The 576,716-nt window shown below is 48.2% G+C and overlaps 1 protein-coding gene across 2 annotated transcripts; it reads left to right on the forward strand.

Annotated features, from left to right (window-relative positions):
- The first annotated feature begins 15,998 nt into the window (after positions 1–15,998).
- CREB3L3 (cAMP responsive element binding protein 3 like 3) lies at positions 15,999–399,130 on the forward strand. Of its 2 annotated transcripts, XM_075337865.1 has the most exons (10): positions 15,999–16,155; positions 140,244–140,372; positions 140,524–140,758; positions 151,732–151,847; positions 152,443–152,568; positions 190,825–190,931; positions 236,433–236,501; positions 309,102–309,186; positions 362,121–362,217; positions 394,859–399,130. In XM_075337865.1, exons 1-10 carry the CDS (start codon positions 16,138–16,140, stop codon positions 395,203–395,205), a joined length of 1,329 nt encoding a protein of 442 aa, XP_075193980.1. In that variant the 5' UTR covers positions 15,999–16,137; the 3' UTR covers positions 395,206–399,130. The 2 variants fall into 2 exon arrangements, with proteins under 2 accessions (XP_075193980.1, XP_075193981.1); XM_075337866.1 differs by lacking the exon at positions 236,433–236,501.
- The last annotated feature ends 177,586 nt before the right edge of the window (positions 399,131–576,716 follow it).

Raw genomic sequence — 576,716 nt, forward strand, 5'->3', positions numbered from 1 at the left:
AATCTGTAATGTGAACAGAGACCAATGCCGCCATAACAGTTGCCGAAGTTTGTGCAAAACTTCGTCTGACAATAACTTTATTGTGTGAAACCGTGTTGCCAGGCAGTAAGGAGGAAGACAGTCAAACAGCTGCAATAGTATCAGGAACGAAGGAGCAGCGGCTAAAGTAAAACTATGTGTTGCACCGGCATTTCTGCAGAGATGCCAGCTTACCACTCAGGCCAGGTTGTGCCCTCACAACGGCTCCGCCGGCCATTTACATGTGCTGCTACCTCCTTCCCCTCCTGGGCCCTGTACAAGCCGCACTTAGTTCCCAGGTATGCACCTAAGATGAGCGCGCACGCGCACTCTGGTCCTCCTAAAGGGCCGGCATGCTATTTCCAGGAAATGCCTTTCAGCCTATGGCTGAGTGGAACAGTGTATTTAAGGCATTCTCCCATTAGTTGAGGTACCCTCACAACACATTCAGTTAGTCAGTATACCAGTCTGCTAGCTAGTTGTCAGGTGTGGTTAACCCTGTGTCCGTCCCCTGTACCTGTCTTCCCATACATGTCCGTCCCTGCTGTGCCTATCTGTTAGGGCCAGGTGGACGGGCAGACCCAGGAGGTGGATCCACTGGGCTGAACACCTCACCGAGGGCAAGGTGCCCGGTAGCCGGAGCACTAGCAGGACAGTCCGTTCAGAGGAGTGGAGTGAAGAAGTCCCTGGGACCACGGGGTCTCTGATGGTAGTCCGGGTGACGGAGCTCAGGTTCGGAGGCCGAGATGACGTCAGGCAGAGTCCGGAACCAATGGAGCGAGAAGGCGGGTCACCACAGGGATCGGAGATGGTAGGAACTGACGGGATGGCAGGCCGTCACCGTTCGGGGTTCGGGTATCGTCAGGACCGGTTGGCGAGGCAGGAGCGGGTCTACGAGAGAGATAGGTGAGTATATCACAAGACACAAGGAGACCTGACTCCTAGCTTAGAAAACACGAAGAACAGGCCCCGCCCACTTGGAAAGGATCCCCCTATATACCCAGTACCTGATCCTTCAATATCCTGTTGGAGGACACTGGCCCTTTAAGAGAGGGTCAATGACCGCGCGCGCGCCCTAATGCGCATGCGCGAGGCCAGGGTGCCAGAAGCCAGGTCAGGGAGCGGTGAACAGGAGGCAGGAGAGTCGGGCTGGAGCAGAGCTGCCGACGGGCGCCGGGAGCGGGGACCGGGCCGCCTGGGGACCGCAGGTGATGGGGCCTGGAGGCTGTGGAGCGAGGGACGCCTGGCAGAGGAGCCGGGGAGCAAGGCAGGGAAGCCGGGGAGCGAGGCAGGGAAGCCGGGGAGCGTGGCAGGGAAGCCGGGGAGCGAGGCAGGAGAGCCGGAGAGCGTGGCAGGGGACCCGGGGAGCGTGACAATACCCCCTCCCCCACGCCCCCCTCCCCGCAACCGGGACAGGAAGGCACGTATCAGAGGAGTACCCACATTCTCCCGGGGTTCCCAGGACCTATCCTTAGGACCATACCCTGCCCAGTCCACCAGGAAGAACTGTCGGCCCCGTACGGTTTTCATGGCCACGATATCCCTTACCGCATAGATGTCATCATCAGCAATAGGAGGAGGAGCCGAACTGGCAGCAGCGGAGAAGGGACCAAGGACAACCGGCTTGAGCAGGGAGACGTGGAAGGAGTTGGGTATCCTCATCGTGGCCGGGAGCTGCAGCTTGTAGGAGACCTCATTTATTTTGCTGAGGACTTTAAACGGCCCGATGTAGCGAGGACCCAGCTTGTATGATGGTAGCTTCAATCGGACGTACTTGGAAGCAAGCCAGACCAGATCTCCTGGAGAGAAACACGGAGGATCCAGACGCCTTTTGTCTGCGTGTTTCTTCATCCGCAGGGAAGCACGTCCAAGGGACGTCTTGACAGAGTCCCAAATTGTTGTAAAGTCACGGACTACAGCATCAGCAGCAGGGACATCCGAGGAAGAGGATACAGGTAATGGGACGGAAGGCTGAAGTCCGTAAATGACATGGAAGGGAGAGCTGGAGGAGGACTCACTGACGTGGTGGTTATGGGAGAATTCAGCCCAAGGAAGAAGCGTGGACCAGTCGTCGTGATGGGCGTTAACGTAGTGACGTAAGAAGGAGGTCAAGATGTGATTGACTCGTTCCACTTGGCCATTTGACTGAGGATGGTAGGCTGAAGAAAAGTCCAGAGTCACTCCCAGATGTTTGCAGAGGGCCCTCCAGAAGCAGGAGGTAAACTGAGTTCCTCTGTCGGACACAATGTGAGATGAAAAGCCATGCAACCGGAAGATGTGCTGTATGTAAGCGTCAGCGAGTTCCTGGGCAGAGGGCAGTCCAGCCATAGGGACGAAATGAGCCATTTTGGAGAACCGATCCACCACGACCCATATGACTGTGTGTCCGGAGGACAGGGGCAAGTCCGTAATAAAGTCCATTGCAATGTGGAATAGGCAGAGGCAGAAGACGACCATATGGCAGGTGTTTGGGCGTCTTGTTCCTGGCACAAGAGGAGCAGGCTGAGACAAAAGAAGCGACGTCCGTGCGAAGGGATGGCCACCAGTAGTGACGTACAATTGTACTCCATGTTTTCTTGTGACCAGCATGGCCGGCTATTTTCGAGGCATGGCCCCAGTGCAACACTTTTTGCCTGTCAGTCTCAGAGACATAGGTCTTCCCGGGCGGTATCTGGGCCAGGGTGACAGGAGCCACCAGAATGATCTTACTAGGGCAGATGATGGGCTGGGATGTCTCCTCCTCCTGCTCCATGGGCATGAATGACCTGGACAAGGCATCTGCTCGTACATTCTTGTCCGTGGGTCGAAAATGGAGCTGAAAATCGAACCTGGCAAAGAACAAGGACCACCTGGCTTGCCGTGGGTTTAGTCGCTGGGCGGACCGCAGGTATTCCAGGTTCCTGTGGTTCGTGTAAATGATCACGGGGTACACTGCTCCCTCCAGAAGGTAGCGCCATTCCTCCAGAGCCAGTTTGACTGCCAATAGCTCTCGGTCACCGATGGTGTAGTTGCGTTCAGGCGCTGAGAAGCTCTTGGAGAAGAAACCGCAAGTAACCATCTTCCCGGAGGAGGACTTCTGCATGAGCACTGCTCCGGCTCCCGAGGAGGAGGCATCCACCTCCAAGGTGAACTGTCGGTTTAACTCAGGACAGTGGAGCACAGGAAAGGAAGCAAACGCCTGTTTCAGGGAGCGAAACGCGGCGTCGGCCGCAGGTGACCAGTCCTTTGGATTAGCCCCCTTCTTGGTCAAGGCGGAGAGAGGTGCAGTCAGAGCAGAGAAGTGAGGGATGAACTGACGGTAATAGTTTGCGAATCCCAGGAAGCGTTGGATTGCCTTCAATCCGGAAGGAGGGGGCCAGTTGAGAATGGAAGAGCCCTTCTCCGGGTCCATCTGCATACCGGTATCGGAGATTACGTAACCCAGGAAGGGAAGAGAAGACTGCTCGAAGACACACTTCTCGTACTTGGCGTACAGCCGATTCTCTCTCAGTCTTTGTAGTACCAGCTGCACGTTCTCTCTGTGGGTCTGGAGGTCCGGAGAGAAGACCAGGATATCATCCAGATACACCACCACACAAACGTAGAGAAGGTCCCGGAATACGTCGTTCACCAATTCCTGAAACACTGCTGGTGCGTTACAGAGGCCGAAGGGCATCACACAGTATTCATAGTGCCCATCGCGAGTATTGGATGCGGTCTTCCATTCGTCCCCAGAGCGGATGCGGACCAGGTTATAGGCACCCCGAAGATCCAACTTGGTAAACACACGAGCTCCTCTAAGCCGATCAAACAATTCGGGGATGAGCGGCAGGGGGTATTTATTTTTCACGGTGATCTGGTTCAATCCCCGGTAGTCAATGCATGGGCGTAGGTCGCCCTCTTTCTTCTTAACGAAGAAGAAGCCTGCTCCAGCAGGAGAGGAGGATCTCCGAATGAATCCCCTTGCCAGGTTCTCCATGATGAAGGCAGACATGGCCCTTGTTTCAGCAGGAGACAGCGGATATATCCGTCCTCGAGGTGGTGTTGTTCCCGGGAGTAGGTCGATGGCACAGTCATAAGGACGATGTGGCGGAAGTACCTCTGACTCCTTTTTATCAAAGACGTCCACGAAGGACCAATAGGCCGAGGGCAGTCCCGGTAGGGACTCCAGAACCGGAGGTCGTCGGATGGGCTGTATAGTCTTCAGACAGTTCTCCTGGCAAGAGGAGCCCCATCGGGTGATTTCACCAGTACACCAGCTGACTGACGGTTCGTGTGTCCGTAACCAGGGGAGTCCCAGCAGGATTTGATGGGACATGTGTAGGAGGACGTAGAGAGCGATGTTCTCGGTGTGCAGGGCACCGATACGTAGTTCCACCGGCTTGGTGATCCACGAGATGGTGTCAGAGAGGGGTCTCCCATCTACAGAGGCAATCACGAGGGGTTTGTCGAGTGGAGTAACAGGCACCTGGTACTTGTCCACCGTGGCCTGCTGGATGAAATTGCCTGCTGCCCCGGAATCGAGGTACGCCTCGGCCGTGAACCGCGTCTCTCCCGTTGTCACTTGAACAGTCCACGTAACCGGGTCTGAGAGAGTCCCAGCACCTAGGGTGGCCTCTCCTACCAACCCTAGGCTTTGGAGTTTCCCGGCCTCTCTGTGTGCCCTCTCCGCAGTAGAAGCAGAGGCCCTTGGCGAGCCGTTCTGCTCGGCGTTGTTCGGACTGCCGCAAACGGTCAATCTGCATGGGCTCGTGGACAGAGACACCAGACGACACTGACTGAAGTACGGCGGGCTTCTGTGTAGGAGAGGAATGCCGTATCGGACGTCTCTCACGGGACACCTCTTTGGATCGTTCCTGGAATCTGAGGTCCACGCGGGTGGCTAGTGCGATCAGGGCATCCAGGGTGGAAGGAACATCGCGGCCTGCCAGCTCGTCCTTAATACGGCTGGAGAGTCCTTCCCAGAAGGCGGCGGTGAGGGCTTCATTGTTCCATCCCAATTCTGAGGCCAAAGTGCGGAAGCGGATGGCATACTGCCCTACCGTCATGGTCCCCTGACGTAGCCTGAGGAGTGATGAGGCGGATGCAGCGGCACGTCCGGGTTCGTCAAAGGTGTTTCTAAATGCCTGCAGGAAGTCCTGGATGTTAGTGGTCACAGGGTCCTCCTTTTCCCACAAGGGGTTCATCCAGGCCAGTGCCTCACCCTCTAGATGGGACATCACAAACGCCACCTTGGCTTGGTCGGAGGCAAACAAGTGCGGAAGCAGCTTGAAATGGAGGGAGCACTGGTTTAAGAATCCTCTGCAGGTTTTGGGATCTCCGGCATATCGGGGTGGAGAGGCCAAGCGGAGTTTAGAAGCTTCCAAGGTAGCCGCCACAGGAACCGTGGCCGTGGACTGTGCAGTAGCAACCTGAGACGCCATGGACGTGGCAGATGCTTGCAGCGTGTGCAGGCGGGTATCCACAGAGGACATGAAGGCCAGCATGCGGGACTGGGTCTCGCACTGTTGTACGAGTTCCTGCTGCAGGGTGCCCAGCTGGGCCGCTAGTGCTTCGGCGGGATCCATGGCCTGTTCTTACTGTTAGGGCCAGGTGGACGGGCAGACCCAGGAGGTGGATCCACTGGGCTGAACACCTCACCGAGGGCAAGGTGCCCGGTAGCCGGAGCACTAGCAGGACAGTCCGTTCAGAGGAGTGGAGTGAAGAAGTCCCTGGGACCACGGGGTCTCTGATGGTAGTCCGGGTGACGGAGCTCAGGTTCGGAGGCCGAGATGACGTCAGGCAGAGTCCGGAACCAATGGAGCGAGAAGGCGGGTCACCACAGGGATCGGAGATGGTAGGAACTGACGGGATGGCAGGCCGTCACCGTTCGGGGTTCGGGTATCGTCAGGACCGGTTGGCGAGGCAGGAGCGGGTCTACGAGAAAGATAGGTGAGTATATCACAAGACACAAGGAGACCTGACTCCTAGCTTAGAAAACACGAAGAACAGGCCCCGCCCACTTGGAAAGGATCCCCCTATATACCCAGTACCTGATCCTTCAATATCCTGTTGGAGGACACTGGCCCTTTAAGAGAGGGTCAATGACCGCGCGCGCGCCCTAATGCGCATGCGCGAGGCCTGGGTGCCAGAAGCCAGGGCAGGGAGCGGTGAACAGGAGGCAGGAGAGCCGGGCTGGAGCAGAGCTGCCGACGGGCGCCGGGAGCGGGGACCGGGCCGCCTGGGGACCGCAGGTGATGAGGCCTGGAGGCTGTGGAGCGAGGGACGCCTGGTAGAGGAGCCGGGGAGCGAGGCAGGGAAGCCGGGGAGCGAGGCAGGGAAGCCGGGGAGCGTGGCAGGGAAGCCGGGGAGCGAGGCAGGAGAGCCGGAGAGCGTGGCAGGGGACCCGGGGAGCGTGACACTATCATTCCTATCCGTACCCATCTGTCCAGCCTGCCTCATTCTCACTGCCTGTACCTGTCTACACCTGAGTCCGTTACCTGTCCTGGTGTCAGCTGCCACAGACCCGGTCACTGCCCTGGGAGTGGTACCTGGTGTCCACCTCGTAGTGGGCACTTAATTAAACCCCTCCCACTAGAGGGTAAGCCCGGGTCCCTGTGGTCCAGTGGGTCCAATAATCCCGCTTGCTGCCTCTACACCAGCCATGAGTGCTACACTGTTGAAGTCGATTGTTGATTGCCCCACATTGGCCTCCAAGCTAAATATGGCCCTCACATTGGCATCCAACTATATAATGACCCCCACATTAGCATCCAAGCTCCATAATGGCCCCTATATTAGCCCCCAAACTGTATAATGTCCGCTATATTATCCCACAAACTTTATAATTGCATCCACATTAGCCCCAAACTGTATAATAGCCATACATTAGCCCTTAACCTCTATAATGGCGCCTGTTGTGAATGTCAACCGAGTGGGTGCTGGTGTGGAGCTCCCTCTGGTGGCCAGAAATGGTAATGAAGCTAAGGCTAGTTTCACACTTGCGCTATTTTGACGCAAACGGAATCCGTCACTAATGTAGTACAGTTCATTTATTTACAGTGGAAGCGCGACATCATGTGGACACAAGCGGGTACTGCATGACACACACACGTGCCATAGTAACACGCTTCCACTGTAAAAAAATGAACTGTACTACATTAGTGATGGATTCCGTTTGCGTTAAAATAGCGCAAATGTGAAACTAGCCTCAGTCTGAATCTGTGACTCAAACAGGTGATAGAATTAATTAGGAATCCAGGAAGTCCTATTGCAGATCACCCTAGTGTATTTAGGAGAGCAGTTTCTGCCTGGCGCCTGCCGGGGATAAATGTTTCCTGCTGCTTCTGAAGATGGCTGGGAGTTTTCCATTCAGTTTCTCCCATTTATTCTTTGCCTGAATCTACTCCAGATAAGTTTATTAGTTTCTGTGCTTAATTGCTGGAATTGCACTTAAGGGTGTTTCTGCTTATTCTATTTTGTACTGTGTTTTGGTTTCTTGTTTGTGAGGATCAGTCTCTCTGCTTTTGTGAGCAGGGCAGTTCCTCCAGCAAAAAAGGGAACTTGCTCCCTGTTCATGTTTGAATTATTTGCACTTTAGAATGTTATTTGTTCTGTGATTTTGTTTCTTCCCATTATATTTGCAGTTCTGTTTAACCCCTTCATGGCCATGGACGAAAAGATCCGTCATGGTGCCCTGGGCCTTATAGACCAAGGACGGATCTTTCCGTCATGGCGGAATCGCGGCACCGGAGCCCCCGGTGACTACGATCAGTTAACACAAACCGCAGATTCGGGGAGGAGGGGACCTGTCCGATCTCTCCAATCACAGTGGACCTGTTGCCGGTGACCGCCCCCATCAGCTTCACTTGTCAGTCCTTGCAGCACGCCAGCACAGTGAGTGTATACAGTGCAATGGCAGGGCGACAAGCTCCGGTCCCATGCTGTTATGCGACCGGAGCATGTGACCCGGAAGTTGCCACGCTGCCATTGCACTGTATGAAACCGGCGAAAAGCCTCCCGATCCGCCACCGCCGCCCTCCATCTGCCATAGTGCCACCGCTCCCCCCGATCTGCTGCCCGGCCCCTTCCCCCTCATGATCGGCTGCCCGCCCCCTTACCTCCGTGATGTGCTGCCAGCCCCCTCCACTCGTGATTGGCTGCCCGCCCCCCTCCTCCCTTATGTGCTGCCCGGCCCCACCCCCTCTCCTCCGTTATGTGCTGCGCACCCTCTCTCCTCCGTTATGTGCTGCTCGCCCCCTCCGTTATGTGCTGCTCGCCCCCTCCCCTCCATTATGTGCTGCCCGCTACCCCCCACCTCTCACCCCCGTGATGTGCGCTCCCTCCCCTGTCACCCCCATGATGTGTGCTCCCTACCCTCTCCTCCATTATGTGCTGCCCGCCCCCTCCCCTTCGTTATGTGCTGCGCGCCCCCTCTCCTCCGTTATGTGCTGCTCACCCCCTCCCCTCCGTGATGTGCTGCCCGCTCCCCCCACCTCTCACCCCCGTGATCAGCTACCCGCCCCCTCCCCTGTCACCCCCGTGAAGTGCGCTCCCTCCCCTGTCACCCCCGTGATGTGCGCTCCCTCCCCTGTCACCCCCGTGATGTGCGCTCCCTCCCCTGTCACCCCCGTGATGTGCGCTCCCTCCCCTGTCACCCCCGTGATGTGCGCTCCCTCCCCTGTCACCCCCGTGACGTGCACTCCCTCCCCTATCACCCCCATGATGTGCGCTCCCTCCCCTGTCACCCCTGTGATCTGTGCTCCCTCACCTATCACCCCTGTGATCTGTGCTCCCTCACCTGTAACCCCTGTGATCTGTGCTCCCTCACGTGTAACCCCCGTGATCTGTGCTCCCTCACCTGTCACCCCCGTGATCTGTGCTCCCTCACCTGTAACCCCCGTGATCTGTGCTCCCCCACCTGTAACCCCCTTGATCTGCTGTCCGCTCTCCTTCACCTTTCACCCCCGTGATCTGTGCTCCCTCACCTGTCTCCTCCGTGATCTGCGCTGCGCTCCCTCTCCCACCTCTCACCCTCCCCGATCTGCTGCCTCCATCTCCTGTGATCCTGCTGCCTAGATCCATCTTGTAGGGTAACTATCCCCAATCTCACCTCCCATCCCCCATCCCCCTTTCCCCCCCATCCCCCATCCCCCCTTTCCCCCCATCCTCTGCCGCTCCTGCATCCACTGCGCAAACCCATCCGCCCCCACCTTATCCCAGCCGCTGCCGTCTCACATTCACAGATGCTCCCTTTATATGTCTCTGCCCCCCCATCTGCCGTGCCCCCCATCTTCCGCTGCCCCCCCCATCTGCCGCTGTTCTGATCCATCCTGTAAGTATTGTTCGTGGCTCTTTTCTAACTATCCCCAATCGCATCTCCCACTCCCTCTCCCCCCGTCCTCCCCCACTGCTTGCCGCCAAGTGCTGATCAGTTACGTGATTGGCTGATCAGATACGTAATTCTTGCTCTAGTTTTTGCTTTTTTTGTGCACCCCAAATTAAAAAAAAAACAAAAATAAAACTTGAACAAGTAGGTACCTGATCAGCAATCGTCCTGCAGTCGTACTTTGGACAGGACTTCTGTTTTTCCATCCCACCTAGTCCCCCCCTTTTTTGTAGAACATTCGTGCGTGCGCCCTGGTTTTTATTTTCTATGCCATGGGGGTCTAGTTTCCAAAATGGGGTCACATGTGGGGGAGCTCCACTGTTTCGGCACCTCAGGGGGTCTCCAAGCACAACATGGAATACGCTAATTATCCCAGACAATTTTGCGTTTGAAACATCAAATGACGCTCCTTGCATTCTGAGCCCTGCTGTGCACCCAAACATTTGATTTCCACCACATATGAGATGTCTGTGTACTCAGGAGAAATTGCACAATACATTTTATGGTGCAATTTTTCCTGATACCCTTGTGGAAAAAAAAGCTACCTGGTTGAAGTAACAATTTTGTGGTAAAAATTTTTTTTTTTATTTTGACGGCTCAACTCTATTAACTTTTGTGAAGCTCCCAGAGGTTCAAAGTGCTCAATAAACATCTAGATAAATTCCATGAGGGGTCTAGTTTCCAAAATGGGGTCACATGTGGGGGAGCTCTACTGTATCGGTACCTCAGGGGCACTCCAAACGCAACATGGTGCGGGTAACGATTCCAGCTAATTTTCTGTTCAAAAAGTCAAATGACACTACTTCCTTTCCGAGTCCTGCCGTGCGCCCAAACAGTGTTTTTTCACCACATATGAGGTATCTGCGTGCTCAGAAGAAATTGCTCAACACATTTTGGGGATTCATTTAATCCTGCTACCCTTGTGAATATGCAATATTTGAGGCTAAATTAACATTTTTGTTGCAAAAAGTAAAATGTTCATTTTTTCCTTCCACATTGCTTTAGTTACTGTGAAGCACCTGAAGGGTTAATAACCTTCTTGAATGTGGTTTTGAGAAGCCTGAGGGGTGCCGTTTTTGGAATGGTGTCACTTTTGGGTGTTTTGTGTCATGTAGACCTTTCAAAATCGCTTCAAATGTGATGTCCCTAAAAAAAGTGGCTTTGTAAATTTTGTTGTAAAAATGAGAAATTGCTCATAAACTTTGAACCCCTATAACGTCCTTAATTTTTTTTTTCCCCAAAATTGTTCTGATGTAAAGTAGACATGTGGGAAATGTTATTTATTAATTATTTTGTGTCATATGTTTCGTTGGTTTTAGAGCATAAAAATGAAAAGTTTGAAAATTACAAAATTTTCAAAATTTTCGCGAAATTTCCGTTTTTTTTTTTACAAAGAAAAGCAAAAAATATCGGCCTAAATTTACAACTAACATGAAGCTCAATATGTCACGAAAAAACAATCTCAGAATCACCAGGATCCGTTGAAGCGTTCCAGAGTTATAACCTAATAAAGTGACACTGGTCAAAATTGCAAAAAATGTCCAGGTCTTTAGGGTCAAAATAGGCTTGGGGCTGAAGGGGTTAAAGTGTTGTTTTGCTATATTTTTAGCACTAAGGTTTAGATACGGCTTTAAAGAAGGCAATTAAGTAATTTTATTATAAAGGTTAATATGAAATACAAACTTAAAGGAAAAGTATGATATTGCGTACACTTTTGTATATTCAACATACAAAGGTTAAGTACAGTTAAATACTTACATCACCAAGGAGTTTTTGAACATCATCTGTCTGGAACTACAGTCAGAGAAGCATGACATAGACAGAGAACTCCTGGACATCGCTGCCCGGACGTCTCACGGAGCAGGAAACACGAGCTTCTGTCTGTGCTATATTTCATCTGATCTTAAATAGAGGTTTTCACAAAAATGACAAACCTTAGCGTTAATGTGTTGTAGTCTTATTGATCCATGCCCTTTGATGGCCAATCTTTGGGCATAGATGAACCAGAGATACACCACACATAAGACAATGGGGTAATAAACCCACAGATATTCAAATCTCCCAAGAATACACATCAGGTATTTGAGCTAGGTAAATGGATATATTGTCTGTCTGTGTATATAGCAAACACATAAAACATCAGATATTTGAGGTAAGTAAATCATAAGGTTTCTGTTACAATGGTATGTTGTCTGCCCGTATATTCAAGACAAACACACAGAAGCCCTTAAGTATACACAAGATTGTGTAACCATGAACCATTGTCTGTCTGATTAAACAATATGTTATAGTTTAACATAATGTATAAACTCAAAAATAGCCATTTTTACATTTGCAATACAAGTGTCTAGCACAAGAGTACCTGATATAGTGGGGGAGACACCGTGTGGTCTTAGATCTTTTCTATCTGTAGTATGGTATTTTTTGCAGGGTTTTTTGCTGTCCGCAATCTTTCCTGTCCTGTTGAATCTGGTAAGTCAGGCCTCACCTTTGCTAATCTATATTTTCTATCTGTGTATTGTGTTTTCTTACAGCACCATCGTTTACATATTGGGGGCTTGCTATTTCTTTTGGGACTGCTCCGAGGCAAGTTAGGATTCCTCATTTCTATTTTTGAAGTGTAGCAAGTTTCTCCGGCAATGACGAGGTGTCTAGGTGTGTTAGGAACCTCCCACTACTTCGAGTGTTGTCCGATAGATTGGGGATTGCGGTCAGCTTAGTTTCCAACTACTCTTGGGGTTTTGTTTTTTCCTGATTAATGGGATTTTTTGTGATCATCCATGGTTACCAGTTCATAACACACGCCATATTAGCCCCTCCAAACTGTATAATTGCCCCCTCACTTTATGAGGGCCTCCAACAGTAGACCAAACAGAGTATAAGGGACTCCCACACACTTTTCAGGGCCCCCACAGTAACCCGCACAGTGCATGTTGAATCCCCATTGTTTTTATGCCCTCACAGTCTACCTCAAGTTTTAGTTAAAATAAAAAACATCATATAATAATAATAATATTTAATCAATTATATAGTGCTATTTATTCCACAGCGGTTTACATACATCAGCACAACTGGCCCCATTTAGGCATGCAATATAAATTCCCTATCAGTATGTCTTTGGAGTGTGGGAGGAAACCAGAGGAAATCCACGGAAACACAGGAAGAACATGCAAACTCCTTGCAGATGTTCTCCTTGGTGGGATTTAAACCCAGGACCCCAGCACTGCAAGACTGCAGTGCCAGGGGCGTAACTACCACGGTTGCAGCGGTCGCCATTGCGCCGGACCCGGGAGATCAGGGGCCGGGCGGCCGCCCAGCAGATCAGCAGCCAGCTCCTGTCAGTGAGAGAGGAGCTGCGCTGATCTGTCACAGACCACGCGGCTGCTATATGACCCACTGCCGCCCCCTCCCCCGTCACCACACACAGTAATATTGAAGCATAGAGCTGACGGTGGCACTCTATATATCATCATTCTCCCCCCCAACCTCTGTGCCTGCGTGGTGATGTCACTCCTGTGCGACTGCTGTTCTCAGAGTGCACAGAGCACAGGACAGGAGGACACCAACCACAGCACCGGGGGAACGAGGAGAGGGGAGAACGAGCAGCAGTGGAAAAGGAGAGCGGTGAGGACAGACCAGCAGCTGGAGAATGAGGAGAGCAGTGAGGACAGCAGCAATGGAATGAGGAGACGTGAAGACAGAGCAACAGTGGAAGTAAGAGAAAGGGTAAGTACTTGTTTTTTTTATATAACTTAGTGAGTACACGGTGGCCAGAGGCCTGGGGAGGCTGTATGATACATGGAGGCCTGGGGAGACTGGCTGCATTAGTATACATGGAGGCCTGGAGAGGCTGGCTGCATTAGTATACATGGAGGCCTGGAGAGGCTGGCTGCATTAGTATACATGGAGGCCTGGAGAGGCTGGTTGCATTAGTATACATGGAGGCCTGGAGAGGCTGGCTGCATTAGTATACATGGAGGCCTGGAGAGGCTGGCTGCATTAGTATACATGAAGGCCTGGAGAGGCTGGCTGCATTAGTACACATGAAGGCTTGGAGAGGATGGCTGCATTAGTATACATGGAGGCCTGAAGAGGCTGGCTGTATTAGTATACATGGAGGCCTGGAGAGACTGGCTGCAATAGTATACATGGAGGCCTGGAGAGGCTGGTTGCTATATTATACATGGAGGCCTGGAGAGGCTGCCTGCTATATTATACATGGAGGCCTGGAGAGGCTGCCTGCTATATTATACATGGAGGCCTGGAGAGGCTGGCTGCTATATTATACATGGAGGCCTGGAGAGGCAGGCTGCTATATTATACATTGATGCCTGGAGAGGCTGGCTGCTATATTATACATGGAGGCCTGGAGAGGATGGCTGCTATATTATATATGGAGGCCTGGAAAGCCTGACTGCTATATTATACATGGATGCCTGGAGAGGCTGACTGCTATATTATACATCCAGGCCTGGAGAGGCTGGCTGCTATATTATACATGGAGGCCTGGAGAGGCTGGCTGCATTATTATACATGGAGGACTATGGAGGCTGGCTGCATTATTATACATGGAGGACTGGGGAGGCTGGGTACATTATTATACATGGAGAACTGGGGAGGCTGGCTGCATTATTATACATGGAGGCCTGGAGAGGCTGGCCACTATATTATACATGGAGGCCTGGGGAGGCTGGCTGCTATATTATACATGGAGGCCTGGAGAGGCTGGCTGCATTATTATATATGGAGGCCTGGGGGGGATGAATAATAAACATGAAGGACACATTAGACATGGACTATAGGGGTGTATTATACATAGAGGTCTATAGGGCTGCATTATACTGGCGGTCTATAGGGCTGCATTATACATGGAGATCTATGGGGCTGCATAATACAAAATGAAGGACACCTTTTACATGGATTAAATGGGTGCATTATACATGGAGGATTATGGGGGTGCACTATAATATATGGAGGACTATGTGGTGCAGTATAATATATGGAGGACTATGGGAAATGCATTATAATACATGGAGTACTATGGAGCTGCATTCTAATATGAAGGGTTATGTGGGACCCTATGTGGGATACTTTTTGGAAGGCTATGTGGGGGCCATTATAGTATTTGGAGAACTATATACAAGGGGGGACAAAGATACAAGCAGGGGATAGGAACGTTTTGTGCTGAGGGAAAAAGGCTCTTTCCCTCAGCACCCAGCTTTCCCATGCTCTGATATACATCTTCTCTCAGCACCCAGCTTTCTCATGCTCTGATATGGGAAAGCTGTGTGCCGAGGACAAGATAAATATCAGAACATAGGAAAGCTTGGTGCTGATAGAGGAATTTCAGATCATGGGAAACCTGGGCGCTGTGGGTAAGAGCCAAGTGTCAGCGTCATTATCCTGTAGCCCGAGTGTCAGTGTCATTATCCCCTACCCCAAGTGTCGGTGTATGTGGAGGGGGGGCCCAGGTCTGAACTTTGCACCGGGGCCCATCTAACTTTAGTTACGCCACTGTGCAGTGCTAACCACTGAGCCACCATGCATGCTCACCTAATTCAGGATCCTGAAGATGATTGGCATGGCAACATGCTGTCATAGCACCAGTGCATGCTTGGGACATCAGAATCCTGGAGGTATGAGTTCACCATGCCGGGACTCTTACGTCCTATATGTGCACCGGTGTCTTGGCCACTGCATCGACTGTCATTCTCTAGACTGCAGTTTTAAAGTGCCCTACAGTCTATAGATCTGAGAGCAGTACTGCAGTGAGATCTTGTCCTCCTGCTCAAATGCACAGTTTAACTATAATGACGCACTATGCACACTGATATAATTAAAGGTTGCGTAACTTCGGGTGAGCCCCTGAGAGCGCAGGGCCATGGGCGACTGCACCCTCTGCCCCCCCCCCATAGCTTTGTTACTGATTATACCTGACAGGTCTCTGTGCTGCAATGCATTTTTTCTGAATGTGCACTCTTGGATACACATCCAGCTGAAGCATACAATGGGGTCAATGAGTCCCTGTACACCCTCCCAAGCCCAATTACGGTCACGACCTCTGCTACTGGCATCATTACACTCCTACCAATCACCTATGCTACACTGCAAAACATAGTGCTTACCAGCTCTTTTCTATTGAACTTGTAAGCACTGTTGTGAAGCTAGCCAGGATTGCTGGGGCATATTGTCACCTAATCCGGGCCAGCGTCAGCACAGTGTTTAGAAGCTAGATTGTCAGTCTCCAAAGCAAAAAGCAAGAAGCTGGAAAAAAAAGTATCACAAATAGCTGAAAAATTTAAAAAGCAGTAAAGAACAAAAGTGCGTGTTTTTACAAGCACCAGCCGACAATGAAAATGTATTAGAATGGGAAGAACCCTTTGGACTTTTAATTGAGAAACAAAAAAAACTGCTCTAAAGAGCATTACTTTCATGTATTATCATGTTCTATCTACATTCTACTATAACGTATGTCTGTCTTCAGTGCAGTACAGTAATATATGTTAAAGGTCAAAGTTAAATCATCTAAAGGGACTTTGATCCCATGTTTCGCAAACACTCTGTTTCTCTATTCCAGCCTGGGGAAACATACGTGGTAGAACAAAGAGAAGAAAAACAGAAGAAAGAAGTTATTTTGGAGAAAGCTACAACACAGGCACTGGGTGTACATGATCGGTTTAGACATACAGTAGAAACAAAAAAAACTCTGGGGAAATTCAAGAAATTGTTTGGAAGATAAACATAGGCTTCCAGTGAATGAATCTCTGAGAGCCATGGAGGTCAAGACGCAGGTATGTTTTTCATTACTTCTTGCTCAATTTTTGAAGTGTCGGTTAAGGCTAGAGTCTGTAAAAATGTTAAAGGGTACCTTTACTTTTCAAAACTGTAAAAACCTCGAAGTACCCCATATGTGGTTGTACACTTCTGTTTGAACACATGGTGGAGATCTGATAGGAAGAAGCACAATATGTCTTTTAGAACCTATATTCCTTTAAAGAGATGGGCTGTTATAGCCGAGCCCCTGAGGTGCCAAATCAGCAGAAACCCCACAAGTGACCCTATATTGGAAACTTCACATTTCATCTCACGGTGTAGTGAGTATTTTGAATCCAGAGGTGCCTCACAGAATTTTATAACATTGAGAGTTGGAAATACAACATTTCGGTGACAAAAATGATTTTTTTTAATAGCTGCAAATTTATCAGTTATACAAGTGTTAACAGGTGAAACTGGACCACACAATTTATTGTGCAATTTCTCCCAAACGCGGTGATGCCCTTTATGTCATCAGAAACTACTGTTATTACCACACGTTAGGGCTGAGCAATAAGGGGCACTAATTGGCTTTTAGAGCACATATTTTGCTACTATAGTTTGCGGACAACATTTGCGGATCTGCTAAGGTGCCAGTATAGCAGAAAAGCCAGAAATGTGACCCCATTTAAGAAATTGCACCTCTCAATAAATTTATCTACGGCTGTAGTGACTATTTTTTAATATCCATCCCACAACTTTTTTTCTGGAAAATTGCCAATATGCCAATTTAGTGTCCATACATTGTGCCGCGATATATTGTAGGCACCCATACATTGTGACCAGTTTGTGCTTCTAAAGACATGGACCCCTTAAGTTTTTAAGTGCATTCTCCCCACTATAATAATGACACATACATCGTCTCTTACTGTGGTTTAGGCACAGGGGGCTCAGAAGGAGGGGGCATTTAGATTTGGGAGTACAGATGTCACTGGATTTTCTTTGGGGTGTGGGAGCCATATTGCTTTTCTAGAGTCTTTGTTCTACCACTAATGTCGGACCTCCCGATATTTCCAGTGACAGATAATAGACCTGAGTGGGGGCTGGTTTTGTGGGGGAAGTTAGGGTTTTATTGGTAACATTTTGAGGTACAGAACATTTTTTGGTCACTTTCAGTATAAGGCTGAGATCACATTCTTGTTTCTTTGCACTTACTTCTGGGTTTCCATGTAAATCTCCCAAAAACGTGATTCAAACAAAACCCCTGGCAGAACCACTCACTATAATGAGGCAGAAGGAGATACTTTTGATTCCATTTGGCATCTGTTATGGTGGTGTCTATCTTTTAGGCATGCACTGAGCTGTGGTCATCCACACTTGTAAGCTAAAAAGACGCTTAAAATGATGGAACATTGCTGGGCCGGAACAGAGACCAGACGGAGTCCAAAAAGTCTCCATATGCCTCATTATAGTAAGTACTTGTGTCAGAGCTTTTGTCTAAATCACGGTGTTTGGGATTTACATGGAAACCCAGATGTAACCACTTACACTGAATTTACATTGTATCAAAGTGTCATATCTTCAATGTTGTCTCATGAAAAAGATGTAATAATATACTATATTTTTTTTGTTTTATATGATGCACTGAATTATAAGACTCACCGCAAATTCAGAGCAAAAAAAAGGTGAAAAAAAATGGGGTCCGTCTTATAATCTGGTAGTGTCTTACTGGAGGGGGCAGTAGCGGTGGTGGAGTAGAGTCACAGAAGGCAGGGGTGGTGGGTGTTCCAGAAACTGTAGGCTGTACTGGTGCAGCAGTGGAAGCTGAGGCTGTGGTGTAGGCTGGGGCTCAGGCTGCGGCGAAGGCTGGTGCTGCTGCGGCAGCGGCTGCAGGTGGTGAGGGCTTCAAAGAAATGGCACTTGGAGTCAGTGCAGATTGAGCTCTAGGCTCAATGGCAAGCCGAGAGCTCATCTGCGCAAGCGCCATTTTCCTTAAGTCCACTGGAGGGAGATCAAATGTGTCGACTCCAAGCGGCATTATTTGAAGTCCTCACTGCCCAACCCACAGCACCAGTCCAGGCACCGGAGACCCCACACCGCCGCTCCAGCAACGGCCGCCAGAGACTCCACGCAGAAATCGCACAGCCGCTGCAGACGTCGGAGACCCTGCACAGTTGCTGCAGACATCACACAGCCTCCCCAGCACCAGACACCGCACAGCTGCCCCAGCACCAGCCTCCACAGACTGCGTACCAACCGCCGCAGACCCTGCACCAGCCACTGCAGACCCCACACCAGTCGCCACAGATCCTGCACAGCCGCCACAGCACCAGCCCAGCCACCGCAGCCCCTGTACAGCCACCACAGCATTCCCCCAACCTCTTGCGACCCCTCTCCACCACCCCAGTAAGCTGCATTCAGATTTTAAGATGCACCCCTCACTTTCTTCCCAAATTTATGGTAGGAAAAGTACGTCTTATAATCCAAAAAATACGGTATTTACAAAAATGTGGGAGACGTACTTACTTTTGTGATTTACTGTAGATAGACTAGATACGGTAAGTATCTCCCAGATAAATAATGTCACAACCCCCTAAATATTATAAACTTGCAGCGTTTAGTGCCTTACATGTGGGATGGCATACATGTCTATCTATACAGTTAAATGAGGATCGGTCAGTGAGCTCATTCTGATGATCCAATGGAAATGTTTATAAATCTATTATCTTTTTTTCACTTCTCTCAGCTGACTAATCCCCACAAGTCACCTCAAAGTTTAATATACAGGGGAACAGAGAGCCTCTAAGCGCCAAATGGTGTATTTTGTTACTAAAACCCAATTGCAAAAATTGAGTTTTAGGTCTAAATAAACACATACTCAAAAGTTAGGAATATTTGGCATTAGACTTTTGGGTGAAATTTACGCTACAATGATATTTTATCATGAATGTAGGGCATTTTTGTTTTTTCCTCCCCTTCTTCTGAGAACTTTTCTATTTTGCCATCAGTATTGCCATATAAGGGCTTATTGTTTGTGGGACGAGTTGTACTTTTGAATAACACCATTAGTTTTACCATATAGTGCACTGGAAAATGAGGAAAAAAATTCCAAATGCGGAGAAATAGTGAAAAAAGTGAAATTCCACAATGGTTTGGGGTTTTTTTTTATTCACCATATTCACTATATGGTAAAACTGATGTCAGTACGATGCCTCACGTCGGTATGAGCTCGCAGATACCAAATATATATAGGTTTACTTTCAACTAAGTGGTTAAAAAAAAATCAGAAGTTTGTCCAAAAAAAGAATAGCGCTTTTGTCGCCATGCTATTGTATTTTAAGAAATGTTGTGACAACCAAAAACGTAATTTTGGCTTATGGAATTTCTTTCTCACTACACTGTGTACCAATAAGATTAATTGATTTTATATTTTGATAGATCAGGCGATAACAAATATGTTGAGTTTTTAATTTTTTTTCACAGTTTTATTTTCAAATGGCAAAATGCGGGTGGTTTCAACTTTTAGGCTTTTTAGTTTTTCATATTTTTAAAAACTTTTTTGTACTTTTTTTTACTTTTTTTTATTTATTTTACTAGTTCCCCCAGGGGACTTTAGCACTGCAAAGTCCGATCGCTTCTCATGATTCAGCATCACTCTGATCAGGAGAAATACTCAGCTGTGAGTGCCAGTGCACTGTCAGCACTCACAGGAAATGAGTCATAGTAGTATCAGCAGCCATCAGCTGATCTCGCGCTAACATGACAACACCATGACGCCGCATGATCGTGTCACGGGGCCACTGATGGTGGTGGGGAATGACGTGATCCACGCTGCGGGCCATTTAAATTGCGCTGTCTCCGATCCACCTTCACTTGTCAGCCACACATGTCTGCTGATCAGTCAGCAGACATGTGCGGGGATTACCGTGGGCTCACCACCGGAGCCCATGGAAACTGGAGGCAGGCGACCAAGGATGTACCAGCATGTTTTTTGGTCCTTAAGCGGTTAAGTAGAAGCATGCAATGTGATTTTCTAATCTCAAACAATTTATTGAAACCAAAGCCAACAACAGTGGTGGGCGTACCCCCCAAAATGTCAATGTCTCAATAACTTGTCATATGGCCTTGAGCATCTACAGGCTGACAACCATGTCTCATGCTGTTCATGAGTCAAGATATTGTTTGCTGAGGCATGCCATCCCACTCTTCTTGAAGGGTGGCCCTCAGGTCATTGAAGTTCAGGGGTACAGAGTTACGAGCTTCTACACCGATACTCATCCCATTTTTTTTATATGGGATTCAGATCTGGAGAAAATGCATGTCCCCATATGAGGCACCCCAGTCTCCAGCAGCTATTCCCTAATGATGCAACCTCGGTGAGCTGGAGCATCGTCGTTCATGAGGATGAAATTAGGCCTCTGTTGTTCATGCAATGGCACAATGACTGGATTAATGATGTTATTCAAGTAGTAGGGGCTTGTGCCTGTACCATTCATAAAGTGTAGGGCAGCTCTTTATGGACCAGACACACCTGCCCACACTGTACCACCACCACCAGCAAAGGCTCATCTGGTGAAAACAGTGGAGATTGCATAGCGCTCTCCTTGACGTCTCCAACATCGATGGCAGCTATGATTTCTGCTCAGTATGAATCAACTTTCATGAGTGAACAGCACTGAGGCCCACTGGTTCCTCATCCAGCATAGATGACGACTGTGCCTGGTGGTGTAGTCAGGTACCTTTAACGACTGCCTAGATCCACAGACTCAGACAGTTGTAATGGACAGGATAGAGGGAAGCCACTCACGAAGCAGGACCCCCAGAACCCTGAAACCCTTTAACCCCATTACAGGGATTTGAAATTACACAGGGCCCTGGAGATCACTACTGTAGAAGGCAGCAGTCCGAGAGAGTAGTAGTCAGGCAGGGTCAAACCAGGAATTGCAGAACAGGGACAGAATCGGTAGGCAAGGAAATAATCAGAAAACGTAGCAGAGGTCAAATCCGGATCGGGCAGCGAGGTACATAAACAGCAGGCAGGAGAGGTAGTCAGAACACAAGTAGAAGTCAGAACACCAGAATCACAAAACAGAACAGGGCAGAAGAAGAGCCAGAATATCAGAACTATCTCTGGCAGTGGTCAGCAGACAGGAGGGGAATTAAGAAGGGTGTGGTGTCTTCCCATTGGCTGTAGCTGAATGATGGTAACTTCAGCTGGAAGACACACGCCCCCTATAGTAAGCCAGTGGTACTGCAGATCCCAAGATAACCCAGCCCAGTGGATGAGCGGAGCCTGCATCCACCAGCGCCGCTGTCATCGACTCCTCTCCCCTCACCAGCACCATCCACGGCAGGAACACGGCGTCGCCTGGCGATTGGAGTAGAAGTCACTGGAGTGGACTCCGGTGGTGATGTAACAGTATCCTTGCAGGTCATCTAGCATATAGACCACACTGATGTAAATGGTTTTGAATGGTCCTACGTGAAATTTTAGTGCTTCTCCCAAGGGCATTGTTCGCAATGAAGCGGTCATCAGTGTGGACGTCCACTTCTGTGCCTTTCTGTGAATCTTCCAATCTCTCTGTATCTGTGTTGCAACCTTCAGATGACACTCTGACACTCTAAGCTTAGTGGCCACTTCCATCTGAGAACATCCGGCTTGAAGCCTCTCTTTGTTAATCAAATGTTAGGTGTTGTCTTAGTCTCACGATGACAAAATGTGAACAGCATGATGAGGAGGACTGTTTACATACCAATTGTAACTGAACCCTGTGATTCATGTATCAAACACGTGTTTGAATTTTGACATTAAGCTCCCTGTAACAGAACAGCAAGTTTTGCAAAAAGTACTGAAATATTGAACAGTTGGACATGTGCATTTAAAAGTTTAGAGAAGGTCACATTAAGTCACCTGAAAAGGTTAGAGTGCATTTTAGGATCATCCTGAAATTTCACTAGAAAGCGAAATATCTCAAACGTGAGTAGTGTATATTTAAATTAAAAAAAATATATCCACATAGGCAGATCCAACGTCTGCACCCAGGCAAGTGCCGGGGCCCTGGAAAGCCGGGGGGGCCCATTCGGCTTCATCAGTTCTGCAGCCCCGGGGCCGAGTTCCGGGGACCACAGTGCTCGGCAGGAAAGTGCAGCTTCCGTCCCTTTAATCCACACTGGCACGCAGTCCACAGCATTCGCTGCATGCTTCTGGTTTGAAGTTCATCTGTGGGTGGAGCTAACGCGCGGTGTGCTCCAGTCCCACAGATGAAGAGGAGCCGCAGCACCAGTCAGCGACCCCCAGCACAGCGCTACCCTCTGGCCCTGTATGGGCCCCCTCTCCACCGTGACCTGGGCAGTATGTTCCACACACATCCCCCTTTTCTGGTCTGTATGGCCTCTCCCTCCTGAGCTGTATATGTTTTTCCCCCCAAAATGTAATGGGCCCAGTGAGCTGTATGGTCTCCCTCCGAGCTGTACTGTATGTTCTGGCACCCCAGAGCTGTTTGTGTTGGCCCCCCACAGCCGTATGTACTGGTCCCCCCACCCAGAGCCATATGTGCTGTCCCTCAGAGTCATGTGTGCACATGTCTCAGCTTCTCCCACCATAAGCTACAACCCTTTTAATATGTCTCAGCTGTTCCCACCATAAGCTACAACCCTTGTATAAAAAGGAGATAACTAAAACAATATGTGTGCAGCAGAGATGTATGTATGTGTGCAGCAGAACTGTGTTTATGTATGCTGCAGAGCTGGGTGTATGTGTGCAGCAGAACTGTGTTTATGTGTGCAGCAGAGCTGTATGTATGTGTGCAGCAGAGATGTGTGTATATATGTATGTAGCAGAGCTGTGTGTATGAGTGCAGCAGAGCTGTGTGTATATATACTCTTTGGGCAGCAGAGATGTGTGTGTAGCAGAGATGTGTGAATACATACTCTTTGGGCAGCAGAGCTGTGTGAATATGTACTCTTTCGGCAGCAGAGATGTGTATATGTGTGCAGTAGACCTATGTATATATATATATATATATATATATATATATATATATATATACAGTGCCTACAAGTAGTATTCAACCCCCTGCAGATTTAGCAGGTTTGATAAGATGCAAATAAGTTAGAGCCTGTAAACTTCAAACAAGAGCAGGATTTATTAACAGATGCATAAATCATACAAACCAACAAGTTATGTTGCTCAGTTAAATTTTATTACATTTTCAACATAAAAGTGTGGGTCAATTATTATTCAACCCCTAGGTTTAATATTTTGTGGAATAACACTTGTTTGCAATTACAGCTAATCGTCTTTTATAAGACCTGATCAGGCTGGCACAGGTCTCTGGAGTTATCTTGGCCCACTCCTCCATGCAGATCTTCTCCAAGTTATCTAGGTTCTTTGGGTGTCTCATGTGGACTTTAATCTTGAGCTCCTTCCACAAGTTTTCAATGGGGTTAAGGTCAGGAGACTGACTAGGCCACTGCAACACCTTGATTTTTTCCCTCTTGAATCAGGCCTTGGTTTTCTTGGCTGTGTGCTTTGGGTCGTTGTCTTGTTGGAAGATGAAATGACGACCCATCTTAAGATCCTTGATGGAGGAGCGGAGGTTCTTGGCCAAAATCTCCAGGTATGTCGTGCTATCCATCTTCCCATGGATGCGGACCAGATGGCCAGGCCCCTTGGCTGAGAAACAACCCTACAGCATGATGCTGCCACCACCATGCTTGACTGTAGGGATGGTATTCTTGGGGTCGTATGCAGTGCCATCCAGTCTCCAAACGTTACGTGTGTGGTTGGCACCAAAGATCTCGATCTTGGTCTCATCAGACCAGAGAACCTTGAACCAGTCTGTCTCAGAGTCCTCCAAGTGATCATGAGCAAACTGTAGACGAGCCTTGGCATGACGCTTTGAAAGTAAAGGTACCTTACGGGCTTGTCTGGAACGGAGACCATTGCGGTGGAGTACGTTACTTATGGTATTGACTGAAACCAATGTCCCCACTGCCATGAGATCTTCCCGGAGCTCCTTCCTTGTTGTCCTTGGGTTAGCCTTGACTCTTCAGACAAGCCTGGCCTCGGCACAGGTGGAAACTTTCAAAGGCTGTCCAGGCCGTGGAAGGCTAACAGTAGTTCCATAAGCCTTCCACTTCCGGATGATGCTCCCAACAGTGGAGACAGGTAGGCCCAACTCCTTGGAAAGGGTTTTGTACCCCTTGCCAGCCTTGTGACCCTCCACGATCTTGTCTCTGATGGCCTTGGAATGCACCTTTGTCTTTCCCATGTTGACCAAGTATGAGTGCTGTTCACAAGTTTGGGGAGGGTCTTAATTAGTCAGAAAAGGCTGGAAAAAGAGATAATTAATCCAAACATGTGAAGCTCATTGTTCTTTGTGCCTGAAATACTTCTTAATACTTTAGGGGAACCAAACAGAATTCTTGTGGTTTGAGGGGTTGAATAATAAATGACCCTCTGAAACTTTTCACAATTTAAAAAAAAAAAATAAAAAAAGAAATAACATTCTTTTTTGCTGCAGTGCATTTCACACTTCCAGGCTGATCTACAGTCCAAATGTCACAATGCCAAGTTAATTCCGAATGTGTACTGCTAAATCTGCAGGGGGTTGAATACTACTTGTAGGCACTGTATATATATATATATATATATATATATATTGTTTGGGCAGCAGAGCTGTATGTATATATATTATTTGGGCAACAGAGATGTGTGTATGTGTGCAGTAGAGCTGTGTGTTTATATACTCTTTGGGCAGCAGAGCTGTGTGAATACGCACTCTTTGGGCAGCAGAGCTGTGTGTGCAGCAGAGCTATGTATATATACTCTTTGGGCAGCAGATTTGTGTGTATGTGTGCAGCAGAGCTGTGTGTATATATACTCTTTTGGCAGCAGAGCTGTGTGGGCAGCAGAGCTGTGTGAATACGTACTCTTTGGGCAGCAGAGCTGTGTGCAACAGTGCTATCAGGGTGTGTGTGTGTGTGTCTGTGTCTGTGTGTCTGTGTGTGTGCAGTAGAGCTGAGCATGCAGTCCCCCAGAGCTGTATGTGTGGCCCCCCAGAACTGTATGGGCCCTCCAGAGCACTATGCCACCCACCTCAGTAATGTGTATGTACCGCCCCGCTCGCAGCAGCCGAGCTACTCTGATCCGGACCTTCTCTGGGTGGCTCGAGGGTCTCGGGACCCGAGGGTCTCGCAGTGACTCCAATCAAAAAGGGGGGTTTATAGTGGTGGATGTAGGACGTATATGTACGGGCTGAGCCGTATTAAATTCGTGACGCCACCCACGGTATGTGGTGAGGTTGGACACCACCGCTGCAGTTATGGGGAACTCGGGGGAGATGTTATGCAGCAAGTTGTTAACCCCTCGTGGGCAGGGATGGTGGCCCCGGGACCTGTTTGGGTTTTGGTGCAGGGTGATGGGCGACCGCAGGGTGCTGGTGTACTCACTATTGAAGGAAACACATTAGTCTCTGGTAAACCAAGGTGAGGGTGGTCGGTGCCTGCAGCCGGCTGCGTTCTGGTCCCCCACCCAGCTGGTGGTCTCTGTCTTTCTCCTGCACCTTTGTAAGATGGTGGACTGCTTGTGCTTGCAACTTCAGGAGTCCGCTCCCGGCTGGATGTGGCCTAAGGAGCCCTTGCCTGCAGACGCTGGCCCATGGGATCTCTGAGCCCTGGCGGTGGCCTTCTATCCCCCTGGTTAGGCTGTTCTAATAGGGACTTTGGGTGGGACAGGACCTCTAGTCCTGGCCTCAATCGGTAAATTAACTGGTTCCAGTCGCTTCTGGTCCCAGCTTCAGGGTCCGAGTGCCCCCCAGTGTGCTCCAGTTTCCGAGTCGGTTCCCCGCGTCGGTACTGGCAGGCCACTACCCTGTCCCGATCCACCTCGATTCCACCGAGCCATCTTCCTGGCTCCTGCAGACGGAGACCGCCGTCTGCCTCGTAGCCACTGGCACCAGGGCTCCAACCCTGGCGCCGTTCAATTTGGGGTATTCGCCTCTGCTGGAGCTGCACCCAGCTCCAGCCCACACTCCTCTCCAACTTGAACTCTAACACTCTACTGAAGTGAACAGAACTTTCCCGCCCCCGGGCTGTCTAGATTCCTTGGTGGGCATCTTCAAACCGCCTGGTTCCGCCCACTGGTTTGTCCATCTAGCCCTGAGGGGGGTGACTAGGGTTTTAGAGGTTGGCTGATGTCACCTGTGAGGGAAAGGTGTAGTGCAGGGGCCTATTTGTGACTACCTGGCTCGGCCAGGGCATCACATGAATGCCCCAGAGCTGTTTGCCACTCCAGTAACATCTATGCCCTTCAGTAATGTGTATGCTCCACCAGTAATGTATATGCCCCATGTCCTTCCTGTGATGTATATATTGTAGCCTCCAGCCCTTCCTGTGATGTATGTACAGCAGTGCAGTGTCAGTGTGCACTGTGCGCGGCCATATCTGTTAGTGATGGCCATCATGCAGCACAGCCCCATGCCCGGGAGGAGCTGGACGGAGACAAGTGGGAGTGGTGAGTGAGGCTGCTGCCGGCTTCCCCAAATTAATACCTCCAATATGTCTGTGTCTGTATGTATGATGTGTATCTATGTATGTCAGTGTATATAACTGTATATAGATTTGTCTGTTTAAATGTATTTTTCTGAATTTCTCTTTAAATATGTATATGTATGTATGCCTGCATGTGTACACATCTGTGTATGTGCATGTCTGCATTTAGATGAGGCTCGCTGAGACTCTTTCACCCAGGGTCCACAAAAACCTGGAGCCAGCCCTGCCCATAGGTGGACAAAGCTTTAATTAAACACTTGCATTTTCATTCCTTCTCCTTTGGACCTTGTGTTAATCATCTGCATGATACACGCGTACACTATGGGAGTAAAGTCCAGAAACTGATATTATCCTGCGTGATAGGAAACTTTTATCAGAAAGGAAATTTTGAAAGATTGATACTTTAGAAATAACTGAGGAAAAAAACTTGAAATGTTAATTTGTAAACTCTTCTGTGTGCGAGAAACATATTGGACTCTACCTGGATATCATAAAATCTCAGTCTTTGACTTTAATTCATATTTCAGTTTATTCTGAAACTATACTATACATGTATACTTCAGTAGCCCTGTGATCTATTCTCTATGGTTCCTACTTGCATCAGTTTTAGAAGGAAGCATTTGTATACATACTAGCATCCATACTCTCCTGGACTATGCTGCAAGGTGTAGTTATAGGAGGTTGCTGTAGCATGTGACTTGGTTCCATGGTACCTGGGGTGGCCACCTCTGCTTTAGTTATTTTTATAGATGACCAAGCCACAGGCTCGAGGATCTGGGTTTGGCCTCCGAAAATGATGTAAAAATCCCCGTGGTGAGTATCTCACTATACTCGTGTCTGAGTGTTTACCTGCTTTGTGCGCGCTGCTGGAAGTGTTTGTTCGGCGCAAATTAGGCTTTCATTTAGCATTTAACAATTTAAAAAAAAAACCAAAAAAACACTGCTCACCCACCTCTGGGAATGTTTGGCTATGGGCCTAAAGCAAAACATTTCCGAAGGTGGGCGGTGTTTTTTTTTTTTTTTAAATTCTCCATGAACAAAACAGCTCAGTACGCTGAATGAAAGCCTAATTTGTGATGAACAAACACTTCCAGCAGCGTGCACAAAGCATACTGAGATACTCACCATGGGGATTTTTATATTATTTCCCGAGCCCGAGCCTCGAGCCTGAGGTTCGCTCATCTCTAGTTATTTTCAAGTCATGGCAAGGGAGGTGACCTGAATCTTTGCCCTGGAACACAGAAATCCTAACTATTAGTGAGTCACTAACCCTAAAACACAAGTCTATAAAGGTTCAAATAAGTTAACTATTGGATGCGAATGAAGGTACTACGCACTTAATTTTAATGGCTATTGGAGGGTTCTAAAAGGTGCTTTACACGCTGCGACATCGCTACCGATTTATTGTTGGGCTCATGTCGTTAGTGACACACATCTGGCGCCGGTAGCGACATCGCAGTGTGTGACACCAAGGAGCGACGATCAACTATTGCAAAATCGTCCAAAAACGGTGATCTTTGACACGTCGTTCCTTTCCTTAATATCGTTGCTGATGCAGGTACGATATTGCTTGTCATTCCTGCGGCAGCACAAATCGCTATGTGTGACGCCGCAGGAACGACAAACATCTCCTTACCTGCGTGCACCGGAAAAGAAGGAAAGAAGGAGATGGGGGGATGTTACGTCCCGCTCATCTCCGACCTTCTGCTTCTATTGGACAGCCGCTTAGTGACGTCGCGGTAACGTCGCTGTGACGCCGAACGCACCTCCACCTTGAAGGAGGGATTGTTTGGTGGTCACAGCGACGTCGCTGCACAGGTATGTGCGTGTGATGCTGCCGTAGCGATAATGTTTGCTACGGCAGCGATCACCAAATGTCGCACATACGACGGGGGCGGGTGCTATCGCGCTTGACATTGCTAGCAATCGCTAGTCTACCTCCCTGAGAGGGGCCCGGCCGCTTCTCCGCTGCTCGGGCCGAGCCGCTCGAGGTCCGGGCTCGGGTTGTCAGTGGCACGAGCGCCTCCGGACCGGGGGCCACGTCGCTCTGTTAAAGGGGAGGCAGTGGGGTGGTGGTGGTGTGGGACGAGGCGCGCAGCCGGGTGGGCCGCGTTGTCGTCCTACGGGTTGTGACGCCACCCACGGGTCGTGGTGACGGGATGCACCACCGCTGCGGCTGGAGTGAAGGTGGGCTCGTCCGGGATCGGTGCTGCGGCCGCAGCCTAGATGTTAGCCCCTCCGTGGGTAGGGGCGGTGTGTCCCGGGGCCCGGTGGGGAGAAGGGGTGATGGCGGAGGTGTTGTTGCCGGGGTGCAGGGTGCCGTGCTGCGGTGCAGTGTCGTGCCCAGATGGCACTGCTGTACTCACGATTAATTCACACTCAGAGTCACTGGTAAACCAAAGTTCGGGAATGGTCGGGTCCCACAGCCGGCTGCTTGTGTCCCCTGTGAGGTTGATGGTGGCCCCTTTACCTTGCACCTCTTGTTGTGGTTTTTCGGCTCCCCTGCCTGGACAGTGGTAGCCCGCTCCCCGGCATTGAGCGGCCGGAGGAGCCCTCGGTTGCCCGCAGGCGCTGGCCTGTCGGATATTTGGCCCTTGGTGGTGGCTTTCACCTGGTATCGGTGGGCTTTTTCCTTCTTTCGGGACTTTGGGTGTGGATGAACCCGTGAGGTCCACCCGGCAATCAGTCAATTTGCCTAAACTCAGTGGCTTCTAAGCTAGGACGGGGTCTGAGTACCCGATTTCTGGTGCTCCGGTACACGGTTGACTCCCCGGTTCGGGGCCGGCGGGCTCCAACCCTGGCCCGGTCCCTACGGTTCCGCCGGTTGCTGTACTGGTACTCCTGCAGATGGCCACCACCGTCTGCCTGTCTGATGTTTCAAGGGTCCCAATTTCCTACCCGGGTCCCTGACAGCTCTGCAACTCCACTTCTGTCACTGTCACTCTCAAAACTCAACTCTTTGTATTTCCTGCCTCAGGACAGTAGTCTCCTCGGTGGACATGCCTTTCCGCCTGACTCCGCCCACCTGGTGTGCCCTACTGGCCCTGAGGGAAGCATCAGGTCTCCCTTTCGGGTGACGGGTGTGTCCTCACAGGGGATGGGGGTGTGTGTGTAATGTGGTAGGTGTTGTTACCTGTGACCCCTGGGGTCCAGGGCGTCACACTAGCGATGTCGCAGCATGTAAAGAACCCTTAAGAGTGAAGATTTAAATTCCAATTTATACCAGTTTTTTCCCTGCAAAGCTATCAGTCAATTTGCCTTTTCAATGTGACAGGTTTGCTTTAAAGTTTATGTGTATTACAGGAGTTTTCAATGAGCTTTGAAAATTTTAAAGACTGCAAGAATCCTTATAAGAAAAATTATCTGTAACAACTTGATTTCCCTGCCCCTACACTGCTGCTTCTCTGATGGTTTCTGCTGGATCTGAAACTAAAGACATTTCCACCTCTGGTCACCTGATGATCACTGATTAGTTACGTCAGATGCCTAGTGGTTGGAACGTCATCCTTTTCGGTCCTGAAAAGGCCATCAGAACAACAGCAATGGAAGAGCAGCAGATTCCACTGGTTAGTAAACTGTACTTTCGTACAGTAAATTCTCTTTCCTTTAGTCCATAGCAACAGCATCAATGGGGGATTCTGTCCTCCTGAAATTAAAGGTAGGTGATAACAATTAATGAAGCAAATTGTCAGCCTATATAGCCCACTACTGCGCAGCCTCAATGTGTAATTATAACTAAGCAGAAATAGCACAAGATCTGTCAAGTTAAAGCCTGCTTTACACGTTGCAATTTCGCATACGATATCGTATGCGATTTGCAACGCCCCCATCGGATGTGTGGCAGTTCAATTTGTTAAACGTGCCGCATAAACGATTAATCCCCGTCACACATACTTACCCGTCCATACGACCACGCTGTGGGCGGCGAACGTCCACTTTCTGGAGTGGGAGGGACGTTCGGCGTCAGATCGACGTCACGCGGCAGCTGGCCAATAGAAACGGAGGGGCGGAGATGAGCGGAACATAAACATCCCGCCCACCTCTTTCCTTCCACATTGCCGGCTGGAGTCGCGAAAGGCAGGTAAGATCTGTTCAATGTTCCCTGGGTGTCACACACTGCGATGTGTGCTGCCTCAGGAACATTGAACAACCCGACGTGCAATTCGTCAGGATTCAACGACGTGTATGCGATGAACGTTTTAACGTTCAATCGCAATCACACGTACTTTTCACACACTGCAATGTACCTTACGATGCCGGATGTGCGTCACTTACGACATGACCCCGCCGACACATCGTAAGATATCTTGTAGCGTGTAAAGCGGGCTTTAGAAATAATCAGTTCCACTTCTATACATGCCTTCTCGATGACCATTTCCACTTCTACTAGAAGGGCTATGGATAGTGCCTCCCTGAATCAATATAGTTTATTAGGAGGGATAGCTGTGCTGCTGCTTAGGACTAAAGGAAAGAAAATGTATAATGAGAAATTACTAGTGATGAGCGAGCTTGCTTGTAACTACTCGGTACTCGCACGAGTATCGCTGTACTCGGGCTGCTCGGCGGGGACCGAGTAATCTCGCGATACTCGTGCTGTACTCGTGGTCTTCATTTCTGCATGTTGGCGCTCTTTTGAGAGCCAGCCCTCATGCAGGGATTGGCTGGCAGACCACTGCAATGCCACAGCCCTGTTAGTTGTGGAATTGCAGTGATTGGCCGGCCTGCACAGCGTGACCGAGCCTTTATACCGGCCGGCGCGCTGTGCTCTGCTCACAACTATCCAGACAGTCAGTGCAGGGAGAGTGTCGCTGATTCAGGGAAAGCTTTGCGGCCCTTTATAGTTAGTTCCGGAGCAGGGCTGCAAACAGTGTGACCAGAAGTCCTTCTCAGGACTATTCTAGTTGTATACAGGCAGGCAGGGTATAGCCAGGTCGGAGTACAGTAGCAGAGTCCTTCTCAGGACTATTGTTGCTATATACAGGCAGGGTATAGCCAGGTCGGAATACAGGCTAGTGACCAGAAGAGTCCTTGTCAGGACTATTGTAGCAGTATACAGGCAGGCAGGCAGGCAGGGTAGTGGTGACCGTATACCAGCCTTCATCATATCTGGGGCTGGTGTACACAGTGTAAAACAGTCCAGATAGTGTCAGACTTCTCAGTAATTGTCGCTCCTAAAAACCAGTTAGGTTCTTATTGCGTCCGTGCTTGCATTTAAAAACAGCACGTGTGTGGCAGTCGGTGGCAGCGTACAGGTGCACGTTTTGCACAAACTATTATATAACGCACAAGTCTAGTGTATAATACACGTCAGTCAGCAGTGGCTGATAGTGTCAGACTTCTCAGTAATTGTCGCTCCTAAAAACCAGTTAGGTTCTTATTGCGTCCGTGCTTGCATTTAAAAACAGCACGTGTGTGGCAGTCAGTGGCAGCGTACAGGTGCGCGTTTTGCACAAACTATTATATAACGCACAAGTCTAGTGTATAATACACGTCAGTCAGCAGTGTCTGATAGTGTCAGACTTCTCAGTAATTGTCGCTCCTAAAAACCAGTTAGGTTCTTATTGCGTCCGTGCTTGCATTTAAAAACAGCACGTGTGTGGCAGTCGGTGGCAGGGTACAGGTGCGCGTTTTGCACAAACTATTATATAACGCACAAGTCTAGTGTATAATAATACACGTCAGTCAGCAGTGTCTGATAGTGTCAGACTTCTCAGTAATTGTCGCTCCTAAAAACCAGTTAGGTTCTTATTGCGTCCGTGCTTGCATTTAAAAACAGCACGTGTGTGGCAGTCGGTGGCAGGGTACAGGTGCGCGTTTTGCACAAACTATTCTATAACGCACAAGTCTAGTGTATAATACACGTCAGTCAGCAGTGTCTGATAGTGTCAGACTTCTCAGTAATTGTCGCTCCTAAAAACCAGTTAGGTTCTTATTGCGTCCGTGCTTGCATTTAAAAACAGCACGTGTGTGGCAGTCGGTGGCAGGGTACAGGTGCGCGTTTTGCACAAACTATTATATAACGCACAAGTCTAGTGTATAATAATACACGTCAGTCAGCAGTGTCTGATAGTGTCAGACTTCTCAGTAATTGTCGCTCCTAAAAACCAGTTAGGTTCTTATTGCGTCCGTGCTTGCATTTAAAAACAGCACGTGTGTGGCAGTCGGTGGCAGGGTACAGGTGCGCGTTTTGCACAAACTATTATATAACGCACAAGTCTAGTGTATAATACACGTCAGTCAGCAGTGTCTGATAGTGTCAGACTTCTCAGTAATTGTCGCTCCTAAAAACCAGTTAGGTTCTTATTGCGTCCGTGCTTGCATTTAAAAACAGCACGTGTGTGGCAGTCGGTGGCAGGGTACAGGTGCGCGTTTTGCACAAACTATTATATAACGCACAAGTCTAGTGTATAATACACGTCAGTCAGCAGTGTCTGATAGTGTCAGACTTCTCAGTAATTGTCGCTCCTAAAAACCAGTTAGGTTCTTATTGCGTCCGTGCTTGCATTTAAAAACAGCACGTGTGTGGCAGTCGGTGGCAGGGTACAGGTGCGCGTTTTGCACAAACTATTATATAACGCACAAGTCTAGTGTATAATACACGTCAGTCAGCAGTGTCTGATAGTGTCAGACTTCTCAGTAATTGTCGCTCCTAAAAACCAGTTAGGTTCTTATTGCGTCCGTGCTTGCATTTAAAAACAGCATGTGTGTGGCAGTCGGTGGCAGCGTCAGGCTCCATATTGTCCCTGGATACAGACGTGCATGATGGCCTGTAAACATGAAGTGCCCATTGTAAGGAAGTGGGTCTATTGTAGTATAGCCCTTAGGCAGGGCAGCCAAAAATTGGGAGGCTCCACATTGTCCCTGGATAGAGATGTGCATGAGGGCCTCAAAACATTGTTCCCATTGCAAAGGAGCGGGTCTCCTGTCGTTGTAATGCCCATTCAGAAAGAATGGGCGAAAAAATTTACCACTGGGGGTATACCTGAAACAACGGCTTAACTATTGTAACGGTCACAATGATGGCGCATGAGGAGAAGGAGGAGCAGTCCAGCGAGTAGCCAAAGTCCAGAAGTGTGTTACCATGGGTGAGTGGAGGTACATGGCAAATTCCCGTTACAAACTTTAAATTCCGCTGTAATTTGCTGTTGGTGTGTGTGGTGAAGTCTGGCCAAATCCAACCCTTGTTCATCTTGATCAGAGTCAGCCTGTCAGCATTTACAGTTGACAGGCGGGTGCGTTTATCTGTAATGATTCCACCTGCGGCACTAAAAACACGCTCTGACAAAACGCTAGCGGCAGGGCAGGCCAGGACTTCCAAGGCGTAGAGAGCCAATTCATGCCACGTGTCCAGCTTGGATACACATTAATTGTAAGGCACAGAGGAATGTCAGAGTACAGTTGTTTGATCTGCAAGGTACTCCTTGAGCATCTGGGCAAACTTAGGATTTCTTGTGGCACTACCCCTCACCTCAGGGGCTGTGGTATGTGAGGGGCTGAGAAAACTGTCCCACATCTTAAAGACTGTTCCCCTACCTCTGGCGGATTGGACTTGTGCCCCTCTCGGCTGTACGCCTTGGTTGTCCACTGATTCCTGACCTATGCCGCTAGCGTTTTGTGAGGGGAATGCTTTGCCTACTTCCGTGACTATGGCCTTCTGGAACTGCTGCATTTTGCCTGACCTCTCCGCCTCGGGAATAAGAGACATAAAGTTCTCCTTTTAGCGTGGGTCTAACAGTGTTACCAACCAGTAATGATTGTCGGCCAAGATGTTCTTAACGCGAGGGTCACGAGACAGGCAGCTTACCATAAAGTCAGCCATGTGTGCCAGACTCTTAACAGCCATCACTTCAGTATCCTGACCAACACGATGACTGAACATGCTGTCCTCCTCCTCCTCCTCCTCATCATCTGCCCTGTCCTCTGGCCAGCCACGCTGAACCGAGGATATGACTGCATGTCATATCCTCAATTTGGCCAGAGAGTTGCTACATGTCTTCATCCTCCTCCTCGTCATAGTCCTCCACTGCACGTTGTGATGAGACGAGGCTGGGCTGTGTGTTATCATCACCCACACCCACTACTGTTTCTTGCTCAAACTCATCGCGCTCCGCCTGCAATGCATCATGGTTGTTTTTTGAGCAGAGACCATTTTAGAAGGCAGAGAAGCGGTATGGTGACGCTAATAATGTCGTCATCGCCGCTCACCATCTTGGTGGAGTCCTCAAAGTTTTGGCGGATGGTGCATAGGTCGGACATCCATCTCCACTCCTCAGGTGTTATGTGTGGAGTTTGACCCATTTCCCGACGGCTTAGGTGATGCAGGTACTCAACAACTGCCCTCTTCTGCTCACATATCCTGACCAACTTGTGCAGAGTTGAATTCCAACGCGTGGGGACATCACACACCAGTCTGTGTGCCGGAAGATGCAAACGGCGTCTTAAGCCGGCAAGGCCGGCTGAAGCAGTAGGTGACTTTCGAAAATGTGCAGACAGGCGGCGAACTTTTACCAGCAGATCAGACAGCTCTGAGTATGACTTTAGAAACCGCTGAACCACGAGGTTGAGCACATGGGCCACGCATGGAACATGTGTCAGCTGGCCTCGCCTCAAAGCCGCCACCAGGTTCCGGCCATTGTCACACACGACCTTTCCTGGCTTTAGGTTCAGAGTTGTGTGCCAGTGATCTGCCTGCTGTTTCAGAGCTGTCCACACCTCTTCTGCATTGTGGGGTTTGTCACCTATGCAGATTAGCTTCAGCACTGCCTGTTGCCGCTTCGCCGAGGCAGTGCTGCAGTGCTTCTGTGTCGCCCTGGACAAGCCAGGGGCCACAGAGCACAACACTTAAACACCCCACACTCCCTGCAGGCATATCATAGTCAAAACACAAAATCCTTGTTGCCTTCCCCAGGGGCTGTTGTCCACACCAGGGTGTGGAGCCAGGCGGTTGGTCTCCACCCACCGAGGAGGAGGGAAAACACAGGCAGTGAGAGTTAAGCTAAGGAAGTGGAAGGAGGAAAGTAGTAGAGAGGAGAAAAGTGACAGCAAAGAGCCTGAAGTTGGTCCGGGTGTGTGGCCCGGACAGGACAGCAAGGTTGGCAGGATGTGGTGACCGTCTGCAGTGGAGGCCGATTGGAGTCTGCCGTAAGGACCGTGGACGGGTGGTGACCCGGCCGTACCGGACCGGTATACAAAGAGAAGCCAGCACCATTGGCAGAGGACTTTCGGATCCCGGCAAGGCTTGGTGTCGCCGTGAATTTGACAAATCCGTTAGTGAAGGGAACCTCAGGGTTTCCAAACAGCCAAGTCCAGATAGAAGGCAACCGTACAACCGTGAAGGGGAGACACAGCCACCGCCAAGGGCAACCGTCTCCCAGGGCCAGCGCCTGTGGGCAAAAGGGGCTCCTCCGGCCCATATCCAGGTCGGGGAGCGGGTTACCGTTGGGAAACCATCACTACCAACACTTAACTTAGGTGCAGGGAGAGACAGTCATCACTAACCTGCAGGGAGGAACAACCGCAGCCGTCCGAGGGACCCGTCCATCCAGCCACTTGTTTTACCGTGAACTGTGTCATCATCATTGGGCTGAGTGAGTACCTCCGTGCCGTGCGGCACAGCGCTGCCCCTGCGACCCTGCACCTCATCAGGCCCCGCAACCCGCCTGTCATCCATGTCTACCCCATCACCAGGCCCCGGGACAACCAACCCCCCTACCCACGGAGGGGAGAAATAACAACAAAGCTGCTCCCTGTCACAGGCTCCCGGGATCCCCGTCCAGAGCAGCGGTGGTGTCCACACAATCACCACAACCGTGGGTGGCGTCACGGACAATATCCCCAAAACCCAAACCACCCCTTTTCACTCACGGGCGAGTAGCGCCGCTCGAGTCCCCGGGATCCGGCCATCGCTCGAGCCAACGAGCAGCAGCAGCCGTAGAGCAGCGTCAGCCGGACCCGAGCAGTGGGAGAGCGCACCGTCCCCTCCTCCGCCCGCGACACTTCCAGCTTGGGACTGGTGTGGAGGGTAAAGTGGATCAGGATGCGCAGGAGGAGGAGGAGGCTGAGGAGCATGACATTCCGGAGCTGTAGAGTGTGTGTGAAACCCTGACTGAGGTAGGGCCTGCAAAACTTGGTGTGTGAAGGACGTGTTCCGTCCCTCGCTCAGACTGGGTCCCAGCTTGCACAATATTAACCCAGTGTGACGTCAACGAAATGTAGCGGCCTTGCCCACATGCACTTGTCCACGTGTCTGTGGTTAGGTGGACTTTGGCTGAAACAGCGTTGTTCAGGGCACGTGTGATGTTTTGTGACACGTGGTTATGCAATGCGGGGACGGCACACCGGGAGAAATAGTGGCGGCTGTGGACCGAGTAACGTGGGACAGCTGCCACCATCAGGTCGCGGAATGCTTCTGTCTCAACCAGCCTAAAAGGCAACATTTCCAGCGCAAGCAGTCGCGAAATGTTAGCATTTAGAACTGTGGCATGTGGGGTGTTGGCAGTGTATTTGCGCCTGCGTTCAAAGGTTTGCTGAATGGATAACTGAACGTTGCGCTGGGACAAGGACGTGCTTGATGATGGTGTTCTTTCTGCGTAGGCAACTGCAGGTGCAGGAGTGGAGGAGGCTTGTTCGCAGGCAGCATGGACAGGGGATTGGCTCGCATGCACAACCAGCGAAGACGTAGCAGTGACATCAGCAAGCACTGCTCCTCGACTCTGTTGTACTTCCCACAAAGTCGGGTGCTTGGCTGACATGTGCCTGATCATGCTGGTGGTGGTCAGGCTGCTAGTTTTGGTACCCCTGCTGATGCTGGCATGGCAGGTGTTGCAAATGGCCTTTTTAGAATCATCTGGAGCCAACTTAAAAAACTGCCAGTGTCAGAGTTCCGGGTTTTCCAGTTTTCTTTTGAAAGAGCTTGCCCTTTGTTAACATGGAGTTTTCTGTTCTGTTGCCCTACTTCCTGTCCATCTGTTTAAAAGCCGCCCCTAAAGCTTAGTCCAGTGCCTGAGTATACTGCTTCCTGTGTGCTCCTGCCCTGCTGCTTTTGGTTCCTGATTGTTATTCGGATCCTCTTGGAAAACAACCGACACCGACTCTGGACTTCATCTGGTATCATCTAGCTGTGCCCGGACTCCGTTTGCCGTCTTTGGTCGGCACTTCTGCCCGGTTCCTTCCGTTTAATACCACTCTGGACTCACATCACGTACGGACATTTTTGGACTTACCTATTGCCCTTTTGTGTCCCGGCTGCTGCGCATTTAGGGCTTCTGGGGTGATTGCCAGACAGTCCCTGTATAGGGGTTCGCTCTTGGTGGTCTCCCTGGGGGAGTCCGGTGCGCGGTCCCGGGAATTCCCTTTCGCTCCGTCCCTGGAAGGTATTTCCTGTATTTATGTTCTACTGTGTTTTTGTTCCGTTTATGTACATATTTGCTGGTTGCATATTATAAACGTCTTGCACCAAGAACTCGTCTCTGGTTGTCATTGCCCTAACGCAATCGAAATCCTCAATACATACAATAGTATTACAGCCAGACTCGGGAAGACCTAACATTTGTACAGGCACCTTGTGTCGTGTTGTTCCGGGGAACAGTTGCCTGACGTCTGCCTGGGGCCACCACTCTGCTTCTTACTGCCTGTTGTGATGCTACGCCTCCCTCCCCCTGTGCACTGCTGTCCTCGCTCTGCATATCCTCCTGCCAGGTTGGGTCAGTTACTGGATCATCCACCACGTCGTCTTCCTCTTCCGCACCCTGCTCCTCCTCCTGACTTCCTGACAATTGTGTCTCATCATCGTCCACCCCTTGTTGAGACACGTTGCCAACTTCGTGAGAACGTGGCTGCTCAAATATTTGGGCATCTGTACATACAATCTCGTCATGCCCACTTCAACAGGAGCTGGCGAGAGGCCAGAATTTGTGAATGGAAACGTGAACGAACAGCTCTTCCGAGTGTCCAAGTGTGGGATCAGTAATGTCCGTGGACGTGTACTCGGCCTGGTGGTAGGAAGGAGGATCAGGTTCTGAAATGTGCGGTGCAGTATCACGGCTACTGACACTTGACCGTGTGGAAGACAGAGTGTTTGTGGTGGTGCCAATCTGACTGGAAGCATTATCCGCTATCCAACTAACAACCTGTTGACACTGGTCTTGGTTCAAGAGCGGTGTACTGCTGCGGTCCCCAAGAATTTGGGACAGGACGTGCGAGCGACTAGATGTGGCCCTTTGTTGTGGCGAAATTAGAGCTTGCACACAACCTCGGTCTCTGCCTGCACCACCATCACGTCCACTTCCTTGTTCGTTGACAAAGCCCTTGCGCATTTTGCAATGCTGTGCTGATGTGTATTCACTAGACTTGTGCGTTATATCCAAGTTTTTGCAAAACTCACACAAATGCAGCGGAAAGCTGCCACCAACAGGCACACACGTGCGGTTTTTAAATGCAAGCACGGAGGCACTAAGAATCTAACAGGTCTCTATCCAGGGACAACGTGGAGCCTCCCAATTTTTGGCTGCCCTGCCTAAGGGCTATACTATAATACACCCACTTCCTTACAATGGGCACTTCAGGTTTACAGGCCCTCATGCACGTCTCTATCCAGGGACAACGTGGAGCCTCCCAATTTTCGGCTGCCCTGCCTAAGGGCTATACTACAATAGACCCACTTCCTTACAATGGGCACTTCAGGTTTACAGGCCCTCATGCACGTCTCTATCCAGGGACAACGTGGAGCCTCCCAATTTTTGGCTGCCCTGCCTAAGGGCTATACTACAATAGACCCACTTCCTTACAATGGGCACTTCAGGTTTACAGGCCATCATGCACGTCTCTATCCAGGGACAATGTGGAGCCTCCCAATTTTTGGCTGCCCTGCCTAAGGGCTATACTATAATACACCCACTTCCTTACAATGGCCACTTCAGGTTTACAGGCCATCATGCACGTCTCTATCCAGGGACAATGTGGAGCCTCCCAATTTTTGGCTGCCCTGCCTAAGGGCTATACTATAATACACCCACTTCCTTACAATGGGCACTTCAGGTTTACAGGCCCTCATGCACGTCTCTATCCAGGGACAACGTGGAGCCTCCCAATTTTTGGCTGCCCTGCCTAAGGGCTATACTACAATAGACCCACTTCCTTACAATGGGCACTTCAGGTTTACAGGCCATCATGCACGTCTCTATCCAGGGACAATGTGGAGCCTCCCAATTTTTGGCTGCCCTGCCTAAGGGCTATACTATAATACACCCACTTCCTTACAATGGGCACTTCAGGTTTACAGGCCCTCATGCACGTCTCTATCCAGGGACAACGTGGAGCCTCCCAATTTTTGGCTGCCCTGCCTAAGGGCTATACTACAATAGACCCACTTCCTTACAATGGGCACTTCAGGTTTACAGGCCCTCATGCACTTCTCTATCCAGGGACAACGTGGAGCCTCCCAATTTTTGGCTGCCCTGCCTAAGGGCTATACTACAATAGACCCACTTCCTTCCAATGGGCACTTCAGGTTTACAGGCCATCATGCACGTCTCTATCCAGGGACAATGTGGAGCCTCCCAATTTTTGGCTGCCCTGCCTAAGGGCTATACTATAATACACCCACTTCCTGACAATGGACACTTAATGTTTTGAGGCCCTCATGCACGTCTGTATGCAGGGGCATTGGTGAACTTCACAATTTTGGACTGCCCTGGCAAAGGAAAATACTACAAAGACTCACTTCCTCAAAATGGGCACATTAGACTCAAGAGGCCTTCATGTACGTCTCTTCTCAGGGACATCGGAGTGCCACACAATGTTTTCACGTAAAATCTTTCATGTATTAATCTCAAAAGTAACATACACCAGCTCTATCTCACTATTGGGTATGTGCCCTTAACATTTCCGCCATGAAAAATCATTTTGGGGTCATTTTGGAAGGTTTTCTGGTGAGTCCGTAAAAATGGCGTAAAACGCGGACAAAATTGTTCACAGCTGTGACTTTTCAGTGATAAATGCTTCAAGGGGTCTTCCCCATGCTGTTGCCATGTCATTTGAGCACTCTTCTGAGACTTTTGTGACATTTTTAGGGTTTCTCCATGCTGCCGGGGGGTCATTTCACAAAAATACTCGGGTCTCCCATAGGATAACATTGGGCTCGTTGCTCGGGCCGAGTACACGAGTATCTTGGGAGGCTCGGCCCGAGCTTCGAGCACCCGAGCTTTTTAGTACTCGCTCATCACTAGAAATTACACTTTCCTTGTCCTTCTTTAGCAGCAACATGCATGGGGATTTAGCAATTAACCATTTTGAGTGCATTATTTTGAACCATTGATAAAGCTAATCTGCTATAGGCCAATTCTCCAGAGCTTTTGAAATTCAGCCAGTACTGTTTCACAAGGTGTGAGATGAGCTCCAAGAGGACATTTTACAGAACTACTTATATGCAGGCTTAAACTGAGGACACTGACAAGAGATGGAAGGCTCCTTCCTTTCCTACCTTAGCACAGCTACTTAGTGCTGTGCAGTGGTGTAACTAGAGTCCAATGGCCCCGGTGCAAAGTTTGAGTATGGGACCCCCACCCCCTCACATGTTGATCAGATGTATGGGCTGTTGTAGCATAATAAATTATTATTATTTATTAATAGAGCGCCATTTATTCCATGGCGCTTTACAAGTGAAAGAGGGTATACATACAACAATCATTAACAGTACAAAACAGACTGGTATAGGGGGAGAGAGGACCCTGCCGCGAGGGCTCACAGTCTACAGGGAATGGGTGATGGTACAATAGGTGAGGACAGAGCTGGTTGCGCAGTGGTCTACTGAGGGCTATTGTAGGTTGTAGGCTTGTTGGAAGAGGTGGGTCTTGAGGTTCCTCTTGAAGCTTTCCACGGTAGGTGAGAGTCTGATGTGCTAAGGTAGAGCATTCCAGAGTATGGGGGATGCACAGGAGAAATCTTGTACGCGATTGTGGGAAGAGGAGATAAGAGAGGAGCAGAGAATGAGATCTTGTGAGGATCTGAGGTTGCGTGCAGGTAGGTACCGGGAGACTAGGTCACAGATGTAGGGAGGAGACAGGTTGTGCATGGCTTTGTATGTCATGGTTAATGTTTTGAACTGGAGTCATTGGGTGATGGAAAGCCAGTGAAGGGATTGGCAGAGTGGCGAGGCTGGGGAGTAGTGAGGGGAGAGGTGGATTAGGCAGGCCGCAGAGTTTAGGATAGATTGGAGGGGTGCAAGAGTGTTGGAAGGGAGGCCAGAGAGCAGGAGGTTGCAGTAGTCAAGGAGGGAGATGACGAGGGCATGCACTAATGTGTTTGCTGATTCTTGGTTAAGGAAAGCACGGATCCGGGAGATATTTTTGAGTTGAAATCGGCATGAGTTGAAGAGGGCTTGAAGGATAGAGCAGAGTCGAGGGTTACTCCAAGGCAACGTGCTTGTGAGACTGGGGAGAGTGAGCAACCATGAAGTTTGATGGAAAGGCTTGTTGGAGGAGATGAGTGAGGAGGGGGAAAGACAATGATCTCTGTTTTGTCCATGTTAAGTTTTAGGAATCGCGCAGAGAAGAAGGATGAAATAACAGACAGACATTGTGGGATTTTGGTTAGTAGAGAAGTAATGTCAGGTCCAGTGAGGTAGATCTGTGTGTCATCGGCATAGAGATGATAGTGGAAGCCGTGGGACTCTATGAGCTGTCCCAGGCCGAAGGTCTAGATGGCGAATAGCAGGGGTCCAAGAACTGAGCCTTGGGGGACACTGACAGATAGGGGGCGAGATGAGGAAGTGGAGTGAGAGTGGGAGACGCTGAAAGTTCAGTCGGTTAGGTATGAAGAAATCCAAGATAGGGCCAAGTCTGTGATGTCCAGAGATGAAAGAATCTGTAGTAGGAGGGAATGGTCTACTGTGTCGAAGGCAGAGGACAGGTCCAGTAAGAGGAGGATAGAGTAGTGTTGCTTGGCTTTGGCAGTTAGTAGGTCATTAGTGACTTTAGTTAGGGCAGTTTCAGTGGAATGATGCGGTCAGAAGCCAGATTGTAGCTGGTCAAAGAGGGAGCAGGATGAGAGGTATGAGGACAGTTCAAGATGGACATGCTGTTCTAGTAGTTTTGAGGCATAGGGGAGAACGGATATGGGGCGATAGTTTGACACAGAGGATGGGTCAAGGGAGGGCTTTTTGAGGATGGGTGTAATAGAGGCATGTTTAAAGCATGAAGGGAATACACCAGTTGTTAGTGATAGGTTGAAGAGATGGGTTAGGGCTGGGATGAGGACTGCAGTGATGTTGGGGATGAGGTGGGATGGGAGCGGGTCCAGTGCACAGGTTGTTTGATGTGATCTTGAGAGTAGAGTGGAAAGATTGTTTTCTGTCATGGCGGAGAAGCTGGATTTGGAGGAAGAAGGCTGAGTAGTTGTGAGAAGTGGCTGTGGTGTTTGTGGGCCAAAGCTTGCTCTGATGTTGTCAATCTTCTGCTTTAAAGAAAGAGGCAAAGTCTTCAGCTGAGAGGAGAGGAAAGGGAGGTGGTGCTGGACGATGGAGGAGAGAATTGAAAGTGTTCAATAGCTGTTTAGGGTTGTGAGAGAGAGAGAGGATATGAGGGATGAGAAGTAGGTTTGTTTTGCAGCAGTGAGTGTGGACTTGAAAATGGTCAGGGACTCTTTATATGCAATGAAGTGCTCAGTGGAATGAGACCTTTTCCATCTGCGCTCAGCAATTCTGTAAACCCGTCTTAGTTCTTTAGTCTGCCTCGTGTGCCAGGGTTGCCTGTTGATTGTGCGGGTTTTGGTGTGTGTGAGTGGGGCAGCTCATTCGAGAGCTGCAGAGATTGTAGTGTTGTATAAAGTTGCAGCAGCATCTGCATCATGTAGAAATGCAATGTCTGTGAGAGGAAGAAGGGACTGAGAAAGGGCATGTAAATCAATGTGTTTGATATTTCTGCGAGGGTGTGAAAGTTTGTGGAGGGGGGGTTGCATACTTGGTGAAGAGAGGGAAGAGAATGTGAGTAGGTTGTGGTCAGACAGGGGGAGAGGCGAGTTAGAGAGGTTGGATAGGGAACAGAGGCGAGTGAAGATGAGGTCCAGCGTCTGGCCATCTTTGTGAGTAGCTGCAGAGGACCATTGGGTGAGGCCGAAGGAGGAAGCGAGTGTTAGAAGTTTGGAGACAGATGAGTGGGAAGTGTCAATGGGGATATTGAAAGCACCCATAATGATGGTGGGGATGTCAATGGAAAGGAAGTGTAGTAGCCAGGTGGTGAAATAAATCTTAAAAGACATACGAGTTGACCCCCTTAACCTTCATTGTGTGGTACTGACCCACATCCTGTGCTAATGTCCCCCATCCTGGGCCACTCCCTGATAAATATGTCCCCATCCTGGTGTATGACCTCATCATGGCTATATAATAAAATATATGGCCCTATCCTGGAATATATGTCTTCATCCTGGTATATATGACTCCATCATAACCCCATCCTGGTATATGTCCCCATCATGGCCATATCCTGGTGTATGATCCCATCATGGCTACATTCTGGTATATATGTCTCCATCATGACCCATCCTGGTATATGTCCCCATCCTGGTATATATAACCCCATAATGTCCCCATTCTGGTATAGATGTCCCTATAATGGTCCCATTTAGGTATTTATGTCTCCATCCTAGTATACATGTCCCCATAATAGCTTCATTGTAATGCCTGCCTGGATCAACAGACTCAGATGGGATGTAATGGACAGGCTAGAGGGAAGCCACTCACCAAGCAGGACCCCCAGAACCCTGAAACCCTTTAACCCCTATACAGGGATTTGGAATTACACAGGGCGCTGGAGATCACTACCTGTGGAAGGCTGCAGTCCGATGAGAGTAGTCGTCAGGCAGGGTCAAACAAGGAGTAGCAGAACAGGGACAGAATCGGCAGGCAAGGACGTAATCAGAAAACATAGCAGAGGTCAAATCCGGATCGGGCAGCGAGGTACAAAAACAGCAGGCAGAAGGGTAGTCAGAAAACACGCAGAAGTCAGCACACAGGAATCACAAAACAGAATAGGGCGGATCAGGAACCAGGAAATCAGAACTATGTCTGGCAGAGGTCAGCAGACAGGAGGGGAACTAAGAAGGTTGGGGTGTCTTCCCATTGGCTGTAGCTGAACGCTGGCAACTTCAGCTGGAAGACACACGCCACCCACAGTCAGCCAGTGGTACTGCAGATCCCAGATAACCCAGCCCAGTGGATGATCGGAGCCTGTGCCCACCGGTGCCGCTGGCATCGACTCCTGTCCCATCACCAGCACCATCCATGGCAGTAACACGGCATCGCCTGGCGATCGGAGCAGAAGTCGCTGGAGCAGACTCCGGTGGTGACGTAACAGTACCCCCCCTCCCCCCTCCACGAGGGGCCTCCGGACCCTCAAAACCCGGCTTGTCAGGAAACTGGAGGTGAAACCGCCGGACCAGACCTCTAGCATGAATATCGCTCGCAGGGACCCATGACCTCTGCTCAGGGCCATAACCCCTCCAATGCACCAAAACCTGTACCTCCCCTCTGACAATACGGGAATCAAGTATTCTCTGTACCTCATACTCCAAGTTACCTTCTACCAAAACAGGAGGAGGGGGGGCACTAACTGGGTGAATGAGAACACAATATAACTTGAGGAGGGACTTATGGAACACATTCAATATCTTAAAGGATGGGGGGAGTTGCAGGCGGAAAGTTGTGGGATTAATTACCTCGATTATCTCATAGGGTCCAATAAATCTCGGGCCCAGCTTAGCAGAAGGGACCTTGAGTTTAATATTCCGGGTTGATAACCATACCTTGTCCCCAACTCCAAGGCTAGGGCCCTTGGAACGTCTCTTATTAGCAGAGGAGGCTTGACCAAACTGTGCCTTCTTTATGTTCTCCTTCACCTCAGACCAGATAGCCTTCAGCTTGTCCACAGTTATTTCAGCCTCAGCCACCGCAGTGGAAGAAAAAGAACCAAAACGTGGATGCAGCCCTAAATTGCAGAAAAAGGGGGTAGTCTGGATGGATTCCTGATACTGATTATTGATGGCGAACTCAGCTAGCGGCAGATATTCCACCCAGTCAGACTGACGGTCAAACACATAACACCGGAGATATTGTTCAAGGGTTTGATTGGAACGTTCAGTCTGACCATTGGTCTCTGGGTGGTAGGCAGATGAAAAAGATAGGTATATATTGATCTTTTTACAAAACGCCCTCCAGAATTTCGAGACGAACTGTGTACCTCGGTCAGAAACAATATTTTCCGGAACCCCGTGTAACCGCACAATATGCCTAATAAACAACTTGCTAAGAGTTTCAGAATGGGTAATCCGGATAGAGGAACGAAATGACACTGTTTGCTGAATCTATCCACTACTACCCAGATACAACTCTTCCCTTCTGAGGGTGGAAGGTCAGTGATGAAGTCCATGGAGAGATGTGTCCAAGGGCTTACTGGAGTAGGTAGGGACTGGAGAAATTCGGCAGGGCGGGTACGGGGTGCCTTGGTTCGAGCACAAGTTTCACAAGCCAGTACATATTCCTTACAATCCTTCGCTACGGTTGGCCACCAAAAATTCCTGGTTACTAGTCGGAGTGTATTGCCTATACCAGGGTGGCCTGCAAGCACATAATTGTGGGATTCCTGGAGTACCCGTAGGCGAAGTGAGGGGGCGACAAACAGTTTATGGACAGGAGTGGTTTCAGGAGCTTGGTCTTGGATATTATGGACCTCTTCTTTCAAATCTAAGGAAACAGATGACATAATAATGCCTTTAGCTAAAATATGCACTGGTTCAGAGTTTTCAGACTGAAAGGGACAGAAGCTACGGGAAAGTGCATCAGCTTTTGTGTTCTTGGTACCGGGCCGGAATGTTACCACAAAATCAAATCTGGAGAAGAAAAATGCCCACCTAGCTCGCCTAGGATTGAGTCTAGTAGCAGATTCCAAATAAGTGAGGTTCTTATGGTCTGTGATGACTGTGACCTTATGTTTGGCGCCTTCGAGGAAGTGGCGCCATTCCTCGAAGGCCCATTTAATTGCCAACAGCTCATGATTACCAATGTCATGATTTCTCTCTGTGGGAGAAAACTTGCAGGAAAAGAAGGCACAAGGACGAAGCTGAGTGAGAGACGGAGTACTTTGTGATAGCACCGCTCCCACTCCAACCTCGGATGCATCGACTTCTACAATACACAGACGCATAAGGTCAGGCTGAACCAGAATCGGGTCTGAGGAGAAACATTCTTTTAATGTAGAGAAGGCATGGATCGCCTCTGGCCTCCAATTAACCACATCAGCCCCCTTTTTAGTCAAATCAGTGAGGGGTTTGGCAATTTTGGAAAAATCTCTAATAAATTTGCGATAATATTTAGCAAACCCAAGGAAACGCTGCAAGGCTTTCAGAGACTTGGGTTGCACCCACTCCTTAATCGGTTGAAGCTTAGAGGGATCCATGCGGAAGCTTTCTGCAGATAATATATAACCCAGGAAATTAACCTCTGCCTCAAAAAAACCCACATTTCTCATATTTAGCAAGTAGGGAGTTCTCCCTGAGTCTCTGGAGTACAGTGCATACATGTTGGACTTGTGACGTAGCATCAGGAGAATAAATCAGGATGTCATCCAGATAGACCACCACATACTGACTACAGATATCTCTGAAAATGTCATTAACAAAGTTCTGAAAGACAGCCGGTGCATTACTTAACTCAAAAGGCATTACAAAGTACTCATAGTGTCCCTCTGGAGTGTTAAATGCCTTTTTCCACTCATCTCCTTCTCTGATGCGGATTAGGTTATATGCTCCCTTGAGATCCAGCTTGGTGAACCATCGGGCTCCTATGAGCTGGTGAAACAGATCAGGGATGAGTGGCAGAGGGTACTGATTCTTTACAGTAATAGCATTCAGTTCACGGTAGTCAATACAAGGTCTGAGGCCACCATCTTTTTTATCAACGAAAAAGAATCCAGCGCCGACTTGTGACCTGGATGGTCTGAAAAACCCTCTCTGCAGACTGTCTGCTATATAGTCTTTCATTGCCTGATGCTACGGACCAGAAAGATTATACATTTTACCCTTGGGGAGTCGTGAATTGGGGACCAAATCTATGGGGCAGTCATAATCTCTGTGCGGAGGTAATTTTTCAGATTTAGATACAGAAAACACATCAGCAAATTCCCTGAATGCATAAGGTATTAAGATAGGTTCAGCTCTAGTCAGGTTCACAGATAAAGACATACATGTCTCCTGACACTCAGGGCTCCAGCGCACAATCTCACCCTGGTGCCAGTCTATGACCGGGTTATTTTTGCGCAGCCATGACATGCCCAATATAACTGCAGACATCAGATTCTCAAGAACAAAAAATGACACTGATTCTACATGCAGAGCCCCAACAAGCATGGAGATCTCTGGAGTTACAAAAGTAACCACACTCTGAGTGAGACGTGTACTATCAATTGCAGATATTCTAATGGGAGCATTCAATCTTAGCAAAGTCAAACCCAGCTCTTTTGCTACAATAGTGTCTATGAAATTAGCTGCAGAGCCACAATCAACAAAGGCCTGCAGCCGTAAAGATTTTCCCTGGTGAGACAATGAAACAGGTAACATTAACCTCATAGGGTCTGCAGGGAGTACTTGGGCACCTGAGTGAGAATCCTGGGGCTCACTGAGGCGCTGTTGCTGTCTTGAAAGCGATTGCCTCTGAGATCCAGGCACTCCATGTTTGGCTCCACAACATGACCTGCTCCCTTGCAGTCGACGGGACTCTGGACATGATGAGGTAGGTGCTGCAGGGGCTTGCACTTGAGCAGACCTGAGATCTGAAAGGGTGTGCACCTGGTTTAGCACAGCATGGAGAGAATCCATTTTTTTTTCTCTCCTTGTTAGATGGGCCAGAGATAATGTAACGCCTGCCTGGATCAACAGACTCAGGTGGGATGTAATGGACAGGCTAGAGGGAAGACACTCACCAAGCAGGACCCCCAGAACCCTGAAACCCTTTAACCCCTATACAGGGATTTGGAGTTACACAGGGCCCTGGAGATCACTACCTGTGGAAGGCTGCAGTCCGATGAGAGTAGTCGTCAGGCAAAGTCAAACCAGGAATAGCAGAACAGGGACAGAATCGGCAGGCAAGGACGTAATCAGAAACAAGCAGAGGTCAAATCCAGATCGGGCAGCGAGGTACAAAATCAGCAGGCAGAAGGGTAGTCAGAAAACACGCAGAAGTCAGCACAGAGTAATCACAAAACAGAATAGGGCAGATCAGGAGCCAGGAAATTAGAACTATCTCTGGCAGAGGTCAGCAGACAAGAGGGGAACTAAGAAGGGTGTGGTGTCTTCCCATTGGCTGTAGCTGAACGCTGGCAACTTCAGCTGGAAGACACACGCTGTTAAGGTTGCTGCGAGCACTGGAGACTATGTCCAGATTTCTTGCTACTGCACATGTGCGAGCGATGGAGACTAAGACCAGATTTCTTGCTACTGCACATGTTCGAGCACCGGAGACTAAGTCCTATCTTGGAGCCATTGCACATGTAGGGTGACATCATCGCTGACACGAGGTCACATGTCTCTGACACCTTCTATGCCGATTGGTCGCTGGTCATGTGCTTGTGACGCCTTGCTCGGTGATAGGCCAGCATGACGTCACTCCTGTCGTTCTGGCAGCGGATTGGCTCTGGTTTCCTCCATCTTGGATGAGGCACAGAGTCTATATAAGACCCTGACACACGCATGGGGCTCAGTCCTCTTGGTTCATGCATAAGAGTAGACGCTCTGTGCGCGTTCCTCTAGGCATTCCTCTGTCTATGCTAGGTGAGCGCTACCGGCAGGGTAGTGTTCTTATACTTTACAGCTTCGGCTGCTGTCCGTATCCTTACCTCTTAGGGGAGCGGACATAGGCAGGTGCCTGAGGCACATGGCCTGGCTGGGCCTTGTGATTCGACTCGTAGGTGGACGTTGCCGCTAGGGTAACGTTCCTTATACTGCGTCTGGCAGTTGTTCGTATCCTCGCACACTAGGGGAGCGAACAGAGGTAGGAGCTTTGTGCGGCTTACGCTACTGTTCGTCTCTTTTGCACCACTAGAAGAGCGGACCTAGGCAGGTGCCATATCTAGTGGTTCGTGTCCTCGCACACTAGTGAAGCGAACGCAGGTAGGAGCTTTGTGCGGCTTACGCTGCTGTTCGTCTCTTTTGCACCACTAGAAGAGCGGACCTAGGTAGGTGCCATTTCGCACACATTGCCTTTGTCTCTGTGATTATTAACAGAGATCATTCCACACACCCTCCAAGTAAGGGAGGAATTGCTTTACTTACTTATTATATCCTTCTGTGAGTTAACAGAGGTATTGCACTCTGCCATAGTCTGCAGCAGAGTCTTTGCACGGTGGACCCTGACTGTCTGATACTCCTTTAGGTTATTATCAGACAGCCCCCCGTAACATTAGGACTGAGCCAAGGGTCTGGCAGTTATGGCAGAATATCAGCAGTTACACCGTTACATACAAGTACTTGAGTCACGGCTCAAGAGTATAGAGGATAAACCTCAGACCATGGTGACATCTGCACATGATCCTCGACTTGCTCTGCCAAACAGATCTTCTGGCGATGCCAGATCATGTCGTGGTTTCATTAGTCAGTGTCAGATACACCTAGAGGTCAACTCTTCTCGCTTCTCTACGGAGAGGTTCAGAGTAGGCTTTTTCATCTCCTTACTTCAGGACAAAGCCTTAGAATGGGCGACTCCCCTATGGGAGCGCTTTGATGTGGTTACTCTGAGACATCAAGACTTTCTTGATGCTCTTAAGGTGGTATTCATGGGTCCGCAGGTTACCCATGATGCGGCCCTGAGACTGTTAGATCTATCTCAGGGTTCGTTATCCACTAGTTCTTATGCCATTGCTTTTAGAACTCTGCTGGCAGAACTAGATTGGCCAGAGAAGGTGTTGATTCCTATCTTCTGGAGAGGGTTGGCAGGCTATGTCAAGGATGCTCTTGCTACTCGTGAGGTCCCTGCTTCTCTGGAGGACTTGATCACAGTAGCAACGAGGATCAATGTACGCCATAAGGAACGTAGACTCGAGGTCTCTTCCTCACGCCCTAAGCATCGGGCTATTCCAGTTGTTGAGGGTCCACTACCATCTTCCTCAGCATCTGAAACATCTCCCACTCCTATGGAGTTAGGTCATACATCTTCCAGACTACGCAAGTCTGGTCCTCCTATATGTTACGTATGTCGTCAGGCTGGGCACTATGCCAACAAGTGTTCTAGTCGTCAGGGAAACTCCCTGGCCTAGTAACCATTAGAGGGGGGTTACTAGAGACGTCTTCTGCACCCTCTAAGTGTTGTATCCCAGGTCAGCTCTCGTTATCTGAAAATACATGGCCTATTATGGCTTTTGTGGATTCCGGCGCTGACGGGACTTTTGTGTCCTCAGGATTTGTAAAGGGACACAATATTCCCTCTATCATGTTAGAGGCGCCTATTCCTGTCCGTGTTGTTAATGGAACTATGTTGTCTGACTCCATTACATTGAGGACAGTTCCCTTGCGCCTTTCCCTGTCTCAGGGTCACATAGAGGAGATTTCTTTTCTTGTTTTGCCTGAGGGTATAGACGACGCCCTTCTGGGTCTCCCATGGCTTCGGACTCATGCTCCTTACATTGACTGGTAGTCTGACAGCATTATTAGTTGGGGTTCGAAATGTCAGTCCCGATGTCTTCTTTTACCACCTAAGGTCATTGCGGTTGCATCTACTGATCTCTCTCCCATACCTACACCCTATCTGGATTTCGCTGACGTGTTCTCCAAACAGGGTGCTGAGGTTCTTCCACCCCATAGGCCGTATGACTGTGCCATAGACCTTATCCCAGGTTCGGTTCCACCTAAAGGCAGGGTTTACCCCCTGTCGATACCTGAGTCGGAGGCCATGTCGACCTATATAAGAGAGAGTTTAGAGAAGGGGTTAATTCGTAAGTCTGTCTCTCCCGCGGGAGCTGGGTTTTTCTTTGTTCGGAAGAAAGAGGGTGATTTGCGTCCCTGCATAGATTACAGGGGTCTCAACGCAATCACAATAAAGAACAAATACCCATTACCTTTAATTTCGGAGCTCTTTGACAGACTGAGAGGAGCTCAAGTTTTTACGAAGTTGGATCTGCAGGGTGCGTATAACTTGGTACGAATTCGAAAGGGTGACGAATGGAAGACCGCTTTTAACACCCGAGACGGTCACTATGAATACCTCGTCATGCCTTTTGGGTTATGTAATGCACCCGCAGTATTTCAGGACTTCGTAAACGATGTGTTCAGGGATTTACTGTTATCCTCAGTAGTGGTGTATCTGGACGACATCCTGATTTTTTCTCCTGATCTGGAGACTCATCGTCAGGATGTCGTTCGTGTCCTTTCCCGTTTAAGGGAGCACTCATTGTTTGCTAAACTCGAAAAATGTGTATTCGAGCAGTCCTCATTGCCTTTTTTGGGTTACATTATCTCACAAGAGGGCCTAGCTATGGATCCTGCGAAGCTCTCTGCTGTCCTGCAATGGTCCGAACCTCATTCCTTGAAGGCGGTGCAACGCTTCTTAGGATTCATAAATTATTACAGGCAGTTCATACCCCATTTTTCTACTTTGGTGGCCTTGACTAAGAAAGGTGCTAATCCCAAAGCCTGGTCTACTGAGACATCTCAGGCTTTTGAGGCAGTAAAAAGACACTTTTCAACTGCTCCCGTTCTTCAAAGACCCAATGAGAGTAAGCCCTTCCTCTTAGAGGTTGATGCCTCTTCAGTGGGTGCTGGTGCGGTCTTGTATCAAAAGAACGGTGCAGGTAGAAAAAGGCCGTGTTTCTTCTTTGCTAAAACCTTTTCACCGGCAGAGAGAAACTATACCATTGGGGATAGGCAACTGCTCGCCTTGAGATTAGCCTTGGAGGAGTGGCGTCACTTGCTGGAAGGAGCGAAACATCCTTTCCAGGTCTATACAGACCATAAGAATCTGACGTACTTACAAACCGCTCAGCGTCTGAATCCTCGCCAAGCCCGCTGGTCCTTGTTTTTCTCCCGCTTTCACTTCTCCATCAACTATCTGTCTGGGAGTAAGAATAACAAGGTAGACGCCCTGTCTCGCTCTATGCTTTCTACCCGGGAAGAGATTGACGAACCTCGTCTTATCCTTCCCTCCAGGGTTTTTCATATGCTCTCCCCTATGACGTTAGACCAAATCCCACCGGGCAAGACCTTTGTTCCGCCTGATCGACAGAATGATATACTGTCATGGGCCCACACCTCAAAGGTGGGTGGGCATTTTGGTATTAGGCGGACACGAGAGTTACTGGAGAGGTGGTATTGGTGGCCACACTTAGCCAGCCACGTCAAGAGATATGTCGGTTCCTGCTACTCGTGTGCTCGCAACCGTCCATTACGGCAGAGACCGGCTGGACTCTTGCATCCTTTACCAGTGCCAGATAGATTATGGGAGGTGGTAGGCATGGACTTTGTGGGTGATCTTCCATGTTCACAGGGACATAGATTTGTGTGGGTCATTACGGACCATTTCTCCCGGATGGTTCATCTCGTACCGTTATCGAGAATCCCATCTTCCAGGGTACTAGCCAAACTATTCCTCAAGCATGTCTTTAGGCTTCACGGGATGCCAGATCGTATCATTTGTGATAGAGGCCTGCAATTTGCTTCCCGTTTCTGGCGAGATCTTTGTAGCCTTCTGCAAATTGAGTTGAATCTCTCTTCGGCATACCATCCGGAGACCAATGGTTTGGTTGAGCGTACCAATCAATCTATGATTATATACCTTCGACACTTTGTTGCTGAGAACCACGATAACTGGTCCTCCCTCCTACCCTGGGCAGAATTTGCCCTTAACAATTCGCTGGCTGAGGCCACTGGGCAGACACCGTTCGTACTCAATAATGGGCAACACCCTAGGGTACCGGTACCGTTTCCCGCTGCTGCATTTCCTCCTCTTGTGGCCGACTGGGCAACTAATGCCAGAGAGGTTTGGGATCGGACTCAGGAGTTGATCCAAGCAGCTAAGGACCATATGAAGACGGTGTCCGATCGGTTTCGTCGCCCGGCTCCTGTCTTTTCTCCAGGGGAATTTGTGTGGCTCTCTGCAAAACACGTGAGACTTAGAGTGAGCTCTGTCAAATTTGCTCCTCGCTTCCTGGGCCCTTATGAGGTTCTTCGACAGGTAAATCCTGTAGTCTACCAATTGAAGTTGCCCGTCCATCTTAGGATTCATGACAAATTCCATGTCTCACTGCTAAAGCCGGCTATTTTACCTCACGCTCATGAAGTGCACTCTCCTGTCTCTGATTCTTCTCGCTCTAGCTATGAGGTACGAGCCATAGTTGGTTCTAAGATGGTTAGAGGGCGCAGGTTCTTCTTGATAGATTGGGAGGGTTACGGCCCGGAACATCGCTCTTGGGAGCCTGAGGAGGCTGTCCATGCTCCCGACTTAGTTGCCGATTACCTGCGTCGCCGGGAGGGGGGCCCTTGAGGGGGAGGTACTGTTACGGTTGCTGCGAGCACTGGAGACTATGTCCAGATTTCTTGCTACTGCACATGTGCGAGCGATGGAGACTAAGTCCAGATTTCTTGCTACTGCACATGTGCGAGCGCCGGAGACTAAGTCCTATCTTGGAGCCATTGCACATGTGCGGGTGACATCATCGCTGACACGAGGTCACTTGTCTCTGACACCTTCTATGCCGATTGGTCGCTGGTCATGTGCTTGTGACGCCTTGCTCGGTGATAGGCCAGCATGACGTCACTCCTGTCGTTCTGGCAGCGGATTGGCTCTGGTGTCCTCCATCTTGGATGAGACACAGAGTCTATATAAGACCCTGACACACGCCGCATGGCGCTCAGTCCTCTTGGTTCATGCATAAGAGTAGACGCTCTGTGCGCGTTCCTCTAGGCATTCCTCTGTCTATGCTAGGTGAGCGCTACCGGCAGGGTAGCGTTCTTATACCTTACAGCTTCGGCTGCTGTCCGTATCCTTACCTCTTAGGGGAGCGGACATAGGCAGGTGCCGGAGGCACATGGTCTGGCTGGGCCTTGTGATTCGACTCGTAGGTGGACGTTGCCGCTAGGGTAGCATTCCTTATACTGCGTCTGGCAGTTGTTCGTATCCTCGCACACTAGGGGAGCGAACAGAGGTAGGAGCTTTGTGCGGCTTACGCTGCTGTTCGTCTCTTTTGCACCGCTAGAAGAGCGGACCTAGGTAGGTGCCATTTCGCACACATTGCCTTTGTCTCTGTGATTATTAACAGAGATCATTCCACACACCCTCCAAGTAAGGGAGGAATTGCTTTACTTACTTATTATATCCTTCTGTGAGTTAACAGAGGTATTGCACTCTGCCATAGTCTGCAGCAGAGTCTTTGCACGGTGGACCCTGACTGTCTGATACTTCTTTAGGTTATTATCAGACAGCCCCCCGTAACACACGCCATCCACAGTCAGCCAGTGGTACTGCAGATCCCAAGATAACCCAGCCCAGTGGATGATCGGAGCCTGTGCCCACCGGTGCCGCTGGCATCGACTCATACCCATCACCAGCACCATGGTGTCGCCTGGCAATCAGAGCAGAAGTCGCTGGAGCGGACTCCGGTGGTGACGTAACACTCATCCTGATATACATGTATCTATAATAACCCCATCCTGGAATACGTCCCATATTGGCCCCAGCCTTGTTTACTTCCTCATCCTGGTGACATCCTGGTACACATGATACCCCCAGGTGCCACATACTCTGGGGTATCATGTGAAAATAAATGAAAATAAACGATTATACTCATCTTCCCTCAGCTCCACCGATGTCCTCCTCTGATGATGGTGTAGCGCCCCTGAGACCATCAGGGTGTTACAAGGTTCTGCATCCCCACAAGGAAGCAGGGCCTACTCCCTTAGGGACCTCCAGTGCCGCTACCAACAAAGACCAAGGTAATCCCAGTTTTCCACAACATTCCCCCATACAATGGTACCCAGCTAGTGTGGGACCAATGGATGGCCGCCTAGAGGTGGAGCCACTCCAGTTCACTAGTTGACCAGGTGGGAGGGGCAGACTGTGGAGAGTAGTCGGGAAGACAGGAGAGAGAACGGGTGGGACTGTTGAAAGTATCAGACCGCAGGAGTGTGAAGGTGGAAGCAAAGTGATGTCCTGGCTCTGCATCTGCATCTGGCATTTGGAAATCCAGTCCATAGTTGTAGAGATGGTCTCCGGCACCTCAATATCCATGTCCAGGTCCATCGGCAATCTCCCAGGCCTCGCCCTCATAAGATAAGCAGGCGTACACTTAGTAGAACTGACAGGGATGTTGTTATACATATCCACTAGATCGGGCAGTCTCTCAGGCCACTGGTTCCGCTCTTCAAGGGGCAGAGTCTTAAGCAGGTTGATAAGCAAGTGGTTCATCTTCTCATACATCCCATTTTTTGGGCATGGTATGATGTGGTATGGATCTTCCTACATCTGTATAGACTACAGAACTCCTTGAAGATCTCCGCTTCAAAGGCAGGGCCTTGATCTGTAAGTACCCTCTCTGGGTAGCCATGGGGTCGGTAGAATTGCGCCTGGAAAACCTTCGCTGCAGTGCAGGCTGTTAGATCCTTGACGGGTACCACGACCATAAATCTTGTAGTGGTCCACTATTGTGAAGGCATACGTATACCCGCTTCTACTTGGTGTGAGCTTGACGTGGTCCAGAGCGACAAGTTCCAACGGCTGGTTAGTAATGATCGGCTGTAACGGGACCCTCTGACTGGTACCATCCTTTCTTCTTAGCACACAGGGACCACAATCCCGACACCATGCTTCGATGGATTCTCTCATTCCAGCCCAGTAGAAGGGTACCCGTAGAAGCATCTCCAATTTCTTCCAGGCGAAGTGTCCAGCCCCATCATGATAGGCCTCCAGGACCACCGGTACATATGCCTGAGGTACTACGATCTGGCAGATCCTCTCATGCGTCTTGGGATTAATCAGTCCTCTGCACAGATTGCCTCTCTGCAAGTATAACCGGCCCCTCTCTTTCCACAGCCTCTGTGCCTCTGCCGGTGCAGTAGGCTCCATCCTGGAATCAGCCTGGGAAATCAGCGTCTTGATCAGTCGGACTGCAGGATCTCTATCTTGGGCTTCTTGCCAACCATGATGGGGTAGCGGGTTGAATGCTGCCTCCTGCTGACTGCTGTAAGGTCTGGTGTCCTCCAAACTGGCAGGTTGATGGAACGCAGGCAGTTTAATTTCTTCCAACTCATTTTCATCCACCCTACCATCAGGCAGATGTGGCATTCTGGACAGCGCATCAGCATTGGTATTCTTCCGACCAGCTCTGTACTTTATAGTGAAGTCATAGTTCGCCAATCAGGCTACCCAGCTCTGTTCCAGGGCTCCAAGCTTTGCTGTGTCCAGATGGGTCAAAGGGTTGTTGTCCGTATATGTAGTGAACTTTGCAGAAGCCAAGTAGTGCTTAAATCTCTCCGTCACCGCCCAGACGAGTGCCAGGCACTCCAGCTTGAAAGAACTGTAATTTTCAGGGTTCCTTTCTGTTGGGCGGAGCTTCCTGCTCGCGTAAGCTATTACCTTTTCCTTGCCACTCTGCATCTGGGACAGGACAGCTCCCAACTAGATATGAGCCACCCCACTAGCGTTCGAGTTCGGTTCGTCGAACGGAGGCTCCATTCGACGAACGTTCGACGAACTCCTTCGAACCCCATTGAAAACAATGGCAGACAAACACAAACACATAAACACATAAAAACACATTATACATGTACACATACAGTTAATAAACATTGCCATTACACTTACAGGTCCCCGCGACGCGTCCTGCACTCGGTCTCCCGCCGCTTTTCCTTCCGATAATCGCTGCATCCTCCCGGTAACCAGCACTGATGATTGGATCTTCCGTGACGTCAAAATAGCATGTGACCAGTCACGTATCTATTATCTCATTGGCTACAGACTGGTCACAAGGCTAGACGTCATGCTAGGTCCTGTCAGTGCATCTCTCTGATATGCGGTGCTCGTTCCAGCATCTCCGTGTACCGGCGAGATGCTGTGGCACATGGTCGGCTTCCCCGTTCCTGCATGTGGGCGCTCTTTACAGAGTCAGCCCCCATTCAGGGACTGGCTGCCACAGCCGGTAAATAGCAGCACCGGGAATCACGGGATTGCCGTTGCTATAGTAACGGTGGCAGCGGTGACGTCACCGCTTACAGCCCACAGCCTCTGCTCACTCACTGAGTGATTAGACTGTACGGGAGCAGCAGTGTCTTCCTCCCAGGCAGTGCTGTCTGATGTAGCAGCGCTGCATGGGTTGAAGGAGAAAGAAGACAGAAAACCAGGATCGTGGAGGGTTGAGAGGAAGTAATACACATGAAGTCGCTAATGTGTCTGTGTATTTATTTCTATTAAAGTATTTTTTCTCTGTGTGGTGTCTTTTTTTTTTAACCCTTTATTGGAGATTCTTAATGGCCGGGTCAAACTTGCCTGACATTAAGAATCTCTGGCTTAGTACTAGCTAGTAAAACAAAGCTAGTATTAACCCATTATTATCCAGCAAGCCACCCGGCTTCAGGAAGAGTTGGATACAGCGCCAGATGATGGCGCTTCTATGAAAGCACCATTTTCTGGGGTGGCTGCGGACTGCAATTCACAGTAGAGGGGCCCAGAAAGCTCGGGCCAACCTGTGCTGCGGATTCCAATTCTAAGCTGCCTAGGTATACCTGGCTAGACACAAAAATTGGGCAAAGCCCACGTCATTTTTTTTTTAATTATTTCATGAAATTTATGAAATAATTAAAAAAAAGGGCTTCCCTATATTTTTGGTTCCCAGCCGGGTAAAAATAGGCAGCTGGGGGTTGGGGGCAGCCGTACCTGCCCGCTGTACCTGGCTAGCATACAAAAATATGGCGAAGCCCACGTCATTTTGGGGGGGGGGCAAAAAACTCCTGCATACAGTCCTGGATGGAGTATGCTGAGCCTTGTCGTTCTGCAGCTGCTGTCTGCTCTCCTGCATACACTAGTGAATGGAGCATGCTGAGCCTTCTAGTTCTGCAGCTGCTGTCTGCTTTCCTGCATACAGACTGCAGACAGCAGCTGCAGAACTACAAGGCTCAGCATACTCCATCCAGGACTGTGTGCAGGAGTTTTTTGCCCCCCCAAAAAATTAAGTGGGCTTCGCCATGTTTTTGTATGCTAGCCAGGTACAGCAGGCAGCTACGGGCTGCCCCCAACCCACAGCTGCCTATATGTACCCGGCTGGGAACCAAAACAATAGGGAAGCCATTTTTTTTTTTAATTATTTCATGAATTTAATTAAATAATTAAAAAAAAAAATGACATGGGCATCGCCCAATTTTTCTGTCCAGCCAGGTACAACTAGGCAGCTGGGGATTGGAATCCGCAGCGCAGGGTGCCCAAGCTTTCTGAACACCCCTGCTGCAAATTGCAGACCGCAGCCGCCCCAGAAAATGGCGCTTTCATAGAAGCGCCATCTTCTGGCGCTGTATCCAACTCTTCCAGCTGCCCTGGTGACGGGTGGCTCCCTGGGTAATAATGGGGTTAGGGCTAGCTGTATATTATCAACTGGCCCTAATCCCGAAATTCATGGTGTCACACCAATATTAGACATGGCTACCATGAATTTCTAGTACAGATAAAAAAAAACACAACACACAGAAAAATATTTTTATTAGAAATAATACACAACACAATTAGTGACTTTATCTTTATTGAAATAAAGAACCCCCCTCCGCAGTAATCATGGGTCAATGGTCCTGTGCCGTCTAATCCGGATCCAATATCATCTGATCGGTTTGCTGGAAGGCAAAGCGATCAGATGATGTGTCAGGTTCAAGAGCCTGAATCACATGACACAACAGCTGATTGTATAAAATTTTATACAATCAGCTGATACATCAGTGCAAAAAATACAAAAACAAACTACACACTTCTGTGAAGACTCCTGTCCGACAGCAGCAGCTGACAGTTTAGCCGGCCGGGCGGTAAAAAGCCGGCCTCACCGCTCGACTTATAGTGTCAGCTGATGCCGTCAGGTGACCGCATCAGCTGATCATCGCCAGGTCTGAGAGAGAGAGAAAAGAGAGAGAAGAGAGAGAGAAAAGATAGAGAAAAGAGAAGAGAGAGATGAGAGAGAGAGAAGAGGGAAAGAGATGAGAGAGAAGAGAGAGAGGAGAGAGAAGAGAGAGAGAAGAGGAGAGGAGAGAAGAGAGAGGGAGAAAGAGAGAAAAGGAGAGAGAGAAAGAGATAAAAAGAGAAAAAGAGATAGAGAGAGAGAGAGAAAAAGAGAGAGAAAAAGAGAGACAGAGAGAGAAGAGAGAGAGAGAGAGAAGAGAGAGGAGAGAGAGAAGATAGAGGAGAGAGCAATGCAGCCTCATTCTGTGAACTGCTCCGATTTTAGAGGTGTGGCCCGCGGCTCACAGCTGATGTCCGGCTCCTCCCCTCAGTGCATAATTAAAGTAAATTAAATTAAATTATAATTATAAATAAATGATAATTATAATTTAAAAATAAAAATAAATTAAATTCTTTACCGGGGTGGCCGGAACTTGAACTCGTGAACTAATACTTCCTAGGCAGTAGCTCTACCCATTGAGCCACTGCCTCTAATGAGAAACATAGGAAGATTTGGTTATCTTGACCTCTGCATTGCAGAGTGAAGTCTCCGGTGACAGCGCGGCTCACTTCAGGTGCTGCGTGGAGAGGACACAGAGTGCTCTCTGTCATCTTCATGTAGCAGAGCTGATAGAGTTGTGTGGATTACTTCGGACCTGGATTGTTGTTTGGGGATTAATAAAGAGGTAAATGAGGTGTTTTTTTGTCTTTTATTCCAAATAAAAGATTTTTCGCTGTGTGTGTTTCTTTACTTTCACTTACAGGTTAATCATTGAAGGTGTCTCGGGGAGACGCTTGTCATGATTAACCCCATTATTACCTCGATTGCCACCGCACCAGGGCAATTTGGGATGAGCTGGTTAGAGTCCAGGGACTGTTGCATCTAATGGATGCTGCAATTCCTGGCAGTTGCTTGGTGATATTGTTAGGGTGGTGGGCTCCCCATAATGTGGTGCTCCCCATCCTGACAATACCAGCCTCCAGCCGTGTGGCTTTATCCTGGCTGGTATCAAAATTGGGAAGAACCGCATATTTTTTTTTTTTTTTATTATTTATTTTTACTGCACGATATAGACCCGCCCGCCGGCGGCTTTGATTGGTTGCAGTGAGACAGCTGTCACTCATTGTGGGGGCGTGTCTGACTGCAACCAACCATGGGTGCCGGTGGGTGGGGAAGGCAGGGAATACGAGATTAAATAATGAAGCGGCAGCAATTTTCAAAAGAGGAAAAGCCGCCGAAGATTTGTGATAGCCGTGCAGCGAGGCGCCCGTGATCGGTGAGTAGGAAAGAGAGAGGGATTGTGCTCGGGATGCAGGACGCATGCAGATACGTAACGTGCGCACATAGCCTTACTGTGAAAAGCCACGCTTTTGGTGATCTTTAGCGTAACTCGAACTGCCGAACTTTAAGCAAATCGTTCGAGTTCGTCGAACGACTCGAACACCGCCCAAATCACACATGAAATTGGCGAACCATTCGACTCAAACATCGCTCAACTCTATTCCCAACCCCATGTTACTGGCATCCGTATATTGTATGAACGGGAGGCCGTAATCGGGGTACGTCAAGATGTGTTCTCCGGTCAGGGCTGACTTCATCTGCTGGAAGGAGTCATCCTGCTCCTTGCCCCAGGCGAATGAAGGACCGGGAACCTTACCGTGTTTGGTTTGTCCAACAAGGAGGTCTTGCATAGGGGCTGCCATCTGTCACGCTCCCCGGGTCCTCGGTTCCGCTCCCCGGGTCCTCACCCCCGCTCCCCGGCTCACCTGCCACGCTCCCCGCTCTCCAGCCTCCGGTGCCCGTCCTTCCCAGGCCCCCTGGTCCCCGATCCCGGCGCCCGACGGCTTCCCAGGCCCTGGCCGGCTCCCCTGCGTCCTCCTCGCAGCCTCCTTCCCTGGCTTCTGGCACCCGGGCGGCGCGCATGCGCATTAGGGCGCGCGCGCGGTCACTGACCCTTTCTTAAAGGGCCAGCGTCCATTAACAGGAAATGAGGCTAAACAGGTACAGGGTATAAAGGGGGTTATTGTCCAAGGGGGCGGGGCCTGATCTTCGTGTTTCCTAAGCTAGGAGTCAGGTCTCCTGGTGTTTCTGTGCATGTACTTACCTATCTCTCTCGTAGAGCCGTGCCTGCCTCGCCATCCAGTCCTGCCGTATCCCGAACCCCGAACGCTGTCCATCTGCCATCCTGACAGTCCGCACCATTCCGGATCCCTGCGGTGACTCATCACCTCGCTCCAAAGGTTCCGGACCCCGCCTGACATCATCTCGGCTTCCGAACCAGAGCTGCGTCACCCGGACTACCACCCGTGACTCCGTGGTCCCAGGGACTTCTCCGCTATACTCGTGTGCACGGACTGTTCTGCTGTTTATAGTGCTCCAGCTACCGGACTCTTTACTACCATCTAGGAGTTCGGCCCAGTGGATCCACCTCCTGGGTCTGCCCGTCCACCTGGCCGTGACAGTAAGATCAGGCCATGGATCCCGCTGCAGCACTAGCAGCCGTACAGGAGGAACTCCAATGCCAGCGTGAGACTCAGACCCGCATGCTGCAATTCATGTCTTCTGTGGACGCCCGCCTGAACACGCTACAAGCGGCAGTTACGACTTCAACATCCCGGGCTTCCACTAGTCAAGCCACGGCTCCAGCTCCTGTGGCGACTTCTTCAGATACCACCAGACTTCGGTTGGCTTCACCACCCCGGTACGCCGGAGACCCCAAGACCTGCAGGGGATTCTTAAACCAATGCTCCCTCCATTTCACGCAGCTGCCGCATTTGTTTGCCTCCGACCAAGCCAAGGTCGCCTTCATCATGTCCCATCTAGAGGGTGAGGCACTGGCGTGGATGAACCCCTTGTGGGAGAAGGGGGATCCTGTGACCACGAACATCCAGGACTTCCTGCAGGCATTCCGTGGCACCTTCGATGAGCCCGGACGCGCCTCCGCGTCTGCTTCGTCTCTTCTCCGCTTACGTCAGGGGACTCTGACGGTGGGTCAATTCGCGATCCGGTTTCGCACCCTGGCCTCAGAACTAGGGTGGAACAACGAGGCCCTAACCGCCGCCTTCTGGGAAGGACTCTCAGGGCGAATTAAAGACGAGCTGGCGGGTCGTGACGTACCGACCACCCTAGATGCCCTGATTGCCCTAGCGACTCGAGTGGACATTCGCTTTCAGGAGCGATCCAAGGAAGCGTCCCGTGAGAGACGTCCGGTACGGCATTCCCCTCCTCCGCAGAAACCCTCCGTACTTCAGTCATCGACAGCTGGGGCTCCCGTCCACGAGCCCATGCAGATCGACCGAGTGCGTCAGTCTGAACAACGTCGAGCAGAGCGGCTCGCCAAGGGTCTCTGCTTTTACTGCGGTGAGGGCACACACCTGCTACGCTCCTGTCCAGAGAGGCCGGGAAACTCCAAAGCCTAGGGTTGGTAGGAGAGGCCACCCTAGGTGCTGGGACTCTCTCTGACCCGGTTACATGGACAGTGCAAGTGACAACAGGAGAGACGCGGTTCACGGCTGATGCCTACCTCGATTCCGGGGCAGCAGGCAATTTCATCCAGCAGACCACGGTGGACAAGTACCGGGTGCCTGTTATTCCACTCGACAAGCCCCTAGTGATTGCCTCGGTGGATGGGAGACCCCTCTCTGACACCATCTCCTGGATCACCAGGCCGGTCGAACTGCGTATCGGTGCCCTTCACACCGAGAACATCGCTTTCTACGTCCTCCCACACATGTCCCACCAGATCCTGCTGGGACTTCCATGGTTGCGGACACACGAACCATCAGTCAGTTGGGGCACTGGCGAAATCACCCGATGGGGCTCTTCGTGTCATGAGAGGTGCCTAAAGTCCATACAACCCATCCGACGACCTCCGGTTCCAGAGAACCTACCGGGGCTGCCCTCGGCCTATTGGTCCTTTGCAGATGTTTTTGATAAAAAGGAATCCGAGGTACTGCCGCCACATCGTCCATACGATTGTGCCATCGACCTGCTCCCAGGAACAACACCACCACGAGGACGGATATATCCTTTATCTCCAGCCGAAACAAGGGCCATGTCTGCTTACATCTCAGAGAGCCTGGCAAGGGGGTTCATTCGGAGATCCTCCTCTCCTGCTGGAGCAGGTTTCTTCTTTGTCAAGAAGAAAGAGGGCGACTTACGCCCATGCATAGACTACCAGGGTTTGAATCAAATCACCGTAAAAAACAAGTACCCACTGCCGCTCATTCCCGAATTGTTTGACCGGCTTAGAGGAGCTTGTGTGTTCACCAAGCTGGATCTTCGGGGTGCTTACAATCTGGTCCGCATCCGCTCTGGTGACGAATGGAAAACCGCGTTCAATACGCGCGATGGACATTATGAATACTGCGTGATGCCCTTCGGCCTGTGTAACGCTCCTGCTGTCTTTCAAGAACTGGTGAACGACGTGTTCCGGGACCTTCTCTACATCTGTGTGGTAGTGTATCTAGATGACATCCTTGTCTTCTCTCCGGACCTCCAAACCCACAGAGAAAACGTACAGCTGGTTCTACAAAGACTGAGAGAGAATCGTCTGTACGCAAAGTATGAGAAGTGTGTCTTTGAGCAGTCTTCTCTCCCCTTCCTGGGGTACATCATCTCTGATACCGGACTGCAGATGGATCCCAAGAAGGTCTCCGCCATTCTCAACTGGCCTCCTCCTTCTGGACTGAAGGCAATCCAACGCTTCCTGGGATTCGCCAACTACTACCGCCAGTTTATACCTCACTTCTCTGCCTTGACTGCTCCTCTCTCCGCCCTGACTAAGAAGGAGGCTAATCCAAAGGACTGGTCACCTGCGGCTGACGCCGCGTTTAGCTCTCTGAAGCGGGCATTTGCCTCCTCTCCTGTACTTCACCGTCCGGAGTTAAACCGCCAGTTCACCTTGGAGGTGGATGCCTCCTCCTCAGGAGCCGGAGCAGTGCTCATGCAAAAGTCCTCCTCCGGGAAGATGGTGACTTGCGGATTCTTCTCCAAGGGCTTCTCAGCGCCTGAACGCAACTACACCATCGGTGACCGAGAGCTTTTGGCAGTCAAACTGGCTTTGGAGGAATGGCGCTACCTCCTGGAAGGGGCAGTGTACCCCGTGATTATTTACACGGACCACAAGAACTTGGAATACCTGCGGTCCGCTCAGCGACTGAACCCACGGCAAGCCAGGTGGTCCCTATTCTTTGCCAGGTTTGATTTCCAGCTTCACTTCCGACCCGCGGACAAGAATGTACGTGCTGATGCCTTGTCCAGGTCTTTCATGCCCATGGAGCAGGAGGAAGAGACTACCCAACCCATCATTTGTCCTAGTAAAATCATTCCGGTGGCCCCTGTCACCCTGGCCCAGATACCGCCTGGGAAGACCTATGTCTCCGAGGTAGACAGGGAAAAAGTGTTACACTGGGGACATGCCTCGAAAACAGCCGGTCATGCTGGTCAGAAAAAGACATGGGGTGCGATTGTACGTCATTACTGGTGGCCATCCCTTCGCACGGACGTCGCTGCTTTTGTATCCGCCTGTACCTCTTGTGCCAGGAACAAGACGCCCAAACACCTCCCATATGGCCGTCTTCTGCCTCTGCCGATACCGTCAGTTCCATGGCAACACATAGCAATGGACTTTATTACGGACTTGCCATTGTCCTACGGACACACAGTCATATGGGTCGTGGTGGACCGGTTCTCTAAAATGGCCCATTTCGTCCCTATGGCTGGACTGCCCTCTGCTCAGGAACTCGCGGACGCCTATATACAACACATCTTCCGCTTGCATGGCTTTCCATTACACATCGTATCCGACAGAGGAACTCAGTTCACCTCCCGCTTCTGGAGGGCTCTCTGTAAACATCTGGGAGTGACTCTGGACTTTTCATCTGCATACCATCCTCAGTCTAATGGCCAGGTAGAGAGGGTCAATCAAATCTTGACCTCTTTCTTACGTCACTATGTTAACGCCCATCACGACGACTGGTCCGCTCTTCTTCCCTGGGCTGAATTCTCCCACAACCACCACGTCAGTGAGTCCTCCTCCAGCTCTCCCTTCCATGTCGTTTACGGACTTCAGCCTTCCATCCCATTGCCTGTATCTCCTTCTTCGGATGTCCCTGCTGCAGATACAGTAGCCCGTGACTTTGCAACCATTTGGGACTCTGTCAAAGCGTCCCTTGGGCGTGCTTCCCTGCGGATGAAAAGACACGCTGACAAGAAACGTCTGGACCCTCCGTGTTTCTCTCCTGGAGATCTCGTCTGGCTTGCTTCCCAGTACGTCCGCCTGAAGATACCATCATACAAGCTGGGTCCTCGCTACATTGGGCCGTTTAAAGTCCTCAACAAGATCAATGAGGTCTCCTACAAGCTACAGCTCCCGGCCACGATGAGGATACCCAACTCATTCCACGTCTCCCTGCTCAAGCCGGTTGTCCTTGGTCCCTTCTCCGCTGCTGCCAGTCCGGCTCCTCCACCTATTGCCGATGACGACATCTATGCGGTAAGGGATATCGTGGCCATGAAGACCGTACGAGGTCGACAGTTCTTCCTGGTGGACTGGGAAGGGTATGGTCCTGAGGATAGGTCCTGGGAGCCCAGGGAGAACGTGGGCACTCCTCTGATCCGTGCCTTCATGTCCCGGTTGCGGGGAGGAGGGCGTGGGGGGGGGGTACTGTCACGCTCCCCGGGTCCTCGGTTCCGCTCCCCGGGTCCTCACCCCCGCTCCCCGGCTCACCTGCCACGCTCCCCGCTCTCCAGCCTCCGGTGCCCGTCCTTCCCAGGCCCCCTGGTCCCCGATCCCGGCGCCCGACGGCTTCCCAGGCCCTGGCCGGCTCCCCTGCGTCCTCCTCGCAGCCTCCTTCCCTGGCTTCTGGCACCCGGGCGGCGCGCATGCGCATTAGGGCGCGTGCGCGGTCACTGACCCTTTCTTAAAGGGCCAGCGTCCATTAACAGGAAATGAGGCTAAACAGGTACAGGGTATAAAGGGGGTTATTGTCCAAGGGGGCGGGGCCTGATCTTCGTGTTTCCTAAGCTAGGAGTCAGGTCTCCTGGTGTTTCTGTGCATGTACTTACCTATCTCTCTCGTAGAGCCGTGCCTGCCTCGCCATCCAGTCCTGCCGTATCCCGAACCCCGAACGCTGTCCATCTGCCATCCTGACAGTCCGCACTATCCCGGATCCCTGCGGTGACTCATCACCTCGCTCCAAAGGTTCCGGACCCCGCCTGACATCATCTCGGCTTCCGAACCAGAGCTGCGTCACCCGGACTACCACCCGTGACTCCGTGGTCCCAGGGACTTCTCCGCTATACTCGTGTGCATGGACTGTTCTGCTGTTTATAGTGCTCCAGCTACCGGACTCTTTACTACCATCTAGGAGTTCGGCCCAGTGGATCCACCTCCTGGGTCTGCCCGTCCACCTGGCCGTGACACCATCTTAGTGTAACCCTTGGCAAAGAGGCGGTAATAGCCCATCAGGCCCAGGAATTGCCGCACCTCCTTGATGGTCGTGGGGGTTGGCCAGTTCTGGATGGCGGATATCTTCTCCAGATCCAGAGCTACACCTTCTGCGCTCACTACATGGCCGATGTATTGGACCTTGGGCTTCAGCAAGTGTCACTTAGACGGTTTCAACTTCATCCCGTACTTGGAGAGGGCTTCAAAGACTTCTGCCAGATGTTCCAAGTGTTCTTCATATGTCTTCGAATAGACAATGACATCATCCAAATATAGCAGTACCGTTTCAAAGTTGCGATGTCCCAAGCAGCATTCCACTCATCTCCTTCTCTGATGCGGATTAGGTTATATGCTCCCCTGAGATCCAGCTTGGTGAACCATCGGCTCCTATGAGCTGGTTAAACAGATCAGGGATGAGTGGCAGAGGGTACTGATTCTTTACAGTAATAGCATTCAGTTCACGGTAGTCAATACAAGGTCTGAGGCCATCATCTTTTTTATCAACGAAAAAGAATCCAGCGCCGACTGGTTACCTGGATGGTCTGAAAAACCCTCTATGCAGACTGTCTGCTATATAGTCTTTCATTGCCTGATGCTACGGACCAGAAAGATTATACATTTTACCCTTGGGGAGTCGTGAATTGGGGACCAAATCTATGGGGCAGTCATAATCTCTGTACGGAGGTAATTTTTCAGATTTAGATACAGAAAACACATCAGCAAATTCCCTGAATGCATAAGGTATTAAGATAGGTTCAGCTCTAGTCAGGTTCCCAGATAAAGACATACACGTCTCCTGACACTCAGGGCTCCAGCGCACAATCTCACCCTGGTGCCAGTCTATGACCGGGTTATTTTTGCGCAGCCATGGCATGCCCAATATAACTGCAGACATCAGATTCTCAAGAACAAAAAATGACACTGATTCTACATGCAGAGCCCCAACAAGCATGGAGATCTCTGGAGTTACAAAAGTAACCACACTCTGAGTGAGACCTAACCTCATAGGGTCTGCAGGGAGTACTTGGGCACCTGAGTGAGAATCCTGGGGCTCACTGAGGCGCTGTTGCTGTCTTGGAAGCGATTGCCTCTGAGATCCAGGCACTTCATGTTTGGCTCCACAACATGACCTGCTCCCTTGCAGTCGACGGGACACTGGACACGATGAGTTAGGTGCTGCAGGGGCTTGCACTTGAGCAGACCTGAGATCTGAAAGGGTGTGCACCTGGTTTAGCACAGCATGGAGAGAATCCATTTTTTTTTCTCTCCTTGTTAGATGGGCCAGAGATAATGTAACGCCTGCCTGGATCAACAGACTCAGGTGGGATGTAATGGACAGACTAGAGGGAAGACACTCACCAAGCAGGACCCCCAGAACCCTGAAACCCTTTAACCCCTATACAGGGATTTGGAGTTACACAGGGCCCTGGAGATCACTACCTGTGGAAGGCTGCAGTCCGATGAGAGTAGTCGTCAGGCAAAGTCAAACCAGGAATAGCAGAACAGGGACAGAATCGGCAGGCAAGGACGTAATCAGAAAATGCAGCAGAGGTCAAATCCAGATCGGGCAGCGAGGTACAAAAACAGCAGGCAGAAGGGTAGTCAGAAAACACGCAGAAGTCAGCACAGAGTAATCACAAAACAGAATAGGGCAGATCAGGAGCCAGGAAATTAGAACTATCTCTGGCAGAGGTCAGCAGACAAGAGGGGAACTAAGAAGGGTGTGGTGTCTTCCCATTGGCTGTAGCTGAACGCTGGCAACTTCAGCTGGAAGACACACGCCACCCACAGTCAGCCAGTGGTATTGCAGATCCCAAGATAACCCAGCCCAGTGGATGATCGGAGCCTGCGCCCACTGGAGCCGCTGGCATCGACTCCTCTCCCATCACCAGCACCATCCACGGCAGGAACATGGTGTCGCCTGGCAATCAGAGCAGAAGTCACTGGAGCGGACTCCAGTGGTGACGTAACACTCATCCTGATATACATGTATCCATAATAACCCCATCCTGGAATACATGTCCCATAATGGCCCCAGCCTTGTTTACTTCCTCATCCTGGCGACATCCTGGTAAACATGATACCCCCAGATGCCACACACCCTGGGGTATCATGTGAAAATAAATGAAAATAAACGATTATACTCATCTTCCCTCAGCTCCACCGATGTCCTCCTCTGATGATGGTGTAGCGCCCCTGAGACCATCAGGGTGCTACAAGGTTCTGCATCTCCACAAGGATGCAGGGCCTACTCCCTTAGGGACCTAGAACCCCAGTGCCGCTACCAACAAAAACCCAGGTGATCCCAGTTTTCCCCAACATTCCCCCATACAATGGTACCCAGCTAGGGTGGGACCAATGGATGGCCGCCTAGAGGTGGAGCCACTCCAGTTCACTAGTTGACCAGGTGGGAGGGGCAGACTGTGGAGAGTAGTTGGGAAGACAGGAGAGAGAACAGGTGGGACTGTTGAAAGTATCAGACCGCAGGAGTGTGAAGGTGGAAGCAAAGTGATATCCTGGCTCTGCATCTGCATCTGGCATTTGGAATTCCAGTCCATAGTTGTAGAGATGGTCTCGGGCACTTCAATATCCATGTCCAGGTCCATCGGCAATCTCCCAGGCCTCGCCCTCATAAGATAAGCAGGCGTACACTTAGTAGAACTGACAGGGATGTTGTTATACATATCCACTAGATCGGGCAGTCTCTCAGGCCACTGGTTCCGCTCTTCAAGGGGCAGAGTCTTAAGCAGGTTGATAAGCAAGTGGTTCATCTTCTCATACATCCCATTGGTTTGGGCATGGTATGATGTGGTATGGATCTTCCTACATCTGTACAGACTACAGAACTCCTTGAAGATCTCCGCTTCAAAGGCAGGGCCTTGATCTGTAAGTACCTTCTCTGGGTAGCCATGTGGTCGGTAGAAATGCGCCTGGAAAACCTTCGCTGCAGTGCAGACTGTTAGATCCTTGACGGGTACCACGACCATAAATCTTGAGTAGTGGTCCACTATTGTGAGACCACCCGCTTCTACTTGGTGTGAGCTTGACGTGGTCCAGAGCGACAAGTTCCAACGGCTGGTTAGTAATGATCGGCTGTAACGGGACCCTCTGACTGGTACCATCCTTTCTTCTTAGCACACAGGGACCACAATCCCGACACCATGCTTCGATGGATTCTCTCATTCCAGCCCAGTAGAAGGGCACCCGTAGAAGCATCTCCAATTTCTTCCAGGCGAAGTGTCCAGCCCCATCATGATAGGCCTCCAGGACCACCGGTACGTATGCCTGAGGTACTACGATCTGGCAGATCCTCTCCTGCGTCTTGGGATTAATCAGTCCTCTGCACAGCTTGCCTCTCTGCAAGTATAACCGGCCCCTCTCTTTCCACAGCCTCTGTGCCTCTGCCGGTGCAGTAGGCTCCATCCTGGAATCAGCCTGGGAAATCAGCGTCTTGATCAGTCGGACTGCAGGATCTCTATCTTGGGCTTCTTGCCAACCATGATGGGGTAGCAGGTTGTATGCTGCCTCCTGCTGACTGCTGTAAGGTCTGGTGTCCTCCAAACCGGCAGGTTGATGGAACGCAGGCAGTTCAATTTCTTCCAACTCATTTTCATCCACCCCACCATCAGGCAGATGTGGCATTCTGGACAGCGCATCAGCATTGGTATTCTTCCGACCAGCTCTGTACTTTATAGTGAAGTCATAGTTCGCCAATCAGGCTACCCAGCTCTGTTCCAGGGCCCCAAGCTTTGCTGTGTCCAGATGGGTCAAAGGTTTGTTGTCCGTATATGTAGTGAACTTTGCAGAAGCCAGGTAGTGCTTAAATCTCTCCGTCACCGCCCAGACGAGTGCCAGGAACTCCAGCTTGAAAGAATTGTAATTTTCAGGATTCCTTTCTGTTGGGCGGAGCTTCCTGCTCGCGTAAGTTATTACCTTTTCCTTGCCCTTCTGCATCTGGGACAGGACAGCTCCCAACTAGAGATGAGCCACCCCACTAGCGTTCGAGTTCGGTTCGTCGAACGGAGGCTCCATTCGACGAACGTTCGACGAACTCCTTCGAACCCCATTGAAAACAATGGCAGGCAAACACAAACACGTAAAAACACATTATACATGTACACATACAGTTAATAAACATTGCCATTATACTTACAGGTCCCCGCGACGCGTCCTGCACTCGGTTTCCCGCCGCTTTTGCTTCCGATAATCGCTGCATCCTCCCGGTAACCAGCACTGATGATTGGATCTTCCGTGACGTCAAAATAGCATGTGACCAGTCACATATCTATTATCTCATTGGCTACAGACTGGTCACATGGCTAGACGTCATGCTAGGTCCTGTCAGTGCATCTCTCTGATACGCGGTGCTCGTTCCAGCATCTCCGTGTACCGGCGAGATGCTGTGGCACATGGTCGGCTTCCCCGTTCCTGCATTTGGGCGCTCTTTACAGAGTCAGCCCACATTCAGGGACTGGCTGCCACAGCCGGTAAATAGCAGCACCGGGAATCACGGGATCGGAGATTGCCGTTGCTATAGTAACGGTGGCAGCGGTGACGTCACCGCTTACAGCCCACAGCCTCTGCTCACTCACTGAGTGATTAGACTGTACGGGAGCAGCAGCGTCTTCTTCCCATGCAGTTCTGTATGATGTACTAGGTCATTATCCTGTACCCCGAGTGTTAGTGTCATTATCCTGTACCCGCAGTGTCATTATCCTGTACCCCCAGTGTCAGTGTCATTATCCTGTACCCACAGTGTCAGTGTCATTATCCTGTACGACCAGTGTCAGTGTCATTATCCTGTACTTCCAGTGTCAGTGTCATTATCCTGTACCCCCAGTGTCAGTGTCATTATCCTATACCCCCAGTGTCAGTGTCATTATCCTGTACCTCCAGTGTCAGTGTCATTATCTTGTACTCCCAGTGTCAGTGTTATTATCCTGTACCCCCAGTGTCAGTGTCATTATCCTGTACTCCCAGTGTCAGTGTCATTATCCTGTACTCCCAGTGTCAGTGTCATTATCCTGTACACCCAGTGTCAGTGTTATTATCCTGTACCCCCAGTGTCAGTGTCATTATCCTGTACCCCCAGTGTCAGTGTCATTATCCTGTACCCCCAGTGTCAGTGTCATTATCCTGTACCCCCAGTGTCAGTGTCATTATCCTGTACCCCCAGTGTCAGTGTCATTATCCTGTACCTCCAGTGTCAGTGTCATTATCCTGTACTCCCAGTGTCAGTGTCATTATCCTGTACCCCCAGTGTCAGTGTCATTATCCTGTACCTCCAATATCAGTGTCATTATCATTATCCTGTACCCCCAGTGTCAGTGTCATTATCCTGTACTCCCAGTGTCAGTGTCATTATCCTGTACCCCCAGTGTCAGTGTCATTATCCTGTACCCCCAGTGTCAGTGTCATTATCATTATCCTGTACCCCCAGTGTCATTATCCTGCACCCCCAGTGTCAGTGCTATTATCTTATGCTAATTACTTTTCAGGGGGCCTCTATATATGATGATAGTACAGGAGGAGCTTCACTATAAATACTGTATATGTAAAAAAAAAAAAAAAAAGCCTGATCTGTCTATAGAGCAGTATTGTTAGGATACACAGGACTAGAGAAGGGTTTATCCAACATGTAAGACTAGTTTGGAAACTATTGTGAAGCCCCTCAGGTGGTGTGTCGGTGTCGGTGCGTTACCTTCAGGGACTCCACGTTGCTGGATCTCCGTCACTGGTAGGAAATCTTCTGTTTTTTTGATCGTGACGACACTCTCAGTATTGCGGCCAGTAGGGACCGCCACTGCAGGTTGAGGGTCGCCTGGGGCTGATGGTGTGTGCAGTTAGATGTAGGAGCCTCCTGAGAGTGAGGCAAGCCCCAGGGCCCTGTGTAGGTTTGTAGTACCACAAGTCGCAGAATGACCACACAGGCAGGATGTCTTTCAGGGTTTTTACTCACATTAGATGGCAGGGTGAGTAACCCGGGCGTAGCTGAGATGAACCAGGTAGGAACCAGGTATCCTTCAGGCTGACTTTATGAGGGTGACTACTGACTCGCCTTCCTTAGCCCTCGGTGGTTTGGGGTGACCCCGACTTTGAGTCCCTATGGGGGCCACCCAGGGAAGATGCTGCAGCCTCTCTCCCCTTGTTGTTTGCCGTGTGCTTGTTCCCCGGACCAGGCCACTCCAGCCTCTTGCCTCCTATGACCTATGGGCCCTAACTTGTGGTTACGTGGCTGCGGCTTTTGTAGTGTTGTGGTGTGGGCTTTAAGAGCCCCACACCGGCAGGTTTAGCAGGGAAAGGTGAATCTATCCTCGCTTCGGGATCTGCCGCCCGGTTGGGCCTGGTGCTCTCTAGCAGTCTCCTTACTTCCCACTCCGTGCACTCTCTAGCTGAAGCTGGCTTTCAGGCAGCACTCCTAGTTGACCGTTCTCCCCCGTCTGTAGCCACTGCGCGGGCGCTGTTAGACAGCAACAGCCCCACAGGTCTGCTCCTCACTGAGCCCTATGGAGTTCTCACTCTAACCGACTCACTGCTCCTCCTCTCCTGTTCTTGCCTACGCCACCTAGCAACCAGATTCTCTTACCACACCCCTTGAGAGGAGATGGAGACTCTACCCCCTCCACTATTCCAGTGAAGGTGAAGGCTTGCCCCCTCCTGGGATCCCCAGGGGTCCTCTCATGGGTACATGTGTGAGACCTGATCACTATGCGCCTGTGTTCCACACCCCTGTCAGCCTTCTGGATTACCTGTATTGTGCTGTTCCCAGCATGGGTGCAGCACTCAGTGGTGCCTGACCAGGTCAGGGGCGCCACATTCCCCCTTAGTTATCACCAGCACGTCCTCGGGCTGCAAGACAACATTTTTAAATGCATAAAACATTAAAACATGGTAAAACATTTAAAAGCACCAGGTATCAGACATCACCACCCTCCACCCACAAGTCCGTTAACCCACCCAAAACCCTCTCAGGAGGCAGGTCACCGGTCCTGTTGGTAACCAGGTCTGGGCCATCCGTTTCTCCAGACCTTTCCTCCAATCTTCCTCTCCCGTTGGCCGCGACTTCAGCCACTTCTGGCAGGATGTAGAGGCGGCTTTCATGGGCTGGTGGTTTCAGGGTATACCTGGCCTGGTGGATCCGCGCCTTCAGCCTCTTCTGGCAGGATGCAGAGGCGGCCTCCACAGTTGGTGCTGGCCAGGTACCCTCTTTGTGGTGGTGAGCCAAGGCCCCATAAACAGGCGTGCTCTCTGGTCGCAGGTGAGCCAAGGCCCTTTTCTACGGACGGGCCCCCCTGGTTGCAGACGAGCCAAGCCCCTAAACAGGCTGGCCCTGGTGGTGGTGCCACTGGTGTAACTATTTACACTGCGAGAGTTTGTGGCTATAGCAAGTTCATAGCCTTAAAGTTTATTTCTCACAATAGTTTTTGTGGGCGCATTTCTTAAACGTTGCAAACAAAACTTGCCAAAACTGGTCAAAACTGTAACTTCTTACTTTACTTTACTTTACTCCTCTTTACCAGGGCTTGGGCCTGCTGGGCTGCGGCACCTGTTGCTTTCTGGCTCTTTGTCGTCGTCTGTGGTTGTTTCCTCTGTAGGTTCCTTGTATTTTCTCTCTTGATCTTCATCTGTGTCTCTATCTCTGTCTTTTCTTTCCTCTTTGGGACATGGTGCTACGTCTAAGGCATAGTAGCCCCTTTCTCCTTGATGCAAGGTGAACTGTACTGCGTCTCCAATTTTCAAATTTCTGCCTGAATGTCCTCTGGGCAGGTGGGCTTGAACATCTCTCCGATTCACAAATATGCCTTCTTTTATTCCTCTTGCTACAATAAAGCCGTATCCGCTTTTCAAATTGAAGTCCTCTACTACTCCTCTGTAAAGGGGTCCTCTGACCTGGGCTCTGGACCTTCTCAGTAACCTTTTCTCCTGTAGGTCTCTGGCTGTGACTTCTCTCTGCTCTGGAGACTGTGGTGCAGGGGACAGCGTTGTCCTGTTGCGACGCCCTGTCTTGCGGCCTGAACTCTGCGTGGTACAGCTTGCAAACTCCCAGGTGAGACTTTTAGGCAGATCTTCGTCAGCGGACGGTGTCAAGTCCTCCTCATCCCAACGGGAATAGGGCAACATCTCCGGTTCTGAGTATAGATCCACTGCTGGTGGCTCCGGAGTCAGCTCCTCAGCTTCCTGGCCTCCTCTCCCCCTTAGTTCTTCTTGGCACTCCTTTGGTGGCAGTGCTGGGGATGGGCTTTCTTCAGCTGGTCTGGGCGGTGGACTCTCTGGCGCGGCTGCAGGGGTTGCCTGAATCTCCTTGGGGGTATGCGGAGGGAGCAGATACCGATCCACCATCTCTTGTGGGAACTGGGCCTCTAGGTCAGCCTTCAGCTTCCAGTATTCGGGGTCCTCTCCTATCAGGGTCTTCCTAGCAGGGACCTCTTTGGACTGGGGAGCGGTGTCTGCTCTGGCCTTGCAGGCCGGGGTAAATGATGAGGTAATCTCTTCTTGGCGGGCCGCGCCTGGCATGGCGGCGGCCTGGTCTTGGCGGGCCGCGCCTGGCATGGCGGCGGCCTGGTCTTGGCGGGCCGCGCCTGGCATGGCGGCGGCCTGGTCTTGGCGGGCCGCGCCTGGCATGGCGGCGGCCTGGTCTTGGCGGGCCGCGCCTGGCATGGCGGCGGCCTGGTCTTGGCGGGCCGGGCCTGGCATGGCGGCGACCTGGATCAGTGTCGCTGTTGCAGGGGGCTCTGTGCAAGCTGGGCTGGACGTCGCTGCAGCAGTCTGGGCTTGGCGGGCCGCGCCTGGCGTAGCTGCGGCCTGGTTCAGCACCTCACTTGCGGCGCGGACGAGCGTTGCTGCGGCGGTGGGGTCTCGGCGGGCCGGGCCTAGCAGGGCGGCGGCCTGGGTCAGCGTTACGCCTGCGACGCGGATGAGGGTCGCGGTGGCAGCCGGTTCTTTGCGGGCCGGACTGGGCGTTGCTGCAGGGACCGGGTCTTGGTGGGCCGAGCAGGGCATCGCTGCGGCCGCTGGGGCTTGGAAGGCCGCACCTGGCGTGGCTGCGGCCTGCTTCAGCGTCGCCGCACCGGACGCCTCTTCGGGGACCGCGGGCGTGGCAGCAGGGGTCGGGGCACTTGCGCTGGCCGGGGCATCACTCGACTCACCCACCGGTGGCAGCATCGGGGTCTGCGTCATCGCCGTCCTGTCTGGCACTCGGCGCGCGGCTCTCCTTTCATAGGCCCGAACCGCGGCAGCCATCTCCAGCAGTTCCATTCGTTCTTCTCTAATCTGCTCCACGACCCGGTTCTCCAGTCGGTCGCAGAACTGGGCCAGCTCCCGATACCACCAGGCAGCGGAGCCCGGTTCTGGATTTCTGCGGTCAGACGCCATTTCTTCTGCGCCCTCTTCTGCACGACTCTCCAGCTGTGGACTCGCCGTTGCCTCTGATAGCAAGCTGTTCAGTTTCTGCTCTGCCTCTTTCAGCAGCTCCTCTCCCAGCAGCAGGCTTGTGGCTTCCTTTCCTTCCCGCCGTCTCTGGACGCTTCCACTCTCATAGCTGGCAAGGTCAGAACTCTGCAGGGGATCTCTGGGTAGCCACACCTCTTCGTGGGCGGTAACTTCTTCCAGCGCGGGCTGCTGTTGTTTTTCAGCGCGCTTTTCATGGTGGCAATATGGCGGCGCTTCCAATTTTTCAAGCGGACCGCCCAGGCACATGGTCACCTGTCTGGACAGGTCTAGTCCTTATCCTGTTCGTGACGCCAGATGTGAAGCCCCTCAGGTGGTGTGTCGGTGTCGGTGCGTTACCTTCAGGGACTCCACGTTGCTGGATCTCCGTCACTGGTAGGAAATCTTCTGTTTTTTTGATCGTGACGCCACTCTCAGTATTGCGGCCAGTAGGGACCGCCACTGCAGGTTGAGGGTCGCCTGGGGCTGATGGTGTGTGTAGTTAGATGTAGGAGCCTCCTGAGAGTGAGGCAAGCCCCAGGGCCCTGTGTAGGTTTGTAGTACCACAAGTCGCAGAATGACCACACAGGCAGGATGTCTTTCAGGGTTTTTACTCACATTAGATGGCAGGGTGAGTAACCCGGGCGTAGCTGAGATGAACCAGGTAGGAACCAGGTATCCTTCAGGCTGACTTTATGAGGGTGACTACTGACTCGCCTTCCTTAGCCCTCGGTGGTTTGGGGTGACCCCGACTTTGAGTCCCTATGGGGGCCACCCAGGGAAGATGCTGCAGCCTCTCTCCCCTTGTTGTTTGCCGTGTGCTTGTTCCCCGGACCAGGCCACTCCAGCCTCTTGCCTCCTATGACCTATGGGCCCTAACTTGTGGTTACGTGGCTGCGGCTTTTGTAGTGTTGTGGTGTGGGCTTTAAGAGCCCCACACCGGCAGGTTTAGCAGGGAAAGGTGAATCTATCCTCGCTTCGGGATCTGCCGCCCGGTTGGGCCTGGTGCTCTCTAGCAGTCTCCTTACTTCCCACTCCGTGCACTCTCTAGCTGAAGCTGGCTTTCAGGCAGCACTCCTAGTTGACCGTTCTCCCCCGTCTGTAGCCACTGCGCGGGCGCTGTTAGACAGCAACAGCCCCACAGGTCTGCTCCTCACTGAGCCCTATGGAGTTCTCACTCTAACCGACTCACTGCTCCTCCTCTCCTGTTCTTGCCTACGCCACCTAGCAACCAGATTCTCTTACCACACCCCTTGAGAGGAGATGGAGACTCTACCCCCTCCACTATTCCAGTGAAGGTGAAGGCTTGCCCCCTCCTGGGATCCCCAGGGGTCCTCTCATGGGTACATGTGTGAGACCTGATCACTATGCGCCTGTGTTCCACACCCCTGTCAGCCTTCTGGATTACCTGTATTGTGCTGTTCCCAGCATGGGTGCAGCACTCAGTGGTGCCTGACCAGGTCAGGGGCGCCACACTATAGTGAAGACAAATATTCACCAGAGTCTCCAAATGGAAAAGTGTATTGGGTGGTAATGCTTCACACCAACAAATACTGACTCTTAGGCTATGTGCGCACGATTAGGACTCACTGTGTTCTGCATGGAGCAGGTCCTGACCTGCGGGGCCGCGCGTCTCCTCTGTAGGAGACCGCAGCTGCTTGTACCCACGATCAGGCTTCAGTGCGCTGCGGTCTTTCACTTGTGTTCTCCATACGGAGGAGCATGCGATTACGCAGCAAACAATTGACATGCTTCGGTCTAGAAAGAAGATCCGCAGGTCAGTAATTGCTGCTGAAAAAAGAATCACATTGGGCATGGGATTTCTAGAAATCCCTCCACTGTGCTTGTACTTACAACGCAGCGTTTTGGATGCAGCTGAACCATGCTACAGCCAACATGCTGCAAACACTGATCGTGCACGGCTGGGCACGCACCCTTACAGGGGATTTCCCAGATAGATGGCGGCAGAGGGGGATTAATGTTAGTAAATGTTTCCATATGAAGATGCTTTTCTTTGATTATTGTTTGGCTGATGGATTCGGTGGTTTTCCTAGGACAAGGAATGTCCGTGTGTAAGAAAAACTGCGACTGACTGTAAATAACAGATTCTATTATTAACTACAATAAATAAGAGGCTACAAGAAATCCTGTGCTATCTGCAGGCACAGGACATGGCTCTTCTGCGCACTGTAGAGTTTGCTAATAGGCGCACCGTATACTGAGAGAAGCCGAAAATGTACAAGTAATAAAAACGTTTATGGTAGCTATAGTGCGGGCCCCTAGAGGCAATTTCCCTGGTAGGTCCCTCACACCCCAGTCCGACCCTGTATGTAGGTGAAGAATTTATATTTCTCTGGGAACGGTCAAGAGTTTGTTCGACCATGTACAACTTGCCAATATATCTTGTTTTCCGGATGTTTATGCCCTGTGTGCACTGGAAAAAGGAATTTTCTTAAGAAAATTCCGCAGGGTCTGAAAAATTACTGCACCCCGCAGAAAAAAAAACGTGGCAAACCGCACCCAAAAAGCACATGCAGTTTGCTGCGGTTTTACCGCGGTATTGTTAGCGGTATTGCCACGGTTTTGCCACGTGCGGGATGGTACATGTGTTTTATTGCATTCAATGCAATAAAGCACATTCGTAAAAAAAAAAAAAAATAATAATCATTTCCTTCTGAGATAGATAGATAGATAGAAGAATAGATAGAGGGATAGACAGATAGAGGACAGATCGCTGCATTTCTCCCGAGCGGTAATGTGTGTTCACATTACCGGCCGTTGGAAATGCCCTGTGGTTACCTCTGCTGTCTCGCTGCGAGGCTGCATTCATTCAGCACTGTGTCAGTCGCGGCTAGATGTAAATGTGGCGCCCTGGACTAGCCAGGTCGTCACAGGTAACACACACACACCCCCACCCCCATTAGACAGTAACATTAGCCAAACATAAAACCCTTGTTGCCTCCCTCCAGGGTCTGATGTCCACACCAGGTGGGGCGGAGCCAAGCGGTTGGCCCCACCCACTGAGGAGTTCACAGGCCTGGAGGCGGGAAAAGCAGGCAGTGAAGTTCAGGAGGTTGAAGTGAGAGGAGTGAAGTGAAGAGTGTCTGGGTTTGTGGCCCAGGCACTGACAACAAGGTTGGCAGACGGTGGTGGCCGACTGCAGGATTGGTGGATCGACGCGGAACCGTAGGACCGGGAACGGGTGACGGCCCGCCGGTACCGACCGGGGAGCGAAGTAAAGTCAGCAAACACAGGCAGGGCCATCGGACCCCGGATAGGCTGGGAGCCTTCGTCAACAGTCAAATCCGAGTGTGACAGGAACCCCAGGGGTTTCCTAACAGCCAAAGACCCGTTAGAAGGCAACCGCCCACACCATGAGGGTAAACAGCTACCGCCTAAGGCTAGAGACCCAAGGGCCAGTGCCTGCGGCCAAACGGGCTCCTCCGGCACCCATACACCGGGGAGCGGACTATCGTTGGGAACCCATCATAGTCAAGACAGTACACAAAGGTGCAGGGAAAGACAGCCGCCATCACCTGTCCGGGGAGAGACACAGCAGCCGGCTGTGGGACCTGTCCATCCAGCCGTTTGGTTTACCGAGGACTTTGTGCATCTCTTGCTGAGTGAGTATGCCCATGCCATCCGGAACCGCACCGCGCTGCCCCTGCAACCCTGCACCTCACCAACCCTGCCTCCCCGTCACACCATCGGGCCCCAGGACCACCGACCCCTACCCACGGAGGGGGAAAACAACATCCCAGCTGTTCCCTACCATCGCTCCCGGGATCCCCGTCACCAGCAGCGGTGGTACCCATCTTCACCACAACCCGTGGGTGGCGTCACGGACTAAATCCCCCAAACCAACCACCCTTTTCACTCACGGGCGAGGAGCGCCGCTCGAGTCCCCGGATCCGGCCCACCGCTCGAGCCACCGAGCAGCAGCCGCAGCAGCGCCGGACCCGAACGTTAGCGAGCGCATCTGGCGGCGTCCTCCCCGCCCGTGACAACTTGGCGTCATGAACAAGATTGAACCCATCTACTTACCAGTAGAAGTGCGCCATGTGATCTCTGTCGGCGGTGTGCGGACGAAAAGTTTGAAGCGCCGCCATCTTTGGCGCGAAAATCTCCCGCTCGAGCTTCTTCTCCGAGCAGGGAAGGCGCGAAAGTGAAGCCCCGCCCAAAACAAGCAGAAGTGCTGAAGAGAACCAAGGGGGGGCGGGTGTGAGTCTGCCTAATGTAGCCGAGGCTATAAAAGCGGGGACGCCAGGACTCTGCAAACATTTGGTTCCTGGAAGCCTGCCAGCAAGCATGTCCGTTCCGTCCGGTGATGCCGAGATTCCCGAGCCCATGCCAGGAACAGCGGCGTGGGTGGAAGCTCGGACCGCACAAATGTGCTGCCGCCTTCAAACCCAGGTCCGGTTTTTGATGGAGCGCTGGGTGGCCGAGATGGAGGAAGTGGCGGCGGCCGTGCGGAGACACGAGGTGGAGGCAGTGTTGGAGGAGCGGGTAAGCGACCCACGCCCCTGTGTCCGAGAAGGACCGGCCGCTGCGGCTGAGGGGCCCGGCCTGCACTCGCTCACCCTCCTGCATCCCCCGCCATCTGTACCGGTTGCTGTTGCCCCTCCGCTCGGATCGCTACCCCCACCACCGGTAGCGGAATCAAACCTGTCCGCCCTAGAGGACCGACCTGGGGGTGTTGTCTGTGAACGGCCCGTATCTCTCCCGCTGCCATGGAAGATACCGCGGGAGGCGTCTGTCCGCGACAAGAAGCCGTCGGCCCCGGAAGTGGCCACACCCGAGACCGTCTCGGCTCCGGCAGTCTGCCCGGCCGTGGAAGAATCGGCCGCTGTAGGCCCGAAGGCCCAACCGGTGAGGTCAGCTGTCCCCGAGTACCACACCTCGGCTGAGGCTGCGCCGGGCCGCCACTGCAAAGCCGCAGTACAGGCCACGTCACCGCAGTACCCCCACGAGAGAGTGCCGGTCGTGGCCGGTGTGGGTGCGGTCCAGCGGGGCCCGGCCCGAGCGCAGGGGTCTGCCAACGCCCCTTATTGGGACAGGAAACCAAGCCAGTTGGGCCGAGAGATTGCCGCCAGGGAGCAGCAGAGGGCCGAAGTGATGGCGCGAGTGATTAGAGAAAAGGACGCACTCCGCCATGCCACCTTTCGGGTGCGGGGCCCAGTGTACGAGGGCCAAGTCCGGCAGTTTGACACGTGACGGGGGTTCGGTTTCATCTACGAGCCGGGCCTGGAGGCCGAAGTGTTTGTGGCCCGCCGCAATGTAAACTCACACCTTCCCACGGGCAACCCAGGTCGCGATCAGTTGCCGGGTGACCTGGTAACCTACACCCGACACTGTGGGGAGAGGGGCTGGTTCGCCCTAAATGTTAAGCAAAGGAAGAGCCGTGGTGTGCAGATGCGGCCCCAGCCCCGTCCTCCACCGAGCCGTCCGGATGTTGAGCTGGAGGAGGTCCTGGATGAGTGTGACCTCAAGTAGTGGCAGCGGCCCTCCGTTGCAACCAAGTTGTCCCCGTTGGGACTAGAGATGAGCGAACCGGTCGCGGTTCGCCGAACGGAGGTCTCGTTCGAGTTCGGTTCGGCGAACCGGTTCGCGGAACCACTCGAACCGTATAGGAAACAATGGGAGGCAATCACAAACACATAAAAACACCTAGAAAACACCCCCAAAGGTGTCCAAAAGGTGACAAACAACTCACAACACAACACAAACTCATGGGAAAGTGACAAGGACATATACTCATGCGAAAACAAAAGAGCTGGACAAGGAAAAAGAGGAGGAGACACAGATATAGGCATGGCATGCCCTTCTAAAATCATGTAAAACACCGCAAGGTTACTCCAAGCGGAGTCTCCCTTTTTTCAAAAAATAGGGCCACACAGACACCACTTCAGTGGCAGCACTTGTGCCCCAGTTGTACACTTCACAGGTAAATTTGCATCAAGCACATTCAAAAATACGCCATCCTTAACCGTCCCCAGGATGACACCGGGGTAGGTAGCTAAGTCTTTCCTGATCCCAGCTCTGTTCATCTTGGATCCTTTTAAAATACACTGTAAGCAAGGGTTACTCCAAGCAGAGTTTCCCTTTTTTCCAAAAATTGGGCCACACACACACCCACCCCTTCAGTGGCAGCACTTGTGCCCCAGTTGAACACTTTACAGCTAGATTTGCATCAAGCACATTCAAAAATACGCCATACTTAACCGTCCCCAGGATGACCCCGGGGTAGGTAGCAAAGTCTTTGCTGAACCATGAATTGTTCATCTTGGCTCCTTTGAAAAAACACAGCAAGCAAGGGTTACTCCAAGCGGAGTCTCCCTTTTTCCCAAAAATTGGGCCACACACACACCCACCTCTTCAGTGGCAGCACTTGTGCCCCAGTTGTACACTTCACAGCTAGATTTGCATCAAGCACATTCAAAATTACGCCATCCTTAACCGTCCCCAGGATGACACCGGGGTAGGTAGCTAAGTCTTTCCTGATCCCAGCTCTGTTCATCTTGGATCCTTTTAAAAAAACACTGTAAGCAAGGGTTACTCCAAGCGGAGTCTCCCTTTTTTCCAAAAATTGAGCCACACAGACACTCACCCCTTCAGTGGCAGCACTTGTGCCCCAGTTGTACACTTCACAGCTAGATTTCCATCAAGCACATTCAAAAATATGCCATACTTAACCGTCCCCAGGATGACCCCGGGGTAGGTAGCAATGTCTTTGTTGAACCATGACTTGTTCATCTTCTCTCCTTTTAAAAAACACAGCAAGCAAGGGTTACTCCAAGGGGAGTCTCCCTTTTTTCCAAAAATTGGGCCATACAATCACCCACGCCTTCAGTGGCAGCACTTGTGCCCCAGTTGTACACTTCACAGCTAGATTTGCATCAAGCACATTCAAAAATACGCCATCCTTAACCGTCCCCAGGATGACACCGGGGTAGGTAGCTACGTCTTTCCTGATCCCAGCTCTGTTCATCTTGGATCCTTTTAAAAAACACTGTAAGCAAGGGTTACTCCAAGCGGAGTCTCCCTTTTTTCCAAAAATTGGGCCACACATACACTCACGCCTTCAGTGGCAGCACTTGTGCCCCAGTTGTACACTTCACAGGAGATTTGCATCAAGCACATTCAAAATCCACAAGCATTTACTCTCCCCAGGATGACACAGAGGTAGTAAATTCCTTGTGGATCCATGACTTTTGATGAACGTTAGTCTGTCCACATTGTCACTGGACAGACGCATGCGCTTATCTGTAAGCACACACCCAGCAGCACTGAAGACACGTTCAGAGACAATGCTGGCAGCTGGACATGACAAAATCTCCAAGGCGTAAGTGGAGAGCTCTGGCCATTTTTCAAGATTTGAAGCCCAAAATGAGCAAGGCTCCATTTGCAAAGTAATGGCATCGATGTTCATTTGGAGATACTCCTGTATCATCCTCTCCAGCCGTTGACTATGTGTCAGACTTGTTGTCTCTGGTGGCCTTGCAAAGGATGGTCTAAAAAAATTATGAAAAGATTCAATAAAATTGCTGTTACCAGCACCAGATACGGTGCTACTGGTACGGGTAGACTGTTGAAGATGACGAGACCGTCCCATGTTTGTCAAGTTTCAACTGGGAGATTCACTCCCTACACCACGGTTGTTTGGTGGAAAAGCCGAGCTAAGATCGAGTAACAGCTTCTGCTGATACTCATGCATACGTGCATCCCTTTCTATGGCTGGAATTATGTCACAAAATTTGGACTTGTACCGGGGATCTAATAGTGTGGCAAGCCAGTAGTCATCATCACTTCTAATTTTGACAATACGAGGGTCATGTTGGAGGTAGTGCAGCAAGAAGGCGCTCATGTGTCTTGCGCATCCATGCGGACCAAGTCCACGCTGTGTTTGTGGCATAGAAGTGCTAACCGTTCTTTCTTCATCTGACATCTCCCCCCAACCTCTTTCAACAGAAATTTGATCAAGGTCTCCCTCATCCGCTGAGTCTTCCATGTTCATGGACAGTTCGTCCTCCATTTCTTCATGTTCTCCTGCACCTTCCTCAACATTTCGCCTGCTACTATGCGCCCTTGTTGATCTCTGTCCCCCATGGTCCCATGCCTGCCGCTTTGGTGATGATGAACGTGTGGACCTTGGTGATGTTGTTGTCTCTTGCGCATATGAATCCTCCTGTAGTTCCTCCCCTTCCTGTTGTCCCACCCCCTAACTCCGAATACTGTTTAGCGTGTGCTCCAGCATGCAAATGACTGGAATTGTCATGCTGATAATGGCATTGTCAGCGCTAAACATATTCGTCGCCATGTCGAAACTGTGCAGAAGGGTGCATAGGTCCTTGATTTGAGACCCCTCCATCAGGGTGATCTTCCCCACCTCTGCATCTCGTTGGCCCAGGCTATACGTCATGACGTATTGCACCAGGGCTTGACGGTGCTGCCACAGTCGCTGTAACATGTGGAGAGTCGAATTCCAGCGTGTCGGCACATCGCATTTCAGGTGATGAACCGGCAGGCCGAAAGACTTCTGGAGCAATGCAAGTCGCTCAGCAGCGGCGGTTGAATGACGGAAGTGAGCAGACAGTTTTCGTGCCCTGTTCAGAAGGCCATCTAGGCCGGGATAGTGTGTTAAAAATTGCTGGACAACAAGGTTCAACACGTGAGCCATACAAGGCACGTGTGTCACCTTGCCCAGGCGAAGGGCCGCACCCAGGTTTGCAGCATTGTCGCACACGGCCTTACCAGGCTGCAGGTTGAGTGGAGACAACCATTTATTAAACTCAGTCTCCAGAGCTGCCCACAACTCAGCCGCTGTGTGACTCTTATTTCCAAGACATTTCAAGCTAAAGACCGCCTGATGCCGTTGCGATCTGCTGCCAGCATAGTAATGAGGGGTGCGTGATTCCTTCTGCGCAGTTAGAACGCTGGTGGCCTGACCAGGCAGGCTTGGGGCGGAGGTGGAGGACCCAGATGAGGTGGAGGAGGCAGAAGCAGTGGCGGAACTTGGACAGACAAAGGATTGACACACAAGTCGTGGGGATGGCAAGACTTGTGCAGCAGACCCTTCACCATCTATCACCATAGTTACCCAGTGCCCAGTCAGCGACATGTAACGTCCCTGTCCATGCTTACTGGTCCAAGTATCGGTGGTGAAATGCACCCGTTCACACACAGAGTTTCTCAAGGAAGCGGTGATGTTGTGTGCGACATGCTGGTGTAGCGCGGGCACACCTTTCTTAGAGAAGTAGTGGCGACTGGGCATCTGGTACTGGGGCACAGCGACAGACATAAGGTCTCTAAAATCCTGTGTGTCCACCAGGCGGAAAGGCAGCATTTCGGTAGCCAAGAGCTTACAGAGGGATAAAGTCAACCTCTTAGCTTTGTCATGGGTCGCAGGAAATGGCCTTTTATTTGTCCACATCTGAGGGACAGAGATCTGGCTGCTGTGTGTAGACGGTGTTGAGTAGGGTGTCCCTGGAAAAATGCAGCTTTGTGAGGAAAGTGCAGGCGGAGACATGATGTTGCCTTCATCCAACGTTGGTGCTATCGATGTCTGAGAGAGCTGTACACACTCACTTGTTTCCCTTTCCAAACCAACTGACGACCTACCAAGCAAACTGCCTGTTGCGGTTACAGTGGTGGAAGTTGTGCGTTGAAAACCAGGTGTGACAGCTGTCCCCACAGTCCTAGAAGATGAAGAGCGTGCGGATGCACTGGAAGGGTCAGGCGGTGGATGGTCCGCTCTGCTAGGCTGCATTGCAGCATGGTGAGCTTCCCACTGGGACATATGATATTTATTCATGTGACGATTCATGGAAGAAGTTGTCAAACTGCTGAGGTTTTGCCCTCTACTAACAGATTCACGACAAATTTTACATATCACATGATTTGGGCGATCTTTTGCTATGTCAAAAAAGGACCAGGCTAGGCAAGGCTTAGAGGGCATGCGACCTGCTGATCCACCCCGACTAGTCCTCAGAGGCAGAGTGGTGGCTGAGGATGCAGTTGTAGACGTGCTACCAGTACGTCTACCAGTACGTGCTACCACCACAAAAGATCGACTCCTCTGTCTAGGAAAGCGCAAGGTAACTTCGTCGTCAGTAGCATCCTCCTCCACCGCCTCTGTTGACCTCCTCGAGTGCCTGATTGTGGGTTGACAGTAGGTGGGATCTAGAACTTCCTCATCAAGCGTTGTGTTTGCACTTCCCTCACCCTCAGACCGAGCCTCTTCCTGACGTGAACCAATATTTAAGTTGTCATCCCAATCTCCTATCTGCGTCTCATCGTCATCAGTATGTTCCTCATTGTCTATTACAACAGGTGTTTCAGTTTGTGAATAAGGGTCAACATTATGCTCAGAAACTTGGTCATCACGGCCTGAATCTGAGTCACAAAGGTTCTGGGCATCACTGCAGACCATTTCCTAGTCTGTACTCACTGTAGTTTTGGAGCAGACCTCTGATTCCCAGGCTATAGTGTGACTGAACAGCTCTGCAGACTCAGCCATCTCAGTTCCACCATACTGTGCAGGGCGGATGGAGACTTTAGAGCTGGGAGAAAGCAAGTGTGATTGGGATGACAACTCCGAGGACTGGTGTTTTTTGGATGCGGTAGTTGAGGTGGCGGAGAGGGCACTTGTTGGACCACTTGAGATACATTCAAGCATTTTCTTTTTTTGGCCATCATCTACCTTTGTTCCAGTTGTTCGTGTCCGTAAAAAAGGGAGCACATCGGATTGTCCACGGTAAGTAGTAGACATCTTACTTTTGCTGGAAGATGGTCTATCTTCAGCAGATGTTAATGGAGCTTTGCCACCTTCCCCACGGACAAACCCTTTTTTTCCTTTTCCAACACGCCTCTTCCCCTTTCCACCCGCATCTGTCATTTTGCCACTCATTTTGATTGCGAAAAGATTGGGCACTTAAAATGTGGTAGTAAAAATGGAGAGGTGGTGTAGATTGCAGCGGTGGTCTATCTTTATTAACAGCAGGATAAACAACAATAACTATCCCTGACAATGCAACTACGGCCCTTAAACTGGCAGCATAGTTTGCTAGTATAATGGCTTAGTAACAATGAGTTTGAGTGTGCAATGCAGAGGTGCTGCAAATAGCTTTGCGCCAGTGGGACACTAATGGAAGTCCAACAGCCACTTTTAGGATGCCACTAAGTTTACTCAGTGTTTGCTAGTATAATGGCTTAGTAACAATGAGTTTGAGTGTGCAATGCAGAGGTGCTGCAAATAAATTTGCACTAGTGGGACAATAATGGAAGTCCAACAGCCACTTTTAGGATGCCACTAAGTTTACTCAGTGTTTGCTAATATAATGGCTTAGTAACAATGAGTTTGAGTGTGCAATGCAGAGGTGCTGCAAATAGATTTGAACCAGTGGGACACTAATGGAAGTCCAACAGCCACTTTTAGGATGCCACTAAGTTTTCTCAGTGTTTTCTAGTATAATGGCTTAGTAACAATGAGTTTCAGTGTGCAATGCAGAGGTGCTGCAAATAGATTTGCACTAGTGAGACACTAATGGATGTCCAACAGCCACTTTTAGGATGCCACTAAGTTTACTCAGTGTTTGCTAGTATAATGGATTAGTAACAATGAGCTTGAATGTGCAAAGGGCAGGAGCATACAGTGGCAGGGTTGTGGGTCAGTGTACAGGAAAGGAAGCCTCACTTTCTATCCCTCCTAATGGGGAAATGCAGCGAGGAAGTCCCTGACCTTAGCTACACGGACGCTGTTATCTTCTGTAGCTGTTAAAATCTGTTTCCACGGACCTGACTGTCACCTATGACTCTGAGCCTGCTATTATTAGCCCTTACAAGGGCTAATAGAAACTTCTATCCCTATTCTGTATAGCGCTGTGTGTAGAGTGTACACAGCAGTATCGGAGACAGGAGCTACGCCAGCGGTGACTGACACCCAGACGCAGAAGAGATAATGGCGTCCGGACGGGCAGATGCCCGTATTTATAATGCTGGGGCATGTGACATGGACATCCTATCACACATGTCGTTGCTTCTCTGGCTAAAAGTCCACTTAGCTGTGTGTGTGCCTGGGATTGGCTGACATGCTGGCCCGCCCCACTACACGCGCGCGCTTAGGGAAGGAAGACAAGGAAAAAAAAAAAAATGGCGATCGCCATTATCCCAGCAGCAGTGATCTGAATGCGCTGTTCCCGCACACTGTACGCTGAAATTTCATAATAGTGTGAGTCACAGAGTGACTTACACTATTACAGCGGAAACCCAGCTAGTAATTAGCTTGGCTTTTTGCTGCTAGAACCGTTCTCGAACGTAACTAGAACTATCGAGCTTTAGCAAAAAGCTCGAGTTCTAGTTCGATCTAGAACAGCCCCCAAAATCACTCGAACCGCGAACTGGAGAACCACGAACTACGAACCGCGCTCAACTCTAGTTGGGACCCTCAGCAGTTTGAATGAATCAAAATCAACCGAGTTTAACCTGATTGTCGTCAGTGATCATCCCGGCCGTTGCCGGCAAGTTGTCCCCGGAGGGACTCTGTGTGTTTTTACTACCCACATGAGAAACTGCTCATGAACACGGCCGAGAACTTGCAGGCCACCCACGAACTTGTGGGCTTGTAAATAGTTTTGTGGGATGGAAACCATTGCCGCCTCCGGAGAGGCAGATTGGAGGAAGGGCCCGCAGCAGAGCAGGCTGGGGCCCGGCCACCACCAGGACCGGTGGCCATCCTCCGGGGGTCAGGGGTCCCCCTTGGACGTGGGGTCCCCTGAAGTGACAGTCGGGTGCGAGTTACCGTACCCTTTCACACTCGGGCAGCCTGAACCTGGACTGGGGTCAAGGGGTGCTGCCCACTTCTTAGGGGCAGCATCAGGGCTAGGTTGCTTGGGTGGTAGAGCGGAAGACATCCGTCCGTCTGTCTGTATTAAAATCTTTTTATGTGCAACGTTTCAAGTGACCTAACAAAAATGCTTATGTTTGATGTGTTTACATGTTATTTATATTTTCCAGTTTTGAAAAATAAAACCGGTGATGGACGGGCAGCCCGCGGACAGTCTGCATTTCACCAAGGGGGAATGTGGCGCCCTGGACTAGCCAGGTCGTCACAGGAAACACACACACACCCCCACCCCCACTAGACAGTAACATTAGCCAAACATAAAACCCTTGTTGCCTCCCTTCAGGGTCTGATGTCCACACCAAGTGGGGCGGAGCCAAACGGTTGGCCCCACCCACTGAGGAGTTCACAGGCCTGGAGTCGGGAAAAGCAAGCAGTGAAGTTCAGGAGGTTGAAGTGAGAGGAGTGAAGTGAAGAGTGTCTGGGTTTGTGGCCCAGGCACTGACAACAAGGTTGGCAGACGGTGGTGGCCATCTGCAGGAGTGGTGGATCGACGTGGAACCGTAGGACCGGGGACGGGCGACGGCCCGCCAGTACCGACCGGGGAGCAAAGTGAAGCTAGCACACACAAGCAGGGCCATCGGATCCCGGCTAGGCTTGGAGCCGCCGTCAACAGTCAAATCCGAGTGTGACAGGAACCCCAGGGGTTTCCTAACAGCCAAAGACCCGTTAGAAGGCAACCGCCCACACCGTGAGGGTAAACAGCTACCGCCTAAGGCTAGAGACCCAAGGGCCAGCGCCTGTGGGCAAACAGGCTCCTCCAGCACCCATACACCGGGGAGCGGACTACCATTGGGAACCTATCGTAGTCAAGACAGTACACAAAGGTGCAGGGAAAGACAGCCGCCATCACCTGTCCGGGGAGAGACACAGCAGCCGGCTGCGGGACCCGTCCATCCAGCCATTTGGTTTACCGAGGACTTTGTGCATCTCTTGCTGAGTGAGTACGCCCGTGCCATCCGACACCGCGCTGCCCCTGCAACCCTGCACCTCACCAACCCTGCTTCCCCGTCACACCACTGGGCCCCGGGACCACCGACCCCTACCCACGGAGGGGGAAAACAACATCCCAGCTGCTCTCTACCATCGCTCCCAGGATCCCCGTCACCAGCAGCGGTGGTGCCCATCTTCACCAAAACCCGTGGGTGGCGTCACGGACTAAATCCCCCAAACCAACCACTTATTTCACTCACGGGCGAGGAGCGCCTCTCGAGTCCCCGGATCCGGCCCACCACTCGAGCCACCGAGCAGCAGCCGCAGCAGCGCCGGACCCGAGCGTTAGCGAGCGTATCCGGCGGCGTCCTCCCCCGCCCGCGACACAAGCATCACAGGACGTGGATTGCGCCGGGGCTGTGTGTTTCGGGTGGGTTAATAAAAGGGTGAACGAGGAGGCTTCTTTGTGTTTTATTTAAAATAAAGGATTTTTCGGTGTGTGGTTTTTTTCACTTTACTTACGGGTTGATCATGTCAGCTGTCTCATAGACGCTGCCATGATCAAGCCTGGACTTAGTGGCGGCAATCCACCGCCATTAACTCCTTATTACCCTGTCTGCCACCGCATCACAGCAACAGGAAGAGCCGGGGATACCCCGGTACTGTCGCATAATGGATGCGACAGTCCCGGGGCAGCGGCAAGCTGATATTCTCGGCTGCGGGAGGTGGGGGCATTAACCCTGCTCCTCGCCCTCCCCAGCCTGAGAATACCGGGCCGTCGCTGTGTGCTTACCTCGGCTGGAAGGTAAAAATATAGCGGAGCCAACATGTTTTTTTTTCTATATTTCCGTTTGATTTGTATGTGTATTCTATATGTCTGTGTGTGAGTGCGATGTGTGTGTGTTCTATGTCTGTGTCTGTGTGTGAGTGTGATATGTGTGTGTTCTATGTCTGTGTCTGTGATGTGTGTGTGTGTTTACTCTCTGCTCCGCTTCCTCTTCCTGTCATAATGACATCACTTCCCTGCAAACCGCAGGCAGCGATGTACATTACCGCAGGTAAATCGCGAAATACCGCAGGGAATAACGCAGGAAAACGCAATGAACCGCACAGAATTTGCTGCCTGCGTTATTCCCTGATTACATTGCAGTCAATGGAGTGAAATCCCGCAGCGACATGCGGAAAAGAAGTGACATGCAATTGTTTTTGCTGCGGGAATCCCGCAGCAAAACATGCAGCTGTCAAAATCCGCACAGTGCGCACAGCATTTTTTTTTCTCATAGGTTTTGCTGGTGATTCACTGCAGAGATGTTATGAACATTTTCTGCAGCGAAACATGCAGCAAATCCGCGGAAAATTTGCGGCAAAAAACGGAAAGTGCGCACAGTGCCTTAGTGAAAGTTCTGAGCTTTCCTAAGCCTTGGCCGGGAGGTCCAGAGTTCTTGAGAGATCTTTTGCAGGGTGAGCAAAAATGGCACAGTAATCTGCATATTGAAGGTCGTAGATTGTTGCCTTGGTTCCATTTGTATTGACCATAAGGTAATGTAGGATGAAGAACCCTCCATGAAATGTACAGTATGTCAAAGGGCTTGGTCAGGTAAAGGCTGCTAGCTGATTTTGATGCTGCTAATGACATTTCTCTTAGATTTACTGATGATAGTAGTTTATTACATTATATTTTTAGACTAAATTATTACATTGTTTACAATAAAATGCATAACTTTACTTTTAGTCACACTGGATCTCATTTCATTCATGGCCATTTTGTCAACTAATAAATTATAATGCATACCAGGAGTGTTGCTAGGGTCCTAAAAGATCAGGGGCCCAAGTCCCAAAGTCCATGTATACAACCTCCCCTCCACTTAAAGATCTATACATGCATAATTATAGCATACCATTGTTGCTAACACTAAAATACATTCTACAAGCCCAATATTACCAAAATTACTACAATACAAGGCCAAAATAATACCGCTACACAATGTATACTACCATTACCACTACATACTGAGTACATAATAGTATACTGTAATATGACTATTTCCTACACAAAATAACACACTTTATGTAAAGATCAATAATACCACCATACACTTACCACTACATAATGACTGAAATGCATTAAGCTTTTACTAAACTAAAAAAAGGAACTAAAAAAATGCTATTAAAAAGACTGATAGTACCACCATTTGGTGACAATATAGTGGTAGATACCAGTCCTACCAACCATATTACAGTACAGATATATGCAGCGCCCCACGGGGCAGGCGGTTAACCTACAGGTCAGCCATTTTCACGGGTGGCATTGCCAGGTTCCGTTGCCCCAAACCGTGCATCAAACGGTGGGGAAAGCGGGGTATTTTAGAAAAGTTTATCATGATGCCACCCATGCTATGCGGCCAGGCAGTAGCTGCCGCTGCACGGTTCCTCGCCGGGGCAGGTGTTATGGTAGACGGGATGGTATCGCTCCCCACGGGCAGAGCGGGCCCCAGGTGGATGACGGCAGGATGGCGGTCTCTTGGGAGCCCCGGAGCGCTTGACGACGGCGTCGCTAATCAGAGTCTGAGTCGACAACTGCAGTTCCAGGTTCTTTTACTCACTGGTACAAAGCTGCACCCAGGTGCTGGTCTCTGCCGTCGTGGGCTCTGGTCAATCCCAGGCGTTACAAGGGGTCACCACCGGTGTTTGAAGAGAGAGAGAAGGAGAATGTCCCTGGTCTAGGATGTTCCCCTCCGCTGTTAGGTACCCCTGACGAGCTCCCGCTCCAGGCCCCGGGCCTATTAAAAGTTCCAAGAATTCAGCAGTGTCTTGTCAGAACTATGTTCTCGACGAATCTCTCTGAAGAGAGTCTGTTGCGCTTATATCTACCCCAAGTGGACTCCGCCCCACAGGTGGCTGCCTTCAGTGACCGGGGAAGTCCCATGTATCATGATGGCCACCCCCCTGCCTACCCTGAGCCATCCCACCCTGTGGGAAGGCTCCTAAACTGCATGTAGTGTGTGAATGTGGAACACCGGGGTTTAACCACCCCCTTACCTGAGATGGATATCGCACCTTAATTTTGGTAAATACCGTATAAGGGTGATAGTGGGTATGGGCACCACAAACTCCCCACTTATAGCACAAACTCAATAGCATAATAAGGCAAGAGAATGAGAGTTTTTAAAGTGCAAAAAGTGACAGATTTTATTAGAGACATGAAGTGGACATCTTAAAAGCACTTAAAACATATCTGGACCGGACAATGGCAGTAACATATCCAAGAACCCAGTGTCAATGGGCTATTAAGTGCAAATCAATCTCAATCAAGTAATCACGTCATACTTAGATAGAAGCCCATGACACCAAGGATTAAGCATGATACATACAGTATAGAGTATTAGTGCACAGCAACCGTATGAAGAAAACAATATCCATAGCCGGTCACAGCAGGAAACCCCAGGAAAACGCGTTCTTTGTTACTTTTCTATTTTACAGTTGCTGAAAAAAATAAACGTCAGTGGCCGGACAGCCCGCGGACGGGCTGTATTCAGCCAAGGGGGAGTGTGACACCCTGGCAAAACCACGTAGTCACAAACAGTTCACATCCTCCTTGTCACCATCACAACCCACACTTAGGCATAACACACAGCCATTAAACCCTGGCCATCCCTCATGATAATAAGGACACACCAGTGGGCAGGATCAGCGGATGAGAACGCCCACCTAGGGGTCCTGAGGTGTCAGAGGCGGGAACACGTCAGTTTAAGTTTAAGTTTAGGTTTAAGTTGAAGTGGAAGTGGAGCACACACTGAGCAGTGTAGTCAGGGGGAGTGGCCCTTGGACTACTTGGCTAGGTGGCAGACGGTGAGCAGAGCCACAGGCGACGGAGATCCGGTCACGGGAGACCTAAAGTGGACCGGGGCAGGGTTGTAGCCCGCCGGTACCAACAGTGGGAATCCGGTCCGGAGGCCGTGCACAGTCGGGGTGCCTGGACCCTAGGGCAAGGAAGGTTGCAAGCCCCTCTCCAATTAACCAGCCAGGGAAAAGGTTCCACACATTGTCCCAATTTACTGCCCAGATAGAGCGAAACGGAAGCCAAACGCGGGGGATAGGATGTCCGCAAAGAACCCACTGAAATCCCAAGGGTCAGCTTTCGCGGGCCACAGCTCCCAACACAAATAGAACTGGGAGTGGATTTCTCTGTTCCTTGCGAAGTCATCCAAAAGAGAAGGAAACACAGAGTGCAGGAGGAAGGGATATCTGCTTATCAACCTGGGTGCGGGGCCCGAATGCACCCTCCAAAGGCAGCCGGCCACTGGCAACTTGGTTTACTACTGGACTTGTGTGAAATTATTGAACTGCGAGTACACCACTGTCCCCCGGTCCGGCGCGCCACCTCCAGCAGCCATCACTCCCGTGTTCGACCCTCTGGCCCCGGGACTACACCTCCCCTACCCGTGGAGGGGATTCCATCTTGCTGCCCCCCCTGCTCCATCAGCCCCGGGCGCCCCATCAACAGGCAGCGGCGGTGCCAACATCCTTCATCGTAACCCACGGGTGGCGTCACAGACAACCTCCCTTGTAAATATCCCCTTTCCGACGGTTGTGAGGATGGGTGGCCGTGCGAGCCCGGGTCCGGTCACCACTCGAGCCACAGCAGTATCCCGGATCCGAGCAGCCCCAGAAGCGGCAGCGGCCCCTGCCCGCAACACAGTACCCTGTGGCGATCAAAGCCTCAAGGGCACCACATATATACAGTATAGTGATTTACAGCTGATGTTGTTTCTCTTAGAGTCATTCACTTTTCCTATCTTTTACATGTGATCCAACTTAGCAGCCTCTTACAATGAGGACTTCAGCACATCCCCAAGCTACTCATCCTACTTGCTTTTCCAGAGTAGAACAGTATTTCTTTTGTTCACTTATGTTACTTCCAGAGAGTTTTACAAACATCATCATCCCCATGATGACTGTCCCTATTGCCATACCTCCCAACATTTAAAGATGGGAAAGAGGGACAAAGTATGTGGCGCGCGTAGCGCGCCATGGCAATTTTAAGCCACGCCCTCTAACCACACCCATTTTGCAATCTGTCACGCCCACATCCAATCCTTTTCAGCACTGCTGATCACATTGTTTATGGCTGCGTGCCCACGATCAGTATTTGCAGCATTTTGGATGTAGCGTGTTTTTGCTGTGTCTAAAACGCTGCATTGGAAAGTACAAGCACAGTGGAGGGTTTCTAGAAATCTCGTGCCCACTGTGCTTGTTTTTTCTGCAGCAAACACTGACCTGCGGAGCGTCTTTCCAGACTGCAGCATATCAATTGTTTGCTGCAGTTGCATGCGTCCTCCGTAGGGAGAACACAGCAGGAGACCGCAGCGCACTGAATCCTGATCGTGGGCACAGGCAGCTGCGTTCTTCTGCGGAGGAGACGTGCAGCCCCGCAGGTCAGGACCCGCTGCCTCCAGGACACAGCGAGTCCTGATTGTGGGCACAGGCAGCTATGGTCTCCTGCGGAGGAGACGTGCAGCCCCGCAGGTCAGGATCCGCTGCCTCCAGGACACAGCGAGTCCTGATTGTGGGCACAGGCAGCTGTGGTCTCCTGCGGAGGAGATGTGCAGCCCCGCAGGTCAGGACCCGCTGCCTCCAGGACACAGCGAGTCCTGATTGTGGGCACAGGCAGCTGTGGTCTCCTGCGGAGGAGATGTGCAGCCCCGCAGGTCAGGACCCGCTGCCTCCAGGACACAGCGAGTCCTGATTGTGGGCACAGGCAGCTGTGGTCTCCTGCGGAGGAGACATGCAGCCCCGCAGGTCAGGACCCGCTGCCTCCAGGACACAGTGAGTCCTGATCGTGGGCACAGGCATAGGCACATATACGGTACATACTTGAAGACAAATTCCATAAAATACATATAAACAGACAAATCTATACACAGTCATCTACACTGACATACATGGATATATACATCATACATATACACACATTGGAGGTAATAATATGGGGAAGCCAGCAGCAGCCGCACTCACCTACCCCGCTTGTCTCTGTCCAGCTCCTCCTCGCATGTGATCACTTGGCATCACTTTAACAGACCTAGCCACGCACAGTGTATGTATCACAAGGGAGGATGGGGGTTTATATACTAATATATAAAACCCCCATCCTCTCTTGTGATACATACATAGCATATATATATATATATATATATATATATATATACACTGTATATCTATACAGTATATACAGCACAGGAGGGGCTGGGGGCTACAGTATATACAGCACAGGAGGGGCTGGGGGCTACAGTATATACAGCACAGGAGGGGCTGGGGGCTACATTATATACAGCACAGGAGGGGCTGGGGGCTACATTATATACAGCACAGGAGGGGCTGGGGGCTACAGTATATACAGCACAGGAGGGGCTGGGGGCTACAGTATATTCAGCACAGGAGGGGCTGGGGGCATAGACAGTATGCGCATGCCCAGTGCCACTGCCGCGGGACTGAGCACTGTTCAAAGTGTGAACGCTTTTGAGGTGATTGTGCAGGCGCGAGATTATGGGCGGCGCAGTGATTGTCATCAGCAGCGTCATCCAAGTACCCCCCCATAATCTCATGCCCGCGCTTCTCACTCTGCCTCCACCATTATGCGCAAGCACTGGCCATATGAACCATGTTACCTATTACCGTGGGCACGAGATTATGGGTGGCGCTGTGATTGTCATCAGCAAAGTCATCCAAGTACCTGCCCATAATCTCGTGCAAGCGGTAATAGGTAACATGGTTCATATGGCCAGCGCTTGCGCATAACAGTGGAGTCAGAGGGAAAAGTGCGGGCACGAGATTATGGGCGGGTACTTGGATAACGCTGCTGATGACAATCACAGCGCCGCCCATAATCTCGCGCCTGCGCAATCACCTCAAAAGCGTTCACACTTTGCACAGTGCTCAGTCCCGCGAGAGTGCCACTGGGCATGCGCAAAACTTCGGGAGGACAGTTACATGAGGAAGGCGTCCTCATGTATGGAAATGAGCAATGGGGGACTGCGTAAAGCGGCAGGAGGGGGAATAACGGACGCCAGACAGCCCGCCCCCGTGACCATAAAAAAAATTTGCATACAAAAAGGTAAGACTTCATAAAGTATTTTTTAGGTCTCAAAGGGGGCACAATAGCAACAGGAACTTTTCTAGAATGCAGCCCAGGAGCTGCAGAGGGGAATCTTTTATTTTTTTTTCTAAATTTCTGCTGACAGGTTCCCTTTAACTGGTAGGGGAGCCAGGATAAAGCAGAGCTGAAGCTGTTGGACAGCTAGGACCCAGCAGCTCCACAGGCAGGAGACCACTGATCGGTAAGCTAATAGAAGTCTGCAGATGTAACTCTGCATAGGTTATTGCTATTGTCAGTGCTATCTGCAGGAGAGAGAAGTGTTGGTTGCACTTTCTCCTCAGTTTCCTGATTCCCCGTGTGTCTGCAGCAGTGAGAAGCCACACACGGGGAGTCAGAGAGAACAGCTGCAGGGAAGCGCAGGCTCCGGGGCTGGGGATGTCCGCTCTGGGGGAGGGGGGGGTCAGCTCTGGTGCAGGGAATCCGCTCCAGGGCTGGGGATGTCCGCTCTGGGGGAGGGGGGGTCGGCTCTGGTGCAGGGGATCTGCTCCGGGGCTGGGGATGTCCGCTCTGCTGTAGGGGGTGATTCATACCTCAGCAGCAGTCACAGAAGTTTCAAGGTGCGCGCTCGACTCTGTAATGAATAGAAGGGAGAAACAGCGAGGCGGGGCTACAGTGGGTGGGTGGAGCCATGGGATACTCAGGCCCACGGGCGGGACTCGGGATCAAAGGCTCAAAAGCGTGAGAGTCCCGCTGTATCCGGGACGGTTGGGAGGTATGGTATTGCAGCTCACAATCTAAAATCCCTATCAATGTGTCTTTGGAATGAGGGAGGAAATAAGAGAATACCCACACAAACACAGGGAGAACATACAAACTCCTTGGAGATGTTTCCTGGGTAGGAGTTGAACCTAGGACCCCAGCGCTGCAAGTCTGCAGTGCTAACCACTGAGCCACCGTGCTGCCTTAACCCAGATACTTAAAAAATTGTCATTACTATGATTATGTGACGCCCCTGGACTAATCAGGTCATCACAGGTTACTGCACGCTCTTTATCTCCCAGTGCAGGACTCAACCCCCCATGGTTCTGGGTTCGCAACTTGTAGTACTGCCTCCATCAGCATCCACAAATCCCAATCACACTTCGCACCACAACCTGTCAGGCACACAAGTGGGCTGCTAAGATGGAATAGGGCCGCCCACCTAGAAGTCAGGCAGGGAGGTGGGAGGTGACAAGTGAATTTAGAGTAGCCCTCGAGCAATGAGGAGCTCAAGGAAGCTGGGAGTTGGAGCTCCCAGGGGAGAAGCAGATTGGGTTGCAGACGGTTGTCTGGACCCGGATGAGTTGAAGACCCAGTCGCGGGATCTTGGGACTGGGTGCTTGGCTAGTCGAGTAGGACGGTCGGCAGCTGCAGTCCAATAGACGGTCTGGGGCCGAAAGCACGTCGGGGTACTGGACCCTAGGTCGGGGAGAGGCTTCAAGAAACCCGGCAATTAACCTGCGGAGGACAGGGCCTTTATGGACTGTTCCCACGAAGCTCATAAATCAGGGGCACTAGCGCAGCGAGGGGGATAGGACTTTCCAAACAAAGCAGCCCACCCATAGTAGGGAGCGGGGCCCGGACAGCTTCATGCTTATGGGCCACTTAGACACTTCTAAAATTCTGTGCACGGAGGCAGGCACCAGACCATCCGGCAGTGCTGCAGGGGACGGAACCCGGACGAGCTCCCCAAGAGGGCAGCGGCACCCAGAGACTTGGTTTACCACGTTGTCAGTGTCTGCTTTCCTTCTGAGTGAGTACATGATTAACCCCTGCTATCAGCGAGTCTGCGCTCCCCCTTCAATTCATCCCACCATTCAGGGTCCCGGGGCCTTTCCCTACCCGTGGAGGGTAATGTCATCTGGCTGCCCCACTCCATCACCCCGGGTACTCTATTACCAGACACTACAGGTGGCATCATGAACTACCTAACTCCCCTGTAAATAACACCCCATCACATTTCGGAGTGACCCTGAGCCCCCAGGTCCGGAGACCCTCGAGCCACGAGTAGCGACACCTGGATCCGAGTGGTTCGACCGCTGCTGGGGCGGTACACGTCCGAGACAACTTCCCCTTCACCAATTAATGCTCCAAAGACAGTGTGCCAGGTAGAGGGGGCCTCTAAAACTATTCATGTGTGGCGCCCCTGAGGGTCCAGTCACCACAGAGGTACTGCATCTCAGCCAGAGGTGTGGTATCTCATTCCTGGTAAGTAGGAGCACACAGACTACAGTACACACACACTTTTAGTATAGCTACACCACTTCAGGCCATGTTTAGGGCGAGATTGCTCCTTAGGGAGAGCACAGTCCCGCAGGCAGCCTGGAAGTGTGGTTAGTTAGTAGGTGGAAAGTAGAGAACACCTTAGAATGGAGTGGGAGAGTTGGAAAGAGGAAGCGGAGGAGAGAGGTCCTGAGGACTGAAGCCGGAGGAGCTCGTCCTAGGACAAGGAGGAAGAAGGGGTCATAGAGATACGGGAAGTGAGAAATCCACCTGTGGACTTGCATCCACATCTGACACACCGGTGTGGAGGGACTAGGCCCCAAAGGGGACTGGCCCCTAGACTAGTGGAGAATTACAAGGCTCAGCTAACAAAACCAGAGGCTGAAGTAACTTCATGTGCTGAAGGCACAACCACACGCAAATCCGCTGAAAAGGTAACCACAGAGGGCCAAGGGAACAAGGGCAGAAAAAGCCTCCCAGCCAGGACCCGCAGACACCGGCTCAGGGCACTGAGGACGCAGGGCAGGAGGGCGAAGCCAGCATAGGAAGATGACCAGAAAAGGGACACAGAAAGGTATACTGGTCTTGTGCCTCCGAATTACTTGGGGATCAACTGGATTCCATCACCGCAGAACTCAGCACTCCAAGGACACCATTTGTTCGGCCGTGATAATCTGGAACTGACAACAGTGCGTAAAGAACGAATGACTGCATCCCATTGTGTCCTGGAATCATTACCTGCGCCGCCAGCCCTGCGTTATTCAAAGCATTTCGCCCGCTAACAGCCTAAAACGGTTGCCCTGGAGCCTACCTCTACCTGTGGGGAGTTGTACCATCCTAGCATACCATATGCCCCAACAGTCCCATCCAGCAGCGTTGGCCATACCTGGCCGAGGACCACAGGTGGCGTTACGAATCAGCATTTATTTCTAATTCTTTACACCTTTTAATGACACCACCAGAGTCAAGAAGTCGGGCCTTGCCGACGTGACCTCCCGGACGAGAACCGGCCCGGTTCTGAGTGACCCCTTGGACGGCCATGGTGTGGTGTGTCACATGTCCCATAGAAATTTGTAAAGCCCCCATTGTGCTACCTAGCAAGTAATGATGTCTATTAATCTCCATTGAAAATTATAATATCCCAAGTGCCCCATTCAAGCAACAAATACCCTTTCATATCACTTTTAAGTTACAATGCTCCCCAAAAAGTAATAATTCTCCCTTCAGCCCAAATAAACTAATAACGCACCCATTTAACACAAATAATATCTTCAGTGCCCGCACAGGCCCTCTATATATACTGTATGACAGTCCCACAGCTTTTTGTACATTGTATGATGGTCCCTCCAGATACCAATACACTGTATTATGTTCCCTACAGCATTCTATATACTGTATGATGGTCATATAGCTTCCTATACACTGTATGATAGTCCCTACAGCTCCCTATACACTGTATGAAGGTCCCTAAAGCTCCATATATACTGTTTAATTGTCTCTACAGCTCTTTATACAATGTATGATGGTCCCTTCATCTCACTATACACTGTATGATGGTCTCTACAGCTGGCTTTACTCTGTATGATGGTCCCTACTGTTCCCTATATATAGTATGATGTTCCCTACAGCTCCCTATGCACTGTATGGAGGTCCACACAGCTTCCTACACACTGTATTATGTCCACAGAGACTCGTATATCCTGTATTCTGGCCCACAATTGTAACGCCTGCCTGGATCCACAGACTCAGACAGGCTGTAATGGACAAGCTAGAGGGAAGCCACTCACCAAGCAGGACCCCAGAACCCTGAAACCCTTTAACCCCTATACAGGGATTTGGAATTACACAGGGCCCTGGAAATCACTACCTGTGGAAGGCTGCGGTCCGAGAGAGTAGTCGTCAGGCAGGGTCAAACCAGGAATTGCCGAACAGGGACAGATTCGGCAGACAAGGACGTAATCAGAAAACAAGCAGTGGTCAAATCCGTATCGGGCAGTGAGGTACATAAACAGTAGGCAGGAGAGGTAGTCAGGAAGCAAGCAGAGATCAGCACACAGGAACCACTATACAAATAACACAGGAACCAGGAAAAGAACTATCTCTGGCAGTGGTCAGATTAAAGGAGGGGGAATAAGATAGGTGTGGTGTCTTTCCATTGGCTGCAGGTGAATTATGGCAACTTCAGCTGGAAGACACACACCACCTACAGTCAGCCAGTGCTACTGCAGGTTCCAGGGAAACCCAGCCTAGTAGATGAGCGGAGCCTGCGCTCAGCAGAGCCACGGGCACCGACTCCTCTCCTATCACCAGCACTATCCATTGCGGGAACACGGCGTCGCCTGGTGATCGGAACAGAAGTCGCAGGAGCGGACTCCACTGGGGACATGACGACAATCCTCCGAATATATAGTATGATAGCCCCAACAACCTCATATACTGTATTATGTCCCCACTTTTCTGTCACATGAAGGTTTCCACAAACTTTGCCAAGTGCCATAGTGGCATTGGGCTCTGTTCAAAATGCAGGTTCCGACATGCCACCCAATGGTTTCTCTGGTGTCTGGGATCAACACAGGCAGACTTCGTGTCAACCTGCTTTGTGCTGATTCATAGGCAGGCTAGTTAGAATTAATCACTGCTGGTCTGCTTGCTTCTTTTATCACATGTTGTGGAGAGGTCTATCACATCTGCTCCCCTCCTATTTATGCTGGTTGAATCCTTCCACCCATGTCAGCTATACAGGGTGGGCCATTTATATGGATACATCTAAATAAAATGGGAATGGTTGCTGATATCAACTTCATGTTTGTGGCTCATTAGTATATGGGAGGGGGAAACATTTCAAAATGGGTGGTGACCATGGCAGCCATTTTGAAGTTGCTCTTTTTGGATCCAACTTTATTTTTTCCAATGGAAAGAGAGTCATGTAAGACATCAAACTTATTGAGAATTTCACAAGAAAAACAATGGTGTGCTTGGTTTTAAAATAGCTTTGTTCATTCATTAGTTTCCCCTAGTCCTTGCTTCTGGAGCTTTAGAATAAGGCTATTAAGTTGTAGAGTATCAAATGCCTTTGCAAAGTCCAAATAAATCACATCAGCTGCAATATCCATATTTGCACTTACCTCCTCATAGAACCCCAATATGTTGGTTAGACACGACTTATCGTTCATGAATCCATACTGTCTGTCAGTTATTTTATTATGTTCTGCAATACAGTCCCTGACAGAAGTTCTGTTGCTTATCCATGTTATGTAAATAAAAGCTTATAACCTGACTTTAAATTCATCCATTGGTTTCATAAATTACTCCTTTGAAAGCTGAAACCCTCCCAAATTTGGTTTAGGTTATGAAAATAAAGTTGCTGCAAAGCTGAAATATTCATCATTTAATGAACACAGAAAGGTGAGATTTTGTCAAGACAAAAGTTTTGTCACCCACAGAAAGTAATGTGAAATTCAAACAAATAATTAACTTCTAATACACAGATATGTTGCCTAACATTGGTGAATGACGTTGTGGTGCTATTAGAGCTATATTTAATATTTTGTGTGACTTCCATGAGCTTGAAGGACTGCATCCATGCGGTTCAACAATGATTCATGCAATTTATTGATGAAGTCATCAGGAATAGCAAAGAATGCAGTCTGACATGCCGCCTCCCAGAGTTCATCTAGATTCTTTAGTTTTGTCTTCCAAGCTTCCTCTTTGATCCTACCCCAAATATTCTCAATGATGTTCTTGAGCTCCTTGATCTTCTTTGCTAGGAGGAACTTTTTTGTAGAGATGGATGTACGGGATGGAGCACGAATCTGCTGCAGAATTTGACCCCTTTTATGATTGGGAATGTAAGAGGTAGCTAATACTTCTTGATATTTTAGTCTATTGATATTGCCTTCCACCTTGCAAGTGTTTCGCACACCCCCATACTGAATGTAACCCCAAACCATGATCTTTCCACCAGCAAATGTATCTGTTTCCTGGATCCATATGGGCTCCAGTAGGTCTCCCGCAGTATTTTCAGTGGCTGTGGTGTAATTCAACTGAAGATTCATCAGAGAAATCCACCTTCTGACACTTTTCCAGCGTCCATCTGTTTAGCAGGCTGTGGAACATGGCAAATGCCACATGGTTTTTTAATTGCCTTTTGTTTATTGCTGGCTTCTGGGCACTGATTCGACCATAAAGGCCAGTTTGAGACAGAATCCTACACACTGTTCTAGTTGACACAGGGATTTGAGGTGACCAGGCCTTTTGGAGCTCTGCTGCAGTGGAAGAGGGGCTGGCTTTGGATTTTCTAACCAACAAACGTTCCTCCTGAGCAGTTCTCTTGTGGGGTTTGCCGGACCTGGGCTTGTCAAAAACATCTCCAGTCTCTTCAAATCTTTTTTTAAATTATTTGTACTTGACGCTGAGACATATTAAAGACTTCTGGACCTGTAGATCTGAAATTGTATCTGGTCTATTTGACAGGACCAGATCTAGTAAATTATCTCCCCTTGTCGGTTCATCTACCATTTGTGAAAGGTAATTGCCTTTAATAGTAGATAAGAATTATAGCTTTGAGCACAAGCATAAGATTGTATGTCCCACTGAATGTCTGGATAGTTGAAATCCCCCATAATAAGAACCCGATTATTATTATTATTATTATTATTATGTTTATTATTATTAGCTGCCTTTTACAACATAGACAATTGCCTTCAGATGACCCCAAAGATAAAAGTCTAAGGGGGTCAGATCGGGAGACTTTGGTGGTCATTCAACTGGCCCACGATGAGAAATCCACTTTTCCAGGACACTGTTCATGAAGGAATGCTCAGACCTGACACTTTATATTTGCCTATTAGACTGAGGGTAATACAGAAAAAAGCGAGAAATCTATCAACTGACCTTCTAAAAATCCAAAGTTTTTTTTTAAATATTAAAAATATTAGCAAAACGGTAGTACAAAAAACAGATTGCCACAGGAATCAAAAACAGATGCGTTTCGGATATTATTCCTTAGTCATTGTTTCTAACAGCAACTCATGCTACATGCCATTATACGTCATTTCCCATGAGTCATGTGTGAAAAATACACCAATGAAAATAATCCATGGAGCAATAATGAAACACATGGGCAGTACATTTACATAGAAGAAAACAAAAATAAACAAAAAACACAATAAAATTGTATAAACAATGATATGAAAAAAACGTAACAATAGAAAAAAATAGAAAAAATAAATTATTCGTTATAATGAATAAACAAGTCTTGTTTAATGTTCAGATCTTGTGGACATCTACTCTGTAATATGAACATCCACCAAGCCTCACAGTTCAAATGTTTCCTCTTATGGTCACCACCTTGCAAAGAAGGAAAAACGTTTTCTATGCTCATAACCGCAAAAGGGCTAACATCTCCCTGGTGAATGGTAGAAAAATGTTTAGAAACTGCAGAGCATTGAACAATCAGTCTATTGCAGGCATCTGAGAGGTGTCTCCGTATGCGGTTCTTAAGTGGACAGCTTGTACACCCAATATATTGGAGGTTACAACTTTTGCATGTGATAATATACAGTGTGTCCACCCATATTCTGTCCACCGCCATTAACTTGAGAACGGCGGGAGCTATAGGCATAGAAGTGATGTCTAGGTATAGTAAAGTATCCATGCGCTACGCAATGAAACCACCTATAGCGCCATCTGGTGGAAAACAACGGCGTTAGCATTTTTATCTCAACAACGGAACGAGATAGAGAAAAAACGTGAATTACAAAGTTGTAGGGCATCATCAATTCAATACGAATAGACACCTTGCATACATAAATGCTATGATTATAACGTGTAAAACTCACAAGGCTGCGGACGTGAAGCGATACCTCATGGAGACCTTCCTACAAGTCATTGGGTATAGTGGCTGCATGGAGGGACCTCCACGCTCACCTGACCTGACCCCATTGGACTTCTTTCTGTGAGGTCACATCAAACAGCAGGTGTATGTGACCCCTCCACCAACATTGCAGGACCTACGACGACGTATTACAGATGCTTGTGCAAACGTGTCACCTATCATATTGCACAACGTGCAGCAAGATACAGTATGCTGTCCAGATGTGCATTGCAGCTGACAGTGGCCACTTTGAGCATCAAAGTTAATTGAGCGCCATATGCGTGACCAGCATTCAATGTTTTGGGGGGGGTCATGGGTTTCATATCATAGCATTTCTGTATGCAAGGTGTCGATTCGTATTGAATTGATGATGCCTTACAACTTTGTAATTCACTTTTTTCTCTATATCGTTCCGTTTTCGAGATAAAAATGCTAATTCCGTTGTTTTCCACCTGGTGGCGCTATAGGTGGTTTCATTGCGTAGCGCATGACTACTTTACTATACCTAGACACCACTTTTATGCCTATAGCTGTTGCCGTTCTCAAGTTAATTGCGGTGGACAGGATACGGGTGGACACACTGCATACTACAAAGGTAGAATTACAATTAATATAGTTCTTTATTTGATAATATTTTTGGGTGACCGATGAGGAAAAGGTATACTAGGTGGTGCATAATTGCAACACATGCAAAACGTGTGACCTTATTTAAAAAAAAAAACAAAAAACGTCTGAATCTAGCCAAGTCCCAACATGAGGTGGATTGGTCCGAAAAAGGCTTGGGGAAAGAAAATCACCCAAAGTGGGGGACTTCTTAGCAACAAATCTAATATTTTGGGAGAGAATGGATTTTAGTTTCGGATCCTGATATAGAATAGGCAAGTTTTTTTAATAAGATTTTTTATTGATGTGAATTGAGCACTATACGCCGTAATGAAAGACAAACAACCATTGTTGGTATTCAGGTCAGCAAATTTCTCTGGCTTCTCTTTCAAAATATCAGCTCTAATCATTTTGTAACCATTTCTGTAGCTTTTCTAATCATCCAATTCGGATAATTCCTGTCTCAATCTTGATTGTAATAGATCTAATTCCTTTACAAATGTAGTAGGCAAGGAAGAATTTCTTTTCAGTTTAAAGGGAACCAAACATCAGGATTTTCATGTATAAGGTGCAGCCAGTGCAGTACTGGCACTATCAGGCACAGTGTGTACATACCATCAGGGGGCAGCTCGGGTGTTTAGGCAGTGAAATCCAACTTTATAAAGTTTGAAAAATCAAGCACTTTTTGATTGACGTGTGCACCACTCTCTTAATGTCCAGGCAGGTTATGCACACGTATCCCCACCAAACCCCCCCCCCCCCTCCCGCCGCCTGTTCCTCCCTCCCTCTGGCTGTATTAAAATTTCTCTCTTCAGAAACATGGCGCTGGAGTTGGCACCTGTGCATAACGCTTATCTCCGGTGCCATGTTTCTCTTATCCAGACGGGTTGGGCTGTTGCCTTCTGACGGGACTTGGGTGGGAATGAACCCCTGAGGTCCAGACTACAATCAGAGAATTTGACCTTTACGGCGGCTCGGAAGTCGGAGTCTGAGTACCCTGCCTTGGTGCTTAGCTTCAATCCGCTCCCCGGTTCGGTACCGCCGGGCCACCGCCCGACTCCTGTCCTACGGTTCCGCAGACGTCCACTAACTCCTGCAGATGGCCACCACTATCTGCCGACCTTGCTGATGGTGCCTTGGCTCCAACCCAGACACACACAGTCACTGCTTCACTCCTCAACTCCACTCCACTCTCAACTTGACAGACTAGCTTTTCCTGCCTCCAGGCCTGTGAACTCCTCAGTGGGTTGGGCCAACTGCCTGGCTCCGCCCCACCTGGTGTGGACATCAGACCCTGGAGGGAGCAACAAGGGTTTTTGTTTGATGGGTGTTCACTACCAGGAAAAGGGGTGTGTATGTGTGTGGTGTTATTCTGTGACCCCTGGGGTCCAGGGCATCACACTTGCATAAATGTTGATAATAATTTGTTCAGAGATCCTTCCTGGTATGGAAGTCAGGCTCACAGGCCTGCAGTTCCCTGGGTCCACCTTCTTCCTCTTTTTGAAGATAGGGACAACATTTGCTCTTCTCCAGTCTTCTGGAACTTCTCCTGTTCTCCAGAAATTTTCAAAAATTATGAAGAGTGGTTCTAATATTTCCTCTGCTATCTCCTTCAGTAATCTGGTGTGTAATTCATCTGAACCTGGGAACTTGAATTCATTAATGTTAGCTAAGTATTCCCTCACTATCTCTTTGTTTATTGATGGCCTGGATTCTTCTAATCCTACAATAGAACGGTGAAGATCAGTTGATTTTACATTTACTTTTTCAGAGAAAACAGATACAAAATGACAATTTAAAGGTTCGGCCTTCTCAACATCATTTTTTTACAACTTCACCATTTTCATACTGTAAAATTCCTATAACATCTTTGACTTTTTTTATTTTTGACATAATTCCAAAATCCTTTTTTATTGGTTTTCTTTCATCTCTTGCAAGCCTTATTTCATTATCAGCTTTGGCTAATCTGATGTGTGCCTAGCAGGTTTTGCAGACGGTGTTATATTCTTCTTTAGATATGCCTCCCTCTTTCCATTTAATAAACATTTCTTTCTTCCTTTTTAGCATGTGTTTAAGTTCTGTGTTCATCCATCCTGATTTCCTTAAATGTTTCTTATTCTTCCCTCTTTTAAGGATTGTTAATAATTGCCCTTTGAGAATCTCATTTTTCAAGATGTCCCATCCTTCCTGGACATTTCTGTCCTTAAGGACATAAGGCCATTTAATCCCTGCTATCCTCTTTCTGGGTCCCTTAAAATCTGCCTTTCTGAAATCCAGCCTTGAAGTTAGAGTTTTCACAGGTCTTCCTCCTTTAGTTATCCAAAACTCTATGATAGCATGGTCACTGCTTCCAAGGGTCCCAGCCAACCTTACCTCCTCAACCATTTCCTCCCTGTTTGTAAGGATTAGATCCAAGGTAGCAGATCCCCTTGTTTTCTCCTCTACCTTTTGGAAGATAAAGTTGTCAGCAACAGAGGATAGGAATTTGCTGGAACTGTTACTTTTGCCTGAGAGAGATTCCCAACAAATGTCTGGATAGTTGAAATCTCCCATGATCACAACATTATATTTTTTTGAGAAGTTGGTCATCTGATGCATAAAGTGTTTATCCATATCCTCCGCTTGTTGAGGCGGCCTGTAGTACACGCCTACAATGGTGTTCTTTCCCTTGTTTTCTCCTTCTATTCTTACCCAAACAACTTCCACAGAACTCCCAGTATCTGAAGCTTCAATCTCTGTGGAGATATATGATTTTCTAACACACAATGCGACACCTCCTCCTCGTTTATGATGTCTGTTTCTTTCAAATAAGTTGTATAATTCTAGCCTTGTATTCCAATCATGTGTATCGTTCCACCAAGTTTTAGTGATGCCAATGACATCATATTTCTTTTCCTGAGTTAGTAACTCCAATTCTCCTTGTTTGTTGCCCATGCTCTGTGCATTTGTATAAAAACATTTTAGTTTGTGATTGTTTTTACATTCCCCCATATTTTCATTAAGATTTTTTTTGTCTTAGTTCTTCCTTTCTATTTTTAACAGCAGAGTTTTCAATAGTATTTGTCACCTGTATGGCTTTCCCTGGATCTTTTCTTCTTTTCCCATGCTATTCTAGTTTAAAGCTCTCTTGATGAGCATAGCAAGGCGATTTCTGAATATGTGTTTTCCAGTCTTGGTAAGGTGCAAACCATCTTTAGCAAGTAGTCTATCATACAGGTAATTCACTCCGTGATCCAGAAATCCGAATCTTTGTTGACGGCACCATCAACGTAGCCAGTTGTTCACCTGTAGAATCTTGTTCCACCTCCTTGTTCCATGACCATCCACTGGGAGGATGGATGAGAAGACCATCTGTGATACCAGTTCTTTCACTTTCTTGCCTAAAGGCCCTGTCACACACAGAGATAAATCTGCGGCAGATCTGTGGTTGCAGTAAAATTGTGGACAATCAGTGCCAGGTTTGTGGCTGTGTACAAATGGAACAATATGTCCATGATTCACTGCAAGCACAGATCTGCCAAAGATTTATCTCTGTGTGTGACGGGCCTATAGTCTTCAAAATCACTGCAGATGGTTTCCAGCTCATTTCTTGCAGTGTCGTTTGTCCCCACATGTATTAGCAGGAATGAGTAGTTATCTGTTGGTCTGAAGAGTCCCGATATCCTGTCAGACACATCTCTGATTTTTGCACCTGGAAGACAGCACATGTCGCGGGCGGAGGAGGGGACGCTGCGCTCTCCCACTGCTCGGGTCCGGCCGCTGTGGCTGCCGCTGCTCGGTGGTGGCTCGAGCGGTGGGCCGGATCCCGGGGACTCGAGCGGCGTTCCTCGCCCGTGAGTGAAAAGGGGATTTTGATTGTGGGGATTTGATTATTGTCCGTGACGCCACCCACGGTTGTGGTGATATTGGTGACACCACCACTGCTCTAGACGGGGATCCCGGGAGCGGTGACAGGGAGCAGCTTTGTTGTTAGTTCTCCCCTCCGTGGGTAGGGGGTTGGTTGTCCCGGGGCCCGGTGATGGGGTAGGGATGGATGACAGGCGGGTTACAGGGCCTGGTGAGGTGCAGGGTCGCAGGGGCAGCACGGTGGTACTCACTCAGCCAATGATGAGGACACAGTTCTCGGTAAAACACACGGCTGGATGGACGGGTCCCACAGACGGCTGCGGTGTTGTTTCTCCCGGCAGGTTGATGGTGACTGCCTTTCCCTGCACCTATGTACGGTAGATGGTTCCAATGGTTTCCCACCGGTAACCCGCTCCCCAGCTTGGATATGGGCTGGAGGAGCCCCTTTTGCCCGCAGGCTCTGTTCCTGGGAAACTGTTGCCTTGGCGGTGGCGGTGTCTCCCTCTCTTGGTTGGACTGTTGCCTTCTGTCAGGACTTGGCTGTTGGGAAACCCAGGAGGTTCCCTTCACTAACGAATTCGGCAAATTCACGTCGACTCCTAGCCTTGCCGGGGTCCGTAAGCCCCTGCCAGATGGTGCTGGCTTCTCTTTGTGTACCGGTCCGGTACCGCCGGGCCACCGCCCGTCCACAGTCCTTACGGTAGACTCCGACAGGCCACTCCTGCAGACGGTCACCACCGTCTGCCAACCTTGCTGCTCCGTCCGGGCCACACACCCGGACCAACTTTTGTCTGCTCAGCTGCCACTTTCCTTCCTTCCACTTTCACTTCCCTAGCTGATCTCCTTACTTTTCCCACCTCCAGGACTGTGTACTCCTCAGTGGGCAGGGCCAATCGCCTGGCCCACCCCCTGGTGTGGACATCAGCCCCTGGAGGAAGGCAACAAGGGTTTTGTGTCTGACTTCTGTGTGCCTGACCGGGAGTGTGGGGTGTGTGGGTGTTGTTCTCTGTGGCCCCTGGCTTGTCCAGGGCGCCACACACATTTCTTTTGAGGTTATATCCAGTCTACAGATGCCTCTGTTCCTCTCAACAGTGAATCCCCCATGACCACCACTCTCCATTTCTTCTTCTCAACAACATTTTTCTTTTTCCATCCAAGAGGACACTTTCTTCTATTTCTGTATTCTGAAGAGATACTTCTGCTCTGTGTAAGAACTCTTCCCCTTCCTTAAAGGGGTTATCCGGCTTCTTTTGACTTTTTTTTTTATTACCCTATTGGGCTACATTGGGGCAGGTAAGTAGATAGTGAGCACTTACCTGCCCTGCTGTAAGCCCCTCTCCCCCGGCTCAGAGTGGTCATGTGACCGCTCCTGCCGCAATTTTGCTGCTTCCGGTCATTTCATGTCAACATGGGCAGGGCCATGTTGACATGCAAATCTGGAACAGCATGTCGCCTCCCTGCTGGGCGGCTACAGTGCGATGAGCCCCGCCCCTTTTTCTGCACCCTCCCACATATTCCCCCGCACCCCTTACTCTCCCCGCAACCTCCCCCTGCACTGCTGTGGGGTCTGTGACCTGGGGGAGGGGCCTGGCGGCGGCTTCCGTTGTGTCAGCGCCAGCACCGGGCCCCTGGTCAGGATCGCACATTCAAATGTACCGGCATCACAGATCACAGATGCCGGTATATTTGAAAGCGCTGATGAGAGGGAGCGCGGCGCTGCTTCTCATCACTGTCCGTGCAGTCTGTGTCTGACAGATCAGGACAGCGGTGACGTCACTACTGTGCTGATATGTCCAGACCAAACAGCGCGCGAACGTGCAGGAGCGGCGGGGACCGAGGACGGGTGAGTATGTATTCCCTACATGTGTTCCCTATGGGGGTAGGGGGTCGGTACAGAGCGCTGTGTGTGTGTGTGTGGTGCAAAGCCATATGTGCGCGTGTGCGGTGCAGAGCCATATGTGCGCATGTGCGGTGCAGAGCCTTATGTGTGCTTGTGTGGTGCAGAGCCATATGTGTGCGTGTGCGGTGCAGAGCCATATGTGTGCATGTGCGGTGCAGAGCCATATGTGTGCGTGTGCGGTGCAGAGTCCAATCTGCATGTGCTGTGCAGAGCCATATGTGCGCGTGTGCGGTGCAGATCCATATGTGCGCATGTGCGGTGCAGAGCCATATGTGCGCATGTGCGGTGCAGAGCCATATCTGTGCGTGTGCGGTGCAGAGCCATATGTGTACGTGTGCGGTGCAGAGCCATATGTGTGCGTGTGCGGTGCAGAGTCCAATATGCATGTGTGGTGCAGAGTCCGATGTGCGTGTGCGGTGCAGAGTCCGATGTGCATGTGCGGTGCAGAGTCCGATGTGCGTGTGCGGTGCAGAGTCCGATGTGCGTGTGCGGTGCAGAGTCTGATGTGTGTGTGCGGTGCAGAGTCTGATGTGCGTATGCGGTGCAGAGTCCGATGTGCGTGTGTGTGGTGCAGAACCATATGTGCGTGTGTGTGGTGCAGAGCCATATGTGCGTGTGTGTGGGGCAGAGCCATATGTGCGTGTGCGGTGCAGAGTCCGATGTGCATGTGCGGTGCAGAGCCATATGTGTGCGTGTGCGGTGCAGAGCCATATGTGCGTGTGCGGTGCAGAGTCCGATGTGGGGTGCAGAGCCCGATGTGGTGTGGGGTGCAGAGCCCGATGTGGTGTGGGGTGCAGAGCCCGATGTGGTGTAGGGTGCAGAGCCCGATGTGGTGTGGAGTGCAGAGTTCGATGTGGTGTGGGGTGCAGAGCCCGATGTGGTGTGGGGTGCAGAGCCCGATGTGGGGCTGTTATTTGCAATGCTGTAGTGATACCAGGTCAGGTGCTGGGGAAGAATACTGACAGGGATTGTGTGTGCAGGGGGCGAGGCTGGACACTGGGGTGGGGCAGGGGGCGGGGCTGGACACTGAGGCCGGGCGGTGCCAGCTCTGACTGAGGTTTTGCACAGGAAGTGGTCAGTTTGCTAGAGCTCAATGTAAACAGAGCGCTGCAGAGAATAAAGGGTGAATTCAAGAGGAACAAAAGTTAGAAAACAAAAAATAACAATGTAGGGGTGTTTTATATGACAATACAGCACAGATTTTTGAGTTTATGTCGGACAACTCCTTTAATTGTTTTCAATGTAGCTATTCTCTCTAGACTTTGTAGCTTCTCCTCCAACAGGGACAGGAGCTTGCATTTCTGGCAGGTGAAGTTTGGCTGCTCCACTGGTAAGTCTGTGAACATGTAGCATGAAATGCAGTACACCAATTGGCTCCTGGCCTCTTCCATGTTCTTAATCTGTAGATTGGAAAGCATTCAATGTCTGGGCCTGGCTGCGCGCGGGATTCAGAAGTCTTCCTTTCAGCTGGAACGGCCAAAACCCGATGCTCCTTGAGTTTGCGGAGATTCTTTGCTTATCCCAGAATGCACTGGGAATATGCAGATTTTCCTTGCAGGACTCCTCCCCTGGTTTTCAGAAGTCTTCCTTTCAGCTGGAACGGCCAAAACCCGATGCTCCTTGAGTTTGCGGAGATTCTGTGCTTATCCCAGAATGCACTGGGAATATGCAGATTTTCCTCGCAGGACTCCTCCCCTGGTTTTTAGAAGTCTTCCTTTCAGCTGCAACGGCCAAAACCCAATGCTCCTTGAGTTTGTGGAGATTCTTTGCTTATCCCAGAATGCACTGGGAATATACAGATTTTCCTCGCAGGACTCCTCCTCTGGTTTTCAGAAGTCTTCCTTTCCGCTGGAACGGCCAAAACCGTTGCTCCTTGAGTTCGTGGAGATTTTTTGCTTTTCCTAGAATGCACTGGGAATATGCAGATTTTCCTTGCAGGACTCCTCCCCTGGTGTTCAGTACAAGGAAACAAAAATCCAGCGCAGTTCCCGGAAATGTAAAAGTTCCAAATTGTATTTGAATTCATATAAAATCCATCAGATAAGCAGCATGAATTATGAAGGAATTATATTGATAGAACAACGCGTTTCAACGCCGTGTCTTAATCATGTTCCATGCAAGTTTTTCAGTACAACTCTGCTTGGCATCACAGTGTCCGTGCAATAGATCTTCTGCGGGTTAAGGTGAGCTGAAAATACCTCCTTTTTTCTTCATATATTAGACTTAAGGGTGCTTTAGACGTTGAGACATCGCTAGCGATAGCTAGCGATGTCGTGCGCGATACCACCCGCCCCCGTCGTTCGTGCGACATTTGGTGATCGCTGCTGTAGCGAACATTATCGCTATGGCAGCGTCACACGCACATACCTTTTCAGCTACGTCGCTATAACGGCCGAACAATCCCTCCTTCAAGGGGGATGTGCGTTCGGCGTCATAGCGACGTCACTGCAGCGTCACTAAGCGGCCGCCCAATAGCAGAGGAGGGGCGGAGATGAACGGTCGGAACATGCCGCCACCTCCTTCCTTCCTCATTGCCGGTGGACGCAGGTAAGGAGATGTTCGTCGTTCCTGCGGTGTCACACATAGCGATGTGTGATGCCGCAGGAACAACCAGCGGCATGCACCACCAACGATATTATGAAAAGGAGCAACATGTCAACAATCAATGATTATTGATGCTTTGGCGATCATTGATCGTCGCTCCTTGGTGTCACACGCTGCGATGTCGCTAACGGCTCCGGATGTTAGCGATGTCGCAGCGTGTAAAGCACCCTTTAGGGTGGAGCACCAAAGAATGAGGTAATTGAATCTCTAACTGAGAGCAAAACGCTCACCAAAACTTGTCAATGAACTGAGTTCCTCTATCCATGACAATATTAGAGGGAATTTTATGGAGTTTAACTACTTTCCGAACAAAAACCTGCGCTAAAGTCTTGCCATTAGGTAAGGATGGTAAGGAGATAAAAATGTGTAATTTTAGAAAATCAATTAACAATCACCAAAATAACCGTGTAACCAGCAGAAAAGTTTAAATCAGTTATAAAATCCATAAAAATGTCTGAAAGGTTGACTGGGAACAGTCAAAGGCTGCAAACATCCAGAAGGATGAGAGTGAGATGCCTTAGAGCATGCACAGGTAGCACAGGCAGATATTTAGTCTACCTCATCCCTACAAATTTTGGACCACCAAAAGCGACACAATTAGAGATCAAGAGTTCCTTTAATTTCAGTGTGACCAGCAAAAAACAGAATTGAGATGTTCCCCCAAGACCTTAAATCAAAGATTTTGAGGAACAATTGACTTGTTCACCAGAACCCCAGACAGTGCATCATATTAAACTTCTGCAATCTCAGATTAAGAATTAGTACTAAGAACCAAAACCTCCACTTCTTTCTGCGGAATAAGCACAAGGTAATCACAGAATTAATACCCCCCCCAAGAAAAAAGTTACAAAAAATGTAAAACTATTGAAAAACAATGACCATCAAGCTTGTCTCGGTGTAAGCCACTTTTAAAACACAAGGTAGAGAGTATTCTTATGGTCGGTACTTACTGCAACAGGATGAATGGCTCCCTCCAAAAGGTGTCGCCATTCCTCAAATGCTAATTTGGTCGCAAGTAATTCCCTGTCATTAATATTGTCATTACATTCTGACGACCATAGTTTCTTAGAAACAAAGGTGCATGGACGCAGCTCACCAAGAGATGGACCCTAAGACAACACAGTGTGCATAGGTGGCACAAGCACATAGGATACCACATCCCTCCCGATTCTGAGCCACCAAAAGTGACAGAATATGAGATCCGGAGTACATTTAACCCCAGGGTGACCAGCTAGGACAGAATGATGATGCTCTCCTAGAACCTTAACACTAGAGAGAGCAAACTTGTGTCATTGGCTGTAGGGATCGGCGAACCCGAACTGTAAAGTTCGGGGTCATACTGGACACATGGTGTTCATGCACACGACCCCGAACATGAGCTTTCTGGGATGTTCGTGTTACAGTTTGGGTTACAGTTCGGGTCCAGTGGCTGTTAAAAAAAGCACGTTATTCAAAAAACATTTTGATTATACTTACAGGACCAGCGACGCATCCTGCAGACTCTGTCTCTCAGCGCTTCTGCCTCCGCGTCTGTCCGATCATTGCTGTGCCCCCGGTAAGCACCTCTGGCTAAAAGGACCTGCCATGACCGTGCCGTCATACCCATGTGACCAGTCACGTGTGAATGTTGTATTACCTCATTGGCTACAGACTGGTCACGTGAGTATGACGTCATCAAAGGTCCTGGTGCGCCGTGATGCGAGTGTCATCGCATCACGGAGCACAATTTCCCGATGGCAGCGGTTCAGCTGCATGTATTTCCTGCAGCTGAGGCGCTCCTGTCCTGAGATTGAGGTGATGCAATGAGAGATGCAAGTGCAATCATCCCCTTGCTGTCAGCCTCTGCTTCATTGCTCTGTCCAGGGCAATGTAGCAGACCTGACATGGCTCTCTGTGCTTCTCACTATGTATAGACACTGTCTGTGCACAGTGATGAAGCAGAGTTGACATTGCGCTTTGCTTCTCACTGTGTATAGACTGTGTCTGTGCACAGTGATGAAGCAGAGTTGACATTGCTGTCCCAGTGGATTACGTCGCACTAAGGATTTTTTTATAATAAAGATGGAGTCTCTAAATGTTTTTTTTGTTTTATATCTAATAAAAAAAAATTTTTTGTGTTGTATTTTTTTTTACTGTTTCCTAGAAATTCATGGTGGCCATTTCTAATTTGGAGTGACACAATGAATTTCAGGCTTAGTACCATCTGAGAATACAAAGCTGGTATTAACCCCTTTATTAACGAGCGAGCCACTGCCATCATGGCCGCTGGATGAGCCGGGTATAGTGCCTGGAAATGGCGCTAAGAACCAATGTGTCATTTCCAGGGGCGGCTGTGGGCTGCCGAGAATCCCAGCCGCCAGCTGCCTAGCAATCAAAATATGGTGGGAGCCCACGCATTTTTTTTAATTATTTTTTTAATTAAAAAAAAATTAATGGGCTTCCCTGTATTTTGATTGCCAGCCAAGGTAAATCAGGCAGATGGGGGTGGCAGCCCCTAGCCATCTGCTTTATCTGCGCTGAGAATCAAAAATACTGCGGAGCACTACATCATTTTTTAATGATTTATTTATTTTTACAGTACTGTGATGTCATACAATCAAAATACAGGGAAGTCCATTTTTTTTTAGTTATTTAAATAAATAATTAAAAAAAATATGCATGGGCTTCCACTGCATTTTCTATTACTAGATAAGGGTAATCCAAGCAGCTACTGGCTGCTAACCCCCACTGCTTGTTGTTACCTTCACTGGCAATGGAAAATCCAGGGAAGCCCTTTTTTTTTTTTTAAGTTTTTTTTTAAGTTTTTTGCCAAAAAACTAAAAAAAAAATGACGTGGGCTTTGCTATATTTTTGTATGCTAGCCAGGTACAGCAGGTAGGTAAGGGCTGCCCCTAACCCCCAGTTACCTATTTTTACCCATTTGGGAACCAAAAATATAGGGAAGCCCTTTTTTTAATTATTTCATGAATTTCATGAAATAATTAAAAAAAAACGACAAGGGCTTTGGCCAATTTTTGTGTATAGCCAGGTACAACTAGGCAGCTGGGGATTGGAATCCTTAGCGCAGGTTGGCCAAAGCTTTCTGTGCCTCCCTGCTGCGAATTGCAGTCTGCAGCCGCCCCAGAAAAGGGCGCTTTCATAGAAGCGCCATCTTCTGGCGATGTATCCAACTCTTTCAGCGGCCCTGGTGCCGGGTGACACGCTGGGTAATAAGGGGTTAATGCCAGCTTTGTTTTACTAGCTAGTATTAAGATAGAGATTCTTAATGTCAGGCAGGTTTGACCCGGCCATTAAGAATAAAGGGTTAAAAAAAAGACACCACACAGAGAAAAAATACTTTATTAGAAATAAATACACAGACACATCTTTATTACTCCCTCTCACCCCTACACAATCCTGGTCTTCTGTCTTCTTTCTCCTTCAATCCATGCAGCTCTGCTATATCAGGCAGCACGGGATGGGAAGAAGAACGCTGCTGCTCCCCGTGCAGTCTAATCACTCAATGAGTGAGCAGAAGCAGCGGGTTGGTAAGCGGTGACGTCACTGCTGCCACCTTTGCCATAGTAACCTGACTGGCGGGTTACTATAGCAATGGTGATCTCCGATCACCTGATTCCCGGCGCCGCTATTCATCACCGGCTAATAGTATGTACTGGATGATGACTATCTGCTCGCAATATTGTATTGCCGCTTATTGGCTTTCTATAGTTCTGATAATTAACTTTCTTGTGTGCAGAATCACCTGACAGTTCCAAATTGCACAAAATTGGTGCATTAGTTCATCATCTGTCATGTTTTTAGAACCAGGGCAATAAGTAATGAAAAAAATGAAACCTATTGAAAACTAATCACCACCGAGCTTCTTTCGGACACTTAGCCGACTCAAGGTAAACAAGGTTTATATGGTCAGTAATTACTGTAACAGGATGAGTTGCTCCCTTCAGTAAGAGTTGCCATTCCTCAAATGCTAACTTGATTGGCAGCAATTCTATTACCAATACCGCAATTACGTTCAGCCAAAGATAATTTCTTAGAAAAGAAAGCACTTGAGACAATGCAGCTCCCTTCCCTACTTCTGATGCATCAACCTCCACTGCAAAAAGCTAAAGCCTGCTTTACACGTTGCAATTTCGCATACGATATGCAACGCCCCCATCGTATGTGTGGCATGTTCAATTTGTTGAACGTGCCGCACAAACGATTAACCCCCGTCACACGTACTTACCTTCCATAGGACCTCGATGTGGGCAGCAAACGTCCACTTCCTGGAGTGGGAGGGACGTTCGGCGTCACATCGACGTCACGCGGCAGCCGGCCAATAGAAGCGGAGGGGCGGAGCTGAGCGGGACGTAAACATCCCGCCCAGCTCCTTCCTTCCGCATTGTGGGCCGGGAGCCGCAGGACGCTGGTAAGATCTGTTCATCATTCCCGGGGTGTCACACACTGCAATGTGTGCTACCCCGGGTACGATGAACAACCTGACGTGCAATTCTAGAGAAAGGTACGATGTGTATGCGATGAACGTTTTACCGTTCAATCGCAATCGCACGTACCTGTCACACACTACAATGTACCTTACGATGCCGGATGTGCGTCACTTACGACGTGACCCCGCCGACACATTGTAAGATACATTGCATCGTGTAAAGCAGGCTTAAGATACATCAGGTTGTATTAATACAGGTGCAAAGGAGAAACATTTTTTAAGATGGTGAAACCTTTTTTAGTCATGTCAGTGAGCGGTCTTTCTATGGCAGAAAAGTTCTTAATAAATGTTCTGTAATAATTTGCTTTAAGGGTTTCCTCTGTAATTGCAAACAGAGGTTTTTGTGCCAAATATTAAAGAAACAATCACAGGATGTGTTGATAAAACAAATTATTTTACTATTGAGGCCTCTTTTTGACACGTCAATACAAAACACACGTTTTGCATGGTCCTTGTTGTAGGTGCGTATGTGTGTAGGTGGGTCCGTGTGTGTGTTCATCATGTGGTGTCAGTGTGCTATATATGGCTAAACATCTCTCATTTCTATTATTCATAGCAGTTATGCACATTCCATTTTCATGTTTTTCACTTTTTTCAGATAGTCCATTGTGTTTTTCAGTCTAGTATTCCCATAGCAGTTCTGCTTTTTATTATTCCCCTATACATTGTGACTGGTGTGCAACTCTTTATCCTATTATTTAGTTGTATATTTTTGAGTCTTGCACCTTGTTCACACCATGGTGTTCCAGACGTCCATTCTTTAATTAGTGTGCTATATATGTGACATCCGCATAGCACAATGACAGCATGAACTTCTATACTTACCTGTCCATGGTGCTGCTGTGTCCAGCGCCGCTGTTGCTTCCAGTCCGAGGTGCAGTGAATATGCAATAAGCATAATGAGCGTGAGTCGGAAGCAACTGACAGCAGTGTTGGAGGCATGAGCGGTGAGTGTACAAAAGCATTTTATTTCACGGACATGTGTTTAATCCGGTATGTGTCACACTGATGTCACACTAAGAACATCAGTGTGCGAGCTGTGTGACATCCATGCTACTGGAAAAAAACAGATATGTCAATGTGTGGAGCACATGGACACATGTATGCTCCACACGAACACACAGTCTGTGTGAAAGTATGAAGCACATGTGAGCAGACCCATTGATTTTAATGGGTTTACGTGTGTCCGTGTCTCAGGTACGTGTGAAAATAGATGTCATAGGTACCGAAAACATGAAGGTGTGAAGGAGGCCTAACACTGTATTAAATAAACAAAGAGCAAACAAAAAGCACATTTCAGATAAGATAATTGTAAATATGTGCCCAAGTACATGGATAAAGGCTAATACAGAAATCAAAGTGAAAGAACGAAAAAATTCTGTACAACAGCAAACAAGTCATTAAAAAAGTACAAATCTTTATTAGAACAATGTTAAAAATAACAATTACAAATATCGTGAACAGTGGTCAGCAGGGGGCACCAAAGAGCCATAACATGAGAACTTTAGTGTTCTGACAAAATAGAAAAATATGAACTAAAAGTGGTCTAAGAGTCAAAGCAGTACAGAGACTGCCGTCACTGTCAGAGTGGAGTAAGGAAGAAGGCGTATACCGATACGTGCATGTAGGGACCATGTCAGCGCTCTCACCTATACGAGGTATTCACTGATATTTACTTTGTGTTTATTTAAATATATATATTTTTTTTTGCTGGGATCCTCCTTACTCCGCTCTGACAGTGACAGCTTTGACTCTTAGACCACTTTTGGCTCTTATTTTTCTATTTTGTTCTTGTCAGGGGTTTTTGGATTGAGGAGAATCCCTACACTAATCATTATCCTATGTTGTAGTTCTCGTGTTATGGTTCTTTGGCACCCCCTGCTGACCACTGTTCACAATATTTGTAATTGTAATTTTTAACGTTCTAATAAAGATTTGTACTTTTTTAATTACTTGTTTGCTGTTGTACAGAATTTTTTCTGTTCTCTAACACTGTATTAGTACAGTACACTTGATAGAACAATGGGCTTGATGGTTGAATACACTTCAAGTGGCACAGATCAACTGGTTGTTTCCTAGTTAAACATTTAGGGTTCTGTAGACTTGCATGATGTAGAACACAATTTTTTTCCAATGTAATATTTTATTGATTTTAAGAAAGATATTAAACCAGCATGCCAGGGAACGAAGGAAAACAGAACCCCCACGTGATAGCCATGTAGCGGGCTCAACAACAGTACATATGTAAATGCAAAAATGCACGGTCAACAAAATAGACCAAGCATAACAAGACATATGCAAATAAACATTATAAGAGAAAGGGGTACAGGTAAAGGGAAAGGGAAGGATAAGGATCATGTGGGCCGGGTCTAGAGTGTCGTTTGTAAGACTATAGGCAAAAAGAAAAATGGATCATGTAAATAGCGTATGTCAAGGGAACAATCAGTTAGGGGATTAATGTTGTAGGAGAAACTTTGGTCCAGAAAGGAATGCTTCCCAGTAGAACCACTTGGTGACCGTAGCCGCAACCTTCCCTCGCGACTGAGCCAACACCATCTCCATGTGGTGTTTCACATTCACCTCCATTACCCACTCCTCCAAGGATGAGGGGGGTCAGATGTTTTCCAACGATGTGGGATCACTGTCTTGGCGGCCTGAAGAAGATCCTGTAAGAGGGTTTTCTTGTAAGTCCTCTCCAGCACATATAACAAGACTGCTTTGAGGCGCTTAGGGCCTGTAATCTCCGTAACCTCCTGTATACCCTCCAAGACCTTTTCCCAAAAGGCCGCTAAGCCCGGGCAATACCACCAAATATGAGAAATAGTGCCCTTTTGCGCTCCACAGCACCAGCAAATATCAGGTATGTCTGGACACCATGCATGGAGAGATATCAAAATCCGATACCATTGAGAGTATATTTTATAACTGGTCTCTTGCGACCTAGTGGCTACCGTAGACTTATGAGTCAGGCCGAAACCACATTCCAAATGATCTTCAGGAAACACCTGGTTGAGTTCTGCCTCCCAGGCTGAGCAAAAACGAGGGAGGGACCCCACCACCGTAGAAGTCAGCATTTTGTAAACCTGTGATATCGCATGGTGAGTGTAAGAGACAGTGGTATAAAGATTTTTAAAAGGAGTCTGAGGTGGAAGGTGGCCCACAGCATGTCCTTCTGAGACTAGAAAGTGCCGTAATTGGGCGTATTCAAAGTGGAACCGCATAGGGGATGGAGCAAGCGGTTATGTAATTTCAGGGCATGTATCGTTTTCAGTGTTTGCTTAGTGCTGTAGGACATTGTAATGTTATGTCGATTGAGAAGGGGCCATGTCCACTGCAGGGTTGGCACTGACAAGGGGCACAAGTCTTTAGCTAAGTGAACTCACTGCTTTGATTTGGAATTATGTAATAAGTCCATAATTCTAGTGTGAGCAGCCGCTAGGTAGAATCGCCGACAGTCTGGCAGCCTCACACCCCCTGCATTCTTAGATCTAGTCAGGATGCTACCCCTGAGTCGGGATTGTCCTTTTGACCATACAAACTGATTATATAGATGCTGTACCTTCACCCAGTAGTTCGTCGGTATGTAAACCTGGACCGTCTGCAGTAGGTACAGCAGTCTGGGAAGGGCTGTCATCTTGAGAGCGCTAATCCTACCAAACCAAGACAGATTACCCTGATAACAGGTAGAAAAATCTTTTTTGAGTTTGAATAAGAAAATTGAGATAGAAGAGCTTGGATAGGTTGGATTGGATGGCTATGCCCAAGTATCCAATGCAGTTGTGGGTTGGCCAATTAAATGGAAAATTTAGTTTTATGGTATTGACTATTGTCTGCGGTAGGGAAACATTTAAAGCTTCTGAATTATCAAGGTTCATTTTGAAATTGGACCAGTTGCTAAAGCATGTTATTTCTGACATTAGGGATGGGTGGGAAGTGAGGGGGGTTTGCATATAAATGAGGAGATCGTCAGTGAATGCAGGGCATTTATATTCCTGATTAGCCATCTTAATCCCTTGGACGTCAGGGGTTTGCTTGAATGGCCGTTAGTAGGTGCTCCATAGCTATAATCTACAGCAGTGGGTACAGGGGCAACCCTGTCGAGTCCCATTGTGAATGAGAAAGGGTTTCGACAGAATGCTGTTAATTTTAAGACACGCAGTCAGGGAACTATATAGGGCCAGTATTTTGTACGAAAAAATGGGGCCAAGACCTATGTGGGTTAGTCTCTGCGACAGTGAGTGCCAAGATATTCTATCAAAAGTCTTCTCGGCATCTACTGATAGTAACATCAGAGGGATCTTTTGGGAATGCGCATAGTGCATCAGGTACAGGGACTTTAAAGTATTGTCCCTTGCCTCTCTGCCAGGGACAAAGTCAATCTGGCCTGGGTGTACCAGGTCAGGAAGAAGGGAGGTGAGTCTATTCACAAGAAGCTTGGCATAGAACTTTAAATCAACGCTGAGCAGAGATATTGGTTGAAAACTGCTGCAGGTCTTGGGGGTCCTTCCTGGGCTTACAGATCAAGTCAACATTTGCGGCCGTGGAGTGTGGTGGAAATGGGGTAGCATCCGATATTGAATTTAAGGACATGAGTGTTATGCCCCTGAACTACCAGGTCGTCACAGGGTATTGTGCAATCTGCTCTCCTGTGCAATATCCACCTCCTTCTTGGTTATGGGTCCCCAACTACCTGGTGTTGCCTACATCAGCAAATTAAAATCCTAGGTACACTCTGCACCACACCCACCAGACACACCAGGCTATGAATTGTTTAAACACAATTTCATAGTTTGACACAAGAACATAGTTTGAAATTATCCTTATACGTTTCCCATTGTTTTGTTTTTTTCTTTGTTTTTCTACTTTACTGTTTATCCCCATTTAATAGGTGCTCCATGGACAATGCTACCAGGTGTGTATCTTGTCAGATGTATGCATGCCTGGAACAGCCGTTCGAGGGTGAATATGTCTGCACTCGATGCAAGCATGTTCCATATTTGGAAGCCAAGGTAACTGATCTAAATAAGCAGCTTGCAACACTCAGGGGCATTGCAAACCTGGAGAGGAGTTTAGAGCTCACTGAGCTTTCTCTGGCTGGGGCCAGTGATATGGAGGAGGGTGGAGGTGTGGAAGATCAGGACCCAGAGGTAGGTAGCTGGGTAACAGTTAGAAGAAGAGGTACTGGGAAAAGTGTCAGGGAGCCTAGTCCTGACCTGGCACAACCTAGTAAATATGCCTGTTTGGCTGATATTAGGAATGCAGGGCCAGGACTAGGGTCACTACAGCAGGACGTTGCTCCTAGCAACCAGGAAAACGACTGCTGTAGGAAGGAGGGAAATAGGAGTGCAGCAAAGGCCAGACAGATGTTGGTGGTAGGGGACTCTATAATTAGGCGGACAGAGAGTCATCTGTCGCCGAGACCGTGAATGCCGAACAGTGTGTTGTCTGCCGGGTGCTCGGGTTCGGCATATTGCGGATCGGATAGACAGATTGCTGGGTGGGGCTGGGGAAAACCCAGCGGTCATGGTGCACATTGGTACTAATGACAAAGTTAGAGGCAGGTGGAAGGTCCTTAAAAATGATTACAGGGAACTAGGAGAGAAGCTGAAGTCCAGGACCTCCAAGGTGGTGTTTTCAGAAATACTACCGATGCCACGAGCGTCACTAGAAAGACAGCGGGAGCTTAGGGAGATAAATACGTGGCTTAGAAATTGGTGCAGGAAGGAAGGGTTCGGGTTCATGGAGAACTGGGCCGACTTCTCAGTCGGCTACAGGCTCTACGGTAGGGACGGGCTGCAGCTCAATGGGGAAGGTCCAGCTGTGCTGGGGGAGAAAATGGTCAGACGGATGGAGGAGCTTTAAAACTAGGATCTGGGGGGAGGGAGGGTAGTGGAGCAAAAAAGGGGATAGATAGAGTAGATTCAGACAGTGAGACGCTAGGGGTAAATGAAGGATTAGGGGGGGATGGGACATGCAAGGAACGTAGGGAGGCTAGGAGTAATAAAGGTGTTAATAGTATTAAACGTCTACAGGCAAATGCAAGAAGTCTTGCAAACAAAATGAATGAATTGGAGACTCTTATGTCAACCATGGATTATGATGTGGTGGGCATTACGGAAACCTGGCTGGATGAAAGCCATGACTGGGTGACAAACATACAGGGTTATAGTACATTTAAGAGGGACAAGAAAGACAAAAAAGGTGGTGGGGTGTGAATATTTATCAGATCTAACCTAAAACCTGTGTTTGGGGGGAACTGCAACAATGTAGAGTCAGTATGGGTAAATGTACATGGGGAGGGGAAAAATGGAAAAATGCTAATTGGAGTTTGCTATAAGCCTTCTGACATACCTGAACAAATAGAGGGTGAAATGCTGGAACAAATTGAAAAGGCAGCTAATAATAATAATCGGGTTCTTATTATGGGGGATTTCAACTATCCAGACATACAGTGGGACAAAGAATCTTCTGGTTGTGCTAAAAGCTGTAAATTCTTATCTACTATTCAATACAATTTCCTCTCTCAGATGGTAGATGAACCGAGGAGGGGAGATAATTTGCTAGATATGGTACTGTCAAATAGACCAGATACAAATTTAGATCTACAGGTTCGGGAGCGCGCAAAAGAGAAGAAAAACTGTACACAGGGCTTGGAAAAAGAGTATAAGTTTATTTTATCCAAAAAGGGTACAGAGGTAATAAAAAGGTTAAAACAGGACTTTTAGTGGGAGGACCAGCAGGTGGCGTGCTCACACCATAACTCAGTGAGTGGAGTGGTTAATAGTGAAAAGATGGCTGCACAAAAGCACCATACAGAAATGCCCACCAAGCACTGCACATATATTTATATGTAAATGGCTGCCATAAGGCATGCTCTAAGGACCATATGTCCAAATAACGACCAGATATGCAGTGCTAGGGGACACAACAGTCGGCGCAATTGAAAGAGCTATAGCGCTTCTCAGCACAGTAATGAGAAAGATCATGTACCTGAGTTGTGGGATGAGGATCCAGGAGTGCCCCGACCTATAGGTTTCGATCTAATGCCTTCTTCCAGGGGTGGCCTCATGTTCAAAAAGAGAGCCCTTTTATATCAAAATGCACCAATAGAAAGACTGGAAGGAAAGGCCAATCAGCACAGTCCTTGCATCAACGAGTGTGTCAGATTATAACTCTGGTTCCTGATTGGCATTCAGAGAGGCGTGCATGTTCAAAGGGGTGTGCATAATAGATGACGTATAATGTAGCTATAGTAGCAGCCAAACATAGTTTCAGGCCACCCACACTCCTCCCTAGCTGCACAGAGTATAAGCAGAAAGGGGAGTGTAGCGTAAACCAGCCAATTGGAATGCCAGATAGAAGCCAGGCTGCCGTGATCAGCCCTCAAGACCGCTCACCATTGGTGTATAAAGGTGGGCGTATACATTGTGATGTCACCGCTTGAGGTCATAACCCGGAAACCAGGGAAACAACCACAGCGTCCCATTTAGGAAAGAAAATTCCAAGACAAAAGATCTGACGGTACATCACACCGCCGAACAGAGTCCCATGGCCTAAACGGCGCATGCACGGGTGTCCCGAGGCCCGGTACTCACTGCGGGCGCATCCGGCCGTCGCCATAGAGACAGCCACCCCCACAAGGGGAGTGGGCGTCACAAGGGCGGATGCACAATGGGCGCGCCCCAGGAGAGGCCGAGCCATCCGGTCAGGCACGCAGGCGCACAGGAACACGGAAGACTGTTAGGATGCACAGTGATTATATGTAGAGGATTACAGCCTGCATGGCATATCAAGCTAAAGATGTATAACAAGTATAGAAAAAGCGACACAATAAAAGGACAATTTTACATGAATAGGATCATATGTATAATAAACATATTATATACATCCAAGCCTGCGGCGTAGTCCAATGTACATTACGAGATGACATCTTAAAGGCGTAAGTGCTTCTGTGTAACCCGTCATAGATCCATTGCTATAGAAGATAAGTCCAGTCCAAGAATTGAAGCCACCATAATTGTAAAAGAACGAATTATTACCAAAGGGCGCATACTAGAATATAAAAAAAATTAAAAACAAATTAAAAAGAGACCAGTATAGCAGTGAACAAGGGAAATGAATTGAAAAATGCAAAGTCAAGCAATATATATATATGTATATTTACAGAAATGGAACAAAGCTCATGCATTCATTCAACCCGAACGGCTGAACAGTTTTAAGGGTCCAAATCCATTTCGTTTCACGTTGCGCGAGAAGGCGACTTACATTGCCCCCCCGAATATTCAATATTATTTGATCAATCCCACGTACCTTCAAAAGTTGAGGATTACATTGATGGAATAATTTGAAGTGTTTAGGTAAGGTTTTTAAACCTTCTTCGTATTCCTCATCTTTTGCGGCCAAAATGTCACGTACGTGTTCTCTGACACGGACCTTGAGGGCCCGTGTCGTAAGGCCAACATAAATGCGGGGACAGGGGCATGTCGCATAGTAAACCACTGCTTTTGATAAACAATTGATCTTCTTCTTAATTAAAAATACCTTACCGTCCGAGGAGGTGAAATCACTAGCTACCTCAATGTTGGGACACGCAACGCATGACCCACATGGTGAACAACCACCCCTATTGTTACGCAAACTAGGGGCAAGGGAGGAAAAAGGGGTAGCGGGTTTGTCACGTTTGTCATAATGACTCATAGTTAGTAGATCTTTAAGATTCCTTGCATGTCTAGCGACAATTGATGGTTTCTGTGGGAGATAGCGACACAGAATTGGGTCGATGGTCAGAATAGACCAATATTTAGACAGTACCTCCGTCATCCTGCCCCAGTGCGAATGATATGGAGTAATCATTCTTACAATATTGTCAGATGTTTGTATTTTCCCTCCAAACAATAGGCTGGCTCATGAGGCTTTTTTTGCCCTATTATAAGCTCTTTTAATAGAGCGATTGCTGTAGCCCCGAACTTGAAATCTTTTTTTAAATTCAAGAGCCCTCAGTTCAAATTCAGATTCCAACAAATGCGTCGAATGCGCAGGAATTGTCCTACTGGTATAGCACGCACAGTATGGGCAGGGTGAGCGGATGTAGCGTGGAGAACAGAATTAACTGAGGTAGAGTTTCGGTACAAATCCGTTTGTAGCCGTCCACTCTCATCACGTGTGACCAATACGTCGAGGAGTTCAAGGGACTTCTCATGGAACTTGTATGTAAGATGTAAGTTTATATTATTGTCATTCAAGCCCTGAAAAAATAATCCTAAATCAACGGGGTTCCCCTGCCAGATAAAGAAGATGTTGTCGATGTACCGCGTCTAAAAAGGGACGCGATCCATCGACGCCACTGAATCTGACAGGAGAAGGTCCCTCTCCCACAGCCCCAGGAACAGATTTGCATAAGAGGGCGCAAATGCCGCCCCCATTGCTGTCCCCTGGAGCTGTAGGTACAGGGACCCCCCAAAAAAGAAAAAATTATGGGTCAGGGCGAATTTCAAAAGGTCCATGACGAAGTCCCTTTCGTTCCCAGACATGTTAGACATAGACAAAAAAAATGAAATGATGAGGTTCGGGAGCACTTGGGCACCAGCGATCATAATATGGTAAGCTTCAAAGTAATATTCAATAGAACATTTCAAAGGGGAAATGCTAAAACCTGGAATTTTAGGAAAGCTGATTTCAACAAATTAAGGGAAGAGCTTAAATGTGTAGATTGGGACAAAGTCATGGTAACTGGGGATACTGAGCATAAATGGGGAAAGTTTAAGGATATACTGCTAGAGTCCTGTAAAAAACTTATACCCTTTGGTAATAAAATGTCCAGGAATAAAAAGAAACCACTATGGATAAATAAGACTGTACAAAGTATAATAAAACAAAAACAAAGGGCGTTTAAAATCTTAAAGGCTGAGAATACAGAAATAGCATTTCAGAAGTATAAAGATTAGTGATGAGCGAGCATGCTTGTAACTACTCGGTACTCGCACGAGTATCGCTGTACTCGGGCTGCTCGGCGGGGACCGAGTAATCTCGCGATACTCGTGCTGTACTCGTGGTCTTCATTTCTGCATGTTGGCGCTCTTTTGAGAGCCAGCCCTCATGCAGGGATTGGCTGGCAGACCACTGCAATGCCACAGCCCTGTTAGTTGTGGAATTGCAGTGATTGGCCGGCCTGCACAGCGTGACCGAGCCTTTATACCGGCCGGCGCGCTGTGCTCTGCTCACAGCTATCCAGACAGTCAGTGCAGGGAGAGTGTCGCTGATTCAGGGAAAGCTTTGCGGCCCTTTATAGCTTTTTCAGTTGCAGGGCTGCAAACAGTGTGACCAAAAGTCCTTCTCAGGACTATTCTAGTTGTATACAGGCAGGCAGGGTATAGCCAGGTCGGAGTACAGTAGCAGAGTCCTTCTCAGGACTATTGTTGCTATATACAGGCAGGGTATAGCCAGGTCTGAATACAGGCTAGTGACCAGAAGAGTCCTTGTCAGGACTATTGTACCAGTATACAGGCAGACAGGCAGGCAGGGTAGTGGTGACCGTATACCAGCCTTCATCATATCTGGGGCTGGTGTACACAGTGTAAAACAGTCCAGATAGTGTCTGACTTGTCTGTAATTGTCGCTCCCCAAAAAAACCTGTTAGGTTCTTATTGCGTCCGTGCTTGGTTTTTAAAACCGCACGTGTGTGCCTGTTGGTGGCAGCGTACAGGTGCACTTGTGTGCAATTTCCACAAACTTTGATATAACGCACAAGTAGTGAATATACACGTCAGCAGTGCACAGCATTGCAAAATGCGCAAGGGCATTGGCAAGGAACAAGGAAGTGGACGTGATGGTGGTGCAGGCAGAGGCCGAGGTCGTGGGCAAGCTCTAATTTCGCCACAACAAAGGGCCACATCTAGTCGCTCGCACGTTCTGTCCCAAATTCTTGGGGACCGCAGCAGTACACCGCTCTTGAACCAAGACCAGTGTCAACAGGTTGTTAGTTGGATAGCAGATAATGCTTCCAGTCAGATTGGCACCACCACAAACACTCTGTCTTCCACACGGTCAAGTGTCAGTAGCCGTGATACTGCACCGCACATTTCTGAACCTGATCCTCCTTCCTACCACCAGGCTGAGTACACGTCCTCCTCGGACATTAATGATCCCACACTTGGACACTCGGAAGAGCTGTTCACGTTTCCATTCACACATTCTGGCCTCTCGCCAGCTCATATTGAAGTGGGTCATGAGGAGATCGTCTGTACAGATGGCCAAATATTTGAGCAGCCACGTTCTCACGAAGTTGGCAACGTGTCTCAACAAGTGGTGGACGATGATGAGACACAATTGTCAGGAAGTCAGGAGGAGGAGCAGGGTGCGGAAGAGGAAGACGACGTGGTGGATGATCCAGTAACTGACCCAACCTGGCAGGAGGATATGCAGAGCGAGGACAGCAGTGCACAGGGGGAGGGAGGCGTAGCATCACAACAGGCAGTAAGAAGCAGGGTGGTGGCCCCAGGCAGAAGTCAGGCAACCGTTCCCCGGAACAACACGACGACACAAGGTGCCTGTACAAATGTTAGGTCTTCCCGAGTCTGGCAGTTTTTTAAGTTGGATCCAGATGATTCAAAAAAGGCCATTTGCAACACCTGCCGTGCCAGCATCAGCAGGGGTACCAAAACTAGCAGCCTGACCACCACCAGCATGATCAGGCACATGTCAGCCAAGCACCCGACTTTGTGGGAAGTACAACAGAGTCGAGGAGCAGTGCTTGCTGATGTCACTGCTACGTCTTCGCTGGTTGTGCATGCGAGCCAATCCCCTGTCCATGCTGCCTGCGAACAAGCCTCCTCCACTCCTGCACCTGCAGTTGCCTACGCAGAAAGAACACCATCATCAAGCACGTCCTTGTCCCAGCGCAGCGTTCAGTTATCCATTCAGCAAACCTTTGAACGCAGGCGCAAATACACTGCCAACACCCCACATGCCACAGTTCTAAATGCTAACATTTCGCGACTGCTTGCGCTGGAAATGTTGCCTTTTAGGCTGGTGGAGACAGAAGCATTCCGTGACCTGATGGCGGCAGCTGTCCCACGTTACTCGGTCCCCAGCCGCCACTATTTCTCCCGGTGTGCCGTCCCCGCGTTGCATAACCACGTGTCACAAAACATCACACGTGCCCTGAACAACGCTGTTTCACCCAAGGTCCACCTAACCACAGACACATGGACAAGTGCTTGTGGGCAAGGCCGCTACATCTCGTTGACGGCACACTGGGTTAATATTGTGGAAGCTGGGACCCAGTCTGAGCGAGGGACGGAACACGTCCTTCCCACACCAAGGTTTGCAGGCCCTACCTCAGTCAGTGTTTCACCCACACTCTACAGCTCCGGAATGTCATGCTCTTCAGCCTCCTCCTCCTCCTGCGCATCCTCATCCACTGTACCCTCCACACCAGTCACAAGCTGGAAGCACTGCAGCACTGCCTCGGCGAAGCGGCAACAGGCTGTGCTGAAGCTAATCTGCATAGGTGACAAACCCCACAATGCAGAAGAGCTGTGGACAGCTCTGAAACAGCAGGCAGATCACTGGCTTACACCTCTGAACCTAAAGCCAGGAAAGGTCGTGTGTGACAATGGCCGGAACCTGGTGGCTGCTTTGAGGCGAGGCCAGCTGACACATGTTCCATGCGTGGCCCATGTGCTCAACCTCGTGGTTCAGCGGTTTCTAAAGTCATACCCAGAGCTGTCTGATCTGCTGGTAAAAGTTCGCCGCCTGTCTGCACATTTTCGAAAGTCACCTACTGCTTCAGCCGGCCTTGCCGGCTTTCAGCGCAGTTTGCATCTTCCGGCTCACAGACTGGTGTGTGATGTCCCCACGCGTTGGAATTCAACTCTGCACATGTTGGTCAGGATATGTGAGCAGAAGAGGGCATCACCTAAGCCGTCGGGAAATGGGTCAAACTCCACACATAACACCTGAGGAGTGGAGATGGATGTCAGACCTATGTACCATCCTCCAAAACTTGGAGGACTCCACCAAGATGGTGAGTGGTGATGACGCCATTATTAGCGTCACCATACCGCTACTCTGCCTTCTAAAACGGTCTCTGCTGAAAAACAAACATGATGCATTGCAGGCGGAGCGCGATGAGTTGCAGCAAGAAACAGTAGTGGGTGTGGGTGATAACGCACAGCCCAGCCTCGTCTCATCACAACGTGCAGTGGAGGACTATGACGAGGAGGAGGATGAAGACATGGAGCAACTCTCCGGCCAAATTGAGGATATGACATGCACACCAGTCATATCCTCGGTTCAGCGTGGCTGGCCAGAGGACAGGGTAGATGAGGAGGAGGAGGAGGAGGAGGAGGAGGACAGCATGTTCAGTCATCTTGTTGGTCAGGCTACTGAAGTCCTGGCTGTTAAGAGTCTGGCGCACATGGCTGACTTTATGGTAAGCTGCCTGTCTCGTGACCCTCGCGTTAAGAACATCTTGGCCGACAATCATTACTGGTTGGTAACACTGTTAGACCCACGCTACAAGGAGAACTTTTTGTCTCTTATTCCCGTGGAGGAGAGGTCAACCAAAATGCAGCAGTTCCGGAAGGCCATAGTCACGGAAGTAGGCAAAGCATTCCCCTCACAAAACGCTAGCGGCATAGGTCAGGAATCAGTGGACAACCGAGGCGTACAGCCGAGAGAGGCACAAGTCCAATCCGCCAGAGGTAGGGGAACAGTCTTTAAGATGTGGGACAGTTTTCTCAGCCCCTCACGTACCACAGCCCCTGAGGTGCGGGGTAGTGCCACAAGAAATCCTAAGTTTGCCCAGATGCTGAAGGAGTACCTTGCAGATCGAACAACTGTACTCCGACATTCCTCTGTGCCTTACAATTATTGGGTATCCAAGCTGGACACGTGGCATGAATTGGCTCTCTACGCCTTGGAAGTCCTGGCCTGCCCTGCTGCTAGCGTTTTGTCAGAGCGTGTTTTTAGTGCCGCAGGTGGAATCATTACAGATAAACGCACCCGCCTGTCAACTGAAAATGCTGACAGGCTGACTCTGATCAAGATGAACAAGGGTTGGATTGGGCCAGACTTCACCACACCACCAGCAAATGAGAGCGGAATTTAAAGTTTGCCATGTACCTCCACTCACCCATGGGTACACACTTCTGGACTTTGGATAATCGCTGGACTGCTCCTCCTTCTCCTCATGCGCCACCATGATGATGACCGTTACAAATTGCAATACTTAGGCCTTTGTTTCAGGTATACCCCCAGTGGTAAATTTTTTCGCCCATTCTTTGCAGAATGGACATTACAACGACAGGAGACCCGCTCCTTTGCAATGGGAACAATGTTTTGAGGCCCTCATGCACGTCTCTACCCAGGGACAACGAGGAGCCTCCCAATTTTTGGCTGCCCTGCCTAAGGGCTATACTATAATACACCCACTTCCTGACAATGGACACTTAATGTTTTGAGGCCCTCATGCACGTCTCTACCCAGGGACAACGTGGAGCCTCCCAATTTTTGGCTGCCCTGCCTAAGGGCTATACTATAATACACCCACTTCCTGACAATGGACACTTAATGTTTTGAGGCCCTCATGCACGTCTCTACCCAGGGACAACGTGGAGCCTCCCAATTTTTGGCTGCCCTGCCTAAGGGCTATACTATAATACACCCACTTCCTGACAATGGACACTTAATGTTTTGAGGCCCTCATGCACGTCTCTACCCAGGGACAACGTGGAGCCTCCCAATTTTTGGCTGCCCTGCCTAAGGGCTATACTATAATACACCCACTTCCTGACAATGGACACTTAATGTTTTGAGGCCCTCATGCACGTCTCTACCCAGGGACAACGTGGAGCCTCCCAATTTTTGGCTGCCCTGCCTAAGGGCTATACTATAATACACCCACTTCCTGACAATGGACACTTAATGTTTTGAGGCCCTCATGCACGTCTCTACCCAGGGACAACGTGGAGCCTCCCAATTTTTGGCTGCCCTGCCTAAGGGCTATACTACAATAGACCCACTTCCTTCCAATGGGCACTTCAGGTTTACAGGCCCTCATGCACGTCTCTATCCAGGGACAACGTGGAGCCTCCCAATTTTTGGCTGCCCTGCCTAAGGGCTATACTACAATAGACCCACTTCCTTACAATGGGCACTTCAGGTTTACAGGCCATCATGCACGTCTCTATCCAGGGACAATGTGGAGCCTCCCAATTTTTGGCTGCCCTGCCTAAGGGCTATACTATAATACACCCACTTCCTGACAATGGACACTTAATGTTTTGAGGCCCTCATGCACGTCTCTACCCAGGGACAACGTGGAGCCTCCCAATTTTTGGCTGCCCTGCCTAAGGGCTATACTATAATACACCCACTTCCTGACAATGGACACTTAATGTTTTGAGGCCCTCATGCACGTCTCTACCCAGGGACAACGTGGAGCCTCCCAATTTTTGGCTGCCCTGCCTAAGGGCTATACTACAATAGACCCACTTCCTTCCAATGGGCACTTCAGGTTTACAGGCCCTCATGCACGTCTCTATCCAGGGACAACGTGGAGCCTCCCAATTTTTGGCTGCCCTGCCTAAGGGCTATACTACAATAGACCCACTTCCTTACAATGGGCACTTCAGGTTTACAGGCCATCATGCACGTCTCTATCCAGGGACAATGTGGAGCCTCCCAATTTTTGGCTGCCCTGCCTAAGGGCTATACTACAATAGACCCACTTCCTTACAATGGGCACTTCAGGTTTACAGGCCCTCATGCACGTCTGTATGCAGGGGCATTGGTGAACCTCACAATTTTGGACTGCCCTGGCAAAGGAAAATACTACAAAGACTCACTTTCTCAAAATGGGCACATTAGACTCAGAGGCCTTTATGTACGTCTCTTCTCAGGGACATCGGAGTGCCACACAATGTTTTCACGTAAAATCTTTCATGTATTAATCTCAAAAAGTAACATACACCAGCTCTATCTCACTATTGGGTATGTGCCCTTAACATTTCCGCCATGAAAAATCATTTTGGGGTCATTTTGGAAGGTTTTCTGGTGAGTCCGTAAAAATGGCGTAAAACGCGGACAAAATTGTTCACAGCTGTGACTTTTCAGTGATAAATGCTTCAAGGGGTCTTCCCCATGCTGTTGCCATGTCATTTGAGCACTCTTCTGAGACTTTTGTGACATTTTTAGGGTTTCTCCATGCTGCCGGGGGGTCATTTCACAAAAATACTCGGGTCTCCCATAGGATAACATTGGGCTCGTTGCTCGGGCCGAGTACACGAGTATCTTGGGAGGCTCGGCCCGAGCTTCGAGCACCCGAGCTTTTTAGTACTCGCTCATCACTAATAAAGATATCAATAGGAAAAAAGAAATCAAACAAGCAAAACTAGCTACTGAAACAAAAATCACCAATGACATTAAAATAAATCCCAAAATCTTTATAAATATTTATAAATACAAAGGATAGTATTGGCCCCTTAAAATATAATAACAAGTTAGTTATAGAGGACAAACATAAGACTGAGATATTAAATAGGCATTTCTCATCTGTGTTCACCAAGGAACTGACTGTACCAGGGATCATTCAACAAGTAAAAAATCAAAGTTCACCACCCGATATAATTAATTTAACACAAGAAGAAGTACGCCTACGTCTGAGTAAATTAAACATTGACAAATCCCCAGGGCCAGATGGCATTCATGCACGAATATTGAGGGAATTGAGCTCCGTAATCGACAGACCACTGTATCTCATCTTTTTACACTCGCTTGTAACAGGGTTGGTTCCTCAGGATTGGAGGATTGCTGATGTGGTACCGATATTTAAGAAAGGTAAGAGGGTAGATCCAGGCCACTACCGTCCAGTAAGCCTGACATCAGTAGTATGCAAAGTTTTTGAGGGCATTTTAAGGGATGACATGCAAAAATATATTGCAGAAAATAATATAATAACTGACAGACAGCATGGATTCATGACAGATAAGTCGTGTCTAACCAACCTGTTGGAGTTCTATGAGGGGGTAAGTGCAAACTTGGATATTGGTAATGCAGCTTATGTGATTTATTTGGACTTTGCAAAGGCATTTTATACTGTACCACATAATAGCCTTATACTAAAGCTCCAGAGGCAAGGACTAGGGGAAACTATATGCAATTGGGTGAAGCAATTGGCTAAAAGATAGGAAACAAAGAGTAGTCATAAATGGTACATTCTCTAAATGGGCTATAGTGAGCAGTGGGGTGCCGCAGGGATCTGTGCTAGGACCGATTCTCTTTAATCTCTTTATTAATGACCTTGTCGAGGGGATTGATAGTAAAGTGTTAGTCTCTGCTGATGACACCAAACTATGTAGGATATTAAAAACTGATTTTGATAGTACAATATTACAAAAAGATCTGGATAAGATGTCAGAATGGGCAGATACTTAGCAAATGAGATTTAATGTTGATAAATGTAAAGTAATGCACCTAGGACGGAGTAATCCTATAACTGAGTATACATTAAATGGAAGTAAACTCGGGACTACAGAACAGAAGAAGGACTTGGGTATTCTCATTACAAATAACCTGAGCAGCAGTACTCAATGTCAAGCAGCAGCTGCTAAAGCAAACAAGATTTTAGGGTATTTAAAAAAAGAGATTAGATCCCGTGATCCCAACGTATTGTTACCCCTCTATAAATCACTTGTAAGGCCACATCTGGAATATGGGATCCAGTTTTGGGCTCCACATTTTAAAAATAACATTCAGAAGTTAAAGTCAGTTCAAAGGCGGGCAACTAGACTACAACAAGTAATGGAAGGCCTCCCATATGATGACAGGTTGAAAAAGTTAGATATGTTTAGCTTAGAAAAAAAGACGTCTCAGAAGAGATCTCATTTATATGTATAAATACATGTGTGGTTAATATAAAGGACTGGCACATGACTTATTTCTTCCAAAGACAATACTAAGGACCAGGGGACACTCACTGCGAGTGGAAGAAAAGCGATTCCGGCAGCTAAATAGGAAAGGGTTCTTTACAGTTAGAGCAGTCAGACTGTCGAATGCCCTACCACAAGAGGTAGTAATGGCAGATACTATAACAGCTTTTAAAAAATGGCTGGATGATTTCCTCAGTACACAAAACATTGTTGGTTATAAACGACTTAGTGACCAAATGTAGAGCTGGTGGAGGAAGGTTGAACTAGATGGACCTAGGTCTTTTTTCAACCTAAGTAACTATGTGTATGCTGCAGTGTCCTAGAAGCTCCTTTTGCTCTGTTGCTCCTCTCTCTGGCTCAACTTACATGTACCCCTGGCTAACGTAGCTTTAGAGTCAGAGAGAGGAGCTTTGAAGACAGGCAGGTGCGTGGCAGCCATTGGTGGTTGTACTGCTCATGGATGGCTCAGCACAGTGTCTGCTCCTGGCAGAAACTCAGACAGGCGCATCGCACACAGTCACAAAACAGGCAAATAGCAATGCCTAGACTGGTCCTCAGCAGACAGAGGCGGACCAAGTAATAGTCCACTTTCTGGATTGGTAGATGTATAGCCTGGCTAGAATAAAGATTAATTTATAATGTGTATACAGTACAGACCAAACGTTTGGACACACCTTCTCATTCAAAGAGTTTTCTTTATTTTCATGACTCTGAAAATTGTAGATTCACATCGAAGGCATCAAAACTATGAATTAACACATGTGGAATGAAATACTTAACAAAAAAGTGTGAAACAACTGAAAATATGTCTTATATTCTAGGTTCTTCAAAGTAGCCACCTTTTGCTTTGATTACTGCTTTGCACACTCTTGGCATTCTCTTGATGAGCTTCAAGAAGTAGTCACTAGAAATGGTTTTGACTTGACAGGTGTGCACTGTCAGGTTTAATAAGTGGGATTTCTTGCCTTATAAATGGGGTTGGGACCATCAGTTGTGTTGTGCAGAAGTCTGGTGGATACACAGCTGATAGTCCTACTGAATAGATTGTTAGAATTTGTATTATGGCAAGAAAAAAGCAGCTAGGTAAAACGAGTGGCCATCATTACTTTAAGAAATGAAGGTCAGTCAGTCCGAAAAATTGGGAATACTTTGAAAGTGTCCCCAAGTGCAGTGCGAAAAACCATCAAACACTACAAAGAAACTGGCTCACATGAGGACCGCCCCAGGAAAGGAAGACCAAGAGTCACCTCTGCTGCGGAGGATAAGTTTATCCGAGTCATCAGCCACAAAAATCTCAGGTTAACAGCAGCTCAGATTAGAGACCAGGTCAATGCCACACAGAGTTCTAGCAGCAGACACATCTCTAGAACAACTGTTAAGAGGAGACTTTGTGCAGCAGGCCTTCATGATAAAATAGCTGCTAGGAAACCCATGCTAAGGACAGGCAACAAGCAGAAGAGACTTGTTTGGGCTAAAGAACACAAGGAATGGACATTAGACCACTTGAAATCTGTGCTTTGGTCTGATGAGTCCAAATTTGAGATCTTTGGATCCAACCACCGTGTCTTTGTGCGACGCAGAAAAGGTGAACGGAAGGACTCTACATGGCTGGATCCCACCATGAAGCATGGAGGAGGAGGTGTGATGGTGTGGGGGTGCTTTGCTGGTGACACTTTTGGGGATTTATTCAAAATTGAAGGCATACTGAACCAGCATGGCTACCACAGCATCTTGCAGCGGCATGCTATTCCATCCGGTTTGCATTTAGTTGGACCATCATTTATTTTTCAACAGTACAATGACCCCAAACACACCTCCAGGCTGTGTAAGGGCTATTTGACTAAGAAGGAGAGTGATGGGGTGCTACGCCAGATGACCTGGCCTCCACAGTCACCAGAGCTGAACCCAATCGAGATGGTTTGGGGTGAGCTGTACCGCAGAGTGAAGGCAAAAGTGCCAACAAGTGACAAGCATCTCTGGGAACTTCTTCAAGACTGTTGGAAGACCATTTCCGGTGACTACCTCTTGAAGCTCATCAAGAGAATGCCAACTGTGTGCAAAGCAGTAATCAAAGCAAAAGGTGGCTACTTTGAAGAACCTAAAATATAAGACATATTTTCAGTTGTTTCACACTTTTTTGTTAAGTATTTCATTCCACATGTGTTAATTTATAGTTTTGATGCCTTCAATGTGAATCTACAATTTTCAGAGTCATGAAAATAAAGAAAACTCTTTGAATGCGAAGGTGTGGCCAAACATTTGGTCTGTACTGCATATGCCCCCCAGTAACTTGTATGCCGGCTGCCAGTAACTTATATGTCACTCCCAATAACTTGTTTGTCCCTCCAGTAACATGTAGCCCCCTCCCCCCCCCAGTAACTTCTATGCTGCACCCAGTAATGTGTATGCTGTTTATGATAATATTTTATTGTATTTTCTATTTATCCGGTAGGGGGGGCCCATTCAGGCTTTTGCTATTGAGTCCCATGATTTCTATGTACGCTCCTGCCTTAGATCACATCAGTCCATAAGTTTCACAGGAGTAAAATTACTGTGACAGTCTACAATAGAGAACACAGAGCTATCAACCTTCCTTTTTACCAGTGATCACAGACCCAGCTACATCTCTCTCTAAGACCAAAGATTTCACATACCAGCTTTGTCTCCCAAGGTAGTTTTCTATATGAATATAGTTATTAATCAGCCCACACCATATCACTAGTCCTAACAGGACTACTTTAAAGTGGCAATAGTTTATAAATCCAAAACCTCCCAAATAGAGCAGGACAAATCCACCCAGATGTGCAACATAATATATGCACATTGTATTACTGTATATATAATGAATAACAATAACCAATGCAAATAAATGCACTCATAGTTCTTTATAAAGAGGAAAGATAATGTATATCCCACTACACATGGGCCATAAAACGGATGTGCAAGGGATCTTAGCTTTGTAAAAGTAGATGAACCAATTGTATTTGGAAAGATTATGCAACTTTTGTCAAATGATCCAACAATTAGATATGAAATCATTACAGTATATATATTTATTTTTTTGCATTTCAAGTCATTAATCCTGCTTATGTACTTTTATATACACAGGATTTCAAAGCATTCAAGCAAGATAGTATGGAGAGTTTGGAGCTTCTAGATTTACTGTTTGATTGCCAAGATGGCATTCTTCGCCATGAATGTTCAACTGCTGAGACCATGTGGACATCTGAGACAAATGTTAGTATATATATATATAGTAGATATATATATATATATATATATATATATATATATATATATATATATATATATCTTATTTAGCTACTTGTTTTTTGTTTCCTTATTTTTATCTGATATAATTTTATAATTTTTATATTTTCTGGAGCAGAACCCTACCAAGGATGATGAGGCATTTTTTACTTTCCTGCTGGCACCTAATGATTCCTCCTCAGACTCAAATCTCTGGTCACCTGCTGCCAGTGACAGTGGTCTTTCCGAAGACAACCAGTCAGACCAACAGGATAGTCCTGACCAGTACAACTATACAGACTCTTACCATATGATGCATCATCAAACAGATTTAGAAGGACCTAATGTGTCCATTGACCTGGGTGAACAATCAGGTAATTTATGTAGAATAAAAGAGGACATTTGTTTTAGGTTAATTAAGACATCAAAGAACTCAACATTGAAATTACAACATCAGGAAGGAAACATTGTAGAATTATGGAAATCACAAAATTGACATGTTAATAGTGTGGATGTAGTGAAAAAATGGAAATAAAATGTTCAAAACATCTTGATTTATTTAGTGTCTAGCATGAGCTCCACATGCAAAAATACATGAACCTACGTATTTTGGCATTTATTGGTTGTCTGAGGAATGTTCCACGATGATGAGCCCACATTAGCTAGGATATCATCAAATGAAGATCCACTGCTGGCAGCTCCCTTTGCAATTGTTGACCAATGACCTCTCAGCTAATGTGCTTCATGAGCAACAAATCCGGATGCGCTACTGGAATTTGTAGCACGTTTATTCGTCACAGGCTACTCACAGAAACAAGAGTTACAAGCAGCATCACATTATTATGTTGCATAACAGCTCAAGGGACACTTTGGAGAAATGGCGGTAACATTGGTTCCACAGCAAAATCAATGTAGTGCTGAGCTATTTGGGCACCTGGAGTGAAGGCTACAGGGATCTGGCTAATGTACATGATGCCACTTTACACCATACTCCCAGAAGTAGGACCATGTGATTTTCTGTTGTGAAGTCTTCTTCATGGCATAGCCTATGTGGTCTCCAGAAAAAATCTCTGACTATCATTGTTTCCAAGACAAAACTGGCACTCATCAGTGTAGAAGATAATAATAATAATATTTATATAGCACAATTAATTCCACAACGCTTTACATACATTGCCAGAGTATCCGGAATAAACCCATACAAACACAGGAAGAACATACAAACTCCTTGCAGATGTTGTCTTTGGTGGGATTTGAAACAAGTACCCCAGCGCTGCAATACTGCAGTGCTAACCACTGAGCACTGTTATAGACTCCATTTCCATATTGCTTGGCAAGCTGATACTTTTTGAGAGCGGTGGTATGAGGTCATTTAAACCCCTAAGCTGGACATCTGTAGCCCACTGTCGCACAAACACATAGCGATTTGCTAGAGAGATAAACCAAGGTCTCTCAGTTCAAGATTATTTATTCATAAATTGTAAAGCGAGACGATCGGTGGGGGTCCAACCTCTGGGACTAAACAGGGCAGGGTCCCATCATCATTTCTCTTCATCATCTTCTCAGTTTGCGACAAGTGCTGATAACTCGCATGTCAATAAACAAGAGGTATCTCACAATCATCCCACAAGAGTTGATCTAATTTTTGAGGTTCTATATGGCTAAACAATTCTTTCAATCTGGCTTAATGCAGCTCTCACAAGCAACATGTTGGAGCTAGGTGCTTGAAAATGTGATAATTTGCACAGATTTGGACACTTTTCACTCCCTTGATTCGAATAACCTTTACAGCTTGTCATTCTTAATGAGGCAATTTCAATGTTGAGCAGTGTAATAAAACTTTAGGTTTGCTGTATTGTATTTATGATGGAAGTATAGCATATTCCAATAATTTTAATTTGAATATATTGAAATATATTTAAGCAGGGCAGTGGCTGTGGGCGTCTCAGAGGGTCGGAGTACCACCAATCAGAAAGTGATGCCACATATTGCTTTTATGGGACAGTAAAATACTTTCATTATAGATTGAATATATACAGTTAGGTCCAGAAATATTTGGACAGTGACACAAGTTTTGTTATTTTAGCTGTTTACAAAAACATGTTCAGAAATACAATTATATATATAATATGGGCTGAAAGTGCACACTCCCAGCTGCAATATGAGAGTTTTCACATCCAAATCGGAGAAAGGGTTTAGGAATCATAGCTCTGTAATGCATAGCCTCCTCTTTTTCAAGGGACCAAAAGTAATTGGACAAGGGACTCTAAGGGCTGCAATTAACTCTGAAGGCATCTCCCTCGTTAACCTGTAATCAATGAAGTAGTTAAAAGGTCTGGGGTTGATTACAGGTGTGTGGTTTTGCATTTGGAAGCTGTTGCTGTGACCAGACAACATGCGGTCTAAGGAACTCTCAATTGAGGTGAAGCAGAACATCCTGAGGCTGAAAAAAAAGAAAAAATCCTTCAGAGAGATAGCAGACATGCTTGGAGTAGCAAAATCAACAGTCGGGTACATTCTGAGAAAAAAGGAATTGACTGGTGAGCTTGGGAACTCAAAAAGGCCTGGGCGTCCACGGATGACAACAGTGGTGGATGATTGCCGCATACTTTCTTTGGTGAAGAAGAACCCGTTCACAACATCAACTGAAGTCCAGAACACTCTCAGTGAAGTAGGTGTATCTGTCTCTAAGTCAACAGTAAAGAGAAGACTCCATGAAAGTAAATACAAAGGGTTCACATCTAGATGCAAACCATTCATCAATTCAAAAAATAGACAGGCCAGAGTTAAATTTGCTGAAAAACACCTCATGAAGCCAGCTCAGTTCTGGAAAAGTATTCTATGGACAGATGAGACAAAGATCAACCTGTACCAGAATGATGGGAAGAAAAAAGTTTGGAGAAGAAAGGGAACGGCACATGATCCAAGGCACACCACATCCTCTGTAAAACATGGTGGAGGCAACGTGATGGCATGGGCATGCATGGCTTTCAATGGCACTGGGTCACTTGTGTTTATTGATGACATAACAGCAGACAAGAGTAGCCGGATGAATTCTGAAGTGTACCGGGATATACTTTCAGCCCAGATTCAGCCAAATGCCGCAAAGTTGATCGGACGGCGCTTCATAGTACAGATGGACAATGACCCCAAACATACAGCCAAAGCTACCCAGGAGTTCATGAGTGCAAAAAAGTGGAACATTCTGCAATGGCCAAGTCAATCACCAGATCTTAACCCAATTGAGCATGCATTTCACTTGCTCAAATCCAGACTTAAGACGGAAAGACCCACAAACAAGCAAGACCTGAAGGCTGCGGCTCTAAAGGCCTGGCAAAGCATTAAGAAGGAGGAAACCCAGCGTTTGGTGATGTCCATGGGTTCCAGACTTAAGGCAGTGATTGCCTCCAAAGGATTCGCAACAAAATATTGAAAATAAAAATATTTTGTTTGGGTTTGGTTTATTTGTCCAATTACTTTTGACCTCCTAAAATGTGGAGTGTTTGTAAAGAAATGTGTACAATTCCTACAATTTCTATCAGATATTTTTGTTCAAACCTTCAAATTAAACGTTACAATCTGCACTTGAATTCTGTTGTAGAGGTTTCATTTCAAATCCAATGTGGTGGCATGCAGAGCCCAACTCGCGAAAATTGTGTCACTGTCCAAATATTTCTGGACCTAACTGTATATTATAGATTTCATTATAGATTGAATATACTACAAAGTGCTCTGATAACACATGCTGTACTTTGTCCATGTTAGCTATGAATAAGATGCAAAAAATGATCAAATTATTTATACACTTATCATAGAGTTGTAAACAACTTATGGGGATAAAAAAAACTGCTGTACTCTCAAAAATAGAAATGAGTACCTTAATGTGAATTTGTGAATCCAAAATAGTATATTGAAAACGTAAACACTATCAGAAATTCTTTGGTGCTGTTTTATATAAATTCTTCTTTAGTCAGTTTCAGGAGCTGCAGGAAGGAAACAATTTTACCAGCCAGTTTTAGGCCTCCGTCACACATCCGTGCCGCAGGTACGTGTTTGCCATTTTTTACACGTGCTGGCGGCACAGAGACACGTACACTAATGCTACCCTATGGTAGCAGGCACACACACGTAAAACAACACGGAACGTACATGTCCAAGTATTCTCCGGCAGCAAGGGTGTCACACGGCCCGCACCCGTACCACACGGATGTAGTGTGGATGCGGTTCCGTGTGACACACGTCGGAGAAAACACACGTGTCAGAGAAAAAAGTAAAATCTTAACTCACCATCTCCTGCCCTCCTGTCTCTTCCGCTTCTGTCACTTGCTGCCGACCGCTGCTCATTATGCTCATTTTTCACTGTGGCCGGCAGCAGCAGCAGCAGAGAGATGGCAGGGCTGGAGCTGAAGATCATTACCCTGGACAGCAGGAAGGACCACGTGAGTATGCAAATTACCGGTTCTCCGTGTGTTATCGCGGATAGCACACGGAGATACACGTGGCCCGCACGTACCAGAGACACGTACTTACCTACACGCAACACGCAGGGTAAATACGTGTCTCGCGGCATGTGCGTGATTTTCACGTGAGTGTGGCAGAGGCCTTAAGTTGTATCCATACATCATAATTAAAGGAATTTGACAGGTTTTTGCTCCCATTTGAGAGTACTATAATGTAGAGACAGAGACCTTGATTCCAATGATGTATCACTTAGTTTACTAGGTGCAGCAACTGTGACACAATCAGAGTTCTTAGATGTAGCAGTGCTGAGAAAGCTAACCCGTCCACATTATTGCTTATAAACAGTGCTAGGGGCGTGATTGGTCAAGGTCTCATGAGGGCACCTAGTCCCGGCAGTGATAATCTCCTACTGATAGACCACTCATTGTATTGAATCAACACCACAGAGCCTAACAAGTTACACATCCCTGAAATCAGTGTCTCATACCCTACCTCATGCTGACGTCAGATTACATAGTAAAAACATGCTGACAGATTGACAGATTGCTTTTATGGGAAATAAGGAGAAGGGAGAGGTAACCCATCTTACGGTAAAAGACAGTACAAGTTGTCAAAGTAATCCTGAGAACGGACACACAGTAATTGCAATTTCGTAATCATTAGTATAATTTTGGGCTGCAAAGGAAACCAGACTAAATATACAGTACAAACTATATGTAGGAGTCTCAAGTCAAAACTAAACCTATTACCCTAGTGTCGAAGTTAACAGTGCAAACCACTAAGCAGTTGTGCCATTCATAGTGTTAATTAGACGAAAGGGAACCTGTTACAAGGATTCTCCCTTGTAAGCTGCGGCCACCAGCAGTAAGCCATACACAGAGCGGTGACTGAACCATCGCCATCGCCACCCCAGTGACTGCAACCCAAATGCTGCTGGAAGAATTAGGGTATGTCCACACGCTGCATTCTTGATTTGCAAAAAGAAAGCACTCTCTAGAAGACTTGACATCTGTAAACACTGTGTTTGAAGAAAAAACCCCACGGTAAAAGCGCATGCATTTTCAATGCCTTCTGATGCGTTTTTGTAAGTGTGTGTTTTAAAGGAGAAATAAAATATAATAGGATAAGATAGGATAGGATAATTGATAGATACAGTTAGGTCCAGAAATATTTGGACAGTGACACAAGTTTTGTTATTTTAGCTGTTTACAAAAACATGTTCAGAAATACAATTATATATATAATATGGGCTGAAAGTGCACACTCCCAGCTGCAATATGAGAGTTTTCACATCCAAATCGGAGTAAGGGTTTAGGAATCATAGCTCTGTAATGCATAGCCTCCTCTTTTTAAAGGGACCAAAAGTAATTGGACAAGGGACTCTAAGGGCTGCAATTAACTCTGAAGGCGTCTCCCTCGTTAACCTGTAATCAATGAAGTAGTTAAAAGGTCTGGGGTTGATTACAGGTGTGTGGTTTTGCATTTGGAAGCTGTTGCTGTGACCAGACAACATGCGGTCTAAGGAACTCTCAATTGAGGTGAAGCAGAACATCCTGAGGCTGAAAAAAAAGAAAAAATCCATCAGAGAGATAGCAGACATGCTTGGAGTAGCAAAATCAACAGTTGGGTACATTCTGAGAAAAAAGGAATTGACTGGTGAGCTTGGGAACTCAAAAAGGCCTGGGCGTCCACGGATGACAACAGTGGTGGATGATCGCCGCATACTTTCTTTGGTGAAGAAGAACCCGTTCACAACATCAACTGAAGTCCAGAACACTCTCAGTGAAGTAGGTGTATCTGTCTCTAAGTCAACAGTAAAGAGAAGACTCCATGAAAGTAAATACAAAGGGTTCACATCTAGATGCAAACCATTCATCAATTCCAAAAATAGACAGGCCAGATTTAAATTTGCTGAAAAACACCTCATGAAGCCAGCTCAGTTCTGGAAAAGTATTCTATGGACAGATGAGACAAAGATCAACCTGTACCAGAATGATGGGAAGAAAAAAGTTTGGAGAAGAAAGGGAACGGCACATGATCCAAGGCACACCACATCCTCTGTAAAACATGTTGGAGGCATGGGCATGCATGGCTTTCAATGGCACTGGGTCACTTGTGTTTATTGATGACATAACAGCAGACAAGAGTAGCCGGATGAATTCTGAAGTGTACCGGGATATACTTTCAGCCCAGATTCAGCCAAATGCCGCAAAGTTGATCGGACGGCGCTTCATAGTACAGATGGACAATGACCCCAAGCATACAGCCAAAGCTACCCAGGAGTTCATGAGTGCAAAAAAGTGGAACATTCTGCAATGGCCAAGTCAATCACCAGATCTTAACCCAATTGAGCATGCATTTCACTTGCTCAAATCCAGACTTAAGACGGAAAGACCCACAAACAAGCAAGACCTGAAGGCTGCGGCTGTAAAGGCCTGGCAAAGCATTAAGAAGGAGGAAACCCAGCGTTTGGTGATGTCCATGGGTTCCAGACTTAAGGCAGTGATTGCCTCCAAAGGATTCGCAACAAAATATTGAAAATAAAAATATTTTGTTTGGGTTTGGTTTATTTGTCCAATTACTTTTGACCTCCTAAAATGTGGAGTGTTTGTAAAGAAATGTGTACAATTCCTACAATTTCTATCAGATATTTTTGTTCAAACCTTCAAATTAAACGTTACAATCTGCACTTGAATTCTGTTGTAGAGGTTTCATTTCAAATCCAATGTGGTGGCATGCAGAGTCCAACTCGTGAAAATTGTGTCAGTGTCCAAATATTTCTGGACCTAACTGTAGCTAGAACAGATCGCTAGAATAGATAGCTAGATAGATAGATATAAAGAATAGATAGAACATATAGAATAGATAAAAAGAACATATAGAATAGATACTAAGAAAGAACATATAGAAAGGATAGAAAGAAATAACAGAATAGCTTGATAGAGGGATTGCTAACTTGGACAGCTGTTTTTTAAAAATTTGTTTGGTAAAAAAAATGATGTGGGGTCCCCCCCCATTTTTCATATCCAGCACAGGAACAACTGCAGCTGCTGGCTGCAAACCTCAGCTGTCTGCTGTACCTTTGCTAGTTATAAAAAATAAAGGGGATCCCACACTTTTTTTTTTAATTATTTGATTTATTTTTTTTAAACAAAAAAGGACATGGGGTCCCCCCATTTTTCTAAAAATAAAAGCCAAGGTGCAGCAGACAACTGGGGGCTAATATCATTAGGGTAGGAAGCCCATTGTTATTTGGCCCTTTCCAGTCTAACATTAGCAGCCCACAGCCGCTCCAGAAGTGGCACATCCTTAAGTTGCACCAATTCTGGTGCTGGACACAGTTATTCCCGTTGCGGTTGCAATCGGAGTAATAAAGAGTTAATGGCAGCCCACAGCAGCCACTAAGTCCTAGATTAGTGAATGCAGTCGTCTATGAGAACCTGCCAACATCACTAATCTGTAAGTGAAAGTAACTACACATACACCCCCAAAATTCTTTATTTGGAATAAAATACAAAAACACACTCTTTCACCACTTTATTAACCCCCTAAACACGCCTGCAGGTCCAAAGTAATCCACACGAGTTCCAATGGTGATTCAGCTCTGCTACATCTATGTCCTGTCACAGCAGCACAATAGAGCATGACTGGCCGCTGACAGCAGACAAAGACAGTGCTGTGCGATGAGAACGAACTCAGGTGAACCTTTGACGTAAGTGCCATGACACAGGCAGTAGCAGCTCTGACTTCAGAGATTCACCCGAATTCATTGTCATCGCGCGGCTCTGTCTCTGTGTGCTGTCATGATCTCGTGTGAACCTCTGACGTCAGTGCTGCGACACAGGCAGTAATGCGGGACTCGCAGTTGTGATGTCAGAAGTTCAGCTGAGTTCATTCTCATCTCGCGGCTCTGTCTGTGTCGCGGCCTGATATGCGGTCACAGGTGAAGGACCTGAGTTATGGCACCGCAGATCGAGTAGCTCACTTGAGTCACTCGGGTGATTTGCTGTCACAGGTGGAGGACTCCAGCTGTGGCAGTGGCTAACCTGAGTGACGTCACCACTGATAGCGCGACTCACTTCAGTTGCTGCGTGGAGTTAACAGCGAGCTATCATGCTCTACAGCTTCTCGCTGTGAGTGTCAGTGCTGGAAGCGTCATGGGACCTTGTGTGGATTACGTAGGACCTAGAGGGTGTTTGGGGGTTAATAAATTGGTGAAAGAGGGTGTTTTTTTGTCTTTTATTTCAAATAAAGGATTTTTGAGTGTTTGTGTTTATTTACTTTCACAGATTAGTGATGGAGGGTGTCTCATAGACACCTGACAAGAAATCTAGGACTTAGTGGCAGCTATGGGCTGCCATTAAGTCCTTTTTACCATGATTTCCACTGCACCATGGCAATCGGGATGAGCCGGGTAAAGTCCCAGGACTGTCGCATCTAATGGATGCGGCAATTCTGAGCGGCTGCTGGCTGATATTTTTAGGCTGGGGGATCCCAATAACGTGGGTCTCCCAAGCCTGAGAATATCAGCCCACAGCTATGAGACTATATCTTGGGTAGCAAAATTGAGGGGGACCGCAAGTCGGTCTTTTTAATTATTTATTTATTGTACTGTACAATATAGACCTTTGACGCCCTGGACTAGTCAGGTCGTCCCAGGTAGTCCCACGCACACACACCCCCTCCCTAAGAAGGTGACAGCAGCCAAACTACAAAACCCTTGTCACCTCCCTCCAGGTTTGATGTCCACACCAGGGGGGTGGATCCAGGCAGTTGGCTCCGCCCACCAAGGAGTTCACAGGCCTGGAGGCGGGAAAAAAAACAGTAGTTCTAGGTAGATTAGCCTTGACAGTGGATGGGAGTAGTCAAGTTCAAGGGCAGACCTGTGACCAGGCCTGCCATAGTCTACCAGGTGTCTGGGTTGGAGCCCAGTCACCTCTGGCAAGGAGGCAGACGGTGGTGGCCGCCTGCAGGAGCTGGGATTACAGCCGGTGGAACCATAGGGACTGGGGTCGGGCGGTGGCCTGCCGGTACCGAACCGGGGAACCAATTGGAAACCAGAGCACCAGGAGGGGTACTCAGACCAAGTACGAGGCCCAGAAACAACTAGGCTAAGTCGAATCAACTGATTGAGGACTGGACTTTAGGACCTTTCCCACACAAGACCCGACTGAAGACAACAGCCCAACAATTAGAGTAAATCCACCACCAAGGCATAGAGACTCAAGGGGCCAGCATCTGCAGGTAAACAGGTCTCTCCCGACACCCAGCAAGCCAGGGAGCGGACTACCGTTGCTTAGGCATAGGAGTCATAACGTTCACATTAAAGAGCTGCAGGAGAAAGGCGGAAACCACCAACCTGTTAAGGGGAAGCTTCAGCCGGCTGTGGGCACCGTTCATCATCCTGTTTGGTTTACCAGAGACTTCAGTGTGTTCTATGTTAGTGAGTACACCAGTGCCTTCGGGCCGCGCACCGTGCTGCACCGCACCGACACGCCAGCACCATCCATTCCCTTGCCTCAGCGCCACCCTCGGGTCCCCGGGACCATCACTCCCCTACCCACGGAGGGGGTCAACACCAAGCTGCACAACACCGTCCCCGGGAGGCCTAGTCAACGGCAGCGGTGATGTCCATCCATTCACCACAACCCGTGGATGGCGTCACGAACTTAAACCACCCCCTACAAAACACTGTGGTACCGGCCGTGGAACTCCCCACCGAAGACCCTGCGTGTAGCGCCAACCACCCCTTTCGGAGCGACGTGACCCCCGGGTCCATGGAGAGCTCGAGCCACCCACCGACGAGCACGGATCCGAGCGGCTCGGCAGCCGGCCGAGCCCGCAGGGCGGTACAGATCCATCCACCGGCGGCTGTGATTGGTTGCAGTCAGACAGCTGTCACTCAGCGTGGGGGCGCGTCTGACTGCAAACAATCATAGGCGCTGGTGGGCAGTGTAAGCAGTGAATATGAGATGAGCCTAATGAGCGGCACTTTCAGAAGCAGGAGAGGCCGTGGGAGAAGTGTGACGGCCGTACCGGTCATCGGTGATCGGTGAGTATGAAGCAGAGAGAGAGAGAGAATGGAGAAAAGTTGGTGACCTGCATTTTTGTTGACGAAAACGGATCCAAAATGCAACCAAATGACAATGCAAGTATAAAACTAACATTTTGGTTGCGTTTTGACACACCTCATTCATTTCAATGGGTGGAAAATGTTCACAAAACGCAATGAAGAAATGACATGCTACTTTTTTTTATGCAACAATTTTGACAAATATTTGTCAAGCAAAATGCTTTAAAAAAAGCAACGTGCGGATGGAAATTCTGATTTCTCATAGACTTTGCTGAGGAAGCACAATGCATGCATTTTGTCAATAAAACAGTGGAGTTTAAAAAGCAACCAAAACGCAAGAAAAAATGCAACGTGCGCACATGGCCTTAAAGTTCTTTTCCTCGCAGCATTAGAATTCAATGTGCAGGCGCCGGTCAGATTTCAAACGCTTTTAACCTGCAGATTAACCCCATATCTGCAGGTTAATAAAGGTTTGAAAATTGAGATTCTGATCTGGCTTAAATCCTATACGATAAGGCTCAATAACGGGTCAATTTTGATGATTAGGATTACTACTTCGAATACATACCGTAGCACTAGAGTTCGTCTATTCCTGCTTGAAGAGACAATTCGCAGGTTCCCTTCAAGAACTTATTTATTATATTTGAACTATGTCATATATACTGTATATATATATATATATATATATATATATATATATATATATACATATATATATATAAAATCTTGCAGTGCTCTTAGAAATATAAAGACATAAAAGCATGGATGAGTGATTGGATAATTACACTGTTATCTCCATGTCTTCCTTTTTAGACTTGTGGACAGGACAACTTTGTGGTGAGGAGAATATAAAAATTCAGTCTCAGGGCAGAGACATACCATATTCCCTGACAGTAAAAGATCTTTTACTATCAAATAACTTCGAATTGGTAAGCTATATATTAATTTTAAGGGAACCTGTCATGTCAAAAAACGCTATTCACATGTAGATATGAGGTTAATTTGCAGGTTAATAGCGTTCTTAGGCTGCCCAGCTGCTGCACTTAAAGCCCAGCTATAGGGAGGAAATTAACTTTATTCCTCCCTAATTCCTCCGGCCTTCAGTAATGGAAGCAAAGCTAGTGTGGCCTTAGTCACCCCTCAGTACATGGGGACCATTGACTATGACCACGCCCCAGTACTAACAGCTGGCTCAGCACTGTATCACTAAAGAGGCAGCTGCCAATCAATGTGGTTACAGCCGCCGCTCACCATGTACTGTGACTGAAACTGCTTAGGTTGTGCTGATATGACTGAAAGCCTGAGGATGTGGAGGGAATAAAGTGAATTTCCTCCCAGCAGTGGCACTCTCAATGTGGGTGCCACAAAGGTTCAGAATGCTATTATCCTGCAGACTAACCCTATACTTACAGATTAATAGGTTCCATTTAAATGTAAACATGTGTTTAATCAGAATGACATATTATTTGCTCATTAATGCTCTACACCTATTTTTTTTATTTGCAATGATTTTTCAAAAAACAGCAGTCTAGCATCACATCAAGTGGTCGGAATTCAGGAACTTATGGTGAATTATTTCTGACTGAGGATGAAAAAAAACTTCTCTCAAAGGAAGGAGTGACCCTGCCTTCCCAATTGCCACTCACAAAGGTACTATGAAGGTCAAAGTATTGTGATAATGATGATTTTTCTCCTAACCATAGTAATGGAAATATATATATATTAATACATACCATATATGTGTCCAGGCTGTTTCATTGTACCTTACAGTACATTGTGATACGGTTATTTCTCATTATATCAAGACATTGAAACACATTAAAAATCCAATTTAGGTCATCACTATCACAATAAAGGCAGAGATGGAAGTACAAGAAGTGTAGAAGGTCAATCCAGCCATTCATCACTAATCTACAAATTAGGATTGCAACAATACAATGCCATAGTAGTTTCAGAGATGGAAGTTACACCTGGGCTCAAGTGCAATAGAGGACCCAAATGTTCAGGTTCGGACTGGCCTACCGGGGAATCGGTGAATTCTACGGTGGGCCCTGCTGCAGGCCAACACTGACAAGAGATTGAAGGCTCATCCCCTTCTCATCCTAGCACAGCTATGCACTGTTTGGCCAATCTGCATCCATAGTGGCACACTCATTCCTTCCCCTGCTGGGCTGGAGCTAGGGATTGGAATCAGACTGACATCTATTTAAGTGAATTACCGCTAAGGCCCCTTTCACACATCAGTGATTCTGGTACTTTTGTGCTTTTTTTAAACGTACAAGAATCACTGACATACGCAGACCCATTATAATCAATGGGTCTGCTCACACATCAGTGATTTTTCACTGCACGTGTCTCCGTGCAGCGTACCCGCGTGTGAGTGATTGCCGCACGGAGACATGTCCATTTCTTTCTGGCATCACTGATGTTCCACGGACCACGCAGTGGTGTGGTCCGTGAAACACGTGCCAGAAAAAAACGTGCTTTTAAAATAAAAATCATTTTTACTCACCCGGCGTCCAGCGATGTCCTCTGCAGCCCGTTCTCCCTGCTGTTTCTGAGCCGGCTCATTATTGTCGCACATATTCATTATGCGCGACACAGCCGACCCGGAAGCAGCTGCTGCGGGGGTCACTGCCGGCCGGATGCTGCACCGCGGGAGCAATCAGCACCATGGACAGCGGGAGCGCGCACAGGTGAGTTGTTTTCTAAGTGCAATCACAGGCCACGGAGAACGGAGTCCGGATTGTACTTAGACAACCCACGTGTGCCGTGATTCACGGCACACGCAGGGACATGTGCGTGTTTTACACGCCAGTGAAAAACGTCAGTGTTTTTCACTGATGTGTGAAACGGGCCTAACAGTGATGCCTCTCATAGACAGGTGTTTGTCTGACTCCAACACCTAGTGCCAGCACAGCAGGAGAAGGAATGAGTATGCTACTGTGGATGCAGATTACCTGAGCAGTGAATAGCTGTTCCAATTACATCTCACCTGCAGAAGTGTCAATTTGAGCAGCTTCATTGTCCCCAGCCCTCACCCCCCCAGCAGGGTCAGAATTCAGGGATCAGTGAGGTCAGTGAGGGTACCATAGCAGTCACATACTGGGGTAGTCTACATAGGACACTCTTGGTCCTCTCTCGTGCCTCAGAGTAGGGGTTTGGTGAGGCTGTGATGTGATTGGAGCTGGGTCATTGCAGCAGCTGCATGGACCTCCTCTCATCACTCTTCTGCTAATGTTATCACCAACAATACTGCTTCCTGGAGCTCAGAAGACTGTGAGGAAAAAAGTTTTCATTTTTAAACATTATTTTATGTGAAATGGATATGTGTTATAGAATAGTGGATCAATATACATTTTGGAAGAGGGGGCTTGGCAATGGAGTTGAAACCAGAAGTTTACATACTCTCTCTATATAGAGATACATCTGCAGGTTTTTCTCACTATCTGACATGAAATCAGAATACAAATCAAAAAAGGTCCGTGGAGCCTCTGTTAGGAGTTTCGACACAGAAAATAGCCAGATATGCCTCCGGGAAGGACCTAGCCAAGGAGTGGTTCTTTTTAGGAGACCACCATAACCACCATATTAAGTCCCAGGATTTCACTGTGTTGAGCGCCTTTGTTGGCTGCCGACAGAGTTTTTTCTGGCTGGTCTCCCCGAGATCAGTGATTGTTTTGTCTTGATGAAATCAGAATAAACATTTCCCGTTTTAGGTCCATTAGGAACCAAAATTATTTATATTTGCCAAATGCCAGAATAATGAGAGAGAATGTTTTAAAGTATTTTTATTAAGAGTAAAAGTATTTCTAATACGAGTACTATGCCTTTAAACAATATGGGACAGCCCATATGATGATGTCATGTCTTTGGAAGCGTTTGGTTTATTGGCAACATCTGAGTTAATTAGAGACACATATGGGGATGTATTTTAATGCACACCTGAAACATACTCCTTCTTTGTGTTGCATAATGGGAAAGTCAAAAGAAATCAGCCAAGATCTCAGCAAGAGAACTGTGGACTTGCACAAGTCTGGTTCATTCTTGGATGCAATTACCAGATACCTGAAGGTGCCTTGTTCATTTTACAAACAATTATACACAAGTACAAACAAGATGGGAATGTCCAGCCATCATACCGCTCAGAAAAGAGACGTGTTTTGTGTACCACAGATAAATGTACTTTGGTCAGACATGTGCATATAAACCGAGGACCAAAAGCAAAATATCCTCTGAAGATGCTGGTTGAAGTTGGTAAGATTGTGTCATTCTCCACAGTGAACCGAACACTGTATCAATATGGGCTGAAAGGCCATAAGGACTATCGTGACATTTGGAGGAAAAAGGGAGAAGTTTTGAAGCTTAAGAACACTATCCCAACTTTAAAAACATGGGGGGTGGCAGCAGCATCATATTGTGGGGTTGTTTTGCTGCGGGAAGGATTGGTGCACTTCACAAAATAGATGGCATCATGAGGAAAGTAGACTACAGTATGTGGCAATACTGAAACCACCTCTCAAGACATTAGCCAGGAACTTGAAAGCTTGCGCAGAAATGGGTCTTCCAAATTGACAAACACCCGAAGCACATTGCCAAAATGGTTACAAAGTGGCTTAAGGATAACAAAGTCAATATTTTGGAGTGGCCATCAGAAAACTCTGATCTCAATCCTTTTGGAAATGTATGGACAAAGCTGAAAAGGCAGATGCAAGCAAGACAATCTACAATCATGGCTCAGCTACACCAGTCCTGTCAGGAGGAATGGGCCCAAATTCCTTCCAACAATTGTGAGAAGCTTGTGGTTGGAAGCTCAAAACATTTGACCCAAGTCATACAGTTTAGGGGCAATGGTACCAAATACTAATGAGAGGTATATAAACTTTTAACTTTGCAGAAGGTAAAATAATTACCTTTAAACATTCTCTCTCTCTCTCTCTCTTTCATTATTCTGGCATTTGGCAGATATAAATAATTTTGATTCCTAATTGACCTAAAATGGGAAGGTTTATTCTGATTTCATATCAGATAGTGAGAAAAACATGCATATGTGTCTTTTAGTTAGTTTATGTAAACTTTTGGTTTCAACTGCATATAAATATATACAGTATATATATATATATATATATATATATATATATATATATATATATATAGATATTACATATGCGTGTATATATATATATATATATATATATATATATATATATATAGTGTATGTATGTATATATATATATATATATAGGGAAATGCATATATTATATAGAGTCATTACGCACAGAGTGATTTCACGTGTTTATTTCTGTTAATGTTGATGATTGTGGCTTACAGGTGATGAAAACCCAAAAATCATTATCTCAGAAAATTAGAATAATTACCACAAAACATCTGCAAAGGCTTCCTAAGTGTTTAAAATGGTCCCTTTGTCTGATTCAGTAGGCTACACAATCATGGGGAAGACTGCTGACTTGACAGATGTCAGAAAACCATAAGGAAAAAGCCTCTAAATAGCCTCTAAAAACATTAATGTTTAATTGTATGTATTAAAATCCCAAGCAAACATACCATACAAAAGAAAAAAAGTGGTGTGTAAGTGCTACACAAGGGTATGACATAATACTGACCTTAATGGGGACCTAGGTTACATGTCCGCACTATAGCCAAGTATAACTCTCGGATGTATTGGAGAATTAAATTCCCAATTCCGCCCAAACTTTATTCTGAAGACATAAAAATGTGCATTTTTAATATCTTCAGGATGACAGGGTCCTTTGTTGTGCCTCACAAGGCTTAGGCTAAGTTCACACATCCTGTGTTTTCAATCCATCAGGTCCGTCAGCAACGGATCAGTCATTTTCAAGATGTCAACTGATGCAACTGATGTGTTTTTCACAGGATTCCTTTCACAGGAATCCTGTGAAAAAACGGATCAGTTGCGTCCGTTACATCCGCTGTGCGTCCGTTTTTTGACGGATCAGTCATGATCCGTCTGTGTTTGGGACAGCCCAGTGGGCGTGCCAAGCATGCTGGGCATGCTCAGTAGAGCATGACGGAATCCTGCGCTGGATTCCGTTGTAAGACGGATTACGACGGAATCCAGCACCATAGACATGCATTACAAGCTTGACGGATGGCGACGGATTCCTGCGCGGCGCGTTAATTTTGACGGCCCGAAAAACGTTACATTCTGCGTTGCTCCCCGCTCGGCGGTCAGTCAAAAACGACGGACCGCGACGCAGCGGATGCAACGCAGGGTCATCAGTCGCAATCCGTCGCTAATAGAAGTCTATGGGGAAATACAGGATTCCTGCAAAATATTTTGCAGGATACCGTAATTCCCCAAGGCGACGGATTGTGACTGATGCAAAACACAGGATGTGTGAACTTAGCCTTAGACATATCAGTATCTTTGGGCATTATACCGTATTTTTTGGACTATAAGATACACCGGACCATAAGACGCATCCTGGTTTTAGAAGAGGAAAAGATGAAAATAAAATTTTAAGCAAAAAATGTGGTCATGACACACTGTTATTGGGCGAGGATCTGCTGCTAACATTGTTATGGGGGTAATGTCCCCAAATTTTCTACTAAGGTACCCCATCCTGGTAATGATCCTCCTGCCCTGTATATACAGTATATGTCCCTCATCCTGGTATAGCCCCCATCCTGCTATATACCGTCATCCTGGCATATGGCCACATCCTGCTATATACCCCATCCTGGCATATCGCCCCATCCTGCTATATAACCCATCCTAGCATATGGCCCCATCTTGCTATATACCTCCATCCTGCTCATATACCCCCATCCTGCTATATACCCCCATCCTGCTTATATACCCCCATCCTGCTCATAATATACCCCCATCCTGCTCATATACCCACATCCTGCTATATACCCCCATCCTGCTCAAATACCCCTATACTCCCATCCTGCTCATATACCCCCATCCTGCTCATATACCCCCATCCTGCTCATAATATACCCCCATCCTAGTATATGTCCTCATCCTGCTATACACCCCCATCTTGCTATATACCCCCATCCTGGTATTAGTTTACAAAAAAGAGAACAGAGTACTTTCGCATGATATAATTAGTAGACATATTTACTTTATTTGTGAGACAATACATAAAAATGATAGACAGACTACATTAACATTAAAAAATGCAGTGTTACAGTGTGCAGAAAGACACAATGATGCGGGGGCAGAGCGTGCTGATTGGGTAATCAGTATGACATTAATACATATTGCCGATGTTGGTACGGGGTGCAATTATAATAATCCAGCATTTCCTCCAAAAACACTTATATAATTATGACTGTGCCATTAAATCACATCATATCCATCAATTTAGTATAAATATACATATGTATTAATGTGAACAGAGTATCATATTAGACCCTGCATAGCAGGAGAGAAAATTGCGTAACCACAGTTTATATTAAGGTGCTTTGAAACGCTGAGACAATAGTGGTTGTGGCCAGCCTCTCTCAGAATGTTTAACTACAAGGTGTGTACTTGCTCAACCATTATATCCTTGTCATGTACAAAATTTAGCAAGCATGCAGACATGAGGGGACTAGCAAGCCACAAACCAGGGCTAAATAACCCGGTGACCCATACTACACATCAGCATGTAATGGGACGGTTCCTATTATTTACCCATGGTGACATCAGTGATTCAGCTGCGCTCCACCACCACCCCTATGTACATTTCGCCAAAACCACTTCCTCAGGGGGCTCCCCTCATGTCTGAATGCTTGCAGAGAGAGGCTGGCCACAACCACTATTGTCTCAGCGTTTCAAAGCACCTTAATATAAACTGTGGTTACGCAATTTTCTCTCCTGCTATGCAGGGTCTAATATGATACTCTGTTCACATTAATACATATGTATATTTATACTAAATTGATGGATATAATGTGATTTAATGTCACAGTCATAATTATATAAGTGTTTTTGGAGGAAATGCTGGATTATTATAATTGCACTCCGTACCAACATCGGCAATATGCATCAATGTCATACTGATTACCCAATCAGCACGCTCTGCCCCCGCATCATTGTGTCTTTCTGCACACTGTAACACTGCATTTTTTAATGTTAATGTAGTCTGTCTATCATTTTTATGTATTGTCTCACAAATAAAGTAAATATGTCTACTAATTATATCATGCGAAAGTACTCCGTTCTCTTTTTTGTAAACTAATGGCTATTTGGAGTTAGCATAAAATGGTTTTCACTATAAAAATCTAGTCTTATTGGTTACCCCATCCTGGTATACGGCTTGCATCCTGTGGCACAAAAAAAAAATAAACGTTCATACTCACCTTACCTCACTCCTTGCAGCATCGCTCCTCCTCTCGTCTGTGCCAGCAGCAGCGCCGCAGTGTGGAGCTGGCCGCGATCCCTGCAGCCCCGCGATGTCCTCCTGTCTGTGCCGGCTGCGTGTGGACATGTGCGCAGTACGCACAGCAATGACATCATCGCTGTGCGCACCGCTAGTCTCCACACAGCGCCGCCGGCACAGACAGGAGGACATCGCGGTGCTGCAGAGATCGTGGCCGGTGAGTGTACTGATTCACTGCACCCCACGCTGATGATGATGCGCGGGAGGCAGTGACTACAGCCGCACATGATCACTCCAGGCTGTAGTTGCCAGGGGTGATCATGTGGGCAGGCTGTTTAATATGCGCACATTCCCCGCCCATCACCCCGCCCACCTGCCAGCGCCGGCTTCAGCGCTGAGAGATGATGGGCGGGATGATGGGCGTGCATATTAAATGAGCAGGTCCACGTGGTCATGGCAGGACGCTACAGCCTGCTCGTGCCGCCGATGACCTGCTCCACCGCAGCACCCTCATTCACCGCAGCCCTACATTCAGACTATAAGACACCCCCCCACTTTCCCCCAACATTTGGGGGAAAAAAGTGCGTCTTATAGTCCGAAGAATACGGTATCTTTGGATTGGAGACTGCTTTACAGGTGGCCTTTATTGGGGGACGCTTGTAGTCCCCTGACACCTGATGAACCCCAGTCCTTGGGGGAAACGCGTCGGATCTGTGAGGAACACACATGGGGATCTAAGGCCTGGAACAGGCATCTTGAGAGCACACTTACTTGATGAGTATCCCGTTTCTGGGTCTATTTATATATTTATGTGCATATGTACATTAACATCTTCTGTGCATGAGTTTGGGTGGAATTGGCAATTTAATTTTCCAATACACCCGAGAGTTATAGTAAGCCATAGTGCTGACATGTAACTTAGGTCCCCATTAAGGTCATTATTTGCTACTCTTTCACCATTAATCAATTGCTTAGGGTCTGAATGACCTATTAAATGGTGATGTTTTACATTTCATGTATATACTAAATATATAATATGTACCGGAATGTATGTAAATGTATGTTGTCTTTTATCTGCACTTTTTGAGGTTGGTGGATGGTGATTTTTAGTGATAGTGCAGGGTACAAGAAGGATAGCCACCGTGGAACGGGGGCGCCAGAAAAATTAGGGCGAATTAACCTCCGTTGAAGGGCAGGTTGTGGCTAGGGTAAGGCCCACGCCACTTCTGTCTATATTGAGCAATACTCTCATTTTCAGTCACTCCCTGTTGCCCCAATTCCCTTTATGTCACAAATTACCCTTGTGTAGCACTTACACACCACTTTTTTTCTTTTATGGGGTATGTTTGCTTGGGATTTTAATACATACAATTAAACATTAATGTTTTTAGAGGGGTTTTTTTCCTTTTGGTTTTCTGATACTAGCACACCTCTGGTACTTTGAGTACAATTTGGTTTTTTACTTGATAGATGTCCAGAAGGCAGTCATTGACACACTCCACAAGAAGGGTAAGCTACAAAGCTGGTTGTTCACAGAGTCATGTATCCAAACATGTTAATGGAGAGTTGTGTGGAAAGAAAAAAGTGTGGTAGAAAAAGGTGCACAAACAACCTGGATAACCGCAGCATTGATAGGATTGTTAAGAAAAGGCCATTTTAACAATTTGGGGGAGATTCACAGGGAGTGGACTGCTGCTGGAGTCAGTGCTTCAAGAGCCACCACACACAGATGTATCCAGGACATGGGCTACAACTGTTGTATTCCTTTTGTCAAGTCACTCATGACCAATAGACAATGCCAAACGCGTCTTACCTGGGCCAAGGAAAAAAAAAAACTAGACTGTTGCTCAGTGGTCCAAAGTGTTGTTTTCAGATGAAAGTAACTTTAGCATTTCATTTAGAAATCAAGGTCCCAGAGTCTGGAGGAAGAGTGGAGAGGCCACAATCCAAGCTGCTTGAGGTCTAGTGTGAAGTTTCCACAATCAGTGATGGTTTGGGGAGCCATGTCATCTGCTGGTGTAGGTCCACTGTGTTTTATCAAGACCAAAGTCAGTGCAGCTGTCTAACAGGAAATTTTAGAGCACTTCATTTTTCCCTCTGGACTTGGCATCGGTCCACACTGCCAAAAGTACCAATACCTGGTTTAATAATCACAGTATCACTGTGCTTGATTGACCAGCAAACGCACCTGACCTAAACTTTAGAGACTCTATGGGGGTATTGTCAAGAGGAGGATGAGAGATACCAGACCCAACAATGCAGGCGAGATGAAGGCTGCTATCAAAGCAATCTGGGCTTCCATAACACCTCAGCAATGTAACAGGCTGATCGCCTCCATGACACGACACATTGATGCAGTAATTCATGCAAAAGGAGCCCACACCAAGTATTGAGTCTATTTACTAAATATACTATTCAGTAGGAAAACATTTCTGAGTTTGAAATCATTTTTTCAGTTGGTCTTATAAAATATACTAACTTTCTAAAATAATGATGTGCTGCCCCCGTGCCAGCAGCCGGGCTGCTCGAATCCGGATCCGCAGGGTGGCTCAAGGGATCTTCCGGACCCGGGGGTCGCGCGGACACTTCGAATAAAAGGCGACGTATTTGTACGGGATTTACCGTAATCACTTTGTGACGCCACCCACGGTGTGTGGTGAGATGTGGCACCACCACTGCTGTTATGGGGTACCTGAGGGGCGATGGGATGGCAGCTGGATATTAACCCCTCCGTGGGTAGGGATGGATGCCCCGGGGCGCAGTGTCTCTGTGCTGAGGATGGTGATTGCAGGGGCCGGCGCGCCCGGTCAGACCGGGGGATATTGGTGTACTCACAGTCAATGAATCACACAAGTCCAATCGGTAAACCAAGGTGTTGGTGGCCGGCCGCGGCCGGGTGTATTCTGGTCCCTCACCCGGGGTGATGGTGTGTGTCACTTTCCTCTGCACGGTTTTTGGTGTTTGTGGACTTCCCGGTGTGGAACACGGGAGTCCTCTCCCGGTACTTTTGTTGGGAGCCTTTTCCGCTGACGCTGGCCCTTGGGATCTACCGGGCCCTGGCGGATGCCCTATCCCCCGCGGTGGGCTGTTGTCTGCTTTTGGGACTTTGGTTGGGACAGGACCTAAAATCCTGCCCTCAATTGGTTAATTAGCTAGGCCTTTGGTTCCGGTCCTGGCTTCAGGGTCCAAGTACCCCCTCTGTGCACGGTTTCCGGGTTGGTTCTCCGGTGTCAGTACCGGCAGGCTCCAACCCTGCCCCGGTCCACCTCGGATCTCTGGCAGCCACCTTCCCGTCTCCTGACAGACACGGACCACCGTCTGCCACCCAAACTCCAACCCCGATGCCTTTCCTTTCTGACTTCCACTTCATTTTCTCCTCTCAACTACTCCACTCCTCTAGACTGACACCTTTCCACTTGAACTACTACTTTCAACTACTGCTTTTCCCACCCCGGGCTCTCCAGACCCCTAGGTGGGCGTTCTCCATCCACCTGGTCCCACCCACTGGTGTGCCTTTCCCTCCCTGGAGGGGGGTGACTGGGGTTTTTGTTGGCATGATGTAACCTGGTGAGTGATTGTGTTATGCGGGGGCCAACTCTGTGTGACCACCTGGCGGCGCCAGGGCGTTACAATGACTTTTGGATTTTCATTGGCTGTAAGAAATAATCATCAACATTAACAGAAATAAACACTTGAAATAGATCCCTCTTTGTGTAATGACTATATTATATATAATGAACACTTGAAATAGATCACTCTGTGTGTATGATTCTATATAATATAGGTGTTTCTCTTTTTGTATTGAATTACTGAAATATATTAACTTTTTGATGATATTCTAATATTTGTTTTGTCCCCGTTTTCTATTGAAATGGAGCCGGTCAAGGTTCAAGCCATTTATGACTGGGTTCAGCCTTCAGAAATCTTTGGGTTTTGCAAATTTCTACCGTAAATTTATAGGCAATTTCTCTAGTATTGTTAAGGATTTGACGGATTTGACCAAAAAGGGAGCTAATGTTGAGAATTGGACCCCAGAGGCCATTATGGCCTTTCAGGAGCTTAAAAAGAGGTTCACTTCTGCCCCAGTCCTGCAGCAACCTGATGTTTCTTTTCCGTTTCAATTGGAGATAGATGCCTCAGAGATTTCAGCAGGAGCTGTTTTGTCTCAAAGAGATCCTATAACTTCCAAACTGAAGCCTTGTGCCTTCTTTTCTCGAAAATTTTCTCCATCTGCACGAAACTATGATGTGGGTAATCAGGAATTAGTGGCTATGAAGTGGGATTTTGAAGAATGGAGACATTGGTTGGAGGGGGCTAGACATCAAATTATGGTGCTCACTGATCATAAGAATCTGACCTACCTTGAATCTGCCAAGAGACTGAATCCTAGGGAGGCCAGGTGGGCTCTATTTTTTACGCGTTTCAATTTTGTGGTCTCTTTTCTACCGGGCACCAAGAATATTAAAGCACATGCCCTCTCTAGAAGTTTCTTTTCTGATTCTCTTGATGTTGCTTAGCCATTTACCTTCCTGAATGAATGTGTGGTCCTCTCTGCCATTTCGCCCGATTTGAGGTTAGCACTTCAGAGATTTCAGGGGGACAAACTTGAGAGATGCCCTGTGGGGAAACTGTATGTTCCTGATCAATGGAGGAGTAGAGTTATGTCCGAGATTCATTGTTCCATTTTGGCTGGTAATCCTGGGATTTTTGGTACTAGGGATCTAGTGAGTAGGTCTTTTTGGTGGCCTTCTTTATCTCTGGATGTCAGGAGTTTTGTGCAATCTTGTGGGGTTTGTTCTAAATCCAAATCTTGTTGTTCACGTTCTAGTGGGTTGTTCTTGCCATTGCCTACACCTAAGTGACCTTGGACTTATATCGCTATGGATTTTATTTCTGATCTTCCTGTTTCTCAGAGGATTACGGTTATTTGTGATAGATTTTCTAAGATGGTCCATTTGGTACCATTGCCTAAGTTGCCGTCTTCATCAGAGTTGGTGCCCTTGTTTTTCAACAGGTGGTCCGTTTACATGGTATTCCTGAGAATATAATATCAGTCAGAGGAGTTCAGTTTGTGTCCAGATTTTGGAGAGCATTTTGTTCTATATTAGGAATTGGGCTGTCTTTTTCTTCTGCGTTTCATCCTCAGACCAATGGTCAGACTGAGAGAGCAAACCAGACCTTGGAAACTTATTTGAGTTGTTTTGTATCTGCGGATTAGGATGACTGGGTTTCGTATTTGCCATTGGCAGAGTTTGCTCTCAATAATAGCGCTAGCTCTGCTACTTTGACGTCACCTTTTTCTGCAATTTTGGGTTTCATGCCAGGTTTTCTTCAGGGCAGGTTGAGGCTTTGGCCTGTCCTGGAGTTGATTCTGTGGTGGAGAGAATGCAGCAGATTTGGGGTCAAGTAGTGGACAAATTGTTTCAGTCCCAGGAGAATGCCCAAAGGTTTGCCAACCGGTGTAAGATTGTTGGTCCCTGGTTTAAAGTGGGGGACATGGTTTGGTTGTCCTCCAAAAATATTCTTATGAGAGTTTCTTCTCCTAAATTTAAGCCAAGATTTATTGGGCCTTATAAGATTTCAGAGATTATTAATCCCGTATCTTTTCGTTTGGCTCTTCCTGAGTCTTTTAAAATTCACAATGTTTTCCATAAGTCTTTGTTAAAGGAACATGTGGAAACAGCAGTTCCCACGGCAGCGCCTCCTGATCCTGTGTTGGTAGATGGGGATCTAGAGTATGAAGTAGAGAAAATTTTGGATTCCCATCTTAATAGACGAAAGCTTCAGTACCTTGTTAAGTGGAAGGGTTATGGTCAGGAGGACAATTCCTGGGTTTTTGCTTCTGATATTTACGCTGACAGATTGGTTCGTGCCTTTCATCATGCCCATCCTGACAGACCCAGTGGCTCTGGTGAGGATTCGGTGAACCCTCTTCAAGGGGGGGTACTGTTGTGAATGTCATCAGAGTGGGTGCTGGTGTTGAGCTCCCTCTGGTGGCCAGGAATAGTAATGAAGCTGAGTCTGAATCTGTGACTCAAACAGGTGTTGGTATTAATTGGGAACCCAGGAAGTCCTATTGCTGACCAGCCTGGTGTATATGTTTAGCTGCTACCGGTGATAAATGTTTGCTTCTGCCTCTGAAGATGGCTTGGAGTTTGTCCTTCAGTTTCCTCTATTTATCCTGCACCAGGATCCACTCCAGATAAGTCTGCAGGTTTTCTTTTCCTAATTGCTGGTTTTGCACCTACGGGTGTTTGTGTTTATTTTCCATTTTGTTCTGTGTTTGTTTTCTTGTATGTGAGGATCTGGCTCTCTGCTATTTTTGAGAGGGCAATTCCTTCAGCAAGAAAGGAGTTTCTCCCTGTTCTGATTTTGATTATTTGCACTTGTGAATCTTATTTGTTCTGTGATTTTGTTTCTTCCCATTATATCTGCAGTTCTGTTTAAAGTGTCTGGCACAAGAGTACCTGATATAGTGGGGGAAAGACTGTGTGGTCTTAGGTATTTTTTCTATCAGGAGTTTGCTATTTTTTGCAGGGTTTTTTGCTGGTCGCAATCCGTTATCTTTCCTGTTTTGTTGTATTTAGTAAATCGGGCCACACCTTTGCTAATCTATATTTACTATCTGTGCATCGTGTTTTCTTACATTACCATCGTTACATGTTGGGGGCTTGCTATTCCTTTGAGGACTGCTCCGAGGCAAGTTAGGATTCCTCCTTTCTATCTTTGAGGCATAGCAAGTTTCTCCGGCAGTGACGAGGTGTTTAGGCGTGTTAGGGACATCCCACTGCTACTTCTAGTGTTGTCCAATAGTTAGGAAATCGTGGTCAGCTTAGTTTCCAACTACTCTTGTGGGATTTTTTGTTTTTTTCCTGATTAATGGGATTTTTTGTGATCATCCACGGTTACCAGTTTATAACAGACATTCATAGTGTAAGAAGCTTATGTGTGAGGTAATATGATGTTGTTGAGAGACGGACAGAGAGAGAGACAGGGAAAGAGACAGCTAGGGAAAGAGACAGAGAGGGACAGACAGGTAAAGAAACAGAAGTAGACAGACACAGACAGACAGGCACAGACAGATATAGGCACAGAAAGACAGAAAGAGACAGGAAGACAGAGACAGACAGAGACAGGTAGACAGGGAAAGAGACACACAGGGAAAGAGACAGACAGATGTGATGCCCTAAACACCAGGGGTCACAGGTTATTATGTGGCGCCCTGGACAAGCCAGGGGCCACAGAGAACAACACAACACACCCCACACTCCCGGTCAGGCACACCGAAGTCAAACACAAAACCCTTGTTGCCTTCCTCCAGGGGCTGATGTCCACACCAGGGGGGTGGGCCAGGCGGTTGGCCCCGCCCACCGAGGAGTTCACAGTCCTGGAGGCGGGAAAAGTAAACAGATCAGTTTTGGAGGTGAAAGTGGAAGGAAGTGAAGTGGTAGTGGAGCAACTAATTGACAGCGTCCGGGTGTGTGGCCCGGGCGGTACAGCAAGGTTGGCAGACGGTGGTGACCGTCTGCAGGAGTGACCGATTGGAGTCTACCGTAAAGACCGTGGACAGGCGTTGGCCCGGCGGTACCGGACCGGTACACAAAGAGAAGTCAGCACCATCTAGCAGGGGTTTACAGACCCTGACAAGGCTAGGAGTCGCCGTGAATTTGTCGAATCCGTCAGCGAAGGGAACCTCCTGGGTTCCCCAGCAGCCAAGTCCCGACAAAAGGCAACAGCCCAACCGTGAGAGGGAGACACCGCCATCGCCAAGGCAACCGTTTTCCAGGGCCAGAGCCTGCGGGCAAAAAGGGGCTCCTCCAGCCCATATCCAAGCTGGGGAGCGGGTTACCGGTGGGAACCCATCGTAACCATCTACCATACATAGGTGCAGGGAAAGGCAGTCACCATCAACCTGCCGGGAGCAGAAACCACCGCAGCCGTCAGTGGGACCCATCCATCCAGCCGTGTGTTTTACCGAGAACTGTGTCTTCATCATTGGCTGAGTGAGTACCACCGTGCTGTGCAGCACAGCGCTGCCCCTGCTTCCCTGCACCTCACCAGGCCCCGTAACCCGCCTGCCATCCATCCCTTCCCCCATCAACGGGCCCCGGGACAACCAACCCCCTACCCACGGAGGGGAGAACTAACAACAAAGCTGCTCCCTGTCACCGCTCCCGGTATCTCCGTCCAGAGCAGCGGGGGTGTCACCAATATCAGCAAACCATGGGTGGCGTCACGGACAATACTCAAATCCACCATCCAATCAATCCCTACCCCTTTTCACTCACGGGCGAGGAACGCCGCTCGAGTCCCCGGGATCCGGCCCACCGCTCGAGCCACCGCCGAGCAGCAGCAGCCGGACCCGAGCAGTGGGAGAGCGCAGCGTCCCCTCCTCCGCCCGCGACAACTTGGCGTCACGAACAGGATCTTACCGCTCTGCCGTCTGGTAGAGGTGCGCCTTGTTACCGCCGGAGGTGTCCGGCCGGAAAATTTGTGAAGCCGCCATCTTGGGCGCGAAGAATTCCCGCTCGAGCGTCTCCTCGAGTAGTGGAGGCGTGAAGGCCAAAACCCCGCCCCTGTAGAGGAGGAGCCAGAAAAAAAGACTAAGGGGGACTGATGGCGTCTGGCCGCATGTAGCCCGCGGCTATAAAAGCAGAGACGCCAGAACTCTGCAGCGATACTGGGTTCCTGGAAGACTTTATTGCCAAAATGCACAGTCCGACCACCAATGAGGACGCCCCCGCGCCCGGCACGGCGATTTGGCTGAGAGACCGGACCGCCCCGTTGAACAATCGTCTGGAAGCCCACATGCAGCTCCTCCTGGAGGAGTGGGTGACTGACATGGCGGACGTGGTAGCGGCTATGCGGAGACGTGAGGTGGAGGAGGATTTGGAAGGGAGGGTGAGTGACCCACGCCCCTGTGCCCCTAGCGGGTCGGTCATCGTGGCCGAGGGACCCGGTCCAACCCCGCTCGCCCTGCCTCCTCCCCCACTACCCGTGTTAGCTGCTGCCGCCCCGCCACTAGGCCCGCTACCTATTCAACCGGTAGCGATACCCTGCCAATCCGCCTTGGCGGACCGACTGGCTGCAGACACATGGAGCTGGCCTGAATCACCCCTGTGGAAACCGCCAGGATCGCAGCCCCTTATCGAAGACATATCGGAGGCCCTGGCCAGGATGGCACCAGGCGCTGTGCCTGAGCCCGGGACCGTGGAGTGGATGAAAGCCAGAATAATTGAGTTTAACCAATGCCAGCAGAACCAGATATGCCTTATGATGGAGCAGTGGGCCAATGAGGTGGAGATGCTGATTGCGACTGCCCCGATGTACGGGATGGGAATAGATGTGACGGAGCCAACAGGTGACCCACGTCCCTATGTCCTAACAGGACCGGCCACTGCGGCTGAGGGGCCTGGCCCAGTCTTGACTCACGCGTCGCCCTTACCATTACTTATGGGGCGCCTCAACGTGAACCCACCTGACCTACTGCCCCACACTACCGCAGAAGAGTCTGATGTGCTGGATACTGGGAGCCAGGAGGCTGCGGCAGCTGGCGGTAACCCGCCTGACACAGAGATGAGTGATATTGACTCCAGTGACTCCAGCTCTGGTGCTGAGCCCACCCCTGAAAGTGGGGAGGCAAGTGAGCGTCTCCGCTACGTGGGAGAACCGGTGGTTTATTACACTCCACGCAATGGTGGAAACGGGTACCAGGCACCCCTTTCACAGCAGGCCTGTCACTGCATGTTCGATATGCTGGTGGCGGAGGATGAGGCCGATACCGAAGAGTCGGAGTAAGGGCAGCGGAAAACCGTTGTCACTGTCCCCGTTGGGACCACAGCAACCGTTTGAAAGTTTAAAAAGTTTTGAAAAATGAAAAAAGAATGATAAGTAAATGATACCGCGAACGTTCACCTGATTTACAGCTTGATTGAGACCGGTCATTGCCGGCACCGTTGTCCCCGTGGGGACTGTCTACAAGAGTTGCATAAGGGACTCCTTATGGACAAGCCTGAGAACTAGCAGGTCAACCACAAATTTAGTGGCTTGTAAATAAAAATGTTGTTGTGGCTTCCACCGTTACCGCCTCCGGAGAGGCAGATTGGAGGAAGGGCCCGCAGTGGAGCAGGCTGGGGCCCAGCCACCACCGGAACCGGTGGCAATCCTCTGGGGGTTTCAGGGGTTCCCCATGGACGTGGGTCCCCTGAAAAGGACAGAACCCGCTCGGGCAGCTTGTGCTGGACTGGGGTCAAGGGGTGCTGCCTGTTGCTTAGGGGCAGCATCAGGGCCAGGTTGCTTGGGTGGGAGAGAGCGGAAGCCGTAACCGTAATGTTTAAGTAAGAGTACCTCCCTATGTGGGAAGATGTTAATATAATTGTAATGTGTTACCGTTTTACCTTTTCTATTTTTCAGTTGTGAAAATAAAACCGGTGATGGACGGGCAGCCCGCGGACGGTCTGCATTTAACTAAGGGGGAATGTGGCGCCCTGGACAAGCCAGGGGCCACAGAGAACAACACAACACACCCCACACTCCCGGTCAGGCACACCGAAGTCAAACACAAAACCCTTGTTGCCTTCCTCCAGGGGCTGATGTCCACACCAGGGGGGTGGGCCAGGCGGTTGGCCCCGCCCACCGAGGAGTTCACAGTCCTGGAGGCGGGAAAAGTAAACAGATCAGTTTTGGAGGTGAAAGTGGAAGGAAGTGAAGTGGTAGTGGAGCAACTAACTGACAGCGTCCGGGTGTGTGGCCCGGGCGGTACAGCAAGGTTGGCAGACGGTGGTGACCGTCTGCAGGAGTGACCGATTGGAGTCTACCGTAAGGACCGTGGACGGGCGGTGGCCCGGCGGTACCGGACCGGTACACAAAGAGAAGTCAGCACCATCTGGCAGGGGTTTACGGACCCTGATAAGGCTAGGAGTCACCATGAATTTGTCCAATCCCTCAGCGAAGAGAACCTCCTGGGTTCCCCAGCAGCCAAGTCCCGACAAAAGACAACAGCCCAACCGTGAGAGGGAGACATCGCCACCGCCAAGGCAACCGTTTTCCAGGGCCAGAGCCTGCGGGCAAAAAGGGGCTCCTCCAGCCCATATCCAAGTTGGGGAGCGGGTTACCGGTGGGAACCCATCGTAACCATCTACCGTACATAGGTGCAGGGAAAGGCAGTCACCATCAACCTGCCGGGAGCAGAAACCACCGCAGCCGTCAGTGGGACCCGTCCATCCAGCCGTGTGTTTTACCGAGAATTGTGTCTTCATCATTGGCTGAGTGAGTACCACCGTGCTGTGCAGCACAGCGCTGCCCCTGCGACCCTGCACCTCACCAGGCCCCGTAACCCACCTGCCATCCATCCCTTCCCCCATCACCGGGCCCCGGGACAACCAACCCCCTACCCACGGAGGGGAGAACTAACAACAAAGCTGCTCCTTGTCACCGCTCCTGGGATCCCCGTCCAGAGCAGCGGTGGTGTCACCAATATCACCACAACCGTGGGTGGCGTCACGGACAATACTCAAATCCACCATCCAATCAATCCCTACCCCTTTTCACTCACGTTCGAGGAATGCCGCTCGAGTCCCCAGGATCCGGCCCACCGCTCGAGCTACCGCCGAGCAGCAGCAGCCGGACCCGAGCAGTGGGAGAGCGCAGCATCCCCTCCTCCGCCCGCGACAACTACACTCACCTCACACCCCCACACTAGAAAGGTACCACCAGTCAACCACAAAGACCTGATTGCCTCCCTCAGAGTCAGACAGGCACATCAGGTGGGCGGAGTCAGGCGTAAAGACACGCCCCCGAGGAGTCTGCTGGCCTGAGGCAGGAACACAGTGCACAAGGAGTTCAGTTCAGTACAGTGGAGTGGAGAGCAGTGGAGTACGGTTCTGTGCAGGGCCTGGGTTGAAACCTAGGACCCCATATCAGTTAAGCAGGCAGACAGCAGTGGCCACCTGCAGGAGACCGGGAATACGACCAGTGGAACCGTGAGGGACCGGGACAGGGTAGTGGCCCGCCGGAACCGAACTGGGGAGCCAACAGGCATGGTACTCAGACCCCGAACTAGGCTATACGCCACCACCATTGTCGAATTAACTGATTGCAGTCTGGACCTCAGGGGTTCATTCCCACCAAAGTCCCGATTGAAGGCAACAGCCCAACCCGTCCAGATAGTAGCCACCGCCAGAGGCCAGAGATGCAAGGGCCAAGGCCTGCGGGCAAAAGGGGCTCCTACGACACATACACGCCGGGGAGCGGACTACCAGTGCCCAGGCACAACAGTGGTCACACTACAAACACAGGTGCAGGAGAAAGGCGGACATTGCCAACCCGACTAGGAAACTGCAGCCGGCTGCAGACCCCATCCAGCCCTCCGTTTGGTTTACCAGTGACTCTGTGTGGTTTAATCGTGAGTACACCAGTGCCATCCGGCACCACACCGCACCGCAACCCTGCGCCCTGCACCTTGACCCTCGCACAACCGGGCCCCAGGACCAACATCCCCCTACCCACGGAGGGGTCAACACCTAGCTCTGCCCCTACACCGCTCCCGGGAGTCCCCGTACCTTTACCGCAGCGGTGATGTCCACCATCACCACAACCCATGGGTGGCATCACGAACTTTACAATACAACCACCCCACCACCCCCTGCGTGCACCGCCACTACACCCTTCCAGAGCAACGTGACCCCCGAGTCCGGAGGCGCTCAAGCCACCGACACACGCGAGCCCGGACCCGAGCGGCTCGGCGGTCGCAGCCGAGGCCGCGGGGCGGTACACAGACAGGGAAAGAGACAGACAAACAGAGAAAGAGACAGACAGAGGCAGACAGACACAGACAGACAGGCACAGACAGATATAGGCATAGACAGACAGAGACAGGCAAACAGGGGAAGAGACAGACACAGAAAGGGAATGAGACAGACAGGGAAAGAAGCAGACAGACAGAGAGTCAGACAAAGGAATACAGGGAAAGAGACAAGACAGAGAGATGAGGAAAGAGACAGACAGGGAAAGAGACAGACAGGGATATAGACATAGATAGACGGACAGAGGCAGACGTTCAGAGGTAGACAGGGAAAGAGACAGACAGGGAAAGAGACAGACAGACAGAAGCAGACAGGGAAAGAGGCAGACAGACAGAGAAAGAGACAGACAGAGGAAGACAGACAAAGAGACAGACATACAAAGAGACAAACATAAGAAGACATTCAGAGCCAGACAGGGAAAGAGACAGACAGGGAAAGAGACAGACAGGCCAAGATGCAGACAGAGACAGACAGATAGATAGAGTCAGACACACAAAGAGATAGAGAGACAGACAGACACTGGGAGAGACAGAGAAACAGTTACTATCCCAGGCAACGCCAGGTACTACAGCTAGTCTAATATATAAAGCTGAGTGTATGTGTATGTCTATGTATGTATGTGTGTGTGTGTGTGTGTGTGTGTGTGTGTATGTCCGCTAAAGGAATCCACACTGTCGCATTTACAATCACAAAAGTTTGCACAGACGCCTCATGTGACTCAGGGAACGTCATAGACTATGTTTTCACAGGAAAATTTAACCCCGCGTTTTACAGTTACTCTCTAAAAAACCTGCCTCCATTAAAGTGAATGGAGCTGCGAGCTACAGGCTATTGATAGAAGCTGTGATCGGTTGCTATAGGAATGAAAGGAATTGTTAGTATAAGCAGCTTATGTGTGAGGTAATATGATGTCAGTTGGGAGACGGATAGAGATAGAGAGATAGATTGAGAGACAGACAGACAGGCACAGACAGACAGGGAAAGAAACAGAGACAAACAGACAGAGACAGGAAAAAAAAGGCCATATGGGAATGAGACAGACCTGGAATGAGACAGATCTGGAAGGAGACAGACGGGGAAACAGACAGACGGGGAAAGAGACAGACCTGGAATGAGACAGGAAGGGAAAGACACTGACAGACACAGAGATACAGAGAGACAGACAGACACAGAGAGAGACAGACAGACACAGAGATAGAGACAGAGAGACAGACAGAGAGATAGACAGACAGAGAAATCGACACAGACAGACAGACATGGATAGAGACAGAGACACACATAGATAGAGACAGACAGACAGGTAGAGACAGACAGAGACAGACAGAAAGACAGAGACAATCTCACAGAGACAAACAGACAGAGACAGACAGACAGAGACAAACAGAGACAGAGACTGGGAGAGAGACAGAGAGGCAGTTACTATCTCGGGCAACGCCCAGGTACTACAGCTAGTCTAATATATAAAGCTGAGTGTATGTGTGTATGTGTGTGTGTATGTGTGTATGTTCGCTAAAGGAATCCACACTGTAGCATTTACAATCGTGAAAGTTTGCACAGACGCCTCATGTGACTTTAGGAAACGTCATAGACTATGTTTTGACGGGAAAATTTAACCCCGTGCTTTACAGTTACTTTCCAATAAACCTGCCTCCATTAAAGTCAATGGAGCTGGGAGCTACAAGTCATTAATAAGAGCTGCGATTGGTTGTTATGGGAACAAAAGACATTCATAGTATAAGAAGCTTATGTGTGAGGTAATATGATTTCTGTTGAGACATGGACAGAGAGAGAGACAGATAAGGAAAGAGACAGAGTACAGACATGGAAAAAGACAGAGAGAGACAGACATGGAAAGAGACAAAGGTAGACAGACACAGACAGACATAAACGCAGACAGACAGACAGACACAGGTAAACAGGGAAAGAGATGGACAGGGAAAGAGACAGACAGACAGGGAAAGAGACAGACAGAGGCAGACAGACACAGACAGACAGGCATACAGGGAAAGAGACAGACAGGGAATGAGACAGTCATACACAGACAGGGAAAGAGACAGACAGGGAACGAGACAGACATACACAGGCAGGGAAAGAGACAGACAGATGCAGACAGACACATACAGATAGGCACAGACAGAGACAGGCAGACAGGGTAAGAGACAGACACAGACAGGGAAAGAGACAGACAGGGAAAGAATCAGACAGACAGAGTCAGACAAAGGCAGACAGGGAAAGAGACAGATAGGGAAAGAGACAGACAGGGAAAGAGACAGACAGGGAATAATCAGACATACAGAGAGTCAGACAAAGGCAGACAAAGAAAGAGACAGACAGAGAGACAGGGAAAGACACAGACAGTGAAAGAGACAGACAGACAGGGAAAGAGGCAGACAGACAGGGAAAGAGGCAGACAGAGGAAGACAGGGAAAGAGACATACAGATACACAGACAGACACACAGAGACAGACAGACACAGCGACAGACAGAAAAAGAGAGAGAGACAGACAGAGAGTAACTTTTTTATGTTTGGGGGTCGGGGGCTAAGTGATTTCTATTTTTTGCATCATAAGCTAAAATTGTTACAGACACTATTTTTGGCTAGTAATGTTGTGGTGGCCCAAAAAATTTATTTCTGGCATTTTTAATTTTCTCCATTACGCTCTTTAAGAATGGATTCATTTATTTAATATTTTCATAAATCAGCCATTTTTGAACACAGCAAATCCAAATATGTATATTTTTTTTAAATTGTTTTATTTTCAATGGGGTAAAAGGGGGGATGATTTGAACTTTTGTGGGGTTGTTTTCATATTTTTAAAAACTAGTTACTAGTCTCCTTTTGGGACTTGGAGCTGTAATTGTCCAATCACTTCTGCTTTACAGAGTCATGCATTAGCACTACTCTGTATAGCTGAAATCATGATCTCCTATGAACCGGGAAGATCGTCATGACAAACACAGGAGCCATCATCTGACCCATGGCTGATATGACAAACTATCGGCAGCCCGAGATCACCTCAGGGACTCGCTGATGGGAATGGGGAATGATGTCAGAGATTAACAGTGGGATTTAACTGGTTAACAGCCGCTTGCGGATCTCTGATCCACCTGCAATTGGTAAAGGCACATGACGGCTGATCAGATCAGCCATCATGTGCAGTGAAAGATGTGTGCTCAGCATGTGACCCCGAATCAAAAGCAAAAGTAGAGACAAAACCTTTGACATAAATGTAAGGGTGTGAAAGGGTTAAAATATATCAACCATTATTTAAAAGTAAAAAATAGTAAATAATAATAGGAATGATCATGTGAAAGTGATAATATGTAAAGAAAAACGGATTTTTAAAAATATAAATACCGGTATATGTCGATGTGCTCCAGAGAGAACAATTCAGGTGCCCACTGAGGACCTTACCTTTTGAGCAGAGAGTACAATAGAATCTTCAAAGGAAAAAAAATGTACTGAGAAAAACATAATTACAATTTTAAAAAAAACTGATACAAAGGTAAATTAACTGAAAGAACAAAACTAATTTTTGTTTACTCCTTGAGGCTTTTAAGTCACTCTATGTGACTGCAGACTTCTGAGTTCTTCCAATGACAATGCATGCTGTCAGGATTCTTTGGTGCTGGCGGTGAGAGTGGGAGATCACAAAACTGCAAGTATGCAATTTACATACATGTGATCATGTGGCGACTAGACATATGTGGCCTCGCATTATGAAAATGAATTGAGTGAGGATGGGCACATCTAGTTCGAACGTGGCCAAAAGTATACAAATCGCATACTTGACTGTCCACTCTCGCCACTAGCAGGGAAAAATAGAAAAGTGTGCAGTGCACACGTTGTGAGAATTCAGAAGTCTGCAATCACCTAGAATGACTGCAGACTTTCATCTCAAACCTGGAAAAGCCCTTTAATTCTAAAAGTAAACAGTGTAGCATGCCCAATCCCAACACCGTGTAATATACTAACTGTCAGAATTCATCTCTGCTTGCTGCAGTCTTCAAATGGCTACTCCGCTGAAATGCAATTATCAGACTTACAGTCATGTGACAACTGGCTTTTTTCCTAATTTTCTCTTTTTTTCACTGAATATTGAAAGAATTAGGAAGAGCAGCTTGTCGGCACATGACTGCAATTGTGCAAATCACTTATGCAGGGCTGCCACCATGAATTTAAGGGCCCCTTACTGCCAACATTTTTGGGCCCCTCGAGACTTCCGCGTCCACCCCTCGAACCTTCCACAGTCCTACCACCACTCTTGGAAAATCTCCAATTTTGCAAACAGTCCTCACCAATCAAACATTAACCGCTAGTTGTCATTATTTTGACAGCTTGAAAAAAGCTCTATGTAAGTTTTCCAGGATATCAAAATGACAAGCCTCAGACAGAATCGCATATGCATGTGTATACATATATCTATATATATATATATATATATATATATATATATATATATATATATATATATATATATATATATATTTATCCAGTCATATGAAAAAGTTTGGGCACCCCTATTAATGTCAACCTTTTTTCTTTATAACAAATTGGTTTTTGCAACAGCTATTTCAGTTTCATATATCTAATAACTGATGGACTGAGTAATATTTCTGGATTGAAATGAGGTTTATTGTACTAACAGAAAATGTGCAATCCGCATTTAAACAAAATTTGATCGGTGCAAAAGTATGGCCACCCTTATCAATTTCTTGAGTTGAACACTCCTAACTACTTTTTACTGACTTACTAAAGCACTAAATTGGTTTTGTAACCTCATTGAGCTTTGAACTTCATAGGCAGGTGTATCCAATCATGAGAAAGGTATTTAAGGTGGCTACTTGCAAGTTGTTCTCCTATTTGAATCTCCTATGAAGAGTGGCATCATGGGCTCCTCAAAACAACTCTCAAATGATCTGAAAACAAAGAATATTCAACATAGTTGTTCAGGGGAAGGATACAAAAAGTTGTCTCAGAGATTTAAACTGTCAGTTTCCACTGTGAGGAGCATAGTAAGGAAATTGAAGAACATAGGTACAGTACTTGTTAAGCCCAGAAGTGGCAGGCCAAGAAAAATATCAGAAAGGCAGAGAAGAAGAATGGTGAGAACAGTCAAGGACAATCCACAGACCACCTCCAAAGACCTGCTGCATCATCTTGCTGCAGATGGTGTCAATGTGCATCAGTCAACAATACAGCACATGTTGCACAAGGAGAAGCTGTATGGGAGAGTGATGCAAAAGAAGCCGTTTCTGCAAACACGCCACAAACAGAGTCGCCTGAGGTATGCAAAAGCACATTTGGACAAGCCAGTTACATTTTGGAAGAAGGCCCTGTGGACTGATGAAACAGATTGCGTTGTTTGGTCATACAAAAATCGTTATGCATGGAGGCAAAAAAACAAGGCATTCCAAGAAAAGCACTTGCTACCCACAGTAAAATTTGGTGGAGGTTCCATCATGCTTTGGGGCTGTGTGGCCAATGCCAGCACTGGGAATCTTGTTAAAGTTGAGGGTCGCATGGATTCAACTCAGTATCACCAGATTCTTGACAATAATGTGCAAGAATCAGTGACGAAGTTGAAGTTATGCAGGGGATGGATATTTCAGCAAGACAATGATTCAAAACACCGCTCCAAATCTACTCAGGCATTCATGCAGAGGAACAATTACAATGTTCTGGAATGGCCATCTCAGTCCCCAGTCCTGAACATCATTGAAAATCTGTGGGATGATTTGAAGCGTGCTGTCCATGCTCGGCGACCATCAAACTTAACTGAACTGGAATTGTTTTGTAAACAGGAATGGTCAAATATACCTTCATCTAGGATCCAGGAACTCATTAAAAGCTACAGGAAGCGACTAGAGGCTGTTATTTTTGCAAAAGGAGGATCTACAAAATATTAATGTCACTTTTATGTTGAGGTGCCCATACTTTTGCACTAATCAAATTTTGTTTAAATGCGGATTGCACATTTTCTGTTAGTACAATAAACCTCATTTCAATCCAGAAATATTACTTAGTCCATCAGTTATTAGATATATGAAACTGAAATAGCTGTTGTAAAAACCCAAATTGTTATAAAGAAAAAAGGTTAACATTAATAGGGGTGCCCAAACTTTTTCATATGACTTTATATATATATGTGCACACACACACACACACACACAGTACATATCAAAAGTTTGGACACACCTGCTCATTCAAAGAATTTTCTTTATTTTCATGACTCAGAAAATTGTAGATTTACATTGAAGGCATCAAAACTATGAATTAGCACATGTGTAATGAAATACTTAACAAAAAAGTGTGAAACAACTGAAAATATGTCTTATATTCTAGGTTCTTCAAAGTAGCCACCTTTTGCTTTGATTACTGCTTTGCACACTCTTGGCATTCTCTTGATGAGCTTCAAGAGGTAGTCATCGGAAATGGTTTTCACTTCACAGGTGTGCCCTGTCAGGTTTAATAAGTGGGATTTCGTGCCTTATAAATGGGGTTGGGACCATCAGTTGTGTTGTGCAGAAGTCTAGTGGATACACAGCTGATAGTCCTACTGAATAGATTGTTAGAATTTGTATTATGGCAAGAAAAAAGCAACTAAGTAAAGAAAAACGAGTGGCCATCATTACTTTAAGAAATAAAGGTCAGTCAGTCCGAAAAATTGGGAAAACTTTGAAAGTGTCTCAAATTGCAGTGGCAAAAAACATCAAACACTACAAAGAAACTGGCTCACATGAGGAAAGGAAAGGAAGACCAAGAGTCACCTCTGCTGCGGAGGATAAGTTTATCCGAGTCACCAGCCTCAGCAATCGCAGGTCAACAGCAGCTCAGATTAGAGACCAGGTCAATGCCACACAATGTTCTAGCAGCAGACACATCCCTAGAACAACTGTTAAGAGGAGATTTTGTGCAGCAGGCCTTCATGGTAAAATAGCTGCTAGGAAACCACTGTTAAGGACAGGCAAGAAGCAGAAGAGACTTGTTTGGGCTAAAGAACACAAGGAATGGACATTAGACCAGGGGAAATCTGCACTTTAGTCTGATGAGTCCAAATTTCAGATCTTTGGATCCAACCACCGTGTCTTTGTGCGACGCAGAAAAGGTGAACGGATGGGCTCTACATGCCTGGTTCCCACCGTGAAGCATGGAGGAGGAGGTGTGATGGTGTGGGGGTGCTTTGCTGGTGACACTGTTGGGGATTTATTCAAAATTGAAGGCATACTGAGCAAGCATGACTACCACAGCATCTTGCAGCGGCATGCTATTCCATCCGGTTTGCGTTTAGTTGGACCATCATTTATTGTTCAACAGTACAATGACCCCAAACACACCTCCAGGCTGTGTAAGGGCTATTTGACTAAGAAGGAAAGTGATGGGGTGCTACGCCAAATGACCTGGCCTCCACAGTCACCAGAGCTGAACCCACTCGAGATGGTTTGGGGTGAGCTGGACCTCAGAGTGAAGGCAAAAGGGCCAACAAGTGCTAAGCATCTCTGGGAACTCCTTCAGCACTGTTGGAAAACCATTTCCGGTGACTACCTCTTGAAGCTCATCAAGAGAATGCCAAGAGTGTGCAAAGCAGTAATCAAAGCAAAAGGTGGCTACTTTGAAGATCCTAGAATATAAGACATATTTTCAGTTGTTTCACGGTTTTGATGCCTTCAATGTGAATCCAAACTTTTTGTCTGTACTGTATATACATATATATACAATAGAGGATTCAGGCTACTAGTTATTAGAGTTGGGCGCGGTTCGTGGTTCTCCAGTGATTTTGGGGGGAGTTCTAAATCGAACTAGAACTCGAGCTTTTTGCTAAAAGTTTGTTTGCTCGAGTTACGTTCGAGAACGGTTCTATCAGCAAAAAGCCTAGCTAATTACTAGATCGCCATTTTTTTTTTCCTTCTTCCTTCCCTAAGCGCGCGTGTAGTGGGGCGGGCCATCATTTCAGCCAATCCCAGACACACACACGGCTAAGTGGACTTTTTGCCAGAGAAGCAAGGGCATGTGTCATAGGCTGTCCATGTCACATGTCCTTGCATTATAAAAACGGACATTTTCTTCCAGCACGCCATTGTCTGCCTTCTGCGTCTGGGTGTCAGTCACCTCTCACGCAGCTCCTGTCGCCGATCCTGCTGTGTACGCTATACACAAAGCGTTCTACAGATTAGGGACAGAATTTTATTTCAGCCCTTTTAAGGGCTAATTACAGCTGGCTCAGAGCCATAGGTGAAAGTCAGGTCCGTGGAAACTGTTTTTACAGCTACAGATAACAGCGTCTGTGTAGCTAAGCTTAGGGACTTCCTTACTGCATTTCACCATCAGGAAGGATAGAAAGTGAGGCTTCCTTTCCTCTACACTGACTCACAACCCGGCCACTGTACCCTCCTGCCATTTTTAGCAAAGGCATTTTAATTGAAGAGTGCTGCCAGTTAGTGACATCCAAAGAGTGGCTGCTGTCCTCCATTATTGTGCCACTTGTGCCAAGCAAGTCCCACCACCTCTGCATTCTCCCCTCCTGCCAATTTGTGCAAAGCCATTTTAATGTAAAAGAGTGCTGCCAGTTAGTCGCATCCTAAAAGTGGCTGTTGGACTCCATTAGTGTCCCACTGGTGCCAAGCAATTTCCAGCACCTCTGCATTGCACCCTCAAGCTCATTTTTACTAAGCTAGTATATTACCAAACACTGAGGAAACTTAGTGGCATCCAAAAAGTGTCTGTTGGACTCCATTAGTGTCCCACTGGTGCCAAGCAATTTCCAGCACTTCTGCATTGCACCCTCAAGCTCATTTTTACTAAGCTATTATAATAGCAAACACTGAGGAAACTTATTGACATCGTAAAAGTGGCTGTTGGACTCCATTAGTGTCCCACTAGTGCCAACAATTTCCAGCACCTTTGCTTTGCACCCTCAAACTCATTTTTACTTAGTTATTATAATAGCAAACACTGAGGAAACTTAGTGGCATCGTACAAGTGGCTGTTGGACTCCATTAGTGTCCCACTGGTGCCAAGCAAGTCCCACCACCTCTGCATTCTCCCCTCCAGCCAATTTTTGCAAAGCCATTTTAATGTAAAAGAGTGCTGCCAGTTAGTGGCATCCTAAAAGTGGCTGTTGGACTCCATTAGTGTCCCACTGGTGCCAAACAATTTCCAGCACCTCTGCATTGCACCCTCTAGCTCATTTTTACTAAGCTATTATATTAGCAAACACTGAGGAAACTTAGTGGCATCCAAAAAGTGTCTGTTGGACTCCATTAGTGTCCCACTGGTGCCAAGCAATTTCCAGCACCTCTGCATTGCACCCTCAAGCTCATTTTTACTAAGCCATTATAATAGCAAACACTGAGGAAACTTAGTGGCATCCTAAAAGTGGCTGTTGGACTCCATTAGTGTCCCACTGGTGCCAAGCAATTTCCAGCACCTTTGCATTGCACCCTCAAGCTCATTTTTACTTAGCTATTATAATAGCAAACACTGAGGAAACTTAGTGGCATCCAAAAAGTGGCTGTTGGACTCCATTAGTGTCCCACTGGTGCCAAGCAATTTCCAGCACCTCTGCATTGCACCCTCAAGCTCATTTTTACTAAGCTATTATAATAGCAAACACTGAGGAAACTTAGTGGCATCCTAAAAGTGGCTGTTGGACTCCATTAGTGTCCCACTGGTGCCAAGCAATTTCCAGCACCTCTACATTGCACCCTCAAGCTCATTTTTATTAAGCTATTATAATAGCAAACACTGAGGAAACTTAGTGGCATCCTAAAAGTGGCTGTTGGACTCCATTAGTGTCCCACTGGTGCCAAGCAATTTCCAGCACCTTTGCAGTGCACTCTCAAGCTCCTTTTTACTAAGCTATTATAATAGCAAACACTGAGGAAACTTAGTGGCATCCTACAAGTGGCTGTTGGACTCCATTAGTGTCCCACTGGTGCCAAGCAATTTCCAGCACCTCTGCATTGCACCCTCAAGCTCATTTTTACTAAGCTATTATAATAGCAAACACTGAGGAAACTTAGTGGCATTCTAAAAGTGTCTGTTGGACTCCATTGGTGTCCCACTGGTGCCAAGCAATTCCAGCACCTCTGCATTGCACCTTCAAGCTCATTTTTACTAAGCTATTTTATTAGCAAACACTGAGGAAACTTAGTGGCATCCTAAAATTGGCTGTTGGACTCCATTAGTGTCCCACTGGTGCCAAGCAATTTCCAGCACCTTTGCATTGCACCCTCAAGCTCATTTTTATTAAGCTATTATAATAGCAAACACTGCTGAAACTTTAAGGGCCATAGTTGCATTGTCAGGGATAGTCAGTGTTGTTTCTTCAGCTGTCAATAAAGCTAGACCACCTCTGCAATCTACACCACCTCTCAATTTTTACTACCACATTTTAAGTGGACAATCTTGTCGCTATCAAATGAGTGGCAAAATGACAGATGCTGGTGGAAAGGGGAACAGGCGTGTTGGAAAAGGAAAAAAAAATGTGTCCATGGGGAAGGTGGCAAAGCTACATAAACGTCGGGTGTAGATAGGCCATCTTCCAGCAAAAGTAATATGTCTACTACTTTCCGTAGACAATCTGATGTGCTCCCTTTTTTTACGGACCCGAACAACTGGAAAAAAGGTAGATGATGCCCAAAAAATGAACATGCTTGAATGGATCTCAAGTGCTCCAACAAGTGCCCTCTCCTCTACCTCAACTATTGCATCCAAAAAAAAACCAGTCCTCTGAGTTGTCATCCCAATCACACTTGCTTTCTCCCAGCTCTCAAGTCTCCATCCATCCTGCACAGTATGGTGGAACAGAGATGGCTGAGTCTGCAGAGCTGTTCAGTCACACTATAGCCTGGGAATCAGAGGTCTGTTCCCAAGCTACAGTAAGTACAGACCAGGAAATGGTCTGCAGTGATGCCCAGAACCTTTGTGACTCAGATTCAGGCCGTGATGACCAAGTTTCTGAGCATAATGTTGACCCTTATTCACAAACTGTAACACCTGTTGTTATAGACAATGAGGAACATACTGATGACGATCAGACGCAGATATCATATTGGAATGACAAAAATATTAAATATTCAGTCAGGGCAGGAAGAGGCTCGGTCTGAGGGTGAGGGGAGTGCAAACACAACGCTTGATGAGGAAGTTCTAGATCCCACCTACTGTCAATTCACAGTCAGGCACTCGAGGAGGTCAACAGAGGCGGTGGAGGAGGATGCAACTGATGACAAAGTTACCTTGCGCCTTCCTGAACAGAGTCGGAGTACTGATAGCACGTCTACAACTGCATCCTCAGCCACCACTCTGCCTCTGAGCACTAGTCAGGGTGGCTCAGCAGGTCGCATGTCCTCTAAGCCTTGCCTAGCCTGGTCCTTTTTTGACCTTGCAAAGGATCGCCCAAATTATGTGATCTGTAAAATTTGTCGGGATTCTGTTAGTAGAGGCAAAAACCTCAGCAGTTTGACAACTTCTTCCATGAATCGTCACAGTGGGAAGCTCACCGTGCTGCAATGCGGCCTAGCGGAGCGGACCATCCACCGCCTGCCCCTTCCAGTGCATCCGCGCGCTCTTCATCTTCTAGGACTGTGGGGACAGCTATCACACCTGGTTTTCCACGCACACCTTCCACCACTGTAATCGCAACTGGCAGTTTGCTTGGTAGGTCATCAGTTGGTTTGGAAGGGGAAACAAGTGCATGTGTACAGCTCTCTGACATCGATAGCACCAACGTTAGATGAAGGCAACATCATGTCTACGCCTGCACTTTCCTTACAAACCTGCATTTTTCCAGGGACACCCTACTCACCACCATCTATACACAGCAGCCAGATCTCTGTCCCTCAGATGTGGACAAATAAAAGGCCATTTCCTGCGACCCATGACAAAGCTAAGAGGTTGACTTTATCCCTCTGTAAGCTCTTGGCTAACGAAATGCTGCCTTTCCGCCTGGTGGACACACAGGATTTTCGAGACCTTATGTTGTCGCTGTGCCCCAGTACCAGATGCCCAGTCGACACTACTTCTCTAAGAAAGGTGTGCCTGCGCTACACCAGCATGTCGCACACAACATCACCGCTTCCTTGAGAAACTCTGTGTATCAACGGGTGCATTTCACCACCGATACTTGGACCAGTAAGCAAGGACAGGGACGTTACATGTCGCTGACTGGGCACTGGGTAACTATGTTGATAGATGGTGAAGGGTCTGCTGCACAAGTCTTGCCGTCCCCATGACTTGGGCGTCAATCCTCTGTCTGTCCAAGTTCCTCCACTGCTTCTGCCTCCTCAACCTCGTCTGGGTCCTCCACCTCCGCCCCAAGCCTGCCTGGTCAGGCCACCAGTGTTGTAACTGCGGAAAAGGAATCATGCACCCCTCATTACTATGCTGGCAGCAGAGCGCAACGGCATCAGGCGGTCTTTATCTTGAAATGTCTTGGAAATAAGAGTCACACAGCGGCTGAGTTGTGGGCAGCTCTGGAGACTGAGTTTGGTAAAGGGTTGTCTCCACTCAACCTGCAGCCTGGTAAGGCCGTGTGCGACAATGCTGCAAACCTGGGTGCAGCCCTTCGCCTGGGCAAGGGGACACACGTGCCTTGTATGTTGAACCTTGTTGTCCAGCAATTTTTAACACACTATCCCGGCCTAGATGGCCTTCTGAACAGGGCACAAAAACTGTCTGCTCACTTCCGCCGTTCAACCACCGCAGCTGATCGACTTGCATCGCTCCAGAAGTCTTTTTCGGCCTGCCGGTTCATCGCCTGAAATGCGATATGCCGACACGCTGGAATTCTACTCTCCACATGTTACAGTGACTGTGGCAGCACCGCCGAGCCCTGGTGCAATACGTCATGACGTATAGCCTGGGCCAACGAGATGCAGAGGTGGGGCAAATCACCCTGATGGAGTGGTCTCAGATCAAGGACCTATGCACCCTTCTGCACAGTTTTGACATGGCGACGAATATGTTTAGCGCTGACAATGCCATTATCAGCATGACAATTCCAGTCATTTACATGCTGGAGCACACGCTAAACACTATTCGGAGTCATGGGGTGGGACAACAGGAAGAGGAGGAAGTACAGGAGGATTCATATGCGCAAGGGACAACAACATCACCAAGGTCCAGACGTTCATCATCACCAAGGCGGCAGGCATGGGACCAGGGGACAGGGATCAACAAGGGCGCATGGTAGCAGGCAAAATGTTGAGGAAGGTGTAGGAGAACATGAAGAAATGGAGGACAAACTGTCCATGGACATGGAAGACTCAGCGGATGAGGGAGACCTTGGTCAAATTTCAGTTGAAAGAGGTTGGGGGGAGATGTCAGAGGAAGAACGAACGGTTAGCACCTATTTGCCACAAACACAGCGTGGACTTGGTCCGCATGGCTGCGCAAGACACATGAGCGCCTGCTTGCTGCACTACCTCCAACATAACCCTCATATTGTCAAAATTAGAAGTGATGAGGACTACTGGCTTGCCACACTATTAGATCCCCGGTGCAAGTCCAAATTTTGTGACATATATTTCCAGCCATAGAAAGGGAGACACGTATGCAGGAGTATCAGCAGAAGCTGTTACTCGATCTTAGCTCGGATTTTCCACCAAACAACCGTGGTGCACGGAGTGAATCTCCCAGTTGTAACTTGACAAACATGGGACGGTCTCGTCATCTTCAACAGTCTACCCATACCAGTAGCACCGTATCTTGTGCTGGTAACAGCAATTTTATTGAATCTTTTCATAATTTTTTTAGACCGTCCTTTGCAAGGCCACCAGAGACAACAAGTCTGACACATAGTCAATGGCTGGAGAGGATGATACAGGAGTATCTCCAAATGAACATCGATGCCATGACTTTGCAAATGGAGCATTGCTCATTTTGGGCTTCAAATCTTGAAAAATGGCCAGAGCTCTCCACTTACGCCTTGGAGATCTTGTTGTGTCCAGCTGCCAGCATTGTCTCTGAATGTGTCTTCAGTGCTGCTGGGTGTGTGCTGACAGATAAGCGCACGCGTCTGTCCAGTGACAATGTGGATAGACTAACGTTCATCAAAATGAACAAGTCATGGATCCACAAGGAATTTACTACCCCAGTGTCATCCTGGGGAGAGTAAATGCTTGTGGATTTGGAATGTGCTTGATGCAAATCTAAAAAAAAAAAAGTGTACAACTGGGGCACAAGTGCTGCCACTGAGGGGGTGTCTGTTTGGCCCAATTTTTGGAAAAAAGGGAGACTCCGCTTGGAGTAACCCTTGCTGTGTTTTTAAAAACGAGCCAAGATGAACAAGTCATGGTTTAGCAAAGACTTAGCTACCTACCCCGGTGTCATCCTGGGGACAGTTAAGGATGGCGTATTTTGGAATGTGCTTGATGCAAATCTACCTGTGAAGTGTACAACAGGGGCACAAGTGCTGCCACTGAAGGGGTGTCTGTGTGGCCCAATTTTTGGAAAAAAGGGAGACTCCGCTTGGAGTAACCCTTGCTTGCAGTGTTTCTAAAAATGATCCAAGATGAACAGATCTGGGATCAGCAAAGACTTTGCTACCTACCCCGGTGTCATCCTGGGGACGGTTAAGGATGGTGTATTTTTGAATGTGCTTGATGCAAATCTAACTGTGAAGTGTACAACTGGGCACAAGTGCTGCCACTGAAGGGGTGTCTGTGTGGCCCAATTTTTGGAAAAAGGGGAGACTCCGCTTGGAGTAACCCTTGCTTGCAGTGTTTCTAAAAATGATCCAAGATGAACAGATCTGGGATCAGCAAAGACTTTGCTACCTACCCCGGTGTCATCCTGGGGACAGTTAAGGATGGCGTATTTTTGAATGTGCTTGATGCAAATCTACCTGTGAAGTGTACAACTAGGGCACAAGTGCTGCCACTGAAGGGGTGTGTTACGGTTGCTGCGAGCACTGGAGACTATGTCCAGATTTCTTGCTACTGCACATGTGCGAGCGCTGGAGACTAAGTCCAGATTTCTTGCTACTGCACATGTGCGAGCGCTGGAGACTAAGTCCAGATTTCTTGCTACTGCACATGTGCGAGCACTGGAGACTAAGTCCTATCTTGGAGCCATTGCACATGTGCGGGTGACATCATCGCTGACACGAGGTCACATGTCTCTGACACCTTCTATGCCGATTGGTCGCTGGTCATGTACTTGTGACGCCTTGCTCGGTGATAGGCCAGCATGACGTCACTCTTGTCGTTCTGGCAGCGGATTGGCTCTGGTGTCCTCCATCTTGGATGAGGCACAGAGTCTATATAAGACCCTGACACACGCCGCATGGCGCTCAGTCCTCTTGGTTCATGCATAAGAGTAGACGCTCTGTGTGCGTTCCTCTAGGCATTCCTCTGTCTATGCTAGGTGAGCGCTACCGGCAGGGTAGCGTTCTTATACCTTACAGCTTCGGCTGCTGTCCGTATCCTTACCTCTTAGGGGAGCGGACATAGGCAGGTGCCTGAGGCACATGGTCTGGCTGGGCCTTGTGATTCGACTCGTAGGTGGACGTTGCAGCTAGGGTAACGTTCCTTATACTGCGTCTGGCAGTTGTTCGTATCCTCGCACACTAGGGGAGCGAACAGAGGTAGGAGCTTTGTGCGGCTTACGCTGCTGTTTGTCTCTTTTGCACCACTAGAAGAGCGGACCTAGGCAGGTGCCATATCTAGTGGTTCGTGTCCTCGCACACTAGTGGAGCGAACGCAGGTAGGAGCTTTGTGCGGCTTACGCTGCTGTTCGTCTCTTTTGCACCACTAGAAGAGCGGACCTAGGTAGGTGCCATTTCGCACACATTGCCTTTGTCTCTGTGATTATTAACAGAGATCATTCCACACACCCTCCAAGTAAGGGAGGAATTGCTTTACTTACTTATTATATCCTTCTGTGAGTTAACAGAGGTATTGCACTCTGCCATAGTCTGCAGCAGAGTCTTTGCACGGTGGACCCTGACTGTCTGATACTCCTTTAAGTTATTATCAGACAGCCCCCCGTAACAGGGTGTCTGTGTGGCCCAATTTTTGGAAAAAAGGGAGACTCCGCTTGGAGTCATCTTGCGATGTTTTACATGATTTTAGAAGGGCATGCCATGCCTATATCTGTGTCTCGTCCTCTTTTTCCTCGTAACGCTGTTTTGTTTTCGAATGAGAATTTGTTCTTGTCACTTTCTCATGTGTTTGTGTTGTGTTGTGAGTTGTTTGTCACCTTTTGGACATCTTTGAGGGTGTTTTCTAGGTGTTTTTATGGGTTTGTGATTGCCTCCCATTGTTTTCTATGGGATTCGAGTGGTTCGCCGAACCGAACTCGAACGCGACCTCCGTTCGGCAAACCAAGCTCGAGCCGAACCTCGACTGGTTCGCTCATCTCTACTACCGTAGTTATATAATAAAAAATAGAGGATGGTGGCTGTGTATATATAATATAGAGGATTCTAGTTGTGTATATATAATATGGAGGCTGGGGACTGCATATGGTGTATACACAGCACTATACTGTACAAACATCCACACTATATACATATAGTATACACAGACATAATGCAGACTATTGTGTGCACCTGTATATACAGTGTTTGAGCCGGAAACAGGAGCTGAAAGACAGACACAGATTATACTCATGAGCCGCTAGTGGCTGAAGACACACGGTTCAAATGGAGTCCTGGCACTCAGCAGTGATTGGAAGATCCTCTCTCCTTGCGGTGACATCCTTTGTCTTCCGGGACGGTCTTGTTCGTACTGCCTGCATATAGCAGCCTCTTTAGCGTATACACAGTAAAAACATCACAATAATGAATAGAGGAACAGAGGGCGGGCTGGCAGCGTCAGATGTCACTGATGATCTCACATACGGCCGGCTCCCTCTCCAGCAGCCATACTTTCAAGTAGCTGCGTCTATGACTGGGGCCCTGGGGTTTTATAAAGCTAAGTACCATTATTTGGACTATAAGACGCTCTTTACCATAAGATGCACCCCAGGTTTACACAGCAGAAAATAGAAAAAACATTTTTCCTATTAAAACTTCCCTGGTGGTGTAAAGGGGAGGAGTCATTATGACTAATTTTAAATGTACTAGGGTAGAATAGGGAGGTAATAAATTTATTGTTAGTGTCTTTCTGAAGTGTATATATTATACACACAGCTCTGCTATATGCCTATAGACATACACAGCTCTGATAAATGGCCATAAACATACACGGCTCTAATACATGCCCACAGACATACACGGCTTTGCTACATGCTCATAGACATACACGTCTTTGCTACATGCCTATAGACATATACGGCTCTGCTACATGCCCATAGACATATACAGCTCTAATAAATGTCCATAGATATACACGGCTCTGTTACATGCCCATAGACATACATGGCTCTGCTATACGCACCTATAGACACACACAGCTCTACTACATGCACATATACACATAGCTCTACTACATGCATATATACACACAGAGCTCTACCACATCCACATATACACAAACACAGCTCTACTACATGCACACTACATGCACTTATACACAAACACAGCTTTACTACTTGCACATATACACAGAGCTCTACCACATGGACATATACACAAACAGCACTACTACATGCACATATACACACAGCTCTACTACATGTACCTATAGACACAAACAGCTCTGCTACATGTACTATACATACACATATAGACAAACGCAGCTCTGCTACATGCACACTGCATGCACCAGTAGACAGACACAGCTCTACTACATGCTCTATAGACACACAGCTCTGATACATGCAGACTACATGCACAGATACACACAGATCCCTACAACAGGCAGTTATTTACACACACTATACATTACCTCATCTTGCAGTTCCTGATCAGTGCAGAGCAGGAGAGAAGCCAGGGTTGAGACTAGAATGTAGAGGCTCCTTCCAGGCAGCTACAGTACCTTCCAATTCACCTTTCTGGTCATGTGATCAGGCACATTATTAGTCAGATGACCTGAAAGGTCCAGAATTTACTTGGGAAGAAAGTCCTTCACCTTCTCATCTTCTCAGCTTCTGCAGCCTCCATTCTGGTCTGGTAAGTTTTTTGTCCTGCTTTGCATAGATCACACAAATCAGTGCAGAGCAGGAACAGAGAGGACAGCTCTCTACTGTATGAGCAGCCTGGCCCTCCTCACTGCCCTGAATTGTGGTGATGTGAACGGCCCTGCACCCTGAGGCCCGATGATCAGAGGAGTGAAAGGGTAGGGTCCGGGCTGTCAGTGGCCAGGCCCTCCTCCTGACCTGCTCACCGGGCCCCACACATGAGTCATGGTTGTAATGTCCTGATGGTGGCCCTGCGCATATGAATGATTGATCACATAACAACTACTCAAACTGCTTGGCAGGGCGCCAAACTGAATTCATGCTCTGGGTGCCAGAAAACCTAGATACACTTCTGAGAAAAGTTACGACATGCCATATGGTGAGCACAAGGATAACAGCCCCAATTTGATCCTGTTGTATGGAAAATTCCTGGTGGTTTATCCACATAATGACTTCTCACTAGCATGTCTTTAGTATTTTAGTCTATCACACAGTCGGTGATGGAATTTCAGAGGTATTTGATGCCAGTATAGGGTCAGTCTTCAAAACAGACCACTATGATAGAGTCATGGCAAGCATGAAAGCATTTTTTGTTTGGCCACCTTTCTCACTAATTATCAGAACAGTTGCAATCTCTTCCACCTGATTGAGCTGAATATGTTTTAATTCATTTAATCAACAGTATGAAGAACGTGTCCTTAAGAAAATTAGACGTAAAATCCGTAATAAACAGTCAGCACAAGAAAGTCGAAAAAAGAAGAAAGAGTATATGGAAGGACTGGAGACCAGGTATATATTTGTACAACCTTCTTACAAATTAATAGTAGAACATACATTCATTTGAAAAGCAAGGCACGCATTGAAGTATATTCATACTGACAGTGAACACAAGGTATGACCACTGTGTGTGATTCCAGCCTTGCAGTAAAATAACACGTTGAACTTGCCTAGGAAGATGAGCAACCAAAAGAGAGTAATTAAAAATAAAAAGTGTAATTAAAATGTGGATTCATGTTTATTAAAGGAATTTTTCACTACAAATCAGATTGGTTGGAGACCAACATCTTGCACATCTGTAACGAGGAATGTAACACATTGTTATTTATTTGGACTTTTCAAAGGCATTTGACACTGCGACATATAACAGTCTTATAATGAAGCTCTAGAAGCAAGGACTAGAGGAAACTATAAGCAGATGGGTAAGGAATTGGCTAAAAGATAGGAATCAAAGAGTAGTCATAAATGGTACATTCTCTAAATGGGCTATAGTCAGCAGTGGGCTGCCACAGGGATCTGTGCTAGGACCGATTCTTTTTAATCTCTATTAATGACCTTGTGGATTCCCATAAGCCTACAACCTACAATAGCCCTCAGTCCAGTAGACCACTGCGCAACCAGCTCTGTCCTCACCTATTGTACCATCACCCATTCCCTGTAGACTGTGCGCCCTCGCGGGCAGGGTCCTCTCTCCTCCTATACCAGTCTGTTTTGTACTATTAATGATTGTTGTACGTATAGCCTCTTTCACTTATAAAGCGCCATGGAATAAATGGCGCTATAATAATAATAAATAATAATAATAATAAATAGAGAGTAAAGTGTCAGTCTTTGCTGATGACACCAAACTATGTGGGATATTATAAACTGACCTTGATAGTACATTATTACAAAACGATCTGGATAAGATGTCGGAATGGGCAGATACTTGGCAAATGAGATATAACGTTGATAAACGTAAAGTAACGCACCTAGGATGGAATAATTCTATTGCTGCATATACATTAACTTGAAGTAAACTCAAGACTACAGAACAGGAGAAAGACTTGGGGATTCTGGTTACAAGTAAGCAGAGCAGCAGCACTCAATGTCAAGCATCAGCTGCAAAAGCAAACAAGATTTTAGGGTGTATAAAAAGAGAGATTAGATCCCATGATCCCAATGTATTGTTACCCCTCTATGAATCACTTGTAAGACCACATCTAGAATATGGGATCTAGTTTTGGGCTACACACTGTAACATGGTGGAGGGAATTAATCATGAAAGTGATGTAAGCCTGGATATCTGCCCTAGCAATTGTAGTGCCACAAATCTTATTAGGGCATTCCAGGGACAGGTTTTATGAGCAGCCGGAGAGATGGGTGGGTCTGATGGCTGCTCACATACCTCAGCCTATGGGTGTGTCTCAGGCCTTTAAAATGGTGTCAGTTGTTTGACACATTATCAGTAAGTGGAAGCTGCTATGCCTTTTGGAAGTAATCCCTGAGGGATTAAATTGTCCTCAACAGGAATTGAGGCCATACCGTATTTATGTTGTTTTGAAGCCACCAGAGGGCCCATATTATTTTGTTGGAGAGTCAGTTTATGCAGAGGATATAAACTTGATGGACTCATAAAGTGATGGTGTCCCTGATTTGCTACCTCGAGAAGCGAGCTCTGGTGAGTTCATCCCCCACAATTGGTGCTAGAGTGTGGGCATCGCTCCAGGAGACACATGGACGGGTTGCAGCAGCTGCTTGCAGTGGATCGGCGGGTCCACGAAGATTCTTGGAGTGGTGCAGAGCTGTGTGAGTTGAGCAGCAGCGGCAATAGCAGCAGACCCGACACCAACGCATGGATCGTCTGACGGAGGCAGCTCAGGTGGATGAGATTGAGGAGCTGGGAAGCAAGCTAGTGCAGGTCGGTGAACAAATAAAGGGGACTGGCAGGAGGAGGGCTGTGAAAAAACAGCGTTTGCAATGGGAGCTGCGTCAGCGAAGGGAGTTGCTGACAGACAGACTTGATAAGGCGGGGATGGACTGGTTTGTGCATCCCTTGTGGGGCCAGTACAGACCCGAGTTACCTAGGGAGATCCCAGGGGGTAGTTACCCATAAGGGGGTGGAGCCTCCTAAGTCCAAAGAGGTGGCTGCAGTGGTGGAAAGAAGATGGATGTCAGCTGCTGTCAAGGGAACGTTAATGAATATCCACTGTCATTGAGTGGCCATTGAGACGGACAAGGTGTTTGAGTCTGTTGGTGTAGTTTCGGACTTCCCATATCCAGTTATTATAGGCAAGGACTTTGGATCATTTTGGGACTTGTGGGAGCAGGGGGAAGTGTCCAGTTGATCAGATAAGAGCTGGAACGGCCCTAAGGTAGCTGCACCACAGCAGGGGGCTCAAGGGGTTCCTGGTTGTATGTCAGGGTGTAAAAAGGAGGAGATAGCGCCTCCTAGAGTTGACAGTCCTAATGTAGGGGTGACTAAAGAAAATGGTGGATGTGCCCCACTTAGCGACATGACTTTTAAAAAAATTGACAGTAGTGTGACTGTTGAAATCGGGGTTGCTCCAGAAAAGGGGGCTGACAACTTGTTAAATGAGGACTTGCTGTTACATGGCACCAGTGTGAGTGATGGTGACTCCAAGGTAGACTGTGACTATAGTAAAGTAGCAGGGGAGTACAGTAAAGAAGAGCCGGGGAAAGAAGACAAATCCTCCTCCCGTCACAAGCTGCACCCTATGAAAATATAACCAAGGAAGAGACAGTGTCGTGTGCTTCCATTCAAAATGTTGGTCCTCTTCAAGACTTTGAGTGGGTAAGGAAGGAGAATGAGGTCATGTTGTCAGTCACAACTACTGGATTAGATGCAGAAAACGATGTGCTGCAAGAGGAATCAGAGCTGGAACTGACACATTGTGACAATGGAAATCAGCAGAGTGAAATCATGGAAAAGGGGCCAACTGAGAAAGCAGTATTGGTGTCCTCTACGATTTCTAAACATAAAGCTGATGGTCTGTCGGGCGAAAGCGCTATAGGAGAAGAAATCCATGAGAGCGCTATAGGAGAAAAAAATCTGCTAGAGCACTGTAGGAGAGAAATTCATGGAAGCGCTATAGGTGAAGCAATCCATGAGGGCACTGTATTAGCGGAAATTCGTGAAAGCACTGTAGGAGATGAAATCTGTGAGAGCGCTGTTGGAGATGAACTGCGTGAGGAGCCGCAGGTGATGAAATCCTGGAAGGAGTTGGTGGAGGAAAAATCCTCAAACATCCAAAAGAGTACAGTGCTGAGGGGTGTGATATCCTGGCAGAAAAAGGTGAGATGAGGAATTTAAAAAAGAAAATGGTCAAGACTCCAGAGAACCTGAAGGTGAGGGGTCGGAGTGTGAAAAAACATCTAAAGTTCTGGAAAACTCTGAGGAAATTGAGGGTGATGTTGCACAGACCCAAAAGAAGGTAGAAAGTGATGCTGCAGAGACCCAACAGAAAGCTGAAGGTGACACTACAGAGACCCAAGAGGGAGTTGAAGGTAATGCAGTGGAGACTCAAGAGACAGCTGATGCTTTGGAAATGGAAAGAACCTCTGAGGAGGTGAAGTCTGGACCAGAGGTCTCATCAGGAGCTGGGAGCTTGACTGATCTGGCTGATAGGGCCAAAACTGAAGACATAAAGATTGACTCAGCTCAGAAGTGTAAGTAACAAGAGTTCCAGCTTGATGAGAAACCTAAACACACTGAAACCTGCGGACTGTGGAAGCCATGAAGAGAGCTCAGAACCTATTGGAACTTGTGGAAGATTTCATTCAGGTCCCCAGAAACCTGGTTGGGAAAATGGTTGGAAAGAATGGAAAAATTCCATGTGTCACACACCCTGCTGGCTGCTCCCCATACAACCTGCACCCCCATATCTCACACACCCTGCTCCCCATACAGCCTGCACCCCCAGATCACACACACACTACACCCCGATATGTCACACACCCTGCCCACATATCTCACCCTGCCTGTACCCCAACTTACCCCTCTCAAACACTCTGCACCCCTTCACATCCTTCTGTCAGTCTGCAGCCCTCATATGGCACTCACCCTGCAACTCCATCTTCCCTCATATGCCACTCACCCTGCAACTCCATCTTCCCTCATATGCCACTCACCCTGCAACTCCATCTTCCCTCATATGCCACTCACCTAGCAACTCCATCTTCCCTCATATGCCACTCACCTAGCAACTCCATCTTCCCTCATATGCCACTCACCCTGCAACTCCATCTTCCCTCATATGCCACTCACCCTGCAACTCCATCTTCCCTCATATGCCACTCACCCTGCAACTCCATCTTCCCTCATATGCCACTCACCCTGCAACTCCATCTTCCCTCATATGCCACTCACCATGCATCCCCTCTCATGTCCCTTCTTTTCTTATTACCAGTCATCATGTGTCCAAATGTCTTGCAGGATTCACTATCTCTTGCTTTCTGCCCGGCACCCTGCGTCTCCTCCCACACAGTCACATGGGCGTGACGTCATCGCAGGTCCTGCAGGATGGATTATTCCGTCTGCTGTGCAGGTCAGGAGCACTCCTGCTCTGCTGCAGCTCAGAAACGGCTGGTGGGGCTCTCCAGGTCAGGGGCCCCTCTACTGACACTGGGCTCCCCTGACTCACAGGCCGGCTCCCTGACGGTCGCATTGTCGGCCACTACACAGCAGCACTACACATAGGGGCCCGGCAGCCGGCTCTCCAGAGCGGCTGCCGGGCCCCTATAACCCTGCTGGCCCGGTCGCAGTGGCGACCTCTGCGACCGCGGTCGTTACGCCCCTGACCCCATGTACTACACCACTATATACTACACCACTATATACACAACACCATATACTACACCTGTAAAACTACACCACTACACCCCCAGTATTAGTCACCAGTCCCCCCCCTCCCCCATTGTCCCCTCCTCAGCTTATTAGTCACTACTTACCTCTCCCTTGTTTTTGTCCCCGTCCTCACGCACCTCCGTACAGGCCCCCCGCTGAGCTGTTCCTTCTGTTGTACAGACCCCCGCTGAGCTGCTCCTTCTCTTATACGGGCCCTGGCTGCGCTGATGCTGTTCTGCGAAAGGCCCCGCCACTGCTTCTCCCCGTGAAGGCCCCCACTGTGCTGCTCCTTCTCCTGCCGGTGGGAACTTTTGAAATGACACACGCAGCGCAGTACTGATAACATCAGAGCCCGCGCGTGTGTCACTGACAAAGTGCCGGCAGGGAACAGAGGAGAGACTCCTGCGTTCCGCTCCCTGCACTTACTGTGCGGACCTGCAGGATCTCTCCCTGCCCAGCACGCTGCAGCCCGGCTCCACTGCACCGGCTGAAGACAGGCGGGCCGGTCACAGAGAGTAGGCGGGCTGGATGTGGCCCGCGGGCCGCCCCTTGCCCAGGTCTGTTCTAGAATATCATATTGCATACCTTGCAGAGGTGAAGTGTGACGCCCTGGACTAGCCAGGTAGTCACAGGTAGGCCCTTACACAAACAACTTCCCCTAAAAAGGTACCAGTAGCCAACCTTAAAACACTGAGTCACCCCTCTCAGGTTCTGATGTCCACACCCGGGGGGCGGAGCCAGGCGGTTGGCCACACCCACCGAGGAGTTCGGATGGCCTGAGGCGGGAAAAACAGAGAGATTAGTGACAGGAGTGGAGGAGAGTGGTAGCAAAGAGAAGATGTCTGTCAGGGATCTGGGTCGGAGCCCGGATACCCTGTGGCCAGGAGGCAGACGGTGATGGCCGCCTGCAGGAGCTGGAATTACAGCCGGTGGAACCGTAAGGGACCGGAACCGAATAGTGGCCCGCTGGTACTGAAACGGAACCGATTGGAAACCGGAGCACTAGGAGGGGTACTTAGACCCAGTACGAGGCCTAGAAGCCACTGGACCAAGTCAAATTCACTGATTGGGGTCTGGACTTTAGGTCCTTTCCCACCCATGACCCGACTGAACACAACAGCCCAACCAAAGGGATAGAAAGCCACCGCCCGGGCATCGAGATCCCACGGGCCAGTGTCTGCGGGCAAACGGGCTCTACCGGCACACACAAAGCTGGGGAGCGGACTACCGTTGCTCAGGCATAGGAGTCACCATTCTACTAAAAGTGAGGTGCAGGAGAAAGGCGGAAACCACCAACCTGAAAAAGGGGAAAAGCGCAGCTGGCTGCGTGCACCGTCCACCATCTTGTTTGGTTTACCAGAGACTCCAGTGTGTCTGTAATAGTGAGTACAACAGTGCCCTCGGGCCACGCACTGCACCGCACCGACACGCCAGCACGCATCATCCATCCCCCCGCCTCAGCACCTCCTTCGGTCCCCCGGGACCATAACCCCCTACCCACGGAGGGGTCAACACCAAGCTGTGCAACACCGTCCCCGGGAACCTAGTCAACGGCAGCGGTGGTGTCCATCCATTCACCACAACCCGTGGGTGGCGTTACGACTTAACCTCCAAAAACAACCGTGGCCTCGGCCGTGGACCTCCCCACCGAACACCATCCCTCACAAAGCGCCAGCATTCCTTCAGAGCGACGTGACCCCCTGGGTCCGGGAGGAGCTCGAGCCACCCACCGACGAGCCCGGATCCGAGCGGTTCGGCAGCCGGCCGAGCCCCGGGGCGGTACAGAAACATTTAAAACTGGAAGGACAAAGTGAAATGAACAACTTCAAGTTTGTCTGAGATGGAGTCCGTTTTTGGGCCGGGGCCCAGTGAAAGAAAAGCATGATGCACCTGAGGGTTGTATTTTCTTGTATATCAGGGGAAGGAGCCAAGCTTATAGAGCACCCAATTACACATCAGCCTTTGGTACAAATGCTGAGCAATTCAAGCCCTCTGAAATTGAGTCCAAAGGAAAGGGTGAATTGAGTGACTGATCTGTAGCTGCTGAGAATAATGGAGCAATTCACTGACAGAAGACAGCCAAAGATGGCCAGAAAGAAAAGGCCATACTGGGTCTGCAAATGGAAAATGCAGAGGATCTAGAGGTGTCAAATCTTCTGCCAGATCATTACTGAAGGACCCAGACAGTGGCTCCTATAAGGTACTCGATAATCCAGAGACAGATCGGACAGTATCTAGGAGATGGTCACTGAGGAGGGGGTCTGACAAAGGTGCTTACCCAATGGGTGTGTAACAGAGCGTAGAGTATTTATCATGAAGTGATGTAAACCTGGATATCTGCTCTAGCACTTGTAGGCCTGAGACACACCCAGAGGCGGAGGTATGTGAGCAGCCATCAGATCTGTCGGAGAGATGGGCAGATCTGATGGCTGCTCACATACCTCCGCCTATGGGTGTGTCTCAGGCCTTTAAAATGGTGTCAGTTGTTTGGCACATGGTCAGTAAGTGGAGGCTGCTATGCCTTTTGGAAGTAGCCCCTAAGAGAGGGGGATTAAATTGTTCAGACTTGGAATGGATGCCATACCGTGTTCATGTTGTTTTGAAGCCACAAGAGGGCCCATAATATTTTGTTGGAGAGCCAGTTTATGCAGAAGAAATAAACTGGATGGACTCTTAAAGTGATGGTGTCTGTTTTGCTACCTCGAGAAGCGAGCTCTGGTGAGTGCACTCCCCCACAACACTTTGACTCTAACTTCTAAATATGTTTTTTTTAGTCAAAGGTGGGAAATTTGATTATTGCAAATAATGGAAGACCTCCTATATGATGAAAGGCTGAAAAAGTTGGATTTGTTTAGCTTAGAAAAAAGACATCTTAGAGGAGATCTCATTTATATATATATATATATATATATATATATATATATATATATATATATATATATATATATATATATATATATATATATATATATACTGTAAATACATGTGTGGTTAATACAGAGGAATGGCACATAACTTATTCTCTTCCAAAGACAATACTAAGGACCAGGGGGAACTCACTGTGAGTGGAAGAAAGGTGATTACAGACAGAATCGGACTGGCTACCGCAGGAACCGCCAGTAATACCAGGCCTGGCTGCGGTTACTTGGATTGAACTCCGGAGCTCTCACCTGAGCTCCGGAGTGCAGCCTGGACTGAACTCAGGGTTTGCAGGACTGAACCGCGAGCGCAGCGAATGATTCCACGGCGATTGTAGTTCAGTTCATGTCACAGCTGCGAACAGGCCGGGCTGACGTCCGGAGCTCAGGTGAGAGCTTTGGACTTCAGCCCTGCCTGTCCGCAGCTGTCATGAACTGAACCGCAAACGTCGGGGAATCAGTCGGCGCTCGCAGTTCAGTCCTGTAAACCGTGATTTCAGTCTAGGCTGCACTCCAGGTGAGAGCTCCGGAGTTCAATCCAGGTAACCGCAGCCAGGACTGGTATTACTTTGCGGTTCCTCCGGTAGCCAATCCGACACTGATTACAGCAACTAAATAGGAAAGGGTTCTTCACAGATAGAGCAGTCAGATTGTGGAATGCCCTACCACAAGAGGTAGTAATGGCAGATACTATAACAACTTTTAAAAAAGGGCTGGATGATTTCCTCAGTACACATAACATTGTTGGTAATAAATGATTAGTGACAAAATGTATGATTGGTAGAGGAAGGTTGAAGTAGATACACTTAGGTTTTTTTTCAACCTATATACCGGTAACTATCTAACTGTGTTACATGCATTAAGAATGACTCATTGGTGACTTCAGGGTTTTTTTTAGGTGGGAACATGGAGAAGAGGAATTGGCAGGGTAAACAATACACCAAGAAGTATCACAAGGCAAACAAAATTAAATGACAGATGGCATCTTTTACAGTTACACTCAACTGATGAAATATGGGCTGCTCGAGTGACGCTCGGGTCCGGGATCATGTCTGGGGGGCTCGGGTGGTGACCGGACCCGGAGCTTGTGCAACCGCCCGTCCACGCACACTGTGATAGAGGGGGGTATTTACAGGGGAGATTGTTTGTGACGCCACCCGTGGGTTGCAGTGATGGGATGGTGGCACCGCCACTGCCTCTCGGGGCCGGCGTCCGGGACCAATGACGTTGGGGCAGCAAGGTGGTATCCCCTCCACGGGTAGGGGAGAGGTGTAGTCTCGGGGCCCAGGTGCAGGTAAGGAGCAGGGCTGTGGCGCTGTCGGCAGATTGGACCGGATGACATCGGTGTACTCACAATTAAAAAGAAATCACACCAAGTCCGTATTGTAAACCAAGGCCGGATGCCGGTTTCCTCTGGAGGGGTGTGCTGGTCCCGCACACGGGTTGGCATTGTAGGGGCCCTTCCTCCTGCACTCGTGTTTTGTGGTGTATGGATTAACCCCGTGTGGAACGGGAGAAATCCGCTCCCCTGCAGTTTTGGACGCAGAGGGAGCCGTTGCCCGCAGATGCTGACCCGTGGGACTTCAATGGGTTTTTGGCGCACACCCTGTCCCCCGCGTTGGGCTGCCGGTCTCCTCTATCTGGGCTTCTCTCTTCGGGAACAAGGCCTGGTACCTTGTCCCGCTGGTCAATTAACAAGGGGCTTGAAGCTTGCCTCGTCCTAATGTCCAGGTACCCCGCCCGTGCACGGCCTCCGGACTGGATTCCTCAGTACCGGCGGGGTACAACCCTGCCCCGGTCCACTTCAGGTGTCCCGCGACCAGAGCTCCGTCGCCTGTGGCTCTACAAAGCTGTCTGCCACCTAGTCTGTCCTCCCGTGGTCCAAGGGCTCCAACCCTGACCACACTGCACTTCAGCTCCTGTCACCGACTACTCCTCCAACTCTCCTCCAGACTGAAACTCAACTTAACTCTAACTCCAACTCACTGGTTCCCGCCCCGTGTCACCTCAAGACCCCTAGGTGGGCGTTCCCATCTGCCTGGTCCCACCCACTGGTGTTACGAGGGGGACCCGGGGAAGCGTGCCAAGATGGTATATGGACAGCTTCCGCCGGTCAAGGTCCACTGTGCGGTGTAAGGGACCGCTGCTATGGTGGGAGAAGAGTGAGCGGGTTGCTGCTAGCGATCGTCTGGAATGTCACAGACGATCTGCGTACACCCGTCCGCCCTAACCCGTGAGGGTTGTATGGCACGGGGCTCACAACTCGGTGTACCTGTTGCACGGGGACGCACAGAGATGCCTACGCACGTGTGCCAGCGGGAGTCACAGAAATATGGCACAAGGGTAGCACAGAGGTGCCCACGCACGTGTGCTTCAGAAACCAGGTGAGTCCGACAGAGATTCAAGGAGCTCACCTGGGACAGGAACACAGCCTGTTAAACGGAATACTGCTGGAGCAGCAAGGCAGGGGCAAGACCTGCAAAATACAATGTCTGTACAGTGGCGTGGCAGCACGCTGCCAGACATCCAAACATAGAAGGACGGTCGCGCGCCGCCATGATGGCAGGAGGGGTTTTTAAGGAGATGTAGCTCCAGCCAAGGGCGGGCGCGAGACGGATGTGACCCAATCATGATCTGTGACGTCCTGGCCCGGCCAGTCAGGATTCAGCACATCACCAGCCTCGTTATCTGGCCGTGTGATACCAGTGAGCGAATCAGAAGACGTCACGTGGGGCACATGCTCAACCTCCTGCCTCTGGGTCATAAAGGCGGGATCTTCGGTTTCACAATGTGCAGAGCTAAGGGAAGTCTTGCTGCTTCCCTGAGCATCTATCCTTTGCACACTGTGCAACCACTCCGACCCTCTGCAATGCTGAGCAGGAGGACACGTGGCAGGCAAGGGATGGGAGACCACTCCATTCCTTACAAGGAGTAAACCACTAGGTGTCACCCTTCTGCTGCATCTAGGAAGAGGAAACTCCTGCAGTCTCCCAGGCCTTTGGCGCTGCTGTGCAGGAGGGCTCGCGGCAGACAAGGAATGGGGGACCACCTCATTCCTTGCAAGAGGAGAGCCACGAGATGTAACACACTGGTGTGTCCTGTGTGTCATAGGGGGGCGACTAGGATTTGTGGCTGGTGTTCCTGTGTGTGGGGTGTGTGGTGTTAATTTCCAAGGAGGAAGTGATTCCTGTACCCTTGGCGGGGGTACAGACATCTGTGAATACCTGGTTTTGCCAGGGCGTCACACTTCACTGGAAGAAATGTCCATTTCTCAGTCTCAGGCTCTTGATGTCTAATCTTTGGTGCTTGACCACATAGAATAATCCTTTTCTGATAACAGTGTTCGATGTTCAGTCTTTGGATTCCTCTGGAGATGGTATTCAGTCTTTGGTTTCATCTGTCAGTTGTATGCAGGCTTCGAGTTCCTCTGGGGTCAGTGCACGTCCCGATGATCCCCTTGCACACGACATGGGCCTGCTCCATTGTGCACAAGTCCATTCCCTTGATGTTCTTGGCACCAACTATATCTTCTCACTGGCCTTTTATATTTAGCAACTCTGCCATAGTAGTCACCTGACTCGGCATCTCCTTCTAACTCTTATCTCTAATAAACACTCTCCTGTCAGATCAGTTCCTGGTGACATTGGTCCTTTGGCAGATGGTATTGTTGGTGCCCAAAGACCGTGAGTCTGAGTATTTTCTTCTGGCTGTCCTCTTACACATCCACCAAATAGCTGTTCTCAGTTCCGGTGCCAGCAAGATGTAAACAGTTGGAAAGCTGAACTATAAATGATCTGTAGTACCAGACCAGCAGTGGCGTAACTAGAGTCCGATGGGCCCCGGTGCAAAATTTTAGTCTGAACTCCCTCCCCACATGGGGCTCAGATGTATGGGCAGTTGTAGCATTCTAAATTCTATAAACACATACAAGTTGCCTCCCCTCCCCTTCATTGTGTAGTACTGACCCCCATCCTGTACTAATGTCTCCCATCCTTGTCCACTTCCTGGTAAATTTGCCCCATCCTGGTGTAAGACCTCATCATGGCTATATCCTGGATATGGCCCCATCCTGTTATGTATGGCTCCATCCTGATATATATATATATATGTCCTCTTCATTGTCCATCCTGGTATATATGGCCTTGTCCTTAGATACATGTTTCTATCATGACCCCATCTTGGTTTATGTCCCTATCATGGCCACATCCTGCTGTATGACCCTATTATGGCTATACAGTTAGGTCCAGAAATATTTGGACAGTGACGCAATTTTCGCGAGTTGGGCTCTGCATGCCACCATATTGGATTTGAAATGAAACCTCTACAACAGAATTCAAGTGCAGATTGTAACGTTTAATTTGAAGGTTTGAACAAAAATATCTGATAGAAATTGTAGGAATTGTACACATTTCTTTACAAACACTCCACATTTTAGGAGGTCAAAAGTAATTGGACAAATAAACCAAACCCAAACAAAATATTTTTATTTTCAATATTTTGTTGCAAATCCTTTGGAGGCAATCACTGCCTTAAGTCTGGAACCCATGGACATCACCAAACGCTGGGTTTCCTCCTTCTTAATGCTTTGCCAGGCCTTTACAGCCGCAGCCTTCAGGTCTTGCTTGTTTGTGGGTCTTTCCGTCTTAAGTCTGGATTTGAGCAAGTGAAATGCATGCTCAATTGGGTTAAGATCTGGTGATTGACTTGGCCATTGCAGAATGTTCCACTTTTTTGCACTCATGAACTCCTGGGTAGCTTTGGCTGTATGCTTGGGGTCATTGTCCATCTGTACTATGAAGCGGCGTCCGATCAACTTTGCGGCATTTGGCTGAATCTGGGCTGAAAGTATATCCCGGTACACTTCAGAATTCATCCGGCTACTCTTGTCTGCTGTTATGTCATCAATAAACACAAGTGACCCAGTGCCATTGAAAGCCATGCATGCCCATGCCATCATGTTGCCTCCAGCATGTTTTACAGAGGATGTGGTGTGCCTTGGATCATGTGCCGTTCCCTTTCTTCTCCAAACTTTTTTCTTCCCATCATTCTGGTACAGGTTGATCTTTGTCTCATCTGTCCATAGAATACTTTTACAGAACTGAGCTGGCTTCATGAGGTGTTTTTCAGCAAATTTAACTCTGGCCTGTCTATTTTTGGAATTGATGAATGGTTTGCATCTAGATGTGAACCCTTTGTATTTACTTTCATGGAGTCTTCTCTTTACTGTTGACTTAGAGACAGATACACCTACTTCACTGAGAGTGTTCTGGACTTCAGTTGATGTTGTGAACGGGTTCTTCTTCACCAAAGAAAGTATGCGGTGATCATCCACCACTGTTGTCATCCATGGACGCCCCGGCCTTTTTGAGTTCCCAAGCTCACCAGTCAATTCCTTTTTTCTCAGAATGTACCCGACTGTTGATTTTGCTACTCCAAGCATGTCTGCTATCTCTCTGATGGATTTTTTTCTTTTTTTTCAGCCTCAGGATGTTCTGCTTCACCTCAATTGAGAGTTCCTTAGACCGCATGTTGTCTGGTCACAGCAACAGCTTCCAAATGCAAAACCACACACCTGTAATCAACCCCAGACCTTTTAACTACTTTATTGATTACAGGTTAACGAGGGAGATGCCTTCAGAGTTAATTGCAGCCCTTAGAGTCCCTTGTCCAATTACTTTTGGTCCCTTTAAAAAAAGGAGGCTATGCATTACAGAGCTATGATTCCTAAACCCTTTCTCCGATTTGGATGTGAAAACTCTCATATTGCAGCTGGGAGTGTGCACTTTCAGCCCATATTATATATATAATTGTATTTCTGAACATGTTTTTGTAAACAGCTAAAATAACAAAACTTGTGTCACTGTCCAAATATTTCTGGACTTAACTGTATAATACTAATAATAATGAGCTTTATTTCCATAGTGCCAACATATTCTGCTGTGCTTTGCTGCCAATGCCATCATGGCCCCATCCTGGTATATATGTCCCAGTAATGGCCCCATATAGGTATATATGCCCCTATAATGATCTCATGCTAGTATACATGTCCCCAAAATGGCCCTATCCTGGTATACATGTCCTCATGATGGCCACATCCTGGTATACAGTACAGACCAAATGTTTAGACACTCCTTCTCATTCAAAGAGTTTTCTTTAGTTTCATGACTCTGAAAATTGTAGATTCATATTGAAGGCACAAAACTATGAATTAACACATGTGGAATGAAATATTTAATAAAAAAGTGTGAACCAACTGAAAATATGTCTTATATTCTGGGTTCTTCAAAGTAGCCACCTTTTGCTTTGATTACTGCTTTGCACAATCTTGGCATTCTCTTGATGAGCTTCAAGAGGTAGTCATAAGGCCGCTTTACACACTGCAATATCGTTACCGATATCGCTAGCGTGCATACCCGCCCCCATCGTTTGTGCGACACGGGCAAATCGCTGCCCGTGGCGCACAAAATCGCTCAGACATGTCACACTACTTACCTGCCCTGCGATGTCACTGTGACCGGTGAATTGCCTCCTTTCTAAGGGGGCGGTTCGTGCAGCGTCACAGTGACGTCACTAAGCAGCCGCCCAATAGAAGCGGAGGGGCGGAGATGAGCGGGACGTAACATCCCGCCCACCTCCTTCCTTCCTCATTCCTGCGGTGTCACACATAGCGATGTGTGCTGCCGCAGGAACGACGAACAACATCGGAACTGCAGCAGCAATGATAATTGGGAATAGGGGGGCATGTCACCAATTAGCGATTTTGAACGTTTTTGCAACGATTCAAAATCGCTCATAGGTGTCACACGCAACGACATCGCTAACGCGGCCGGATGTGCGTCACAAATTCCATGACCTCAACCACATCGCTTTAGCGATGTCGTAGCATGTAAAGTGGCCTTTAAACATAAACTCGCAGGAGGGCTCTGATATCATTTATGTTGCTGAAAACCAGCAAAAAAGAAAAAGACAGGTTTGCTATGCACAACCTCCTAAGCTAATGAATAAAAATACTGCCAAGAAACAAACCTGCAAACCCGTCAGAAAAGAGTAAGACACTCTGACGGTAACATCTTCTAATCAGTTATCATGGCTTTCATACACGATGCCTCTGTAGAGTGCGCAAAATCTGGACTGGATATTTTTGACTTCTCTCCAATACAAACAAGAATAGAGAAATCACTTTTTGTAGAAATTCAAACTATTGCAGCTCTGTCAGACAATGCGCGCCTGGAACTTTTCATATTGGGAAGTGGTGAATATTATTATGATCTAAATAACTTGTTACTGTACATAAATTGCCTTTTTCGTCAAACAAGATAATACAGCTGTCGGTGATGGGGCCAGTGTAGCTCTTATAAACTACCCTCTGGCGACTCTTTTTAATCAGGTCGATATCACGTTATATCACAGTCGGATAACCTCTACAGCTTTAGAGCATACATTGAAACTTTTCTAAATTACAGTTCACAAACTAGAAATGCAATTTATCGCTGGATTGTTCTATAAAAATAGTGCAGGTCATCATAATGATCGGGTCTTGGATGGCACAAATGCTGGATTTGTCAAAAGAGCCCATATAACTTCCCACTCTAAACTTGTAGGTCTCTTGGGCTCAATTTTTGGAGATATATTTAATCAGCCGAAGGTCATACTGAATGGACTTGAACGTAAGATAAAGCTTTTGAGCAATAAGTATTCTTTCTGTTTGATGTCAGGTTATGCAGATCCTTATACAGATCTTACAAGCATCTCTCTCTCTCCAGCTGTCCAGATAGGTCAAAGTCAAACCCTACTATCCGCAAAAGCCAAATACGCTAGGGCCTGCATGAAAGTATACAGCATACTGGCTGGTACACAAATTACAAACCACGAGAACCACTTTTTAGGCCAAATTCCAGCAGGTGTTATATTAGGGTTTGTAGATAATGAAGCATTTAGTGATTCATATAATAAAAATCCTTTGTGCTTTAATCATTATAATGTGAACCACACTGCTCCTTACATGGATGGTAAGCATATACAAGCAAGGCCATACCAACCTAATTTCAATGTTGATTTAGCCGTCAGAGAGTATATGGCTCTTGCCCATATATTTAGGAAGCAAAAGTCTAATTGTGCTCTGGCAATAGACCGTGAAGAATTTATGGATGGATTCACATTATTAGCGTTTAATTTATCCCCCAATCAAGAGCTCGGAAGTCATTTCTTGCTGGTTAAAACAGGTAACCTACTGTCACGTCCCCACAGGAGTCCGCTCCTGTGACTTCTGCTTCAATCACCAGGCGACGTCTTGGATAGTGCTAGTGATGGGAGAGGCGTTAGTGCCAGTGACTCTGGTGGAAGCAGGCTCCGCTCATCCACTAAGCTGGGGTTCCATGGGTTTCTGCAGTACCACTGGCTGACTGTAGGTGGCTTGTGTCTTCCAGCTGAAATCACCATCATTCAGCCTCAGCCAATGGGAAGACACCACACCCTTTTTATTCCCCCTCCTGTCTGCTGGCTACTGCCAGAGATAGGTCTGTTTTCCTGTTACCTGTGTTGCAGACGGGGGCCAGACCCCTCTACAAGGGGGTGCTCGGATCCGGGTTCGTTACTGTGGCTCGAGTGGCAGCCGGACCCGGGATTGTGCGGCCGTCCGTCCTCACAACTGTAGAAAGGGTGTATTTACAGGGGAAAGGTTTGTCAGTGACGCCACCCGTGGGTTGCGGTAAGAGTTGGTAGCACCGCCACTGCCTGGATATGGGATGCCCATGGCTGATAGAGTGGGGAAGCAGGATGGTATCCCCTCCACAGGTAGAGGAGGTGTTGTTTCGGGACCCAGGTGTACGTGGAAATATGCTGCGGAGAGTGTCAAGCAGGGCTGGACTGGGCAAGAACGGTGTACTCACAGTTCCAAGAAAATTCACATAGAGTCCAGTAGTAAACCAAATTGCCAGTGACCGGTAACCTCCGGCGGTTGTATTCAGGTCCCACACCCTGGTACAGCAAACAGGGGTCCCTTCCTCCTGCACTCAGTGTTTGTGTCTTTAACAGGACAACTCCGCTTGAAACGGTAGAAGTCCCCTCCCGGCAATTTTGTATGTTGGGAGCTGCGGCCCACAAAATCTGACCCTTGGGATCTCTGTGGGTTCTGGTGGACACCCTATCCCCGCGTTGGGCTTCCGTTTCCCTCTCTGGGCTTGCTGGTGGGATAAGACATAGAATCTTGCCCCTGGCTGGCTAATTGACAAGGGGCTTGAAACCTTCCTTGCCCTAGGGTCCAGGCACCCCAATTGTGCACGGCCTCGGGACCGGATTCCCGCTGTCGGCATCAGCGGGCTACAACCCTGCCCCGGTTCACTTGAGGTCTCCTGCGACTGGATCTCCGTCGCCTGTGGTCCTGTTTGCCATCTGCCACCTAGTCAGTAGTCCGGTAGTCCAGGGGCCCCAACTCCTGAATCCGCTGTCACTCCACACTCCTCTCACTTCAACTGTCAGACTAAACTGTTCTGTTCCCTCCCCTAACACCTCAGGACCCCTAGGTGGGCGCTTCCATCCGCCTGGTTCCACCCACTGGTGTGTCCCTATTGTCATGGAGGGTGACTAGGCTTTGCTGGCTGGTGTTATGTACCTGGATGTGGGTTTGTGCTGGTCTGCCAAGGAGGATGGAGTCCTGCACCTGAAAGATCTGTGCAGTCTCTGTAACAACCTGGTTTTGCCAGGGTGTCACGCCTGTCTCTCTCTCTGTTTTGCTTAGTAACCCCTGTCTTTGGACTTCTGTTTGTTTTCTAACTATCCTTCTGCCTGCCGTTTCTGTACCTCGCCGCCAGTCCCGGATTTGATCTCTGCTTCATTTCCTGATTATGTCCTTGCCTGCTGATTCTGTCCCTGTTCTGCAATTCCTGGTTTGACACTGCTGACTACTACTCTCATCGGACTGCAGCCTACCACAGGTGGTGATCTCTAGGGACCTGTGTAATTCCAAATCCCTGTATAGGGGTTAAAGGGTTTCAGGATTCTAGGGGTCTTGCTTGGTGAGTGGCTTCCCTCTAGCCTATCCATTACAGCCAGTCTTAGTCTGTGGTTCCAGGCAGGCGTTACACCTACTGTACGTGCTGAAGCGTGGTTTGCGGTGGCTATGCCACACACTGTAAGTATTATTGTATATGCTCTCAGCTCAACTATAATTGAAATCAACAACAGAAGAAAAGTATTATTTGATTATATCTAATTATGGACACCCTGCAACTCACAAGCCTGCTGAACTCCTCTTATTATACAGAACGCATATTTGCTGATGTGTTTCTGTGTGATTTTCTATCATCATTTAGAGGGGCTCAGAGACCCGCTGCCTATATCGCGAACACAGACATTGCCACTTAAAGCAGACGCCATCGGATATTAATTGTACTCTGCAATCATAAGAAGGCAATATTTTTCAATAGTTATTAGTTCTCGCCTTGCAGCGTATGTTTTCCTGACGAGTTTCTAAGCGTCTTAAACAAAAACACTTTTTTAATATTTGGCCAATTACAGGACACATATAGTAATGTATGTGGGCAGTACTGCGTTTATGATTTGGTACCATTTACCGCTAGGGATGCCATTCAATAAAATATTACAATGCTTTACTACTAATTTAAACAGTAATGATATTAGAGTGGCTGATTTTGTAAAGTCTGTTTTATCTAAACATTCAAGCAGTTCAGGATGTCTTCATAAGCAATTCTGTATACCCCTCTGCAACCATTAATGTGTCCGCTCTATTAATTGCAAATTATCTCTCCATACGTCTGTATGATCGCTCCTTGTTAGTGGCCGGTATAAGCAAAATAAAGTTTACGAGACTCAAACATTATTGTATAGTCAGTAATATAGCTTTACAGACATGTTAATTGATCCTATAAACAGAAATGATGTGATGTGCGAGTTGTAATGCTCTATGATATTCTGTAAATGTATCAAATTGTTCTGCGAGTGAGCCATTCAAAAATGTAATTGATTTTTTTAACTAAAATGTAATTGATTTTTGGACTCAATGAAACTTTTAAAAGTTATAATGTGTCTGTCCTTCATTTTTTTACAAACAGTATAAAACACAGACTTTATTCTGGGGACTTATAAGTGCTGTTTATTAGCTGTGTGGTGGGTAATATAATTGGCCATATACATAATATGACAATTCAAAATCAATTATATGGTGTGAATAAAATGATATAATAATATTATATTCACTAATATTATACAGTAGAAGGTGGCCCGATTCTAACGTATCGGGTAGTCTACAATGTATATGTAGGTTAGCAGATTGAATAATAAGGTAATGAATGGACTGGATGGGTTAGGTTTAATTTAGTATTCTTATAATTGTTTATTGGTTTTAAAATGACAAACGACAGAAGGAACAGTTTTAATAGATGAGTCTAATGTTTAATGATGTCCATGGCTTGTAATGAAAGAAGGCCATGAACAGTGTTAAGGTAAGTATAAATATGCTGATGCTGTGATGTGGCCCAATGCTGGTATGTGCCCCCATCGTGGTGCAGCCACCATCCTGACATGTGCCCCCATTCCGCGGGATAATGCGTGCAGGGGGCGGAGTGCGGGGTGGGTGGAGCCGAGCGGGGCCATGGCGCTGAGGACGTCAGTGCCGGGGACTGCATGGCTGGGGACAGGTGACTATCCAGGTGTGTGTGTATGTGTGTGTGTGTGCGCGTGTTCGGGCGCTTTCACACTTGCGTTCAGCGCAGTCCGCCGCTATGGAGAATAGCGCAGTCCGTTAAGGCACTGGAGGAGGGAACGCTGCATGTAGCATTTTTTGGGTCGTTAAAATATCGCAGCTTGACGGATTCCGTTAGAATCCGCAAGGTGTCTAATGATTGTCTATGGGGTGGATTCCGCCGCAATGCACTAAGCGGCGGAATACGCCGACAGATCCCGTCACATTCTACTGTGCATGCTCAGCATGTCCAGCAGAACATCTAAATCGATTAAAATCACTCCTGGTCTCTCTCCCCTCATCTGCCACCCCCTGTCTCCCCTCCCCCCCTTTTCTCCCCCCCTCCCCCCCTCCCCCCTACCCCCTCTCAACCCATCTCTCATACTCACCGATCACCGTCGCGGCGGTGCACAGCTGTCACACTGCTCTGGCGGCTTCTCCTGCTTTTGAAAATGCCGGCCGCTCATTAATCAATCTCGCATTCCCTGCTTCCCCCACCCACCGGCGACTATGATTGGTTGCAGTCAGACACGCCCCCCACGCTGAGTGACAGCTGTCTCACTGCAACCAATCACAGCTGCCGTCGGTGGGTCTATATCATGCGGTACAATAAATAAATAAATAATTTAAAAAAAAAAAACCTGCGGTTTCCTCAAGTTTGATACCAGCCAAGATAAAGCCACATGGCTGAAGTCTCTGGTATTGTCAGGATGGGGAGCGCCACGTTATGAGGTGCCCACCACCCTAACAATATCAGCTAACAGCCGCCCCGGAATTGCTGCATCCTTTAGATGCAACAGTCCCGGGACTCTACCCAGCTCATCCCAAATTGCCCTGGTGCAGTGGCAATCAGGGTAATAAGGAGTTAAATGGCAGCTTATAGCTGCCACTAAGTCCTAGGTTAATCATGGCAGGCGTCTCCCCGAGATACCTTCCATGATTAATCGTTAGTGAAAGTAAATAAACACACACAACAAAAAATCCTTTATTTGGAATAAAAGACAAAAAAAACCCCTCATTTACCACTTTAATAATCTCCAAACACCCATCCAGGTCCGATGTAATCCACATGACGCTTTCAGCTATGCTACATGTAGCTGACAGGGAGTGCCGTAGAACACGACCGCTCTGTGTCAGCTCCACGCAGCAACTGAAGTGAGCCGCGCTGTCACCGGAGACTTCACTTAGTTAGTGCCGAGGTGTGTGCGGGGATGATGATGGGGGCAGTAGTGCTTGCGTGTGCGGTGATGATGATGAGTGCGGTAGTGCCGGGGTGTGTGCGGAGATGATGATGGGGGCGGTAGTGCCGGGGTGTGTGCGGGGATGAAGATGGTTGTGGTAGTGCTTGTGTGTGCGGTGATGATGATGGGGGTGGTACTGCCGGGTTGTGTGCGGGGATGATGATGAGTGCGGTAGTGCCTGTGTGTGTGCGGGGATGATGATGAGTGTGGTAGTACTTGTGTGTGCAGTGATGATGATGAGTGCGGTAGTGCCGGGATGTGTGCGGGGATGATGGGTGCGGTAGTGCCGGGGTGTGTGCGGGGATGATGATGCGAGCAGTAGTGCCTGCATGTGTGCAGGGATGATGATGGGAGCAGTAGTGGCTGCGTGTGTGCGGGGATGATGGGAGCGGTAGTGCCTGCGTGTGTGCGGGGATGATGGTTGCAGTAGTGCCGGGGTGTGTGTTCAGTGTATACATGCAGAGGATGGAGTGCGGGGGGGGTGGAGCCGAGCGGGACCATGGCGCTGAGGACGTCAGTGCCGGGCACTGCATGGCTGGGGACAGGTGACTATTCGTGTGTGTGTGTGTGTTCAGTGTATACATGCGGAGGGCAGAGTGCGGGGGGGTGGAGCCAAGTTACGCTGGTAACCATGGTACACAATCGGGTAACTATGCAAAGTGCTTTGCTTAGTTACCCGATGTGTACCATGGTTACCAGCATACGCCGGCTCCCAGCACGATTCCAGCAACACAAGGGTATATCTCGACTGGGTTCCCGGTGTGTGCTCCCGGGGGTGCAGCAGTCACCTGGGAGTCGGGGCTCCATGTGGGTGCGGGGAAAGGTGTCAGGCATCGTCCTGTCACACCATAGTTTGTGCTGTTCACTTAGCTGAGCCGTTGGTCACAGCCTCTTTAGCGCACGTGCTGTGGAGATGGTTGTCGCTGTAATGACGTCATTTTGGAGCAAGACAGACAGAATAAGGCAATTATATATATAGATGTTAATTACACTATCAGAATTAAATACAGTTATCAAAACCCAATAAAAATATCATGTTAATAGAAGAGAACACACTTTGATACACTTTGATAGGGTGCATGTTCTGTATTCCTCTTTGCATCCATTGCTGTTTCTGTCCCTGTTAATTGTGTGTTGTTGTGAAGTACAGTAGCAAATCAAATACACGGCGTGAATATTATTATTATTATTATTATATAATATTGTAGATTGTGAATCACACTAGCAGTATTTTGATATCAGAAGCCTGTTACTTGTGGGTTGTCACTTTGATACACTTTGATAGGGTGCATGTAATTCTGTATTCTTCTATGCAACCACGGCTGTTTCTGCCCCTGTTAATTGTGGAATGTAGTCCTACCACACGTCTGTATACCCAACATGTCTAGCTGATCAGTTTTTTGTTTGTTGCGGGTATGTACCGCCCTCGTAGCAGCAGCCAAGCCGCTCGGATCCGGAGCCGCGGTGGCTCGAGGGGTCTCTGGACCCAGGGGGTCCACACAGACACTCGAATCAAAAAGTAGTGGGGGAGTATATACACGGGATTAGGAAAGTTTGTGACGTCACCCATGGTGCGTGGTAAGTTAAGGTACCACCGCTGCTGTTGGGGATGCCCGGTGGCGATGGAATGGCATTAAGGGTTTTTTTTAACCCCTCCGTGGGTAGGGGTTTTTTGCCCCGGGAGCCCGGTGATAGTGATGTAGGGGTGCTGTTGGGTTTGGAAAAGGGTTTTTGGGTATTTTTTTTAGTGTACTCACTCAAAAATAATCACACCGACAGCTTTAAACCAGAGTTCTGAGCACCACTGCAGCTGGGAGGGAGCACAATTGGGTCCGTGCCCTTGGTGTTGCAGGTAGTCTGTGACCCTTTCCTTGGCACCTGTGTTTTCTTCTTTCAAGCCTGAAACTTTTCGGGTCCCGCTCACCCGTATGGCTAACAGTGAGCTTGCTCTCAAGGTTCACTCGTAGGATTTCTTTGGACTGTATTGGGAAAGTCCTATCCCATCGGTGCGCTAGTACCCCGATTTTGGAGCAGGTTGGGGATGACACTTGAAGTCTTCACCCCCGTCGGGAAAATTGCCAGGACGCGTGAAGCTACTTCCTGGCCTAGGGTCCATGTACCCCGTCGTGCCCTGGCCCCTGCCTGGTGATAGCTCAAGGCCACCGGCCACCCTCCTCAGCAGTCCGTGCCCCCTGACACTATCCAATGTGACCGGGGTTCCAGCTCCTACCAGGCCCAGACCAACGTCTGCTACCTAGTACTAAGGAGCCCTGCTCCGTGACCTCTCCTCCCGAGAGTCACTTCCTTCCACCTCCACTACCACTTCACTTCTCCCTCACTTTCTCACTCTCCCCTCCCAACCCCCCATATGGGCAGCCCTATTCCCTTCAAGCCCCCCAATGGTGTGTCTAGTGGGTACAGTGTTAAGTGTTCCTAGGGTTTTGATTGGCTCAGCTGTTAGCAACATCAAAGGACCAGGACCTGTAACCAAGAAGGGTGGATACTGTGCTGAAGGGCAGATTGCACAATACCCTGTGACGACCTTATAGGCCAGGGCATCACAGGTACACGCAGGATAAAGGGAGTTAATCAGACTCGCACAGCATTGTATCGTCATTACTATAGCTTTTACAGACAGAACATGTTGTTTGACCCTATAAGCACAAATGTTGAGAAGTGTTTTAGAAGCAATTCTGTATATCTCTCGGCAACCGTTGATGTGTCTGTCCTTTTATTTGTGAATTGTTGTGAATTTCAAAAGCAGGATTTTTATATCAACCTCCAATAAATATATCAGTCGTCAATAAAAGAGAACACTCTTTGATACACTTTGATAGATAAGGGGCGTGACACATGACCATTTCATACACTTTGATAGGGGGCGCGGCACCTGTCAAATTACTTTTGATGGATCTTATGTCACCCACACTACTCTCAGCATCTTCCCACTGTTACTAACTACTGTTAGCATTTTTACTAATTACTTTAGCGCCTGCTACACCTCATGGACATAACTACAATTAAACTTACAGATATGCACACATTATCTGCTTTCTGAAATTTGCCATAAATGTACAACATTGTTGAATTGTATGTTATATTGACACCATGCTATAAATTCTATACATACCAGCCATTTTTCTTTAACCCCTTCACCCCCGGCCACTAAAACACCCTAATGACCGGGCCATTTTTTGCAATTCTGACCAGTGTCACTTTGACAGGTTATAACTCTGGAACGCTTCAACGGATCCTGGCGATTCTGAGATTGTTTTTTCGTGACATATTGTGCTTCATGTCAGTGGTAAATTTAGGCCGATATTTTTTGCGTTTATTTGTGAAAATTTAGGAAATTTGGCGAAAATTTTGAAAATTTCGCAATTTTCAAACTTTGAAAATTTATGCCCATAAATCTGTGAGATATGTCACACAAAATAGTTACTAAATAACATTTCCCACTTGTGTACTTTACATCAGCGCAATTTTCGAAACAAATTTTTTTTCCGTTAGGAAGTTAGAAGGGGTCAAAGGTCATCAGCAAATTCTCATTTTTCCAACAAAATTTACAAAATAATTTTTTTAGGGACCACATCACATTTGAGGTGACTTTGAGAGGCCTAGGTGACAGAAAATACCCAAAAGTGACCCCATTCTAAAAACTTCACCCCTCACACTGCTCAAAACCACATCCAATAAGTTTATTAACCCTTTAGGTGCTTCACAGGAACCAAAGCAATGTGGAAGGAAAAAATGAAAATTTTACTTTTTAACACAAAAATGTTACTTTAGCCATAAAATTTTCATTTTTACAAGGGAGAAAAGAGAAAGTACACAATACAATTTATTGTGCATGTTCTCCTGAGTACGCTGATACCCCATATGTGGTAAAAATCAATTGTTTGGGCGCACGGCAGAGCTCGGAAGGCAAGGAGCGCCATTTGAATTTTTGAACGCAAAATTAGCTGCACTCATTAGCAGACGCCATGTCGGGTTTGAAGACCCCCTGAGGTGCCTAACCAATGGAGCTCCCCCACAAGTGACCCCATTTTGGAAACTAGAGCCCTCAAATAATTTTTCTAGATGTTTGGTGAGCACTTTGAACCCCTGGGGGCTTCACATAAGTTTATAGCGTTGAGCCGTGAAAATAAAAAAAATTTTTTTTACCACAAAACGGTTGCTTCAACTAGGTAGCTTTTTTTTTCACAAGGGTAACAGGAAAAAATGCACCATAAAATGTATTGTGCATTTTCTCCTGAGTACGCAGATACCTCATATGTGGTGGAAATCAAATGTTTGGACACACAGCAGTGCTCGGAAGGCAAGGAGCGCCATTTGAATTTTTGAGTGCAAAATTAGCTGCACCTGTTAGCGGACGCCATGTCGGGTTTGAAGACCCCCTGAGGTGCCTAAACAATGGAGCTCCCCCACAAGTGACCCCATTTTGGAAACTAGAGCCCTCAAATAATTGTTCTAGATGTTTGATGAGCACTTTGAACACCTGGGGGCTTCACAGAAGTTTATAGCGTTGAGCCGTGAAAAGAAAAAAAATTTTTTTTACAACAAAACGGTTGCTTCAACTAGGTAGCTTTTTTTTTCACAAGGGTAACAGGAAAAAATGCACCATAAAATGTATTGTGCATTTTCTCCTGAGTACGCAGATACCTCATATGTGGTGGAAAGTAATTGTTTGGGCGCATGGCGGGGCTCAGAAGAGAAGGAGCGCCATTTGACAGCAAAATTGGTTGGAATCATTAGCGGACGCCATGTCACGTTTGGAGACCCCCTATGGTGCCTAAACAGTGGAGCTCCCCCACAAGTGACACCATTTTGGAAACTAGAGCCCTCAAATAATTTTTCTAGATGTTTGATGTGCACTTTGAACACCTGGGGGCTTCACAGAAGTTTATAGCGTTGAGCCGTGAAAAGAAAATTTTTTTTTTTACCACAAAACAGTTGCTTCAACTAGGTAGCTTTTTTTTTCACAAGGGTAACAGGAAAAAATGCACCATAAAATGTATTGTGCAATTTCTCCTGAGTACGCAGATACCTCATATGTGGTGGAAAGTAATTGTTTGGGCGCATGGCGGGGCTCAGAAGAGAAGGAGCGCCATTTGACAGCAAAATTGGTTTGAATCATTAGCGGACGCCATGTCACGTTTGGAGACCCCCTATGGTGCCTAAACAGTGGAGCTCCCCCACAAGTGACACCATTTTGGAAACTAGAGCCCTCAAATAATTTTTCTAGATGTTTGATGTGCACTTTGAACACCTGGGGGCTTCACAGAAGTTTATAGCGTTGAGCCGTGAAAAGAAAATTTTTTTTTTTTACCACAAAACGGTTGCTTCAACTAGGTAGCTTTTTTTTTCACAAGGGTAACAGGAAAAAATGCACCATAAAATGTATTGTGCATTTTCTCCTGAGTACGCAGATACCTCATATGTGGTGGAAAGTAATTGTTTGAGCGCATGGCGGGGCTCAGAAGAGAAGGAGCGCCATTTGACTTTTCAAACGCACAGACGCAGTGCACTGATCGGCCGCTGCAGGACGCACGGTCGGATGCGATAAAAAAAAGCGTCGGGGATACGTAAAAAAAAAAAAAAGTCACGCCAAAAATTGACCATGGATGCAGATCCGTTATGTGCATCCCTGATCAGCGCTTGGCGGGACGCACGGATGGATGTGATACAAAAAGCGTCGGGGATACGGAAAAAAAAAAGTCACGCCAAAAATTGAGCAGGGATGCCGATCCGTTATCTGCATCCCTGATCAGCGCTTGGCGGGACGCACGGACGGATGCGATACAAAAAGCGTCGGGGATACGGAAAAAAAAGTCACGCCAAAAATTGAGCAGGGATGCCGATCCGTTATCTGCATCCCTGATCAGCGCTCGGCGGGACGCACAGACGGATGCGATACAAAAAGCGTCGGGGATACGGAAAAAAAAGTCACGCCAAAAATTGAGCAGGGATGCCGATCCGTTATCTGCATCCCTGTTCAGCGCTTGGCGGGACGCACGGACGGATGCGATACAAAAAGCGTCGGGGATACGGAAAAAAAAAAAAAAGTCACGCCAAAAATTGAGCAGGGATGCCGATCCGTTATCTGCATCCCTGATCAGCGCTTGGCGGGACGCACGGACAGATGAGGTGTAAAAATGGACAGGGGATACGGAAAAAAAAAAAAAAGTTATACTCACAGTACCCAGAGGACTAGCAGGAGGATCACTGACCAGAAGAGCTGCAGAGGAACAGATGGCAGAGAGATGGACAGCTTTACAGGAGCAGCAGGCAGATCAGCAGAATGCCCAGGAAGGACCCAGCGATGGACGCAGATGTGATCAGGCCGGTGAAGACAGGTAAGAGGACGTCGGGGGAGAGCAGAGGGGGAGGGGGGGGGGGAGAGCAGAGGGGGGGTTGAGAGCAGAAGGGGGGGGGAAAGCAGAGGGGTAGGGGGAGAGCAGAGGGGGAGGGGGTAGAGCAGAGGGGGAGACCGGAGAGGGAGCTGCAGAACAGAGATAATGGGGGAGGCAGTCAGATCGCGGGGGGAGCAGATCGGGATGTCGGGGGGGGGGGGGGGGGGTTGGGGGGAGCAGATCGCGGGGGGGCACGGCAGGGGCTACCATGGCAGCGCGCAGGGGCACCACGGGAGCGCGCAGGGGCACCACGGGAGCGCGCACGGGCTGGCTGCAAAGTGAGCACAGTACTCACGTGCAGCAGGAGCGGTGACAGCTAGGGCGGCGGCGGCGGCAGCAGCGGCGGTGGCGTGGTACCACAAGTACCAGCCACTGCACGCTGCAGCCATGTTGGGGGAGGGCTCGCAGGCCAGCACAGGCCTGGGGAGGGCGGCCACCGGCAGATCACACCGCCCCACTGCACACTGATTGGAGCGATTGCGCGTCATAGCACGATCGCTCCAATCAGTGCTGCAGGGGCTGGGGGCGGCATGTTTGAGGTCCACCTATGATATGCTGCAGCAGCTGCGGCATCTCATAGCTGGATCTCACAGGATCGCACTAATTCGGGCATTATTTTTGCCGAAATTAGTGCGATCGATGTGGTTGGCGGTTCAGATTTGAACAGCCAATCACATCGATCGTCGATAGGGGGTGGCGATGCCGCCCCCCCTAGGGTCAAGCAAAGGTCCCCTGCTGTAAGAAACAGCAGGGGACATCATTTGAAAGCCGTTGCTATGGCCACGGCAATCAAATGAAGTTTAGGCAGTAAAATTACGTCCCTGGTCGTTAAGTCACGTTAAAATAGGACGTAATTTTACTGCCCGCGGTCGTGAAGGGGTTAAGCTACATTCAAATTAGAATTAGGAGTTTGTTTTTTGTGTTCCATGATGGTAACAAAAAATTGAACTACTGCTAGGAGCATGTCACAGGCTTCGACTAAAAATGTAAAGGTAGCCTTAACCCCTTCACGACCGGCCGATTTTTCGCTTTCCATTTTTTTTTCGACATTCTTCGTAACTTTTTTATTTTTCAGTCAATATCATCATGTGAGGGCTCATTTTTTGCGGAACAAGCTGTACTTTTAAATGAAACTATAAGTTTTACCATATAGTGTACTGGAAAATGGCAAAAAAAGTGTGATGGCACTATGGTTTTTAAAATATTTTATTCACTGTGTTCACTATATGGTAAAACTGATGTGTGGGTGTGATGCCTCAGGTCAGTGCAAGTTCGTAGACACCAAACATGTATAGGTTTACTTTTAAATAAGGGGTTAAAAAAAAATTGAAAGTTTGTCCGAAAAATATGGCACACGTTTTACGCCATATTCCGTGACCCGTAGCGTTCTCATTTTTCGGGATCTACAGCTCAGTGACAGCTTATTTTTTGTGTCTCGAGCTGATGTTTTTAACGGTATCATTTTTGCGCAGATGCTACGTTTTGATCGCCTGTTACTGCATTTTGCGCAAAATTTGTGGCGACCAAAAAACGTAATTTTGGCGTTTGTAATTTTTTTGCCGCTACGCCGTTTAATGATCAGATTAATTGATTTTATATTTTGATAGATCGGGCGTTTCTGAACGCGGCGATACCAAATGTGTGTATATTTTTTATTTTTTTAACCCTTTAATTTTCAATGGGGCAAAAGGGGGGTGATTTGAACTTTTAGGTTTTTTATTTTTTAATTTTTTTTTAAAAATTTTTTTTTACTTTTTATTTTACTAGTCCCCTTAGGGGGCTATATGGATCAACAATTCGATCGCTCTACCATATCTGCTGATCACAGCTATACAGCTGTAAACAGCAGACATGCTCACTTTCTGCTTCATTTGGCTCCGGGCCGAGTGAAGCCGAAAGTAATTCATGTGCAGTACAGGAGTCATCACATGACCCTGTGCTACCATGACAACCACCGAAAGTCACGTGAGCACGTCACGTGACTTCCGGTATCGGACGGTAAGTAAATGTTTACCGCCGATGTCGTTTTAATGGCGCTGTCACATATTGACAGCGCCATTTAAGGGGTTAAACGGCACGAGCAGATAACGATTCTGCTCGTGCCTAGCAGGCACACATCTCAGCTGTGAAAATGAGCTGAGATGTGCGCCGATCGTGGCATGCTGCTGGCGGCAGACCGTGGGCAGTAACACTATGACCGCTAGGACGTAATATTACTGCACGTGGTCGATAAGGGGTTAAGGACACACGATAAGGGTATATGCGCATGTGACGCCCTGGCGCCACCAGGTGGTCACAGAAAAACATACACCCCACACAACACCATCCCACACCAGGTTCCATCAGCCACAAAACCCTAGCCACCCCCCTCAGGGTAGGAAGGACACACCAGTGGGCAGGACCAGGCGGATTGGGAGCGCCCACCTGGGGGTCTTGAGGATCCGGGGGAGAAAACTAGTCAGTTTTGAGTTGGAGTTAGAGTTCAGTGTCAGAAGGAGTCAAAGTAGAGTTCAAGTGGCAGTGCAAGTTTGAGCCTGAGCCTAGTGAAGGGTAGCCAGGGTAGTGGCCCTGGTCTACTGGCTAGGTGGCAAGCAGTGGACCATGTCCAAAGGCGACGGGAGTCCGGTCGTGGGAAATCCAGACTGAACCGGGACAGGGTTGGAGCCCGCCGGTACAGACAGCTGGGGATCCGTCTGGAAACCGTGCACAGGCGGGGTACCTGGACCCTAGTTAGAAGATGGTTGCAAGCCCATTCTCTAATTAACCAGGCCGGGAGCAAGGCTCCAGACGTTGTTCGAGTGTGTTAGCCCAGATAGAGCAAAACGGCAGCCCACCGCGGGGGATAGGGTATCCGCAACAACCCACTGAGATCCCAAGGGTCAGTTTTCGTGGGCACATCTCCCAACCAAAACCAAACCGAGAGTGGACTTCCCCGTTCCATACGTGGTCGTCTAAAATAGAAGGAAAATACAGACTGCTGGAGGAAGGGACATTGGTACACCAGACGGGTGTGGGAACCATATACACCCAGTTCAGTTAAGTTTGATGGTCACCGAGCATGGACAGCACGCTTCAAATCATCCCACAGATGTTCAATGATATTCAGGTCTGGGGACTGAGATTGCCATTCCAGAACATTGTAATTGTTCCTCTGCCTGAATGCCTGAGTAGATTTGGAGCAGTATTTTGGATCATTGTCTTGCTGAAATATCCATCCCCTGCGTAACTTCAACTTCATCACTGATTCTTGCACATTATTGTCAAGAATCTGCTGATACTGAGTTGAATCCATGCGACCTTCCACTTTATCAAGATTCCCGGTGCCGGCATTGGCCACACAGCCCCAAAGCATGATGGAACCAAATTTTACTGTGGGTAGCAAGTGCTTTTCTTGGAATGCAGTGTTTTTTTTGCCTCCATGCATAACGCCTTTTTGTATGACCAAACAACTCAATCTTTGTTTCATCAGTCCACAGGACCTTCTTGCAAAATGTTACTGGCTTGTCCAAATGTGCTTTTGCATACCTCAGACAACTCTGTTTGTGGCGTGCTTGCAGAAACGGCTTCTTTCACATTACTCTCCCATACAGCTTCTCCTTGTGCAAGGTGCGATGTATTGTTGACCGATGCACATTGACACCATCTGCAGCAAGATGATGCTGCAGGTCTTTGGAGGTGGTCTGTGGATTGTCCTTGACTGTTCTCACCATTCTTCTTCTCTGCCTTTCTGATATTTTTCTTGGCCTGCCACTTCTGGGCTTAACAAGAACTGTACCTGTGTTCTTCCATTTCCTTACTATGCTCCTCATAGTGGAAACTGACAGTTTAAATCTCAGAGACAACTTTTTGTATCCTTCCCCTAAAGAACCATGTTGAATGATCTTTGTTTTCAGATCATTTGAGAGTTGTTTTGAGGAGCCCATGATGCCACTCTTCATAGGAGATTCAAATAGAACAACTTGCAAGTGGCCACCTTAAATACCTTTTCTCATGATTGAATACACCTGCCTATGAAGTTCAAAGCTCAATGAGGTTACAAAACCAATTTAGTGCTTTAGTAAGTTAGTAAAAAGTAGTTAGGAGTGTTCAAATCAAGAAATTGATAAGGGTGCCCATACTTTTGCACCGGTCAAATTTTGTTTAAATGTGGATTGCACATTTTCTGTTAGTACAATAAACCTCATTTCAATCCAGAAATATTACTCAGTCCATCAGTTATTAGATATATGAAACTGAAATAGCTGTTGCAAAAACCCAAATTGTTATAAAGAAAAAAGGTTAACATTAATAGGGGTGCCCAAACTTTTTCATATGACTGTACCTGGTGGAAGTGTGCCTTGTTTTGGACTGTAAACGGTGCTCCGTTTAAAAATTTTTCCACAGCCGCCATTTTGCCGTCATTTTTGGGCGTGAAAAAACAACAAGCCCGGCGTCTTCTTCCCGGGAAAAGGGCGCGAAGTTGAAGCCCCGCCGCCTGGGAATGCGGACGGAAGTTGGTGACTCCCCAGACAGGAAGCGCAAAGGACAGTGGGTCCCGCGAGACTGCTGTCGAAAAACCAAGGGGGAGGACGGAAAAAGCGGCATGTGACACAAGAAGATAAAAGGCAGGGACACCAGGACTTTGCCAAATCCCGTTCCTGGACAAGCAAGCGGCAGGATGTCTTAGGGGTCCGGCAACCAGCAAGTGGAGAGGCCCGTTCCCGGGACCGCCGACTGGTTTGAAGCGCAGACAGAGAGGATGTGTCGGGGGATCCAGGCCCAGGCGCATTTCCTCATGATGCGGTGGACCACCGAAATGAAGGGCCTGGCTGCAGCTGTCCGGGTGCGCGAGATGGAGATGGCCTCGGAGGAGCGGGTAAGCGGTGGCCCACGCCCCTATGTTCACCAGGAACTGGCCGTACCGGCTGAGGGGCCCGGCCTGCACCCGTCCGCCACGTCGCCTCCATCGCCACCCATGTCCGCGGCCAGCACCCCGAATAATGGCAGCGGAACACGTCATGTCTAACAAGGAGGACCCAGCAATGGGGACCTCGGGCCCTACCTGCAACCCCACTCCGACACTCGTCCCATCCCCGCGCCAGACCGCAGTCCGGAAGACATCCCTTCCGGCCCCGAGCCAGGCCGCAACATCAGTGACGTCACCCCCAGCTCCGGCAGTCCGCCCGGCCGCAACTGTGATGACGTCGGCTCCGGCAGTCCGCCCGGCCGCAACTGTGATGACGTAGGCTCCGGCAGTCCGCCCGGCCGCAACTGTGATGACGATGGCTCCGGAAGTCTGGCAGAGAGAAAGGCTGGTCGTAGCCGGCACTGAGAGCATCCGTGTGGGCCAACTTCCCTAGCAGGAGGAGCACAGTACCCGTACCCCGTACTGGGAGCGACAGCAGCGGCAGCTGAAGCAGGAAATCGCTGCCCGGGAAAAGCACAAAGCCGAGGTGCTGGCACACACCTACCAAGACAAGGACCACCTACGGCAGGCTACCTTCCGGGTGTGGGGCCTGACCTACCGAGGGCAGGTCTGCCACTTTAACCCCCAAAAGGGATGGGGGTTCATCTATGAGCCGGGAATGGACTCCGAAATTTTCGTGTCCCGGAGGGATGTGGCCCCTCATTTGCCGACTGGCCATCCAGATAGGAATCTGGAACCCGGAGACATGGTCAGTTACACCCGACACTGTGGAGAGCGAGGGTGATTTACCCTTGATATAAAGAAGTGGATGGTAGTGAACAAAACCCCCTGCCTCGCCTCCCACCGCTTCTTGCATGAAGATAAAGAGTAGGTAGCGGTTCCCGACAACCCGTTAAGTTGTTAAAGTTTACCCCTGTTTCCAGTTTAGAATCATGGACCAAGACCTCAGGACTGGTGAGGTCACGCCAAAAACTCTCTTGGGTCCTGTAAATACCCCTACCTACCTTCTTGTTATTCCTCACCCTGCACAGCCTCTGGAGAGGTAGATTGGAGGAAAGGCCTGCGGTGGAGTGGGCTTAGGCCCAGTCACTAATGAAACCGGTGGCTAACCTCCAGGCCAAGGGTCCCCAGACTATGGACCCTTGAGATGGACTGCTGGGTAAGGAACTTTTTACCCGGACCGTGCAGCCGTTACCTGGAACAGCTTGGGACTGTGGAAAAGGGGTGCCCACCATGATTAGAGGTGGCACCAAGGTACCAGGTTGTTTGGGTGGCGAATGGAGGAGGGGAAGGTAATGTTTACCCTGTTTTTGCAGCGTTGAAGTAATGTACCTCCCATAAAGGGAAGAAATGTTCTTAACATGTTCTTTACCTTTTTCCGTTCATTTTCAGAAAAATAAACGTCAGTGGTCAGTCGGCTACCTGGACCCTAGTTAGAAGTCGGTTCAAGCCCCTTCTCTAATTAACCAGGCCGGGAGCAAGGTTCCAGATGTTGTTCCAGTGTGTTAGTCCAGATAGAGCGAAACGGAAGCCCACCGCGGGGGGTGGGGTATCCGCAACAACCCACTGAGATCCCAAGGGTCAGTTTTTGCAGGCACATCTCCCAACCAAAACCAAAATGGGAGTGGACTTCCCCTTTCCATATGTGGTCGTCTAAAATAGAAGGAAAATACCCATTGCCGGAGGAAGGGACATTGGTACACCAGCCGGATGTATACACCCTGAAGCGGCAGCCGGCCACTGACACCTTGGTTTACCAGCAGACTCGTGTGCATTTATTCAATCGTGAGTACACCAACACCCTCCGATCCGGCCCGGTGCATAATCACCAACAGCCATCACCTCCTGTGTTCTGGACACTGAGCCCTGGGGCATCCACCCCTAACCCAGGGGTTAACAGCCAGCTGCCATCCCATCGCCCCCGGCTGCTCCCTAACAGCAGCGGTGGTACTCCACTTTACCACACACTGTGGGTGGCGTCACGAACTATCTACAATAATCCCCGATACATGTTACAACCCCTTTTTATTTGAGTGTCCGCACGACCCCCGGGTCCGGAGACCCTTCGAGCCACTGCGGATCCGGATCCGAGCAGCCCGGCTGCTGACGTGGGGGCGGCACACGCACACTGCAGTTTTTTTGTTGCATTTTTTGGTGCAGTTTTGTTGTCTGAAAGTGCTCACTTTTTGACTTCCCAGCAAAGTCTATGAGAATTCAGATTTGCCGTGCGCACGTTGCACTTTTTTTTTTTTTTTTTTACATTTCTGGGACAAGTTGCAGTTTTGGTGCAGTTTTGTTGTGACAACAAAACTGCAGTTTGCGCATATAGCATTGCATAGAGTAGAAAGCAACCTCTGTCACCACATCAGGTGTGATAAAGGCATTGTTCACTACTGGATAACTCCTTCTTAACTGCTTCAATGAAGTTAACATAAACAATAACATTCACTTACAGTATTATGTCTTGGCCGAATGTGTTGGCACCCTTGAAATTGTTTATATTGTCATGGTGATCAGGGTAGAACAGGGACCGAGGCACCTAGACTGGCTCTCAGACTATGGGGGCCCTGGCTATCCCTTATCTCAGTTACCTCTGATGGTGAGCATGTTTGAGCTGCCAGCCTGACCCTGCTCCTGACCAGCCCTGACCAAATGCACCCTCTTTCCCTACCCCGGGAGGGGGGGGGACAGAACAGGAGCGTGTTAACACCAACAGTGATAGACAAAAAGGGGAAACCAAAACTCTATCAAACAGCACAACCACACAGAGTTATCAGACAGCAATTAATTATAAGGAAACCAAAGGGCAGGGAGGAAATAACTAGACAACAGGAGGAAATCCACAGCACATCAAGCAACACGCGGTATATCACCAGTTACTGGAACACAACAGCACAAGGACAGTTTTAGCAAAAAGCTATAGTCGGTATGAGAAAACAAATTCCTCCATCTTAAAAAGGCACACTAGGTACGGAAAGTATTCGGATCACTTAAAATTTTTCACTCTTTGTTTCATTGCAGCTGTTTGGTAAATTCAAAAAAGTTCATTTTTTTTCTCATTAATGTATACTCTGCACCCCATTGTGTCATAAAAAAAAATAAAAAATGAAATAAAAATCCGGATCTGCTCCGGATTCCGGTGCCCATATAAGTCTATGGGGACCAGAATCCGGAGATTAAAAATGGTGGTGTAAGGGTTAGGGGGGTAGGAGCGTGCGCGGTGTACTCACCCGAGTCTGTGTCATGGCGACACACTCCTTCTGGGTCACACTTTTACCTTCCGGAGCCGACAATTCAATATTCATTGTTTAGCCCGCCCACCAGCGCGTGTAATTGGTTGCAGTTAGATGCGCCCCCACCCTGAGTGGCAGCATGTCAGCTGACTTCAACCAATCACAGGCGGCAGGATGGCTGGGGGGCAGGGAAAGCAGTGCAAGTGTCTGCGGGTCAGTATGGTGAACATGCATGTGTTTCAGAAATACATGCACATTCCTGTCAGAAGTGTGCGGCTGTGCTGGTGATGCGCTGTCAGAGTCGTACAAGTCTGACATGACATCAGCCGGCACAGCCTGCGCTCTCTGAGCATGAGCATGCATGTACACAGAAACACATACACGCTCCTGTCACTAGTGTGCGCGGCTGTTCTGCGATGTCAGATTCGCGGGAGTCCCTCGCAAGTGTGACTCCAGCCTAAGAGAAACCGCATAAAGCTTTTTTTTATTATTATTATTATTATTATTATTTAAATAAATAAGGGAAAAAAAAAACGACATGTGGTCCCCCCAATTTTGATACCCAGCCATGATAAAGCCGGCTGGGGACTGTTATTCTCAGCCTGCAGCCGCCCAGTATTGCCGCATCTATTAGATGTGACAATCCCAATGCTTTACCAACTCTTCTCGATTGCCCTGGAGCAGTGCCAATCAGGGTAATAAGTGGTTAATAGCAGCGCAGAGCTGCTTCTAAACCCTAAGTTAGTGATGGCACAGGCGTCTATGAGATACCTGCATCACATTAACCGGTAAATAAAAAGTAAATAAACACAGAAACAAAGAAAAATCTTTTATTTGGAATAAAGTACAAAACACACACCCTTCTTCACCTCTTTATTAACCCCAAACACCCTGCAGGTCCAGCATAATCCACATGAGGTTCCACGCTGCTTCAGAACTGCTACATAACACAGCCAGCGGCCAGAGAGCACGACCGCTGGCTGTGCAGACTATGACTGAGCCGCGATGACTGCACGGCAGGCAGATACTGTCACAGGTTGGGGGCGCGTCTGCCTGCAACCAATCACAGACGAGAGGACGGCCGGTGGGCAGGGAAAGCACGGAAAGCTGTGTGTATATGATGCACAGTACAGGAAGTGAATGCGCGACCCGGAAGCAGTGTGCTGCCATGACACCGAGTTTCGGTAAGAATGAAACGCTGATTTATTTCTGTTTTTCTTTATTTTTCAATTGTTCTCCCCAGTGCCTGATCCAGATCGTGCACCCGGAATCCCGGATCCGGGTCCGGCATCCGGAAATCTTTGAAACCACGCGGATCTGGACTTTTACAGTTCGGACCCACTCAGCCTTAATCATAAGTATGAAGACTCTTTGCTCAGTAATGAGTAGAAGCTCCCGTTTAACCTTTTCCTATCCAATTAAACTTCCTATTCTGTCCATTACAATGTGCAATACAGGGTAATATTGTGGTGCCGTGTTAGCCAGAAAAATCAATTGAATTACTATGTTCCAAAAATGACAAAAGTATTTTAGGAGTGATACCTTTATAGGCTATTCTGTCCATTGAAATCCTATTATAATTTGGAAAAAATGTCAAAACAGAATTTTGCAATATGAATGAATTTGTAAAATAAATCAACAGGAAATCAATTTATTCACATGTGAATGATAAACAAGGCAGTGGCCCGACAAAGGAGCGTAACGGAATTTTTGGAATGCCCCCCCTGGGATAGGAAAAGGTTAAGCTAGTACAGCCATGAGTCTTCTTGGGAATGATGCAACAAGTTTTCCACACCTGGATTTGGGGATCCTCTGCCATTCTTCCTTGCAGATCCTCTCCAATTCCGTCAGGTTGGATCGTGAACGTTGGTAGACAGCCATTTTCAGGTCTCTCCAGAGATGCTCAATTGGGTTTAGGTCATGGCTCTGGCTCTACCAGTCAAGAATGGTCCGAGTTGTTCTGAAGGCACTTCTTTGTTATTTCAGCTGTGTGCTTAGGGTCATTGTCTTGTTGGAAAGTGAACCTTCAGCGAAGTCTGAGGTCCAGAGCACTCTGGAATAAGTTTTATTCCAGTATATCGATGTACTTGGCCACATTCATCTTTCCTTCAATTGCAACCAGTCTTCCTGTTCTTGCAGCTGAAAAACACCCACATAGCATGATGCTGCCACCACCATGTGTCACTGTTGGGATTGTATTGGGCAGGTGATGAGCAGTGCCTGGTTTTCTCCACACATACCGGTTAGAATTATTACCAAAAAGTTCTATTTTCGTCTCATCAGATCAGAGAATCTTATTTCTCATAGTCTGCGAGTCCTTCATGTGTTTTTTTGCAAACACTATGCGGGCTTTCATATGTCTTGCACTGAGGAGATACTTCTGTCAGGCCAATCTGCCATAAAGGCCCGACTGCTGGAGGGCTGCAGTGATAGTTGACTTTGAGGAACTTTCTCCCATCTCCCTACTACATCTCTGGAGCTCAGCCACAGTGATCTTGGGGTTCTTCTTTACCTCACTCACCAAGGCTCTTCTCCCATGATTGCTTAGTTTGGCTGGACAGCCACAGTCTTAGAAGAGTTCTGGTGGTCCCAAACTTCTTCCATTTAAGGATTATGGAGGCCACTGTGCTCTTAGGAACCTTGAGTACTGCAGAAATTCTTTTCTTTTCATATCTGTGCCTTGTCATAATTCTGTCTCTGAGCCCCTTGGGCAGTTCCTTTGACCTCATGATTCTCATTTGGTCTGACACGGACTGTGAGTTGTCAGGTCTTATATAGACAGGTGTGTGCCTTTCCAAATCAAGTCCTATCATTTTAATTAAACACAGCTGGACTCCAGTGAAGGAGTAGAACCATCTCAAAGAGGATCACAAGGAAATGGACAGCATGTGACTTAAATATGAGTGACTGAACAAAGGGTCTGAATACTTATGACCATGTGATATTTCAGTTGTTCTTGTTTAATAAATTTGCAAAAATTTCTACATTTCTTTTTTTCTGACAAGATGGGGTGCAGAGTGTACATTAGAAAAAAAATAACTTTTTTGAAATTACCAAATGGCTGCAATGAAACAAAGAGTGAAAAATTTAAAGGGGTCTGAATACTTTCCGTACCCACTATATCTGTGATAGGTCTCCCAGAACATGTAATCCAAAAGATAACCAGCAGGCTAGCAGAAATTAACTCCTGCTGGTCCGATCACTAATGAGCACACAGCTGGTCGACACCTAAGCCTCCTTGTGCAACTCAGAAATACCATAGAAAGCATAGTGAGGACTGTCAGAGTCTGTAGTCTGAACAGCATCTGATGCCACCATGACACTCAGTGACTTTAGAGCCAAACACCGTGTGGCACATATTTGAACGGTGCCTTCTCCCAACAGCAATTTTAAGATCTTTCCACAGTTGTTCAATGGGGTTTAGATCATACTCATTCCTGGCCACTTCAGAACTCTCCAGTGCTTTGTTTACATCCACTTCTTGAAGTATGTTTAGGGTTATTGTATTACTGGAACACCTATAACCTAGGATGCAAACCCAGCTTCTGGCACTGGGCACTACATTATGACCTAAAATCCTTTTGGTAATCTTCCAATTTCATGATGTCTTGCACACAATCAAGGCACCCAGTGCTGGAGAAAACAAAACAACTCTAAAACATCATTGAACCTGTACCATGTTTGACTGTAGGTACTGCGTTCTTTTTTTTGTAAGCTTCATTCTCTTTTTGGTAAAGAGTAGAATGTTGTGCTTTACGAAAACGTTTTCTCATGGTCTCGTCTGTCCACAAGACAGTTTCCCAGAAGGATTTTGGCTTGGTCACGTAGATTTTGGCAAACTGCAGTATAGTTTTTTTATGTCTCTGTGTCAGCAATGGGTCTCTCCATGGATCTCCTGCCATAGTGCTTAACCCCTTCACGACCATGCCTACATGTTCCGAGTGGAATCGCATTCCACCCGGAACATTAACCCCTTAGATCTCGCTGCCAAAGTCTGGCAGCGAGATCTATATGCGCGCGGCCATGTTTTTTACTTACCGCCACCCCCTCCGGACGTCACGTGAGTGATCATGTGACGTTCGGTGGTTGCCATCGTAGCACAGGGTCATGTGATGACGCCTGCTGCTACTAAGTTTCACTTTCCTTTTTCCTCGGCACGGAGCAAAGGAAAAAAGAAAGTGACTATTTCTGCTGTTTACAGCGGTATAGCTGTGATCAGCAGATAGCGATCAGCAATCGGATTGCTGATCGCTATAGCCCCCTAGGAAGACTAGTAAAATAAAATAAAAAAAGTAAAAAAAAGTTTTAAAAAATTTAAAAAAAAACAAAAAACCTAAAAGTTCAAATCACCCCCCTTTCCCCCCACTGAAAATTAAAGGGTTAAAAAAAAATAAATATACACATATTTGGTATCGCCGCGTTCAGAAATGCCCGATCTATCAAAATATAAAATCAATTAATCTGATTTGTAAACGGCGTAGTGGCAAAAAAATTCCAAACGCCAAAATTACGTTTTTTGGTCGCCGCAAGTTTTACGCAAAATGCAATAACAGGCGATCAAAATGTAGCATCTGCGCAAAAATGCTACCATTAGAAACATCAGCTCAAGACGCAAAAAATAAGCTGTCACTGAGCCATAGATCCCAAAAAATGAGAACTCTACGGGTTTCGGAAAATGGCGCAAAACATACGCCACTTTTATTGGACAAGCTTGTGAATTTTTTTAACCCCTTAGATACAAGTAAACCTATACATGTTTGCCGTCTACAAACTCGCACCGACCTCAGGCATCATACCCACACATCAGTTTTACCATATAGTGAACACTGTGAATAAAACATCCCAAAAACTATTGTGCCATCACACTTTTTTTGCAATTTTTCCACACTTGGAATTTTTTTGCTGCTTTCCAGTACACCATATGGTAAAACTTATGGTTTTATTTAAAAGTACAACTTGTCCCGCAAAAAACAAGCCCTCATATGGCAAGATTGACGGAAAAATAAAAAAGTTACGGCTCTCGGAAGAAGGGGAGCAAAAAACAAAAACGCAAAAACGGAAAGTGCCCCGGGGCTGAAGGGGTTAATTTCATTCAAATATCGACTGATAGATCCTGTTGACACTGATGCACCCTGAGCCTGCATAACAGCTGGATGTCTTTGGAACATGATTGGCACTGCTTAGCCACCATCCAGACTATCCTGCATTGCAACCTTATATCAATTTTTCTTGCCGTACACGTCTAGTCACATTAACTACAGTGCCATGAGTTGTAAACCTATTTATTATGTTGCGCCCCATGGACAAAGGAACATCAAAATCTCTGGAAATGGACTTGTAATCTTGAGCTTGTTGATATTTTTCAACAATTTTGGTTCTCAAGTCGTCAGACAGTTCTTTTGTACTCTTCCTGTTCTCCATGCTTGGTGTGGCGCATACACAGACACAGAATGCAAAGACTGAGTCAACTTCTCCTCTTATCTGGTTTCAGGTATGGTTTTCATATTGCCCATACTTGTTACTTCCCACAGACGAGTTTGAAAGAGAATCACATAGTTGAAACAAAGTGTTTTACCCACAATTTTGGAAAGGTGTCAAGAATTTTGTCTGGAAAATGTTGCAGTTTTATGCGAAATTATGCCCAATTTGCCTTTTTTCATTTTTTTTATGTGCTGTTCCTATACACAAATGAAATAAACATGTATACCAAAGACGTGTAATTGCAATAGTTTTTTGGGAGAAATACTATATTTTCTGGAATAATTTCAAGGGTGCCAACACTTTTGGCCTTAACTATATATCTGCTCCCTGTTTATGTTCAGGTAATGAGCCCACATCATACCTGACAAACTGAATGTGACATATATGTGACGTTTGTCTGTAAGTACAGCAGCATTTAAATAGAGCAAACATCAGTGTGAGTAGTCACTAGCTTCTACCAGTTCCCCTCAATGTGAGCATGTGGAACTGGAGGTCCCTGCCATCACTATATTGGTCCTCCTATGAAGCATTGCCCAGAGGTGTATCTAGGCTTTCTGGCACCCTGGGAAAGACTTCAGATTGGTGCCCCCCATGTGACTAATTATTAATATGTGATTTGCACACTCACAGTCACGTGATGACGAGCTGCTCTTAATAATTTAATTCTTTCAATGTTCAAAGAGAAACATAGAAAGAAAAGCCAGTTGTCACATGCAAGTATGAAAATCACATATGAGTGGCCATATGATGACTGCTGGAACCAGAAGCAGAGCTGAATCCTGACAGGGAGTATATTACATGGTGTTATGATTGAGCTACAGTGCTTAAGTTTATGAGTAAAGGGGTTGTCCAGGTTTGAGATGAAAATCTGCAGTCACTATGTGACTGCAGACTTCTGAATTCTCAGTGCGCACATTGCCCGCTGCCAGGATTCTCTGGTGGTGGCAGTGAGAGTGGGAGGTAATGAAACTGCAAGTATGTGATTTACATATATGTGGTCACGTGCCGACTAGACATGCGTGGCCTCTCTCAAAATGAATTGAGTGAGGCTGGACATGTCAAATCAGAATGTGGCCAGAAATAGAAAAATCTCATACTTGCGGTCACATGAGCGTCCACTATTGCCACTGGCACCGGGGAATCCCAAAAGTGTGCAGAGCATGCATTGTAAGAATTCAGAAGCCTTCAGTCACCTAGAGTCACTGCACAATTTCATCTCAAAATTGGACAAGCCCTTTACTTATACAATTAAGCAGTGTATCCCAATTGTAAGTAAAGGGGTTGTCCAATCTTACAATTTATGAATTGTTACTTGTGTACAGGATCAGAACTAATAACAGCATCAGAACCAGCATCGGTACAGAAATACATAATTATAACACCCAACAGTACAGAAACACAGCATTACAACAACCAGCAGTACAGAAATTCATCATCAGAACCACCAGCAGCACAGAAATACATCCAAATAACCCCATCAGTTCACAAATACAGCATCAAAAACCTCATTGGTAAAGAAATACATAATCAGTACCACAAGCAGTACATTGTACATCAATTGTAATGTCAAGTCAGACCCATACACATTTGTATTGCATGAACCTACAACTTCCAGTACATCCAGGGCTGGCTTCAGGTTTGTGTATGCCCTGGGCGAAAGAGTGGGTCTCATACACACATAGAAACGCACATATATATATTTAAAGACAAATTCACAAGAATACATCTAAATAGACAAATCTATACACAGTCATACACACTGACATACATAGATACAAATCATACATGCACACACAAACACATTGGAGGTATTAATATGGGGAAGCTGACAGCACCCACCGCTTGTCCCCCATCCATCTCCTTCTGGGCATGTGGCTGTGCCGCACTTATTGGTAGCCTTGGCTAACAGACATGGCCACACACAGTGCCCACTGACACTGCTATATACATCACAGGAGAGGCTGGAGACATAGAACAATGGGGGCACTTACAGCTCCAGAGGGGTGCATATAGCTCTGAAGTGGTATAAAGCACTGGGGTGGGGAGAGATACAGCTCTGGGGGGTATACCGCACTGGAGTGGGGGGACATACAGCTCTGGTGGGTATAGTGCACTGGAGTGGGGAGACAGACACTTCTGGGGGGTATACAGTACTGGGGTTGATGGACAGACAGTTCTGGTGGTATACATCACTGGGGTCAGGGGACAGACAGTTCTGGGGGTATACATCACTGGGGTCAAGTGGCAGAAAGTTCTGGAGGTATACAGCACTGGGGTCAGGGGACAGACAGCTCTGGGAGTATACAGGACTGGGGTGGAGGGACAGACAGTTCTGGGGTATACAACACTGGGGTGAAGGGACAGACAGTTCTGGAGGTATACAGCACTGGGGTCAGGGAACAAACAGTTCTGGGGCTATACATCACTGAGGTGGGGGGACAGACAGTTCTGGGGGTATACAGCATTGGGGTGGAGACAGACAGTTCTGAGGGTATACAGCACTGGGGTAGAGACAGACAGTTCTGAGGGTATACAGCACTGGGGTGGTGGGGACAAACAGTTTAGGGGGTATACAGCACTGGGGTGGATACAGACAGTTCTGGGGGATTACAGCACTGGGGTGGGGGGACAGAGTTCTGGGGGTTTACAGCACTAGGGTGGTGGGAACAGACAGTTCTCGGGCTGTACATCACTGAGGTGGGGGGACAGACCATTCTGGGGGTATACAGCACTGGGGTAGAGACAGACAGTTCTGAGGGTATACAGCACTGAGGTGGGGGGACAGACAGTTCTGGGGGTATACAGCACTTGGGTGGTGGGGACAAACCGTTCTGGGGGTATACAGCACTGGGGTGGATACAGACAGTTCTGGGGGTTTACAGCACTGGGGTGGGGGGGTAGAGTTCTGGGGGTATACAGCACTGGGGTGGTGGGGAAAAACAGTTCTGGGGTATACAGCACTGGGGTGGTGGGGACAAACAGTTCTGGGAGTATACTGCACTGGGGTGGGGGGGACAGACAGTACTGGGGATATACAGCACTGGGGTGGTGGGCAGTGGACAAACAGTTCGGGGGTATACAGCACTGGGGTGGTTGGGACAAACAGTTCTGGGATATACCACACTGGGGTGGGAGGGACAGACAGTACTGGGAGTATACAGCACTAGGATGGGGTATATAGAAAAAGTCAAGCTCACCCAATGGAGACGGCTAAATGTTTGATCGGTGCACGGAAAAGAAAGCAGGATCCCTCTGCAGCAGGACGTAGTGTAGAAAATTATTCAGCATCCAAATCAGTAGATTGGTTAAAAATCAATTTTCCTCTATTCCAAACTTCATAAAAGCATAAAATTCTCCATCATGATGAAGAACGCATCACAAGGCATGTAAGCTGGACGCGTTTCGGACAAAAAACTAGTCCTTAATCTGAGACCAAATTAGTCTCAGATTAAGCACTAGTTTTTTGTCCGAAACGCGTCCACCTTACACGCCTTGTGATGCGTTCTTCATCATGATGGAGAATTTTATGCTTTTATGAAGTTTGGAATAAAGGAAAATTGGTTAAAAATCAATCTACTGATCTGGATGCTGGATAATTTTCTACACTGAGCACTAGGATGAGGGTATACAGCACTGAGGTGGTGGGGACAAACAGTTGTTGGGGTATACAGCACTGGGATTGGGGGACGACATACAGCTCGGTGGGATGTTGATGCTTTGGCTCCTCACTTTCTTCATCTGTTGGTTGAGCCAAGAATGTATGGGCTCCTTCCAGGTTAGTGGGCGTGACCACCTTTATGACTAATTAAGTCATACCTGGAAGGAGCCCGTACATTCTAGCATCTACCCTTATCTGTGGGACGGGAGCGCAGTGCACAGTGAGTGCATGTTAGTTCCGCCCACAGATAAACTTAGACCCTGCACGCAGCAGTGAAAGCTGTGTGCAGGTGTGGATTTAAGAGCCAGCAAATTAGGAAAGTGCGGCTGCCGGCATGAGCGCTGCGGTCCCCAGAACTCGGCCGGCCCTGCATACAACGCTGGCCCTGACCACCAAGGAGACTCAGCGCCCCCCTGACACTGCGCACGGGGCACATGCCCCCGCCAGCTCCCCCCTAGATACGCCTCTGCATTGCCTGTCATTGGATTTCATGGAAGAACGTATTTTTAGCTAAATACGGCAATACTGCAGATTACCATCATGGCAGGCACAGGTGTTTTCAGCAGACCATGTGCTGCCATAGTCATCCATTGGCATCCCGCATTCACTTGGAACAGCGTGCCCCCAGCCTGCATGCTATAAATGCTGCTGTCAGAGAATGATAGCAGTATTTAACTTTTTAACAACTGCATGCGCAGCTCATCTTTATTTGCTGTTGTTAGAGACATATGATGCCAGAAAGACACCCATCATCTGATTTAAACACAATATTACGTCATATGTTGGGAAGGGGTTAGATAGTACAGTTGCTCAAACACACCAATTTTGGTATAACCAGGAGGTCAATCCTTTTCTTCGCAGGGGAGAGGGCTCATAGTAAGAGCTGTCTGGCTGCAGCTCTGCTCTCACATTAGAGTTAGTTTTCGGTTATTTTGTTACCGGAATGATGGAACATGCTTCTGAAATAAAATCTCAAAAATCTTAATAATGTGGAGTGAAAAATATTGTTTTGATGAATGCAAAGTATGACATAATCTGTTAGTTTATTATTTTTGTAAAATGTGTAATACAGTATATTACATAAATCTCTGAAGCATCTCTTATGTCTACATCTCTTAGGATGTCCGCTTGTACAGCTCAGAATCAGGAACTACACCGCAAAGTTCTAATGCTGGAGAAACACAACTTGTGAGTGGTTTATCTTTTATTAACATTATTGTTGTCCTAGTCACTACTCACGGGCTAGCCATGAGGATTAAGAGGGCGAGGGTCATATACCAGGAGGGCTTGTAATACCGAAAGGGGTAAGACAAATGCGTAGTCAGGTCACGGTCCAAGGTCCGAATTCCTGGCTGTGCTGGGCTGAGGTTGGTCGTGCAGGTGTTACGCTGACCAAATGAGGAGGAGGTAGACGAAGCAGAGAAGTAGCAGAAGGAAGCATGGGCAGAGAAATGTACACCAATCCTCATTGGTGTTAAGACATGCGCTAAAACGCAGCCCACATTACATTCCACCTGCCTACCCTGTTTTCATGTTTAACAATCACAGCCAAGATTGGAAGGTTACCATCACAAAACAACATTTTTTAAAGAAGGCCCTGAAAGAGCCTGTTTTCCGAGTTCCCACTACAAAGCCTAATTTTCAGCTCCTGTTGCGTATAGTATAGCTTTTGCAGCTAAAAAGCTTGTTGTTGGATTTGTGATTAACCTGGCAGTCCACCAACTAGACTTGCTACTGCCAGTCCTAGCCATTTAGAGTTGAAGCAGCTCACCCATGCTGCTCAGTGTCTATCCTGGTAATTCAAAGCATGTATTTTTAAAATTTTATTGTTCAAAGCATGCATACATAAAACATTGGCATAGTTTACAGAGCAACAAGTTAACAAATAATGTCCCCTATGTAGCCTGTATAGAAAGAGAAAAGACATAGAAGGAGCATACCACCAACAATCACATTTCATTTTTAAATTTTATTGATACAAAACACACGAGTTAAAAACATATAAAAACACTAAATGTCAAAGATGTTAAACATGAGCCAACAGCAAATAACAAGTAACCTCATCAGTAGTGCAATGCTATAAGGGATACCATATTTCAACCTCCAATATTGTAAAAAAATAGAATAAATGTTGGACACTATGAAGCCGCATTTGTAGCGGCGATACACGTCAGGGGGCTTCAGCAGCCCCATCTAATCTAGCTACTTGGGTCCCAAGAATTGCTGATATCTAGGCCACTTTTTGGATCCCCCATATCTAGGTGGATCCTTGGGCACAAGTGGGCTTCACCCCTCTATCAACACTGGATTCATTTTCCCTCCTTTACAGGGTAAAAGCAGCAAGTTTGAATTTAATTTAATGGTCTGCTTATTTAGTCAGGCTTTTGGAGGGTCTGTCTGTTTATATATCCAGTGTATTATAGTACTATTTATGGAGTATATATTCCTTCCATGGTATCCAATAGAGTTGAGCGCGGTTCGAGGTTCGAGGTTCTCCAGTTCTAGGCTCGAGTGATTTTGGGGGCTGTTCGAGATCGAACTAGAACTCGAGCTTTTTGCAAAAGCTCGATAGTTCTAGATACGTTCGAGAACGGTTCTAGCAGCAAAAAGCAGGGCTTTTTACAGCTACAGTGTGCAGGAGCCATCGCTGGCAGCCTGCCAGAAGCTGGTAACCAAGATAAACATCGGGTATCCAACCAAAGCGCTTTGGTTAGTAACCCGATGTTTCTCCTAGTTACGTGCAGGAAGCCCACACTTCCCCGCTCAGCTCGCTCCGCCCCCTTCTGCCCGCGGCATGTATTGTACACACGTACACACACACACACACACACACACACACACACACACACACACACACACACACACATGGTCCCGCTCGGCTTACCTGCGGTGATGAAGTCCCGCCATCCCGACCTCAGCGCTGTCACTGTCCTCCATGGCCGCCGCTTGTCACATCACCTTCTCTCGCTTCCGACCCGAGACTGACTAGCGGTGACGTCACGGGCCTCTCGCGATACTTGGTGTGAAGGCGCCGGTCATTGAACTCAGTGACAGGGGCTGTCAGTGTGCTGGAGATCAGCGCAGGTAATGTACCTCGCTGACAGCAGCACTTGTCATGCCCTGCAGTGACCTGGGCTGACCCATTGATGTTAGCTCAGGTCACGGCACTGCTCTCCCAGCCAATGGGGAACATCCTGCTCTTCATTGACTGGGACAGTGTGGATCGTCATGGCAACCCCTTGGATTACACCAGACCTGGATTTGTTTTTCATTCTAATAAATTGGTTAAAGAGGGAATGTATTGGGGAGTGTTTTTTCAAATAAAAATGTGTTTGTCGTCTATTTTTTTTATTACTGACTGGGTTGGTGATGTCGGGTATCTGATAGACGCCTGACCTCACCAACCCCTGGGCTTGATGCCAGGTGACATTACACATCTGGTATTAACCCCATATATTACCCCGTTTGCCACCGCACCAGGGCGCGGGATGAGCTGGGGCAAAGCACCAGGATTGGCGCATCTAATGGATGCGCCACTTCTGGGGCGGCTGCGGCCTGCTATTTTTAGGCTGGGGAGAGTCCAATAACCATGGACCTCCCTAGTCTGAGAATATCAGGCCCCAGCTGTCTGCTTTACCTTGGCTGGTGATCCAATTTTGGGGGACCCCTACGTGTTTTTTTTTTAAAATTATTTATTTAATTTAAAATAACAGCATGGGGTGCCCTCAGTTTTGGATTACCAGCCAAGGTGAGGTTGCCAGCTGTGGTCTGCAGGCTGCAGCCGTCTGCTTTACCCTAGCTGGCTACAAAACTAGGGGGAACCCTACGTTTTTTGTTTTTTTTTCATTTTTTTGGCTAAATACAAAGCTAAGCACCCCTTAGTGCCACATGAAAGGCACCAAAGGGTGCTCCACTTTTTCTCCACTTTTTCTACATTTTTTCTCCACTTTTTCTACATTTTTTTCTCCATTTTTTCTCCACTTTTTCTCCACTTTTTCTCCACTTTTTCTCCACTTTTTCTCCACTTTTTCCTCCACTTTTTCTCCACTTTTTCTCCACTTTTTCTCCACTTTTTCTCCACTTTTTCTCCATTTTTTCCTCCACTTTTTCTCCACTTTTTCTCCATTTTTTTCTCCACTTTTTCTCCACTTTTTCTCCATTTTTTTCTCCACTTTTTCTCCATTTTTTTCTCCATTTTTTTCTCCACTTTTTTTCTCCACTTTTTCTCCACCTTTTCTCCATTTTTTCTCCACTTTTTCTCCACTTTTTCTCCACTTTTTCTCCACCTTTTCTCCATTTTTTCTCCACTTTTTCTCCACTTTTTCTCCACTTTTTCTCCACTTTTTCTCCACTTCTCCACTTTTTCTCCATTTTTTTCTCCACTTTTTCTCCACTTTTTCTCCACTTTTTCTCCATTTTTTTCTCCACTTTTTCTCCACTTTTTCTCCACTTTTTCTCCACTTTTTTCTCCACTTTTTCTCCACTTTTTTCTCCACTTTTTCTCTGTTCTTTTTCTATGGTCGGTCTACCCATTAACTCTGCCATGCATACTGTAGCTCTACACCTACTGCACATGTTACTTTATGATTGACATCTCTTTCGTGCCAGAGCTGTCTAAGTCTACTCTGACCCCATATTTGTCATTACTATATTGTCCTTGTACTGTATTATGACATTTGTATCATGTGTTTCATTTCTTGCTGTGTTGCAATTTTTTTGCTGCATCCCAATTGTACCTCTACATTGTTCGAGTTTATGTTATTGTTCTCTCACTCTTATGTGATACTGATTATTGTCATTTTTCATGATTACATGCAGATAAGTCCAATCTGACGAAGGCTCAGGCCGAAACGTCATTTGTAATTTTGTTTGGACAAAAACATATATGCTTATGAAAACATTTTTTTTCTTAATACGGACCAATAAAGAGTGATTTTGCATTACTATCCGTTGTGACTTACTGACTTAGTCTGGGAGATTTAGAGTGCCGAGGTTACTCACTAATTTTATCTATTATTACCTCTGAGCACCTATATACCAGTGAGCAGAGCTTCCTCTACAGTAGTTCTCCTGATTAGGCATGCCCTTACCTCATGAGCAGGGCATTGCAGCTTTGGTAGCAACCATTACGACATGGACTCTGCTGCTGTGGACCCGAGAAGAGTGAGTGCAGATTCATTGCACCCACACTCCTCACATGAAGGGTCCGCACTCCTAGAAAATGGGGGATACGTTCCCTGAGTGTCTCCCCCCCATATTCTAGACGGTCCAGAGTCGTCGTGGGACCCCTTTATTTTTTTTCTTACAATAAATTGGGGAAAGAGGAAATGTTTTGGGGACTGTTTTTTCAAATAAATTTCTTTTGTCGATTTTTTTTTTTTTTTGTTAGTACTGACAGTTTATGATGTTGAGTATCTAATAGACGCCATGACATCACAAACTGCTGGGCTTGATCTCAGGTTACTTTACAGCTAGTATCAACCCGATTTATTACCCCGTTTGCCACTGCACCAGGGCACGGGATGATCTGGGGTGAAGCGCCAGGATTGGCGCATCTAGTGGATGCGCCACGTCTGGGGTGCCTGCGGCCTGCTATTTTTAGGCTGTGAAGGCCCAATAACTATGGACCTTCCCACCCTGAGAATACCAGACCACAGCTGTCCGCTTTACCTTGGCTGGTGATCCAATTTGGGGGGGACCCTACTTTTATTGTGTAATTATTAATATTTATAAAATAATTATAAAAAAGAGCCTGAGGGGACCTCCACATTGGATCCCCAACCACGGTAAAGCTGTCAGCTGTGGTTTTCAGGCTATAGCCGTCTGCTTTACCCTAGCTGGCTATCAAAAATGGGGGGACCCAACGTCATTTTTTTTTTAACTATTTTTTAAATAGAAAAAATTAATGGGCTTCCCTGTATTTTGATTGCCAACCAAGGTAACGGCAGGCAGATGGGGGTGGCAACCCATAGCTGTCTGCTTTATCTGCGCTGAGAATCAAAAATACCGCGGAGCGCTACGTCATTTTTTTAAAGATTTATTTTTACAGCACTGTGATGTCCTGCAATCAAAATACAGGGAAGCCCATTTTATTTTTAGTTATTTAAATAAATAAGTAAAAAAAATATATATGGGCTCCCGCTGCATTTTTTGTATTGCTAGCTAAGGGTAATCCAAGCAGCTACTGGCTGCTAACCCCCACTGCTTGGTGTTACCTTCACTGGCAATGGGAAATCCAGGGAAGCATTTTTTATTTTTTTTGCCAAAAAACTACAAAAAAAGGACGTGAGCTTCGCCATATTTTTGTTTGCTAGCCAGGTATAGCAGGCAGGTGCTGGAAGAGTTGGATACAGCGCCAGAAGATGGCGCTTCTATGAAAATGCCATTTTCTGAGGCGGCTGCAGACTGCAATTCGCAGCAGTGGGGCCCAGAAAGCTCAGGCCAACCTGTGCTGCGGATTCCAATCCCCAGCTGCCTAGTTGTACCTGGCTGGACACAAAAATGGGGCGAAGCCTACGTCATTTGTTTTCTAATTATTTCATGAAATTCATGAAATAATAAAAAAAGGGCTTCCCTTTATTTTTGGTTCCCAGCCGGGTACAAATAGGCAACTGGGGGTTGGGGGCAGCCGTACCTGCCTGCTGTACCTGGCTAGCATACAAAAATATGGCGAAGCCCACATAATTTTTTCAGGGGGCAAAAAACTTCTGCATACAGTCCTGGATGGAGAATGCTGAGCCTTATAGTTCTGCAGCTGCTGTCTGTCTGTATGGAGAAGAGCAGACAGCAGCTGCAGAACTACAAGGCTCAGCATACTCCATCCAGGACTGTATGCAGAAGTTTTTTGCCCACCAAAAAAATGACGTGGGCTTCGCCATATTTTTGTATGCTAGCCAGGTACAGCAGGCAGCCACGGGCTGCCTCCAACCTCCAGTTGCCTATTTGTACCCGGCTGGAAACCAAAAATATAGGGAAGCCCGTTTTTTTTTAATTATTTCACTTATTTCATGAAATAATTAAAAAACAAATGACGTGGGCTTCGCCCCATTTTTGTGTCCAGCCGGGTACAACTAGGCAGCTGGGGATTGGAATCCGCAGCACAGGTTAGCCCGAGGTTTCTGGGCGCCTCTGCTGCAGATTTCAGTCCGCAGCCGTCCCAGAAAATGGCGCTCTCTTAGAAGCGCCATCATCTGGCGCTGTATCCAACTCTTCCAACAGCCCTGGAGCCGGGTGGCTTGTTGGGTAATCATGAGTTAATACTGGCTTTGTTTTACTAGCCAGTATTAAGCCAGAGATTCTTAATGTCAGGCACGTTTGACCCGGCCATTAAGAATCTCCAATAAAGGGTTAAAAAAAACACCACACAGAGAAAAAATACTTTAATAGAAATAAATACACAGACACATTAGAGACTCCATCTTTATTACCCCCTGTCAGCCCTCCACGATCCTGCTCGTCTGTCTTCTTTCTTTCTAGTGTAGTAGTAGTGACGATTGTAGTGAGGATGAGGTTCCCCAGCTCATCACTTGGGGCTGGGGAACCTCATCCTCACTACAATCCTCACTAGTGTAGTAGTAGTGACGATTGTAGTGAGGATGAGGTTCACCAGCTCATCACTTGGGGCTGGGGAACCTCATCCTCACTACAATCCTCACTAGTGTAGTAGTAGTGACGATTGTAGTGAGGATGAGGTTCACCAGCTCATCACTTGGGGCTGGGGAACCTCATCCTCACTACAATCCTCACTACAATCGGGAAGCAGCGTGCAGCCTTCACTCCGTGAGTGATCAGTGCTGGCTGTCAGCGGTAACAGCGGTAACGCTGACAGACGCGTTACCATAGCAACGGTGCTCTCGGAGCCGCGGTTAGCGGTGACGTCACCGCTAACTGCGTTGCTATGGCAACGGTGATCTCCGTTAATGACCGACTGTGTCAGCCGGTCCCTAACGGAACGGGGAGTCGACCGTGTGCTAGAGCATGTCGCCGGTACACGGCGATACACATATGTGCACCGTGTACCGGAGAGATGCACTCGCAGGTCCTACATGACGCGTCATAGTCATGTGACCAGTCTGTAGCCAATGAGATAATAGCCACGTGACTGGTCACATGGCTATTTTGACGTCACGATAGGTCCTGCATCTCTGCTGGCAGTGCCATCACTGGGAGGATTCAGCGATCATCGGATGGAATAGCGGCAGGAGACAGAGTGCAGAAGGGATCGCGAGGACCGGCAAGTGTTATGGCAATGTTTATTAACTGTTTGTGTACATTTATAATGCATTTTTATGTGTTTGTGATTGCCTCCCATTATAGCCTATAGGTTCGAGTTTGGTTCGTCGAACGTTCGACGAACCGAACTCAAACGGGACCCCCGTTCGGCGAACCGACCTCGAGCCGAACCGCGACCGGTTCGCTCATCTCTAGTATCCAACATTAATTCTATTTTTTGACAATAATGGAGGTTGAAATATGGTATCCCTTATAGCATTGCACTACTGATGGGGTTACTTGATATCTGCTGTTGGCTCATGTTTAACATCTTTGGCATTTAGTGATTTTATGTGTTTTTAACTCGTGTGTTTTGTATTAATAAAATGTAATAATTAATTGTGATTGTTGGTGGTGTGCTCCAGGGGTGGGATTCAAATTTTTAACAGGTTCTCTGTAAACCACGCCCATTTGAAAACCACACCCATTCAGTAACCACACCCATTTTGTTAGCCACACCCATTTTTACACACTTTCCTCAACCAAAAAATACAAGTAATGTAAAGTAAAATCTCTTTCCCCTTCTTCCCCTCTTCTACTGTCACTCTCCTGTCCAGCACCAGTTGTTCAAGTCACTGTCAGTCATACTGTATTAAACGATTTTTCTACAATTTTTAAAAATTATTACTAAAGAGCCCTGCTAAAATTGGAATGGACGACCTTCCCCATTCAGATCTCATTCCATGTGGCTCCTTTCCCCCTACAGATTCTATCCCATGTGGCTGCTTTCCCCCTACTGATCCCATCCCATTATGGCCTCTTTCCCCCTGCAGATCCCATCCCATTATGGCCTCTTTCCCCCTGCAGATCCCATCCCATTATGGCCTCTTTCCCCTGCAGATCCCATCCCATTATGGCCTCTTTCCCCCTACAGATCCCATCCCATTATGGCCTCTTTCCCCCTGCAGATCCCATCCCATTATGGCCTCTTTCCCCCTGCAGATCCTTTCCCATTATGGCCTCTTTCCCCCTGCATCTTCGGCTCACTGAGCGCTTACCTGCTCCAAGCACCGGCGGCCTCTCCTCTGTCTTCCGTCCTCCTCCACGGCTCGTCTCTGCCCACTGATGCTGACAGACGGCAGGAGGAGGAGCTACCTCCTCACACTGTTGTGATCTCTGCAGCTTCAGCGCATCGCTGCATGCTGGGTCAGGGAGCAGGCAGGCTTCACTGAACCCGGAAGTGCGGCGCAGAGGTACAGGATTCATTTGTGCTAGTTTCTTAAAGAGACACTAACACAAATGAATACAGGGAGGAACCGGGTCTCCAGAGCTGTTTCTTGCCGGTTCGGGGAACCAGCTGCTATTTTAACAACCGGTTCTCCCGAACCCGGACAGAACCGGCTGAATCCCACCCCTGGTGTGCTCCTTCTATTCTTTGTCTTTTCTGTTTGTAAGCTGTTATTTTACAAGCATGGAGCACCCCCACTACTATAGATTATAACATAAGTGGTGCACCTCATTTAATTCATTCCCTATGTAGCCTGTATTCACATTTCACCCACACAGCCAAGAGTGACAAAGTTCACCCACAGACCACTATATTGTAAAAAAGACCCTAAAACAGAGTGCTTACCCAGTTGAGCCTCACAGCTCTAAGGCTCCTTTCACATTGCGTTTAAGTGGCTCCATCGGTGCATACATCCAAAATCCCACCCCTCCCCCCACAAAACATGTTTCGGACGTATGCGCTGACAGGGCCATTGAGTATAATGGAGCAGACAGAGCATCCGCCTGCAGTAAGTGTATAGACCCAAAAATTGTGCAAGACAGAACACACGCTTGCTCTGTCTGCTCCATTATACTCAATGGCTCTGCCGGCGCATACGTCTGAAACACGTTTTGTGGGGGAGGGGCGGGAATTCGGACATATGCCCCGATGGAGCCACTGAAACACAATGTGAAAGGAGCCCTATTGCCTGAGATACACCACACAGCACCTACTGAAAACACAGATGGGCCATGGAAATCTATCCAGCAGAGTGCCCGAAAACCAGAATGAACAGGTGCCTGACTTGTTGAGGTTTCCACTGGTTTGCTCATTTTCAAGGAGGTGACATTGACAAAAGATGCCCATGCTTCTCAGGAGCCAACTCTGTGCTTTAAACAAGGCACCGATTCTTAGACTACTGCACAGTTCCCACACAGGAGCCAATTATATTCTCAATTAGTGGACAGTCTAGTTGCTGCATTTAAAAAGCTCATAGATAGATTTGAAATCGAGCCATAGGTATGCCAGCTAGACTGGCTACTGCTAGTCCCAGCTATTTAGACTTGAAGCTGATCAGTGTCTGTCCCGGGAATCAGAAGTATTTATTTTGAAAAAAAAAATATTGTTCAAAGCCGAATACGACAGCTTTCAATAATGGAATAAGACTCTGTTTCCATTATTGGGTTTGATGGTACTGTGGCTGTGATGAAGAGGGGACTTGGCCATGCTTCAGTGATAGCAGTAACAATGGCACCTTGACAAAGTAGCAGCATCCAGCAGGTTGACCATCCAGTAATCAGCACTGGTAACGGTCAGGGGAACTTGGCGGTCACTTGGCATTTACTGCAGCAAGGATTTGCTAACGGTAGTCAAGATGACCAGAGGCAACATAAAGCTGTCACCAGTTGGAGTTGTATTGCGGTTTAAAATTGACATATTTCGCCCCCCCCCCCCTCCAGAAAACCTATTTTAACCCCTTTACGACCGAGGACGTACCAGTACATCCTAAATCATGAAGGGATGATCACAGCTGGCTGCCGTGGCACCTGCGCCTGTTAACACCTTAAATCTCGCTGTCAAAATGTGACAGCGTGATTTAAAGCGCTGTAGAAGGTAACGCGCACTTACCTGCTGCCATCGGAAGCCCCGTGACATAATCACGGGGAGCCGATGGTTGCCATGGTAGCAAAGGGTCATGTGTTGACTCCTGTCGCTATCATGACTCACTTCCTGTTTCAGCCAGCAGAGAGCTGGCTGTTACAGAAAATGAGCATTTCTCATGATCTGAACTGTGCAGCTCTGATCAAGAGAAATGAAATAGTGATCAGACTGCTGATCCTTATAGTCCCCTAAGGGGACTAGTAAAATTTAAAAAAGTTTTAACAAATTAAAAACAAATATAAAAACCCTAAAAGTTCAAATCACCCCCCATTCACCCCATTGAAAATTAAAGGGTTAATAAAATATAATATATATACACACATTTGGTATTGCTGCATTCAGATATGCCCAATCTATCAAAATCTAAAATAAATTAATCTAATTGGTAAGCGATGTAGCTGCAAAAAAATTACAAACTCCAAAATTACTTTTTTTTGGTCATCGCAACTTTTGTGCAAAATGCAATCTAAAGCCCGCTTTACACACTACAATATATCTTACGATGTGTCGGTGGGGTCACGTCGTAAGTGACACACATCCGGCATCGTAAGGTACATTGTAGTGTGTAACAGCTGCGTGCGATTACGAATGAACGGTAAAACGTTCATCGCATACACATCGTTCATTCCTCATAAATTGAACGTCAGGTTGTTCATCGTACCCGGGGTAGCACACATTGTAGTGTGTGACACCCCGGGAACGATGAACAGATCTTACCTGCATCCTGCGGCTCCCGGCCAGCAATGGGGAAGGAAGGAGGTGGGTGGGTTGTCTACGTCACGCTCATCTCCGCCCCTCCGCTTTTATTGGCCGGCTGCCGCGTGACGTCAATGTGACGCCGAACATCCCTCCCACTCCAGAAAGTGGATGTTCTCCGCCCACATCGAGGTCGTATGGACGGGTAAGTACGTGTGATGGGGGTTAATCGTTTGTGCGGCACATTCAACAAATTTTAACGTGCCGCACATACAGTGGGGGCGGTTACGATCGCATACGATATCGTATGCGAAATCGTAACATGTAAAGCAGGCTTAAACGTAGCATCTGTGCAAAAGTGGTACAATTAAAAATATCAGCTTGAGATGCAAAAAATAAGCCATCACTGAGCCCCAGATCACAGAAAATGGCACAAAATGTACACCACTTTTTTTGGACAAACTTCTGAATTTTTAGGCATCACACTAACATATCAGTTTTATCATATAGGGAACACAGTGAGTAAAATATCCAAAAAAAAAAAATCATACAATTACACTTTGCATTTTTTCCGAACTTGGAATTTTTTTGCGGTTTTCCAATACACTATATGGTAAAACTTATTGTTTCATTTAAAATTATAACTTGAAAAATAAAAAAGATATAGGTCTTGGAAGAAGGGGAGCAAAAAAAAATGGAAAAAAGGAAAGGAAAAGCGCCGGGGGTGAAGGGGTTAAAAAGGCCCCTAAACAGCCTCTTTATTCAGTTGATCCTTACAGCAAAGATTATTCAAGTTCCAACACTCTTGTCACAGATGTTTTCAGAGCTCTGCAACACTGTGCCTGCTGCAGGGCAGTTACAGGTTTGTGACAGAAGCCCGCAATGCCTGGTGCAGAGTGACTACTCTTTTTTTTTTTTTTTTAAAAAAACAAAAGCCACAGACCCAACTGCAGACTGGTGACAAATAGAGTTTTGTTAAAAACTAAGGCCACAGACTGTGGTGAGAAATACTGACAGAATTTGTTTCCAAAAAATTAAGACCACAGACCCTGGTGAAAAGTGGCAAGAGGTAGGTTTTTTTATATATATATAAAAAAAAAAAAAAAAAGCCACAGATCCGGCTGTGCATACTGGCAATAAGTAGAATTTTGATGGAGGAGAAGGAGGAGGCAGCAAATAATTTATTTATTTTGTTTTCAATGTGATATTATATTTAGGGGTTACTGTATTTTTGGAGTCTCCAAAACACTGGGCATGGCAAATAGAGTATACCAATCACTGTTTGCGGGTGGTCTAGTTGTCTGCTCAGACAAAGGTATGGAAAGTCAGTCCTTGTTAGTTGAGGACAGGCAGATGCACCTGTCTGTGATGACCCCCCCCCTCGCCATGCTGAACACATGCTCAGACAGTACACTTGCAGCAGGGGAGGCTAGCACCTCCAAGGCGCATTGTGCAAGCTCAGGCCATATCTTCAATTTTGCTACCCAGAAATGAAGTGCAGAACCATGAGCTAGCGCTGAAATACGCATAGACACGTACTCTTCCACAATGTTTGCCAAACGTTGACTCCTGGAACTATGATCCTTAGCAGATGTTTTGGGTAATATGGAGGGCTCCACAGGAATTTTTGCCACATTGCAGCCACTGTTCTTGGTCCACCAAGCCCCTGATATCTGGTGGAAATGCCATGACTACACTGTTACACAGCTTAGAATTATATTCACTCATTTTTCTATCGCACTCTAGTAGCTAAAGTAGCGATGCTACGTTGTCTATGTAGCATGGATCCAGCAGGATCGCCACCCAAGAAACCTTGCCACTCTAGAGTCATTGCGCAGGCTCAACAACATGTATTGGCTCATGTGTGCCAGGCTCCTCAGGGTCAACAACGAGCTTTTCTCAGTTGCTGGTGGGTGGACTGGCTCCTCTGTATCCCACAGCCATGATGCAATGATGCCCCTGACCTAATTTTCCGACCACCCTGCTGTGCAGATGGTTCTTCCTTCTCCTCCAAAACTGTCCTGTGGCACTCCTCTTCCTCCGAAGCCACCACCTAGTCCATCATGGCCTCCAGCAATTTTCAAAGGAGGCATAAAATTGGTATGGTGACACTGATTATGGCGTCATCCGTACCAGCCATGTTAGTAGAGTATTTAAAGCAGCACAACACGGCACACAGGTCCTGCATGGAGGCCAACTCATTAGTAGTGAAGTTGTGTTGGTCCACAAAGCTATTCTGCCATGCTTGCTGCAGCTGAAACTCCACTATTGCCTGCTACTTCTCGCACAGTCTCTCCACCATATGCAAGGTGAAGTTCCATCTTGTTGGTATGAAGACCTGCAATGAGATTTGGGCTGCTATCACACACCACCAGGCTGGGCTGTAGGTCCGCTGTCACCAGCCACTCATCTGTTTTTTTGTTTTATGCCCATCCACAGCTCCTTCGCAGTGTGAGATTTGTCCCCCAGGCAGATGAATTTAAAAACGGCCTGCTGTCATTTACCCCTGGCTGTGCCAAAATTAGTGGTGCAGGTCTTGGGCTGTGTGCACACGTTGCGTCCAGTACCTTGCAGAAATGAACGCATCCTCATCCTCTGGCAGAATTTGTCATTGCCAAATTTGGTTTTGACCACAAAGACGCTACAAATACGCATGCCTTTTTCCTGTGTTTTTACCGCGTTTTACATGCTTTTTCATTGCTTAAAGTCAGATTCGTTTTCAATACAAATACACTACTAAATAAAGTTTAAACATTCAAACACTATGGAAAAAAAAGGAAAAAAATGATAACAAATATGTATTAAATCATAAACAAAATAGGTAATTTTAGTAAAAAAGATTAATGTGATCTAATATTTATGTATAAAATAACATTACAATAATGTTTTTCTATTATTTTCTAGTCTGACTATATGTGTGTGAAAAGGGACACATCTTGACCTCAAAAACGCATACGTTTATGTTGTCAAAAAAGCATGTAAAACGCTACTATTTTGATGTAGGATGCGTTTTGAAAGTTCTCATTGTCTTTCATGTTAGCAAAACGCAGCCAAAATGGCAAAAACAATTGACCTGTTGCTTCTTCAAATTGAGAGATTTTGACAAATTTTCTGCAACTAAAACGCTGCGTTTTTAAAAGCATTGTGCGCACAAGAAAGCCCTATTTCCCATAGACTTTGCTTGGAAATCAAAACGCTTGCATTTTTGCATTAAATGTTGCAGTTGAAAACACTGCGGAAACGCGTGAAAAACGCAAAGTGCGCACACAGCCTTACGCTGGTCACATGAGAAGAATGTGGAGGAGGTGGAGGAAGCAACACTGACTGACAAACGTACAGCGATCCAAGGTGGTGGTAGGACATGAATGCCTGGCGCTTCATGCCCAGACACCACTTTGTTTACCCACTTTGAGCATTTAGACAGATTTACTGTCCCTGCTTGTGCTCACTGGTCCAAGTGTGACGCCCCTGGACTATCAGGTCGTCACAGGGTATTGCGCAATCTGCCCTCCCTTGCAATATCCACCTCCTTCTTGGTTATGGGTCCCCAGCTACATGGTGTTGCCTACATCAGCTAATTAAATCCTAGGTACACTCTGCACCACACCCACCAAGCACACCAGTGGACAGCCTGAGTGGAATAGGGTCGCCCACTTGGGGGATCGGTTAGGGGAGGTTAGGAGTGTCAGGAGAGAGAGAAGTGTGTTGGAAGTGAAGGAGAGAGGCGGTCAAGAGCCAGGCTCCTAGGAAGCTATCTAGGTGGCAGAGTGGTCTGGGCCTAGAGGAGCTGGACCCCCTGTCGCAGGGGATCATGGCAAGGGGCACGGAACTGTCGAGGAAGACAGCCGGCGGCCTTGCACCATCACTGGGCTGGGACCAGGGCACGACGGGGTACGTGGACCCTAAGTCAGGGAGTAGCTTCAGGCAACCTGACAATTTAACCGACGAGAACGGAGCCTTCAAGATCCGCTCTCCACCCGCTCCAAAATCGGGGTACTAGTGCAACGAGGGGGATAGGACTTTCCACTAAAACGGTCCAGAAAATCCCAAGCGTGAACCCTGAGAGCAAGCTCCCACACTTAGCCATAGACTCAGAAAGTTCCATACTACCAGGACCAACAGAGAAGTAAGCTTAGTGCCAGGAGGCAGGTCACAGATCACCAGGCAGCACCATTGGGGACGGGACCTGAACTAGCTCCCCTCAGCGGCAGCGGTATCCAGAACGTTGGTTTATCCAGTTGTCAGTGTCAGCTTACTGGACTGAGTGAGTACGCAAGTGACCCCCTTCGCACCCAGCGGCACTTCCCCCTCACCATCACCGAGTCCCGGGGCATCCCCCCTACCCGTGGAGGGTTCTAACACCTGGCTGCCCCATTCCATAACCCCCGGGTACTCCCAACTGCAGTTGTGGTACTCTAAAATTACCACATACCAAAGGGTGGCATCACGAACTGTAACACAATCCCCTGTAAATACCCCCTTCATTTGAGTGGCTGCATGACCCCCGAGTCCGGAGACCCCTCGAGCCACCGCGCATCCGGATCAGAGCAGCTCGGCTGCTGGTACGCCGGCGGCACACAAGTATCCATAGTTACATGGACCTTTCCACTTATGGCGTTGCAGAGTGAACAACACATTTCTTCCACCATATGTATATGCAGGGCAGGGATGGCACGCCTGGAAAAATAATGGCAGCTGAGAACAACATACTGTAGTACAGCCACAGACATTTGTTGGAAACTGTCCATCTCCACCAGCCTAAATGCAGCATTTCTAGTCAAATGTGTCGCCCCTGAGGCTTCAGTCACCACAGTGTACTGCACCTCACTTAAGGTGTGGTACTCATCCTGGGTCTAGAGGAGGTTGGTACTGGTTCTACAACACACAAACTCATACACACAGTCAGGTTGCCCTCCACATTGGGGACTGGGCTTGGTTCAGGTCTTAAGGTAATCACCAAACATGGGGGGCTGCCACCCACTAGCGACAGGGAACCAGGGGAGGAGCAGCCACCAGGGGGAGTTGTGAGCTGACACAGCAGTAAAGGAGTTCTCCAGCAGGAAGGGAGAGGAGCGGACGGGTTTCTCGGTAGCTCCTGTGGGACAGAGGAGTCAATACGGTTGCCAAGGGGAGAGCTTCATTGCTTTCTCTGGACCGGCGCAGTACAGGGTGCAGAGCCCTAGGGTGGAACATACTCTACGTTGAACGACCAGAATCTTCCGGACAGGGGGATTCTACATCTCCCTGGCTACCACTTATCCCAGAGCACAGTGGCACATAGGGTCCAGAGTCGTGATTACAGTCAGGCCCCATAGCGGACCGGCGTCACCTGCACCCGGGACAGGAGTAGAGATGAGTGATGTTCAAATCGAACCGTTCGCCAATTTCAAATTTGAGTTGTTTTGGGCGATGTTCGAGTTGTTCGACGAACTTGAACGATTTGCTTAATGTTCGAGTTATTGTTCAATAACGGTTCGATCACCAAAAGCTTAGCTAGTTACTAGCTGGCTTTTCACTGTAATACTGTCAGTCACTGTTAATAATGATATTATCAAAATTCATCGTATAGTGTGCGGGGGGACAGGGTTTAGATTAGTGCTGCTGAGTGCTGAAAGAATGGCGATCTCCATTTTTTTTCCTAACTGCGCGTACAGTGGGACGGGCCAGGCTGTTAGCCAATCACAGACACACACACAGCAAAATGGATTTTTGACAGACAAGCAAGGGCATGTTTCATTGGCTGTGCATGTCACATACTCTTGCCCTATAGAACCCGGCCATTTTCCTCATCGCCGCCATTATCTCAGTGATGCGGGTGTGTGTCAGTCCCCGCTCCCGCTGCTGCTGCTATGGGCGCTATAAAGTGCAATCGAGACATCGGTTTTGCGGACTAGTTGTAATTTCAGCCCTTTTCAGGGCTAGATTAGAGCAGTTCATAGCAATTGTTGCTAGGCAGGTCTGTGCCAGCGCTGTGCAAGGGTTTTTCACAGCATCTGTCTAAATCAGCTCAGGCAATTCATTCGGGCATAGTATCAGTGTCTGTGATAGTCAGTGAAGTACCACTGCTGTCAAGAAAGCTACACCACCTCTCCATTTCTGCTAGACATTTTTTAACTGCAGGTAGTCCAGGCAATTCTTTGGGGCATAGTATCAGTGTCTGTGATAATCAGTGACGTCCGCTGCTGTCAAGAAAGCTACACTATCTCTCCATTTCTGCTAGACAATTTTTAACTGCAGGTAGTCCAGGCAATTCTTTGGGGCATAGTATCAGTTTCTGTGATAGTCAGTGACCTACCACTGCTGTCAAGAAAGCTACACCACCTCTCCATTTCTGCTAGACAAAGTTTAACTGCAGTTAGTCCAGGCAATTCTTTAGGGCATAGTATCAGTGTATGTGATAGTCAGTGACGTACCACTGCTGTCAAGAAAGCTACACCACCTCTCCATTTCTGCTAGACAATTTTTAACTGCAGGTAGTCCAGGCAATTTGTGAGGAAGGTGCGGGCTTAGATATAATGTTGCCTTCATCCATAGGTGGTGCTCTCGATGTCTGAGAGAGCTCAACACCAGCAGCTGTTTTCACTTCTAAAACAACTGACGACCTGCCAATCACACTGCCTGTTTCGGGTAAAGAGTAGAGATGAGCGATGTTCGAGGTTCGAGGTTCGCCAATTTCATGTTCGAGTGATTTTGGGGGGTGCTCGAGTCGTTCGACGAACTCGAACGATTTGCTAAATGTTCGGTAGTTCGAGTTACGTTCGAGAACCAAAAAGCGTACCTAGTTACTAGATGGCTTTTCACTGTGATAGTGTGGGTCACTGTGAATCATTATATTATCAAAATTCAGTGTATAGTGTGCGGGGGGACGGGGTTTAGATAAGTGCTGCTGCTGAGTGCTGAAAAAATGGCGATCGCCATTTTTTTTTTTCCTAACCACGCATACAGTGGGGCGGGCCAGGCTGTCAGCAAATCACAGACATACACACAGCAAAGTGGATTTTTACCAGACAAGCAAGGGCATGTGTCATAGGCTGTGCATGTCACATGTCCTTGCCTTATAAGACACGGCCATTTTCCCCATCGCCGCCATTATCTCTCTGCTTCAGGTGGGTGACAGTCACCGCTCCCGCTCCCGCTGCTGCTGTGTGCGCTATAGACATCGAATGCAATTTACACAACGCTTTAGGGATTAGGGACTACTTGTAATTTCAGCCCTTTTCAAGGCTGCATTATAGCCATTGTTGCTAGGCAGGTCCGTGCCAATGCTGTGCAGGGGTTTCTATAACAGCGTCTGGCTACATCAGCTCAGGCAATTCTTTGGAGCATTTTTTCATTGGCAGGGATAGAAAGTGAGGCTTCCTTTGCTGTCCAGCTACCTACATCACCTGTGCATTCTACACACCTGCCCATTTTTGCTACACAAGTTTCATTGCAAACAGTGCTGAAACTTTCAGTGGCATACTAAAATTGTCTGGGATACTAGCTTAGTGTTCCCTTGCTGTCCAGCTAAATACATCACCTGTGCATTCTACACACCTGCCCATTTTTGCTACACAAGTTTCATTGCAAACAGTGCTGACACTTTTAGTGGCATACTAAAATTGTCTGGGATACTAACTTAGTGTTCCTTTGCTGTCCAGCTACCTACAGCACCTGTGTATTCTACACACCTGCCCATTTTTGCTACGCAATTTTCATTGCAAACAGTGCTGACACTTTCAGTGGCATACTAAAATTGTCTGGGATACTAACTTAGTGTTCCTTTGCTGTCCAGCTACCTACAGCACCTGTGCATTCTACTCACCTGCCCATTTTTTCTACGCAATTTTCATTGCAAACAGTGCTGACACTTTTAGTGGCATACTAAAATTGTCTGGGATACTAACTTAGTGTTCCTTTGCTGTCCAGCTACCTACAGCACCTGTGTATTCTACACACCTGCCCATTTTTGCTACGCAATTTTCATTGCAAACAGTGCTGACACTTTCAGTGGCATACTAAAATTGTCTGGGATACTAACTTAGTGTTCCTTTGCTGTCCAGCTACCTACAGCACCTGTGTATTCTACACACCTGCCCATTTTTGCTACGCAATTTTCATTGCAAACAGTGCTGACACTTTCAGTGGCATACTAAAATTGTCTGGGATACTAACTTAGTGTTCCTTTGCTGTCCAACTACCTACAGCACCTGTGCATTTTACTCACCTGCCCATTTTTGCTACGCAATTTTCATTGCAAACAGTACTGCCACTTTTAGTGACATACTAAAATTGTCTGGGATAGTCAGTGTTGGTTCTTCAGCTGGCAATAAAGCTAGACCACCTCTGCATTGTACACCACCTCTCCATTTTTGCTACGACATTTTAAGTGTCCAATCTGGTCACAAACAAAATGAGTGGCAAAAGGACAGATGCTGGTGGAAAGGGGAACAGGCATGCTGGAAAGGGAAAAAAAGTTTGTGTCCGTGGTGTAGGTGGTAAAGCTACGGAACCGAGCAACGCTAACAAAGGTAGATGATGCACAAAAAAAGAACATGCTTGAATGGATCTCAAGTGCTCCAACAAGTGGCCTCTGCTCTACCTCAACTTCAACATCCAAAAAACAACAGTCCTCTGAGTTGTCACCCCAATCGCACTTGCTTTCTACCAGCTCTCAAGTCTCCACCCGCCCTGCAGAGTATGGTGTAACAGAGATGGGTGAGTCTGCAGAGCTGTTCAGTCACACTTTAGCCTGGGAATCAGAGGTCTGCTCCCAAGCTACAGTGAGTACAGACCAGGAAATGATCTGCAGTAATGCCCAGAAGCTTTGTGAGTCAGATTCAGGCCCTGATGACCAAGTTTCTGAGCATAAAGTAGACCCTCATTCCCAAACTGTAACTCCTCTTGGTGGAGACAATGAGGAACATACTGATGACGATGAGACTCAGATACTTGATTGGAATGACAACTTAACTATTCAGTCAGGGCAGGAAGCGGTTAGAACTGAGGACGAGGGGAGTGCAAACACACCGGTTGATGATGATGTTGTAGATCCCACTTACTGTCAACCCACAGTCAGGCACTCGAGGAGGTCAGCAGAGGCGGTGGAGGAGGATGCGACTGACAACGAGGTTACCTTGCGCCTTCCTGGACAGAGTCGGAGTACTGGAAGCACGTCAACAACTGCATCCTCAGCCACAACTCTGCCTCTGAGCTCAAGTCGGGGTGGCTCTGCAGGTCGCATGGGCTCTAATAGTTGCCTTGCCTGGTACTTTTTTGATATCGCAAAGGATCACCCAACTCATGTTATCTGTAAAATTTGTCGCCAATCTGTAAGTAGAGGCCAAAAACTCACTAGTTTGACTGATCAATCAACAGAAATTGCCGCAGCTACCCACCCCTGGGCATCAGCCGTGTTGCTTATGTAGACGGCAGACGGTAATCCTCCACATACACTGGGCAGGTGGTGCTTATCCCCCAAGCAAAAAAAAGTTCCTGGATAGAGTCCAACAATAGAGATAGGGCAGCACTCACCAGCGTCCAGTAAAAAAGACTTTATTTATTCATGGTACTGTCACGCTCTCCGGCTCCCCAGCCACGCTCTCCGGCTCCCCTGCCACGCTCCCCTGCTCCCCTGCCTCGCTTCCCGGCTCCTCTGCCAGGCGTCCCTTGCTCCACAGCCTCCATGCCCCATCACCTGCGGTCCCCAGGCAGCCTGGTCCCCGCTCCCGGCGCCCGTCGGCAACCCTGCTCCAGCCCGGCTCTCCTGCCTCCTGTTCACCGCTCCCTGCTCTGGCTTCTGGCACCCGGGCCTCGCGCATGCGCATTAGGGCGCGCGGTCATTGACCCTCTCTTAAAGGGCCAGTGTCCTCCAACAGGATATTGAAGAATCAGGTACAGGGTATATAGGGAGATCCTTTCCAAGTGGGCGGGGCCTGTTCTTCGTGTTTTGCTAAGCTAGGAGTCAGGTCTCCTTGTGTCTTGTGGTATACTTACCTATCTCTCTCCTAGAGCCGCTCCTGCCTCGCCAACCGGTTCTGACGATACCCGAACCCCGAACGGTGACGGTCTGCCATCCCGTCAAGTTCATACCATCTCCGATCCCTGTGGTGACCCGTCTTCTCGCTCCGTCGGTTCCGGACTCTGCCTGACGTCATCTCGGCCTCCGAACCTGAGCTCCGTCACCCGGACTCTACCTTCAGTTACTCCGTGGTCCCAGGGACTTCTACACTCCTCTGAACGGACTGTCCTGCTACCTGTAGTGCTCCGGCTACCAGGCACCTTGCCCTCGGTGAGGTGTTCAGCCCAGTGGATCCACCTCCTGGGTCTGCCCGTCCACCTGGCCCTAACAGGTGCAGGTAAAAAAGCAGGAGCAGAGTTGACAGCAGGGCCCCCTCATGGACGACAGCCGTTTCGCGTGTACTCACGCTTCCTCGGGTCGATATGGGACAGGCATAGACCGCCGCCTTATGAGGGGGTTGCGTCCAGTCTACATCACTGCCCAATTAAAAACAGCTGAGAAGTGTAACACATCAAGCAAGTACAACTTGCAAATAACATCAAGTGGACAATCCAAAAGAACCGTCCACATATACGTACATATCAGAAAGGACACATGTTAGTCATACAAAACAAACATTTTTTACAGAAAAACTGAAATATCATTTTTGTCATTTAAACCCAAATTACCTTGGGCTCTGTACTTGATAATAAGTCTCGCCTCGGCTTGCAACAGCATCTTATGCAGGTCGCCCCCTTGTGGAGGTAAACTGATCCTCTCTAGGCCTGCAAACCGCAGGACATTAGGATCTCCATTGTGTGAACTGCGCACATGCTTAATAAGCCGAGGGGAGCCTTTACCAGATTTCACAGAATTATAATGTTCTTTAAACCTGACATACATCGGCCTGATGGTTTTTCCGATGTAAAATCGTCCGCAGCCACAAGAGACCACGTACACGACAAAATTTGTTTTGCATGAATTAAAACGAGTGACTTTATGCACAGAGGATCCAACAGTGATCGATTTACCTGTTATGTGTGAACTACAGAACCTGCAGTTCCCACACCTATAATTACCAACGGGGCTATCCCTTTTTCAGTTTGTGAGACTGCGCCGCATCAATAACAACAATGCGGTTTTTTTGCAGCAATCGGAGGACTTAAAGGGAAGATTGAGGGCAAGAGGATACCCAGAACATGTTATATGTTCTGCTTTTGATAAATGCGTATTAAAATACACTGAACGTAATGTTTCTGGCACCGCGGACCGGCCCCCAAGAAGAGTGCAGCCACGTAGATTTATTTTTAATTTTAAATTTGGTCCACTCGAGTCTGTGATAAAAAATGCCTTACACAGAAACTGGAACATCTTGGAGCAGGACACTGATCTGAGCGGAATGACTGCTAAAAAAAACCTGGTAACTTACAGAAGGGGCAGTAATCTGAAAGATGTACTGGTCAGAAATAGGCTATCGCAGCCATCTTCTTGGTTAGAAAGGGATAGCCCCGTTGGCAATTATAGGTGTGGGAACTGCAGGTTCAGCAGTTCACACATAACAGGTAAATCGATCACTGTTGGATCCTCTGTGCATAACGTCACTCGTTTTATTTCAAGCAAAACAAATTTTATCGTGTACGTGGTCTATTGTGGCTGCGGACAATTTTACATCGGAAAAACCATCAGGCCGATGTATGTCAGGTTTAAAGAACATTATAATTCTGTGAAATCTGGTAAAGACTCCCCTCGGCTTATTGAGCATGTGCGCAGTTCACACAATAGAGATCCTAATGTCCTGCGGTTTGCAGGCCTAGAGAGGATCAGTTTACCTCCACAAGGGGGCGACCTGCATAAGATGCTGTTGCAAGCCGAGGCGAGGCTTATTATCAAGTACAGAGCCCAAGGTAATTTGGGTTTAAATGACAAAAATGATCTTTCAGTTTTTCTGTAAAAAATGTTTGTTTTGTATGACTAACATGTGTCCTTTCTGATATGTACGTATATGTGGACGGTTCTTTTGGATTGTCCACTTGATGTTATTTGCAAGTTGTACTTGCTTGATGTGTTACACTTCTCAGCTGTTTTTAATTGGGCAGTGATGTAGACTGGACGCAACCCCCTCATAAGGCGGCGGTCTATGCCTGTCCCATATGGACCCGAGGAAGCGTGAGTACACACGAAACGGCTGTCGTCCATGAGGGGGCCCTGCTGTCAACTCTGCTCCTGCTTTTTTACCTGCACCATGAATAAATAAAGTCTTTTTACTGGACGCTGGTGAGTGCTGCCCTATCTCTATTGTTGGACTCACTAGTTTGACTACTTCGTCCATGAACCGTCACATGAATAACAAGCATAAGTCCCAGTAGGAAGCTCACTGTGCTACAATGCGGCCTAGCGGAACGGGCCAACCACCATCTGCCCCTTCAAGTGCATCTGCAAGCTCTTCATCCTCTATGACTGTGGGGACAGCTGTCACACATGCTTTTCGACGCAGACCTTCCACCTCTTTAACCGCAACAGGCAGTTTGATTGGCTGGTCGTCAGTTGTTTTGGAAGGGGAAACAGGTGCTGGTGTAAAGGTCCAGTCACACTAAGCAACTTACCAGCGATCCCAACAACGATAGGGATCGCTGGGAAGTTGCTAGGAGGTTGCTGGTGAGATGTCACACTGCGACGCTCCAGCGATCCCACCAGCAACCTGACCTGGCAGGGATCGCTGGAGCGTCGCTACACGAGTTGCTGGTGAGCTCACCAGCAACCAGTGACCAGCCCCCAGCGCCGCGTGGAAGATGCTGCGCTTGGTAACTAAGGTAAATATCGGGTAACCAACCTGATATTTACCTTGGTTACCAGCGCACGGAGCTACACGTGCAGAGAGCAAGGAGCAGCGCACACTGAGCACTGGCTCCCTGCTCTCCTAGCTACAGCACACATCGGGTTAATTACCCGATGTGTACTGCAGCTACATGTGCACAGAGCAGGGAGCAGCGCACAATGCTTAGCGCTGGCTCCCTGCTCTCCTAGCTACAGCACACATCGGGTTAATTAACCCGATGTGTCCTGCAGCTACATGTGCACAGAGCAGGAGCCGGCACTGACAGTGAGAGCGGCGGAGGCTGGTAACAAAGGTAAATATCGGGTAACCAAGGACAGGGCGGGGCCTTAAAGCTCTCTCAGACATCGAGAGCACCAACTTTGAATGAAGGCAACATCATGTCTCCGTTTGCACTTTCCTCACAGACCAGCAGTACACCCTACTCAACCCCGTCTCCGCACAGCAGCCAGATCTCGGTCCCTCAGATGTGGACAATTAAAAGACCATTTCCATCTAGCCATGACAAAGCTAAGAGGTTGACTTTCACCTTCTGCAAGCTGTTGGCTACAGAAATGCTGCCTTTCCGCCTGGTGGACACAGAGGATTTTCGAGACCTTATGTCCGTCACTGTGCCCCAGTACCAGATGCCCAGTCGCCACTACTTCTCCAAGAAAGGCGTGCCGGGGCTACACCAGCATGTCGCACACAACATCACCGCTTCCTTCAGAAACTCTGTGTGTGACAGGGTGCATTTCACCACCGATACTTGGACCAGTAAGCATGGACAGGGGCGTTACATGTCGCTGACTGGGCACTGGGTAACTATGGTGAGAGATGGAGAAGGATCTGCTGTACAAGTCTTGTCGTCCCCACGAGTTGTGTGTCAATCCTCTGTATGTAGAAGTTCCTCCACTGCTTCAGCCTCCTCAACCTCATCTGGGTCCTCCACCTTTGCCCAAAGCCTGTCTGGTCAGGCCACCCGCGTTGTAACTGCGCACAAGGAATCCCGCACACCTCCTTACTATGCTGGCAGCAGAGCTCAACGGGCGGTCTTTACGTTGAAATGTCTGAGATATAAGAGTCACACAGCTGAGGAGTTGTGGTCAGCTCTGGAGACCGAGTTTAGTAAATGGTTGTCTCCACTCAACCTGCAGCCAGGGAAGGCTGTGTGCGACAATGCTGCAAACCTGGGTGCAGCCCTTCGCTGGGGCAAGGTGACACACGTGCCTTGTATGGCTCACGTGTTGAACCTGGTTGTCCAGCAATTTTTAACCCACTGTCCCGGCCTAGATGGGCTTCTGCACAGGGCACGGTCACTCTATGCTCATTTCCGCCGTTCAACCAGCGCAGCTGACCGACTTGCATCGCTCCAGAAGTCTTTCGGCATGCTAGTTCACCGCCTGAAATGCGATGTGGCGACACGCTGGAATTCGACTCTCCACATGTTGCAGCGACTGTGGCAGCACCGCCGAGCCCTGGTGCAATTCCTTTTTGACGTATTGCCTGGGCCAACGAGATGCAGAGGTGGGACAGATTATGCTGCTGGAGTGGTCTCAGATCAAGGACCTATGCACCCTTCTGCACAGTTTCGACAAGGCACTGAATATGTTTAGCGCTGACAATGCCATTATCAGCATGACAATTCCAGTCATTTACATGCTGGAGCACACTCTAAACACTATTCGGAGTCAGGGGCTGGGACAAGAGGAAGGGGAGGAAGTACAGGAGGATTCATATGCAGAAGGGATACCAAGCTCTACAAGGTACCGACATTCAGCATCACCAAGGCGGCAGGCATGGGACGGTGGGGGAGAGGGATTAACAAGGGTGCATGGTAGCAGCCAAACTGTTGAGGAAGGTGCAGGAGACCAGGAAGAAATGGAGGACGAACTGTTGATGGGCATGGGAGACTCAGCAGAAGAGGGAGACCTTGGTCAAATTTTGGTTGAACGAGGTTGGGGGGCGATGTCAGAGGAAGGAAGCACGGTTATCACCTCGCCGCCACAAACACAGCAAGGACTTGGTCCGCATGGATGCGCAAGACACATGAGCGCCTTCTTGCTGCACTACCGACAACATGACCCTCGGATTGTCCGAATTAGAAGTGATGATGACTACTGGGTTGCCACACTATTAGATCCCCGGTACAAGTCCAAATTTGGTGAAATAATTCCAGCCATAGAAAGGGACGTACGTATGCAGGAGTATCAGCAGAAGCTGTTACTCAATCTTAGCTCAGCTTTTCCACCAAACACCAGTGGTCCATGGAGTGAATCTCCCAGTTGTAACTTGCCAAGCATGGGACTGTCTCGTCATCATCAGTCAAACCGTACCAGCAAGACCGTATCTGGTGCTGGTAACAGCAATTTTATGGAATTGTTTCATAATTTTTTTAGACCATCCAATGCAAGGCCACAAGAGACAAGAAGTCTAACACATAGTCAACGGCTGAAGATGATTATACAGGAGTATCTCCAAAAGAACATCGATGCCATGACTTTGCAACTGAAGCATTGCTCATTTTGGGCTTCCAATCTTGAAAAATGGCCTGAGCTCGCCACTTACACCTTGGAGATCTTGTCGTGTCCCGCAGCGAGTATTGTCTTGGAACGTGTCTTCAGTGCTGCTGGGTGTGTGCTGACAGATAAGCGCATGCGTCTGTCCAGTGACAATGTGGACAGACTAACGTTCATCAAGATGAACAAGTCATTGATCCGCAAGGACCTTATTACCCCTGTGTCATCCTGAGGAGAGTAAAGGCTGGCATATTTTGGAATGTGCTTGATGCAAATCAACCTGTCAAGTTTGCAACTGGGGCACAAGTGATGCCACTGAAGTGGTGTGTGTGGCCCAATTTTTGGAAAAAAGGGAGACTCTGCTTGGAGTCCCCTTGCTGTGTTTTTAAAAACGATCCAATATGAACAAGTCATGCTTCAGCAAGGACTTAGCTACCCTGTGTCATCCTGGGGACAGTTAAGGCTGGCGTATTTTGGAATGTGCTTGATGCAAATCAACATGTGAAGTTTGCAACTGGGGCACAAGTGATGCCACTTAAGTGGTGTCTGTGGCCCAATTTTTGGAAAAAAGGGAGACTCTGCTTGGAGTCCCCTTGCTGTGTTTTACATGATTTTAGAAGGGCATGACATGCCTATATCTGTGTCTCCTCCTCTTTTTACTCGTCCAGCTCTTTTGTTTTCGCCTGAGTATATGTCCTTGTCACTTTCCCATGTGTTTGTGGTGTCTTGGGAGTTGTTTGTCACCTTTTGGACACCTTTGAAGGTGTGTTTATGTGACGCCCTGGGCAAGCCAGGGGTCACAGGTCATCACACCACCACACCCTACACCCCAGTTAGGAACACCAAGGCTACCAAAATCCTTGTTGCCTTCCTCCAGGGGCTGATGTTCACACCAGGGGGTGGGCCAGGCGGTTGGATCCGCCCACCGAGGAGTACACAGCCCTGGAGGCGGGAAGAACCAGGCAGATGAGTCTAGGAGGAGGAAGTAGAAGGAGTAAACAGAGCGTTAAGCTAGGGAAATGAAGGAGTAGTGGAGCTAAAGAGAAAGCTGAAGTGACAGAAAAGTGACAGTAGTAAAGCCTGAAGTTGGTCCGGCTGTGTGCCCCGGACAGTGACAGCAAGGTCAGCAGACGGCGGTGACAGTCTGGAGGGGGACTGCTCGGAGGTTGCTGGAAGGACCGCGGACAGCGGTCTGGAGCAGTATACGAAGAACAGTCAGCACCAGGGCAGGGGCCTTTCGGATCCCGGCAAGGCTAGGAGTCGCCGTAAATTTGCCAAATCCGTCAGTGAAGGGGACGTCTGTCTCCAAACAACCAAGTCCCGATTGAAGTCAACAGTCCAACCATTGAGGAGAGACGCCGCCACCGCCAGTGCACCAGTTTCTCAGGGCCAGCGCCTGCGGGCAAAGTAGGGCTCCTCCGGCCCATATCCAAGCCGGGGAGCGGGTTACCGGTGGGAACCCATCGCAACCATTATCAACATAGGTGCAGGACAGAGGGACCGTCACCTACTGGGGAAAGCAAGTGCAGCCGTCCGTGGGAACCGTCTTTCCAGCCGTGTGTTTTACCGAGAACTGTGTCATCGTCTCAGGCTGAGCGAGTACCACAGTGCCGCAAGGCACAGCGCTGCCCCCGCGTCCCTGCGCCCACCAAGCCCTGCATCTCCCACCTCATCACTGGGCCCCGGGATCACCAACCCCTACCCACAGAGGGGCAACACAACAACTGGCTGCTCCATACCATCCCTCCCGGGATCCCCATACAGAGCAGCGGTGGTGTCAACAAATCACCACAACCATGGGTGGCGTCACGGACAATAAACAACCCCCACACCCAAAAACCCCCTTTCACTCACGGGCGAGGAGCGCCGCTCGAGTCCCCGGGATCCGGCCCATCGCTCGAGCCACCGAGCAGCGGCAGCAGCAGGCCGCAGCGGCAGCCGGACCCGAGCAGTAAGGAGAGCGCGGCGTCCCCTCCTCCGCCCGCGACAACTTGGCGTCACGAACAGGATCTTACTGCTCTGCCGTTGGGTAGAGGTGCGCCTTGTGACCGCCGGAGGTATCTGGCTGAAAAATTTCGGAAGTCGCCATCTTTGGCGCGAAAAGTTCCCGCTCGAGCGTCTTCTCGAGTAGCAGAGGCGCGAAGGCCAAAACCCCGCCCCAATAGAGGAGGGGCCGGAAAGAAGCTAAGGGGGACGCGATGGCGGCTGGCTGCATGTGAGAGCAGCTATAAAAGCAGAGACGCCAGGACTCTGCAGCAATACCGGGTTCCTGGAAGGCACGATTGCCAAGATGTACAACCCAACTCCCAACGAGGAAGCCCCCGCGCTCGGCACGGCGACGTGGTTGAGGGACCGGACCATCCCGCTGAGTAACCGTCTGCAGGCCCATATGCAACTCCTCCTGGAGGAGTGGGAGACCGACATGGCGGACGTGGTGGCAGCTATGCGGAGACGCGAGGTGGAAGAGGATTTGGAGGAGCGGGTAAGAGACCCACGCCCCTGTATTCCCGAGGGATCGGCCATTGAAGCTGAGGGGCCCAGCCTGCCTCCGCTCACCCTGCCTCTCGCCCCGCTACCCGCGTTAGCTGCTGCCGCCCCACCATTAGGCCCGCTACCTGCCCAACCGGTAGCGATACCCTGCCCAGCCGCTCCGGCGGACCAGCTGGCTGCAGACATCCGGGACGTCCCTGAAGTACACCAGGGGGAACTGCTAGAACCGCGGCCCCTTAACAGCATGGTGCCAGAAGTCCCAGTAGAGACTGTGCCAGACCCTGAGCCCGGGACCGTGGCCTGGATGAGGGCCCGGGTGATTCAGTTCCACCAGCGTCAGCAGGAACAAATCCTCCAGATGATGGAGCAGTGGACCAGCGAGGTAGAGATACTGACTACGACTATCCTGAGGTACGGAGGGGGAATGGATGTAGCAGAGTCGACTGGTGACCCAAGTCCCTATGTCCTACCTGGACCGGCCGCTGCGGCTGAGGGGCCCGGCCTAGTCTGGGCCTATGCATCACCCTTGCCGTTACTTATGGGGCACCTCAGTGTAAGCTCGCCTAATCTGCTGCTCCATGCTACCGCGGAAGGGTCTGAAATGCTGGATGCTGGAGGCCAGGAAGCTGCGACAGCTGGCGGCAACCCGCCTGACGCAGGAACAAGAGATGACGACTCCGGCCCTAGTCCCGGGTCCGCTGCTGAGTTTGAAGAGGCAAGTGAGCGTTCCCGCTATGTAGGAGACCCCGTGGTTTTCCATACCCCGCGTACCAGTGGAAATGGGTACCGGGAACCCCTGTCACCGCAGGCATGTCAGTGCATGTTTGATATGCTGGTGGCAGAGGATGGGTCCGCCTCAGCAGAAGAGTATGAGTAGGGCAGCGGAGCACCATTGTCCAGTCCCCGTTGGGACCACCTGTGTGTTTGTTTGAAAGTTGGAAAATGATAAAAGAAAATGATTACCGGAGCTTTACCTGATTTTCCGTTACCGTTTCCGCAGTTGCCGCCTCCGGAGAGGCAGGTTGGAGGGAGGGCCCTCAGCAGAGCAGGCTGGGGCCCAGCCACCACAGGAACTGGTGGCTACCCTCTGGAGGGGAAGGACAGATCCCGCTCGGGTAACTTGTGCTGGACTGGGGTAAAGGGGTGCTGCCTGGGTTTTAGGGGCAGCATCAGGGCCAGGTTGCTTGGGTGGGAGAGAGCGGAGACCGTAACCGTAAACCATTAGTAACGTTTAAGAAATGTGCCTCCCATTGTGGGATGATGTCATAAGTTATATGTGTGTTATTCTTTTTACCTTTTTCAGAAAATAAAACTGGTGTTGGACGGGCAGCCCGCGGACGGTCTGCATTTTGCTAAGGGGGAATGTGACGCCCTGGGCAAGCCAGGGGTCACAGGTCATCACACCACCACACCCTACACCCCAGTTAGGAACACCAAGGCTACCAAAATCCTTGTTGCCTTCCTCCAGGGGCTGATGTTCACACCAGGGGGTGGGCCAGGCGGTTGGATCCGCCCACCGAGGAGTACACAGCCCTGGAGGCGGGAAGAACCAGGCAGATGAGTCTAGGAGGAGGAAGTAGAAGGAGTAAACAGAGCGTTAAGCTAGGGAAGTGAAGGAGTAGTGGAGCTAAAGAGAAAGCTGAAGTGACAGAAAAGTGACAGTAGTAAAGCCTGAACTTGGACCGGCTGTGTGCCCCGGACAGTGACAGCAAGGTCAGCAGACGGCGGTGACAGTCTGGAGGGGGACTGCTCGGAGGTTGCTGGAAGGACCGCGGACAGGTAGTGACCCAGCGGTCTGGAGCAGTATACGAAGAACAGTCAGCACCAGGGCAGGGGCCTTTCGGATCCCGGCAAGGCTAGGAGTCGCCGTAAATTTGCCAAATCCGTCAGTGAAGGGGACGTCTGTCTCCATACAACCAAGTCCCGATTGAAGGCAACAGTCCAACCATTGAGGAGAGACGCCGCCACCGCCAGTGCACCAGTTTCTCAGGGCCAGCGCCTGCAGGCAAAGTAGGGCTCCTCCGGCCCATATCCAAGCCGGGGAGCGGGTTACCGGTGGGAACCCATCGCAACCATTATCAACATAGGTGCAGGACAGAGGGACCGTCACCGTCACCTACTGGGGAAAGCAAGTGCAGCCGTCCGTGGGAACCGTCTTTCCAGCCGTGTGTTTTACCGAGAACTGTGTCATCGTCTCAGGCTGAGCGAGTACCACAGTGCCGCAAGGCACAGCGCTGCCCCCGCGTCCCTGCGCCCACCAAGCCCTGCATCTCCCACCTCATCACTGGGCCCCGGGATCACCAACCCCTACCCACGGAGGGGCAACACAACAACTGGCTGCTCCATACCATCCCTCCCGGGATCCCCATACAGAGCAGCGGTGGTGTCAACAAATCACCACAACCGTGGGTGGCGTCACGGACAATAAACAACCCCCACACCCAAAAACCCCCTTTCACTCATGGGCGAGGAGCGCCGCTTGAGTCCCCGGGATCCGGCCCATCGCTCGAGCCACCGAGCAGCGGCAGCAGCAGGCCGCAGCGGCAGCCGGACCCGAGCAGTAGGGAGAGCGCGGCGTCCCCTCCTCCGCCCACGACATTTATATGTGTTTGTGTTTGTCTGTCATTGTTTTCAATGGGGTTCGAGTTGGTTTGTCGAAGGTTCGTCGAACGTTCGACGAACTTGTCCTCCGTTCGACGAACCGAACCGAACTCGAACTGCAGGGGGGTGGCTCATCTCTATTAAAGAGGTGGAAGGTCTGCTTCCAAAAGCATGTTTAACTGCTGTCCCCACAGTCACAGAGGATGAAGAGCACGCAGATGCACTTGATGGGGCAGACGGTGGTTGCGCCGCCCTGCTAGGCCACATTGTAGCACAGTGAGCTTCCCACTGTGACTTATGCTTCATTTAAAGTCGTGTAGAGGGTGGGCTCCCCAATATACAGCAAAACCACGCACCAGGAAAAGGACTCTAGGCAGTTGGGTTGATTAATGATTGTTTAAGGCGGGCTTTGCACACTACGACATCGCAGCCCGATGCTGCGATGCCGAGTGCGATAGTGCCCGCCCCCGTCGCAGCAGCGATATGTGGTGATAGCTGGCGTAGCGAAAGTTATCGCTACGCCAGCTTCACACACACACTCACCTGCCGTGCGACGTCCCTGTGGCCGGCGACCCGCCTCCTTGTTAAGGGGGCGGGTCATGCGGCGTCACTGCGACGTCACACGGCAGGCAGCCAATCAGAGCGGAGGGGCGGAGATGAGCAGGATGTAAACATCCTGCCCACCTCCTTCCTTCCGCATATCCTACGGAAGCCGCAGTGAGGCCGGTAGGAGACGTTCCTCGCTCCTGCGACTTCACACACAGCGATGTGTGATGCCGCAGGAGCGAGGAACAACATCGGACCGTCGCGTCAGCGTAATCATGGATTACGCCGACGCTGCACCGATGATACGATTACGACGCTTTTGCGCTCGTTAATCATATCATCCAGCCTTTACACACTGCGATGTCGCATGCGATGCCGGAAGTGCGTCATTTTCAATTTGACCCCACCGACATCGCACCTGCGATGTCGCAGTGTGCAAAGTGCCCCTTACTTTACCAAAACAAACAATAACAACCATGCATAAAACAGAAAGAATAGAACAATCTATTCACAAGTCCAAAAGCTTACACCCCTATGCTGCGCCACTCATAATGGTGATTTATACCGCCTTCTCACCAACCTTTGCATAACCAAGAGACTGTCTAAACAGTCACCTAATACCTGGTAATCCCTCTGGGTAGCAGGAGTAATTGTGTGTGTGTTTGAACACGACCTACCAGTAGCGCAGCACAAGAGCTTACAACTTATCTACCTAAACATAACGATAAAACCCATTAACCCCCCTGAATACCCTTGCTTGCTGAAGCATCACAGATAAGGCAAATGATAAAAGTGGTAAGGCAAACCACACAGCTCAGCAACACAGTCCTGGGAATCTTGTAAAGCAACAGTCAATGCAAACATGTGTTGCTGTCCCTTTAAGATTTTAACTGTAACTTACAAACTGACAGAGCAGAGCCAGCAAGTCTTATTGTACATAGTCGGCCTAAGCAGAACAGATATGTTTTGTTACCAAAACAAAGTGTTGCGTGCATGCAGTCCTGGGCCCAGCCTACCGTACCCAGGTACTCTGGTGTCCAGCTGCCATAAATATAGACTTGATGATCCTCTCACGGTAATCAGTATAGCCAGCAACTGAAGAATGGCGGTCTCCGGCACAAGATGCTGCTCACACGCGTTATGGCCCTCCTCACCAAACTCCAACACGAGTCTCCTCACAATCCACCTAAGTGTTTCTGGGTTGGCTCCTTTCTGTTACACACACCTTTCGCTTTTCCTTCTTTTCCTTCAGCTCACATGCAGCACCTCCACCGGTCTCCAAGTCCACAGCCGAAGACCGTTTTGCTGTTGCTATAGTGACCAAACAGTCAAAGGCAGATGCAAAACAGCGTCCCCTTGTGGGTGGTCAGCAACAATGCATACAATAGACAGTAAATAAGCATTTTGTTTTTTAGAGTGAAAAAAGGTCATTTATACACTCTTACCCTTTTACGTGTGAATAACAATGCATACAATGAACAGCAAATAAGCATCTTGCATTCACAGTGGGTAAAGGTGATCAATACAACCTCACCCTATCACTTCATATCCATGTGACGGTTCATGGACGAAGTACTGAAACTAGTGAGTTTTTGGCCTCTACTTAGAGATTGGTTACAAATCTTACAGATGACATGAGTTGGGTGATCCTTTGCGATGTCAAAAAAGGCCCAGGCTAGGCAAGGCTTACAGCCCATGCGACCTGCAGAGCCACCACGACTTCTGCTCAGAGGCAGAGTTGTGGCTGAGGATGCAGTTGTTGACGTGCCTCCAGTACTCCGTCTGTGTCCAGGAAGGCACAACCTAACCTCGTCGTCAGTAGCATCCTCCTCCATCTCCTCTGCTGTCCTCATCGACTGGCTGACTGTGGGTTGACAGTAAGTGGGGTCTCCAACCTCATCATCACCCTGTGTGTTCTCACTCCCCTCGTCCTGACTCCTCAGAGCCAACCTCTTCCTGCCCTGACCGAATAGTAAAGTTGTCGTTCCAATCAGGTATCTGAGTCTCATCAGCATGTTCCCCATTGTCTCCACTAAGAGGAATTACAGTTTGGGAATGAAGGTCTACATTATGCTCAGAACCTTCTTCATCTGGGCCTGGATCCAACTCACAAAGCTTCTGGGCATCAGTGCACATCATTTCCTTGTCTGGAGTCACTGCAGCTTTGGAGCAGACCTCTGATTCACAGGCTATAGTGTGACTGAACAGCTCTGCAGACTCCACCATCTTTGTTACCCCATACTCAGCAGGGCGGGTGGAGACTTGAGAGCTGGTAGGAAGCAAGTGCGATTGGGGTGACACCACAGAGGAATGGAGTATTTGAGATATTGAAGTTGAGGTGGAGGAGAGGACACTTGTTGGAGCACTTGAGATCCATTCAAGCACCTGCTCTTTTGGTGCCTCATCTACATTTGGTAGCGATGGTCGTTTCCGTAACAAATGGATCATATCAGTTTATCCACGGGAAGAAGTAGACATCTCATTTTGACTGGAAGATGGGGATAAGAATCGGTGCCACCGTAGGCGCAAGCAGATTGCTGTGGTTGCAGTTGAGCCCAGGCGTCGGCTGCCATTTTTGGCCGTGCCTCGGGTCATCCAGCTGGCTGCTTCCTCATCCACGTCTAAATGTGGAGAGGCGGCTAGTGCGCATGCGTGTGCCGATTTTCCCGAGCCACTGCCTAAGTCCAGTGTTTCGCCTAGTGAGCATGCTCAGCCTGACTGTGCCATTCCCGAGGCTAAGTCCTCAGTTCGGGCTACTGAGCATGCTCACACACTTACTGCGAAAAGCCTCTTTGCACAGGTACTTGGACTCCATGCCGTGTCTAAGTCCTGTGTTGTGCCTACTGAGAATGCTTATGGTGATAGTCTGTTTTCTGAGACTGTTGTTCAGGCTACTGAGCATGCTCAGGCACTTAGTGCATCAGAGGCTAGGTCCGGTAAGGAACTCACTGGCCATGTCTGTGAGGTGGCAGGCCCTGATAGGCCAGAGGACATCAGGTGTCCTGATGAAGTGGCCACTCCGGACTGGTTCGCAGAGGCCCGCCCCTATGACTTGGTACCTCATCATTGTTTGTCAGATGATGACTGGTGAGGTGTTTGGGGCTTGGCTGCCATGAGGTCATCAGTGAAGTGGCGGTTCCAGATAGGCCGCTGGTTATGTCACTGATGACGTGGCACTCTGCTATTGGCTCCTGGAGGTGCATTATGGTCCACCCTGGGTTGGGGCGGACCCAGGTTATAAAAGGGGCTGGAGACAAGATGGAGGTGCGCAGTCTTCTATTATGCTCAGACAGAGCACACCTCCATGTGTTGAACCCATTGTGGCTTTAGGACAGAGGTAGGCAGGGATAGGGTGTCGGTGCTGGACGCCACCACGCTTGGTAACGCGGCACGGTTACAGCAAGCTCCTGTCCTACCAGTCCTACTAGTGCAGCCCAGTGGCATTAACTGGGCTGCTGCTGCGCCTGCTGTCCACAGGTGTGCCTCCTACACACACGGACAGTATACCTCAGGGCCCATGTGTTGTTAACAGGGAGTTCCTGGGCTGGGTGTGTGGACCCTGTGACGCTAACAGGGTTCACAGTCTCCTGATCCAAGTGTTGTCTAACTCGGGTCAGGCTCCTATTAGTTTCAGAGCTATCCAGCTCTGTATCCTCCGCCTAACCTTCGGGTTTCCAGCATCTCCTTTTCCATCTTGGAGCACGGTGGACCCCGACTGGCGATTGGGATATATACCACCTTATCCTAATCTGCCAGTCCCCCCGTAAAAGATAGTGTTTCTTCAGCAGATGTTACTGTTGCTTTACCACCAACCCCACGGACACAAAAAATGTTTTCTTTTTCCAACACGCCTGTTCCCTTTTCCACCAGCATCTGGCCTTTTTTCACTCATTTTGTAGATGAAGAAATTTGCAACCCTGCAGGGACACCCTACTCTATGCCGTCTCAGCACAGCAGCCAGCCCTCGGTCCCTCAGATGTGGACAAGTAAAAGACCATTTCCTCCTAGCCATGACAAAGCGGTGAAATTCATTCTGTGCACCACTGGTGTTTAGTGGAAAAGCTGATCTAAGATTGCGTAACAGCTTCTGCTGATACTCCTGTGTGAAGCCCCACAGGTGTTGTGTCGGTGCATTACCTTCAGGGACTCCACATAGATGGAACAGTCTGGTCACAGGTAGGGAACCTTCTCTTCAGGATTTTCATGACGCCACTCTCGGTATTGCGGTCAGGGTGACCGCCACTGCAGATTAAGGGGTGCCTGAGGCTGATGGTAGGTGCAGTCAGTTGTAGTGGCCTCCCGAGAGTGAGGCAAGCCCCAGGGCCCTTTGTAAGTGTGTGAAACCGCAAGGCGCAGAATGACTCAAACACAAGCAGAATGTCTTCCAGGGGTTTTACTCACATTAGGTGGCAGGGTGAGTAATCCGGGCATAGCTGAGATAAACCAGGTATCCTTCCGGCTGGCTGATGAGGATGACTACCAACTCGCCTTCCTTAGACCTTTTGTGTTTTTGTGGTGACCCTGACTTGAAGTCCCTACGGGGGTCACCCAGGGAAGTTGCTGCTGCCTGTTTTCCCCTCGTTTCGGCCCGTTTGCTTGTAGCCTGGACTAGGTCACTCTGGCTGCTTGCCTCCTGTGAACTATGGGCCCTCTCTTTGCTACGTGGCTCCGGACTCTGTGGTGTTGTCTTGGGGTCTGAAGTGCCCCCTCAGGCAGCTTTGGCAGAAGAAAGGTGAATCTATCTCTGCACTGGGACCTGTTACCGTTGCGGGCCTGGTACCTCCCTGGCAGTCCCCTAACTCTGCCACCACTTTGCTCTCTCTAGCCTTGGGTGGATTTTGGGTGACACTACCAGGTGACTGGTCTCCCCCGTCGGTAGTCACTGCATGGACGCTGTTAGACTGCAACAGCTCCAGGGTCTGCTCCTCACGTCTGCTCTCCCTGAGCTGCACACTAAACTGGCTCACTACTCCTCCTCTCCTGTTCTTGCCTACGCCACCTAGCAACCAAGCTCTCTACCACACCCCTTGAGTGGACATGGAGGCCACGCCCCCTCCTGGATTCCCCAGAGGTCCTCCCAAAGGTAGATGTGTGAGACCTGATTACTATGCGCCTGTGTAGTTACACCTCGGTCAGCCTTCTGGATTACCTGTATTGTACTGCCCCCAGCATGGGTGCAGTACTCAGTGGTGCCTGACCAGGTCAGGGGCGCCACACCTGCATATGTGCATCCCTTTCTATGGCAGAAATTATTTCACCAAATTTGGGCACAGACACCACTTAAGTGGCATCAATTTTCCGACAGTTGCAAACTTAAAATGGTTATTTTCATGATGCACATTCAGAAATCCACAAGCCTTAGTCTTCCCAGGATGACACAGGGGTAGAAAAGTCCTTGCGGATCCATGACTTGTTCACCTTGATGAACGTTAGTCTGTCCACATTGTCACTGGAGAGATGTGTGCGCTTATCTGTCAGAACACACCCAGCAGCACTGAAGACTCGTTCCGAGAGAACGCTGGCTGTGGGACACGACAAGATCGCCAAGGCGTAAGTGGTGAGCTTAGGCTAGTTTTCAAGATTGGAAGCCCAAAATGAGCAAGGCTCCAGTTGCACAGTCATGACATCGATGTTCATTTGGAGCTAATCCTGTATCATCCTCTCCCAGCCCGGGTGGGGACCAGAGTACAACCACGGCGGCCGGCCACCAGTACCTTGGTTTACCAGCTGCTACAGGCGTGGGGGTGGCATACCCCAAAAACTGGCATCACGAACAGGATTGTAACCCATCCACTTACCTGGTGGAAGTGCGCCTTCGACAGTGCGACAGTCAGTGGTGATCCGTTGCCAAATTTTGAGAAGTCGCCATTTTGCCGCCATTTTTAGGCGCGAAAAACAACAGCCCATCGTCTTCTCCGCCGAGAAAGGGCACGAAGCTGAAGCCCCGCCCCCTGGGAACGAGGCATGAAGGAAACCACACCTTGAGGCCAAAAACGAAACTAACAAGCCGCACGAGGGAGTGCTTGCAAAAGACCAAGGGGGGGCCGGCGAAGAGTCTGCAGCATGTGACCCGAGGATATAAAGGGCAGAGACGCCAGGACTCTGCGACCCTCTTGCTCCTGGTCCTGGATACCAACGGAGACAGATGGCTGATCGGTCTGGCAGCCCAATTGTGGAGGAACCCGTTCCCGGAACAGCCGACTGAGTGGAAGCCCAGACAGAACGAATGTGCCGCAGAATCCAGGCCCAGGCCAATTTCCTGCTAAAGCGATGGATGGCCGAGATGAGGGAGCTAGCTGCAGCCGTTCGGGCCCGTGAAGTGGAGACAACCTCGGAGGAGCGGGTGAGCGACCCACGCCCCTATGTCCCACCAAGACCGGCCCACCAGGCTGAGGAGCTCGGTCTGCCCCCGTCCACCACGATGCCTCCCTCGCTGCCCGTACCTGTAGCCAACACCCCGCTCGGTCCGCTGCCATAAGCAACGGCAACAGTACCCGTCCCATCTGCCTGTGAGGACCCGCCAGCGGAATCCTCAGGCCGCGAGCATGCCATCGCCCCGGCACCCACACCAACTCCACGCCAGAATAAAGCCCGGAAGAAGCCCCCTCCGGTCTCTAGCCAGGCCTCAGCCCCGATGATGTCACCCCCGGTCCCGGAGAAGGCAGCGCACTCAAAGACGATGGCCCCGGCAATCCGCACAGCCGCAGCAGAGGCTGCGCCCGACCGGAAGTCAGCATCGGCAGAGATGCTGACCGCTCCCCAGTTCCCAGTCTCAGCTGAGGCGCAGCCGGGATGCACTTGCGGGGCAGCAGAACGGGCCATGACACAGTGGAACCCTCCATTGCAAGTGACGCCGGTCGTAGCCGGCACAGAGGGTATCCGGCGGGGCCCCGCCCCTGCGCAAGGGGAAGCGGAGTATGGAACCGGTACCCCGTATTGGGAGCGGCAGCGGCACCAGCTAAAGAAAGAAATTGCTGCCCAGGAAAAGAGGAAGGCGGAGGTGTTATCCCGGACATTCACCGAAAAAGACCACCTCCGGCAAGCCACCTTCCGGGTGCGGGGCACAACATACCAAGGGCAGGTCCGGCACTTTAATGCCCAAAGAGGTTGGGGCTTCATATACGAGCCGGGCCTGGAGGCCAAGATCTTTGTCTCCCAAAGGGATGTGGCGCCTCACCTGCCTGTTGGCCACCCGGATCGAGACCTAGAGCCCGGAGAGTTGGTTTTGTACACCCGTCACTGCGGAGAGAAGGGGTGGTTCGCCCTCGATGTGAGGAAGTGGGTGAAAATGGGTGCCCAGCTGCACATCCGCCCCTCTTCGCCATCTCAAAGTGATGAAGAAGTTAAAGGTAGCGGAACCCTGGCTACCCCAGTTTTGCAAGTCCCCGTTGGGACCGTTCACCGTTAACAGTTCCTGATGTTTAAAAAGTTTTAAAAATGGACCAAGGCCGTGAACTAGCAGGCCAACCCAAAAACTATTGAGCCCTGTAAATAATCCCTGACCACCCTTCTCATCCCGCCGCAGTCTCTGGAGAGGCTGATTGGAGAGAGGGCCTGCAGTAGAGTAGGCCGATGCCCAGTCACTATTGAGACCGATGACTACCCTCCAGGCCAGGGGTCCCCGGACTTGGGGCCCGTGACAAAAGATTGACGGGTAAGGAACTTTTTATCCGGCCCGTGTGAGTGACACCCGGACCTGTTCCTGGACTTGGGCAAAGGGGTGCGCACCAGTGTTTAGCGGTGGCACCAGGGGGCAGGTTGTTTTGGGTGGGGGTGCGGTGAGAAGTGGCCCGGTCCGTCCCGTCCCATTTTAGATGTGTAACGTTTAAGTAAAGTGCCTCCCGTAAGGGAAGAAAAAGAAAAATTGTACAAATATTGTTATACTTGTTATCACTGTTTTATTTTTCAGTTGCAGTTCAAATAAATGCTGGTGGTTGGACAGCACGTGGACAGTCTGTATTAAACCAAGGGGGAATGTAACGTCCTGGCAGAAGCAGGTAGTCACACAAAAGGCCCCCGCATAACACCATCCCTCACAGGGTTACATACAGCCGACCTGAAACCCTAGCCACCCCCCTCAGGACAAGACAGACACACCAGTGGGCGGGACCAGGCGGTTAGGAAACGCCCACCTAGGGTCTAGACAGCCTGGGGCGGGAAAACAAGAAGTTGAAGTCTAGAGTTCAAGTTGAGAGGAGTGGAGGCTGGGGCTAGGTGTAGCTCCAGCGGAGGTGAAGCCCAAGTTCACTGGCGCCAGTGTTGGAGCCCTGATGCCTTGGCTAGGTGGCAGACGGTGGTCCCCGTCAGCAGGCGATGGGAAAACGGCGACCGGGACAGGGTTGCGGCCTGCCGGCACCAATACCGGAGAACCGACCTGGAAACCGTGCACAGAGGGGGTATTTGGACCCTGAAGCCAGGACCGGAACCAACGGCCTAGCTAATTAACCAATTGAGGGCAGGATTTTAGGTCCTGACCCAACCAAAATCCCAAAAGCAGACAACCACCCAAAGAGAAGGATAGGGCAACCGCCAGGGCCCGGTAGATCCCACGGGTCAGCGTCAGCGGGCACGGCTCCTCAGGTACACAACAAGCCGAGAGCGGACTCCTGTATTCCATACCGGGAAGTCCAACACAAGCAAAAACAGTGCAGAGAGAAAAGACGGCGACCACCAGCCCGGGTGGGGGACCAGAGTACAACCGGCCACGGTTACATCTCCCCCGGAGTGTCCCACAACAGCAGCGGTGGTGCCACCATTCACCACACACCGTGGGTGGTGTCAGGAACTGAATACGGCTAAGCCCGTACAACTACGTCCCCCCTTTTCATTTGGCATGTCCGCGTGACCCCCGGGTCCGGAGGATCCCTCGAGCCACACAGCGGGTCCGGTTTTGAGCAGCGCGGCTGCTACAGGCGTGGGGGCGGCACATCCGCATTACTTCGAATTCTGACAATCCGACGGTCATGTTGTAGGTAGTGCAGCAAGAAGGCGCTCATGTGTCTTGCGCATCCAGGAGGAACAAGTCCTTGCTGTGTTGTTGGCGGCAAGGTGAGAATCATGCTTCCTTCCTCTGCCCTCTGCCCCCTACCTCGCACAACAAAAATGTGATCAATTTCTCCCTCATCTGCTGATTCTTCCATGCCCATCGTCAGTTCGTCCTCCATTTCTTCCTGGGCTCCTGCACCTTCCTCAACAGTTTGGCTGCTACCATGCGCCCTTGTTAATCCCTCTCCCCCCACCATCCCATGCCTGCCGCCTTGGTGCTGCTGACTGTCTGGACCTTGGAGATCTTGTTATCCCTTCTGCATATGACTCCTCCTGTACTTTCTCCCATTCCTCTTGTCCCACCCCCTGACTCCGAATACTGTTTAGAGTGTGCTCCAGCATGTAGATGACCGGAATTGTCATGCTGATAATGGTATTATCAGCGCTAAGCATCTTCGTCGCCATTTCGAAACTGTGCAGAAGGGTGCATAGGTTTTTGATCTGAGACCACTCCAGCAGCGTGATCTACCCCACCTCTGGATCTCATTGGCCCAGGCTATACGTCATAACGTATTGCAACAGGGCTCGGCGGTGCTGCCACAGTCGCTGCAACATGTGCAGATTCAAATTCCTGCATGTCTGCACATCGCATTTCAGATGATGAACCGACAGGCGAAAGACTTCTGGAGCGATGCAAGTCGTTGAGCTGCGGGGTGTGAATGGCGGAAGTGAGCACATAGTGAACGTGCCCTCTGTAGAAGCCCATGTAGGCTGGGAGAGTGGTTTAAAAATTGCTGGACAACCAGGTTCAACATGTGAGCCATACAAGGCACGTGTGTCACATTTCCCCGACGAAGGGCAGCACCCAGGTTTGCAGCATTGTTGCACACGGCCTCCCTGGCTGCATGTTGAGTGGAGACAAGCATTGATGAAACTCGGTCTCCAGAGCTAACCGTCCACAACTCCTCAGCGGTGTGGCTCACATTTCCCATACATTTCAAAGTAAAGAGTCAACCGCCTAATGCCGTTGAGCTCTGCTTCCAGCATAGTAAGGAGGTGTGCGGGATTCCTTGTGCACAGTTACAACGCGGGTGGCCTTAGCAGATAGGATTTGGGCGGAGGTGGAGGACCGAGATGAGGTAGAGGAGGCAGAAGCAGTGGAGGAACTTCTACATACAGAGGATTGACACACAACTCGTGGGGACGGCAAGACTTGTACAGCAGACCCTTCTCCATCTCTCACCATAGTTACCTAGTGCCCAGTCAGCGACATGTAACGCCCCTGTCCAGGCTTACTGGTCCAAGTATATGTGGTGAAATGCACCCTGTCACACACAGAGTTTCTGAAGGAAGCAGTGATGTTGTGAGCGACATGCTGGTGTAGCGCAGGCACACCTTTCTTGGAGAAGTAGTGGCGACTGGGCATCTGCTCTTGGGACACTGCGATGGACACAAGGTCTCGAAAATCCTCTGTGTCCACCGGGTGGAAAGGCAGCATTTCTGTAGCCAACAGCTTGCAGATGCTGAAAGTCAACCTTTTAGGCATGTCATGCCCTTCTAAAATCATGTAAAACACAGCAAGGGGACTCCAACAAGACTCTCCATTTTTTCCAAAACTTTGGCCACAGACACCACTTAAGTGACATCAATTGTCCCACTGTTGCAACCTTAAAATGGTTATTTGCATGAAGTACATTCAAAAATCCACAAGCCTTTACTCTCCCCAGGATGACACAGGGGTAGAAAAGCCCTTGCGGATCCATGACTTGTTCATCTTGATGAACGATCATCTAAAACAAAGCAAGGGGACTCCAACAAGAGTCTCTATTTTTTCAAAAAATTTGGCCACAGACACCACTTAAGTGACATCAATTGTCCCACAGTTGCAAACTTAAAAATGGTTATTTGCATGAAGCACATTAAAAAATCCACAAGCCTTTACTCTCAACAGGATGACACAGAAGTAGAAAAGTCCTTGTGGATCCATGATTTGTTCATCTTGATGAACGTTAGTCTGTCCACATTGTCACTGGACAGACACGTGCGCTTATCTGTCAGCACACCTCCAGCAGCACTGAATATACGTTCCAAGAGAACGCTGGCTGCGGGACATGACAAGATTCCCAAGGCGTAAGTGGCGAGCTCAGGCCATTTTTCCAATTTTGGAAGCCCAAAATGAGCAAGGCTCAAGTTGCACAGTCATGGAATCGATGTCCACTTGCAGATACTGCTATATCTGTGTCTCCTCCTTTTACTCATCCATCTCTTTTCTTTCAGCATGAGTATATGTACCTGTCACATTTCCATGTGTTTGTAGTGTCTTCTGAGTTGTTTGGCACCTTTTGGACACCTTAGAAGGTGTTTTCTATGTGTTTGTATGTGTTTGTGTTTGCCTGCCATTGTTTTCAATGGAGTTCGACGGTGTTTGACGAATGTTTGTCGAACGTTCGACGAACATACCCTCCGTTCGACGAACCAAACCGAACTCGAACACTAGGGGGTTGGCTCATCTCTAGACGGGAGCTAACACTACAAGAATCGGGGTCCCCAAGTAGCTCCAGGCCATGGGGTTCTATCTTTAAAAAGTGCAAGAAGGAAGGGCCCACAGACTACTGCACCGGTTCTGACCTCCAAAGGATCCGGGATCGGCTGGGGCCCATCACGGCAGAGACCGGTACCCTGAGGGCAGCACTTAAACTGTGAGTTAAAAGACCTGGAACCGCAGCAGCTTACTCAGCCTCTTATTGCCGGCGCCCCACGCTTCGGAGCCATCGGCCATTACAGCCCTCATCATCTTCCCCGGGGCCCGTTCCGCCTGTGGGGAGCAGAACCAGAACCTGCGACACCACCAGTCCCAGAGAACATCACCCGCAGCGGCGGCTAATCCCTTGTCGCATACCACAGGTGGCGTCAACTACAACTCCCAACCTTCCTCATCATCCCATCCTCCTCCCTTTTCTTGTACACCTCGGGGACACGAAGCCGGGCAGGGCCACCCGTGACATCCAGTGGTACTCGGTCCCAAAAATTGACAAAGAGCAGCCTGCGGCCTGTGTGCGGAGGAGGAAGGTGTTTCAGGTTGGAGTGTAGCAGGCACAGACCTACGATGTCCTCACACTGAAGCAGCTACATCACCAGCAGCACCACCATGGCATGTCCATGTTAGATGTTCTCCTCATTCTTTGGCACTCAAACAAATTCAGATTAGACTACCTGTATGCGTAGAACGATTATAACAAAGCCTGTATGCAGCTGTTTTTGACGACTACGCAAAGCTACGTGATGCAACGTAGTTTAAGGTTTCTAAGATATTCACACAGCAATGCATGTTGGAAAACACTGTTTTTTTTTGGTAGATTGGGCTAATAGATTATACAATTTGTACGCTGCTGTTTTTTGACCGCTACGCAAAGCTGCATGATTTAATCCATTATAAGGTTTCCCAGATATTCACACAGCAAGGCATGCTGGAAACCACAGTTTTTTTGGTAGATTGGGCTAATAGATTACAGGACCTATATGCTGCTGTTTTTGACCACTATGCAAAGCTGCGTAATGCAACGCAGTTTAAGGTTTCAGAGATATTCATACAGCAAGGCATGCTGTACAAAACTCTGTCTTTTGCTAGACTGGGGAACAGATTACACTTCCTGCCTGACCGCTACGCAAAGCTGCGTGATGCAGTGTTGTACTGTATATGATTTTGAATTACATGCATCTATCGCGTTTCCTCACTCCTACTGCGTACTATTCCTAAAATGGATTTTATTTTTCCTAACTGCAGCTATGGCTGTCCTTCACTCCAACAGCATATGCTCCCTGTTATAGTGAAGTTTGGGTTTCCTTTTCCCTACTCTGGATATTTTTGGGAACAATTGACTGTAACGCTAACATAATCAAGCCACCCTTTCTGTACAATATATGGATGCATGTTTTTATTTTATTTTACATGCAGATATCTAAGATAGAGAGATAGATAGATAGATAAGTGACGACCCTGCACTAGTCAGGGTGTCGCAGGGAACTGGACTCCTGTCCTTATAGTGCAGAACCCACCCTCCTTGGTTCCAAGCAGCGGAACCTCCAGTACCCATTTGTTAGGAACGAGCTACAGAACCCCAGACCCTACCACCTGACCAGGCCACAACAGCGGTTACCACAGCACCGGCCCGACCAGACTCTGCCGCATCACTGGGCCCGTACCCCGATACGGAGCACCCGGACTCTGCATCCCCGGCTGCGGAGCAGTTGGTTCCTTTGTCCACCCCAGTGGAGGTTAAGCCTGTGGAGAAGCCGGTTCCACTGCCTTGTGGCTGCCAGGGCTGCAGGAATCCGTATACAGTTGCGGTAGCTGAACCAGGATGGCTACCCACCAGTTTTGTTGAAGGTTTGAAAAATGACTGTTTCAGGACTTGTCACCTTTGTTGAACCTTTTCGTGTTAATTGGAGAAGGCCATCTGAACCCCCAGGTGGGGGGTAGCAGAGGCGTTAATGTTCCAGGAGACGCCATCCTTGTTGAACCTTTTTATAATGCTTTGTTAAAAATAAAAAGGCCACCAGGGCCCAGAGCGGTGTGCCACGAGGAGGTGGTACCAGAGGCCCTCAGTGGAGGATGGTGCAGAGGGTAACGGCTGTACGGGGTTACACGGTTCGTCTGAAGGACTGAAAGCAGCTGCATCTGTCACCACGGAAAACTACAGGGAACTCAGGACAGTGCAGCACCGTGAGTGAAGGTGGCACTGGGGATCCGGGTGGTTGGGGTGGCGGGTTGAGGGAAGGAAAGCTGCAAGAGGAGGTTTCCCCAGCAGCTGTTGCTTAATGTTGTTGTTTCTGCCTGGACTTCAACTCTGTCATAGAACCAAAGTAGATAACGGAAAGCAGTAGAGAGGGGTTTCACACCGCGCCAATGACCGACAACTCCTGAAATTTCAGATCAATGCTTCTTTATTTCACGCACAGGTCAAGTCAACGCGTTTCAAGAGTCTTAGCTCTCTTCATCAGGACAAGCTGGCAAAGAACATCAAATCTGCTGTAAGGCAGCCTATACAGCAATATATACCTTAGAGGTGGAGTCCTGATCCACCCCTTTTTGAAAAAAATCGGCGGGAATCCATACATTTAAAAAACAACAAGACAATGTAAATCATAAATTTGTCAAAAATATTCCTTTGTGAGCATATATTCATAGTTTCAAGATAATTGGTAAATCTGAATAAAAATAATATTAAACGAAAAAATAAATAAAGGATGTATATAACATGTGCACAGGTGTAGTTCTTGTTTCCAAAAACATTGCAAAGACACATATGTTCCCAGATATGTCATTATTCCATAACCTGCCTAGAACCATATTACAAATGGTCTGCAGCCTACGATCCAAGTATCAGGAACATAGCACCAGAAGCATTTAGCCGTCTGTGCCACAGATGAATACGAAAAACCTGCCCAGAATCAGCTTATCAAAAATATATATATTCTCCTTAGTCAGGCACAGAAAAAAGGAGAGGTGGGGAAGGAATGGGGAACTCAAAAATTGGATAAATATCCCTTTCATTGCCCAAAGGAAAATTTTGGAATAATAGTTAAATATACTACCATGTGCGAATTAAACCAAAAAAATATACCGTGAGACAAGTAACCGATCTAGTGATCAAACGCCCGACCTGCGGTTCCACACCAGGGACACGTAGGAGAGCAAGTGAAAAACTTATACATACATTATTAACCTTTACTGGGGCTTAAAGAAAAATCCCCGAGTATCAAATTAATGCAACACAATCCTCTATGTTAAACAGAGACTATAGCGTTAATTCAAACCCGCCATAATCTTATCGAAAGGAAAAAGAAATTATCGCCACAGGCGTGAAGAGTAAATCAGTGTAGTGTGCTGTTAATCTGGGCTAACCAACCCCCGAAAAAAGTAAAAGGAGGAGAGAACTATCCCTAAATTCATGACGGAGGACAAATCGGGTAAAATTTATTCGACCACTCATTAGTAGTAGAGACCGGACCTATATCTATTCCGTAGCGGCTTAGTACCGCATTCATGATGGCTTTAATGGGAGAAAAAAGTGTAACTCTGTGACAAGGTGAATTAAGTTGAGGAGCGTGAGGGAAAGTGCAGTACGCATGCTCCCAGAAAGGTGCATAGCTAGTGTTCCTAGAAAGTTAATCAGGGGAAGCCGGGGTGAAAGAAGTTCAAGGCGTGGGAAAATTTACTAGTGCGCATGTCTCATTCTATTCATGCAAGTCAGTCCTCCTACCATTTGGATCTTAGGAGAAAGAACCATAAACCTGAAGGGAAAAAACCCTCCCAATAGCAGGGGACCAGCTCCATCTCAACCCCAAACAGAATTAGGGACAAAAGCTGGTAGGGTCCATCCCTGCAAATTCCCTATGACATTTACGGGCAAATATGTGATGGGAAAAAACGGTGTCCAAGTATTACACCAGCGCAAAAATGCCCTGGCATATATAGCACAATCTTAGTAAATGTGTGTATAAATAATTAAATAAGAGGGGGGTTAAAATGACCGTAATGGATTATGAATATATGCCGATGCCCATATGTAATGAATATAATAATGGTATTAATATAAAAAGCCAAGAAGGATTTCAATCCTACGGACGCACAAGATCATAAAACATGAAACATATACACAATATATAAAATATATAAAAATATATACAAATATAAATATATATAAAACCAAGAAAATTCATGATCAGGAGAAGTCCTAAACAAAAAACCCCATTTATGCAAAGGTAGCAGGACAATAGTCCCATACGGGATTAATAAAAAAGGTCAGTGACCTCATTGAGCCCACAAGGTTTGAGGGTATTTAATTTGTAAATCCAATAAGTCTCTTTTTTCTTTAATAAATTGGTACGGTCGTGAGCAAGAGGGGGTATTTGCTCTATAGGAGTGATACTCAAATTCGATTTCCCTTTATGGCATATGGTCACATGCCTGGATAAGCCATGCAGCATAAAACCTATCTTAATGTTGTGTCTATGGGAATTCAGTCTACTGTGTAATGCCTGGGTTGTTCTCCCTATATATTGTTTATTGCACTCACATTCAATCAGATAAATGACAAAATCCGATTGGCATGTCAGGTGGGTTTTAATGGAGAAAACTTCACCCCCTCCTGGGGAATTAAAATTAACCCTTTGGTGCCGAATGGACTTACAACATAAGCAGTTTTTTGCCAGACATTTGAATGCACCTACAGTTTTACTAATGGTCCCTGTACCAATAGTATTTCTTAGTCTGCTGGGTGCCAAAATGTTTTTCAAGCTGGAGGCCCTGCGGTAAGTGACCCCTGGTATCCCTGGAAGAGCATCTTTTAGAAAGGGATCATTAAGGAGGATCCCCCAATGATTGCGGATGATGCCCTTAATCAGATCCCCATCTTTGCTAAACGTAATCAAAAGATTGGAGGAAAAATTATGATCCGATTTTTTACCGGACTCTTTGCTCAGTTTAATCAGATCTGTCTGTGTCATGGTTCTGCTGTCATTGAAAGCTCTTTTAATCAATGAGGATGGATAGTCTTTGTCCAGAAACCTATCCTTCAAAACCTTCGCCTGTACAAGAAAGTCAGCATCCCGTGTGCAATTCTTACGGATCCTTTGGAACTGATTTTTCGGGACATTCCTGAGCCATTTGTTGTAGTGGCTACTTGAGAAGTGAATGTAACCAGTCCCTTCTATGTGCATGATGGTAAGATCCAAAAAGTCGATCATGTTCTTTTTAATAATGGGCGAGAAAGTGAGACCCCAATTATTCTTACTGATGTGCCCCAAAAAACTGTTGATGTTATCATCTGAGTTGTCCCAGATGAGGAACAGATCGTCGATATATCTTTTGTATAGAATTACATGTTTGAAAAAATCAGAGTTGTATATATATAGTAGCTCAAACATACCCATAAAGAGGTTTGCAAAAGTGGGTGCGACCTTCGACCCCATCGCTGTCCCACAGCACTGATGGTATAGTATATCTTGAAATGTAAAGTAATTATTATGCAATATGAATTTCATCCCTTCCAGGAGAAAATATCTTTGGGCCTCAGGTAATCGGTCGTCACTCAGAAGGAATTGTTTAAAACATTCCAAACCTAGGTCATGTTGGATGTTCGTATACAGAGCTGCTATGTCCAGGGATATGAATAAGAAAGAATCCTGCCATTTAATGTCTTTGATCAAATTTATGAGATGTGTCGAGTCCCGTAGATAACTACTCAGGTTGGTTACATGCACCCGCATAACCTGATCAATATAGGAGGCCAAATTCACCGTAAGGGAATCAATCCCCGAAATGATAGGTCTCCCTGGTGGATTTTGGAGGCTCTTATGAATTTTGGGCAAATGATAGTAAAATGCCATTTTGGGGTTTTTTACTTCGAGGAATTTTTTCTCCTCTTTATTGAGTATGCCCGCTGTAACTGCTTTAGATATCAAGGTGTGATAATTGACAATGGACTGGTTGTAGTGTGTCATGTCCACCCTCTCATAGTGTAAAGGATTATTGAGGTTTCTTAGGGCTTCCTGGATATAGGTCTCTTTGTCCTGCAACACTATGCCTCCTCCTTTGTCGGCATTCCTAATGACCAGGTCAGGATTATTTTTTAGTGCACAAAGAGCTTTCTTTTCCTCTGTGCTTAGGTTGGAACTACCAGAGGTCCTATGACCCGCTAGTTTTTTGAGGTCCTCCAGCACTAGGTCGCTAAAGGTCTTCAGATGGTGACCCTTGCTCTGTAAGGGGTAAAAATTGGACCTTAATCTGAGGTCTGTGTGATGAAAATCATCAGGCTCCTCCATATTTCTATCAGCGACATATTTGTGGATTTGGAAATGTCTGGTTAAAGTGAGCTTCCTGATGAACCTCTGGAAGTCTAGGTACACATCAAAGTCATTGGCATTAGCTGCTGGACAAAAGGATAGTCCTTTATTGAGAATTTTTATTTCCCCTTTGGAGAGGGTATATTTGGAAAGATTAAAAATACCCATATTTTTGTTTATTGTGTAGGATTTTTCTTCTCTTTTTTGTTGGACCCTAGTCCCAGCTCTGGATCCTCTGTGGCACTTTTTCTTTTTCCCATTCTGGGTGTCAGAAAGTTTGTGATGTGGCTCTGTGTGCTTTTTGCCATCGACAAAAAAGGCACACAGGTGTTGCCTTTCTGTGTGTTGTCGATGGTAATTGTATTCCCTTGTAAAACTTCCCCAGGGGTTACCTGTGGAGGTGAAGAAATGATGATGTTATTCGTGATCTGTGTATCTGGCAGGGGAATATATTCATCATGTGTGGATAAATCCAAAAGGTCAGTGAAATCTTTATCTATTGTATTCACTTCCATGGGCACGGTATATAACCCATCTTGTCCCAGATCTAGGCTCCTTTCTTTGCGGATCCTTTCTATCTGGGACCTGAGCGCCTCTAGATGTTTCCTAGTTTCCTCAAAATCCCTGGGTTTATCAATGATAGTGATAGGCTCAATCGGGACCACTGGAATGAGATCACTATGGAAGACCTCATCCGATGTACCCGTTAAAGGAGACTCCACACACTGGGTCTGGCCCTCGTGGTGAGAACTTTGAATCATGTTGTGACCGTTCCCAACAGCCGTAGTAGTCCCATTCTTTGTGGAGGAGAGGGACCTTTTCTTATGAAACTTGCTATTGAAGAAGCTCTTCCCATGACTATCATATCTGGGTCTACGGGTCTGGGGTTCCCTCCCCCCATCCCTGGGAGTGGGATCTTGTTTTTTGGAGGGGATCTTATCCTGCCTGTCCCTCTGTAGTTTTTTAGATTTTCTAAAAATGGAATCCTGCTCTAATTGAGTCAGTTTCGTGTTGATGTCGGAATTAACGATCTTAAACTCAGGGTGTAAGTCAAAACGGCTCAGTTCATTATATAGTCCATTAATTTTGGTAGTCGCCTCATTGGCAATATCAGTTCTCTTTTTGTATAGACACTGTAGCATGCCCTGCATACAGTCCTGCAGAATCCTGTTCCATTCTGCAGTGAAAATCGGATCCAGTGGAAAAGGTGAATCATGTCTAATCATCAAGCCCCTAGGGCAGAGTTTTTCCTCCATATAAATGGTGAGGAATCTGGCATCCAGCCCAAACCTCAATTCCTCTTTCAGAAGGTCTTCTAATTGTAAAAACAGTTTTTTCATAGTCACCGTATCCTCCTCTGAGTATACATTGGGTAAATCCAGATCCCAATCAACAACCCGTTGCTCATGTGTACCTACTGTTTGTAGGATCAGTTTTTCTCTGGAAGACAGCCGATTATTAAAATAATCCATTCTTTAGTCTTTGACCCTCTGCAGCTGTATCCACAGGATAAGAAGATCTGGTCAAGCCAGATCCCAAGTCCGAATCAAAGTAATTTCTGTGGAAAAAGAAGCGCAATAGGGTCTTACCCCGGTATATAAGGGGTCTTAAGATAAGTAATCCTACTCACCAGATCAGGTTGTGAAAGTCACAACCCCTATGCAGGCATGTAACTCCAGGTCACGGCAGCAGTCCCCAGTTGGCAGATAACGGAAAGCAGTAGAGAGGGGTTTCACACCGCGCCAATGACCGACAACTCCTGAAATTTCAGATCAATGCTTCTTTATTTCACGCACAGGTCAAGTCAACGCGTTTCAAGAGTCTTAGCTCTCTTCATCAGGACAAGCTGGCAAAGAACATCAAATCTGCTGTAAGGCAGCCTATACAGCAATATATACCTTAGAGGTGGAGTCCTGATCCACCCCTTTTTGAAAAAAATCGGCGGGAATCCATACATTTAAAAAACAACAAGACAATGTAAATCATAAATTTGTCAAAAATATTCCTTTGTGAGCATATATTCATAGTTTCAAGATAATTGGTAAATCTGAATAAAAATAATATTAAACGAAAAAATAAATAAAGGATGTATATAACATGTGCACAGGTGTAGTTCTTGTTTCCAAAAACATTGCAAAGACACATATGTTCCCAGATATGTCATTATTCCATAACCTGCCTAGAACCATATTACAAATGGTCTGCAGCCTACGATCCAAGTATCAGGAACATAGCACCAGAAGCATTTAGCCGTCTGTGCCACAGATGAATACGAAAAACCTGCCCAGAATCAGCTTATCAAAAATATATATATTCTCCTTAGTCAGGCACAGAAAAAAGGAGAGGTGGGGAAGGAATGGGGAACTCAAAAATTGGATAAATATCCCTTTCATTGCCCAAAGGAAAATTTTGGAATAATAGTTAAATATACTACCATGTGCGAATTAAACCAAAAAAATATACCGTGAGACAAGTAACCGATCTAGTGATCAAACGCCCGACCTGCGGTTCCACACCAGGGACACGTAGGAGAGCAAGTGAAAAACTTATACATACATTATTAACCTTTACTGGGGCTTAAAGAAAAAATCCCCGAGTATCAAATTAATGCAACACAATCCTCTATGTTAAACAGAGACTATAGCGTTAATTCAAACCCGCCATAATCTTATCGAAAGGAAAAAGAAATTATCGCCACAGGCGTGAAGAGTAAATCAGTGTAGTGTGCTGTTAATCTGGGCTAACCAACCCCCGAAAAAAGTAAAAGGAGGAGAGAACTATCCCTAAATTCATGACGGAGGACAAATCGGGTAAAATTTATTCGACCACTCATTAGTAGTAGAGACCCATTAAAGCCATCATGAATGCGGTACTAAGCCGCTACGGAATAGATATAGGTCCGGTCTCTACTACTAATGAGTGGTCGAATAAATTTTACCCGATTTGTCCTCCGTCATGAATTTAGGGATAGTTCTCTCCTCCTTTTACTTTTTTCGGGGGTTGGTTAGCCCAGATTAACAGCACACTACACTGATTTACTCTTCACGCCTGTGGCGATAATTTCTTTTTCCTTTCGATAAGATTATGGCGGGTTTGAATTAACGCTATAGTCTCTGTTTAACATAGAGGATTGTGTTGCATTAATTTGATACTCGGGGATTTTTTCTTTAAGCCCCAGTAAAGGTTAATAATGTATGTATAAGTTTTTCACTTGCTCTCCTACGTGTCCCTGGTGTGGAACCGCAGGTCGGGCGTTTGATCACTAGATCGGTTACTTGTCTCACGGTATATTTTTTTGGTTTAATTCGCACATGGTAGTATATTTAACTATTATTCCAAAATTTTCCTTTGGGCAATGAAAGGGATATTTATCCAATTTTTGAGTTCCCCATTCCTTCCCCACCTCTCCTTTTTTCTGTGCCTGACTAAGGAGAATATATATATTTTTGATAAGCTGATTCTGGGCAGGTTTTTCGTATTCATCTGTGGCACAGACGGCTAAATGCTTCTGGTGCTATGTTCCTGATACTTGGATCGTAGGCTGCAGACCATTTGTAATATGGTTCTAGGCAGGTTATGGAATAATGACATATCTGGGAACATATGTGTCTTTGCAATGTTTTTGGAAACAAGAACTACACCTGTGCACATGTTATATACATCCTTTATTTATTTTTTCGTTTAATATTATTTTTATTCAGATTTACCAATTATCTTGAAACTATGAATATATGCTCACAAAGGAATATTTTTGACAAATTTATGATTTACATTGTCTTGTTGTTTTTTAAATGTATGGATTCCCGCCGATTTTTTTCAAAAAGGGGTGGATCAGGACTCCACCTCTAAGGTATATATTGCTGTATAGGCTGCCTTACAGCAGATTTGATGTTCTTTGCCAGCTTGTCCTGATGAAGAGAGCTAAGACTCTTGAAACGCGTTGACTTGACCTGTGCGTGAAATAAAGAAGCATTGATCTGAAATTTCAGGAGTTGTCGGTCATTGGCGCGGTGTGAAACCCCTCTCTACTGCTTTCCGTTATCTGCCAACTGGGGACTGCTGCCGTGACCTGGAGTTACATGCCTGCATAGGGGTTGTGACTTTCACAACCTGATCTGGTGAGTAGGATTACTTATCTTAAGACCCCTTATATACCGGGGTAAGACCCTATTGCGCTTCTTTTTCCACAGAAATTACTTTGATTCGGACTTGGGATCTGGCTTGACCAGATCTTCTTATCCTGTGGATACAGCTGCAGAGGGTCAAAGACTAAAGAATGGATTATTTTAATAATCGGCTGTCTTCCAGAGAAAAACTGATCCTACAAACAGTAGGTACACATGAGCAACGGGTTGTTGATTGGGATCTGGATTTACCCAATGTATACTCAGAGGAGGATACGGTGACTATGAAAAAACTGTTTTTACAATTAGAAGACCTTCTGAAAGAGGAATTGAGGTTTGGGCTGGATGCCAGATTCCTCACCATTTATATGGAGGAAAAACTCTGCCCTAGGGGCTTGATGATTAGACATGATTCACCTTTTCCACTGGATCCGATTTTCACTGCAGAATGGAACAGGATTCTGCAGGACTGTATGCAGGGCATGCTACAGTGTCTATACAAAAAGAGAACTGATATTGCCAATGAGGCGACTACCAAAATTAATGGACTATATAATGAACTGAGCCGTTTTGACTTACACCCTGAGTTTAAGATCGTTAATTCCGACATCAACACGAAACTGACTCAATTAGAGCAGGATTCCATTTTTAGAAAATCTAAAAAACTACAGAGGGACAGGCAGGATAAGATCCCCTCCAAAAAACAAGATCCCACTCCCAGGGATGGGGGGAGGGAACCCCAGACCCGTAGACCCAGATATGATAGTCATGGGAAGAGCTTCTTCAATAGCAAGTTTCATAAGAAAAGGTCCCTCTCCTCCACAAAGAATGGGACTACTACGGCTGTTGGGAACGGTCACAACATGATTCAAAGTTCTCACCACGAGGGCCAGACCCAGTGTGTGGAGTCTCCTTTAACGGGTACATCGGATGAGGTCTTCCATAGTGATCTCATTCCAGTGGTCCCGATTGAGCCTATCACTATCATTGATAAACCCAGGGATTTTGAGGAAACTAGGAAACATCTAGAGGCGCTCAGGTCCCAGATAGAAAGGATCCGCAAAGAAAGGAGCCTAGATCTGGGACAAGATGGGTTATATACCGTGCCCATGGAAGTGAATACAATAGATAAAGATTTCACTGACCTTTTGGATTTATCCACACATGATGAATATATTCCCCTGCCAGATACACAGATCACGAATAACATCATCATTTCTTCACCTCCACAGGTAACCCCTGGGGAAGTTTTACAAGGGAATACAATTACCATCGACAACACACAGAAAGGCAACACCTGTGTGCCTTTTTTGTCGATGGCAAAAAGCACACAGAGCCACATCACAAACTTTCTGACACCCAGAATGGGAAAAAGAAAAAGTGCCACAGAGGATCCAGAGCTGGGACTAGGGTCCAACAAAAAAGAGAAGAAAAATCCTACACAATAAACAAAAATATGGGTATTTTTAATCTTTCCAAATATACCCTCTCCAAAGGGGAAATAAAAATTCTCAATAAAGGACTATCCTTTTGTCCAGCAGCTAATGCCAATGACTTTGATGTGTACCTAGACTTCCAGAGGTTCATCAGGAAGCTCACTTTAACCAGACATTTCCAAATCCACAAATATGTCGCTGATAGAAATATGGAGGAGCCTGATGATTTTCATCACACAGACCTCAGATTAAGGTCCAATTTTTACCCCTTACAGAGCAAGGGTCACCATCTGAAGACCTTTAGCGACCTAGTGCTGGAGGACCTCAAAAAACTAGCGGGTCATAGGACCTCTGGTAGTTCCAACCTAAGCACAGAGGAAAAGAAAGCTCTTTGTGCACTAAAAAATAATCCTGACCTGGTCATTAGGAATGCCGACAAAGGTGGAGGCATAGTGTTGCAGGACAAAGAGACCTATATCCAGGAAGCCCTAAGAAACCTCAATAATCCTTTACACTATGAGAGGGTGGACATGACACACTACAACCAGTCCATTGTCAATTATCACACCTTGATATCTAAAGCAGTTACAGCGGGCATACTCAATAAAGAGGAGAAAAAATTCCTCGAAGTAAAAAACCCCAAAATGGCATTTTACTATCATTTGCCCAAAATTCATAAGAGCCTCCAAAATCCACCAGGGAGACCTATCATTTCGGGGATTGATTCCCTTACGGTGAATTTGGCCTCCTATATTGATCAGGTTATGCGGGTGCATGTAACCAACCTGAGTAGTTATCTACGGGACTCGACACATCTCATAAATTTGATCAAAGACATTAAATGGCAGGATTCTTTCTTATTCATATCCCTGGACATAGCAGCTCTGTATACGAACATCCAACATGACCTAGGTTTGGAATGTTTTAAACAATTCCTTCTGAGTGACGACCGATTACCTGAGGCCCAAAGATATTTTCTCCTGGAAGGGATGAAATTCATATTGCATAATAATTACTTTACATTTCAAGATATACTATACCATCAGTGCTGTGGGACAGCGATGGGGTCGAAGGTCGCACCCACTTTTGCAAACCTCTTTATGGGTATGTTTGAGCTACTATATATATACAACTCTGATTTTTTCAAACATGTAATTCTATACAAAAGATATATCGACGATCTGTTCCTCATCTGGGACAACTCAGATGATAACATCAACAGTTTTTTGGGGCACATCAGTAAGAATAATTGGGGTCTCACTTTCTCGCCCATTATTAAAAAGAACATGATCGACTTTTTGGATCTTACCATCATGCACATAGAAGGGACTATTTATACGAAAACTTTTTTCAAAAAAGTTGACAGTAATGGTTACATTCACTTCTCAAGTAGCCACTACAACAAATGGCTCAGGAATGTCCCGAAAAATCAGTTCCAAAGGATCCGTAAGAATTGCACACGGGATGCTGACTTTCTTGTACAGGCGAAGGTTTTGAAGGATAGGTTTCTGGACAAAGACTATCCATCCTCATTGATTAAAAGAGCTTTCAATGACAGCAGAACCATGACACAGACAGATCTGATTAAACTGAGCAAAGAGTCCGGTAAAAAATCGGATCATAATTTTTCCTCCAATCTTTTGATTACGTTTAGCAAAGATGGGGATCTGATTAAGGGCATCATCCGCAAGCATTGGGGGATCCTCCTTAATGATCCCTTTCTAAAAGATGCTCTTCCAGGGATACCAGGGGTCACTTACCGCAGGGCCTCCAGCTTGAAAAACATTTTGGCACCCAGCAGACTAAGAAATACTATTGGTACAGGGACCATTAGTAAAACTGTAGGTGCATTCAAATGTCTGGCAAAAAACTGCTTATGTTGTAAGTCCATTCGGCACCAAAGGGTTAATTTTAATTCCCCAGGAGGGGGTGAAGTTTTCTCCATTAAAACCCACCTGACATGCCAATCGGATTTTGTCATTTATCTGATTGAATGTGAGTGCAATAAACAATATATAGGGAGAACAACCCAGGCATTACACAGTAGACTGAATTCCCATAGACACAACATTAAGATAGGTTTTATGCTGCATGGCTTATCCAGGCATGTGACCATATGCCATAAAGGGAAATCGAATTTGAGTATCACTCCTATAGAGCAAATACCCCCTCTTGCTCACGACCGTACCAATTTATTAAAGAAAAAAGAGACTTATTGGATTTACAAATTAAATACCCTCAAACCTTGTGGGCTCAATGAGGTCACTGACCTTTTTTATTAATCCCGTATGGGACTATTGTCCTGCTACCTTTGCATAAATGGGGTTTTTTGTTTAGGACTTCTCCTGATCATGAATTTTCTTGGTTTTATATATATTTATATTTGTATATATTTTTATATATTTTATATATTGTGTATATGTTTCATGTTTTATGATCTTGTGCGTCCGTAGGATTGAAATCCTTCTTGGCTTTTTATATTAATACCATTATTATATTCATTACATATGGGCATCGGCATATATTCATAATCCATTACGGTCATTTTAACCCCCCTCTTATTTAATTATTTATACACACATTTACTAAGATTGTGCTATATATGCCAGGGCATTTTTGCGCTGGTGTAATACTTGGACACCGTTTTTTCCCATCACATATTTGCCCGTAAATGTCATAGGGAATTTGCAGGGATGGACCCTACCAGCTTTTGTCCCTAATTCTGTTTGGGGTTGAGATGGAGCTGGTCCCCTGCTATTGGGAGGGTTTTTTTCCCTTCAGGTTTATGGTTCTTTCTCCTAAGATCCAAATGGTAGGAGGACTGACTTGCATGAATAGAATGAGACATGCGCACTAGTAAATTTTCCCACGCCTTGAACTTCTTTCACCCCGGCTTCCCCTGATTAACTTTCTAGGAACACTAGCTATGCACCTTTCTGGGAGCATGCGTACTGCACTTTCCCTCACGCTCCTCAACTTAATTCACCTTGTCACAGAGTTACACTTTTTTCTCCCATTAAAGCCATCATGAATGCGGTACTAAGCCGCTACGGAATAGATATAGGTCCGGTCTCTACTACTAATGAGTGGTCGAATAAATTTTACCCGATTTGTCCTCCGTCATGAATTTAGGGATAGTTCTCTCCTCCTTTTACTTTTTTCGGGGGTTGGTTAGCCCAGATTAACAGCACACTACACTGATTTACTCTTCACGCCTGTGGCGATAATTTCTTTTTCCTTTCGATAAGATTATGGCGGGTTTGAATTAACGCTATAGTCTCTGTTTAACATAGAGGATTGTGTTGCATTAATTTGATACTCGGGGATTTTTTCTTTAAGCCCCAGTAAAGGTTAATAATGTATGTATAAGTTTTTCACTTGCTCTCCTACGTGTCCCTGGTGTGGAACCGCAGGTCGGGCGTTTGATCACTAGATCGGTTACTTGTCTCACGGTATATTTTTTTGGTTTAATTCGCACATGGTAGTATATTTAACTATTATTCCAAAATTTTCCTTTGGGCAATGAAAGGGATATTTATCCAATTTTTGAGTTCCCCATTCCTTCCCCACCTCTCCTTTTTTCTGTGCCTGACTAAGGAGAATATATATATTTTTGATAAGCTGATTCTGGGCAGGTTTTTCGTATTCATCTGTGGCACAGACGGCTAAATGCTTCTGGTGCTATGTTCCTGATACTTGGATCGTAGGCTGCAGACCATTTGTAATATGGTTCTAGGCAGGTTATGGAATAATGACATATCTGGGAACATATGTGTCTTTGCAATGTTTTTGGAAACAAGAACTACACCTGTGCACATGTTATATACATCCTTTATTTATTTTTTCGTTTAATATTATTTTTATTCAGATTTACCAATTATCTTGAAACTATGAATATATGCTCACAAAGGAATATTTTTGACAAATTTATGATTTACATTGTCTTGTTGTTTTTTAAATGTATGGATTCCCGCCGATTTTTTTCAAAAAGGGGTGGATCAGGACTCCACCTCTAAGGTATATATTGCTGTATAGGCTGCCTTACAGCAGATTTGATGTTCTTTGCCAGCTTGTCCTGATGAAGAGAGCTAAGACTCTTGAAACGCGTTGACTTGACCTGTGCGTGAAATAAAGAAGCATTGATCTGAAATTTCAGGAGTTGTCGGTCATTGGCGCGGTGTGAAACCCCTCTCTACTGCTTTCCGTTATCTGCCAACTGGGGACTGCTGCCGTGACCTGGAGTTACATGCCTGCATAGGGGTTGTGACTTTCACAACCTGATCTGGTGAGTAGGATTACTTATCTTAAGACCCCTTATATACCGGGGTAAGACCCTATTGCGCTTCTTTTTCCACAGAAATTACTTTGATAGAACCAAAGTAGGAAGCAGCGAGTTTAGGTTGTTTGGGTGGCGGGTTGAAAAGATCCGGAACACTGGGAATGTGGACTCCGTGAGATTTCTTTTGCAACGTTTAAGAATATGCCTCCCCTGTGTGGGATGAGAAACTGTCATTAAAATGTTACCCCTTTTTCTCCTTACAGGAGCAGTTTTAATAAACCTCAATGTGTCCTGTAGCTCGAGGACGAGCTACGTTTAACCAAGGGGGAATGTGACGCCTCTGCACTAGTCAGGGTGTCTCACGGAACTGCACTCCTGTCCTTATAATGCAGAACCCACCCTCCTTGGTTCCAGGTTCCAGCCTATGGTATTGCTAATGTGGCGCCCTGGACAAGCCAGGACGTCACAGGTACTACAACAACACAAACCACACCCCGGCTATGCACATCTAGGTCAAACACAAATCCTTGTTGCCTCCCTCCAGGGGCTGATGTCCACACCAGGGGGTGGGCCAGGCGGTTAGCCCCGCCCACCGAGGAGTTCACAGTCCTGGAGGCGGGAAAAGGAAGGGAAGTTTTCAGATCAGTTTTGGAGAGGGAAGTGGTAGTAGAGGAGACTGACCGTGTCCGGGTGCGTGGCCTGGGCACATACAGCAAGGAGAGGCTGATTGAAGTGAACCATAAGGACCGGGGACGGGCGGTGGCCCGCCGGTACCGGATCAGGGAGCGAAGAGAAGCCAGCACCATTCGGCAGGGCCTACGGACCCCGACCAGGCTAGGAGTCGCCGTAAAACTGGTCAAATCCGTTAGCGAAGGGAACCTCCGGGGTTTCCCAGCAGTCAAGACCCGATTGAAGGCAACAGCTCACACCGTGAAGGGAAACACAGTCACCGCCAAGGCTACAGTTCCCAGGGCCAGAGCCTGCGGGCAAAAGAGGCTCCCTCAGCATGCATCCAAGCTGGGGAGCGGGTTACCGGTGGGAAGCCATTGGAACCGTAAACACAACACAGGTGCAGGGAAAGGCAGTCACTACCAACCTACCGGGAGAACTACCGCAGCCGTCTGTGGGACCTGTCCATCCAGCCGTCTGTTTTACCGGAGACTTTGCATTCGTCAGTGGCTGAGTGAGTACCACCGTGCCGTGCGGCACAGCGCTGCCCCCGCGACCCTGCACCTCACCAGGCCCCGTAACCCGCCTGCCATCCCTAACCCTCACCCGGGCCCCGGGACAACCAACCCCCTACCCACGGAGGGGAGAAACAACATCCAAGCTGCTCCCTGTCACCGCTCCCGGGATCCCCGTACAGAGCAGCGGTGGTGTCACAACCTCACCACAACCGTGGGTGGCGTCACGGACAATATCCCTAAACCAAACCACCCCTTTCACTCACGGGCGAGGAGCGCCGCTCGAGTCCCCAGGATCCTGCCCACCGCTCGAGCCACCGAGCAGCAGCAGCAGCCGGACCCGAGCAGTGGGTGAGCGCAGCGTCCCCTCCTCCGCCCGCGACACTAACAACTGCATTCAAACCCCCGATCCACGCACACCAGTACAGCACAGACAAACCAGTGGGTAGGTCTAGAGAGGAAAGGGCCGCCCACCAAAGGGTTAAGCAGACTGGTGGGAGGTGACAAGTGAGTCGGCTCTAGGGGAGAAAAGGGAAAGGAAGGGAAGAAGAAACTCTCCAAAGGGAGAGAAAAACAGGGGGTTGGAGCCCCCAGAAAAAAGTGAATTAGTGGCTCTCAGAGTGTGAGGGGCTGAGCAGTCGAAGCTCCCGAGAGGCTGGACTAAATTGGGACACAGCACAGCAATACTATTGGGAGCGGATACCTGGACGTGCTCCCCTTCCTAAGCAGCAGTCTTGCACTGGGACTTTTGGTTCACCTGCAGCCTGTGTGTGTAATGATTTTACAAAACATCATCCAGCACCACGATAACCGGCCTGAGTGAGTACATGGTCATTCCCTGCTTCCAGTAGCCCTGCGCTCCCCTGCACCCCACCATTCAGAGTCCCGGGGCCTTCCCCTACATGTGGAGGGTGACGACATCTAGCTGCCCCACTCCATCACCCCGGGTACTCCCAACGGCAGCGGCGGTACTTCCAATTACCGTACACCACGGGTGGTGTCACTAACTATATCTTCCCTTTAAATACCCCCCTCTTCAATTGAGTGTGGCCCCTAGCCCCCGAGTCCGGAGACCCTCGAGCCATGAATAATCACCCCCGGATCCGAGCGGTTCGACCGCTGCAGGGGCGGCACAGATAGCTAGAAAGATAGATAGATAATCATCTAATAAAGGGGGTGGCTCTCCATTACATATCACATCCACTGTTTAAATAAAAAATATAATTTGCAATTTACTTGTGTGACGCCCCTGAACTAGTCAGGGTGTTATAGGGTACTGCACTCCTTTCTCTTCTGATGCAGAGCTCAACCCCCCATGGTTCTGGGATCCTAACCTTTGGTATTGCTCCATCAGCATTCAAATCCTAGCAACACCTCACACCACACCCTGCTATGCACACCAGTGGGTGGTCTAGCTGGAACAGGGCCACCCGCCTAGGGGTCAGGCAGACTGGTGGGAGGGGCTGAGTCAGTTGAGTAGTAGCTCCCAAAGAGTGAGGAGCTGGGAGTAGCAGCTCCCTGGAGTTGAGTGGTAGCCCTCAGAGAGTGAGGAGCTGAGGGAGTTATAGCTCCCTGGGAGACTTTGGCTAGGTCGCAGACGGTGGTCTGGGACTGGAGGAGTCGGAGACCCGGTCGCCGGGTATTGGAGAAGGGTGCCCAGACTTAGTTTTGGAGAACGGTCGGCACCGGAAAATCTAGTAACCGGACTGGTACCAAGCACGGCGGGTACTGGACCCTAGATCAGGGAGTAGCTTCACGCAACCTGATAATTAACCTGTGGAGGATAGTCTCTTTATGAACTTTCCCCAAGAGCTCAGAGATCGAAGGCATCAACACAACGAGGGGGATAGGGCTTTCCAGCTTATGCGGCCCACTAAGATCCCAAGTGTCAGTCATCGAGAGCACAGCTCCTCTAACTAACCGTAGGGAGCGGGACGCCGAAAGCTTCAGGCTGAAGGGTCACTCAGAACAGTCTCAATTCAATTTAAATTTAGTGCATGGAGGCAGGTCCTGAACCATCAGCAATACCCACGGGGACGGATTCCCGGACGAGCTCCCCCTGAAGTGGCAGCGGCACCCAGAGACTTGGTTTACTTCTATGTCAGAGTCTGCTTAATGGTCGCACCAACATCCATACGGCCTGAGTGAGTACGCTGCTCTCCCCTGAATCTCCCTGCCTGGCCTGCAGCACGCTCTCATACACCTCCACTATCCAGAGTCCCGGGGCCTCCCCAACCGGTGGAGGGAACGTCATCTGGCTGCTCCACTCCATCTTCCCCGGGTACTCCCATCGGCAGCGGCGGTACTCCCCTTACCGCGAACCACAAGTGGTGTCACGAACATTAATCCCCTGTAAATAGCCCCCTTTCACTTTCGGGTGACCCCAAGCCCCCGGGTCCGTAGACTCTCAAGCCACTGCAACCCCACAGCCGAGGAGTCCGACTGCTGCAGGGACGGTACACTTGCTGTGAAAATAGTTATATTTTCTTACATACTACCAAATATTGTTCAAAATGCGTAGGAAATATATAGTCAAGTCACTAGTGGAGAGACAAAAGAGGGCCCCTGTGCAAGAACAATTTAAGGGCCCCTTGTAGCTCAAGATTTTTCATAATACACAAACCCACCTGCTTTGGAAGTAGAAATGGGCCCCATTACCTCTTGGGACCCTGTGTGGCCACTCAGGGTCCACCAATGACATTTCCACCCTTGGGTAAAGTGCTCAGTCACTCTCCCCAGTTATCTTCATAGTGATTCACTATTCACCGCAAAGCACCTAATAGAAATAGCTTAAAGGGCATAACATTTCTTCTGCTGGCATTTCTCCAGTGAACAGTGAGTTACTTTGGAGATAACTGAGTAATGATTACATTAATGAATAGTAAGTTATTAACTAGTTACTTAAAAATATTGAACTCTTTCAACAAACTTCTGCCCACAGGTTAAGTTAGATGTAAAAAGAGAAAATTGAGCTTTACTTGTGCTCTACAAGTCCAACGTAGTGTCTACGGCGTTGCTCTGGTCTCTGTTGCTTGTTCGCAGTAGTAATGTTATGCCAAGAAACCTGCAGCTATTCAGTGAGCTAAGCAACTTGTGCATTGGCAGAGCCGCTGAGATCAGAGATTGGATGAAGATTTGTATGACTCGCCCACCCCAGGGCTATGGGACACCCGGTGCCGGGCCGGACTAGTCCGGAGGTAGTCAGTGGTGGCGGGGCCCGACTCCGTGGCCCTGGTGGGTGTCAGTTAAATATGGCTGGTGACTTGGGGTTTGTGTTCGTGACGCCACCTGTGGTATGCGGCTATTAAGCCGCCGCTGCTGTGTAAGGCCTCCGGGGTCATGATATGGCAGCAATGGTGGTACAGCTCCCCACAGGTGGAGCGGTGCCCCGGGGACACTGTTGGTGCTCGTGAGAGTCTATGGTGTTGTGTGGATAACACGGTGCAGGGCCAACAGGCAATGAAAGAAACAGGCATAAACAACAGTCTCTTTACCTTCTCCTCTTTTACTTCACAAACGGTTAGTCCTGGGAGACCGTTACAGGTGGTAGAGGGCTCCGGCCGGCCTGGAAGTAACTGAGATGTCGTTTTGGCCAGCTGAGTATGAGGCCTACTCCTGTTCCTTTTCTTACTGTGATAGGACCCTGCTCTCTGGATTTAGCAATGGCCCTCTTTCTGCTGGGACCGGTGGTACGTCCCTTTCCCTCTGTGGCAGGCTGCACAGACCCTCTCTGGTACTTCTCTGCTGGAGTCCACACCGGGCCCTGATGATGCAGCTGTACCTTCGGGCTGTTTATGGGCCAGGTGCTTGCAGCTCTCCTGCCCTTCGGATTCGGCTACCAGGGAGTATTTTAGGCCCTGGTGGCCACAGACTCCGATGTCCGAGTCTCTTCTGTGCCTCTCTGCTGCTCCTGTTTCACTGGGCCAAGCTGCTCCAGCTCTAGGCCCCAGTTCCACAGGACAGCACTACTCGGCGTCTGCTTGCTCTGACTTCTCTCTACAGACTGAACACTAACCCCTGCCTCAGGTCAGGCTTAAGGAATACTCCCTGGAATTCCAGGTTCAGAGCTCCCCCTGCTGGCCTGAGGGAGGAACTGCGTTGGATGTTAAACTTACTGGCCAATAGACCTCCCAATTACCTCCAGGCTCAGCATTAACCCTTTGGAGGGGCAATGCTGTTGTGGCGACCAGGTCCTGGGGCGCCACACTCCCCCTTAGTTAAACTCAGTTCTCCCGGACTGAAGAAAACAAAACAAAACATGTTACAACCTTAAACAACTATAAGAGTCCAGTGTGGCTCCCTGCCGAGTGTCCATTACACTGCTCCATGGGGGACCCGCCGCGATAAAACCCGAAACGTAGGCTCTGGGCGTGCGTCAGAGCATTGATGACCCCACTCTATGCACGCCGGACGGGTTTTTCTTCAGGGGTGCTGAGCACACTGGTGCTAACTATGTACAGCTAGGTGTTGGCCACCCATAGTCCAGTGGCCCAATTGTCCATTTACTTAATCACCTAAAACAAAACATTACATACAAGACATTTCAACTAACTATATACATTCTGTTAGGTATTTTACTTTCTATGTTCTATACCTTGGAGGGGGCTGTCCCCGAGTGCTACGTTGGGACCGGCGTAGCTCTGGGGTTTGTCCCTGACTACTTGGAGTGTCTGCCCCCTCCGTGTTACTGGTAGGCCTAACCCTGACAGGTATGCGTGTTGGTTGCCTACGGGGTCTCAGATTCGCCAAGGGTACGACAGGTTCACCACTGGCAGGGGGTTGATTCTCCTGTTCTACTGCTGGCGTGTCATCTTGTGTTGGGGCGGACAGTTCCTTAGATGGATCTGGAACCTCTTCTGTCTCTGGCTCGACCAACTGCGGGAATGTCAAGACTGGTACCGCTATGGCATTATTTATTCGGGTCCAAGTTTTGGGGAATTTGCCAAGGATTGTTTGTATCATCTCTTCCTCTTTTTCTTGAATTTCTTCCACTTCTTTTTGGATTTTGCACCGCTCAGGGCACGCTTTCAGGCGGTCTCTGGACACTGTTTGATAAGTCTTGCCTTCATCTTTGCTTATGAGGCATACCTTACTATTGTCAAAGTTGGAGGGAATAATGGTGTAGGGTTCATTCTCCCACTGATCATCTAATTTATGCGCCCTCCGCTTTTTCTTGAGGACCTGTTCTCCAGGTGCTAAGGGAGTTGCTGGGGCTGTTTGATTGTAGTTCTGCTCTTGTCTCGTTCTTGCTTGGGACAGGCTCTTTTCTACGCATTCCTGGACTTTGCGGTACTGCTGTTGTCGCTCTGTATCCCAATCTTCTATCTCTTGAACCGCTTCAGGTGACACAGTTCCCATCTCAAAGTCTACAGGTAACTTGCCAGGTCTTGCTCGCATCAAGTAAGCAGGGCTGCAGTTGGTCGAGTTTACTGGGATATGGTTATACAGGTCTACCAGATCTGGTAACTTCTCTGGCCATTGGTTTCTTTCTTCCAGAGGTAGAGTCTTGAGCATATCAATAACCACATGGTTCATCTTCTCGCACAATCCATTGGTTTGGGGGTGGTACGGTGTTGTTCTGATTTTCTTACAGCTGTACATGTTACAGAACTCTTGGAACACTTCTGCCTCGAATGCAGGACCTTGATCAGTCAGTACCCTTTCCGGATAACCGTGAGGTCGACAAAAGTATGCCTGAAATGCTCTAGCTGCTGTTCTGGCTGTCTGGTCCTTCACAGGCACTACTACCAGGAAACGAGAGTAATGGTCCACAATGGTGAGGGCGTACACATAGCCTGACCGGCTTGGTGTTAACTTCACGTGGTCCAGGGCCACCAACTCTAGGGGCTGCTTCGTGACAATTGGCTGTAGGGGAGACCTCTGGCTGGCACCATCTTTCCGCCTCAGGTTACACGGACCACAGTCTCGGCACCACTTCTCGACTGTCTTTCTCATGTGCACCCAGTAGAACCGATCACGGAGTAGGACCTCCAACTTCTTCCACCCGAAGTGTCCTGCTTTATCATGGTAAGCTGCTAGGACCATTGGAGCATCCCTCTGTGGGACCACTATCTGCCAGATGAGTTCATTCGTTCGCCAGTTGACATATCTCTTGCATAGCTTGCCTTGGTAGGTGAACAGTCGTCCCCTCTCCTTCCACAGCTGCTGGGCTTCTTCTGGAGCATCTGGGCCAAGATGGGTCTCAGCTTGTGCTAGCTTTTCTTTGACCAATCGCACGGCCGGGTCACCGTTCTGTGTCTCTTCCCAATTATGGTGGAGTAATGGGTTGACCGAGACCTCGTGCTGGCTCGAGCGCTTCTCTCCTACAGCATGCTCACACTGGGAAACACCTTGGTGATGGAAAGCCGGTAACTCTATCTCTTCGAGTTCATCCAGGTCTTCTCCAGACTCGGGTAAGTGAGGCATTCTGGACAGCGCATCACCATTGTTGTTCTTCTTGCCAGCCCGGTACTTGATGGTGAAGTCAAAGTTAGACAGCCGGGCCATCCATCGCTGCTCCAACGCACCTAGCTTGGCTGTTGCCAGATGTGTCAACGGATTGTTGTCCGTGAAGATGGTGAACTTGGCCGACGCCAGATAGTGCTTGAAGCGTTCAGTCACTGCCCAAACAATAGCGAGGAACTCCAGCTTGAAGGAACTGTAGTTTTCTGGATTCCTTTCTGTGGGACAAAGCTTTCCTGCTGGCGTAAGCTATCACCTTCTCTCTGCCTCCCTGCACCTGGGACAGAACTGCTCCCAGGCCCACGTTGCTGGCGTCTGTGTACAGTACAAACGGCTGGCTGTAGTCAGGGTAGGCCAGAATTTCTTCTCCCGTGAGAGCCCCTTTCAGCCGGACAAAAGACGTTTCTATTTGGCTGTTCCATTCAAATGGAGGGCTTTGCTTCTTAGCCTTCTTTGGCTGGCCCACCAGAAGATCTTAAAGAGGCGCTGCTATCTTGGTGAAACCATCAATGAACCTTCGGTAGTAGCCCACCAGCCCAAGGAACTGCCGCACCTCCTTTACCGTGGTGGGTCTCGGCCAGTCCTTGATTACTGTGACTTTCTCTGGATCAGGTGCCACACCTTCTGCGCTGACCACATGACCCAAGTACTGTACCTTTGGCTTCAAGAGGTGACATTTGGACGGCTTTATCTTCAGGCCATACTCCGACAGGGACTCAAACACTCCTGCTAAGTGCCTCAAGTGGTCTTCATAAGTCTTGGAGTAGACTATGACGTCATCCAGGTACAACAGCACGGTTTCAAAGTTGTGATGGCCCAAGCAGCACTCCATCAATCTCTGAAATGTTCCTGGGGCGTTGCAAAGCCCGAATGGCATACAGTTGAACTCGCAGAGGCCCATTGGTGTCGTGAATGCAGTCTTCTCCTTGTCCGCCTCTGCCACGGGAACCTTCCAATACCCACTGGTGAGATCCAAGGTGGAGAAATAGTTAGCTGACTTTAAGGCTGTTAGTGACTCCTCTATTCTGGGTAGTGGATAAGCATCTTTATGTGTAATGCGGTTAATTTGTCTGTAATCTACGCACATTCTCATTGTACCATCTTTTTTCTTTACGAGCACTAGTGGAGCTGCCCAGGGGCTACAACTGATAACCCCAGCCTCCTTCATTTCCCGTAACATTTCTTTGGCACGCTAATACTGTGCTGGGGGTACAGGGCGGTATCTCTCTTTAATGGGATGATGATCACCCATGGGGATTTGATGTTTAACCCCTTTTACCTGCCCAAAATCTAGGGGGTGTTTGCTGAAGACCCGCTCGTACTCCTGTACCACCCGGTAAACCCCATACTTTTGGTGTGAGGGGGTGGAATCGGTGCCCACATGTAATTTTTGGCACCAGTCTTCCAGCTGTCCCTTGGAGCCATTGTCTTCCGCCTGGTCAGACGGGATCAAGGGTTCCACTGCTTTGATGGTATTGTTACTGACAGTGTACAGTTTTGCTACAGTGGCGTACCGGGGCAATTTGGCTTCCTCCTCCCCACAATTCAGGACGCGGACGGGCACTCTTCCCTTGCGGACGTCTGCTACCCCTCTGGCTATCAGGACACCAGGCCTACTTTCTGAATACACAGGTTTCACCAGGGCCTGGTAATCTTGACCCTTGAGGCCTATTGCTGCCCGACACCATATCAACATTTCACTTTTGGGGGGAATTGCAATGGGGAGAGGGTCACTTACCCTTACACTGCCAATTTCTCCTCCGGCCAGCTCTACCTGCTGCCTCCTCATCAGGGCTCTGATCTCCCTCTGTAGGGCACGCTGCTGCCCGGAGCTGGCACCTTCAGACGCCTGCTGCAACAAAACTATCACTTCGGCAAGACAATTTTCCATCACATTTGTACCAATGGTTAGCAGTGGGTTAGATTCTTTGCGATCAATATCTACAATTATCATCCCCTGACAGGGCAATTCTACCTGCCCCACTTTAATGGTTACTTCCTTATACCCAATTTGAGGCAAGGGCTGACCATTACTGGCCACAATTGTTAAATCATTATCTGGGCCATGGTCAATGTCTGAATCAGCCCAATATCTTTTGTACAATTTATAAGGGATGGTTGTTACCTGGGACCCCGTATCCAGGAGGGCATTCAACGGGATCCCATCCAGCACAATAGGAAGGACCGGTCATCCTCCCACATACTTGCTGCGGCTGGGGGTTGAGCCGGGCTTCCTTACACCTGGGGGTTGGCTCCTGGCCCCAGGCTCGGCCCATTTAAAGGACAGTGTCTTGCAATGTGGCCCGCCTGGCTGCAGCGGCGGCAGATTGGTTGTCCAGTTGAATCATACCGGTCTGTGTCTTTTCCTCGGGTCGGCGGTATCCTCCTCTGTCGCATCCATGGGACGTCATCTGGGCTGGAGGCCAACTCGATTCTTGCAGGCGATGGGGTCACTTGTAGAGACTGCACGGTCTTAGCAAGGGCAGCTACAGTCTTGGTCAGCTCCTGGACCTGCTGTCTGAGCTCTGCAGCGGGATCCTTATCCAGGGACTGCGCCTCAGCCCCTGCAGCGGCTCGTGTTGCAGGCACCACCTCTGGGTACGTGATAGCAAGAGGCCGGAGGGGTACTGGGTCATTCGGTGTAGATTCTCTCAGTACCCGGATGGCCTGGTCCTTAAACTTTGCAAAGTCCAGAGCAGGGTTCTGCAGGACCATGATACGTAGCTGGGTCCTGTGGGCATCTGACAGGAGCCCCTCTATGAACTGTTCAGTTAGGAGTTTGTCTTCTTCACGTACACTCTCTGGGTCCACCTGTTTAACTGCTCTCAGGGCCTACTGCAAGTTTAAGGCATAGTCCCTTATGCTGTCTGTGGCCCGTTGTTTGCACCCAAAGAATCTCATCTTTATTTCTGCTGTGGTGCGGGTGTCAAAAGTACTCTTTAACTTGGCCAGTATCTGGGTTACTGTCCCTTTATCTGTGTCAGGCCAGGACTTCACTTCACGCTGAGCCGCGCCGGCTAGCTGCCCCATTAATATGCCCACCTTCTGGATCTCAGTCAGCGGTTACACTATGAACAAGCTGTGCAGCCTTTCTCTGAAGTCGCTCAGGGTATGTGACTCCCCGGAGTACTGCGGCAGCCATTCTGCTCCTGGGATGTACGGCATTATGATCGGCATTACCGGCGCTACAGCGGGGGCTGGGGCGACGGCGACTGGGATTACATCGGCCGGTGCTGCTGCGTCTTGAGCTACCACAGCCACCTGCTCTCCCTCTGTGTCGGACATCTTCCTCCCCCTTAGTGAACCTCACCAGGCTCCGTTCACTTTTCAAAATCTCTTCCGGGTAGCGCGGGGTTAACGACCCTCCGCTCTGATGGCGCGCTCACTTCGCGCTCTTTTTCGGGCACGCCCCCCTTCTTCCTGCGCTCAGCGAGGCTAATGGTGGCGGCAGTTTTCAAACAGTAAAACAGTCTTTTAGGCACAGTTTCTGCAGGCGCACAGTACCCGGTGGGACCGGGCACGAAATCCTGTTTGTGACGCCAAAGTTGGCTCGCCCACCCCAGGGCTATGGGACACCCGGTGCCGGGCCGGACTAGTCCGGAGGTAGTCAGTGGTGGCGGGGCCTGACTCCGTGGCCCTGGTGGGTGTCAGTTAAATATGGCTGGTGACTTGGGGTTTGTGTTCGTGACGCCACCTGTGGTATGCGGCTATTAAGCCGCCGCTGCTGTGTAAGGCCTCATGATATGGCAGCAATGGTGGTACAGCTCCCCACACGTGGAGCGGTGCCCCGGGGACACTGTTGGTGCTCGTGAGAGTCTATGGTGTTGTGTGGATAACACGGTGCAGGGCCGACAGGCAATGAAAGAAACAGGCATAAACAACAGTCTCTTTACCTTCTCCTCTTTTACTTCACAAACGGTTAGTCCTGGGAGACCGTTACAGGTGGTAGAGGGCTCCGGCCGGCCTGGAAGTAACTGAGATGTCGTTTTGGCCAGCTGAGTATGAGGCCTACTCCTGTTCCTTTTCTTACTGTGATAGGACCCTGCTCTCTGGATTTAGCAATGGCCCTCTTTCTGCTGGGACCGGTGGTACGTCCCTTTCCCTCTGTGGCAGGCTGCACAGACCCTCTGTGGTGCTTCTCTGCTGGAGTCCACACCGGGCCCTGATGATGCAGCTGTACCTTCGGGCTGTTTATGGGCCAGGTGCTTGCAGCTCTCCTGCCCTTTGGATTCGGCTACCAGGGAGTATTTTAGGCCCTGGTGGCCACAGACTCCGATGTCCGAGTCTCTTCTGTGCCTCTCTTCTCCTCCTGTTTCACTGGGCCAAGCTGCTCCAGCTCTAGGCCCCAGTTTCACAGGACAGCACTACTCGGCGTCTGCTTGCTCTGACTTCTCTCTACAGACTGAACACTAACCCCTCCCTCAGGTCAGGCTTAAGGAATGCTCCCTGGAATTCCAGGTTGAGAGCTCCCCCTGCTGGCCTGAGGGAGGAACTGCGTTGGATGTTAAACTTACTGGCCAATAGACCTCCCAATTACCTCCAGGCTCAGCATTAACCCTTTGGAGGGGCAATGCTGTTGTGGCGACCAGGTCCTGGGGCGCCACATGTACACATGACGTAACTACTGAAGCCAAACAATAGAGACCAGAGAAGCTGGTGTGACACTGCGGTGGACCCAGTGAGCATAAGAAAAGCTCAGTTTGCTTTTTAGAGATGTGATGATAACCAATCCTAGAACCCTGGTCTATATAAATACCTTGATGCAAGTGCAGGGACCAAAGAAGGCCATAAGAATGACTATTAAGTTTCTTTTATTACTAATCACCAGTAATATTATGCATTTCCTGCCTCTGCAACTTAATATAGAAGCCCTGTGACCCTGATGCCAAAAAATTAATTGGACATTATTAGTGAAAGGAAGCTCACAGTCATTGTTATGGTATAAAGTGTTTCTTCATGCCATCTTCAAGGCATTCACATCAAACTGGGTTTCCTGCTGTGTGAACAGTGTCAGATGCCATCATCATGACACTCGGCGAGTTTAGAGCCAAACACCAATGCAATAGTGATCACCCATCTGTTACCCAACACTAACCTAAGTTTTCCACCTATCTTTGAATACTAACCAATTGTAGCACCTCTGCATTTTCTCTATTTTTTTGTTACAAGCTATTCCTAAATTTCATTTAGTTTTTATACATCTTAATGAGCCTCAGGCAAAACTTTGCTAAACGAGGCCAACTCATTAAGGCTATGTGCGCACATTGCGTACTAGCCCTGCAGAATTTTCTGCAGTGATCTGAAGAGCACACGTGCGCTTCAAATCGCTGCAGAAAATGTCCGTAGTGAAAAAAAAAAAAGCCGATTCCATGCGCTCTGCCTGCAGCTCCTGCCATAGACAGTGCAGGGGCTGCCGGCAAAGCGCACGGAAGAAGTGACATGTCACTTCTTAGAACGCGCGCTTCTGGCTACAGCCAAAGCGCTGCGCTCTAAAACGCCACGTGCGCACGGCCACTGCACAATCTCCATAGATTATGCAGGGGACGCAGGACGCATGCAGTTACGCTGCGCTACAAAGCGCAGCGTAACTGCATGTATTTACGCAACGTGCGCACATAGCCTTAGACAAATCAATTATGAACTATTTAGTAAGTTGAACTAATAACATTTTTGTTTTTGTCTGTATAGGTCCCTCCTTGAACAACTGCGCAAGCTTCAAGCTTTAGTCTCTCAGACCGCAGGAAAGGCAGCTCAGACCGGAACATGTGTAGCAGTGAGTAACATTATATTTCAATGCCCTATCTGTGCATTATTGTCACGATGGATATGTAGTAACTGGAAATAGGGGCTCCTAAACTGGCCCTCAGGCTAGGGGCCCCTAACTGTCCCTTATTCCAGAGTTACTTGTAAGGGTGAGGAGGTCCGAACAGCCAGAGTAACCCTGACTCCTGATCAGCCCTAGGTCTAACTCCCCATCACCCCCATACAGGGGTGGGATTCAGCCGGTTCAGAAAGCCATGGAACCCATAGGGTGGAGGGGCGACATGACTAGAGGGAAGGGAAGGAGTGATGGGGTTAATGGAAACAGGAATGGTTTGTTTATAAGGCAGAGTTAAGGGATTGGTGGGTAGGAGGAGTTCCCTGGAGGAAGAGGTGGGACAGTTGAGGGGTGTAAGTAAAGGACTTTGACTTACCCCCTCTCTCTTGACTTCCGGATATGGAACGATCTGACTGGAGAGGTTCCTATAAGGTGTCAGGACGTCACCTTCTATTTCTCCATGGAGGAGTGGGAGTATTTAGAAGGACACAAAGATTTGTACAAGGGCGTCATGATGGAGGTTCCCCAGCCCCTCACATCACCAGACTTCCGGATATGGAACGATCCGGACGTGCGACAGGATGGCTGCTACCCGGGAGCAGCGGATTCATCATGGCAGTGCACGGGCCCCTGGCAGCGCGGTCCCACGTCTTGGCTGCTGGGGGTTAACCCGTTGGCACTTTCCCCTCGCTCCCCTGTCAGCTGCGGGCGGCGTCCCCCCTCCCTCATATCTCAGGTACTTGCCGTGTGCGGGGGGAGCGAGGAGGAGATGCGAGAGCCCCTTCGGGGACCCTCCGCGGTAGGACGTGGGCAGGGCAGTACTCAGCTGCTGCTCCGGCCGCGGGAGGAATCTCCGTCCGGGCCGCGGCAGCCGGGAGGGGGGCGTGGCTTGGCTGCGGCCTACTTCCGGTCCGAGCCGCGGCCTGGATTGCTGGATGCGGCGGCTCCCGGACGGGGAGAGCGCCCGGCGGTGACAGAGGCCAGCTTTACCCCTCGCGGAAGGCGGGGGGGGGGGGCCGCGGAGCTGCAGCCAGTGGTGGGTCCGGCACCAGGGCAGGCGGGCCTGGGGCGACGGGTGCCCAGGAAGCGTCGGTGAGTGGGGGTGACGGCAGGGGCCCTGCAGTTCCTGCTTGGTCACCCAGATCAGGTTGCAGCTCCCGGCCGCGGCGGTCTCCCCCAGGAGGGGGAGGGCCCAGCGGACAGAGGCTTTCATGGGGCCCAGGAGGGCTGGATGCGGCGGCTCCTGGCCAGGAGAGCGCCCGGCGAGGACGGAGGCCAGCGTTACCCCCCCCCCCCCGCGGGAGGAGGGGGGGGGGCGGGGGGCTGCAGCCAGCAAGGGGTCTGGCACCAGGGCAGGCGAGCATGGTGCGACGGATGCCCGGGAGGCGTCGGTACGTGGGGGTGACGGCGGGGGACCTGCGGTCCCCGCCTGGTCACCCAGAGCGGGCGTGCAGCTCCCGGCAGCGGCGGTCTCCCCCAAGGGGGGGAGGGCCCGGCGGACGGATGCCTTCTGGGCCCAGGAGGGCAGGAGGCTGGCGGCTCTGGATGGGAGTCTGCTGGCAGCGGGTCGGGCCACAGGTACCCCCTGTCCTTGCAGGTAGCAAGGGGGGGTCAGGCCAGAAGATAAGGCCCGCGGTGGCAGCCCGTAGGACGGGACGGTTTCCGGGGTTGTCGCCGCGGGACAGAAGATGGAGCTTGGAGGATGGTGCCCACGCGGCGTACCAGGAGGACGGCCGTGGTGGTGGCAGCGCTTCGGCGGCGTCTGCATTACATGAGCCAGAGGCGGTCGGCTCCAGCGAGGAGGAGGAGGAAGCAGCGACGGATGAATCAGACGTCCGGATGGCGTGATTTTTATTCCAGGATATGCCGGGTCGCGGTCGGGTGAGACGGCCATGGATTTGGCAGGGCTGGGGGGGGGCGGCTGCGGAAACGGCAGCGCCGAGTGGGTTGGTGTTTTGACCAGGTATGGGGTTTACTGAAGTGGTGTATACGGTTGTGGAGAGTGCGCATGCACCGCCGGCGGCATGGACGGGATCGGTGGTTAGTAGGCGCAGGTGCGGCAGGCAGAGTGAGGGCGCATGAGGCGGCAGGGGAGCATTTTCGGGCAGAGGCGGCAAGGGCTGTGACAGAGTGAGTGGTGAGGAACGAAGAGGGGGATGAGGTGGTGCGTCTGGCTGACAGTGGCCAAGTGTGAGAGGTATGGTTGCTTCAAAGGCCCGCTGGGGGGGCTCACTTGCTGGAGGATGTGAGGGATAAGATTTGAATGGGGAACGTGTAGCAATAGTTTCGCTGCTCCCCCGGGAACAGTTTCACCTGGATTAGGTTAAGCTAAGTGATTCCAGGAAGGATAAGTAGAGGGAGGGGAGCGCCGGTGGAGGCTCACCCTCGTACATTTGCAACGTGGCTGCGGGCATTTGCGTTTTTTGGCAAGGGTATCGGGGGAAGGAATTGGGTAATTGGTTCGGCATGGTTCGGTTATATGGATCCATTTGGGGTGGCTTGTTAGGTCATATGGCGGTTTAGTCTGGCTTCAGTACGCCGAGTAATTTCAGCAAGGGAAGGTGTTGCGTGCCAGTATGCGGTAGGATCATATGGGCACATCTTTATGGCTGCAGTGGATGGCGGCTCCTAGTCAGCCCCCCCCCTTCCTTTTTGGGGGGTAGTTGGCTGTTCGGGGCTTGGAACCCCGGCGACACGGACGATGAGGGTTTTTTGGGGGGAATAGAAGGATGGGTGGTGCAGATTTGGCGCGGACGGTTGTCTTAAGCATAAGTGTTGGGTTGTGGTAAGGAACATAGTAATTCTGCGTCATTCTATTTATATTGGTGGATCTTTGCCTCCTTATTGGAAGTTTGCGCTGGGCTAGGGGACACCTGGTGGTTGTCAGTGGAAAGAGGGGTCAGGAAGTGGTGTTGGGCAGGATGGGTGGGCCATTCGGGGCCCTCCTTGTCACGATTGGGTTTCTCTGTTGGGGGGTAGTGCCGGAAATGAGCCGTATATAGATGTATATATTTCGGCTTGTTCAAAACGTATCTTATCTGGAGGAGTCATCGGTGTATGCCTGCTTGGCTCCAGAATTGTCGGCGGTTTATTATGTGTCGTTTGACAGAGGGTGGGATTTGGTAAAGGCGGTGAGCCGGGGAGCATTGATGGCAAAGGCGAATTTGGAGGCGGCATTTAGGTTGTTACTGGTCCACCCTGCTAGCTAGCAGTTCTGGTGCTGCGGTGGGGAGGGGAGTTATTATTATGTTGATCGGTGGGTGCTAATGGGTTGTTGTCCCATTTTATGTTCCTTTGGAGGCGGTTATTTCTTGGTGGAGTGGTTTGTGCGTGGTGTGTCCCAGCTTACACCTCTTATTCATTATAGGTTGATTCTCTTTACATCGGGTTGGCGGGTTGATGATTCGTTGAGGTTGATTGTTTTATTACAGATGGTGGTGGATACTCTTTTGGGCCTGTTGGCGCAGGCGAAGACTGAGGGTCCAACGCCAGTGATACGGTTTGTGGGGATAAAGTTTGATGTTATGGTCAGAGGGGTAGGATTCGTGGGTAATGGTGTGGTCCTATGGGCTGCGATAGAGGCAGTTAGGTCAGCTAAGACGGTGCGGTTTCAGGCGGTGCAGTCTTTGCAGGGGCGGTCGAACCACGGGTGCAGAGTTACGCCGCTGGGGTGCGTGTCTGCTGGACGTCTGGCGATGGCTGCGCCAAGGGTGCAGCCATCGGATCCTTTGTGTGTGGTCACGAGGGAGATCAATGATGATCTGATGGTGTAGGAGGTTTTTTCTTACGGCGATTTAGTGGCCGCGGATTGTGGCTGGGTAAGGTGCTACCTGATGGAACGTAGCTGCGGTACTCGGAGGCAGCGGGTCCAGTTGTTTTCTGGTTGGGCATTGTGGGGTAGCGCTTCCAATCGGTGGTAGTGGTCGGGTGGTGGAGGTTGGCAGTTTTTTCCAAGAGGAAGGTGTGCTGTCATTCTGGCTATCAGTTGGTGGAGAATTCGATTAATAGTTGGTTTGCTAATCCTGGGGCCAAGGGTGGCGTACTTGCGACAGTTGGTTTCTCAATTGGATGTGTTTTAAAAAAAAAAAAAAAAATGTTATGCGTGGCGCAACCAGTACTGGGGTTCGCCAAGGGAATAGCAGCTGCTGTGTTTCCTTCCAGTTCTGCAGGTCTCGGGAGTTGAGGCCGGGTAGCAGACGAGGTGGGCACGGTGTGTCCGGAGGGCTTGTGGAGTCTGGTGTGGCTGTGTTGGGGAGCGGTTCGGTGCCCAGTGACTGAGGTTATTTGGGGCTGATATTCAGAAGTATGGGTGGCGCGGATAACGTTTGGGACAATGTGTGAGGAAGGCCCGGTGGAGTATTTGATGGTGGCGTTGGCAGTGGTGAGTAACGGTTTTCAGGCTGCTAGGCCGGCGTCCGCAGTGGAGCAGAGGGTGGCGGCTGTGGCTGTCTTGTTAAGGATTAGATGTGGAGAGATGTTTTCGCAGGATCTTAGGGCGCGGCAGGCCTTGAAGGGTTTGGTCGTAAGGGTGTGAGGGAGCGGGATACAAGGGTCCGTCTCCGTTGTTTTGTGGCAGGGTTTGGTGAGTGGTTTGTGGCGGCTATGTTCATCTGAGCACGAGCGGGTTTTTGTTTCCCTTGTCCAAAACGGTTTGTGTTAGCCTTTTGGGGGGCTTTGAGATTGTGGGGTTGGTCAGCCCATCTACGGTCAAGAGCGGAGGTTGGATGTTGGAGGATGTGTCCGAGGTGGTGCAGTGGGTTGAGCGCCGGCTTTGTCGCTCACCGAATTAGATTAGGCGGGTGGTGAAGGTTGGTGTTGTTATACGCGGTCCCGGGTGCGGAATTATGTTGTGAGGGCGCCCAGGCTCATTATTGTGTCGCGTTTGTTAAGGTACCATTTTGTGGCAGTGCTGCAGACTTGATTGCAGGTGGCGGGGGTGGGCGCCCGGAATACTATGGGTCGTATTCCTTCTGGATTGGGCTGCCACGGAGGCCCCTCGGTGGGCTCAGAAAAGGGGTTGTGAGAAGTATTGGGAGGTGGGAGTCCTCTTGTTTCGGTGTTACGTTTGGCCTCAGTTGTTATCGGGTTAAGGCAATGGGGGCATTTGAGTCTTTTGGGAGTGGAATGGGTTGGCGTAACAGGTTGGTGTTATCTGTGGGTTTATAACCCCTGGGTTTTTGTGGTGAGGGTGTGCCTCATTTGGATATTTGGGCATTCGTTGGTTCTCGGGGCCTCGACGGTCTGAGGCTCGCCTGAATGTTGCCAGTTGGGTCTGGACGGGTCGATGGTACTGGTCCAGTAAATTGGAGGCAGCGATTTGGTATCTCGAGAAGTTATTTATGAATGTTTTAAAAAAAAAAAAAAAAAAAAAAAAAAAAATTGTTGGTTGTTGCATTGTGTAAGACATACCTGAGCTTAATCGTGGGGTAGTTTTGATAGTGTGACCAGGTTGGAATGGCGTGTGGCTCGTGCGATAGGCAGTATCAATCGAGCCTTATTGGGGGGGCGGCGCCAAAAGTTGGTGGCGCTGAACTGGTGGTTTTGGGGATGCGATGGGGGTGCATCTTCACGTGCTTGGTGCTGTTTTGTGGACGCTGGGATTGCGTGGAGGTGTGGTACAAGCTTTTGGTGTGTGGCGGGTCCAGGCCACGTAAGGAGTCACGTGCCCTGTCCTGTGGCGGGGGGTAGGTCTGGTCCAGAGGCGGTTGAAGGCAATGGTAACTGGACAGAGAGACACCATCTTGGTATGGTGGCTCCAGGTTCCGGGATGTTGCAGGCACGGGGTTCTGCAAAGTTGGGGGGTTAATCCGTAGGTGATTAATACCTCATCTCTGGGTCGGTGTGTTGCGGCCAGGGATACTGGGGTGAGAAGTGGTTCCTGGACTGGGCCTACTCAGGGTTGTATATTTACTGTATTGGTTACTGTGTTACCTATTGTTATTTGTTGGGGTCGCCCGTTGGACGGCGCCCCCTTGTGTTAGTATGTAAATAATAGGTAATAAAGGCTGCTGTGGCCAATTTTAAACCAAGTCACATGCAGTTTGTGTATTATTTACAGATGGTATTGGTGGGTAACACACATACAGCACGACTGGAGAATCCTTCCTCAATGGTCAAGAAAGCCATGGAACCCATAGGGTGGAGGGGCGACATGACTAGAGGGAAGGGAAGGAGTGATGGGGTTAATGGAAACAGGAATGGTTTGTTTATAAGGCAGAGTAAAGGGATTGGTGGGTAGGAGGAGTTCCCTGGAGGAAGAGGTGGGACAGTTGAGGGGTGTAAGTAAAGGACTTTGACTTACCCCCTCTCTCTTGACTTCCGGATATGGAACGATCCCCGCCCACCCTCCCTTGTGTTTAATGCCGAGGGGAATTTGGTCTGGGTTGTTTCTTTGTCACAGCAGCGGGGGGTAGGTCTGGTCCAGAGGCGGTTGAAGGCAATGGTAACTGGACAGAGAGACACCATCTTGGTATGGTGGCTTCAGGTTCCGGGATGTTGCAGGCACGGGGTTCTGCAAAGTTGGGGGGTTAATCCGTAGGTGATTAATACCTCATCTCTGGGTCGGTGTGTTGCGGCCAGGGATACTGGGGTGAGAAGTGGTTCCTGGACTGGGCCTACTCAGGGTTGTATATTTACTGTATTGGTTACTGTGTTACCTATTGTTATTTGTTGGGGTCGCCCGTTGGACGGCGCCCCCTTGTGTTAGTATGTAAATAATAGGTAATAAAGGCTGCTGTGGCCAATTTTAAACCAAGTCACATGCAGTTTGTGTATTATTTACAGATGGTATTGGTGGGTAACACACATACAGCACGACTGGAGAATCCTTCCTCAATGGTCATGTACTGTTCAGGCGAACCGGTTGTTAAAATAACAGCCGGTTTGCAGACGTTGCAAAAATCGGCATCCGCGACCCGGTTCCCTGTATTCATTTGTATCAGCACCTTTAGGATGCCGATACAAATGAATCCCCGTACCTCCGTGCACGCCGCACTTACGGGTTCAGTGGAGCCAGCTTGCTCTCTGACCTGGCATCGGGCGGCGTGATGACCCTGCAGAGGTCACGGCAGCGTGGTGAGATTACCTCACCACGCTGCCGTCTGTCAGCGTGAGTATGCAGAGTGTCGCGGAGGATGACGGAGGAGAGGCCACTGGCACTTGGATCGGGTAAGCGCTCTGTGAGCCGAAGATGCGACTCTGCAGGGCAGAGGAGGCCACATGGGGTGGGACCCTGCAGGGAAGTGGAGGCCCCATGGGGTGGGGGCCTGCAGGGGAGTGGAGGCCACATGGGGTGGGGGCCTGCAGAGGAGTGGAGGCCATATGGGGTGGGGGCCTGCAGGGGAGGGGAGTGGAGGCCGCATGGGATGGGAGCCTGAAGGGGAGTGGAGGCCGCATGGGGTGGGAGCCTGCAGGGGAGTCTGGGCCTGCAGGGGAGTGGAGGCCGCATGGAGTGGGAGCCTGCAGGGCAGTGGAGGCCGCATGGGCTGGGAGCCTGCAAGGGAGTGGAGGCTGCATGGATTTGGGGTGGGAGCCTGCAGGGGAGTGGAGGCTGCATGGAACCGGGGTGGGAGACTGCATGGAATCTACATGGGAAAAGAGGCCGCATGGGATGGGATCTGTATGGGATGGGATCTGTATGGGATGGGTTGTCTGTTCCAATTTGAGTGATATTAACAGTTTTTCAGTTTGAAAATGTTCATACAATATGCCAAGTAAATAAGTGACTGACCCTGACTGAAACAACGGGTACTTGATAGAAAAGTGAAGGTATAGGAAGAGTAAGAAGGGGAAAGTTTTTATTATTAATTACTTGTATTTTGTGGTTGAGGAATGTGCGCAAAAATGGGTATGGTTACAGAATGGGTGTGGTTACAGAATGGGGAGTGGTTTCAAATGGGTGGGGTTTACATATAATCTGTTGTTAAAAATTTGAATCCCAGCCCTGCCCCCAAACAATGAGAGTGTTGGGAGTGGTGTGGTATATCTGTGACGCCCTGGCCTACCAGGTCGTCACATGACATTGTGCAATCTGCCCTTCTGCATGGTGTCCATTTCCTCCTTGGCTACGGGTATTTGACCTTTGGTGTTGCTAAGAACAAGCTAATCAAAACCCTAGAAACACTCTGCACCACACCCACCAGACACACCAATGGGTAGCCTGAAGGGAATAGGGCTGCCCACTTAGGGGGTTGGTTAGGGAGAGTCAGGAGTGTCAGGAGTAGGCAGTTGAGTGGTGACTCTCGAGAGGAGAGGTCACAAATTAGTTGGAGAAGGTTAGGAGCTGGGCTCCTCAGTTACTAGGTGACAGACGTTGGTCTGGGCCTGGTAGGAGCTGGAACCCCGGTCGCAGGGGATCATGTCAAGGGGCACGGAACTGCCAAGCAGGGCAGCCGGCGGCCTTGAGCCATCTCCGGGCAGGGGCCAGGGCACGGCAGGGTACGTGGACCCTAGGCCGGGAAGTAGCTTCAAGCGTCCTGGCAATTTACCCGACGAGGGTGAAGACTTCATGATTCGTCCTCCACCTGATCCAAAATCGGGGTACTAGCGCAACGATGGGGATAGGACTTTCCCAATGCATAGTCAATAAAATACCAAGCGTGAACCCTGAGAGCAAGCTCACTCCGTTAGCCATATGGGTGAGCGGGACCCGACTAGTTCTATACCACAGGGGCCTACCAGTAAAGAAAGTGCCAAGGAAAAGGTCAAAGGCTAACAAGCAACACCATCGGGCACAGGATCCCAGCGTACTCCCTCCCTGCTACAGCGGTGCTAAGAATTCCGGTTTACAAGTTGTCCGTGTCAGCGTTATTGGACTGAGTGAGTACATAGTGACCCTTTCCTCCCCACCATCACCAAGCCCTGGGGCACTTCCCCCTACCCATGGAGGGGTGAAACACTTGGCTGCTATTCCATCGCCACCGGGCGCTCCCAACAGCAGCGGTGGTATTCCACCTTACCACACACCGTGGGTGGCGTCACGAACTCTAACCACAAAATCCCCTGTAAATACCCCCCTTTTATTTCAAATGTCTGCACGACTCCTCCCGGGTCCAGAGACCCCTCAAGCCACCGCGGATCCGGATCCGAGCAGCAGCCCGGCTGCTGGCGCTGGGGCAGTAAAAAATCCCACACAGAAAGACAGTCTGGGGGAAAAACTAAACTCAAACGCCCAGCAATCACTCAGTTATAGATACAACATGTTCAGGAGGGGATAAGGAAAAGGAAAGAAATAATCAAACAGCTAGAGTATTTCCACAACACACCAGATAGTGTACAGCAGTTTACCAGAAGCTGGATCCCCATGCACTTAGACTGGAATTGAATATACAGTTAGGTCCAGAAATATTTGGACAGTGACACAATTTTCGCGAGTTGGGCTCTGCATGCCACCACATTGGATTTGAAATGAAACCTCTACAACAGAATTCAAGTGCAGATTGTAACGTTTAATTTGAAGGTTTGAACAAAAATATCTGATAGAAATTGTAGGAATTGTACACATTTCTTTACAAACACTCCACATTTTAGGAGGTCAAAAGTAGAGTTGAGCGCGGTTCGTGGTTCTAGGTTCTCCAGTTCTAGGCTCGAGTGATTTTGGGGCCTGTTCTAGATCGAACTAGAACTCGAGCTTTTTGCAAAAGCTCGATAGTTCTAGAAACGTTCGAGAACGGTTCTAGCAGCAAAAAAACAGCTAATTCCTAGCTTGGTTTCCGCTGTAATAGTGTAAGTCACTCTCTGAATCACACTATTATGACATTTCAGTGTATAGTGTGCGTGAACAGCGCCTTCAGATCACTGCTGTTTCTATAATGGCGATCGCCATTTTTTTTTTTTTTCCTTGTCTTCCTTCCCTAAGCGCGCGCGTCTTGTGGGGCGGGCCAGCATGTCAGCCAATCTCAGACACACACACAGCTAAGTGGACTTTTAGCCAGAGAAGCAACGGCATGTGTGATAGGATGTCCATGTCACATGTCCCTGCATTATAAAACCGGACATTTTCCTCCAGGACGCCATTATCTCTTCTGCGTCTTTGGTGTCAGACATCACTGTCGCAGCTCCGTCCTCCTGAGTCCTATCGCCGATACAGCTGTATGCGCTCCATACACAGCGCTGGACAGCTTAGGGATAGCACTTTCTAGCAGTCCTTTTAAGGGCTCAAACCGTTAGGGTCAGAGCCATAGGTGACAGGTCCTGAAAACAGCAACAGCGTCTGTGTAGCCAAGGTCAGGGATTTCCTCCCTGCATTTCACCATTAGGAGGGAATAGAAAGGCAGGCTTCCATTCCTCTACCCAGAGCCCCAAAATCCTGCCACTGTACCCTCCTGTCCTCTGCACACTCCAACTCATTATAACTAAGCCATTATACTAGCAAACACTCAGTGTACCTAGTGGCATCCTAAACGTGGCTATTGGACTTTGCTATAGTCCCACTAGTGCAAAGACATTTGCAGAGCACGTCTGCCTGCATTGCACACTCCAACTCATTATAACTAAGCCATTATACTAGCAAACACTCAGTGTACCTAGTGGCATCCTAAACGTGGCTATTGGACTTTGCTATAGTCCCACTAGTGCAAAGACATTTGCAGAGCACCTCTGCCTGCATTGCACACTCCAACTCATTATAACTAAGCCATTATACTAGCAAACACTCAGTGTACCTAGTGGCATCCTAAACGTGGCTATTGGACTATGCTATAGTCACACTAGTGCAAAGACATTTGCAGAGCACCTCTGCCTGCATTGCACACTCCAACTCATTATAACTAAGCCATTATACTAGCAAACACTCAGTGTACCTAGTGGCATCCTAAACGTGGCTATTGGACTGTTGTCTAGTCACACTAGTGCAAAGACATTTGCAGAGCACGTCTGCCTGCATTGCACACTCCAACTCATAACTAAGCCATTATACTAGCAAACACTCAGTGTACCTAGTGGCATCCTAAACGTGGCTATTGTACTATTGTCTAGTCACACTAGTGCAAAGACATTTGCAGAGCACGTCTGCCTGCATTGCCCACTCCAACTCATTATAACTAAGCCATTATACTAGCAAACACTCAGTGTACCTAGTGGCATCCTAAACGTGGCTATTGGACTTTGCTATAGTCCCACTAGTGCAAAGACATTTGTAGAGCACGTCTGCCTGCATTGCACACTCCAACTCATTATAACTAAGCCATTATACTAGCAAACACTCAGTGTACCTAGTGGCATCCTAAACGTGGCTATTGGACTTTGCTATAGTCCCACTAGTGCAAAGACATTTGCAGAGCACGTCTGCCTGCATTGCACACTCCAACTCATTATAACTAAGCCATTATACTAGCAAACACTCAGTGTACCTAGTGGGATCCTAAACGTGGCTATTGGACTTTGCTATAGTCACACTAGTGCAAAGACATTTGCAGAGCACCTCTGCCTGCATTGCACACTCCAACTCATTATAACTAAGCCATTATACTAGCAAACACTCAGTGTACCTAGTGGCATCCTAAACGTGGCTATTGGACTTTGCTATAGTCACACTAGTGCAAAGACATTTGCAGAGCACCTCTGCCTGCATTGCACACTCCAACTCATTATAACTAAGCCATTATACTAGCAAACACTCAGTGTACCTAGTGGCATCCTAAACGTGGCTATTGGACTTTGCTATAGTCACACTAGTGCAAAGACATTTGCAGAGCACGTCTGCCTGCATTGCACACTCCAACTCATTATAACTAAGCCATTATACTAGCAAACACTCAGTGTACCTAGTGGCATCCTAAACGTGGCTATTGGACTGTTGTCTAGTCACACTAGTGCAAAGACATTTGCAGAGCACGTCTGCCTGCATTGCACACTCCAACTCATTATAACTAAGCCATTATACTAGCAAACACTCAGTGTACCTAGTGGCATCCTAAACGTGGCTATTGGACTTTGCTATAGTCCCACTAGTGCAAAGACATTTGCAGAGCACGTCTGCCTGCATTGCACACTCCAACTCATTATAACTAAGCCATTATACTAGCAAACACTCAGTGTACCTAGTGGCATCCTAAACGTGGCTATTGGACTTTGCTATAGTCACACTAGTGCAAAGACATTTGCAGAGCACCTCTGCCTGCATTGCACACTCCAACTCATAACTAAGCCATTATACTGTCAGGACCGGGAGGACTGGTGGACCCAGGAGGTGGATCCTCTGGACCGTGCACCCCACCAGGGGCAGAGTACACGGCAGCCGGAGCACTGGCGTGGCCGGAACGGGAACCGTGTCCCACAGGGGACGGGAAGAACACAGTCACTGGGGTCTCGGGGTTCCAGGGCACAGGCGTGGCCGGGTAAAAAAGACAAATAAGAGTCCAGGTAACGGGACACAGCTAAAGGGGACCTGAGCACCTAGCTTTCAAAGCTAAGTTTCAAGACACGTTGATCAGGCCCCGCCCACATGGAAAGGCAAGTCTTATATACCCAGCACAGCCCTATGTCATTTCCTGCTTCAGGTGTGCTGGGCCCATAAGACCAGGAGAGTGGGCGCGGCCTGGTCCTATACAGAACCATGAGGCCAATACTCAGAGTCAGACTCCTGAGACCAGGAGCAGGACTCAGGGGAGCAGGAGCGGGAGCGGCAGCCATGACTGGTGGACACATGGAGTGGATCAGTGGGTAAGGAGTGGTGCTGGGACACTGGGAGCGTGACATATACTAGCAAACACTCTGTACCTAGTGGCATCCTAAACGTGGCTATTGGACTTTGCTATAGTCACACTAGTGCAAAGACATTTGCAGAGCACGTCTGCCTGCATTGCACACTCCAACTCATTATAACTAAGCCATTATACTAGCAAACACTCAGTGTACCTAGTGGCATCCTAAACGTGGCTATTGGACTGTTGTCTAGTCACACTAGTGCAAAGACATTTGCAGAGCACCTCTGCCTGCATTGCACACTCCAACTCATTATAACTAAGCCATTATACTAACAAACACTCAGTGTACCTAGTGGCATCCTAAACGTGGCTATTGGACTGTTGTCTAGTCACACTAGTGCAAAGACATTTGCAGAGCACCTCTGCCTGCATTGCACACTCCAACTCATTATAACTAAGCCATTATACTAGCAAACACTCAATGTACCTAGTGGCATCCTAAACGTGGCTATTGGACTTTGCTATAGTCCCACTAGTGCAAAGACATTTGCAGAGCACGTCTGCCTGCATTGCACACTCCAACTCATTATAACTAAGCCATTATACTAGCAAACACTCAGTGTACCTAGTGACATCCTAAACGTGGCTATTGGACTTTGCTATAGTCACACTAGTGCAAAGACATTTGCAGAGCACCTCTGCCTGCATTGCACACTCCAACTCATTATAACTAAGCCATTATACTAGCAAACACTCAGTGTACCTAGTGGCATCCTAAACGTGGCTATTGGACTTTGCTATAGTCCCACTAGTGCAAAGACATTTGCAGAGCATGTCTGCCTGCATTGCACACTCCAACTCATTATAACTAAGCCATTATACTAGCAAACACTCAGTGTACCTAGTGGCATCCTAAACGTGGCTATTGGACTTTGCTATAGTCCCACTAGTGCAAAGACATTTGCAGAGCACGTCTGCCTGCATTGCACACTCCAACTCATTATAACTAAGCCATTATACTAGCAAACACTCAGTGTACCTAGTGGCATCCTAAACGTGGCTATTGGACTTTGCTATAGTCACACTAGTGCAAAGACATTTGCAGAGCACGTCTGCCTGCATTGCACACTCCAACTCATTATAACTAAGCCATTATACTAGCAAACACTCAGTGTACCTAGTGGCATCCTAAACGTGGCTATTGGACTTTGCTATAGTCACACTAGTGCAAAGACATTTGCAGAGCACGTCTGCCTGCATTGCACACTCCAACTCATTATAACTAAGCCATTATACTAGCAAACACTCAGTGTACCTAGTGGCATCCTAAACGTGGCTATTGGACTGTTGTCTAGTCACACTAGTGCAAAGACATTTGCAGAGCACCTCTGCCTGCATTGCACACTCCAACTCATTATAACTAAGCCATTATACTAGCAATTTTTGTTGCCAGTTTAAGGGCCGTAGTTGCATTTTCAGGGATATTTATTCTTTATTATTCTGCTGTTAATAAAGCTAGACCACCACTGCAATCTACACCACCTCTCAATTTTTACTACCACATTTTCAGTCCACAATCTTGTCGCAATCAACATGAGTGGCAAAATGACAGATGCTGGTGGAAAGGGGAAGAGGCGTGGTGGAAAAGGCAAAAAAGGTTTTGTCCGTGGGAAAGGTGGCAAAGCTCCATTATCATCTGCTGAAGATAGAGCATCTACCAGCAAAAGTAAGATGTCTACTACTTACCGTGGACAATCCGATGTGCTCCCTTTTTTACGGACACGAACAACAGGAACAAAGGTAGATGATGGGCAAAAAAGGAAAATGCTTGAATGGATCTCAAGTGGTCCAACAAGTGCCCTCTCAGCCACTTCAAGTACCGCATCCAAAAAACACCAGTCCTCTGAGTTGTCATCCCAATCAAACTTGATTTCTCCCAGCTCTGAAGTCTCCATCAGCCCTGCACAGTATGGTGGAACTGAGATGGCTGAGTCTGCAGAGCTGTTCAGTCACACTATAGCCTGGGAATCAGAGGTCTGCTCCCAAGCTACAGTGAGTACAGAACAGGAAATGGTCTGCAGTGATGCCCAGAACCTTTGTGACTCTGATTCAGGCCGTGAGGACAAAGTTTCGGAGCATAATGTTGACCCTTTGTCACAAACTGTAACACCTGTGGTTATAGACAATGAGGAACATACTGATGAAGATGAGACTCAGATACCCGATTGGGATGACAACTTAAATATTCGGTCAGGGCAAGAAGAGGCTCGGTCAGAGGGGGAGGGGAGTGCAAACACAACAATTGATGATGAAGTTCTAGATCCCACCTACTGTCAACCCACAGTCAGGCACTCGAGGAGGTCAACAGAGGTGGTGGAGGAGGATGCAACTGATGACGAAGTTACCTTGCGCCTTCCTGGACAGAGTCGGAGTACTGGTAGCACGTCTACAACTGCATCCTCAGCCACCACTCTGCCTCTGAGCATTATTCGGGGTGGATCATCAGGTCGCATGGCCTCTAAGCCTTGCCTAGCCTGGTCCTTTTTTGACATAGAAAAAGATCGCCCAAATTATGTGATCTGTAAAATTTGTCATGGTTCTCTTAGTAGAGGTCAAAACCTCAGCAGTTTGACAACTTCTTCCATGAATCGTCACATGAATAAATATCATATGGCCCGGTGGGAAGCTCACCGTGCTGCAATGCGGCCTAGCGGAGCGAACCATCCACCGCCTGCCCCTTCCAGTGCATCCGCGCGCTCGTCATCTTCTAGGACTGTGGGGACAGCTGTCACACCTGTTTTTCCACCCACAACTTCCACCACTGTAACCGCAACAGGCAGTTTGCTTGGTAGGTCGTCAGTTGTTTTGGAAGGGGAAACAAGTCAGTGTGTACAGCTGTCTCAGACATCGATAGCACCAACTTTGGATGAAGGCAACATCATGTCTCCGCCTGCACTTTCCTCACAAACCTGCATTTTTCCAGGGACACCCTACTCAACACCATCTACACACAGCAGCCAGATCTCTGTCCCTCAGATGTGGTCAAATAAAAGGCCATTTCCTGCGACCCATGACAAAGCTAAGAGGTTGACTCTATCCCTCTGTAAGCTGTTGGCTACAGAAATGCTGCCTTTCCGCCTAGTGGACACACAGGATTTTAGAGACCTTATGTCTGTCGCTGTGCCCCAGTACCAGATGCCTAGTCGCCACTACTTCTCTAAGAAAGGTGTGCCCGCGCTACACCAGCATGTCGCACACAACATCACCGCTTCCTTGAGAAACTCTGTGTGTGAACGGGTGCATTTCACCACCGATACTTGGACCAGTAAGCATGGACAGGGACGTTACAAATCGCTGACTGGGGACTGGGTAACTATGGTGATAGATGGTGAAGGGTCTGCTGCACAAGTCTTGCCGTCCCCACGACTTGTGTGTCAATCCTCTGTCTGTCCAAGTTCCGCCACTGCTTCTGCATCCTCCACCTCATCTGGGTCCTCCACCTCCGCCCCAAGCCTGCCTGGTCAGGCCACCAGCGTTCTCACTGCGCAGAAGGAATCACGCACCCCTCATTACTATGCTGGCAGCAGAGCGCAACGGCATCAGGCGGTCTTTAGCTTGACATGTCTTGGGAATAAGAGTCACACAGCTGAGGAGTTGTGGTCAGCTCTGCGGTCCGAGTTTAATAAATGGTTGTCTCCACTCAACCTGCAGCCTGGTAAGGCCGTGTGCGACAATGCTGCAAACCTGGGTGCGGCCCTTCGCCTGGGCAAGGTGACACACGTACCTTGTATGGCTCACGTGTTGAACCTTGTCGCGCAGCAATTTTTAACACAGTATCCTGGCCTAGATGGCCTTCTGAACAGGGCACGAAAACTGTCTGCTCACTTCCGCCGTTCAAGCGCCGCAGCTGAGCGACTTGCATCACTCCAGAAGTCTTTCGGCCTGCCGGTTCATCGCCTGAAATGCGATGTGGCGACACGCTGGAATTCAACTCTCCACATGTTACAGCGACTGTGACAGCACCGCCGTGCCCTGGTGCAATACGTCATGACGTATAGCCTGGGCCAACGAGATGCAGAGGTGGGGCAGATCACCCTGATGGAGTGGTCTCAGATCAAGGACCTATGCACCCTTCTGCACAGTTTCGACATGGCGACGAATATGTTTAGCGCTGACAATGCCATTATCAGCATGACGATTCCAGTCATTTACATGCTGGAACACACGCTAAACACTATTCGGAGTCAGGGGATGGGACAACAGGAAGGGGATGAACTACAGGAGGATTCATATGCGCAAGACACAACAACATCACCAAGGTCCAGACGTTCATCATCACCAAGGCGCCAGGCATGGGAGCATGGGGGACAGGGATCAACAAGGGCGCATGGTAGCAGGCGAGATGTTGAGGAAGGTGCAGGAGGACATGAAGAAATGGAGGACGAACTGTCCATGGACATGGAAGACTCAGCAGATGAGGGAGACCTTGATCAAATTTCAGTTGAAAGAGGTTGGGGGGAGATGTAAGAGGAAGAAAGAATGGTTAGCACCTCTATGCCACAAACACAGCGTGGACTTGGTCCGCATGGCTGCGCAAGACACATGAGTGCCTTCTTGTTGCACTACCTCCAACATGACCCTCGTATTGTCAAAATTAGAAGTGATGATGACTACTGGCTTGCCACACTATTAGATCCCCGGTACAAGTCCAAATTTTGTGACATAATTCCAGCCATAGAAAGGGACGCACGTATGCAGGAGTATCAGCAGAAGCTGTTACTCGATCTTAGATCCGCTTTTCCACCAAACAACCGTGCAGGTGCAGGGAGTGAATCTCCCAGTTGTAACTTGACAAACATGGGACGGTCTCGTCATCTTCAACAGTCTACACGTACCAGTAGGACCGTATCTGGTGCTGGTAACAGCAATTTTATGGAATCTTTTCATAATTTTTTTAGACCCTCCATTGCAAGGCCACCAGAGACAACAAGTCTGACACATAGTCAACGGCTGGAGAGGATGATACAGGAGTATCTCCAAATGAACATCGATGCCATGACTGTGCAACTGGAGCCTTGCTCCTTTTGGGCTTCAAACCTAGAAAAATGGCCAGAACTCTCAACTTTCGCCTTGGAGATTTTGTCGTGTCCAGCTGCCAGCGTTGTCTCTGAACGTGTCTTCAGTGCTGCTGGGTGTGTGCTGAAAGATAAGCGCACGCGTCTGTCCAGTGACAATGTGGACAGACTGACGTTCATCAAAATGAACAAGTCATGGATCCAGAAGGAATTTACAACCCCTGTGTCATCCTGGGGAGAGTAAATGCTTGTGTAATACTTATATATGTTCTGAGGATTTCGATAGCGTAGGGCAATGACAATCAGAGACGAGTTCTTGGTACAAGATATTTTATAATATGTAACCACGGTAGATACACAACGGAAAACACAGCGGTACAAATACACACAATACCTTCCCGAAACGGAGCGAAGGGAATTCCCGGGGCCACGCACCGGACTCCCCCAGGGAGACCACCAGAGCGAACCCCTATACAGGGACTGTCCGGCAATCACCCCGGAAGGCCTAAATGCGCAGCAGCCGGGACACAAGGGGCAAGCGGTAAAAGTCCAGGAGTGTCCGTACGGGATGAATGTCCAGAGTGGTTACGAACCAGAGAGAACCGGGCAGAGTGCTGACCGAAGATGGCAGACGGAATCCGGGCACAGCTTGAGAAACCGGGTAAGGTCCAGAGTCGGTCGGTCGGTAGTCTTTAGGAGGATCCAAAGGCAAACAGGATTAGCAGCAGCAAAGCAGGAGCACACAGCAAGCAGTATACTCAGGCACTGGACTAGGCTTAGAGGCTGCCTTTTAAGCAGCTGGACAGGAAGTAGGGCAACAGAACAGTAAACTCCATGTTAACCGAGGGCAAGCTCATTCAAAAGAGAACTGGAAAACCTGGAAACCTGACAGCTTGTGGATTTGGAATGTGCTTGATGCAAATCTAGCTGTGAAGTGTACAACTAGGGCACAAGTGCTGCCACTGAATGGGTGGGTGTGTGTGGGGCACAATTTTTGGAAAAAAAGGGAGACTCCGCTTGGAGTAACCCTTGCTTACATTGTTTTTAAAAGAAGCCAAGATGAACAGAGCTGGGATCAGGAAAGACTTTGCTACCTACCCTGGTGTCATCCTGGGGACGGTTAATTATGGCGTATTTTGGAATGTGCTTGATGCAAATCTAGCTGTGAAATGTACAACTAGGGCACAAGTGCTGCCACTGAATGGGTGGGTGTGTGTGGGGCCCAATTTTTGGAAAAAAGGGAGACTCCGCTTGGAGTAACCCTTGCTTGCTGTGTTTTTTAAAAATGATCCAAGATGAACAGAGCTGGGATCAGGAAAGACTTTTCAACCTACCCCGGAGTCATCCTGGGGACAGTTAATTATGGCGTATTTTTGAATGTGCTTGATGCAAATCTAGCTGTGAAGTGTACAACTAGGGCACAAGTGCTGCCACTGAATGGGTGGGTGTGTGTGGGGCACAATTTTTGGAAAAAAAGGGAGACTCCGCTTGGAGTAACCCTTGCTTACATTGTTTTTAAAAGAAGCCAAGATGAACAGAGCTGGGATCAGGAAAGACTTTGCTACCTACCCTGGTGTCATCCTGGGGACGGTTAATTATGGCGTATTTTGGAATGTGCTTGATGCAAATCTAGCTGTGAAATGTACAACTAGGGCACAAGTGCTGCCACTGAATGGGTGGGTGTGTGTGGGGCCCAATTTTTGGAAAAAAGGGAGACTCCGCTTGGAGTAACCCTTGCTTGCTGTGTTTTTAAAAATGATCCAAGATGAACAGAGCTGGGATCAGGAAAGACTTTTCAACCTACCCCGGAGTCATCCTGGGGACAGTTAATTATGGCGTATTTTTGAATGTGCTTGATGCAAATCTAGCTGTGAAGTGTACAACTAGGGCACAAGTGCTGCCACTGAATGGGTGGGTGTGTGTGGGGCACAATTTTTGGAAAAAAAGGGAGACTCCGCTTGGAGTAACCCTTGCTTACATTGTTTTTAAAAGAAGCCAAGATGAACAGAGCTGGGATCAGGAAAGACTTTGCTACCTACCCTGGTGTCATCCTGGGGACGGTTAATTATGGCGTATTTTGGAATGTGCTTGATGCAAATCTAGCTGTGAAGTGTACAACTAGGGCACAAGTGCTGCCACTGAATGGGTGGGTGTGTGTGGGGCCCAATTTTTGGAAAAAAGGGAGACTCCGCTTGGAGTAACCCTTGCTTGCTGTGTTTTTTAAAAATGATCCAAGATGAACAGAGCTGGGATCAGGAAAGACTTTGCTACCTACCCCGGAGTCATCCTGGGGACAGTTAATTATGGCGTATTTTTGAATGTGCTTGATGCAAATCTAGCTGTGAAGTGTACAACTAGGGCACAAGTGCTGCCACTGAATGGGTGGGTGTGTGTGGGGCACAATTTTTGGAAAAAAAGGGAGACTCCGCTTGAAGTAACCCTTGCTTACATTGTTTTTAAAAGAAGCCAAGATGAACAAGTCATGGTTCAGCAAAGACTTTATCTACCTACCCCAGTGTCATGCTGGGGACGGTTAATTATGGCGTATTTTTGAATGTGCTTGATGCAAATCAAAACATCCTGTTTGCAACTAGGGCCCAAGTGCTGCCACTGATGGGGTGGGTGTCTGTGTGGCCCAATTTTTGGAAAAAAGGGAGACTCCGCTTGGAGTAACCCTTGCTTACATTGTTTTTAAAAGAAGCCAAGATGAACAGAGCTGGGATCAGGAAAGACTTTGCTACCTACCCTGGTGTCATCCTGGGGACGGTTAATTATGGCGTATTTTTGAATGTGCTTGATGCAAATCTAGCTGTGAAGTGTACAACTAGGGCACAAGTGCTGCCACTGAATGGGTGGGTGTGTGTGGGGCACAATTTTTTGAAAAAAGGGAGACTCCGCTTGGAGTAACCCTTGCTTGCTGTGTTTTTAAAAGAAGCCAAGATGAACAGAGCTGGGGTCAGGAAAGACTTTGCTACCTACCCCGGTGTCATCCTGGGGACGGATAAGAATGGCGTATTTTTGAATGTGCTTGATGCAAATCTAGCTGTGAATTGTACAACTGGGGCACAACTGCTGCCACTGAATGGGTGGGTGTGTGTGGGGCCCAATTTTTGGAAAAAAAGGGAGACTACGCTTGGAGTCACCTTGCGGTGTTTTACATGATTTTAGAAGGGCGTGCCATGCCTATATCTGTGTGTCCTCCTCTTTTTCCTTGTCCAGCTGTTTTGTTTTCGCATGAGTATATGTCCTTGTCACTTTCCCATGTGTTTGTGTTGTGTTGTGAGTCATTTGTCACCTTTTGGACACCTTTGAGGGTGTTTTCTAGGTGTTTTTCTGTGTTTGTGATTGCCTGCCATTGTTTCCTATGCAGTTCGAGTTCGGTTCGTCGAACATTCGACGAGCCGAACTCGAACGGGACCTCCGTTCGGCGAACCGACCTCGAGCCGAACCGGGACCGGTTCGCTCATCTCTAGTCAAAAGTAATTGGACAAATAAACCAAACCCAAACAAAATATTTTTATTTTCAATATTTTGTTGCGAATCCTTTGGAGGCAATCACTGCCTTAAGTCTGGAACCCATGGACATCACCAAACGCTGGGTTTCCTCCTTCTTAATGCTTTGCCAGGCCTTTACAGCCGCAGCCTTCAGGTCTTGCTTGTTTGTGGGTCTTTCCGTCTGAAGTCTGGATTTGAGCAAGTGAAATGCATGCTCAATTGGGTTAAGATCTGGTGATTGACTTGGCCATTGCAGAATGTTCCACTTTTTGCACTCATGAACTCCTGGGTAGCTTTGGCTGTATGCTTGGGGTCATTGTCCATCTGTACTATGAAGCGCCGTCCGATCAACTTTGCGGCATTTGGCTGAATCTGGGCTGAAAGTATATCCCGGTACACTTCAGAATTCATCCGGCTACTCTTGTCTGCTGTTATGTCATCAATAAAAACAAGTGACCCAGTGCCATTAAAAGCCATGCATGCCCATGCCATCACGTTGCCTCCACCATGTTTTACAGAGGATGTGGTGTGCCTTGGATCATGTGCCGTTCCCTTTCTTCTCCAAACTTTTTTCTTCCCATCATTCTGGTACAGGTTGATCTTTGTCTCATCTGTCCATAGAATACTTTTCCAGAACTGAGCTGGCTTCATGAGGTGTTTTTCAGCAAATTTAACTCTGGCCTGTCTATTTTTGGAATTGATGAATGGTTTGCATCTAGATGTGAACCCTTTGTATTTACTTTCATGGAGTCTTCTCTTTACTGTTGACTTAGAGACAGATACACCTACTTCACTGAGAGTGTTCTAGACTTCAGTTGATGTTGTGAACGGGTTCTTCTTCACCAAAGAAAGTATGCGGCGATCATCCACCACTGTTGTCATCCGTGGACGCCCAGGCCTTTTTGAGTTCCCAAGCTCACCAGTCAATTCCTTTTTTCTCAGAATGTACCCGACTGTTGATTTTGCTACTCCAAGCATGTCTGCTATCTCTCTGATGGATTTTTTCTTTTTTTTCAGCCTCAGGATGTTCTGCTTCACCTCAATTGAGAGTTCCTTAGACCGCATGTTGTCTGGTCACAGCAACAGCTTCCAAATGCAAAACCACACATCTGTAATCAACCCCAGACCTTTTAACTACTTCATTGATTACAGGTTAACGAGGGAGACACCTTCAGAGTTAACTGCAGCCCTTAGAGTCCCTTGTCCAATTACTTTTGGTCCCTTTAAAAAGAGGAGGCTATGCATTACAGAGCTATGATTCCTAAACCCTTTCTCCGATTTGGATGTGAAAACTCTCATATTGCAGCTGGGAGTGTGCACTTTCAGCCCATATTATGTATTTCTGAACATGTTTTTGTAAACAGCTAAAATAACAAAACTTGTGTCACTGTCCAAATATTTCTGGACCTAACTGTAGCTATTATTGGCATGGAGGAGAAGATTCTGTGACGTCCCTGGACTAGTCAGGTCGTCACAGGGTACTGCACGCTCTTTCTCTCCCAGTGCAGGACTCAACCCCCCATGGTTCTGGGTTCCCAACTTGAAGTACTGCCTCCACCAGCATTTACAAATCCTAATCACACCTCGCACCACACCCTGTCAGGCACACTAGTGGGCTGCTGAGCTAGAATAGGGCCGCCCACCTAGTGGTCACGCAGGGAGGTGGGAGGTGACAAGCAAATTGTGTGGAAGCTGGGAGTTGGAGTGTGACGCCCTGGCCTATCAGGTCATCACAGGATATTGTGCAATCTGCCCTACTGTACAATATCCACCTCCTCTTGGTTACGGGTCCCTAACCAATGGTGTTGCCAAAACCAGCTAATCAAAATCCTAGGAACACTCTGCACCACACCCACCAGCCACACCAGTGGACGGCCTGAGTGGAATAGGGTCGCCCACTTGGGGGATTGGTTAAGGGCAGGTCAGGAGTGTCAGGAGTAGGCAGTGTGTAGCGTTGTGCAATATCCACCTCCTCCTTGGTTACGGGTCCCTAACCAATGGTGTTGCCAAAACCAGCTAATCAAAATCCTAGGAACACTCTGCACCACCCACACCCACCAGACACATCAGTGGACGGCCTGAGTGGAATAGGGTCGCCCACTTGGGGGGTTGGTTAAGGGGAGTTCAGGAGTAGTCCTGTGTAGTGTTGGAAGTGAAGGATAGAGGCGGTCAGGAGCTGAGCTCCTTGGAGGTACTAGGTAGCAGACATTGGTTTGGGTCTGGTAGGAGCTGGACAACCGGTCACAGGGGATTGTAACAAGGGGCACGGTATTGTCGTGGAGGACAGCCGGCAGCCTTGTAACATCACCAGGCTGGGACCAGGGCACGACGGGGTTCGAGGACCTTATGTCAGGGAGTAGCTTCAGGCAACCTGACAATTCACCCGACGATAACGGAGCCTTCAAGATCCGCTCTCCACCTGCTCCAAAATCGGGGTACTAGCGCAACAAGGGGGATAGGACTTTCCACTAAAACGGTCCAGGAAATCCCAAGCGTGAACCCTGAGAGCAAGCTCCCTCAGTTAGTCACACTGGGGAGCAGGGCCCGAATAGTTTCAAGCTATAGGGGCCAAATAAGAAGAAAACAAGGTGCCAAGGGAAAGGTCACAGATCATCTGGCAACACCAGCAGGAACAGGATCCAAACGTGCTCCCCCTCAGCGGCAGCGGTGTCCAGAATTTTGATTTACTAAGTTGTCGGTGTTAGCTTTATGGACTGAGTGAGTACGCAAGTGACCCTTACCTCCCCAACGGCACATTTCCGTCGCTATCACGGAGTGCCGGGGCATTTCCCCTACCCGTGGAGGGGTTAAACACCTGGCTGCCCACTCCATCGCCACCGGGTACTCCACCTTACCACACACCACGTGTGGCGTCACAAACTTTAGACACTATCCCCTGTAAATACCCCCTTAATTCGAGTAGCCGCATGACCCCCGGGTTCGGAGACCCCTCGAGCTACCACGGATCCGGATCCGAGCAGCCCGGCTGCTGGCATGGGGGCGGCACAGGAGTTCCCAGAGGAAAACGCAGATTGGGTTGCAGACAGTGGTTTGGACCCGGAGGAGTCGGAGACCCGGTCGCGGGAGATTGGGACTGGATGCTGGCTTAGTCAAGGAGGATGGTCGACAGCTGCAGTCCAATAGCCTGTCTGGGGCCGAAAGCATGTCGGGGTACTGGACTCTGGGTCGGGGAGAAGCTTCAAGCAACCCGGCAATTAACCTGCGGAGGACAGGGCCTTTATGGATTGTTCCCACGTTGCTCAGAGATCGGGGGCACTAGCGCAATGAGGGGGATAGGGCTTTCCAAGCAAAGCAGCCCACTGAAATCCCAAGCGTGAGCTCCTGAGAGCAAGCTTCTCTGCTACCCATAGTAGGGACCGGGGCCCGGACAACTCCAAGCTTACGGGTCACCTGAGCACTTTCAAAATTCTGTGCATGGAGGCAGGTTACAGACCACCAGGCAGTGCTGCAGGGGACGGAACCCGGACGAGCTCCCCAAGAGGGCAGCGGTATCCAGAGACTTGGTTTACTATGCTATCAGTATCTGCTTTCCTTCTGAGTGAGTACCTGATTAACCCCTGCTACCAGTGAGCCTGCGCTCCCCCTGCAATCCATCCCACCATCCAGGGTCCGGGGCCTTTCCTTACCCGTGGAGGGTATCGTCATCTGGCTGCCCCACTCCATCACCCCAGGTACTCCCAATTACCGCACACCACAGGTGGCGTCACGAACTATCTAAACTCCCCTGTAATTAACCCCCATTACGTTTCGGCGTGACCCAGAGTCCCCGGGTCCGGAGAACCTCAAGCGACGAGTAGTGACACCCGGATCCGAGCGGTTCGACCGCTGCTGGGGCGGGACTGTCACAGAAGGAAGTAGGAAGCGGCAGGCTTCAGGTTGTTTGGGTGGCGGGTTGAAGGGAGAGGGACAATGGGAATGGACTGTCGTAGGAAGGTGCTGTAGTGGAGTAGGCTGAGCCACCGACTACCGCTTCAAACGGTAGCGTTCCAATGGTACTATTAATAAAGATGAACTCAGCGAATTTTACAATGTAACATTTAAGTAATGTGCCTCCCCTGTGAGGGAAGTGAAATTGTTGATTAAACTTGATATTTTTCTCTTTTCTAATTAAAAAAATAAACCTCTGGATGTCCTGTAGCTCGGGGACTAGCTACGTTTAACCAAGGGGGAATGTGACGCCCCTGGACTAGTCAGGTCGTTACAGGGTACTGCACGCTCTTTCTCTCCCAGTGCAGGACTCAACCTTCCATGGTTCTGGGTTCCCAACTTGCAGTACTGCCTCCACCAGCATTTAGAAATCCAGGGGAGCAAATTGTGTGGAAGCTGGGAGTTGGAGCTCCCAGAGGAAAACACAGATTGAGTTGCAGACGGTGGTCTAGACTCAGAGGAGTTGGAGACCCGGTTGCGGGAGATTGGGACTAGGTGCTGACTTGGTCAAGGAGGACGGTCGGCAGCTGCAGTCCAATAGCCGGTCTGGGGCCTAAAGCATGTCGGGGTACTGGACCCTGCGGAGGACAGGTGTTATGATCCGGAACCATGGAAGACCACCACAAATCATTGGTAAAAGGTGACAAGAGCATTGGCAACTAATCTGGCCGCCATCCCCTTACTAACCATCAACACTAGAAGTAGCCGAGGGGTGAACTAACATCCTGTGCACTGCGAACCCAGCTGGAGAACTAGCTATCCTAAAGGAAGAAAAGATGAATAACTCTCTGCCTCAGAAAATAGATAAAGAATAGCAAGCCCCCCACATTCAAAGACTGCGGTGATATAAGAAAACACAATACACAGATAGATGATAGGATTAGCAAAAGGTGAGACCCCCACTGACTAAAATAGGAAAGGACAGGAAAAGGGCTGATGGTGGCCAGAGAAAAATCCTGCAAAATTCTAAATTCCTGATAGTACATAAAGGCCCTCAGATCGCACGATCTGCACTCCGTCCTATACCAGGCGCTCTTGTCATACCAATGAACAGAAAACAAGAATCATTACAAATTCAAAAAGCCACAAACACATGGACATAAAGGAGCAATACTCCAAACATAACTGCAGGGAGTTTCCCAGCTAAGCAACTGAAAGGCAAGATCCCTACATGCAAATAAACTGAAAACAACCACAGAAAATGACACACTCAGATAAGAGTAAAAGAACCAAACAACAAATAATGAGCAAGCACTTATCTGAGGTAGATGTGGTGTGGAGCAGAATGAACCAGGGTGGTGAACAAAGAACAACTGATATCCGGCATACCCTGCTATCAGACCAGGATTTAATTAAGCAGAGAGTTAGCAATGGAAACGACCATTGCTCAACACATCTGGTCTATGTCCAAACCATTCCTGGCCACAAGAGGGAGCCTCCCAGCAGCCAAAGCATAACTGACATTCACAACAGTACCCCCCCCCCCTTGAGGACGGGTCACCGAACCCTCACCAACGCCACCGGGTCGCTCGGGATGAGCATGATGGAAGGCGCGAACCAACCTGTCCGCATGAATGTCAGAAGCCACAACCCAAGAGTTATCCTCCTGCCCATAACCCTTCCATTTCACAAGGTACTGAAGCTGACGCCTACTGCGACGGGAATCCAGAATTTTTTCAACCTCATACTCCAGATCCCCTTGTACCAAAACTGGGTCAGGAGGCGCTGCTGCAGGAACTGTTGGCTCCACATGTTTCTTCAACAAGGACTTATGGAAGACATTGTGAATCTTGAATGACACAGGCAGAGTCAAACGGAAAGATACAGGGTTGATAATCTCTGAAATCTTATAAGGTCCAATAAATCTGGGCTTAAATTTAGGTGATTGAACTCTCATAGGAATATTTTTAGAGGACAACCACACCATGTCCCCCACTTTAAACCGGGGACTAACAGTCCGACGCCAGTTGGCAAACTTTTGGGCAGTTTCTTGGGACTGAAACAATTTATCCACTACCTGACCCCAAATCTGCTGCATTCTGTTCACCACCGAATCCACCCCTGGACAGTCAGACGCCTCAAGATGCCCCGAGAGGAACCTGGGGTGATACCCAAAATTGCAGAAAAAGGGGGACATCAATGTGGTAGAGCTAGCTCTATTGTTAAGGGCAAATTCAGCCAAAGGCAAAAATGAAACCCAGTCATCCTGATCCGCAGAAACAAAACACCGTAAATAGGTCTCCAGGGTCTGGTTAGCCCTTTCAGTCTGACCGTTGGTCTGAGGATGAAACGCCGAGGAGAAAGACAGCTGAACACCCAATTTGGAGCAAAAAATCCTCCAAAACCTAGATACAAACTGCCCCCCTTTGTCAGAAACAATGTTTTTGGGAATACCATGCAAACGAACAACATGTTGGAAAAACAAAGGCACCAACTCTGAAGAAGACGGCAGCTTAAATAGGGGAACCAAGTGGACCATCTTGGAGAATCTATCACAGATCACCCAAATCACAGTCATTTTCTGAGAGATGGGAAGCTCTGAAATAAAATCCATAGAGATGTGCGTCCAAGGTTTCTTAGGTACCGGCAAAGGCAACAATAGCCCACTAGAACGTGAACAACAGGGCTTGGACCTAGAACAAACTCCACACGACTGCACAAAACGACGGATATCCCGGGACAGCCTGCTATCAGACCAGGATTTAAATAAGCAGAGAGCTAGCAATGGAAATGCCCATTGCTCAACACACCTGGTCTATGTCCAAACCATTCCTGGCCACAAGAGGGACCCTCCCAGCAGCCAAAGCATAACTGACATTCACAACAGACAGGGCCTTTATGAACTATTCCCACGAAGCTCAGAGATCGGGGGCACTAGCGCAACGAGGGGATAGGGCTTTCCAAGCAAAGCAGCCCACTGAAATCCCAAGCGTGAGCTCCTGAGAGCAAGCTCCTCTGCTACCCATAGTAGGGAGCAAGGCCCGAATAGCTCCAAGCTTACGGGCCACCTAAAGACTTTCAAAATTCTGTGCACAGAGGCAGGTTACAGACCACCAGGCAGTGCTGCAGGGGATGGAACCCGGACGAGTTCCCCAAGAGAGCAGCAGCACCCAGAGACTTGGGTTACTACGTTGTCAGTGTTTCCTTCTGAGTACCTGATTAACCTCTGCTACCAGCGAGCCTGCGCTCCCCCTGCAATCCATCCCACCATCTGGGGTCCCGGGGCCTTTCTCTACTTGTGGAGGGTAACGTCATCTGGCTGCCCCACTCAATCACCCCGGGTACTTCCAACGGCAGCGGCCGTACTCCCTATTACTGCACACCATGGGTGGTGTCACAAACTATCTAAACTCCCCTATAAATAACCCCCCATCACGTTTCGGCGTGACCCCGAGCCCCCGGGTCTGGAGACCCTCAAGCCACGAGTAGTGACACCCGGATCAGAGCGGTTCAACCGCTGCCGGGGCCGGACTCGTCTGAAACAATTCCACCATCTTTTAAATGTGGAGGTGGCTGTGATAGGTCTCCAGAAACCCATGACCCTAGAAGCAATTCACAGACCACCATAAATTAACTCCTGCTAAACCTATCACTAGTAAGCACACAAGTCAACGCCCTCCTCTAAATAAGTGTGCCACCCCCGTGTCAGCAGCCGAGCTGCTTGGATCCGGATGCGCTGTGGCTTCGAGAGGCGTCCGGAACCGGGAGTCTCGCGGCCACTCGAAAAAAGAGGGGGAATTTACAAGGGATGGTGTATTGAGAGTTTGTGACGACACCCGTGGTGTGTGGTAAGGTAGAGTACTACCACTGCGGCTGGGAGTACCCAGTGGCGATGGAGTTGGCAGCCAGGTGTTTAACCCCTCCACGGGTAGGGGGGATGCCCCGGGACTCGATGATGGTGACAGGGAGGTGCCGTTAGAGAGGTAAGGGTCACTTGCGTACTCACTCAGTCCAGTAACGCTGATACCAACAACTAAAGTTCTGGACACCGCTGCCACTGAGGGGGAGTACGTTTGGGTCCTGTTTCTGCTGGTGCTGCCTGATGATCTGTGACCTTTCCCTTGGCATCTTGTTCTCTTCAAGTTGGTCCCTATTGATTGAAACTATTTGGGTCCCGCTCCCCAATATGCCTAATGAGGGAGCTTGCTCTCAGGGTTCACGCTTGGGATTTCCTGGACCGTTTTAGTGGAAAGTCCTATCACCCTCGTTGCGCTAGTACCCTGATTTTGGAGCGGGTGGAGAGCGGATCTTGAAGGCTCCGTTCTCGTAGGGTAAATTGTCAGGTTGCCTGAAGCTACTCCCTGACCTAGAGTCCACATACCCCTTCGTGCCCTGGCCCCTGCCCGATGATGGTACAAGGCCGCCGGCTGTCCTCCACGACAATGCCGTGCCCCTTGTCATGATCCCCTGCGACCGGGGGTCCAGCTCCTACCAGGCCCATACCAACGTCTGCTACCTAGTACTTCCAAGGAGCCCAGCTCCTGACCTCCTTCTCTTCTTCACCTCCAACGCTACACACTGCCTACTCCTGACACTCCTGACCTGCCCTTAACCAACCCCCCAAGTGGGCGACCCTATTCCACTCAGGCCGTCCACTGGTGTGTCTGGTGGGTGTGGTGCAGAGTGTTCCTAGGATTTTGATTAGCTGGTTTTGGCAACACCATTGGTTAGGGACCTGTAACCAAGAGGAGGTGGATATTGTACAGTAGGGCAGATTGCACAATACCCTGTGATGACCTGATAGGCCAGGGCGTCACATAAGCAACTCAAAAGCATGAGGTAGCATGTCAGATTTTGCAGTGTGAACAGGGTCAGAAAGAGCTGTGACACCTAGCGAGTTTAGAGCTGAATGCCGTATATAGCGTAAAACATTTAAACTACAAAATCTATTTACTATAGCAAAAAAAGTATCATTTTGCGACTTCCTAAGCATTAGTGATGAGTGAGCACTGTGCTCATTACTCAAGTCAAGCAATTTCCAGTGCTCGGGTGCTCTCGAGTAATGAGCATTATGGAAGTCAATGGGAAACGCGAGCATTTTTACAGTAAACCCCCCAGGAGGTCTGAGAGGGCCTGGAAATCACTGAAATGGATGCAAACACTGCCAAAATGGATTGGGAACAGCATGGGGAAGATGCATGAACACATCTGACTCCCAGGTTGCTGCTGGGAACAATGTTGTCTGAGTATTACACCACTTTAATGGACTGACAATAAAACACACAAAAACGACAATAAAATATATTTTAATTGACAAAATGTTAAGAAACATTCTTTCCTGTATAATGACATGTTTCTATGGAAAATTTAACTATATAGAAAAACTGTCTGCTCCACCTCTTGGGCTATATTCACACATAACGTTCTTTCAAAAATGCAGCAGTTAATAATTTCAGTCAGGAAAAATAAACAATCATGTGCATTAGCGTTCTGAAATGTCATTGCTTTTGCTGGGAGTGTAAACTCAGGTTTTAATTAGCATTAAGCTCATGGAAAACACTGCCAAAAAAAGGCAGCAAAAATACAAACTGTGTACGTAGCTGTGGCGCCCCTGAGGCTTCCGTCGCCACAGGTCATTGCACCCCATCAGCGGTGTGATGCCCCATTTTGGGAGAGGAAGAGAGTGAACTCCGGTCCCCTGGTAAATCCACACTACACCCATTGCTAGGGACACACAGGACCAGGGAAAGTGGCAGGCAACCCTCCCATGCTGCATGCTGAGAGGGGCTGTAAGACCCATCCCTGCTCCCATAGGGTGGTAGCTTAGCAACTGGGGAGGTGGGAGGAGACCAGAGAGCAGATAGAGAAAGGAAGGTCAAGTTAGTTTCAGTTTACCTCAGGGAGTGAGAGAAGCAGCATGTAGTTGGAGGAGAAGAACGAGAGAAAGGAGGGAGGAGGAGGCCTGCTGGAGGCAGGCAAGGAGGAAAGGAAAGGAAAGAAAGAAAGAAGAAAGAAAGGGTCGCAGGGCCGCGGGTAGTCCTGTAGGTACCACGAGCTGTCCTTGTTGGGTACCGAAGCCGAGGGCCCAGAGGCGCTACGAGTAGCTGCAGGCTGCGGTGGCCTGGTCCACAGTGACATCGGTGGAGTGATTAGCTGCGACAGGGGACGGTCCCTAGAGACTGGAGGAGTGAAAAGACAATCTCCAGACAGTAAAAACCGAGGCCCAGGGAATTGCAAGCTCCCAGGGCCAGAGCCCAGAGCAGACCTTCAGAAAAGGGGTAATCAGCCGACAGGTGACCCCCCAGCCTGGAGGCTGTAATGGAGGCCAAGCCAAGTCCATCTAACTAAGGCAAGGCTAGTGAAGACAGCAGAGAAAGAGACACTAAGAGAGAAGGGTACCGGATTTCACACTCTGAATCAACCAGAAGACGGAGGTCCCTGACAGCGGTCCCAGCAGTCCAAGGGTTCTGCCTGCCCTGACAAGAACTGTGAGTAAAAGAACTTGAACTGCACCTCTGAAGTTGCCTCAGTCATTTCACCTGCATAGACACTCACAAGCACCAACTGTGCCCCGGGCATTGCTCCACCTGTGGGGAGCAGTACTACCATTGCTGCCACAACATCATCCCGGAGGCCTCACACAGCAGCGGCGGCTTATTAGCCGCATACCACAGGTGGCGTCACGAACACAACCATTAACAAGCAAGCCACATATTTTACTGACACCCACCAGGGCCACGGAGCCGGGCCCAGCCATCACTGACTACCACCGGACTAGTCCGGCCCGGCACCGGGTGTCCCATAGCCCTGGGGTGGGCGAGTCAACTTTTGGCGTCACGAACAGGATTTCGTGCCCGGTCTAACCGGGTACTGTGCGCCTGAAGAACCGTGTGACAGACTGTGTACTTTACTGAGAAACCACCGCCATTAGCGCTGCTGAGAGCGGGAAGAAGGGGGGCGTGCAAGAAGAAAGGGCGCGAAGAGAAGCCCCGCCCCCTTGTCCAAGAAAAGCGCGCGAAGCGGTGCCCGCCATAGAAGGCGGAGGAAGAAAAGATGGCGCGTGAAGAAGCTAAAAGGATGGACGCCGAGCAACGAGCGGCCAGAGGAGGAGTGGCCGAGCCGGGACACGCACCTCAGAACCGGGTTGTGTCCTGCGTCCTGGAGAGCGGAGAAGATCCAGCCGTCGCTGCAGAGCCGGGTAAAGAGAGTGACACCCCCAGCCGGCGGAGCCCGGATTGCCCGGTGGGGTTCCTGCCCGGTCCTCCTGCAGGCGCGCGTGCCACGACCGCAGCTCCGATACCAGCACCCTGCAGCAAGACAGCGACCACCAGAACACCGGAGATGCAACTGAGGGGTGAGTCATTTAATGCCCCTGCCGGCGCGAGAGCCCCAACCCCCGCTGCCATGCCCGCGGTCCCTGGAGAGACGCCCGACACGGCGACGCCGATCCGGGCCGCCGTCATGCCAGGCGCGGCCCGCCAAGACAAGGAGGCAGCCCCAGAAGAGCCAGAGTGGCGCCGTATGGCTGGTAACCCCCTGCAAGCCAGCAGCCTCGCGCCAGCCAGTAACCCTATGCAAGCCAGCAGCACTACCTCAGAGCAGGCCCAGGCCGCAGCATCTTGCAGCAGGCCTGCTACAGCCACGCAGGAGACGCAGACTGTGCTGACCGCTGTCTACCTGCTGCCAGGTGGGGAGCCGGAGAAGAATCCCTACAAGTAAAAATGAAGAGATGCTGAACTGTAGATAGCCCCTGTCTGCCCCTCATTCTTTTCGAAGACGACACCCTTTCCTGCTGTGTTTTGCCCCTTATTCTTTTTGAAGACGTCACCCCCCCATGTTATGTGCTACCGGGCCACTGAACTGGAATGTGGGCCCCGGTGGAAGTGTATGTGGCATGTCATACCAGGCCACTGGACTTAGTGGCTGGTATGTTGTTTATGTGTCCTATGTAACCAGGCCATTGGACTTAATGGCTGGTTGATTATGTCATTTTGTTTGATTGAAAGAAACGAACTGCCGGGCTACTGGACTTGTTGTAGCCAAAAATGTAATTAGTTGCACCTGTTGTGCCCCCTACCAGAATTATGGGGGATTTGCCAAACCGTGCAATGGACTGGAAGTGCACACTTAGAGTTTTCTTTATAAGAAGTTCGCAACGTTCACTGATATGTGCCTCCCATAAAGGGAAGAAATGTTTTATTGTTTTATGTTTTGCATAACAAAAATTTTGCAGTTTCTCCACATGTTTTTGTTGTTTTTCAGCCCAAGGACGTGCTGGGATTTGCTGTGGGGGAGTGTGGCGCCCCTGAGGCTTCCGTCGCCACAGGTCATTGCACCCCATCAGCGGTGTGATGCCCCATTCTGGGAGAGGAAGAGAGTGAACTCCGGTCCCCTGGTAAATCCACACTACACCCATTGCTAGGGACACACAGGACCAGGGAAAGTGGCAGGCAACCCTCCCATGCTGCATGCTGAGAGGGGCTGTAAGACCCATCCCTGCTCCCATAGGGTGGTAGCTTAGCAACTGGGGAGGTGGGAGGAGACCAGAGAGCAGATAGAGAAAGGAAGGTCAAGTTAGTTTCAGTTTACCTCAGGGAGTGAGAGAAGCAGCATGTAGTTGGAGGAGAAGAACGAGAGAAAGGAGGGAGGAGGAGGCCTGCTGGAGGCAGGCAAGGAGGAAAGGAAAGGAAAGAAAGAAAGAAGAAAGAAAGGGTCGCAGGGCCGCGGGTAGTCCTGTAGGTACCACGAGCTGTCCTTGTTGGGTACCGAAGCCGAGGGCCCAGAGGCGCTACGAGTAGCTGCAGGCTGCGGTGGCCTGGTCCACAGTGACATCGGTGGAGTGATTAGCTGCGACAGGGGACGGTCCCTAGAGACTGGAGGAGTGAAAAGACAATCTCCAGACAGTAAAAACCGAGGCCCAGGGAATTGCAAGCTCCCAGGGCCAGAGCCCAGAGCAGACCTTCAGAAAAGGGGTAATCAGCCGACAGGTGACCCCCCAGCCTGGAGGCTGTAATGGAGGCCAAGCCAAGTCCATCTAACTAAGGCAAGGCTAGTGAAGACAGCAGAGAAAGAGACACTAAGAGAGAAGGGTACCGGATTTCACACTCTGAATCAACCAGAAGACGGAGGTCCCTGACAGCGGTCCCAGCAGTCCAAGGGTTCTGCCTGCCCTGACAAGAACTGTGAGTAAAAGAACTTGAACTGCACCTCTGAAGTTGCCTCAGTCATTTCACCTGCATAGACACTCACAAGCACCAACTGTGCCCCGGGCATTGCTCCACCTGTGGGGAGCAGTACTACCATTGCTGCCACAACATCATCCCGGAGGCCTCACACAGCAGCGGCGGCTTATTAGCCGCATACCACAGGTGGCGTCACGAACACAACCATTAACAAGCAAGCCACATATTTTACTGACACCCACCAGGGCCACGGAGCCGGGCCCAGCCACCACTGACTACCACCGGACTAGTCCGGCCCGGCACCGGGTGTCCCATAGCCCTGGGGTGGGCGAGTCATAGCCTTAATAGCTGACCCACCACTCACCGTATTTCCCCATCGCCTCTGACTTCCGTAGATGACACAGTATAGGGTGGGGTTGTTAAACTCAAATACAGAGGCGGCCAAAATTAAAAAATTAGACAAAGTCGCTGACCAACCTAGTCGCAAGCCCCACATAGCTCTCCATAAAGAATAACGTCCACCACATAATCCTCCAGACAGAATATTTGGCCTCACATAGCCCTCTATAGAGAATAATGGGCCCCACATAGCCCTCCATACAGAATAAAGGGCGCCACATAGCCCTCCATACAGAATATTGGGCCCCACATAGCCCTCTATAGAGAATAATGGGCCCCACATAGTCCTTCATACAGAATAAAGGGCGCCACATAGCCCTCCATACAGAATATTGGGCCCCACATGGCCCTCTATACAGAATAATGGGCCCCACATAATCCTCCATGCAGAATAGCACCGGGGGCCAAATAAAATCAGCCTGCGGACTAGAGTAACTATAGAGAGGTTATACCAGTGATTCAAGGTTTTTCTATTTTAGCATTTATTTATTCTCCACCTGTGCATTCATCCTGTTTTGAATCATAAGTTGATTTATATTAACATTACTTAGTGGTACAAATTGCTGTTCTTGGTTTTCCTTACAGTGCTTTTCTATGTGCTACTGTTTTGCAATTTTGCTGCATAGAATTGTGGGATATATGATTAGACACCTTTATATAACTTGAAGACATGGTAGAGGTTTTTACATGTTTTTAAATTTGTTTAATAAAAACTTTATTTACTTTTGTATATTGTGAGTTGAGTGCTACCCTTTTTTGCCTACGCTTTTTCTCCTTGTGTATCCTGCGGACTAGAGTGTGACATATATCGTATAGGGGGAAATAAAACTACACCATCAGGTAGTCACCAGTAAATATAATTTTAACATTTTACTACTTTATCAGTATGTGATGTGTGTCACATGGTCAGACACATCCTGTTTAATTTATGAAGGAGAAACTCTGAACCTCACAAAGCCTATGCAGACAATGCAAAAACTGGCAAAAATTAGAAGGAAGAGGGACTCCGATACAACCTGTATTAGACATAATGGAAGGTTTCATACACATTCTGTTAAAATGGTTAGTCATTGGGACTGCTACACTAGTAAAGGCTATGCAACTGCTGACAAAAATTAGAAAGAGGAACTGCAATACTCCCTGGAAGACACATAGAGGAGGGCCTCATGCACATTCAGTTAAAATGGTTAGCTAGTGGGACTGCTACATTCATAAAGGCTATGCACTAAGTGCAAGGGCTAACAAAAAGTAGGAGGGACTGAAAAATAGCAAGAGTCATAGAGGAGAGACTCAGATTCAATTATGGTACAATATTAGAAAGAATCTGACTCCAAAACTAACAAAGGCTATGCACTCAGTGCAAGGGCTAGCTAGAATTCCAAGGACAAATTGTAATAAACGCAGCAAGAGATGGAAAGCAGGGCCTATGACTACATTTTGTGTTAATTTTAAAAATATTCAGCCTCCTACCCTGGTACAACCTATGCAATTATTGCAACTACTATCTAGAATTCCAAGGAGGGATTGCAGACACAGCAAGAGACACAGAGGAGGGCCTGTGAATACATTTTTTGTCAATTGCAAAAAGATTCTGACTCCTACTATTACACTATGTTTGGCTCTTAACTTGCTGAATCTCATGGCTGCATCAGATACTGTTCAGACTACATACTCTGACACTCCACGCTATGCTTTCTCTAATGCTTTTGCGTTGCACAGGCAGTCTCGGGCATCGACCAGCTGTGTGCTCATTGGTGATCCGGCTAGCAGGAGTTAATTTCTGCTAGCCTGCTCGTTACCTTTTGGATCACATGTTGCGAGAGACCTATCACAGTTACTGTCTGCCTTTTTAAGATGGAGGAACCTGTCTTTTTATACTGACTATAGCTTTTGCTTATCCGGTCCCTGGGCTGTTGTGCGCCAGTAACTGGTGAGTTACTGTTTGTTGCTTGATATGCTGTGGAATTCCTCTTGTCGTCTGGTTGTTTCCTCTCTGCTCTTTATTTTCCTCCTTATCATTTGTTGTCTGATAACTATATGGGAACGTGCTGTTTGATAGAGTTTTGGTTTCCCCTGTTTGCTTATATCTGTGGGTTCAACCACTCCTGTCTCGGCGCTCCCCTGGGGTGGGAGAGAGGGGTATTAGATCAGAGCTGGGCAGGAGCAGAGCAAAGAAATTGGCCCAGACATCCTTGCATTAGACGTATCACTAGCCTGAGGGCCATTCTAGGATCCCTGGTCCACTGTTATCGCCTCACACAAACTGTGACACCTACCCATGTATAGCCTATGTACTTATTACAAGTACTATCTAGAATTCCAAGAACGGATTGTAATACACACAGCAAGAGATGCAGAGGTGGGCCTGTGAATACATTTTTTGTCAAATTTAAAAATATTTAGCCTTCTACACTGGTACAGCCTATGCAGTTATTGCAAGGACCATCTAGATTTCCAAGGATGGATTGTACACACAGGAAGAGACACAATAGAGGAGAGCCTGTGACTACATTTTGTGTCAGTTTTAAATAGATTTAGCTTCCTATCCTGGTACAGCCTATGCACTTATTGCAAGAACTATCTAGAATTCAAAGGAACTCAAGCAGCAAGACATGGAGAGGGGAGACTCTGACTAATTCTGGGATAATTTTAAAAAACTTTATATGCCATCCAATTGACAACCTTTTGGCACTGTTCAGCCTTCAGAAGTGTTGTCTCCATCCTCCCTGCTAATTTGTACAGTAAGGTTAGTCTGGAGTGTGAGCGTTTTTGATGTGCTAGTGCTGCAGGCACAGTTGCACCTCCAACTATCTAGACTTGTCCGTACGCCATCAGCAGCACATTCCCTTCCCCATCGCTTACCACACAGCTAGCGTATATTACATTACGAAGGCAGCTAACAGTGGTATTAATAGGTAAATGGTGTAAGGCGGAAATGCCACACTGTGAGCAATAGTGAGAGCTGGGGGATCAGGTTGTGGAAATCATTAGTGTCCACAAGCCTAAATGCTAACATTTGCAGGGAAGCAGTCTGGAAATATGGCTGTGGGTGGGTGGGTGACTGCGTATTAACGCTTGCATTCCAAGGTCTGGGGTATAGACAGCTGAACACTGCGCTGGGACAAGCAATTGAACTGAACGTGGTTGCTGGTGGTGTTTCCCATGGTGCAAAGACAGCTTGAGGGCAGGAGTTATCCAAGCCTGCGTTCTTGACAGGTGATTTAGCAGCACGTAGCACAGAGGAAGAGACAATATGATCACCCGCAAAGAATGATTGTGGAACCAGGCAATTGGCCCACCCAGACTATCAGGAGGCATGGAAATACAACCAGCAACAGACGTACAGGTGAGATTCCAATTTTGGATCAATGTTGAATACTCTCTTAATTCTTAACTTCTTAACTCTCAAAGTGATAAATGAGATGCTGACAGTGTGGGCTTAGACAAAATTGGCATGAGGAATGGCAATACAGGCAGCAACAATCATAGGAGACAGCCTGATTCAATTTTTTTTTCAATTTTTACAGCATTCTTAATTAATGACTCTCAAACAGGAAAAGGATCTGCAGTCAGTGCGTGGTGTAGCTATAATGACCAGGAGGCATGGCAATGTAGCCAACAACAGACTTAGATGATAGACTCTTACGCCATTTTTGTTGAATTTTGAACACACTTGAACACATTCTTAATTATTGACTCTCAAATTGGCAAAGGATATGCAGCAGTGCGAGGCCTAGTCAAAATGACTATGAAGCACACGTGATGTTATAAGACACGTGCTTATGTAAGGCGGGGACGGCACACAGAGAGTAATATAATGCCTGGGGATAGAGTACTGAGGGACGTCTGCTGCCATCAGGTTGCACAAAGCCTCAATGTCTACAAGTCTAAACAGCTGCATTTCCATGGCATGTAGTCTGGAAATGTGGCCATTTAATGTTTGGGCCTGTGGGGGCTGAGTATTTCCGCTTGCATTCCAAGGCCTAGGACAGAGACAGCTGGACATTGCTCTGGGACAGGAAGTGGGCGTGCTTGCTGATGGTGTTTGGGCATCCACGCCTGTGTCCTGATCAGAGGATTGATCATCATGTAGCATAGGGAAAGAGGCAGTGGGGCCACCTGTAGACAATGATTGTGGACCCATCTGTTTAGCCCACCTTATTGGGTGTTTGGATAACATGTGCCTGAGCATGCTGTTGATGGTCAGGCTGGTAGTAGTCTGGCCCCTACTGAGCTTGGTACGGAATAGGTACTGGTTTCTTGTCATCTGCACTTTCTGTAAAAAAGCGCCAGACTGAGGAACACGTCACTTGTCTCCTGTCACTCTGTCGCGGTGTACAAAGAGCTTGTAAGACGTAGTACACCGTATTCCCCACTAGGTAGCAGCAGAGTAGTGAAGGACAGTCAAAGTAACACTGTAACAGAAAGGAGGCCGAAGTACAGCAGAGTAACTTCAGCAGGCAGTTCACAAGCAAACAACCAGGGGGCAATAGAGTAGTCAAGCAGTCAGGGTCTAGCCGGGAAAGTCACTGCAAAGGGAGGATCAAAATCAGGTCAGAAAACAGAACTGAAGTCGGGTGCTGGGAAATCAGGTATGCAGAGGGAAACACAAAGGGCACAGACAACAGAAGACAAGACCGGAGGGTGAGGAGATGTAGAAGGGATGGCCAGGTGCTTTTGTAGTTGCAGCGGGTACTGCTCTAAGGCTGCATCGCAGCCCTGGATCAGCACTTTGCACCACCGTCCCAGTTCCAGTACAGGGGCAGGGTTGCTGGGACTTGTGGTGTGGGACACCCACTTTCAAGCTGGAGGCCAGTACTGGTTCTAGCTTCTTCAGGGCCGTCTGACAGCTGCCGACTGCAGCAGGCTCTAGTGTTCTCAAACACCACACACAGACGAGATTCTTCTGAACCAAAACTTTCTCTTTACTGAACATACTCATAAATGGTCTTACATCTCGCCAGTAGCGGGCCCATCTTATTTCTGTTACAATGGGTAGACAACTCAAATTACACAGCCCGCTGGACAGGACTTCCACTCCGGTTCTTCACTGTGATCACCATTAGCAACCAGAGTTACTTTCAATTTACTGGCCAGCCACTTCCCAGGTGCTCTGTTCCTAGAGCCCCTCATCCCCTCCCTCATCTTCATACTTTCGGGCAGATTCATATAGTCAACACAGGGGTCCATCTCCCACCCACAGGGATAGCTATAAGCTGTGACGGGGGTCCCTGGGGACAGCACTCTTCTGTCCCAGTTTGTCAGGATCTACTCCTCCTGTGGAGCCCACTGAACTTCAGCCTGGATAGGGGGTTCATTGGATATATGCCAGGGGCAGCCACCATCCAGGCCATCCGGAATTTACCCTTTTGGAACGTGGCTCGGTCAACCCACCTCTCACCAGGGCCCCACATGTCTGGTGCCGGGATATGACCCAGCGGGTCAGAAAGACTTCTTCTGGGGGCTTCTCCTCACACCTCCCACAGGTGTGGGTCTCTCTACACTGCTCTCTGGGACTTTCCTGTTATTTCTTGTCTTCCTAAGCTTTTTACTAACTAAGCTCCTTCCTGCCATTAGCTCTCCCTAGCCTGAGAGCACCAAGAGAAGTAGCTTACCCCATGTGGCCATCTAGTGGCCACACACAGAATATATCATAAACCATATCTACAGTACACACAGTATTACCCAATACAAAAAGTAGAACTATAGGTCACAGCCAGTCTGCAAGTCTGGAGTGGGCTGAGCCCTGCACCCCCCTACAGAAACACAAACATGGGAAGGAGGATGAACCAGGATGGGTAAAGAACTGACATGAGCCGGAAGTCAGGGACTGGAACAGACGGATGAACGGGGGGAGGGTACAGGTCAGGGCACGGTAACAATGAGTCAGATCAAAACAGGAAATCTCACCAGAGCCAGTAACAGGCTGCAGAGCAAAACTATAAACAGCACAGGAATGCAAGTGCAGCGACCAAATATAGTGTCTCCTGAAACCTGAACGAGGCTGATGGGAGTTAACCCCTGACATGACCAGGCCGGGTCTGGAAAACTCTGGAGCGGAGAATACTGGTCCTGGATCATGACACACTCACTATGGTGGGAGGATGAAGGATCAGGGTTACAGTTATGTCCTGACTCTTAACTAGTAAGAATAGACCCTATGGAAGACAGCGTGGTGCTAGTGAACAGATTGGAAGCACTATCTTCCATCCAGCCCACAACTTGCTTGTACTGTTCTAGCTTCAACAGTGGTGTCCCATGTTCACTTGCAAAATGAGACAGGAAGCTAGGTCTAGATGATAAGTATGTTTGCTGTGCTATCTCAGCAGGCCCAGTTTGCCCTGGCTCATGGCCACAGCCTCTGCATTCACCACCATCAGTGGGACATCCACTTCAACGTCCCTTACTGCAGGTCTTCCGCATTTAAAATTATGTATGCAGCTAATAGCGGTAATATTAGAGAATAAAATAGATTTTTAGCTAGCAGCAGCACGATCTGTAAGGCTAGAATACCTGCATAGAGGTCTGGAATATCCAATGCTTACTCCAGAATGTGATCTGACGCTAATTGCAAACTCAGAGCGGTTATTGTAGAATAGAATAGATTTTTTAGCTAGTAGCAGCATTGTCTGTAAGGCAATAATTCCTGCCTACAGGCCTGTAATATACAATCCCTACTCCAGCAACTTGCCCTACACTATATTGTAGTGAAGACAAAATATATAAAATTTTGAGGTATCAGCAGCACAGTGTGAAAGGCTAAAATCACTGCCTACAGGCCTGTAATGCACCTCGACTGCAGAAGCTGATCCTACACTGAATGCAGCTAAGAGCAGTATTATTAAACAATAGATTTAAATTTTAGGTATCAGTATCACATTGTGTAAGGCTAGAATCACTGCCTACAGGCCTGTAATACATGATCCCAACTCCAGAAAAATCATGCTACACTAAATGCACCATAAGAGAAGTATTATTATAGCATAGATTTCAGTTCACCCTGAAAAGAAATGTTTTTTCACTGTTGGACCAGAGGGTAGTCATGCTATAACACACTGTCCCTTCTCCACCAGAATCTCTCCCTAGTCCTTACACTATTTCTACTATATAAACCTGATGATGCTATGTGTTCAACCAATTACACTAATGCCAGTAACCAACAAGGCTACAGTATTGCCATGATTGGCAGGTAATCCCTGCATGTTTAGTGGCTGAAAAAGAAGCTCGAAAAAAGCAGAGTAGGGAGTAGAGCATAGCGCCCAAGTACAAGAATACTTGATCAAGTATCCCGAGCATCCGAACAGTGCCACACACGCTCACCCATCGCTAATAAGGACTTGAAAGATGTTCTCACTGAGAAGCCAATATATACCCTATTTTTCGCTTTATAAGACGCACCGGATTATAAGACGCATCCCAAACTTAGACATAAAAAAGGTAAAAAAAGAAAAATGGGGTCCATCTTATAATCCGGTGTTCTCTTACCGGAGGGGGGCAGCAGTGGTGGTGAAGCGGGGTCACAGGAGGCAGCGGATTTGCTGGCAGGCACGGCGGGTCAGTGGCAGCGGCGTCCGGGGTGGCAGGAGCCGGGGGATCCATGGTGGTAGGAGCCGCGGGGCACACAACACCCGGCCGCTACCCGCACACAACACCCGGCCGCTACCCGCACACAACACCCGGCCGCTGCCCGCACACAACACCCGGCCGCTGCCCGCACACAGCCGTCGACCGCCGCCTGCACACAGCCGCCGACCGCCGCCTGGACACAGCCGCCGCCTGCACACATCACCCGGCCGCCGACCGCCGCCTGGACACAGCCGCCGCCTGCACACATCACCCGGCCGCCGACCGCCGCCTGGACACAGCCGCCGCCTGGACACAGCACCCGGCCGCCGACCGCCGCCTGTACACAGCACCCAGCCGCCGACCGCCGCCTGGACACAGCCGCCGCCCGCACACAGCACCAGGCCGCCGACCGCTGCCTGGACACAGCCGCCGCCTGCACACAGCACCCAGCCGCCGACCGCCGCCTGGACACAGCCGCCGCCCGCACACAGCGCCCGGCCGCCGACCGCCGCCTGGAAACAGCCGCCGCCTGGACACAGCACCCGGCCGCCGGCCGCCGCCTGGACACAGCCGCCGCCCGCACACAGCACCCGGCCGCCTACCGCCGCCTGGACACAGCCGCCGCCTGGACACAGCACCCGGCCGCCGACCGCCGCCTGGACACAGCCGCCGCCCGCACACAGCCGCCGCCCGCACACAGCACCAGACCGCCACCTGGACACAGTCGCCGCCCGCACACAGCACCTGGCCGCCGACCGCCGCCTGGAAACAGCCACCGCCTGGACACAGCACCCGGCCGCCGACCGCCGCCTGCACACAGCACCCAGCCGCCGACCGCCGCCTGGACACAGCCACCGCCCGCACACAGCACCCGGCCGCCAACAGCCGCCGCCCGCACACAGCACCAGGCCGCCGACCGCCGCCTGGACACAGCCGCCGCCCGCACACAGCACCCGGCCGCTGACCGCCGCCTGGAAACAGCCGCCGCCTGGACACAGCACCCGGCCGCCGACCGCCGCCTGCACACAGCACCCAGCCGCCGACCGCCGCCTGGACACAGCCGCCGCCCGCACACAGCACCCGGCCGCCGACCGCCGCCTGGACACAGCCGCCGCTCGCACACAGCACCCGACCGCCGCCTGGACACAGCCACCGCCTGCACACAGCACCCGGCCGCCGACCGCTGCCTGGACACAGCCGCCGCCCGCACACAGCACCCGGCCGCTGACCGCCGCCTGCACACAGCACACAGCCGCCGCCCACACACAGCACCCGGCCGCTGCCCGCACACAGACGCCGCCCGCCGCCCGCACACAGCACCCGACTGCCACCCGCACACAGCCACGGGTACCCGGCTGCCACCGCACGCAAGCACAGGTACCCGGCCGCTTGCACGCAGCCACAGGCACCCGGCCGCCCGATCACCGCACAGACAGGACCCCCAGGTACTGCTATATTCGCTTTATAAGACGCACCCCCCATTTTCCTCTCAAATTTTTGGGAGGAAAAGTGCGTCTTATAAAGCGAAAAATACGGTACTTATCATAGGGAAGAAACCTTACGGATCACCTAGTCCATAGCCATTTTGTTCTCCCAAGGGATTCCAACGTTATGTGGCTTTGACAGCAGACTAAAGGCACTTATAAGTGTGTTGGTTGCAAGGCTTGCAAATATGTTACTAAATCCACTGGTTGTATTTTTAAGACTCATGAATTTTCAAACTGTAAAACAAGGAGGGTTGTTTATATGGCCACATGTGGTGGTCCACGTAATTATGTGGACAAGGCAACTAGAGAATTTAGATTTCAAGTACTAGATCACATTGGCTATATTAGAAGGGCAGAGAACATTACCCTGCCTAGACATATGTTTGAGACTTGCAAAGACAATACCCATGTTATTTCTTAGCAAGTCATTGAGGTGATACACCCCATTTTTAGTGGTGGCATTTGTGATAGGCTGCGTTTGCAGAAGGAGTGTAGATGGATACATCGAATATGAGTTATGCAGCTTTAAAGTTAAAAATTGTGCTTCACATCATTTATTGCTACCTGAAGTTTAAATAAAGTTATTTATTTTTGTGGACCATGGCATTTTTGGGAACTATAAACATCATATTTCATATCCCTTTTTGAAATATGATTCTTTTTAAAGTTTGTTGGTAGATGCTTCAGTGCAGCTATTATTTTTAGACTTTGTCTTAAGATTTGAACTTGTCATCTACTAATCTAGTCTGATTAGGTGGTAATCAATGTGGTTATGTGACGCCCCTGGACTATCAGGTCATCACAGGGTACTGCACAAACTGCCCTTCCGTGCAGTATTCCAAGTCCCTCATGGTTCTAAGTCCCTATCTTACGGTGTTGCCTCCAACAGCAAATCAAATCCTAGATACACACTGCACCACACCCACCAGGCACACCAGTAGACGGCTTGAGTGGAATAGAGTCGGCCACCGGGGGGTCAGGGAGGGGAGGTGAGGAGTGTAGTCAGTTGAGTTAGTAGTTGGTCAGTGAGAGGAGGTTGGGAGTGGTGGCTCCCAGGAGAAGCTGTGTAGGTTGCAGACGGTGGTCTGGACCTAGAGGAGTCGGACCCCCGGTTGCAGGGGATTGCGGCTAGGTGCCTGGACCTGTCAAGGAGGATGGTCAGCAGCCTGGCACTGTCACCGGTCCGGTATCGAAGGCACGGCGGGGTACACAGAACCTAGGTCGGGGAGAAGCTTCAGGCAACCCGGCAATTAACCTGAGGAGAACGGAGCCTTTATGATCTGTTCCCACCTGCTCCAAAATCGGTGCACTAGCGCAATGAGGAGGATCGGGCCTTCCAAATAAACGGTCCAAGAAAATCCCAAGCATGAGCCCTGAGAGCAGGCTCCCACACTTAGCCACAGTAGGGAGCGGGACCCGGCAAGTTTCAGACTACTGAGCCACTACGTTGAAGTTAAACTTAGTGTCAGGAGGCAGGATCACGGATCACCAGGCAACACTGTAGAGGACGGGACCCAGACAAGCTCCTCTCAAGCAGCAGCGATACCCCGAGATTTGGTTTACCCAGTTGTCAGCGTCTGCTTATTGACTGAGTGAGTACATGAGTGATCCCTGCACCCTATGGCACCCCACCGAGTCCTGGGACCTTCCCCTACCCGTGGAAGGCAACGACACCTTGCTGCCCCACTCCATCACCCCGGGTAATCCCATCAGCAGTGGCGGTATCCCTTCATTACCGTACATCACGGGTAGCGTCACAAACTATACCTCCCCTGTAATTAACTCCCCCCCTTTACGTTTAGAAGTGGCCCCAGGTCCCCGAGCCACAAGTCATCACACGGATCTGAGTGGTTCGATCCGCTGCAGGGGCGGCACAGTTATATGTCAAAGATTGTTATGTCATATTTAAAATTGTGAATATGATAGGTATGTATATGATATATACAGTATATACTACTTACAATACATTAGGGACATAGGCAGTGGCATAACTAGAGTTTGATGGGCCCTGGGGCAATGTTTTGACCTGGGCCCAACAACCGTACACCAACACTCTGGGTACGGGATAATGGTGATAACACTCGGGGTATGGAATAAAGACGCTGACACCCGGGGTATGGGATTGTGTGGTTGACGCTTCGCTCTTTCCCTCAGCAAAACCAAACACAAAATGAAGGAAAGAGGTATATAATTAAAACACCAAATCAAGAAAAACCTCTAAAAACCAATACTGTATTAATTTAGTTAAAATACATGAATTTAATGAACCATGCAGTTGTCGCGGCGGGCGGGGAGGATGCCACTGCGCTGCGCTCGCTAACGCTCGGGTCCGGCACTGCTGCGATGGCTGCTCGGTGGCTCGAGTGGTGGGCCGGATCCGGGGACTCGAGCGGCGCTCCTCGCCCGTGAGTGAAAGGGGTGGTTGGTTTGGGCAATTTAGTTCGTGACGCCACCCACGGGTCGTGGTGAAGATAGGCACCACCGCTGCTGGAGACGGGGATCCCGGGAGCGATGGTAGGGAGCAGCTGGGATGTTGTTTTCCCCCTCCGTGGGTAGGGGCCGGTGGTCCCGGGGCCCGATGATGTGACGGGGAGGCAGGGTCAGTGAGGTGCAGGGTTGCAGGGGCAGCGCGGCGCGGTGCCGGATGGCACGGGTGTACTCACTCAGCAAGAAAGGTACAAAGTCCTCGGTAAACCAAACGGCTGGATGGACGGGTCCCGCATCCGGCTGCAGTGTCTCTCCCCAGGCAGGTGATGGCGGCTGTCTTTCCCTGCACCTTGATGTTCTTCTTCTGACTACTATGGATTCCCAACGGTAGTCCGCTCCCCGGTGTATGGGTACCGGAGGAGCCCGTTTGCCCGCAGGCACTGGCCCTTTGGTCTCTAGCCTTAGGCGATAGCTGTATACCCTCACGGTGTGGGCGGTTGCCTTCAATCGGGACTTTTGCTGTTGTCAAACCCCTGGGGTTCCAGTCACATTCGGAACTGACTATTTTCGGCGGCTCCAAGCCTGGTCGGGGTCCGATGGCCCTGCCTGTGTGTGCTGGCTTCACTTCGCTCCCCGGTCGGTACCGGCGGGCCGTCGCCCGTCCCCGGTCCTATTGTTCTGCGTTGCTCCACCACTCCTGCAGACGGCCACCACCGTCTGCCAACCTTGCTGTCAGTGCCTGGGCCACAAACCCAGACACCCAAGTGTTTACTCCTCTCCCTTCAAACTCCTCACTCTATCTCTGAAACTTTTCCCGCCTCCAGGCCTGTGAACTCCTCGGTGGGTGGAGCCAACTGCTTAGCTCCGCCCCACCTGGTGTGGACATCAGACACTGGAGGGAGGCAACAAGGATTTTTGTTTGGCTGTTGTCCCTGTCTGATGGGGGTGGGGGTGTTTGTATGTTATCTGTGATGACCTGGCTAGGCCAGGGCGCCACAAAGACACACTGGACATGGACACATTAGACCAACTCAAATAGTAAGGTGCAAGTGAACACATATTCCTAACAGTGGAGTGTAGAGAAATTTCAAACTCAGATTTTGGCTTATTAGATATCTGACAGCGGAGGGTACCTTAATTTTTTGGATAGCCCCCATTCAACGATGGCTAGCCCTGTATAACCCTTAGCTCCACTAGTAGGAGATATAACCACCACTACTTACCAAAATGCCTAAAGGTGACTAAACAACAGGACAAACATACAACATAAAAGGTCAATAAACCATTCTATTTTCTGGACACGGTCCTTCTCAGGACAAAATAGCCAGCCTTACTGCCACTTAGTGATATAGGAGGAAACCTTAATAATGTATACACTTCCCATTTTTTAAAATGGACAGGAACAGATCTGGCTTTCAACTCAATACTGTATGAATTTGTTAGGTCCAATCAGAGTGGTGAACTGACCTCAGAACACTCCCTGCTAATCCAACGCATTTCACCCCCCTAATAAAATATGTGGGGGATCATCAGGGGAATGCTTATAGAGTAACAGACTAGTTGCTTGGCACAATAAAGGGAAATAATGTTGTACTATGCTTTCCAACAATGACAGCGAATCATGCTTAAATGTAGACCAGCAATCGGAAGGCTGAAAACCTTAAGCACCAGCCATCCCAAGACAGATTGTTCAAGCAGTTAAAGATGGCTTAAGAAGCATTACCGAGGGAAATATATCCCCATACCCTTGAAGCTCTGTACAATGTATCAGGCCACATATCAGGGAATGATATCCCTATACACTTAACAGTGGTGCAGTGCGGCTGCGCAACATAGGACATGTTGAAAAGACTCCTCACCTGGTTCCCTACTTTTTGCTCCCTGCTTCCAGAGCATTTACTTATCTGGAAATCTTGGGCTGGAGCCCAGCGAGTTGAGCCTGGGTGACAGTGGACCATTTCAGCAAGATGATTCATTTGGTTCCTCTTCAGAGATTGCCATTGGCTAAGAGTCTAAATTATTGCATATTGTGAAATTACATGGAATGCCTAACATTATTTCTGATAGAGTGGTTCAGTTTTTAGCTAGCTTTTGGGACAGTTTTTGCTCCAGATTAGGTATTAAACTTTTAATCTCTTCAAGTTATAATCCATAGACCAATGAACATATACTCCTGGATATACCTGTCATAGGACCTCTCTATTTTTGTTTTTTGTACTGATAAGGATCCTACCAATTTTTGAACTAGAGGCAGGCCCTATGACGTTTATATCCAGGAGTATATATACCAGCTCATCCCGCCTTTGTGTACACTATCCTTGTCATTACTATACTGTCCTGAAGAAGGGGGCAGAGACCCCTGAAATGCATTGACCTGTATATGTGCTTACAGTAAACAACTTGGATTAATATTTGCGACTTGCTTTGGTGATAAGCACGTGTAATGCCTGATAGGAGCCACAGACTCAGACTGGCTGTAAGGGGAATCTAGAGAAAAGCCACTCACAAAGCAGGACCCCAAGAACTCTGCAACCCTTTAACCCCTATACAGGGATTTGGAATTACACAGAGCCTCAGAGATCGCTACCTGTGGTAGACTGTAGTCCGTGGTCGTCAGGCAGGGTCAAAATCCAGGAGAAGCAAAACAGGAACAGAATCAGCAGGCAAGGGCATAGTGAGGAGACAAAGCAGGGGTCAAATCCGGAACTGGCAGCAAGGTACAAAAACGACAGGCAGGAGGGTAGTCAAACAAGCAAAGGTCAGCGCACAGGAATCACAATACAAACAGCACATGAGCCAGGAGAACAGAACTATCACTGGCAGTGGTCATGTGACAGGAGGGGGAATAAGAAGGGTGGGGTGTCTTCCCATAGGCTGCATGGGAATGTTGGTCACTTCAGCCGGGAAACACACGCCACCTACATTCAGCCAGTGGTACTGCAGGTTCCAGGGAAACCCTGCCTAGTGGTTGAGCGGAGCCTGTGCTCCGCAGAACCTCGGGCACCGACTCCTCTCCCATCACCAGCACTATCCATGGTGGGAACATGGCGTCATCTGGTGATCGGAGCAGAAGTCGCAGGAGCGGACTCCGGTGGGGACGTGACAGCACGGTGGTGATCCCCGTTTTTTCTCCAAAACATTCATCTAATTCCTGTGGGGCTGAAGCTATCTCCACCCACGATTACGTGGATTTAGGTGTTATGACTTCTCCCAACTCCTATAGGTGAGTGCACCTTATATATATTTTTTTGGTTTTTATCTAGTAAGACCATATGCGCCTTTATTTCCACAGTCCTTGAAACCTCTCTGACACAGGAAGGAGAGATGGAAAATTCTCCTTGTAGCATTGAGAATGGTGAACAAGTAATCAGTGTTGGCCAAAATGCATATAATGCAGGGCTCACGAGAAAGACAGCAGGGCATAAAGTTAGCCAAGTTTGACAGTCTCCCAACAGGTAAGATTTTTAAGTCACCATGACTCTCTATCTCCTCCTCTTCCCTATCCTCCAATTGCACCTCCTCTTCAGGTCACCAATGCTGAACAGATGGGATGAAACTGGTTTGGGTAATAACCTCTGTAGTGCAGGCAACATCTTCTCTTCCTCCTCTTCTTCTTCCTCAACCTACTCCTCGTTATTACCCAATCCGTGCTGAGATGATGTGATGAGGATGGGCTGTGTAGTATAACCCTGTGTAGATTCTTCTCCCATCTCCACCTGGTTCACATGCAAAGCTTCCTCTTTAATTGTGAGAAACAAGCATTTGAGTAGACACAGAAGTGGGATGATTACGCTGCTTATGGCGTCATCACTGCTCACCATCTTGCTTGAGTCCTCAAAATTTTGAAAAACCTAACAGATGTTAGAAATCTATGCCCACTTGTTGGTTCTTATGTGCACAGGCTGCCCAGAATACCGACGGGCATATTGAAGCTGGTATTCAATGCCCACTGTTGGCCACAAAACCTTGCTAACATTTGTAATGTGGAGTTCCAGTGAGTGGAAATGCGCACACCAGTTGGTGATCTAGCACTTGCTGCAGCACTGCCAGGCCGGTGGCAGCTGTAGCTGACTTGCGAAAATGGGCACCCATGCAATATACCTTCACAAGTAGCTCAGGCAAATCTAGGAAGGTTTTTGGAAATCACTGAAGCACTAATTTGAGCACGTCGGCCAGGCTAGGTAAGTGTGTAAGCTGGCAAAGCTTTAGAGGCAACACCTGATTACTGTCATTATCAAACACTACCATGCCTGGTTGTAGTTTCATGTAGTTTTAGCGGTGAGAACCATAGATCTCTCTGGTCTGTTAGACATTTCAACAACTCTCTGGTGGTGTGCTGTTTGTTACCTAAAATATTACAGTGACAAGCAAAAGGGTAACAATGTTTTGAACTTTTGATTTTTAGGCTCTACATCTCACTATCTACTACAGCTTTCAGTGTGAGATTTGCTTCATTTTATAGACAATCATCTTGACTATCTTGTACATAAATTTGACTTGCAAATATTTAGCAATTGATTCTTGTCATGATACTGCATTTTTACTATTTTGCTCCTGGTGTTTGAATTTTTCTTTCTTCCTGTATACTACAAATTACAACCTGTTCTCACATTCCCTAATAGCTCAGTGCTTTACTAGGTTGATTCCCTAGTGAAATGTCACTGGTTCAATTCAAGGAGCAGCCCTGAAAAAGATTTCCCAAGAAAAGAGAAACAGCATCATCCAGTACTTAGATTGCAGTCTCTCGGCCCAAAAAAATGTCAAACTGCATCCAGTGAGTGCCATGACAGAGAATACAAACTAACTCTTTCCATTTATACAAAAGCCAAAAGGTGGATGTCCAGGCAAAATATTTTAGACAACAAGTTGGCTCATCACAATGTCTATCAGTTCTGACACAGCGCGCATGGCAGTGGAGGTGACTCATATGCTTCATAATAATACAAGTAAAATATATCTTTGTACCGTGTTAGCCAGTAGAGATAAAAAAAATTGTTTAAAAGAACTGAAGTATCAACCACTGAGGACTTCAGTTCTTTTAAACAATTTTTTTATGCTTCATAATAGTGAGATCACAGATATCTATGCAAGCACTGTGCGACGCACGTAACACAAGTATGGAATTGTGGCATGAAAAAGTTGAAGGAACTTTGACTTAAAATGTCATCATATGAAGCATTGACTCAAGTTTACAAAGAAGTACAAATAGTGGACAGCAAAAGATTGGAAATGGGTGATTTGGAGTGATGAGACAATCAATACTCAATAGACTAGGCTCTGATGGGTGCAAATGGGTCTGGAAGAAACAAGGGGAAAGGGGGCTAACAAATAAAAAATTTGAAATATTGTTCGTTTGAAAAACTTTTGTAAAAATTATATCTATCCCCATGATTTTGATGTTTTTTTAACAAAGGTAACATCGTGTTTTTTGTTGATAGATATTATAAGTATACTTCTCTGTTATTTTTCCATAAATCTTGCATGAAATGGAATACAAAATGGTAAAAAAGCAATTTTCTTCAATTTCTTGGGAAACCAAATATGCTAGTGTATGGTTTTTTAGTATGCCGATTTAAATGTATTTTAAATTTAAAACAAAAACTTGGAAACTATGGCCATTCATTACTTAGTAGATCATAGCATAAATCATAAATACAGAATAATAAACTCATCTAAACCACATTTGATTGGTCTAATTACCCTCAGGTCATTGTCCTATCTCTCCCGTGCATGATGGTACCTCTGGTTTCTACTAGGTACTTTGCATGGCCTAGAACAAAAGGTACTTCCTTGCCCTAAGGATGACTCTGTTTTGAATGCTGATTTTCAGGCATCATATTATCTTTGCTGACTCCCCATGGTGTAAGATCATAATAATACCATGAGAAAAGGGGTAATCCAGCTCACCGTACTGCCTTGCTGGTGTGTTCCAGATCCTGCTCACGGATTTGACTTGGCAGTCAATCAATAATAGAAAAGGAAGAGAGTTCCAGCGCCAGGAATGAGAAAATTAAAAATCCATTTTATTATGCCAATGCATATTAAAATTCCAGCAGGTACAGCATATCAGTCGGATGGCAGCAGAACAACGCGTTTCGACGCCTCAGGTCTTAATCATGTTCAGAACATGATTAAGACCTGAGGCGTCAAAACGCGTTGTTCTGCTGCCATCCGACTGATATGCTGTACCTGCTGGAATTTTAATATGCATTGGCACAATAAAATGGATTTTTAATTTTTCCATTCCTGGCGCTGGAACTCTCTTCCTTTTCTATCATAATAATACCCTTGCAATGTTAACACTTGGGAAAAAAGACAGGTAATTTCTTAAGCCTATAGTTTGTATTTTGATACTCTAAACTTTTTGTAAACTTTTTTTTTGAGATTATTGAGACAAGGGGAAGAGAAAGTAGTCGGCATGTGATTGTAAGCACAGTATGCAGATTGCATGTGTATATTGAACTGATGAGCACTGGGAATGTAGAACCAGAAGTATCCTAACAGTGAGGACATCACACACTGTTAGGATTTCATATGTTACAGTCCCTAGAAAATGTGTCCTTGACAACCATTTTAACTTAGACAAAATGACCTAGAGTATATAAATAAGAAATATTTGAAAATAAAATCTGTTTAAAATCATATTTATTTTTAACCAATTTTGTGATATCAGTTTTCTAGTGAGATTTTTGCATTAAAGCTCTCTTATAATTTCTTTGTTTGCAGGTATTACTACTGTCTTTCTCTCTTATCATTTTCCCATCGTTGAGCCACTTTACAAAAAACAAAGCCCAAGAGGGGAATGATTTCCAACCAGTGAGAGGTAAATTATTTAAATTTTTCTTGTTGTTTCCTTTCAATGACATCTATACGACGAATCATCTGACGAATAAAACAACATCTGCTCCGATACTTTCATTTTCATTTCTGACTTCCTGGCGCCTGTTTTCCAGCCAATGAACACATCTGATGTTGCTTGCTCTCACAGTAATGTCGTAGCCATCTTTGTTGTGGTGTTACTGTGATTGGCTTGGCCGCACAGCGTCATCTAAATACACGTTGCCACAGCTTCCGGGGACGATACATATGTGCCGCCCCCGTGCCAGCAGCTGGGCTGCTCGGATCCGGATCCGCAGGGTGGCTCGAGGGATCTTCCGGACCCGGGGGTCATGCGAACACTTCGAATAAAAAGTGATGTAATTGTATGGGATTTACCGTAATCACTGTGAGACGCCACCCACGGTGTGTGGTGAGTTGTGGCACCACCGCTACTGTTATGGGGTACCCGGGAGCGATGGGATGGCAGCTGGATATTAACCCCTCTGTAGGTAGGCATGGATGCCGCGGGGCCCAGTGTCTCTGTGCTGAGGATGGTGATTGCAGGGGCCGGCGCGCCCGGTCAGACCGGGGAATATTGGTGTACTCACAGTCAATGAATCACACAAGTTCAATCGGTAAACCAAGGTGTTAGTGGCCAGCCGCGGGGGCCGGGTGTACTCTGGTCCCTCGCCGGGGATGATGGTCTGTGTCACTTTCCTCTGCATTGTTTTTGGTGTTTGTGGACTTCCTGATATGGAACACGGGAGTCCGCTCCCGGTACTTTTGTTGGGAGCCTTGCCCGCTGACACTGGCCCTTGGGATCTACCGGGCCCTGCGGGTGACCTATCCCCCGCAGTGGGCTGTTGTCTGCTTTTGGGACTTTGGTTGGGACAGGACCTAAAATCCTGCCCTCAATTGGCTAATTAGCTAGGCCGTTGGTTCCGGTCCTGGCTTCAGGGTCCAAACACCCCCTCTGTTCACGGTTTCCGAATCGGTTCTCCGGTGTCGGTACCAGCCGGCTCCTACCCTGTCCCGGTCCACCTCGGATCTCCGGCAGCCATCTTCCCATCTCCTGACAGACACGGACCACCGTCTGCCACCTAGCCAGTACGCCGGGGCTCCAAACCCGACGCCTTTCTTTTCTCTCTGACTCTCCACTCTCTGAGCTCTCACTTTGAGCTCCACTCCTCTCCACTCCAAACTTAGCTCAACTGAACTCCAAATTGACTCTTTTCCTGCCCCGGGTTCTCCAGGCCCCTAGATGGCCGTTCTCCATCCGCCCACTGGTGTGCCTTTCCTTCCCTTGGGGGGTGACTAGGGTTTTTGTTGGCATGATGTTACCTGGTGAGGGATGGTGTTATGCAGGGGCCTTTTCTATGTGTGACCACCTGGCGGCACCAGGGCATCACACATATACAGTCCTGGCTGCTCTGGCTTCCAGCAAGAGAGAGACAGAGATCATCCCTACAAATTACTTAAGATAACATAAAATAAAAAAATAATAAAAAATAATATTCTTGGACCAGAAGGCGAAGGTCCAAGTGGAGAAGGAGATTGAGGAGGAGGAGATAGATGTGATGGTGTAGGTGGAGTAGGAGGAGGTAGCAAACACTGTTTTTGTGTAGAGAAGGGCAGACCCATGGAAGGTCTTCAGGTTTGGCTGGAGTTTAAATAAAAGTTTAGTTGAGGGCCTGGACTTGACTTGAACTTAACTGAAGCTACTCATAACCAATAGACAACACCAGAAGCGTCTTACCTGGGCCAAGGAGAAAAAGAACTGCATTGTTGCTCAGTGGTCCAAGGTGTTGTTTTCAGATGAAAGTAAATTTTGCATTGTAAATCAAGGTCCCAGAGTTTGGAGGAAGAGTGGAGATGCCACAATCCAAGCTGCTTGAGGTCTAGTGTGAAGTTTCCACAGTCAGTGATGGTTTGGGGAGCCATGTCAACTGCTGGTGTAGGTCCACTGTGTTTTATCAAAACCAAAGTCAGCGCAGCCGTCTACCAGGAAATTTTAGAGCACTTCATGCTACCCTCTGCCAACAAGTTTTTTGCCAAAAGTATCTATATATGGTTTAATAAACACAGTATCATTGTGCTTGATTGGCCAGCAAACTCGCCTGACCTAAACCCCATAGAGAATCTTGTCAAGAAGAAGATGAGAGACACCAGACCCAACAATGCAGATGAGCTGAAGGCTGCTATCAAAGCAAAATGGGCTTCCATAACACCTCAGCAGTGCCACAGGCTGATCGCCTCCATGCCACGCCGCATTGAAGCAGTAATTCAAGAAAAAGCAGCCCTGACCAAGTATTGAGTGCATTTACTGTACATATGTTCAGTAAGCCAACATTTTTGGGTTTAAAATCATTTTTTCAGTTGGTCTTATACACTGAGATCAATATAGTAAAAATTATATCCAAGATGCAAAATGGCACAAAATAGCATTGAAATATGCAGACAAGTGCCTAGTTAATTAATACAGTGGTAAAGGTTAAAATGGTTGAATACCTATTCACCTTAAAATGTGGCAAAATTAGGGCAACATCAAGATAGCATCTAAACAAAGTGCTAATGTGCAATATAACATGAGCTATATCCAAAAGAGCAGTGTGACAGTTCACCTAACTACATATCATAAGTAAAGGGGCAGCATCAAGACTATACCTTAGAAAGTGCTAGGGGGCGATGTCATGCTCCAGCGTCCCCCAGCCCCATCGCGTGTTTAGTTGTCCTTCCTCAGGGAGCATGTGAGAGAGGGGCGTGTTTGGCTGGTTTAAATACATTGGTGGGCAGCTGGGAGAAATCGCCGTCTGGTTCCCATACCTGTAGTATGGTGGCGCACGCGCATTAGACTCTTCACCTCAAGTGAGGACTTCCTGCTTCTGAACAGTAACATGCAGGCCAGGAGCGCGACTTAGGCAATTGTGCGTGTCGGCGGCCATGGGTGCCGGGACACAGAGAAGTCAGAGGGGAGAATAAGTGTACCAGAGTAAGCGGAGGGCATAGATAACATATAGGATAATAAGGGTGGATATTGCAAACATGAAGTGAATGGGAGTTTAAAGATTTGCATAAACTGTGCGCACCTCAAACGTGGTGCACAGAAAAAATGTTTAAAAAAAGGGAAATAATGCAACGATAATGTGAATGAGAAGCAAGGCTGTGCATAAAATGTCAATAAAAATTAATTAATATCATAGTAAAGGGATACTATCAATGTGAATAGACATTAAGCTGTAAAGAATCAAACGTGTAGGCAATATATTACTATATACACACTGAAGATATATGTATAAATACAATTAATGAGAAAATACAAATAATGAAAATTAGAACAATGAATTATCATTGTAACAAAAATAAATACAGGTATGCAAATATTAATTGGGTCCCAAGATTGTGTAATAAGATGGATCAAGCTCTGTGCCAATGAACAAAGGGTTCACAAATAGAGGTGAGTGAACTTTTGGAAGTTTGGTTCGCCAGGTACATTCGAACCTTAAAAAAGTTTGTTTTTTGACCCCGACTTGATCCGACTTGATTGAGCGGCTCACATATGGGGTAAAATTAGCATGATCAGATGTAGTGTGCATATACAAACAAAAAAAAAAATTGAAAACCCTGCCCACCCTTCCCCAGAAATGTTCTACTTATAGCTAGCAGCATGTGGGTGGAGACACGAAATACCCAATTACTGCCTCCCATTGAGGTTTGAATCAAGTCAGAATCACAAACCAAACTTTTTTAAGGTTCAAATGTATCTGGCGAACCGAATTTCCAAAGGTTCGCTCATCTCTAGTTAAAACTACAGAAAAATAAAAACAAAACATTTAATATATAACAACCCTCCTGTAATGCTCACCGCTGGACATTGTGAAGCAGCGAGCTAAAGTGGACCCACTGGATCACAGGAGGACCCCGGGCTTACTTTTTAGTGGGAGGGGCTTGCTTAAGTGCCCACTGTGAGGTTGGACGCCAGGTGCTACTCCCAGGGCAGTGACTGGGATAGGCAGCTGACCCCCAGGGCAACGGCATATACAGGAGCAGACTGGCTGAGGCTGATGGTACAGCCAGGGTGGACAGGCATAAATTCTGGTATAACAAGAGCTACCTAGGTAGCTGAGGCTGGAGGCACAGCCGGGATGGACAGGCACGGTCTATGGTACAGCTGGGATAGACAGGCACAGACTATGGTATAGCAAGAGTCACTTGGGTAGCTGAGGCTGGAGACACAGCCAGGATGGACAGGCACAGTCTCTGGTATAGCAAGAGCCACCAGGATAGTTGAGGCTGGAGGCATGGCTGGGTTGGACAGGCACAGTATCTGGTATAGCAGGGACTACCGAGGTAGCTGAGGCTGGAGACACAGCTGACTTGAACAAGCACAGTCTCTGGTATAGCAAGAGCCACCATGTTAGCTGAGGCTGGAGGTACAGCCAGGTTGGACAGGCATAGTCTCTGGTATAGCAAGAGCTACTGGGGTAGCTGAAGTGGGAGGTATGGCCAGGATGGACAGGCACTGTCTAAGGTATAGCAAGGACTACTGGGGTAGCTGAGGCTGGATGCACAGCTGGGATGATGGACTGGCACAGTCTCTGGTGTGGCAAGAGCCACCGGCGTAGCTGAGGCTGGAGGCACAGCTGAGTTGGACAGACAGGCACAGTCTCTGGTATAGCAAGGACTACTGCGATAGTTGAGTCTGAAGGTACGGCAGGGACGAGCAGATAGGGACGCAGTACACTGAAACAAAAGCACAGATAACAAGGGGACCTGACAGCTTGCTGGCTAGGGCAGGCGCAGAACCACTACCCAACTAAACACATTGATCAGGCACCTCCCCTAGTGGAAGAGTGCATTATACCCAGTACCTCTCAGTGATAGGCAGAAAGGCACTTCCTGGGAGTGACGCGCTGGCCCTTTAAGAAAAAGGCAATGGTGTGTGCGCACTCCTGGAGGACCTGTGCAGTGTGCACAGACCCCGAAAGAAGGAAGCAGGGATCGCACACGTGAAGGAGCGCAGAGACGCTGGGACACAAGTTGAGAGACGGCCACGGTGGTGCGTCAGCGCATGTCCCTGAGGGGGGAAAGAGGAGAGTGCAGGAACGCCAGTCCTACACCTCCCTACCCTGATACGCACTAAACTCAAAGTTATCATTAAGTCCCTGCGGTGTAATACTACCCAGCCTATAGATCCACTTGCTCACCACCTCGCTAAGTAACTTGCCAAGCTCACTCCCACTGACACCCATTGTTACCATTTCAATACCTTTCATATTCAGCAAACTGGGATTATTCCTTTGGTGAAGAAAAAAATGCCTGGGGAGAGTGTTGAGCAGGTTTGGATCCTTCTGTACTTGTACCACCCCTGCAGCAGTTAGACTGCTCGAATCCGAGGTTGCCGTGGCTCGAGGGTCTCCGGATCCAGGGGCTTGGGGTCACCCGAAAGTGAAAGGGGGCTATTTACAGGGGATTAATGTTTGTGAAATCCACCCGTGGTTCGCGGTAAGGGGAGTACCTCCGCTGCCGATTAGAGTACCCGGGGAAGATGGAGTGGGGCAGCCAGATGACATTCCCTCCACGAGTAGGGGAGGCCATGGGACTCTGGATGGTGGAGGTGTAGGGGAGGGTGGTGCAGGCCAGGCAGGGAGATTCAGGGGAAAGCAGCATACTCACTCAGGCCGTATGGATGTTGGTGCGACCATTAAGCAGACTCTGACACAGAAGTAAACCAAGTCTCTGGGTGCCGCTGATGCTTTGGGGGGAGCTCGTTTGGGAATCCGTCCACGTAAGTATTGCTGATGGTTCTGGAGCTGTGCTCACGATGGCTGACACTTGGGATCTCGGTGGACCGCATAAGCTGGAAAGCCCTATCCCCCTCGCTGTGTTGATACCTTCGATCTCTGAGCTCTTGGGGAAAGTTCATAAAGAGACTATCCTCCACAGGTTAATTATCAGGTTGCGTGAAACTACTCCCTGATCTAGGGTCCAGTACCCTGCCATGCTCGGTACCAGTTCAATTACTAGATTTTCCGGTGCCGACCGTTCTCCAAAACTAAGTCTGGCACGCATCTCTAATATACTGTGACCGGGTTTCCGTCTCCTCCGATCCCAGACCACCGTCTATGACCTAGCCAACGTCTCCCAGGGAGCTCCAACTCCCTCCAGCTCCTCACTCTCTGAGGGCTACCACTCAACTGACTCAGCCCCTCCCACCAGTCTGCCTGACCCCTAGGCGGGTGGCCCTGTTCCAGCTAGACCACCCACTGGTGTGCCTGACAGGGTGTGGTGTGAGGTGTGGCTAGGATTTAAATGCTGATGGAGCAATACCAAAGGTTAGGATCCCAGAAGCATGGGGGGTTGAGCTCTGCACCAGAAGAGAAAGGAGTGCAGTACCCTGTGACACCCTGACTAGTTCAGAGGCGTCACATACTTCCTTTCTCAATGTCATGGACATGTTTCCTGGTCCTAATTCCTAATTCTCTGGTCGTCAGTCCGACATAATTTTTTTTTGCATGGGCATACCGCATAATACACAACAGTTCTAGAGGTGCAAGTGATGTAATGTCTTATCGTGAAGGTCTTGTCCCCCTTCTAATTAGTGAAAGAGATACTTTTAACCATAATGAGGTAGCCTTGCAATGTCCACAAGGATAAAATACCTTTAATTTAAGCCACTTTCCAATATTATTATTAGAAGGGTCAAAATGACTCCATACCAGGATGTCCTTCAAATGTTTTGACATGCATGTAGTCACAGCCGGAACCAAGGGTAGACACTTGCTAAGCACGAGATCACTATTGGATAATTCCCCAATGTTTGTTGATGATGCTCACAACCCCTTTCCATTGTTTATGTGCCACCCCAGCAGCGGATCGAACCGCTCGGATCCGGGGGTAGTGTCCGTTCATGGTTCGGGGGTCTCCGGACCCGGGGGCTTAGGGGCCACAATCTAAAGTAAAAGGGGGATATTTACAGGGGAGTTATAGTTCGTGACGCCACCAGTGGTGTGCGGTAACTGGGAGTACCGTCGCTGCCGTTGGGAGTACCCGGGGTGATGGAATGGGGAAGATAGGTGTCGTTACCCTCCACGGGTATGGGTATGTCCCGGGACTCTGGATGATGATACTGGGTACCGTGACAGGGAGATCACTCATGTACTCACTCAGTTCATAAGCAGACGCTGACACTCAAAGGGAAGCTCGTCCGGGTCCCGTCCCCTGCAGTGCTGCCTAGTAATCCGTGACCTGCCTCCTGGCACAAAGTTTAAATTCACCGTAGTGGCCCGGTAGTCTGAAACGTGCCGGGCCCCGCTCCCCACTATGGCTAAGTGTGGGAGCCTGCTCTCAGGGCTCACGCTTGGTATTTTAGTGGGCTGCTTGTATGGAAGGCCCTATCCCCCTCGTTGTGCTAGTGCCCCAATTCTGGAGCTAGTGGGAACAGTCCATGAAGGCTCCGTTCTCCGCAGGTTAATTGCCGGGTTCCCTGAACTTCTCCCCTACCTAGGGTCCATGTACCTCACCGTGCCTTCGGTTCCGGACCGGTGATAGGACCAGGCTGCTGACCATCCTCCTTGACAGGTCCAGGCACTTTGCCTCAATCCCCTGCGACCGGGGTCCGACTCCTCTAGGTCCAGACCACCGACTGCAATCTATTCAGCTTCCCCTGGGAGCGACTTCTCCCAGCTCCTCTAAGCTCAAGGGCTACCTCCCTTCTCCTCGTCTGACACTTCTAACCTCCCCTTCCTGACCCCCTAGGTGGGTGACCCTATTCTGCTCAAGCCGCCCACTGGTGTGTATGGTAGGTGTGGTGCAGGGTGTATCTAGGATTTGATTTGCTGTTGGGGGCACTACCGCAAGTTGGGGACCCAGAACCATGAGGGATTTGAATACTGCACTAAAGAAAAAGAGCGTGCAGTACCCTGTGACGACCTGATAATCCAGGGGCGTCACATTCCCCCTTGGTTAAACATAGCTGGTCCTCGAGCTACAGGACATCCAGAGGTTTATTTCGTAACTAGGAAAAAGCAGAAAGAAATAACATTTTTATTAACAGGTTCACATGCTTCACAGGGGAAGTACTTCACATAAACGTTGCATTAACTCTTAGGGGTACTTTGCACACTACGATATCGCAGGTGCGATGTCGGTGGGGTCAAATCGAAAGTGACGCACATCCGGCATCGCTGTCGACATCGGAGTATGTGAATCCTTTTTACTACGATTAACAAGAGCGAAAGCGTCGAAATCGTATGATCGGTGTAGCGTCGGTCATTTCCATAATTTCGGAAGGACCGATGTTACGATGTTGTTCCTCGTTTCTGCGGCAGCACACATCACTGTGTGTAAAGCCGCAGGAGCGAGGAACTTCGCTAAATCTGTGTCCCGGCTGCAATGAGGAAGGAAGAAGGTGGGCGGGATGTTTACGTCCTGCTCATCTCCGCCCCCTGCGTCTATTGGCTGCCTGCCGTGTGACGTCACTGTGACGCCGCACAACCCGCCCTTTTAGGAAGGAGGCAGTTCGCCAGCCAGAGCGACGTCGCAGGGCAGGTAAGTGCATGTGAAGCTGCCGTAGCGATAATTTTCGCTACGGCAGCTATCACAAGATATCGCAGCTGCGACGGGGGGCGGGGACTATCGCGCTCGGCATTGCTACCATCAGCTAGCGATGTCGTAGTGTGCAAAGTACCCCTTAGAGTTCATCTTTACTAAATAACGACGGAACGCTACTGGTCATGTTAGCGGAGGCTCAACCTGCTCTGTTGCAGCCTCTTCCTGCGACAGTCCAGTCCCAATGTCCCGGATCCCATTAACCCGCCACCCAAATAACCTGAACCCCACTGGTTCCTAATTGGTTCCATGACAGGGTTAAAGTCCCAGATTTAAAAAGGATGACTCTGGTAGCAGTCCTGAACAACCTGGTAGCCGTTGCACTTTTGCGCCGACCCCCACCGGGGCCTCCTGGTGCCGTCTACCAGCACTGCACCGTCCAAGGCTCTGATGGTCTTTTTTTACCTATAACAAAGGGTGGAAAAGGGTTCAACAAGGAGGGTGCAGTCTAATTGCAGCATAACTTTCCTGTCACCTACCATCAGGGACCCTTCAGCCGATCCCCAACAGTTTCCTCCATTTAGAACACTGGAGAACGTTCAACAAAGGTGACAGTCCACACAAAACTGCTTAGAAACTTGCAGGTTCCGGTCCCCTTAACGTCGGGCACCTCCTGGACACACTCTAGCAAAGTGCCCGGGTAAACCACAGCGACGGCATATGGGCACAACCACATCAATGGTATTGGCTGGGATCTCCTCACCTGAAGTGAACTCTCCTTCCACCTCCATTATCTCCAATTCTTGTATTGTTCGTGATGACAGGGACATCCGATAGCTGTTTGCTTCAAAGCGTGGCACCCAGGCAGCCTCCAGAGTGCTGGAACCTGAAACACCTTCCTCCATCTCCTCTAGTTCCAAGTCTACGAGCACCGAGACAATCTGATCATAGGTTGCGACCTGGCCGTCTTCAGCGGGAGTTGAAGAATCCGCTGCCGGTGTTGCGGGCAGCGTCTCGGGGTCAGCTGTGGTTGGAGGTGAAGGTGACAGGGCGATGGCGGTGGCTGCGGGCACACCGGACTCCGAGGCCGCATTGGCCGGGTCAACCGGAGCTGGGTTTCTGCTTACCTGCTCTACACACATGGCTTCTTGAGACCGCACAGCCATGGTGGCCCTCCGTATCTCGATCCGGGCAGCTGCACCGATATCAACATCCTCGGCTGAGCAGTCACGCTTCTCCGACATCTTGCCTCTGTGGTGCCCAGGAACGTTATCGCAGAGTCCTGGTGTCCCTGCTTCACTTCCACTGTTACATGCCATCACGCCCCCTCGGTTTTCGCCAGCCACTCACTGCTGTGCTGGAGCCCTCTGGGAGCTTCCGGATCTGGGCAAACTCTCAGAACTAGGGGCGGGGCTTCGGCTTTGCGTGCTTTTGGTCGAGAAGACGGCGTTTTGGCGCCAAAGATGGCGAAAAAGGGCGGGAACGGGACTTTTTACATGCAGTTTTCGGATTTTAAGGCGCACGTCACCCAGGTTAGTGGGTCCTGTCTGAATCCTGTTCGTGACGCCAATTTTTAGAGGGTGTGCTGCCCCAGCAGCGGATCCAACCGCTCGGATCCGAGGGTAGTGTCCATTCGTGGCTCGAGGATCTCCGGACCCGGGGGCTTAGGGGACACAATCTAAAGTTAAAGGGGGATATTTACAGAGGAGACAGGGAGATCACTCATGTATTCACTCAGCCAGTAAGCAGACGCTGACAACCGGGTAAACCAAGTCTCTGGGTGCTGCTGCCACTCAAAGGGGAGCTTGTCCGGGTCCCGTCCCCTGCAGTGCTGCCTGGTGATCCATGACCTGCCTCCTTTCACAAAGTTTAAATTCACCGTAGTGGCCCGGTAGTCTGAAACAGTCTCCCCACTATGGCTAAGTGTGGGATCCTGTTCTCAGAGCTCACGCTTGGGATTTTAGTGGGCTGCTTGTATGGTAGGCCCTATCCCCCTCGTTGCACTAGTGCCCCGATTCTGAAGCTAGTGGGAACAGTCCATGAAGGCTCCATTCTCCACAGGTTACTTGCCGGATTGCCTGATGCTTCTCCCCGACTTAGGGTCTGTGTATTCCGCTGTGCCTTCAGTCCCGGACCGCTGATAGGACCAGGCTGCTTACTGTCCTCCTTGACAGGCCCAGGCACCTTGCCTCAATCCTCTGCGACCGAGGATCTGACTCCTCTAGGTACAGACCACCGTCTTCAACCTAGTCAGCTTCCCCTGGGAGCTACTATTCCCAGCTTCCTCTGAGCTCCTCTCAGCTGGAGGGCTACCTCCCTTCTCCTCTCCCGACATTCCTCACCTCCCCTTCCTGACCCCTAGGTGGGCGACCCTATTTCGCTCAAGCCGCCCACTGGTGTGTCTGGTGGGTGTGGTACAGTGTGTATCTAGGATTTGATTTGCTGTTGGGGGCAGCACCGCAAGATGGGGACCCAGAACCATGAGGGATTTGAATACTGCACTAAAGAGAAAGAGCATGCAGTACCCTGTGACGACCTGATAGTCCAGGGGCGTCATATTTATATGTGTAAATAAGCTGCAGTTGTACTGGATCGCTACCATTTTTTCAGGCAGCTCTGCACCACCAAATGCAGCACATTCACCAGTCAAGAAGGGATGTACATCAAACTAGCTAGGCCCAGAGCTGCTACTAGATTTCACATGTTATCGCACACCACCAGGCAAGGTTCAGCTGCACCAACCACTCATCGATCTGTTGTTTGATCCCCTTCCACAGCTACTGCGCACTGTTGTATTTTTTCCCCCAAACAGATGAATTTCATACAGCCTATTGTTGTTCCTCTCTGGCTGTACTGAAGTTGGTTGTGCAGGTGTTACGTGACCGGATGGGGATGAGGTGGTGGAGGAGCTGGAGTAGGAGGAGGAGGCAACACAGGCAGAGAAGCATCCAGCAATTCTCAGTGGTGGTAGGACATGCGCTAGAATGCCTTCCGCCACAGGCCCAACTGCCACTACATTTACCCATTGGGCAGTTAGGGATATAATGTCCCTGCCCATGCCTACTGGTCCACGTATCAGTGGTTATATGGACTTTGCTATGTTTGAGCAAGGCAGGGATGGCCCACCTGGAAAAGTAGTAGTAGCTGGAAACGAAGTACTATAGGACAGCCACTGCCATAAGTTTTTCAAAAGTGTCCATCTCCACCTGCTGGAATGGCAGCATTTCAAAGGCCAGGAATTTGGAAATGTCATACACGACCAGGGCTCGTGAGTTGGTAGGTGGATAATTTCTTTTTCTCTCCAGTGTTTGAGGGATGGACAGCTGAACACTTCCATGGGATGATGTGGAGATGCTTGGTGACACTTCTGGTGGTGCACAATGCAGAAAGCCGCAGCAGTTGACACCTGCACAATGCAGAAAGCCGCAGCAGTTGACACCTGTCTTTCATCATAATCAGAGATGTGCCACGGTGGTCCGTTGACCATGTGCACTAGCGCTCGCACATACTTCACAATTGGTTGAGCATCGGTGCACTTAATCTCTTCCACTTCTGGGGCAGAGCCAGGTTGATAGCCCACAGAACCCCAACCAGCGGAGTTATCAACAAGCTAAAGTGACTGCTGCATGACTTGGGGATCAGATTGGCTGGCTGATTTGCAAGGGGGTAAGGTGAAAAACAGATGCTCATGGGCTGCATTTGCAAACTCTACCCTTTCAGTAGGGGACTGGGTGGAAGACAGGGATGTACATAGGAATCATGGCATAGCAATATTTCCTATTACCCCCACCAAAAAAAATAAAATAAAAAAATAAGAATATTTGTTTGGGTCACTAAAAAAGCATATTTCACAACTTTAAAGCCCTTGCAAAGTAATTTTCCTGCTATTGAAGCCCCTAGATTCCCTTTTCATTGCAGCCATAAATTATCATGACAACACAAGTGCCCCACAAACACTGTATGAATCCCCCTACAGTGAATTCCTCCACCACAGTACCCGCCACATAGTATGATGACCCTATTGTGCCCTCTTGAACTAACCTGGCAATGAATGGGAAACCTAACACAGTAAGATCCCCAACTGCGACCCCCCCTCCCAAACAGCTCTCCATGCAGTATAATGGACCTACATACTTTGTGGTTTAGCAGTTTCTGAAACCCTACCCAGATTTGCCTGAGCTGCTTGTGAAGGTACATGAAAATTGCGAACATTTTGAGCAAGGGCTGCCTGATGTCCTTCTAAAGATTTTGAGCAAGGGTCACCTTATGACCTTCTAAAAACTTTGAGCAAAAGCAACCTGATAACCATCTAAAAAGTTTGAACAAGGACCACCTGATAACTCTCTCAGTATTTTGAGCAAGGGCTGCCTGATGACTTTTTAAAAATTTTGAGCAAGGGTCACCTGATTACCCTCAAAAGATTTGGAGCAAGGTCCATCTAAAGACCCTGTAGAGATTTTGAGCAAGGGCCGCCTGATTAACTCCAAGTTGGGTCACCATGTTGTGTGTTGCCTGTATTGACAGGGGTCTCAGAGCACTAGGCCTACACCTGTCACTCATCAACCTTACTGATCAATGTTTAAGGTAGAAATACTGTGCCATTATATTATTTTTACTTAGGGGCAATTGATGCCACTTTAGTGGTGTCTGCCCTAAATTTTTTGAAATGTGGAGACTTCAAGTTGGGTGTCCATGTTATGTGTCTCCTGTAGTTGCAGGGGTACTCTTAACTCCTTAAGAATGAAGCCAATTTTGTACGTAATGACCAGGCCAATTTTTGCAATTCTGACCAGTGCCACATTCACAAGTAATAACTCTAGAATGTTTCAACGGATCCCGATGATTCGGACATTGTCTTTTTTGTGACATATTGTAGTTCAGCATAGTTATAAGATTAGGATGATATTTTTTGCTTTTATTTGAGAAAGAAATCAGAAATTTGATGAAAATTTGGAAAATTTTGCAATTTTCAAAATTTTCATTTTTATGCCCTTAAACCAGAGAGTTATGTCACACAAAATAGGTAATAAATTACATTTCCCACATGTTTTTGTCGCTCCCCAGGGCAGCCGAGCTGCGTGGCTCGAGGGGTCCCGGACCCAGGGCACCGTCGAACAGTTTTAAATGAAAATAAAAATAAAGTCTGACTACGCCACTTGCGGTTTGCGGCCAGGGATAGTAGGGCCGCTGCTGTGGGTTCCCACTGGGGATGATGGATGGGGGCAGCATGAATGGTGGAGCCCTCCACGACCAGGGCTTTTCCCCAGGGGTTGGTGATGGGTTAATGTGGAGGCACAGTGGAGGCACAGCGCAATGAAGCAGTCCAGACGGAGAGTGCAATTTGATTGTCTTTACTTACTGGCTTCACGTCCTGGGGACGTACTGGATCCCAGGTGCGCCCGTGTCCCTGATGCCTGTGCCTGCCAACCTGGTGCCACTCTACCTCCGATGCACTGTGGTGTATGTGGATCCTCCCTGGCGTGGAGCACTTGGAGGTCTTCCTGGTGTCTGGGTCCTGCCGCAGGCAGCTTGGACTGTTTAAGGGATTATGTCCTGGTCCCCTCTTTGCTGCTGATGCCTCAGACGTTAGTGGTGGCAGATGAGTCCTGGAAACCCACCCGCCTGGCAGAGTTAACAGATGGCTTGAAGTCCTGGTCTGTTCTGGGATCTGCAACCCGTGCGTGCAAAGTACTGTGAGCCCTGGATGTCCCCCCACAGGATCCCTCTCTCCTTGGAGCTTGCTCTCTCTCCAGCTACTTTCCTCCTCTGAGTGGCTGATCTTTCTACTCAGGTCTTTGAAGATTCTTTACTGCTTTCCATGTGTCTCAAGAGTCTGTGGTCTGTCTTGACACCTTTCTTACTACTCTCCTCAACTCACAACTCGTTCCTCTTTCACTTCCTTTCTCCGACTGACTAGCCACACTCCCCAGGTCACTTTCTCCTCCCCCAGGTCTGGTCTCTTTCCTCCCAGTTAGCTGCCTGTTATCTAATAGTGCCCAGACCTGTCATCTGGCTAGGTGAGGCTCCCAGCCGGGTACAGCGAGTGTAAATGTCCTGGTGGGCTAGTGTGTGTGTAGTGACTGGCACAGTCATGTTGGACCCGAGCTGTTACCTTGTTGTTACCTTATTTTTGTGACACCTGGTTACCGCAGGAGCGTCACATTTACTTTACATCAGTGCAATTTTTGAAACAAAATTTTTTGGGGTTAGGACGTTAAAAGGGTTCAAAGTTCATCAGCCATTTCCCATTTTTTCAACAAAATTTACAAAACCATTTTTTTAGGGACCACATCACATTTGAAGAGACTTTGAGAGGTCAAGGTGACAGAAAATACCCAAAATGACACCATTCTAAAAACTGCACCCCTCAAAGTACTCAAAACTACATCCAAGAAGTTTATTAACCCTTCAGGGGCTTCACAGGAACTAAAGCCATGTGGAATTAAAAAAAACCAAAAATTATCATTTTACCAAATGTGACGAAATCACACAACAAAATGGAACCCAAAATTTGCTACCCAACTTCTTCTGAGTGCACTATACCCCACATGTGGTCAGAAACCTCTGTTTGTCAAATGGGTGGGTCCAAAAGAAAAGGCACAATATTTGAATTTTGGAACACAAATTTGGCTGACATAGATTGTGGGCACCATGTTGCAATTGCCGGGCCCTTACGGTACCTAAACAGCAGAAACCTAAAAACAAGTGCCCCCATTTTGGAAACTAGACCCCTGAAGGATTTTATCTATGGTGAGCATTTTGAACCCACAGGTACTTCATTATTTTTTTCACATAAATGTTGCTTTATCACCTAATTTCTCACTTTTTCAAGAAAACCCTTTGTTATCCACTTTCATATAAGCGCAGTGATACCCCACATGTAGTCAGAAACCTCTGTATGGACAAATGGGAGGGCTAGGAACGGAAGGAGCAATATTTGGATTTTGGAAAGCAAATTTGGCTGAAAAAGATTGCGAGTAAGGTACCTAAACAGCAGAAACCCCCCACAAGTGACCTCATTTTGGAAATTAGACCCTCAAGGAATTTATCTAGATTTTTGGTGAGTATTCAGATACTTCATATGTGGTGGAAATCAACTGTTTGCATGTATGGCAAGGCTCAAAAAGGAAGGAGCGTCTTTTGACTGCAAAATTGGCTGGAATCATTAACCGACGCCATGTTGCGTTTGGAGAGCCCCTGAGGTGCCTAAACAGTAGAGCTCCCCAACATGTGACCCCATTTTGGAAACTAGACCCCTCAATGAATTTATCTAGATGTTTGGTGAGTACCCTGAACTCCCAGGGGCTTCACATAATTTTATAACGTTGAGCCATGAAAATAAAAAAATACATTTTTACCAAAAAATTGTTACTTCAACCAGAGTTGTTTTTTTTCCACAATGGTAGCAGGAAAAAACGCGCCATGCAATTTACTCTCCTGAGTTTGCCGATACCTCATATGTGGTGGAAATCAACTGTTTGGGCGCACGGCAGGGCTCGGAAGGGAAGGACTGTCATTTGACTGCAAAATTAGCTGGAGTCATTAACGAACGCAATGTCGCAATGGAGAGCTCCTGAGGTGCCTAAAAAGTGGAGCTCCCCACAAGTGATCATTTTTAAAACACGGGTACTTCAAAGAATTTGATAACTTTAGGTCCTCATATTGAAAAATTTCATTTTTTTCACAAATATGCTGCTTTAGCACCAAATTTCTCCCTTTTTCAAGAGGAAATAGCAAAATGTGGACCTCAAAGTTTGTTATCCAATTTCTTATGAGAGCAGGATTACCCCACATGTGGCCAAAAACCTCTTTTTGTACAAACACTAGGGCTCAGAATGGAAAAAGCACCATTTGAATTTTGGAAAAGTTGAAATAAATTGCGGGCACCATGTTGCATTTGTAGGGCCCCTAGGGTACCTATACAGCAGAAACCCAACAAGTGACTCCATTTTAGAAACTAGACTCTTCAAGGATTTTATTCAGGGGTATAGTGAGCATTTTGAACCCTCAGGTACTTTCCAAAAAATGTTGCCCTAGAACCAAATGTCTCACTTTTCGGCTATGTGCCTGCGATCTGGTAACATTGCATCTAGGACACAGTGCCAGCCCTCCTGTAAAGATGCAAGTGTTGTTCATGGGAGAACGCAGCTGCCCATGCCTACGATCCGAGTTCAGGCTGCTACAGATTTTAGCTCTATGCTCCCCATGGAGAACACTCTCATCTCTGCAGCATAAATTGACATGCTGAGGCTCAGGAAGCCATGTCGCCGGTTAGTTTATGCTGCAGAGAAAAGAAGCACAGTGGTCAGGAAATTTCTAAAAATCCTTCTACTGCACTTTTACTGCACAATGCAGCATTATGGATGCACCAAAAACACTCTGTGTCGTAAATGGTGCAAACCCTGATCGTGGGCACACAGCCTAACAAGCTAGGATGGATGGATGGATTGATGGATGATTAGATGTCAAACACATATATTATGTCCCACCCCCTGCTTATTCTAAGTTGGCACCCTTTAGTGACTTTCATGTGGCACTAAAGGGTGCTTAGCCTTGTAATTGCCCCCCCCAAAAAATAATTAAAAAAAAAACACGACATGGCGTGCCCAGGTTCAAGGACCTGAATCACATGACACAGCAGCTGATTGTATAAACGGCTTTTATACAATCAGCTGATGCATCAGTGAAAAAAAAAAAAAAGACAAACTACACACTTCTGTGCAGACTCCTATCCGACAGCAGCAGCTGATAGTTTAGCCGGCCGGGCAGTAAAAAGCCGGCCTCACCACTCGACTTATAGTGTCAGCTGATGCCGTCAGGTGACCGCATCAGTGAAGTCTCCAGTAACAGTGCGGCTCACTTCAGTTGCTGCGTGGATCTGACACAGAGCGCTCGTGTTCTACGGCGCTCCCAGTCCGCTTGATGTAGCAGAGCTGAAAGCGTTGTGTGGATTACTTCGGACCTGGATTGTTGTTTGGGGATTAATAAAGAGGTAAATGATGGGTTTTTTTGTCTTTTATTTCAAATAAAGAATTTTTCGTTGTGTGTGTTTACTTACTTTTACTTACACGTTAATCATAGAAGGTATCTCGGGGAGACGCCTGCCATAATTAACCACTTATTACCCTGATTGCCACCACACCAGGGCAATTCGGAATGAGCCGGGTAGAGTCCCGGGACTGTCGCATCTAATGAATGCGGCAATTCCTGGAGACTGCTGGCTGATATTGTTAGGGTGGTGGGCTCCCCATAACGTGGTGCTCCCCATCCTTGCAATACCAGCTTCCAGCCATGTGCCTTTATCTTGGCTGGTATCAAAATTGGGGGGGAACCGCAGGTTTTTTTTTGTTTTTTATTTATTTATTTTACTGCACGATATAGACATGCCCACCGGCGGCTGTGATTGGTTGCAGTGAGACAGCTGTCACTCATCGTGGGGGCGTGTCTGACTGCAACCAATCATGGGCGCCGGTGGGCGGGGAAAGCAGGGAATACCAGATTGAATAATGAGCGGCAGCCATTTTCAAAAGAGGAAAAGCCGCCGGAGCTTTGTGACAGCCGTGCAGGGAGGCGCCCATGATCGGTGAGTAGGAAAGAGAGAGGGATTGTGCTGGGAATGCAGGACGCATGCAGATATGCAATGTGTCCACATAGCCTTACTGTGAAAAGCCACGCTTTTGGTGATCGAACGGTAACTCGAACTGCTGAACTTGAAGCAAATCGTTCGAGTTCGTCGAATGACTCGAACGCCCAAAATCACTCGAATTTGAAATTGGCGAACAGTTCGAATCGAACATCGCTCATCTCTAGTTAACACCCATCATGAGTCAAAGGATTTGTTGCAATGTGTCATGCAATTGACTCATTTGTTGTAATTTGCATGTGGATTTAATTCCAAATTATTTAATCTGTTTTATGAAATATTGTCTCTCTTTTGTATCTAAATCTTGTAACAATTCCTTTGTTGAAGATTTTACTTCTCCAGATGCCGACCCTTTCCTTTTCTGCATTTACTTGTGGGTCAACAGATGGTTGGTGTATGGATGCCTTTGGGAGCAGATTGATTTGCATGGCTAGCGTTTTTTGCTGAGCTGCACTATTAGGCTATGTGCACACTAGGAAAGTGATTTTACTCAAGAAAATTTCTTGAGAAACTTCTGGGAGTTGAAGATTACCGCACCTGCAATAAAAAAAAGCACCAAAACTGCGGGAAAAACGCATGCGTTTTTGCTGCGATTTTGCCGCGTTTTTTCCGCAGGTTGGTCCCTGCATTTTTTTATGCTGAACTGCAATAAATAATATAGATAATAGATAGATAATCGATAGATAGACAGATAATGGATAGAGGGAAAGATGAATAGATGGATAGATAGATGAGAAAGACCTATATAATGTCCCACCCCCCTGCATATTCTAAGCTGGCACCCTTTAGTGACTTTCATGTGGCACTAAAGGGTGCCTAGCCTTGTATTTAGCTAAAAAATAAATAAATAATTTAAAAAAAAATGATGTGAGGTCCCCCCATCTTTTGTAGCCAGCTAGGGTAAAGCAGACGGCTGCAGCCTGCAGACTACAGCTGGTAGCTTCACCTTGGCTGGTAATCCAAAACAGAGGGCACCCCACGGTGTTATTTTACATTAAATAAATAATTTAAAACAAAAAACGTGGGGTCCCCCCCCCCAAATTGGATCACCAGCCAAGGTAAAGCGGACAGCTGGGGACTGATATTCTCAGACTAGGGAGGTCCACTGTTATTGGACACTCCCCAGCCTAAAAATCGCAGGCTTTAGCTGCCCCAGAAGTGGCGCATCCATTAGACGTGCCAATCCTGGCGCTTTGCCCCAACTCATCCCGTTGCCCTGGTGCGGTGGCAAACGGGGTAATATATGGGGTTGATGCCAGATGTGTAATGTCACCTGGCATCAGGCCCTGGGGTTAGTGATGTCACGCGTCTATCAGATACCCGACATCACCAACCCAGTCAGTAAGAAATAAAAAATAGACAACAAAAAAAGTTTTATTTGAAAAAACACTCCCCACATTCCCTCTTTCACCAATTTATTGACAAGAACAATCAAATCCTGGTCCGGCGTAATCCAATAAGGGGGTCCCACGGCGATCCATACCATAGTCACTGTCCCAGTCAATGAAGAACAGAATGATCACCATTGGCTGGGAGAGTAATGCAGTGACTTGAGCTAACATCAATAGGTCAGCCCAGGTCACTGCATGGCATGACAAGTGCTGCTGTCAGGAGGTTAGATGAGATCATTACCTGCTGTGATGATCTCCTGCAGTCCTGCCATCAGCGCTGTCACTGCCTTCTATGCCCACCACGTTCTCAGCAGTATCACGAGAGCCTGTGACGTCACCGCTAGTGACAGTCTCGGGCTGCGGGCATAGACGGCAGTGACAGCGGTGACGTCAGGAGGCAGGAGATCATCACGGCAGGTAATTATCTCATCTCACCTCCTGACAGCAGCGATCGTCATCCCCGCGGCTGCACGCACTGCAGGGTGACAAGCTGCTGATACTGCGAGCAGACACTGACACTGCTGTGCTGTCAGCTGCGGGGCTGCAGCAGGACAGAGACTGCACGGGCACCTGGAGGTAACACGGAAGTGCTTCTGTGCTGCGTCCAGGGAGTGTGATCTGTGTGTTTACTCTGCTCCGCTTCCTCTTCTGTCATAAGGACATCACTTCCTGCAAAGCCGCAGGCAGCGATGAGCATTACCGCAGGTAAATCGCGGCTATACTGAGGGTATACCGCACATCATTTGCTACCTGCGGTATACCCCCGGTATTTTGCGATTACATTACAGTGAATGGAGTGAAATACCGCAGCTACCTGCGGAAAAGAAGTGACATGCACATTTTCTCAAGAAATTTTCTCAAGAAAATCTTCAGAAAGAATTTTCTTGAGAAAAAAACGCAGTGTGCGCACAGCTATTTTTTTTTCCCATAGGTTTTGCTGGGAAATGTCTGCAGGAAGATTACAAACATTTCTCAAGAAATTTCTGCAGCAAAGCCGCGGGTAAAAACTCCTAGTGCACACAGGGCCTTATACTATTTGTACTCTGTGGCAATTGATGCCACTTTACCAGTGTCTGCCCCTAATTTTTTTGAAATGTGGAGACTCCAAGTTGGGTTTCCATGTTGTGTGTTGCATGCAGTGGCAGGTGTCTCAGAGCACCAGGCTTACACCTGTCACTCATTCACCTGTAACTGATCAATGTTTAATGTAGGAATGCTAGGCCGAACCATGTCTCAGACCCTGTACCATGCATACATGCTGCGCCATTATACTAATTGTAATCTGGGGCAATTGATGCCACTTTAGTGATGTCTGCTCCTGATTTTGGGAAATGGAAATGGGGACTCCACGTTGGGTCTCCTAGTTGCATGTTGCCTGGAGCAGTAGGGCTCATAGACAGGCAGGCATGCACCTCCCTTTCACTCATGTTCTTCTCTTACTATTCTTAAATATACCTAGCAATACCAGTCTATGAAGCGAATATTGTTAGGGTTTACCGGAAAAATGAGTTTCCCATTGAATTCCATTATGCTTGTTACTCGAGATGAGCACTCAAGCATTATAAATTATTCAACTCGAGTAACAAGCACCCAAGAATCTTAGTGCTCGCTTATCACTACACAGCTAAATTTAGGGGCATAAATGGTTTGATTTCTTTGCCTGTGTAGATTGGATGGATTTTTACCATTAATTCATGTTAATACTATGTTTAGAAATATATTTACTTAGACAATTAGTGACATGTTCAATAGTTTTATTACCCACTGTATATAGATTTAAAATATTTTTTAAATCTGTTTCATATTTTTTTTATAAACAAGAACCTGTGATGATGGGTAAATATGTATAATACCATATTTTTCAGATTATAAGACGCACTCTTTTTCCCCAAAAAATTGGGAGGAAAATATGGGTGCATCATATAATCCACATGTAGCTTACTGGGGGCGCAGCTTTAAGAATTCGGTGACGGCATGGCATTCTGTGAGGAGAGGGCATCGCGGCGACGGGATCTCTGGTCAGTGGACAAGATGTGCTTGAGGATAATAGCTACAGAAGCAGCACAGGCGCAAATTGAAATCTCAAAGAGCCGAGATCTTAATCTGCACATTCACCACTACACTTGTTTTCAATAGAATTTAGACCCAAACTCATTCCTAGCCACTGAAAAACTCTCCATCACTTTGTTTCCATCGATTTCTGGGTGCTTCTTGAAATATGTTTAGGGTAATTGTCCTGCTGAAAGGCCTATGAGCTAGGACGCAAACCCAGCTTTTTCACACAGGACACTATATTACACACCAAAATGCCTTAGTAATCTTCAGATTTCATGATGTCTTGCACACAGTCAAGCAACAAAGTGACAGAACCGGCAAAACAACTCATCTTTGAACCTCCAACAAATTTGACTGTAGGTACTGTGTTTTTTCTTTGTTGGTTTAATTCCGTTTTTGGTAAACAGTAGAATGATGTGTTTTACCAAAAAGCTCTATCTTTGTCTCATCTGTCCACTAGACACTTTCCCAGAGGGATTTTGTTTTATATACATTTTGGCTATCTGCAGTCTATTTTTTTTTATGTTTCTGTGTCAGCAGTGGGGTGCTCTTGGGCCTCCTGATATAGCGTTTAATTTCATTCAAATGTCGACCGATTGTTTGCACTTACAATGATGCACCCTGAGCCTGCAGGACAGCTTGTATTTCTTTGGTACTTGATTGGAGCTACTTATCCACCATACGGACTATTCTGCAATGCAACATTTCATCAATTGTTCTTTGCTGTCCACATCCAAGGAGATTAGCTACAGTGCCATGGGTTGTAAACTTCTTGATTATGTTTCCAACCATGGACAAAGCTACATCAAGATCTCTAGACATTAACTTGTAACCTTGAGATGGTTGATGTCTTTCAACAATTTTGGTTCTCAAGTCTTTAAACAGTTCTTTTCTTCTCTTTCTGTTCTCCATGCTTAATGTGGCATACACAGACACAATGCAATGATTGAGCCAACCTCTCCCCTTTTTATCTGCTTTCAGTTGTGATTTCCACATTGCAGGCACCTGTTACTTCCCACAGGGGAGATTGAATGAGCATCACATGCTTAAAACAAAGTTGCTTACCCACAATTTTGGAAAGGTGCCAACAATTTTGTCCAGCCCATTTTTAGAGTTGTGTAAAATTATGTCCAATTTTCCTTTTTTTCCCCTCAATTTTTTGTGTTGTTCCAATACATACAAAGGAAATAAACATGTGTATGACAAAACATTTACGATTGCAATAATTTTCTGTGAGAAATACTTCATTTTCTGAAACACTTTCAAGGGTGTCAACACTTTCGGCAATGACTGTATATATAAATAAATTGACGAGGAGGCTAACAATGTTTTGAACTTTTGACTTTCAGCCTCCATACCATCCACTATAGCTTTGAGTGTGAGACTACCTTCATTTTATAGGCAATCATCTTGGCTATCTCATACATATATTTGACTTGCAACTATTTACCATATGATTAGTTATGCAGATTTTTGTCATGTCACCGCATTGTTACTGTTTTGCTCCTTGTGGTGAAAAACATATTTTCCTTCTTCTACAAATTGCAACCTATTCTCCCATGCCCTAATAGCTCAGTGTTTTATTAGGTTAATTTCCAAGTGCAAGTTCACTGGTTCGAATTGAGGAGCAGCCATGAAGATTTTGCAAGAAAGTAGAAACAGCATCGTACAGTCCATCGATAGTGGTCTCTTGGCCAAGAAAATTTCCAAAATGCATCATGTGAGTGCCATGACAGTTAGAAGAATGCAACATTAAGTCCATCAATCTATTCAAAAGCCAAGAGGTGGACGTCCAGGCAAAATATCAGAGTCAACAAGTCAGATCATGACAAAGTCTATCATTTTCTGCTGCAACAAACACGGCAATGGGGTTGCCTTCTATGCTTTGTAATAGTGAGATCATAGATGTCCATGCAAGCACCATGCAACATACGTGTAATGCTCAAGGGTCTGAGTGGGGAGTGGACCCACTGGGTTGCAGCACACAGTACACCTGACTATGGGGCACAGCAGGTTTTCACCAGAGCCTCTGGTTGTGGAAGTGGATTTGGCTTCAAGTAGCAACCAAGTGCCATTCAGGGAGACATGGTGCTGCCCCAGCTGACCCCAGCGATATGGACACTGACATTCTCTTATGAGGCAGATGCAGCTGGGTTGGCTGATACAGCAGGCTCATCCAGTATGAAACGATGCAGCAGAAGAGGCAGGTACAGCAGGTTTGTCCAATATGGAATGATGCAGCAGCCAGTACTACAAAACAGACAGGTATAAGTATCACAGCAGCACATGGGAAAGGGACCTGAACAACTAGCTACACATTTCTAGGAATAACCCACCTTACCCAGGCACCCCCCCCATAAAGGGAGGGTGCCTTATTATCTAGTGTCTCAGCCATAGGCTTCCACTTTCAGGTTAGGTCATACTGGCCCTATAAGAATGGGTTTCGCCCGTGAGCACTCTCTAAGTATGGTCCCAGGAGACCTGTGTGGTGTGTGCAGGCCCTGGGAGCTGGCAGCAGGGACCAGAGATGGAGTAGCCACCACTGAGAGGTCGGGAGGGTGAGTGTGCCAGCATGCCCGCCGGGGGAGGGGGGTAGAACAGTACCAACACTCTGGAGGTGGCATTAATGTACATTATACAAATCTGGAATAGTAGGCCAAAAAAAGGTGAAGAAGCCTCAACTTTAATATTGTCATAAGAAGCTTCGGCATGAGTTTGCAGAAAAGTACAAAAAGTGGACAGTACAAGATTGGAAACGGGTGATTTGGAGCGATGAGAAGAAAGTTCAATAGACTAGGCTATCATTGATGCAAATGGGTCTGGAAGAAACAAGGGAAGAAGGGGCTAATGGATCAAGGAATTGAAGGAACTGTCATATTTGATGGAAGAAGCTTGAATATATGGGGCTGTTTCACAACCAAAGTCACTGGATACTTGACAAGGATCAATGGTGGTCTCAATGCTGAGGTATATATCTAATATATAAAGCTGAATGTGTGTATGTATGTGTGTGTGTATGTACAGTGCCTACAAGTAGTATTCAACCCCCTGCAGATTTAGCAGGTTTACACATTCGGAATTAACTTGGCATTGTGACATTTGGACTGTAGATCAGCCTGGAAGTGTAAAATGCACTGCAGCAAAAAAGAATGTTATTTCTTTTTTTATTTTCTTTTTTAAATTGTGAAAAGTGTATTCAGAGGGTCATTTATTATTCAACCCCTCAAACCACAAGAATTCTGTTTGGTTCCCCAAAGTATTAAGAAGTATTTCAGGCACAAAGAACAATGAGTTTCACATGTTTGGATTAATTATCTCTTTTTCCAGACTTTTCTGACTAATTAAGACCCTCCCCAAACTTGTGAACAGCACTCATACTTGGTCAACATGGGAAAGACAAAGGAGCATTCCAAGGCCATCAGAGACAAGATCGTGGAGGGTCAGAAGGCTGGCAAGGGGTACAAAACCCTTTCCAAGGAGTTGGGCCTACCTGTCTCCACTGTTGGGAGCATCATCCGGAAGTGGAAGGCTTATGGAACTACTGTTAGCCTTCCACGGCCTGGACAGCCTTTGAAAGTTTCCACCCGTGCCGAGGCCAGGCTTGTCCGAAGAGTCAAGGCTCACCCAAGGACAACAAGGAAGGAGCTCCGGGAAGATCTCATGGCAGTGGGGACATTGGTTTCAGTCAATACCATAAGTAACGTACTCCACCGCAATGGTCTCCGTTCCAGACGAGCCCGTAAGGTACCTTTACTTTCAAAGCGTCATGTCAAGGCTCGTCTACAGTTTGCTCATGATCACTTGGAGGACTCTGAGACAGACTGGTTCAAGGTTCTCTGGTCTGATGAGACCAAGATCGAGATCTTTGGTGCCAACCACACACGTGACGTTTGGAGACTGGATGGCACTGCATACGACCCCAAGAATACCATCCCTACAGTCAAGCATGGTGGTGGCAGCATCATGCTGTGGGGCTGTTTCTCAGCCAAGGGGCCTGGCCATCTGGTCCGCATCCATGGGAAGATGGATAGCACGGCCTACCTGGAGATTTTGGCCAAGAACCTCCGCTTCTCCATCAAGGATCTTAAGATGGGTCGTCATTTCATCTTCCAACAAGACAATGACCCAAAGCACACAGCCAAGAAAACCAAGGCCTGGTTCAAGAGGGAAAAAATCAAGGTGTTGCAGTGGCCTAGTCAGTCTCCTGACCTTAACCCAATTGAAAACTTGTGGAAGGAGCTCAAGATTAAAGTCCACATGAGACACCCAAAGAACTTAGATAACTTGGAGAAGATCTGCATGGAGGAGTGGGCCAAGATAACTCCAGAGACCTGTGCCGGCCTGATCAGGTCCTATAAAAGACGATTATTAGCTGTAATTGCAAACAAGGGTTATTCCACAAAATATTAAACCTAGGGGTTGAATAATAATTGATTCACACTTTTATGTTGAAAATTTATTAAAATTTAACTGAGCAACATAACTTGTTGGTTTGTAAGATTTATGCATCTGTTAATAAATCCTGCTCTTGTTTGAAGTTTGCAGGCTCTAACTTATTTGCATCTTATCAAACCTGCTAAATCTGCAGGGGGTTGAATACTACTTGTAGGCACTGTATGTGTGTGTGTGTGTGTGTATGTCCGGGATTGGCATCTGCACCGTCGCAGCTACAGCCACAAAATTTTGCACACTCACACGTCTGGACCCCGAGAGCGTCATAGGCTTTGTTTTGAGGGGAAATTTTAACCCCGCGCTTTATAGTTATTCGTCAAAAAACCTGCCTCCATTAAAGCGAATGGAGCTGGAAGCCACAGTGCAGCCAGAACTTCAGAAGAATGCGCAGCCACGCCCTTATATGGAATGTTGGAGAGTCAGAATCAGCCATGGAAAGAGACAGACACAAACAGGGAAGGGGCAGACACAGACAGGGTAAGAAACAGACATAGACAGGGTAAGGCCTCTGCCACACTCACGTGAAATTCACGCACGTGCTGAGAGACACGTATTTCCCCTGCGTGTTGCGTGCAGGTAAGTTCGTGTCTCTGGAACGTGCGGGCCACGTGTGTTCTACGTGTGCTATCCGCGATAGCACACGTAGAACCGGTAATTTACATACTCACCTGGTCCTTCCTGCTGTCCGCGCTGCTGTCCGTGGTGCTGATCCTCGGTCTCCAGCACTCCCATCTCCCCGCTGCTGCTGCTGCCAGGCAGTGAAGTGAATATTCAATGAAAATAATGAGCTGTGGTCGGCAGCAAGAGGCAGCAGCGGCAGAGACAGGAGGGCTGGAGAAGGTGAGTTAATGTTTTGGGGTTTTTTTCACTGACACGTGTGTTTTCTCCGGCGTGTGTCACACGGGACCGCATCCACACTACACCCGTGTGGTACGGGTGTGGTCCGTGTGACACCCGTGCTGCCGGAGAAAACACTGACATGTCAGCGCTTTGAAAAACGCACACACGTACAAACGCACACGGACACACGTTCCGTGTGGTTTTACGTGTGTGTGCCTGCTAAAATAGGGTAGCATTGCTTAACGTGTCTCCGTGCCGCCGGTACGTGTAAAAAATGACAAATACGTGCCGGCGGCACGGATGTGTGTCGCAGGCCTAAGAGACAGACACAAAGAGACAGACACAGACAAAGAAACAGACTGACAGGGAAAGAGACAGACAGGGAAAGAGAGGGAAAGAGAGAGACAGGTTAAGAGACAGACAGGGAAAGAGACAGACAGAGAGACAGAGACAGACACAGGGAAACAGACAGAAAGGGAAAGAGAGGGAAAGAGACAGACAGGGTAAGAGACAGACAAAGACAGGTAAAGAGACAGACACAGGGAAAGAGACTAAGGGAAAGAGGGAAAGAGACAGACAGGAAAAGAGAGGGAAAGAGACAGACAGGGAAAGAGACAGACAGGGAAAGTGACAGAGATAGATAGACAGACAGGGAAAGAGATTGAGACAGACGGAGAAAGAGACAGAGACAGTCAGTGACAGACAGGGAAAGAGACAGACATAGAGATAGAGAGACAGAGAGACATATACAGAGGGGGAGACAGACAGAGAAAGGGAGAGAAACAGAGAGACAGTTACTATCCCGGGCGTTAATACATTCTATTTATACATTCTATCCCGGGAATCTTAGTACATTCTATTTTGTTAACAATAGTTATTAACCCAGGCGAAGCCGGGTAGTACAGCTAGTCTAATGTATAAAGCTGTGTGTGTGTGTGTGTGTGTGTGTGTGTGTGTGTATGTCCAGGATTGGCATCTGCATCGTCGCAGCTACAGCCACAAAATTTTGCACACTCACACATCTGGACCCCGAGAGCGTCATAGGGTATGCTTGTGAGGAAAAATTTTAACCCCGCGCATTCCAATTTACCAATCAATTTTGCCCCTATGTACATAATGGGGAAAAAGTGAAACGAAAAGTATATCCGCACCGCCGCATTTACAATCACGAGATTTTGCACAGACACCACATGTGACCCAGGGAACATTGTAGACTATGTTTTCACAGGAAAATGTAACCCTGCGCTTTACAGTTACTGTCCAAAAAACATGCCTCCATTAAAGTAAATGGAGCTGGGAACTACAGGTTATTAGTAGGAGCTGTGATTGGTTGCTATAGGAACAAAGGACATTCACAGTATAAGAAGCTTATATGTGAGGTGATATGATGTCAGTGGGGAGATGGATAGAGAGAGAGAGAAAGAGAGACAGACAGGGAAAGAGACAGAGAAATAGAGACAGACAGGGAAAAAGACAGAGAAAAAGTGAAAGAGACAGACGGTGAAAGAGACAGACAGAGACAGATGGGGAAAGAGACAGACAGAGCAGACCTGGAAAGAGACAGACCTGGAAAGAGACAGACCTGGAAAGAGACAAACGGGGAAAGAGACAGACCTGGAAAGAGACAGACGGGGAAAGAGACAGAGAGATAGAGATAAACAGTGAAAGAGACAGACAGACAGTGAAAGAGACAGACCTGGAAAGAGACAGATGGGGAAAGAGACAGACAGACATGCAGACAGAGACAGGCAGACAGGAAAGGAGGAGACAGCCAGAGAGACAAACAAAGATAGATGGGGAAAGACACAGACCTTGATAGAGACAGATGGGGAAAGAGACAGAGAAATAGAGACAGGCAGACAGAAAAAGAGACAGATAGGAAAAGACACAGACAAAGAGACGGGGAGACAGACTGGGAAAGAGACAGACCTGGGAAAGAGATAGACCTGGAAAGAGACAGATGGGGAAAGAAAGAGAGAGATAGAGACAGACAAAGACAGGCGGATGGGGAAAGAGACAGACAGAGAAAGAGACAGACGAGGAAAAAGACAGACGGAGAAAGAGGCAGACCAGGAAAGAGACAGATGGGGAAAGAGAAAGAGACAGACGGGGAAAGAGGCAGACCTGGAAAGAGACAGACAGAGAAAGAGACAGGGAAAGAGACAGACGGGGAAAGAGACAGACGGGGAAAGAGACAGACCTGGAAAGAGACAGACCTGGAAAGAGACAGACGGAGCACATTACTTGGCCAATTTAGTTAAATCTGTGTGGAATATCTGTGGGGTTGAAATATATGTTGTGAAATTCTTCTATTAGCTTAGTTTTTGCCTTTTAAACACATATCTATCTATTTGTTTTGTGGTTTTTGTGTGCAGAATACATTTTTGTTAATACATTCTATTTTGCTAACATCAGTTATTAACCCGGGCGAAGCCGGGTAGTACAGCTAGTATATATATATATAGTATATATATATATATATATATATATATAGGTGTGTGTGTGTGTGTGTGTGTGTGTGTCCTACAAGACGAGATACTTCTTACTCTTGGGTACTATGGGTATGAAAAGGATGACATAATGTTCCAGCAAGACAATGACCCAAAGCATATGTAGAGATTGACAAAGAAATGGATCACTGAAATTGAAGTAGAGTTGCTTAATTGGCCCGCAACATTTCCCAGACCTCAAGCCAACAAGCCAACCTCAAGGAACACTTGTGAATAAAGTTGAAGAAAATGCTGTATACATACCCAAGTGAGTTAACCAGTATACACCAACATAGGGAACATATTGAACACAAGAGGAAAAGAGTAATTTGTGCAAAAAAACAGACAATTTTATTGATTACACAAACAAGCACTACGTAAAAAAATCTAAAAACAACCACAGGAGAGTGGGAAAGGAGGGACAAATAGCCAATTCATAGGAAAAAGGTTTCCAGATAATAAATGATATGGTCAAGTAATGTAAAGTATGGTAAATATGAAGGAAACAATTCCCAAATTAAAAATGCCATACCAAAAGGGGAGGATAAAGACATGTATGCCAATACTTGATTAAGGAAACCATATTTACCTAAATTGCTAGTGCATATAAGTGAGGTGCTGCAGAGGAAAGTTCCTAGGCGATAAAGTACCTCCGGACCAGATCAAAGGACTGCCACATGCTCCCTGATATGTACACGCAACTCACGTGAGGTGAGTCCCACGTAAATCAGGGAGCATGGGCAAGTCGCATAATAGACAACGTAGGCAGTATTACAAGCAATATACCTACGTATGTCAATCGTCCGGATGCCATTAGATGTCTTAAAAGTATTAGTGCGCAAGACATTGGGACATGCCAAACATCATCCACAGGGAAAATATCCCTGCAGAGGACTACGAGTTCCGAATGGGTTAGAAAGGAGGGGGTATGTAGTGACTCCTTACCAAGACGTCACAAAGATTGCGAACACGTCAGGCCGTCATGAGAGGAGTAGGAGGGAGTGCATCAGCCAAGGCAGGATCAGAGCAAAGAACATGCCAGTATCTATCCAGGATATTTCGCATGGTGTTCCAATGGTGGTTAAAAGATCCTATAAAGCAAACAGGTGGATCAGATTGTTCTTTTTTTGGGATATAATTAATTGTATACGGGGAGTCCTCTTTACCCATAAGTATCCCTTTTTGATACAGCGCTTGCTGTATCCACGGTCCTGGAAACGGCGTATGACACCAGCCGACTGTGTTTCAAAAGACAGATCTGAGGAACAGATCCGCCTTGTCCTCAAAAACTGACCAGTCAGGATGGAGCGTATTGTTGCTGGTGTATGGGCCGACGAAGCATGCAGCAGGGCATTGACTCATGTGGATTTTCGATGGACGTTAGTTGAATAACAGAATTGGAGTCCACCTCAATATTTATATCAAGAAAGTCAATGCACCAGCTGCTATGCTTATAAGTAAGTTTGATGTTATAATTATTAGCATTTAATTGGCCCATAAATATCTCCAACTGCTCCGCCGTGCCCTGCCACAAAAACAAAATATCAATGTATCTGAGCCAGCACTGCACTTGGGAACTGGCCGCTGTGCCCCCATCGCCAAAAACCAACCTCTCCCACATTTCGAGGAAGAGGTTGGCATACGAGGGGGCACAAGCCGCCCCCATGGCAGTGCCGCGCTGCTGCAGATAAAATTGGTCTTTAAACACAAAAAATTGTAGGTAAGGGCAAAGCGGAGCAGTTCGAGAATAAGTTGGTTAAGTTTGCCATCCCAACCGTTCATGTCGAGGAAAAAGCGGACCGCCTCCAATCCGTCACTATGGGAAATACAGGTGTAGAGGCTCTCCACATCAGCAGTCATAATAAGCGTGTCATCATCCATAAAGATGCCGTCAATCCGCCTGATGACATCCGTCGTGTCACGAACATACGATGGCAAGGTTTACAGTATACATATATACATGTATACATATATATGTATATATTTATAGGCATGTGTGTGTGTGTCCTACAAGACGAGATACTTCTTACTCTTGGGTACTATGGGTATGAAAAGGATGACATAATGTTCCAGCAAGACAATGACCCAAAGCATATGTAGAGATTGACAAAGAAATGGATCACTGAAATTGAAGTAGAGTTGCTTAGTTGGCCCCCAACAGTTCCCAGACCTCAAGCCAATTGAACACTTGTGAATAAAGTTGAAGAAAATGCTGTATACATACCCAAGTGAGTTAACCAGTATACACCAACATTGGGAACATGTAGAAGAGATCTGGGATCAGATTTCAGTCGAGACATGCTTGAATCTGATCAATAGAATGCCCAGAAGGATTCAGGCAGTGCTAAAAGCCAAAGATGGATTTTCAAAATACTAATAAAATAATTAAAAATGACATTTCGATTTTAGGATCAAAACAGTAGCAATGCAGTGACATGACAAGAATCCGCATAACTTATCATATGTGAAATAATAACAAGTCAAATTTATATATGAGATGGCCAAGATGACGTTCTATAAAATGAAGGTAGTCACACACACTCAAAGCTGTAGTGGATGGTGAGATATTGCGCCTGAAAGTCAAAAGTTCAAAACCACTGTTGCACTTTTGCTTGTCAGTGTATATATTTGTGAATATATATATATATATATATATATATATATATATATATATATATATATATATATATATTAAATCACTTTCCTTTTTCCCAAAATGTGAATAGTGAAATCTAAAACTTAAAAAGGTACATATTTGCTATCACTGTATTCATAGTTTTCAGAATATAAATTATTACTACCATTGCCATTTTGACCAGGAAAACAAAGTTAACAGTTCATTGTTAAGTTATTGTCACAAAAACAAAACCTAAAAAAAACAATGACTTGCTGGTTATATTCTCAATTCCGCACCACCTTTTTTTTTACTATTTCAAATGCATCTGGTATGGTAAAAACAAAAATGGCTGTGTAGCCAAGGGTGCTTGAGTGAGCTTTGATTCTGTCCATGTATTTACCCTTTTATGACTGTCTTTTTAATGTGGGCAGCGTTGGTCATCATTCTGCGGTTGTCTTTTGATGTCACGACATTGATACTTCTGCAGTCTAACTCTGTCAGGTCTCTGAATAAATACATTGACTTGTCATTAAGGCCCTTTCAGTTCTGATCTTTATGGAATTAAACTTAAAATGTCACACAATCCATCTAACATTTCTTGCTTTTCCTAGTATTTTCCAGGTCCTTGCATAATGCAGCTTCGTCAAGAGTATTACATTTTCAACATGAGACCCGAGAGGCTGCACATTGGGGTGGTCCAGGAAGCCAGACACATAAAGAAATGGGACCTCTTCGAAAGTATCTGGATAAAACCCTACCTATTAAAGCACCTCATTTAACTGAGGAGCAATCACTTGAAGTAAAGAATCTGACAAGGCAGCTAAATAATGAGCATGTCCCATTGATGGATGACAGTAGAGAAGAAATCTTACATGATTTCAGGGATGACCAAGTGGCATCACAACTGATGAAACATGTGTCTTGGAAAGAACCCTTGAAACAAGAAAGTGAGCTGTAAAGTTTCAACAAGGATATAAAAATGTCATTAAACAAAGGACAACATATTAAAACATGCAAATCTGGTCACAATCTAGGGAATGGACATCATTCGCGTTTGCTCAAATGTGGCAGAAAAGCTATCATAAGGTTTTTTAATTACAGTAGATTATAAAAATATTTGTAGAGAAAAAAAAGGGATATCTAATATGGATAAAGCTTGCCATAGACAATAGATTGAAATTCTATCCTGTCAGCTGATTGACTGTTTGTACCACTAACTTTAGACCGTAACTGCCCAGCCTTAATGTTCACTTTTCATATAAATTTGCATTTACATGATTTATAGAGGCTTTCCCATTTCAACTCCTTTACACTAATTCGATCAAGCCATATTTAAAATAATAAAATTCGATAGTAGTCATCCTCTTTGGGTCCATCGCAATATCTCCTCCAATCAGAGTACAAGCTCCGAGCCCAGGGATTGGTGGAGAGATAGTGATCTAATATCACTGCTGCACCTTGTATCAAATTACCTAGGCAGCGGCAGAGATGCAGTGCTGGGCCCAAAGAGAATGAATAACAGCTGATTTTATTAATTTAATAAAGTAAGGATGAAATTAGTAAAAAAAAAAAAAAAGTTGAAAGGAGAAATCCTCTTTGACAATTGTAAACCTACAAGTGGAAGTTAAAGTAAGTTCTTTAGTTGTTTCCATATTTTTTTACATCACCATTTTATATTGAATTGATTATCTCTAGTCTATTGTTCAACACAATGATTCTCTTAAAATTATCTATAGCCTGAAAGAATAATTCTTGAATGGATTTCTTCTTTGGAAAAAGTTGTAAATCTGACATCACCATATTTAGGTTGTATGCTTCATAATGTCCTAAAACTGCCTTTACATATACGGATACACACATTCTAAGTACCCTTCTGCTCCCCCTCCCCCTGCCCAAAGCCAAGGGCTCTTCACCATCTGCCAACACACAAAGCCTGTGGGGCTTTAAATTGATCTTAGCGCGAGGCTAAACCCAAGAACCTGCCCCTACTTCTTTGCACCTATTTTTGCAAATATTGATTTTGGGAGGACAGATAAGTTTCTGCCACGTTGATATATATTATGTTGGTTTCTGACTAGGCCAACAAGGACGAGATTTTGAGTGGGTCCCCATCCTTCCAGGGTGTAACTAGGTTTCCATATTATAAAGGGAAAGACTTCTTTCCTTCCCACCTTTTCTACTACCTCATAGGGCCACTGCCATTTGGTAAGGAAGGTGCTCCCCACCGTTGGGACTAACACAAGTACGTAATTACAAGGCCTAAACTGTCTCACTTGAGCCAACTGACCATATTCCTTGGATTTTCCCTCTTGTGCCTTGCAGAGGCACTTTGTTACCTGTCCTTTCACTTTGGTAACAAAGTGCCTCTCCACTTGTGGAAAATGATTATTGGCTCCAGGGGCTCCCAGGCAACATCATTTAATACACGTACATTTTCCAAAGTACATTTAACCGCAAAATCCCTGAACTGGGAAGCCTCAAAGTTGTCTTGGGACTCCTCCAGGTTATGGATATTGGCTCCACGGAAAGCTTCCTCATCCTCCTCTCTAGACAGTAAAATTCACAGTTTTCATCATGTTACCTTTTTACCATAGCCGACTCCTGGTGGCATACTAGACTACTGGGCGCTACAGCTTTAGCCCATAAGTCCCAGAACAAAAGAAAATCTCGACCGATAACAAAAGCATGCAACAAATCCTTGACTACTTCCACTTTGTGGGACACATAACCACGGTCTGTGCATATACATCGACACGGGCCATGGAATAGTTATTGGTATCTTCATGGATACACCTTACCCCTACGCCCTTCCCAGGGACTACAACATGCAGACGTGTGGCCCTTACTAAGCTCACAAAACTTTCAGGAGTCCAGTCACAGTAACATCGTTCACTGTCACCTGGCACAGTTGAGGTCCCTCAACAGGTCGTGGTATGGCACTGCACGCGGGATGGGAAAAATATTAGATACATCGACATATGGGGTAGTCTATTGATTCTGATACCAGTGAACAATGGGATGATATATGACCCGGTATATTACACCTCCAACAGACAATGGAATGAAATGTACCCTTTGATCCTGGCTCTGATCCCTCCTGGGGTATTTGGGCTTCTCTTAGATGTTGTCTTGGGCCCCTTATTTTGCATATTCCAGAAAGATGACATCAGGCTCCCTTGGTTGCTCAGAGTGTTCTCAGCCAAATATCTTTCCATGAAGCTCACAAGGTCTTCTGCATTCTAGGGATCTCCTTGGGCAACACAGCTTTGCAAGTATTTAGGTAGTAAGTAGATAAATTGGTCCACTACCACTCTTTCCACCATCTGTCTGGAGAGCAAGTCTCAGACTGCAGCCATTTTTGCACCAGAAGTCGAACATCTGGGACAAAGGAGGCTTATCCCTCTGGTATTGCCAGAGGTGCACCCGTTGTGCTCACACTTTCAAGGTTACTCCCAAACATGCCATAATTTCCTCCTTCAGCTTGCCATACTCCTTGTCACCCTGCATTGCCATGTCATAGTATGCGTTCTTCAGTTCCCCAGTAAGATATGGAGCTAGGATATCTGCCAATTGCTGTGGGACAGTTTCTGTCTGCCTGCCACCCTCTTAAAGACAATAAGGAAAACCTCTACATTGTCCTCCTTAGTCATTTTCTACCAAACCTCCTATACTTTTCACCTCACACAGATGCCCTCACTTTGGCTGGCTTTAGTTGCTGTCTTTCTGGCCCTGTCAGTCTCTGTCAGGAAAGCCATCTGCTGCTGAAACAGCTAGATTAGGAATTTGTTGGTTTCCTATTGGGCCAGCTGCTGCTGCTAGTAAAGCTCCTGTTGCTGTAGTTGTTGCTGGTTGGCCTGGAGCATTTGCTTAACAAGCTTCCAGATTGTGGGACACTCCAGGTTCTCTCACCTCCGTTCCCCCTGACTGCTGTGCCCTGTTAAGGTCAATACATAGTTTATTTGTCTCACGTAGTAACCTCTTCCTCCTCCTCTATGACGCGTTTATCCCTCCTACATCTACTTCCTTAAATACCTTTGCCTTTTCCTGTTCCGGCCTCTCCTTCTTGCGAGACCCGGAGTTCATCTCCCACCCTTTTGCTCTTCTGCCTTATGTTTTATTATTGTGCCTCTCCAAGTCACAGCGGTTTCTAGGTTAAACACGAAGACGTTTGTGCACCGGGAGTCCGGTCGGAGCACACCGCTTCGTTGGTGATGTTTTTTCCAGGCCGGTTGCCTGATGTCGAGAGCTGTGACCGACCTCATCCACAAAATATGAGAGTGTTTTTGTTTGATCTACCTCTCCAGTAAAGAGTTATGTTTAAAGTTACACAGGTGTGGTTATTACGTGGGACCTTGATTTGGGCTGTTTGGGTCGCAGCAGTCTGTGTTTGCAATGCTGTAGCTGTATTTACCCATGAAATTCAGTCTTTAACCTGTAATCATCTGTGCTCTTTTGGACTTCTGGCCCACAATCAAACACCAATTGTAGGGATTCATGCTCTCAGGTAGTCACTAGGTAGCGTTCACACAGGGAATGCAGTTTGCTCCAATCATGTGCAGTTATAACAGCAAACAAACAGATCATTCAGCAGACCCATACATTATATGTCAGTGCAGGCTCACCCGAACAGATTACAGAAACTATCCAAAAACTTCAATGGATTCTAGGGAAACAAGAATTGTGAAAGGGATATTAAAGAAGTTGGATCGTTAAGATGTTTTTGGTTAGAAAAGCTTTTTTTTTCAGTAAACGTGATTCATACTGAAAATTCAACAAATGACCATTTTCCTTACAATCTATATAAAATGTTTGAAAACTGTTGTGCATAATAAATTGGAACATTTTGAGTTGTTTTAGTTTTTTTTAAAAAATACTGTTATCATTTCGAGGTTTGTCCAATAAAATTGGATTCATATTCTAATATTTGATGATTTGAACATTATACTGAGTCATTTGCATAGACCATTTAGGAACATCAGAGAATAATAGCATTTGCATAATAATTTGGAACGCGGTGAAGTATGTGTCATGCTAAGTCACATGAATGCTGTGAGCCAAGGTTTCACATCAGAACATATCACAAAGCCATCACCAGGCATCACAGGCTACCTACGTCATGTAACTAAAGCTTAAAGGGAAGGTGTCATCCAAAAAAAAAAAATCAATAACTGAAAAAATATAAAGTATTAATGTTTTAATATTTTGTTTAAATATTATTATTTGTTTTTAATTGAGCAAAATATAACAAAAAAATTATTAAATTTGATATTTTCCACTCTTAATAACCAGGGGGAGCAGCTGCTGAAATCCTGCTGTAGAATTATTATCGAACTAGCTCACATTCCAACTGCAGTAAAAATGGGTGCAATCTGCTCTCCTATGTGTGATGTCACCTCCCCCCTCCCACCTCCTAATATGGGTGTTTCCATAAGGATAAAGGAAGATGAGGTTTAGGATCACAGTGCAGAGCCATTTTGATAGTGACCGCAACGTGATCCTAATATGCCTAAAGTGTCACCGAGGACAGCTGCATAGTGCTCCCCACATAGCGCTCTGCACGTTTCGGTCGAGCAAATCTCTGCTGCACGTACGTCCACTTGCAAAGCTCTTCTACATGCACGCCCGCCCGCAATGCTCTGCTGCTTGCATTCCCACCTGCAATGCTCTGCTGCATGCACGCCCACCCACAATGCTATGCTGCTTGCACGCCCGCCCGCAATGCTCTGCCTCATGCATGCCCACCAAGCTCTGCTGCATACACGCTCACCTGCAATGCTCTGCCGCATGCACGCACGCCTGCAATGCTCTGCTGCCTGCATGCCCGCCCGCAATGCTCTGTCACATCCACGCACGCACACACGCAATGTTCTGCCGCACACATGCAATGCTCTGCCACATGCAAGAACACCCGCATGCAATGCTCTGCCGCACGCATGTCCCAATGCTCTGCCGCCCACACGCACGCACGCCCACAATGCTCTGCCGCAAACACGCATGCCCGCAATACTCTGCTGCACGCATGCCTGCAATGCTCTGCTGCACGCACGCCCACCCACAATGCTCTGACGCACGCACACCCGTAATGCTCTGCCACACGCATGCTAGGGTATACCGCGCTCCTTAGCATACTATGCTCTGCTGAGCTGAGGAGCGGGGGGAGTGTCGGGATCGGCAGAGAAGCGGAGGGGGAGGGCCCAATAACCGTGTCCAGGTCACAGCAGGGAGCTTTCCGTGTTACGTCTAAGGGTTGGATCATGATTATGAGATAAAATGCCCTGGGCGCTGCCATAAATGTGGTAACTGTTGTTACACGCAGCAAATCCAAGATGGCAGCCCCCAGTGCTTCAGTAACACTAGAATTAAATAGAAATTAAAAAAACAGTGAGTTTAATTTTGTATTAAAGATACTTGATTCCATAATCACTTTTATTATTACAAAAATAAAAAAATGCGACACTTTACCTTTAAATTAAACACCCTTCTATTGCTTGATAGTCCAGTTCTTCTGCTCATTTGCTCATATATATAGTAACTGTGTCTCTGTCTCTCTCCCAGTCTCTGTCTGTGTGTCGCTGTCTGTCTATCTCTCTGTCTGTCTCTTTTCTTGTCTGTCTGTGTCTATGTCTCTGTCTGTCTATTTCTATCTCTGTCTGTATTTGTATCCGTCTATCTGTCTCCATCTCTGTGTCTGTCTGACTCTCTCTATCTCAGTGTCTGTCTCTATGTGTCTATCTGTCTGTCTCTTTACCATCTGTCTTTGTCTCTTTCCAGGTATGTCTCTTTCTCGGTCTGTCTCTTTGCCCGGCTCTTTCCAGGTCTGTCTCTTTCCAGGTCTGTCTCTTTCCAGGTCTGTCTCTTTCCAAGTCTGTCTCTTTTTCCGTCTGTCTCTTTCTCCGTCTGTCTCTTTCTCCGTCTGTCTTTTTCCCCATCTGTCTCTTTCCCCATCTGTCTCTTTGTCCAGCTGACTTTTTCCAGGTCTGTCTCTTTTCAGGGTTGTCTCTTTCCCCGTCTGTCTCTTTCCCCGTCTGTCTCTTTCCAGGACACTCTCTTTCCAGGGCTCTCTTTTAGCCTTGCTGACTCTTTCCAGGTCTGTCTCTTTCCCCGCCTGTCTCTTTCTGTTGGCCTAATACATATTGATCTGTATGTATTGCAACAACTATTGTTTGTTTAATATGATGTGATTTTATGTCTGCATGCATATTGTTCAGATGTTAACAAAGTTAAAAAAAAAAAAAAAGGTCATCATTCACAGACAGGATGTTCCTCCTCCTCCCAGTGTGTGTATTCTAGTGTGGAGCTGGAAGCTGAAGGTCACAGCAGATTTTGCTCTTTCCCTCTCCCAGAAACCAGACTGATCCTATTCTCATGTTGTAAGCTGGATGTTCTTAATTCTCAATAAATGAATATTCTCTGTTGCTCGCTGTGGACATCATGCTGATTAACCCGCTGCTAAAAGGTTATGGGCCCAGAGTCAAAGCAGTCCCAGACCTCCAGAGCACAGAGATAGAAAGACAACAGCAAACTGAGAAGAAGTAAAGATGGCCACCAGCGGCAACTCAGCAAAGTTTACAGTGCCAAGCCTGAATAACCTGCACTACCAATCCTGGAAATTCAAGGTGAAGATGCTGCTGATAAGAGAAGGTACGTGGAAATACACTCAGGAGCCTAAGCCTGACCCAGTACCACAGGACTGGCTAGAGATGGATCAGAAAGCACAGAGCACCATATCACTCAGCATAGAGGATGATCAGATTGTGCATGTGTGTAAGTGTGAATCTGCAAAGGAAATGTGGGAGCAGCTGCAGAAAGTACATGAGAGGATAAATCTAAGTAATAAACTCTATCTAATGCGAAAGCTGTATCAGTCTAAGCTGCACAATGACCAGGACATGCAGGACTACATTAGAAACACTCTAGAGACCGTAGAGCGCCTGCGGGGCATTGGGGAAGATATGAAGGACTTCCATGTAGCAGCACTACTACTTAGTGGTCTCCCAGAAAGCTATGACACGCTTGTAACTGCACTAGATGCAAGCCCAGATGATGAGCTTACATTGGAGTACGTCAGAGGAAAGCTTGTAGATGAATATAAGAGAAAGGCAGAAAGTGTGAGCAGAAAGATATGAAACAAGGAAACTGCTTTACAAACACAGGATGTGCCCACCAGCAGAAACCACCCTAAAGAAACACGTGAATGTTCTGTATGCAAGAAGCCAGGTCATTTAAAAGCAGAATGCAGAGTCTGGAAAGCTAAAATGAATCAGCTGAAGAAGCAAAACAGTCAACAAAGAGTTAAGAGCGCTGTATCTGAAAATAATGATCCTGTAAATACTGAGGCTGCATTCACATCAGTCAATGCATTTAAATCAAAGCATGCGTGGTGTATAGATTCTGGTGCAACCAGTCACATGACTAATGACAGAGACTTCTTTACTAAGCTTATCCAAAGCAAGTCAGAGAAAGTGATAATGGCGAATGGTCAGTGTATGAACTCAGAAGGCATAGGAGATGGTTATATTGATTGTGACATCTCTGCAACACAAAGCAGAAGGATCCATGTAAAGGATGTGCTATATGTGCCTAGTCTTGAAAGTAATCTATTATCTGTGAAAAAGCTCACAAAACAAGGGAATGAAGTTACATTTAAGCACGATAGCTGCATCATCTCAAAGGAGGGTCACACACTAGCAAAAGGAAAAATCAAGAACTGCACAAGAACTGTATTCATGTATGGCACAGGCGGCTTGCGCATACAGACCCAGAAGCAATAAGAAAGTTATTTCAAGAACATTTAGCTGATGATATTACAATTGATCCATGTAACCAGACAATGAGGTGTACCAGCTGTATCAAAGGGAAAATGTCCAGAAAGGCCTTTCCTAAGAAAAGTACTACAAGAACAGAACGACCACTAGATTTTATACACACGGATATCTGTGGTCCAATGCGTACTCAGACCCCTGGAAAGAAGAGATATTTTCTTACATTTATTGATGACAATTTAAGATACACAGTTGTCTATCTACTTCACAGCAAAAATGAAGTTCCAGAGAAACTTGAAATATATCTAGCTGAAGTATATAACAAGTTTGGGAGAATGCCAAAAATTCTACGTGCAGATAATGTAACTGAATATACAAGTAATGAGACACAGAGCATTTTAAAGAAAAATGGAATCATATTTTAGACTACTGTACCATACAACCCTGAGCAAAATGGTGTAGCAGAAAGAAGGAACCGAACACTCTGTGAAAGCGGAAGGAGTATGTTATTTGATGCAAATCTGCCTACAGTATATTGGGGCGAAGCTATTATGACGGCTTGCTATCTTCAGAACAGACTACCAGGTAAAGCGACAGAGAAAACTCCATTTGAGCAATGGAATAGTACAAAGCCAAAACTACAACACATAAGTATTTTCGGAAGTAAAGCATTTGCACACATTCCCAAAGAAAAACGAACTAAGTGGGAATCTCACGCTAAGGAAGGCATCCTGGTAGACTACAGTGAAACCCAGAAAGGTTATAGAATTCTACACCCAGAGACAAACAAGGTCACAATAAGCAAAGATGTAGTGATTGATGAAAACTTCGTGTCACCCAAGTTTTATGACATTATGCCAGTAGTCCAGATGAAGCAACAACAACAATCTCAGTCACAATTACAACACAACGAAAGGGAGAATGTAGAAGTCTGGCTAGATTCTTCAACCACTGAAGGAACAACAAAAAGCCTAGAGATGGTGTCACACACAGCAACAACGACGTCGCTGCTACGTCACCATTTTCTGTGACGTTGCAGCGACGTCCCGTCGCTGTCGCTGTTTGTGACATCCAGCAACGAGCTGGCCCCTGCTGTGAGGTCGCCGCTCGTTGCTGAATGTCCAGCTTCATTTTTTGGTCGTCGCTCTCCCGCTGTGACGCACAGATCGCTGTGTGTGACAACGAGAGAGCGACGAAATGAAGAGAGCAGGAGCCGGCATCTGGCAGCTGCGGTAAGCTGTAACCAAGGTAAACATCGGGTAACCAAGGTGGTTACCCGATATTTACCTTCGTTACCAGCCTCCACACCGCTCTCGCTGCCAGCACCGGCTCCTGCTCTCAGCACATGTAGCTGCAGTACACATCGTGTAATTAACCCGATGTGTACTGTAGCTAGGAGAGCAAGGAGCCAGCGCTCAGTGTGTGCGGCTCCCTGCTCTCTGCACATGTAGCTGCAGTACACATCGTGTAATTAACCCAATGTGTACTGTAGCTAGGAGAGCAGGGAGCCAGCGCTCAGTGTGCGCGGCTCCCTGATCTCTTCACATGTTGCAGAACAGTGACGCGTGTCGTTATGATCGCTGCTTCGGCTGCTGTGTTTGACAGCTAAGCAGCGATCATAACAGCGACTTACAAGGTCGCTGCTACGTTACAGAAAATGGTGACGTAACAGTGACGTCGTTGTCGCTGTCGTTTAGTGTGACCCCAGCTTAAGTGAACCTGAAATCAAACGATCATCAAGATCAAACAAAGTAATACCAGCTAAACATCTATCCTACATTGTCAAGACACTACCTGAGTCAGAGCCACAGTCATGGGATGAAATGCAAAAACTACCTGCCCATGAAAGAACAAAGTGTATCAATGCCGCTAATGAAGAAATGAACTCGCTTCATCAACTTCAAACTTGGAAACTCACTGAGTTACCACAGGGTAAAAAGGCAATCAAGTGCAAGTGGGTATTTAAAACCAAATATGACTCTGAAGGTAAAGTCCACATATTCAAAGCGAGGTTGGTCGCAAAAGGATATTCTCAAAAGTATGGCGAAGACTATGATGCTACTTTTTCCCCAGTCGCCAAGCAGACAACATTTAGAGCCTTGATGGCCGTAGCTGCTGTACAAAAGATGTTTGTCAGACATTTGGATATCAAAACTGCATTTTTAAATGGTGACATTGAGGAGGACTTATACATGACTCAACCTGAAGGCTATATAAAGGAAGGTGAACAGAATCTTGTTTGCAAACTACAAAAATCTCTTTATGGTCTTAAGCAATCGGCAACAGCATGGAACACTAAAATGAACAAAGTCTTGTTAGAAGAAGGATTTAAAAGAGGTCAAGCGGATCCATGCTTATATACGAGATATACAGATGGAAAGTGGATGTATATTCTCTCATATGTGGACGATGTAATTGTAGTTCATCAAGAAGAAGCCGAATTTGGGAAAATTACTGAAATTTTGAACCAGCATTTTGAAACAAAAGACCTTGGAAATGTGACATATTATCTAGGAATCCATATCCAGAGAGAGGAAGATGGAAGTTTTCTTCTTAAATCAAAGTGCAAAAATTAATTCAATTCTGAATCAGTTTGGAATGACAGAAGCCAAAGGTGTATCAACGCCAATGGAATCATCCTACCTGAAACTGGAAGAAGCTGACCTGTTGCCTAACAATGAGAAATATCGACAGGCAGTGGGGGCATTTCTATACAATCGACTATGACTCGACCAGATATTACAACAGCAGTTGGAATATTGTGCAGATATGTGGAGAAACCGTGCCAAAAGGACTGGAATGCCGTTAAAAGAGTTCTCCGATATTTAAAAAAGACACAAGGTGTAAATTTAAAATTATCTGCAGCAGGAAATCTAAAACTCACCAGCTATGCTGACGCAGATTGAGCTGGTGATTCGCATGATCGTAAATCCACAAGCGGATACGTATTTAAACTTGGAGAAAGTTCAATCTCCTGGTCTAGTAGAAAACAAGTATCTGTTGCTTTGTCATCTGCAGAAGCTGAGTATGTCTCTGTCGCGGGCGGAGGAGGGGACGCTGCGCTCACCCACTGCTCGGGTCCGGCTGCTGCTATTGCTCGGTGGTGGCTCGAGCGGTGGGCCGGATCCCGGGGGCTCGAGTGGCGTTCCTCGCCCGTGAGTGAAAGGGGGGGTGGTGTGTGGTTTTGGGGATATTGTCCGTGACGCCACCCACGGTTGTGGTGAGATTGTTGACACCACCGCTGCTCTGGACGGGGATCCCGGGAGTGATGACAGGGAGCAGCTTGGATGTTGATTCTCCCCTCCATGGGTAGGGGGTTGGTTGTCCCGGGGCCCGTGAGGGAGGTAGGGATGTATGGCAGGCGGGTTACAGGGCCTGGTGAGGTGCAGGGTCGCGGGGGCAGCGCTGTGCCGCACAGCACGGTGGTACTCACTCAGCCAATGATGGATGCAAAGTCTCTGGTCAAACAAACGGCTGGATGGACGGGTCCCACAGACGGCTGCGGTGTTTCTCCTCCCGGCAGGTTGATGGTGACTGCCTTAAGAACATCCAGCTGACAACATGAGAATAGGATCAGTCTGGTTTCTGGGAGAGGGAGAGAGAAAAATCTGTTGTGACCTTCAGCTTCCAGCTCCACACTAGAATACACACACTGGGAGGAGGAGGAACATCCTGTCTGTGAATGAGGACCTTTTTTTTTTAACTTTGTTAACATCTGAACAATATGCATGCAGACATAAAATCACATCATATTAAAGAAACAATAGTTGTTGCAATATATACAGATCAATATGCATTAGGCCAACACCCCCACTCAACAACTACTTATTCTGTGAGTCCCATAGTGGTTCTCAATCCTTGGAACCTAGGTCGTGGCAATGGCTTGGTCAAAATGTCAGCTATCATTTTATCAGTCTCACAATAAACAAACTGAATTATGCCACGATCTATCAAATCACGTAGATGATGATATCTGACGTCGATGTGCTTAGTTCTAGCACTGATCTTTTCACTGCATGCAAGTTTAATGCTTCCTTGATTGTCCTCATATATCACCGTTGGCTGAGTTAACGGTTTACCAAGATCATCCATCAGTTGTCTTAGCCAAATGATCTCCTGACTTGCATAGGCTGCGGACATGTGGCGCCCTGGACAAGCCAGGTCGTCACAGAACTACACCAACACACCCCACACACCGGTTAGGCACACCGAAGCCAAACATAAAATCCTTGTTGCCTTCCTCCAGGGGCTGATGTCCACACCAGGGGGTTGGTCCCGCCCACCGAGGAGTTCACAGTCCTGGAGGCGGGAAAAGGACAGAGAGCAGATTAGTTTTTGAAGTGGAAGTGAGAGGAAGTAAAGTGGTAGAGGAGCAGTCTGAAGGCGGTCCGGGTGTGTGGCCCGGACAGAACAGCAAGGTTGGCAGACGGTGGTGACCGTCTGCAGGAGAGGCTAATTGGAGCAAACCATATGGACCGTGGACGGGGGTGGCCCGGCGGTACCGGATCGGAGAGTAAAGAGAAGCCAGCACCATCCGGCAGGGCTTACGGACCCCGACAAGGCTAGGAGTCGGCGTTCAATTTGTCAAATCTGTTAGCGAAGGGAACCTCCGGGGTTTCCCAGCAGCCGAGACCCGATTGAAGGCAACAGCTCACACCGTAGAGGGAAATACAGTCACCGCCAAGGCTACAGTTCCCAGGGCCAGAGCCTGCGGGCAAAAGGGGCTCCCTCAGCATCCATCTAAGCTGGGGAGCGGGTTACCGGTGGGAAGCCATTGGAACCGTAAACACAACACGGGTGCAGGGAAAGGCAGTCACCATCAACCTGCCAGAAGGAGAACAACCGCAGCCGCCTGTGGGACCCGTCCATCCAGCCGTTTGCTTGACCAGAGACTCTGTGTGGATTACTGGCTGAGTGAGTACCACCGTGCCGTGCGGCACAGCACTGCCCCCGCGACCCTGCACCTCACCAGGCCCCGTAACCCGCCTGTCATCCCCAAACCCTCACCGGGGCCCCGGGACAACAAACCCCCTACCCACGGAGGGGAGAACCAACATCCAAGCTGCTCCCTGTCATCGCTTCCAGGATCCCCGTCCAGAGCAGCGGTGGTGTCACACCTTCACCAGAACCGTGGGTGGCGTCACGGACAATAAATCCCCAAAACCATTCCCCTTTTCACTCACGGGCGAGGAACACCGCTCGAGTCCCCGGGATCCGGCCTACCGCTCGAGCCACCACCGAGCAGCAATAGCAGCAGCAGCCGGACCCGAGCAGTGGGTGAGCGCAGCGTCCCCTCCTCCGCCCGCAACATTTGCTGTACAGTAGTGTAAAAAAATAAATAAATAATTTAAAAAGAATAACGTAGGCTCCTGCCCTATTTTGATAGCCAGCGGGTGGCAATTGGCGTAATATAAGTGGTTAATGATAGCTGTGATTTCTCAGCTGTCGTCAAGCCCTAGAATAGTAATGGGGAGGGGTCTATGAGACGCCCTCCATTACTAATCCTGTAAGTGAAGAGAAATAAAACACAACAATAAAAAAATACTTTATTTGAAATAAAATACACCCTTTTTCACCACTTTATTAACCCCCAAATCACCCTTGGAGATCTGATGTAATGCACACGAAGTCCCATGATGACATGACCGCTCACTGTGGCGTCAAGCAAATGCTAAGTAGTAACGTCAGCTGTGAGTGGTGACGTCACTGAGTATACCTGCATTGTCCCATGTTACTCCACCTGTGACCGCAGGTAAACTCACCTCAGCTGAACTCATTGAATTCAGTGACCTCATTTCAGGTGAATGGTTCAATAAAACATGCATCTCCTGGCAGAAAACTACTTTTTTTAATCAAGAGATGCAGATTTGGTACTGGAATTTATACACCAACTTCCCGCACCAAACCTGCATTTACGGGATAAAAATACTCATCAAACACAATGTGATTTTGGTGTGTTTTTTTAGCCAGGAGATGCAGAAATTTAGTGTATAAATTTCAGCACCAAATCTGAATCTCCTGGCAGCAAATTGCACAAAAAACGCAGTTTTGATGCCGTTTTGGAGCGTTTTTTGCCAGAAGATGCAAATTTGGTGCAAAAATCTGCGGCAGACATTACTGCACCAAATCTGCATCTCTTGGGAGTAAATCACAACCACAACTGCATTTTTTGCCAGGAGATGCAGAAATTTATACACCAAATTCCTACACAAAATGTGCATCTTCTGGCAAAAAAGCACATTTAAACACGATGCGATTTTTATTCGATTTTAATACGTTTTTTTTGCCAGGATATGCAGATTTTGTTCAAGAATGTCTGCAACCAAATACTATGTGCACACATAGCTTAATCCGGTAACCTGGAATTCAGTTCAATGACTTTACCTTAGGCCCCCTTCACACGTCCGTGAAACACGTGCGTGTTAGTTCCGTTTCCGTATATACCGGAAATATAGCCAAATTAGTTAGTATATGATTGAGCTCACACGAGCGTGTTTTTAGATAGTCCGAGTGATCGTGTGCATTCCACGTATTTGCCTCCGTTTGGAAGTGACTCGCCCACCCCAGGGCTATGGGACACCCGGAGCTGGGCCGGACTAGTCTGGGGGTAGTCAGTGGTGTCAGGCCCGACTCCGTGACCCTGGTGGGGTCAATTAATATTGCTTCAGTGGGGGTGATTAAAGTTTATAATATTCGTGACGCCACCTGTGGTTTGCGGCTATTAAGCCGCCGCTGCTGTATGAGGCCTCCGGGGCTGGTGGAATGGCAGCTTGGATGGTCCTGCTCCCCACAGGTGGAGCGGTGCCCCGGGGACACTGTTGGTGCTTGTAAGTGTCGATGTAGTTGCGTTGTAGTGCAGGGCCAGCGGGGCGGTGAAAGGACCGGACACAAACAACAGTCTCTTTACCTTTTCCTCTTTTACTGGAGACCGTTACAGGTGGTAGAAGGCTCCGGCCGGCCTGGAAGTAACTGGGGTGCTCTTTTTGGCCAGCTGAATATGAGGCCTACTCCCTGTTCTTCCTTTGCTTTCATAGGACCCTGCACTCTGAGTTAGCAATGGCCGTCTTGCTGCTGGCGGTGGTACGTCACTCTCCCTGTGTGGTAGGCTGCGCAGGCCCTCTCTGGTGCTTCTCTGCTGAAGTCCACACCGGGCCCTGGTGATGCAGCTGTACTTTCAGGTTGCTTTGGGGGCCAGGAGACCTGCAGTCCTCCTGCCCTTCGGATTCGGCTACCAGGGAAGGGTTTTACACCCTGGCAACCACAGACTCCGATGTCTAATTCTCTTCTGTGCCTCTCTGCCAATCCTGCTTCACTGGGCCAAGCTATTCCAGCTCCAGGCCCCAGTCCACAGGACAGCATTACTCTGCGTCTTCACTCTCCAAACTTTCCTCTCAGACTGAACACTAACTCCTCCCTCAGGTCAGGCTTGAGGAATGCTCCCTGGAACTCCAGGTTCAGAGCTCTCTCTGCTGGCCTGAGGGAGAAACTGCGTTGGATGTTGGTACCTACTGGCCAATGATTTCCCCAATTACCTCCAGGCTCAGCATTAACCCTTTGGAGGGGCAATGCTGTTGTGGCGACCAGGTCCTGGGGCGCCGCACTCCCCCTTAGTTAAAACCAGTACTCCCGGACTGAGGAAACAAAAAAACAAGAATATTTGAACATTTCATCCCATGGTGGGAGGCACATTTTTTTAAACGTTGCAACTTACATAACAACTATAATGAGTCTAGTGTGGCTCCCTGCCGGGTGTCCATTACACTGCTCCATGGGGGACCCGCCGCGATAAAACCCCCAACGTAGGCTCTGGGCGTGCGTCAGAGCATTGATGACCCCACTCTATGCACGCCGGATGGGTTTTTCTTCAGGGGTGAAGAGCACATTGGTGCTAACTATAAACAATTAAAGTGTTGGCCACCCATCGTCCAGTGGCCCAATTGTCCATTTACTTAATCACCTAAAATAAAAAGCATTTTATACGAGACATTTTTAAATAACTATATACACTCTGTTAGGTATTCTATTTTCTATGTTCTATACCTTGGAGGGGGCTGTCCCCGAGTGCTACGTTGGGACCTGCGTAGCTCTGGTACCTGACTACTTGGAGTGTCTGCTACCTCAGTGCTACTGGTAGGTCTAACCCTGATAGGTATGCGTGATGGTTGCCTACGGAGTCTTAAGGCTACTTTACACACTGCGATATCGGTCCCGATATCGCAAGTGTGAGTACCCGCCCCCATCTGTTGCGCGACACGGACAAATCGCTGCCCGTGTCACACAACAGCCGTCACACCCGTCACACATACATACCTGTCCGGCGACGTCGCTGTGACGGGCGAACCGCCTCCTTTCTAAGGGGGCGGTCCGTCCGTGCGGCGTCACAGCGATGTCACTGAACCGCCGCCCAATAACAGCGGAGGGGCGGAGCTGAGCGGGACGTAACATCCCGCCCACCTCCTTCCTTCCTCATAGCGGCCGGGAGGCAGGTAAGGGGAGCTTCCTCGTTCCTGCGGCGTCACACGCAGCGATGTGTGCTGCCGCAGGAACGAGGAACAACCTCGTTACTGCTGCAGTAACGAGATTTGAGAATGAACCCCCGTGTCGCCGATTAGCGATTTTGCACGTTTTTGCAACGATGCAAAATCGCTTATCGGTGTCACACGCAACGGCATCGCTAATGCGGCCGGATGTGCGTCACGAATTCCGTGACCCCAACGACTCCGCATTAGCGATGTCGCAGCGTGTAAAGCCTGCTTTAGATTCGCCAAGGGTACCACAGGTTCACCACTGGCAGGGGGTTGATTCTCCTGTTCCACTGCTGGCGGGACATCTATTGTTGGGACCGACTTGTCTTCAGGTGGATCCGGGACCTCTTCTGCTGCTGGTTCGACCATTTGCGGGAATGTCAATACTGGTACCACTATAGCATTATTTATTTGGGTCCATGTTTTGGGGAATTTTCCAAGTATTGTTTGGATCATCTCTTCCTCTTTTTCTTGAATTTGGGGACTTTCTTGTACTTCTTCTACTTTCTTTTGGATTTTGCACTGTTCAGGGCACACTTTCAGGCGGTCTCTAGAAACTGCTTGATAGGTCTTGCCTTCGTCTTTGCTTATGAGACACACTTTACTATTGTCAAAATTGGATAATGGTGTAGGGTTCATTCTCCCACTGATCATCTAATTTATACGTTCTCCGCTTTTTCTTGAGGACCTGTTCTCCAGGTGCTAAAGGAGTTGCTGGGGCTGTTTGATTGTAGTTCTTTTCTTGTCTCATTCTGGCTTGGGACAGGTTCTTTTCCACGCATTCCTGAACTTTGCGGTACTGTTGTTGTCGCTCTGTATCCCAATCTTCTATCTCTTGAACCGCTTCAGGTGACACAGTTCCCATTTCAAAGTCTACAGGTAACTTGCCAGGTCTTGCTCGCATCAGGTAAGCAGGGCTGCAGTTGGTCGAATTTACTGGGATATTTTTGTACAAGTCTACTAGATCTGGTAACTTCTCTGGCCATTGGTTTCTTTCTTCCAGAGGTAGAATCTTGAGCAAATCAATAACCACATGGTTCATTTTCTCGCACAATCCATTGGTTTGGGGGTGGTACAGTGTTGTTCTTATTTTCTTACAGCCGTACATGTTACAGAACTCTTGGAACACTTCTGCCTCGAATGCAGGGCCTTGATCAGTCAGTACCCTCTCAGGATAACCGTGAGGTCGACAAAAGTATGCTTAAAATGCTCGAGCTGCTGTTCTGGCTGTCTGGTCTTTCACAGGCACTACTACCAGGAAACGAGAGTAATGGTCCACAATGGTGAGGGCGTAAACATAGCCTGACCGGCTTGGTGTTAGTTTCACATGGTCCAGGGCCACCAACTCTAGGGGCTGCTTCGTGACAATTGGCTGTAGGGGAGACCTCTGGCTGGTATCATCCTTCCGCCTCAGGTTACACGGACCACAATCTCGGCACCACTTCTCGACTGCCTTTCTCATGTGCACCCAGTAGAACCGATCGCGGAGTAGGATCTCCAACTTCTTCCACCCGAAGTGTCCTGCTCTATCATGGTAAGCTGCTAGGACCATTGGAGCATCCCTCTGTGGGACCACTATCTGCCAGACGAGTTCATTCGTTCGCCAGTTGACATATCTCTTGCATAGCTTGCCTTTGTAGAGAAACAGTTTTCCCCTCTCCTTTCACAGCTGTTGGGATTCTTGTGGAGCATCGGGACCAAGATTGGTTTCGGCTTGTGCCAGCTTTTCTTTAACTAATCGGACGGGCGGGTCGCTGTCCTGGGTTTCTTCCCATTTATGGTGGAGTAATGGGTTGATAGAAACCTCTTGCTGACTCGAGCGCTTTCTTCTTATAGCATGCTCACACTGGCAGACACCTTGTCCATAGAAAGCTGGTAACTCTATCTCTTCCAGTTCATCCAGGTCTTCCCCAGACTTGAGTAAGTGAGGCATTCTGGACAGCGAATCCGCATTGTTATTCTTCTTACCAGCCCGGTACTTGATGATAAAGTCAAAGTTGGACAGTCGAGCCATCAATCGCTGTTCTAGTGCACCTAGCTTAGCTGTTGCTAGGTGAGTCAACGGATTGTTGTCCGTGAAGATGGTAAACTTGGCCAACGCCAGATAGTGCTTGAAGCGTTCAGTCACTGCCCAGACAATAGCAAGGAACTCCAGCTTGAAGGAACTGTAGTTTTCTGGATTCCTTTCGGTGGGACGAAGCTTCCTACTGGCGTAAGCTATCACCTTCTCTCTGCGAGAGCCCTTTTCAGCCGGACAAAGGATGCTTCTATTTGGCTGTTCCATTCAAATGGAGGGCTTTGCTTCTTAGCCTTCTTTGGCTGGCCCACCAGGAGATCTTGAAGAGGCGCTGCTATCTTTGTGAAACCATCAATGAACCTTCAGTAGTAGCCCACCAGCCCAAGGAACTGCCGCACCTCGTTTACCGTGGTGGGTCTTGGCCAGTCCTTGATTACTGTGACCTTCTCTGGATCAGGTGCCACACCTTCTGCGCTGACCACATGACCCAGGTACTGTACCTTTGGCTTCAAGAGGTGACATTTGGACGGCTTTATCTTCAGGCCATACTCCGACAAGGACTCAAACACTTCTGCTAAGTGTCTCAGGTGGTCTTCATAGGTCTTGGAGTAGACTATGACGTCATCCAGGTACAATAGCACGGTTTCAAAGTTGTAATGGCCCAAGCAGCACTCCATCAATCTCTGAAATGTTCCTGGGGCGTTGCAGAGCCCGAACGGCATACAATTGAACTCGCAGAGACCCATTGGTGTCGTGAATGCAGTCTTCTCCTTGTCTGCCTCTGCCACGGGAACCTGCCAATACCCACTGGTGAGATCCAAGGTGGAGAAATAGTTAGCTAATTTTAAGGCTATGTGCACACGCTGCGTTTTTTTGACGCTGCGTTTTTGTGCGTTTTTGGCCGCTAAAAACGCACAAAAACGCACCTGCGTCGAAAAAACGCGGCAAAAAACGCACGCGTTTTGCCGCGATTTGGTGCGTTTTTTTTGCTGCGTTTTGCTGCGTTTTTGCTCACTGCGTTTTTTATCAGTGAACAAAAAAAAAAAAGGTCTGATCTCATTTCCTTCTTCAATGTGTTCTTCATTCTCCACTAGTGTATGCAGAAGAGCAGACAGCTGAAGAACTACAAGGCTCAGCATCCTCGATCCAATAGTGTATGCAGGACAGCAGACAGCAGCTGTCGAACTACAAGGCTCAGCATCCTCCATCCAATAGTGTATGCAGGAGAGCAGACAGCAGCTGTCGAACTACAAGGCTCAGCATCCTCCTTCCAGGACTGTATGCAGGATTTCTTTGCCCCCCCAAAAAAAAAAAATGACGTGGGCTTCGCCATATTTTTGTATGCTAGCCGGGTACAGCAGGCAGGTACGGGCTGCCCCCAACCCCCAGCTGCCTATTTGTACCCGGCTGGGAACCAAAAATATAGGGAAGCCCTTTTTTTTTAAATTATTTCATGAATTTCATGAAATAATTTTAAAAAAAAAATGACGTGAGCTTCGCCCCATTTTTGAGTCCAGCCGGGTACAACTAGGCAGCTGGGGATTGGAATCCACAGTGCAGGGTGCCCATGCTTTCTGGGCACCCCCGCTGTGAATTGCAGTCCCGCAGCCACCCCAGAAAATGGCGCTTTCATAGAAGCGCCATCTTCTGGCGCTGTATCCAACTCTTCCGGCTGCCCTGATGCCGGGTGGCTAGCCAGGTAATAATGGAGTTAGGGCTAGCTGTATATTATCAGCTAGCCCTAAGCCCGAAATTCATGGTGTCACGCCAATATTAGACATGGCCACCATGAATTTCTAGTAAAGATAAAAAAAAAACACAACACAGAAAAATATTTTTATTAGAAATAAAACACAACACAATTAGTGACTCCATCTTTATTGAAATAAACCCCCCTCCGCAGTAATCCTGGGTCAGGGTCCCGCGCCGTCCAATCAGGATCCAATATCATCTGATCGGTTTGCTGGAAGGCATACCGATCAGATGATGTGTCAGGTTCAAGGATGTGAATCCCATCACACATCAGCTGATTGTATAAAAGCCGATTATACAATCAGCTGATGCATCAGTAGAAAAAAAAATAAAATAATACTCACTTATGTGCTGAATTACCGGCAGCTCCCGGAGCGATGGGGCGGGAGTCTGATCCCGTCCGATCGCTGCAGCAGCTGCCGGTAATCAGGGATGAAGTCTCCTGACGCATCCGCTGATACCAGCCGGGCGCCCGCGTCAGCCCGAGACTCGATCAGCTGATGCGTCAGGTGACTGCATCAGGTGATCCATCGCCAGGTCCTGCAAGCAAGGTCCTGCCCCGGGGAGACTGCACACAGCCGGAGCGGGAGCGGCGATACCGTGACAGGAGCTGGGAGCGGGCATGGCACCGCGAGGCTGCAGACAGGTGAGTATAACTTTTTTTTTTTTTTATTCTACTGTTAACTTTTGTTTTCGCAGCCGCTTCCAACTTCCGCCCAGACATGGTGCCGCACGGCAGCATACATGCACAGGACGGGAGGTGGACGCGGCGGTGACGGTACCGGGAGGATTCATGCTTCTGTCTATACTGACAGAAGGAATCCTCTTCCTGTACACGTCACTTTACTACCCACCTCCTGCGCTTATAGCTGCGTTTTTGGTCTTATAAACGCACCAAAACGCAGCTATTTGCGTTTCTCATTGCGTCTTTCAACATCCCATTGAACTCAATGGATGAAAAGCGCAGTGAAAAACGCGGGAATAATTGACATGCTGCGTTTTTGTGGTCACCACAAAAACGCAGCTGAAAAAAAACGCTGTGTGGGGACAGCAAAAATGAAAACTCATAGACTTTGCTGGGGAAGCAAAGTCATGCAGTTTTGAGGCCAAAAACGCACCCGAAAAACGCGCAAAAACGCCGAGAAAAACGCACCGTGTGCACATAGCCTAAAGCTGCTAATGACTCTTCTATTCTGGGTAGTGGATAACCATCTTTATGTGTAATGCGGTTAATTTGCCTGTAGTCAACACACATTCTCATTGTGCCATCTTTTTTATTTACGAGCACTAGTGGAGCTGCCCAGGGGCTACAACTATCTTTGATCACCCTAGCCTCCTTCATTTCCCGTAACATTTTTTTGGCACGCTGATACTGTGCTGGGGGTACAGGGCAGTATCTCTCCTTAATGGGATGATGGTCACCAGTGGGGATTTGATGTTTAACCCCTTTTACCTGCCCAAAATCTAGGGGGTGTTTCCTGAAGACCCGCTCGTATTCCTGTGCCACCCGGTAAACCCCATGCTTTTGGTGTGAGGGGGTGGAGTCGGTGCCCACATGTAATTTTTGGCACCAGTCCTCCAGCTGTCCCTTGGAGCCATTGTCTTCCGCTTGGTCGGACGGGATCAAGGGTTCCACTGCTTTGATGGTATTGTTACTGACAGTGTACAGTTTTGCTACAGTGGCGTACCGGGGCAATTTGGCTTCCTCCTCCCCAAAATTCAGGATGCGGACGGGCACTCTTCCCTTGCGGACGTCTGCTACCCCTCTGGCTATCAGGACTCCAGGCCTACTGTCTGAATACACAGGTTCCACCAGGGCCTGGTAATTTTGACCCTTGAGGCCTATTGCTGCCCGACACCATATCAACATCTCACTTTTTGGGGGTATTGCAATGGGGAAGGGGTCACTTACCCTCACACTGCCAATTTCTCCTCCAGCCAGCTCTACCTGCTGCCTCCTCATCAGGGCTCTGATATCCCTCTGTAGGGCATGCTGCTGCCCGGAGCTGGCAGTTTCAGCCGCCTGCTGCAACAAAATTATCACTTCGGCAAGACAATTTTCCATTACATTTGTACCAATGGTTAGCAGTGGGTTAGATTCTTTGCGATCAATATCTACAATTATCATCCCTTGACATGGCAATTCTACCCGCCCCACTTTAATGGTTACTTCCTTATACCCAATTTGAGGCAAGGGCTGACTATTACTGGCCAGAATTGTTAAATCATCATCTGGGCCATGGTCAATGTCTGAATCAGCCCAATATCTTTTGTACAGTTTATAAGGGATGGTTGTTACCTGGGACCCCGTATCCAGGAGGGCAGTCAGAGGGATCCCATCCAGCACAATAGGAAGGACCGGTCGTCCTCCCACATACTTGCTGCGACTGGGAGTTGAGCCGGGCTTCCTTACACCTGGGGGTTGGCTCCTGGCCCCAGGTTCGGCCCATTTAAAGGACAGTGCCTTGCTAAGTGGCCCGCCTGGCTGCAGTGGCAGCAGATCGGTTGTCCAGCAGAATTATTTTCTGGGTCTTTTCCTCTGGTCGGTGGAATCCTCCTTTGTCGCATCCACGGGACGTCATCTGGACTGGAGGCCAACTCGATTCTCGCCGGTGGTGGGGTCATTTGTAGAGACTGCACTGTCTTTGCAAGGGCAGCCACAGTCTTTGTCAGTTCTTGGACCTGTTGTCTCAGCTCCGCAGCGGGAACTTTATCCAGGGTCTGCGCCTCAGCCCCTGCAGCGGCTCGTGTTGCAGGCACCACCTCTGGGTATGTGATAGCAAGAGGACGGAGGGGTACCGTGTCATTCGGTGTAGATTCTCTCAGTACCCGGATGGAAAGTCTATGCAAAGTCTAGAGCAGGGTTCTGCAGGACCATGATACGCAGCTGGGTCCTGTGGGCGTCTGACAGGAGCCCTTCTATGAACTGCTCAGTTAGGAGCTTGTCTTCTTCATGTACACTCTCTGGGTCCACCTGTTTAACTGCTCTCAGCGCCTCCTGCAAGTTTAAGGCATAGTCCCGTATGCTGTCTGTGGCCCGTTGCTTGCACCCAAAGAATCTAATTTTTATTTCTGCTGTGGTGCGGGTGTCAAAAGTACTCTTTAACTTAGCCAGTATCTGGGTTGCTGTCCCTTTATCTGTGTCAGGCCAGGACTTCACTTCACGCTGGGCCGTGCCGGCTAGCTGCCCCATTAATATGCCCACCTTCTGGCTCTCAGTCAAAGGATACGCTCTAAACAAGCTGTGCAGTCTTTCTCTGAAGTCGCTCAGGGTATGTGACTCCCCGGAGTACTGCGGTAGCCAGTCCGCTCCCGGAAGGTATGGCATGGTGAGCGGCATTACAGGCGCTGCAGCGGGGGCTGGGGCGACGGCGACTGGGATCACATTGGCCGGTACTGCTGCGTCTTTAGCTATCACAGCCACCTGTTCTCCCTCTGAATTGGACATCTTCCTTCCCCCTTAGTGGACCTTACCAGGCTCCGCTCCCTTTTCAAAATCTCTTCAGAGTCGCGCGGGGTTAACGGCTCTCCGCTCTGCTGGCGCGCTCTCTTCGCACCCTTTTTCGGGCACCCCCCCTTCTTCCCGCACTTTGCAAGCGGTAATGGCGGCGGCAGTTTTTCAACAGTAAAACACACAGTCTTTTCAAGCGCACAGTACCCGGTGGGTCCGGGCACGAAATCCTGTTCGTGACGCCAAAGTTGACTCGCCCACCCCAGGGCTATGAGACACCCGGTGCCGGGCCGGACTAGTCTGGGGGTAGTCAGTGGTGGCAGGCCCGACTCCGTGACCCTGGTGGGGTCAATTATTTTTGGCTTCAGTGGGGATGATTAAAGTTTATAATATTCGTGACCCCACCTGTGGTTTGCGGCTATTAAGCCGCCGCTGCTGTATGAGGCCTCCAGGGCTGGTGGAATGGCAGCTTGGATGGTCCTGCTTCCCACAGGTGGAGCGGTGCCCCGGGGACACTGTTGGTGCTTGTAAGTGTCGATGTAGTTGCGGTGTAGTGCAGGGCCAGCGGGGCGGTGAAAGGACCAGACACAAACAACAGTCTCTTTACCTTTTCCTCTTTTACTGGATAAACGGTTAGTCCTGGGAGACCGTTACAGGTGGTAGAAGGCTCCGGCAGGCCTGGGATAAACTGGGGTGCTCTTTATGGCCAGCTGAGTATGAGGCCTACTCCCTGTTCTTCCTTTGCTTTCATAGGACCCTGCACTCTGAGTTAGCAATGGCCCTCTTGCTGCTGGGACCAGTGGTACGTCACTCTCCCTGTGTGGTAGGCTGCGCAGGCCCTCTCTGGTGCTTCTCTGCTGGAGTCCACACCGGGCCCTGGTGATGCAGCTGTACCTTCAGGTTGGGGGCCAGGAGACCTGCAGTCCCCCTGCCCTTCGGATTCGGCTACCAGGGAAGGGTTTTACACCCTGGCAACCACAGATTCCGATGTCTAATTCTCTTCTGTGCCTCTCTGCCAATCCTGCTTCACTGGGCCAAGCTATTCCAGCTCCAGGTCCCAGTCCACAGGACAGCACTACTCTGCGTCTTCACTCTCCAAACTTTCCTCTCAGACTGAACACTAACTCCTCCCTCAGGTCAGGCTTGAGGAATGCTCCCTGGAACTCCAGGTTCAGAGCTCCCTCTGCTGGCCTGAGGGAGAAACTGCATTGGATGTTGGTACCTACTGGCCAATGATTTCCCCAATTACCTCCAGGCTCAGCATTAACCCTTTGGAGGGGCAATGCTGTTGTGGCGACCAGGTCCTGGGGCGCCACAGAAGCATGTCCGTTTTTGGAACGGATCACACAGATACAGACATAATGTTAGCCTATGGGCTTGTAAAAATAACGTCCTCTGCACGGATGTGTAGCTGTGTTGTCCGTGTGCGTGTTTTCAATAAAGATGTCCTTGCTTTCTTAATATAAAATCACGCTAATGGTATGAGTTGTGCAGGTGTTCAAATCTCCTTGCAGTCTTTCCTCATTATGAAAAGTTCTTACTGGCTGTTGGAACAAGTTTTGTCGAATGTGATATCCCTCCTGTTGAAAACTGGCTCCAAGAGTGGACACAGAGAGGATAATATCGGTGGTGGAGACTCATCCTGATTTGTGGGACACTAGGCTGGAAGGCTACCGTGATCGCTTGACAGTGGAGAGAGCATGGCTTTCTGTGGCCGAAGAATTATATCCTAATAATGGCTGGTCTCGATGTTCACCAGCCAAACATGATAAATTTGGTGAGTTTGTTATCAAATATCATGAAATCATTTGTCAAATTTAATTCACGATTTGATTTTGTACATTTTCTAACTTCTGATTAAGTATGCGGTTATTAGAATACCTTATGTTGTAGATCATTTTAGTTTGTTGTAATAGACTTTCATTGTTTCAAATTATATGTAAAAACGATTTTTTTCTGTGTGTTCTATCGTTACATTTTTAATTTTTATTTATTGAATATTTCAAATTTTAAATTTTTTTTTGATATATATAATTTTTTGTGGATCATAAAATATCTAATATTTAAAGAATTTATTGACTAAAATCAATATCTTGTCTGTTATTCAGTGGATCTTGTACGGCGCAGATGGCGGTCAGCACGAAACCAATATAGACGGGAGTTCAATCCTATACCATCAACATCTGCGATCCCAAGGAAACAAAGATATGTTTATTGTGAGAAATTGGATTTCCTAAGACCAATAATGGAGGTCACATGGTAAGTTCTTATTTTTTATTTATTTTTATTTTTTAAAATCAGATTAGATCTATTGCTATAAATTAAGAATTGTAACATCGATGTTAATCATGTTTCAAAATGGTATTTTATGCAATTATCTCAGAAAGATGTGATAACGTTGTTTCAAAAAAAGTTAATTTGTATATTTATTATTTTATAATTTTTTTTTTTTAAACAGAACAGACGACAATTTGGCCGAATCCGATGACCAACAATCGGCAGCTGTATCAGCGACTGCTACATCAGCATCAGAGGCTGAACATGCCGACCCTAGTGTAGCTGGCAGTGTGATCACAGAAATGCAATCTCCTCCACAGGTTTCCATAGAGCATATAGCAGACACATCATCATCACATACACATACTGTACCAGTACCTTGACTACCACACATACTGCGCCCCCCACAACCACAAGTCAAAATGTGCCACAATATATACCCCCCACATATAGGGCACGCAGAGCTAGAAGGGCAGAAGAAATAAGGGCCCTTCCTGAACTCATAGACACACGTGTGATGGCTATGATGCAAAATTTAATACCAGAAAATGATATAGAACGCTTTTGTCGTTCATTATCCACTGGATTAGCCAAAGTAGCACAGGAACATCAAGAAAAGGTTCGTGCTGCTATTCTAACTCTCATTTCAGCATGTCAGAGCACACCATTCCCCAACCATGTACATCTAACTATAGAACAGTGGCGCACAAATTTTAGTTCCACAAGTCCTGATGTAACTATACCCAAAAATGTTGCCAATATACTTAACCAGCCACAATCCAGTATATCTACAAATATAATCCCTTCTAATCTTATGTCTTTAGCTGGCCAACATTTATTAAATCTACCACAAGCTACCATGCAAAATTTATATGGCAATCAGGCTGCCAGCTTCCTGCCACATATATCTCAACCTATATCTCAATCTATACTTCCTCAGTTATTCCCTCAAACATCAAATGCCCAAACATTACTAACTCATAGTAATATAGCTCCACGTCATCAAATCACTCTGATTTCTTCATTAGCCACATCACTTTATTTTGGTCAAGCAAGGTCACATGCTTTGAATATTGATCACCAATTTCAACCTTCGGGCCCAATCCAGATACAACAACAAAGGCAAAATCCCCTATTTTTCGCTCAGCCAATCCGGCCAAATTTTGTTGCAACATCAACACTATCAACACAAGCTTGTCCATCAAATAATGGTCCTGATGCAAGTATAATCTCTTGTGTCAATGAGTCATTATCAGCAACGTGTGTTAGTCAGTCGACATCTGAACATGATGTAAATCTATCATTGTCGCATCCTTCACATTTAACTCATGATATTAGAATATTTAAAATATTTTGTGTAACATTTTTTTTTATAGTTTTGTTATAATTTTTCTTAAATGTTATTTTTTAATTAAAAATAATAATATTTTTAATATTTATGTATGAAAAATTAATACATAATTATTCAATTTGATTTTCAACATAATGTAATTTTTTTTTAAAGTATGTAATAAATCAATAAATTTGATTTGATTCTTCTATGTCTGCTTTTATTTTAGTCTTAAGATAGTTGAATGCAATCGTATAGTATTGTAAACCTTTTTAAAAAAAAATTAAAAAGTATTGGTGTATTAAAAATATATAAATTTTTGCAACAAAATAAGCTCACTTTAGGCAAATTTAGGTTTGTAAAACACAAAAATCCTTAGTGGTATTTATTATTGTTAATATTGTATCTGTTGTTCAATAATCATAACTCAGCAAAATAAACATTTAAAATATTAATAATTTTGAAAATTAAAAATAAAATATTAAAAATTATTTGAGTTATGTTTTACAGTCTTTACATGTGTAACGTAATTCACAAAATATTATACGCAAAACATTGTGACATTTTTAAATATATAACTCAAATATATAGCCTTTCATAATTTCAGGTAAACGAAATCGTTTACATTGTCATCAATTAAGTTGCATTGATGTTCGAAGATTCGTATCGGTATCATATCGTTTTATAGATCGTTCTAAAAACATTGTTAACATAGTTTACACAACACCAAATTTATGAATGTATCAAGTGCAACAATATGTTAATCATTTATAACAATTATAACATAAAACTTAAAATTGCATAACAATGTTCAAAAACAAAATATTAAACAAAAACAAACACTACGAATAGAGAACAAAAAAAAGGAATAAATAACATTACAGCATTGTAAAACATTCTATAACTAAGTTTATTAAATGTTATAGGGAACTGTTACACATTATATTGCTGTCACGTTATTACGATTAATTAGATATGAATCAAAACTACATATTAACACACTACTTACCATTCTTCTAACAACAGTGCGCGACCAATGTGGATCATGTCTGTAACAATTCCCGTTCAATAATTCCATGTTTCCGGTTACCCAAAATCCTAACAGACATTTCCTGCGTTCTGCTCAGACATGCGCAAAATGCCTAATGAAATTATCTACGCTCAAAAACTTTATTAAAAATAACAAAATTACATATAACACTATGATTGTGGATGGACCAATACTATAGTGTAAAATAAACATATTGTTTTTTAAAATAAAAAAAAAAACGTGGCCCCTTGCCCATTATACAAACAAGCCAAGTTGTAGTACAACGGCAAAAGGCTGGTATTATCAGGATGGGGAGAGCAACGTTATGTTTATCTCCCCAGCCTAACAATATCAGCCCTAAGCCGCACAGAAAAGCCGTATCTAGGAGATGCGACTGTTCTGTAACTCAACCCGGCTCTTCCCGATTTGCCCTGGTGCATTGGCAAACGGGGTAATTAGGAGTTAATGTCAGCATATAGTCGCTGACACCAAGTCCAAACTTAAACATTGCAGGCGTCAATGTGACACCCCCAATGTTTAATCTTTTATATAACGTAAATAATAATAAACACGGAAAAAATCCTTTATTTGTAACTAAAAAAAAAACTACCCTGGTTCACCAATTTACCGTATTTTTCGGACTATAAGGCCCGTTTCACACGTCAGTGAAAAACACTGACGTTTTTCACTGGCGTGTAAAACATGCACATGTCCCTGCGTGTGCTGTGAATCACGGCACACGTGGGTTGTCTAAGTGCAATCCGGGCTCCGTTCTCCGAGGCCCGTGATTGCACTTAGTAATCAACTCACCTGCGCTCGCTCTCCTTGGTGCTGATCGCTCCCGCGGTGCAGCATCCGGCCGGCGCTGACCCCCGCAGCAGCTGCTTCCGGGTCGGCTGTGTCGCGCATCATGAATATGCGCGACAATAATGAGCCAGCTCAGAAGCAGCAAGCTGCACGGGCTGCAGAGGACATCGCTGGACGCCGGGTGAGTTAAAATGTTTTTTATTTTAAAAGCACGTTTTTTTCTGGCACGTGTTTCACGGACCACACCACTGCGTGGTCCGTGGGACATCAGTGATGCCAGAAAAAAATGGACATGTCTCCGTGCGGCAATCACGCACATGCGGGTACGCCACACGGAGACACGTGCAGTGAAAAATCACTGACGTGTGAGCAGACCCATTCATTATAATGGGTCTGCGTATGTCAGTGATTCTGGTACGTTTAAAAAATAGCACAAACGTACCAGAATCACTGACGTGTGAATGAGGCCTAAGACGCACCGGACTATAAGACGCACCCTGGTTTTAGAGGAGGAAAATAGGAAAATAAAATTTTAAGCAAAAAATGTGGTCATGACACACTGTTATGGGCGATGATCTGCTGCATACACTGTTATGGGGGTAATGTCCCCAAATTCTCTACTAAGGTGCCGCATCCTGGTAATGATCCTCCTGCCTTGTATATACAGTATATGTCCCTCATCCTGGTATAGCCCGTCATCCTGGCATATGGCCGCATCCTGCTATATACTGGCATATGGCCGCATCCTGCTATATACCCCCATCCTACTCATAATATACCCCCATCCTGGCATATGGCCGCATCCTGCTATATAACCCATCATGGCATATGCCCCCATCCTGCTCATATGACCTCATCCTGCTCATATGACCCCATCCTGCTCATATGACCCCACCCTGCTCATATGACCCCATCCTGCTCATATGACCCCATCCTGCTCATATGACCCCATCCTGCTGATATGACCCCATCCTGCTGATATGACCCCATCCTGTTCATATACCCCCATCCTGCTGATATGACCCCATCCTGCTGATATGACCCCATCTTGCTGATATGACCCCCATCCTGCTCATATGACCCCATCCTGCTCATATGACCCCATCCTGCTCATATGACCCCATCCTGCTCATATGACCCCATCCTGCCCATATACCCCCATCCTGCTGATATGACCCCATCCTGCTGATATGACACCATCCTGCTGATATGACCCCATCCTGCTCAGATGACCCCATCCTGCTCAGATGACCCCATCCTGCTCATATTATACCCCCATCCTGGTGTATGGCCGCATCCTGTGGCACATAAAAAAATAAACGTTCATACTCACCTTACCTCACCTCACTCCCTGCAGCATCGCTCGTCTCCCGTCTGTGTCAGCGGCAGCGCCGCTGAGTGGAGCCGTCCCCGTGCTGCATCGCGATCATCTCCCGTGTCTGTGCCGGGCCGGCGGCTGCGTGTGGACACGTGCGCACAGCGATGACGTCATCGCTGTGCGCACGTGTCCACACGCAGCCGCCGGCCCGGCACAGACACAGGAGATGATCGCGATGCAGCACGGGGACGGCTCCACTCAGCGGCGCTGCCGCTGACACAGACGGGAGGACGAGCGATGCTGCAGGGGAACGGTGAGTACTGTACACTGATTCACTGCTCCCCGCGCTGATGATGATGCGCGGGGAGCAGTGACTACAGCTGCACATGATCACTCCAGGCTGTAGTTGCCAGGGGTGATCATGCGGGCCGGCTGTTAATTATGCGTGCATCCCCCGCCCATCAGCCTGCCCACCTGTCAGTGCCTGCTTCAGCGCTGAGGGATGATGGGCGGGGGATGGGCGTGCATATTAAATGAGCGGGTCCACGTGGTCACGGCAGGCTGCTACAGCCTGCTAGTGCCCCCGATGACCTGCTCCACCGCAGCACCCTCATTCCCCGCAGCCACATTCAGACCATAAGACGCACCCCCCCACTTTCCCCCAACATTTGGGGGAAAAAAGTGCGTCTTATGGTCCGAAAAATACGGTAATAAGTAGTAACATTTACAATCCATGTCCGACGTAATCCACGGTTTCTATACATCCAACTCAGCACAGCGGCATGAAGGTGACAGGAGCAGCAGAATAACCCGACCGCTCATGTCAGTACCTCGAAGCAAATGTGGTAATAAACAAGAACAGCAGAGCTGACACAGAGGTTACCCGCGGCCACCGCAGGAACATCAAACTGTGCCAGTAAGTCTGCCGAGGGCCTTCGAGGATTTCACATGTAAGTGAAGCCCAAGGATGGTTGACAACTGGTGTACACGGGTGAATTGTGTGACCCTAGCACGATTCGTGAAGCTCAATACAGTCCATCAGGGGATCAGCGGTCACCGGTGAAACCTTCACGGGTGACCGCTAATCTGAATGCGACATCAAGACAGACCCGTGACATGACAATGAAGTCAGGTGAAGTTCACCCGAGTTCATTCTCATCGCAAAGATCGGTCTGCAGACATCCGACATTGTTACATGACATATCAGTTCAAACACGGAACATTAAACACGTCCAAACACATGTCCGTTACGATTCACACTCACACATGGACAAGTCACACGCACACGTGGTTACCATACGCCATACACAAAGACGACACACCCACGTTTTTAACGGACATAAAAACGGATTACGGAGCTCAAAAACGGCCCATATCACACGTTCGCGGTTTTCACGGACGTGTGAATGGGGCCTCAGGTGAAGTCACTGAATTCAATGTATTTACCTCAAGTCAGTTCACTTGAGGTCGCAGCTGCAGTATCATGGGAACCTCCAATTGTGATCTCAAGTGAACCCAGTGACGTCACCGATCAGAACTGCGGCTCAGTCGCATTGAGTGATCACGATTTCTAATGTGACGGCGAATTGAAACCTCAGATGTAGCAGAGCCAAGATCGTCATGTGTCCTCATGTGGATTATATCAAATTTGCAGGGGTGTTTTGGGGGTTGATAAATTGATGAAAGAGGGTGGATTTGTTTTGTTTTTTGTGTTTTTTTTTTAAATAAAGGATTTTTCTGTGTGTTTCTGTTTATTACTTTCGACTTATAGGATTAGTAATTCGGGGATCTCATAGACCCCTACCCATCACTAATCCAGGGCTTGATTACAGCTGACAAATCCCATCTGTCATTAACCCTTCATATTACCCCAATTGCCACAGCACCAGGGCAATTGGGATGAGTGAAGTAAAGCACAGGAATTATCGCATCTAATGGATATGACAATTCTTGACAGCTCTGAGATGCTTTTTTTGGCTGATGAGGGCCCAAAAAATAGATGCCTCCCCAGGCTGAGAATATCAGCTCCCAGCTGTCGGCTTTATCTTTGCTGGGTATCAAACTTGGGAGGACCACAAGCCGGATTTTTTTAATTATTTATTTAATAACTTAAAAAAAAAAAAAAAAAGCTGCATGGGGCTCCCTTTTATTTTGATACATAGCCAAGATGTTGCTCACAGCTGGAGGCTGCAGCCTGTAGCCATATGCTTCATCTGCACTTGCTGTCTATATAAAGGGGCACCCTAAGTCATTTCATTTATTTATTTTTATTTATACTTTACTCGGGCAGACAGAAAGCCTCGGTGAGGGCAACGAATCAGAGACGCTGCCACGCCAGCAGTCTGACTGCAGCCAATCACAGACGCTGTCACAGTTGGTGGACCAGGGAAGCAATGAGTATGCATGGAATGTAGTGAGTGGCCCTGAAAGCACTGATACATCTGCACCACAGAGACTGGTAAGTATGTCCTGTTTTAACCATTTTGCATTTTTTTTTTACAGTAATTAGCCTGGCCAATCACAGCCATGCCAATACTTGACATGATTGTGATGGGGCTGGAAGTGCCCACACTGAAAGAGCCTGCTGATTGGCTGCTCTGCAACCTTTCAACAAGCTTTATTCAGATTAAAAACCCGAACAGGACATACAGTCAATACTCAAGGTGTCCAGTATGGACCCGAACTTTACAGTTCAGGTTCACTCATCCCTGCTATTGAGCCATCAACTAAGACCAGAGGCGAAGGTAAGGGAAGAGGGGTTGCAGTTAAATACATTATGGATTGTGAAAGATACAGGTAATGCCAGACAGAAAGCAACAGGATTAATGACAGCTGTAATTTTGTAAGGACCAACAAACCAGGGTCCTAACTTCAATGAAGGTATTTTAAGTTTAATATTTTTGGTAAATAACCACACAAGATCACCTGTGCTGCCCCTGCGACAGCCGACGGGCTGCTCGGACCCGGATCCGCAGTGGCTTGAGGGGTCTTCCGACCCGAGGCGGGGTCGCACGGCCTCTATAAATAAAAAAAGGGGGGGTTTTAGATAGTGTTCATGACGCCACCCACAGTGTGTGGTAACGAGAGGGACCACCGCTGCCGGTTTGGGGAGCCTGGGGACGCTGATGCGTGGCAGCTGAAGTTGTTAAAACCTCCTTGGGCAGGGGAGTGGTGTCCCGGGGGCCCGGTGATGGATGGCGTGGGGAACCCGTTGGGTGCAAGGGGGTAACGTGTACTCACACAGTCCAAAGTCACTGACGCTGACACCAGGTAAACCAAACTCTTGAGCACTCTGTGGTCCTTGGATGGGCACGCTGGGTCCGTGTCCTCTTGGTGTTGCCTGTTGACCTGAAGCCTTGTCCCTTGGCACTGTGTGTCCTACGTGTGGATCCCTTACACTTGAAGTGTTTCGGGTCCTGCTCTCCTGTGTGGCTAGCAGGGTGAGCTTGCTCTCAAGGTTCACGCTTGGGATTTTCTGGACGGTTGTGGGAAGTCCTATCCCCCTTGTTGCGCTAGTACCCCGATTCTGGAGCGGGTGGGGAATGGTTCCTGAAGATTCCATTCCCATCGGGTGAATTACTGGGCTGCGTGAAGCTACTTCCCAGCCTAGAGTCCGCGTACCCGTCGTGCCCTGGTCCCTACCCGGCTGTAGCACAAGGCAGCCGGCCTGCTCTCTGCAGCAGCACTGTGCTCCCTGCAGCAGCACCGTGCTCCCTGCCACTACCCCCTGCAACCGGTGTTCCAGCTCCTTCTGGCCAGGCCAACGTTTGGCACCTGGGACAGGTACAGGAGCCCAGCTCCACAGTGTGACCTGGACTGTCACCACTGTCTCTCCTTCCACCTCCACTCTCCAACTCTCCAACTCCCTCACTGCACTGACACTTCTGCCCTCCTTCTACCAGCCCTCCATCTGGGTGGCCAATGGGTGTTTTGTGGGTGTGGTGCAGAGTGTTTCTTAGGATTTGTGTACACCTGTTGGTAGCAACACCAAAGTGACAGGACCCGTAACCAAGGAGGAGCGGTTACCATGCAGAAGGGCAGATTGCACGGCACCCTTGTGATGACCTGATAGGCCAGGGCGTCACACATCCACACACCCACACACAGGTCCAGACCAGGCACATGTCTATAGACAGCTGCACGTTTATACTTAGAACCCATGTCATTCAAATGCTGTGGAGCCTTCCTCATGTAGACAATAATGATGAGACAAATAAGTCCTCCCTAGGTGCCCCCGACAAGTGCTCCTCCTGAAAGGAACAGAAGTGGGAAGGTACCGAACCGGGGAGCGAAGTGAAGCCAGCACACTCAGGCAGGGCCTGCGGACCCTGACCAGGCTTGGAGCCGCCATTAGAGGTCAAATCCGTCAGTGACTGGAACCCCAGGGGTTTCCTAACAGCCAAGACCCGACTGAAGGCAACCGTCCAACCAGCAAAAGGAAATACAGCTACCGCCACAGCTAGAGTTCCAAGGGCCAGAGCCTGCGGGCAAAAGGGCTCCTCCGACACATATATACGCTGGGGAGCGGGTTACAGGTGGGAATCCATCGGGACCGAACATACACAAAGGTGCAGGGAAAGGCAGCCACCACCAACAGTCCGGGAGAAGCTACAGCAGCCGGCTGCGGGGCCCGTCCATCCAGCCGTTTGGTTTACCAGAGACTTTGCATACATTTGTGGCTGAGTGAGTACAACCGTGCCATCCGGCACCGCGCTGCGCAGTCCAGGCACCCTATCTCCCCCGTCACCTCACCGGGCCCCGGGACCACCAACCTCTACCCACGGAGGGGACGACATCCTAGCTGCACCCTTCCATCGCTCCCGGGATCCCTGTCACCAGCAGCGGTGGTGCCCAACCTCACCACAACCCGTGGGTGGCGTCACGGACCAAATACCCAAACCAAACTACCCCCTTTCACTCACGGGCGAGGAGCGCCGCTCGAGTCCCCGGATCCGGCCCACCGCTCGAGCCACCGAGCAGCTGTTGCAGCAGCGTCGCACCTGAGCGTTAGCGAGCACAGCGCAGCGGCGCCCTCCCCGCCTGATACAGAATGACTGACCGTCGGGCAGCAGGAAGGCAGAGTGTAATGGGACGCACATCCAGGTAGTCCCACAAAAATAAGCCCTCTCATAACACCGTCCCACAAAGGGTTACACACAGCCAACAAAATCCTAGTCACCCTCCCAGGGTAGGACAGGCACACCAGTGTGCCGGACCAGGCGGATGAGAAATGCCCACCAAGGGGTCTGGAGAACCCGGGGCGGGAAAAGAGTCAGTTCAGTTAAGAGTTGAGAGTCTGAAGTTGTAGGTAAAGTTGAGTAGAGTGGAGTAGTCAAGAGGAGTGGAAGTTCAAGTGCAAGCCAGGGTGGAAAGTCGTCGGGGTTGGAGCCCCGGTGTGCTGGCTAGGTGGCGGACGGTGGTCCGTGTCAAACAGGAGACGGGGAGACAGCTGCCGGAGATCCGAGGTGGACCGGGACAGGGTTGGAGCCTGCTGGTACCAACACCGGAGAATTGACCCGGAAACCGTGCACAGAGGGGGTACTTGGACCCTGGAAGCCAGGACCGGAACCAACGGCCTAGCTAATTAACCAATTGAGGGCAGGATTACAGGTCCTGTCCAAACCAAAGTCCCAAAAGCAGACAACAATCCCACCGCAGGGGAAAGGGCATCCACCAGGGCCCGGTAGATCCCAAGGGCCAGCATCACGCGGAACAGCTCCCACCCGTAGTTATGGGAGCAGGCTTCCGTGTTCCATACCGGAGAGCAAAGAGAGAATTCACAGTAGTGCAGAGGAAAGTGACACAGACCATCAGCCCGGGTGTGGGACCAGAATGCACCCGGCTGCGGCGACCGGCCACCACCACCTTGGTTTACCACTGGACTCATCTGATTTATTCAATCATGAGTAAACTAACACTCCCTGGTCTAACTGGGTGCGCCGGCCCCTGCAATCACCACCCTCAGCACAGAGACACTGACCCGGGGCATCTATCCCTACCCACAGAGGGGTTAATATCCAGCTGCTATCCCATTGCCCCCGGGTGCCCCACAACAGCAGCGGTGGTGCCACACTTCACCACACACCGTGGGTGGCGTCACAGACAGTTTACAGCAAATCCCGTACAAATACGTCCCCTGTCCGCACGACCCCCGGGTCTGGAAGAATCCCTCGAGCCACACTGCTTATCCGGATCCGAGCAGCCTGGCTGCTGGCATGAGGGCGGCACAGTAACGTTTTTTGAGCATCGCAATCTGTAGGCTTTTGCTGCGCATGCTCTCTCTGGCTCCCTGCACACGTAACCAGGGTACACATCGGGTTACTAAGCAAAGCGCTTTGCTTAGTTACCCAATATTTACCATGGCTATGTGTGCAAGGAGCCAGCGCTAAGCGGTGTACGCTGGTAACCAAGGTAAATATCGGGTAACCAAGCAAAGTGCTTTGCTTAGTTACCCGATATTTACCCTGGCTACATGTGCAGGGAGCCCGACACTTCTCCGCTCGGCTCCGCCCCCTCCCGCACTCCACGTGTACACACGCACACACACAGACACACACACACACACACAGACATACACACACTCAACTGTCCCCAGCCATGCAGTCCCCGGCACTGATGTCCTCAGCGCCATGGCCCCGATCGTCTCCACCCACCCGCACGCCACCCCCGAACACATTCTCAGCGGCTGAACGATCAGCTGATCACCTGGTGGCCGGCTGCTGTGAGAGATCAGCTGATCACCCGGCGGCCGGCTGCTGTGAGCGATCAGCTGATCGATTCCATTAGCCGGCAGCTGGGAGATCATCTGTTTGCTCTCAAAGGCCGGCCGGCTAATGAGAGCGATCAGCTGATCGTTTTCTCTTTTACAACGAAGTCCGTCAATGAATTCAGTTCTTGTCATCCGTTGTACAACGCATCAGTCACAAGCGTCAAGCAACGCATGTGACTGATGCAAAACAACGGAAATGTGAACCTAAGTATTCTGTTAGCCCATTAGACTGAGCGTGGAATGAAGAATGTGATAGCTTAATCCAGATCCGAGAGCAAACAGCTTTCCAAAATTTTGCAATAATTTGAGTTCCTCTACCTGAGATAAAATTTGAGGGAACTCCGTTTATATTCAATCTCACGTACAATGACCTGGGCTAAAGCCCGCTTTAGACGCTACAATATATCTTACGATGTGTCGGCGGGGTCACGTTGTAAGTGACGTACATCCGGCATCTTAAGGTACATTGTAGTGTGTGACAGGTACGTGCGATTGCGATTGAACGTTAAAACATTCATCGCATGCACGTCGTTCAATTCCTAAAAATTAAACGTCAGATTTTTCATCGTACCCGGGGTAGCACACATCGCAGTGTGTGACACCCCGGGAACGATGAACAGATCTTACCTGTGTCCTGCGGCTCCCGGCCAGCAATGCGGAAGGAAGAAGGTGGGCGGGATGTTTACGTCCCGCTCATCTCCACCCCTCCGCTTCTACTGGCCGGCTGCCGCGTGACATCGATGTGACGCCGAACGTCCCTCCCACTCCAGGAAGTGGACGTTCGCCGCCCACATCGAGGTCGTATGGACGGGTAAGTACGTGTGACGGGGGTTAATCGTTTGTGCGGCACATTCAACAAATTGAACGTGCCACACATACGATGGGGGTTACGATCGCATACGATATCGTATGTGAAATCATAACATGTAAAGCAGGCTTAAGTTCTTGGCATTAGGTAAGGATGGTAAGGTGATAAAATGTGTCATTTTTGAAAACCTTTCAACCACCACCAAAATGACCATATCACCAGCAGAGGAAGGTAAATCCGTTATAAAATCCATACCAATGTCTGTTCAAGGTTGGTTGGGAACAGTCAAAGGCTGCAAACATCCTGAAGGATGAGAGTGAGATGCATTAGAGTGCACACATATGGCACACACAGACACATAGGCTACCACTAGTGATGAGCGAGTACTAAAAAGCTCGGGTGCTCGAAGCTCGGGCCGAGCCTCCCAAGATACTCGTGTACTCGGCCCGAGCAACGAGCCCAATGTTATCCTATGGGAGACCCGAGTATTTTTGTGAAATGACCTCCCGGCAGCATGGAGAAACCCTAAAAATGGCACAAAAGTCTCAGAAGAGTGCTCAAATGACATGGCAACAGCATGGGGAAGACCCCTTGAAGCATTTATCACTCAAAAGTCACAGCTGTGAACAATTTTGTCCGCGTTTTACGCCATTTTTACGGACTCACCAGAAAACCTTCCAAAATGACCCCAAAATGATTTTTCATGGCGGAAATGTTAAGGGCACATACCCAATAGTGAGATAGATCTGGTGTATGTTACTTTTTGAGATTAATACATGAAAGATTTTACGTGAAAACATTGTGTGGCACTCCGATGTCCCTGAGAAGAGACGTACATGAAGGCCTCTTGAGTCTAATGTGCCCATTTTGAGGAAGTGAGTCTTTGTAGTATTTTCCTTTGCCAGGGCAGTCCAAAATTGTGAGGTTCACCAATGCCCCTGCATACAGACGTGCATGAGGGCCTCAAAACATTAAGTGTCCATTGTCAGGAAGTGGGTGTATTATAGTATAGCCCTTAGGCAGGGCAGCCAAAAATTGGGAGGCTCCACATTGTCCCTGGATAGAGACGTGCATGATGGCCTTTAAACCTGAAGTGCCCATTGTAAGGAAGTGGGTCTATTTCAGTATAGCCCTTTGCCAGGGCAGCCAAAAATTGGGAGGCTCCACGTTGTCCCTGGGTAGAGACGTGCATGATGGCCTCAAAACATTAAGTGTCCATTTTAAGGAAGTGGGTGTATTTCAGTATAGCCCTTAGGCAGGGCAGCCAAAAATTGGGAGGCTCCACATTGTCCCTGGGTAGAGACGTGCATGAGGGCCTCAAAACATTAAGTGTCCATTTTAAGGAAGTGGGTGTATTTCAGTATAGCCCTTTGCCAGGGCAGCCAAAAATTGGGAGGCTCCACATTGTCCCTGGGTAGAGACGTGCATGATGGCCTCAAAACATTAAGTGTCCATTTTAAGGAAGTGGGTGTATTTCAGTATAGCCCTTAGGCAGGGCAGCCAAAAATTGGGAGGCTCCACATTGTCCCTGGGTAGAGACGTGCATGAGGGCCTCAAAACATTAAGTGTCCATTTTAAGGAAGTGGGTCTATTTCAGTATAGCCCTTTGCCAGGGCAGCCAAAAATTGGGAGGCTCCACATTGTCCCTGGATAGAGCCGTGCATTATGGCCTGTAAACCTGAAGTGCCCATTGTAAGGAAGTGGGTCTATTTCAGTATAGCCCTTTGCCAGGGCAGCCAAAAATTGGGAGGCTCCACGTTGTCCCTGGGTAGAGACGTGCATGATGGCCTCAAAACATTAAGTGTCCATTTTAAGGAAGTGGGTGTATTTCAGTATAGCCCTTAGGCAGGGCAGCCAAAAATTGGGAGGCTCCACATTGTCCCTGGGTAGAGACGTGCATGAGGGCCTCAAAACATTAAGTGTCCATTTTAAGGAAGTGGGTGTATTTCAGTATAGCCCTTTGCCAGGGCAGCCAAAAATTGGGAGGCTCCACATTGTCCCTGGGTAGAGACGTGCATGATGGCCTCAAAACATTAAGTGTCCATTTTAAGGAAGTGGGTGTATTTCAGTATAGCCCTTAGGCAGGGCAGCCAAAAATTGGGAGGCTCCACATTGTCCCTGGGTAGAGACGTGCATGAGGGCCTCAAAACATTAAGTGTCCATTTTAAGGAAGTGGGTCTATTTCAGTATAGCCCTTAGGCAGGGCAGCCAAAAATTGGGAGGCTCCACATTGTCCCTGGGTAGAGACGTGCATGAGGGCCTCAAAACATTAAGTGTCCATTTTAAGGAAGTGGGTGTATTTCAGTATAGCCCTTAGGCAGGGCAGCCAAAAATTGGGAGGCTCCACGTTGTCCCTGGGTAGAGACGTGCATGAGGGCCTCAAAACATTGTTCCCATTGCAAAGGAGCGGGTCTCCTGTCGTTGTAATGTCCATTCTGCAAAGAATGGGCGAAAAAATTTACCACTGGGGGTATACCTGAAACAAAGACCTAACTATTGTAACGGTCATCATGATGGCGCATGAGGAGAAGGAGGAGCAGTCCAGCGATTATCCAAAGTCGAGAAGTGTACCCATGGGTGAGTGGAGGTACATGGCAAACTTTAAATTCCGCTCTCATTTGCTGGTGGTGTGGTGAAGTCTGGCCCAATCCAACCCTTGTTCATCTTTATCAGAGTCAGCCTGTCAGCATTTTCAGTTGACAGGCGGGTGCGTTTATCTGTAATGATTCCACCTGCGGCACTAAAAACACGCTCTGACAAAACGCTAGCAGCAGGGCAGGCCAGGACTTCCAAGGCGTAGAGAGCCAATTCATGCCACGTGTCCAGCTTGGATACCCAATAATTGTAAGGCACAGAGGAATGTCGGAGTACAGTTGTTCGATCTGCAAGGTACTCCTTCAGCATCTGGGCAAACTTAGGATTTCTTGTGGCACTACCCCGCACCTCAGGGGCTGTGGTACGTGAGGGGCTGAGAAAACTGTCCCACATCTTAAAGACTGTTCCCCTACCTCTGGCGGATTGGACTTGTGCCTCTCTCGGCTGTACGCCTCGGTTGTCCACTGATTCCTGACCTATGCCGCTAGCGTTTTGTGAGGGGAATGCTTTGCCTACTTCCGTGAGTATGGCCTTCCGAAACTGCTGCATTTTGGTTGACCTCTCCTCCACGGGAATAAGAGACAAAAAGTTCTCCTTGTAGCGTGGGTCTAACAGTGTTACCAACCAGTAATGATTGTCGGCCAAGATGTTCTTAACGCGAGGGTCACGAGACAGGCAGCTTACCATAAAGTCAGCCATGTGCGCCAGACTCTTAACAGCCAGGACTTCAGTAGCCTGACCAACAAGATGACTGAACATGCTGTCCTCCTCCTCCTCCTCCTCCTCCTCCTCCTCCTCATCTACCCTGTCCTCTGGCCAGCCACGCTGAATCGAGGATATGACTGGTGTGCATGTCATATCCTCAATTTGGCCGGAGAGTTGCTCCATGTCTTCATCCTCCTCCTCGTCATAGTCCTCCACTGCACGTTGTGATGAGACGAGGCTGGGCTGTGTGTTATCACCCACACCCACTACTGTTTCTTGCTGCAACTCATCGCGCTCCGCCTGCAATGCATCATGTTTGTTTTTCAGCAGGGACCGTTTTAGAAGGCAGAGTAGCGGTATGGTGACGCTAATAATGGCGTCATCACCACTCACCATCTTGGTGGAGTCCTCAAAGTTTTGGAGGATGGTACATAGGTCTGACATCCATCTCCACTCCTCAGGTGTTATGTGTGGAGTTTGACCCATTTCCCGACGGCTTAGGTGATGCAGGTACTCAACAACTGCCCTCTTCTGCTCACATATCCTGACCAACATGTGCAGAGTTGAATTCCAACGCGTGGGGACATCACACACCAGTCTGTGAGCCGGAAGATGCAAACGGCGCTGAAAGCCGGCAAGGCCGGCTGAAGCAGTAGGTGACTTTCGAAAATGTGCAGACAGGCGGCGAACTTTTACCAGCAGATCAGACAGCTCTGGGTATGACTTTATAAACCGCTGAACCACGAGGTTGAGCACATGGGCCACGCATGGAACATGTGTCAGCTGGCCTCGCCTCAAAGCCGCCACCAGGTTCCGGCCATTGTCACAAACGACCTTTCCTGGCTTTAGGTTCAGAGGTGTGAGCCAGTGATCTGCCTGCTGTTTCAGAGCTGTCCACAGCTCTTCTGCATTGTGGGGTTTGTCACCTATGCAGATTAGCTTCAGCACAGCCTGTTGCCGCTTCGCCGAGGCAGTGCTGCAGTGCTTCCAGCTTGTGACTGGTGTGGAGGGCACAGTGGATGAGGATGCGCAGGAGGAGGAGGAGGCTGAAGAGCATGACATTCCGGAGCTGTAGAGTGTGGGTGAAACACTGACTGAGGTAGGGCCTGCAAACCTTGGTGTGGGAAGGACGTGTTCCGTCCCTCGCTCAGACTGGGTCCCAGCTTCCACAATATTAACCCAGTGTGCCGTCAACGAGATGTAGCGGCCTTGCCCACAAGCACTTGTCCACGTGTCTGTGGTTAGGTGGACCTTGGGTGAAACAGCGTTGTTCAGGGCACGTGTGATGTTTTGTGACACGTGGTTATGCAACGCGGGGACGGCACACCGGGAGAAATAGTGGCGGCTGGGGACCGAGTAACGTGGGACAGCTGCCGCCATCAGGTCACGGAATGCTTCTGTCTCCACCAGCCTAAAAGGCAATATTTCCAGCGCAAGCAGTCGCGAAATGTTAGCATTTAGAACTGTGGCATGTGGGGTGTTGGCAGTGTATTTGCGCCTGCGTTCAAAGGTTTGCTGAATGGATAACTGAACGCTGCGCTGGGACAAGGACGTGCTTGATGATGGTGTTCTTTCTGCGTAGGCAACTGCAGGTGCAGGAGTGGAGGAGGCTTGTTCGCAGGCAGCATGGACAGAGGATTGGCTCGCATGCACAACCAGCGAAGACGTAGCAGTGACATCAGCAAGCACTGCTCCTCGACTCTGTTGTACTTCCCACAAAGTCGGGTGCTTGGCTGACATGTGCCTGATCATGCTGGTGGTGGTCAGGCTGCTAGTTTTGGTACCCCTGCTGATGCTGGCACGGCAGGTGTTGCAAATGGCCTTTTTTGAATCATCTGGATCCAACTTAAAAAACTGCCAGACTCGTGAAGACCTAACATTTGTACAGGCACCTTGTGTCGTCGTGTTGTTCCGGGGAACGGTTGCCTGACTTCTGCCTGGGGCCACCACCCTGCTTCTTACTGCCTGTTGTGATGCTACGCCTCCCTCCCCCTGTGCACTGCTGTCCTCGCTCTGCATATCCTCCTGCCAGGTTGGGTCAGTTACTGGATCATCCACCACGTCGTCTTCCTCTTCCGCACCCTGCTCCTCCTCCTGACTTGCTGACAATTGTGTCTCATCATCGTCCACCACTTGTTGAGACACGTTGCCAACTTCGTGAGAACGTGGCTGCTCAAATATTTGGCCATCTGTACAGACGATCTCCTCATGACCCACTTCAATATGAGCTGGCGAGAGGCCAGAATGTGTGAATGGAAACGTGAACAGCTCTTCCGAGTGTCCAAGTGTGGGATCATTAATGTCCGAGGAGGACGTGTACTCAGCCTGGTGGTAGGAAGGAGGATCAGGTTCAGAAATGTGCGGTGCAGTATCACGGCTACTGACACTTGACCGTGTGGAAGACAGAGTGTTTGTGGTGGTGCCAATCTGACTGGAAGCATTATCCGCTATCCAACTAACAACCTGTTGACACTGGTCTTGGTTCAAGAGCGGTGTACTGCTGCGGTCCCCAAGAATTTGGGACAGGACGTGCGAGCGACTAGATGTGGCCCTTTGTTGTGGCGAAATTAGAGCTTGCCCACGACCTCGGCCTCTGCCTGCACCACCATCACGTCCACTTCCTTGTTCCTTGCCAATGCCCTTGCGCATTTTGCAATGCTGTGCACTGCTGACGTGTATATTCACTACTTGTGCGTTATATCAAAGTTTCTGGAAATTGCACACAAGTGCACCTGTACGCTGCCACCGACAGGCACACACAAGCGGTTTTTAAATGCAAGCACGGACGCACTAAGAACCTAACACAGGTTTTAGGAGCAAAAATTAAGAACTCTGACACTATCAGCCACTGCTGACTGACGTGTATTATACACTACACTTGTGCGTTATATAATAGTTTGGTAAAAACGCACACCAGTGCACCTGTACGCTGCCACCAACAGGCACACACGTGCGGTTTTAAAAACCAAGCACGGACGCAATAATAACCTAACACAGGTTTTAGGAGCAAAAATTAAGAACTCTGACACTATCAGCCACTGCTGACTGACGTGTATTATACACTACACTTGTGCGTTATATAATAGTTTGGTAAAAACGCACACCAGTGCACCTGTACGCTGCCACCAACAGGCACACACGTGCGGTTTTAAAAACCAAGCACGGACGCAATAATAACCTAACACAGGTTTTAGGAGCAAAAATTAAGAACTCTGACACTATCAGCCACTGCTGACTGACGTGTATTATACACTACACTTGTGCGTTATATAATAGTTTGGTAAAAACGCACACCAGTGCACCTGTACGCTGCCACCAACAGGCACACACGTGCGGTTTTAAAAACCAAGCACGGACGCAATAATAACCTAACACAGGTTTTAGGAGCAAAAATTAAGAACTCTGACACTATCAGCCACTGCTGACTGACGTGTATTATACACTACACTTGTGCGTTATATAATAGTTTGGTAAAAACGCACACCAGTGCACCTGTACGCTGCCACCAACAGGCACACACGTGCGGTTTTAAAAACCAAGCACGGACGCAATAATAACCTAACACAGGTTTTAGGAGCAAAAATTAAGAACTCTGACACTATCAGCCACTGCTGACTGACGTGTATTATACACTACACTTGTGCGTTATATAATAGTTTGGTAAAAACGCACACCAGTGCACCTGTACGCTGCCACCAACAGGCACACACGTGCGGTTTTAAAAACCAAGCACGGACGCAATAATAACCTAACACAGGTTTTAGGAGCAAAAATTAAGAACTCTGACACTATCAGCCACTGCTGACTGACGTGTATTATACACTACACTTGTGCGTTATATAATAGTTTGGTAAAAACGCACACCAGTGCACCTGTACGCTGCCACCAACAGGCACACACGTGCGGTTTTAAAAACCAAGCACGGACGCAATAATAACCTAACAGGTTTTTTTGGGGAGCGACAATTACAGTACAGACAAGTCAGACACTATCTGGACTGTTTTACACTGTGTACACCAGCCCCAGATATGAAGGCTGGTATACGGTCACCACTACCCTGCCTGCCTGCCTGCCTGTATACTGCTACAATAGTCCTGACAAGGACTCTTTTGGTCACTAGCCTGTATTCAGACCTGGCTATACCCTGCCGGTATATAGCAACAATAGTCCTGAGAAGGACTCTGCTACTGTACGCCGACCTGGCTATACCCTGCCTGCCTGTATACAACTAGAATAGTCCTGAGAAGGACTTTTGGTCACACTGTTTGCAGCCCTGCAACTGAAAAAGCTATAAAGGGCCGCAAAGCTTTCCCTGAATCAGCGACACTCTCCCTGCACTCACTGTCAGAATAGCTGTGAGCAGAGCACAGCGCGCCGGCCTATATAAAGGCTCGGTGACGCTGTGCAGGCCGGCCAATCACTGCAATTCCACAACTAACAGGGCTGTGGCATTGCAGTGGTCTGCCAGCCAATCCCTGCATGAGGGCTGGCTCTCAAAAGAGCGCCAACATGCAGAAATGAAGACCACGAGTAAAGCACGAGTATCGCGAGATTACTCGGTCCCCGCCGAGCAGCCCGAGTACAGTGATACTCGTGCGAGTACCGAGTAGTGACAAGCATGCTCGCTCATCACTAGCTACCACATTACGCCAGATCTTGGCCACCAAAAGTAACGCAATATGAGATCAAGAGTACCTTTAACCCCAGGGTCAGGGCCGTATTTGGCATTCATGCTGCCCTAGGCACTTTAAGTTGTAACGCCCCCTACTGGTAAGTCAGACTAAGGGTATGTGCTCACAATATCTATTTCAGGTGGATCTGCTCTGTTATGCACCTGAAAAACTGTAAAAGACTGCCTATATGCCCTGTAGTGTAGAGATGATGTGCTGATCATGTGTTCAGTCTTTTGAGCTTCTTTTAATTGATTCAGGTTTCCAAAAATGTGAAGCGGTGGAAGTGACCCGACCATTCCTCAGACGACTTCTGCTTGTAAGACGCTCACTGGTTTATATATTACAATTTAATTAAAAAACGGTCCCCAAAAAATGTCAGAAAAGAAGCAAAAAAGTGGCTTTGTGTCCTGAAGCGTCTTCTGCCTAAAAAAACCCATGGTATTCGCAGACATCTAGAAGACACTGTGTGCCCATACCCTTTAAATAGTACATAAGTCCTCCCATACACAGATTAAAGGTGTCAGAATCCGCCAATGTCGACAGATTCGGCCCATAGTCTAATGTGTATTGCTGCCTCTGACTGATGATGTGTGTGGAGATAAAGATCCAGCATGTCAGATTTAGGACTGTGTGAAGCCCCGCAGGTGTTGTGTCGGTGTCGGTGCGTTACCTTCAGGGACTCCACGTTGCTGGATCTCCGTCACTGGTAGGAAATCTTCTGTTTTGATCGTGACGCCACTCTCAGTATTGCGGTCAGTGGGGACCGCCACTGCAGATTGAGGGACGCCTGGGGCTGATGGTGGGTGCAGTCGGATGTAGTAGCCTCCTGAGAGTGAGGCAAGCCCCAGGGCCCTGTATAGGTTTGTAGTACCACAAGTCGCGGAATGACCACACAGGCAGGATGTCTTTCAGGGTTTTTTACTCACTTCAGGTGGCAGGGTGAGTAACCCGGGCGTAGCTGAGATGAACCAGGTAGGAACCAGGCATCCTTCAGGCTGACTTTATGAGGGTGACTACTGACTCGCCTTCCTTAGCCCTTGGTGGTTTGGGGTGACCCCGACTTTGAGTCCCTATGGGGGTCACCCAGGGAAGATGCTGCAGCCTCTCTCCCCTTGTTGTTTGCCGTGTGCTTGTCCCCCGGACCAGGCCACTCCAGCTGCTTGCCTCCTGTGACCTATGGGCCCTCACTGCGGTTACGTGGCTGCGGCTTTTGTGGTGTTGTGGTGTGGGCTTTGAGAGCCCCACACCGGCAGGTTTAGCAGGGAAAGGTGGATCTATCCTCGCTTCGGGATCTGCCGCCCGGTTGGGCCTGGTGCTCTCTAGCAGTCTCCTTACTTCCCACTCCGTTGCACTCTCTAGCTGAAGCTGGCTTTCAGGCAGCACTCCTAGTTGACCGTTCTCCCCCGTCTGTAGCCACTGCGCGGACGCTGTCAGATTGCACAGCTCCAGGGATCTGCTCCTCACTCGAGCTCCCTGGACTCTACACTGAACTGGCTCACTGCTCCTCCTCTCCTGTTCTTGCCTACGCCACCTAGCAACCAGACTCTCCACCACACCCCTTGAGAGGAGATGGAGGCTCTACCCCCTCCACTATTCCAGTGAAGGTGAAGGCTTGCCCCCTCCTGGGATCCCCAGGGGTCCTCTCATGGGTACATGTGTGAGACCTGATCACTATGCGCCTGTGTTCCACACCCCGGTCAGCCTTCTGGATTACCTGTGTTGTACTGTCCCCAGCATGGGTGCAGTACTCAGTGGTGCCTGACCAGGTCAGGGGCGCCACATTCCCCCTTAGTTATCACCAGCACGTCCTCGGGCTGCAAGACAACATTTTAAAATGCATAAAACATTAAAACATGTAAAACATTTTTAAAACCACCAGGTATCAGACATCACCACCCTCCACCCACAAGTCCGTTAACCCACCCAAAACCCTCTCAGGAGGCAGGTCACCGGTCCTGTTGGTAACCAGGTCTGGGCCATCCGTTTCCCCAGACCTTTCCTCCAATCTTCCTCTCCCGTTGGCCGCGACTTCAGCCACTTCTGGCAGGATGTAGAGGCGGCTTTCATGGGCTGGTGGTTTCAGGGTATACCTGGCCTGGTGGATCCGCGCCGTCAGCCTCTTCTGGCAGGATGTAGAGGCGGCCTCCACAGTTGGTGCTGACCAGGTACCCTCTTTGTGGTGGTGAGCCAAGGCCCCATAAACAGGCGTGCTCTCTGGTCGCAAGTGAGCCAAGGCCCTATATACGGACGGGCCCCTCCTGGTTGCAGACGAGCCAAGCCCCTAAACAGGCTGGCCCTGGTGGTGGTGCCACTGGTGTAACTATTTACACTGCGAGAGTTTGTGGCTATAGCAAGTTCATAGCCTTAAAGTTTATTTCTCACAATAGTTTTTGTGGGCACATGCTTAAACAATAACGTTGCAAACTTTTCAACTTGTCAAACTGGTCAAACTTTCGGTACTTCTTTCTTTACTTTACTCCTCGGTACCAGGGCTTTGGCCTATTGGGCTACGGCACCTGCTGTTTCCTTGCTCCTTGTCATCCTCTGAGGTAGTTTCATCTGTAGGCTCTTTGTCTTTCCTTTCTTGATCTTCATCTGTTTCTTTTTCTGCATCTGTTTCTTTATCTCTGTCTTTTCTTTCCTCTTTGGGACATGGTGCTACGTCTAAGGCATAGTAGCCCCTTTCTCCTTGATGCAAGGTGAACTGTACTACGTCTCCAACTTTCAAATTTCTGCCTGAATGTCCTCTGGGCAGGTGGGCTTGAACATCTCTCCGATTCACAAATATGCCCTCTTTTATTCCTCTTACTACAATAAAGCCGTATCCGCTTTTCAAATTGAAGTCCTCCACAACTCCTCTGTAAAGGGGTCCTCTGACCTGGACTCTAGACCTTCTCAGTAATCTTTTCTCCTGCAGGTCTCTGGCTGTGACCTCTCTCTGCTCTGGAGACTGTGGTGTTGGAGGATACTTTGCTCTGCTGCGCCGTGTCTTGCGGGCTGGGTTCATGCCTGCGGGCTCCCAGGTGAGGTCTTTGGGCTGATCTTCGTCTGCAGACGGTGTCAAATCCTCTTCATCCCAGCGGGAATAGGGCAACATCTCCGGTTCTGAGTATAGATCCACTGCTGGTGGCTCCGGAGTCAGCTCCTCAGCTTCCTGGCCTCCTCTCCCCCTTAGTTCTTCGCTGCACTCTGGTTGTGGCAGTGCTGGGGATGGGCTTTCTTCAGCTGGTCTGGGCGGTGGACTCTCTGGCGCGGCTGCAGGGGTTGCCGGAATCTCCTTGGGGGTATGCGGAGGGAGCAGATACCGATCCACCATCTCTTGTGGGAACTGGGCCTCTAGGTCAGCCTTCAGCTTCCAGTATTCGGGGTCCTCTCCTATCAGGGTCTTCCTAGCAGGGACCTCTCTGGACTGGGGAGCGGTGTCTGCTCTGGCCTTGCAGGCCGGGGAAAATAGTGATGCAATCTCTTGGCGGGCCGCGCCCTGTATGGCGGCGGCCTGGTCTTGGCGGGCCGCGCCTGGCATGGCGGCGGCCTGGTCTTGGCGGGCCGCGCCTGGCATGGCGGCGGCCTGGTCTTGGCGGGCCGCGCCTGGCATGGCGGCGGCCTGGATCAGTGTCGCTGTTGCAGGGAGCTCTGTGCAGGCTGAGCTGGACGTCGCTGTAGCGATCGGAGCTTGGCGGGCCGCACCCGGCGGGGCTGCGGCCTGGTTCAGCATCTCACTTGCGGCGCGGACGAGTGTCGCTGCTGCGGTGGGGTCTTGGCGGACTGGGCTCAGCAGGGTGGCAGCCTGGGTCAGTGTCACACCTGCGGCACGGATCAGTATCGCAGTGGTAGTCGGACCTTTGCGGGCCAGGCGGGGCATGGCTGCGGCGGCCTGGATTTGGCGGGCCGCATCTAGCGTGGCTGCGGCCTGGTTCGGTGGCGCCGCGCCGGGCGCCTCTTCCGGGACCGCGGGCGTGGCAGCAGGGGTCGGGGCACTTGTGCTGGCCGGGGCATCACTCGACTCACCCATCTGTGGCAGCATCGGGGTCTGCGTCGTCGCCGCTCGGTCTGACATGCGTCGCGCGGCTCCCTCCTCGTAGGTCCGCACCGCCGCAGCCATCTCCAGGAGCTCCGTGCGTTCTTCCCTAAGCTGTCGCACAATCCCGGCCTCCAGCCGGTCGCAGAAGATGGCAAGCTCCCGGCACCACCAGGCAGCAGTGCCTGGTTCTGGGTATCCGCGTCTGGACTCCATTTTCTCTAACAAGCTGCTGGCTTCTTCTCTGCTCCGCCGTCTCTGGACGCTTCCGCTTTCTTCATCAGCGAGGTCAGAACTCTGCAGAGGATCTCTGGGTAGCCACGCCTCTTCGTGGGCGGTAACTTCTTCCAGCGCGGGCTGCTGTTGTTTTTCAGCGCGCTTTTCATGGTGGCAATATGGCGGCGCTTCCAATTTTTCAAGCGGACCGCCCAGGCACATGGTCACCTGTCTGAACAGGTCTAGTCCTTATCCTGTTCGTGACGCCAGATGTGAAGCCCCGCAGGTGTTGTGTCGGTGTCGGTGCGTTACCTTCAGGGACTCCACGTTGCTGGATCTCCGTCACTGGTAGGAAATCTTCTGTTTTGATCGTGACGCCACTCTCAGTATTGCGGTCAGTGGGGACCGCCACTGCAGATTGAGGGACGCCTGGGGCTGATGGTGGGTGCAGTCGGATGTAGTAGCCTCCTGAGAGTGAGGCAAGCCCCAGGGCCCTGTATAGGTTTGTAGTACCACAAGTCGCGGAATGACCACACAGGCAGGATGTCTTTCAGGGTTTTTTACTCACTTCAGGTGGCAGGGTGAGTTACCCGGGCGTAGCTGAGATGAACCAGGTAGGAACCAGGCATCCTTCAGGCTGACTTTATGAGGGTGACTACTGACTCGCCTTCCTTAGCCCTTGGTGGTTTGGGGTGACCCCGACTTTGAGTCCCTATGGGGGTCACCCAGGGAAGATGCTGCAGCCTCTCTCCCCTTGTTGTTTGCCGTGTGCTTGTCCCCCGGACCAGGCCACTCCAGCTGCTTGCCTCCTGTGACCTATGGGCCCTCACTGCGGTTACGTGGCTGCGGCTTTTGTGGTGTTGTGGTGTGGGCTTTGAGAGCCCCACACCGGCAGGTTTAGCAGGGAAAGGTGGATCTATCCTCGCTTCGGGATCTGCCGCCCGGTTGGGCCTGGTGCTCTCTAGCAGTCTCCTTACTTCCCACTCCGTTGCACTCTCTAGCTGAAGCTGGCTTTCAGGCAGCACTCCTAGTTGACCGTTCTCCCCCGTCTGTAGCCACTGCGCGGACGCTGTCAGATTGCACAGCTCCAGGGATCTGCTCCTCACTCGAGCTCCCTGGACTCTACACTGAACTGGCTCACTGCTCCTCCTCTCCTGTTCTTGCCTACGCCACCTAGCAACCAGACTCTCCACCACACCCCTTGAGAGGAGATGGAGGCTCTACCCCCTCCACTATTCCAGTGAAGGTGAAGGCTTGCCCCCTCCTGGGATCCCCAGGGGTCCTCTCATGGGTACATGTGTGAGACCTGATCACTATGCGCCTGTGTTCCACACCCCTGTCAGCCTTCTGGATTACCTGTATTGTACTGTCCCCAGCATGGGTGCAGTACTCAGTGGTGCCTGACCAGGTCAGGGGCGCCACAACTGAAGATCCTTATACTCTCTAAATGATAAGCATCCAGAGATGTATGGCAGCGGCTCTCTTATAGAGAACTCAAGAGTGCTCGGCAAAGTGAGCAATCCTGTAAAAGGGTATGTTCACACTGGCGTACGACTCGCACAGGTGCAATGGGAGAAAATCTCGCATTGCACTAGGCCCCATGTAAGACAATGCTGCAGCTCACATCTACAAGATTTTCCTCAGCCGTAATCGGACTGAGGAAGAAAACCACAGCATGCTGGGATTGTCTGAGAGTCTCGGATCACTCGCACCCATACAATTCTATGAGTGCAAGTAAAACATCGGACATCCGAATGCAGTGCGATATACGCATCAGCTGACAATAGAGGAAATGGAAAGATCATTCTCTCCCTCTCCTCTGCAGCTAACAGAGAGTAGTAGATAGGGATGTCAAACCGCGCCACTGACTCAGCCGATCCAGGAGATTATGGATTAATGTTGCTTTTATTCATTACACAGATCAAGTCAATGCGTTTCGGGAGGCACAGCTCCCTTCATCAGGACAGACTGGCAAGCAAAACAAATTTGTTTTGCTTGCCAGTCTGTCCTGAGATTTGTTTTGCTTGCCAGTCTGTCCTGATGAAGGGAGCTGTGCCTCCCGAAACGCGTTGACTTGATCTGTGTAATGAATAAAAGCAACATTAATCCATAATCTCCTGGATCGGCTGAGTCAGTGGCGCGGTTTGACATCCCTATCTACTACTCTCTGTTATCTGCCAATTATGGGTCCGCTGCCGTGGCTTGGATTTCTTAACATGCTGTTATAGGCGTTGTGACTTTCACAACCCCTATAGGTGAGTAAGACCACCCTCCTTGATCCCCCCCCATCTACTGGGGTAAGACCCTATTGCGCTTCTCTTCCACAGTTTATCCTCTCCTCTGCAGCTGTGATCCGATTGCAAGATTGCAGCAGAGCATGAGTCGAGGAACATTAGCAGATCACATCCGATACTCTCACATAGGATTCCATATGCTGATGTGACCCGACCGAAATGAAGAGTCTGGCAAGATAGTTTCTAGCAGAATGATCCGACATCTGTCTATATGTATGGAGGCATTAGTTAAACATTTGTAAAGCTGAAAAATGTGGCCTAACTCAGATGGCTGTAATATCAGTCCGGCACAATGAATCATTAAGTATCATTGTGATGACATGGACCATGTCAGTGCCTAGCATGGGTAAAGTTTCATAAAATTCAGCATGAAGATAGTTTGTTTATAGATAATCCCCTCATTGTTTCTAAAAGACTCTTAAGAGTCTAGTGTTACAGTTGTTGTTGACTCATGTAATTGCCTTGGCCAGTGAAGGTCAGATACCCAGACAAATCAATTATGCGAACCTCCCATTGTATAACTATTTGTATTGCTCGTGTGACGCCCTGGACCCCAGGGGTCACAGGTTACAACATCACCACATACACCCTCACACTAGAAAGGTACCATCAGTCAACCATAAAGACCTGATTGCCCCCCTCAGTGTTAGACAGGCACACCAGGTGGGCGGAGTCAGGTGGAAAGACACGCCCCCCCGAGGTGTCTGCTGGCCTGAGGCAGGTAAACACAAGAGTCAAGTTCAGGGAGAGGAAGAGAGAGAAGTTGAGTTGAGTCAGTGAAACAGTCAGGCAGGCAAACGGCAGTGACCACCTGCAGGAGACCGGGAACACGACCAGCGGAACCGTAAGGGATCGGGACAGGGTAGTGGCCCACCAGAACCGAACCGGGGAGCTAACAGGATACCGGAGCACCAGGCAGGGTACTCAGACCCCGAACTAGGCTATATGCCACCACCATAGTCGAATTAACTGATTGCGGTCTGGACCTCAGGGGTTCATTCCCACCAAAGTCCCGTTAGAAGGCAACAGCCCAACCCGTCCGTATAGTAGCCACCACCAAAGGCCAGAGATCCAAGGGCCAGCGCCTGCGGGCAAAGGAGCTCCTCCGACATCTACAAGCCGGGGAGCGGACGTTACAGGGACATGCCAGTGTTTAATGATTCCAGCACTGAGATAGATGAACACTTACAAAACTTTTGAGGTGCTAATGCGTATGCATCAGGTGCCCACAGCTGAGGGGTCCAAATACCTGTCGACAAGCTTGCCTGTCCGGGCCCAGGAGGCTGTCCGATCACTTGGGCCTCAGAACTGCCTGGATTACGGAATTATTAAGGACACTTTGTTGGCCCTTTTTACCATAACCCCCGAGAGACCTCGCACTAAGTTCCGGACTATGTCTCGCCAGGGTGTCTTGTACGTAAAATTTGGCAGTCAACTCCAATGACACTGTTACCGCTGGCTCAATAGTCGGGCTGCTCACTCCACTGCTGCCCTCCGGGATGTGATGGTGCTCGAACAGCTGCTGGAGAAGATGAACCCGGAAATCTGAGAATGGGTAGCTGACAGGAAGCCCGATACCCCAGAGCAAGCAGCGCGATTGGCTGACGAATTTACAGCCAACCTACCCAGCTGGAGGCCCACTAGGCCCACCGATCCCAGGAGGTCCCTCAACCATTGATCCAAATGATCTCCAGACTCCCGTGCTGGACTAACTCATTACACCACAGAAGCCCCAACAAGACAAAGGTTTACAAACAGGGTCGGTGACTTGTCTAACCCACGGCACTGTTATACGTGTGGGCGCCTTGGACACATGGATAAAGAGTGTCTTCAAAGTCGGGGGCCCATTCCTAGAGCCCGTCTGCTATTCCAACCAGTCAACATATGCCGAGATGAACCAACGAGACCTGAGGAATGAAACACCAATAGCTGAGGAAGTGGTTTACCAGTCCACACCCTACGGCAGGCCGGACACCGTGCACCAGCCAACCTCCATTGCCACATCCAGACGGTCAAGGTTGGTGATATACAGGTTCAGGAACTTCGAGACACGGGATCTTCCATCACCCTAGTCAGCCCATATATTGTTCCCACAGAACATCATTTACCTGGCCGCCAAGTGACCATCTACCTTCTGATACGAGTGCAGTTAGACTTAGCAACTGGCCAAGGAGAGGTTGAAGGGGGGCTCATGGACAGCCTCCCCACCCCTGTTATTTTGGGAAATGACCTAGGACAAGGACTATCCAGCCAGTTTGTCACCGCAATCACCTGCAGCCAAGCCAATCGCCATCCTGATGCAGGTCTTTCTACCAACCCATCCGAGGAGAACCCTCCTCCTCAATCTTCAGCCTCCTCATCGGAGCCAACGAATGTGAATACATCCGACCCAACTGTGGCCATTGACTGGGGGGAGATAGATCATAAGGAATTCAGGGAAGCCCAACTGACAGACCCCACTCTAGAGCTTATTCGTAGTGCGGCTGCCCAACCTGGGGGAGGAAATCAAGGGGAGGTATATATAAGGGAAAAAGGCCTCTTACATCGGGAAAAGCCGCATCCAACCCAGAAAAACCCTGGACCCGTGTACATCAGCTTGTGGTACCCCAGTAATACCGACCCCAACTATTGCGTTTAGCTCATGATGTTCCTGCAGCTGGGCACATGGGGGCCAAAAAGACTCAGGCCCGCCTGTTGCGCATTTTTTTCTGGCCAAAGGTCACTCAAGAAGTGCAAAAATACAGGCCTCTTGCCCAGTGTATCAACGTATGGGGGGAGCCCCATGTTGTATCCCACTGCAACCCATGCCCTTGATAGGAGAACCATTCCAGAGAGTTGCCATTGATGTAGTAGGCCCCTTAGCCATCCCCAGCCGCAGTGGAAAAAGATTCATCCTCACCCTGGTAGACTTTGCCACCCGCTACCCAGAAGCCATTGCCTTATCCTCCATAGATGCAGAGCACATGGCTCAAGCTCTACTGGACATCTTTAGCCGGGTAGGGTTCCCACAGGAAGTATTGACCAGGAGGCACAGTTCCAGAATGAACTGATTCAGACCCTGTGGGAGAAACATAGAGTCCGTCCCATGCGTACCACCCCCTACCATCCTGAAACAAATGGATTGTGTGAGCGCTTCAACGGAACGCTCAAGCAGCTCATTAGCCATTATGTGGAGTCTGAGGGGGGGACTGGGAGAAAAACCTGCAGCAGCTCCTTTTTGCTTACCGGAAGGTCCCACAGGACTCCACTGGGTTCTCCCCCTTCGAATTTCTGTACGGCCGAAAGGTACGAGGGACCCTAGAGCTGGTACGAGAGAGTTGGGAGGGCACTTTCCCCACAGAAGAGGTTCCCATACTGCACTATGTTTAAAAGTTTAGGGAAAGGATGAGGCACCTCATGGCGTTAACCCACGGGAATTTAGAAGTGGCTCAGGAAAGGCAAAAATGATGTTATGACCGCACTGCCCGACCCCGAGAATTTGCCTGTGGACAGAAGGTCCTAGTACTAGTACCGGTACGGAAAAACAAGCTGCAAGCCATGTGGGTGGGTCCACCAAGAAATGTGGCAATACTGACTACACCATGGCCGTTGATCGAGCAGGTGTTCGTGAGCGTACCTACCACATCAACAGGCTAAAAGCTTACAGTCATATGAAAAAGTTTGGGCACCCCTATTAATGTTAACCTTTATTCTTTACAACAATTTGGGTTTTTGCAACAGCTATTTCAGTTTCATATATCTAATAACTGATGGACTCATTAACATTTCTAGATTGAAATGAGGTTTATTGTACTAACAGAAAATGTGCAATCCGCATTTAAACAAAATTTGACTGGTGCAAAAGTATGGGCACCTCAACATAAAAGTGACATTACTATTTAGTAGATCCTCCTTTTGCAAAAATAACAGCCTCTAGTCGCTTCCTGTAGCTTTTAATGAGTTCCTGGATCCTGGATGAAGGTATAATTGACCTGTTTACAAAACAATTCGAGTTCAGTTAAGTTTTATGGTCGCCGAGCATGGACAGCCTGCTTCAAATCATCCCACAGATGTTCAATGATATTCAGGTCTGGGGACTGGGATGGCCATTCCAGAACATTGTAATTGTTCCTCTGCATGAATGCCTGAGGAGATTTGGAGCACTATTTTGGATTATAGAAGAAGAAAGGAATGTCCAGCTCTTCAGGCAGAGAAAACTAAGGTCTTTATTACATCATGCAGATACAATGAATGACATGACCAGCACTACGCGTTTCAGGTGAAACACTCACCCTTAATCATGATGCTGGAGAGACGGCGCTACAAGGTTTATATGCAAATACCAATTGGCAGAACAGGTGTTTAAATCACTTGAGCACCTTACATGCTTGAAAATAAGGCTTTCATAAGAATTATTTTATAAATATAATACAAGGTTTTTAGATTTTTGGACTAGGTTTAAATATGAGTTTTAGCGTGCTGATTATAGTACGCCAATATACATGTGCAGATATAACATGTAAAGGTACAAACATATAAAATATGTACAAACACATGATCATGCACAAATACATCCGCACATGCAAAGATGCACATAAGATTTTTTTTACATATATTTTCTTCCTCTATTCATACTCAGTTGCAACACAATATGCAAATTTTAGATTAAATATAAATATTTTTCTGTTGAATAATATTTTATATGCATATGCAACTGAGTAGTCATACTTTTATTAAAATATAATTCTAAGTGCAAATAAGCAAAATAACCCATTTTTGTACAAATCCTCTATTGTAATAAATTATTGTAATAAATTTATATTCTGAGAAAGGGGACCAATTCTCATAATTTTTAATAAATTTTTTTTTTTTTAGATGATTTATTTGATAGGCTGTGTCAACATGAATGAAGTATAGATGTGTTTTATACTAAGCAAAAGCTGCTAAAATTATGTTATAAATTGTAGCTGTCTGTATTGAGCTATTATTAATATATCCCTTGCTTTGGTTATGCTCAGTGTATAGCAAAGCCGGCTGTACATGTCTATTACAATGGTGATCTGATGGATTGCCATTGGCAGAGTAAGCCGCATTCTATAAATGACGCAGCTAAGTCTGCAGTGCGACCGTTCGTGAGCTTAGCAAGGTGATTATTGCTACAGACACTGGGAATCAAACCTCAAGCTTTTTGAGGGACAAAAACACACCCTGCAGTTGGTGAACTCCCTAATCGGTACAAAGGAGACTGTGTACTATGGGTGAGACAAGGAAAATCCCATCTCAGCCACACAGATGCATCGTACGGGAGTCACACAAACCGCGGTTAATGTGAATCAGATTTATAGATCCCACATGTGGGGGTAGAATTCTATGTTACAGGTGATTAATTGCCAACAGGCATTTTTAAGACGCATTATCCACATACTAAGTCTATGTTGGTAAGATTAGTGGTTGGTAAATCATTATTTACAAAATTAGTGGTTGGCAGTTAGTTAGTAAAATGCGGGGATTTTTTCTAAGCCACAATATAGCAGCATGAGGAACTTTTTCATTATTTATTTTTCAGTAATTCGTCAATTAGAAAACAATTCCAATATCATTATTAAAAAATCCGACAAGGGGGAATCGGTGGTAATAATGGACAGGGCTGATTATATCAACTGGATGTATCTTTTATTAGCAGATACCAACACATATGTCCCTGTTACCACCGATCCCACCATTACCATCAATAAAAAAATCCAAAAATTGATAAGTGAGGGGGCCTCCCTTGACTGCTACAGCAAAAAACATGCAGAGTACTTCAAAATTGATACCCCCAAAATACCCATTCTATATGGGTTAGCCAAAATGCATAAAGGGGAAAATCCACCCCCCATGCAGCCCATAGTGTCGGGCATTGGCTCGGCGGGCGAGAGGCTGGGACAATGGATTGATTCTGTGTTACAGCCTCTGGCCCGTCGTGTCCCAGGATATCTTAGAGACACTATTAGTGTTTTGGATGAAATTAAAAATACCAAATGGCAAAATGGTTATGGGTGGATAACAGCAGATGTCATCTCTCTATATACCTCAATACCCCAGCAAGTAGCACTAATGGCAGTTCAACATCACTTAATGAAATACTCAAATTTTGACAATGAAAAAATTATGTTTATATTGGAAACCATCAAGTTCCTAATGGCAAATAATTATTTCTTATTTGACTCAAAATTTTTCATTCAGAAAACCGGAGTATCCATGGGTGCTAAATATTCCCCATCAGTCGCAAATTTAGTCATGAGTTGGTGGGAGGAGATATACATTTACATTGATGACAATCCGTTTGTAAAATGTGTGGTCTGGTACGGGAGATTCATCGATGACGTCCTCCTGGTGTGGGCGGGCGGTGGATCTCTATTATCGGACCTCACTACTTACAGAAATAACAATCCTCTCAACTTAAAATTCAAGGTGGAATTCCAGCAACACACTGTGGAGTTCCTCGATTTGCGAATGATGGGCAAAAACAATGGGCACATTGAAACATGCACCCATAGAAAAAAAGTATCAGGAAACACAATTTTGCATGCAGCAAGCCACCATCCCCTACACACCATTAAGGCCATACCAGTAGGGGAAACCCAACGGGAATATAGAAATTGCAACTCACAAACAACTCTACAAACTGAAATAAATACAATTAATTCAAGACTCAAAAAAAGAGGATACAAGAACTGGATGCTCAGTAGAGCACAAAAAATTGTAAAATCGAAAAATATTTCAATCAAAGCTCCCATCCAGAATCTATCCAAAAATCAATCTATTGCCAATTCAGCCATTACCCTAGCACTACAATATAGCAACCAATTTTCAGATATACGTAAAATTTTTTGTCGCAATCTAAACAAAATTGAAAGCAGACAGTTTTGAAAAACATTCTTGACAATAATTGCAGAGTGGTTGCTAAAAGAGCAATGTCCCTGGGTGATAAACTATCCCCAAGTGACATCAATAGCAAAAAATCAAATCTTATAGGCACCAACTGGTTGTCCCTAAAAGGTTTTTACCAATGTGCAAGAAAACATTGTAAACTATGTCCACTAACTCCCAAAAAGACTACATCTTTTAATAACAACAATGCTGGTAGCAGCTATGCGATTAAAACCTTCATAAATTGCAGAAGTACACACATAGTTTACTTGGCAGAATGCACAACCTGCAAACTAAAATATATTATATACGCATAAAGGAACATTTGTATGATATAATACATAAAAAAACCTCTAGAGGCACTTATCAGTTATCAAAACATTTCATTAACAAACATTATGGCAAAACTGACACCTTACAGGTATACGGTATAGAAAAAATACACAAGTCATATAGAGGGGGCGACATAGAAAAATTCTTGCGCAAAAGAGAAGTCTGGTGGATATTCAAACTGGGAACCACTTTCCCCCATAGCTTGAATCTCCGTAGGGACCTCATGATTTTTTACTGAAAAATAAATAATGAAAAAGTTCCTCATGCTGCTATATTGTGGCTTAGAAAAAATCCCCGCATTTTACAAACTAACTGCCAACCACTAATTCTGTAAATAATGATTTACCAACCACTAATCTTACCAACATAGACTTAGTATGTGGATAATGCGTCTTAAAAATGCCTGTTGGCAATTAATCACCTGTAACATAGAATTCTACCCCCCCACATGTGGCATCTATAAATCTGATTCACATTACCCGCGGTTTGTGTGACTCCCGTACGGTGCATCTGTGTGGCTGAGATGGGATTTTCCTTGTCTCACCCATAGTACACAGTCTCCTTTGTACCGATTAGGGAGTTCACCAGCCGTAGGGTGTGTTTTTGTCCCTCAAAAAGCTTGAGGTTTGATTCCCAGTGCTTGTAGCAATAATCACCTTGCTAAGCTCACGAACGGTCGCACTGCAGACTTAGCTGCGTCATTTACAGAATGCGGCTTACTCTGCCAATGGCAATCCATCAGATCACCATTGTAATAGACATGTACAGCCGGCTTTGCTATACACTGAGCATAACCAAAGCAAGGGATATATTAATAATAGCTCAATACAGACAGCTACAATTTATAACATAATTTTAGCAGCTTTTGCTTAGTATAAAACACATCTATACTTCATTCATGTTGACACAGCCTATCAAATAAATCATCTAAAAAAAAAAAAAAAATTTATTAAAAATTATGAGAATTGGTCCCCTTTCTCAGAATATAAATTTATTACAATAATTTATTACAATAGAGGATTTGTACAAAAATGGGTTATTTTGCACTTAGAATTATATTTCAATAAAAGTATGACTACTCAGTTGCGTATGCATATAAAATATTATTCAACAGAAAAATATTTATATTTAATCTAAAATTTGCATATTGTGTTGCAACTGAGTATGAATTGAGGAAGAAAATATATGTAAAAAAAAATCTTATGTGCATCTTTGCATGTGCGGATGTATTTGTGCATGATCATGTGTTTGTACATATTTTATATGTTTGTACCTTTACATGTTATATCTGCACATGTATATTGGCGTACTATAATCAGCACGCTAGAACTTACATTTAAACCTAGTCCAGAAATCTAAAAACCTTGTATTATATTTATAAAATAATTCTTATGAAAGCCTTATTTTCAAGCATGTAAGGTGCTCAAGTGATTTAAACACCTGTTCTGCCAAGTGGTATTTGCATATAAACCTTGTAGCGCCGTATTTCCAGCATCATGATTAAGGGTGAGTGTTTCACCTGAAACGCGTAGTGCTGGTCATGTCATTCGTTGTATCTGCATGATGAAATAAAGACCTTGGTTTTCTCTGCCTGAAGAGCTGGACATTCCTTTCTTCTTCTATTGTTATATCGGGCCGTGGCAGTGCCTGTCCGTGCTCCAGGAAGAAACCAGGATTGAGCTTCCACACGGTGAGCTGATATATATAATTGGACTATTTTGGATCATTGTCTTGCTGAAATATCCATCCCCTGCGTAACTTCAACTTCGTCACTGATTCTTGCACATTATTGTCAAGAATCTGCTGATACTGAGTTGAATCCATGCGACCCTCAACTTTAACAAGATTCCCGGTGCCGGCATTGGCCACACAGCCCCAAAGCATGATGGAACCTCCACCAAATTTTACTGTGGGTAGCAAGTGCTTTTGGAATGCCGTGTTTTTTTGCCTCCATGCATAACGCCTTTTTGTATGACCAAACAACTCAATCTTTGTTTCATCAGTCCACAGGACCTTCTTCCAAAATGTAACTGGCTTGTCCAAATGTGCTTTTGCATTTTGCATACCTCAGGCGACTCTGTTTGTGGCGTGTTTGCAGAAACGGCTTCTTTCGCATCACTCTCCCATACAGCTTTTACTTGTCCAAAGTGCGCTGTATTGTTGACCGATGCACATTGACACCATCTGCAGCAAGATGAAGCTGCAGGTCTTTGGAGGTGGTCTGTGGATTGTCCTTGACTGTTCTCACCATTCTTCTTCTCTGCCTTTCTGATATTTTTCTTGGCCTGCCACTTCTGGGCTTAACAAGAACTGTACCTGTGTTCTTCCATTTCCTTACTATGTTCCTCACAGTGGAAACCGACAGTTTAAATCTCTGAGACAATTTTTTGTATCCTTCCCCTGAACAACGATGTTGAATAATCTTTGTTTTCAGATCATTTCAGAGTTGTTTTGAGGAGCCCATGATGCCACTTTTCATAGGAGATTCAAATAGGAGAACAACTTGCAAGTGGCCACCTTAAATACATTTTCTCATGATTGGATACACCTGCCTATGAAGTTCAAAGCTCAATGAGGTTACAAAACCAATTTAGTGCTTTAATAAGTCAGTAAAAAGTAGTTAGGAGTGTTCAAATCAAGAAATTGATAAGGGTGCCCATACTTTTGCACCTGTCAAATTTTGTTTAAATGCGGATTGCACATTTTCTGTTAGTACAATAAACCTCATTTCAATCTAGAAATATTAATGAGTCCATCAGTTATTAGATATATGAAACTAAAATAGCTGTTGCAAAAACCCAAATTGTTGTAAAGAAAAAAGGTTAACATTAAGAGGGGTGCCCGAACTTTTTCATATGACTGTATGAGGAACAAGAGGTTACCAATTTAGCAGTTTGTTGTCCAGAGTTAGATTATCCAGAGTAGGACCAAATCCCAGATCTATTAGTGGACTCCAAAAGGGAAATGGGGATAAAAGATGTATTACTGGGGCAACAGCTTTGTCCATCACAGAAGCAACAGATATCAGACATACTAGGAACATATGAATCCCTGTTTACGAGTTAGCCTGGTAGAACCCGCTTTGTCCAGCATCATGTCAACACAGGGGCAGCCACTGCACTAAGACAATCTGCCTACCGGGTGACTCCTCCTGTGGTGGCAATGATGAAGGCCGAGGTGGTTGACATGTTAAATATGGGAGTTATAGTTCCCTCCCATAGCCCATGGGCTGCCAGTGTTGTGTTGGTGCCAAAAAAGGACAAGAGTACTCATTTCTGTGTGGACTATAGACGACTCAATGAGGTCATGATTACAGATGCCTACCCCATGCCCCAGGTGGATGAACTGCTAGATAGGTTAGGGGGATCTCGGTTTATATCTACCCTCGATTTGAGCAAGGGATACTGGCAGATCCCACTCACAAAAGAGGCTCAAGAGAAATCGGCCTTCAAAACTAGAGATGAGCGAATAAATTCGCCACTATTCGGCATCCGGCGGATAATGGGGTTTCTGAGGTATTCGGTATCCGGTGGCTAATATGGTATTCGCTCCGATACTTTAATTTTCATTTCTAGACTTCCTGGCGCCTTTTTCCAGCCAATGAACACATCTGACGTTGCTTGCCCTCACAGTAACACCGCAGCCATCTTTGTTGTGGTGTTACTGTGATTGGTTTGGCCGCACAGCATCATAGGGGCTATATAAGGCTGCCGCCATTTTGTGAACCTGCATTCTTCTTTGAATAGAGGTATGCCAATTTTTCATATATTGTCATATCTTGCCTTTTCATGCTACCACTGCTATTTCATTTTCTGCAATGTCTTGAGAGTTACTATCATTTTGACTACCAATATGTTATTACTGTGTTCATCCTAAGTTTAATTATGACGTGATTATTCATCTAACTGTGTACATATGTATATGATCTGTAAATATGCCTTTTTTTGTGATATATGTAAATAGTGACTACTTTTTCTTTACCCTCTTTCAGTGTGACTTGGTATGAAGAAGGCCTATGTTTGGGCCGAAACGTCCCTTAGTCCCTCCCACTTGCATTGTTCATAAATAAATACACTAATTTTTGCACGAAAAAAACCGAATCTGTTGATTTCCTTTTACCTCTACCTCATGCTGATGAGAGTGCAGTGTTTTGAATTAGAATTCTATAGTTTGGACCTTGGTCCTCTCACTAGCACCTCAAAACCACCTCTTACAGTGGCAGTGTTCACACCATATATATCTTTATTAACTCCTTATTAACCCGATTGCCAATGCACCAGGGCAAATCGGGAAAAGCTGGGTAGAGTCCCAGAACTGTCGCATCTAATGGATGCAGCAATTCTGGGCGGCTGCTGGCTGATATTGTTAGGCTGGGGTGCTCCCCATAACGTGGGGCTCCCCATCCTGAGAATACCAGCCTTCAGCCGTATGGCTTTATCTTGGCTGGTATAAAAATTGGGGGGACCGCACGCCATTTTTTAAAATTATTTAATTACTTATTTTACTGCACAGTATAGACCCGCCCACCGGCGGCTGTGATTGGTTGCAGTGTGACAGCTGTCACTCAGCGTGGGGGCGTTTCTCACTGCAACCAATCATAGGCGCCGGTGGGCGGGGAAAGCAGGGAATACTAGATTGATTAATGAGCGGCCGGCATTTTCAAAATAGTAAAAGCCGCCGGAGTTTTTTTTACAGCTGTGCAGCGCTGCACCGGTCATTGGGGAACGGTGAGTAGGAGAGAGGGGGGAGACTGATTGACGGACAGAGAGAGGGACAGACAAGACAGAGAGACCGACCGACAGACCGACCGACAGACAGACAGAGAGACAGACCGACCGACGGACTGAGGGAGATTGACTGACATACACAGAAAAAAAAAAAGACCGACATCGCTAGAAAAAAGCACAAAACATACACGGAGCATATGGAGATGCATCCATGTCACGTACATGTGCTCACGGACCCATAGACTTTCATTGGGTGCGTGTGTGCGTGTTCCGTGCAGAAAACGGACATGCATCCGTGTAATACGAATACACATACGTTTCACGCACACGGACACATGCATCGTACAGAATAACGCACGTGTAACTACAAACATTAAATAACATTGGAGCACGTATGTCCGTGTCTCCGGTACATACGGAATTGGACCAAACACGCAAGTGTTTCACGGACGTGTGAAGGGGGCCTAACACACAATCTCAGTGTTACCCAATTTTTATTAATACTCGGTGTCAGTGGCTGTCACGCTCTCGGGGCCACGGCGACGCTTGTCACGGTGCCACTCCTCACTCACTGACCCGGTCCCCGTACGCTCTGACCACGGCTGCTGCTCCCGCTCCCCCTCCTCAGCAACCTCCGTGCCCCCTGCTCGTCGGCCCCGCCGTCCCGCTGCAGTCCGGGACTCTGTCTCCAGCTCTCCTGCGTTCCTTCCTCTGCATCCTGTGCTGATCTCCGGCTCCCGGGCTTCGCACATGCACACTAGGGTGCAGGAGCGCTCTCTCACCTCTTTTTAATGGGCCAGCGTCTCTGAAACAGGATATGGCTGATAACAGGTACAGGGTATATAAGACTTCCTTTTCCATGTGGGTGGTGCCTGTTCAACGTGTTCTTGTACCTTTGTCTCTTGCGCTAGGTGTTCAGGTCCCTCTGTGTCTCCTACCCAAGTTAACCCTGTCTCTGCCCACAGATTTCGATTGCCAGCTTGAGTGTGTCCAGTCCTCCAGTTTCCCAGGAGATTCCCCGGTGACAGTCTGCTGTGGATCCCATCATCTCTTGCCAGCCTGCACCTGTCGCGAGTTTTGGACTCCATCCAGTATCATCAGTCTGCACCCGTTCCTGGTTCCGGACTCCATCTGTTACCATCAGTCAGCACCTGTAGCCGATTCCACTCATCCGTCCTGATCCCCTTAGGCCCACATCTACCGTTTGACCAGCTGCTAAATCCCACTTATATCCCGGCTGCTGTGCATCTAGGCCCTCTGGCGTGGCCGCCAGACAGTCCCTGTATAGGGGTTTGCTCCTGGTAGTCTCCCCAGGGAGTCCGGTGCGCGGTCCCGTGGATCCTCTTTTGCACTGAACATTACAGTTTGAACAGGCCATGGATCCCGCCGAGTCACAAGCGTCCCATCAGGCTGGATTGCACCAAGAACTGGTTTGACAACGCGAGACCCAATCTTGCATGTTGGCCTTCAAGACGTGACTGGATACTCGTCTGAACATTCTACAGGCAACGGCCGCATCCTTGTCGGATTAGAATACGGCAGCTGCTTCAGTAGTTGCTCCCGCCTCAGCCTCGAAACTCCACCTCGCTGCTCCGCCCCGGTATGCCGAAGACCCCAAGACCTGTAGAGGCTTGCTGAATCAATGTTCACTGCACTTTAAGTTGCTCCTACATCTCTTTGTTTCGGATTAGGCAAAGGTGGCCTTCCCATCTGGAGGGTGAAGCATTGTCCTTGATGAATCCCTTGTGGGAGAGAGAAGATCTGGTGACTAACAACATCCAGTGATTTCTAGAGGCCTTCCGCAATATCTTTGAGAAACCTGGACGTACCACCATGGCCGCCTCTTCGCTTCTTCGGCTACGCCAAGGTTCTCTAACGGTTGGCCAGTACGCTATCTGTTTGCGTACACTTGCCTCTGAATTGGAATGGAACAACGAGGCATTAACTGCAATCTTCTTGGAGGGCCTCTCCGGCCACATTAATGACGAGATGGCCGGTCGAGATGTTCCTCCTATCTTGGATGGCCTGATCTCTTTGGCTTCCCGGATTGACCTCCGCTTCTAGGAACAGTCCAAGGAAGCAATCCATGAGAAGAGACCAACGTGCCACGCCCCTACTCTACAGAAATCTGCTATTCCTCAGTCGGTGTCGTACAATTTCTCTACTGCCGAACCCATGCAAGTAGATCATCTGGGACAACCTGAACAACTCCGGGCGGAGCGGCTCGCCAAAGGTCTATGCCTCTACTGTGGAGGTGACACACACCTGATTTGTTCCTGCCCAGAGAAGCCGGGAAACTCCAAGGCCTAGGGTTGGTAGAGGAGGCTTCTTTAGGCGCCGGAGCCCTCTCATCCCTGATAACGCTGACTGTCCAAGTGACAATGGAGGAGACCCGGTTCACGGCGGAGGCGTATCTTGATTCTGGGTCAGCGGGCAATTTTATACAACAGGCCACGGTGGACAAATATCGGATACCTGTTACGCCACTCTCTAATCCCCTTGTGATCACTTCCGTGGACGGGAGACCCCGTGTTATTCGTCACCAAACCAGTGTAACTCCATATAGGTGCGCTGCATACTGAAAAGATTGGCTGATACGTCCTTCCGAAACTGGCTCACTCAATTCTGCTGGGGCTACCGTGGTTACGGGCACATGAACCTGTCGTCAGTTGGCATTCCGGAGAGGTTACTTGATGGGGTCAGTCCTGTCATGAGAACTGTTTGCAACCAGTCCGTCCTGTTCATCAGCCTCCAGCACCGGAGTCTCTATCAGCACTGCCATCCGCATATTGGTCCTTTGCGGATGTCTTTGACAAAAAGGAGGCCGAGGTATTGCCACCGCATTGTTGTGAATGTCAGTTATGCTTTTGCTGCTGTGAGGCTCCCTCTTGTGGCCAGGAATGGTTTGGACAGAGACCAGGTGTGTTGAGCAATGGGCGTTTCCATTGCTAACTCTCTGCCTATTTAAACCCTGGTCTGCTAGCAGGCTATGCCGGATGTCAGTTGTTCTTCGTTCACCAGCCTGCTTCATCCTGCTCCAGACCACATCTACCCCAGATAAGTGCTTGATTCTTTCTTATGTTGTTTTCTTGTTTTTGCTCTTATCTGGGTTTGTCATTTGCTGTGGTGGTTTTCAGTTTATTTGCATGCAGGGAGCTCCCTGCAGCTTTGTTTGGAGTATTGCTTCTATAAGTCCATGTGTTTGTTGCTTCTTGAATTTGTAATGGTTCCTGCTTTCTGTTCATTGGTATGACAAGAGCGCCTGGTGTAGGACAGAGTTCAGATCTAGTGATCTGAGGGCCTTTTGTACTATCAGGTTTTTGGATTTTTGCAGGGTTTTTCTCTGGCCACCATCAGTCCCTTTCCTATCCTGTCCTATTTAGTCAGTAGGGCCTCACCTTTTGCTAATCCTATCATCTATCTGTGTATTGTGTTTTCCAATATCACCGCAGTCTTTGAATGTGGGGGGCTTGCTATTCTTTATCTATTTTCTGAGGCAGAGAGTTTTTCATCTTTACTTCCTTTAGGATAGCTGGGTTCGCGGTGCACAGGATGTTATTTCACCCCTCGACTACTTCTAGTGTTGCTGGTTAGTAAGGGGATGGCGGCCAGATTAGTTGCGAATGCTCTTGTCACCTTTTACCAACGATTTATGGTCGTCTTCCATGGTTCCGGATGATAAAACCGCATAGACCGTATGACTGTGCTATAGACCTGCTGCCAGGGGCTACTCCCCCCGATGACATATCTATCCTTTGTCACCAGCTGAGACACAGGCCATGTCGGACTACATTGCAGAGAACCTGACAAGGGGGTTCATCCGAAGGTCTTCATCCCCTGCAGGAGTCGGGTCTTTCTTCGTTAAGAAAAAAGACGGATCCCTCCGGCCATGCATTAACTACAGGGGCTTAAACCAGTTTACTATTAAGAACAAATACCCCCTTCCTCTTATCCCGGAGCTGTTCGATCGGCTTAGAGGGGCCCGCATCGTCAGCAAGCTTGATCTCCGTAGAGCTTACAACTTTGTTCGTATTTGCCCTGGAGATGAATGGAAGACGGCTTTCAATACCCGGGACAGGCACTACGAATACTGTGTGATGCCATTTGGTCTCTGTAACGCCCAGGATGTCTTCCAGAAGCTGGTGCATGACGTCTTCAGGGATCTACTGTACGTCTGTGTGGTCGTTTACCTGGATGACATCTTGGTCTTCTCTCCGGACTTAACGACCCACAGAAGAAATGTACGATTCATCCTGCAAAGGCTTAGAGAGAACCGCCTGTACGCCAACTACGGGAAATGCTTGGACGTCCCTTCTCTTTCTTGGCTATGTTATTTCCGACACGGGCCTACAGATGGATCCTGAGAAAGTGTCTTCCATTCTCAAATAGCCGCCTCTCTCCGGACTGAAAGCCATCCAACGCTTCCTGGGATTCGCGAATTATTAACGTCAATTTATTCCCCATTTTTCTGCCCAGACGGCCCCTCTCTCCGCCATGACAAGGAAGAGGGCGAATCCGAAAGAATGGTCTCCTGAGGCCGAAAATGCCTTCCACTCCCTGAAACAGGCGTTTGCTTCTGCTCCCGTTCTCCATAGACCAGAGCTGAATAGACAATTTATGTTGGAGGTGGATGCCTCCTCCTCAGGTGCTGGAGCCGTGCTCATGCAGAAGTCGTCCTTTGGAAGAATGGTTATCTGCGGATTCTTCTCCAAGGCCTTCTCTGTACCGGAACGCAATTTCACCATCGGAGATCGGTAGCTCTTGGCTATTAAGTTAGCCTTGGAAGAGTGGCGATACTTGCTGGAGGGGGGGCAGTATACCCGGTCATAATCTACATTGATCACAAAAACCTGGCATACCTGCACTCGGCTCGGAGACTCAACCCGCGACAAGTCCTCTGGTCCCTGTTTTTTGCCAGGTTCGACTTCCAACTACATTTCCAGCCTGCAGACAAGAAAGTGCGGGCTGATGCCTTGTCCCGTTCCTTCATACCTGCAGAGCAAGAGGAAGAAAAGGACTAGGCCATCATTTATCCCAGTAAGCTCATCCCGGTGGTTCGAGTCACTCTGTCACAAATACCCCCTGGGAAGACCTTTGTTACGGAGGCCGACAGACAAAAGGTCCTTCAATGGGGTCAGGGGTCATTGCTCGAAGGTGGCCGGGCATGCGAGTCAGAAGGAGACTTGGTGCATCATCTTCCGTCACTATTGGTGGCTGTCTCTTCGTAAGGATGTCATCTCTTTTGTCACCGCTTGTCCGTCCTGTGCCCGCAATAAGACTCCCAAGCACCTGGCCTCCGGTCGTCTCTTGCCTCTGCCCATTCCCTCCATTCCGTGGCAACACATCGCCATGAATTTCATCACGGACTTGCCTTCATCTTCTGGCTGTTCCATCATTTGGGTTGGGGTGGACTGTTTCTCCAAAATGGCCCATTTCATTCCATTGGTTGGATTACCCTCTGCTCCGGAAGTCGCCGACACCTTCATTCAGCATATCTTCCGGCTTCACGGCTTTCCCCCCCATATAGTGTCCGACAGGGGGACTCAATTCACCTCACTCTTCTGGAGAGTGCTCTGTAAACTTCTAGGAGTATCTCTGGACTTCTCCTCGGCCTACCATCCCCAGTCGAATGGCGAAGTCGAACGGGTCGAACGAGTCAACCAGGTCCTGACTTTCTTTCTTCGGCACTTCATCAATGCCCATCATGACGACTGGTCCATGCTACTTCCTTGGGCTGAGTTCTCATAAAACCATCACATTAGTGAGTCCTCCTCCAGCTCTCCCTTCCATATTGTCTACGGTCTTCAGTCTTCCGTGCCACTACCGGTACCCTCAACCTCTGGTGTTCCCGATGCAGATGCCCTGTCCAGAGATTTCTCCAAATTATGGAGTGCCGTCAAGACATATCTTGAATAGAGTTGAGCGCGGTTCGCGGTTCGAGGTTCTCCAGTTCTAGGCTCGAGTGATTTTGGGGCCTGTTCTAGATCGAACTAGAACTCGAGCTTTTTGCAAAAGCTCGATAGTTCTAGAAACGTTCGAGAACGGTTCTAGCAGCAAAAAAACAGCTAATTCCTAGCTGGCTTTCCGCTGTAATAGTGTAAGTCACTCTGTGACTAACACTATTATGACATTTCAGTGTATAGTGTGTCGTGAACAGCGCCTTCAGATCACTCCTGTTTGTATAATGGCGATCGCCATTTTTTTTTTTTTTTTCCCTTGTCTTCCTTCCCTAAGCGCGCGCGTCTTGTGGGGCGGGCCAGCATGTCAGCCAATCCCAGACACACACAGCTAAGTGGACTTTTAGCCAGAGAAGCAACGGCATGTGTGATAGGATGTCCATGTCACATGTCCCTGCATTATAAAACCGGACATTTTCCTCCAGGACGCCATTATCTCTTCTGCGTCCTTGGTGTCAGACATCACTGGCGCAGCTCCGTCCTGAGTCCTATCGCTGATACAGCTGTATGCGCTCCATACACAGCGCTGGACAGCATAGGGATAGCACTTTCCATCAGTCCTTTTAAGGGCTCGTATCGGCAGGGTCAGAGCCATAGGTGACAGGTCCTGAAAACAGCGACAGCGTCTGTGTAGCTAAGGTCAGGGATTTCGTCGCTGCATTTCCCCATTAGGTAGGAATAGAAAGGCAGGCTTCCTTTCCTCTACCCAGAGCCCCACAATCCTGGCACTGTACCCTCCTGTCCTCTGCACACTCCAACTCATTATAACTAAGCCATTATACTAGCAAACACTCAGTGTACCTAGTGGCATCCTAAACGTGGCTATTGGACTTTTGTCTAGTCACACTAGTGCAAAGACATTTGCAGCACCTCTGCCTGCATTGCACACTCCAACTCATTATAACTAAGCCATTATACTAGCAAACACTCAGTGTACCTAGTGGCATCCTAAACGTGGCTATTGGACTTTTGTCTAGTCACACTAGTGCAAAGACATTTGCAGCACCTCTACCTGCATTGCACACTCCAACTCATTATAACTAAGCCATTATACTAGCAAACACTCAGTGTACCTAGTGGCATCCTAAACGTGGCTATTGGACTTTTGTCTAGTCCCACTAGTGCAAAGACATTTGCAGCACCTCTGCCTGCATTGCACACTCCAACTCATTATAACTAAGCCATTATACTAGCAAACACTCAGTGTACCTAGTGGCATCCTAAACGTGGCTATTGGACTTTGCTATAGTCCCACTAGTGCAAAGACATTTGCAGCACCTCTACCTGCATTGCACACTCCAACTCATTATAACTAAGCCATTATACTAGCAAACACTCAGTGTACCTAGTGGCATCCTAAACGTGGCTATTGGACTTTGCTATAGTCCCACTAGTGCAAAGACATTTGCAGCACCTCTGCCTGCATTGCACACTCCAACTCATTATAACTAAGCCATTATACTAGCAAACACTCAGTGTACCTAGTGGCATCCTAAACGTGGCTATTGGACTTTTGTCTAGTCACACTAGTGCAAAGACATTTGCAGCACCTCTGCCTACATTGCACACTCCAACTCATTATAACTAAGCCATTATTCTAGCAAACACTCAGTGTACCTAGTGGCATCCTAAACATGGCTATTGGACTTTTGTCTAGTCCCACTAGTGCAAAGACATTTGCAGCACCTCTGCCTGCATTGCACACTCCAACTCATTATAACTAAGCCATTATACTAGCAAACACTCAGTGTACCTAGTGGCATCCTAAACGTGGCTATTGGACTTTGCTCTAGTCCCACTAGTGCAAAGACATTTGCAGCACCTCTACCTGCATTGCACACTCCAACTCATTATAACTAAGCCATTATACTAGCAAACACTCAGTGTACCTAGTGGCATCCTAAACGTGGCTATTGGACTTTGCTATAGTCCCACTAGTGCAAAGACATTTGCAGCACCTCTGCCTGCATTGCACACTCCAACTCATTATAACTAAGCCATTATACTAGCAAACACTCAGTGTACCTAGTGGCATCCTAAACGTGGCTATTGGACTTTTGTCTAGTCACACTAGTGCAAAGACATTTGCAGCACCTCTGCCTACATTGCACACTCCAACTCATTATAACTAAGCCATTATACTAGCAAACACTCAGTGTACCTAGTGGCATCCTAAACGTGGCTATTGGACTTTTGTCTAGTCCCACTAGTGCAAAGACATTTGCAGCACCTCTGCCTGCATTGCACACTCCAACTCATTATAACTAAGCCATTATACTAGCAAACACTCAGTGTACCTAGTGGCATCCTAAACGTGGCTATTGGACTTTGCTATAGTCCCACTAGTGCAAAGACATTTGCAGCACCTCTACCTGCATTGCACTCTCCAACTCATTATAACTAGGCCATTATACTAGCAAACACTCAGTGTACCTAGTGGCATCCTAAACGTGGCTATTGGACTTTGCTATAGTCCCACTAGTGCAAAGATATTTGCAGCACCTCTGCCTGCATTGCACACTCCAACTCATTATAACTAAGCCATTATACTAGCAAACACTCAGTGTACCTAGTGGCATCCTAAACGTGGCTATTGGACTTTTGTCTAGTCACACTAGTGCAAAGACATTTGCAGCACCTCTGCCTGCATTGCACACTCCAACTCATTATAACTAAGCCATTATACTAGCAAACACTCAGTGTACCTAGTGGCATCCTAAACGTGGCTATTGGACTTTTGTCTAGTCACACTAGTGCAAAGACATTTGCAGCACCTCTGCCTGCATTGCACACTCCAACTCATTATAACTAAGCCATTACACTAGCAAACACTCAGTGTACCTAGTGGCATCCTAAACGTCGCTATTGGACTTTTGTCTAGCCACACTAGTGCAAAGACATTTGCAGCACCTCTGCCTGCATTGCACACTTCAACTCATTATAACTAAGCCATTATACTAGCAAACACTCAGTGTACCTAGTGGCATCCTAAACGTGGCTATTGGACTTTGCTATAGTCCCACTAGTGCAAAGACATTTGCAGCACCTCTGCCTGCATTGCACACTCCAACTCATTATAACTAAGCCATTATACTAGCAAACACTCAGTGTACCTAGTGGCATCCTAAACGTGGCTATTGGACTTTGCTATAGTCCCACTAGTGCAAAGACATTTGCAGCACCTCTACCTGCATTGCACACTCCAACTCATTATAACTAAGCCATTATACTAGCAAACACTCAGTGTACCTAGTGGCATCCTAAACGTGGCTATTGGACTTTTGTCTAGTCCCACTAGTGCAAAGACATTTGCAGCACCTCTGCCTGCATTGCACACTCCAACTCATTATAACTAAGCCATTATACTAGCAAACACTCAGTGTACCTAGTGGCATCCTAAACGTGGCTATTGGACTTTGCTATAGTCCCACTAGTGCAAAGACATTTGCAGCACCTCTACCTGCATTGCACACTCCAACTCATTATAACTAAGCCATTATACTAGCAAACACTCAGTGTACCTAGTGGCATCCTAAACGTGGCTATTGGACTTTGCTATAGTCCCACTAGTGCAAAGACATTTGCAGCACCTCTGCCTGCATTGCACACTCCAACTCATTATAACTAAGCCATTATACTAGCAAACACTCAGTGTACCTAGTGGCATCCTAAACGTGGCTATTGGACTTTTGTCTAGTCACACTAGTGCAAAGACATTTGCAGCACCTCTGCCTACATTGCACACTCCAACTCATTATAACTAAGCCATTATTCTAGCAAACACTCAGTGTACCTAGTGGCATCCTAAACATGGCTATTGGACTTTTGTCTAGTCCCACTAGTGCAAAGACATTTGCAGCACCTCTGCCTGCATTGCACACTCCAACTCATTATAACTAAGCCATTATACTAGCAAACACTCAGTGTACCTAGTGGCATCCTAAACGTGGCTATTGGACTTTGCTATAGTCCCACTAGTGCAAAGACATTTGCAGCACCTCTACCTGCATTGCACACTCCAACTCATTATAACTAAGCCATTATACTAGCAAACACTCAGTGTACCTAGTGGCATCCTAAACGTGGCTATTGGACTTTGCTATAGTCCCACTAGTGCAAAGACATTTGCAGCACCTCTGCCTGCATTGCACACTCCAACTCATTATAACTAAGCCATTATACTAGCAAACACTCAGTGTACCTAGTGGCATCCTAAACGTGGCTATTGGACTTTTGTCTAGTCACACTAGTGCAAAGACATTTGCAGCACCTCTGCCTGCATTGCACACTCCAACTCATTATAACTAAGCCATTATACTAGCAAACACTCAGTGTACCTAGTGGCATCCTAAACGTGGCTATTGGACTTTTGTCTAGTCACACTAGTGCAAAGACATTTGCAGCACCTCTGCCTACATTGCACACTCCAACTCATTATAACTAAGCCATTATTCTAGCAAACACTCAGTGTACCTAGTGGCATCCTAAACATGGCTATTGGACTTTTGTCTAGTCCCACTAGTGCAAAGACATTTGCAGCACCTCTGCCTGCATTGCACACTCCAACTCATTATAACTAAGCCATTATACTAGCAAACACTCAGTGTACCTAGTGGCATCCTAAACGTGGCTATTGGACTTTGCTATAGTCCCACTAGTGCAAAGACATTTGCAGCACCTCTACCTGCATTGCACACTCCAACTCATTATAACTAAGCCATTATACTAGCAAACACTCAGTGTACCTAGTGGCATCCTAAATGTGGCTATTGGACTTTGCTATAGTCCCACTAGTGCAAAGACATTTGCAGCACCTCTGCCTGCATTGCACACTCCAACTCATTATAACTAAGCCATTATACCAGCAAACACTCAGTGTACCTAGTGGCATCCTAAACGTGGCTATTGGACTTTTGTCTAGTCACACTAGTGCAAAGACATTTGCAGCACCTCTGCCTGCATTGCACACTCCAACTCATTATAACTAAGCCATTATACTAGCAAACACTCAGTGTACCTAGTGGCATCCTAAACGTGGCTATTGGACTTTTGTCTAGTCCCACTAGTGCAAAGACATTTGCAGCACCTCTGCCTGCATTGCACACTCCAACTCATTATAACTAAGCCATTATACTAGCAAACACTCAGTGTACCTAGTTACATCCTAAACGTGGCTATTGGACTTTGCTATAGTCCCACTAGTGCAAAGACATTTGCAGCACCTCTACCTGCATTGCACTCTCCAACTCATTATAACTAGGCCATTATACTAGCAAACACTCAGTGTACCTAGTGGCATCCTAAACGTGGCTATTGGACTTTGCTATAGTCCCACTAGTGCAAAGATATTTGCAGCACCTCTGCCTGCATTGCACACTCCAACTCATTATAACTAAGCCATTATACTAGCAAACACTCAGTGTACCTAGTGGCATCCTAAACGTGGCTATTGGACTTTTGTCTAGTCACACTAGTGCAAAGACATTTGCAGCACCTCTGCCTGCATTGCACACTCCAACTCATTATAACTAAGCCATTATACTAGCAAACACTCAGTGTACCTAGTGGCATCCTAAACGTGGCTATTGGACTTTTGTCTAGTCACACTAGTGCAAAGACATTTGCAGCACCTCTGCCTGCATTGCACACTCCAACTCATTATAACTAAGCCATTACACTAGCAAACACTCAGTGTACCTAGTGGCATCCTAAACGTCGCTATTGGACTTTTGTCTAGCCACACTAGTGCAAAGACATTTGCAGCACCTCTGCCTGCATTGCACACTCCAACTCATTATAACTAAGCCATTATACTAGCAAACACTCAGTGTACCTAGTGGCATCCTAAACGTGGCTATTGGACTTTGCTATAGTCCCACTAGTGCAAAGACATTTGCAGCCACCTCTGCCTGCATTGCACACTCCAACTCATTATAACTAAGCCATTATACTAGCAAACACTCAGTGTACCTAGTGGCATCCTAAACGTGGCTATTGGACTTTGCTATAGTCCCACTAGTGCAAAGACATTTGCAGCACCTCTACCTGCATTGCACACTCCAACTCATTATAACTAAGCCATTATACTAGCAAACACTCAGTGTACCTAGTGGCATCCTAAACGTGGCTATTGGACTTTTGTCTAGTCACACTAGTGCAAAGACATTTGCAGCACCTCTGCCTGCATTGCACACTCCAACTCATTAGAACTAAGCCATTATACTAGCAAACACTCAGTGTACCTAGTGGCATCCTAAACGTGGCTATTGGACTTTTGTCTAGTCACACTAGTGCAAAGACATTTGCAGCACCTCTGCCTACATTGCACACTCCAACTCATTATAACTAAGCCATTATACTAGCAAACACTCAGTGTACCTAGTGGCATCCTAAACGTGGCTATTGGACTTTTGTCTAGTCCCACTAGTGCAAAGACATTTGCAGCACCTCTGCCTGCATTGCACACTCCAACTCATTATAACTAAGCCATTATACTAGCAAACACTCAGTGTACCTAGTGGCATCCTAAACGTGGCTATTGGACTTTGCTATAGTCCCACTAGTGCAAAGACATTTGCAGCACCTCTACCTGCATTGCACTCTCCAACTCATTATAACTAGGCCATTATACTAGCAAACACTCAGTGTACCTAGTGGCATCCTAAACGTGGCTATTGGACTTTGCTATAGTCCCACTAGTGCAAAGATATTTGCAGCACCTCTGCCTGCATTGCACACTCCAACTCATTATAACTAAGCCATTATACTAGCAAACACTCAGTGTACCTAGTGGCATCCTAAACGTGGCTATTGGACTTTTGTCTAGTCACACTAGTGCAAAGACATTTGCAGCACCTCTGCCTGCATTGCACACTCCAACTCATTATAACTAAGCCATTATACTAGCAAACACTCAGTGTACCTAGTGGCATCCTAAACGTGGCTATTGGACTTTTGTCTAGTCACACTAGTGCAAAGACATTTGCAGCACCTCTGCCTGCATTGCACACTCCAACTCATTATAACTAAGCCATTACACTAGCAAACACTCAGTGTACCTAGTGGCATCCTAAACGTCGCTATTGGACTTTTGTCTAGCCACACTAGTGCAAAGACATTTGCAGCACCTCTGCCTGCATTGCACACTTCAACTCATTATAACTAAGCCATTATACTAGCAAACACTCAGTGTACCTAGTGGCATCCTAAACGTGGCTATTGGACTTTGCTATAGTCCCACTAGTGCAAAGACATTTGCAGCACCTCTGCCTGCATTGCACACTCCAACTCATTATAACTAAGCCATTATACTAGCAAACACTCAGTGTACCTAGTGGCATCCTAAACGTGGCTATTGGACTTTGCTATAGTCCCACTAGTGCAAAGACATTTGCAGCACCTCTACCTGCATTGCACACTCCAACTCATTATAACTAAGCCATTATACTAGCAAACACTCAGTGTACCTAGTGGCATCCTAAACGTGGCTATTGGACTTTTGTCTAGTCCCACTAGTGCAAAGACATTTGCAGCACCTCTGCCTGCATTGCACACTCCAACTCATTATAACTAAGCCATTATACTAGCAAACACTCAGTGTACCTAGTGGCATCCTAAACGTGGCTATTGGACTTTGCTATAGTCCCACTAGTGCAAAGACATTTGCAGCACCTCTACCTGCATTGCACACTCCAACTCATTATAACTAAGCCATTATACTAGCAAACACTCAGTGTACCTAGTGGCATCCTAAACGTGGCTATTGGACTTTGCTATAGTCCCACTAGTGCAAAGACATTTGCAGCACCTCTGCCTGCATTGCACACTCCAACTCATTATAACTAAGCCATTATACTAGCAAACACTCAGTGTACCTAGTGGCATCCTAAACGTGGCTATTGGACTTTTGTCTAGTCACACTAGTGCAAAGACATTTGCAGCACCTCTGCCTACATTGCACACTCCAACTCATTATAACTAAGCCATTATTCTAGCAAACACTCAGTGTACCTAGTGGCATCCTAAACATGGCTATTGGACTTTTGTCTAGTCCCACTAGTGCAAAGACATTTGCAGCACCTCTGCCTGCATTGCACACTCCAACTCATTATAACTAAGCCATTATACTAGCAAACACTCAGTGTACCTAGTGGCATCCTAAACGTGGCTATTGGACTTTGCTATAGTCCCACTAGTGCAAAGACATTTGCAGCACCTCTACCTGCATTGCACACTCCAACTCATTATAACTAAGCCATTATACTAGCAAACACTCAGTGTACCTAGTGGCATCCTAAACGTGGCTATTGGACTTTGCTATAGTCCCACTAGTGCAAAGACATTTGCAGCACCTCTGCCTGCATTGCACACTCCAACTCATTATAACTAAGCCATTATACTAGCAAACACTCAGTGTACCTAGTGGCATCCTAAACGTGGCTATTGGACTTTTGTCTAGTCACACTAGTGCAAAGACATTTGCAGCACCTCTGCCTGCATTGCACACTCCAACTCATTATAACTAAGCCATTATACTAGCAAACACTCAGTGTACCTAGTGGCATCCTAAACGTGGCTATTGGACTTTTGTCTAGTCACACTAGTGCAAAGACATTTGCAGCACCTCTGCCTACATTGCACACTCCAACTCATTATAACTAAGCCATTATTCTAGCAAACACTCAGTGTACCTAGTGGCATCCTAAACATGGCTATTGGACTTTTGTCTAGTCCCACTAGTGCAAAGACATTTGCAGCACCTCTGCCTGCATTGCACACTCCAACTCATTATAACTAAGCCATTATACTAGCAAACACTCAGTGTACCTAGTGGCATCCTAAACGTGGCTATTGGACTTTGCTATAGTCCCACTAGTGCAAAGACATTTGCAGCACCTCTACCTGCATTGCACACTCCAACTCATTATAACTAAGCCATTATACTAGCAAACACTCAGTGTACCTAGTGGCATCCTAAATGTGGCTATTGGACTTTGCTATAGTCCCACTAGTGCAAAGACATTTGCAGCACCTCTGCCTGCATTGCACACTCCAACTCATTATAACTAAGCCATTATACCAGCAAACACTCAGTGTACCTAGTGGCATCCTAAACGTGGCTATTGGACTTTTGTCTAGTCACACTAGTGCAAAGACATTTGCAGCACCTCTGCCTGCATTGCACACTCCAACTCATTATAACTAAGCCATTATACTAGCAAACACTCAGTGTACCTAGTGGCATCCTAAACGTGGCTATTGGACTTTTGTCTAGTCCCACTAGTGCAAAGACATTTGCAGCACCTCTGCCTGCATTGCACACTCCAACTCATTATAACTAAGCCATTATACTAGCAAACACTCAGTGTACCTAGTTACATCCTAAACGTGGCTATTGGACTTTGCTATAGTCCCACTAGTGCAAAGACATTTGCAGCACCTCTACCTGCATTGCACTCTCCAACTCATTATAACTAGGCCATTATACTAGCAAACACTCAGTGTACCTAGTGGCATCCTAAACGTGGCTATTGGACTTTGCTATAGTCCCACTAGTGCAAAGATATTTGCAGCACCTCTGCCTGCATTGCACACTCCAACTCATTATAACTAAGCCATTATACTAGCAAACACTCAGTGTACCTAGTGGCATCCTAAACGTGGCTATTGGACTTTTGTCTAGTCACACTAGTGCAAAGACATTTGCAGCACCTCTGCCTGCATTGCACACTCCAACTCATTATAACTAAGCCATTATACTAGCAAACACTCAGTGTACCTAGTGGCATCCTAAACGTGGCTATTGGACTTTTGTCTAGTCACACTAGTGCAAAGACATTTGCAGCACCTCTGCCTGCATTGCACACTCCAACTCATTATAACTAAGCCATTACACTAGCAAACACTCAGTGTACCTAGTGGCATCCTAAACGTCGCTATTGGACTTTTGTCTAGCCACACTAGTGCAAAGACATTTGCAGCACCTCTGCCTGCATTGCACACTCCAACTCATTATAACTAAGCCATTATACTAGCAAACACTCAGTGTACCTAGTGGCATCCTAAACGTGGCTATTGGACTTTGCTATAGTCCCACTAGTGCAAAGACATTTGCAGCCACCTCTGCCTGCATTGCACACTCCAACTCATTATAACTAAGCCATTATACTAGCAAACACTCAGTGTACCTAGTGGCATCCTAAACGTGGCTATTGGACTTTGCTATAGTCCCACTAGTGCAAAGACATTTGCAGCACCTCTACCTGCATTGCACACTCCAACTCATTATAACTAAGCCATTATACTAGCAAACACTCAGTGTACCTAGTGGCATCCTAAACGTGGCTATTGGACTTTTGTCTAGTCACACTAGTGCAAAGACATTTGCAGCACCTCTGCCTGCATTGCACACTCCAACTCATTAGAACTAAGCCATTATACTAGCAAACACTCAGTGTACCTAGTGGCATCCTAAACGTGGCTATTGGACTTTTGTCTAGTCACACTAGTGCAAAGACATTTGCAGCACCTCTGCCTGCATTGCACACTCCAACTCATTATAACTAAGCCATTATACTAGCAAACACTCAGTGTACCTAGTGGCATCCTAAACGTGGCTATTGGACTTTGCTATAGTCCCACTAGTGCAAAGACATTTGCTGCACCTCTTCCTGCATTGCACACTCCAACTCATTATAACTAAGCCATTATACTAGCAAACACTCAGTGTACCTAGTGGCATCCTAAACGTGGCTATTGGACTTTGCTATAGTCCCACTAGTGCAAAGACATTTGCAGCACCTCTGCCTGCATTGCACACTCCAACTCATTATAACTAAGCCATTATACTAGCAAACACTCAGTGTACCTAGTGGCATCCTAAACGTGGCTATTGGACTTTGCTATAGCCCCACTAGTGCAAAGACATTTGCAGCACCTCTGCCTGCATTGCACACTCCAACTCATTATAAGTAAGCCATTATACCAGCAAACACTCAGTGTACCTAGTGGCATCCTAAACGTGGCTATTGGACTTTTGTCTAGTCACACTAGTGCAAAGACATTTGCAGCACCTCTGCCTGCATTGCACACTCCAACTCATTATAACTAAGCCATTATACTAGCAAACACTCAGTGTACCTAGTGGCATCCTAAACGTGGCTATTGGACTTTTGTCTAGTCACACTAGTGCAAAGACATTTGCAGCACCTCTGCCTGCATTGCACACTCCAACTCATTATAACTAAGCCATTATACTAGCAAACACTCAGTGTACCTAGTGGCATCCTAAACGTGGCTATTGGACTTTGCTATAGTCCCACTAGTGCAAAGACATTTGCAGCACCTCTGCCTGCATTGCACACTCCAACTCATTATAACTAAGCCATTATACTAGCAAACACTCAGTGTACCTAGTGGCATCCTAAACGTGGCTATTGGACTTTGCTATAGTCCCACTAGTGCAAAGACATTTGCAGCACCGCTACCTGCATTGCACACTCCAACTCATTATAACTAAGCCATTATACTAGCAAACACTCAGTGTACCTAGTGGCATCCTAAACGTGGCTATTGGACTTTTGTCTAGTCACACTAGTGCAAAGACATTTGCAGCACCTCTGCCTGCATTGCACACTCCAACTCATTATAACTAAGCCATTATACTAGCAAACACTCAGTGTACCTAGTGGCATCCTAAACGTGGCTATTGGACTTTTGTCTAGTCACACTAGTGCAAAGACATTTGCAGCACCTCTGCCTGCATTGCACACTCCAACTCATTATAACTAAGCCAATATACTAGCAAACACTCAGTGTACCTAGTGGCATCCTAAACGTGGCTATTGGACTTTGCTATAGTCCCACTAGTGCAAAGACATTTGCAGCACCTCTGCCTGCATTGCACACTCCAACTCATTATAACTAAGCCATTATACTAGCAAACACTCAGTGTACCTAGTGGCATCCTAAACGTGGCTATTGGACTTTGCTATAGTCCCACTAGTGCAAAGACATTTGCTGCACCTCTGCCTGCATTGCACACTCCAACTCATTATAACTAAGCCATTATACTAGCAAACACTCAGTGTACCTAGTGGCATCCTAAACGTGGCTATTGGACTTTGCTATAGTCCCACTAGTGCAAAGACATTTGCAGCACCTCTGCCTGCATTGCACACTCCAACTCATTATAACTAAGCCATTATACTAGCAAACACTCAGTGTACCTAGTGGCATCCTAAACGTGGCTATTGGACTTTGCTATAGTCCCACTAGTGCAAAGACATTTGCAGCACCGCTACCTGCATTGCACACTCCAACTCAATATAACTAAGCCATTATACTAGCAAACACTCAGTGTACCTAGTGGCATCCTAAACGTGGCTATTGGACTTTTGTCTAGTCACACTAGTGCAAAGACATTTGCAGCACCTCTGCCTGCATTGCACACTCCAACTCATTATAACTAAGCCAATATACTAGCAAACACTCAGTGTACCTAGTGGCATCCTAAACGTGGCTATTGGACTTTGCTATAGTCCCACTAGTGCAAAGACATTTGCAGCACCTCTGCCTGCATTGCACACTCCAACTCATTATAACTAAGCCATTATACTAGCAAACACTCAGTGTACCTAGTGGCATCCTAAACGTGGCTATTGGACTTTGCTATAGTCCCACTAGTGCAAAGACATTTGCTGCACCTCTGCCTGCATTGCACACTCCAACTCATTATAACTAAGCCATTATACTAGCAAACACTCAGTGTACCTAGTGGCATCCTAAACGTGGCTATTGGACTTTGCTATAGTCCCACTAGTGCAAAGACATTTGCAGCACCTCTGCCTGCATTGCACACTCCAACTCATTATAACTAAGCCATTATACTAGCAAACACTCAGTGTACCTAGTGGCATCCTAAACGTGGCTAGTGGACTTTGCTATAGTCCCACTAGTGCAAAGAGATTTGCAGCACCTCTGCCTGCATTGCACACTCCAACTCATTATAAGTAAGCCATTATACCAGCAAACACTCAGTGTACCTAGTGGCATCCTAAACGTGGCTATTGGACTTTTGTCTAGTCACACTAGTGCAAAGACATTTGCAGCACCTCTGCCTGCATTGCACACTCCAACTCATTATAACTAAGCCATTATACTAGCAAACACTCAGTGTACCTAGTGGCATCCTAAACGTGGCTATTGGACTTTTGTCTAGTCACACTAGTGCAAAGACATTTGCAGCACCTCTGCCTGCATTGCACACTCCAACTCATTATAACTAAGCCATTATACTAGCAAACACTCAGTGTACCTAGTGGCATCCTAAACGTGGCTATTGGACTTTGCTATAGTCCCACTAGTGCAAAGATATTTGCAGCACCTCTGCCTGCATTGCACACTCCAACTCATTATAACTAAGCCATTATACTAGCAAACACTCAGTGTACCTAGTGGCATCCTAAACGTGGCTATTGGACTTTTGTCTAGTCACACTAGTGCAAAGACATTTGCAGCACCTCTGCCTGCATTGCACACTCCAACTCATTATAACTAAGCCATTATACTAGCAAACACTCAGTGTACCTAGTGGCATCCTAAACGTGGCTATTGGACTTTTGTCTAGTCACACTAGTGCAAAGACATTTGCAGCACCTCTGCCTGCATTGCACACTCCAACTCATTATAACTAAGCCATTATACTAGCAAACACTCAGTGTACCTAGTGGCATCCTAAACGTCGCTATTGGACTTTTGTCTAGCCACACTAGTGCAAAGACATTTGCAGCACCTCTGCCTGCATTGCACACTCCAACTCATTATAACTAAGCCATTATACTAGCAAACACTCAGTGTACCTAGTGGCATCCTAAACGTGGCTATTGGACTTTGCTATAGTCCCACTAGTGCAAAGACATTTGCAGCACCTCTGCCTGCATTGCACACTCCAACTCATTATAACTAAGCCATTATACTAGCAAACACTCAGTGTACCTAGTGGCATCCTAAACGTGGCTATTGGACTTTGCTATAGTCCCACTAGTGCAAAGACATTTGCAGCACCGCTACCTGCATTGCACACTCCAACTCATTATAACTAAGCCATTATACTAGCAAACACTCAGTGTACCTAGTGGCATCCTAAACGTGGCTATTGGACTTCTGTCTAGTCACACTAGTGCAAAGACATTTGCAGCACCTCTGCCTGCATTGCACACTCCAACTCATTATAACTAAGCCATTATACTAGCAAACACTCAGTGTACCTAGTGGCATCCTAAACGTGGCTATTGGACTTTTGTCTAGTCACACTAGTGCAAAGACATTTGCAGCACCTCTGCCTGCATTGCACACTCCAACTCATTATAACTAAGCCAATATACTAGCAAACACTCAGTGTACCTAGTGGCATCCTAAACGTGGCTATTGGACTTTGATATAGTCCCACTAGTGCAAAGACATTTGCAGCACCTCTGCCTGCATTGCACACTCCAACTCATTATAACTAAGCCATTATACTAGCAAACACTCAGTGTACCTAGTGGCATCCTAAACGTGGCTATTGGACTTTGCTATAGTCCCACTAGTGCAAAGACATTTGCAGCACCTCTGCCTGCATTGCACACTCCAACTCATTATAACTAAGCCATTATACTAGCAAACACTCAGTGTACCTAGTGGCATCCTAAACGTGGCTATTGGACTTTTGTCTAGTCACACTAGTGCAAAGACATTTGCAGCACCTCTGCCTGCATTGCACACTCCAACTCATTATAACTAAGCCATTATACTAGCAAACACTCAGTGTACCTAGTGGCATCCTAAACGTGGCTATTGGACTTTGCTATAGTCCCACTAGTGCAAAGATATTTGCAGCACCTCTGCCTGCATTGCACACTCCAACTCATTATAACTAAGCCATTATACTAGCAAACACTCAGTGTACCTAGTGGCATCCTAAACGTGGCTATTGGACTTTTGTCTAGTCACACTAGTGCAAAGACATTTGCAGCACCTCTGCCTGCATTGCACACTCCAACTCATTATAACTAAGCCATTATACTAGCAAACACTCAGTGTACCTAGTGGCATCCTAAACGTGGCTATTGGACTTTTGTCTAGTCACACTAGTGCAAAGACATTTGCAGCACCTCTGCCTGCATTGCACACTCCAACTCATTATAACTAAGCCATTATACTAGCAAACACTCAGTGTACCTAGTGGCATCCTAAACGTCGCTATTGGACTTTTGTCTAGCCACACTAGTGCAAAGACATTTGCAGCACCTCTGCCTGCATTGCACACTCCAACTCATTATAACTAAGCCATTATACTAGCAAACACTCAGTGTACCTAGTGGCATCCTAAACGTGGCTATTGGACTTTGCTATAGTCCCACTAGTGCAAAGACATTTGCAGCACCTCTGCCTGCATTGCACACTCCAACTCATTATAACTAAGCCATTATACTAGCAAACACTCAGTGTACCTAGTGGCATCCTAAACGTGGCTATTGGACTTTGCTATAGTCCCACTAGTGCAAAGACATTTGCAGCACCGCTACCTGCATTGCACACTCCAACTCATTATAACTAAGCCATTATACTAGCAAACACTCAGTGTACCTAGTGGCATCCTAAACGTGGCTATTGGACTTCTGTCTAGTCACACTAGTGCAAAGACATTTGCAGCACCTCTGCCTGCATTGCACACTCCAACTCATTATAACTAAGCCATTATACCAGCAAACACTCAGTGTACCTAGTGGCATCCTAAACGTGGCTATTGGACTTTTGTCTAGTCACACTAGTGCAAAGACATTTGCAGCACCTCTGCCTGCATTGCACACTCCAACTCATTATAACTAAGCCAATATACTAGCAAACACTCAGTGTACCTAGTGGCATCCTAAACGTGGCTATTGGACTTTGATATAGTCCCACTAGTGCAAAGACATTTGCAGCACCTCTGCCTGCATTGCACACTCCAACTCATTATAACTAAGCCATTATACTAGCAAACACTCAGTGTACCTAGTGGCATCCTAAACGTGGCTATTGGACTTTGCTATAGTCCCACTAGTGCAAAGACATTTGCAGCACCTCTGCCTGCATTGCACACTCCAACTCATTATAACTAAGCCATTATACTAGCAAACACTCAGTGTACCTAGTGGCATCCTAAACTTGGCTATTGGACTTTTGTCTAGTCACACTAGTGCAAAGACATTTGCAGCACCTCTGCCTGCATTGCACACTCCAACTCATTATAACTAAGCCATTATACTAGCAAACACTCAGTGTACCTAGTGGCATCCTAAACGTGGCTATTGGACTTTGTCTAGTCACACTAGTGCAAAGACATTTGCAGCACCTCTGCCTGCATTGCACACTCCAACTCATTATAACTAAGCCATTATACTAGCAAACACTCAGTGTACCTAGTGGCATCCTAAACGTGGCTATTGGACTTTTGTCTAGTCACACTAGTGCAAAGACATTTGCAGCACCTCTGCCTGCATTGCACACTCCAACTCATTATAACTAAGCCATTATACTAGCAAACACTCAGTGTACCTAGTGGCATCCTAAACGTGGCTATTGGACTTTTGTCTAGTCACACTAGTGCAAAGACATTTGCAGCACCTCTGCCTGCATTGCACACTCCAACTCATTATAACTAAGCCATTATTCTAGCAAACACTCAGTGTACCTAGTGGCATCCTAAACGTGGCTATTGGACTTTGCTATAGTCCCACTAGTGCAAAGACATTTGCAGCACCTCTACCTGCATTGCACACTCCAACTCATTATAACTAAGCCATTATACTAGCAAACACTCAGTGTACCTAGTGGCATCCTAAACGTGGCTATTGGACTTTGCTATAGTCCCACTAGTGCAAAGACATTTGCAGCACCTCTGCCTGCATTGCACACTCCAACTCATTATAACTAAGCCATTATACTAGCAAACACTCAGTGTACCTAGTGGCATCCTAAACGTGGCTATTGGACTTTGCTATAGTCCCACTAGTGCAAAGCCATTTGCAGCACCTCTGCCTGCATTGCACACTCCAACTCATTATAACTAAGCCATTATACCAGCAAACACTCAGTGTACCTAGTGGCATCCTAAACGTGGCTATTGGACTTTTGTCTAGTCACACTAGTGCAAAGACATTTGCAGCACCTCTGCCTGCATTGCACACTCCAACTCATTATAAGTAAGCCATTATACCAGCAAACACTCAGTGTACCTAGTGGCATCCTAAACGTGGCTATTGGACTTTTGTCTAGTCACACTAGTGCAAAGACATTTGCAGCACCTCTGCCTGCATTGCACACTCCAACTCATTATAACTAAGCCATTATACTAGCAAACACTCAGTGTACCTAGTGGCATCCTAAACGTGGCTATTGGACTTTTGTCTAGTCACACTAGTGCAAAGACATTTGCAGCACCTCTGCCTGCATTGCACACTCCAACTCATTATAACTAAGCCATTATACTAGCAAACACTCAGTGTACCTAGTGGCATCCTAAACGTGGCTATTGGACTTTTGTCTAGTCACACTAGTGCAAAGACATTTGCAGCACCTCTGCCTGCATTGCACACTCCAACTCATTATAACTAAGCCATTATACTAGCAAACACTCAGTGTACCTAGTGGCATCCTAAACGTGGCTATTGGACTTTTGTCTAGTCACACTAGTGCAAAGACATTTGCAGCACCTCTGCCTGCATTGCACACTCCAACTCATTATAACTAAGCCATTATACTAGCAAACACTCAGTGTACCTAGTGGCATCCTAAACGTCGCTATTGGACTTTTGTCTAGCCACACTAGTGCAAAGACATTTGCAGCACCTCTGCCTGCATTGCACACTCCAACTCATTATAACTAAGCCATTATACTAGCAAACACTCAGTGTACCTAGTGGCATCCTAAACGTGGCTATTGGACTTTGCTATAGTCCCACTAGTGCAAAGACATTTGCAGCACCTCTGCCTGCATTGCACACTCCAACTCATTATAACTAAGCCATTATACTAGCAAACACTCAGTGTACCTAGTGGCATCCTAAACGTGGCTATTGGACTTTGCTATAGTCCCACTAGTGCAAAGACATTTGCAGCACCGCTACCTGCATTGCACACTCCAACTCATTATAACTAAGCCATTATACTAGCAAACACTCAGTGTACCTAGTGGCATCCTAAACGTGGCTATTGGACTTCTGTCTAGTCACACTAGTGCAAAGACATTTGCAGCACCTCTGCCTGCATTGCACACTCCAACTCATTATAACTAAGCCATTATACTAGCAAACACTCAGTGTACCTAGTGGCATCCTAAACGTGGCTATTGGACTTTTGTCTAGTCACACTAGTGCAAAGACATTTGCAGCACCTCTGCCTGCATTGCACACTCCAACTCATTATAACTAAGCCAATATACTAGCAAACACTCAGTGTACCTAGTGGCATCCTAAACGTGGCTATTGGACTTTGATATAGTCCCACTAGTGCAAAGACATTTGCAGCACCTCTGCCTGCATTGCCCACTCCAACTCATTATAACTAAGCCATTATACTAGCAAACACTCAGTGTACCTAGTGGCATCCTAAACGTGGCTATTGGACTTTGCTATAGTCCCACTAGTGCAAAGACATTTGCAGCACCTCTGCCTGCATTGCACACTCCAACTCATTATAACTAAGCCATTATACTAGCAAACACTCAGTGTACCTAGTGGCATCCTAAACTTGGCTATTGGACTTTTGTCTAGTCACACTAGTGCAAAGACATTTGCAGCACCTCTGCCTGCATTGCACACTCCAACTCATTATAACTAAGCCATTATACTAGCAAACACTCAGTGTACCTAGTGGCATCCTAAACGTGGCTATTGGACTTTTGTCTAGTCACACTAGTGCAAAGACATTTGCAGCACCTCTGCCTGCATTGCACACTCCAACTCATTATAACTAAGCCATTATACTAGCAAACACTCAGTGTACCTAGTGGCATCCTAAACGTGGCTATTGGACTTTTGTCTAGTCACACTAGTGCAAAGACATTTGCAGCACCTCTGCCTGCATTGCACACTCCAACTCATTATAACTAAGCCATTATTCTAGCAAACACTCAGTGTACCTAGTGGCATCCTAAACGTGGCTATTGGACTTTGCTATAGTCCCACTAGTGCAAAGACATTTGCAGCACCTCTACCTGCATTGCACACTCCAACTCATTATAACTAAGCCATTATACTAGCAAACACTCAGTGTACCTAGTGGCATCCTAAACGTGGCTATTGGACTTTGCTATAGTCCCACTAGTGCAAAGACATTTGCAGCACCTCTGCCTGCATTGCACACTGCAACTCATTATAACTAAGCCATTATACTAGCAAACACTCAGTGTACCTAGTGGCATCCTAAACGTGGCTATTGGACTTTGCTATAGTCCCACTAGTGCAAAGCCATTTGCAGCACCTCTGCCTGCATTGCACACTCCAACTCATTATAACTAAGCCATTATACCAGCAAACACTCAGTGTACCTAGTGGCATCCTAAACGTGGCTATTGGACTTTTGTCTAGTCACACTAGTGCAAAGACATTTGCAGCACCTCTGCCTGCATTGCACACTCCAACTCATTATAAGTAAGCCATTATACCAGCAAACACTCAGTGTACCTAGTGGCATCCTAAACGTGGCTATTGGACTTTTGTCTAGTCACACTAGTGCAAAGACATTTGCAGCACCTCTGCCTGCATTGCACACTCCAACTCATTATAACTAAGCCATTATACTAGCAAACACTCAGTGTACCTAGTGGCATCCTAAACGTGGCTATTGGACTTTGATATAGTCCCACTAGTGCAAAGACATTTGCAGCACCTCTGCCTGCATTGCACACTCCAACTCATTATAACTAAGCCATTATACTAGCAAACACTCAGTGTACCTAGTGGCATCCTAAACGTGGCTATTGGACTTTGCTATAGTCCCACTAGTGCAAAGACATTTGCAGCACCTCTGCCTGCATTGCACACTCCAACTCATTATAACTAAGCCATTATACTAGCAAACACTCAGTGTACCTAGTGGCATCCTAAACTTGGCTATTGGACTTTTGTCTTGTCACACTAGTGCAAAGACATTTGCAGCACCTCTGCCTGCATTGCACACTCCAACTCATTATAACTAAGCCATTATACTAGCAAACACTCAGTGTACCTAGTGGCATCCTAAACGTGGCTATTGGACTTTGTCTAGTCACACTAGTGCAAAGACATTTGCAGCACCTCTGCCTGCATTGCACACTCCAACTCATTATAACTAAGCCATTATACTAGCAAACACTCAGTGTACCTAGTGGCATCCTAAACGTGGCTATTGGACTTTTGTCTAGTCACACTAGTGCAAAGACATTTGCAGCACCTCTGCCTGCATTGCACACTCCAACTCATTATAACTAAGCCATTATACTAGCAAACACTCAGTGTACCTAGTGGCATCCTAAACGTGGCTATTGGACTTTTGTCTAGTCACACTAGTGCAAAGACATTTGCAGCACCTCTGCCTGCATTGCACACTCCAACTCATTATAACTAAGCCATTATTCTAGCAAACACTCAGTGTACCTAGTGGCATCCTAAACGTGGCTATTGGACTTTGCTATAGTCCCACTAGTGCAAAGACATTTGCAGCACCTCTACCTGCATTGCACACTCCAACTCATTATAACTAAGCCATTATACTAGCAAACACTCAGTGTACCTAGTGGCATCCTAAACGTGGCTATTGGACTTTGCTATAGTCCCACTAGTGCAAAGACATTTGCAGCACCTCTGCCTGCATTGCACACTCCAACTCATTATAACTAAGCCATTATACTAGCAAACACTCAGTGTACCTAGTGGCATCCTAAACGTGGCTATTGGACTTTGCTATAGTCCCACTAGTGCAAAGCCATTTGCAGCACCTCTGCCTGCATTGCACACTCCAACTCATTATAACTAAGCCATTATACCAGCAAACACTCAGTGTACCTAGTGGCATCCTAAACGTGGCTATTGGACTTTTGTCTAGTCACACTAGTGCAAAGACATTTGCAGCACCTCTGCCTGCATTGCACACTCCAACTCATTATAAGTAAGCCATTATACCAGCAAACACTCAGTGTACCTAGTGGCATCCTAAACGTGGCTATTGGACTTTTGTCTAGTCACACTAGTGCAAAGACATTTGCAGCACCTCTGCCTGCATTGCACACTCCAACTCATTATAACTAAGCCATTATACTAGCAAACACTCAGTGTACCTAGTGGCATCCTAAACGTGGCTATTGGACTTTGATATAGTCCCACTAGTGCAAAGACATTTGCAGCACCTCTGCCTGCATTGCACACTCCAACTCATTATAACTAAGCCATTATACTAGCAAACACTCAGTGTACCTAGTGGCATCCTAAACGTGGCTATTGGACTTTGCTATAGTCCCACTAGTGCAAAGACATTTGCAGCACCTCTGCCTGCATTGCACACTCCAACTCATTATAACTAAGCCATTATACTAGCAAACACTCAGTGTACCTAGTGGCATCCTAAACTTGGCTATTGGACTTTTGTCTTGTCACACTAGTGCAAAGACATTTGCAGCACCTCTGCCTGCATTGCACACTCCAACTCATTATAACTAAGCCATTATACTAGCAAACACTCAGTGTACCTAGTGGCATCCTAAACGTGGCTATTGGACTTTGTCTAGTCACACTAGTGCAAAGACATTTGCAGCACCTCTGCCTGCATTGCACACTCCAACTCATTATAACTAAGCCATTATACTAGCAAACACTCAGTGTACCTAGTGGCATCCTAAACGTGGCTATTGGACTTTTGTCTAGTCACACTAGTGCAAAGACATTTGCAGCACCTCTGCCTGCATTGCACACTCCAACTCATTATAACTAAGCCATTATACTAGCAAACACTCAGTGTACCTAGTGGCATCCTAAACGTGGCTATTGGACTTTTGTCTAGTCACACTAGTGCAAAGACATTTGCAGCACCTCTGCCTGCATTGCACACTCCAACTCATTATAACTAAGCCATTATTCTAGCAAACACTCAGTGTACCTAGTGGCATCCTAAACGTGGCTATTGGACTTTGCTATAGTCCCACTAGTGCAAAGACATTTGCAGCACCTCTACCTGCATTGCACACTCCAACTCATTATAACTAAGCCATTATACTAGCAAACACTCAGTGTACCTAGTGGCATCCTAAACGTGGCTATTGGACTTTGCTATAGTCCCACTAGTGCAAAGACATTTGCAGCACCTCTGCCTGCATTGCACACTCCAACTCATTATAACTAAGCCATTATACTAGCAAACACTCAGTGTACCTAGTGGCATCCTAAACGTGGCTATTGGACTTTTGTCTAGCCACACTAGTGCAAAGACATTTGCAGCACCTCTGCCTGCATTGCACACTCCAACTCATTATAACTAAGCCATTATACTAGCAAACACTCAGTGTACCTAGTGGCATCCTAAACGTGGCTATTGGACTTTTGTCTAGTCACACTAGTGCAAAGACATTTGCAGCACCTCTGCCTGCATTGCACACTCCAACTCATTATAACTAAGCCATTATACTAGCAAACACTCAGTGTACCTAGTGGCATCCTAAACGTGGCTATTGGACTTTGATATAGTCCCACTAGTGCAAAGACATTTGCAGCACCTCTGCCTGCATTGCACACTCCAACTCATTATAACTAAGCCATTATACTAGCAAACACTCAGTGTACCTAGTGGCATCCTAAACGTGGCTATTGGACTTTGCTATAGTCCCACTAGTGCAAAGACATTTGCAGCACCTCTGCCTGCATTGCACACTCCAACTCATTATAACTAAGCCATTATACTAGCAAACACTCAGTGTACCTAGTGGCATCCTAAACTTGGCTATTGGACTTTTGTCTTGTCACACTAGTGCAAAGACATTTGCAGCACCTCTGCCTGCATTGCACACTCCAACTCATTATAACTAAGCCATTATACTAGCAAACACTCAGTGTACCTAGTGGCATCCTAAACGTGGCTATTGGACTTTGTCTAGTCACACTAGTGCAAAGACATTTGCAGCACCTCTGCCTGCATTGCACACTCCAACTCATTATAACTAAGCCATTATACTAGCAAACACTCAGTGTACCTAGTGGCATCCTAAACGTGGCTATTGGACTTTTGTCTAGTCACACTAGTGCAAAGACATTTGCAGCACCTCTGCCTGCATTGCACACTCCAACTCATTATAACTAAGCCATTATACTAGCAAACACTCAGTGTACCTAGTGGCATCCTAAACGTGGCTATTGGACTTTTGTCTAGTCACACTAGTGCAAAGACATTTGCAGCACCTCTGCCTGCATTGCACACTCCAACTCATTATAACTAAGCCATTATTCTAGCAAACACTCAGTGTACCTAGTGGCATCCTAAACGTGGCTATTGGACTTTGCTATAGTCCCACTAGTGCAAAGACATTTGCAGCACCTCTACCTGCATTGCACACTCCAACTCATTATAACTAAGCCATTATACTAGCAAACACTCAGTGTACCTAGTGGCATCCTAAACGTGGCTATTGGACTTTGCTATAGTCCCACTAGTGCAAAGACATTTGCAGCACCTCTGCCTGCATTGCACACTCCAACTCATTATAACTAAGCCATTATACTAGCAAACACTCAGTGTACCTAGTGGCATCCTAAACGTGGCTATTGGACTTTGCTATAGTCCCACTAGTGCAAAGCCATTTGCAGCACCTCTGCCTGCATTGCACACTCCAACTCATTATAACTAAGCCATTATACCAGCAAACACTCAGTGTACCTAGTGGCATCCTAAACGTGGCTATTGGACTTTTGTCTAGTCACACTAGTGCAAAGACATTTGCAGCACCTCTGCCTGCATTGCACACTCCAACTCATTATAAGTAAGCCATTATACCAGCAAACACTCAGTGTACCTAGTGGCATCCTAAACGTGGCTATTGGACTTTTGTCTAGTCACACTAGTGCAAAGACATTTGCAGCACCTCTGCCTGCATTGCACACTCCAACTCATTATAACTAAGCCATTATACTAGCAAACACTCAGTGTACCTAGTGGCATCCTAAACGTGGCTATTGGACTTTTGTCTAGCCACACTAGTGCAAAGACATTTGCAGCACCTCTGCCTGCATTGCACACTCCAACTCATTATAACTAAGCCATTATACTAGCAAACACTCAGTGTACCTAGTGGCATCCTAAACGTGGCTATTGGACTTTTGTCTAGTCACACTAGTGCAAAGACATTTGCAGCACCTCTGCCTGCATTGCACACTCCAACTCATTATAACTAAGCCATTATACTAGCAAACACTCAGTGTACCTAGTGGCATCCTAAACGTGGCTATTGGACTTTTGTCTAGTCACACTAGTGCAAAGACATTTGCAGCACCTCTGCCTGCATTGCACACTCCAACTCATTATAACTAAGCCATTATTCTAGCAAACACTCAGTGTACCTAGTGGCATCCTAAACGTGGCTATTGGACTTTGCTATAGTCCCACTAGTGCAAAGACATTTGCAGCACCTCTACCTGCATTGCACACTCCAACTCATTATAACTAAGCCATTATACTAGCAAACACTCAGTGTACCTAGTGGCATCCTAAACGTGGCTATTGGACTTTGCTATAGTCCCACTAGTGCAAAGACATTTGCAGCACCTCTGCCTGCATTGCACACTCCAACTCATTATAACTAAGCCATTATACTAGCAAACACTCAGTGTACCTAGTGGCATCCTAAACGTGGCTATTGGACTTTTGTCTAGTCACACTAGTGCAAAGACATTTGCAGCACCTCTGCCTGCATTGCACACTCCAACTCATTATAACTAAGCCATTATACTAGCAAACACTCAGTGTACCTAGTGGCATCCTAAACGTGGCTATTGGACTTTGATATAGTCCCACTAGTGCAAAGACATTTGCAGCACCTCTGCCTGCATTGCACACTCCAACTCATTATAACTAAGCCATTATACTAGCAAAAACTCAGTGTACCTAGTGGCATCCTAAACGTGGCTATTGGACTTTTGTCTAGTCACACTAGTGCAAAGACATTTGCAGCACCTCTGCCTGCATTGCACACTCTAACTCATTATAACTAAGCCATTATACTAGCAAACACTCAGTGTACCTAGTGGCATCCTAAACGTGGCTATTGGACTTTTGTCTAGTCACACTAGTGCAAAGACATTTGCAGCACCTCTGCCTGCATTGCACACTCCAACTCATTATAACTAAGCCATTATACTAGCAAACACTCAGTGTATCTAGTGGCATCCTAAACGTGGCTATTGGACTTTTGTCTAGTCACACTAGTGCAAAGACATTTGCAGCACCTCTGCCTGCATTGCACACTCCAACTCATTATAACTAAGCCATTATACTAGCAAACACTCAGTGTACCTAGTGGCATCCTAAACGTGGCTATTGGACTTTTGTCTAGTCACACTAGTGCAAAGACATTTGCAGCACCTCTGCCTGCATTGCACACTCCAACTCATTATAACTAAGCCGTTATACTAGCAATTGATGCTGCCAGTTTAAGGGCCGTAGTTGCATTGTCAGGGATATTTATTCTTTATTATTCTGCTGTTAATAAAGCTAGACCACCGCTGCAATCTACACCACCTCTCAATTTTTACTACCACATTTTCAGTGCACAATCTTGTCGCAATCAACATGAGTGGCAAAATGACAGATGCTGGTGGAAAGGGGAAGAGGCGTGGTGGAAAAGGAAAAAAAGGGTTTGTCCGTGGGGAAGGTGGCAAAGCTCCATTATCATCTGCTGAAGATAGACCATCTACCAGCAAAAGTAAGATGTCTACTACTTACCGTGGACAATCCGATGTGCTCCCTTTTTTACGGACACGAACAACAGGAACAAAGGTAGATGATGGCCAAAAAAGGAAAATGCTTGAATGGATCTCAAGTGGTCCAACAAGTGCCTTCTCAGCCACTTCAAGTACTGCATCCAAAAAACACCAGTCCTCTGAGTTGTCATCCCAATCAAACTTGCTTTCTCCCAGCTCTTAAGTCTCCATCAGCCCTGCACAGTATGGTGGAACTGAGATGGCTGAGTCTGCAGAGCTGTTCAGTCACACTATAGCCTTGGAATCAGAGGTCTGCTCCCAAGCTACAGTGAGTACAGAACAGGAAATGGTCTGCAGTGATGCCCAGAACCTTTGTGACTCTGATTCAGGCCGTGAGGACCAAGTTTCTGAGCATAATGTTGACCCTTTGTCACAAACTGTAACACCTGTGGTTATAGACAATGAGGAACATACTGATGAAGATGAGACGCAGATACCCGATTGGGATGACAACTTAAATATTCGGTCAGGGCAAGAAGAGGCTCGGTCTGAGGGGGAGGGGAGTGCAAACACAGCAATTGATGATGAAGTTCTAGATCCCACCTACTGTCAACCCACAGTCAGGAAATCGAGGAGGTCAACAGAGGTGGTGGAGGAGGATGCAACTGATGACGAAGTTACCTTGCGCCTTCCTGGACACAGTCGGAGTACTGGTAGCACGTCTACAACTGCATCCTCAGCCACCACTCTGCCTCTGAGCATTATTCGGGGTGGATCAACAGGTCGCATGGCCTCTAAGCCTTGCCTAGCCTGGTCCTTTTTTGACATAGAAAAAGATCGCCCAAATTATGTGATCTGTAAAATTTGTCATGGTTCTCTTAGTAGAGGTCAAAACCTCAGCAGTTTGACAACTTCTTCCATGAATCGTCACATGAATAAATATCATATGGCCCGGTGGGAAGCTCACCGTGCTGCAATGCGGCCTAGCGGAGCGAACCATCCACCGCCTGCCCCTTCCAGTGCATCCGCGCGCTCGTCATCTTCTAGGACTGTGGGGACAGCTGTCACACCTGTTTTTCCACCCACAACTTCCACCACTGTAACCGCAACAGGCAGTTTGCTTGGTAGGTCGTCAGTTGGTTTGGAAGGGGAAACAAGTGAGTGTGTACAGCTCTCTCAGACATCGATAGCACCAACGTTGGATGAAGGCAACATCATGTCTCCGCCTGCACTTTCCTCACAAACCTGCATTTTTCCAGGGACACCCTACTCAACACCGTCTACACACAGCAGCCAGATCTCTGTCCCTCAGATGTGGTCAAATAAAAGGCCACTTCCTGCGACCCATGAGAAAGCTAAGAGGTTGACTCTATCCCTCCGTAAGCTGTTGGCTACCGAAATGCTGCCTTTCCGCCTAGTGGACACACAGGATTTTAGAGACCTTATGTCTGTCACTGTGCCCCAGTACCAGATGCCTAGTCGCCACTACTTCTCTAAGAAAGGTGTGCCCGCGCTACACCAGCATGTCGCACACAACATCACCGCTTCCTTGAGAAACTCTGTGTGTGAACGAGTGCATTTCACCACAGATACTTGGACCAGTAAGCATGGACAGGGACGTTACATGTTGCTGACTGGGCACTGGGTAACTATGGTGATAGATGGTGAAGGGTCTGCTGCACCAGTCTTGCCGTCCCCACGACTTGTGTGTCAATCCTCTGTCTGTCCAAGTTCCGCCACTGCTTCTGCATCCTCCACCTCATCTGGGTCCTCCACCTCCGCCCCAAGCCTGCCTGGTCAGGCCACCAGCGTTCTCACTGCGCAGAAGGAATCACGCACCCCTCATTACTATGCTGGCAGCAGAGCGCAACGGCATCAGGCGGTCTTTAGCTTGACATGTCTTGGGAATAAGAGTCACACAGCTGAGGAGTTGTGGTCAGCTCTGCGGTCCGAGTTTAATAAATGGTTGTCTCCACTCAACCTGCAGCCTGGTAAGGCCGTGTGCGACAATGCTGCAAACCTGGGTGCGGCCCTTCGCCTGGGCAAGGTGACACACGTACCTTGTATGGCTCACGTGTTGAACCTTGACGTCCAGCAATTTTTAACACACTATCCCGGCCTAGATGGCCTTCTGAACAGGGCACGAAAATTGTCTGCTCACTTCCGCCGTTCAAGCGCCGCAGCTGAGCGACTTGCATCGCTCCAGAAGTCTTTCGGCCTGCCGGTTCATCGCCTGAAATGCGATGTGGCGACACGCTGGAATTCAACTCTCCACATGTTACAGCGACTGTGGCAGCACCACCGAGCCCTGGTGCAATACGTCATGACGTATAGCCTGGGCCAACGAGATGCAGAGGTGGGGCAGATCACCCTGATGGAGTGGTCTCAGATCAAGGACCTATGCACCCTTCTGCACAGTTTCAACATGGCGACGAATATGTTTAGCGCTGACAATGCCATTATTAGCATGACGATTCCAGTCATTTACATGCTGGAGCACACGCTAAACAGTATTCGGAGTCAGGGGGTGGGACAACAGGAAGGGGATGAACTACAGGAGGATTCATATGCGCAAGACACAACAACATCACCAAGGTCCAGACGTTCATCATCACCAAGGCGCCAGGCATGGGACCATGGGGGACAGGGATCAACAAGGGTGCATGGTAGCAGGCGAGATGTTGAGGAAGGTGCAGGAGAACATGAAGAAATGGAGGACGAACTGTCCATGGACATGGAAGACTCAGCAGATGAGGGAGACCTTGGTCAAATTTCAGTTGAAAGAGGTTGGGGGGAGATGTCAGAGGAAGAAAGAACGGTTAGCACCTCTATGCCACAAACACAGCGTGGACTTGGTCCGCATGGCTCCGCAAGACACATGAGTGCCTTCTTGTTGCACTACCTCCAACATGACCCTCGTATTGTCAAAATTAGAAGTGATGATGACTACTGGCTTGCCACACTATTAGATCCCCGGTACAAGTCCAAATTTTGTGACTTAATTCCAGCCATAGAAAGGGACGCACGTATGCAGGAGTATCAGCAGAAGCTGTTACTCGATCTTAGATCGGCTTTTCCACCAAACAACCGTGCAGGTGCAGGGAGTGAATCTCCCAGTTGTAACTTGACAAACATTGGACGGTCTCGTCATCTTCAACAGTCTACCCGTACCAGTAGGACCGTATCTGGTGCTGGTAACAGCAATTTTATGGAATCTTTTCATAATTTTTTTAGACCCTCCTTTGCAAGGCCACCAGAGACAACAAGTCTGACACATAGTCAACGGCTGGACAGGAGTATCTACAAATGAACATCGATGCCATGACTTTGCAAATGGAGCCTTGCTCATTTTGGGCTTCAAATCTAGAAAAATGGCCAGAGCTATCCAGTTACGCCTTGGAGATTTTGTCGTGTCCAGCTGCCAGCGTTGTCTCTGAACGTGTCTTCAGTGCTGCTGTGTGTGTGCTGACAGATAAGCGCACGCGTCTGTCCAGTGACAATGTGGACAGACTGACGTTCATCAAAATGAACAAGTCATGGATCCAGAAGGAATTTACTACCCCTGTGTCATCCTGGGGAGAGTAAATGCTTGTGGATTTGGAATGTGCTTGATGCAAATCTAGCTGTGAAGTGTACAACTGGGGCACAACTGCTGCTACTGAAGGGGTGGGTGTGTGTGGGGCCCAGTTTTTGGAAAAAAGGGAGACTCCGCTTGGAGTAACCCTTGCTTACATTGTTTTTAAAAGAAGCCAAGATGAACAGAGCTGGGATCAGGAAAGACTTTGCTACCTACCCTGGTGTCATCCTGGGGACGGTTAATTATGGCGTATTTTTGTATGTGCTTGATGCAAATCTAGCTGTGAAGTGTACAACTGGGGCACAACTGCTGCCACTGAAGGGGTGGGTGTGTGTGGGGCCCAATTTTTGGAAAAAAGGGAGACTCCGCTTGGAGTAACCCTTGCTTACATTGTTTTTAAAAGAAGCCAAGATGAACAGAGCTGGGATCAGGAAAGACTTTGCTACCTACCCTGGTGTCATCCTGGGGACGGTTAATTATGGCGTATTTTTGAATGTGCTTGATGCAAATCTAGCTGTGAAGTGTACAACTGGGGCACAACTGCTGCCACTGAAGGGGTGGGTGTGTGTGGGGCCCAATTTTTGGAAAAAAGGGAGACTCCGCTTGGAGTAACCCTTGCTTACATTGTTTTTAAAAGAAGCCAAGATGAACAGAGCTGGGATCAGGAAAGACTTTGCTACCTACCCTGGTGTCATCCTGGGGACGGTTAATTATGGCGTATTTTTGAATGTGCTTGATGCAAATCTAGCTGTGAAGTGTACAACTGGGGCACAACTGCTGCCACTGAAGGGGTGGGTGTGTGTGGGGCCCAATTTTTGGAAAAAAGGGAGACTCCGCTTGGAGTAACCCTTGCTTTCATTGTTTTTAAAAGGAGCGAAGATGAACAAGTCATGGTTCAGCAAAGACTTTGCTACCTACCCCGGAGTCATCCTGGGGACGGTTAAGAATGGCGTATTTTTGAATGTGCTTGATACAAATCTAGCTGTGAAGTGTACAACTGGGGCACAACTGCTGCCACTGAAGGGGTGGGTGTGTGTGGGGCCCAATTTTTGGAAAAAAGGGAGACTCCGCTTGGAGTAACCCTTGATTACATTGTTTTTAAAAGAAGCGAAGATGAACAAGTCATGGTTCAGCAAAGACTTTGCTACCTACCCCGGTGTCATCCTGGGGACGGTTAAGAATGGCGTATTTTTGAATGTGCTTGATGCAAATCTAGCTGTGAAGTGTACAACTGGGGCACAACTGCTGCCACTGAAGGGGTGGGTGTGTGTGGGGCCCAATTTTTGGAAAAATGGGAGACTCCGCTTGGAGTAACCCTTGCTTACATTGTTTTTAAAAGACGCCAAGATGAACAGAGCTGGGATCAGGAAAGACTTTGCTACCTACCCTGGTGTCATCCTGGGGACGGTTAATTATGGCGTATTTTTGAATGTGCTTGATGCAAATCTAGCTGTGAAGTGTACAACTGGGGCACAACTGCTGCCACTGAAGGGGTGGGTGTGTGTGGGGCCCAATTTTTGGAAAAAAGGGAGACTCCGCTTGGAATAACCCTTGCTTACATTGTTTTTAAAAGGAGCGAAGATGAACAAGTCATGGTTCAGCAAAGACTTTGCTACCTACCCCGGTGTCATCCTGGGGACTGTTAAGAATGGTGTATTTTTGAATGTGCTTGATGCAAATCTAGCTGTGAAGTGTACAACTGGGGCACAACTGCTGCCACTGAAGGGGTGGGTGTGTGTGGGGCCCAATTTTTGGAAAAAAGGGAGACTCCGCTTGGAGTAACCCTTGCTTACATTGTTTTTAAAAGAAGCCAAGATGAACAGAGCTGGGATCAGCAAAGACTTTGCTACCTACCCTGGTGTCATCCTGGGGACGGTTAATTATGGCGTATTTTTGAATGTGCTTGATGCAAATCTAGCTGTGAAGTGTACAACTGGGGCACAACTGCTGCCACTGAAGGGGTGGGTGTGTGTGGGGCCCAATTTTTGGAAAAAAGGGAGACTCCGCTTGGAGTAACCCTTGCTTTCATTGTTTTTAAAAGGAGCGAAGATGAACAAGTCATGGTTCAGCAAAGACTTTGCTACCTACCCCGGTGTCATCCTGGGGACGGTTAAGAATGGCGTATTTTTGAATGTGCTTGATGCAAATCTAGCTGTGAAGTGTACAACTGGGGCACAACTGCTGCCACTGAAGGGGTGGGTGTGTGTGGGGCCCAATTTTTGGAAAAAAGGGAGACTCCGCTTGGAGTAACCCTTGCTTACATTGTTTTTAAAAGAAGCGAAGATGAACAAGTCATGGTTCAGCAAAGACTTTGCTACCTACCCCGGTGTCATCCTGGGGATGGTTAAGAATGGCGTATTTTTGAATGTGCTTGATGCAAATCTAGCTGTGAAGTGTACAACTGGGGCACAACTGCTGCCACTGAAGGGGTGGGTGTGTGTGGGGCCCAATTTTTGGAAAAATGGGAGACTCCGCTTGGAGTAACCCTTGCTTACATTGTTTTTAAAAGAAGCCAAGATGAACAGAGCTGGGATCAGGAAAGACTTTGCTACCTACCCTGGTGTCATCCTGGGGACGGTTAATTATGGCGTATTTTTGAATGTGCTTGATGCAAATCTAGCTGTGAAGTGTACAACTGGGGCACAACTGCTGCCACTGAAGGGGTGGGTGTGTGTGGGGCCCAATTTTTGGAAAAAAGGGAGACTCCGCTTGGAATAACCCTTGCTTACATTGTTTTTAAAAGGAGCGAAGATGAACAAGTCATGGTTCAGCAAAGACTTTGCTACCTACCCCGGTGTCATCCTGGGGACGGTTAAGAATGGCGTATTTTTGAATGTGCTTGATGCAAATCTAGCTGTGAAGTGTACAACTGGGGCATAACTGCTGCCACTGAAGGGGTGGGTGTGTGTGGGGCCCAATTTTTGGAAAAAAGGGAGACTCCGCTTGGAGTAACCCTTGCTTACATTGTTTTTAAAAGAAGCCAAGATGAACAGAGCTGGGATCAGGAAAGACTTTGCTACCTACCCTGGTGTCATCCTGGGGACGGTTAATTATGGCGTATTTTTGAATGTGCTTGATGCAAATCAAAACATCATGTTTGCAACTAGGGCACAAGTGCTGCCACTGATGGGGTGTCTGTGTGGCCCAATTTTTTGAAAAAAGGGAGACTCCGCTTGGAGTAACCCTTGCTTGCTGTGTTTTTTAAAAATGATCCAAGATGAACAGAGCTGGGGTCAGGAAAGACTTTGCTACCTACCCCGGTGTAATCCTGGGGACGGTTAAGAATGGCGTATTTTTGATTGTGCTTGATGCAAATCTAGCTGTGAAGTGTACAACTAGGGCACAAGTGCTGCCACTGAATGGGTGGGTGTGTGTGGGGCACAATTTTTGGAAAAAAAGGGAGACTCCGTTTGGAGTAACCCTTGCTTGCTGTGTTTTTTAAAAATGATCCAAGATGAACAGAGCTGGGGTCAGGAAAGACTTTGCTACCTACCCCGGTGTCATCCTGGGGACTGATAAGAATGGCGTATTTTTGAATGTGCTTGATGCAAATCTAGCTGTGAAGTGTACAACTAGGGCACAAGTGCTGCCACTGAATGGGTGGGTGTGTGTGGGGCCCAATTTTTGGAAAAAAAAGGGAGACTACGCTTGGAGTCACCTTGCTTGCTGTGTTTTTTAAAAATGATCCAAGATGAACAGAGCTGGGGTCAGGAAAGACTTTGCTACCTATCCCGGCGGTGTCATCCTGGGGACGGTTAAGAATGGCGTATTTTTGAATGTGCTTGATGCAAATCTAGCTGTGAAGTGTACAACTGGGGCACAACTGCTGCCACTGAATGGGTGGGTGTGTGTGGGGCCCAATTTTTGGAAAAAAAGGGAGACTACGCTTGGAGTCACCTTGCGGTGTTTTACATGATTTTAGAAGGGCGTGCCATGCCTATATCTGTGTGTCCTCCTCTTTTTCCTTGTCCAGCTGTTTTGTTTTCGCATGAGTATATGTCCTTGTCATTTTCCCATGTGTTTGTGTTGTGTTGTGAGTTGTTTGTCACCTTTTGGACACCTTTGAGGGTGTTTTCTAGGTGTTTTTATGTGTTTGTGATTGCCTGCCATTGTTTCCTATGCAGTTCGAGTTCGGTTCGTTGAACGTTCGACGAGCCGAACTCGAACGGGACCTCCGTTCGGCGAACCGACCTCGAGCCGAACCGGGACCAGTTCGCTCATCTCTACTCTTGAATATGCTTCCGCTCGGATGAAGGAACATGCTGACAAGAGATGCCTCGATCCTCCTCACTTTTCTCCTGGGGATAAGGTGTGGCTTTCCTCCAAGTACGTCCGGCTGAAGATTCCATCTTACAAGTTGGGTCCTCGATACATCGGTCCTTTCAAGATCATCAAACGGATCAACGAGGTCTCGTACAAACTGCAGCTCCCAGCCACAATGCGCATCCCTAACTTCTTTCACGTATACCTGCTCAAGCCAGTCATCCTCAGTCCTTACTTCTCTGAAACCGGTAATTTTCCTCCTCCTCTTGCCTCTGATAATGTGTTCGAGGTAAGAGACATCTTGGTTATGAAGAGGGTGAGGGGTAGGCCGTTCTTTCTAGTTGATTGGAAAGGTTTCGGTTCCTAGGAACGGTCCTGAGAACCCCGGGAGAACATTGATGCTCCTCTTCTTCTTCGCAAATTCTTGTCCAGGTAGCGGGGAGGGGGGCGTGAGGGACTGAGGGGCGGGGGAATACTGTCACGCTCCCGGGGCCATGCACTGCTCGTCATGGAGCCACTTGTCACGGCGCCGCTCCTCACTCACGACCCGATCCCCCCGACCATGGCCGCTGCACCCGCTCCCCCTCCTCAGCGTCCTCCGTGCCCCCTGCTCGTTGGCCCCGCCGTCCCGCTGCAGTCCGGGACTCTGCCTCCAGCTCTCCTGCGTTCCTTCCTCTGCGTCCTCTGTGATCTCCGGCCCCCGGGCTTCGCGCATGCGCACTAGGGTGCGGGCGCTCTCTCTCACCTCTTCTTAATGGGCCAGCGTCTCTGAAACAGGATATGGCAACAACAGGTACAGGGTATAAAAGACTTCCTTTCCATGTGGGTGGTGCCTGTTCAACGTGTTCTTGTAGCTTTGTCTCTTGCGCTAGGTGTTCAGGTCCCTCTGTGTCTCATACCCAAGTTAACCCTCTCTCTGCCCACAGATCCCGACTGCCAGCTTGAGTGTGTCCAGTCCTCCGGTTTTCCAGGAGATTCCCCGGTGACAGTCTGCTGTGGATCCCATCATCTCCTGCCAGCCTGTACCCGTCACAGGTTCTGGACTCCATCTGGTATCATCAGTCTGCACCCATCGCTGGTTCTGGACTCCATCTGTTACCATTAGTCGCCACCTGTACCCTGTTTTACTCACCGTCCTGATCACCTTCGGCCCACATCTACCGATGAAACCAGCCGCAATATCCCGCATGGACATCTTAAGGATCCAAACCCATATTTCACTTGTATCCCGGCTGCTGTGCATCTAGGCCCTCTGGGGTGGCCACCAGACAGTCCCTGTATAAGGGTTCGCTCCTGGTAATCTCCCCGGGGGAGTCCGGTGCGCGGTCCCGTGGATCCTCCTTTGCACCGAACATTACAGTGGCACTACTTTTGCCTGAAGGCCAGTACCTTCCTATCAGCAAACTAGCATTATTTTGGGGGCTTCATATCTTACAGAACCTACATAGTGGCTTGCTCTTATTAAAACACAGTCTCAGTGTTACCCAATTTTTATTAATACTTGGTGTCAGTGGCACTAATTGTGCCTGAAGCAAAATACCTTCATAGCACCAAACTAGCCTAATTTTGGGGGCTTCATATATTACACAACTTAGATAGTGGCCTGCTGCCACTAACACACAGTCTCAGTGTTACCCAATTTTTATTAGTACTTGGTCTCAGTGGCACTACTTCTGCCTCAAGGCCAGTACCTTCCTATCAGCAACCTAGTGTAATTTTGGGGGCTTCATGTCTTACAGAACCTACATAGTGGCTTGCTCTTATTAAAACACAGTGTCAGTGTTACCCAAATTTTATTAATACTTGGTGTCAGTGGCAGTACTTGTGCCTGAAGAAAAATACCTTCATAGCACCAAACTAGCCTAATTTTGGGGGCTTCATATATTACATAACTTAGATAGTGGCCTGCTGCCACTAACACACAGTCTCAGTGTTACCCAATTTTTATTAGTACTTGGTCTCAGTGGCACTACTTCTGCCTCAAGGCCAGTACCTTCCTATCAATAACCTAGTGTAATTTTGGGGGCTTCATATCTTACAGAACCTACATAGTGGCTTGCTCTCATTAAAACACAGTGTCAGTGTTACCCAATTTTTATTAATACTTGGTGTCAGTGGCAGTACTGGTGCCTGAAGAAAAATACCTTCATAGCACCAAACTAGCCTAATTTTGGGGGCTTGATATCTTGCACAACTTAGATAGTGGCCTGTTGCCACTAACACACAGTCTCAGAGTTACCCAATTTTTATTCATACTCGGTGTCGATGGCACTATTTTTGCCTGAAGGCCAGTACCTTCCTATCAGCAAAGCAGCATAATTTTGGGAGCTTCATATCTTACAGAACCTACATAGAGGCTTGCTCTTAATAAAACACAGTCTCAGTGTTACCCATTTTTTATTAATACTTGGTGTCAGTGGCACTATTTCTGCCTCAAGGCCAATACCTTCCTATCAGCAACCTAGTGTAATTTTGGGGGCTTCATATCTTACAGAATCTACATAGTGGCTTGCTCTTATTAAAACACAGTCTGTTATGGTTTGGTGTTCTTTTGTGCCTCGAACCAGTCTAGTCCCATCATTGACTCCCACTTTGGGGTCTGTTAACTCTGCAGCGCCACCTGGCTGTTGCTTGAGGCATCAGGTGGCTATAGTTTTGTACCATCCTGAGCCTAAGTGCTCATGCAGCCACACTGAGCATGTGCATACCTCCCAACTTTTAAAGTAGGAAAAGAGGGACAAAGTTTGCGGCGCGCGTAGCGGGCCGCGGCAAATTTTTAGGCCACGCCCCCTAACCACACCCATTTCACAGTCACGCCCATATCCACTCCCCATCCACACCCATTCAGCACAAACACGCAGGCAGCCGGCGGGCCTCCAGCACGGACACGCAGGCAGCCGGCGGGCCTCCAGCACGGAGACGCAGGCAGCCGGCGGGCCTCCAGCACGGACACGCAGGCAGCCGGCGGGCCTCCAGCACGGACACGCAGGCAGCCGGCGGGCCTCCAGCACGGACACGCAGGCAGCTGGCGGGCCTCCAGCACGGACACGCAGGCAGCCGGCGGGCCTCCAGCACGGACACGCAGGCAGCCGGCGGGCCTCCAGCACGGACACGCAGGCAGCCGGCGGGCCTCCAGCACGGACACGCAGGCAGCCGGCGGGCCTCCAGCACGGACACGCAGGCAGCCGGCGGGCTTCCAGCACGGACACGCAGGCAGCCGGCGGGCCTCCAGCACGGACACGCAGGCAGCCGGCGGGCCTCCAGCCACAGTGAGGTGGCCGGTCGCCCGCACAGTGAGGCGGCCGGTCGCCTTCACAGACAGGCGGCCGGCCGCCTTCACAGACAGGCGGCGGGCCGCCCGCACAGAGAGGCGGCCAGCCGCCCGCACAGAGAGGCGGCCGGCCGCCCGCACAATGAGGCGGCGGGCCGCCCGCACAGACAGGCGGCGGGGGGCGCCCGCACAGACAGGCGGCAGGGGGGCGCCCGCACAGACAGGCGGCGGGGGGCGCCCGCACAGACAGGCGGCGGGTGGCGCCCGCACAGACAGGCGGCAGGGGGGCGCCCGCACAGACAGGCTCCGGCCGGGGGTGAGGGGGGAGGGAGGGAAATCAGCGCTGGGGAGATTAGTTTACTGTACCAGCAGCAGCACAGGCAGAGCTCCTCTCTATGCTACGTCTACTAGGATGGTAGGAGGGAAAAGCAGGGAGGCGGAGAGAGAGTGGGTGGGCGGAGCCCGGGAGCCGGCCGTCCCGCCCGTGGCAACGGGACAAACAACGTAAAGCGTGAAAGTCCCGCTGTATCCGGGACGGTTGGGAGGTATGCAGCATGTTAGAATGTGTACATAAGATCCCGCTGGTGGTGGCCGCAGCTTATAGGCCCCAAATCTGGTGACAGGTTCCCTTTAAAGTGAACCTGTCAGGTGCAATATGCACTCAGAGCCAGGAGCAGTTCTGGGTACATATTGCTAATCCCCGCCTAACCGTCCCTGTATACACTAGCATAGATAAAGAGATCATTAGAACAAATATTTTTAAAGATCTTATATCTTATGCTAATGAGCGCGGGGACTATTCACAAGGGCGTTACTTCACTTGGCTAGTCGGCTCGCATAGCATGTTAGCATGTTATTACGCCCCTGTGTGAGTACTAACACGCTATGTGAGCCGACTAGCCAAGTGAAGTAACGCCCTTGGGACTAGTCCCCGCGCTAATTAGCATAAGATATAAGCTCTTTAAAAATACTTTTTCTATAGATGCCTTTATCTATGCTAGTGTATACAGGGACAGTTAGGGAGGGATTAGCAATATACACCCAGAACTGCTCCTGGCTCTGAGTGCAGATTGCACCTGATAGGTTCCCTTTAAAGGGAAACTGTCACGAGAAATTTAGCAAAAAAAATAAAAGATTCCCCTCTACAGCTCCTGGGTTGCATTCTGGAAAGGTTCCTGTTGTTATTGTGCCCCCTTTGAGACCTAAAAAAATACTTTATGAAGTCTTACCTTTTTGTATGCAAATCTGTTTTTATGGTCACGGGGGCGGGCTGTCTGGCGTCCGTTATTCCCCCTCCTGCCGCTGGACGCCGTCCCCCATTGCTCATTTCCATACATGAGGACGCCTTCCTCATGTAACTGTCCTCCTGAAGTTTTGTGCATGCCCAGTGCCACTCTCGCGGGAGTGAGCACTGTGCAAAGTGTGAACGCTTTTGAGGTGATTGCGCAGGTGCGAGATTATGGGCGGCGCTGTGATTGTCATCAGCAGCGTCATCCAAGTACCCACCCATAATCTCGTGCCCACGCTTCTCACTCTGCCTCCACCGTTATGCGCAAGCACTGGCCATATGAACCACGTTACCTATTACCATGGGCGCGAGATTATGGGCGGCGCTGTGATTGTCATCAGCAAAGTCATCCAAGTACCCGCCCATAATCTCGTGCAAGCAGTAATAGGTAACATGGTTCATATGGCCAGCACTTGCGCATAACGGTGGAGTCAGAGGGAAAAGTGCGGGCACGAGATTATGGGCGGGTACTTGGTTAACGCTGCTGATGACAATCACAGCGCCGCCCATAATCTCGTGCCTGCGCAATCACCTGAAAAAGCGTTCACATGCGCAAAACTTCGGGAGGACAGTTACATGAGGAAGGCGTCCTTGTGTATGTAAATGAGCAATGGGGGACTGCGTAAAGCGGCAGGAGGGGGAATAACGGACGCCAGACAGCCCGCCCCCGTGACCATAAAAACACATTTGCATACAAAAAGGTAAGACTTCATAAAGTATTTTTGTAGGTCTCAAAGGGGGCACAATAACAACAGGAACCTTTCTAGAAGCAGCCCAGGAGCTGCAGAGGGGAATCTATTACTTTCATTGTGAAATTTCTGCTGACAGGTTCCCTTTAACTGGTAGGGCAGCCAGGATAAAGCAGAGCTGAAGCTGTTGGGAAGCTAGGACCCAGCAGCTCCACAGGCAGGAGACCACTGATCGGTAAGCTAATAGAAGTCTGCAGATGTCACTCTGCATAGGATATTACTGGCCAGTGCTATCTGCAGGAGAGAGAAGTGCTGATTGCACGGTCTCCTCAGCTTCCTGACTCCCCGTGTGTCTGCAGCAGTGAGAAGCCGCACACGGGGAGTCAGAGAACAGCTGCAGAGAAACGCAGGCTCCGGAGCTGGGGATGTCCGCTCTGGGGGAGGGGGGGGGTCGGCTCTGGTGCAGGGGGGGGGCGGCTCTGCTGCAGGGGGGTCGCTCTGCTGCAGGGGGTGATTCATACCTCAGCAGCAGTCACAGGAGTAGGTGCGCGCTCGGCTCTGTAATGAATAGAAGGGAGAAACAGCGAGGCGGGGCTACAGTGGGTGGGTGGAGCCCGGGACAAACAGCCTCACGGGCGGGACCCGGGATCAAAGGCTCAGAAGAGGGACTGTCCCGCTGTATCCGGGACGGTTGGGAGGTATGCATGTGCGTGATGTCATTGATGACAAGGCAGCCACTGATTGGTCATCAGTGACATCAGCGATGAAGTAGCAGCCGCTGATTGGTCATCATGACTTCAGCAATGACATGGCAGCCCCTGCATGGCTGCAGCCGACGCCATTACCACATGCCATGTGGCCTGGGCCAGGGTGGCAGCTATAAAAGGTCTGTAGCTCCACCCATCGGGGTGCGAACGTCATTCTGTATGCTGACAGCAAAGGCTGCTTTCCCGGCTGTCAGAGTGAGTGGGTTCCAGTGCCATTTTAGTCTGCAGTGCCTGTGGCAGACTTGTGTATATGTGCCAGTGTGAATCTGAATTTAGGGCAGGCGCGGTGAGGGATTAGGGTCCTTCTGGACAGATATGCCCCCTATGCACGTGACCAGTCTGCAGCGTCAGTGGCAGACGTGTGTGTGTGTGGCAGCCCTGGGTACCCAGTGACGCTGTGTGACCTTCACGGACTGACGCGCCCCTGTATGCATGTGACTGGCGCAGTGGTATGTTCTAGGTTTCCCAGTGACGCTAACTGGGTAGCCTTCACGGTCTGACGTGCCCCGTACTCATGTAACCGGCTCAGTGGTTATGTTCTAGGTTTCCCAGTGATGCTAACTGGGTAGCCTTCATGGTCTGACGTGCCCCGTACGCATGTGATCGGCTCAGTGGTTACGTTCCCGGTTTTCCAGTGATGCTAACTGGGTTACCTTTCGGTTTGTCGTGTCGCTACTCAAGTGACCGTTATCTGTTGCATTTCCTTTGGTTTTGACGTGTCCCTACACACGTGACCATTGTATGTGCACCTAGGAGGTTAACAGGGACACGCTACACGTAGGAGTGTGCCCTTACAACATCTCCTTCGTTTCCTTTGTGGTCTCCTGGGTTGCTGTATTCCATCCTCCTGTCCTTGGTGGCATTAATACCTGCCTGGCGGACTTGGGGCGACGATTGATATCATATTATTTTATATTCAATCGTCCCCTCCATAACAGTACGCTTGCGCCAACAGTCCTTCCGGACATGGCGGACATTCAGCAACTACAGCGTTATACCGAACAGCTGGAAACATGTCTTAGGGCTGTGGAACAGTCTTCTCCAGCTGTGGATATTGCAGCTCTGATTAAACAGACTGCATCCCATGCTATAAGCCATACTAGGGTACGGTTCAGGGTACGTTTCCAGTATAGGCTATGGGCTTTTGTCCACTTGTTTTAAAAAAATCGGATCGCACTAGTGTTAAGCTATGAGGCATTGTCCACTAGCTTAATTTTATACGATACGACTTGTGCTCTCGGTGAAATCACAGCATGCTGCTATTTGCACCGAGTCTCAGCTCTCGCACCATCATGCAAGCCTATGGGAGCGAGAACAGAATCAGAATACGGGTGGCATACGCATGTCATACAGATGGCATATGCATGTCACACGGATCCTTGACACTTGCATACAGCATCGGACTGGCTACCGGAGGAATCTCCAGTAATACCAGGCCTGGCCGTGGTTACATGCACTGAACTCCGGAGTGCAGCTTGGACTGAACAGCAAGCGCCGAGTGATTGATTCCCCGGCGATTGCGGTTCAGTTCAGGACAGCTGCAAACAGACCGGAGGTGTCAGCTGAGCTCCAGAGTTCAGCCCAGAGTTCAGTGCAGGTAACCACGGCTAGGCCTGGTATTACTGGAGATTCCTCGGGTAGCCAGTCTAAAGTTGCCTGCATAACACTCGCATGACGCTCGCATGTGTACTGCCCCGCGGCTCGGCTGCGGCCGTCGAGCCACTCGGATCAGTGCTCGCGTTCTACGGGTGGTTGCTCGAGCCTCTCACGGACCCAGGGGTCACGTCGCTCTGCAAGGGGGTTGGCGTTGCACACGGGGAATGCGGGTATTTGGGTTTTGGGATGATTGTTGGTGACGCCACCCACGGGTTGTGGTGATGATGGTGGACACCACCGCTGCGGTAAAGGTACGGGGACTCCCGGGAGCGATGTAGTGGCGCAGCTAGGTGTTGACCCCTCCGTGGGTAGGGAATGTTGGTCCCAGGGCCCGGTCGGGCTGTGGGAAGGGGTGCAGGGCGTAGTGTTGCGGTGTCTGATGGCATTATTGTACTCACGATTAAACCACACAGAGTCACTGGTAAACCAAACGGAGGAATGAACGGGGCCCGCAGCCGGCTGTAGCTTCCTAGTCAGGTTGGCAATGTCCGCCTTTCTCCTGCACCTGTCTTTGTAGTGTGACCACTGTGCCTGGGCACTGGTAGTCCGCTCCCCGGCGTGTATGTGTCGTAGGAGCCCCTGTTGCCTGCAGATGCTGGCCCTTGGATCTCTGGCCTCTGGCGGTGGCTACTATCTGGACGGGTTGGGCTGTTGCCTTCAAACGGGACTTTGGTGGGAATGAACCCCTGAGGTCCAGACCGAAATCAGTTAATCTGACTATGGTGGTGGCATATAGCCTAGTCGGGGTCTGAGTACCCTGCCTGGTGCTCCGGTATTCAGTTAGCTCCCCGGTTCGGTTCCGGCGGGCCACTACCCTGTCCCGGTCCCTTACGGTTCCGCTGGTCATATTCCCGGTCTCCTGCAGGCGGCCACTGCCGTCTGCCTGCCTGACTGTTTGAACCGTCTGTCTGCACTGACTGTCTGTACTCGACTGTTTTCCTGTCTCAGGCCAGCAGACTCCTCGGGGGGCGTGTCTTTCCACCTGACTCCGCCCACCTGGTGGGCCTGTCTAACACTGAGGGAGGCAATCAGATCTTTTTGGTTGACTGATGGTAAATTTCTAGTGTGGGGGGGTGTATGGGGTGAGTGTTGTGACCTGTGACCCCTGGCGTCCAGGGCGTCACATTCCCCCTTGGTTTAATGCAGACCGTCCGTGGGCTACCCGTCTACACCGGTTTTTATTTTTCTGAAAGATAAATAACAAGTAATAAAGTTGAAAAGCATTTTTTCATTTCTTCCCTTGCGGGAGGCACATCACTTGAACCGTTGCAAACGGGAAAACATTTTTAATAACATTAACGGGAACGGGTCCATCCGCTTTCCCACCCAAGCAACCTGAACCTTGATGCTGCCCCTAAGAAACAGGCAGCACCCCTTTTCCCCAGTCCGGAAAACGGGAACTGGCCCAGGCCACCCAAGCGGGAACGGTGATACGCACCCGGCAGTCCTTCAGAGGCCCCACGTCCAAGCGAACCCCTGACCCGGAGGATGGTCACCGGTCTTGGTGGTGACCAAACCCCAGCCTGCTCTGCTGCGGGTCTTTCCTCCAACCAGCCTCTCTGGGGACTGGCAATTGCAGGGAGGGGCAGTTGGGCACTATTTACAAGCCCAATAGTTTTTGGGTGGCTTGCAAATTCTCAGCCTTGACTTTGAGGGGGGGGAGGGAGAAAGGGGACAACATCAGTCCCGACGGGGACGGGCACTTCAGCAGCCAATGGGCTACCACAAAATAAACTGTTGGTCCCAATGGGGACTGTCACTTGACAACAGGAGTCCGCTGCCTTACTTTAGGTCTCCTTCTTCATACTCCACATCGAGGCTGTATGACGGGGGAGGGGACTGGGGCCACCCATGAACGCCGCAGCTCGCTCTCCTTCTGACATCAAGGGCGAACCAGCCCCTCTCGCCGCAGTGGCGGGTGTAGGTGACCAGTTCCCCGGCCTTCAGGTCACAATCCGGGTGGCCCAGGGGCAAGTGGTGGTACACGTCCTTCCTGGAGAAGAAAACTTCGGCCTCCAGGCCCGGTTCATAAATAAACCCCCGTTCACGCCGGGGGCAAAACCGCCAGACCTGGCCCTCGTAGGTCTGGCCCCGCACCCGGTATGTTGCATTCCGGAGGTTCTCTTTTTTTTTTTGCCAGTACCGTGGCCTTCTCCTTTTCACGAGCCACAATTTCCCGGCCCGTCTGGTTCAGCTGCCGCTCCCAGAATGGGGCTTCCACTCGCTCCTTCTGCCAGGGGGTTGAGCCCAGTCGGCGCTCCCCGATGCTGGCTACGACCGGCACCATCTGTGTTGGGGAGCCCCGCTGTGTCACGGCCTGTCTTGCTGCCTTGCAGCGACATCCCTCCGCTGCCTCAGCCGAGGCCTGGAGCTTGGGAGCGGCCAGCCTTACCTTCCGGGCCTCCTTTCGGTCAGCGTCCAGCATTCTTTGGGCCGGGCGGACTACCAGGGCCTCTTCGGGCGTGGTCACTTTCGAGATCGGCGGTTCCTCACGGGGATTGGGCACCTTCCAGGGCAACGGGATCGGTGCCGACCGGGCAAGCGGCCATCCGCAGGCCGCGTCTACAGGCCTGCCGTCGCGGGCAGGTACAGTGGAACCCGCTGCCGGTGTCGGGGGCAACGGACCGATCGGTGGTGCAACAGCGACCGGTACGGGCGGTGGGGGATGCAGCAGGGTGAGCGGGAGCAGACCGGGCCCCTCGGCAGCAGTAGCCATTCCCTCTGGGACATAGGGACGTGGGTCACCTTCCCGCTCTTCCAACACTGCCTCCACCTCACGTGCCCACACGGCCGCAGCTACCTCCTCCGACTCGGCCACCCACCCTTCAGGAGGAGCTGGGCTTGGGCCTGTAGACGGCGCCTCAGCTGTGCCATCTGGGCTTCCACCCATGCCTCTGTTCCGGGCGCGGGCTCCTGGGCTTCAGGCTTGCTGGACGGGGCAGACATGTTTCTTGCTCGGGATCCAGGAACAAGACGGGTGCAGAGTCCTGGAGTCCCTGCTTCTTATACCCGAGGTCACATGAGGCCAGCTCCTCGCCCACCCCCTTGGTCTTTCTACAGCACTTCTCTCTTTGGGGGCGGGGCTTCGCTTTCGCGCCTCCACTGCTCGGGGAAGACGACTCGAGCGGGAAACTTTCGCACCCAAGATGGCGGATCTTCAGATTTTTTAGCGGGAAACCGCTGACGGGGATCACAAGGCGCACATCTACCGGTAAGTAGACTGGTTCTATCCTGTTCGTAACGCCAGAAGAGTCGATGCTGCGGCCGCCGAGCCACTTGGATCAGTGCTCGCATTCTACGGGTGGTGGCTTGAGCTTCTCACGGACCCGGGGGTCACGTCGCTCTGCAAGGGGGTTGGCGTTACACACGGGGAATGAGGGTATTTGGGTTTTGGGATGATTGTTCGTGACGCCACCCACGGGTTGTAGTGATGGTGGACACCACCGCTGCGGTAAAGGTACGGGGACTCCCGGGCGCGGTGTAGGGGCGCAGCTAGGTGTTGACCCCTCCGTGGGTAGGGGATGTTGGTCCCGGGGCCCGGTCGGGCTGTGGGCAGGGGTGCAGGGCACAGTGTTGCGGTGCGGTGCCTGATGGCATTGTTGTACTCACGATTAAACCACACAGAGTCACTGGTAAACCAAACGGAGGAATGAACGGGGCCCGCAGCCGGCTGCAGCTTCCTAGTAAGGTTGGCAATGTCCGCCTTTCTTCTGCACCTGTGTTTGTAGTGTGACCACTGTGCCTGGGCACTGGTAGTCCGCTCCCTGGCGTGTATGTGTCGTAGGAGTCCCTGTTGCCTGCAGATGCTGGCCCTTGGATCTCTGGCCTCTGGCGGTGGCTACTATCTGGACGGGTTGGGCTGTTGCCTTCAAACGGGACTTTGGTGGGAATGAACCCCTGAGGTCAAGACCGCAATCAGTTAATCTGACTATGGTGGTGGCATATAGCCTAGTCGGGGTCTGAGTACCCTGCCTGGTGCTCCGGTATCCAGTTAGCTCCCCGGTTCGGTTCCGGCTGGCCACTACCCTGTCCCGGTCCCTTACGGTTCCGCTGGTCATATTCCCGGTCTCCTGCAGGCGGCCACTGCTGTCTGCCTGCCTGACTGTTTGAACCATCTGTCTGCACTGACTGTCTGTACTCGACTGTTTTCTGTTTTCCTGCCTCAGGCCAGCAGACTCCTCGGGGGGCGTGTCTTTCCACCTGACTCCACCCACCTGGTGTGCCTGTCTAACACTGAGGGAGGCAATCAGGTCTTTGTGGTTGACTGATGGTACCTTTCTAGTGTGGGGGGTGTATGTGGGGAGTGTTGTGACCTGGGACCCCTGGGGTCCAGGGCGTCACACATGTCATACGGATGCTATGTGAGAAGTAAAAGAAAACACCATACGCAGACCACACGCAGGACACTCGACTCACATTTGTAGCCGAGTATCGCAGTGATTTTTTTAACGCAAGTGAACAAGAGCCCTATGCCATACAGTTCAGGACCCTGGCCGCTGAGTTAAAATGGCCAGAGAAGGTTCTGTTACCGGTATTTTGGAAGGGGTTGTCGGGGCATGTGAAAAACGCATTGGCCACCAGGGAGATACCACCTGACCTGTAGACCTTGATATCACTTGCTACGAGAATCGACATATGTTACTCTGAGCGCCAGTTAGAGCAGGCTCAGAGTCGTTCTCATGTGCGACTGGCTCCCTCTTTCTCCAAACCTGAGGCATCAGTCGAATACCCTGAACCCGCACCTGAACCCATGGAGATAGGGCGGACAGGTGCTAGGTCCACAATGACAGTGGTGAAACCGATTTGCTTTGCTTGCAGACAGGTCACTATGCCAACCAGTGCCCTAAAAAGGTAGAGAAGCAGTTGCATACCGCGTCTGTCCAAAAGGAGACTCAGGACGCGCCTGCTTCACCTCCTCATTCATCCTGTCTGTCCAAGACAATTAGAGGGGTATCATCTGCTGACCCGGTGAAGGTACCAAGCCTCCACACCAGTTCCCTCCTCAGCAGAGGGGGTCTCCAAGACAGCAGAGACATCATGCTCACTTCTACACCCCCATATCCTAAATTCCATGTCTGTTTGTTGTACCAGGGTCTCCAGGGATCCCCCGACCAGCCCTAAAGGGGGCTTTACACACTACGATATCGTTAATGTTTTGTCGTCGGGGTCAAGTTGTTAGTGATGCACATCCGGCGTCATTAACGATATCGCAGCGTGTGACACTAACCAGCGACCTTAAGCGACCTCAAAAATGGTGAAAATCGTTCACCATGGAGAGGTCGTCCCAAACTCAAAAATCAGTAAGGGTTGTTTATCCAGGTGGTTCATCGCTCATGCGGCAGCACACATCACTATGTGTGACACCGCAGGAGCGAGGAACGTTGTTACGGTTGCTGCGAGCACTGGAGACTATGTCCAGATTTCTTGCTACTGCACATGTGCGAGCGCCGGAGACTAAGTCCTATCTTGGAGCCATTGCACATGTGCGGGTGACATCATCGCTGACACGAGGTCACATGTCTCTGACACCTTCTATGCCGATTGGTCGCTGGTCATGTGCTTGTGACGCCTTGCTCGGTGATAGGCCAGCATGACGTCACTCCTGTCGTTCTGGCAGCGGATTGGCTCTGGTGTCCTCCATCTTGGATGAGGCACAGAGTCTATATAAGACCCTGACACACGCCGCATGGCGCTCAGTCCTCTTGGTTCATGCATAAGAGTAGACGCTCTGTGCGCGTTCCTCTAGGCATTCCTCTGTCTATGCTAGGTGAGCGCTACCGGCAGGGTAGCGTTCTTATACCTTACAGCTTCGGCTGCTGTCCGTATCCTTACCTCTTAGGGGAGCGGACATAGGCAGGTGCCTGAGGCACATGGTCTGGCTGGGCCTTGTGGTTCGACTCGTAGGTGGATGTTGCCGCTAGGGTAACGTTCCTTATACTGCGTCTGGCAGTTGTTCGTATCCTCGCACACTAGGGGAGCGAACAGAGGTAGGAGCTTTGTGCGGCTTACGCTGCTGTTCGTCTCTTTTGCACCACTAGAAGAGCGGACCTAGGCAGGTGCCATGTCTAGTGGTTCGTGTCCTCGCACACTAGTGGAGCGAACGCAGGTAGGAGCTTTGTGCGGCTTACGCTGCTGTTTGTCTCTTTTGCACCACTAGAAGAGCGGACCTAGGTAGGTGCCATTTCGCACACATTGCCTTTGTCTCTGTGATTATTAACAGAGATCATTCCACACACCCTCCAAGTAAGGGAGGAATTGCTTTACTTACTTATTATATCCTTCTGTGAGTTAACAGAGGTATTGCACTCTGCCATAGTCTGCAGCAGAGTCTTTGCACGGTGGACCCTGACTGTCTGATACTCCTTTAGGTTATTATCAGACAGCCCCCCGTAACAAACGTCTCCTTACCTGCCGCCGGCCACAATGCAGAAGGAAGGAGGTGGGCGAGATGTTACGTCATGCTCATCTCCGCCCCTCCACTTTGATTGGCCGGCCGCTTAGTGACGTTGCGGTGACGTCGCTGTGATGCCGAACGTCCCTCTCCCTTGAAGGAGGGATTGTTCGTCAGTCACAGCGACGCCGCCGACCAGGTAAGTATGTGTGACGCTGCCGTAGCGATAATGTTCGCTACGGCAGCGATCACAAACAATCGCATGCGTGACGGGGGCGGGTACTTACACGCTCGTTATCGCTACAAATTGCTAGCGATATCGCTACCGTGTAAAGCCCCTTTACTCCCCGGATAGGGAGCAGTCCACTTGCGTGGTGGTCGGATCAAAACAGGTGCGTAGGAGGCGGCGATATGCGGTGGACTGGGATGGTTTTGGCCCCGAACATCGGCCCTGGGTGGCAGCTTTCGAGCGCCGGAATGAGGGGGCCCTAGACGGTGGGGGTAATGTTACGGTTCGGGGTTCTGTTGTGCCTCAAACCGGTCTAGTCCCGTCATTGACTCCCACATTGGGGTCGGTTAACTCTGCAGCGCCACCTGGCCGTCGCTTGAAGCATCAGGTGGCTAGAGTTTTGTACCATCCAGTGCCTAAGTGCTCATGCAGCCACACTGAGCATCTGCGTGATGTCATTGAGGACAAGGCGGCCACTGATTGGTCATCAGTGACATCAGCGATGAAGTGGCAGCCCCTGTATGGCTGCAGCCGACGCCATTACCACATGCCATGTGGCCTGGGCCAGGGTGGTGCAACGGGTTATGCGGCAGAGCAGTAAGGGACGCCAGGCCAAGGAACAATCCAAAGGGCTTTATTGGAACCACAAAGATAAAGCACCAAACAAGTATAAATCCTTAAAGTCTGCAAGGAATCCACAACAAAACAAAAGATCCAGGGGCACCTCCTGGTATTCTGATGCCAGGGAAAATATGGCAATGGTCCTTATGAGTTTCTTGAGTCCAACAGAGTGAACAACAAAACGCAATCCCACGTGGCCACTGATCTCCAGTCTGTGACAGTCCATAGACAGGCTCTAGGATCCAGCCTCAGCAATAGATCTTAGTCCTTCTCCAGCCGAGATCCAACTAACTGAGCTAACATGGGTCTCATTGTTCTTCTCTCCTGGTATCAGCCCCTTAGGTGGGCAGAAGAGTCCAACTCCGCCTGGACACTTGATACATGAATGGACTTTAGACTTCTGGCTCTGTTCTGTTTACCAAGTTGTGGATTGGAGAAGTCACATGCTGAGAAGAACAAACAATCCCCCACCAGTAGTACATACAGGACAGTCAAGGAGAGACAGACTATTACACCATGAGCAAAGGCGGGGGAGGGACACACTGTTACAACCCCTTCCCCCCTCAATTTGTGTACGGACTAGTGACCTCAACAGGTCGCTTGTCAAGTACACGTAAACATGCCGACCCTGACTCAGGGCTCCTCTTGCCTGGACAATCCGTCTGCATTTTGGTGTTGGCTGCCCCTTCTATATTGTATTGTAAAGTTATAGGGTTGAAGAGCCAAGCTCCATCGTAGTAAGCGTCCATTGTCCCCAGAGACTCTGTTCAGCCAGGTGAGGGGATTGTGATCAGTAACCACAGTGAATTCTAGTCCATACAGATACGGCCTTAGTTTCCTAAGGGCCCATACTACAGCCAGACATTCCTTCTCAACAATTGCATAGACCACTTCTCGGTCCAGCAGTTTCCTGCTGAGGTAGGCAATGGGGTGCTCCTCCCTGGCTGCGTTCACCTGGCTGAGTACAGCTCCCAATCCATAAGAAGAGGCATCCGTTTGCACAATGAATCTCCTCTAATAGTCTGGAGCAGCCAGGACAGGGTCGCAGACCAAGGCGTCCTTCAGCCGGTTAAAAGCCTCATCACAGGCTGGAGTCCAGATCACCAGCCGGGGCATTGTTTCTTCGTGAGGTCTGTTAGGGGCTTGGCCACAGAGCTGAAATGAGAAACAAATTTTCGGTAATAACTGGAAGTGCCCAAAAAAGCCATAACTTGTTTCTTAGTTTGGGGTACAGGCCAGTCTCTATTAGCCTGGATTTTGGCAGGTTCAGGACGTAACTTTCTCCTCCTACTCGATGCCTTAGGTATTGGACTTCACCCATCCCCAATTGGCATTTATCAGGTCGAATAGTTAGGCCTGCTGTGAAAATCTGGTCAAGAACAACAACTACTTGATTCAGATGTTCCTCCGATGTGTGGCTGAAGACGGCGATATCATCCAGGTAGGCACAAGTGAAGTCGCCACATTCCCGGAGGATCTGGTCCACCATTCTCTGAAAGGTTGCAGGGGCGTTTTTCATTCCGAAAGGCATGTTTAGAAATTCATACAGACCAAAGGGGGTTATAAAAGTCGACCTTTCTCTACCTTCCTCTGTCAGGGGAATTTGCCAGTATCCCTTACTGAGATCCAAGGTGGTGACGTATCGTGCCCCAACTAGCCGGTCTAGAAGTTTATCAATGCGGGGCATTGGGTAAGCATCACTGATGGTATGGTCATTTAGTCGTCTGTAGTCCACACAAAATCGAGTACTCCCATCTTTCTTGGGTACTAAAGGCCACTTTACACACAGAGATAAATCTTTGGCAGATCTGTGGTTGCAGTGAAATCATGGACATATTGTTCCATTTGTACACAGCCACAAACCTGGCACTGATTGTCCACAATTTCACTGCAACCACAGATCTACCAAAGATTTATCTCTGTGTGTAAAGTGGCCTTAACACAACAGGAGAGGCCCAAGGACTATGGGAGGCCTGAATCACCCCAAGCTGTAACATCTCCTCCAGCTCATGCTGCATGGTGTTTCTAACTGATTCTGGTACCCGGTAGGGAGCCTGCTGTATGGGACGGATGCCCTGAGTGTCCACATGATGTTGGGTTACTGTGGTTCAACCTGGTCGGGATGAGAAAGCAGCCTGTCTCTGATGGAGCACTCCCAGCATTTGTTTTTTCTGTAAGGAATCTAAGTGATCTCTCAGAGGAACCTGTTCCACAGTGGATGGGGCTCTGGCTGCTTCAACAAGATCAGGTGATGGGTCCTTATCCTCCTGACCATCTTCTGAAGCCAGACGACAGCTTGCTATCATAGGTAATGTCCGGTCATTGCACTCCTTAATCATATTCACATGGACAGTCCTTTGTCTAAGGGGCACTTTGCACACTGCGACATCGCAGGTGCGATGTCGGTGGGGTCAAATTGAAAATGACGCACTTCCGGCATCGCATGCGACATCGCAGTGTGTAAAGGCTGGATGATACGATTAACGAGCGCAAAAGCGTCGTAATCGTATCATCGGTGCAGCGTCGGCGTAATCCATGATTACGCTGACGCGACGGTCCGATGTTGTTCCTCGCTCCTGCGGCTGCACACATCGCTGTGTGTGAAGTCGCAGGAGCGAGGAACGTCTCCTACCGGCCTCACTGCGGCTTCCGTAGGATATGCGGAAGGAAGGAGGTGGGCAGGATGTTGACATCCTGCTCATCTCCGCTCCTCCGCTCTGATTGGCCGCCTGCCGTGTGACGTCGCAGTGACGCCGCACGACCCGCCCCCTTAACAAGGAGGCGGGTCGCCGGCCACAGGGACGTCGCACGGCAGGTGAGTGTGTGTGTGTGAAGCTGGCGTAGCGATAACTTTCGCTACGCCAGCTATCACCACATATCGCTGCTGCGACGGGGGCGGGCACTATCGCACTCGGCATCGCAGCATCGGCCTGCGATGTCGCAGTGTGCAAAGTGCCCCTTAGACCCTGATCATCTAGACCAAGAAGGTAATTGGTGTCGTATAGTTTTCTGAGAACCCGGAAGGGACCCTCCCATGCTGTCTGGAGTTTATTTTGCAGATGGGGAACAATCATTAAGACTTGTTGTCCCTCTACAAATTCTCGATAGTGTGATTTGCGGTCATACCATGTCTTCTGTCTGGTTTGAGCCATCCGCACATGATCCTGAGCCAAACTAGCAAGTTGAGCCAGGGTTTCCCGAAGTTTGAGGACATATTGAACAACAGGGGTTCCTGTATCTTCAACTTGCCCCTCCCAATATTCCTTTAGCAGAGTTAAGGGTCCTCTGACCTTTCTTCCATAGAGTAGTTCAAAGGGGGTAAACCCAGTGGACTGCTGGGGAACTACCCGATAGGCAAACAGGAGATGGGGTAGGTACTTCTCCCAGTCGGAATCCCTGTCAGTGAAGGCCCTTAGCATATTTTTCAGTGTTTGATTAAACCGTTCACAAAGTCCATTGGTTTGAGGATGGTATGCTGTAGTTCGAATTGCTCGTACTCCACAGGTGCGCCACAGACACTGAACCAACTCTGACATGAACTGGGAGCCTTGGTCCGATAAGATCTCACTTGGGAATCCTACTCGGGTGAAAATGGTAACAAGGGCCTCGGCCACCTTGGTGCAGAAATAATTGACAAGTTCACGACTTCTGGATATCGGGTGGCGTAGTCCACAACAGTGAGAATGTACTGCTTTCCAGATTTACTTAGTTTAGCCAGAGGTCCAATGATATCGACAGCTACTCTTTGAAAGGGTTCTTCTATGATAAGGAGTGGTTCCAAGGGTGCCTTTGGGTGATCTCCGGGTCGCCCTCTACGCTAACAAATGTCGCAAGTTTGGCAGAAATGCGCCACTGCTTGAGAAATTCCAGGCCAGTATAAAATTTGAGTCAATCGTCTCTCAGTGTGGTTTTCCCTTGATGGCCGGCAGTAGGAATGTCATGAGCAAGGTGTAATAGGGAAACTCTGTATTTCTGAGGAACAATCAGCTGTTTGCTATAAGTCCAGGGCTTATCTAGTGAGTCAGCATTGGTAACCCGATATAAGAAGTCCATTTTCTCTGATAATTTTTTCCCCATTTTCTCCTAACAACCCTACTTCAGCCCGAGCTCTAAAGCTAGCCAGGGTGGGGTCAGTCTCTTCTTCTTGTCTAAACTGAACTTTATCCCACGTGACATTCATATGAGACCCACAAGAAGAATCACTCACCGGCTGTGATGGCAGTTCGGGTGGCCTCATTTCCATTGATGAGTTGAACACGTCCACATCTGCTGCTCTCTTGGCTTGACTTCTGGTTATCACACCGACTAAGTGGCATTGAAGATTCCCCACATCATTCCCTAGAAGAATGTCTGCAGGAAGGCCGCTCATCACACCAATCATGCATTGTTTTGTCCCAAAACCATAATCCAGGGTCACACTCGCTCTTGGAATGTATCTTTGAGTACCTCCAGCACGGTGGCTCAGTGGTTAGCACTGCAGTCTTGCAGCTCTGGAGTCCTGGGTTCAAATCGTACCAAGGACACTATCTGCAAGGAGTTTGCATGTTCTCCCCGTGTTTGCGTGGGTTTCCTCCGGGTACTCCGGTTTCCTCCCACACTCCAAAGACATACAGATAGGAACTCTAGATTGTGAGCCCCAATGGGGACAGTATTGTCAATGTATGTAAAGCGCTGTGGAATTAATAGCGCTATATAAATGAATAAAATTATTATTATTAATTCCTGGTCTCTTTTGCATTGCTTCTCGTTGAATTACTCGGGGATCTGCGATGGTGAGAAAAGCCCCAGTGTCACGAAAACCAACAACTTTTTGGCCATCCAGCACGACCTCCTGTAGATGTTTATGCTGAAGATCAGAAGAACGGGCGGCTGTGGCTCGCACCCCATAGACTCCTGGTAGGGAAGTCAAAATATCAGAGTCTTTTGTCGAATCATCAGGAAGTGAATCCAGCTCTTCTCCTGTTGAGGTTGTCTGTAGATAATGGACAGGCAAAGGGGGTCTATAACTGTTTTGCCTCCGAACACCTGGACAGTGAGCTTGCAGATGACCTGGCTGCCCACATCCATAACATCTACGTTCTATGAGTCTTTCTCCACGTCGTACTCCCAAAGAGGAGGCAGGAGTAGTAGGAGGCATATTCACACGGGGTCCACCATGTGTTGGTAGTCTAAGGCGGGCTTTGCACGTTGCGACATCGCAAGCCGATGCTGCGATGTCGCACGCGATAGACCCCGCCCCTGTCGCAGGTACGATATCTTGTGATAGCTGGCGTAGCGAACATTATCGCTACGCCAGCTTCACATACACTCACCTGCCCTGCGACCGTCGCTCTGGCCGGCGACCCGCCTCCTTATTAAGAATGCGGGTCGTGCGGCGTCATAGTGACGTCACGTGGCAGGCAGCCAATAGAGGCGGAGGGGCGGAGATGAGCAGGATGTAAACATGCCGCCCACCTCCTTCCTTCCACATATCCTACGGGAGCCGCGGAGACGCCGGTAGGAGATGTTCCTCGCTCCTGCGGCTTCACACACAGCGATGTATGCTGCCGCAGGAACGAGGAACTACATCGTACCTGTCGCGGCATCGGCATTATGAAAATGTCGGAGCCTGCACCGATGATACGATAACGACGCTTTTGCGCTCGTTCATCGTATCATCTAGGATTTACACACAACGATGTCGAAAGTGACGCCGAATGTGCGTCACTTTCGATTTGACCCCACCGACATCGCACGTGCGATGTTGCAACGTGCAAAGCTGCCCTAATGGGACGGTGAACATTGGAGGCCAAAGGACAAGGGACCACTTGTGTTGGGGAGCTGGTAGTTTTTTTTCTCACTGACTAGTAGCCTTTTCCATTGAGGCTTGATGGTGAGAAGCTCATCAGCTAGAGCAGCAGCTTGTTCCACTGTCTCTGGTCTCCTCTCGCGCACCCTCTCCCTGAGTTCAGCAGGGCACCTGGCATAGAACTGCTCTTTCAGGATGGCCTGGAGGAAGGTCTCCCAAGTTAAGGCCCCCTCTCCCTCCAGCCAGCAATGGCATACTTGTTTCAGTCTGTGGGCATACATCTTGAAAGACACTATTCCCCATCACAGGCTAACGTACGGAACTGAGTCCATCTGGGGTCACGGCATAATGTTCTAGAATGGTCTGTTTTATCTCCCCATACTCACAATTCCACTGAGGGTCCATAGCTGTATAGGCGTCGGCAGCTCCACCCTCCAAGAGGCCCACCAGGTGTCTGACTCGCTCTCATTCTGGGACTTCCATTAATCAGCACTGATGCTCAAAGTCCTGGAAGAAGCCCTCATTGTCGCCTGCAGCTTCATTAAATGGCTTAAAGTCCTTGCGGGACACTCTGGAGAATTCCCTCATAGTGGGTGCTATGGTTACAGTTTGTCTGGAGCCTCTAGCTGCTTCCAAAGCAAGCCTCCTCTCCAGCAATGCTGCCCTCTCTGGAGCTCTGCGAATGGCCTCCCTCTTATCTTCTATGGTGGCCTCATCTCCAAGCAGTGCCATCTCCTCCTCTTACCACACAACGCATTGACTTTTTGGGTATTTACCTCCAGCTCCCGTCTTTCCTCCCCTTGCTGTGGAAATCCTTCCTTGGTGCCATCTTGCAGGCAAGCGTTTTCCAATGCCTCAATTAGTTGCTCCTTAGAGAGTCCTTTGTAGCCGACTCCTAATTCACGGGCCTTTGTTTGTAGGCTCACCACAGTCCAGTTCTTGTACTCTGAGGTTCTGACTCCAGATGTTAATGAGCCGTTGTCCTCCATTCTTTCTGCTCTGATCCCGCTGCTGCCGCCATTTTGTGACGGGGTATGCGGCAGAGCAGTAAGGGACGCCAGGCCAAGGAACAATTAAAAGGGCTTTATTGGAACCACAAAGATAAAGCACCAAATAAATATAAATTCTTAAAGTCTGCAAGGAGTCCACAACAAAACAAAAGATCCAGGGGCACCTCCCAGTATTCCGATGCCAGGAAAAATATGGCAATGGTCCTTATGAGTTCCTTGAGTCCAACAGGGTGAACAACAAAACGCAATCCCACGTGGCCACTGATCTCCAGTCTGTGACAGTCCATACACAGGCTCTAGGATCCAGCCTCAGCAATAGATCCTAGTCCTTCTCCAGCTGAGATCCAACTAACTGAGCTAACATGGGTTTCATTGTTCTTCTCTCCTGGGATCAGCCCCTTAGGTGGGCAGAAGAGTCCACCTCCGTCTGGACACTTGATACATGAATGGACTTTAGACTCCTGGCTCTGTTCTGTTTACCAAGTTGTGGATTGGAAAAGTCCCATGCTGAGAAGAACAAACAATCCCCCACCAGTAGTACATACAGGACAGTCAAGGAGAGACAGACTATTACACCATGAGCAAAGGCGGTGGAGAGACACACTGTTACAGGTGGCGGCTATAAAAGGTCTGTAGCTCCGCGACATCGGGGCACGAGCGTCATTCTGTATTCTGACAGCAAAGGCTGCTTTTCCGGCTGTCAGAGTGAGTGGGTTCCAGCGCCATTTTAGTCTGCAGTGCCTGTAGCAGACTTGTGTATATGTGCAAGTTTGAATCTGAATTTAGGGCAGGCGCCAATACAAGGTATTCGTATCTTGGTACAAGCTGTGTCTCGGCATGGTGAAGAATTAGGGTCCTTCTCGACAGACGTGCCCCCTAAGCACGTGACCAGTCTGCAGTGTCAGTGGCAGACTTGCGTGTGTGTATGTGTGCCAGCCCTGGGTACCCAGTGACGCTAACTGGGTGGCCTTCATGGTCTGACGTGCCCCTGTACGCGTGTGACCAGCTTAGTGGTTATGTTCTTAGTTTCCCAGTGATGCTAACTGGGTTGCCTTACAGTTTGTCGTGTCCCTACACATGTGCACCTGTGAGGTTAACAGGGACTTGCTACACGTAGGAGTGTGCCCTTACAACATCTCCTTCATTTCCTTTGTGGTCGCCTCAGTTGCTGTATTTCATCCTGCCTGCTTCCCAAACTGGTATGCAAGAAGGTGGCGCTGATGCCTCCTTCTCTCAACCTGATGTTGGCCAAACTCAATCATCAACGACCGCATCCGCTTCGGTGTCCCAGCGTTCCGTTCAGTTGTCCATACCACAGACCTTCGAAAAGAAGCGAAGATACCCCGTTACGCACCAAAGGGCAGAAACCATAACTGCACACATTGCACGATTGATAGCCCTTGAGATGTTTCTGTATCGGCTTGTGGGAACAGAGGCTTTCTGCGACCTTTTGGCGGTGTTAGAACATCGGTACTTTGTGCTTAGCTGCCACTATTTTTCTCACTGTATCGTCCCCGTGCTCCACAGTCACGTTTCCGTAAACATCAAACGGGCTCTCACCAACGCCATAACAGGGAAGGTCCACTTAACCACAGACATGTGGACAAGTGGAAGTGGACAGGGACGCTACATCTCACTGACGGCACACTGGGTGAACCTGGTGGCGGCTGGTACAGAGTCTGAGCCACCAACATCCCATATAGTTCCCACACCCAGAATAGCGGGGCCCACTTCAATCACAGTTTCAATAGCCTTCTACACAGCAACAACTCCCTCCTCTTCCTACTCTTCATGTGGCTCCTGTGCATCCTCATCGACATCATTCCCGAGCTGGCATCTCTGCAGCACTGCCTCGGCTAAGCGGCAACATGCTCTACTGAAGCTCATCTGTATCGATGACAAATCGTACACGGCACCTGAGCTTTTGAAAGCAATAACTGAGCAGACAGATGAATGGCTTGAGCCGTTGGACCTCCGTCCAGGGATGGTAGAGTGCGATAATGGTCATAATCTGGTGGTGGCTTTAAAGCTTGGAAAGCTTGTACATGTTCCTTGTATGGCCCACATTGTAAATTTAGTAGTTCAGCACTTTCTAAAGAAATTCCCTGGGATACCAGACCTACTTACCAAGGTACGACGTATTAGCGCACATTTCCGGAAGTCATCTCCCTCTTGCTTCAGCAGTGCTTACACTTGCCTCATCACAGACTACTATGTGACCTCCCTACAAGATGGAATTCAACCTATCATATGTTGGCCAGGTTCCATGAGCAGCAGAGGGCAGTATCCCAATTCCAGCTAGAACATGCCCATCAGACATAGCTGCCAGACATAAATACTGCAGAGTGGGTGTGGGTTGCAGACATTTGTCAGATCTTGGAGAATTTTGATTACTATACCAACATTGTGAGCAGTGAGGATGCTGTTATCAGCATTACCATTCTACTGATTTGTTTATTGAAACGCTCTCTGGATGGTCTGACTGACCAAAGTGCTCATGCACCAGAGTTGTATGTGGATCCAGACTTCACAATGGTTGCTAGTAATCCGCCCAACCTCGGCCAATAAGCTTAGGCCACCTTTGCTCAGCACGATGAGGATGAGGAGGATGATGAAGAACAGGAATGCTTTGAAGTTGGTAACCAAGGGATTGACAACCCAAGCTTCAGGGCTGTCCAGCATGGATGGCCTGAGGAGGAGCAGGAGTAGGAGAGAGAGACTGAGGAGGAGAGGAGGTTTAGGGAGACAGAATGTATTCTTAGCAGTGACACACAAAGGTTTCCAGTTCGGAGTCTGGGACACATGGCACAGTTCATGTCACACTGCCTTTCTCATGATTGTCGGCTAGTCCACATTTTGGCAGACAACAAATACTGGTTATGTACCTTCCTTGACCCACGCTACAAAGACAAATTTGCTTCACTACTTGTGGAGGCAAATAAGGATTGTACTACGGAAACATTCAAGAGGGCTGTAGTGGAGCAGTTGATGAAACGATTACACTCAGATCATGCTGGCGTCAGAGGTAACGTGTTATCCCTTTTCCTCAGTCACCACAGGTCACCAACAGGTCTGACGTAAAATTATTCTGGTTTCCCATAGACTTACATTGGGGGTCGAATATTCGCGAATACTTGAATAGCGGCGAGGTATTCGACGGATATCCGTCGAAGCAAATAATAGGGTATTCGATCATCCCTATTAATTATATATTATTTACATTCTATACATATTGAACATTATTTACATTTTTCAACAGAGCATTATCATACCTTCATTAACCCTTTCACGACCGCGGGCAGTAAAGTTACGTCCTATTTTTACGTGACTTAACGACCAGGGACGTAACTTTACTGCCTTAAGTTCATTTGATTGCCATGGCCATAGCAACAGCTTTCAAATGATGTCCCCTGCTGTTTCTTACAGCAGTGGAGCTTTGCTTGACCCCAGGTGGGGTGGCATCGCCACCCCCCATCGACTATCGTTGTGATTGGCTGTTCAAATCTGAACCGCCAACCACATCGATCGCACTGGTGTCAGCTAAAACAATGCCTGAACCAGTGCGATCCTGTGAGATCCTCCTATGAGGTGCTGCAGCAGATCATAGATGGAGCTCAAACGTGGCGCCCCTGCAGCACTGATTGGAGTGATTGTGCTATGACAAGCAATCGCTCCAATCAGCGTGCAGTGGGGTGGTCTGATCTGGAGGTGACTGCCCTTCGCAGGCTTGTGTTGGTCTGGGGAGCACTCCCCCAGCATGTCTGCAGCGTGAACCGGCTGGAACTTGTAGTACCACTCCGACGCTGCAGCCTACGCCGCTGCTGCTGCTGCTACTATCTGGTTGCCGCTTCTGCTCCCTCTGTGAGTATTACGTGCTCCCGCGATGGCCCCTGCCCATGTCGATGTGCCCTCCCCCGCAGTCTGCCCCCCCTTCTGCGATATGACTTCCCCTGCAATCTCTATTCTGCTTCCTTGCTTCTGCCTCTGCTTCTCCAGTCTCCCCCTCCCCCTCTCCATCTGCTCTCCCTCTCCGACGTCCCCTACCGGCCTTCAACGGGTCATCTGAGGTCTTCACTGGCCCAATCACATCTGCCTCCATTGCTGGGTCCTTCCTGGGTCTTCTAATGAACAGTCCAACTTAATGCCTGCTGCTCTCCTGTAATAAGCTATCCACTTGCTGCATTCTATTCCTCCTGCAATTCCTCTGATCAGTGATCCTCTTGCTAATCCTCTGGGTCCTGTGAGTATAATTTTTTTTCTTTTTTGTGTATCCCCTGTCCGTTTTTACACCTCATTTGTCCGTGCGTCCTGCCGAGTGCTGATCAGTGATGCAGATAACATATCTGCATCCGTGCTCAATTTTCAATGGGACTTTTTTCTTTGTCCGTATCTTGCGTTATTTTTTTGCACCTCATCCGTGTGTGCATCCTGCAGCGGCCGAGCGCTGATCAGGGATGCACATAACTGATCGGCATCCCTGCTCAATTTTCGGCGTGACATTTATTTCTCCGTATCCCTGTCGCTTTTTGTATCTCATCCGTCCGTGCGTCCTGCAGCGGCCGATCAGTGATGCACATCACTGCACGGCATCTGCGTTTGAAAAGTCAAATGGCGCTCCTCTTCCAAGCCCTGCCGTGCGCCCACACAATTACTTTCCACCACATATGGGGTATCTGTGTACCCAGGAGAAATTGCACAATAAATTTTATGGTGCATTTTTTCCTGATACTCTAGTAAAAAAAAAAAGCTACCTGGTTGAAACAAAAATTTTGTGGTGACAAAAAAATAATAATTTTCACGTTATCAACTTTTGTGGAGCCCCTGGGGGTTCAAAGGGCTCACCAAACATCTAGATAAATTCCTTGAGGGGTCTAGTTCCAAAATGGAGTCACTTGTGGGGGAGTTCCACTGTTTAGGCACCATAGGGGCTCTCCAAACGTGACATGGCATCCACTAATGATTCCAACCAATTTTGATGTCAAATGGCACTCCTTCCCTTCTGAACCCCACCATGCACCCAAACAATTACTTTCCACCACATATGAGGTATCTGCGTACTCAGGAGAAATTGCACAATACATGCATGGTGCATTTTATGGTGCATTTTTTCCTGATGTCCTTGTCATAAAAAAGCTACCTGTTCAAGTAACAGTTTTGTGGTAAAAGAATATATATATTTTCACGGCTCAACGTTATCAGCTTCTGTGAACCACCGGGGGTTCAAAAGGCTCACCAAACATGTAGATACATTTCTTGAGAGTTTCCAAAATGGGTCACTTGTGGGGATGCTCCATTATTTAGGCACCTCAAGGGGTCTCCAAACCCAACATGGCGTCCGCTAATGAGTCCAGCTAATTTTGAGTTTAAAAATTCGAATGGCACTCCTTCCCTTCAGAGACCTGTTGTGCGCCCAAACAATTGATTTTTACCACATATAGGATATTGTCATACTCAGGAAAAAAGCACGATAAATGTTATGGTGCGATTTTCCTGATACCCTTGTGGTAAAAAGCTAACTAGTTGATGCAAATTTTGTGGTAGAAAAATGTTTTTTTTTCTTTTTGCGGCTCAACATTATAAACTTCTGTGAAGCCCCCAGGGGTTCAAAGTGCTCAACAAACATCTAGATAAATTCCTTGAGGGGTCTAGTTTCCAAAATGGGGTCACTTGTGGGGGAGCTCTATTGTTTAGGCACCTCAAGGGGTCTCCAAACCCGACGTGGCGTCCACTAATGAGTCCAACTAATTTTGCGTTCAAAAATTCAAATTGCGCACCTTACCTTCTGAGCTCTGCCGTGGGCCCAAGCAATTAATTTTTACCACATATGAGGTATCAGCATACTCAGGAGAAATTGCACAATAAATTGTATGGTGCACTTTCTCTTTTCTCCCTTGTGAAAATATAAAGTTTTTGTGTAAAATGTAAAATTTTCATTTTTTTTTCCTTCCACATGGCTTTGGTTCCTGTGAAGCACCTAAAGGGTTAATAAACTTCTTAGATTTGCTTTGAGCAGTGTGAGGGGCGCAGTTTTCAGAATGGTGTCACCTTTGGGTATTTTCTGTCCTTTAGGCCTCTCAAAGTCACTTCAAATATGATGTGATGTCCCTCCAAAAAATGGTTTTGTAAATTTTGTTGGCAAAGTGAGAAATTGCTGATGAACTTTGACCCCTTCTAACTTCCTAACGGAAAAAAAAAATTGTTTCGAAAATTGTGCTGGTGTAAAGTAGACATGTGGAAAATGTTATTTAGCAACTATTCTGTGTGACATATCTCTCAGATTTATAGGCATAAAATTTGAAAGTTTAAAAATTGCTACATTTTCAAAATTTTTGCCAAATTTCCGAAATTTTCACAAATAAACGCAAAAAATATCGGCCTAAATTTACCACTATCATGAAGTACAATATTTCATGAAAAAACAATGTCATAATTGCCTGGATCCGTTGAAGCATTCCAGAGTTATAACCTGTCAAAGTGACACTGGTCAGAATTGCAAAAAATGGCCCGTCATCAGGGTGTTTTAGTGGCCGGGGGTGAAGGGGTTAAGGAAAAATCAGTCATTGACTTATGACGGAGTCCAGTGTGCCACCAGTTGGTGCACCACTTTAGCACTTAGCAGATGTCCTGAAGGACCAAAAAGGTTGTAATAATTTTTGAAGGGTGCACAACAGGTGCAATTATTTACAGGTACAGTTCCGACCACACAATGTCCATTGACCCGGTTGTCCATAATTTTAAACAGGAAACATTTTAAACACAATTTACTGGGAGCATGGGAATCCTGACCGGCCAGTTTCAGGTAATTTTCCCTTACGGTTAGGGTGGACTTGTAGCAATACCCCTTGCTGCAGGGCTCTTGGGGAACAACAGGTACTGGTTTTGGTTTTGCAACTGGGATGGGAGCTGTTGTTGTAGCTGCCGCCTCTGGACGACACAGCCCCAAATCCAGGGCATACCAGCCTCTCTCTTCTTTTCGCCGGGTGTAAATGACTCCATTACCAGGGTATAAGTCTCTACCAGGATGACCTCTGGGGAGATGGGCTTCCACATCCCGCCGGGACACACACACCTCCCTTCCCAGTCCCGGTTCAGTGATGAACCCACACCCCTTATTCAGATCAAACTTAGTGACAGTACCTTTGTGGAGCTCTCCCCGGTTCGATGGACGGGCCCATCGGAGGCGCTCTCTGTTTGCCAGATTCCTCCATTCCACCTCTGCCAGCCGAGCTCGTCGCTGACTTTCAAAAGCAGCCAGCTGGACAAGGGTGGACCGTGGGTACTCCTCCTCCTCAGTGTCCACAAACATGGACTGCCCTGTTGCATCTGCAAAGGAGGTGTAGCAGGACTTCTTCTACACCAGTCCTGGGTGAGTGTCCTCCATTTGTCCATTGTGAGCCTCCACTCCTGGCTCTACACAAGCTGCCCACTCAGAGGCAACAGGTTCTCCTGTTGGGGGAGACCTCCAGGGGTCTCTCTCAGCGTCTCAGAGAAGGATTATAAATCAGAACTGCGCCGATGAATCAGGAGAAATTACCACACAGAGACGTGTCTCTATCCGGGAGAAGCTCAATATTCTTCTGACCCTTGTATTCAAAACATAGCATATATATATATATATATATATATATATACAGCTTACTCAGTACATCCACGTTATCTATTAACTAACCAGCTAGCTTTGGCATAGTTCATTCCTTGTTTGAACAGTCTTAGCAACATTCGGTAGCAAAACATTCAAGTGTGTCTAGACAGAGACGAGAGTCTATGAATAGTACAATGTCAGTTACTTATTTGAAACTACAGATGAGCATCTCTTCTATTGATGAATGTCACTTACTTATTTGAAACTACAGATAAGCATCTCGTCTATGGATAGAAGAATGTTAGTTACCTATTTGAAACTACAGATAAGTATCTCTTTTATTCATAAATGTCAGTTACTTATTCATGAACTAAAACTTATTCTACTTAGCCCTAAGCATAATTTGTTTTGGTTATATCCGGTCATATATGGTCATTCCGGTAATATTTCAATTAGGTATATGTGGAGAAGCAATACATAAAACATTCAAAGAACAGATCATCTTATTATTATACTGGACAAACGATTCATAGCCTAAGCTGTTATGATCCGGAACCATGAAAGATTACCATAAATCATTGGTAAAAGGTGACAAGAGCATTGGCAACTAATCTGGCCACCATCCCCTTACTAACCATCAGCACTAGAAGTAGCCAAGGGGTGAACTAACATCCTGTGCACCGCGAACCCAGCCAGAAAAATAGCTCTCCTAAAGGAAGGAAAGATGAATAACTCTCTGCCTCAGAAAATAGATAAAGAATAGCCAGCCCCCCACATTCAAAGACTGCGGTGATATAGGAAAATACAATACACAGATAATAGGATTAGCAAAAGGTGAGGCCCCCACTGACTAAAATAGGAAAGGACAGGAAAGGAGCTGATGGTGGCCAGAGAAAAACCCTGCAAAATTCCAAATTCCTGATAGTACAAAAAGGCCCTCAGATCGCACGATCTGCACTCCGTCCTATACCAGACGCTCTTGTCATACCAATGAACAGAAAACAAGAATCATTACAAATTCAAAAAGCCACAAACACATGGACTTAAAGGAGCTATACACCAAACATAACTACAGGGAGTTTCCAAGCTTAAGCAACTGAGAGGGAAAATCCCTGCATGCAAATAAACTGAAAACAACCACAGCAAATGACAAACTCAGATAAGAATAAAAGAACCAAACAACAAATAAAGAGCAAAGCAGTTATCTGGGGTAAATGTGGTGTGGAGCAGAATGAAGCAGGCTGGTGAACAAAGAACAACTGACATCTGGCATAGCCTGCTATCAGACCAGGATTTAAATAAGCAGAGAGTTAGCAATGGAAACTCCCATTGCTCAACACACCTGGTCTATGTCCAAACCATTCCTGGCCACAAGAGGGAGCCTCCCAGCAGCCAAAGCATAACTGACATTCACAACAGTACCCCCTTCCTTGAGGAGGGGTCACCGAACCCTCACCAATGCCACCGGGTCGCTCGGGATGAGCATGATGGAAGGCGCGAACCAACCTGTCTGCATGAATGTCAGAAGCCACAACCCAAGAGTTATCCTCCTGCCCATAACCCTTCCATTTCACAAGGTACTGAAGCTGACGCCTACTGCGACGGGAATCCAAAATTTTTTCAACCTCATACTCCAGATCCCCTTGTACCAAAACAGGGTCAGGCGGCGCTGCTGCAGGAACTGTTGGCTCCACATGTTTCTTCAACAAGGACTTATGGAAGACATTGTGAATCTTAAACGACACAGGCAGAGTCAAACGGAAAGATACAGGGTTGATAATCTCCGAAATCTTATAAGATCCAATAAATCTGGGCTTAAATTTAGGAGATGGAACTCTCATAGGCATATATTTATAGAGGAAAAACACACCATGACCCCCACTTTAAACCGGGGACCAACAGTCCGACGCCAGTTGGCAATGTTTTGGGCAGTTTCTTGGGACTGAAACAATTTATCCACTACCTGCCCCCAAATCTGCTGCATTCTGTTTACCACCGAATCCACCCCTGGACAGTCAGACGCCTCAAGCTGCCCCGAGAGGAACCTGGGGTGATACCCAAAATTGCAGAAAAAGGGGGATACCAATCTGGTAGAGCTAGCTCTATTGTTAAGGGCAAATTCAGCCAAAGGCAAAAACGAAACCCAGTCATCCTGATCCGCAGAAACATAACACCGTAAATAGGTCTCCAGGGTCTGGTTAGCCCTTTTAGTCTGACCGTTGGTCTAAGGATGAAATGCCAAGGAGAAAGACAGCTGAACACCCAATTTGGAGCAAAAAATCCTCCAAAACATAGATACAAACTGCACCCCTCTGTCAGAAACAATGTTTTCGGGAATACTATGCAAATGAACAACATGTTGGAAAAACAAAGGCACCAACTCTGATGAAGACGGCAACTTAGATAGGGGAACCAAGTGGACCATCTTGGAGAATCTATCACAGATCACCCAAATCACAGTCATTTTCTGAGAGACAGGAAGCTCTGAAATAAAATCCATAGAGATGTGCGTCCAAGGTTTCTTAGGTACCGGCAAAGGCAATAATAGCCCACTAGAACGTGAACAACAGAGCTTGGACCTAGAACAAACTCCACACGACTGCACAAAACGACGGACATCCCGGGAAAGGGAAGGCCACCAAAAAAAGTGTCTCACAAGATCCCGAGTACCAAAAATGCCAGGATGACCCGCCAAAACAGAGCAATGAACCTCAGAGACAACTCGCTTGCTCTCGCTCGCGTCATCGCGTGCCTATGCGCATGTCCGATGACGCGACCGATGGTGATGTGTCGCTGGCTTCCGGTCCGGGTGCTTTCATGGCGGCGCCCTGTAATAAGGCACGGGAGCATTAATTATAGTACACATGTGCACCGGACATATAAAATGGGTCCACCGCTTGCCTCCTTACCACTCCCTGAGGAAGCAGCAGTGTGAAACGTGCGTTGGAGTGAGAGGTGGGGAGGCTGGTTGTGCGATCCACCATGGCTACAGGTCTGCTATATGTTTTTTAGGGGGGCAGTTTGGTTTTGCGGCTATAGTATTTTACTATTGAAAGGTCAGTCTGTGACCGCATTACTGACCGCATTACTGTCTCAATTGTTGTATACTATAATTATTCTGTTCCCCATATATATATAATTATTATACCTAATGTCCATGCTGGGTTGCATAGCCTGTCTTCCCTGCCTTTGGGTTTTACAGTTAGGTCCAGAAATATTTGGACAGTGACACAAGTTTTGTTATTTTAGCTGTTTACAAAAACATGTTCAGAAATACAATTATATATATAATATGGGCTGAAAGTGCACACTCCCAGCTGCAATATGAGAGTTTTCACATCCAAATCGGAGAAAGGGTTTAGGAATCATAGCTCTGTAATGCATAGACTCCTCTTTTTCAAGGGACCAAAAGTAATTGGACAAGGGACTCTAAGGGCTGCAATTAACTCTGAAGGCGTCTCCCTCGTTAACCTGTAATCAATGAAGTAGTTAAAAGGTCTGGGGTTGATTACAGGTGTGTGGTTTTGCATTTGGAAGCTGTTGCTGTGACCAGACAACATGCGGTCTAAGGAACTCTCAATTGAGGTGAAGCAGAATATCCTGAGGCTGAAAAAAAAGAAAAAATCCATCAGAGAGATAGCAGACATGCTTGGAGTAGCAAAATCAACAGTCGGGTACATTCTGAGAAAAAAGGAATTGGCTGGTGAGCTTGAGAACTCAAAAAGGCCTGGGCGTCCACGGATGACAACAGTGGTGGATGATCGCCGCATACTTTCTTTGGTGAAGAAGAACCCGTTCACAACATCAACTGAAGTCCAGAATACTCTCAGTGAAGTAGGTGTATCTGTCTCCAAGTCAACAGTAAAGAGAAGACTCCATGAAAGTAAATACAAAGGGTTCACATCTAGATGCAAACCATTCATCAATTCCAAAAATAGACAGGCCAGAGTTAAATTTGCTGAAAAACACCTCATGAAGCCAGCTCAGTTCTGGAAAAGTATTCTATGGACAGATGAGACAAAGATCAACCTGTACCAGAATGATGGGAAGAAAAAAGTTTGGAGAAGAAAGGGAACGGCACATGATACAAGGCACACCACATCCTCTGTAAAACATGGTGGAGGCAACGTGATGGCATGGGCATGCATGGCTTTCAATGGCACTGGGTCACTTGTGTTTATTGATGACATAACAGCAGACAAGAGTAGCCGGATGAATTCTGAAGTGTACCGGGATATACTTTCAGCCCAGATTCAGCCAAATGCCGCAAAGTTGATCAGACGGCGCTTCATAGTACAGATGGACAATGACCCCAAGCATACAGCCAAAGCTACCCAGGAGTTCATGAATGCAAAAAAGTGGAACATTCTGCAATGGCCAAGTCAATCACCAGATCTTAACCCAATTGAGCATGCATTTCACTTGCTCAAATCCAGACTTAAGACGGAAAGACCCACAAACAAGCAAGACCTGAAGGCTGCGGCTGTAAAGGCCTGGCAAAGCATTAAGAAGGAGGAAACCCAGCGTTTGGTGATGTCCATGGGTTCCAGACTTAAGGCAGTGATTGCCTCCAAAGGATTTGCAACAAAATATTGAAAATAAAAATATTTTGTTTGGGTTTGGTTTATTTGTCCAATTACTTTTGACCTCCTAAAATGTGGAGTGTTTGTAAAGAAATGTGTACAATTCCTACAATTTCTATCAGATATTTTTGTTCAAACCTTCAAATTAAACGTTACAATCTGCACTTGAATTCTGTTGTAGAGGTTTCATTTCAAATCCAGTGTGGTGGCATGCAGAGCCCAACTCGCGAAAATTGTGTCACTGTCCAAATATTTCTGGACCTAACTGTATGTAGGTTTTAATTGTATGTAACTTGTCATTAATAAATATTTACCATTAATAAAAAAACTCTGTTTATATTGTCTCTATTTTATTATTGGGATATTTTGGTGTACAACTCGGTTTCTCCATTGGTCTGGGACAAACAGTTTCCCTGTAGGACATCTCTCAGGTTTATCCCCCTGAAATTCTGCCAGTGCCAACCGCAGATCAGGCGAAATGGCCGAGAAAACTACACCATCATTCAGGATAGTAGACGGCTCCAAAGAGTCATCACAGAAACTCCTGGAAAGGGCATCGGCCTTAACATTCTTGGTGCCCGGCAAACAAGAGACCACAAAATTAAACCAGGTAAAAAACAAAGCCCACCTGGCCTGCCGAGGATTCAACCTCTTGGCCGATTCCAGATAGGTAAGATTCTTGTGGTCCGTAAGCACCACAACTTGATGTCTAGCCCCCTCCAAATGCCCACTGCATAGCCAATAATTCCCGGTTCCCCACATCATAATTCCGTTCAGAAGGAGCAAACTTCCGAGAGAAAAAGGCACAGGGCTTAAGTTTACCCGAAGTAGCGTCTCGTTGAGACAGAACAGCTCCAGCTCCGATCTCTGAGGCATCGATCTCAACTTGAAATGGGAGAGACATCAGGTTGCTGCAGGACTGGGGCAGAAGTGAATCGCCTTTTAAGGTCCTGGAAGGCCACAATCGCCTCTGGGGTCCAATGCTCAGCATCGGCTCCCTTCTTGGTCAAATCTGTCAGAGGTTTGACAATGGCAGAAAAATTGGCTATAAATTTACGGTAAAAATTAGCAAACCCCAAAAACTGCTACAGGGATTTTAGAGAAGTCGGTTGCACCCAGTCGTAAATAGCCTGAACCTTAACCGGGTCCATTTCGATAACGGAGAGAGACAAGATGAAGCCCAAAAAGGAAATCCTTTGCACCCCAAAGAGGCACTCTGACCCCTTAACGTACAATGCATGATCCTTAAGTATCTGAAAAACAGCCCGTACTTGTCCAACATGAGAGTCCCAATCATCAGAAAAAATCAAGATGTCATCCAAATACACAATCAAAAATTTACCAATAAGGTCCAGAAAATTTCATTCTTGAAGGCCTGGAAGACGGAGGGTGCATTAGTGAGCCCAAAAGGCATCACTAGGTACTCAAAATGCCCCTCAGGAGTATTAAAAGCCGTCTTCCATTCATCACCCTCCTTAATATGGATGAGATTATACGCACCCTTGAGATCCAGTTTCGTAAACCATTTGGCGTTCTTCACTCTAGAGAAAAGATCAGACATCAGAGGCAAAGGGTACTGATATTTGACCAAAATTTTATTAAGAAGACGGTAATCAATACAAGGCCTCAACGAACCATCTTTCTTAGCAACAAAGAAAAACCCAGCACCCAAAGGAGAAGATGAGGGCCGAATGTGCCCCTTCTCCAATGATTCCCTGATGTATGACCGCATGGCATCATGTTCGGGCACAGACAAGTTGAAAATCCGCCCCTTGGGAAATTTACAACCCGGCACCAGCTCAATGGCACAGTCACAGTCCCGGTGTGGGGGCAGAGAATCAGATTCCTGGTCATTAAATACATCACGGAAATCAGACAGGAAGGCCGGAACATCAACTGCCTGAGCAGACGTGGATGACACGGAAAGGTCCTGATGAAAATCTTGAAAACCCCAACTAGCTACCGACAAGGATCACCAGTCAAGAACTGGATTATGGGTCTGCAACCACGGAAATCCCAGTACCAAGGTATCCTGTAGATTATGCAATACTAAAAATGTACAAGTTTCCTGATGCGCTGGTGCAACTCTCATAGGCACCTGGGTCCAAAATTGGGTTTTATTTTCTGCCAAAGGGGTAGCATCAATGCCCCTTAAAGGAATAGGAGTTTGAAAAGGAATCAAGGGGAAACCACAATCCCTAGCAAACCGAAAATCCATCAAATTGAGCGCTGCCCCTGAGTCCACAAAGGCAAATGCAGAAAAGGAAGACAATGAGCAAATCAATGTGACAGACAAAAGAAACTTTGGTTGCAAAGAACCCACAGTAACAGAAGTAGACAATCTCCTTTCACATTTAGGGCAGACAGAGATGTTATGAGAAGCGTCTCCACAATAGAAGCACAGTCTATTCTTCCGTCTGAACCCCTGCCGACTAGCATTAGAAAGGGCCCTATCACACTCCATAGGCTCCAAAGGCTGTTCCACAGGCACAAAACCAGCAGGTATCTTCCTGCGCTCACGTAACCGCCTATCAATCTGAATGGCCAAGGTCATAGAGGCATCAAGACCAGAAGGGACAACAAATCCTACCATTACATTCTTCACCATATCAGCAATAACCTTCCGAAAAAGAGCCGCAAGCGCATCATCATTCCATTTGGTAAGGACCGCCCACTTTCGAAATTTCTGACAAAACGTTTCTGCAGAATCCAAACCCTGAGTTAAGGACAACAAGACCTTTTCTGCTTGGTCCACAATATTGGGTTCGTCATATAATAAACCCAAGGCCTGAAAAAAGGAGTCCACATCACTGAGAATCGGATCATCAGACGCTAAAGAGAAGGCCCAGTCCTGAAGGTCACCACGCAGAAGGGAGATGAAAATCTTAACATGCTGTACGGGATTCACTGAGGACTTAGGGCGCAGGTCAAAAAATAAGCGACCTATCTCCCGAAAAAAATTCAGGAACAGGAATCTTAGGCTCTGCAAGGGGAGTCTGTGCAAGATAAGACTCTATACGACGAACCTTAGCATCAAGATGAGCAACACGCTCACTCAATTCATCCATGCTAGAAACAAGAAATCTTCCACGGAACCCAAAGAAGAAGAGGAAAAACACCAAAAAAAAAAAAATTTCAGCAGACCTTTTTTTTTTTTTTTTCCCCTTCTTAAGAGTACCCTTTAAATTTAAATTTGTTGGCCGGATGTACTGTTATGATCCGGAACCATGGAAGACCACGATAAATCATTGGTAAAAGGTGACAAGAGCATTGGCAACTAATCTGGCCGCCATCCCCTTACTAACCATCAACACTAGAAGTAGCCGAGGGGTGAACTAACATCCTGTGCACCGCGAACCCAGTCGGAGAACTAGCTCTCCTAAAGGAAGGAAAGATGAATAACTCTCTGCCTCAGAAAATAGATAAAGAATAGCAAGCCCCCCACATTCAAAGACTGCAGTGATATATGAAAACACAATACACAGATAGATGATAGGATTAGCAAAAGGTGAGGCCCCCCCTGACTAAAATAGGAAAAAAACAGGAAAGGGGCTGATGTTGGCCAGAGAAAAACCCTGCAAAATTCCAAATTCCTGATAGTACAAAAAGGCCCTCAGATCGCACGATCTGCACTCTGTCCTATACCAGGCGCTCTTGTCATACCAATGAGCAGAAAACAAGAATCATTACAAATTCAAAAAGCCACAAACACATGGACTTATAGGAGCAATACTCCAAACATAACTGCAGGGAGTTTCCCAGCTAAACAACTGAGAGGGAAGATCCCTGTATGCAGATAAACTGAAAACAACCACAGCAAATGACAAACTCAGATAAGAGTAAAATCACCAAACAACAACTAAAGAGCAAAGCACTTATCTGGGGTAGATGTGGTGTGGAGCAGAATGAAGCAGGCTGGTGAACAAAGAACAACTGACATCCGGCATAGCCTGCTATCAGACCAGGATTTAAATAAGCAGAGAGTTAGCAATGGAAACGCCCATTGCTCAACACACCTGGTCTATGTCCAAACCATTCCTGGCCACAAGAGGGAGCCTCCCAGCAGCCAAAGCATAACTGACATTCACAACACTAAGCCTTCACACTCCTGCTACCGGTGCTAGGGAAACATTACAGACGGTCTGGTCGACGACAGCCTGTTCTGTGGCTACCTGGTGAGCAGTAGCTGGATCCTGGTCAGGGTCAGCAATCTGTTCTTCCTCACTCTGGTCGTCGTCAGTCTGGGTGTTGGCTGCCAGGTTGGAAGCAGTGGGATTCTCAGTGAATGGGGTGTCAGCAGCCAGGTCCTCAGCTGCCTAGTCGGCATCGATCTGGGCGTTGGCTGCCGGGTTGGAAGCAACGGCATTGTCAGCAGCTGGGTCCTCAGCAGCCTGGTAATCGGCGGCCTTTTCCAGGGTCGGGTCACAGACCTCCCGATCAAGGGCTGGAGCAGGCAGATTGGGGAGGGCAACCCAATGTTACTGCATGTATGTGTGAGTGGAAACCGGTATCAACCTTCACTGGACCCAGGATAAGTACTACACCCTAATGGAGGTGCAGTACCCTGTGGCGCCTGAGGCCTCGAGGCGCCACATGCGTCTCTCCTGGGGAGTCAGGGGTTAACGCACAGCTGCTCTGATGGTGGGGCCTCTCTTTGCGCACTATCCTGGGTTCAGCCCACGATGGCATGCCCCCTTGCTTCGCACACACCGCTGTTTTAGTGAACACTATATGTACAGTCCGTTAGGCGTACAGTACCCGTCGGTAACGGGTACAAAATCCTGTTTGTGACGCCCACGAGGTCTGGGGTTACCCATTACAAAAGGGGGCGTGATAAAGCGAGTGGCGAAACGTACGTCAGGGGTGGCGGGACGCATGGCCAGGCAATTTATCCATTATTGTAAGTACTTTTGTCCTTATGTGATATGTTAATTATGGCATTGTTGTATCATAAAGAGACCGTGTCTTCATAGCCGGTCGGGTGGCTTTATTGGTCACTGACACACCAAGTTGATTACCAGGTGGTGATAAGTGATGCTTTAATATACATAGTTTACGACAACAGTGATTGATTTGCATTTATGTGTACCTGCTTGTGGAGCTGGGAAACAAAATGGGTGATATGTGCAAATCAGTCACTTAGTATACCACCATATTTATATCTCACTGAGCTGATTACCACGTGGTGATAAGTGATACTCTAACATACATAGTTTATGAAAATTGACTTGCACTTATACCTACCTGTGGAGCTTGAAAACAAAATGAGAGATATTTGCAAACCAGTTACGTAGTATACTATCATGGAGTAAAGACAAAATCCCTTTCGGCGCTTCTGGAGGATAAATGGATTATCAGTGCAAGTTTGCAAAAACTTCAAGAACAAGGGTTTATTAAGGGTTCAATAAAAAACGGACAATTACGGACAACGCGTTTCAGCTAACAAAAGCCTTCATCAGGTGTAGTTTACATTGCTGGTATTAAGAAAATCTAATTTATAGACTGATCTGTCTATGTGTATGATGTAGGCGGGTATGAGGAACATGGGTGTGTACTTCCAATTAGATTATCACTCAACCTCGAAGAGGTAAATGGTGGTTCTTGTGCTGAAATCCTTTTATGGATCATGTGTAGGGGCAAGCAAATATTGCTGCTATGCATGAATGATACAATTTATAAATGAAAAAGAATAAAAATTCTAATTGTTAATAAGGAACATTTTGGTGTTTAAAATATGCGGTGATATAAAACACATAATAAATTATTCAGATTAAAAACACAATTTATTTTTTTTTTTTCTCTCTCCCTTTCCCCTTTTGCTGTCTCCCTTTCCTTCCTTTTTCCTTTAGAGAATAGTTTAAAATTCATGCACTTATATAAAAATCACTTCCAGATATATTGCATTTATAAATAAGAGACAAAGAGAAAAAAAAATATATATATACATATACATTTAGACATTCTCTATCACATCGTTCAAACCATCTGGGTATAAGGTTTTCAGCTTAAAAATCCAATAGGACTCCTTCCTATTTAATTTTTTAAAACTGTCACTATCGTCCTCTGCAATTCTTTCTACAGGGGTCACTTTTATATCAAAATTTTTTTGATGTTTGATTAACAGGTGTCTGGAGAGACTATGTTTAAGAAAACCTTTTTTCGCATTGTGCCTGTGGCCATTCATGCGTGACCGCACCGTTTGTGTGGTGCGGCCAACGTACTGAAGACCACAGTCGCAGCTGACCACATAGACTACATGGTCACTGTCACATGTTAGATGTTGATTAATATTAATTGTCTCTCCTGTACTATTTTATGTGATACTATTCTGTTTGTGACTAATAATACCACAACAGAAGCTCTTCAAGGTTGAGTGATAATCTAATTGGAAGTACACACCCATGTTCCTCATACCCGCCTACATCATACACATAGACAGATCAGTCTATAAATTAGATTTTCTTAATACCAGCAATGTAAACTACACCTGATGAAGGCTTTTGTTAGCTGAAACGCGTTGTCCGTAATTGTCCGTTTTTTATTGAACCCTTAATAAACCCTTGTTCTTGAAGTTTTTGCAAACTTGCACTGATAATCCATTTATCCTCCGGAAGCGCCGAAAGGGATTTTGTCTTTACTCCATTACCCACGTGGGAGCACCTGTTCAGTACTCTCATTGTTTTTCCCGAGGATTCGTGCTGCATACTGGAGGATTAATAAGAGAGTTGATCCACTACACGGATCATACTAGCGAAAACAGAAGAAATCTGCACGGTGAGTGTAAAATTTGTATGATCATTACAATCTGTGTTTACACACATCTACACTTAGATTTGGCGCCCCGTTGTCCTCTTCTTTTTTTCTTTCCTTTATTCTGTAGTATACTATCATGTATATGTTATCACTTCTTCCCGGTGGATTTTTATCTCGGAGAGCATTACGATCAAAAGGTATTGGAACGGTGGCTGGGATATACCATTGAATATATACATGTTAATATTTATACCCCAAAATATAATGCAATTACTGCATACGTTATATGATATGACTGGTTAAAATTGATGGTGGTGATTCATGCCACGTTCCAATGCCTCATGGTCCCCTCACGGTCTTTTACTGAGAAATCTATTGACATGAGATATTAAATATTATGCCCTATTGTTACGGGGGGCTGTCTGACAATAAAACCCAAAGGAATATCAGACAGTCAGGGTCCACCGTGCAAAGACTCTGCTGCAGACTATGGCAGAGGATAAGGGGTATATAAGTGTGCCACTGTAAATAGTAATAGCACAAATGCAGAGTGCAATACCTCTGTTAAACTCCCAGAGGAATATAATTAGAAAATAAAGCAATTCCTCCCTTACTTGGAGGGTGTGTGGTATGGTCTCTGTTAATGGTCACAGAGACAAAAGCAGTGAGTGTGAAATGGCACCTACCTAGGTCCGTTCCTCTAGCGGTGCCAGGAGACGGACAGCAGCGTAAGCCGCACAAAGCTCCTACCTGCGTTCGCTCCACTAGTGTGCGAGGACACGAACCACTAGGTATGGCACCTGCCTAGGTCCGCTCCACTAGTGGTGCAAAAGAGACGGACAGCAGCATAAGCCGCACAAAGCTCCTACCTATGTTCGCTCCCCTAGTGTGCGAGGATACGAACAACTGCCAGACGCAGTATAAGGAATGTTACCCTAGCGGCAACGTCCACCTACGAGTAGAATCACAAGGCCCAGCCGGACCATGTGCCTCAGGCACCTGCCTATGTCCGCTCCACTAAGAGGTAAGGATACGGACCGCAGCCGAAGCTGTAAGGTATAAGAACGCTACCCTGCCAGTAGCGCTCACCTAACATAGACAGAGAGATGCCTAGAGGGACGTGCACAGAGCGTCTACTCTCATGCATGAACCAAGAGGACTGAGCGCCGGGCGACGTGCGTCAGGGTCTTATATAGACTGTGTGCCTCATCCAAGATGGAGGACACCAGAGCCAATCCACTGCCAGAATGACAGCAATGACGTCACGCTGGCCTATCACTGAGCAAAGCGTCACAAGCACATGACCAGCGACCAATCGGCATAGAAGGTGTCAGAGACATGTGACCACGTGTCACAAGCACATGACCAGCGGCCAATCAGCTTAGAAGGTGTCAGAGACATGTGACCTCGTGTCAGTGATGATGTCACCCGCACATGTGCAATGGCTGCAAGATAGGACTTAGTCTCCAGCGCTTGCACATGTGCAGTAGCAAGAAATCCGAACAGTCTCCAGTGCCACAGCAACCGTAACAGTACCTCCCCCTCAAGGGCCCCCCTCCCGGCGACGCAGGTAATCAGCAACTAAGTCGGGAGCATGGACAGCCTCCTCAGGCTCCCAAGAGCGATGTTCTGGGCCGTAGCCCTCCCAATCTATCAAGAAGAACCTGCGCCTTCTAACCATCTTAGAACCAACTATGGCTCGTACCTCATAGCTAGAGCGAAAGGAATCAGAGGCAGGAGAGTGCACTTCATGAGCGTGAGGTAAAATAGCTGGCTTTAGCAGTGAAACATGGAATTTGTCATGGATCCTAAGATGGACGGGTAACTTCAATTGGTAGACTACAGGATTTACCTGTCAAAGAACCTCATAAGGACCCAGGAAGCGAGGAGCAAATTTGACAGAGCTCACTCTAAGTTTCACGTGTTTTGCAGAGAGCCACACAAAGTCCCCTGGAGAAAAGACAGGGGCCGGGTGACGAAACCGATCGGACACCGTCTTCATATGGTCCTTAGCTGCTTGGATCGACTCTTGAGTCCGATCCCAAACCTCTCTGGCATTAGTTGCCCAGTCGGCCACAAGAGGAGGAGGTGCAGCAGCGGGAAACGGTACCGGTACCCTAAGGTGTTGCCCATTATTGAGTACGAACGGTGTCTGCCCAGTGGCCTCAGCCAGCGAATTGTTAAGGGCAAATTCTGCCCAGGGTAGGAGGGAGGACCAGTTATCGTGGTTCTCAGCAACAAAGTGTCGAAGGTATATAATCATGGATTGAATTGGTACGCTCAACCAAACCATTGGTCTCCGGATGGTATGCCGAAGAGAGATTCAACTCAATTTGCAGAAGGCTACAAAGATCTCGCCAGAAACGGGAAGCAAATTGCGGGCCTCTATCACAAATGATACGATCTGGCATCCCGTGAAGCCTAAAGACATGCTTGAGGAATAGTTTGGCTTGTACCCTGGAAGATGGGATTCTCGATAACGGTACGAGATGAACCATCCGGGAGAAATGGTCTGTAATGACCCACACAAATCTATGTCCCTGTGAAAACGGAAGATCACCCACAAAGTCCATGCCTACCACCTCCCATGGTCTATCTGGCACTGGTAAAGGATGCAAGAGCTCAGCCGGTCTCTGCCGTAACGGACGGTTGCGAGCACACGAGTAGCAGGAACCGACATATCTCTTGACGTGGCTGGCTAAGTGTGGCCACCAATACCACCTCTCGAGTAACTCTCGTGTCCGTCTAATACCAAAATGCCCACACACCTTTGAGGTGTGGGCCCACGACAGTATATCATTCTGTCGATCCGGTGGAACAAAGGTCTTGCCCGGTGGGATTTGGTCTAACGTCACAGGTGAGAGCGTATGAAAAACCCTGGAGGGAAGGATAAGACGAGGTTCGTCAATCTCTTCCTGGGTAGAAACCATAGAGCGAGACAGGGCGTCTGCCTTGTTATTCTAACTCCCAGACAGATAGTTGATGGAGAAGTGAAAGCGGGAGAAAAACAAGGACCAGCGGGCTTGGCGAGGATTTAGACACTGAGCGGTTTGTAAGTACGTCAGATTCTTATGGTCTGTATAGACCTGGAAAGGATGTTTCGCTCCTTCTAGCAAGTGACGCCACTCCTCCAAGGCTAATCTCAGGGCGAGCAGTTCCCTATCCCCAAAGGTATAATTTCTCTCTGCCGGTGAAAAGGTTTTAGCAAAGAAGAAACACGGCCTTTTTCTACCTACACCGTTCTTTTGATACAAGACCGCACCAGCACCCACTGAAGAGGCATCAACCTCCAAGAGGAAGGGCTTATTCTCATCGGGTCTTTGAAGAACGGGAGCAGTTGAAAAGTGTCTTTTTACTGCCTCAAAAGCCTAGGATGTCTCAGTAGACCAGACTTTTGGATTAGCACCTTTCTTAGTCAAGGCCACCAAAGGGGCCACCAAAGTGGAAAAATGGGGTATGAACTGCCGGTAATAATTTATGAATCCTAAGAAGCGTTGCACCGCCTTCAAGGAATGAGGTTCGGACCATTCCAGGACAGAAGAGAGCTTCGCAGGATCCATAGCCAGACCCTCTTGTGAGATAATGTAACCCAAAAAAGGCAAGGATGACTGCTCGAATACACACTTTTCGAGTTTAGCAAACAATGAGTGCTCCCTTAAACGGGAAAAGACACGAACGACATCCTGACGATGAGTCTCCAGATCAGGAGAAAAAATCAGGATGTCGTCCAGATACACCACGACGGAGGATAACAGTAAATCCCTGAACACATCGTTTACGAAGTCCTGAAATACTGCTGGTTCATTTCATAAACCAAAAGGCATGACGAGGTATACATAGTGACCGTCTCGGGTGTTAAAAGTAGAGATGAGCGAACCGGTCCCGGTTCGGCTCGAGGTCGGTTCGCCGAACGGAGGTCCCGTTCGAGTTCGGCTCGTCGAACGTTCGACGAACCGAACTCGAACTGCACAGGAAACAATGGCAGGCAATCACAAACACAGAAAAACACCTAGAAAACACCCTCAAAGGTGTCCAAAAGGTGACAAACAACTCACAACACAACACAAACACATGGGAAAGTGACAAGGACATATACTCATGCGAAAACAAAACAGCTGGACAAGGAAAAAGAGGAGGACACACAGATATAGGCATGGCACGCCCTTCTAAAATCATGTAAAACACCGCAAGGTGACTCCAAGCGTAGTCTCCCTTTTTTCCAAAAATTGTGCCCCACACACACCCACCCCTTCAGTGGCAGCACTTGTGCCCTAGTTGTACACTTCACAGCTAGATTTGCATCAAGCACATTCAAAAATACGCTATTCTTAACCGTCCCCAGGATGACACCGGGGTAGGTAGCAAAGTCTTTCCTGATCCCAGCTCTGTTCATCTTGTATCATTTTTAAAAAACACAGCAAGCAAGGGTTACTCCAAGCGGAGCCTCCCTTTTTTCCAAAAATTGTGCCCCACACACCCACCCATTCAGTGGCAGCACTTGTGCCCTAGTTGTACACTTCACAGCTAGATTTGCATCTAGCACATTCAAAAATACGCCGTTCTTATCCGTCCCCAGGATGACACCGGGGTAGGTAGTAAAGTCTTTCCTGATCCCAGCTCTGTTCATCTTGGCTTCTTTTAAAAACACATCAAGCAAGGGTTACTCCAAGCGGAGCCTCCCTTTTTTCCAAAAATTGTGCCCCACACACCCACCCATTCAGTGGCAGCACTTGTGCCCTAGTTGTACACTTCACAGCTAGATTTGCATCAAGCACATTCAAAAATACGCTATTCTTAACCGTCCCCAGGATGACACCGGGGTAGGTAGCAAAGTCTTTGCTGAACCATGACTTGTTCATCTTGGCTTCTTTTAAAAACAATGTAAGCAAGGGTTACTCCAAGCGGAGTCTCCCTTTTTTCCAAAAATTGTGCCCCACACACACCCACCCCTTCAGTGGCAGCCCTTGTGCCCTAGTTGTACACTTCACAGCTAGATTTGCATCAAGCACATTCCAAAATACGCCGTTCTTATCCGTCCCCAGGATGACACCGGGGTAGGTAGCAAAGTCTTTCCTGATCCCAGCTCTGTTCATCTTGGCTTCTTTTAAAAACACATCAAGCAAGGGTTACTCCAAGCGGAGCCTCCCTTTTTTCCAAAAATTGTGCCCCACACACCCACCCATTCAGTGGCAGCACTTGTGCCCTAGTTGTACACTTCACAGCTAGATTTGCATCAAGCACATTCCAAAATACGCCATTCTTATCCGTCCCCAGGATGACACCGGGGTAGGTAGCAAAGTCTTTCCTGATCCCAGCTCTGTTCATCTTGGCTTCTTTTAAAAACACATCAAGCAAGGGTTACTCCAAGCGGAGCCTCCCTTTTTTCCAAAAATTGTGCCCCACACACCCACCCATTCAGTGGCAGCACTTGTGCCCTAGTTGTACACTTCACAGCTAGATTTGCATCAAGCACATTCCAAAATACGCCGTTCTTATCCGTCCCCAGGATGACACCGGGGTAGGTAGCAAAGTCTTTCCTGATCCCAGCTCTGTTCATCTTGGCTTCTTTTAAAAACACATCAAGCAAGGGTTACTCCAAGCGGAGCCTCCCTTTTTTCCAAAAATTGTGTCCCACACACCCACCCATTCAGTGGCAGCACTTGTGCCCTAGTTGTACACTTCACAGCTAGATTTGCATCAAGCACATTCAAAAATACACTATTCTTAACCGTCCCCAGGATGACACCGGGGTAGGTAGCAAAGTCTTTGCTGAACCATGACTTGTTCATCTTGGCTTCTTTTAAAAACAATGTAAGCAAGGGTTACTCCAAGCGGAGTCTCCTTTTTTTCCAAAAATTGTGCCCCACACACACCCACCCCTTCAGTGGCAGCACTTGTGCCCTAGTTGTACACTTCACAGCTAGATTTGCATCAAGCACATTCCAAATCCACAAGCATTTACTCTCCCCAGGATGACACAGGGGTAGTAAATTCCTTCTGGATCCATGACTTGTTCATTTTGATGAACGTCAGTCTGTCCACATTGTCACTGGACAGACGCGTGCGCTTATCTGTCAGCACACACCCAGCAGCACTGAAGACACGTTCAGAGACAACGCTGGCAGCTGGACACGACAAAATCTCCAAGGCGTAACTGGATAGCTCTGGCCATTTTTCTAGATTTGAAGCCCAAAATGAGCAAGGCTCCATTTGCAAAGTCATGGCATCGATGTTCATTTGTAGATACTCCTGTATCATCCTCTCCAGCCGTTGACTATGTGTCAGACTTGTTGTCTCTGGTGGCCTTGCAAAGGAGGGTCTAAAAAAATTATGAAAAGATTCCATAAAATTGCTGTTACCAGCACCAGATACGGTCCTACTGGTACGTGTAGACTGTTGAAGATGACGAGACCGTCCCATGTTTGTCAAGTTACAACTGGGAGATTCACTCCCTGCACCTGCACGGTTGTTTGGTGGAAAAGCGGATCTAAGATTGAGTAACAGCTTCTGCTGATACTCCTGCATACGTGCGTCCCTTTCTATGGCTGGAATTATGTCACAAAATTTGGACTTGTACCGGGGATCTAATAGTGTGGCAAGCCAGTAGTCATCATCACTTCTAATTTTGACAATACGAGGGTCATGTTGGAGGTAGTGCAACAAGAAGGCACTCATGTGTCTTGCGCAGCCATGCGGACCAAGTCCACGCTGTGTTTGTGGCATAGAGGTGCTAACCATTCTTTCTTCCTCTGACATCTCCCCCCAACCTCTTTCAACTGAAATTTGACCAAGGTCTCCCTCATCTGCTGAGTCTTCCATGTCCATGGACATTTCGTCCTCCATTTCTTCATGTCCTCCTGCACCTTCCTCAACATCTCGCCTGCTACCATGCGCCCTTGTTGATCCCTGTCCCCCATGCTCCCATGCCTGGCGCCTTGGTGATGATGAACGTCTGGACCTTGGTGATGTTGTTGTGTCTTGCGCATATGAATCCTCCTGTAGTTCATCCCCTTCCTGTTGTCCCACCCCCTGACTCCGAATAGTGTTTAGCGTGTGCTCCAGCATGTAAATGACTGGAATCGTCATGCTGATAATGGCATTGTCAGCGCTAAACATATTCGTCGCCATGTCGAAACTGTGCAGAAGGGTGCATAGGTCCTTGATCTGAGACCACTCCATCAGGGTGATATGCCCCACCTCTGCATCTCGTTGGCCCAGGCTATACGTCATGACGTATTGCACCAGGGCACGGCGGTGCTGCCACAGTCGCTGTAACATGTGGAGAGTTGAATTCCAGCGTGTCGCCACATCGCATTTCAGGCGATGAACCGGCAGGCCGAAAGAAGTCTGGAGCGATGCAAGTCGCTCAGCTGCGGCGCTTGAACGGCGGAAGTGAGCAGACAGTTTTCGTGCCCTGTTCAGAAGGCCATCTAGGCCGGGATAGTGTGTTAAAAATTGCTGCACGACAAGGTTCAACATGTGAGCCATACAAGGTACGTGTGTCACCTTGCCCAGGCGAAGGGCCGCACCCAGGTTTGCAGCATTGTCGCACACGGCCTTACCAGGCTGCAGGTTGAGTGGAGACAACCATTTATTAAACTCGGACCGCAGAGCTGACCACAACTCCTCAGCTGTGTGACTCTTATTCCCAAGACATGTCAAGCTAAAGACCGCCTGATGCCGTTGCGCTCTGCTGCCAGCATAGTAATGAGGGGTGCGTGATTCCTTCTGCGCAGTGAGAACGCTGGTGGCCTGACCAGGCAGGCTTGGGGCGGAGGTGGAGGACCCAGATGACGTGGAGGATGCAGAAGCAGTGGCGGAACTTGGACAGACAGAGGATTGACACACAAGTCGTGGGGACGGCAAGACTTGTGCAGCAGACCCTTCACCATCTATCACCATAGGTACCCAGTGCCCAGTGAGCGACATGTAACGTCCCTGTCCATGGTTACTGGTCCAAGTATCGGTGGTGAAATGCACCCGTTCACACACAGAGTTTCTCAAGGAAGCGGTGATGTTGTGTGCGACATGCTGGTGTAGCGCGGGCACACCTTTCTTAGAGAAGTAGTGGCGACTAGGCATCTGGTACTGGGGCACAGCGACAGACATAAGGTCTCTAAAATCCTGTGTGTCCACTAGGTGGAAAGGCAGCATTTCGGTAGCCAACAGCTTACAGAGGGATAGAGTCAACCTCTTAGCTTTGTCATGGGTCGCAGGAAATGGCCTTTTATTTGTCCACATCTGAGGGACAGAGATCTGGCTGCTGTGTGTAGACGGTGTTGAGTAGGGTGTCCCTGGAAAAATGCAGGTTTGTGAGGAAAGTGCAGGCGGAGACATGATGTTGCCTTCATCCAAAGTTAGTGCTATCGATGTCTGAGAGAGCTGTACACACTCACTTGTTTCCCCTTCCAAAACAACTGACGACCTACCAAGCAAACTGCCTGTTGCGGTTACAGTGGTGGAAGTTGTGGGTGGAAAAACAGGTGTGACAGCTGTCCCCACAGTCCTAGAAGATGACGAGCGCGCGGATGCACTGGAAGGGGCAGGCGGTGGATGGTTCGCTCCGCTAGGCCGCATTGCAGCACGGTGAGCTTCCCACCGGGCCATATGATATTTATTCATGTGACGATTCAAGGAAGTTTTCAAACTGCTGAGGTTTTGACCTCTACTAAGAGAACCATGACAAATTTTACAGATCACATAATTTGGGCGATCTTTTTCTATGTTAAAAAAGGACCAGGCTAGGCAAGGCTTAGAGGCCATGTGACCTGTTGATCCACCCCGAATAATGCTCAGAGGCAGAGTGGTGGCTGAGGATGCAGTTGTAGACGTGCTACCAGTACTCCGACTCTGTCCAGGAAGGCGCAAGGTAACTTCGTCATCAGTTGCATCCTCCTCCACCACCTCTGTTGACCTCCTCGAGTGCCTGACTGTGGGTTGACAGTAGGTGGGATCTAGAACTTCATCATCAATTGTTGTGTTTGCACTCCCCTCCCCCTCAGACCGAGCCTCTTCTTGCCCTGACCGAATATTTAAGTTGTCATCCCAATCGGGTATCTGAGTCTCATCTTCATCAGTATGTTCCTCATTGTCTATAACCACAGGTGTTACAGTTTGTGACAAAGGGTCAACATTATGCTCCGAAACTTGGTCCTCACGGCCTGAATCAGAGTCACAAAGGTTCTGGGCATCACTGCAGACCATTTCCTGTTCTGTAGTCACTGTAGCTTGGGAGCAGACCTCTGATTCCCAGGCTATAGTGTGACTGAACAGCTCTGCAGACTCAGCCATCTCAGTTCCACCATACTGTGCAGGGCTGATGGAGACTTCAGAGCTGGGAGAAATCAAGTTTGATTGGGATGACAACTCAGAGGACTGGTGTTTTTTGGATGCGGTACTTGAAGTGTCTGAGAGGGCACTTGTTGGACCACTTGAGATCCATTCAAGCATTTTCCTTTTTTGGCCATCATCTACCTTTGTTCCTGTTGTTCGTGTCCGTAAAAAAGGGAGCACATCGGATTGTCCACGGTAAGTAGTAGATATCTTTCTTTTGCTGGTAGATGGTCTATCTTCAGCAGATGATAATGGAGCTTTGCCACCTTCCCCACGGACAAAACCTTTTTTGCCTTTTCAACCACGCCTCTTCCCCTTTCCACCAGCATCTGTCATTTTGCCACTCATGTTGATTGCGACAAGATTGTGGACTGAAAATGTGGTAGTAAAAATTGAGAGGTGGTGTAGATTGCAGTGATGGTCTAGCTTTATTAACAGCAGAATAATAAAGAATAAATATCCCTGACAATGCAACTACGGCCCTTAAACTGGCAGCAAAAATTGCTAGTATAATGACCTAGTTATAATGAGTTGGAGTGTGCAATGCAGGCAGAGGTGCTGCAAATGTCTTTGCACTAGTGGGACTATAGCAAAGTCCAATAGCCACGTTTAGGATGCCACTAGGTACACTGAGTGTTTGCTAGTATAATGGCTTAGTTATAATGAGTTGGAGTGTGCAATGCAGGCAGAGGTGCTGCAAATGTCTTTGCACTAGTGGGACTATAGCAAAGTCCAATAGCCACGTTTAGGATGCCACTAGGTACACTGAGTGTTTGCTAGTATAATGGCTTAGTTATAATGAGTTGGAGTGTGCAATGCAGGCAGAGGTGCTGCAAATGTCTTTGCACTAGTGGGACTATAGCAAAGTCCAATAGCCACGTTTAGGATGCCACTAGGTACACTGAGTGTTTGCTAGTATAATGGCTTAGTTATAATGAGTTGGAGTGTGCAATGCAGCCAGAGGTGCTGCAAATGTCTTTGCACTAGTGGGACTATAGCAAAGTCCAATAGCCACGTTTAGGATGCCACTAGGTACACTGAGTGTTTGCTAGTATAATGGCTTAGTTATAATGAGTTGGAGTGTGCAATGCAGGCAGAGGTGCTGCAAATGTCTTTGCACTAGTGGGACTATAGCAAAGTCCAATAGCCACGTTTAGGATGCCACTAGGTACACTGAGTGTTTGCTAGTATAATGGCTTAGTTATAATGAGTTGGAGTGTGCAATGCAGGCAGAGGTGCTGCAAATGTCTTTGCACTAGTGGGACTATAGCAAAGTCCAATAGCCACGTTTAGGATGCCACTAGGTACACTGAGTGTTTGCTAGTATAATGGCTTAGTTATAATGAGTTGGAGTGTGCAATGCAGGCAGAGGTGCTGCAAATGTCTTTGCACTAGTGGGACTATAGCAAAGTCCAATAGCTGCGTTTAGGATGCCACTAGGTACACTGAGTGTTTGCTAGTATAATGGCTTAGTTATAATGAGTTGGAGTGTGCAATGCAGGCAGAGGTGCTGCAAATGTCTTTGCACTAGTGGGACTATAGAAAAGTCCAATAGCCACGTTTAGGATGCCACTAGGTACACTGAGTGTTTGCTAGTATAATGGCTTAGTTATAATGAGTTGGAGTGGGCAATGCAGGCAGAGGTGCTGCAAATGTCTTTGCACTAGTGGGACTATAGCAAAGTCCAATAGCCACGTTTAGGATGCCACTAGGTACACTGAGTGTTTGCTAGTATAATGGCTTAGTTATAATGAGTTGGAGTGTGCAATGCAGGCAGAGGTGCTGCAAATGTCTTTGCACTAGTGGGACTATAGCAAAGTCCAATAGCCACGTTTAGGATGCCACTAGGTACACTGAGTGTTTGCTAGTATAATGGCTTAGTTATAATGAGTTGGAGTGTGCAATGCAGGCAGAGGTGCTGCAAATGTCTTTGCACTAGTGGGACTATAGCAAAGTCCAATAGCCACGTTTAGGATGCCACTAGGTACACTGAGTGTTTGCTAGTATAATGGCTTAGTTATAATGAGTTGGAGTGTGCAATGCAGGCAGAGGTGCTGCAAATGTCTTTGCACTAGTGGGACTATAGCAAAGTCCAATAGCCACGTTTAGGATGCCACTAGGTACACTGAGTGTTTGCTAGTATAATGGCTTAGTTATAATGAGTTGGAGTGTGCAATGCAGGCAGAGGTGCTGCAAATGTCTTTGCACTAGTGGGACTATATCAAAGTCCAATAGCCACGTTTAGGATGCCACTAGGTACACTGAGTGTTTGCTAGTATAATGGCTTAGTTATAATGAGTTGGAGTGTGCAATGCAGGCAGAGGTGCTGCAAATGTCTTTGCACTAGTGGGACTATAGCAAAGTCCAATAGCCACGTTTAGGATGCCACTAGGTACACTGAGTGTTTGCTAGTATAATGGCTTAGTTATAATGAATTGGAGTGCGCAATGCAGGCAGAGGTGCTGCAAATGTCTTTGCACTAGTGGGTCTATAGCAAAGTCCAATAGCCACGTTTAGGATGCCACTAGGTACACTGAGTGTTTGCTAGTATAATGGCTTAGTTATAATGAGTTGGAGTGTGCAATGCAGGCAGAGGTGCTGCAAATGTCTTTGCACTAGTGGGACTATAGCAAAGTCCAATAGCCACGTTTAGGATGCCACTAGGTACACTGAGTGTTTGCTAGTATAATGGCTTAGTTATAATGAGTTGGAGTATGCAATGCAGGCAGAGGTGCTGCAAATGTCTTTGCACTAGTGGGACTATAGCAAAGTCCAATAGCCACGTTTAGGATGCCACTAGGTACACTGAGTGTTTGCTAGTATAATGGCTTAGTTATAATGAGTTTGAGTGTGCAATGCAGGCAGAGGTGCTGCAAATGTCTTTGCACTAGTGGGACTATAGCAAAGTCCAATAGCCACGTTTAGGATGCCACTAGGTACACTGAGTGTTTGCTAGTATAATGGCTTAGTTATAATGAGTTGGAGTGTGCAATGCAGGCAGAGGTGCTGCAAATGTCTTTGCACTAGTGGGACTATAACAAAGTCCAATAGCCACGTTTAGGATGCCACTAGGTACATTGAGTGTTTGCTAGTATAATGGCTTAGTTATAATGAGTTGGAGTGTGCAATGCAGGCAGAGGTGCTGCAAATGTCTTTGCACTAGTGGGACTATAGCAAAGTCCAATAGCCACGTTTAGGATGCCACTAGGTACACTGAGTGTTTGCTAGTATAATGGCTTAGTTATAATGAGTTGGAGTGTGCAATGCAGGCAGAGGTGCTGCAAATGTCTTTGCACTAGTGGGACTATAGCAAAGTCCAATAGCCACGTTTAGGATGCCACTAGGTACACTGAGTGTTTGCTAGTATAATGGCTTAGTTATAATGAGTTGGAGTGTGCAGAGGACAGGAGGGTACAGTGCCAGGATTGTGGGGCTCTGGGTAGAGGAAAGGAAGCCTGCCTTTCTATTCCCTCCTAATAGGGAAATGCAGGGAGGAAATCCCTGACCTTTGCTACACAGACGCTGTCGCTGTTTTCAGGACCTGTCACCTATGGCTCTGACCCTGCCGGTTTGAGCCCTTAAAAGGACTGATAGAAAGTGCTCTCCCTAAGCTGTCTAGTGCTGTGTATGGAGCGCATACAGCTGTATCAGCGATAGGACAAAGGACGGAGCTGCGACAGTGATGTCTGACACCAAAGACGCAGAAGAGATAATGGCGTCCTGGAGGAAAATGTCCGGTTTTATAATGCAGGGACATGTGACATGGACATCCTATCACACATGCCGTTGCTTCTCTGGCTAAAAGTCCACTTAGCTGTGTGTGTGTCTGGGATTGGCTGACATGCTGGCCCGCCCCACAAGACGCGCGCGCTTAGGGAAGGAAGACAAGGAAAAAAAAAAAAAATGGCGATCGCCATTATAGAAACAGCAGTGATCTGAAGGCGCTGTTCCCGCACACTATACACTGAAATGTCATAATAGTGTGATTCACAGAGTGACTTACACTATTACAGCGGAAACCAAGCTAGGAATTAGCTGGTTTTTTTGCTGCTAGAACCGTTCTCGAACGTTTCTAGAACTATCGAGCTTTTGCAAAAAGCTCGAGTTCTAGTTCGATCTAGAACAGGCCCCAAAATCACTCGAGCCTAGAACTAGAGAACCTCGAACCGCGAACCGCGCTCAACTCTAGTTAAAAGCGGTCTTCCATTCATCACCCTCTCGAATTCGTACCAAGTTATACGCACCCCGCAGATCCAACTTCGTAAAAACCTGAGCTCCCCTCAGTCTGTCAAAGAGCTCCGAAATTAAAGGTAACGGGTATTTGTTCTTTATTGTGATTGCGTTGAGACCCCTGTAATCTATGCAGGGACGCAAATCACCATCTTTCTTCCGAACAAAGAAAAACCCAGCTCCCGCGGGAGAGACAAACGTACGAATGAACCCCTTCTCTAAACTCTCTCTTATATAGGTCGACATGGCCTCTGACTCAGGTATTGACAGGGGGTAAACCCTGCCCTTAGGTGGAACCGAACCTGGGATAAGGTCTATGGCGCAGTCATACGGCCTATGGGGTGGAAGAACGTCAGCACCCTGTTTGGAGAACACTTCAGCGAAATCCAAATAGGGTGTAGGTATGGGAGAGAGATCAGTTGATGCAACCTCAACGACCTTAGGTGGTAAGGGAAGACATCGGGACTGACATTTTGAACCCCAACTAATAATGCTGTCGGACTCCCAGTCAATTAGAGGAGCATGGGTCCGAAGCCATGGGAGACCCAGAAGAACGTCGTCTATACCCTCAGGCAAAACAAGAAAAGAAATCTCCTCTATGTGACCCTGAGACAGGGAAAGGCGCAAGGGAACTGTCCTCAATGTAATGGAGTCAGACAACATAGTCCGATTAACAACACGGACAGGAATAGGCGCCTCTAACATGATAGAGGGAATATTGTGTCTCTTTACAAATCCTGAGGACACAAAAGTCCCGTCAGCTCCGGAATCCACAAAAGCCATAATAGGCCATATATTCTCAGAGAATGAGAACTGACCTGGGATACTACAATTAGAGGGTGCAGAAGACGTCTCTAGTAACCCCCCTCTAATTGTTACTAGGCCTGGGAGTTTCCCTGACGGCTAGGACACTTGTTGGCATAGTGCCCAGCCTGACGACATACGTAACATATAGGAGGACCAGACCTGCGTAGTCTGGAGGACGTATGACCTAACTCCATAGGAGTGGGAGATGTCTCAGATGCTGAGGAAGATGGTAGTGGACTCTCAACAACTGGAATAGCCCGATGCTTAGGGCGTGAGGAAGAGACCTCCGGTCTGCTTTCCTTATGGCCTACGTCGATCCTTGTTGCTACAGTGATTAAGTCCTCCAGAGAAGCAGGGACCTCACAAGTAGCAAGGGCATCCTTGACATAGCCTGCCAACCCTCTCCAGAAGATAGGAATCAACACCTTTTCTGGCCAATCTTGTTCTGCCACCAGAGTTCTAAAAGCAATGGCATAAGAACTAGTGGATAACGAACCCTGAGATAGATCTAACAGTCTCAGGGCCGCATCATGGGTAACCTGCAGACCCATGAATACCGCTTTAAGAGCTTCAAGAAAGTCTTGATGTCTCAGAGTAACCACATCAGAGCGCTCCCATAGGGGAGTCGCCCATTCTAAGGCTTTGTCCTGAAGATATGGATATGATAAAGCCTAATTACAGCAAAAATACCTAAAATTTAACTTTTAATAGTTCCTCTAAAAATAGGGAAGGATCACCTTGCCTATACATAAAATGAATATTCAGCTTCAGAGCTTTATAAGTTGCAAAGTCCTCCAATGTTAAATGAGGGGACTAGCATACCCTGTCGCATGCTGTTACACAAAAATAACTGATGGTGCTGGCAGGTGTTAAACTTAACTGAGATAGCACAAGTTGATTCATTCATAAAACTGCTCACTCTAAACGACATCCACAAAATGGCAGTAGTATTATTAGCATGCAACACCACCCTCCAGTTGATAGCGAGGGGGTTCAATGACCATGACACTCACAAGTGTTCAATCAAAAAAAAACAACAAACAACTGATGTTCCCACACCCGGTTTGCAATCAGCAATATCCAGGGATTAAAGTAATGAAATTATTACCCTGGCATTGTCTGAAAAAAGGAACAATCTCACCCAATTGCTGGTGTGTCTTGTTTCCCAGAGGTCAGTTTGTCCTCATATTCGGCGTTTCCACAGACCCTCATCAAACAGGTCTTGGACCCCCTTAGAATGGACTCAGTGTCCTCTCCCAGAATCTCCTTCTCCCTTCTCCCGACGCATTTCCTATATTATATTCATCAGGGGAGCATTAAATGAGGAGAAACCTCTGCTGGGTTAATCTAGAAAAGATGAGAACATGGGAAGATTAAGAGGGGTTCACAATAACAGCCCCCAATATACGTCACCATAAATGGAGAAACGTGGAGAAGCAAGCGACTTACCAGACGGTGACAGCGCGAGTCTTATCAGCTGTACACCGCTGACTACAAACACCACATTTAAATAATCGCCGCTCTCCCGCCGGCGTCTGACGTCACATCCGCGATCGCGCTCACCGCTTCCGCATCACGCGGTGGAACGCATCAGTGGAACGCACGTCCCACAGGGAGTGACGTCAGCAACATCCGGCGCACTCAAAGTACTCCATAATGTAATACATGAGTGGGACGCAACAGCGCCCAGCGGCCCGCCCCCTCACAGATTCAGGACAGCGCATCGCATGACGCCTCACTGCGCATGCGCTCAGTCCACAAAGCGGACAGTCCGTACCGTGATTAATAAAGTAAAGTGTTTCTTTTAACAAATACTGCAGAAACAGGGCGAAGCCTGCTTGTATCAGATAATATGTGCAGGTTTACAAAATACAGTTAGGCTATGTGCGCAGCAGTGGTAGTATCTAGATGCAAACCATTCATCAATTCCAAAAATAGACAGGCCAGAGTTAAATTTGCTGAAAAACACCTCATGAAGCCAGCTCAGTTCTGGAAAAGTATTCTATGGACAGATGAGACAAAGATCAACCTGTACCAGAATGATGGGAAGAAAAAAGTTTGGAGAAGAAAGGGAATGGCACATGATCCAAGGCACACCACATCCTCTGTAAAACATGGTGGAGGCAACGTGATGGCATGGGCATGCATGGCTTTCAATGGCACTGGGTCACTTGTGTTTATTGATGACATAACAGCAGACAAGAGTAGCCGGATGAATTCTGAAGTGTACCGGGATATACTTTCAGCCCAGATTCAGCCAAATGCCGCAAAGTTGATCGGACGGCGCTTCATAGTACAGATGGACAATGACCCCAAGCATACAGCCAAAGCTACCTAGGAGTTCATGAGTGCAAAAAAGTGGAACATTCTGCAATGGCCAAGTCAATCACCAGATCTTAACCCAATTGAGCATGCATTTCACTTGCTCAAATCCAGACTTAAGATGGAAAGACCCACAAACAAGCAAGACCTGAAGGCTGCGGCTGTAAAGGCCTGGCAAAGCATTAAGAAGGAGGAAACCCAGTGTTTGGTGATGTCCATGGGTTCCAGACTTAAGGCAGTGATTGCCTCCAAAGGATTCGCAACAAAATATTGAAAATAAAAATATTTTGTTTGGGTTTGGTTTATTTGTCCAATTACTTTTGACCTCCTAAAATGTGGAGTGTTTGTAAAGAAATGTGTACAATTCCCACAATTTCTATCAGATATTTTTGTTCAAACCTTCAAATTAAACGTTACAATCTGCACTTGAAATCTGTTGTAGAGGTTTCATTTCAAATCCAATGTGGTGGCATGCAGAGCCCAACTCGCGAAAATTGTGTCACTGTCCAAATATTTCTGGACCTAACTGTATGTAACGGTGTAACTGCTGATATTCTGCCATAACTGCCAGACCCTAGGCTCAGTCCTAATGTTACGGGGGGATGTCTGATAATAAAACCCAAAGGAATATCAGACAGTCAGGGTCCACCGTGCAAACACTCTGCTGCAGACTATGGCAGAGGATAAGGGGTATATAAGTGTGCCACTGTAAATAGTAATAGCACAAGTGCAGAGTGCAATACCTCTGTTAAACTCACAGAGGAATATAATTAGAAAATAAAGCAATTCCTCCCTTAGTTGGAGGGTGTGTGGTATGGTCTCTGTTAATGGTCACAGAGACAAAAGCAGTGAGTGTGAATTGGCACCTACCTAGGTCCGTTCCTCTAGCGGTGCCAAGAGACGGACAGCAGCGTAAGCCGCACAAAGCTCCTACCTGCGTTCGTTCCACTAGTGTGCGAGGACACGAACCACTAGGTATGGCACCTGCCTAGGTCCGCTCCACTAGTGGTGCAAAAGAGACGGACAGCAGCATAAGCCGCACAAAGCTCCTACCTATGTTCGCTCCCCTAGTGTGCGAGGATACGAACAACTGCCAGACGCAGTATAAGGAACGTTACCCTAGCGGCAACGTCCACCTACGAGTAGAATCACAAGGCCCAGCCGGACCATGTGCCTCAGGCACCTGCCTATGTACGCTCCACTAAGAGGTAAGGATACGGACCGCAGCCGAAGCTGTAAAGTATAAGAACGCTACCCTGCCGGTAGCGCTCACATAACATAGACAGAGAGGTGCCTAGAGGGACGTGCACAGAGCGTCTACTCTCATGCATGAACCAAGAGGACTGAGCGCCAGGCGGCGTGCGTCAGGGTCTTATATAGACTCTGTGCCTCATCCAAGATGGAGGACACCAGAGCCAATCCACTGCCAGAATGACAGCAATGACGTCACGCTGGCCTATCACCAAGCAAAGCGTCACAAGCACATGACCAGCGACCAATCAGCACAGAAGGTGTCAGAGACATGTGACCACGTGTCACAAGCACATGACCAGCGGCCAATCAGCTTAGAAGGTGTCAGAGACATGTGACCTCGTGTCAGCGATGATGTCACCCGCACATGTGCAATGGCTCCAAGATAGGACTTAGTCTCCAGTGCTTGCACATGTGCAGTAGCAAGAAATCCAAACATTTTATATGATGGTAAGATATACGTTCATACGATTAAATAAATAGTTTCCAGTGCTCGCACATGTGCAGCAGCAAGGAATCCGAACATAGTCTCCAGTGCCACAGCAACCGTAACACCTATTGATATGATATATGATCATTCCTGATGTTAAACAATGGACTAGATGTTATATTTTGATAATTCTGGAACCATGTGCCCCCCAGGTGGCTCTCTTGTTTGTATATTTATTTGAATACATTTAGTAAAAATGAAAAATAAAATATTTAAGATTTGCTAGTGTTTATTCACTTCTTCTTGGTCGGTTACGTCCGATGCCAAGTGGTGGTTGTAAAGACGATGGCCTTAGCCTGCAGGAGCAGGGAAGATGGCTCGGTGGAACCGTGGTGGACCGGGACAGGGTAGTGGTCCGCCGGTACCAACCCGGGGAACCGACTCGGAAACCGGAGCACCAAGTGGGTACACAGACCCTGAAACGAGGTCCAGAACCCACTGGACTGAGTTAATTAACTGATTGCGGTCTGGACTACAGGTCCTTTCCCACCCAAGTCCCGACTGAAGTCAACAGCCCACCGAGGGGGATAGAAAGCAACCGCACAGGCAGAGAGATCCCACGGGCCAGCGTCTGCGGGAAAATGGGCTCCTCCGACATATACAAAGCCAGGGAGCGGACTCCCGTCGCTGAAGCGCAAGCAGTCCATATACACTACATGGTGCAGGAAAAAGGCCGAGACCACCGAACCGGGTGGGGGACCAGACGCAGCCGGCTGCGGGCACCGACCACCATCAACTTGGTTTACCAGAGACTTGTGTGTGTCAATAACTGTGAGTACAACAGTGCCGTCCAGCCGCGCACCACCCTGCACTGCCCAGCTATCCCCAACGTGTACCGGGGCCATCATCCCTACCTACGGAGGGGTTAACATCTTGCTGCATCACCATCTGCCCCGGGTGCCCAGTAACCGCAGCAGTGGTGTCCACCTTCACCACAACCCGTGGGTGGCGTCACGAACTTAAACACGGCCATACACCTACCTACCACCCCCCTAAGTAACACCAGCACCCTTTCAGAGCGAAGTGACCCCGGGTCCGGAGACACTCGAGCCACCCACCAATGAGCCCGGATCCGAGCGGCTCGGCGGCAGTCGAGCGCTGGGCGGTACACCTCGACTCTTCTGGTGTCACGAACAGGATACTTACCTATTCACTTACCCAGTGAAGTGCGCCTTGAAGTGAAGTCAGCGGTGATCCATTGCGAAATTTGCAGAATCCGCCATCTTGCCGCCATCTATTGGAGCGAAGATTCCTGCCAGAGTCTTCTTCCCCGCAGAAAGGGCGCAAAAAACTGAAGCCCCGCCCCCTGGAAACGCGGCCATGCAGCAAAGCATGAGGTCGAAACGCGAAACTGATCAGCCGAAGGGAGTGCTGCGAAAAGACCAAGGGGGGAGGGGGGGCGGGTGAAGATTCTGCGGCATGGGACCCAGCTGATAAAAGGCAGGGACTCCAGGACCCTGCCACCCTTTCGGTTCCTGGATCCAGAGTGAGCGACATGGCTGACCCGTCCAGCAAGCCCGAAGCCCCGGAGCCCGCGCCCGGAACAGCATCGTGGGTGGAAGCCCGGACCACACAGATGTGTCGCCGCCTACAAGCCGAGGTGCGCTTCTTAATGGAGTGGTGGATGGCCAAGATGGAGGAGGTAGCTGCGGCCGTGCGGGTACGTTAAGTGGAGGCAATTTTGGAGGCGCAGGTAAGCAACCCATGCCCCTATGTCCCCGAGGGACCGGCCGATGCGGCTGAGGGACCCGGTCTGCCCCTGCCCTCCATGTTGCCTCTCTCCCTGCCTGTACCGGTTGCCGCTGCCCACGACACCAGCAGCGGAGCCCGTCCTATCCGCCCGTGAGGACCCACCTGTGGAAGCAGCCCGCAGACGGCCAATTGTCAGACCAACACCAATCCTGCTCCCGTGGAAGATTCATCCCAGAAGATGCCCGTTCCCGGTGTGGACCCGTCAGTCCCGGAAGTGGCCGCACCCAAAGAGATCCAGGCCCCGGTAGCCCGGCCAAGATGGAGAGGGATGCGGACAGGAAGAGGGCACAGCAGGTAAAGCTGGCTGTTCCCAGGTTCCAGGCCTCGGCTGAGGCGTCGCGGGGTTGCCGCTGCGGGGCAGCAGTGCAGGCCGCGTCACAGCGGAGTTCCCCAGTGCAGCAGGTGCCGGTCATAGCCGACACGGGGGAGCTCCAACTGGGCCAGACCCCCGCACAGAGGGAACCAGAGCATGAGGACGCTCCGTATTGGGAGCGGCAGCAGCGCCAGCTGGGCCGGGAGATCACGGCCCAGGAAAAGAAGAAGGCAGAGGTGCTGACCCGGACCATCCGGGAGAAGGAGAATCTCTGTAGTGTCACTTATCGGGTGCAGGGCCCGACCCACGATGGCCAAGTCCGGCAGTTTGACCCTCGGCGTGGATGGGGGTTCATCTTTGAACCAGGCTTAAAGGCGGAGATATTCGTATCCCGGCGGGATGTCAAATCCCACCTTCTAATGGGACACCCGGACCATGACCTGGAGCCCAGAGAGCTGGTGAGCTACACCCGGCATTGCGGGGAGAGGGGCTGGTTCGCCCTTAATGTGAAGAGGAGGGTGAGCCGCAGTATCCCGAGGCGGCCCCAGTCCCCTCCCCCGCCGTACAGTCCCGAAATCGTGCTGGAGGAGGAGTATGAAGAGTTGTATGTGTAGGTAGCGGTTCCCGGCTACCATACTACCCGTCCCCGTTGGGGCTTTGTTAAAATCCCTGTACTGCCTGTTTCATATGAACCCCGGGGAGGCTGGTTGGAGAAAGAGCCTGTGGCAGAGGAAATCGGGGTCCCGTCACCATTGCAACCAGTGACTACCCTCCGGGTCGGGGGTCCCCTGGACGTGGAGCGTCTGAGAGACTGCCGGGTAAGGAACTTTTTACCCGATCCGTATGGGCAACACCCGGACCCGAACCCAATTCCTGGACTGGGGAAAAGGGGTGCTGACCTGTTTTTAGAGGCAGCATCAAGATTCAGGTTTGCTTGGGTGGGCAACTGAAAGGACCCGGTCCCGTCCCGTTCCCGGTTAATAGAAATGTGTTCTTTTTATCTGTTTGCAACACTTAAGCAAAATGCCTTCTGTCAAGGGAAGAAACAAAAGCTTCTGTAAATGTAAATATGTTGGTATACTTGTATACATGTTCTCTTTTATCTTTTGCAGTTCAGAAAAATAAACGGTGGTGGTCGGACAGCCCGCGGACGGTCTGTTGTTAACCAAGGGGGAGTGTGACGCCCTGGACTAGTGAGGTAGTCACACATAGCGCCCCGCACAACACCAGTCCCTCACTAGGTAACACCAGCCAAACCATAAACCCTAGTCACCTCCCTCAGAGCTTGATGGATACACCAGGGGGGCGGAGCAAGGTGGTTGGCCACGCCCACCAAGGAGTCCAGAGGGCCTGAGGAAGGAAAACAGTCAGTGTTGTTTGTAGTCAGCAGTGGAGTAGAGAGGAGTCTGACAGGTGCCGGGGTTGGAGCCCGGGCACCTTTGGCTAGGAGGCAAACGGTGGCCTTAGCCTGCAGGAGCAGGGAAGATGGCTCGGTGGAACCATGGTGGACCGGGACAGGGTAGTGGCCCGCCGGTACCGACCTGGTGAAACGACTCGGAAACCGGAGCACCAAAGGGGGTACTCAGACCCTGAAACGAGGTCCAGAACCCACTGGACTGAGTTAATTAACTGATTGCGGTCTGGACTATAGGTCCTTTCCCACCCAAGTCCCGACTGAAGACAACAGCTCACCGAGGGGGATAGAAAGCCACCGCACAGGCAGAGAGATCCCACGGGCCAGTGTCGGCGGGCAAATGGGCACCTCCAACATATACAAAGCCGGGGAGCGGACTCCCGTCGCTGAAGCGCAGGCAGTCCAAATACACTACACGGTGCAGGAAAAAGGCCGAGACCACCGAATCGGGTAGGGGACCAGACGCAGCCGGCTGCGGGCACCGACCACCATCAACTTGGTTTACCAGAGACTTGTCTGTGTCAATAACTGTGAGTACAACAGTGCCGTCCGGCCGCGCACCGCCCTGCACCGCCCAGCTATCCCCAACGGGTCCCGGGGCCATCATCCCTACCCACAGAGGGGTTAACATCTTGCTGCATCACCATCTGCCCTGGGTGCCCAGTAACCGCAGCGTTGGTGTCCACCTTCACCACAACCCGTGGGTGGCATCACGAACTTAAACATGGATCTGGCCGTGCACCTCCCTACCACCCCCCTAAGTAGCGCCAGCACCCTTTCAGAGTGAAGTGACCCCGGGTCCAGAGACGCTCGAGCCACCCACCAACGAGCCCGGATCCGAGCGGCTCGGTGGCAGCCGAGCGCTGGGCGGTACATATCTATTATTTTTATGTCACTGTATGTAATGTATCGTCTTGATGTCTGTTTCTGTGGGTACTCCCATACATACTCACTGAGAACATTCAATAATTTTTCACCTGGCTAACACGGTACCAAAACCTTTTCACTTCACAGTTTTATTCACAAACACATACAACATATGCAAATACTCAAAGTTTACAGTGTTGACCCTTATTTTTTTAAGACTTCTGCAATTCATCTTGACATTCTGGATGTCAGCTCCTGAGCCAAATTCTGACTGATGGCAACCCATTGTTTCCTAATCAGTGTTTGGAGTTTATCACAATTTCTGTGTTTTTCTTTGTTCACCCGCATTTTGAGGATTGACAACCGCCAGTCGGCAGCCTCCAAACTCCTGTCCCTCACTTCGTCTTTTGGTCTAACTCAGTGGTCCACCTTTGCCACCCATAAAGATGGACACACACTAAACCTTATCTTCACCCGCCTCTGTTCCCTTTCTGACCTCACAACTTCCCCGTCCCCCTATCTGACCACCATCTACTGACCTTTTTAGCCCTGTCCTCTTCACCTGCCCCATCCCCGCAGAAACCTTGCACACCTCAACATGCACACCCTCTCTGACTCTATCCTTCCGCTGTCCTCCATATCGTCACTCCACGACACAAACAGCGCCACCGCTTTCTACAACACCACTCTCACATCAGCTATTGATTCAGTCGCTCCCCTTGTGCATGGCAGAGTGAGATGAATCAATAGACAGCCCTGGCACAACAGCCTAACTAAAAAACTTCGGCAAGTGTCTAGGGCTGCAGAGTGGCGGTGGAAGAAAACGCACTCCCAGGAAAACTTCACCACATTCAAAAATGCAATTCACACATTTCGTTCAGTCCTCACCTCCGCTAAACAGGAATACTTCAGAAACCTCTTATCCTCTTTAACACACAACCGCAAACAGTTATTCAATACTTTCAACTCCCTCCTTAGCCCACCACTGCCCTCTCCAATTTCCCTCATTTCTGCAGGAGACTTTGCCACTTATTTCAATGAAAAAATTGACCAAATAAGGCAAGTCTTCTCTGTTCAGTCACCACAACCCCTTCATATAACTGACCGCTGCCTCTCCCCCAAAAACTTCCTCCCCACCATCACCGAAGGAGAGCTTGCATGTCTTCTCTCAAAAGCGCACCTCACTACCTGCTCACTTGACCCCATCCCATCCCACCTCCTCCCAACCTCACCACTATCTTTATTCCAGCCTTAACCCATCTTTTCAACCTATCTTTGACTGGTACCTTCCCCTCTGCCTTTAAACATGCAACAGTCACACCTATCCTAAAGAAACCTTCCTTCGACCCAACCTCTACTACCAGCTACCTCCCCATATCACTACTCCCATTCACCTCAAATCTCCTGGAACAGCATGTCCATGCTGAACTTTCCTTCCACCTCTCATCTAACTCTCTCTTTGACAACCTACAGTCCGGCTTCCGTCCACATCATTCTACCGAAACTGCCCTGACTAAAATCACGACTGACTTAGTTACTGCCAAAGCTAACAAGCACTTCTCCATACTCCTACTTCTAGACCTGTCCTCAGCCTTCGATACTGTCGACCACTCCTCCTATTACAGATCCTCTCTTCTCTTGGTGTCAGAGATCTTGCCCTCTCTTGGATCTCTTCATACCTTTCCAACCGCACTTTTAGTGTCTCCCACTCTGTTACGGGGGGCTGTCTGATAATAACTGAAAGGAGTATCAGACAGTCAGGGTCCACCGTGCAAAGACTTTGCTGCAGACTATGGCAGAGTGCAATACCTCTGTTAACTCACAGAAGAATATAATAAGTAAGTAAAGCAATTCCTCCCTTACTTGGAGGGTGTGTGGAATGATCTCTGTTAACAATCACAGAGACAAAGGCAATGTGTGCGAAATGGCACCTACCTAGGTCCGCTCTTCTAGTGGTGCAAAAGAGACGAACAGCAGCGTAAGCCGCACAAAGCTCCTACCTGCGTTCGCTCCACTAGTGTGCGAGGACACGAACCACTAGATATGGCACCTGCCTAGGTCCGCTCTTCTAGTGGTGCAAAAGAGACGAACAGCAGCGTAAGCCGCACAAAGCTCCTACCTCTGTTCGCTCCCCTAGTGTGCGAGGATACGAACAACTGCCAGACGCAGTATAAGGAACGTTACCCTAGCGGCAACGTCCACCTACGAGTAGAATCACAAGGCCCAGCCAGACCATGTGCCTCAGGCACCTGCCTATGTCCGCTCCCCTAAGAGGTAAGGATACGGACAGCAGCCGAAGCTGTAAGGTATAAGAACGCTACCCTGCCGGTAGCGCTCACCTAGCATAGACAGAGGAATGCCTAGAGGAACGCGCACAGAGCGTCTACTCATATGCATGAACCAAGAGGACTGAGCACCATGCGGCGTGTGTCAGGGTCTTATATAGACTCTGTGCCTCATCCAAGTTGGAGGACACCAGAGCCAATCCGCTGCCAGAACGACAGGAGTGACGTCATGCTGGCCTATCACCGAGCAAGACGTCACAAGCACATGACCAGCGACCAATCGGCATAGAAGGTGTCAGAGACATGTGACCTCGTGTCAGCGATGATGTCACCCGCACATGTGCAATGGCTCCAAGATTGGACTTAGTCTCCGGCGCTCGCACATGTGCAGTAGCAAGAAATCTGGACTTAGTCTCCAGCGCTCGCACATGTGCAGTAGCAAGAAATCTGGACTTAGTCTCCAGCGCTCGCACATGTGCAGTAGCAAGAAATCTGGACTTAGTCTCCAGCGCTCGCACATGTGCAGTAGCAAGAAATCTAGACATAGTCTCCAGTGCTCGCAGCAACCGTAACAGTACCTCCCCCTCAAGGACCCCCCTCCCGGCGACGCAGGTAATCGGCAACTAAGTCGGGAGCATGGACAGCCTCCTCAGGCTCCCAAGAGCGATGTTCCGGGCCATAGCCCTCCCAATCTATCAAGAAGAACCTGCGCCCTCTAACCATCTTAGAACCAACTATGGCTCGTACCTCATAGCTAGAGCGAGAGGAATCAGAGGCAGGAGAGTGCACTTCACGAGCGTGAGGTAAAATAGCCGGCTTTAGCAGTGAGACATGGAATTTGTCATGAATCCTAAGATGGACAGGTAACTTCAATTGATAGACTACAGGATTTACCTGTCGAAGAACCTCATAAGGACCCAGGAAGCGAGGAGCAAATTTGACAGAGCTCACTCTAAGTCTCACGTGTTTTGCAGAGAGCCACACAAAGTCCCCTGGAGAAAAGACAGGAGCCGGGCGACGAAACCGATTGGACACCGTCTTCATACGGTCCTTAGCTGCTTGGATCGACTCTTGAGTCCGATCCCAAACCTCTCTGGCATTAGTTGCCCAGTCGGCCACAAGAGGAGGAGGTGCAGCAGCGGGAAACGGTACTGGTACCCTAGGGTGTTGCCCATTATTGAGTACGAACGGTGTCTGCCCAGTGGCCTCAGCCAGCGAATTGTTAAGGGCAAATTCTGCCCAGGGTAGGAGGGAGGACCAGTTATCGTGGTTCTCAGCAACAAAGTGTCGAAGGTATATAATCATAGATTGATTGGTACGTTCAACCAAACCATTAGTCTCCGGATGGTATGCCGAAGAGAGATTCAACTCAATTTGCAGAAGGCTACAAAGATCTCGCCAGAAACGGGAAGTAAATTGCGGGCCTCTATCACAAATGATACGATCTGGCATCCCGTGAAGCCTAAAGACATGCTTGAGGAATAGTTTGGCTAGTACCCTGGAAGATGGGATTCTCGATAACGGTACGAGATGAACCATCCGGGAGAAATGGTCCGTAATGACCCACACAAATCTATGTCCCTGTGAACATGGAAGATCACCCACAAAGTCCATGCCTACCACCTCCCATGGTCTATCTGGCACTGGTAAAGGATGCAAGAGCCCAGCCGGTCTCTGCCGTAATGGACGGTTGCGAGCACACGAGTAGCAGGAACCGACATATCTCTTTACGTGGCTGGCTAAGTGTGGCCACCAATACCACCTCTCCAGTAACTCTCGTGTCCGCCTAATACCAAAATGCCCACCCACCTTTGAGGTGTGGGCCCATGACAGTATATCATTCTGTCGATCAGGCGGAACAAAGGTCTTGCCCGGTGGGATTTGGTCTAACGTCACAGGGGAGAGCGTATGAAAAACCCTGGAGGGAAGTATAAGACGAGGTTCGTCAATCTCTTCCTGGGTAGAAAGCATAGAGCGAGACAGGGCGTCTGCCTTGTTATTCTTACTCCCAGACAGATAGTTGATGGAGAAGTGAAAGCGGGAGAAAAACAAGGACCAGCGGGCTTGGCGAGGATTCAGACGCTGAGCGGTTTGTAAGTACGTCAGATTCTTATGGTCTGTATAGACCTGGAAAGGATGTTTCGCTCCTTCCAGCAAGTGACGCCACTCCTCCAAGGCTAATCTCAAGGCGAGCAGTTCCCTATCCCCAATGGTATAGTTTCTCTCTGCCGGTGAAAAGGTTTTAGCAAAGAAGAAACACGGCCTTTTTCTACCTGCACCGTTCTTTTGATACAAGACCGCACCAGCACCCACTGAAGAGGCATCAACCTCTAAGAGGAAGGGCTTATTCTCATCGGGTCTTTGAAGAACGGGAGCAGTTGAAAAGTGTCTTTTTACTGCCTCAAAAGCCTGAGATGTCTCAGTAGACCAGGCTTTGGGATTAGCACCTTTCTTAGTCAAGGCCACCAAAGGGGCCACCAAAGTAGAAAAATGGGGTATGAACTGCCTGTAATAATTTATGAATCCTAAGAAGCGTTGCACCGCCTTCAAGGAATGAGGTTCGGACCATTGAAGGACAGCAGAGAGCTTCACAGGATCCATAGCCAGACCCTCTTGTGAGATAATGTAACCCAAAAAAGGCAATGAGGACTGCTCGAATACACATTTCTCGAGTTTAGCAAACAATGAGTGCTCCCTTAAACGGGAAAGGACACGAACGACATCCTGACGATGAGTCTCCAGATCAGGAGAAAAAATCAGGATGTCGTCCAGATACACCACTACTGAGGATAACAGTAAATCCCTGAATACATCGTTTACGAAGTCCTGAAATACTGCGGGTGCATTACATAACCCAAAAGGCATGACGAGGTATTCATAGTGACCGTCTCGGGTGTTAAAAGCGGTCTTCCATTCGTCACCCTTTCGAATTCGTACCAAGTTATACGCACCCCGCAGATCCAACTTCGTAAAAACTTGAGCTCCTCTCAGTCTGTCAAAGAGCTCCGAAATTAAAGGTAATGGGTATTTGTTCTTTATTGTGATTGCGTTGAGACCCCTGTAATCTATGCAGGGACGCAAATCACCCTCTTTCTTCCGAACAAAGAAAAACCCAGCTCCCGCGGGAGAGACAGACTTACGAATGAACCCCTTCTCTAAACTCTCTCTTATATAGGTCGACATGGCCTCCGACTCAGGTATCGACAGGGGGTAAACCCTGCCTTTAGGTGGAACCGAACCTGGGATAAGGTCTATGGCACAGTCATACGGCCTATGGGGTGGAAGAACCTCAGCACCCTGTTTGGAGAACACGTCAGCGAAATCCAAATAGGGTGTAGGTATGGGAGAGAGATCAGTTGATGCAACCGCAACGACCTTAGGTGGTAAGGGAAGACATCGGGACTGACATTTCGAACCCCAACTAATAATGCTGTCAGACTCCCAGTCAATGTGAGGAGCATGAGTCCGAAGCCATGGAAGACCCAGAAGTACGTCGTCTATACCCTCAGGCAAAACAAGAAAAGAAATCTCCTCTATGTGACCCTGAGACAGGGAAAGGCGCAAGGGAACTGTCCTCAATGTAATGGAGTCAGACAACATAGTTCCATTAACAACACGGACAGGAATAGGCGCCTCTAACATGATAGAGGGAATATTGTGTCCCTTTACAAATCCTGAGGACACAAAAATCCCGTCAGCTCCGGAATCCACAAAAGCCATAATAGGCCATGTATTCTCAGATAACGAGAGCTGACCTGGGATACAACACTTAGAGGGTGCAGAAGACGTCTCTAGTAACCCCCCTCTAATGGTTACTAGGCCAGGAAGTTTCCCTGACGACTAGGACACTTGTTGGCATAGTGCCCAGCCTGACGACATACGTAACATATAGGAGGACCAGACTTGCGTAGTCTGGAGGACGTATGACCTAACTCCATAGGAGTGGGAGATGTTTCAGATGCTGAGGAAGATGGTAGTGGACCCTCAACAACTGGAATAGCCCGATGCTTAGGGCGTGAGGAAGAGACCTCGAGTCTACGTTCCTTATGGCGTACATCGATCCTCGTTGCTACTGTGATCAAGTCCTCCAGAGAAGCAGGGACCTCACGAGTAGCAAGGGCATCCTTGACATAGCCTGCCAACCCTCTCCAGAAGATAGGAATCAACACCTTCTCTGGCCAATCTAGTTCTGCCACCAGAGTTCTAAAAGCAATGGCATAAGAACTAGTGGATAACGAACCCTGAGATAGATCTAACAGTCTCAGGGCCGCATCATGGGTAACCTGCGGACCCATGAATACCGCCTTAAGAGCATCAAGAAAGTCTTGATGTCTCAGAGTAACCACATCAGAGCGCTCCCATAGGGGAGTCGCCCATTCTAAGGCTTTGTCCTGAAGTAAGGAGATGATAAAGCCTACTCTGGACCTCTCCGTAGAGAAGCGAGAAGAGTTAACCTCTAGGTGTATCTGACACTGACTAATGAAACCACGACATGATCTGGCATCGCCAGAATATCTGTTTGGCAGAGCAAGTCGAGGATCATGTGCAGATGTCACCATGGTCTGAGGTTTATCCTCTATACTCTTGAGCCGTGACTCAAGTACTTGTATGTAACGGTGTAACTGCTGATATTCTGCCATAACTGCCAGACCCTTGGCTCAGTCCTAATGTTACGGGGGGCTGTCTGATAATAACTGAAAGGAGTATCAGACAGTCAGGGTCCACCGTGCAAAGACTTTGCTGCAGACTATGGCAGAGTGCAATACCTCTGTTAACTCACAGAAGAATATAATAAGTAAGTAAAGCAATTCCTCCCTTACTTGGAGGGTGTGTGGAATGATCTCTGTTAACAATCACAGAGACAAAGGCAATGTGTGCGAAATGGCACCTACCTAGGTCCGCTCTTCTAGTGGTGCAAAAGAGACGAACAGCAGCGTAAGCCGCACAAAGCTCCTACCTGCGTTCGCTCCACTAGTGTGCGAGGACACGAACCACTAGATATGGCACCTGCCTAGGTCCGCTCTTCTAGTGGTGCAAAAGAGACGAACAGCAGCGTAAGCCGCACAAAGCTCCTACCTCTGTTCGCTCCCCTAGTGTGCGAGGATACGAACAACTGCCAGACGCAGTATAAGGAACGTTACCCTAGCGGCAACGTCCACCTACGAGTAGAATCACAAGGCCCAGCCAGACCATGTGCCTCAGGCACCTGCCTATGTCCGCTCCCCTAAGAGGTAAGGATACGGACAGCAGCCGAAGCTGTAAGGTATAAGAACGCTACCCTGCCGGTAGCGCTCACCTAGCATAGACAGAGGAATGCCTAGAGGAACGCGCACAGAGCGTCTACTCATATGCATGAACCAAGAGGACTGAGCACCATGCGGCGTGTGTCAGGGTCTTATATAGACTCTGTGCCTCATCCAAGTTGGAGGACACCAGAGCCAATCCGCTGCCAGAACGACAGGAGTGACGTCATGCTGGCCTATCACCGAGCAAGACGTCACAAGCACATGACCAGCGACCAATCGGCATAGAAGGTGTCAGAGACATGTGACCTCGTGTCAGCGATGATGTCACCCGCACATGTGCAATGGCTCCAAGATTGGACTTAGTCTCCGGCGCTCGCACATGTGCAGTAGCAAGAAATCTGGACTTAGTCTCCAGCGCTCGCACATGTGCAGTAGCAAGAAATCTGGACTTAGTCTCCAGCGCTCGCACATGTGCAGTAGCAAGAAATCTGGACTTAGTCTCCAGCGCTCGCACATGTGCAGTAGCAAGAAATCTAGACATAGTCTCCAGTGCTCGCAGCAACCGTAACACACTCCCACACAACCTCTTCATCCTGCCATCTCTCTGTTGGCATCCCTCAAGGCTCTGTCCTGGGACCCTTACTTTTTTCTATCTACACATTTGGCTTGGGACAACCCATAAAGCCCCATGGCTTCTAGTACCACCTATATGCCGATGACACTCAGATCTACCTCTCTGGCCCTGATGTCACATCTCTGCTGTCCAGAATCCCGAAGTGTCTATCTGCTATATCCTCCTTTTTCTCCTCTCGCTTCCTAAAGCTTAATGTGGCCAAAACTGAACTAATCATCTTTCCTCCATCTCAACCACACACACCACCTGATCTATTACATTAAATAACACCATGCTCTCGCCAGTACCCAAAGTTCGCTGCCTTGGAGTGACCTTTGACTCTGCCTTGTCCTTCATACCACACATCCAATCCCTCACCATCTCCTGCCGTCTTCAGCTCAAAAATATTTACAGAATCCGACCTTTCCTCAATTCGCAATCTACAAAAATGCTAGTGCATACCCTCATAATCTCCCGCCTCGATTACTGTAACATCCTCCTCTGTGGCCTCCCTGCTTAACACGCTCGCCCCTCTCCAGTCCATCCTTAATTCTGCTGCCGGACTGATCCACCTCTCTCCTCAATACCACCCCGCTTCTCCTCTCTGCAACTCCCTCCACTGGCTCCCAATCTTCCACCGTATCCAATTCAAACTACTAACACTGACCTAAAAAGCTGTGCATAATTTGTCTCCTCCATATATCTCTAAACTAATCTCCCACTATACTCCAACACGTCAACTCCGGTCCTTCAAAGATCTCCTTCTCTCCTCCTCTCTCATTCGCTCTTCACGCAACCGACTCCAAGACTTCTCCCGAGCATCCCCAGTCTCCTGGAACTCGCTGCCTCAACACGTCAGACTATCTGCTACCCTTGCAAGTTCAAACGGAACCTGAAAACTCATCTGTTCAGAAATGCCTATAATCTACAATGACCTCACTGCTTCACCACCATGCGGAGCTGCCGTCCGACCACCGTGCGGAGCTGCCGCCCAATCTACACCCCACCTACTGTCTCCTCCCCAAAATCCTATAGAATGTAAGCCCACAAGGGCAGGGCCCTCTTCCCTCTGTACTAGTCTGTCTACTGTAACTTGTATATGTATTCTGTATGTAACCCCTTCTCATTTACAGCACCATAATGGTGCTATATAAATAAATAATAATAATAATAATGAAAAAGTTCTCAATAGCATTGAGATCTGCAGAGTTTCCAGAGTTACCATAGGCCCAAAACATAAATGTTTTGTTCACTGAGCCACTTAGTTATCACTTTTGCCTTATGACCTGGTGCATTATCATTCTGAAAAAAAGCATTGTTCATCGCCACATTGCTATTCGATCGATGGGACAAGTTGTTCTTAACATAACTCTGACCTTCCGGGACAGCAGGACATCTACTCCAGTTTAGGGCTGTACTGCTGGAGATGGGACAGTGGGGTAGTATGCACGCAATTCTCTGGTGTATGGAGTCCCTCTTCTGGAGTGTTCAGAAGACATTGGACTGTTAGCATTGTACATTGATTAGGTATTTGTTATCTGGGTTGTCACTAAGGAAGCCATTGTAGATTTATGGAACAGCTATCCTCCACTCTTGACATTAAATGACTATAAATTTTCTAATGTACAGCCAGCATTCTTAATGTCTATTGTTCAGCAATAAATTTGTCAAGGAAGGCTTAAGACAAATGTTTGCTTCAAACTGCCCATTGGTCTTCTATAAAATACTTAAGGGGGTTTTACACGCTACGATATCGTTAATGTTTTGTCGTCGGGGTCAAGTTGTTAGTGACGCACATCCGGCGTCATTAACGATATCGCAGCGTGTGACACTTACCAGCGACCTTAAGCGACCTCAAAAATGGTGAAAATCGTTCACCATGGAGAGGTCGTCCCAAACTCAAAAATCGGTAAGGTTTGTTTATCCAGGTGGTTCATCGCTCATGCGGCAGCACACATCGCTATGTGTGATACCGCAGGAGCGAGGAACGTCTCCTTACCTGCCGCCGGCCACAATGCGGAAGGAAGGAGGTGGGCGGGATGTTACGTCCTGCTCATCTCCGCCCCTCCGCTTTGATTGGCCGGCCGCTTAGTGACGTTGCGGTGACGTCGCTGTGATGCCAAACGTCCCTCCCCCTTGAAGGAGGGATTGTTCGGCAGTCACAGCGACGACGCCGACCAGGTAAGTATGTGTGACGCTGCCGTAGCGATAATGTTCGCTACGGCAGCGATCACAAACAATCGCATGCGCGACGGGGGCGGGAACTTACACGCTCGCTATCGCTACAAATTGCTAGCGATATCGCTACCGTGTTAAGCCCCCTTTACTGTATATCAAGAAAAGGGATAAAATTGGAATGAATTTCAAATGGAAACATCAGAATTAAAAAGATCCTCCAATGCAATATTAAATATAACTATACATTTTTAAAATACTGTGGGCATGACTATTTTACAATGTTTCAGATTGTGGCAATCTCTCTCCTGTATGTTTGTAATGTGAAAGTGCATATAACACTTATAACCATTAGGTGTCAGTACAAACACAGAAATGGATATCGATACCTTTTTTTTCTGAATTATGAAGCTAACAACAAGCGTAGTATTCTTTCTAGTCATGTAACTGTTCACAACTCTGTTTTTATTTTTTAGCTTTTCTCTGTATTCTTTTATCTGTTAAATTTGTATTATTTAAATGTACTATCCAAACTTTGTAATCGTGCATCCACACTGGTTTGCTAATTTTTGTTTTGTTTTTAAAAACTACATAAGGTATTCCATTTAAAAATATGCAGACATCACTTTCTGGCTGTTTATAAGTCGTGTTGCTGCACTGAAGGTGTTAAGAGTGCATTCAACCCTGGTGGCCTCATGCCAACTGCCAACATTCCTGCCCAGTGACTCAAACTTATTGAAGCTACAGCAGAACAGCCAAAAGAGGAGGATGGGTAAAAAAAAGAGAGCTTTCCGAAAGTCTGGTGTTGGTCTTAGTTAACTTTTGCCATAAACATCCTTCTATATCTCCTTCTTCACATTTCTTTATTTCTATATTTTTAAATCATATGCCATTTGGCAACTTAGCAATGTAGAGGATAAAGTTTGTTAGTGCCAACTAGCTAAAACTGTCCATCCCCCATATCCTGAACTGGACTGGTGCTGACGTGGCTGAACCAGGGGTGAAAGCAGAGGGTGTGTTAATATAACGCAAGAATAAAGAAGAAAAAGTATAGTGCTACTTAGGATAATGAATATATGTAAAGCAAAATTGAACATTAAACATAGTAACACTACAAGGACATTTTAAGTACAAGTTATGTGAGTTTCTAAAATACATTTTAAAAAATGGTATTAACCTGTAGTCAAAGCAGTAATCTGCAGGTAAATAAAGTTTTAAACATGTGTGGCAGTAAAAGTTGGGCTATGGGGAGAAAATTAAGTTTTATTCTACCTGCAGCCGCTGCTTCAAGTCAAATTGGAGGCAACAAGAGATGTGAATGTGACGCCCTGGACTAGCCATGTAGTCACAGACATAACAACATACACACACCCCCACCCTAGGCAGTTACAACAGTCAGACAAAAACCCTTGTTGCCTCCCTCCAGGGTCTGATGTCCACACGAGGTTGGGCGGAGCCAGGCGCTTGGCCCGACCCACCGAGGAGTTCACAGGCCTGGAGGCGGGAAAAGCAGTAGATCAGTTTAGGAGGTGAAAGTGAGAGGTCACAAACTGCAAGTGTCTGGGTTGGTGCCCAGGCAGTGACAGCAAGGTTGGCAGACGGTGCTGGCCGTCTGCAGGAGTTAACGGATCTCTGCGGAACCGTAGGACCGGGGTTGGGCGGTGGCCCACCGGTACCGAACCGGGGAGCGGAGTGAAGTTAAGCACACAGGCAGGGCCATCGGACCCCGACTAGGCTTGGAGCCGCCGACAACAGTCATATCCGAGTGTGACCGGAACCCTAGGGGTTTCCTAACAACCAAGTCCCGACAGAAGGCAACAGTCCACACCGTGAGGATATACAGCCACCGCCACAGGTTAGAGATCAAAGGGCCAGCGCCTGCGGGCAATAGGGCTCCTACGGCACCTATACGCCGGGGAGCGGACGACTGTTGGGAAACCATCGGAGTCAACACAGCTTACACAGGTGCAGGGAAAGACAGCCACCATCAGCCGTCCGGGAAGAGCACAACAACACTGCAGCCGGCTGCGGGACCCATCCATCCGGCCGTTTGGTTTACCAGAGGCTTTGTGACTTTCTGTCTGAGTGAGTACACCAGTGCCGCCTGGCACCGCGCCGCGCTGTCCCTGCAACCCTGCACCCCAGCCATCCAGCCTCCCCGTTACATCACCGGGCCCCGGGAGCACCGACCCTACCCACGGAGGGGACAACATCCTAGCTGCTCCCTACCATCTCTCCCGGGATTCCCGTCACCAGCAGCGGTGGTGCCATCATCACCACGTCCTGTGGGTGGCGTCTGGCGTCACGAACTATCTCCCCAAACAAACCATCCCTTTTCACTCATGGGTGAGGAGCGCTGCTTGAGTCCCCGGGTCCGGCCCACCACTCGAGCCACCGAGCAGCAGCAGCAGAAGCCCCGGACCAGAGCGTGGCAAGCGCGTCCCCTCCGCCCGCGACAACTTGGCGTCTGCAAACAGGATTGAACCAGTCTACATACCGGTAGAAGTCCCCGCCGGCGGCGTCTGGCCGAAAAATTTGAAGCGCCGCCATCTTTGGCGCAAAGATTTCCCGCTCGAGCGTCTTCCCCGAGCAGGGAAGGCGTGAAAGCGAAGCCCCGCCCCCAAAGAGAAAGTGCTAGAAAGAAACAAGGGGGGACGGGTGAAGAATGGCAGCATGTAACTAGCGCTGCAGAGTGCAGGGACTCCAGGACTCTGCCGAAACCAGTTCCTGGACCCAGCAGCAAGATGTGCCAGGAGCTCCAGGCCACAGTCCACTCCATGATGGCGGAGTGGATGTCGGAGGTGAAGGGCCTGGTTGCAACCGTGCGGGCATATGAAGTGGAGGTGGTCTCCGAGGAGTGGGTAAGCGACCCACGCCCCTATGTCCCCGAGGGAACAGCCGTTGCGGCTGAGGGGCCCGGCCTGCTGCCGTCCACCACGCCACCTCCCTCACTGCCCCTGCTCGCGGCCAGCACCCCGACCAACTCGTTATCCCTGCCACCGGCAGCGGAGCCCGCAGCGTCTGTGGGAGAGGGCCCAGACCTGCGACCCCCGGGCCTTACCTTTGTCACCGCCCTGGCACCCGTCCCGTCTTCCATCCCGGCTGCGACGGAGATGACTACGGCCCCAGCAGTCCGCCCGGTGCAGCGGAGGCTTTCCTCGACCAGAGGCCGGCACCGCAAGTCCCGTCAACCGCTCCCAGACTCCGGGCCTCAGCTGAGGCACAGCGGGGATGCAGCTGCCAGGAGGCAGAGCAGGCCACGTCACAGCGGGGTCCCTCATTACCGAAGGTACCGGTCGTAGCCGGCATGGAGGGACTCTGTCTGGGCCCATCCCCCACACTGCCTGAACCGGAGCAAGCAGAAGGTGCTCCACACCGGGAGCGGCAGCAACAGCAGCTGTGCCGCGGGGTTGCTGTTTAAAGATGAGGAAAAGTAGAACCGTTGTCCCCGTTGGTACCATCAGCACCTTATTTTGTCCGTTGAATGAATGAACACTAATCAAACCAAGGTTTGACCAGATTGCCATCTGTTTTAAGACAAGTTGTCCCCGGAGGGACCCTATGTGTTTTACCGACCACATGAGGAACTACTCATGAACATGGCCGAGAACTAGCAGGCCACCCACGAACTTGTGGGTTTGTAAATAATTTGTGGGCCGGTTTTCCGTTCTGTGCCACCTCCGGAGAGCA

The sequence above is a fragment of the Anomaloglossus baeobatrachus genome, chromosome 1 (genome assembly GCF_048569485.1).
Source record: "Anomaloglossus baeobatrachus isolate aAnoBae1 chromosome 1, aAnoBae1.hap1, whole genome shotgun sequence".
NCBI lineage: Eukaryota > Metazoa > Chordata > Amphibia > Anura > Aromobatidae > Anomaloglossus > Anomaloglossus baeobatrachus.

Excerpts from the sequence above, each read along its gene's own strand:
- CREB3L3 (XM_075337865.1), top strand. Across the intron at positions 309,187-362,120 it reads AGACCGGAACATGTGTAGCA|GTATTACTACTGTCTTTCTC; the intron begins GTGAGTAACATT and ends CTTTGTTTGCAG. Across the intron at positions 362,218-394,858 it reads TGATTTCCAACCAGTGAGAG|TATTTTCCAGGTCCTTGCAT; the intron begins GTAAATTATTTA and ends TGCTTTTCCTAG.